At 37.5% G+C, this 561,951-nt stretch overlaps 71 protein-coding genes, 3 long non-coding RNA genes and 6 pseudogenes across 90 annotated transcripts; 45 read left to right on the forward strand and 35 right to left on the reverse strand.

Annotated features, from left to right (window-relative positions):
* Positions 1–6,645: 6,645 nt before the first annotated feature.
* LOC141828106 (uncharacterized) lies at positions 6,646–7,572 on the reverse strand. Its single transcript, XM_074715474.1, has one exon. It carries the CDS (start codon positions 7,497–7,499, stop codon positions 6,927–6,929), a length of 573 nt encoding a protein of 190 aa, XP_074571575.1. The 5' UTR covers positions 7,500–7,572; the 3' UTR covers positions 6,646–6,926.
* Positions 7,573–8,142: 570 nt separating this feature from the next.
* Positions 8,143–17,855, reverse strand: LOC141826253 (uncharacterized). 3 transcript variants are annotated; one of them, XM_074713496.1, is made up of 16 exons: positions 17,775–17,855; positions 17,079–17,381; positions 16,852–16,980; positions 16,204–16,411; positions 15,297–15,443; positions 14,680–14,754; positions 13,990–14,061; positions 13,764–13,835; positions 13,301–13,372; positions 12,370–12,459; positions 11,835–11,906; positions 11,174–11,245; positions 9,912–10,055; positions 9,222–9,293; positions 8,658–8,804; positions 8,143–8,580 (listed from the first exon to the last, which is right to left on the reverse strand). In XM_074713496.1, the coding sequence occupies exons 2-16, from the start codon at positions 17,268–17,270 to the stop codon at positions 8,396–8,398; spliced, it is 1,749 nt and encodes a 582-aa protein (XP_074569597.1). In that variant the 5' UTR covers positions 17,271–17,381; positions 17,775–17,855; the 3' UTR covers positions 8,143–8,395. The 3 variants fall into 3 exon arrangements, with proteins under 3 accessions (XP_074569597.1, XP_074569598.1, XP_074569599.1); XM_074713497.1 differs by lacking the exon at positions 11,835–11,906; XM_074713498.1 differs by lacking the exon at positions 9,222–9,293.
* Positions 17,856–19,831: 1,976 nt separating this feature from the next.
* On the reverse strand, positions 19,832–25,521 carry LOC141826254 (putative vacuolar membrane protein YML018C). Its single transcript, XM_074713500.1, has 8 exons — positions 25,128–25,521; positions 23,210–23,590; positions 22,286–22,503; positions 22,011–22,081; positions 21,815–21,916; positions 20,771–20,888; positions 20,568–20,703; positions 19,832–20,217 (listed from the first exon to the last, which is right to left on the reverse strand). Exons 1-8 carry the CDS (start codon positions 25,209–25,211, stop codon positions 20,155–20,157), a joined length of 1,173 nt encoding a protein of 390 aa, XP_074569601.1. The 5' UTR covers positions 25,212–25,521; the 3' UTR covers positions 19,832–20,154.
* A 6,520-nt stretch (positions 25,522–32,041) lies between these two features.
* Positions 32,042–36,323, forward strand: LOC141826668 (putative chloride channel-like protein CLC-g). Its single transcript, XM_074713940.1, has 7 exons — positions 32,042–32,277; positions 32,602–32,802; positions 32,886–33,063; positions 33,614–33,876; positions 34,389–34,658; positions 34,750–35,878; positions 35,963–36,323. Exons 1-7 carry the CDS (start codon positions 32,102–32,104, stop codon positions 36,122–36,124), a joined length of 2,379 nt encoding a protein of 792 aa, XP_074570041.1. The 5' UTR covers positions 32,042–32,101; the 3' UTR covers positions 36,125–36,323.
* Positions 36,324–36,782: 459 nt separating this feature from the next.
* On the reverse strand, positions 36,783–39,536 carry LOC141828588 (F-box protein At5g67140-like). The gene is made up of 5 exons (XM_074716039.1): positions 39,442–39,536; positions 39,201–39,347; positions 38,846–38,981; positions 37,721–37,819; positions 36,783–37,089 (listed from the first exon to the last, which is right to left on the reverse strand). Exons 1-5 carry the CDS (start codon positions 39,534–39,536, stop codon positions 36,883–36,885), a joined length of 684 nt encoding a protein of 227 aa, XP_074572140.1. The 3' UTR covers positions 36,783–36,882.
* Positions 39,537–41,096: 1,560 nt separating this feature from the next.
* Positions 41,097–41,664, reverse strand: LOC141828333 (uncharacterized). The gene has a single exon (XM_074715750.1). The coding sequence runs from the start codon at positions 41,623–41,625 to the stop codon at positions 41,359–41,361; it is 267 nt and encodes an 88-aa protein (XP_074571851.1). The 5' UTR covers positions 41,626–41,664; the 3' UTR covers positions 41,097–41,358.
* Positions 41,665–42,630: 966 nt separating this feature from the next.
* Positions 42,631–46,955, reverse strand: LOC141828013 (uncharacterized). The gene is made up of 6 exons (XM_074715360.1): positions 46,906–46,955; positions 46,637–46,769; positions 46,163–46,266; positions 45,120–45,264; positions 44,897–45,037; positions 42,631–44,763 (listed from the first exon to the last, which is right to left on the reverse strand). The coding sequence occupies exons 1-6, from the start codon at positions 46,944–46,946 to the stop codon at positions 42,784–42,786; spliced, it is 2,544 nt and encodes an 847-aa protein (XP_074571461.1). The 5' UTR covers positions 46,947–46,955; the 3' UTR covers positions 42,631–42,783.
* A 1,404-nt stretch (positions 46,956–48,359) lies between these two features.
* On the forward strand, positions 48,360–51,152 carry LOC141826602 (ras-related protein RHN1-like). Its single transcript, XM_074713860.1, has 7 exons — positions 48,360–48,459; positions 49,351–49,428; positions 49,512–49,679; positions 50,129–50,177; positions 50,400–50,473; positions 50,731–50,824; positions 50,920–51,152. Exons 1-7 carry the CDS (start codon positions 48,418–48,420, stop codon positions 51,018–51,020), a joined length of 606 nt encoding a protein of 201 aa, XP_074569961.1. The 5' UTR covers positions 48,360–48,417; the 3' UTR covers positions 51,021–51,152.
* Positions 51,153–53,359: 2,207 nt separating this feature from the next.
* LOC141827381 (uncharacterized) lies at positions 53,360–64,682 on the forward strand. Of its 2 annotated transcripts, XM_074714609.1 has the most exons (18): positions 53,360–53,504; positions 53,691–53,849; positions 54,412–54,550; positions 55,817–55,968; positions 57,207–57,290; positions 57,363–57,425; positions 58,383–58,514; positions 58,606–58,812; positions 59,113–59,232; positions 59,714–59,760; positions 60,539–60,701; positions 60,790–60,912; positions 61,604–61,732; positions 61,807–61,905; positions 63,457–63,546; positions 63,651–63,735; positions 64,017–64,147; positions 64,272–64,682. In XM_074714609.1, the coding sequence occupies exons 2-18, from the start codon at positions 53,733–53,735 to the stop codon at positions 64,398–64,400; spliced, it is 2,010 nt and encodes a 669-aa protein (XP_074570710.1). In that variant the 5' UTR covers positions 53,360–53,504; positions 53,691–53,732; the 3' UTR covers positions 64,401–64,682. The 2 variants fall into 2 exon arrangements, with proteins under 2 accessions (XP_074570710.1, XP_074570709.1); XM_074714608.1 differs by having other exon boundaries at positions 57,207–57,425.
* Positions 64,683–66,083: 1,401 nt separating this feature from the next.
* Positions 66,084–66,656, reverse strand: LOC141825996 (putative lipid-binding protein AIR1B). Its single transcript, XM_074713256.1, has one exon. The coding sequence runs from the start codon at positions 66,630–66,632 to the stop codon at positions 66,207–66,209; it is 426 nt and encodes a 141-aa protein (XP_074569357.1). The 5' UTR covers positions 66,633–66,656; the 3' UTR covers positions 66,084–66,206.
* A 688-nt stretch (positions 66,657–67,344) lies between these two features.
* On the reverse strand, positions 67,345–73,880 carry LOC141827659 (uncharacterized). Its single transcript, XM_074714961.1, has 3 exons — positions 73,442–73,880; positions 71,307–71,494; positions 67,345–68,053 (listed from the first exon to the last, which is right to left on the reverse strand). Exons 1-3 carry the CDS (start codon positions 73,845–73,847, stop codon positions 67,517–67,519), a joined length of 1,131 nt encoding a protein of 376 aa, XP_074571062.1. The 5' UTR covers positions 73,848–73,880; the 3' UTR covers positions 67,345–67,516.
* A 1,969-nt stretch (positions 73,881–75,849) lies between these two features.
* On the forward strand, positions 75,850–81,064 carry LOC141827423 (phosphatidylglycerol/phosphatidylinositol transfer protein-like). Its single transcript, XM_074714662.1, has 4 exons — positions 75,850–76,047; positions 77,192–77,293; positions 79,261–79,421; positions 80,758–81,064. Exons 1-4 carry the CDS (start codon positions 75,957–75,959, stop codon positions 80,875–80,877), a joined length of 474 nt encoding a protein of 157 aa, XP_074570763.1. The 5' UTR covers positions 75,850–75,956; the 3' UTR covers positions 80,878–81,064.
* Positions 81,065–82,865: 1,801 nt separating this feature from the next.
* On the forward strand, positions 82,866–83,891 carry LOC141826099 (uncharacterized). The gene has a single exon (XM_074713353.1). The coding sequence runs from the start codon at positions 82,866–82,868 to the stop codon at positions 83,889–83,891; it is 1,026 nt and encodes a 341-aa protein (XP_074569454.1).
* A 1,938-nt stretch (positions 83,892–85,829) lies between these two features.
* On the reverse strand, positions 85,830–92,650 carry LOC141828630 (uncharacterized). 3 transcript variants are annotated; one of them, XM_074716090.1, is made up of 7 exons: positions 92,546–92,650; positions 91,489–91,797; positions 90,898–91,212; positions 89,792–89,947; positions 89,157–89,461; positions 88,259–89,078; positions 85,830–86,850 (listed from the first exon to the last, which is right to left on the reverse strand). In XM_074716090.1, the coding sequence occupies exons 3-7, from the start codon at positions 91,148–91,150 to the stop codon at positions 86,333–86,335; spliced, it is 2,052 nt and encodes a 683-aa protein (XP_074572191.1). In that variant the 5' UTR covers positions 91,151–91,212; positions 91,489–91,797; positions 92,546–92,650; the 3' UTR covers positions 85,830–86,332. The 3 variants fall into 3 exon arrangements, with proteins under 3 accessions (XP_074572191.1, XP_074572192.1, XP_074572190.1); XM_074716091.1 differs by having other exon boundaries at positions 92,541–92,650; XM_074716089.1 differs by having other exon boundaries at positions 92,522–92,650.
* Positions 92,651–93,037: 387 nt separating this feature from the next.
* LOC141826524 (putative diaminopimelate decarboxylase, chloroplastic) lies at positions 93,038–104,987 on the forward strand. The gene is made up of 8 exons (XM_074713776.1): positions 93,038–93,527; positions 102,245–102,419; positions 102,740–102,889; positions 103,500–103,661; positions 103,881–104,066; positions 104,270–104,392; positions 104,471–104,560; positions 104,671–104,987. The coding sequence occupies exons 1-8, from the start codon at positions 93,049–93,051 to the stop codon at positions 104,746–104,748; spliced, it is 1,443 nt and encodes a 480-aa protein (XP_074569877.1). The 5' UTR covers positions 93,038–93,048; the 3' UTR covers positions 104,749–104,987.
* A 904-nt stretch (positions 104,988–105,891) lies between these two features.
* LOC141827296 (multicopper oxidase LPR1-like) lies at positions 105,892–109,591 on the reverse strand. Its single transcript, XM_074714510.1, has 3 exons — positions 109,345–109,591; positions 107,507–108,982; positions 105,892–106,164 (listed from the first exon to the last, which is right to left on the reverse strand). The coding sequence occupies exons 1-3, from the start codon at positions 109,579–109,581 to the stop codon at positions 106,111–106,113; spliced, it is 1,767 nt and encodes a 588-aa protein (XP_074570611.1). The 5' UTR covers positions 109,582–109,591; the 3' UTR covers positions 105,892–106,110.
* Positions 109,592–110,850: 1,259 nt separating this feature from the next.
* On the reverse strand, positions 110,851–113,042 carry LOC141826974 (protein EMBRYO DEFECTIVE 514-like; annotated as a pseudogene).
* A 463-nt stretch (positions 113,043–113,505) lies between these two features.
* Positions 113,506–118,172, forward strand: LOC141827294 (sulfate transporter 1.2-like). The gene is made up of 14 exons (XM_074714508.1): positions 113,506–113,899; positions 114,914–115,270; positions 115,348–115,396; positions 115,468–115,675; positions 115,752–115,926; positions 116,008–116,073; positions 116,159–116,272; positions 116,356–116,472; positions 116,566–116,692; positions 116,770–117,056; positions 117,145–117,335; positions 117,445–117,530; positions 117,634–117,710; positions 117,799–118,172. The coding sequence occupies exons 2-14, from the start codon at positions 114,935–114,937 to the stop codon at positions 117,940–117,942; spliced, it is 1,977 nt and encodes a 658-aa protein (XP_074570609.1). The 5' UTR covers positions 113,506–113,899; positions 114,914–114,934; the 3' UTR covers positions 117,943–118,172.
* A 335-nt stretch (positions 118,173–118,507) lies between these two features.
* Positions 118,508–121,610, reverse strand: LOC141827298 (uncharacterized). Its single transcript, XM_074714512.1, has 7 exons — positions 121,383–121,610; positions 121,091–121,151; positions 120,898–120,992; positions 120,768–120,801; positions 119,037–119,091; positions 118,906–118,948; positions 118,508–118,762 (listed from the first exon to the last, which is right to left on the reverse strand). Exons 1-7 carry the CDS (start codon positions 121,587–121,589, stop codon positions 118,691–118,693), a joined length of 567 nt encoding a protein of 188 aa, XP_074570613.1. The 5' UTR covers positions 121,590–121,610; the 3' UTR covers positions 118,508–118,690.
* Positions 121,611–122,400: 790 nt separating this feature from the next.
* LOC141827844 (diacylglycerol O-acyltransferase 2D-like) lies at positions 122,401–124,270 on the reverse strand. 2 transcript variants are annotated; one of them, XM_074715175.1, is made up of 8 exons: positions 123,975–124,270; positions 123,825–123,899; positions 123,652–123,737; positions 123,462–123,568; positions 123,113–123,355; positions 122,935–123,032; positions 122,767–122,854; positions 122,401–122,664 (listed from the first exon to the last, which is right to left on the reverse strand). In XM_074715175.1, the coding sequence occupies exons 1-8, from the start codon at positions 124,130–124,132 to the stop codon at positions 122,563–122,565; spliced, it is 957 nt and encodes a 318-aa protein (XP_074571276.1). In that variant the 5' UTR covers positions 124,133–124,270; the 3' UTR covers positions 122,401–122,562. The 2 variants fall into 2 exon arrangements, with proteins under 2 accessions (XP_074571276.1, XP_074571275.1); XM_074715174.1 differs by having other exon boundaries at positions 123,652–123,899.
* Positions 124,271–125,013: 743 nt separating this feature from the next.
* Positions 125,014–125,868, forward strand: LOC141827297 (arabinogalactan O-methyltransferase 2-like). The gene has a single exon (XM_074714511.1). It carries the CDS (start codon positions 125,014–125,016, stop codon positions 125,866–125,868), a length of 855 nt encoding a protein of 284 aa, XP_074570612.1.
* A 1,978-nt stretch (positions 125,869–127,846) lies between these two features.
* Positions 127,847–128,912, forward strand: LOC141827299 (uncharacterized). 2 transcript variants are annotated; one of them, XR_012601660.1, is made up of 5 exons: positions 127,847–127,993; positions 128,091–128,180; positions 128,376–128,442; positions 128,695–128,765; positions 128,883–128,912. It is a non-coding gene; the product is annotated as an uncharacterized LOC141827299 (long non-coding RNA). The 2 variants fall into 2 exon arrangements; XR_012601661.1 differs by having other exon boundaries at positions 128,118–128,180.
* Positions 128,913–141,055: 12,143 nt separating this feature from the next.
* On the forward strand, positions 141,056–141,541 carry LOC141826975 (AT-hook motif nuclear-localized protein 10-like). The gene has a single exon (XM_074714277.1). The coding sequence runs from the start codon at positions 141,056–141,058 to the stop codon at positions 141,539–141,541; it is 486 nt and encodes a 161-aa protein (XP_074570378.1).
* Positions 141,542–142,111: 570 nt separating this feature from the next.
* Positions 142,112–145,435, forward strand: LOC141827818 (uncharacterized). Of its 2 annotated transcripts, XM_074715149.1 has the most exons (3): positions 142,112–142,478; positions 143,855–144,045; positions 145,239–145,435. In XM_074715149.1, exons 1-2 carry the CDS (start codon positions 142,299–142,301, stop codon positions 144,026–144,028), a joined length of 354 nt encoding a protein of 117 aa, XP_074571250.1. In that variant the 5' UTR covers positions 142,112–142,298; the 3' UTR covers positions 144,029–144,045; positions 145,239–145,435. The 2 variants fall into 2 exon arrangements, with proteins under 2 accessions (XP_074571250.1, XP_074571249.1); XM_074715148.1 differs by lacking the exon at positions 145,239–145,435 and having other exon boundaries at positions 143,855–144,184.
* On the reverse strand, positions 144,684–147,576 carry LOC141827817 (plant intracellular Ras-group-related LRR protein 4-like). Its single transcript, XM_074715147.1, has 3 exons — positions 146,268–147,576; positions 145,197–146,110; positions 144,684–145,110 (listed from the first exon to the last, which is right to left on the reverse strand). Exons 1-3 carry the CDS (start codon positions 146,875–146,877, stop codon positions 144,973–144,975), a joined length of 1,662 nt encoding a protein of 553 aa, XP_074571248.1. The 5' UTR covers positions 146,878–147,576; the 3' UTR covers positions 144,684–144,972.
* Positions 147,577–153,017: 5,441 nt separating this feature from the next.
* LOC141827521 (O-fucosyltransferase 20-like) lies at positions 153,018–155,285 on the forward strand. Its single transcript, XM_074714788.1, has 5 exons — positions 153,018–153,567; positions 153,815–153,983; positions 154,054–154,143; positions 154,212–154,495; positions 154,558–155,285. Exons 1-5 carry the CDS (start codon positions 153,026–153,028, stop codon positions 155,054–155,056), a joined length of 1,584 nt encoding a protein of 527 aa, XP_074570889.1. The 5' UTR covers positions 153,018–153,025; the 3' UTR covers positions 155,057–155,285.
* Positions 155,286–164,512: 9,227 nt separating this feature from the next.
* LOC141826226 (bZIP transcription factor TGA10-like) lies at positions 164,513–167,859 on the forward strand. Its single transcript, XM_074713476.1, has 11 exons — positions 164,513–164,679; positions 165,045–165,148; positions 165,790–165,842; positions 165,920–166,030; positions 166,103–166,174; positions 166,253–166,312; positions 166,383–166,460; positions 166,565–166,640; positions 166,935–167,206; positions 167,288–167,527; positions 167,599–167,859. Exons 1-11 carry the CDS (start codon positions 164,513–164,515, stop codon positions 167,758–167,760), a joined length of 1,395 nt encoding a protein of 464 aa, XP_074569577.1. The 3' UTR covers positions 167,761–167,859.
* Positions 167,860–167,926: 67 nt separating this feature from the next.
* On the reverse strand, positions 167,927–169,507 carry LOC141827687 (large ribosomal subunit protein eL31-like). The gene is made up of 2 exons (XM_074714996.1): positions 169,355–169,507; positions 167,927–168,349 (listed from the first exon to the last, which is right to left on the reverse strand). The coding sequence occupies exons 1-2, from the start codon at positions 169,438–169,440 to the stop codon at positions 168,070–168,072; spliced, it is 366 nt and encodes a 121-aa protein (XP_074571097.1). The 5' UTR covers positions 169,441–169,507; the 3' UTR covers positions 167,927–168,069.
* A 1,265-nt stretch (positions 169,508–170,772) lies between these two features.
* Positions 170,773–175,603, forward strand: LOC141826067 (uncharacterized). Of its 2 annotated transcripts, none has more exons than XM_074713321.1 (4): positions 170,773–170,941; positions 172,857–173,587; positions 174,155–174,936; positions 175,315–175,603. In XM_074713321.1, exons 2-4 carry the CDS (start codon positions 172,868–172,870, stop codon positions 175,403–175,405), a joined length of 1,593 nt encoding a protein of 530 aa, XP_074569422.1. In that variant the 5' UTR covers positions 170,773–170,941; positions 172,857–172,867; the 3' UTR covers positions 175,406–175,603. The 2 variants fall into 2 exon arrangements, with proteins under 2 accessions (XP_074569422.1, XP_074569423.1); XM_074713322.1 differs by lacking the exon at positions 170,773–170,941 and adding an exon at positions 171,802–171,866.
* Positions 175,604–176,779: 1,176 nt separating this feature from the next.
* Positions 176,780–183,496, forward strand: LOC141826690 (uncharacterized). The gene is made up of 4 exons (XM_074713969.1): positions 176,780–177,087; positions 178,090–178,463; positions 178,568–183,072; positions 183,172–183,496. Exons 2-3 carry the CDS (start codon positions 178,456–178,458, stop codon positions 183,030–183,032), a joined length of 4,473 nt encoding a protein of 1,490 aa, XP_074570070.1. The 5' UTR covers positions 176,780–177,087; positions 178,090–178,455; the 3' UTR covers positions 183,033–183,072; positions 183,172–183,496.
* A 1,905-nt stretch (positions 183,497–185,401) lies between these two features.
* Positions 185,402–191,834, forward strand: LOC141826750 (uncharacterized). 2 transcript variants are annotated; one of them, XM_074714048.1, is made up of 10 exons: positions 185,402–185,695; positions 185,774–185,995; positions 186,623–186,818; positions 187,858–188,028; positions 188,142–188,258; positions 190,059–190,256; positions 190,703–190,762; positions 190,835–190,933; positions 191,114–191,304; positions 191,635–191,834. In XM_074714048.1, exons 2-9 carry the CDS (start codon positions 185,904–185,906, stop codon positions 191,237–191,239), a joined length of 1,059 nt encoding a protein of 352 aa, XP_074570149.1. In that variant the 5' UTR covers positions 185,402–185,695; positions 185,774–185,903; the 3' UTR covers positions 191,240–191,304; positions 191,635–191,834. The 2 variants fall into 2 exon arrangements, with proteins under 2 accessions (XP_074570149.1, XP_074570150.1); XM_074714049.1 differs by having other exon boundaries at positions 185,402–185,678.
* Positions 191,835–192,295: 461 nt separating this feature from the next.
* LOC141826751 (beta-ketoacyl-[acyl-carrier-protein] synthase III A, chloroplastic-like) lies at positions 192,296–197,180 on the reverse strand (annotated as a pseudogene).
* Positions 197,181–197,614: 434 nt separating this feature from the next.
* LOC141827549 (serine/threonine-protein kinase STY13-like) lies at positions 197,615–201,653 on the reverse strand. The gene is made up of 3 exons (XM_074714818.1): positions 201,489–201,653; positions 200,285–201,344; positions 197,615–198,261 (listed from the first exon to the last, which is right to left on the reverse strand). The coding sequence occupies exons 2-3, from the start codon at positions 201,196–201,198 to the stop codon at positions 197,925–197,927; spliced, it is 1,251 nt and encodes a 416-aa protein (XP_074570919.1). The 5' UTR covers positions 201,199–201,344; positions 201,489–201,653; the 3' UTR covers positions 197,615–197,924.
* Positions 201,654–203,817: 2,164 nt separating this feature from the next.
* Positions 203,818–213,631, forward strand: LOC141827855 (protein SEMI-ROLLED LEAF 2-like). The gene is made up of 19 exons (XM_074715187.1): positions 203,818–203,955; positions 205,179–205,253; positions 206,220–206,335; positions 206,885–206,999; positions 207,093–207,221; positions 207,868–207,915; positions 208,535–208,728; positions 208,776–208,972; positions 209,055–209,347; positions 209,496–209,645; positions 209,730–210,113; positions 210,188–210,337; positions 210,592–210,664; positions 211,414–211,541; positions 211,809–212,009; positions 212,113–212,247; positions 212,326–212,433; positions 212,760–212,987; positions 213,467–213,631. The coding sequence occupies exons 1-19, from the start codon at positions 203,818–203,820 to the stop codon at positions 213,629–213,631; spliced, it is 3,027 nt and encodes a 1,008-aa protein (XP_074571288.1).
* A 601-nt stretch (positions 213,632–214,232) lies between these two features.
* LOC141826976 (auxin-induced protein 15A-like) lies at positions 214,233–214,592 on the reverse strand. Its single transcript, XM_074714278.1, has one exon. It carries the CDS (start codon positions 214,590–214,592, stop codon positions 214,233–214,235), a length of 360 nt encoding a protein of 119 aa, XP_074570379.1.
* A 2,286-nt stretch (positions 214,593–216,878) lies between these two features.
* Positions 216,879–221,391, reverse strand: LOC141827753 (WRKY transcription factor WRKY51-like). The gene is made up of 5 exons (XM_074715072.1): positions 220,697–221,391; positions 220,481–220,606; positions 220,241–220,386; positions 217,467–217,564; positions 216,879–216,921 (listed from the first exon to the last, which is right to left on the reverse strand). The coding sequence occupies exons 1-3, from the start codon at positions 221,389–221,391 to the stop codon at positions 220,242–220,244; spliced, it is 966 nt and encodes a 321-aa protein (XP_074571173.1). The 3' UTR covers positions 216,879–216,921; positions 217,467–217,564; position 220,241.
* A 496-nt stretch (positions 221,392–221,887) lies between these two features.
* Positions 221,888–224,725, forward strand: LOC141827554 (uncharacterized). 2 transcript variants are annotated; one of them, XM_074714826.1, is made up of 3 exons: positions 221,888–222,221; positions 223,082–224,050; positions 224,424–224,725. In XM_074714826.1, exons 2-3 carry the CDS (start codon positions 223,125–223,127, stop codon positions 224,464–224,466), a joined length of 969 nt encoding a protein of 322 aa, XP_074570927.1. In that variant the 5' UTR covers positions 221,888–222,221; positions 223,082–223,124; the 3' UTR covers positions 224,467–224,725. The 2 variants fall into 2 exon arrangements, with proteins under 2 accessions (XP_074570927.1, XP_074570926.1); XM_074714825.1 differs by having other exon boundaries at positions 221,888–222,115.
* A 280-nt stretch (positions 224,726–225,005) lies between these two features.
* LOC141826641 (AAA-ATPase At4g25835-like) lies at positions 225,006–227,240 on the forward strand. Its single transcript, XM_074713907.1, has one exon. It carries the CDS (start codon positions 225,504–225,506, stop codon positions 227,067–227,069), a length of 1,566 nt encoding a protein of 521 aa, XP_074570008.1. The 5' UTR covers positions 225,006–225,503; the 3' UTR covers positions 227,070–227,240.
* Positions 227,241–230,567: 3,327 nt separating this feature from the next.
* LOC141826642 (S-adenosylmethionine decarboxylase proenzyme-like) lies at positions 230,568–232,878 on the forward strand. Its single transcript, XM_074713908.1, has 3 exons — positions 230,568–230,726; positions 231,049–231,206; positions 231,322–232,878. Exon 3 carries the CDS (start codon positions 231,499–231,501, stop codon positions 232,687–232,689), a length of 1,191 nt encoding a protein of 396 aa, XP_074570009.1. The 5' UTR covers positions 230,568–230,726; positions 231,049–231,206; positions 231,322–231,498; the 3' UTR covers positions 232,690–232,878.
* A 335-nt stretch (positions 232,879–233,213) lies between these two features.
* LOC141827505 (uncharacterized) lies at positions 233,214–235,810 on the forward strand. The gene is made up of 3 exons (XR_012601688.1): positions 233,214–233,319; positions 233,409–233,504; positions 235,772–235,810. It is a non-coding gene; the product is annotated as an uncharacterized LOC141827505 (long non-coding RNA).
* A 43-nt stretch (positions 235,811–235,853) lies between these two features.
* On the forward strand, positions 235,854–236,222 carry LOC141826977 (uncharacterized protein At5g64816-like). Its single transcript, XM_074714279.1, has one exon. The coding sequence runs from the start codon at positions 235,854–235,856 to the stop codon at positions 236,220–236,222; it is 369 nt and encodes a 122-aa protein (XP_074570380.1).
* Positions 236,223–237,688: 1,466 nt separating this feature from the next.
* LOC141828465 (uncharacterized) lies at positions 237,689–241,599 on the reverse strand. Its single transcript, XM_074715898.1, has 4 exons — positions 241,458–241,599; positions 239,677–239,914; positions 239,461–239,572; positions 237,689–238,188 (listed from the first exon to the last, which is right to left on the reverse strand). Exons 1-4 carry the CDS (start codon positions 241,533–241,535, stop codon positions 238,041–238,043), a joined length of 576 nt encoding a protein of 191 aa, XP_074571999.1. The 5' UTR covers positions 241,536–241,599; the 3' UTR covers positions 237,689–238,040.
* Positions 241,600–244,990: 3,391 nt separating this feature from the next.
* Positions 244,991–253,955, reverse strand: LOC141827504 (protein RAE1). 2 transcript variants are annotated; one of them, XM_074714769.1, is made up of 13 exons: positions 253,816–253,955; positions 253,546–253,653; positions 253,221–253,303; positions 252,969–253,055; positions 252,826–252,891; positions 252,534–252,727; positions 251,461–251,602; positions 250,366–250,446; positions 248,337–248,465; positions 247,449–247,526; positions 246,883–246,954; positions 246,065–246,145; positions 244,991–245,190 (listed from the first exon to the last, which is right to left on the reverse strand). In XM_074714769.1, the coding sequence occupies exons 3-13, from the start codon at positions 253,284–253,286 to the stop codon at positions 245,140–245,142; spliced, it is 1,047 nt and encodes a 348-aa protein (XP_074570870.1). In that variant the 5' UTR covers positions 253,287–253,303; positions 253,546–253,653; positions 253,816–253,955; the 3' UTR covers positions 244,991–245,139. The 2 variants fall into 2 exon arrangements, with proteins under 2 accessions (XP_074570870.1, XP_074570869.1); XM_074714768.1 differs by having other exon boundaries at positions 253,221–253,317.
* Positions 253,956–257,013: 3,058 nt separating this feature from the next.
* LOC141828368 (FCS-Like Zinc finger 7-like) lies at positions 257,014–258,181 on the forward strand. Its single transcript, XM_074715794.1, has 2 exons — positions 257,014–257,383; positions 257,836–258,181. Exons 1-2 carry the CDS (start codon positions 257,076–257,078, stop codon positions 257,999–258,001), a joined length of 474 nt encoding a protein of 157 aa, XP_074571895.1. The 5' UTR covers positions 257,014–257,075; the 3' UTR covers positions 258,002–258,181.
* A 10,605-nt stretch (positions 258,182–268,786) lies between these two features.
* On the forward strand, positions 268,787–270,133 carry LOC141827685 (purine permease 3-like). Its single transcript, XM_074714994.1, has 2 exons — positions 268,787–269,662; positions 269,751–270,133. Exons 1-2 carry the CDS (start codon positions 268,802–268,804, stop codon positions 270,093–270,095), a joined length of 1,206 nt encoding a protein of 401 aa, XP_074571095.1. The 5' UTR covers positions 268,787–268,801; the 3' UTR covers positions 270,096–270,133.
* A 512-nt stretch (positions 270,134–270,645) lies between these two features.
* On the forward strand, positions 270,646–273,856 carry LOC141827722 (uncharacterized). Its single transcript, XM_074715040.1, has 5 exons — positions 270,646–270,835; positions 270,969–271,177; positions 273,170–273,274; positions 273,363–273,434; positions 273,526–273,856. Exons 1-5 carry the CDS (start codon positions 270,679–270,681, stop codon positions 273,595–273,597), a joined length of 615 nt encoding a protein of 204 aa, XP_074571141.1. The 5' UTR covers positions 270,646–270,678; the 3' UTR covers positions 273,598–273,856.
* A 405-nt stretch (positions 273,857–274,261) lies between these two features.
* Positions 274,262–279,868, forward strand: LOC141827721 (alternative NAD(P)H-ubiquinone oxidoreductase C1, chloroplastic/mitochondrial). The gene is made up of 11 exons (XM_074715039.1): positions 274,262–274,502; positions 274,954–275,144; positions 275,502–275,597; positions 275,950–276,016; positions 276,114–276,303; positions 276,618–276,711; positions 277,487–277,702; positions 278,651–279,055; positions 279,129–279,205; positions 279,394–279,497; positions 279,583–279,868. Exons 1-11 carry the CDS (start codon positions 274,331–274,333, stop codon positions 279,720–279,722), a joined length of 1,752 nt encoding a protein of 583 aa, XP_074571140.1. The 5' UTR covers positions 274,262–274,330; the 3' UTR covers positions 279,723–279,868.
* A 487-nt stretch (positions 279,869–280,355) lies between these two features.
* LOC141828235 (tuliposide A-converting enzyme 1, chloroplastic-like) lies at positions 280,356–281,576 on the forward strand. The gene has a single exon (XM_074715621.1). The coding sequence runs from the start codon at positions 280,386–280,388 to the stop codon at positions 281,367–281,369; it is 984 nt and encodes a 327-aa protein (XP_074571722.1). The 5' UTR covers positions 280,356–280,385; the 3' UTR covers positions 281,370–281,576.
* Positions 281,577–284,760: 3,184 nt separating this feature from the next.
* LOC141826773 (uncharacterized) lies at positions 284,761–295,713 on the forward strand. 3 transcript variants are annotated; one of them, XM_074714073.1, is made up of 10 exons: positions 284,761–284,946; positions 292,263–292,397; positions 292,504–292,613; positions 293,715–293,833; positions 293,913–294,010; positions 294,141–294,228; positions 294,296–294,433; positions 294,515–294,623; positions 294,811–294,959; positions 295,394–295,713. In XM_074714073.1, exons 2-10 carry the CDS (start codon positions 292,336–292,338, stop codon positions 295,439–295,441), a joined length of 921 nt encoding a protein of 306 aa, XP_074570174.1. In that variant the 5' UTR covers positions 284,761–284,946; positions 292,263–292,335; the 3' UTR covers positions 295,442–295,713. The 3 variants fall into 3 exon arrangements, with proteins under 3 accessions (XP_074570174.1, XP_074570173.1, XP_074570175.1); XM_074714072.1 differs by lacking the exon at positions 284,761–284,946 and adding an exon at positions 290,884–291,114; XM_074714074.1 differs by lacking the exon at positions 284,761–284,946 and adding an exon at positions 290,884–291,114 and having other exon boundaries at positions 294,518–294,623.
* A 2,664-nt stretch (positions 295,714–298,377) lies between these two features.
* On the forward strand, positions 298,378–300,328 carry LOC141826772 (cysteine-rich receptor-like protein kinase 43). Its single transcript, XM_074714071.1, has 5 exons — positions 298,378–298,614; positions 298,709–298,848; positions 298,922–299,135; positions 299,358–299,752; positions 299,831–300,328. Exons 1-5 carry the CDS (start codon positions 298,545–298,547, stop codon positions 300,215–300,217), a joined length of 1,206 nt encoding a protein of 401 aa, XP_074570172.1. The 5' UTR covers positions 298,378–298,544; the 3' UTR covers positions 300,218–300,328.
* A 505-nt stretch (positions 300,329–300,833) lies between these two features.
* On the forward strand, positions 300,834–311,575 carry LOC141827850 (DNA repair and recombination protein RAD54). Its single transcript, XM_074715181.1, has 21 exons — positions 300,834–301,086; positions 302,487–302,870; positions 303,149–303,235; positions 303,354–303,594; positions 303,703–303,828; positions 304,016–304,072; positions 304,151–304,237; positions 305,377–305,472; positions 306,160–306,210; positions 307,053–307,127; positions 307,230–307,316; positions 308,121–308,212; positions 308,288–308,420; positions 309,283–309,402; positions 309,482–309,595; positions 309,671–309,754; positions 310,069–310,146; positions 310,223–310,281; positions 310,373–310,574; positions 310,664–310,762; positions 311,079–311,575. Exons 1-21 carry the CDS (start codon positions 300,854–300,856, stop codon positions 311,382–311,384), a joined length of 2,811 nt encoding a protein of 936 aa, XP_074571282.1. The 5' UTR covers positions 300,834–300,853; the 3' UTR covers positions 311,385–311,575.
* A 731-nt stretch (positions 311,576–312,306) lies between these two features.
* On the forward strand, positions 312,307–313,062 carry LOC141827841 (uncharacterized). The gene has a single exon (XM_074715171.1). It carries the CDS (start codon positions 312,391–312,393, stop codon positions 312,775–312,777), a length of 387 nt encoding a protein of 128 aa, XP_074571272.1. The 5' UTR covers positions 312,307–312,390; the 3' UTR covers positions 312,778–313,062.
* A 2,469-nt stretch (positions 313,063–315,531) lies between these two features.
* On the reverse strand, positions 315,532–316,035 carry LOC141826102 (uncharacterized; annotated as a pseudogene).
* A 3,483-nt stretch (positions 316,036–319,518) lies between these two features.
* On the forward strand, positions 319,519–323,118 carry LOC141827860 (65-kDa microtubule-associated protein 7-like). Its single transcript, XM_074715192.1, is given in 11 exon segments — positions 319,519–319,965; positions 320,227–320,430; positions 320,567–320,827; positions 321,034–321,249; positions 321,325–321,480; positions 321,570–321,729; positions 321,819–321,970; positions 322,051–322,138; positions 322,213–322,286; positions 322,390–322,464; positions 322,561–323,118. Coding segments are annotated over 11 exon segments (1,776 nt in total). The 5' UTR covers positions 319,519–319,905; the 3' UTR covers positions 322,891–323,118.
* Positions 323,119–323,836: 718 nt separating this feature from the next.
* LOC141828384 (protein Barley B recombinant-like) lies at positions 323,837–324,996 on the reverse strand. The gene has a single exon (XM_074715811.1). It carries the CDS (start codon positions 324,976–324,978, stop codon positions 324,136–324,138), a length of 843 nt encoding a protein of 280 aa, XP_074571912.1. The 5' UTR covers positions 324,979–324,996; the 3' UTR covers positions 323,837–324,135.
* Positions 324,997–325,669: 673 nt separating this feature from the next.
* Positions 325,670–327,933, reverse strand: LOC141828091 (protein GAMETE EXPRESSED 1). The gene is made up of 5 exons (XM_074715452.1): positions 327,441–327,933; positions 326,779–327,366; positions 326,588–326,714; positions 326,330–326,516; positions 325,670–326,235 (listed from the first exon to the last, which is right to left on the reverse strand). Exons 1-5 carry the CDS (start codon positions 327,905–327,907, stop codon positions 325,808–325,810), a joined length of 1,797 nt encoding a protein of 598 aa, XP_074571553.1. The 5' UTR covers positions 327,908–327,933; the 3' UTR covers positions 325,670–325,807.
* A 1,702-nt stretch (positions 327,934–329,635) lies between these two features.
* LOC141826978 (inositol-tetrakisphosphate 1-kinase 1-like) lies at positions 329,636–330,232 on the reverse strand. Its single transcript, XM_074714280.1, has one exon. It carries the CDS (start codon positions 330,230–330,232, stop codon positions 329,636–329,638), a length of 597 nt encoding a protein of 198 aa, XP_074570381.1.
* An 865-nt stretch (positions 330,233–331,097) lies between these two features.
* Positions 331,098–332,168, reverse strand: LOC141826238 (uncharacterized). Its single transcript, XR_012601629.1, has 3 exons — positions 332,105–332,168; positions 331,961–332,012; positions 331,098–331,170 (listed from the first exon to the last, which is right to left on the reverse strand). It is a non-coding gene; the product is annotated as an uncharacterized LOC141826238 (long non-coding RNA).
* A 1,330-nt stretch (positions 332,169–333,498) lies between these two features.
* On the forward strand, positions 333,499–339,826 carry LOC141827483 (vesicle-associated membrane protein 721-like). The gene is made up of 5 exons (XM_074714740.1): positions 333,499–333,794; positions 338,768–338,909; positions 338,999–339,119; positions 339,207–339,269; positions 339,422–339,826. The coding sequence occupies exons 1-5, from the start codon at positions 333,605–333,607 to the stop codon at positions 339,563–339,565; spliced, it is 660 nt and encodes a 219-aa protein (XP_074570841.1). The 5' UTR covers positions 333,499–333,604; the 3' UTR covers positions 339,566–339,826.
* A 2,810-nt stretch (positions 339,827–342,636) lies between these two features.
* Positions 342,637–360,799, forward strand: LOC141827430 (vacuolar protein sorting-associated protein 35B-like). The gene is made up of 22 exons (XM_074714673.1): positions 342,637–343,135; positions 343,222–343,318; positions 343,410–343,536; positions 346,361–346,546; positions 348,904–348,991; positions 349,182–349,238; positions 349,317–349,406; positions 349,496–349,618; positions 350,489–350,563; positions 350,693–350,752; positions 352,042–352,158; positions 352,468–352,707; positions 352,784–352,849; positions 353,058–353,147; positions 354,164–354,253; positions 356,610–356,699; positions 357,882–357,950; positions 358,029–358,109; positions 358,252–358,359; positions 358,466–358,569; positions 360,073–360,186; positions 360,284–360,799. The coding sequence occupies exons 1-22, from the start codon at positions 343,046–343,048 to the stop codon at positions 360,489–360,491; spliced, it is 2,370 nt and encodes a 789-aa protein (XP_074570774.1). The 5' UTR covers positions 342,637–343,045; the 3' UTR covers positions 360,492–360,799.
* A 389-nt stretch (positions 360,800–361,188) lies between these two features.
* Positions 361,189–365,733, forward strand: LOC141828238 (glycolipid transfer protein 1-like). 3 transcript variants are annotated; one of them, XM_074715626.1, is made up of 8 exons: positions 361,189–361,281; positions 361,385–361,449; positions 361,910–362,052; positions 362,663–362,718; positions 363,605–363,735; positions 365,152–365,287; positions 365,361–365,492; positions 365,573–365,733. In XM_074715626.1, exons 3-8 carry the CDS (start codon positions 361,935–361,937, stop codon positions 365,606–365,608), a joined length of 609 nt encoding a protein of 202 aa, XP_074571727.1. In that variant the 5' UTR covers positions 361,189–361,281; positions 361,385–361,449; positions 361,910–361,934; the 3' UTR covers positions 365,609–365,733. The 3 variants fall into 3 exon arrangements, with proteins under 3 accessions (XP_074571727.1, XP_074571725.1, XP_074571726.1); XM_074715624.1 differs by having other exon boundaries at positions 361,913–362,052; XM_074715625.1 differs by lacking the exon at positions 361,189–361,281 and having other exon boundaries at positions 361,333–361,449; positions 361,913–362,052.
* Positions 365,734–376,255: 10,522 nt separating this feature from the next.
* LOC141826979 (uncharacterized) lies at positions 376,256–379,419 on the forward strand (annotated as a pseudogene).
* A 9,031-nt stretch (positions 379,420–388,450) lies between these two features.
* Positions 388,451–390,950, forward strand: LOC141828268 (chemocyanin-like). The gene is made up of 2 exons (XM_074715668.1): positions 388,451–388,667; positions 390,354–390,950. Exons 1-2 carry the CDS (start codon positions 388,475–388,477, stop codon positions 390,791–390,793), a joined length of 633 nt encoding a protein of 210 aa, XP_074571769.1. The 5' UTR covers positions 388,451–388,474; the 3' UTR covers positions 390,794–390,950.
* A 4,108-nt stretch (positions 390,951–395,058) lies between these two features.
* On the reverse strand, positions 395,059–397,465 carry LOC141827392 (uncharacterized; annotated as a pseudogene).
* Positions 397,466–403,388: 5,923 nt separating this feature from the next.
* LOC141826980 (uncharacterized) lies at positions 403,389–405,912 on the reverse strand. Its single transcript, XM_074714281.1, has 3 exons — positions 405,744–405,912; positions 404,102–404,599; positions 403,389–404,012 (listed from the first exon to the last, which is right to left on the reverse strand). The coding sequence occupies exons 2-3, from the start codon at positions 404,597–404,599 to the stop codon at positions 403,389–403,391; spliced, it is 1,122 nt and encodes a 373-aa protein (XP_074570382.1). The 5' UTR covers positions 405,744–405,912.
* Positions 405,913–406,512: 600 nt separating this feature from the next.
* On the forward strand, positions 406,513–408,361 carry LOC141827316 (uncharacterized protein At4g06744-like). Its single transcript, XM_074714535.1, has 2 exons — positions 406,513–407,031; positions 407,115–408,361. The coding sequence occupies exons 1-2, from the start codon at positions 406,604–406,606 to the stop codon at positions 408,166–408,168; spliced, it is 1,482 nt and encodes a 493-aa protein (XP_074570636.1). The 5' UTR covers positions 406,513–406,603; the 3' UTR covers positions 408,169–408,361.
* A 7,557-nt stretch (positions 408,362–415,918) lies between these two features.
* Positions 415,919–416,429, reverse strand: LOC141826981 (EG45-like domain containing protein). The gene is made up of 2 exons (XM_074714282.1): positions 416,318–416,429; positions 415,919–416,202 (listed from the first exon to the last, which is right to left on the reverse strand). The coding sequence occupies exons 1-2, from the start codon at positions 416,427–416,429 to the stop codon at positions 415,919–415,921; spliced, it is 396 nt and encodes a 131-aa protein (XP_074570383.1).
* A 14,574-nt stretch (positions 416,430–431,003) lies between these two features.
* LOC141826983 (EG45-like domain containing protein) lies at positions 431,004–431,579 on the reverse strand. The gene is made up of 2 exons (XM_074714283.1): positions 431,462–431,579; positions 431,004–431,338 (listed from the first exon to the last, which is right to left on the reverse strand). Exons 1-2 carry the CDS (start codon positions 431,577–431,579, stop codon positions 431,004–431,006), a joined length of 453 nt encoding a protein of 150 aa, XP_074570384.1.
* Positions 431,580–434,649: 3,070 nt separating this feature from the next.
* LOC141828595 (putative EG45-like domain containing protein 1) lies at positions 434,650–435,401 on the reverse strand. Its single transcript, XM_074716047.1, has 3 exons — positions 435,344–435,401; positions 434,919–435,198; positions 434,650–434,833 (listed from the first exon to the last, which is right to left on the reverse strand). Exons 2-3 carry the CDS (start codon positions 435,161–435,163, stop codon positions 434,827–434,829), a joined length of 252 nt encoding a protein of 83 aa, XP_074572148.1. The 5' UTR covers positions 435,164–435,198; positions 435,344–435,401; the 3' UTR covers positions 434,650–434,826.
* Positions 435,402–436,616: 1,215 nt separating this feature from the next.
* Positions 436,617–438,308, forward strand: LOC141826984 (F-box/LRR-repeat protein 14-like). Its single transcript, XM_074714284.1, has 2 exons — positions 436,617–437,364; positions 438,166–438,308. The coding sequence occupies exons 1-2, from the start codon at positions 436,671–436,673 to the stop codon at positions 438,306–438,308; spliced, it is 837 nt and encodes a 278-aa protein (XP_074570385.1). The 5' UTR covers positions 436,617–436,670.
* Positions 438,309–443,475: 5,167 nt separating this feature from the next.
* Positions 443,476–444,252, reverse strand: LOC141825900 (EG45-like domain containing protein). The gene is made up of 3 exons (XM_074713167.1): positions 444,141–444,252; positions 443,733–444,012; positions 443,476–443,648 (listed from the first exon to the last, which is right to left on the reverse strand). The coding sequence occupies exons 1-3, from the start codon at positions 444,250–444,252 to the stop codon at positions 443,642–443,644; spliced, it is 399 nt and encodes a 132-aa protein (XP_074569268.1). The 3' UTR covers positions 443,476–443,641.
* A 2,052-nt stretch (positions 444,253–446,304) lies between these two features.
* LOC141826985 (putative arabinose 5-phosphate isomerase) lies at positions 446,305–447,595 on the forward strand (annotated as a pseudogene).
* Positions 447,596–458,867: 11,272 nt separating this feature from the next.
* Positions 458,868–479,115, forward strand: LOC141826986 (putative anion transporter 3, chloroplastic). The gene is made up of 6 exons (XM_074714286.1): positions 458,868–459,320; positions 471,238–471,464; positions 471,601–471,967; positions 472,047–472,091; positions 472,158–472,304; positions 478,930–479,115. Exons 1-6 carry the CDS (start codon positions 458,907–458,909, stop codon positions 479,113–479,115), a joined length of 1,386 nt encoding a protein of 461 aa, XP_074570387.1. The 5' UTR covers positions 458,868–458,906.
* Positions 479,116–481,348: 2,233 nt separating this feature from the next.
* On the forward strand, positions 481,349–481,786 carry LOC141826810 (14 kDa proline-rich protein DC2.15-like). The gene has a single exon (XM_074714113.1). It carries the CDS (start codon positions 481,352–481,354, stop codon positions 481,742–481,744), a length of 393 nt encoding a protein of 130 aa, XP_074570214.1. The 5' UTR covers positions 481,349–481,351; the 3' UTR covers positions 481,745–481,786.
* A 29,842-nt stretch (positions 481,787–511,628) lies between these two features.
* On the forward strand, positions 511,629–515,348 carry LOC141828424 (diphthamide biosynthesis protein 3). The gene is made up of 2 exons (XM_074715851.1): positions 511,629–512,170; positions 515,092–515,348. Exon 1 carries the CDS (start codon positions 511,906–511,908, stop codon positions 512,152–512,154), a length of 249 nt encoding a protein of 82 aa, XP_074571952.1. The 5' UTR covers positions 511,629–511,905; the 3' UTR covers positions 512,155–512,170; positions 515,092–515,348.
* A 17,450-nt stretch (positions 515,349–532,798) lies between these two features.
* LOC141826119 (uncharacterized) lies at positions 532,799–534,893 on the reverse strand. Its single transcript, XM_074713369.1, has 2 exons — positions 534,407–534,893; positions 532,799–532,980 (listed from the first exon to the last, which is right to left on the reverse strand). The coding sequence occupies exons 1-2, from the start codon at positions 534,891–534,893 to the stop codon at positions 532,799–532,801; spliced, it is 669 nt and encodes a 222-aa protein (XP_074569470.1).
* A 663-nt stretch (positions 534,894–535,556) lies between these two features.
* On the reverse strand, positions 535,557–540,092 carry LOC141826548 (uncharacterized). The gene is made up of 10 exons (XM_074713801.1): positions 539,951–540,092; positions 539,407–539,521; positions 539,194–539,308; positions 538,113–538,149; positions 537,806–537,875; positions 537,573–537,677; positions 537,040–537,190; positions 536,858–536,940; positions 535,972–536,065; positions 535,557–535,881 (listed from the first exon to the last, which is right to left on the reverse strand). Exons 2-10 carry the CDS (start codon positions 539,435–539,437, stop codon positions 535,794–535,796), a joined length of 774 nt encoding a protein of 257 aa, XP_074569902.1. The 5' UTR covers positions 539,438–539,521; positions 539,951–540,092; the 3' UTR covers positions 535,557–535,793.
* A 558-nt stretch (positions 540,093–540,650) lies between these two features.
* LOC141828154 (ras-related protein RABA5a-like) lies at positions 540,651–541,433 on the forward strand. The gene is made up of 2 exons (XM_074715526.1): positions 540,651–541,014; positions 541,096–541,433. Exons 1-2 carry the CDS (start codon positions 540,690–540,692, stop codon positions 541,431–541,433), a joined length of 663 nt encoding a protein of 220 aa, XP_074571627.1. The 5' UTR covers positions 540,651–540,689.
* An 805-nt stretch (positions 541,434–542,238) lies between these two features.
* On the forward strand, positions 542,239–548,355 carry LOC141828663 (ABC transporter G family member 39-like). Its single transcript, XM_074716118.1, has 22 exons — positions 542,239–542,591; positions 542,684–542,804; positions 542,896–542,984; positions 543,058–543,142; positions 543,235–543,394; positions 543,457–543,533; positions 543,631–543,681; positions 543,765–543,855; positions 543,921–544,222; positions 544,311–544,592; positions 544,675–544,991; positions 545,063–545,223; positions 545,304–545,407; positions 545,479–545,638; positions 545,732–545,940; positions 546,023–546,355; positions 546,438–546,728; positions 546,799–547,016; positions 547,097–547,324; positions 547,391–547,562; positions 547,644–547,898; positions 547,988–548,355. Exons 1-22 carry the CDS (start codon positions 542,239–542,241, stop codon positions 548,243–548,245), a joined length of 4,317 nt encoding a protein of 1,438 aa, XP_074572219.1. The 3' UTR covers positions 548,246–548,355.
* A 6,292-nt stretch (positions 548,356–554,647) lies between these two features.
* Positions 554,648–555,352, reverse strand: LOC141826987 (F-box/kelch-repeat protein At1g80440-like). Its single transcript, XM_074714287.1, has one exon. It carries the CDS (start codon positions 555,350–555,352, stop codon positions 554,648–554,650), a length of 705 nt encoding a protein of 234 aa, XP_074570388.1.
* Positions 555,353–561,951: the final 6,599 nt, after the last annotated feature.

The following is a 561,951-nucleotide window of genomic DNA, read 5'->3' on the forward strand; positions in this document are numbered from 1 at the left end:
ATTAGGATGAAGATAATCAAATTTGAAGGTCTAATTTGAAGAAAAATCAATTCTGGTTCGAGTCGGGTTCGAATTGGAATTTAATTGACTCAACCAATTTCAATAAGGTTCAAAGCAAGCCCAATTCAATTGGACCAGCCCACATCAAAACCAGCCCAAACCAATTGCAATCCGGTCAATGGCAATGCCAGCACCGGTTCACTTCAAAACTCCAGCCGCCGGTTCATCACCAGGTTAAAGGGTTAGCGCCGGTTCAGCCGGTTACAGCTTTCACCGGTTCAGCAAAGCATAAAAGGCTTCGCCGGTTCACAGAGGAAACGGGGGCTCGCGACACTGTTGTTTCTCATCCACTGTTCCTCCGCGATTTCTTTTCCCCTGTTCTTCGTCCCCTTCCTCTGCTCTTCATCGCCGATCACCACCGAGCCTCCACTTCCTCCTCCCGATCAGCGCAAAGCAAGCAGCAGCTCCTCCGATTGCAGCACCGACGTCGCTCCTTCCTTCCTCTGTCGCCGGCTCCGTTGTGGGTGGTTTGCTCCAACGGTGGCAGCCGGAGACAGCCCACTTCACCCATCTCCTCAGAAGCGCCGGAGTTTGCCGGGCTTGTCTGTGGTTTGCAGCAGGAACTCACCGGACCTTGTCTGTGATTTGTAGCAGGGGACCGCCGTCGTCTTCGATGCCGCTGTCCCCGGAAAAGAGGCAAGGTAAGGATTGGATTTCAGTACCTTTTCTGATGGGTTGTCTGTGATTTGCAGCAAGCTATCAGACCAGCGGGTGAGGATCCGAGCCTTCGTCTCTCCGTTCGTGCCAAGCTTTGAGTGGTTTGCTCCAGTGAGGTTCACTGTCCCGTGGTGCCCTTCAACCGGATTTGTTGAAGTTTGTTTTGTGCCGATTTGGAGAGGGAAGAAACCCTAAATTCCCTTCACCCTAGTTTAATTTCTTTTCTTTTCCTTTCTGTTGTTAGTTTCTGATTTTGTTAGCTGTCAAAACCAAACCCCCCCCCCCCCCCCCCATGAAATATGTAAATATGTATCAATGTTCTAATCTTAATTCCTAACACTAATCTTTAACTAATTCTGTTTAATTGCTAATTCTAATCCCTAACTATAATTTGACACCTAACTCTAATTCTAACCTTAACACTGATCCTTAACCCTTCTTTGGTGTGTGTTTAACGGTTCTGATATATGGGTTTTGAATTGGATGAATGTAGTTGTAAGTTGTGACTGAAGGGTAAAATGTTCTTCGTTAAGTGTACACAGATAGTGTGAAGTGTTGAGATTGTTGTTGCTTTGATCCGGATATAAGAGATATGTTCTTGGTTGTTTGAATTGTTGATTTATGTGTTGTTAGTTGTTATGAATTGTGGAAAACTTCCAAATTGGGTTGTTTTGTTCGGTTTTGGACAGTGTTAATTGAACCAATTGTAATCCATACGGTTGAATGCAATGCATCAAATGATTCATTTGGGTTAATATATGATGTATTGAATGATAAAACTTGTATGTTGATCAGTTGAATAAGGTTTTGATTGTGTATATCAAGTTGTAGCTTGTGATGTCTGTTGAGCATGAAATTGATGTGAATAAGCTTTTGATGTTGAATATGTTTGTTGAGTTGTAGCTTTGAATAATGCTTCGGTTGCAATAGGTTGTCATATGTTGTGAGTTTGTATGTGTTGAAGTGGTATGAAATGTTTGTTGTATGTTAGAGTTGATGTAGAAAGCATGATGTAGAGTTGACATTGTATTTTGTGTGTATGTTGATGCTTGTTGTATACTTAGTATTCTTTTGTAAATTGTAGGATTAAATTGCAAATAAATAGAGTTGTAGATAGGAATGAATAAAAACAAAATAAAACCCCGCACCATAGGTCTAGAATAACATTCTATCATTGAGTCCGAGAGAGATGACCCGGACCTCTCTGTACTACTTAAGACGATAATAAAGAGGTTTGGTAAATAAATAAATAAATAATTTTGATGGGTGTGAGTGACAAAATAAAAGTACGTAAATAAAAAATCCAATAAAAACACACCCATCAAAATTTTGGCGCCGTTGCCGGGGATTCACATGATGTTTGTTTATTTTAGACTGTAAATAGGTGTTCTTGTTTGTTTATTCTTTCATTCATCTGTTTGTTTATTCATTGATCTATTGATTCATTTATTCATTTGTTTATTTTTTTATTGTTTAATTCTTTTATTCTAATGATTCTGTAGATGTTGATTTTAGGTGCACTAATGCTTGGTCGTGGCTTGTCTATATTGGAGAGGTGCACGAAAGTGTAGGGAATTGCACTGAGTCCCTAGGATCACTTCCATCTATTTTGCTGGATCCGTCTACAGAGTTGAGAACCCAGGGCGATCAGGAATCAAGGGACTCCTCTGGCGATGATCCATCTTCCCGGTGAAAGGGGAGTATTCTATATTTTCTTGTTTCTCTTTCTTTTTGTGTATATATGATTTATTATTCTTTCTTAGCTTAGGATGTGTAAATAAATGAATAAGTTAGTTTAGGATTTGTATATTTATTGATTTATCATTCTTTTCAATAAATTTTCTCCCGGCATGATTTCATTCTTCTTAGGATTTGTGATGATTTAGTTAAATAAGTTTATCAGACTTTTAGAGATTACAAAGCATGAAAGAGTTTGTGGACTGCGTGAGGATATAACCTAGTGATGGATGTCACTTTGAAAAGTTGAGATGATGACCTACATTGACCTAGAGAGGACTGAGCCTGATTAATTCCTTTGTTGAGTGGCATTCATGGAGAATGTTAAGCTAGAACTTGCTTGATTCTGTTGAAATCACAATAACATGAGGTTACATTAATTATGAAGGCATTTCATTATCTCCACATCATTTTCTTTTCTTAGTATAGGTAGCTCAATAAATTCTTTCATCATATGTTCCATCCTTCCATACCATGCTTTGTTTTTCTTTTTCATGGGAATTGGGAATGTTGAATGTTGAGATGAATTTTTGCCCGGGACGGACAAAAGTTTAAGTGTGGGGGTATGCTTAAATATTTCACCATTGACAAACTAATAGGCTTTAATTTTGTTATTTTACTTGTATATAGGTTTTATTTGTTGGGTTGTCGTAGTTTTTAAGTTTTGTTTGTGGAAAAAAAAAAAGAAAAAAAAATCTGTCAAAAAAAAAAAAAAAGAAAAGCTGAAAAAAAAGAAAAAAAAGACATGGAAAAAAAAAGAAAAGAAAAAAAAAAAAATCGAAAAAAAGAAAGATTCTGTTCTTTTGAAAAAAAAAAAAAAATTTGTATATATAAAAGGTTAGGTTGTGTTTTGTTGATAGGAAAATAAAAACAATAATAAAGGTTTGAATTGGTGAAAATGTATTAGGGATGGTTGGTAGTAAGTTTTCTCCTACTAGGAGCCTTATTGTAAATGATTAGAGTGTAGGAGAAGGTTAAGTGATGTTTTACTTGCTATTACCCTACTCCATGCTAGTTTGGATTTACATCTATGGGCATGATTTTCTTGATTCATCTATGAAGCATACCACATGTTTCCATTCCTTCCACTTGTTTTCTTGATTGCATTGTTTTCATACCTTCCCTTACATATCATTGTTGACTTCATTCCTCTTAGCATGTTTCCTTTGAAATTCTAATAAGCCTTCATGATTATGGAACTTTATGGATATATAGTGGTAGAGATAAGAAGAAAAGCAAGCTTATGGTAAGACATGATCCATGAGAGCTTGAGAGAACTCCACTTTTATCTTGTTTATGAGAAAGAGCCACTCTATTATTTTCTCCTGTGAGGTTATGGTCATCATTCTTAACTTATTCAGAGTAGATTGAAATTGCTTTGTTATTGATCTTTGTATGACATGAGTTCTGGATTGTTTATATCTTTAAAATTTGGTACTTTTATTTAGCTTATCATTATAAACTCTTAATTTGGTGGATCATTGTTAGGGTGGAAAATAAATGTATATTAACTACTTTCACGGGGCGTGAAAGAATAAGTGTGGGGGATTTGATAACTGCATATTTGACCGGGAAAATTAGAATCATATTGGGCTAATTTTAATTGTATTTCATATCATGAATTGGGTAAAGGGAAAAAACTCGCCACTATCCTAATTATTATGGCCACAGCGCTATCAATATGACCAAATTTATTTCCTTTAATTCTAATCCAATCCAACAGCTATTAATGAGATCTAAAGCACCAAATAAACCTCCTTCCTATTCGTTCATCTAACATCACTGATCAGGGATGGTAAATTGAGGTTAAAATGGAGAATATAACCCTTCCTTTTCATCTAACAAAAAAAAACTGGTTTCCTTTCTCTTTATCTCTTCCTCTTCTCTTCAATCATTTCCCTCCAATAAAACATAATATGAACAGTCACCGCTAGGTTCAGCCGGCAATCCCCAGAAGAAACTTCCCCAAGTCAATAACGTATTTAGTCATACTTCTGTATTTTATAGTTTTTTTATATATAAAAAGCAACTGGCCTTTTTCCCATCACAAGAAATATCTAATGAAATTAATGGGGTCAAAGCTTCTGCCATACTATTAAGATCTCATCTCGACTAATCACAAGTTGCTTGTGACTTGGACTATCTTGATTACTCCTTCCACTTTAATATATAATAGATATCCCTCTCAAAACAATGAAATAATGCATTTTATAATAATTAACAAATGTAATATATATGATTAAAAGTGAATTATTTCTCTGTTTCTTTAACCTTTTTAAATTTTTTATATACGCTCGAGATGTTAAAATAATTAAAAAGTGAATTATTTCTTTGGTTATCTCAAGTTCAACGAAGTTCATCTCTTCCACAAGGACTTATCCATAGTCCACACCTTATGTCTTTCAGATTGATTATTGTGTTAAAATTTCCCTTCCATTTTTTTTACTTAAAGTGATATAATTAATATTAATAATTTCATTAGGGCTTGGTCATCATATTTTCTGTCCTCAATTTTTTAATACTCGAATCGATTTAAATAAATAATTCGTTTGATTCATCTCACTAGTGGTCGCCATTTTTCTGTCATTACTTACCCTTTCTTGTTCATCCAACTAAATAAAATTGTTTTCCTTCTCTTTCACCCTCCCTCTTCTCTTCAACCCTAATTCCCTTCCAAATATAATCTGAACACTCACCAGGGTTCAGCCGGCCACGTTCCCCAAGTCAATAACATACATATTAAGTCATACTTTTGTATTTTATATGTTTCTCTTCAAAAACAAGGAGCTCCTCCAATTTCTTCCACAGAGATTTCAGAAGTGATACATAATATAGTATTAATTTATTTAGTTTATATCAAGTATTATTTGTCTTTATTATATATATGTTTCTCTAATACTCTCTTTTTTTTTCTTCTAAAAAATAACAAAACTGTTCCATAGGATACAAACCCCAAGTTAACCACTAACCCTTTCAAGATGATAACCTGGATTAATTCATTAATTTGTGGTTAATTAATAAGATCGATTTTCTATCATTAATTTGAAAGGGAGATGCTTAAATTAGGTTGATAGTCAATATTCAATTGTCCTTTTTTCCGTCACAATAAATATCTATTAAATATCAATGAGGTCAGAGCTTCTGTCATATTATGAAGATCTTATCTCCCATCACAAGTTCCTTGTGAATTCAACTATATCAAATTGCCCATTTATAGATTGATTATCCCCCCTACTCATTTTTTGTATTCAAATACAATTTCATAATTTTAATTAAGGATCATATACTGTTAAAAGTTTGCTAACCAAATCAAATCTAATTCATAGATAATCTTATTGCTTTTAGTTATTTTATTATTATTTTAAGGAATAAAAACTTAAGATGTTAAATTTTAAAATGGCATATTTCGTGAAATTTAAAATTAAAATGTTAATAAAATAATATTATAGTAAATATATATGTTTATATATTCAAATTCAAATGATAATGTTTGGTCTAATCAAATTCAAATAAAATGTTAGTCCAACTAATCCACCTAATACCTCTCTATCTCTTGTACCTTTTAACATTCTTGGTTGTCAACTTCAATGAAGTTAGATGAAGGACTTGTCCCTTGCGTTTATCTTTACTAAAATTTCATTTCACTTCCTGAATTCTCCCTTCCAATTTTTTTTTTTTTAAATTTCAAGTGATATAATTAATCTTAATAATTTCAGTAGGACTTGGTCATGATATTTTCTGTTCCCATTTATTTAATAATAGAATTGATTTAAATAAATAATTCGTTTGATTCATCTCACCAGTGGTCCAGCAAAGTAATCCTGATGCAATTCCCTGAAAATAAAAAAAAACAATGGATAAATCGAGTAGATACACACACATAATATACATAACATAGATTAAGGATGAAAAGAATATAAAAACACAATAATTTACCTCACGGATGATAGAACATATCGGCAATCGACGGCGTCGACTCCACGGCGACGCAATCCAAACGGGATGCACGACGGGAACGTAACGGAGCTGACGGATCATTGCTCCCATTACTGCATTCAACGAACCACAAGATCAACATCACATATTCAATCCATCATCAGTTAATGAATGAGTTAGTCAAGATTAATGGAAATGTTAATTTAAATTAGTTATGAACAAATTGAATGATTTTTAATTTTATTTCTGCTCTCGGAAGTCGGAAGTGTTCTTCTCAGTTCATTTCTGGTGTTTGTTCCATCGGCGTTGCATCAACGCCGGCCAATAAGTGTATGTACAAATCGGACGGCCGAGATCAGATCGCCGCCGAACTCCAGCTCTGGTACAAAAATAGCAACAACAAAAAAAAAACTCCGAACGAAATCCGATGGTCCCGGCGGATCTGGCCGTGTGATGAGGAAAGAGAGGTGAGATTTTGTTTTATTGGCGTGTTTCCACGAACCTGATTTTAGATCGGCGGACCGGACGGCCGAGATTTAGGGATCTGCTGCGTTGGACATCCGGGAGAGGCGGCTAGGGCGGAGTTGGAAGGCGGCCCGCCGCCGCTGCTGGTGAGAGGAGGGACGGATGAGCGCGGCAAGCGCGCGCTTCACCCACTCACCCTCCACCGTCCCGATCCGGACCAGCGAGTTCGCCATCGCAGACCGCCGCGCGTTGAGCCTGTTCGACGGCGAGGCAGCGGCGGCGGATCCGCCCCCTCCGTTGAGCCCCTTGTGGAGGTGGCAGCGGAAGGATCCGGGGTGGGTGGAGGGCGAGCAGAGGCAAGTGCGGCGGGCCGGGGCTGGGGCCGGGGCGGATCGGCTTTCCGAGGAGGCGAGGGAGCGTCCGGGGGAGGCGGATCGGTTGAGGGAGAAGCGGATGGAGGGGGAAACCGAAGATCCGGCGCCGGCGAGGTGGACGTGCGTGGGGGAGGCAGATCGGTGATGCACGAAGGGAGAAGAAGTACGAGCGGAGATGCTAGTCGACGAGGAGGCAAAGCCACCCACCGGCGAGATCGATCGCCGCAGAGGGAGCACCGGCCCGCTGGATCTCTTGTAAGATGACGCCATCTGCTTCGTTTCGAATTCAAAAGGGAGAGAGAGAGAGAGAGATCTCTTCTAGAGAGAGAATGGGAGGCTTCAAGTAGCTAATTCGTCAAACACAGCCCAACTCCGGCGTTCAATTTATAGCCAGAGGAGCTTGGGGCATGATCGTAATAAAAGAGAACTCTCAGGCTTTTATTCTCCACAGGAAGCGAGTTAGTTGACGCATCCCGGCGGGCGGAAAAAAAGTAGTTGAAAACAAAACCATGTGCCTGCGTCAAGAAAGGACCTTGTAATTTCCACAAACAACAAAAATGCCACCGACTTAACGACTCCGTCAAAGGACACGAAGCTTCTACTGCGCAAACAACGCGATGCGCCGACGGAGACAACTGTAAATCGACGAGGGTATTTGGGGAAGGGGCCCCATGCCAACGAAGCACGAGCTGTTCTATAATATAATCAGCTTCATTTGGTCTTAATCATTGCTTAAGCTTCGCAATTATGTGCTCTTAAACAAAGTCCAAATACGTGAGCTGTTGTGGTTAGATAAGACGTTTTCATATCGGTTGGAGTGGGAATCACGTTATGTCGAAGTTTATAACACGTCGTAGAAACGGTCAGTTACAATTAGTTTGCCGACGATTACACGTTATATGGTCCGCCTGCGTTGGCTTTCAAACGCTGTGAGCAGCTTCCTTCAATGCTAATTGATGCTTTATGTACACTTATTTACAGACACTCGACGTGCTTCCAGTTGGTGCTTCAACATCATTAGATTAAACTAAAATCAGGCCAGGAGTTTAAACACACCGATATATACAGTTTCGACGTAGTGAGTCTCCTTTGCCGGGCTGAATCTCCTACGACGGTGTGCATCTGCGGCGAAGGACTTTACACGAGGGGGCGGCTTCGAACTGAGCTTACTCAGGTCGAACACTGAGGAGGTTTGGAAGGGCAGACAACTGTAACTTCTTCATTTCGTTGGCAGTCACTTTGCACGACTCCAGGGTGAGCAATCGCAGGTTCTTCAATGGCTTCAAGTGCCGCAGTCCAGCGTTTGTTATGCGGGAGTTCGATACATTAAGAGAAGTTAGTCCAGTTAATCCTGTAATCGGAGCAAAGTTGTCAAGACAAACAAATGTGAGAGTAGATTGATTTATTTTTTTGAGATAGTTAACGAACCTGAAATCAGTTCGAGAGTTTTATCTGTGAGGTGGCTGTTTTGAGACAGGTTCAATTGCTTAAGAGATTTAAGGTCCTTGATGTTCTTCACTCCGGCGTCGGTTATGGAGCCTCCGCATAGCTCAAGCGACTGCAGCTTCTTGAAACCTGACCAAATTGCAGGACACAACATCATCGCAATTGGACGAATAGGAAGACAGCCCGAAATTTTTACGATGTTCTTTCATCCATTAGAAATATCAAGATAAATGGAAAGACCAAGCCAGATAACTATGCATAAAAAAGGTGTCAACTTGTGCTGTGAATTCAAGATTGGCGAAAACATCATTTGTGCAAGTGAAACTGAAGAAGTCTAAAATGTATCTCTTATGCTAAAGCACGAAGATATCGGTACGAGAGAAGTCTGACAAATGCGAGCAAGTAACACTCCAACAACTATTAGTCATTTCACGTAAAGAAATTAGAAGCCATGAATTAGAATAGCTAAAAGAAAACATAAAGCAAAGTACCAAAATTGGAGAGAGACAGAAAAGAGAGGACATATTAGTAGGTTAGTTCACATACATTTCAAAAATTTTGTGCCGAAGTCTGTGATACGAGCACCAAAAAGATCCAAGTGGGTCAATCCAGTAAGACCTGAGTTATATGAAACGACTAATTAGGTAAACGACATATTTATCGATATTTATATTCTGGGAAGGTATTATTAGAATGAACTTTAATGAAAGAGTATCTAAGGAAAACTTCCTAGTAAATCGAGAAAAACATATTTGAAGATGGTTATTTGACAAAAGCAATGGAGGGAAAAGAAGAAAATGAATGAGATATTTGAAAACAAGGACAATAAAATAAAAGAGAACATAGTGAATAAACACTACAGAAGTTGCTCATAAATTTTGGGGCAGACTGTAATTTATACAAGCTACGAAACATAATCATGCAAATTACTAGTTATATTTTATACTTAAAGAAGATAGCTATAGAACATAAAGTAGAGAATGTAAGTTCAAATATTAATGTATAAAGGATAGTTCGGTGCACGGAGCTTCCGTCAATGTGGAGTCTCGGGGAAGAGTCTATTGTATACAACCTTACCTTACTTTGCAAAAGGTTGTTTCCAAGATTTAAACATGTGACCTCGAGGTCACACGACAACAACTTTACCATTGTGCTAAAGCTCCCTTCTTCAAATATTAATGTATAATGAACAAAAACATATATTAGGGAATAATACAAGATTAGAACAGATCTTACTGGTGATTGTGGCTAACCCTGCATCTGTTATCAGGCGAGAATCCAAATTGAGTGATTTAATAGATGTTAATCCAGACAATTTCCTCAAACCACCATCAGTTACTGATGTGAATGATAGATTTATACTTTCCAAATTGGACAACCCTGAAAAAGAATAGATAAACACTCAGTTATCAATGGTGTGATCATCATAGATGAAACTGTTCGCTTTTCTACAATTACATAACATCAAAGAACACCATTCATCCATTCCGAGGGAGATTGTTAATCTACATTTTAATAAAACTCAAGAGTTAAACCAGTCAAAGATGATTCCATCTGGTAGCCTGATCAATGGAACACAGTAAGAAAAGTGTCTCAACTTCATTGGTAACGAGAATACTTTTATAATCATGATAACAACTGCGAATGTTGTTCCCAAGTGACCAAGGGTAGACCAGATGAAAAAGATGGTGTGTTGGCCCTGAGAACATAGAATTATATCCACAGCCACAGAGACATGGATCATTTTGAATAAAGAACACTCCTGCTCGGATATTACTAAAGTTCATTTCCTTTTCTCAACTGCTCCATGAATTTGTTAATAGAATGGACTAGTTTGTAATTGCCAATCAGGAACATCAAGTACAATTACTAACTACATAATGGGGCTGCTCTCAATCTCATCAGAGAACATAGAACGACAAATCTCATCCAAGAGGCAAACAATTTGGAAAATCTTAGAGACGCTAACAATAGCTGAATGCATTATAAACAGAAAGTACAATAATCTCTTAGTTATATATGAAAAGGTATTAGCGACGTATGTATTTATTTCAAACCAGATTCATTGACATCTTGAGCAGGAAACATAATCAGGAACAACCCAAGACTATTGCTGGGAAAGATTTCCACGGATATCAGAATATTTGCATTCATCTCCAACTAGCAATCTCAGCTCCAAACAGATGTTCTCATTTCCCAAAAGAAAAGGGAACAAAAGCACTATAAAATACTAAATCTAGTTGAAATTCAAAATTTTTAGGTTCATAGGGAAAGACCAAGAGAACAGGGTTAATACCTGAAGGACTAATTAGCATGCCTTTCTAGTGTTACCTCAAAGATTTAGCAAGCAAACATTTACTGAGAACTCACATTTTTGCATGCAAAGAAGTAATGAAATTAATTTATCACAAGATAAAGTCACCATGCAATTGCCACTACAACATTAGCCCATAACCCAACAACAAAATAGCGCACCATGCCTAAGTTACCAATCATACCGGACAGATGGCTCAGTCCATTGCTACCAACTCCTGTGTCTGATAGCTCCAAACTTTTTAATTTCAGCAGACCTAAAAATCCCAAAAAAAAAAAATGAATTGGTAGAAATCTTAGGTACAAGAAATTCCCTACCTTCAGCTTAGATGAGAAAATTTGTCCATGAACAGAAAAGATACCGAAGGATGTAAAAAATGAAATCTAATGCATGCACATGTGAGAAAATTAACAAAAAAAAAAAAAGAGCAGATAATGATTATCAGGGTGCAATAGGTCTTGTAACTTCAGTTGAAATTGTAAGGCGGACAACTTGCACACCTTTTTCTTTTCTAACAAAAAAATGGAAAGCCAGCAAATGATGCTTCCACACTTAGAAGTATACTGCTGGCTCACTCTCTTCCTAGAAGAAGTTTCACAGTCGAGATACACATCTACTTATGTGGTTCAACCAAGATTTTACATGCTACACTCATATTGAAGTTACTGATCAAAGTTAAAATAAAATCACACTAAAATATAGAGAAGAAACATAATGAAAACACATTAAGAATGTCATAGAAGTTTGTCCGCTGACCTCATTTTGGAGAAAAAATTATACAAAGCTTCATGTTGGCGAAATGCATGTAACTAACAACTTGAATTAATTAGAAAAGTAACACAAACCTTTCAAATTTAATAATCCTTCATTGCCGATGCTACAAGAATCAAAGTTCAAGCTCTCCAAATTGATCAAATCTACAATTAACCAACAATTAAGAAAACTCAATAGAGCGATATATCACTTAGATCACAAACTCACAGTAGTGAGGTTCAGAAATTCCAAGTGTTGATAAAGTTTTGCTGCCATATTAAAGGCATAAAAGGCAACAACAAATCAAGGAACTCGAGAAATATGAAGCCATAAGACTAAGAGACATAAGATGGTACTATATCATGCAAAACACTAATTACTTTGAACTACAATCCAACTTAGAAAAAAACAACAGGGCAAGGGAGTTGGAAGCCGAAAATTGGAGCATGAGTTGGATGCTGAAAATTGCAGCATGGAAAATGAAACATGACAGACAATCCTTAATTCCATAAACCATGAGAATCACATTGAGAATGATATCTTGTTAAATGGTGTCAGTCAATGCAATACAGCCAGAAGTTAAAAATGATGTTAAGAGTCAGGTGATAATGGCAAATGAGATTTTACCTTTAAGATGCACAAGACATGCATCACTAATGCTGTTGAATCCCAAGTTCAAAACTTTCAGCTTCTGAAGTACTTTCAACTTCTGAAGTGCTGCATTACAATAATTGTGATAAAAGTTGAGCATATGGAAAATGAAAATAACTAAACCAAAACAATTGTAACACCTCACTTTAGTACCACAATTTTAAGTACCACATTGTGAGTGGTTGATTCATAAAGGAGTTCTATAGGCTTAGATGAACAAGCTACTACTAATTTGGGCTTACAGATTTGGGCCTAGTAGTTGGATCTAACAACTTAATAGGTTAGTTCTCTCATCTAAGTGGAGTGTGACAACAATGATAAATCTTCTCCAAAACTAATAATACAACATGGTTGCTTTACAAAGTCACAAGTAGGATTGTCAGGTGGCACATTCCAAGTGACAAATTGGCAAGCGCTTGAATTCTTAATATTTACCAGTTGAATGACCCATGCATGGCACATCTAACTGATCAAACATGATTAAAATCTGAACCATTCAGTCGAGAATAAAAATTTTTAGTACATCTACTCGTGCAACCTAATGTGTACAATATCTTCATCAAGTCATCAAATAAAGTAAATAAAACCATTCAGAAGAAAAGAGAATTGCTGCAAATACGGATATTGAGTACATTAACATATCCTTTCTGGTGGTTTAATTTTCCAACAAATTCACAATTGCTTGAAAGCAAATATCAACAACTCAGAAAATGAAAATGAAAAAAAAACATTTATGATATAGCAATAACACAATTGGACAACGATTCACGATGTTGCTAAATTGTGTAGAATAGACACTTAGGGGATCATGGTAAATTAATAATGCTGAAAAGATTCAAAAAGAATGACTTCATTTTCACATGCACAAAAGCCATCTATATTTTTTGACAGTGTTAGAAAAACTCACCAGAAAAGTTCTCACTTCCATCATCAGATATACTACAACGGCTCAGATTCAGAAACATCAATGATGGAAAGCCTGTGAAAGAACATCAAGAAAACTACAATTTTCACAATTAATCAAGTCAATATAAAAATCAAAAGAACAAGAGAGGACCACTTGAAAAGATAGAACACTGCAATGATATAGTTTTAAATATGGGTTACATGTATCAATATTCTCTTGAATCACTGTTAAAATAACACGATTTGTGTAGTTATAAGTGAAAGTGTGAAACGATCATATGTATTTCACAACCAAGAGTGTAACCGAAATTATTCAAAACAGCATATAAAACGAAAGTTGATGATGCTTAGTGTGACTTGAACATGAAAATGAGTGGCAAGGCCCCAATAGAAGATACTATTGTCCAAGTAATTATTCATTAACAATTATTCCCATGGTTATCAGGTTGGAAGAAAAGAGAAACCTGATATAACTTTCAAGCAAGCAGCAGTAAGTGGACAACCCTCCAAGTTCAGGTGAGCAAGTTTGGATAAACCTGCACAAAATGAAAATGAGACATATACATACGCCAAGCAGAAGTGAAACAGGATAATGTTGAAAAGCAGTGTCAAAAGTGAATGATAAAAAAACAATTCAGACATTAAAAAAAATCAAGGTGTAAGTACTAAAAGACGTCCACCCTGTGGTACCTTTCAATTGAGTGATGCCTGCATCAGTAATTTTACAACATGACATTTGCAGCTCCTTCAAGTTTGTTAGACCTAGAATAATGAACAGGAAAAAATAAAAATTTTATTGATGAGACTAAACTAACAATACTAGACCGAGACAAAGAGCTACATGAAAAAGGATGGTGGGGAGATGACAGTGGACCTCCTCTTTATGAAATAATACATAGTGAGCTGATTAGGGTAATTATCCAACGTCCAACAGAAGGAAAAGCAGGCTAAATCATAGAAAGTAAGTTCAGCTGTACACATCTTTGTCCTTAGTTGTTTTACATATGTAGCTGAATAGCAGTTCTAAAGGCCCAGGACTAACTATAGGAGAAGGAATAAATATGGCAAGCTGAAATGAAAATGTGACAAATAATAAGCTACATAAAACTTGAACAGGATTTTGCACACATGAAATAACATGTGTGCAAAGAATCCATCTCCATCAGAAGAAGATACATTTCTATACAGGCATCACATTTCTATCTAGTACAGATACAAACGGCAGCATGTACCAATTTGTACACCACTGGAATGCCTGAACAAATGATGCATGGAAATTCTTTTTTTCTCAAATATAGTCTCTCTTTGGAGATGGTAGTTACTGAGAAAATACTGTGATTGCAATATTTGAACAGTAAAGAAACACAAATAAAGGCCAACCTGAGATAGATCCAATGTCTGCATCAGTTATACAATTGCAGTATTTGATGTTAAGAGATTCAAGCTTTTTTAAATCTGCAGGAAAGATCATGTTGGAACATCATATCATAATAATCCAATAGAATAGGTCCAATTTGTAAAAGAAATAACAGCAACGAGGTCATTAGTAGCAAATGCAAAAATCCTAAATCAATTAAATTTCTAACATCTTCATTGGAGAAAAGTTGGAGAGTGAAACATTAGAATGGTGTCAACGACTTGTGTCTATATATTTTTAACCCAAAGAGTTTCTTTAACCTTCACAATATACAAGAACTTCTTAGACAATTAGTTTAGTAGGAATTGTTAAGTTTATATTTTGACATGGATAAACATTTAAGAGAAGAGAAACTTAAATCTTCCTCTCTTTTTATCAAAATGCAACAGCTATAAATTTACAAGAAAAGAATCTGCTTGCTAAGAAACCACCACTGAATTGTAGTGTTAACATCAGTCATTCAAATTCTCTTTTAAATCAATGCCAGGCTTTTATTTGGAAAAATAAATCTTGTTTATTGTGATAAGAACACCATATATGATCAACATGAGAAACCGGTATCCACTGTATGGACTCAAACCTTTTAAATGTACAAGACCTCCATGAATTTTTAAGCATCTCTCAAGGTCCAAATTTACCAAGTTAACTAAGTTGGTAAAAGCTCTCATCCCATCAGCAGTGATAACATTGCTCCTCTTGAAACTCAAGGAGGTCAAGTTTGAAAGTCCTGGGAAAAAAACATGCATTACAATGGAAACATACAATAAAAACAGAAAAACTATTAAGGCAATTAATTTTTAACGTGGGACAAATGTTTTCATTTCAATGAATAAGATAAGCAAGAGTAATATGCTTGCATCTTTACCGATATGACTGATGCTATATAGTTAACATTATATGACATACTACAAAATTGACATTAGATAAAAGAAAAACCATCTAGTTGTCAAGATTTGTAATAGAACACAGTGCCTTAGAACATATGTAGCAGAAGATCCAAAAAGTGTCTTAATGTTTTTTTTTATTTACAACAGTGAGGTAAAGAGAGTATTGTATAAAAAGTGTAGCTCGGTGCACGAAGCTCTTACCAATGCAGGATCCCGTGGAAGGGATGGACCACATTGGGTTTATCGTATGCAACCTTATCCTATATTGCAAGAGATTATTTCCGCGACTCAAATCCATAACCACACAGTCACATAGCAACAAATTTACCATTGTGCCAAAGCTCCTCTTCTAAAGAGAGTATTGTATCATAAACATTAAATACAAAGTACAAGACATGACCCTACATGAGGAAGCCCAAATCACAGCAGGAAATTGTCACTAGTACAAACTACAATGGTCTAAATGCATAAATTAATGTGCTAAAAAATCCTTAATCACGAACACAGAAATATGTCTTCTTTGTGAGTAGTATAAACATTCTGTAAGATTCTCAGAATCAGGAAAATATAGGAGAATGTGGAGAAGAAGTCTGAAGATACCAGATAAGTGCCCTAGGCCATAGTCTGAGATTTGGTCACAATAGTTACATTTCAAGCTCTGGACATTGGGACACTTCTTAAGGAGAGACAAGCCAGTATCTGTAACATCAGAGCAAGAAATATCAAGTGACAGAAGTGATTCCCCTTGAGAAGAAACTATCCTGATCCAACCATCTTTGACTCCCGGATATTCTCCAATCCAAATATCCTGATGAAACAGCGAACAATTGAGACTATCAACAAAAAGAAACACAATCTGCAATTTGTAAGAGTGCTATCACCCAAAAGATTAATGCATTGCACAATTTAGGAGGCTTGCCAAAGTATAGAACAAAGTGGATCTAGAGTAACATGAGTTCTCTACATCTTCCATTGAACGGCAAAATCACTCTAAATAATCTTTCTAAGTTTGAAGAAAGAAAGCACACAACATGAACAAATCTCAAAAATGTGATAACAAGTACAAGGAGTTTCCACTCAGTAGGATTCAATGAAAAACTCCAAAGGCTTCCTCAAAAAGCAGCGCCACAATCTTACAACTGTATAATGATATAAATATTTTTTTTGGATATTGTGTTACTCAAGCCTGCAAAACAATGGAAATGAAATTGAACGGACAAATTGGACTAAAGAAAACAGAATATCAACCTGAAGAGCACAGTCCTGAAAGGCTTCAAGAGACACATCATTGAGGCAATGAGATGCCACTAACTCGTTGAAAATCAGCTGGCTTATGTCCCTTGGAAGCACGGAAAAGCTGCTATAATTTTTGATGTCCTGGTTTCATAAAATACTTTTTTAAAGTTAATTGAAGTTGTCGAACAAAAACAAAACTAAAAACATCAAAATAATATCTCAATAACCATGACAACTACCTCACGAACTTTAGCCACGCACAAGTCCATGAGGGAAGGACACTTCCCTTGCTCTCGAACTGATACATTAGTATTGCATCGGGGCAGGGTAAGTAGCAACCACTTTGCACTGCTACTCTTATAGTATCTTCCAGACCTGCGCAAAGCAACTTCGTCGAGAAGGTCTCTCTTCCTGGAACAAGCTCCCCCCATCTTAAAACTAAAGTCCTTAATGATGATTTCTTCCTCTCCTTTTTTATACTAGTTCTTCTGATGTTGTTTAAGCAGTATAGGATAACCCTTTTTTGGTCGCACTACTCCATTCTAGAATAAGATTCTAGGTCAGCACAGTAAAAAGCTCTATAAAAGGATCGGAACTCTAATTCCAGAAACCATTTTAAAAAAACACTTCTTGTAAGAAAAAAATTGCATCAAAAATCTTTTTTTGGCATCAAACTCTATATTTTACATCGTAAGATCACAACTTCATGAGAGTCCAAAATGTTCGAGATTACAGGAATTCAGAAAGGGAATGATGATCGAATACAAAATTCATCCAATAAGCGCAATCACCAATCCATAAACTCCAAGTTCAGAAGCAAAGAGCGGAAACAAACGAACTCTTAAGAATAGTGTGGAAGCGACAGCGATGATAAAAAACTACGACATAAGGCACGAAAAGCCCATCGATCGAATCACCGAAAGCCGTATTCTTACCTTCGTTGGAAGGGAAAGCGGGGCGAGTGGCGATCGAAGCTTAGGGTTCAGTGGATAACGGAGGTCGAGAGGGGAGAGAGACCGATGGCTGAAGCGGCACGAAAGGGAGGGAGAAGACAAGGAAAGAGCTCGGTGTACGGGCCCTTGTGGCTAATCCAATAGCTGCACGACGCGTGTTGGTCTAGGCATGCCGAGTCCGGCGCTTCACAGGAGAAGGATAAGACGAGGCGGGACGATCCGCCCTCTAAGCACGACACCAAACCGGGATGTGGAGACACGTGGATGGTGATCTTCGTAAACGACGACCAGTACTCAGTCATACGAAGAGAGAGACTTCAAACAATACAATTTTATTATCGCAATTAATGATAAATATTTATTTTAAAAATATACAATGTCAAATAAATAGATCAAAAAAAGATAGTATCTCATCAAATTACCTAAATATAAAAACTAGAAAGCATATCTTCATTAATTTTAATATGCATGTAAATTGAGATGTGAGTAAATTAATTTTTTAACTTTCTTTATTATAATATTTATATTTAAATGGTGGTTTGTGACCGGATAAGCACAGCGGATCCAACTTAAGCGGATCCACGTGTAGGGGCGCCTGCTCGACACGCTCCCTCGCATCGCTTCTTCTTTGAATAACCCAAATAAATAAAAAAATATTGGTAACTGCACGTTAAAATTAGGGAAATTTTCATTTAACTCGAAACTTAAAAATAATCCCTAAGCTCATAATAAATGCATCAAGATATTTTAAAACTTTTAATAGATCCATCGAATTTAAGAGGGTAAATAAGTCAAGTTGAATCAAACTTTTAAATGTTGAAATTTATTAATTTATTTGGTAAGATAAATTAAATCAATTGAGTCTAAAATAAATTAAATTATTAAAATAATTATTAAATTTGACTTAGTTTATTTGTTATGAATTTAATTAAGCATAATTTAAATTTATTCGTTTAAATATTATTGAACTCTTCATTTAAATTTATTTGATTATTTAAAATTTTTACCTTTTATTAGTTATTAAACTTGATAATTTAAATTTATTTATTTATTTAACATATTAATAAAATTTATATTAATGAATATGATTCTTAAACATTATTTTCAAATTTTATTTATAAATATTATTGATGAACATTAACTAATTGAATTCAAATTTATTTATTTAATTTAATGAATTATTCAAGTTTGTTGATTTAATCGATCTTATATATGAAGAACAAACACAAATAAATTCTTACCAAATTAAGTATCAAACTTGTTTACGAACATTCAATTCATTTACAACCTTTTAAATGAATTAAATTAAAATTTTATCAATTTATTTTTAAATGAATTCAAACAGATCAATCCGCCTAAGCCTACAACATGCATGAATCAACCCGTGGCGAGTTCGAATTGACGTGTAAGTTGAGAATTTATTTTTTCATAATTTAAAATTAAAATAAAAAATTTAATAAATTTGTGGATTTAATCCACCTAAATTACAATAGATTCGTGGATTGACCGTCTAACCAATAATTAATCTTAAGTTGGATTAGATTATAAATTTTTGTATGGCACCATCGATCAACAGATGGTGATCGTGGTAAGATTACGACAAAACAAAAGGACCTAAATGGTCAACAACAAGGTGCAATTACTAATAATAAATAGTGAGGCCGTCGAAGCTTTCATCAGTCAAAAGAATAATAACAAGCTTCTTGGCTCTCTGGACAATAGTACAATAATAAAGTGTAGATTATTTAAATATTTACAATTTGAAATTCAATTAGATATTTTACTGAGCGGCATAACTTCATTAGTTATTCGAGATACCTTTATATTTTATTTATTTAAATTGAAATTCCATGGGTATCTATTTATCATTTGGAATGAATATTTAAATGGATTTAAATAATAAATATTTAATCGGATATAGATTTAGCAAAATATAAAAAAAATCCACCAACAAAATAAATCTACAAAGTATGTAATTAATTCTAACAATTGATTAAATATTTTTGAACTTGCACAGGTGAATCATAGTTTAAGACAAAAATAAAAGATTTGTAAACTCACATAGAATCCTGCATGGAATCTATATACATTCAAGAAAATAGAGTTCTACAACACTGTGGAAATTGAGAACAGTAGTATGAACTTGATAAACTTTTGTTTAGTTCTTCCCGACAGTCCAACATAAATCTAAAATGAGAGCGTTTACAATTGTTTTCAGAAGCAAAACCAAATGTGGCAGGTAATCGTAGGTCACTTCCAATTTCTGGACTTCTCGATATGAATGCAAAGAATTCCTCAGTAAAGAATCACCTTATCGCGATCATTTTTCCTTCTTTCTTTTTTTTTTTTTTTTGTAAAAATGCTAGAACCCTATGAATCTGGATAGTCGTTCCGACAGATTGGCTATCACAAACCCAGCAAAAACCTGCGAATATGAGAAGAAAAAAGAGAATTCAGTCAAGAGTTGAATGGAATTTGAATGTGTTTGAATCAAGAACACTGAAAGATCCGAGGCAAGAGCATGAGCAAGAGCAAAGAAAGATTAGAAGGGATCTTAAATGAGATGAGTCTTCTAACAATATGAAATCGTGCTAAAACTCAATCGCAGGATAAGATGCATTTTGTTGTCAATATGTTGTACAAATAGAAACATCTTGGATTTCAAGATTGATTTTCCAGTCGAGCAGAATCGTAAGTGGAAACAGATGCATGTTTATTGATAAAAAACAGATAACATTCATGGAAAGACAACCTCAATGCAGTAGGATTGATTACCTGAGTTGAGCCGAGGATGTAGACTGCTGAATAGTGTCGACCGTGAATCATCATATCGGCTACCATAGCAAGTGGTATTGTAAGTGACATGCCTAATGTAGCTACCAACGGCGTGGTCCATACGACACACAATGCCCTGATGAACAACAATCTATGTCAGATGCACAGCCTACGTAATGAGACACTATTTCTGGCAAACATACCAGAAGTAATCTGAAAGAACACTTCCGATAAAGCCATTAGCAAGCACAACTTCGTCCATTTTAGCAGAATGTGGTATTCTGAACTTGGGCTCAATACCTAGCGCAGTCAATGGCCACACTGAAAAGAAGAAAACAGCAATATATTTTGTGATAAATATGTAACATGTTCGCAAGTAGAGGAATTGTGCAAAGCATTTAGTTAATGATTATTATCAAGAGTACAATATTGTAGAAACAAGAAAAGACTAATCACTTGATATACTCTGGTGGGCACTTGACTGGCTTTATCTTTATCAAGAAAATTTAGCATGATTGTAATATAAACGGAAACACGAATCTCTAATCTAATGAAAAACAAGATATCCAGCATGCTGCACAAGAGCAGGAAAAAGAGTATAGCATGGATGTGATATACCTTCTTGGAAACATATATATCATTAGTTTGAGGGAATACAAATAAAAAATAATCATTACGTGACTAGAGAAGGTAGTGAAATTCTCTAACTTATTTATATTTTCTTTTATCATCTCACATTCACAAGAATTTTCAAAAGACGGCTAGTGAAACATGTAAAATCAATTTCACGTTTCTGAAAGCAGTCTGTCCAGTGAGTTAGGAGTTGTCATATTGCACCAAAAGGCGCTGGCATGGGGATTGAATATTTGGCCTTAGAAAGCATCCTAGGTCCCGGGTCCATAGAATATCCAAGGGATGGGTACACAAAATCGATAAAGTGACAAATCATTTGACATAGTGACTAGAGAAGGTAGTGAATTATGATGGCTCCCATGCCAAATATCATGGTTTTCAGAGAAAAAAAGGAGTAAGATAGAATATTTAATATAAGCCAAGAGGGTAGACACTCAGCAGTTGAAGATTGACATGCAACCTTAAAAGCTGCCAAAAGTTTAACAAAAAGTGATAAATTATACCATTGTCAGAGAAAGAAAATATCTTAAATTACACAAGTGCTCATAATAATGCTTATTATAGCTGATGTATGACATGCAACACAATAATCTTTGGAAGAGAGCAGAATTTACCAAGCCACCACAAAGCTACGAGTGTAAATAGACCAACATATCCAAACAGCTTCTGGACATCGACTCCTTCTCCTTCCTCTCCAGCAAACTTTTTTAGAAGCACTGCAAACATTGAAATTGGATATTTAAGTTTAAGCTAGTACTAAATTGTCAGTTAATCTTATCAAAAGAAGAAGAATGTTGAAATGCCACAAACCAGTAAATAGACCATAGCTCATAGCTGAAAGAAGACCAAAAAGATCCCCTATGAGAGACCGCTTTCCATTACTGTAGAAAGTAAAACCCTAACTCATATCAGACATAATGGCTACCAGTAACCAAACACTCTGGACAAGATAAAGGAAATGAAGGCAAAATTGATAAACATTCTTGCCACAAATATGATTAGTAAAGATATTCTTCTTTTAGAATGGAAAAAAAAATGTATACACCGACAACCAAGCCCCCAAAGGACACACAAATAGATGATACCTAGAGGCACTAAGATCTGATTCATCTGCAGCCCAAGTCTTGCCAAATGTAGTCATCACTACGCCAGCCATGCTAACGAATACAGCAACCACTTTGGACATATTCAAGGAGTCTTGTCGTAGAAATACACTAACAAAAAGAGTAAAGAGACCTGATGTTGATGATAACACAGTAGTACTTGCCACGCTGGTTCTTGCAAGTGCAGCATTTGATAAGTACTGCATCCATAAAATTCAAAGATTAAGAATGCTTGTATGATTAAATAACAATGATGACAGTGTTACAGGATAATGCTTCATCTTCTTAGTTAGCAGAAGAAGAATACAAGAAAAACCTATCAAACTAATTTGGAAAATCAGAATGATGCAAGGAATTATTAATGCTCAGGATAGGTTTGAACGGTCTACCTTTTACCTGGCTAAAAGGATATTCATATTGGTTACTTAACAATGTACATTTTTCTTTTACCAGTTAACAGCGTCCAAGAATATATTTTTCAAAGTAAAGCATCCAAGTATAAGCATAGCTGCATATTGACAAGCACAGTACCCCTCAAAATTTCTGAAGACATCCATAACTAACAGGTGACAGGACAACACATTTCAAGGGAAGCTACTTACTGGATTCTAGTCATGACACACTAAAATATTTTTTCTCCAATTAAGGACATCGCAAATGATGAAAACAAAATTAATGTTATTAAAACAGAATGCAACTTTTAACTGGGGATCATGGACTTTAAAAGGATAAATATGTGAGAGGAACTTTAAACAACTAATACATTTTTAAACTATCAAATAGAACAAATATTAACTTTTATTTTACTCTGTTGTCAGTATTTGCATGAATGGAGCATAGTGAAATACACTAAAAGTTCACCACAAAATAACATATCTCACTTCACCACAAAATAACATATCTCACCTCTGTCACAAACCAAATAGGGGCAAGATAGATTGCGTATGTTATGATCTCCTTAGTGGTGGCTGCTTTTCTTTCCTTCAGGACTTCAATATTCACATCATCTTTAATATGAGATATTAATGATTGTTCCTCTTCTCGTGCTGAAAGGTCAATTTCACTGTCCTTTTTTGCTAAAAGAGATTGTGCTTCCATTTCTACCATCCTTGGACTATTCTTTGGAGAAGAGTTAATTCCAGATGATGACTTGTTGCTTCTGGAAGAGTGTTTTCTCAGTAAACTACAAACCCAATCTCTGAGAAAAGATACTGGCAGATACACAACCATAAGGGAGGCTCCCAAGTAAGTGACAGCAAATGGTTGTTGATAATCAGTAAATATACCCTGTTTCACAGTGATTAAAGATAATAAGATGGATTAATATAAAACAAGTCGCACTATTATATAATCAATAAAGACACAATCAATACAAAAGAAAATTGATTTTAGTTCTATCAAAATTTCAATAAAAACAGAATACTCGAACAAAGTATTAATTCAATTAAAAGAAAATATTTGGCTTCCTAAAACAAAATTTCTCATCAGCATTAACAAAGTCATATCCAAAAATTGGCATGCCATTACTGCAGACATATCAGCATTGAATATGGCACCATAGTTTACTCCCAGGTGTAGTGTTATGGGCTAATAAAAAGGTTTATATGCTTAGATGAAATTCAAAAATCATTTGTTGGAAACTAGTCAGATCGACAGCACTCCTACACAGAGATTGTCATTTTTTTGACTCCTAGATCACAAACTAAAATATTCCTTCCAGATTCATATTGGCTGATCCTATTTCCCTAAGAAAGCATCCTGATGTCGATCCAAGGCATCCAATCTGCAAATTAGTCTTATGTATCACAATGGATGATGTATTTCTATCACCAATTTATGTGGGCTATTTAGAATTGAGATAATTAGAATGAATCTATCAGCGAAGTCAATATTTTATCGTTATTAGTATCCTTCCCCTCTTTTCTCTCTCACTATGTGATCATAGATTATCACATGAGCTTGTGTGATATCACCAGTCTAATATTAACAAGCTGAAAAGTTATATGTCTCCAGCATTTCTCCACAGACACAAAATCCGTCTAGTGTAGGGAGACTTGTGATATACATACTTGATACCTCCTCCATTAGATGCTACAGCAAGAGATCAAGCTTTTACTGAAAGTCTTGTCCACATCTTCAAATTTCAGTTGATTAGAAGTAGTGACACAATTGTGTCAGCATTTCCTTTCATAAAATTCATTGAAAAATTTAATTGCACTTCGTCAGCACCTTAACTTTGTGATTGTAGACATTTACTGTGTGCTTATCCATTCCTAGCAAATCAACATTTCTACACTGTTAATTAGTGTAGCATTTATCCCAGTCGCTTCAGCCAACAAAAGGACATCGCCGTTATATGGCTAAAGTATGAAAACATAAATGCAATCAGACAAAACTGTTTATTACATAGTGTTCTCTTGGTTCTCTTGGTTTTTGGAATACTGTCACTAGGTAGTTCATGCCCAAGTCACGTGTTCAATAAACTAGAGATAAAGCCTGCATGCTAAGGAAAAAGAGCCTCAAGATTTGTGATTCAACAGCCAACGCATTTTTAGTCCAACAAAGGATCAGCAATAGAAGTCCTTAGATCTAATTCAAAAGTTTCAAAAGACCATCTTATTGACCATAAATTGAGTACAAACAAGCGCTATTTCATGTAAATCAATACATGCTTCCTCATGAGCAGAAAAAAAAAATCCTAATTTTTCAGGATTCATGATACCTAAAGTATAGTTAACGGCGTCGCAAGACATGAAAGATTAACAAGAGTAAGTTTTTTTTCACATTGAAAACCAAAGAACTAAGCAAGGGATTCAGCATAAACCTGCGTGACTTCGGCTGAGGCGACCCAGATGACGACCACCGTGAGGATGAGAAACAACCCGGCCTTGTACTTCCAGCTCGCCATCGCCGCCCGCCTCTTCCACCGACTAATCACACCCCGCAAAATGCAAAGGGAGAGGAAAGCAAGAAACTGACAAGAAGAATTGCCCGCGAAAGATAGGATTCTGGATCGAGATCTAGCTAGCCTGCTGCCGCAGCCGCTCCCACTACGACTCGGAACCCGGATGGCGATGCCGAGATCACGAACAACTCGAACCTATGCGCGATGGAAGAAGACAACCTTCTGCCGCTTCTTCTCTTCCTCCTTTTCTTCTTTTCCTTCTGCTTTCCCTCTCGTTTCTCGTATCGGCGAAACGACGAAGACGCGGAGCACAAAGGCGATTATAGAACTGTCGCAGCTGCCTGCGACCACATGTATTAATTTGTGTATTAATTTGAGCAATTTTTTTAAAATCCTAACAAATAAATTCATATTTTTATTTCACATGTTTCCTTTTTAAAACATTTTAACAAATCCATCATATACTTATTTATAACTATTAAAATATAAATATTTTTATAAAAAAAACTGGAGAAGAGTGAAGGAAAAGACACTTTGAAAACAAGTTATATATATATATTTTTTTATATTATATTTTATTTTTTTGAAAACAAGTAAAGACCGTAAAAGTGAAGGTAGGCCACCTTTACTTCATCTTGAATAAACTACTATTATAATAATAATATTATTCGATTATATTATCAATTCTAGATAACGTCCATATTTTTCCATTATTATTTATTCTTTTGTTAAATATTGGATCGGATTGACCGATTTAATATGGATAATAGGGTTTCTCTTTGTTTAAGTGGCATGTGAGTTGGAATAATTTATAATTCATGTTCATTTGATCCGCTTTAACTGGGTTGTTTAGTATACACGTTGATCGAATTCCGATGATTACAAAATGAAATATAATATAATAATTGAGTTTTTCAAAAATATTAATAAATTTATTGATATTATTTTGAATAATAATAAAGAAGAGGAGTTTGGATGTAATAATAAAATTATTATCGTATTTTTTTAATTTTATATTTATAAAAATTTCGTACATCCAATTATTTTCTATTTTTGAGTCAAATAAAATATAATGTTATAATTTGATAATTACTAATGAGAAATTCATTTGATTTAATTGGCGAGGTGGCTATTAATGAAGAAGAGAAATCGAAGGTATCCTCTTCGTAGTAGTCAACTACAACTTCTTAATTATCTTTTTATAAATGGTTTAGGATCGCGAATAAGGAAGAAAAATAAATTTTAAATTAATTTTTTAAATTTAAACATTCATGAATCAAATATATCAATTTATTTATTGAAAAATATTTATCAAACTGGAGAGACTCTCGATCGCAGTAGCTTGCGACGGTTCGCTCAATATGCAGCTTGACCTAATGGATTGTTGCGCGATGACGATGCTCATTTTTTAAATAAGTTTTTGGAATTTTATGTAAAAGAATATTAATTGCGACAGCAAGTTGGCAACAACCACTTAATGAATGAAAAATGCTTTTTTCACAATTATTTTAGCAAATTTAAAAACCCTCAAAAGCTAGTTAATCCAATTATTGATCTGGTGGTGCTAAGAATAAAAGAAGATTTAATACTTTTCATTTGCTAACTTAATCAATAAATATATTTTTAAATTTTTAAAAATATCTAAATATCTAACTTTTATTGTTAGATTAATTCTGAAGATGGATGACTCACTTTATTTATCAACTCTCAAATAAATTTGAAAAGCATAGTACATCTTGGTATGTGATATAAATCATCCAAAAACACGATTAATTTATGTCCTTCGATACAATTATATTTCTCTCCGAATTATGACGAAAAGAACTCAAGACTATTAATCTTCCTTTTGGACTTTGAAGAAAAATGATCGGGACTACCGACAAAGAAGATGACCATCTCGTAACCTTTTGATGCAGTTGACACGGTTAGATTGTAGTACTATGGTTCACTCGAACTTGATCGTCAAAACTCTGAATTTAATCTTTTAATTTTTTTATTTATTTTAAATTTATAAGATTAATTTTTTTCTAAAAATTAGTTTAGATTTTATATTTTTAATTTTATTATTTTCCCTTTCTAAATGTGAATTTAGATTTTAGATTTATATATATTGTTTTCATTTCATTTTTCTTATTTCTTAGACTATTTAAACATGATTAGGGTTCTTGTAAAAAGAAATTTTAATTTAATAATATTTTTGACAGTGTCATTTTTTTTATCTACTAGAATTCTTTCGAATTAACAGATTTTAGACGATTGATTTTCGATATTTAGATTTTACCAATGGAATTAATATTGCCCGCAGAATAATCACTATTCCACTCGATGTCAAATCGAATCAGAGCTCTCAGATCTAATGAATCGTTATCATGGTCGTGATCGTGATCGTGATCGTGATAGGCAGATTCTGATAAAGGAAGTCTCATACCCAAGACGAGATTCTTGATATATAGAGAAAAGTTGTAAAGTTATCCCAACGTCTAATGATGCAAGATCTAAAAGATCGTAAGTTTTCTTATTTACAATCACGAAAACTATTATCGAAAGAAGCGATATGAAGATATTAGATTTCCAATTGATTTTCTCGAATTTTCTGGGAGTGAGGAAATTATTGATTGGCTTAATGAAGTGGAGAAAATTTTTTATTATGAAAAAGTGTCCAATCGTGTATAAAAGTCAAATTGATCATCATTAAACTCACCGGTTGAGCATCAACAAGGTGGGAGCAGTTGTGATGCTCACAAGACAGACAAGGCAAGGTTATGATATCTAATGTTAAGATATTTGATTGAGAGAAAATGAAGAAAAAAAAATACTTTCATAAGGTCAAGAACAAATGTGACAAGAAAAAGGAGATCAGAGAACCACCAGGATCTAAGTCAAGAACTATGCAAGATCGTCAAGGTCGTAAATTCCTTTATTATCCTTTTGAAAAATCTTTAATTTCCAATTAAGGAGAGATGTCGAAGTGCAAGTTTGATTTTTTCCAATCACCCTGCTATCTACAACTTCGAGAGAATGCTGGCTCTGCATTACCTCTACGTCCCCCCTTCCTTCTACAATAGCGAAGACGATGTGAACCTCGACAACATTGAACACGATCAATCCTACTTCCCCGATCGTCTGAACATAGGAGGCGACGGAGATAACAAAGATGACGATAGGATCGAAATATTTGATAATCCAGTTTATGATGATGCTGACGAAGAGGAGATAGACCTAGACGAAGTGTTAATCGAAAATTAGAAGTTCACTTTGTCCGACGGCAATTAGTAGCCTAGTTCATTTATCGATGAAGCCCCAGTCTCTATTTTCTCGCTTTGCATTGACCTGACGTCCTAATTTATTCAGCTTGCAGACAAGATTAAGGTGATTAATGAGCCAGTATATGACAATGATGAAGTTGACAAAATATTTTATGATGGTGACCATGAATCACAACAAAATCAACTATTATGCTCGGATTCTCCTTCGTGGACAGATACAAAAGGTGCTAAACGATCAGATGACAAAGTGAATGAGACTCAATTTGCTTCAGCACAATTTTTAAGGTTGGAGATAAGTTGTGAAATATCAAATTTTGACAAAAGTAACTTGAAATTATTCCTTCCGCTACAAATGTAAATTTTTATGACACAGTTCCAATGATTCGCAATTAGATAAATTCATTGTGGCACCTGTTATTTGTTCTATAAAAGCCTCCCCTTCAAGCTTAAACTTATCAGGTGTTGTTATTTTTTTATCAAACAACACCGATGCAATTCTTATTTTGAAAGAGGCTTTTGTAACTTTTATTGTGGGGGCCTCTAGTAAGCTATGCTTGTGAAACAAATTTCAGAAATTGAGGAATCCAAACTTGAAAGTGAAAAGGATATCGAGTCCATTGTTGATAATTTTATGCAGGATATGGAACTTAGTAGGCTAGTTGATTGGGTTGAAATTATCCTCATAGTTTTGGGAAACAATACAAATTTTGCAGATTTCTCTAGTATTTTTTTATCATAGTCAATTTGGAGCTTCACTTGCAATAGATTTAAGTTCACAGGAGCATCGTTTCAGCATATGTGAAGTTTTTCCAGAATTATCATTTTCTTATAACAACACTAAGATTTTCATTATGGGAGAGTTTTTTTGTGATCCACTGGAGTTTCCTTAAACAGTCATATTTGGTGACATCGCGATTCCCATTGAAATTAAAAGGAACAAGTTAGTGTCATCACAGTTAAATGTAATTTGCAAGGAACAGAAGTGCTTGAGGGACACGAAGATGGATAAAAGCAACATTCATGATGTCATTCTCATCGGTGGATCGACGAGGATTCCCAAAATCCAACAATTGCTAGTAGATTTTATTGATTTGATGATAGACGATCTTCTTTTTGGGCGATCACCTAACACTACTTTAAACTAAAGAATGAGTTTTTTTCAACCTAAGATTACAGGAGGATCTAAAGATTTTTATTATTATTTTTAATAATTTTTAGAGTTTTGGATATTTAGAGTAGTTTTAAAATTTTTTATTTTTTTATATTTGGGGATTTTAAGTTTATTAGGATTTTTAGGATTTCGAATACGTTAACAATTTTTCCTTTCTATTAGGATTTTTTTCTTTCTTTACAAGTTAGAATTTTGAGTATATATAAATATTTTATTAGTTAATGTTTAAGGAAAAAATTTGGTTTAATAATATTTTCGACAGTGCCGTTATTTCCCTATCTCTTAGTATTTTTCTAAATCAATAGATTTTAGAAAATTATTTTCGACGTTCGCAGTCGAACCAAGAATTCAATATATCCATAGGATAATCGCTATCCCGCTTGGCGTCAGTTGGTATCAGACTTAAAAAATGATAAATCCCAGTCAGTCTCATGGACTCAATCCCTGGGGGTGGCCGGCCCGGTCCCACGGAAGTTTCCCACCGACCACCAGGGTAAATCAGGAAGCGCATACAGCGGCCAATTCAGATGCCCAGCATCCCGTTCCCCATTTGGAGGAAAATTCCTGCAAATCGTAGCTGGGGATCGAACCGCGGGTAGGTCACAACCCGGATGTCCTACCGTTGCACCATTGCCCCGGGGACGGTATCAGAGATCCCATGGATGGTCGTTGTAGTCGTGATCGTGATCATGATCATGACAGGCAGGTTCCGACTGAGGAAGCTTTGCATTGTGATAGCACTCGAGACGAGATACTTGAAGATCTATATAGATAAGTCATGGAGTTATTCCAACGTCTAGCAGCGCAAGATCTTAAAGATCGTGAGGTACGTGATCGCGATCGTGATAGACAGGTTCCGGTTGAGGAAGTTTCACGCTGTGATCCTCGTGTTCAAAATCTTAAAGGTCGTAAATTCTTTTTTTTACTTGGATAAAATTTTTCATGAGAAAGATATGGACGACAAGATCAAAATAGTCGATAATTCAATTTATGATGAAGATGAGACCGAGTTAATTAGCCAGCCAGTATATGACGAGGAACTTAATAATGATGATTGTGAGGTTTTAGTCATTTGTGACATTTTAGATGACAAATTATTTGAAGATGCAATGCATGTTCTATCAGAAGTATAATAACAACTCAGAGATTTGACTGATTTGATTTCAGAGGATCTTCATCTTGTTTTACCACTTACGAGATGATTTTTGATTCATCAATACTTAAAGATTTTTGATTTTGAAGACCCTACCTTGAACTCGAGGACGAGTTCTTTTCAACCGGAGGTGTTTAATGTAGAGCATCCATCAACATGATTAATTTATGTCCTTCGATATAGCTAGATTCCCCTCTAAACTATGACAAAAAGAACTCGAGGCTACTAACCTCCCTTTTGGGTCTTGAAGAAGGACGATCGGGACTATCAACAAGGAAGATGATCAATTCGTGACCTTCTGACGCGGTTGGCATGGTTGGATTGCAATACTATGATTCACTCGAATTGAGTTGTTAAAATTAACCTTTTCTTTTATTTATTTTAAATTTTAAGAATTTAAATTTTATCTTTTTAGGTTTTTTATTTTTTCCCCATTTTATTTTTTTTATTTCTTAGATTATTTAAATAGGGTTAGAGTTCTTGTAAAAAAAAATTTGATTTAATAATATTTTTGACAATGTTGTTTATTTTCTATCTCTAAGAATTCTTTCGAATTAATAAGTTTTAGACGATTAATTTTCGATGTTCAAAACCGATCAACAGAATCAATATTGTCCGCAGAATAATCACTATTCTATCCGATATTAATATGCCACATGACATAAACTCACAATCACAAGCCCACAGGCCACTAGCTACAAGCTCGTCGATCACAGTTCTAGTCCGACCACGAGTTCAACGGCCATAGGTGAGCTCATTTTGGGAAAATGGGCCACAAGCATGGCCCAACCTTACCCATAATCTTTTGGAGACCATCCAATAAGGCCCAATGTGACCCAACTACGGCCCAATTACTGGAGGACTTATTTGAAAAAAAAACAACCCCATTTAATATTTATAATTTAATGTTTGCCCCAGCACATGAAATAATTAGTTGGGGAAAATGTTTGACAGTTCGTTGAGACGTAGATAGGCACAATAATTGAAAGAGAGTAGTCAACTTCAATTGCCCACCTCCAAATTAACAAAATTATAATTCTATGCCGTATCAAATAGTTTATATTATTTAGTTACATATTTAAAGGATGTTATATTTTTTTAACACTTCTTTTTTTTGGTTTTTGCAAAATAGTCATTGTACTTTCAAATTAGCAAAAAAAGCCTCGTGAACGTTAATCTGGTCGAACAGTCAACGACCGCATTCCCTCTTCCTTTCCTCTTCTTTGAATCTTCTATAAAGCAAAACCAGGAAGGAAAGGAGGGTGGCGTAAGCAAATGCGAGGGCGAGGCGGAGCAGTTACCGATGGAAGCGGAAGAGCTCGTTAACGGCGACGGCGATGGCCTTGAGACTGCTCTTCTCTCCGTCGATTCGCAGCTGGAGGAACACCACCACCCCATTCGCCGCTTCGCCTCTAACACAACCTCGCAGCTCGCCATTATCGGCTCCAACCTCTGTCCCATCGAAAGCCTCGACTACGAGTACTTTCTCTTTTTGCCTCTCATTCCTGTTCATCTCCTTTGCTCGATCTAAGTTTGTATTGTGGTTAAGGGGTGGATTTTGTTGACTAGAGATTTTGGGATGATTGAAGCGCCGATTGATTTTGCTCATCCATCTCTACCGATTTGAGGGTGAAGAGAAGAATGCTGATTTTGTTTTTCTTTTTTGAAAAAGGGTAGAAAAACAGACCTGCCCTAGTTTTGAGATTTTTGGATGAGCAAAATGCGATTTTTTACTTTTTATTTTAAAATTTGAACGTTGGTCTGTGGCAAGACGGGATCGGAGGTCTAAAAGAGGGGTTGCAGGTTGATCGAGAATGACTTCCTGAAGCAGGACTGGCGCAGTAGGGGGGCGGCGCGCATCGTGCAGTACGTCATCCTAAAGTGGACTTTATGCTTCCTCGTCGGTGCCCTCTCCGGCGCCGTCGGTTTCTTCAACAACCTCGCCATCGAGAACATCGCCGGCGTCAAGTTCGTGGTTACCTCCAATATGATGCTCTACCGCAAGTACGGACGGATGCGATCCGGTGAATTCGTTGCCCTCCGCTGTTTCTTCTTTGCTAACTGATGTTCTACTTTGGTTGGATTAGGTATTGGCGGGCTTTTGGAGTGTTTGCGGGGTCGAATTTTCTGCTCGTCATCTTTGCTTCGGCCATCACCGCCTTCATCTCGCCGGCGGCGGCCGGATCTGGGATTCCGGAAGTGAAGGCCTATCTGAATGGCGTTGATGCTCCTCAGATTTTCTCATTGAAGACGCTATGTGTCAAGGTGCAATTCTTGGAATTGGTCTAAAACTGAAATATCTTGTCAATTTCAATCATTAATGGGATTTAGTAAATGAAGTTATATCTTTTTCCTTCAGTGTTAACAGCTCCTTCAACTCAATGGAGCTGCACATCTTATAGAATTGGTAGATTGCAATTCCATGGATATAAGTACCACATTTGTCTTCAATTTTCGTGAATACTATTCATTTGCATAGCATGTTGTATGATTTTCAATATGGGAAGAACTAAAAAAACAAGTTTTGTGTATGATTTTCATCTTGTAAAGAAGTAAAACAGAGTGTGATACTTTGGTTTCACCAATCTATGGCTGAATCAAGACACCTATTCAAGAAGTTGAGTTTTACTGATGCATTTTTTGAATCATTTGAATGATATGAAAGTAAAGCCTGCTGATGCATTCTTATCATGATCAAGGGAGGCATATTGAAGTTATTACTGCAATAAAGTCAAGTTTTGTAGTTGCATTGTTGAACCATTTGAATGATAAAGAAGTAAAGCCTGCTGATGCATAGCAATACTGGAATCAACAGGTAGCAGGTAGCATTGCTGCTGTCTCCTCGTCTCTCTATGTGGGCAAGGCTGGTCCCATGGTACACACGAGTGCTTGCATTGCATCCATACTCGGGCAGGGTGGGTCTCGGAAGTACAAGTTAACTTGCACATGGTTGAGGTACTTCAAGAATGACAGAGACCGACGGGATCTAGTCACATGTGGAGCTGGTGCTGGTATGGCTGCTGCTTTTCGCGCACCAGTTGGTGGCGTTTTGTTCGCGCTGGAATGTGTATCATCATGGTATCATGCTACTTCATATCTTTCTTATGCCGCCTTTGTTGTTTGGCACACTGTCTATTTAAACAAAGCTTGCATTGAAAATTTCCTTAGTAGTGTTATAAGCATCAGATAGTGGGAGATTACTTAAACATCAGGTGAGAAATTGATGGCATAAATTGAGGTTCTATGATTGTGTCATCTGAATTAAGATCATATATGAGAAGTGTATTGAATCCAAGTTGAATTTGATGAATACCCATCAGCTAAGAAGTTGATAAACATAGGTTGAGGTTTGTGTGCAATGATTAAGATTTTATCTTCCGGATCGAATGTCATACATGTAGGTCAAGGTTTAGGATCTATATTTCACTCTCCAATACAACAAATATGACAAAGTGATAATTTGATGAAGGATTATGAAAATTTTAGGCACATTAGTTGTATATCAGTTTAGAATTTCAATTGCCTGCCTTTTGGTTTATAATACTATTCTCATAATAGATATATAGATAAGTGATTACTTGGCTTTGAAGGTGGCGAAGTGCACTGCTATGGAGAGCCTTCTTCACTACAGCAGTCGTTGCGGTTGTGCTCCGGGTGCTAATCGATATTTGTAGAAGCGGAAAATGCGGGTTATTTGGGAAGGGTGGCCTTATCATGTTTGATGTCACTTCAGATGATGTCCCTTATCAACTAGTTGACTTAACTCTAGTTCTCATTCTAGGAGTAATAGGAGGAATCTTCGGAAGCCTGTACAATTTCCTCCTCGACAAGGTTCTGAGATTCTACACTCGTATCCATCAGTATGTATTCCTCACTTCTCAGATCACATTGTACACTTCGATCTTCTACTTCGATCGCGAAGATTCATCCATATCTTCTACTCATCTTCAGGAAAGGCCATGTCTATAAATTTCTGCTAGCTGCTTCAGTTTCCATGTTCACCTCATGCTGCCTATTTGGATTACCTTGGCTTGCATCTTGTAAGCCTTGCCCGGCCGAATTAACAGAAGCTTGTCCATCGATAGGCAGGTCTGGAAATTTCAAGAAGTTTCAGTGTGCTCCCGGTCATTACAATGATCTAGCTAGTTTGTTTTTTAACACCAACGATGATGCAATAAGAAACCTCTACAGCGTCGACACCGACAATGTGTTCCAGAAATCTTCGGTCTTTTTATTCCTGGTGACTACTTATTTTCTTAGCATCATCAGCTATGGCTTAGCAGTTCCTTCTGGTCTATTCATGCCTGTTATTTTGTCCGGTGCGACTTTAGGGCGTTTTATCGGTATGCTTATGGGCTCACATTCAACTCTTCACGACGGTCTCTTTGCGGTCCTTGGCTCAGCCTCCCTTCTTAGTGGTACAATGAGAATGACTGTTTCGGTCTGTGTAATTATGCTAGAACTAACCAACAACCTCCTACTTCTTCCTCTGCTCATGCTGGTTTCACTGATATCGAAGACTGTAGCTGATGCTTTCACTGCCAACATCTACGACCTGATCGTGAAGTTGAAGGGCCTGCCTTACCTTGAATCACATGCCGAGCCATATATGAGGCAGCTCATGGTCAGTGATGTGGTTGGAGGCCCTTTGCAAGTATTCAACAGTGTCGAAAAAGTCGGCAACATAGTTCATGTGCTCAAGAACACTGGTCATCATGGCTTTCCTGTGGTAGATGAGCCTCCCATTTCTGATTCACCTGTACTTCTCGGGCTCATTCTCCGTTCACATTTGCTCGTTCTGTTGAAGAAGAAACAGTTTGTTCAGACTCGAGCAATTTCAAGTATTGACACTACAAAAGAGTTCTCAGCTGATGATTTTGCGAAGTGTGGCTCTGGTAAAAAAGAGCTCATTGATGCCATTGAGCTGACTGCTGAAGAGATGAATATGTATGTTGATTTGCATCAGTTCACGAATACTTCACCTTATACTGTTGTTGAGACAATGTCGTTGGCGAAAGCTCTGATACTTTTCCGCGAAGTTGGCCTGAGGCACCTCTTGGTTATTCCGAAGTCCACTTCGGTATGAAACACATCTCACTTAAACTATATTCAGTCTTTTGATGCTCATGTTGCTATATGACAATGTCTTTTTCAACTCTTGCAGAGGATGCCTGTCGTTGGCATATTGACGAGGCATGATTTTATGCCGGAGCATATACTTGGGCTGCATCCTTTTATACTAAAGAACAAACGGAAAAAACTACGGTTAGGGAGATTAAGCATGATGGAAATCTTTAAGGATCTTCTTGATTGGTTCAAGAAATGATAGCTAAAATCGACCAGTGGAAGTGAACTCTGGGTGCTTTGATCCAGAATACTAAGATCATTTGCTTTGTGATGTGAATGCTTCCTATCAGATGATTCATACTCATACCTGTTAAAATCGATGGAATCAAAATATCTTCACAATGACATGATATTGTCCACTTTGGGCCTAAGTCCTCATGGACTTGTTCTTGGGCTCTCCCCAAAAAGCCTCATATCAATGGAGATATCTTCCATCCTTTTAAACTCATGATCTTTTCCATGTATTTTAGATGTGAGACTATATTTGCACCCTTACAATCCAACAATACTTAATTTTGTTTGCATTTTGAAGCAAACATAAGTTCCTTTTCTACAGAACTAGATATTTGTTCCATGATTTCATACTGAATTTGTTGAGGATAGAAACAAGAAGCATAACTGATATTTAAGGACAAAGGATAAGACATCAAATATCTATTAAAAAAAAACACTAACCTTTCAGTTGCTATCAATTATTGTCCCTTAAGCATTCTAATCGATATAGCATGAACAGTCACCATTAACCCACTTGAGGTGTTTAATCTCCATATGTCCTATCCACCACAATTCAGCATTCACAGGCAAAGTGAACATTTATACCAATTATTTTGTTTCAATGTCATTAAATTTCTGTCTATTCACAATTACAACAATTTATTAATTTATGAATGTAAAATAAAACATTACTTATTTATGCACATTGGCTAACAAATGAATGAACAACCCTAGTCAAGTTGTTTATGCTACCGGCCAAATCCTTCCAACGCCAAGTTGCTGGGCAATAGGCTTTATCTTCAAAGCAGGGCTGATGGCAAGCAAGCTCACAAAGCAATCGACAGGCACCGTCATACCCCAAACATTGATCGATTCAAGTTTACGACACTTATTGACAAGCTCGATGAGGCCATGTTCTGTGACGTGGCGACAACTCCATAGAACAATAGTCTAAAATTTAAGGGAAGCACAGTCAGGGAAAGTAGTTATCATCACCATTATCAAGTCATCTTAGTTCACAACTGTTTGAGGCTGTTATATGAATATCATCCCATTAGGAGTACGAAAATTTGATTACATAGACATTATTTAGTTTCCCTATGGATGATATGCTGGTCAAAGAAAACAAGGTTTCCATCTTGCTGAAAAGTTAGGAAATGAATCAAAATTTTGCACAAGATCCGGCAGTTTTGGGCATTAGTTATGCAAAGTGACCATCGTGCTGAAATTTTGTATTTCAAGCACTGATAGTCATGTGAGAGAACATGTTCAGTATGAACTAGTTTTGCATCTATTCATGTAGAACTCATGGAACAATGGAACTCAGGCAGCAAACTAAAGCAAATCGATAAGAACACAATTGTATAATCCATCCATCATTAGGGAAATGTCTCAAATTCAGTAAGACAAGGTATGGAACGAAAAATAAAACTGAAGTAACAAAACAAACTACAATGACAATAGGGTTTAAACTATCAGTGGATTTGAAAACCTGATAGGATAATCTCTTTTAGATGATCTATAAGTTCCCAACTGTATTTCAGAGAATCATGAAATGCGAGTAATGCATTTAGGAGAATACCTTGATATGTGGACAACTATTGGCAACAGCATAGAGTGATTCATCTGTGATAAATGTACCCCCAATATTCAGGTGTAGTAAGGAATTAGCTCTTGACACCTGAATAAAATCAGATATAAGTGATCGCGGTAAGGGGACAAATATGAAAAAGAAAATCACAACAGATAGTATTTGCAAGATACTACTAGTTCAAATTATGCAATTTACAAAATACAGAGTCAGAAAATTGGATCCAAAAGAAAATATTACTCAGTAACAATGGAAAACATTTGCGAGAATTAGAGCACCAGAATGAAGGTGGTAGCCTCATGGGATGAGTCATGCTTTTAGCAGCTAAGATTTGATTGTCCAGGATGTCAAATGTGTACGGCGAAACAATACATTCATGAACTCAAAACAATCATGCTAATGGTGTGTGACATGATTCACGTGAATAAACGAACTGACAGTTTGAAAGAACAAATTTCATTAGCATACACAATAACAATGAATTTATCTGTGCAGTCTCCCTTATTTAGTTCATAACCCAACCAAAGTGGCACAACTACAGGTCACTGATCAAACTTTTAGTTTGCGAATGTTGACATCATGAAGGAAGAGGCTAGCAGGATAATTGACGTGATAGCCATCAACTTATTAGTTGATCACAGAACTTTGTCAAAACTTTCTCGATATCTTCCTAATTAAAGATGGTTTGGTATCAGCAATCGGTATCTCAATAAGGAAGATAACTTGATGATGATGAAAAAAAAGTCAACTGATGAGAAAAGTAAGCTACAAATAGATGGGTCAACTTGAACAACATATGGAAACGTACAATTCAGAACCACTTAAATATACAATTGGCATATAATTCTTCCAAGGTTACTTGTCCAACTTAAACAATTACTCATATTGCTTAAAAAATGGCCTTAAAGACAACCAGAAGAAAGAAAATGCTACCAATCTTTTGCAGAAGCCTTTCACTCAACCGATTTAGCATATTTCTACTATCTCAACCTTTTTTTCTTTTTCTTTTTTACTATCTCAACGATCATAGGAAACATGGTTTCATGTAAATTTGAACTTTCAGACACAATCTTGGTCCATGGGATATTGCAAGAAGCATAAGGGATAAGTACTAACCAATTGAATTACTCCTTGGTCAGTGATTCCGCCCACGCCCCACAGCGATATTGATAATAGATTACCAACGCATTTTGTTTGTGAAATCTTATACAGCCCTTGGTCAGTTATCTGGCAACCCCAGCAACTCCTGGAACTACAGCCAAAAAGCAGTTTCCATCAAATTAAAAAGCTAAAAATAAAGAGGACAAAGGTTTCCAAATTTCTAAGAAGAAGAGCAAATTCTTCAAAGTACAAACATAACAACTATTTGATATCTTAGCCTCAATCGGCGACCAAAATCAGTGTGTATAAGCAAAATAGCAGAGCGAAAGCAATCGAAATAGAGTAAGACAAGGGAAGGAGAAGAAGATACACATCCAGCTCCGTGATATTGTAGGCAGCCCGCACGATCCTGGAGGCGGACTCATCATCGACATTCCACCCGGCGAAGCTGAGTCGCTCCTTCCTCGCCAGCGACTGCGCCACCCCTCGCCGCCACTCCCGACAGACTCCGCTCGCCCTAGCAAGTTCAAACCCCCCAATGAAACCAAAAGATTCGATTCGATTCCACAACAACAACAACAACAAAAAGATAGGGCTAATCGGAGCGTTACTGTGCCAAATCCTTGAACGAGAGGGTCAGAGAGAAGATGTGGGCGAGGAGGTCGACCGGAAGCCGCTCTATCTCGGACTCCATCTCCGCCTCCATCCCCACCGCCTCGCATTGGGGTTATATGGGCGGCGGAGACGAGAGAGAGAGAGAGAGCGCGTAGGCAGCGAAGACGTTCAACGCTATGTGCACATCCGGCCGTCATCGTTACTGCAACGGCAAGACGTTTACTCGATATGGAACGGAGAATTTCAAATCTACTTTTCAAAAAGCCCCTTACAAGTTAACGATCATCAAATTAATTAGACAAAAATCATATTTTTTTTTCATATTTTCTGACCTTTTATAAAATATATATATATATATAACATTTCATCCTAATTTTTATTCCCAAATTTAAGGGTAATTTTTATTCCCAAAATTACTACAGTGTCGATCAAAATTGTTTTAAATTTGGTCAAAAAATTTTCAAGTATCAAAATTATTTCATTAATTGTTCTCCTTAATAAAATGATTGAAATTGTTTTTTTAATATTGATAAAAACTGTTTTAGTTTTTGGTCAAGTTGTTTCATTTTGACCTGAAACAATTTTAATCAAAGCAAGTTGTTGAAGAAAAATAACAGCGTTGGATAATTTTCAAATATTTTAATATAGTTAAAATTATTTCAATATTATATTTTTAAAAATAAAAATACAAATTTTTTTAAATTCGATATGCCTTCAATGATAATTAAGATAAAACAAAGGGCACTCTTTTAAATTTTACCTAAGAATATTTTTGATACTAATTATTTTATTTTAATAATTCAAATTAATATTTTTTTATCGATAAATATATTCATAAATCCGTCGATTCATTAGGTAAACAAAAGAAAAATAATAATCTATCCTTTTTCCCTGAAGTAAATAAGATAAAATTTTCTATGGCGAAAATCTTTCCATAATTTTTATTTCCTCCTCCCAAGTAAAATGAGCATATAAGTTGTTCATCAAATTTCACTCTAAGTTTCAATTTAATGTTTTTATTTGATTGTGGAATTATTCTTATGAAAGGATATTTTTAGCCCTTAGGACCAAATATATATTTATTCTTCTAAAACAATAAAGTAACATATTTACTATTAAAAAAATTTAGTATTGTACATATCCCTTCTAAATATAGAATCTCACTTTATTAAAATTAAACTTCGATCAAGAGTAAGAGTCTTGGATTACATCCAATTATACATCCACAATATTTTTATTTTCATTTGACAAATTGATTCTCCTCTCTTTTCATTTTAGTCGTCTTTGACAGATTAAACTTGTAAACGTAAACATAATCTTACAGAAATATTTGAAACTTAGAACACGATTCTTCTTCCATGACAAAAAAGGGATTTTGAAGGAGCTTTTTCAGAGATGAACAGAGACTTCATGAGAAATTGGAAAAGATGAACTTTTTGATCGCCTAGACGCAAAAGGCAACAACAACAACACTGACCGATCGCTTTGCCAAAAGCAGAACGCCAGAACGAGACATTACACATTGCAAAAGACAAGGATTTCAATCACAGAGAGAGAGAGAAGATTTCAGTCGACAGAAAAACAATCGACGAATTATTATTGAGAATATCGAAACGGACGACCAAGGAATTTTCAGAAGCAAACAGAGCAATTCATGAAAATTGGAATTTGGGAAAATGTTCGAAGATGAACAAAGGCAGCTCAAAGATGAACAGAGCCTTCATGAACAACAGCAAAGATCCAATTTTATCCACCCCAAACCATCAAACCCTAGCTAATAACTTCCACACAGGATAGACAACAGAACAAGCCAAATCCCTAGAAAAAAAGATTCAATCGAAAAGAGGACACATGTATAGATGGATGGATGGATTGATTGATTAATTGATACGTGCCTTTGTCGATTAGACTCCTTAGCGGGCGTCGGCGAACTTGTTCTTGATCCACTTGAAGCTGTTGCTGAGGGAGGACTTGAGCTTGCGCTCGACGGCGAAGGAGTTGTAGGAGGCGACCCGCCGCTTCCGCTTCAGCTCGGGGTCCGCCGCGCTGGCGAAGCCCTCACCCTTCCCGCTAGGCCCGTTGAAGCTGTAGGAGTTGGAGAGGTTCTCGTTGCCGAATCCGCCGCCGGCGACGGAGGAGTAATAGGAGGAGGAGTCCGGGACCGACCTGCACTTCTCCATCCGGGAACGAAGGGAAAGCAGAGGAGCGAAGGAGGAGAGATGTGGTGGGGATTCTAAAAAGAAGGACAGGATTGAAGGTGGGACCACCCTTTTAAGTGGGGTGGCCCACCTTGTTGGTTGCCCACTTTAGTTAGATCACTCATTGAGATTTAGAAAATAAAAAATAAAAAAAAAAAATATGACAAGCTAAATTATTATTTTGTTTTTAAAATATTATCTATAAAATTACAAGTTAGATCTCTGTCCCTCCAAGGTATCAAGGATATTCAAGAATAGAATCTAATAAAAATTAAAAACCATTTGATGCAATCATGTTGTTGAAACTATTCAACTTGAATTTGAAGCAAAAAACAAAAAAAATGCTAACATAAATACGATATCAAATGCAAAAAAAATTGAATGATAGTTCAGATTATCATCAAAGAAAGTTTAGTTGGAGATCACTCATTGTCATAGTGGACTGGATAGCTTTGTGGTGGTGGTGATGATGATAAAGACCCTTCATAAGTTGCTTGGGTGCCCACTTGCATGGTGACCTAACAAATATTGCATTGACAATTACCTCCATCTACTCATTCCTCTTGTCTATTCAATTTTTTTTTCCATCCAAGATATTCCTGTATAGATGATTTTTTTTCCTTGAATTGAAGCGGTGGAAGTTAAAGGAGGGAAAATAAAATATATTTAAAAAGATGATAAAAATACAAATATTAGAAGAAATATATGATGACTCGAATAGATAAGATAGTGTTAAAAATAATAGCTAAAGTATATTTTATTTTACTCAGTGTAGGTCAATTCTCTCTTCTCATTCTTTGTTTCTATTTGTTTGATAAACTTTATGTTATAGACTAATTTGGCCAGTTAGTACAAGTAAACAGTCTTAGGGATCCTTCCATGGTAGCTTTCAACTAGATGTTAAACAGCACACTGAATCTAAAAATATGCTTTTCTGATCATAGACATCATTTACAATAAAGCAAAGAGGACAATTGATCATCTAAGTTCTGAAATTTCAAATAGAATAATAGTGATATATAAGTTCTTTCAAATGTTTCAAGTTGCTAAAATTTGTGAACAAGAGTAAAACAGGAACTGTATGGTACTACTATTGAGGTTCATACCTTTTGGAAGGAGGCAAAACGGGCAACCAACTCATCATATTCCGGTAGTCTCGGATGCACTCACTCGGATGCCATTTGAACTTAGCATGTTGGGCTGCAATGATTCAACCCGAGCAGGGACCTTGGAAACTACTTCAGATTGCCCAACCGGTTCAGGTGGCGTCAAGGTGGTTCTATCTAGAGGAGGTGCAGATGCTCTTGGTCCATCTGAATCAAGAGCATGATCTCTCAAAGGATTCCTGTTTCTCCTGGTTTTGTGGGTGCCTCCTCTCGGAGTCCCTTTTCTGCTATAGTGAATCAAGAGCCTATCCATGACCATTTCATCATTGTCGTACTCATCGTACCTTGCAGCATCTTGCCAGTCCCTGTTTCTTCGAGATTTAGTTGGTGTTGGTGTCCTCGCGGCACGTTTGCAGTGGTCTTTAGAAGTGTCCATCTGATCATAAAACTCACTAATTGTGCCAGCACTTCTCCATCCTGTATGTCTTCTCTGGTTGTCTGTCTGACCATCTGTAGGCTCTCTTGTGAATCTAGCCATGATCTTCCCCTTGTCATAGTAAACACAATTGCCATCTTCATTCTTCCTGCCTCTGTGCTGCCTTCGGTTGTCTAACTCTTGATGAATGGGTTCATTTTGATGCCTATTTCTGGTGTGGCTCACCTCATAGTACTCAACTTTAGGACCAACACTCTTCCAACTAGAATACCTCCGGCCGGCCGTCTCACCATCAGTATGTTCTCTCGGATGCCTAATTCTGATCATCCCATCATCATAGTAATCACAATTGTTACCAGCACTATGCCTACTTCTATGTCGTCTTCGGATGTCCAACTCATCGTCGATGAGTACAGTTGGATGTCTATTTACAGTCTTCCCCACATCATAGTACTCCTCAACGCAACCAGCACTCTTCCAGCTTGCATGTCTTCTTGGGTTGTCCATCTCATCACCAATCGGTTCTCTTGGATGTCTACCGCTGGTCTTCCTGTCATGATATAAATCAGCATTAGCAGCTGCCATGTGCCTGCCTTGATGTCCTTTTCTGGTGTCTACGTCACCTTCAATAGGTTCACCATGATATCTCTTCATTGTTTTCCCGTTGTCATAGTAATCATGGATGCTACTAGCACTTTGCCATCTTGTATATCTTCTTCGGTCTCTCGGGGTCCGGTCTCTCGGGGTCCGGCTTCTGTGCTTCTCATCATAAAAGGCTCTACCAATCATTTCAGTTAGCACACTGTCATTGGCCTCACTGCCTGTTAATTTCTGCCACTTCCTCTGCAACGAATTATCTGTGATTGCCGCATCGCCAAGAATTTCATCCTTGTGATCATCACAAATGACATAAGGTTTGGTAGGACAAGTAGAATCCAGTTTTTGAATGGCTTTAACATCATTGATTACACAAAGGCCACTGACTTTTGGTTTTACATAAGGTGGAGCCAAACTGGTTGGTTGCCTTTTCTTTTCAGCAGGATACACCATTTCAGCATATCTTTGTGAAGAATCATCCAGCGAGCTATTTCTAATCTTCTCCTCCACTTGGCAATAATTATTACTCCCGTTTGATTTGGCATATGGAGGGATGACTTGTTTCTCATTTAAAGGCTTCATTAAGTAAACTCCTTTCTTCTCGGGAACAATTGGGTCTACCTTTTCCTTCACTTTTGCTATCTTAGTATACCAAACACCTTTAGTCTCATCATTTCCATCTGTCTGATTACTTATTTGATTATCATACAAAGGAACTACCCGATCGTCCAGATATGGCTTCACATTCTCGATCTCAATAGCTTCTGCCTTTCTTGCCTTCTCACATGGAGCATTGCTAGGACTAACAGTTGAAATCATATGGTTATCCTTCGAATCTCTATGCAGATGCCACTGTTCAATGGTCATACCCTTTAGGTTACACTTTTTCTTAGGTAAAGATCGGGCCTTTGTACCTTCAGTCGGCATTATCAGAGTTGCATTATTCACAGAATGAAGAGGCACAACTTTCTTAGGCTGTTCCTGAAATGTAAAGCAGCAGCGTTAAATATAGAAATGCAATTTCTCTCAAAAAGCAAATGTATCAACAAAAAAAGTGTAACAGATATTTGTTTTATTAGCAAAACATATCGGTTTTTAATCTAAAGGAACTCACATATTTCCTTGCAGGGGAATCAGATGATTTATGTTCAAATGCCCAAGAATCCCATCTAACAGAAAACTCTTCTGCTATATTTTGCATCATTTGTAACTTTTCTTCCTTAGAAAATGTCTTCTTCTGAATTTTCTCAACAAACTGGAAAAAAACCATTCTCAATTATGAGAACATGATTCACAATATAACATTTTTAGTAAGAAAAGCACAAACAATTGAGAACCTCAGCATTTATGAATGATTCCATAGGACCCCCATATCGATCTGTAAATATAGACCTAAGATCACATAGTTCTGGCAGATCAGAGAATCTAGCCGCAGCAAAAATCAGAGTTGACACAGCTTCAGCTGCTCCTTGGGGGCATTCCCTATGAATATAAATATCAACTAAAGATTGATGAAATGGAGAAAATAGCAATCAAATTTCTTAAACTCTGAAAGGTTGGCATTTGAGCTATTTGGCCGGCTTACTCAATTATCATGATTATTATTATCTATATAACATAGAAGTGTGCAAAATGTGTATAAATATTTTATTTTAGCAAATAATTTCTCCTGGATCAAAACCATTGTAGTTTGCTTGACAATATTTACAGTTTCTACATAAACCAACAATTTTATATCACGCTGATCACTTGCTATGCCAATCTAATATTTGTCTCCTGTACTCAATCTCATCAGCTTGCCATCACTTTCACAACTTGTGTCGACGGTATTTACTATGTCAATTAACAATATCTATAACTTGTTGTCATTTTTTTCCTCCATAATCTAACCTAACAAGACCATGGGCATCTCAAAATGCTCTTCAAACTCAACTATGTAACTTCTGAGTGCATCATCCCATGCAACTAGTTCAACCTGACTTTTCTCTGTAAATCAAAATAATAAAAACTATCTTCTGATAAGCACACATCAATAAATTGAAAGAAAATTGAAGTTAGGGAATCCCTCAGAAAATATCATAGAAAAACATTTATAATAAGTAGTTACATTTAGGCTCATGTAATGTACATTTGAATTTGAACTCCATACGACTACATTAGTGATTCTTATTATGCTATACTTTTTTGAAGATGAAGCAACTGAAAAAAATAACCATATGACCTTCATTCACATTGAAATAAAATATCAAACGAGCGAATCAGTTCTAAGCCAAAAGCTGTTATTTAGGATTTGAAGAGTGTAGAACTGTTTATTAAAGAATACGCTTATTATCAACATCATCTCTGAGTATTTCTACAGCAAGTAGAATTCTTTTGGTACCTCAGCTTTTGTAGGCTTGAGAGACGATTCAAGACAACTTCACCGAATTGTCTAATCATTTCATAGCAAGACGCATGATTTATCTCACAAATGAGTGCATCCATCTATTTCACGCAGCAGAAAAAGAAACAATTATTCAGACCTCCATTAAAGCATGCATGCCCCACAATGTACTTAGGACAATCATATGGAAAAATGACAAATTTTGAACAGTGGAACCCTAGTGAATCCCTGCCCCCATTTTGATGAAAACGCAGAAAGTAAAAGTAAAAGCAAAAGTAGATGTGAAGCCCCAATGTCATCGATCCGCCGAAAGCCTACTTCACCAGCACAGTGAAAATTTTTCATCTTTTTTAAGCAGAAAACGCCAGCTGATGCCATTAAACCGCATTAACTCCCTACTAACTCTAAAGCCGCTGGTAACTACTGACCGAGTAGAGGGCGAAAAAAAACGGAAATTGAAAGACGAATTACCCTTTCGAAGGCGATGGACTCATGGCCGGCGGCAATGAGGTCGGCGACGTCCTTTTTGAGGAACCTCAACATGGCCTGCTTCTTCTTCCAGATCGCCTCGATTCGCGATCTTGTACACTTCACCGCGTGCTTACTGCGATCATGCGTGGCGCACATCGTACGAACTCATGCTTAATAGTTCAGCAAAACAAAAATTTTCCCCTCGAGAACAAAAGCAACAAATAGCAACCAGATGGCTGAGAGAAAGTGATTAAAGAACAAAAGATTACCATTTGAAGGAGAACTTGCTGCCGACCAAGCAATCAAACATCTTTGCTGATCTCTGTAGCTAGCAATCCGAGGAGAGATTCGAAGAGGAGGAAGGCGAGGAGACGCAGGTAGAGTAGGAAGAGGAAGAACAAGCATAGAAGTGGAACGGAAAGAAGACAAAACAGCTCCAATGTGGTTGGTGCAGCCACTATTTCTAGTTGGTCATTTAATTTTGGTCATATTTCACATAGATCCATAAACATTTTAATTTTGCACTTGAGCTGGAGAAATTTCTTTCACCACTTAGAATTTTCATTCTTTTTGTTTATAAAATTTTCTTTCTGAATAAAATAATTTATGGAGAAAATTAAGATAAACAATTGTGACCTAGATTTTCTTTTAAAAAAATATAAATTCATGTAATTGATAAATTTTATTTTTCAATTTTAGTTTTCCAAAAAATAAATACGTGAAAGCGTAATAAAGGAAATGTCAGTGTAGTAGATCGCAAAAGGCAAGCCCAAAAAGGCGTGTGGTCCAACAGTGACTCTTTAACGTTAACATTCCGGTTCGGTTTTTTTGGGGCCGTTTAGGAGTGGGCCACTGAGTCCGAAATTAATGACTACAAATAAATATCTACACAAAATAGTATATAAAATAAACAATTTAAATAATAATAATACAAAATGTTGGAAAATATTGTATGTACAAAATTATTTTTTATTTTTATTTGATTTCGAAGATATAGAATGAGAGCAAATAGACAATATCCTACTCCGTCGTAGTCAACTATAATTTCTCGATTTACCTCCTCATAAATGATCATAGGGACGACTGTGTGGGGTTGCTTGGGTGGTAGAATTTCACTTTTTATAGAAGTAAAAGAGAGCAAATAATTACCTTTGAGACATAATTGAGTTGGTTACTACAAGATAAATTTATTAAAGTAGATAAGAATCAAATTTTGATGAAGCCGAGATAGTATCCTCCCCGTAATGGTTAGCAGTAGCTTCCTCGATCTCACAATCTATTTGTAAGAAGATAAATCGAAAAGTTAGAGTTAACCACCATGGAAGAAGACATTGTCTTAGTTTCGTCGAAATTTGATTCTTGTCTATTTCAATAAATTTACTTGGTAGTAACCGATTCAATCATGTTTTGGAAGCTAATATAATTATTTTTTTTTAAAAAAAAAGAGAGCAAACAAATATAATTGATTTTTTTCTGTTGTTTTATCCTTGCAAATAAATATTTGGAACCCGGTTCGTAACACATTCAACGGTTCGAAACTGACCCGACCGGTTCAATTTAGGGTTCGAAGTGGAGATTCGAAGCAAAAGGGATTCAATTCCCAGAAGGAAAAGTAGGAATGGAAGGAAAGGCGCATGGCAACCGACGTTCAAACATTGGAGTCGCGCCTACCATTCCTTCCCTCCCTCCTTCCCATTGCTTGCTACACTGCTACTTGCAATCGACACGTCTTCCTTTGGATGATCCCTTGAAGCTTCGTCCTGTGTCGGAGGAGTTCTGCCATGTCCAGGACGGCGAGCAACAACAGCATCCAAGCCAAGCTGGTGGGTATGTCTTCCCTTTGCGCTCGTTCTTGACCCCCCAAAAGTTGTCTTTTTTTAGTTGATCTTGTAGTTTCTGTGTCGTCTTCTGGCCCTAGCTTTGCTTACGGGCAACAAGAGGGTTCATTAATTGCATTCCAGTGGATTTTAGTAGCTAAACTATGTATTTGGATCATGATGGGAAGCATGGCCAAATATTAGCAAAAGGGGGTGATACTTTTCCTGCACAAGAATGAATACAGGGGGGAATAATTATTCGTGAACAGAACAATTTGTTTAGGATATGGAGAGAAGGGAAGAGAGGTCCCCATATTGGTCGTTTGAATCCTTTGAGTTGGACATTTCAGGCTTGGAGAGGTCTTGGTCACTTTCATCAAGGATCCACATGAGTTACTTTGACCTTATGGAGATGATTGTTCCGATCAGCCCAACCTTCTATCTGTTGAGTTAGCTCTTTAATGTTCTTTCTGGGAATCTTCTTGTGGTTTCAAATAGGTGCTCCTTCTAGTGCCAAAGGATAGGAACTGCTTTTGGGAGTAGGATTCACGTTCAGCCTTTGGAGGAGATTAGATCTGAACCAACATGGTTAGCTTTAAAAAGATTAGTTAATCTCAATAGATGGAGGTCGACTCTAGATCGACTTCTTTAAGTATTACTTTCTTTTTCACAGTACAAACTGATTAATCTCATTGCCATCACAGTATCAATTTAGTTGTTAATACAGTGTCGAAGAAAGGAGAATTAGCAGATTCATTGTTTCTGTTTCATTTCATTAATAAGTGAAACCATTAATTTACAGTATCAATATTTTCATTTTATAAGTTCTGCTAAAAAAAGATCAAAATTGCCATTATCTGGATGTTTCACCTACTATTAGCTCATGAACTTTCACAGGTGCTGCTTGGAGATATGGGAACAGGAAAGACAAGCATAGTGCTACGGTTTGTCAAAGGCCAATATTTCGACTGTCAGGTCTATAACTTCTTCACTATTTTTAGTTTATTCGCTTGAGTATTTTGGGAATGTGCATAACCAATTTAATGCTCGGTTTGCAGGAGTCAACAATAGGAGCTGCATTCTTCTCTCAAGTTATCTCACTAAATGAGGCGACTGTAAAATTTGATATATGGGACACGGCTGGACAGGAGAGATATCATAGTTTAGCTCCAATGTATTATCGTGGTGCAGCTGCAGCTATCGTGGTCTATGATATCTCAAGCATGGTAAACAGTTCTTCAGAATAGACTCTGAATTGTTATCTTAAAAGCCCAATTTATTATTATTTTTTAAATTTTATTATTGTAGGTTCTAAGATATATGAAACTTCATCCATGTTCGGTATTGAACGGGTAGGAGTTTGGTGTTCCATGTGAACATTTGTATGCATAGTAAAAGATTTGTGGGTGACCTACAAAAAACTTAAGCTACTAGGAAGATATCAATCCATATTTATGGTTAAAAAAACAATATTACAGTTTAAAATTGTTTATTTGTGCAATCTTGTTCGTGTTCATATCAATCTGTGTTCCAATTGTCAGTCTGCAATGGCGCATACTTTAGCTCTAGTTCTTGTGGTTTACATGTCATATCTGGTTTTGTCGTAAGTCGAACTTGTGAGATCGAAGAACTGTTTTTTTTTCTGTTAAGTAGACATTTACTTTTTCTTCCTCAGGATTCCTTCATCAGGGCACAAAAGTGGGTTCTGGAACTTCAAAGACAAGGTAATTTAAGATCAAAGACAATGTATTTCAAATTTCAGTAATGCTTACAAGCTAGTCAAGTATTTTCTTGCTTCCATTTGGTATGTAAAAATGATTTGTCCAATATTGATTGAGCCATGTAAAAAACTAAAATCTGTGTTTCTGACTACTAAGTTATAGCATTATATCAAAATACTGATTCAATCTGAAATCCTCTATCTTGATAAAGCTTTCTCATTCTAGGAAATCCATATCTGATAATGGCTCTAGTGGCGAACAAGGTTGACTTGGAAGCAAAGAGGAAGGTGGAGACCGAGGTAAAGTGACTAATTTTGATTCTTGTAACGAAACTGGAACTTCAGGTCAACTCAAGAAACTGAGTTGATTAGAAATGACTTGAAACTAAAAGGAATTATACATGTTTGGAATTTATACTCTCTCTCTGTTCGATGTCTTTGAACTCATTCCATTTCAGTGAAATCAAATGTAAAAATACAGATAATCATTGTGTTCCATTCTCAATTCCATCCTAACACTAGTGGATTTGCACTCTGATACTTCCACTACGTCTCAGGGAGGATTGCGATATGCTCAAGAACATGGGTTGTTCTTCATTGAAACTTCGGCAAAAACAGCAGAGAACATCAACGAGCTCTTCTATGAAATAGGTAGCTAAATGCATCACCATTTGTTCCCTGTATTTCACTAATTCGATGCAGTTGAATTGGATTCTGATTGTTTGATTGAGTTTTACTCTCTGCAGCTAAGAAGCTTGTGAGAACTCGTCTTCCACAATCATCCGGGATGAACTTGGCCAATGAAATGAGAACCGTCGGAAGGAGATTCTTCTGCTGCTCGGGATGATTTCCGCGGAATCCACTCCCTCAGTGTCGATCCTGTTGTTTACTAGCAAACATTTGCAAAACATTGCCTTCGAATTATCAGAATTCAGAATTCCTTCATGGTTAAGTCAAGTTTAATTCTTAAAGTTCATAATCTTCTCTAGATCAGACACATAATAAACCATTCAATTATCATTTTTAATTACTAAGAGTAATTTACTCTGCCATAAAATATTTATTATTTATGGTTGGGAGGGTAATGCTGTCTCCTAAATGGGTCACCACCGCCACCTTCAAATCCGGCGGCTTGTCTCAGACAAATTATAACTGAAAATTTGGAACCTTTTCATTGATTACAAATTATATATATATATATATATATATATATATATATATATATATATATAATTTAATCGATATAATATAATTAAAATGGAAGACGAGAGTTTAAATTCCTTCCACTCAGCAAAGTAAATGCTCAAAATAATATTTTTATTTTATTTAAAAAAATGCATGTCATGCCCGACAAGCTTGGCTGGATCAAACACGCTTTGCTGTAACTTTTGTCACCTTTATGGATTAAACGACAATTTACATAAATTAATTATGATGCCATCTCTTGGCCACTACCTAACCAACCCAACCCTAACCCTAACCCTAACCCCATCATTCATTTCCCCAACTCTTCCATTTGTGGCAGTTAAAAAGTTAGACAGCACCACAGTGTGCACACGGCCAGAGCAATCTGAATTATTAAAATAATAATAATAATTAAAGTCATATTAAACAAGATAATATTCTTTCAACCCAAAATTTTTTGCTTTATATTCTTCTTGGGATTGGGCCCTTATTTTTATTTACTTTTTCCCCCTCTATAATTCTATAAATACCTTCCTCCCTCCTTATCTCCTACACCCACCACTGCTTCCTCCTCCTCCTTGTTCTTCCTGTGAGCGATGTGTAGTGTTCCTCTTTGTGGTCTTCCACAGCTTTCTTGAACTGCAAATCCATTACGCTTGCTCAACGTGCAGTTCGATAAAGCTGTGGGAAATTACAGAGAGAGATCAAATTCAGAAGCTTCATCAGCATCATAATTTTTCTCCTTTCATTGTCAGTCTCTGTTCTTCTGTTCCAGAGAGATTGAAATTTAGAAGCCTTTTGATCTTCTTCTTCCTCTTGTATCTTCGACGTTCTCTGTTTCTTCTCCCTTCTACAGTCCTCTTTTTTTTTTTTTCACTACAGCTATAAAATATCCAAAAAGAATATCATAATTCATCTTCTTGATTTAATGCAACCATGGAATGGGAGTGATCATGAAGATATCCGAGCAATACCTTTTTCTATCGTAATCAATTATAATTTTTTGATTTATCTCTTCACATATAGTTGTGGGACTAACCGTGTGAGACCGCTGAAACGATAAATTCTACCTTATGCAGAAGTGATCATGAAGATGGTGGTGATGCTGTGTAAAAACAGGGATGCTAAATAGGATGGATATGTAAGGCAATATATATGAGCATTATCTAAGTGGTCGGACTGAAAGTGATATCCGGATTATAAAAAAAAAAGTTTGTTAAAATTACAAAAATTTTAAATTAATCATCATCAGCTATTAAATGATTTTTAATATCAATTCAAATTTCAGAATCAGATTAATTTTTTCTCTCACCAAGAATCATTGTATATTACTGAAAAAGAAATTTAGAAAAGTTCTTCGAAGTGGATTTTATAATCTAAAATATCAAATCGATAGTTTATGCTTAATATTTTCGACCGAGTGAGTTCGAATCGGATCGAAATATATAAGAATATTATAAAAAACTTTTCATCTAAAATTCTAAATCTGGATCTAAACCTAGATAATCCGACTAACAAAAAATATTTTTTTTATTTTTTTTATTTTTATTTTATTATTATCATACTAACATTATACTATAACATAAAATATCTTAACTTTTAAAAATAAAATTTAATTCAATCCAAAAAAATTCTTAAATTCTAGATTCAAATCAATCCGAATTAATACGAATCCAATCCAATTCAATCCAAAAACTTTCGATCCGAATCCGAAAATCTCCGAGATTAATACAGCATTTATGGAGAATAAGCAACGAGATGCTTGAATTAAGTATTTTTTAAATAGGAGCCCGAACTCGAAATCCTTAATTTATACGGGGCCTGTCTGAATATTTGCTCATTTGAATTGAGCAATGGACCCGGTTCAACTCGATCGGGATTCAGCCTGTGGATCGGGCCGGGTCCGGTCCGAGCCGGTCAACTTATTCGTTATTGGCTCGACGAACCAGCTGGTTTCTTCCCACTCTGGTTTCTTTCTACTAGGGCTCACAAGGTCCTCGCGTTCGGGGTGATTGAGCGAGCGAGTTACCGGTGCACAGCGTTGAATCGAGAGCGAGCACGACGCTTCACCAGTTCTCCTCCTGCGCGCCGCCGCGGAAGAGCGAGGAGCTCCGATTCACCTTCCTTGTCGGCGGCCTCCTAACGGGTACGTTGAATTCTCGTTTCTTTCATCGATTTCTAGTTTTCTCCATTTTTCCGGTCCATTCCGGTGGGTATACTAAGTGGATTCTGTTTCCTTTGGCGAAATTCTGGTGGGGTTCCTTTGCTTTTTGTCCCGACTTAAAGGTTTGCTGTATTGGGCGAAAAGTTGATTGCTTGTGATTCTTAATAGGAGGGAAACCGGAAGAGGTGGATGTTTTGAGGTGCTTTTTTGATGGATTTGAATGCGTCACCTTTGCCTGAAGAAGATGAGCAACCATACAAGGAGCATTTGGAGGGTGAAATCACACACGAGGAAATTATCGAGTCTGCCGTTGCTACAATGCGACGGGTATGCACTAATAAACTTTCTGTTTTTTCTTGTGGTCCTGCTCACCGATTACTAGTAGTTTTGTTTCTTAGGGTGGTTTATGATGTCATCACGGTGGAATTCTCGTACTCTGCGATCATGGCAGTTTGTTATTCTCTTTCCTCAGATCATCACTCGATGTTGTATAATCCAACTTTTCCCCGTCCCAAACAAAATGTTATTCTTCTATCTGCAATGATTCTTCTGTTGATTATGGCAGCTTGTTACCTTTTAAATTGCATTTGGCCATCCAATGCATCTTAGCTCCTTGAAATCAGTTAGACTTTAGCTTGTTCACCCCTTTCTCTTCATAAGGCCATTCGATTACTTGCCTAGATGCCTTAGGAAGGTTTTGGTTCTTAAGGGCGAAATAATTTGGTGAAGTGTGCTTCAGTTTGAAAGACAGTGCATAAAGATATACAATGCACTAAGCTACATTGGTTATCTACCTCCATATTTTTGTCAGTCTTTTGCACAATTATATACAGAAATGATAATTTGTAAGACTTTAATGTCATAGTGGTGTCTTCTTTCTAACGAATAGGAACGTGAAGAAAGGCGGCAGAAGTTGAAAAGAGAAAACCGTGATGAAGGTCATAAATATTGTCAACAACAGAGGAACAATTATATGTCGCAGAGTAGAAACACTAGACATCATGGGAGAGTTAAGGAGGTTCCTCAAGGTTTTATCTTTTTATTTTGGCTTATATTTGTTACTTTTATTGTTGTTTTATGAGCTAATATTAAACTCTTATTCTGATCTTGGAGATAGAGATGACCAAAAACTTGAACTTGTTTTCTCTCCCTTTTTGGTTAGAGTTCAAAACTTTGCGATAAACTGAACATTTTCTGAGATCTTAATGAAGGACAAACGTGCATTTATTGTCCAACGATTGTAGTACCTAAGTGGATTCTGCATTACTAAGCCTAGCATCTAATGTATAAATCAATGGGAAACTATCTAAAATTGACAACATTGTATTCTCTGTCCTGTTCAAGGTTGTTGGGAGGGTTGCTACCTTGGAAATGCAAGGGGTATACAGGATTGAATCATAGGGTTAGATTATTATGATCCTTCTATCTAACTATGATATGCATCCAAGTGCCAACAATTCTTCGTTATCATTATCAAGCAGTGTAAGTTCCAACTATTTAGGGTGGGCTACATGGATCTAATTGATATAACACTCCTAGCTTCATTATTTTATGCTATCACAAGATACTATGACCTAGAATCCAATCCTAACAACATTGGTTACGACATTGTCACGACAAGTTTAAAAAGGAAAAACAAAGGTTTCAAATTGAGTAAAATAAAATAGTTTCAGGAGTTTGTATGATCGTCTGGTGCCTCCTTGAGAAAAAAGGGTAAACTTTAAAGGATTGTATCAAGACCAGCCACGTTTATTGGTTAGAGTGATGGGAATAAATAAAATCCAGATACAGAGAATTAATATCAAAAGATGAACCTTTAGATGATATGGAGAGTGATTAGGAGATAGTCAAAGGTATTGCTATATGTCCATACTTGGGTGTAACGTTGATGGATGATAAACTGAGTATAAGAATGCTAAGTTAGTCTGAACATGTTCATAATAATGAATAAACTGCATTGTTAGACAAGCAAAACTAATTAAATTTGAAAGTATGAGGCATGTTTGGAGACCTCCTAAAACTATGTGTTTGTATCATAAAGTGATGTAACCTTAAAAGGAGCTCGGTTGAGAGCCATAATCAACCCAAAATAGTTGAGATTGTTGTCATCATATTGTTGCATAACCTTGATATTTATTTATAGTATTTAGTCTCAACCATTTCACCTTAGTACATTCATTACTGGAATTTACCTTTCCATTATTATTTGTTGCAAATTTTTAATCCTAATTGAAAATGGCCATACTATTGATTTGGCATTTGCATAAATGAATATTGGCCATTCTTGTTATCAGGTTGGCTAGATTGCCCTTCATATGGTCAGTGCATAGGGCTCATAATTCCTTCAAAAGTTCCTCTGGATGAGACATACAATGAAAGTGTTCTACCTGGAAAAAGATATTCTTCAAAACAAGTTATTAATAAACTAAGAAGTCAAGGCCGTGAAGTAAGCTATATATTTTTGTTAAAAATTGTTACCTTTGATTTACTTGTTCGCTCTATGAGAGTTTTGATAATTTATTGAAGAATGTAGTTCCTATTATGCTTAAATCTCTCTAACTAGTATCATTTACCATCTAATGCTATCAATTTGTTCTTTTTAATGGCATCATCAATGAACCTATCTATTCCATAAAATCCTTAATCACCATGACATGATTTTAATTTTCATACATGAAAATGTCATTACAGAGGAATGCCATATTTTAATTGCATTGCAATACTAACAAAATGATGATTCCCTTAGTTAAAAGTGAGATCTAATTGACTAAACTAGGTATTTAATGTCTAAAAAGATTGTTTGCAAGCAGATCCAATCTATGGTCTGTTGAGGAAAAAAAAGGAACTATCTGATTAGCTAAACTAGATATTTGTTGTATAAAAGAAAGCCACGAGTGTCACAACAATGCTTCAAGGGCGTACAATCATATTTATAACCAAGTCTTTTCTTTCTGGTAATCATGTCCCTCTGTCAAATCTCTCTTGAATAAGGCATCTAGCATTGTTCATATTTCATTCTGAAAGCTTATAACTTGGTTTCCTTATGCTATAGAAATATAAGAACCTGAATATCCAAATAATCCAAACTTTGGATTTTGGTAAATGTTTGAAATGGCAATCAAAAATAATTGTTAAGCTACATGCTAAGATAATGAGTAAATGACGATTAGATCAAGTAATTTTATTATTTTTAGGATGCACTTAATTGATCCTCTTTTAAGCCTAACTCAAATTTTAGAATATTCTAGTTATTCTTTAACATCAAAGGCAGTAGGTAATTTGTGTACTTTTACCTTCTAATTGTCATTGCAGTCATCATTCCTACAATAGAGTCCATTGTATTTTCATGGTTATATGGGATGCAACTAGGGTAATATTAATGTCGCACTGTTTGCATGTTGTGCGTTTAAACATCACATTATTGTATTAACAGTATGAGTCATTATTCATATGTTACTTGGAATTGGAATTATCATGTGCTTAGTTTGTATTTGTTTTAATGATTGCAGTGGGGGAATTGATTTTTGGCCTTCATGATCTTGTTATTATTATTTTTTATCATGATGTGGGTATGGGCATTTTTAACCTCTGTTCTGTTGACTTATCTTGAATTTCCACTTGTTTTCCCCTATGTAACTTACATTTGCCATCTTTACTTCAATTTTTTGTGGTGCTTTTCTGCAGCTTGGACTGGTCATTGATTTGACAAATACAAGCCGCTATTATTCGCAATCAGAATGGACAAAGATAGGCATTAAACATGTCAAGGTAAGAAACTTGTTTTTTATTCTTGTTACTGTGGTTAGATGTAGCTACTTATTGAATCCTTTCCTGATACAGATTCCATGTAAGGGACGAGATTCTGTACCAGATAATGAGTCTGTAAATATATTTGTTCATGAGGTAAGTGTTTTAATATTCTTTTCCAATAGATGCTCCTCTTACTTAAAGAGGTAATATTGTTAATTTTGTTCTCTATCATTCTGTAATTTTCATCATAATCTGCATTGCTTAGTGCTTCATATTTATTTTATATTAGTCAATTGTCATTTACAATTGGTATATCTTACATTTTTACACAACACAACAAACTTATTAATAACAAGTTCCTGTGATGGCAGTAACTATTGATCCTTCATAAAGTAAAAGTTGTTAGCTATTAGATATATTTATGTTTCTATGTTGCAACAGTGACATCAAATTAACAACTTGCTATAATGTCTCAACTGTTGGAGATTGCATTTTAGCATTAGCTTTTGTGTATGATATTTCATTGGCTATTCCCTAAATCATGAAAACCCAATACATAAAAATGTTCTTTTCTATGTATATATACTTACATTAGGTACAAGATCTAGTTGTTCCCTGCCATTCAACATTTGCTTCCTTGAACTTCTCAGTTTAAGAATTAAGGAAACATGGTCAATTTTGATGATAAATTATTTTTTATAAAAAAAATGTTTAATTCTAAACATTCTTTTCTGAGTTAAGCTAATTTAAGGTTTACAAGTTAGGTAATTCCACTGGAGCCAATTGCATGAAATGGTTGAATGGTGTTCAATTATGGGTTAGATAATGAGTTTTTTGAGAGAAGAGTAGATGCCAATTGAATTGAGTTCTTTAGTGTATTATGTGTTTTGGAATACAAGCTACAAACTAATTTTCCCAAAGAGATTATATATTTTATATGTGTGTGTCAGATTATTTTGTTTGCAACATTTGTGTTGAAAATGTTGGCTATTGAGATAGTCATTAAATTAACCTTTGATGGTATTAAAAAAAAAGAGAAATTGCAAAAGTAGTTTCCATATAACAAACATGTGTTTTACTGTTCACTACTGAATTTTCACATGGTCACAGGTTTTACACTTCCAGTCCCGTATAAGACATTCAAAGCGGTATATTCTTGTTCATTGCACTCATGGGCACAACCGAACAGGATTCATGATTATCCATTTCCTCATGCGGACACAACGGCTACATGTTTCTGAGGTATTGTTACTGCCACCTTCTGACCTGAAAAATTGAAAACTTGTATTAGCTCTGCAAAGTTCTTAATCACTATTTTTATTTTATCAAGCAGGCATTGCAAGTGTTTGCTCAGGCACGCCCTCCTGGGATATATAAGCAAGACTATGTTGAAGCACTTTATAAGTTTTATCATGAATGTCCTGAGAACATTGTTTGCCCTTCTACTCCAGAATGGAAAAGGTCATCTGATCTTGACTTGAATGGTGAAGCCGTACAAGACGACGATGACGATGACGGTGACACTGGATCTGGATTGTGTGTATGTTTTTCATTCTATATAAATTCTGTCCATTGGCTATTTCTTTTCTTCTAGCAATTATTACACTTTATTATGCCTTCCTACCAAGAAATATTGGAACCGGAACTATTGTTGTTGATATTATTCAAAGGATAGTTTATGCAACATTCAAAAGGATATATGTCATGGGTATCCTTTATACAAGACTCTCTATTTTTATTATTCTTTGTGTGGGTTTAACAGTTGGTAGAGATACTGTCATATGGATAATCTTTTCAAATTATGGTAAATGTTGAAGTTTACACCTGCTTTCTTTTTCAGGAGAATGTGGATGGTAAAATTTTAACAAATGATGATGTTCTAGGTGATGCAATACCTTATGCTCAGCAAGATGCAATGCGCCACCTCTGTTACCAATTCCTTGATTTAACGGTGCCTACGGTATGGATACTTCACCTTGTAAATAGTTGTTATTTCTTTCGATTATATTATCCACATTAAATGGTCATTAAATAATACTGCATCTGTAATAGGAAGTAGCAGCAATTACACTGGAATTTTAAATCATAAGCTCTCTATTTTTTTTTTTTCTTCTACCACCTCTGCATTTATGATTCAGTTTTTTCTCAGTTTGTCACTTTTCCTTTATGGTCTTTCTTTCTGAATTTTATTTTTCAAACCTTCATGTTAATCTGTTATACATAATCAGCCAGGGAGTCTCTTTTATTTATTGATTCACAAGTACCTGTTATTTTGGTAACTAATATAGTTATAATTCAGATCCAGCCCTACTAAAATTTTCAATTACAGTCACATTTTCACACTTTCATTTGGTCTTATTTGCTGGGGTTTTATTTGATCGTATTAACTCATTTATATTTTATTTCTTATTAGTTCCCTGTTTCTTATTCTTGGTTATTAGGGAAGAACAACACAATTTCCTGGTTCACATCCGGTTTCTCTTAACAGGTCTGTCTTCATCCTTGTCTATATATATATTCATTTATTTATTTAACATCTTTATCCTGACGTGAAAGGCAGCTAGTAGTTCATTGTGTTTCTATGTTCAAATCTGCAAAATTATGAACGGATATTTGGATTTTTAGAACAACTAATCTATTAGTTTGCAGATATTGTGTTTCCATCAAATATTCTGTCAATGAGTTTGTGTGGTCTTGCCTCTTGTTATTGAGGGTATCCAACATGTTTATTCATGTTTGCTGCATGGCCTTTAGATTCTGTGCTGGAATAAGCCAGACAAGTCTCCCTATATGAATCATGGGGTGGTATTATCTTATAATGATATGGCATGGCTTCTCTTTTGAGTATCCTAGGAAGTCTTCATGCTAAGTGATATTGTTGAATACAAGTTTATTTGGTCATAGTTTATTTTTCTCTTTTAGTTATCTCCACTTCTCATTAAGTAGATTTACTTCATGAATCAGACATTTTGTGAGTTGTCCTCTGGGGGTGCAATGACATGAACAGTCGACAAGAATCACAATAAGGGTGTGTGCTCTTCCATATTCATTTTTTGCCTACATTATTATAGAAATTTTACGTTATTTTTACAGCATACAAACACACATGTGATCAAATTTGTTTTTTATTTAAAATTTATTGCTAGAAGTATAATTAGTAAGGATGCACCTTTTCTTATTTGGCGCTCCTATTTATTTAAATCTGTATTTATGGTAGAAAAGACATTATTCACACTCATTTTTAATCAATATTATGTTACGTGCAGAGATAATCTGCAACTACTAAGACAAAGATACTACTATGCTACATGGAAGGCTGATGGAACCCGCTATATGATGTTCATTGACAGTACAGGGTGCTACCTAATTGATCGAAACTTCTGTTTTCGTAGGGTTCAAATGCGGTTTCCCCTAAAGAATGCTTCTGAGGTACACCTTTTCTGGCTTTATAAGTGTCTGAAGTTTTATAACTTATATAATCTGTATTTATGCCTAATCTCTCTGTTTTCATGAAAAGGGTTTCCATAATGATATGCTTATTGATGGGGAAATGATTATCGACCAAATTCCAGATGTAGGACAGAAGAGAAGATATTTAGCATATGATTTGGTTGCATTAAACCATTTCTCCGTTATGAAGGTATTGCCACTTTCCATATTCAGCTCATCATTCTTTCTGAAACTTTCTTAATTGACTGTCTTATCTGAAAAGTGGAATAGCACACAACTTTTGGCTTCATTTCCCAAAGGCAGTCATTGGGGCATCCATAGCTATCAGAGAATAGATGGAAGATGGATGAGAAAGGAAATTTAATTCATGTGATAAGCAGCTTAAATTCCCATGTAAATGTTTTGGCTGGTCTGCATTTTAGAATGAGCAACCAAAAGCTTTTGTCATTCCTTCCCTTATGATACATTGATGTCAAAGATGTATTTTAAAACATCTCTAGATGTCTGTAACTTTGTGTATTACTATATTTTGCTACGACCTTACTGTTCTAGCCTATGACCTATTTAGTTATCATCTAGCCTTGCTGCCATATTGGGATATGATTGAAGTCAGTTTTCATTTTTATCCTGCTTTACGAGCTTAAGTCCTGTTCTTTCCCAGTGATTACAATTTTCATATAACTATTCTTTGCTTTGAACTTGAAAGAGATTCACATCTACAATACAAAATGACAATGTGTTTTTTGTTTGTTTGAAAAACAATTTACATCTTTGTCAGCAACAACAACTTAGCAATACATGTTTGTTTCATGAATTTCAACTGTATATGCTAAGTGTGTCAAGGATAAGTTATCTCATGTTGCTTTTTCTGGGTGGTGTAGTTGCCGTTTTCTGAAAGGTGGAAACTACTTGAGGAAGAAGTAATTCGACCAAGGAATTATGAGAGAAAGCAATTAGAATCTGACAGCAAGGGACATCCCATTTATAGATATGATATGGAGCCATTTTCAGTATGTAGTTGTCAAGATACATGAGTTAATTAGTATGGCATGCTATAAATATTAATAGTCTATGTACTGAACAGGTTCGCAGGAAGGATTTTTGGTTTTTGTCCACTGTTACTAAGCTTTTAAAGGAGTTCATTCCAAGGCTTTCACATGCAGCTGATGGTCTTATATTTCAGGTACTTCATCATCCATAGTAGTATCTGTATGTTGTCTTGGCAAAATTCTGCTTTACATTGACCAAGGCTATGTTGTTTAGTTCATTTTTGAGGAAGTGTCTTTTCATTGGTTTTGAAAATCTTTTTTCCCTGCTCCAACACTGTATACCATGTAGATAGATGGTTGTTTGGGCATCATAATTCATCCAAGTCTAAGGATTCAAAGTAGGTTTACATTTATGTAGACAATCTATCAGATTGATATTGTAGTATCATGCCACAATTAATATTGATGTGCATGACCAATATTAATTTTTAAAGAAAATGAGTAGAAAATGGAAATACTTGAACAATGCTTAGTGCTAAACATCCAGTGTCTGTCCAGACAACTAATATTGAGTCAATGGTAGAGAAGATATGACAGGTGAACATCATAAGGTGTGAAATAGGTGTAAATTCATCTTCAAAGTATGACTATGTGTTTTCCATCCTTGAATAGTTTCCTTCATTTTGTGCTTGTAAGTCATTTAGAGTGCCAAGGTGCTATAAGAATCCTACACAAAGAGGGAGAATATGAGGAATGGTTGGCCAAATTGATGAGATCTAGCACAACATTGACCAACGGTGATGAGTTGAACTGGCATCATGCTAGGACAAATTGACCTCTCAGAAAGAAATGGACTGAACTGTCATATATGAGTTAAACTACATGGATCTTTTGCCTAAACACTTCATACTTAGTTATTGATTTTGTTTATGCAAACCTAAAAGCTGATGCGAGAAAATTGTTCTTTCTCATAAATATTAGCTTGGGTCTTGTGTTTTTAAAAAGTTGTTTCGTCATCTTCACTTCAATATGGCATTAACATAAATATACCAACTACATGCAACACTTTTGACACCTCAGTTTAGTCTTAGCTGATAGGTTGTGTGATAAAATGTGGTCTAATACATAAATTTTATAAGCTTAGATGAGTGAATTATTATTAACTTGAAAAGAATTTTAGGCTAGTGGTTGGACCGCATGGTAATGGGCCATTGTTTTTGTTTAAGCATGTTGTGTCATTGTCTCCGAACATAGAGTGGCTACATCCATCTTATCCCACCATTGTATTTTATGTAGGACCTTATGGTTGATCGCTTAGTCATCTAGGTCATTTTTAATTTGATTAAGTTGAGAATTCAGGAACCAAAGGCTTATGAGAAGACAAATGAATGCTAGACAAACAAGCTAGGAAGGTGGAATGGGGCCTAACAAAATAATTAATAATATACTAAGATTAATATTTTTTCCTTTGAATTATTCTATTTTGAACATAAATTGTCCATGTGCATACTAGTCATTGGCTTGGGGTTTGGCCAACCCGTTTTGAGTCATGCAGAGCCCCTCATTTTGTTGGTTCCATGTACCCCGCGCTTATATTATTGTCAATATCTTGTTGGTGCTTCATGTAAAAGATGGTCCTAATTTGATTTTTAATTCTGCCTTAAGAGCATTAACAAAATTGTTAGGAAAATTTAATGTAATCATTATTCATTGTACCATACTTCAATATCTTTCTTGAATTACAGGGTTGGGATGATCCATATATACCACGTACACATGAGGGTCTCTTGAAATGGAAATACCCAGAAATGAATTCTGTTGACTTTCTTTTCGAGGTTTTGCATATATTTTTTATTTGTCAAATTTCCTTCTTGATGTACGTTGATTAGTTTCATTATTTGTTTATGCACTTGTATATTTCTCCCCCACATGTTTGTAGGTTGGAAGTGAGAATCGCCAAATGCTTTTCCTTTATGAGCGTGGAAAAAAGAAACAAATGGATGGAGCTCAGGTGTCATTTCCAGGTGAATACTTGTACTGATTATATTTGTCGGTCCTTACCATCTTTATGCGGCAGAAATGCTATGGTCTCTGCAAGTATGGCAGTGATGGGCCTTCAGGTCCAGTTATTAAATTGCCAACCTCGATTTCTCTCAGTTACTTTAAAGCCAACATTTGTAAATTAAATTGTTTCCTCTCTATAAATAGACTTTTATGACTTATTCTGTTAATATTGATATATACCAATTCTATAGCTGTAGATTTTAACCTTGTGAAAACCCATATTCTTATACTGCTTATGTAGGCGTGGAGGATGTTCTTAACCTGTCCGGCAAGATTGTTGAGTGTTCTTGGGATCAAGAAGAGGGCTGCTGGACGTGCATGCGCGTTCGAACAGATAAATCTACACCTAATGATATCAACACATACCGAAAGGCAAGCTTGGATTCACCACATGATAGTAACCAAAAACACTTGCAGTCCTAGTGGCTGTACTTATATTTTCTGCTTGTTATTTTACATCTAATATGATTTTTAATTCTGCTTTTTAATGCCACAGGTGATGCGCAGCATCAAGGACAACATTACTGAAGAAGTGTTGCTAAACGAAATTGCTGAAATCGTGCGCCTCCCAATGTATGCAGATAGGATAGAACGAGCGCAGCAAATTCAACACCGGCAAAGGTGAAAAAAGTGTTGTGTGTGAAGTAGTTCGATGACAGAAGACCATTACAAGATCACACGGGCCTCTGTCTTGTCGTACATATATACTATGTGCTTTTGATTCTTAAAGAACATAAAATCAAGAAATTCATCCCAAGCTTCTTTCCCATTGGCCTCGAGTTTCATGATGACTCGCTGTCAGCAGCTAGTAGTTGATATCTGCCCAGGATGTTGAGCAGTTTGTTAATTCCAGACAGCTCGATCAAATCATAAGCCAGCCGCCATTGTATATACACTATGTTTATATGTGAAGTAAGTAATCATTTTTTCTCATATTGTTCTAGTGCCCGATGAGGAAACAAAGAGGAAGTATCCAATGGTTGCTCTTCATTTTCTTTATCTTCTCTATGGGATTTAAAATGACAGTTACTGTTTTTTTTTTTTTTTTTTACTTTGTTCATTTTGGCTCTCTTCCCCACCATCACATCAAACGGGGTTGGAATCTGAGGCCAACAACAAACTGTGGCAGCCAACGGCTCAGCTGTCCAACCCAGTTTGATCTGACAAGGGGACGAACTTCCATAGTAATTTTGCGACCTTGATTCTCTCAATTCCTGGATGTGCTTAGGTCAAGAATGCAAAATCTGGTATGTTATTTTCCTTCCTATTAATTTTGTTTTCATGAATCTGCTATTAATTTTATTGAAGTTTGAGTTCTTGTTCATTGTATTGTATTCAGGATATTCTCAAAAACAAAAAGACAAGAACAAGGTGGTGATAAAATGAAGCTTTGGCATTTCAACAGTGGGGTACGAAGTTTTCAACCTTATCCTTCGTCTAAAAGTAATAAAACAAATAGTTATTATTACACTTTATTGACACTTTTTTTTTTGCGGTGGATTGTGTCAAAAGTTTAATGATTTTGTCCTAAAATTGTTTCCATCGAGGCAATAGAAGAATAGTAAAGTTTTTCTCTTTAATGTTAGTCGATATAGACAAAATTAATCGTCCGGCCTACCAATAATGAGTCGACCAGATTGAACATTCGCTGGAAGTGCTATGAGTAAGATCTGTACCAGTGGCCACCTGACAACGATGATGGTGAGGATGCGTGAGAGTTGTACAATACTTGATTGAGTTCCCGTGAGTGTTCTGCAACGCTGTGTGATGTCTTGTAGTGCTGTGAAATCATGGATGTCCTGAAAAAAAAAACAAAGGGTGGATGCCCACTTTTTATCATGGAATGAAATTTATATGAAAGGTTTCTCTGTAGAATTACTGCATATCAATCTGAATTACTAATTACTTAGTCAATTTGATCGAATGGCTTTTAAGGAAGCCTTTACAAAGTTCTTTTTTACATTTTTTGTTCCGATGTGTTTTACCCTACAACACTTCACGTGCATGGGCCATGCAAACTTCCAACCATGTAATGAAACGCCCGTGCTCTTTTCGTAGCTGAGCACGGTCTGGATAAACTGTTCCGGGTTTGGTGCAGAGTAAAAAATAAAATATATTTTCATTCCGTATTTATTTTGATAGTGAATGAAAATTTTATATGAGATTGAATGGATCATCTTTAAAAATTAATCGGGAGAACTGATAATGCATCCTCAATCATTTGTGTCTGTTATTATTATTATTATTATTATTGATATAAAATTTATTTATTAGACTAATATGTTAACTAAATTAGCATGAAAAAGGAGACATCGAAATCGATACGAACATCATAATACAAACAAACCATCCAATCGAGACATTTTACATTATTAATTAAACACGAAACGAAAGGAAATTAATCACTCGCTAGCGCCTCCATTACTCGTAATTAAACACACTTAAAGCCATCGGGGATTTCCTTTTTGCACGAGCTGAGCAGCACGCTCAGCGCCACCGTCCACGTGGTGGTGATACCCAGCACGCTCTCCTTCACGGTGGCGCAGAGGCAGAGCGCCGCCTCGGCCGCAGCGAGCCCTTGGACCACCTCGCAGCACTCGGTCAGCGGCGAGGGCGGCGATCCGACCACCAGGCCACCCACGTCGCTGAGGAGGACAGACACGCACGCCGCAGCCTTCGCGCCAGGACAGAAGGGGTTTGCCGGCGCCGTCTTGGGCGGGAATTTATAATGGTTTGAAGGGAATTGTGCGGCGGCGGCGGCGGCGGCGGCGGCGTCAGCGGCTGTGGCCAGTAGAGTGGAGGAGGAGAGAAGAGCAAGGAAAAAGAGGAGAGCTAATTTTCTCGCCTTCTTCTCCATGGAGCTCTTACTATTGCAAGGGCTTGTAGCACCACTACTAGTGTTTTTATATTCAAACCGGGCCCATGATTGAACCGGTTTAAGAATCACAATTATAACAACTGAGATCGATTTCCAATCAAATTTCAAACTAAATTGAGATAATTACCTCCATCATAATCAACTGTAACTTTTCAATTTACCTCCTCATATATAATCATTCCCGGACAATGATGCCGTGGTAGGACATCCAGGTTGTCACCTAGGCACATGTGGTTCGATCTCCAACTACGACGTATTTGTAATAATTTTCTTTCAAATAGGAAGCGTAATCAAAGGATACTGAACATCTGGATTAACCGCTGTGTACATTTCTCGATTTACCCTGATAGTCGGTGAAAACTTCCATTGAACCTAACTGGTCACCTCAAAGATAATCAATAGGACTAATTAGTATTTATCAATTTTTTTTATAAAATCGACTATATAGAACCGCTAGAATGACAAATTCTATCTTTTACTAAAAAAATCAATTCCTAAAGATTTATTCAAAAAATATCAACCCATAATCTTTCAAGAAGGTTATGGTTCAAAATTGCTGATTACATCAATATTATCAAGGAAGATCTAACAAACTATGACATTGCATAGAAGAATGGCGCAATACTAAATTAAATCACGAATCAAAAAAATATCATCATGGATGAAAGGAAGAAAAAAAAAACTCGAATACTTAAGAAAGTCGATATCAGATTTCAATCTGATATAAGGATAAATAATTACAGAAATATACAGGGATAAACTTGCTTCCAGAGTGCCAACTTTATGACAACTTGGCAGTTGATCATCTTAGCAATATGAAGAACTTGATCGTGTTTGTTTACAATGAATCAAAATAAGGAAACTTATGTGGGGCTGTAGAGATGCACGGGGCTCCTCTCGACCGATGATTTCTCTAAGACTTCAAAGTCTGAGTCCTCCACGGGTTGCCAATCACTAGATTCCTCGTCGGACGACATCTTCAATTTCGACACTTTCCGATACATTGCCAAATTTTCCTCACTTGCTGAGGCATGCTTCCTCCTCAAGGAATAAGGCAAATGTAACACCTGTTCTGCTGTCAAGAGTGAATCCATGTATTTCTCCATCACCAAAACATTACCCTCGTCGACGTTACCCCTTGATGAAATGTCATCAGGTCTAAGTCTTGTTGTTGCGTCGGAAGTGTAGGCTGCACCAGACACTTCAGACCACTGATCCATGCTTTGTTGCGATTGTGTCTTCGCCATCCGTGCATCTTGCCATCCATTGTTATGCTCCTGTTGGATGCTGCCACATTTTTCGCTAGCCAATGAAGCTAAGCTCTGTGAATCAATGTTGTGAGACTGTACAGTCGGTCTACTGCTCATTTCCTTTGCTGCTGCCCGCAGTGAGTCCACAATCTGAGAAAAATAAGACAAACGAAAGGACATGCATCAAAAACCCAAAGTGAATAGCTAACTTTGGAGAAGGTCGTATAGGAGGCATTATCTAAAAGTTAAATACATACTGAATTCGATGGTTAACAAACAAGTCCTATCACAGAAGGAAATACTGGCTTTATACACTTGCAATAATGACTCAAAACATCCTTTTTTTTTTCTTCTCAAATGAAGCAAAAAGATAGGATTAGTAAACATTCTTGAAGCAGATCGACAAAAGAGAAAAAAAGTCACAAGTCTGACAGTTATAAGCAAGTTCATTGATGTCTGGATGAACTTGTTAAATTAGCATCAACTAGGCAAACAATGTTTTGAATGGAAGAATTGCATTCTAAAGCAGCAGATGCAGACTCAAGATTAATGGGGTAATTTGAAGTTCTATTTAGTTTTATAACTTGACTTTGTTTACACAAAATATTTTCTGCAATATTCATTTCATGTCTCAACAATTTTTTAAAATTTGTTTTAGCCGCAAGTTTTCAATTCTATTTCTCTGTAAACATTCTCATAACAAAGAAATGGAATGGTGAAAATCTAAGGAACACAAGTCCAAACATGTACCAGAACTCAAGCTGGGACTAAAACTTGAGATAAACCATATGTAACAACAGTGAACATATTAAGCAACACCAAATACACAGAAAAAATGTCATATGTCGTAACTTTCTATGTATTTGATTCGTCAACAAGGTAAAGGCCAAATATAATGATGCAAAAAGAAAAAAAAGAAGTCTCTTTTGGAAAAAAAAAAACAACCATATTATCTAATTCCACATCAGTTATCTTCTGAGGCATTGAGAGGATTGAAGGATAGTAATTACCAAGGCTATTTTTCAATGCCTAGAGTAAGTATGTGCGTTTTGTCTCCAACATATGTCAATTAGATTAAAAGATCCAGATCCAGAGCTGGCCAGTGTTAATATTAAATTTGATTCAGTGACTATATTGCATAGCCTAAGCTTAGGATATGAGGAAAGGGTTTAATCTAAAAATTAAAGATTCTCATGTGAAATAGAGGGGAACGCTAAACGAGCATGGTCTGATATACAACACAATAAATTAAACTAACGTGTGCTGAGATTAGTGGGAATGAAACAATGGGCATACTCTAACAATGGATAGCCTAAGGTTTTTGAAAAATCACCAGGTACCTACTAAACCTTTGTTGGGAGTTGGATCTAACAATCTAAACAAATCTTTCTTTCAAAACAGAGAAGTTAATAACATGCTGATTGATAATTACAAGAAAAGAATACTTTAAGTAAGCGACCATGTTAAAATTGAAAATCTCGATCTGTGTTCAGTTAGAGCTTTTCTTTGCTTTTTAACCAAACGTTTAGCATTCTTAAGTGCCTATCTTTCTTGATAAGGATCACGTTGGAATACTCATGTCTAACAAAATTCAAACCTGTATGACAATTACATGTGGAAACAACAAGAAGTCACAACTCCCACCTAATGAGGACTTCTATACGATCCCCTAGTGAACCATGCAAGGTTGTATATAGGTCTTCAAAATAACTCCATCATGTTATGTAACTTAGGATAGGATTATTAATGCATACTACTCTACAACAAAACTTATAGATAAGTGCACCTAACAGAAGTTGGGTAAATAGGTAAGGTTTTGGTCATAAAACTAGAAGAAAAAAAAACTAGAACTGGAAGATTTCTGATTTCAGAAGAATTTCACATCATTTTTTGAAGCTCTTTTACATATCAAATGAATAGATGCTTTTAAATTCTTTTTATAGAGAAAAGAAAAGATAGTGGATTTGTGCAAGGATGAGTAGTCAAAGAACAAGCCAACACAATTAACTTAATGAATAATCAGCTAGAATTTGAGTTCAGGAAATTGACAATACTGACCCAAATTGAACACATTGGTAGTTGTGTTTACCAAGACAATGTGTAATAGCATGCAATTCGCAGCCTAGTGTTTTCAACAGATTAAAATTATCACCAATAGGTAGAATAGATTGCTTGTGACAAATTTAAGCAGAAGAAGCAATTGACATCCTGTTAAGAGTTTAATTTTTGCCTATAACAGGTATATCTTCATTTTGTTGACATGTACATAAAGTGGACTAATTTCAACACCATAATGTATGGTGGATTTGCTCAAAGAAAATCATGCTCAGTTCAACTTGAAAATTGAAATGTCCAAAATACAGTATCACCCATTGATACCAATATCATTGACTCCTCACTCTTCCTCGCCTTGGTAACAGATAAACTGCCATGAGTACATCCTAAAGCTAGCAACAATTTATTGGAAGAAACAAATTCATGGTAAGCCAGTAAATCTCTAACAAAATGTTGCATCTTGTTACAGGGATTATGTGTGCTCATGCTAATGTTTATTAGGAATAAACACTCGAAAAAAAGAGCAGTCCAGTGCACGAAACTCTCACCAATGCAAGGTCCTGGGGAAGCACCAATGCAGGTCCTGGGGAAGGCTTATACCACATTGGATCTATTGTAAAAAAAAATATATCTGAAAGTAAAAAAAAAAAAAATCTACATGTTCACAGGTGTCAGGTGCCCTGCTGCAGGCATCTATAGTGGTAAATACCAATCAACATTCAGTAGGCAGGAGTTGGGTTCGCTGCACCCAATGGGAAAGTACAAGTCTAGCTTATACATACTATCTTCAAATTTGTTACCTAAGAGAAGATCTCAGAGAAGTAATGGGGTCTACCTGGTGTATGAAATCAGGGCAAGGATGGTAAGAATTGGGCAGGGATTATCAAGGTCAAACAGGAAGGGAGGGAGGGAGCAAGGGATACGAAATCAGGGCAAGGATGGTAAGAGTTGGGCAGGATTATCAAGGTGAAACAGGAAGGAGGGAGGGAGGGAGGGAGGGAGGGAGAGGACTTGTTCTTTTTCCTCTTGCTCTCCTTCTGCTTCTTCACTTATAATTAGTGACAATCAGCACCATCCCATAGCAAAATATGGTACCCCAGTCAGCACCAAAAACATAACATTCTGGCAGCTGCCAATGCTGGTATTTTAAACTTTGTTGATAGGTTCAATAAGATAAACATAGACAACACAAAGCATGTCCATAAGAATTTTCCAAGAGAGACTATTACATGAAAACATAAGAGAAAATCACTTGGAGACATCATGAGTCACTTGGAGTTATAAGCATGAAGATTTTAACTTTTATTTAAGAAAAAACTGTAAGTAATGTAAGAAGTCATTTTCTTGCCTGATAAGTAGATAGCAACTCAGAATCATGCTTGTTGAGTTTAGGATGCAATAATGCAAAGTATATCCTCCAGAAAGAATCCTCACTCATGCGTGCGGGGCAAAGTCTAAGTCGAAGAGATTGTAAATTAGGGTTGATATGTTCAACTGATGTAATGTGTTCTTTCTGAGTACGCGACATATGAAACTCTGCAAATTTTAAAAAATATTGATCAGCCTACAGTTAGCATCGCAATCATAACTACACAAGTTTGAATAAAAATATAGTTAAATAATTTTTTTATAAAAAAAATAACATAATTGCTATTTCTGGTAGGGATATTAAACCAACAAGCCAATGTTATCTAAATAATCCTTTCATTTCCAAGTATCACAAGCACAATAAGTTGAGGTGGATGGAAAGAGTTAGCAATGGTGTATGTATTCAGTGTTTTACACCTAGTGTTGATGTGGACAATTGTTGAGAAGTCACAGGACTTCATCTGAGATCTAAACAATATGAGACTGTTAACCATTGTTTGGTTTCTTGAATAATAAAGCATCAAGCATAGCAAATATATTAGCTATAACAGGAGTGAACTTTGCAAAGTCTGTTTACATGTAAAAAATACTTAGCATAATTGAAAAGTTTTTTTTTGGTAACTGATGAATTTCGCATCAGTCACCAAAGCAGAGTTAAAAGGAAAGGAAACCACCAGCATACACAATTGAGCATAAGATTAAAAGAGTAGATCCAATCATTCTGCAGTAATCCTAGAGGTAAGACTAGACTGTATAAGCTGTGTGAGAAAAATAGGCATGTACCCTTTCTTTGCTTAAAGATGGGCTAGCAGTTACCAGATTGAGTTTTCATTGATCTGGGCCATTAGATGGATCATTAAGATGCTAAAGTGAAGCAGCTCTTTAATATGATGGAATAGACAAGATGTGCTTCAATGTCACGTATCGAAAACTCAGATAAGTTGCTAGAAACTAGCAAAAGTATGGAAAAAATGGAAGGTCACCAAATTGTTTTGATTTTCAGCTCTTTCATTGGTAACAACAATGGAAGAGGGAGAGTACAGACCAAGTGGCAAGGTATATTGAAAGAAAGGATATGTTTGATTCTTAAAAGAGGAAAAAACAGGAGGTAACTAGATTGAAGAAATTAATTGATGAAGGGTTAGAAAAGACAAAGCAGAGAAGCACTTTTAAGTTTCCAAAATTATAGTTCAAACAAGTGGTCGAGAAAATGAAATTTATGCTAGCACTATCCTGTATTGCTAACTCCAGTAACATCTCTAGCATCACAAATTGATTCGTATCTAAAGTCTAACCTAACATCTTGATTATATTTAATGCATTGACTGAGTTAGAGCTTGATAATTAATTTAACACCTATGCCCTAACAAATAAATACCAATTCCAAATTATAGCTAAAAAAATCAAAGCAATTAAATACTATCAATTGCTTACCAGACACTTAGACACTGTTAGCAAAATACAGCTTTGAGTTAGCTTGTTCACCTTTGATGCACATAAATTTCTAGATACCATCATCATTAATGTGTTTGGTAAAGAACCAAACTTCCACTTTCAAGTTGGTAGCAATAGTAGCAATTGCAAATACTTGGGAATAAAAGCTTAGAATTTTCTGTCTGAAAAAAAATCAAAAGGTTTAATCTCCCAGCAAAATAATAAATTTTTTTATTACAAACTTCCGTGCAGACATATAAGAGCGAAAGGGAAGGGGGAAAATTTTTTACTATATTTTTACCTTTGTTCACTCTCTTCTGTTTGAGGAAGATGAGTGAAGGAAGAATTTTTATTCAATAAAAATCTTTTACTATATTTCTTGCCAAGCTGATGTGGAGATAAAGGAATTTTTGATACTGAATACTGAAATTACTTCCTTCAAATTTCGTGCCTGTAAACTAGATTGTGAAAAGCGGAAGGAAAGAAGAAAAACAACTATTTTTAAAACTAACTTTTGACTAGATTGTGAAAAGTGGATGGAAAGAAGATAAGTGATTCCTTTTAAAACTTTTTTCTCCATTACTTCCTTCTTAAAATACAGCATTAATCAGACAACTGATGGAGAAGAAAGGAAGTTGAAATTTTCAAAATCAATCTTTTAATTGCGAAGCAAGGATTTACCGTCATCTAAATGCACCGGGAACTCCAGCCAGTAATCGGGATACTTGACGAGATCCTCCACGAATTCAAGAACCTCCTCCGAGACCCCGATTTCCCAAGACTCTCCCGCGCGATCTCCCGATCCCCTGTCTCGATCCACAGGGCCGCGCAGTGCACCCGAGAGGCGACTGAAGCCGCTCCGGAACCCGCCTCCGATCTCGGCGAGGTCGCTGAGGATCCCCGAGAGGGCCCTCGCGGAGGCGCGCGCCGGCGGGGGCGAGGGCGAAGAGGCGGGGCGTGGGGACTGCGGTGGCGACTCGCGGTGGGGAGGGGGAAGGAGGGGAGAGAGGAAGCAGGCGATGTCGAGGAGGTGGCGTCCTAGCTCCGAGAGGTCGTCCCTGACACCGCGGAAGCCTCTCACCGCCATGGCTAGGGTTTCGAGGGGAAAGAAGGCGAGGCCCGGAGCGGAGAGAGGCGAAGGAGAAGAGGGGCTCCGGGCATAGTTTTATTTGTCATAGAAACTTCTAGTTGCCCCCCAAAGTTTACGAATATTTGCACTTTACCTCCTGCTGCCATTTGACGAACGTTTAACATTGTCATTCCAAAATTTTTCATAATTTTTATATTTGACCTTCTGCAAAATTATCAAGGGCGAAAATTTAAAAAAGCAGCCTTTTTTAAATTATCGTCAAAAATCAGCCATTCACCCAAACCTATTAAATTACATTACTCATCACCAACTCATGCTTAAACTTTAACGAATTAATTAGATCAATTATTCATGGCCATTTTACCAAATAACACCTTGGTATTTTAATTAAATTCAATATACCTCATTATTGAGTTTTATAAAAAGAATAATTATAAAAATCATTATTGTAAATGCTTTATTTTAAAAGTCCCATTAGTAATAACCATAGCAAGGGGCTCGATATTTAAGCTGAATATTTTTATATTAAATTTTAAATTCTAAATTTTAAATTTTAAATTTTAAATAAAAAAACATATACTAGGTGTTATCATTAAAAGTATCCATTCTAGTTTGAATCAGATTGAAATAAAATATTATTAAAAAAAATCCGAACTCGAATTCAATTTGAAATTTTAAACCTCAAACTCATATAATTTGACCAACTCGAAAAACTTAAATAATTCAAAAAATTCTATTTTTTAAAATAATTTTTTATTTTTATTTTAATATTTTATCATTATATATTATTACATAAAATATCTTAATTTTTAAAATAAAATTTAATTTAATTCAAAAAAATTTCCTAAACTCTAAATCCAATCAATTCAAAATTCCATCCAAATCCAACTCAAATTTAATTCAATCCAAATCAATTAAAAATTTTATAATCCTAACTTGATTTTTTTTTTTAGGATCAGATTGAATTAACAAGTTGTATCTATTTTTGGCTCTCCTAAGTAACATAACGTGTGTAATATACCATTTCAAAAGTTATATTAATTTTAATTCAATTAAAAAAATATTGTTTTAATATGATATTACCCTCGATATAATAATGTTAATTAAATTAGTAATAATTTTGAACAAAAGCTATTAAAACAATGTTGAGATTAACGTTTTGTTTCCTTTGGAAGGAGGTGAGCGAAGGAGAGAGAATAATAAATAGGAGAAAGATAAATTTTGATCATTATTTGAATATGAATAGTCGTGGGATTAATCGTGTAAAATTATTGAGACGGTGGATTTTATTTTTTATGTAAGGGATGGCTAAGTTAAGAGAGGGAAAGAAAAAAAGGATTGAAATGCCAGGATTTAGAGGGAGAGTTTGAGCAGAGGCTGCCATCCTTTTTGTCCCTTTCTTCCTATTTCTTAACTGTTTTATTGCGGAATGAACTGGCGGTGATATCATAATATTGACCGTGGATCTTGTGATCGACGGTCGTAGATGATCAACAAACTATGGATCATAAATCAGGAAGCGAATCAGCGTAACAAGGATTCGTAGGATTTGGTAGATGATCCACTTTATCATTCATTATATTGCAATTTCAAGAGATATTTTCTTGTTGTTTTCTTCATTAATTCATCAATAGTTTATCATTTATAATTTGTAATCGAGATTTAGTGCTAAAATATTGTTGAATTCTTAAGCCATCTATCAAATATAAAATTTTAATATTTGACTTAATAATAATGATATATAAAAGAGCCATTAGATAATTTATTATGTTCTAACTACAATTTTCACAACCTAATTAAATTTAAGAGTTTAGAGGACGGACATTTTAAGGATAAGGGGCTTAGGTAGGTAATTTATAAAAGATCAGGTATTTTTGAAGAAAAACTAAAAATTCAAGGTCTTTTAAGGACGTTTCCTCAAAATTTATTTATTTGTTTTTAAGAAATAAAATGGTATTGTTGAAGAATTTTAGATATAAATTAGAAGTTCCATCCTCTTCGTGATTTCCCCTCTCGTTTTCGTGGAGAAGAAGAAACGAGATCAACGAAGGGGACGAAGCAAAAATAGGAAGGATTCGTTTCGATCTCAAGCGAAGAAACTTATCGATGGCGTCGATCTCGCACAACCGAGTGGTTTCGCTTCTCGTTCTCCTCTGCTCGGCCGCTTGCGCCGTCTCCATCGACGTCGAATACTGCAGTAATTGCCCTCACCTCTCCCTTCGCTCTGCTGATGGATGCTATGTTTCTTATGGTTTATTTACTCCTGTGGTTCCGATTTGTTTCTGGGATGGGTTTACGGTGTTAAAAAATGGGTTTTTGGTGGTGATCCTTTTTTAGATTGGAGAGTTTTGAGTTCAATCGTACTTAGATTAAGTTCGCGATGGTCACTAATCAGTTGATCGGTTGCCCACATGTTCGGCAGTACTATAATTACCAAGGATTCAGAAGGAGCTTAAAGGGGGCGTAGATCTAGACATCTAGTGCTTAACCTTCTCCAATTCTTCTTCTTGCGTGCTTGTGCTGTCACCATCGACGTCAAATACAGCAGTTATTCCCCTCATCTCTTTGTTTTCTCTGCTGGTCGATTCTATGTTTCTTAGTGAGGTTCCGGTTTGTTGCTGGGCAGGTTTTGTGCGTTAAAATTGGGGTTTTGGTGGTACTCCCTTGTTAGGTTAAGGAGTTTTGAGCCCAGTTATACGTAGATTAATTTGGTGATGGTCACCAGTCGGTTGATCATATGCCTGCTTGTACGGTAGGTCCAAAAATAACAAGGATTTTTTTCAATCTCAAGTGAAGAAGCTTAGCGTCGTGGTTCTTGCACCGCTGAGTTCCTTCCCTTCTGCTATTTTGCTTGGATCCTTTCTCCATCTCCATCAAATACTGCGGTTATTCCTTCACCTTTCTTTTTTTCTCCTCTGGCGATTCTATGAAACTTACAGTTTATTTACTTCTGAGGTTCCTGTTTGTTGCTGGGCAAGTTTTCGTGTTAAAAATGGTTTCTTGGTGATACTCCCTTATTAGGTTAGAGAGTTTGAGTTCAGTTGTAATGACCAGTCAGTTACTGGTTTGGTAGGAGTGTAATGTAACTTGGCATAGTAGATCTATTTTTTAATGCAATTTCTATCAACTTCAACTGGTCACTAATTTTGGTTGGTTGGCGCCTATGTAAAATCACAAATTAATCTTGCTTTTATGTTAAAATAGTGAATGCAATGAGATCATCATTATTCTCAGGGGTGATTACATGAACACGTTTATGCAACTTTGTTCTTAGAAGCTTTGTTTGACATGTTCTTTTAGTCTGCGTCACTTTGTTTTATGCGCTGTGTGATTTTTTGCAGAAAAGAACGCTAATTATCCTGTCAAGGTTAGTGGAGTTGACATTTCTCCATATCCGATTACAAGGGGCGAGCAAACTACATTCAATATCTCGGCATTTACTGGTAAACATGTTTGCAGTGTCACTTATTTTCATCGTTTTTCTCCTTTAGTATGCATGTCATTGCTTTCTTTGGTCAATAATTGTAAGATTAGTTTACTATTGTTTATCATGGAATTGACACACAAAAAATGCATTTTGATTCTCAAGGAAACTTCAATTAAAAATATACCATGATAATGCAATTCCATTTAAGCACAATGAAATTGTAAACTTTAAATTCATATTGAGAGAATTTTTCATTTAGAATTTTCCCTGGTACTGTAAATCCATATGCCCTCAATCACAACCAATACTCAAAAGTAGCGATGAAGATTTACAAGTAGATAAATTGAGGTATGGTATAGCCTCTACAAGAACTATGCCAACTCGGTGATGTTGAAAATTGGATTTTTAAGATGCATGGTAAAAGAAGGCCATTGTTAGATTCTCATGTGAGGCCTAAACATAGACAAAGCTCTTTGTCCCTTCCTGATCCACAATGCTCAATTCATGGACAGAATAACCATGAATAGAGCAAATAGTCATGCCAATTGATGCCAGAAGTTTTATCTAAGCCTCAATCTTTTGTTGTACAATAATTTGGAGGAAATTGACCTTTTTGTTCAATAGAGATGCATATAGAGCTCCTCAAACAACAGAATCTATCAAAGTTGAATAATAGAGATGCCAGAAGTTCTTGGAGATATTATTGTCTTGTCGGAGTAGAGAATATCTGAATCAGTTTGGATAGACCCTGCACATAATAGATAGGCGATGACAGAAATAACCTTGGCTAGTGGAAAAGAAGATTGAATAGATGTTAACCTTGCCCCAAAGTTGAATCACTGATTACGGTCTTTGCTATCAGCGTCATGCTTTGCTGGGCTTTGCATCAGTACCAATCTCTGCCAAGGAGAGAAGCAAAATCTTAAATTTCGTAACCCTCTCCAAATGTTTATTCTGACTTCTTATTTACTCTAAATGCTATTCTAGATTTCATCTAAAGCTCCAAATTGTTTTACTCTTGAGCAAACACCATGTTGCATTTTGATACGACACTTTCAAATGTGGGTTCTTTCAACTGATAGATGCACTAACGAGCTGCCATTTCTGTTTGAGATGTGCCAAGCTTTCAAATATTCCTTCATTTAGTTTGCGAACTTCTACCTAAATTATTTCCCAAGGTCATCTTTCAGAACTCTTTATATTTCTTACAAAATATACAAATCAACATAACATAAACATAGGACAATTATACAAATGTATACAACTGATTTTATTAATTGTTTTTTGAACTCGAAAGTGGACTGACCCATCAAATTGGCAAGCTGATTTGCAAAAATGGTTTGATCTGTAAAATTGGATAGCCACTTCAGTTTCTGAGCCATTTTACATAGTGATTGTGAATTAGATGGAAGCCTATGGCAATAGTGCACTGCACAGTATTGTTGGAAGGGCCAACTGAATTGATATAAATTGCTATATTGCCACATCACTTAAAAGTTGTTAAAGGAGCTTGAATTTATCAATATCTGAAGTCTCTCTCTCTCTCTCTCTCTCTCTTCATTCTCAGATGACCTAAAAACTTTTTTTTCTTAAACAAATATAGAGCATATTAAATGGATGTCTACATGGTGCTTGAAAGCTATTTCCACTTAGGGTCTGTGGATGGGCAAACACATGAAGTTAGAAACATGCTTAGTTTTGTTGGTTAACCATTCCTATTGTTACAAGAAGATATTATATAGGGTTTTGTTGCCATTGCTAGTAACCATTTTTATCAATTAGCTATGTTTTGGATTTCAGTTGTACTACTTGTATCTCACCTCAGTTCTTCTTGAGAGTAGTCATATTCTACTGTAAAGGATAAATTGACATCTTCCTACTGTTATTTTTAAAATGAAATTAGTTTCTTTCTAGAATAAAAATGAGCCACACTGATAGCTATCTTTTACTTGATCACATATTTAATTTGATGTTTTGACGCAGGGGATGAGATATCAGCGGGGAAGTTGATAATTGATGTCAATTATTTCTTTTTCCATGTGGACCATGAAGAGATAGATCTTTGCAAGGAGACATCATGCCCGGTTACCACTGGTGATTTTGTGCTATCTCATCAGCAGACTCTACCATCAGTAACTCCTCCGGTGAGAGATTCTTGAAAGTTCTTGCTCATAATAGTGTGGTTGATTGTCTGATGTTTTCATGCAATTTCTAAGTATGGTTGGTTGATTCTGCTGCTTTTTTGACCAATGTGGTGAATTATTAAAATGGAGAGGTTCTAAAATCTCATATGATTGTTGCATCCCTCTTGGGTTAAAAGATAAACTTTAGAGTGTCATGGTGCGACCAACCATGCTTTATGAGTTAGCATTAAGCGAGTTGGAAATTAGAGATGAGAATGATAAATAAATGTGTGAGATTATATCGGAAAAAAAAAACTTACACGAGAGCAAATAGGTGTATCCTTCAATAGATAATAAAATGAGAAAAACATATGTTAAGGTGAGATGGACCTATTTGAAGATGGATTAGTAACTAATTTATCCTAAAGACATGTACTTCCAAATCCATCTAAGTCTTCACCTCACCTAATACGATTTATTGTTTGAAGCAGATCCCACGTTTTACAGAGCATGTAGGAAAAAATATGATTTTGTGTAAGGAAAATCGATTTCATCATCTGAAACTGAAATCTCCATCTGCACTAAAAAAGTTGGCAATACCTCAATAACAGTGGGATAGTTTGAAACATTTTAAAAATTATGCACTAATTGGAAACTGATTATTACTAATCCTTTAATACATATGTTAATTGGTTAGAACATGAGAGAGAGATACACAAAGGGAGATGGAGTAACATAATTAGAAGTTTGATTGCAAAGATTTGAATATTATTAATGATATAATCTGGAACAGAGTTAAATGCTTGGTTAATTCCATTTAGCCAAAAAATTTAGAAAACCTCGTCTGTCATATTGTACAGATTAATTGCTCGTAGCAAGTTCATTTGTCAATTAATTAGAACAAGTGGCTGTAATTATTGAGCCAATGACATTGTTTTGGGGGCAGTGACATAGTCAAGAATCAGGAAGAAAGAGTCTACAACAGGTTGAAATAGTTAAAAGAAAAGATTTTGCTGGTTGTAAAGAAAAAAACCCAAAATGTAAATTTTATTTGGTTTCAGTTTATCTAATGCTTCTAAGTACTTGCATAAACAGTTCACAAAATTCTTGGTTCTTGACTTATTATTATTTTGCGAAGAATCTGTACCTACCTTGATCAATCAGTACATTACATTACATTACCAAGCCATATTTGTCCAACTATTTATATAAATCGTTTTGCATCTTTCAAATTCAACTATTCGAACTATAATATCTATCAGTCATTTTTAGTATGTTCATACCGTCTTAATCTATTTTCTCTCTGCCGACTATGTGCGATCTGTAGAGTTGTGATTGTTGTTTACTTGAGTTGCAGGGATCATACACACTAACAATGAACATAAAGGGTGATGATGGCAAGCTGCTTACGTGCATTACCTTCGGCTTCAGCATTGGATTCATGGCGGATTCTGGTAATTTAATCAGTGAAAAATAAGCCATGAGTGGCTTGTTCTTTTTCCTGTAATTTCTAAAGCTCAGCGTCATGCCTCATCACACTATAAAGAACTTAAACTCGTTTAAGTTTTAATGTATCAAGACATTGATGTTTGTCAGATGTGTATTTCAGTGAAAAAAGTTTTATAGTGAGCAAGGTGCCTTGATGAGACCTTTTTATCCTACAATGGATGAACTTGCCTTTTGTTGCCAAACCTAAACGCCAATTCCCTTTTTCCCCGTCTTGAGACGGGGCGGAGCTAGGAATTTTGCCGAGGGGGAGTTATTTTTTAACATCGTATTGTCACACTAATAAAATAAATTTTGAATTAACTAAGAAATATCGTTTCTCTTATAACCAATCAATCAAACCATCACGCCCGTGGGGCCTTGAAAAGACGTGTAATATCAGCCTTGAAAAATCGTTTTTCTCCTCAATTAATCTTTGGCTTCACCAAATCTCTGCTTTTATCTCCCTATCTGTTGCTTGCTTGAACTAGTTCCTCCTGCCATTACGTTCTATTCGACTTCGTTAATTTGCCATATATATGGACATTGGCCTGTTGACACCTTACACACTATTTCTATATGTCTTCAGCTGCATTTCTCTTTTTTCATTTTTGTCATCATATATTATGATATTTATGACTTTGATTCTATTGTTTTTCTTCCTCAACATCCTATCTATTGCACTCTTGTAATTATTGATCATGCATTTGTCCCTCCTAATCTCAGTGGGCAGTAGGCTTATATCTTGATAAAATCCTCAACCCCTACTCCAATCCAAATATTTTTTACTTTTATGCTACTATGATATCTGATCTCTCGTAGGATATCCATCTCTGGCTATATATTAGATTTTGCAGAAAGAGCAATGTCTCTTATTAGAGAAGTCAGTTTAGTAGATTCATAGGAGTGATGCATCGAGCCCATTATCTGTCATATTTTGCTAAAATACTTGGTAAAAAATCTCTTAGTAATTTATAAGTATATTTTAAAGAGTTTTTATTTTAGGATGTGAGATTGAGGTGGAAAACTCATCATGTCTTCTCACCACCTACTCCTCTTCTCACCACCTAAGGGGGGTAGGGGGGGCGCCCCCCCCCCCCCCCCCCCCCCCCCCTAGGCGCCCCCCCTTAGCTCCGCCCCTGAACGGAGACCCTAATGGCTCTTTAGCTTAGGGGTATAAACAAATCGAGTTTGTCCCAGAGCTTTTTGAGCTGGTTCAAAAATTATTTGAAATTATCGTAGTCAAACATGTTTGATAATTATTTCAAGTTGAATTCGAATCCATGATATTTTGTTCGATTGGTCATAACTCGTTTGCGAGTCAAATTCAAATTAAATTGTTATTATTTTTATATAATTTTAATTCAAATATGCTCTCGAATTGAATTTGCATTCAGAATCATATTGAATTATAATTTGATTGTGTTTGAATCAAAATTTGAACAATTCAATTTGAACTTAATTAAAATTATTTATATTTTTAAAATATCATATATATATTTTTCAAATTTAAATTTAAATATTAATATTTTTATATTATTCGATTCTATTAGTTTTCATGGGCTCAACATCCTTCTCTATATCCACCGTAGGAAACACTAAAATGCTTCTTTCTTCGTCACTTCCATCCAAGTAAACTGTTGATAGTCTTACGTGGAAGGACGTCCAGATGCGGCCGTGATGCTTCCCTGCTATCGTGCGATCCAACTCGTGACACGAAGGCCACGAGCTTACGTGGGACACGAGATAAGTCCAACCCCAACCATTTGCACATGATCTCCATTTCGCTACCCAAGTCGTGGCCCAGGGCCTACTTTTTGACCGTTGCTCTCTTCGTTTCGTAAAATTAGCCGTTGCCATCGTTGCAATTCATCGCAGAGCAGCAGCAGCAGCAGCGACGACCACAATCAGATCCGATGAGAATCTAGTCTCGATCTTCGAATCGAGTTCTCCTCCTCCTCCCGCATCAGTTGCGGCGCCATGAAAGGCATCAAAGGCAGGATCTTGAAGCGGCTCAAGTCCGTCCCTCAGGTGCCTTATCTCAAGCACCATGACGAAGCTCTCTGCCCCCCTCCTTGTCCACGCAGCATCCTCGGTGACCTCCCCGTCGTAGACTCCGCTGAGCTCATCAGAAACCTCGAAGGGCACGATGAAGGATCCGACCTCGTCGGGAGCTCTCCCAGCAGCTGCGATAAAGAGAACTACAGGCCGCCGCCGCCCAAAGGCGACGCCTTTATGTGTTTCGACGAGAAGAGGGATGGCGGCGAGAGATACCGGCGGCCGGATCCTGAATCGGACACACTCTTCGACCCGGAACTCCTCGCGGCGTTCCGGGAGGCGGTGATGGAGCACATGAGAGGCTTCGAGGAGTACCGGCGTAAATCCAGGGCCAGGGCTGATGCCCTAATCGAGCGCAATGGAGAAGGGGATCCGCCGCAAGTAGGCGAGGCAGAGCCGCCCACCAAACTTCCTCGCACCGACGATTCCTCTTCCGCCGGCGCCCTAAATCCCTTGCTGGAATTCGAGTACAGGTGCCCTCCCGGCGGAGAAGAATCCGTCATCCTCTACACGACGACGCTGCGGGGGATCCGTAAGACCTTCGAGGACTGCAGCGGCGTCCGGTTCCTACTCCAGAGCCTCAAAATTCGATTTTTTGAGCGAGATGTGTCGATGCACTTGGCGTTCAGGAAGGAGCTGTGGGCGGCGTTGGAAGGCCGCGCCATCCCCCCGCGGCTGTTCATCCAAGGGCGGTACATCGGCGGCGCCGACGAGGTGTTGGGCCTCCACGAGCAAGGGAGGCTGCTGCCGCTGCTGCAGGGAGTCCAGACCGATGAGTCGGCCATGGTCGCCGCCGCCGGGGCCTGCAAAGGCTGCGCCGGCGTAAAGTTCGTGGTGTGCTGGGAGTGCAGTGGCAGCAGGAAAGTCCATGGCGAAGAGGCGTATGGAGCGACACAGTGCCGACATTGCAACGAGAACGGTTTGGTTTTATGCCCCATTTGCTGTTAAATCATGAACTGTGATCGTTTTATTTTCTTCTTCTTCTCATTCTCAATTCTTTCAAAAATATTACAATTTATTTTGTTTTGTTCTTCTTCATTTGAATTCTTAAAATTTATCTGAATTTTTTAACTAATTGTTTTTCTCCTCTTTATTTTTTTTAATAAATCAACATAAATAAGCACCTTTAATAATAATCTAATCAAATGATTCTGAAACAAAAAGACTGCAAGCCCTTGTGGCAAATTTTAAATCTTCATGGGCCTATCTGTAATTTACCGACGGAACCATAAGAAGCGGCGGACTCTTCCTCCGCTTCCTCGCTCACTTCGCCGGCGTTGGTTCTTCCGCTCTTCACTCCCGTGTACTCGATCTTCGAAGCGCGACTTCGATCGCTGTGGAAGAGGAGCGATCGATCTCTGTCTACCTTCCTTCTTCCTCCTCGCTTCCGCCGAGGATTCATGGAGAAAAGGGCAAGTTTCCTCGGTGATTTAGGTATGTATCGTTCTGAAGATTCAAATTGTTATTTGCGATCTTGGATTTCCATCAGGGATTTAGAATGTAGCTGCTGGATCGGCCTCTTCTGGTGGATTCGAAGCGCATGGGTAAATTATGGGCTGAGCACGAGATCAATGGGCAACTCTCGCGCAGGGCCGAAAAATGTCTTCTTCCAATCGGTCTCCGCCGTTCTCTGGCGCGCCGCGGATGCGGAGTAGGACGCCGTCGCCGGTGACGAAGTATTCGCCGCACCGAAGCTGGAGCCGATTCCTTGAACGTCCTCAAGTTGCCGTGAAGCCGGCGCCGGAAGCCCCCTCCCGACTACGCGGCAAACAACAACCAACTTTTAAGCGGAGGGCGCGCGCTGAGCGACTGGATCGAGGAGACGCCGTGGGAGAGCTCCAACACCAAAGGAAGACTTGAACCCGGTCCGAGTTAGTCGTAAAACAATCCATCGATTGTTCAATTCTTCTGCAACGGTGGATTCTTCTGCACAGGATTTATGAAAAGATAACTTTTGTCATCACGACGCAAAAAGATATTGCCTGTCTCCACTAATCAACTTTTGTCAACTATATTTCGGAGACTATCAATTGTTCAATTCAATCAATTGAAACTGTGTCTAATAAAGCCATCAATTTGGATTAAATTCGTTGGATTAGATCCGCTCCGTTAAATAATTTAAGTGAATTGAATTAATATTTTATCAATCAAAAATATCAATTTTTAAGATGGATTGATCCATAAAAATTTCAACTTAGCATTTATATCATTCATATTTTGTGTGCTGAGCTTATAAAGTGGTTGGACTCAAAACTTGAATGCATTCTATAGCTTCTCATTGTAAGCAATCAAACAAAATTCCTGACCGCGCAAATGAGGTCTGGTTCGTCCAAAGCTTAACCTTAATCCATCCAGAGTAGATTGTAAATAGTAATGCAATCAAGAAATTCAAATACCTGAAAACAAAATTGGCAATGCAACAGTTCCAAAACTCCAGAGGCAAAGGGCACAATGCAAATGATGCATGGATGGAGCAACCACTTGGTCATTTGCTGAACATATGAGTCGGATAAATAAATATATATGTATGTGTATGTATGTTTGATAAACTTACCATACTTGGCCTGTCCAAATTTCATATTAATTGATCAAAAATGGATTTTACCTTGTGGAGCCAGAAATTGTCATCATGCATCACCTGCACAAGAAACAGGTCCAGAAATGGACAAGAAAAGCATGAAAAGTTCAACTCAAAGAGCGTACAACTTCATATTTGCTTCTATATCTATATAGGCACCAAACTACATATAGAAGCCTGCCGATGTGCGTATCTAGAGGATGTATCTGATATAGTTCCAGATGGCATGGTCATTATTTATGCGACAGTCAACTATGTTTGGTTTATCATTGTTGACAATCAATACTAGAGTTGGAAAAGATCTAGAATTAAGAAAACTAAAGCGTAGATATCATTCATGTTGATTTTACAAGAAATTACCAGTACCACCGGATGTCTCTTTTGTACTTTGGATTTGGTCTTCAAGCTTATGAGTAGAAGATAAATCATGCCGATGCTTACCTCTTCGATAGAATATTGGGTACTCAACAAAGGCTCCAAATGATGAGTAAATTTGGTGAGGCCATCTTGATGCTGCTGGAGTCTGGAGTAGAACAACATTTCAATTTGAAGGGTGTTGACAGAAATTTTACTTCGCAAAGAATATGGCTAGAATAATACACATGAAACAACCCAGTTATGTAACCAGAGTCTCGATCATAAAGCATCTAATTACATGAGTCTCCAATTAAACATCTGACTGGAGAATGGAGGTGACCATGCAATGGATGATTTCTCAGCCTTGCCTTGAAGCTGCTTCCCTGCCTGTTCCTCTTCCATAGAAATGGAAGATTGCACTGGTGCTCTGACTGAAATATAAGATACAAATGGATTATTCTTGCTTGTTTCTTCCCCGACTCCAATCTTTGATATAAGTCCCAACCATAAAGGAGGATCCAGTTGTTTTCCTGAGCTTCTGATGAGTTTCATAACCATTTCCAACTTGTGCCATTGTTGGAATCAAACTAGTTGATCTGATGGTAACATTAGGTAGTGAGCTTGCACCACCAACCTGCAGATCCTTTTCCAATTTGTGAGGGGAAACTCCACCTTCCAACTGATTTGAATTTTTTGCAGTTACTCTACCAGACATTCTCATGTCATTTTTCTTCTCAATTGGCTTATGTTCCCAATACGGAAGATCTGCAGTTCGAACAGGATCATGGTTCCTTGTTCTAAAAAAATCTGATCTTCCCATTGGGGATATTGATTTATGATTCTTCATGGCCTTCTGTGAAGACTTTGGCCATCTTATCTTTCCACAATCTTCAGTTTGGAGTTTGAGGGCACTCCAGTGTCTTGTCATCTCAAGTAGAATGCCAGCGGCATGCAGTTCACGGGGTGAATAATCTGTTACATTGACAAATATATGTTTATTGGTTAGATTCTTCCGCTATGCAAAAAGCACATCTGTATATGGTAGATGGTTTCTTAATTTTAAAGAATTCATAGATATACACCAAGATACTCTATAGGACTGGATGCAATTTATCAGGCACATAATTAGGTGGCATAGTGCAAACAATTCCAGGAATAACATTTACGACTCAAAAAGAAAATAGAAACAGGATGAGCAATAGTTGCATGTATTTTGTGAGCAAGACATAACTAACCAAGTTTCGGTTGTTGTATAAATTGATGAAGCCATATATTTGATAAGTTTTCAACTATGGTCCACTCTGCAGGCTCAGGCATAGGTGCCTGCTAGTGCATAAATGCAGTTTGGTTATCCACATAGTCATACTTTGTAAGCGAGCATATATCCTATAAGTGCAGGCTAATAGGAACCATAAAAATTTCTTTCAGAATTGAAAATCCTCCAAACTCAAATATTAATTAGTACCTCAATTTTTTCCTATTGGAATACTCATGTCATGTAGTTCAATGGGGGAATAAGATCTACGTGGTAAACCCAAATAGTTTACAGTTAAAACTACCATACACAGTCCACTGAATGAGATAAGCCGATTAATTGGTTAACTGGTTTAACTTATACATTTTACATTTACTTCATTAATAACTGTATGCAGTATATGCAATAATCAATTTTAGACCATATCTACAGGTATATATATTGACAAAATTTGGGCTATTGATCAATTCCTATAGCTAATAACTAATGTTAGCTTGTACCACAGCAGAGCTCATTGTGAGTGTGAATTTATGGGAAAGAGACAAGATGCAATATAAGATCAAATGCTAACTCCTGAGAACTTAAGCATTGACACAATCAGACTTCTTTCATACTTTGAACTAGATTGGCATATTTCTTTGAGCTTAGAAGGGGAATTATATTGAATCTTTGAATAAAAACTATCTAAAATTATTCACCAAGAAACCAAATAACATTTTGAGAATAGGAATTTAGTTCAGGTGTCTGAGTAAAGTAACCAATGTTGTTTGCAACTAATGAGTGTAGCGATTCAATGCTGAAGTCTTATATAAAACATTGAAGACAGTAAAGAAACTCACCTAGTTTTGAATATTGTCAAATTTACTTGGCAGCCCCTATAATTTACTAATTTACTTCAGTGAGATTTAGTGGCAGATGGTAGATTTGGCCATCAAAAAAATGGAGAGCAAATATATATATCTATATATATATATATATATAAGCTACCTTCTTGCCACCAGAATAAATAGAGAACAATTACTACCAGGCAAAGAACAATAAAATGATCCAAATATGAAGTATAAAATGCATAATAGAGAATCAAATTTGAAACAACTATGCATTTGAAAGCAATTGGCATATTACCATGTTGAGACAAATCTGAAGCAGATAAATTGGGTAAACTCCGACTGCACTCTCCAATATCTTTACAATTGAAGGAATCTGAAGAAACAGAGCAGCCAGGCTCATTTAGTTTGTGCAGATCTTTCAGGACTTCGGTACTGCATAACATAGATGCCGATCTTATGTGATCAGGTAAATCTGGATCCTTCCTTTGAAACTTCATACTAGCTTCAGTTCCAGAAGTTCTAACCAAGCAACTATCTTTGTTGTCACATTCCAGGACATTGCTTGAACAGTGGGCAAGGCCTTCAACAAAATTAAGCCGCTTGTGAGTTAACACAGACAAGCAAGATCCTTTTTCCAACCTTGTATCATCTGGAGCATTCCTTTCAACAGAATTGGATGTTTGGAACACCATGTTCGAAAGCTGACCACATGGAAACTTAGGAGATGAGTCCAGATGATTATCTTGAAGAACAGCACTTGGATCTCCATTGTTATCAACTGTTAACATCTCCAAGTCCAAGAAGCAATGCTGGTTGTCTCCAGTGAGAAGAGAATTGCAATCAATTCTAATCCATCTACCCTGATATGCATGCTTAGTTGAAGCTTGTTTACTTGAATCAGAAGTGGGTTTGCAAGCTGAACTATGAGAACTAGACCATGAGAAAGGAGGCAAGCTAGCGGCATGGATATTTTTTGAGGGTTTAGTGAACTTTGAAGTGGACGAAGTCAAACTTAAATCTTCTAGAAGGGTACTAAGATCTAATCCTGACGGAATGGTTAAATGTTCGAGGATTTTCTTCGGCTGATATAGATCAGCATCACCTATGTTAGGATACTAAATAGGGCAAAGAAAATTAAGTCAATTGTTGAGATAACTTATAAAGATGAAGAAAATATGAGCACTTAAACTGACCTTGGTATTGGTTGATTCGTCATCTTTATTGGGGTGGGAACAATCCTGTATGGGTGATGAACTAAATCTACTGAGGCATATAGCTTCGTTTCCATTGCTATTGCTATCTGTCAGACCATCATGGGGAAGAACAGAGATTGCCTTTTTCAGCGAAGTCAACATACTTTCACTGACAATTGGGAGTTTCTTTGCTTTTTCAGCATTGACATTAGAATATCTGTAACTACCATCTAGAAGTTCACTAATGCCAACCTCATCAATATGCCTTGAGATATCAGAGAGATCGGACTTAAGTCCATATGTTCCTGGATAGAGGGTGAATTCATAAGTTTCACTTGATAAAATATGTAAGTCTATGTTACTGAAAGGTATTCACAGCAGAAATTTGAGGCCTGTGAATCATTTCTGAGGTGACTTCCAAACAATTGGTAAATAAATATTCATGTAGTCCTTTAGTTCAATGATGCAATTCAAATTTCCATATAATCACTGAAGTGATAGTCAAGTGACTTTTACTGTTAAATGTTACTTCAAGTCACTTGGCAGGGGAAAAGAATATACTACTGCAACATATATAGAGATAAGGACAACAGTGAACGAAGTATGAGGGAAAAAAGAACATTTTCTTCACATACCTAACAGGTTGTTTCCTGCAGAAGTAGAATCAATGCTAGAAACCCCCATCCTTGTTGGTAAAGTATCATTTCTGGTTTTAATTCCAGATCTGAAGTTTTTCCTATCATTTCTTTTGCCATCAGCACCGCGCTTTGGCTTGATCAACCACACTTTATCTGAACAATTAGGCAAACTCACGAACAAATAGATAAAAAATAGCAGCAAAGTTTACCGGGGGAAATATTTAAATTGTACACACCCAGAAGGTGCAAATATGTTTAGCAAGAACAATAAGAATCCAAAAAAGGACAGGTCTAGTTCATGGAGATCTAGTTAGAGATACTTACATTAATACAATTTTAATATATTTTAAATTGAAATGCATGTCCGTCTGGTAGCTATTGTTATCACTTTTTTGGTAGTTGTTCCAGAGATATCCATATAGCACGTGAGCCTTCATTAGATTCACATTCACCACAAAGACAAGATTAAAAGCAACTGAACTGAATGTACAAAAGGGAAAAAGATTCTATTCCCCAATCAGGAAAGATATATCAAGTAAATAGGTATAGGATGAACAATTGTTTAGGCTTTCACTAAGACCATGAAAATATTCTAGCAGGTGGTTGTATAGAAGATTATTTTTTGGTTCAGGTGCCTGTCATTCAAAATGGAAATTGATTAAAGCACGATACAGACCAAGATACTCAATAAATATCCACAGATTTCTCACTTCAAATCCAACCCATATAAAGTCTCACAATATGAGGCAAGTGAACAGGAAACTAGTAACTCAACATTAGAACTGGTTTCTTTACCTGCATCCATCCTTATACCAAATATTCTTTAAAACTCAGTGTCAAACTATAATTTGGACTTGTTAAGAAACAAGTGAAATCTTATTCTGTTCTTTAGGAAATTCAAGTGACGACACATATATATATAAGTGCTAACTGATGTGAAATCTTCTTCTATTCTTTAGGAAACTCAAGAGGCAACAGAAACTATCAGTGATAGCTGATAAATTGAATCATAATCAAATGTAAAGAGTTTCAAAAAAAGACCTATGTTTCTTTCTTTATACAATACACACTATACAAATCAGATAGTAGAAGTTTATCATTACCAGAAGATGAGCATCTAATCAAATCTGATTTTTTTTGGAAGATAGTGCTATCATCATCAACTCGAGTATTTTTAGCATAACTTTCTGATTGATCTAGACGTGGCCGTTTATTGTTAGGACCATTATTCAACTTCCTATCAAATTCCCTGTTAAATGCTTTGCCTTCATGCTTGGACAACAATGAAATTGACATGCTTTTTTCTCCAAAGTTTTCTCTTTTTCCATTAACTTGACTTTTGAGACCAAGAGGCATTTTGATATGTGCATCTAACAGTCCTGTTTTTGAGGTTCAAACTGCATCCTGAAACTGGAAATCTGCCAGAAGCAACATTTTATGCACATTAGTGAAACAGTATGGAATACAAGCGATAAGAAAAAGAAATGCCTACAACAACCATACAAATTCATGTAAGATGTATAAGCAGCCAAGTTTTTAGTCATGTGCATCAAAATCAATTTGCCAGATCTTAAAACAACAATAAAATAAAAAAAATCTTACAGAAAACAGAATGCAATATCTGAGCAACAAATGAGAAATATGAAATATAAGTGTTCCAATATATGATGCAATGGCAATATCGAGCAACCTACCTTGAAAGTCCACATAATAAGCATTGAGCAACTTGAACTAAGGAAGCCAAGTTTCTCCCATACTGGTGAGAGCCAACCGACGGCCCAAAATGCTTAAGCACAAGTTATAGTTTGATTGTCTGAGCTTATGAACCTCCAACCTCCATTGTTAGCCCAACACTACCCATATGAGACTAAGCTAGGGTATTAAAGTCCTAAACTTGAATACCACAGGGATGGTGCTTATAAATTGCTACTCCATTCACAGATTCTTCTCTGTAATGTTAATCTGGAGATGTCAAAGAAGCAGCAAGTTTCCCTAGGTTACTCCTGGAACCAGCATGAAAAAACAACAAATTTAGTGTCAACGATATCACCTTTGATGTCAACTATAAGACTAAATTAATCTTACTACGAATCAACGAAAACACGACTGAATTCTAATTGCAGCAGTCTCCACATGTAACAAATTTTCAGCAAAGGTGAAACATTTGTGAATGCTCATTATTCAAGAATGCATGCAATATAAGAAAAGGAGAATCAGAAGCATGACAGGATTTCATCCTCCGGGGACTTTTACGAAGAGTCAAGGGTTAACACAGATCCAAACAATCTGAACCATATTCTTTGGCCTGGTCTGAACAGTGAGAAGACTGCTAGAGGTGCGAAAGAGAACAGGACAAATTCATCCACCATGATCCTAAAATACTGGGGATGATGTCATTTTCCTCCGTTCCAAATATCACCGTGCCAAAATAGCAATTTCTCAACAAACATAGACATCCGCACACAACTACTGACCACCAAGTATTCCAAACACACCCGAAGAGATGCAAAACCCTCAGTTTAACATGCGAAACAAAAGATCGGCAACAAATCACATGATCGCGGAGGTGGAGCTACCGACCAATACAAAAAGATCGAAACGGTAAAGGGTTAAATCCGAATACCCAGAAACACATGATTCGTAAATCCTAACTCGACCACAACAGCGTAAACGCCGATCGACCTCGAGGCGAGAAATCAAGCCGATAAATCACGAAAGGAGCGGTACCAGGTAGCCTCAGTTTCACCTCACCGCCAACTAGGTACAAGACACCGTTGAAGGAGATGAACGAGGACCAACTCCGGCAAAAAACGATGCACTCGCCCTCGCTCGAGTGGGCATGGCGGCCGAACGGAGTCGCTGCCTCGCCTGGTGATGCGCCGATGGGGAAAGGGGGAGAGAGAGAGCTTTATAGGTTTCACCCTGATGGGTTGAGATGTCATCTGGGCCGTTCATTACGAAGAGGATAATAAAATATATAAATTATATATTATATTGATAAAAATATAAAAATTTTATCTAAAATAAAAGCATTTTCGAGGGGAATTTATTATTTTAATTTTTGGTGAAATTTTAAATTGTGATTCATAAGTCAACGGTGGTCAATATTTATTGAGAAGACCATTTTTATTTTCACCCTTTCTTTATGCATAATGACATCCACCCTGTCCCTTTTTTTTTTGTCGTCTTCTCTATCCACTAGGTTTTAAGGTGACATTAAGCTTCCTTTGCTCTGTGGAACGAGACGGCTGGCAATGGCGGCGGCGCAGCTTTTCTCCCGCGCTTCCATTTCCCCACAAATCCCTCACAAGCCCACTTCCGCCGCCCACTCCCTTTATCCATCACTACGGTTCCCAGCTTTCCCCCGGTTGAAAACCCTCGCTTTGAGGGCAGTCAGCTCCCAAGCCCCCCGCGCCGCCGAAGCGACGGAGTTCCGCCATTGCTTCTCCAAGGGAGAGGATGGATTCCTTTACTGCGAGGGCGTCCGCATCCAGGATGTCATGGAGGTGGTCGAGAGGAGCCCCTTCTACCTCTACAGCAAGGATCAGATTACGAGAAACGTGGAAGCGTACAAGGAGGCTCTCCAGGGGCTGAGGTCTGTCGTTGGGTACGCCATCAAGGCCAATAACAATCTCAAGATATTGGAACACCTCAGGGGATTGGGCTGTGGCGCTGTGCTCGTCAGCGGGAACGAGCTCAGGCTTGCCTTAGCAGCTGGATTTGACCCGAAAAGGTTATGCTTTTGGTTCCCGAATTATTCGTCTGAAATAAAGTAAAAAAAAAATCGAACATTTATTGAAAAAGGGATTTTTTTTTTTTGCTTGGTTCTATGTTGTTAATCTGGTAAACTCTGCCAAGCCTACCGCTTGCATTCATGGAGTTTGAGCATCTATGCGTACGCTGGTACTAGTTAAAAAAACGTGAACTTTGCATATCAATTCCAGTGACCAAATCACGATGAGATATACAATTGCTATCTTTGTTAGGTAATGCTTAGCATATATTTTTGGTAATGTAGTGTAGAATGTGCTTAGATTCTACCTCGGCAATTCTTGCAGGAATGCAAAAGGTTCAATTACATGCTAGCTGGTGATATACTTGATGCTAGTAACTGTCCCTTTTTTGGATTGGAAAGTGCATTCTTTGCCTTATTTATTTATGGGCTTGGCAATTAGGTTTCATTGGTATACATACTTTTGGTGATCATTGCTCTATGTTGATTCGTCTCTGTTAGAAAGTTGAATTAAACTTGAATACAACCATAATAAATGTTTGAAATACATGAACCAAGTGAAACATAAATCTTGTAATTCATGTAAAATAAATTCATGTATCTAATTAATGATAAGTGGTCTAGAAATGTCTATTGAGTAGTATAAATAATCATGTCATGTAAGGTTGAGACAAGTCATTTTTTGTAAGAGAAGTCTTTTGCAATACAAGTTATTCCAAGTCTATTCCTCTTCTCTTCCTAGTAAGTTTTTGAGAGTCCACCATCTTCCAACAAAGTGGTATTAGAGCTAATGACATCAAAATCTTTTTCTTTCCAATACCCCCAACTTACCAAACTCAATTATGAGAATTGGTCGCTTAGAATGAAGGTTATACTTGGATCCCTAGGAGTATGGGATATTGTTGAGCATGGTTTTGAAGAGCCCTTAAATGTGGCAACTCTACCTCAAAACCAAAAGGATGCTATAGAGAAAGAAAGAAAGAAAGATCAACATGCTCTCACTATCATCCATCAAGGTTTGGATGATGACATGTTTGAGAAGATAGCCAATGGGACGACATCAAAGAGAGCGTGGGAGATGCTTTGCAACTCTATTATGGGAGTGGACAAGGTGAAGAAGGTGCGACTTCAAACTCTAAGGGCTGAGTTTGAATCACTCTTTATGAAGGAGAGTGAACATATCTCCGACTATTTTACAAGAGTCTTTGCTGTTGTCAATCAAATGAAGAGACTTGGAGAAACCATGTCTGACGTTCGGGTGATTGAAAAGGTACTACGTTCTCTTAGTACAAAGTTTAATCATGTTGTTGTTGCATTTGAAAAATCCAAAGATTTAGAGACTATGACCGTTGATGAATTAAACGGATCATTACGGGCTCATGAAGAAAGGATGAACCGTGGAAACCAAGAACAATCAGAACATGTGTTACAAGCAAAGACTAATTTGAAGATCAAAGAAGGGGTTTCTAATAGGGGTCGAGGCCAAGGACGAGGTAGAGGCCAAGGATGAGGCAGAGGCCGAGGTTCAGTATATGGTTGTGGTCAAGGGAGAGATGAAAAACCTTCTCAGTTTGATAAAAGAAATCAAACATTTGCAAGAGGTCCTGGAACAACAAGAGGAAGAGGTAATTATGTGAGGTATGATGATAGGAAAAATAAATCTCAGATTGAATGTTATTCTTGTCATAAATTTGGACATTATGTTTGAGAGTGTTATTCAAACATGAAAGATGAAGAGGCAAATCTAATAGAGTACAAAGAAGATGATGTTGAGCAATCCTTGTTTCTTACACTCAAGGAGGACTCTACTGGGAAAACAAACACATGGTATCTTGATAATGGAGCCAGCAACCATATGACAGGTGATCAAAGTAAATTTGTGGAGCTTGATACAAACAAAAAGGGTTTTGTAAGCTTTGGAGATAATACAAAAGTTAAAATTGAAGGCAAAGGTACGATTCTCCTTGAAACAACAAATGGTGGTCATAAAATTCTTTGTGATGTTTATTATGTTCAAAAATTGACTAGCAATATCTTAAGTATTGGTCAACTTTTGGAAAGAAATTACAAGATTCATATGGAAGATTGTGTGCTTTGGTTACGAGATCAAGATTCTAACCTTATTGCTAAAGTGTCTATGACTAAGAATAGGATGTTCTTATTGGACTGAAGAATTGTGGACCTATATGCTTGAAGATTTGTATACAAAATCCATCATGGATTTGGCATATGAGATTTGGTCATTTGAATTTTGGACTCAAAGCTTTGGGAGATCAGAAGATGGTGAAAGGGATTCCAAAGATTGATCACCCCGATCAATTATGTGAAGCATGCTTACTTGGCAAGCATCCAAGAAAGAGTTTTCCAAAGCAATCTATTTCCAGAGCAATCAAACCACTTCAACTTGTTCATGCTGATGTTTGTGGTCCTATTAAGCCTGAATCTCTTGGTAAAAGTTATTACTTTGTTCTCTTTATTGATGATTTCAGTAGGAAGACATGAGTTTATTTTTTGAAGCAAAAAATCTGAGGCATTTGATGCATTCAAAAGATTTAAAGCTCTGGTTGAAAAAGAAAGTAGATATCAAATTCAAGCATTAAGAACTGATAGAGGTGGTGAATTTATATCTAATGAATTTAACAATTTTTGTGAGTTGCATGGAATTCGTCGTCTTTTGACAGTTCCTAGATCACCCCAGCAAAATGGAGTTGCTGAAAGGAAGAACAGAACAATACTTAATATGGCGAGGAGTATGCTAAAGTCTAAAGACATGCCTAAGGAGTTTTGGGCTGAAGCTGTGGCTTGTGTTGTGTATCTTTCAAATCGATCTCCAACTAAGAGCTTGAAGAATGTGACACCTCAAGAAGCATGGAGTGGATGGAAGCCAACTGTATCACATTTACGAGTATTTGGATCCATTGCATTTGCACATATCCATGAACAAGAAAGATCCAAGTTAGATGATCGAAGTCAGAAACTCATTTTCATCGGATATGATGAAAATTCCAAGGGATACAGATTGTACAATCCACACAGAGAAAAATTTATGATTAGCAGAGATGTCGAATTTGATGAAGATGCATCGTGGGATTGGAGTGCCAAGGAAGAAGGGTCTTATGATTTCTTTCCTTACTTTGATATGGAACAAGAAGCCCAAGAGGAATCTACTCCACCAACAACTCCATATACACCTGAGTTATCAATTACACCAGGATCATCTTCAGGAGAAAAGACTCCAAAATATCAAAGCCATGATGATATTTATAATGAGACTCATGCTATTGATGAAATGAATTTATTATGTTTACTTGCAGATGTTGAACCTTTGAGCTTTGAAGAAGCAAAAGAAGATGAAAAATGGAGAGAAGCCATGAATGAAGAAATTGAAGCTATTGTGAAGAATGATACTTGGGAGTTAGTATCTCTTCCGAAAGACCATAAGACTATTGGAGTCAAATGGGTATACAAGACAAAGAAGAATGCCAATGGAGAAGTAGAAAGGTATAAAAGCAAGACTTGTTGCTAAAGGCTATAAGCAAAAACAAGGTATTGATTATGATGAGGTATTTGCTCCAGTAGCTCGATTAGAGACAATTCGTTTATTGATATCTCTTGCTGTTCAAAAGCATTGGAAGATTTATCAGTTAGATGTTAAATCTGCTTTTCTTAATGGTTATCTTAATGAGGATGTTTACATTGAACAACCTATTGGATATGTGGTTAAAGAGCATGAAGACAAGGTCTTGAAACTAAAGAAGACACTTTATGGGCTTAAACAGGCACCAAGAGTTTGGAACCATTGACTTGATAATTATTTACAAGAAAATAGTTTCTTGAGATGCACCCATGAATATGCACTCTATATGAAAGAAGAAGGTCAGAATTTCTTACTTGTTTGCATTTATGTGGATGATCTTATCTTTACAGGAAACAATCAGAAAATGATTAAAGAATTCAGAACAACGATGAGTCATGAATTTGAGATGTCTGACATGGGACTCATGACATATTTCTTGGGAATTCAAATTAAGCAAATGGAGGATGGAGCTTTTATTTCTCAAGAATATAGAGTGTATTATTGGATTGAAAAGTACAATAGCTTATATATACATGGAGAAGAATTTCATGGAACATAAACAAATGGAGAAGAATTTCATGGAGTTCAAAAAAACAAGCATATCCATGAACAAGAAAGATCCAAGTTAGATGATCGAAGTCAGAAACTCATTTTCATCGGATATGATGAAAATTCCAAGGGATACAGATTGTACAATCCACACAGAGAAAAATTTATGATTAGCAGAGATGTCGAATTTGATGAAGATGCATCGTGGGATTGGAGTGCCAAGGAAGAAGAGTCTTATGATTTCTTTCCTTACTTTGATATGGAACAAGAAGCCCAAGAGGAATCTACTCCACCAACAACTCCATATACACCTGAGTTATCAATTACACTAGGATCATCTTCAAGAGAAAAGACTCCAAAATATCAAAGCCATGATGATATTTATAATGAGACTCATGCTATTGATGAAATGAATTTATTATGTTTACTTGCGGATGTTGAACCTTTGAGCTTTGAAGAAGCAAAAGAAGATGAAAAATGGAGAGAAGCCATGAAGGAAGAAATTGAAGCTATTGTGAAGAATGATACTTGGGAGTTAGTATCTCTTCCGAAAGACCATAAGACTATTGGAGTCAAATGGGTATACAAAACAAAGAAGAATGCCAATGGAGAAGTAGAAAGGTATAAAAGCAAGACTTGTTGCTAAAGGCTATAAGCAAAAACAAGGTATTGATTATGATGAGGTATTTGCTCCAGTAGCTCGATTAGAGACAATTCGTTTATTGATATCTCTTGCTGTTCAAAAGCATTGGAAGATTTATCAGTTAGATGTTTAATCTGCTTTTCTTAATGGTTATCTTAATGAGGATGTTTACATTGAACAACCTATTGGATATGTGGTTAAAGAGCATGAAGACAAGGTCTTGAAACTAAAGAAGACACTTTATGGGCTTAAACAGGCACCAAGAGTTTGGAACCATTGACTTGATAATTATTTACAAGAAAATAGTTTCTTGAGATACACCCATGAATATGCACTCTATATGAAAGAAGAAGGTCAGAATTTCTTACTTGTTTGCATTTATGTGGATGATCTTATCTTTACAGGAAACAATCAGAAAATGATTGAAGAATTCAAAACAACGATGAGTCATGAATTTGAGATGTCTGACATGGGACTCATGACATATTTCTTGGGAATTCAAATTAAGCAAATGGAGGATGGAGCTTTTATTTCTCAAGAATATAGAGTGTATTATTGGATTGAAAAGTACAATAGCTTATATATACATGGAGAAGAATTTCATGGAACATAAACAAATGGAGAAGAATTTCATGGAGTTCAAAAAAACAAGCATATCCATGAACAAGAAAGATCCAAGTTAGATGATCGAAGTCAGAAACTCATTTTCATCGGATATGATGAAAATTCCAAGGGATACAGATTGTACAATCCACACAGAGAAAAATTTATGATTAGCAGAGATGTCGAATTTGATGAAGATGCATCGTGGGATTGGAGTGCCAAGGAAGAAGAGTCTTATGATTTCTATCCTTACTTTGATATGGAACAAGAAGCCCAAGAGGAATCTACTCCACCAACAACTCCATATACACCTGAGTTATCAATTACACCAGGATCATCTTCAGGAGAAAAGACTCCAAAATATCAAAGCCATGATGATATTTATAATGAGACTCATGCTATTGATGAAATGAATTTATTATGTTTACTTGCGGATGTTGAACCTTTGAGCTTTGAAGAAGCAAAAGAAGATGAAAAATGGAGAGAAGCCATGAATGAAGAAATTGAAGCTATTGTGAAGAATGATACTTGGGAGTTAGTATCTCTTCCGAAAGACCATAAGACTATTGGAGTCAAATGGGTATACAAAACAAAGAAGAATGCCAATGGAGAAGTAGAAAGGTATAAAAGCAAGACTTGTTGCTAAAGGCTATAAGCAAAAACAAGGTATTGATTATGATGAGGTATTTGCTCCAGTAGCTCGATTAGAGACAATTCGTTTATTGATATCTCTTGCTGTTCAAAAGCATTGGAAGATTTATCAGTTAGATGTTAAATCTGCTTTTCTTAATGGTTATCTTAATGAGGATGTTTACATTGAACAACCTATTGGATATGTGGTTAAAGAGCATGAAGACAAGGTCTTGAAACTAAAGAAGACACTTTATGGGCTTAAACAGGCACCAAGAGTTTGGAACCATTGACTTGATAATTATTTACAAGAAAATAGTTTCTTGAGATGCACCCATGAATATGCACTCTATATGAAAGAAGAAGGTCAGAATTTCTTACTTGTTTGCATTTATGTGGATGATCTTATCTTTACAGGAAACAATCAGAAAATGATTGAAGAATTCAGAACAACGATGAGTCATGAATTTGAGATGTCTGACATGGGACTCATGACATATTTCTTGGGAATTCAAATTAAGCAAATGGAGGATGGAGCTTTTATTTCTCAAGAATATAGAGTGTATTATTGGATTGAAAAGTACAATAGCTTATATATACATGGAGAAGAATTTCATGGAACATAAACAAATGGAGAAGAATTTCATGGAGTTCAAAAAAACAAGCATATCCATGAACAAGAAAGATCCAAGTTAGATGATCGAAGTCAGAAACTCATTTTCATCGGATATGATGAAAATTCCAAGGGATACAGATTGTACAATCCACACAGAGAAAAATTTATGATTAGCAGAGATGTCGAATTTGATGAAGATGCATCGTGGGATTGGAGTGCCAAGGAAGAAGAGTCTTATGATTTCTTTCCTTACTTTGATATGGAACAAGAAGCCCAAGAGGAATCTACTCCACCAACAACTCCATATACACCTGAGTTATCAATTACACCAGGATCATCTTCAGGAGAAAAGACTCCAAAATATCAAAGCCATGATGATATTTATAATGAGACTCATGCTATTGATGAAATGAATTTATTATGTTTACTTGCGGATGTTGAACCTTTGAGCTTTGAAGAAGCAAAAGAAGATGAAAAATGGAGAGAAGCCATGAATGAAGAAATTGAAGCTATTGTGAAGAATGATACTTGGGAGTTAGTATCTCTTCCGAAAGACCATAAGACTATTGGAGTCAAATGGGTATACAAAACAAAGAAGAATGCCAATGGAGAAGTAGAAAGGTATAAAAGCAAGACTTGTTGCTAAAGGCTATAAGCAAAAACAAGGTATTGATTATGATGAGGTATTTGCTCCAGTAGCTCGATTAGAGACAATTCGTTTATTGATATCTCTTGCTGTTCAAAAGCATTGGAAGATTTATCAGTTAGATGTTAAATCTGCTTTTCTTAATGGTTATCTTAATGAGGATGTTTACATTGAACAACCTATTGGATATGTGGTTAAAGAGCATGAAGACAAGGTCTTGAAACTAAAGAAGACACTTTATGGGCTTAAACAGGCACCAAGAGTTTGGAACCATTGACTTGATAATTATTTACAAGAAAATAGTTTCTTGAGATGCACCCATGAATATGCACTCTATATGAAAGAAGAAGGTCAGAATTTCTTACTTGTTTGCATTTATGTGGATGATCTTATCTTTACAGGAAACAATCAGAAAATGATTGAAGAATTCAGAACAACGATGAGTCATGAATTTGAGATGTCTGACATGGGACTCATGACATATTTCTTGGGAATTCAAATTAAGCAAATGGAGGATGGAGCTTTTATTTCTCAAGAATATAGAGTGTATTATTGGATTGAAAAGTACAATAGCTTATATATACATGGAGAAGAATTTCACCAGAACATAAACAAACCAATAATCCAATAATACAACATAAGTAAATGGAGAAGAATTTCATGGAGTTCAAAAAAACAAGCTATTGTGACATTGTCCAGAAGAATTTCATGGAGTTCAAAAAAACAAGCTATTGTGACATTGTCTAGTTGTGAAGTCGAGTATGTTGCGACTACTTCTTGTACTTGTCATGCTATATGTTTAAGAAGGTTATTAAAGGAACTTCATGTCGAACAAGAAGATGCTACGAAGATCATGATTGATGATAAGTCAGCTCAAAGTTTGGTAAAGAATTCAGTATTTTATGAACGCAACAAGCATATTGACACAAGATATCATTTTATTCGAGAATACATTGCAAAGAAAGAAGTTGAACTTCAGTATGTGATGACTATGGATCAAGTTGCTGATATTCTTACAAAGCCACTCAAATTTGATGATTTTCAAAGATTAAGGCTCATGCTTGGAGTAAGGAAGATTCATGTTTAAGGGGGAGTGTTAGAAAGTTGAATTAAACTTGAATACAACCATAATAAATGTTTGAAATACATGAACCAAGTGAAACATAAATCTTGTAATCATGTAGAATAAATTCATGTATCTAATTAATGATAAGTGGTCTAGAAATGTCTATTGAGTAGTATAAATACTCATGTCATGTAAGGTTGAGACAAGTCATTTTTTGTAAAAGAAGTCTTTTGCAATACAAGTTATTCCAAGTTTATTCCTCTTCTCTTCCTAGTAAGTTTTTGAGAGTCCATCATCTTCCAACAGTCTCATGCGACTTTTTTACTTCATATGATTTAATTAACTTCTAAATGCATGTAAATGTGTTCTTACTTTCTTGAATATCAGGTGTATTTTTAATGGGAATGGCAAGATGCTGGAGGATCTTGTTTTAGCTGCTGAAAAGGAAGTTTTTGTGAATGTTGATAGTGAGTTTGACTTGGAAAACATTGTGACAGCAGCAAGAGTAGTAGGAAAGAGAGTCCCTGTTCTACTTAGGATCAATCCAGATGTAGATCCACAGGTATGTGGTTATATTCCATAAGATTTATTAGACGTTAAAAACTCAAACAGATTGTTTCCTAATTGATTTCTTTATAAAAATAAGGGGAAAATGAAAATATCATCATTCAATAAAACAAAAATTATGTTCCTGATCTTTCAAGCATAGCATGCTATACAGGCAATGAAAAGAATTTGTTTATGTTGTATTATTGGATTGATCTTATGATTAACTTGCTCATGAAGTTCTTCAAGTTTACCACTACAGCAAAAGATAGCTTTCAGTTCTAGACTTGTTGAAGTGGATCTTTTAATCTTTTTTCTGCTTGACATTTCTTGAAGGTACATCCATATGTTGCCACTGGAAATAAGACATCCAAATTTGGTATCCGAAATGAGAAACTTCAATGGTTTCTTGATGCTGTCAAGACACATTCAAGTGAAATTAATCTTGTGGGAGTTCATTGCCATCTTGGGTCGACTATTACAAAGGTACTCAACTGCTCAAATGGTCTATTCATCAGCCATTTTATTGTGTCTATGTTTTCTATATGTGAAGTTAATTCACTTATTGCTGATGACTTAACAGAATAGGTTGATTACAAAGGTACTCAACTACTCAAATGATCTATTCATCATCCATTTTATTGTGTCTAGTGTTTTACATGAAAATTTAATTCCCATATTTCTGATGACTTAACAGAATAGGTAGCATGATTTCAATAATAATAATGTTTTATGTCTTTTGCCACATGCTCCTTCATATGCATGGTAAAAATTTTTTACTCAATTCCACAAGATTAAAGGCAGATATTATGTACCCAATAATCTAACTAAAATTGGTTAGTTTTCAAGAGTGTATAGGCATCCTTTACCTTAACTCCATGTTTTTTTCGTCTTCTATGGCAGATTTTGTAAGTTTATTGAAAATGGAGAAACTTTTTTTTTCTTGCATGCTATGGTGTATATTGCATTATTTGTTTTCCTGGCCATAACAAGTACATAGTGATTGGTATTCGACTCGTTAAAAAAAAACATCCACAATAACTTTCATGTTATATGAGTTGTTACAAATTTAAAGTTTTATTGTTGTCTACCTTAGGTGGATATATTTAGAGATGCTGCTGTTCTGATGGTGAATTTCATCGATCAAATCCGAGCACAAGGCTTCCAGTTGGAGTACTTGAATATTGGAGGTGGTCTTGGAATTGATTACCATCACACCGGTGCAGTCCTGCCGACACCTATGGATCTCATAAACACTGTAAGCTAAAATGTCCAATATTGCATTTTTTTTCTTTTCAACTGTGGGCAAATGAGGCATTGTGATAACATGTAGATCTGCATACCGAGTTTGTTTTTAGCCATCTTAAATGTGTTTTTATATGTTCTATAACAGCTTGTATATTGTTTGCGCCACAGTTGACCATGGTTCTCCAGTACTTCCCTAGTTTAGTTGTGATGTTTTTAATATGTACTGCAGGTGAGAGAGCTGGTTCTTTCCCGCGATCTTACTCTCATCATTGAACCGGGGAGATCACTGATCGCCAATACTTGCTGCTTGGTTAACAAGGTGACTGGTGTTAAAACTAATGGCACGAAAAACTTTATAGTGACTGATGGAAGCATGGCAGAGCTCATCCGACCTAGTCTCTATGGAGCATACCAGGCAAGTTTAGCATTTACAGTTCGCTAAGGCTGCACAAGAGTAACATCAAAATTGTTATGCATTTTCCTAACCCTTTATTAGCTGATAATATGTGTGAAGAAAGTTTATTCATTTTTATGCATGATCACATTTCATACTTGCACAAAGTTATATAACATGCACCATTTTTTCTTAAATATCCTTTCCTTGGTATCATGGTTCAGCACATAGAGCTGGTTTCTCCTCCTGCTGCTGATGCACATGTTGAAACCTTCGACGTGGTGGGGCCTGTATGCGAGTCTGCAGACTTTCTTGGCAAAGACAGAGAGCTACCAACGCCAGCTAAGGTCAGTTTCCTTTTTTTTTCATTTCCTGATGAAAGTTTGTCATTTCTCTTACATTGTTGCAATGAATTCAATTCCCAGGGAACTGGTTTAGTTGTTCACGATGCCGGTGCATATTGCATGAGCATGGCTTCAACTTATAACCTCAAATTGCGCCCTCCTGAGTATTGGGTATGCATTTCATTTTGCTGTAACTTAATTGTTTCATCCTCCAACCTGTTCTCATGCATCAAATACAAGCCGATGTGCACTAATTTGCCATTTTTCCTCTTGTTTTATAGGTGGACAAAGGATCTGTGATGAAAATTAGGCATGGAGAGAAGATGGAAGACTTCATGAGGTTCTTTGATGGGCTTTAAATTCTCAAACAAAGTATGCTTTGCTAGGTTTCCGTTGTACTTTCTATTTGTTGTGCCATGTCTAAATTATTATGCATTTGACTTAAGTTGAGCTCACGGTTGTTCTTATATCTCACACACCCTCTTAAGAGTCAGAAAGAGGAAGGAGATGGTTAGGTTAGGTTCCATGAAAATGAACAAAATTGTTAGATGACTTGATGTGTTTTCTTCCATCTTAATAATTAAGTTTGTTAGGCAAACCTGGTTGTTTCTAAAGCATATGCATTGGAACACTAGTTTCGAAAATTGGAGTGGACTAGGAGATGACTTAATGTTCCCCTTGTCATCTTCTCAGGTAATCGGTGATCATGGTTTAGGTAAAATATGGCTTGATTACGTCTAAAATATGATTAACAAAGAACTTAGGTTTCCATAGACTTGTAAAGTTGTATTTTTAATAGCCTTTTGTTATCCATATGAATGATATGGCCTGTTTATGACATATTTAATTATGACTCAGCACGAATATTCACTCCTAACCGAGTAAACTAGACTATATATGAAACTAAACAATGTTGAAAATTCAATGCATTGTTTCAATCAAAAACTAATGGATCATCTTTTTGCCTCAACTTCCTTTTCCAATTATCACTCAATCAAAGGCAACAACATGGCTCACTTTCTCATCTTGTCTTGAATTGTACACTTTTGGACTAATTGGTTTGGGAATCTTGCGGTGGAGGTCTGTTCATATAATCAAACCAAACCTTCACATCAATATGAATCCAACAACAACATCATTATCATCTTTGTTGATGATCCTTGAAATCCACACGTCTACTACTAGATTCTTCACCTCAATGAGTGCACTAGTTGAAGAAAAAAAATCTATATTGGTGACAGATTGTCTCCTTTTCATGATTATTTCCAATTGTTTTTAGCATATAACACAGATCAAATATCACATTCAGTCACTGTTATGGGGCCTTCTTAAAGAACTCTCTCTTGTATGACTGACTAATAGTTGATATGGGCCAGAAAAATTCATTATCTAACTAGAACAAATCGATGGCCAACATGTGTCAGTCGATGGCTCACACTCTGAATGGTGTTCAATCTGTGTCTTTTAGTCGATCGAACTCTAGCCTCCTCTTCTCGACCATCAAAAGCAAAAAATCTGTTTTATTGATCAAATACCTAGTAGACTCCACAATCTAAGCCTCTGAGCCAAAACAAACAAAGATCAAAACTTATCCAATATCCAACTGAAGTATCATTAAACACTTCACCCAAAACTCTTGAGAAAAAAAATAGAGAAGAAACTGTCTTTATTCATTTGACCTCACTGCCTTAAACAGACTGAGGGCAGCCCTTCAGTGAGTGTCAATGAACAAGCTTTAAAGGCCTCATCATTTCATTGTCTTCATGATCCAAAATCTGCATGAAACAAACTGAAAAGGTGAGCATATCAATCAGTAGTGAACTAGATCATTTATATCTGAACATTTGGCAGTCATTAGAATGAAGAACATGTCCAAGCAATACCAGCCATTTACAGATCATTTGCTCAAACTTTTACAAAAGTCAAAAGAAAAAAAGCTTTCCAATTGTCTTCTTTATGGTCTTATTTCATGATAGACAAGTTGTGTCAGAGAGGAGATGTATAATATACTTGTTTTGTATCAAGTCTTTGTTTGATATCAAAGTGAAGTAAATCATTTATATCTCAAACTTTTATAAAAGTCAAAAAAATCTTTACAATTATTATCTTCTTTGTGGTGTGTTTATGTTGACATGCATGATAGATGAGTTGTGTATCATTTTTCCACTGCATTAATTGCTTGTCCATTCAGAAGCATTGACAATAAGTGAATGACTCACACAGTTCCAAAATAAATTTTAGCTTAATCATGATTCTTTGCTACTTCATTTAGTCAAGATAATGGTGTTAGTGATAGAGAGATATACAAGATGTAGAGATTATTTTGATGATTTAAAGATTTTTAAGTGGATTTGGGAAAAGAAAATTTATGAGAGTGAAACCAAAAAGAGAAAGGAGAGAAGAGGGATAGGAACCAAGAGAACTAAGAAATTGTGTACTTAAGCTTCTATGCACAATCTTTATAGTTAGTCGTAGATGTTAGACGACATCTCATTGTCAACATTGTTCACCTTTCAGCTCTCCCTCTCCGACTTCAACATCATCCTCTCATTGAGCTCACTTGCTCCATTCTCGATAGTTGCTAATCGACATCATATGTCAATAAAAGATGAAATTTGTCATCTCAATAGTTTCACACGATAGATCTCACGATCATTTGTGAAAAGGTAAATCGAAAAATTGTAGTTGGTCATTACGGAGGAGGACATTACTCATTGACATCGTACGATACTATTATCATAGACAACATTGTTAATGTTTGAACTCTCCTTTAGCTCTTACATCCCCCTTGATATCTTGCAACTTCTATACCCTACTAAGCATATCCTAAAAGGATGAGACCTTGTAAACGATACGAAAAGTGACTCGATCCATCCTAACCTAATGAGACACATGACCGACGAATCGATAGATCATGAGTCAACCATCAAAATCTAAAATTGCTAAGAAATTAGCTTATCCTCTTATCTCCATTTCCTAAGCACAATTATTTATGCTAAATTATTTTTATCTTCTCAATTTTTTTCCATCTTCGAAATTAAAGTTAAAATTAAGTTTAAAATTTAAACAAAAGGAAAAAAAAATAGAGACGGGAAAGAAAAGCAGAGTAGAACTTACGTGGCAGTGGTAGACGTATCCTGGCTCAGCGGTAGGGTCGAAGCTGTAGGCCCCGCCTTCCAGTGGGGCGAATCGCACCAGGACACGCGTCACCGCGCTGGGCATCATCTTGAACACGTTCTTCCAGCCCTGCTCGTGCGCCGGCACCGGCCGCCGCCGCCCCCTCGCAGCCATCTCCTCCGCCCCGCACGCCTTCGCGTCGTTCTTCTTCTGCATGCACTGACGTAGCTCCTCCGCGTCCTTCTCCTGCAGCTCCCGCTGCTCCAGCACTACGAACGCCGCCAGGTGCACGTGCAGCGGGTGGTTGTCTTCCGTCAAGTTGATTACTTCCCACACCTCGCTGCTCCCCTCCGCCGGCGTCTCCGTCGCTGGTGCCTCGTACGGCTGCGCGTTTAGGTAGAGGTGCGTCGGCTCATCCTCCGCGCTCACGTACTCGTACATCGCGATGTACCGCCGCGCCGCCACCCGGGCGACCTCAGGCGCCGGAAGCTCCGGTGCCAGCAGCGCAGGCACCCGCGACGGGTCGCTTTCGACCCTCCCGCGGCGAATAAGGAACTTCAACACCTGGCCATTGAGCGCGTCGGTGGGGTCCCCGCTCGGGTAGGGATACGGTGCGTCGTTGCCAAGGACGACGGCGTCAGCAGAGGATTCGGCGAAATCAATGACCACGTCGGCGATCTCGCTCGGGGCGAGGACGAATCGCCGCGAGGTGACAGGCCGCGCGAGGTAGTTTGCGTCGGAACCCACGTGTCGAAAACTGAGGCGGTCGTCGTTGACGAAGTAGAGGCCGAAGAAACGGGCGTTGCTGGCGTTGAGGATGCGGAAGCGGTAGCGGCGGCGGCGGACGCTGAGGAACGGCCATGCTTTACCGTTGACGACGATGGCCGCGCCGAAGTACTCCGGCTGCCATTGCGGGTGGATGGAGGGGTTGTTGCCAGTGGCGTTCATGAAGATGGAGCCGTCCGCGCGAAAAGAGCGGTCAAAGAGGACGAGGCGGCGGTCGAAGTCTCGGCCGGAGGGGAGGCCGAGGCGGTCCTCGAGGTCCGGCGAGCGGAGGGTGTAGGACCCAACGAGGCCGGCGAGGAGGTTGGCGCGGGTGAGGCCCATGGCGTGGTCGTGGTACCAGAGGTTGCCGGGCGGCTGCCGGTTGGGGTAGAAGGCGGTGGGGCCGGCGAAAGTGGGGCCGAGGGCCGCGAAGCCAGCGGTGAACCAGGCGTTGGAGTTGCCGTCGGAGGTCGGCGAGTGGACGCCGCCGTGGAGGTGGACGACTGTGGGGACGCCGGCGCCGGATGGCGGACGCGCGGTGGGGATGGTGGGGTCCCACGGGATGATGTGTTTCGACGGGAGGTGGTTGGTCCACGTCACGTAAGTGGGGACCCCGCGGATCGATTCGATGGTGGGACCCGGAACCGTGGCGGCTGCCTCGCTGTCGCCATACGCGAACACACGCGTCGCCGGTAAGTCTCTGTGGAATTTCTGTTTGCAATTTTAACAATTAATTAAAAAACATTTCACACACAAAAAATAATTAAAATATCGAAATAAATGTCGATATTTTCCGATAATTGCCAAATAGGCGTCGTCGGCACGCGGTAATTTTAATCGAGGCGTGCGATCCACGTGCACGGCACGTGCTACTTATGTGGCCAGTAATTTGTTTAGCACCAACTTAAAACATTTTAATTAACTAAATTAAGATATTACATCATCAAAAAGAGCATAAAGTAGAGTTTATTCAAATTAGAAGGGAAATTTCCATCTTAAAACCTTTTAAAATTAAGAGAAAACAATAAAAGTTTATTCTAAGACTTGGGAGGAAGATGTATCTAGCTACTTACCCAAAACTTTTGGTACATGCCGATAGTAAGATTGCCGGCGACAAAGGAGCCATTATAGTCGAAACCGTAGCCAAGAAGCATGGGCATGTTTGGGAGTTCGTCCACGAACATCTCGAGCTCGAAGAGGTCGAACAAGGAATTCTCATTGAGTGCTTGCTTAAGAGAAGATATGGAAAAAGAAGAAGAGAAGATTGTCAAGAGAAAAGAGAATAAGAAGAAGAAGGGTAGCTTACCCATGGAGCTAAAGGGAAGAACAAAGGATAAGGAATAAAACTCCTTGAGAGTTATTTATATGGAATAAAAATAGAGAAAGAATTCATAATAATTTCATAAAGTATTTAACCATGTAATAATAATAATAATAATCGGAAATTTTTATAAATTATTTTTTTTGGAAAAGTAAACAAAATAAGTGGTGGCCATTGCTGCAGCCGATGCATGAAAAGGAGCGGCTGGCTTCACATGCCTGCCTTTCTTGTCGCGTTTGCATGGATCTTCCATTTATTTATATTCCTTTTTTCCTGGGAAAAATATTTAGTGCCTAATTAAAAGATTTCCTTAAATGGAATCGTTGCTAGATACTGAGCTGGTTTGTTTCCATATAAATCATGCAAAAAATAATTACAATTAACCATATCAATATTGGCAATTACAAACATCCTTAATAAACAAAATATTAATAACATTAATGCATTAATGCTATGTTTGGATTGGAATGTTCATTAACTAACAAAAAGAGAAGGGAAAGAAAGGAAAGAGAGGAAAAGAGAACTATTTATATTTGGGAGAATAGAAAGTTTATTAACTTAACCTATGTTACCTTACTTAAGAAGAAAGGAAAAGGAATTAAAATTCAATATATAAAATTATAAAAATATATTTATTTTTTAAAATAAATCTACATGTGAAAAAAATATATATAGCTTATTAAACATATAAATGTAATTTTTTTTAATCAAAACCACCTTATGAAACCAATTAAAATTAATATTTACAATTTAAATAAATAAAAAATTTTAAAAATAATGAATAGATATATAATGAACATGTGAAGTATAAAATCTGTACACTTTGATACGACAACAAATAAATCAATATTTTTACATATATTTCTATAAAAATTTACTGATATAAAAAAGGAACGAAAAGATAGTGCTCAACGATAGAAATTTAAAAAATTTAGATTAAATAAATTAAATAAGTTATTTAAGAATTAATATTTTAAAACAGAGATAAAATTGAAAGAAATAATATTTAAAGTTGTCTTCCCCTTCCTTATATCCCAAATTGAAATATAAGAAAATCTCTCTTTTCATAGATAAGGAAGGTTAAAACTTACCCTTCCTTACCCTCCCTCCTCTTCCCTCACTCCTTTACAAATAAGGTTAAAAGTTCTCTTTCCTTTATTTACCTTCTTTCCCCTTCCCTCACCTCCTCCTAAACAAAGCGTAAAGGATTAGAAATTACTGATCTAATCACCAAAATATGTTTCACAGGTTTCAAATTCACAAAATTTACAAAAGACAGCAACCACCTGTGTGTTCCATGGCCTCAACGGCCTCAGCTGCCACCTGGGGTGGAGTTTCTGTGGCCGGAGGAGTTGCCCGATGACGACGAATCGACTTTCAGGTGACTGGGCAGAGGCAATATCTTATGGAAGCATTTGCGGAAGCTGAAAGTATGGGAACTTCCATGGATGGAACGCTTTGATTCCTTCTCCGATCTTAATTGTGGATTCAGGGTGTCCTTTCTTCAGCAAGTCCAGAAGTACCAGGTACTCATACTGCAAACACACAAATAAATCAAGGGATTATCATAAGTATTAGTAATTTAGTTTGATTCATGAATTGTTATTCATTTCTTTTGCATCTCGTCGATAGTTGTAATACATGATAGACTTGGCTTTTCCTTGCATTGTGACGATCGCAGCAGCCAACTGCAGTGGCCAAGTTAGAAAGATTAGGATAAGGAGAAAGTAGATGTGATTAGAACCGAAGTCTCAAGGCTAAGATCAAGGACTATTAAATCTCTGTGATCACCATTAAGTTGACCTAAATTCAGGAGTTAATTTGAAACTCAAACTAAACTGCGTGATAAACTGGCCCAACTACAGGTAATCCGAGATCCATCAGGGCTGATAAGAACAACAAACAATCAAGGGTTTGAAAGTCTGACCAGTTTTGGTTAATGCTTATAGAGCATTTAGGACTTGAATTTGAGAAGTCAAGACATCAAAACTTACAGATCCTAGATTCTCAAGACTTAAATTTTGGCAAAAATTTTCTTGTATCGTGCCAGCATAATCGATAGACAAAAGAACTAGATATGAAGAGAACAAATCAGATTGGGTAGTCCTTCCAGTGAGGGGTGTGTAGTGACGGTCTGCAGCCATGATATGATTCTTTTAATTTTTGAGGGAATTTTTGGTAATTTAGGGATGTTTCAGTCATCTGAAACCATCTGAATTGGTAAAAAGGAGCAAACTGTGGGTCTGAGTCCATGGTCAATGCTTGATAGAACACGCAGGACGTGCCCAATCCAGCACAAGGCTAGCCAAAAATTGCCCGGCCTGACCTTGAAATCAAATTGTACCTAGCCAATACTATTTAGGGAGAATTCATATCCCTGCCCCATGCAACAAGTAGGGAATCAGCATCTTCCTATCCATTGACCCAATACCATCTAGTTAAACCTCCACTTATTCACTTGACATTGTTGTATGACATTTGTGCTAGCCTTGAGTGCACTATCTACTTTTCAAATTCACCTTAATCAACCTCTTCCTTGGGAATTCATTTTCCTTCCATTTGCTTAATCACTTCTTTTCACTTGTAACTTCCCCTCCTTCCATTCATTTGAAGATTTCCACTCTATCACAACTTTCACTCCTCAAGTAAACTGATCCTAAATCAATAATGGTTGAATGAATGCCAAGTAATTACATATTAAACAATTTCCAGTTATTAACAATCGCAAGAAAAGGTTAAGATGGATGATTGGATATACAACCAAAATGAAATCTCTTCCTGACCTAAATAGAACACTCAGAACTACATAGGACAAGCCAAAATAGCAGGTTAATGATCAAATTTCAACGAAGGTTTTCTTTTCTACAGGCAATCACGCATTTAAATTCAGATAGCAATAAAGAAATTTGCAACAGTACCAATGAAAAGAAGGAAACTTCACAAAAGGAACAAAAAGAAAAATGAAAATCTCACCTTGTTGAAATCCAGATTGAAGTTTCAGGAAGTATTGGTACATCTCGGTCGACGATCCAAACACCTTCGGCCCTAGACGTGCTCCCTCGGTCTTTACTTCTTCCAATGGCTCCTCCACCTTCTGCTTCCGACACTTCGAATCGCGGCTCTCCACATTCCCCTCCTCCCTTCCCCGTTTCTCAGCGCCACATTCGCATTCCTTCAGCACCTCTCCCGCCCATGCTCCTGGCGCGCGACCAACCGGAGCTTCTCCGCGAACTCTTCCACCATGATCGAAGATAAAAAGCTGAGAATGGCGGTTCGACTGAAACAAACCCTAGCCGTCAACTTACATTTGAAGGACGGTTTAGATCGTAATGCCGGCGCTGTTGATGCGGTGGAGCCTATTCGGCCCATTAAGATTTCGGCCCACATGATCTGCTTTGTGGACCACACCAGGCCCAAATCAATAGCGTTGACTTGCCAGTCGTCGCGCATTAGGTATCGATTCCACTAGTCAAAGTCAAAGATCTATAAAGTCAAAAAGGAAATATATATATATATATATCATGATTTTTAAATGAAGTAAGTCTTGAAAGTGACCGAAAGAGCAATGACAACTATAATTATTGACACCAAGTCTTCAAAACCTCTTCTTTTGTTTCACATTTAGTCATTTGTCCTTGTTTCCTTCAATGAAAATTAAATGAGGTGATAATGTCATTTTGTCTTCACTTAGATTTATTTTATTCCATCTCAATTTTTTCCCTATAGTCCTTAGTTTTAAGTTAATTTACAACCAAACAAACACACATCCCATAATGTTAAATTTAGTGAACTACAGGGGGGCAATGTGATATTCTCCCCGTCCGCATAGAAGACCCAGAAAAGTCGCGTAGAAAAGCATTTTGTTTGTTTATTATTTTTTGTGAACAAGAACAAACGCTGCGGATTTGGGCGAGGCGATTTCCGCCAAGCAGAAAAGTTGGGAGAAGCTTTGTTGGATCGACGAGTATAGGTCGCATCGGCCATGGATAGGAATCTTGCTGTCAGATTCAACGAATGTGGACAGGTTTGGGCCATTCAATCCGCTCCCTCCCCCGTCAAAGTTCCACTTGGCGCGGAGGCGAGGATCAGATTGACGGCAGCGAATGGGCAGGAAGTTGGCGATCGGGGGATTTAATCCTTCGGCCCACCCCTCTCTGCAACAGTGCTCGCGCAAGCGATTTCTTTCTTGACTTTTTCTTGCGAATCTGTGGAACTGCGGTGGTAGTGGTGGTGGGAGCGAGACTTGGGAGGAAGTGGAGGCAATCGTCAGTGGCTTCCAAGTACAGTTTTAGTTTGGCTTCCTAAAGGTGAGTTCTGATTGGTTTCTTCCTCTTCCTTTTCTTTTTCCTTATCGTAGTGTTCGTTGCCATCAAAAGGTCCACTCTTCCCACTAGAAAACGGTTTCAAACTGGTCGATTCGTCTGAATTCCTCCCACCCTTTGTGCTTTTATGACCTGAAAAAAAATCCTTTTTTCCTTTTCCTCTTTCTTCATTGAATAGTTATAGGTTGCTTTTTGTTCGTCTCCATCTCGATGATAAGTTTAAGAGCGTTTTGCACATGCAACGTTGAACCCTTTTTGCAAGCGTGCCTGTGATTTTCCCTAGAAGTAAACGTTAAACAGTTTCTCAGTAGTGGAAGAGAACGAACCTTTTTTTCTTTCTTTTGAAATTGATCATCATCGATTTTCTGCTGCATTGGACTTTCTGAAAGCGATCATTATCGACATATATAATTCTAAAGAACGTTTTGCAGATCGCCGAACAAGTCAACTCTTGTTGGCTGGTCTACTCCTATAGATTCTCACTAGTACTATCAATCAAGCAAGAAAATTTGGATGCATAGTTTGACCAGGAACCAGCTTTAGATTTGTATTAATTTTAATGAGAAGGAAATTTCTATCATTCTTCACTAGCTTGAATACAGGCTTCATACCATCTAGATTCAGAATCGGCAATAGTTGTTTGAGAGAGAGAGAGAGTTGAGGAATTCAAACAGGATATGTTTGTTGTTCAGTGCTATATGTTGGCTCTGCTTGCGTTTGAGCAAATTACCTATGATTTGAGAATTTCTGGTATAACTGATAATTCTATTAGGTCCTTAAAGGAACAAGTAGGATTTCCTGTTTCAAACCTAAATTTTGTGTCGTTTTTGTTTTCTTTTCCGTCTTTTCTTATGATTCTAGAACATTTGAAAACAACTGCATTATCTTTTTATCGTGTCTCTTTTTCTTTTGTTTTCTTGTGTCACAGTATCTTCTTATATTTCACCAGCTACTCCGTTGATTTCTGAACATTCTTTTGCTTCTCCTGCTGGACTCCAGCTTCTAGGAACAAACCGAACAATGGTGCAGCCAGTCTCTGCTGAAGCTGATAACAATGATTTCGAGGCACACGGCCTTTCTCCCCCTGGCAATCTGACTGAGAATTCGAAGGATATTCACAAGGTGGGGCTCCCACAGAAGAGGAAGCTCGTCAGTGAGTTTGCAGACACATTGAAAGAGACATTCTTCGCAGATGATCCTCTGCGCCCTTACAAGGATCAACCCAGAGCAAGGAAGCTGGTGTTGGGCCTTCAGTTCTTGTTTCCAATCCTTGAATGGGGAAGAAACTACGACCTTACTAAGTTCAAAGGTGACATTGTTGCTGGTTTAACGATAGCTAGTCTTTGCATCCCTCAGGTATGCATAACTGGAAATGGTTAGATTGTTCGATTTGATTATATATAATTTACAAGGTCATTTCTCTCTTCGAGTAGGACATCGGATACGCGAAGCTTGCTAACATGGATCCAAAATATGGGCTCTGTAAGTCATACTTGGTTAGAACACGAGAACTGAAACTTTACAGTCAACTAATTTTGTGCTCTGATTTTCAGACTCTAGTTTTGTTCCGCCGCTAATTTACGCGGCAATGGGTAGCTCGAGGGACATTGCTATCGGACCAGTTGCAGTCGTGTCCCTCTTGATCGGAACTCTCGTACGGAGGGAAATAGATCCTACAACTAACAAGGAAGAGTATCAGCAGCTTGTATTTACAGCAACCTTCTTTGCTGGTGTCACTCAGGCAGCACTTGGTTTCCTGAGGTGATCTCTATCTCTTTCTCTGAGATGTGTGTTTGTGTGTGGAAAGTTAATCCAACATCTATTATATGTGTCACAGATTAGGATTCCTTGTCGAATTCCTATCGCATGCTGCCATTGTAGGATTTATGGCTGGAGCTGCAATTACGATTGCTCTTCAGCAGCTGAAAGGATTTCTTGGCATTCGAAATTTTACGAAGAATACCGATATCGTTTCGGTGATGAAGTCGGTTTGGGGTTCGGTTCACCATGGGGTATAGCTACAAACTCTCCATTTTTTTTCTCTTGTGAGGACGATGTTTGGCGAATCTTATTCAAAGTTTACCATGTTGCAGTGGAACTGGCAGACGATATTGATCGGGACGGTCTTCTTGGCATTTCTGTTATCGGCTAAGTACATTGTATGCACAGAATTCTCATTTCTGGAAGCCTGAAAGAGTAGAACACATATGATTCATGGTTTTGAGTAACACTATATTTTTACAGGGCAAGAAAAACAAGAAATTTTTCTGGGTACCTGCAATTGCACCATTGATATCAGTGGTCCTGTCGACTCTTTTCGTATATATAACAAGGGCCGATGAGCACGGTGTACAGATTGTATGTTCTCAGCTCCCCTACATCTGTTCGCGAAAGGCGAACGGTGTTTGATTTAGATCACTGATTCTTGTTTGATGTTGCAGGTGCGAAAGATAGAAAAAGGACTCAACCCATCCTCGATCGACCGGATTCACTTCCATGGTCATTACGCTGCAAAAGGATTCAGAATTGGCGCGATAGTTGCACTGATAGCCTTGACGGTAATTAACCTCTAAACCTGATTTCAGAACTAAAACACAAAATTTCCTTTTACAAACTGGAAGTTGAAAACAAAAATGGTGCACATGCATCAGGAAGCAATTGCAATTGGAAGAACATTTGCTGCCATGAAGGACTATCAATTGGACGGGAACAAGGAAATGGTTGCACTTGGAACCATGAACATAGTCGGTTCGATGACTTCTTGCTATGCCGCTACCGGTAACATATATAAGTGAAAATTTTGTTTTGTGAGAATCACTATGATAATAAGTTCTTGAAACATACCTTTCCTACAGGTTCATTTTCGCGATCGGCTGTAAATTTCATGGCTGGCTGTCAAACAGCGGTATCGAATATCATTATGTCAATGATCGTGATGCTTACCTTGCTAGTAATCACTCCCCTCTTCAAATACACCCCGAACGCGATACTTTCGGCCATCATCATTTCTGCCGTGATCAGTCTCATTGATTTTGAAGCTGCAACTCTCATCTGGAAGGTCGATAAGTTAGATTTCATCGCATGCATGGGAGCTTTCCTCGGTGTTGTTTTTGTATCTGTAGAGATTGGCCTCCTGATTGCTGTAAGTTCCTCCTTGCGATCGATCACAGAAAGCTCTGGTTTTTCGCTAGTAACAACTGCATTTAGATAGTTTGTTCCTGCAAATATAGGTCAGCATATCGATTGCGAAGATCCTTCTGCAAGTAACAAGGCCACGAACTGCTTTACTTGGGCATATTCCTCGAACTACAATCTATAGAAACATCGAACAATACCCGGAAGCAACCAAGGTCCCAGGAGCTTTGATAGTGCGAATCGACTCTGCTGTCTATTTCACAAACTCGAACTATGTCAAAGAGAGGTAAAGTTTACGACCCAAGCAACACTAGGCATCGTCTTTGACGATGATTATTAATGGTAAAGTTCATACTGCTCTTTCAAAAACCAACAACTTGGTAACATATTTGCAGGATCCTTAGATGGTTGAGGGATGAAGAAGAGCAGCTACATGCTAAAACTCCACCAAAAATAACTTTCCTGATAGTTGAAATGTCGCGTAAGCAGCTAAACTCTTTTCTCTTCACATTCTTATTCAATGATCGAGATGTAAATCAAATTGCATGTCATTTATCCTTTTCAATCGCCTCATCATTTTGCAGCTGTTATAGACATCGACACGAGCGGACTCCATGCCTTCGAAGAACTGTATAGGGCCCTCCGAAAGCGTGAAGTCCAGGTTAGTGGTGTTATAGTTCCAGGTCTCCAATCTACCAACACCAAAACTAATGTTTGCCATTGTTATGTCTACATCTTTCTTCCTCTAGCTTGTTCTTGCAAATCCCGGCCCTGTGGTGATTCAGAAGCTCCACGCGGCGAAGTTCACAGAGCTCATCGGCGAGGATAATATATTCCTCTCAGTCAGCGAAGCCGTGATGGCTTGTGCTCCAAAAACACTTGAAGTTGTATAGAGTTCGAGCTTGGAATGTAATGAAGCACACAAAGCGGTGAACCACTCCCTCTCAAAACAAAAGGTGTTGATATTTGTTATGGGAGGCTCATAACAAAATGGAATACTCTATGAACGTGGAATATTTACAAACAGATTGCAATGCCATAAATATGAGCCATAGGTTAGTAGAGGCAAAGTTACAATAAGTGGTGTTTTGGATGGCTTTAATGTATTAATGCATTGAATCTTTTACACTGTTAGAGATTTGTCGATTGAACAAGGAAAGAAATTAACCAAGAGAAGAAAAAAAAGGAAAAAGAAAAAAATTCCCACAATCTTTTTGGTTTCACTTCATCCCAAAGTTTTCTTATCAAATTTTCTCACTCTGAAATAAATAAATAAATAACAAAAATAGATACATAAATGAAGCTAGTTCGTCTCTCTCTCTCTCTCTCTAAATAAATATATAATTGTAAATATAAATTACCAATTGAAATTTACTTAGGTCTCAAATCGAATGAAAACTCATAACTAATCCTGAGTGAAATGAGGTAAAGCTAAAGAACTATTTCTCCTCGAGATAATGAAAAGGCAAGGAAGTTTTTAGGCTTGCCCTTTTTTCTTCCATTGATCTTTCTATTGTAGTAAACTGATATTAGGAGGTCAAACCAATCCACAAATCTAGTCGAGACATTTCAGTCAAAGTACATGCCATTATAAGAGCTACGATGATCATTTTGCGAGTTGGTCAATGGTTCTCATGTAAACTACATACCATTAAGAGTGACGACAATTTTTCGAGGAGTTGCATGATCTCTATGTTCACAGAGCCATATTCCCTGAAACAGAACCAACACACACAAAAAAAAAATCAAGGGCCATAAAGGAGAATTTTACAGAGCATTTAGAACTTAATCTGCCATATTTTGAATCTTTAACATGAGCATTAATTCAATGTTAGTTGAAAAGTTTGAGTTTTCACCTGCCAAGTTCCCATGTTCAGATGACCATCAGTAATAGGAATCCTAGACATCAATGACAAAAAGTATCAGCGGCGTATAGCTTCTGCGATTATTCGAATTATGATATGAAAAAGTGGGCTAAAGCACGTACGTCAGGGCACACCCAAACATTGATGATTTTATATGGGCAGGCATATCATCAGGTCCTGCAATGTTATCAACAGATTAAGGATCATTCGATGCTACACTGATTTAAAGCAAAGAATCCAATCACAAAGAACCGTCTCGATAGTAGTCACATTTTACCACAACAACAACAATACCAAGAAAAAAACAAATCTAAAATGGATGGGGAACAGGAACCAACAAGATTCTAATTTTATTATTGTTGTTGTTGTTATTTTATTTGTTAAAAAATATAGAGTTTCATTTCCATAAACATCATTTCAAGCTACCAAATGAGATAAGGAAAGAAAAGTTTGTGTGTGCGTGTGCACACACACACCTGCCCAAGGTTTGGATAGCTAGAGGTGCCAATGGGGCAGGAACAGCACCCGCCCAAATCGACCTAGTTCATTTCATGCCGAGCCAAGAGAATAATTCAAAAGTGATCTCAAATGGGAGAGAGAATGAAACTATTGAGGTGTCAATGCAGCAGTAGGTTCATTCTATATGAGCATAGCCTGTCACTAAATGGCACATACCAAGCACAGCCCAAAGCATGCCGGGCCAAGCAATGTCATGGGTGGTCCTGCCCACCTCTAAGTATTTGTATATGTCCGATGAATGACCAAGAGGAAGTTAGGATATCTCTTAAACCAAAAAATCAGAAGCATTTCTATTGAATGATTCAGATGTCAAAAACGATACAGCAAAGTCTTATATATCCTTACTAGATAAGCATATAATTTAAAGCTACTTCAAGTTAGAACTGTTGAAAAAATATATATAAAGGAAATACCCTAGTGAATTCTTCCTTTTGAGTCCTTTAACTGCTCAAAGATTTTAATCAGACTAAAATACCATGCTTGCATAGTTTCATTGTAGTGTTAGGGTAACTTTACTATCTAGTTGATTTGACCTCGTAGTGGAAATACCCCAGTGAATTCTTCCTTTTAAGTCCTTTAACTGCTCAAAGATTTTAATCAGACTAAAATACCATGCTTGCATAGTTTCATTGTAGTGTTAGGGTAACTTTACTATCTAGTTGATTTGACCTCGTAGTGGAAATACCCCAGTGAATTCTTCCTTTTAAGTCCTTTAACTGCTCAAAGATTTTAATCAGACTAAAATACCATGCTTGCATAGTTTCATTGTAGTGTTAGGGTAACTTTACTATCTAGTTGATTTGACCTCGTAGTGGATCACAACAATACCCAACTAATGGTTATGAATTTATTAGGGTTCTAAAGCCTGAAGGCTTAACCTTAAAGGATCCATATCCAGTAGAGTGCAACCTATAAATCACATTGAAACAAAAGATCACAAGTTACAAGCTAATGGTGTGAAGTGATGCATAATAGAACAGATTTCTATGCTTCTTCAAAATGGAGAAAAATCAATTGTGTGCTTTCCTTAAAGAAGAGAAGAACCATTCCTGTCTTCTTGAAACAGAAAGATAAAGCGTGATTAATGGTCTTGCTGCTCTTATTAGAGAGGGATGTTCATTTAATTAGAGGAATTATACATAGGGAATGGTAGACATAAGCTGTTCTACAAAATTTAATGCTAAGATCAGAATAGCAGGATCAATAAATCGTAGCTGCTTTATCAGCTGCTACTGATTTTTCTGGCAATTGCCAGACTTTAAAGAAGGCTATTTTTAAGTATTGGGTGTTGATGAAATTGGGAGGCTGGATTGGCAATTTTCACATTTACTCACCTTCTAATGTGTGCTTCCACGGTGCAGATCGACCCTAACACAGTAAGCAAAGGATGAATCATATGTATATCATCACAAAAATCCTATTCTATATTTTGCAGTAATCACTAAAGGGATCCTTGAATGTCACCTCTGGCACAATCCGATTCAGAAATGTTTCAGTGTCGCTCTGAACATCAGAGTCATAATTCTCATTTATGGTGAGAGAAGCACTTGTATGCTGCACTGAACAAGTATTTAACCTTCTGGTCAGAAGAACAGCAGCAAAATGCAACGGACAAAAATAAATACTAAAATTGTAATCACAGTCATCGAAAACTCACGGAAAAGATGAGCAAGGCCGCATTTGAAGCCCGACAAATCTTGTTCTATCTCTCTTACAATCTGGCACAACACCAGAAGCATACGAGTTATGTTTCATCACAATTTCCTATACTTCTAGCGTCCATTAGTAAGCACTATAAGGCATCAACTACAACCAAACGCATCTATCGATTGACCAGTGGATCATTTTCCAAACACAGCAGGAAAAAAATTGCTTATTACTGATTACTAAGGGAGATAAAATCAAGCAATGATCGGAAGAAAAAGTGACAGATTTTGAGGCGATTGAACCTTGGGGGTGATGAGATGGCATCCGCGCCTCTGAGGAGGGATGACGACGGTCTTCTGCGCCCACTTGGCGGCCATGGTCTCAGAAACGATGCTGGAAGTGCCGGCGGCAGCTACGACGAGTGTACGAGGGCCCTTCTGGGATCTCAAACGGGGAATCGCAGGAGAGAAGAGAGGCTTGGCGGAGGAGGCAGCCGAGGCGGATCCCATCGTCGATAAAGAGGGCGAAAAAGGAGAAGATCCGGGGGTAGCCACGAATTCACAATCTTAAAGCACCGAAAGATCTAGAAGCCGCTCGCTTCTCACCACACGATGTCCCAAGTGGCAACCACAGAATAAAATGCTGCGTGGGGGAAAAAACACTCATGTTTCTAATTTTATTATTTAATTTTCAATTTAGTTTAATAATTAATACATAATTCAATATAACAATGATATATTTAATTTGTTTAATTTAATGATCAATTATGATATAGATTTATGCTAATCATAACGTTTAGTTGTCGATCGCATATAAAAATCAAATTAAGATGGTAAATGAATCTAACATTTGTAATTAAATTTAATGTTCAACTTCATAAAAATTTATTTATATTCATTTAATATATACAAAATCAATTAAATAAATAAACTTAAATAATTTATTAAATTAAATAAATAAATTTGAACGTATATGTGTTCAGTTCGTTAATGTTCGTGAACAATATTCATGAATAACATTTACGAATCATATTCATTAATAAAATTCTTATCAGCATACTAAATAAATACAGAATCTTTTAAAATAAATAAATAAATTTAAATTATCAAATCTAATAAATAATCTTTTAAAATAAATAAATAAATTTAAATTATCAAATCTGATAATCAATTAGGCATGTAAAAATTTTAAATAATCAAACAAACTTGAATTGAAAATTTATTAACATCTAAACGAACTAAACTCAAATCAAATTTGAACCAAGTTTAAGTTCATCAAAACAAACCAAATTAAATTTAAACAATCATTTCAAGGACATAATTCATTGTAAATTTGACTTTACTCCATCTTCTTATCAAACAAACTTGAACACTCTAAAATTTAACTCGACTTAAATTAACTACTTAATAACCATCATGATCTGAATTACCTACACATATAGGCCCTTTATTATTACTCAAGAAGTTTACTAGAATCACAACATCACACGATTCTAAGCTTGAGATTAGGGTAACCAACTCTAGCTTTGTATTTCTCGAATAGCTCTTGAAGGGCACGAACAAATTGAGCATGAGCCTCATCGACCTAAAATAAAAAATAAAAAATAAACAAGAATTTCATTAAAAATAAGAATTCAATAATATTTTTTAAATAATTGAAACGTAAATTTTCATTTCTTTGTGTTACCTCCTCCTGGGTTGGTTTGCGGTTTCTCTTCACCTCGATGGGTTTTCCCACCACTATATGGAGTGGATGACGAAATGGAATAGGTGACCTACACGAATATATAATTAAAAATAAATAAATAATATTTTTTTTTAATTTTAAATATTGCGAGGGCCATAATTTAAATACCCAAATCTTCCTAGAAAAATTGTCGGAGGAAATTTAATGGCTCCGTAAATTCGAGCAGAAAGCTTCTCGCCGGGATTCCACCACTTGTATATCTTATTCTGCCTCCAATTAAAATATAAATAAATGTAAAAAATACTATTAAATAATTTTATTTTTTTCAATAATAAAATATATATACCTGGCCAAAGCAAAAAACCGGGACCAACGGTCGACCGGTTTCGATGGCAATTTTAACAAACCCCTTTCTTGATTTGAGGTAGGCAACCTCAGAATCGTGCTTCATGTGGACCATCTCCCTTACTCCGCCGGGGACGACGACGACGCTGTAGCCCGCCTCCAGGCACTTCAGGAAGCTCTTCCTCGTCACCGGCACGTGCCCCACCCACGTCCAGATGTGCCTCATGAACGGGATCCAGAACGACTGCACCAATCCCAACAACAACAACAACAAAAAGGTCCAGATCTTTAAGACAAACAGATCACAGAGAATCAAACGGGAAAAAGCACGGGAAAGATCGGTGTCTCACGGCGCTGTTCGCCGTGACCTTAATCTTCGGCAGCGGCATGAGGCCGGCGTGGCTGGAGAGGACTGAGTTGGCGAGCGGCACCAGCGAGTGCGGCTCGTAACCGATCACTGGAAAAGGCGGATTGTTTCAGTGGTTAATTTCTTCAGATCGGAAAATTTAAGGTCAGGTTTCTATGAAGATTAGCGATCACCGTAAGCTTGGTTCGGGTCGAAGGCGTCGACGTCGTCGGCGTGAAGAGTGATGGGGAAGTAGCTAGTTATGTGCTTGAGGATGTACCTAAAGATCGCAAAAAAGAAACGATTTGGAGAGGAAAGGAATGTAAATCTGCCGGTGAAGTTTCGATTGATGGCGAAAAGGAAGCACCTTGACAGTCGGTTTCCGAAGTCGCTCTTGTCGTCGACGGGGATCACCAGCGAGAGGAGGAGGAAGCCGGCGACCCTGCGTTGGAGGAAGAAGGGTGAGAGAGGAGTAGGGAGACGGAGGCGGAGAGAAGGAAGACATCAGGAGGCTCACGCGGCGAAGTAGCGGGCGGGGAGGAGCAGCGCGGCGGCGAGGAGCACGGCGGCGTTGATGTGGAGGAAGCCGACGTAGAGGAGGAGGGCGACGGCGGAGTGGAAGAAGGAGGTGCATGATCCGGTGGTGGTAGGTCGAGTCACTGCCGGGTCTGCCATGGTCGTCGCTTCCTTCACGGCCGGTAACGGCGGTGGGGGAGAAGGAAGAGGAGCCGGTGGACGTACGGCGGAGCACTGACTGCAAAGGCGCTTCTTCACAGACGATCGGTCTAAATAAACAGATGCATTTAATTTGCTTTTTTTTTAATATTTAGTTTCTAAAAAAATTAATTTCTCTCTGACACATTTATAAGGCTGGCCGTCACTATAATTACTGATGTCACACTATACATATAACTCTTGGATATTATCAGAAATGAAACACGTGGCAGGGTCAAGAAAAGCCACGTGGCTTGATCACATTAGATTATGGTTTTATCATGTCTCATAGATTGTGTAATTTGTTAGCATATTTTGAAATATGACATTGCAATTCAAAATAATTGCATACTGGCCAACTAACTCAACAACCCATTCAATTCCCGATCTACTTTATACCTAAACGCATTTCCATTCATTTAATGTAAGATGATCCTTTTTTAGCCGTTTGAATTTATTTGAATTTGATCTCGATCGTCGATAATTACTATTTACCAATTAATTATTAAATGTAAGATGCTACCTCAACCAAATAGATGTGAAAGGGTTGAAAAAGATTTATTATTTTTTAATATATTTCCTTGATTTAATTTACCATTTATGGTTTAGTAAATTATTTTTTCAGCCTTTCTTTTTTATTTGGTTTAATTGTGGAGATCCGGATCGGGCCAAGTCAACCGGCGCGGCCCGAGTAACCCGATCGGCCCATGCAATTTCCTCGTTCACACGAGCGAGCGCGCGACAAAATCTCGACGACAATGGCGACGACGAGGAGGAAGCGTTAGAAAGAGACTGGTTGGTTTCGTTCGACGCAAATCGATTCCAATCGTCTTCCCGTTTTCATGGGCAAAAGATCGGGAGGTGAGCCAATGAGATCGGTGCTTCCGGAGAAGGCCCTGCTCGCGGCGGCCGCCGGTGCGGCCGCCATTGCGGGCGTGCTCCTCCTCTCCAGCTTCTTCTCCGACGGCGGCCTCCGCTGCTCGTTCCTCTCGACCATCGCCCGCACCTCCGACCCCACGTCGGAGCTGGCCGAAGCGCTGCTCTACTATGCGACCACGCCGTTGGTGCCGCAGCAGTCGCGCGCAGAGATCCGCCTCGCTTTCGACGTGCTCCGCCGCCGGTCCCCCTGCAACTTCCTGGTCTTCGGCCTCGGCCGGGACTCCCAGCTGTGGTCGGCCCTCAACCCCGGCGGCACCACTCTGTTCCTGGAGGAGGACCCGCAGTGGTACTCCACGGTGTTGAAGTCGACGCCGTGGCTGAAGGCGCACCACGTGAAGTATCGGACGCAGCTGTCGGAGGCGGAGGAGTTGATGAGGAGTTACAGAGCCGGCGAAGGGGACTGCAGGCCATCGATGGGGGCGAAGGGGTTGCAGCGTAATGACGGGTGCATGTTGGCGTTGGTGGGGCTGCCGGGCGCCGTCTACGGTCGGGAATGGGACGTGGTGATGATCGACGCGCCCAAAGGGTACTTCCCGAAGGCGCCGGGAAGGATGGGCGCGATCTACACGGTGGCGGTGATGGCCAGGGGGCGTCGGGGAGCGGGGGACACCGACGTGTTCCTCCACGACGTCGACCGCCCGGTGGAGAAGAAGTACGCAATGGAATTTTTATGCGACAAGTATCGGGCGGGCGGCGCCGGCAGGCTGTGGCACTTCCAGATCCCGCCGGTCAACGTCAGTTCAGTTGATTTTTGTTGACATTTATTCCATTTTTTATGTTAATTTTTCTTCCACTTTTACTTTGTGATTTTTTTTAAATAAATTTGAGATTGTCGATTTATTCACTTCACAAATAGGTTTTGATCAAGTGAAAATTTTCACATTCTTGGATGACTTTGTTATACATTTTCCATAATGCTATAGGAAAACTCTATTGGTGGTGTTTGATTTGAATATTTTTTTAATTTTTAATTTTCTATTTTTTATCTAGTTTTTAGAAAACATAAAATATGTTTAGTATTATATACTATTTTTTATTTTTAATTTTTTTTTTAAAAATACATTTGATTTGTTAATAAATAAAATAATTTTTTTAATAAAAAAATCATCTTATTCGTGAAAAAGAAAAAAATTATAAATAAAATATTTTCACACCGCTGGAGTTCAAATTGCTGGAAGAATCCTTGGTAGAAGTAGCAAACGCGCCAGAGGACGAACTCGAAGCTGACTGCGACGCATCGTTTGGTTCTTCGCCTGTGTTGGAGTCGTTCTCCGGCTGAGTGGATCCTGGCACCAGAGTTTGGCCTGACTAAGTGGGAAGTCGAAAACTTGCTGCACTTGGTACCAGAAATACCTTCTCTTCCTCAGCTCCTCCCCAAATGAGGGTTCTTGAGTGGACTGAGGCAGCCATGCATGCCTCGCCCTCTACGTCAGCTGTCCTCGTCCTCTTGGCTCGGTAGTCGTCGCACGAGCCCTCGTCATGGAATCTCTTCGAGCTCCTCCTCTGCACCCAAACTCCGTCGTGAGCTTCTTCGGTTGCGCCCCATGATGGTGCATGCGCGACAATGGATGGGGTAGACGAGCGGCGCCTGAAGGAGCAGTTGCTCCCCCGAGCGTCGGCCGCCGGCTTCTCGACAGAGAGCACCACCCGAAGGGGATCCTTGCGGGAGGAGAAGCCGCACGGCAGGTCGAGTCGCTGGGTACGTCCATCGGCTTCTCCTGCAGATGGAAATGACAAGAATGCAACTGTACGGAAGCGTCGATCCTCAACTTGTGCCTCGGCGACAGCAACGTCGATGAGCACCCAGCCAACATCCTCTACCACCGTCGCGTACGTCCAACGTTGCTTCTTACAAAAAAAAAAAAAAAATCAAAAAACACAAATTTGCCTATAAAAATCCGATCCATTTTTTCCCCTGTATACTACAAGAAATTCATGAAATAACGACGGAATTAACGATCATTATAATTAGAGACGGAATATTCATTTCCGTCTCTAATTAGAGACGGAAATTAATTCCGTCGCTAATTAGCGACAGATTTATATTTCCGTCTCTAATTAGAGACGGAAATTAATATTCAGTCGCTAATTATAGCGACGGATTTAAATATTCCGTCTCTAGATAGAAATGAAAATATTAATTTCTGCATTAAAAAATACTTTAGCGACGAAATATTGTATTCCGTCGCTAAATTAGAGACGGAATAGAAACGTCCGTCGCTAATATAGAGACAGAATATAAATTCCGTCGTTATTATTTTTTAAAGATCGGTATTGTACCCTAAAATCGTGAATACCACCTCCCCAAACCGCGAGACCCTCCTCATTTTCTTCCTCATCGCGTCAACGCGGTGCTGTTCCCACCGTCTCCGCCGAAGCCAGGTGAAAGGGACGCCCAACATCGCCACCTTCGACGCACATAGCACGGAGAAGAAGCCCTCTCTTCCTCCTCGCTGCCGGCGAGATCTCCCTGCCGTGCCGCATCGCTTCTTCCTCCTCCCTTCTTCGCCTGCTGCCCTGTCGCCGCCCGACGTTGCTACGCCCATCGCCGCCAGACGTCGCCGCGCCCTTCACCGCCGCCTCCTCTCCCTCGCACCCCTTCTGCTATAGATCTGCCGACGAAGCCGTACCGCCGCCGCAAACCCTCTTCTACTTCTTCGCTTCTTCCTCCACCGTCGCCGCCGGCCGATGCCTCACCGTGCCGCCGCTAAATCGCAAGGAAGCAGAACCCTAGCGCTTGCTGCTCGCCGCCGCCGCCGCCCCACAAGGACCAAAGCTCCTTTCCCTAGCCGCACGCCTAGTTCGACGCCGCCGCACCTCCTTGCCCTAGGACCGAGATTGAGGAAGTTGCTGCCAGGAAGCAAAGGAAGAAGAAATCGGGAGGTAAGGGAAGGACAACTAGGTTTATTACTTCAGTTTTGAGTTGAACCAGTTGGACGACCTTCAATTTCCTTGAATCTTGGTTGATTTTGCCTCACAGCTTGTTGTGTGATTTGGAACCGATCAGGATTGGTGTGGTGCTGCCGCAAGGAAGAACCAAATCAAAAGAGAGCTAGGGCTTCAATCTGAGGTAAATGTTCTTGTAGTTGTCTTAGCTATTTGGTTAGGCTTATGGTTTAGCAATGGAATTGTGGCTTAGAGTTATTGTTCTGTTGGGATTATGAGGTGAGCAGATGGGTTTAAATGGGTGGATCATAATTCTTTCATATAACTGTTTATTAAATTTCTTAAATCTTTCATAATTCAAATTTAATTTGAATTCCAGGTGTAAGTATATGCTGCTGAGTCAGTTTGAACATGATAACATTGTTCAGTATTATGGGACAGACAAGGTAATAACTTGTTTCGGCAGTTTTCATAGATCAAGTTCTTTACATTTACATGAATTTATTCTTCAAGATGGTTTCATATAGTAAAGTGTATCAATTTATTATCAAATATTTGTGCTTTCCGAACAGCTTGTGCTAATTATTTTGTTTTTTCTATATCCTATGAGAAGAAACTTAATAGATATCCTTACTGTGCTAGAGATATCAAATGTGCAAATATATTGGTTCACGTGAATGGCTCTGTGAAACTTGCAGATTTTGGATTGGCAAAGGAGGTTTGTTCTGATGTTCTCAGTGTTTGATGTGAATCAATAGCTGTCTGCAAGGTATGTTAGTATTTCTATTACTTAGGATTTTTTTAAGTTATTACTTGTAAAGATTTATTTTTCAAATAGGTTGTTATAATTACATTATTACTAACCTATCTTATTTTCTTTTTGTAGGATCTTCTATTTTGGCTGGGCTCGTTTTTGTAAGATTTTTATATTTAGATATTGTATTCAGATATTGTATTCAAATGCGCATTTTTCAAATAGGTTGTTATAATTAAATTATTACTAACCTATTTTTATTGTCTTTTTGTAGGATCTTCTCTTTTGGTTGTATTTTGTAGAATCAGTGTATCTAAAGATTTGTGTTGTATTCAGATATTATTGTATTCAGATTGTATTAATATTGTATTCAGATATATTGACATGTCGTGTATTCAAATATTGTATTAGTATTTTGTTTTATTATTATTGGGTTATTAATGTATTACTGTTATATTTGTTTGATTGATATACAAACAGGAAATTCAAAAATAAAATTAAAATATATAAAAAAATAAATTATTAGCGACGGAATGATAAATTAGAGAAGATCCCGCTTTTTTTTATTTTTATTTTTAAAAATTAGAGACGGAAATTTAAATTTCCGTCTCTAATTAGAGACGGAATTTATATTTCCGTCTCTAAAATTAGTGACGGAATTTAAATTTCCGTCTCTAATTAGAGAGGGAATTTATCTATCTATCCATATCTATCTATCCATATCTTTTTTTCTTCCTGTTGATCAATTTTCTTCTTTCCATTCAGAATGAAAATGTTTAAATACTTCAAGAAATTAGAAACAAATCAAAATGAAAACACGTAGTTAAAAAGAATTGAAAACTTATAATTAAAAAGAATTGAAAACAAATCAAGATCTTCGAAAAGACGGTTTTGAAACCTGCTAAAGAATCAAAGAATAGTTGGAACAATTGTGTGACCTGGCGATGATGTGTGACTGTCAGATGTGGATCGGGCGGTGATGGAGCTGTGGCTATTGCCGACCGTAAAGATGGAATCGACATGACCGTTGGATCGTCGCCACGTATGCATCTCACTCCCGACCCGCCTATAACTTCTTCTCTCAGCTCTCTCTCGTCTCGTCATTTCCGTTCTCCCAACTCTCCGTCTTCGAAAGCTATCGGAAAAATCGGAAAAAAGGTAACCCTCGATCTTGTTTCTTTCTCTGCTATAACTTGCTTCTTTCTCTCTATTTCCGTTCTCAACCTCCGTCGGTCAGGCATCTCGGGCTTTGGGCCATGGCAGAGCATCCATTTGTGGTGGGCTACTCGGGCTTCATCCCGCAGGTTGTCGTGGACCGCGATCACGACCACGGCGTCAATTTCGTACTCATCGACCCTGACCTACCACTCCTCGACCAAGGTCCATTTGAGTGTGTAATATACAAACTCAACACGGACGATTGGGAGATCGAGTCCTTAGCCGTCCAGGACCCCATCGTCGACCAACCCCTTTACGAGGGCCTTCTCAGTCAGCCCGTCACTCTGATTCATTCCAGGTACCCCCGGATCCCGTCTTGTGGCTCGATTTCATCATGCTTGTCTTTAATCGCTTTGATGACGCCGCTGTGATAATCTATATAAAATCTCCAATCGTCGCCTTTTCGCTGCCTTACGAGGGTGGAGTTGCCTCCACAATACGTGTCGCCGGAGATTATGTAGAGTTTCGGGGCATTAGATTCCTCTTGGCCCCCGACCCCCAACAGGTGCCAGAGCACCCTCCATTGGACATTCTTTAAAAAATAGCAAAAAATATACTAGACGGTATCAGAGGAGTGAGACTCTTTCATTTTCACTTCCTAAGCAATCCGGAGCTCCCCCAGCACTTAACGATAGCCCGGAACTATTATTCCACGAGAGTCATTCCCCTATTTCCCCGCTACGCCAACCAACCAGCTGGATAGGGGTGAGCAAAAATTCGGTTAAACCGAATAAACCGATTAAATCGAACCAAATTTTTAATTCGGTTCGGTTATTTCGGAAGTTCGGTTATTTTTTAAAAAAAAATCGGTTAATTCGGTTCGGTTTTAAATTTTCTTATTCGGTTAAACCAAATTAACCGAATTAATTAAATTAAAAAAATAATTTATAAATTTTAAGTAAATAAATATATAAATTTCTAATTTATTAGTAAAATTTTAATAATATTTAAAAAAAATCGGTTAATTCGGTCAAAAATCGAATTAACCGATAAAATTTCGGTTCGGTTTGTTCGGATTTTATTGGAAAATTCGGTCGGTTCGGTTGGTTTGAAAAAAATCGGTTTAATTTTCGGTTTATTCGGTTCGGTTCGGTTCGATTTTAACCGAATACTGGCCCCCGACCCCGAACAGGTGCCAGAGCACCCTCCATTGGATATTCTTAAAAAAATAGCAAAAAATATACTAGACGATATCAGAGGAGTGAGACTCTTTCATTTTCACTTCCTAAGCAATCCGGAGCTCCCCAGCACTTAGCGATAGCCCGAAACTATTATTCCACGAGAGTCATTCCCCTATTTCCCCGCTACGCCAACCAACCAGCTGGATAGGGGTGAGCAAAAATTCGGTAAAACTGAATAAACCGAACCGAATTTTTAATTCGGTTCGGTTATTTCGGAAGTTCGGTTTTTTTTAAAAAAATCGGTTAATTCGGTTAATTCGGTTCGGTTTTAAATTTTCTTATTCGGTTTAAACCGAATTAATTAAATTAAAAAAATAATTTATAAATTTTAAGTAAATAAATATATAAAATTCTAATTTATTAGTAAAATTTTTATAATATTTAAAAAAAAATTCGGTTAATTCGGTCGAAAATCAAACTAACCGATAAAATTTTGGTTCGGTTTGTTCGGTTTTTATTGGAAAATTCGGTCGGTTAGGTTAGTTTGAAAAAAATAGGTTTATTCGGTTCGGTTCGGTTCGATTTTAACCGAATACTGGCCCCCGACCCCGAACAGGTGCCAGAGCACCCTCCATTGGACATTCTTAAAAAAATAGCAAAAAATATACTAGACGGTATCATAGGAGTGAGACTCTTTCATTTTCACTTCCTAAGCAATCCGGAGCTCCTCGGCACTTAGCGATAGCCCGGAACTATTATTCCACGAGAGCCATTCCCGTATTTCCCGCTACGCCAACCAACCAGCTGGGTAGGGGTGAGCAAAAATTTGGTTAAACCGATTAAACCGAACCAAATTTTTAATTCGGTTCGGTTATTTCGGAAGTTCGGTTATTTTTTTTTTAAATCGGTTAATTCGGTTCGGTTTCGGTTTTAAATTTTCTTATTCGGTTAAACCGAATTAACCGAATTAATTAAATTAAAAAAATAATTTATAAATTTTAAGTATATAAATATATAAATTTCTAATTTATTAGTAAAATTTTTATAATATTTAAAAAAATTCGGTTAATTCGGTCGAAAATCGAATTAACCGATAAAATTTCGATTCGGTTTGTTCGGTTTTTATTGAAAAATTCGGTCGGTTCGGTTGGTTTGAAAAAAATCGATTTATTCGGTTTTTGGTTTATTCGGTTCAGTTCGGTTCGATTTTAACCGAATACTGGCCCCCGACCCCGAACAGGTGCCAGAGCACCCTCCATTGGACATTCTTAAAAAAATAGCAAAAAATATACTAGACGATATCAGAGGAGTGAGACTCTTTCATTTTCACTTCCTAAGCAATCCGGAGCTCCCCCAGCACTTAGCGATAGCCCGGAACTATTATTCCACGAGAGCCATTCCCCTATTTCCCCGCTGCGCCAACCAACCAGCTGGGTAGGGGTGAGCAAAAATTCGGTTAAACCGAATAAACCGAACCGAATTTTTAATTCGGTTCGGTTATTTCGGAAATTCGGTTATTTTTTTTAAAAAATCGGTTAATTCGGTTCGGTTTCGGTTTTAAATTTTCTTATTCGGTTAAACCGAATAAACTGAATTAATTAAATTAAAAAAATAATTTATAAATTTTAAGTAAATAATTATATAAATTTCTAATTTATTAGTAAAATTTTTATAATATTTAAAAAAATTTGGTTAATTCGATCGAAAACCGAATTAATCGATAAAATTTTGGTTCGGTTTGTTCGGTTTTTATTGGAAAATTCGGTCGGTTCAGTTGATTTGAAAAAAATCAGTTTATTCGATTTTCGATTTATTCGATTCGGTTCGGTTCGATTTTAACCGAATACTGGCCCCCGACCCTGAACAGGTGTCAGAGCACCCTCCATTGGACATTCTTAAAAAAATAGTAAAAAATATACTAGACGGTATTAGAGGAGTGAGACTCTTTCATTTTCACTTCCTAAGCAATCCGGAGCTCCCCCAGCACTTAGCGATAGCCCGGAACTATTATTCCACGAGAGCCATTCCCCTATTTCCCCGCTACGCCAACCAACCAGTTGGGTAGGGGTGAGCAAAAATTCGGTTAAACCGAATAAACCAATTAAACCGAACCGAATTTTTTAATTCGGTTTGGTTATTTCGGAAGTTCGGTTATTTTTTTTTTTAAATCGGTTAATTCGGTTCGGTTTCGGTTTTAAATTTTCTTATTCGGTTAAACCGAATAAACCGAATTAATTAAATTAAAAAATAATTTATAAATCTTAAGTAAATAAATATATAAATTTCTAATTTATTAGTAACATTTTTATAATATTTAAAAAAAATTGGTTAATTCGGTTAATTCGGTTAATTCGGTCGAAAACCGATTAACCGATAAAATTTTGGTTCGGTTTGTTTGATTTTTATTGGAAAATTCGGTCGATTAGGTTGGTTTGAAAAAAATCGGTTTATTCGATTTTCGGTTTATTCAGTTCGATTCGGTTCGGTTTTAACCGAATACTCAGATGGAGAACTTTTAGCCCGTTTCAATTTTCAGTAAAGGGTTACAGCTGCCAGTTTTTCTTCTCCAAAATTTGATGATGGGACAGTAATATTTTGTTCTTGTTCTTAGCGCTGCCAGTTTTTCTTCTCCAAAATTTGATGATGGGACAGTAATATTTTGTTCTTGTTCTTAGCTACTTATTAGTTTCTATAACGCTGGTTGGTGAAAATCGAAAACAAAACCTGTTTATTTTTTTTTACCATTATCTACTCGTATCTCTCTTAGCGTTGGTGTGCTTGTTTTGGGAAAATGCAGTAGCTTTCACCCTGAAGCTTGTTACAGGAACGTTTGGATTGGAATTTGCAAGTGATGCTGTTACATATTATAGCTAGTAGTTACTTGTTAGTTTTTATAATGTATAAAAATTAAATGTTAGCTTCTACACAGTCGATTATGATTAGATAATATTTATTTAGAATGAGATAAATGTTATAAAATCCATGAAATCCAATAAATGTGTAACCTGGTGATGGAAAAGGTTCGATGGTTATTGTTCTTAAAGAAATTAAAAAATTTCCATGAAATCCAATAAAATTATAAAAGGATACAAGTTGAACTACAAAAAATCTTGATAAAATATTTTTCCTATATATGTTTGGTGCACATTAAGAAGAATATTTTCCCTTCTCAAGGTCAAAACAATCAAGAAGTTAGGCCTGCCCAATCAAATTGACCAGAATAGAATGTATTGGCTTGTGTACAAGTAGTTTCAGTTTTGTATTAACTATATATATATTATAGTCGCCTCGCCTCTAATTATTTCTATAATTATTTCAATCACAAGCTAAGTCTTGTTTCACTCGAGTTAATTAAGCCATACAACCCATAATCATAGATAGCACTTTGACAGGCAACCTCTTGCAATTCTAGAAACAAATACAGGATGTTAGAATATGCATGTTTTGGTAGGCACTCAAGAGTAAGGAGGGTAAGCTTTAAAACTATAACTTGAAGTCGGCTTGCTTATAAAGATGATCTTCAAGAGTAATTAATCCTTCATCAGATTTTGTTAACTAACTAATTTGGTAAAAAGTTACACATAGAAAGAGATTTGGTCCAGCAGGCAGACTGCAAGACAGCTATAACAGACAGCACCCTTATCAGAAATTAACACCTGGCTTAAACCTCTCTCAATATTTACTCCAAACCTAGCTAGCATAAATCTCAAGGTCCTTATCTTACTTTTCATGATCTTATTAAGTTAGGAATCAAATCTCATAGTTTAACTTTTATATTTAAATACTTTATGAATAGTTGATAGTTGTTCAAGAGTACTATCAACTCTCTTGGAAAGCGATCGGAAAAGGTATGAACCCTACGGATCTGGCCATGGAGGAGCTTCCCGATCGTCGGTTCGTGGTGGGCTACGTGTTCTTTCCCAAGAATCAGGAGAGCTTCATCCGACCCTCTCTCGAGCACCACTCGCGACCGCGACGTCGATCTCGTCCCCATCGACCTCTCGTGGCCACTCGTCGAGCAAGGCCCCATCGACTGCGTGCTCCACAAGCTCCACTACGACGAATGGGAGATAGATTTCACCGCCGACCCCATCATCGACCAACCCATGGCCATGCTGCATTTGAAGTATCCCGACGATCGCATCCACGGGATACGCTTCCCCATGCTAGTCTATGACGCCTCTGTGATCATTCATCACTACAAAAATAACAGTAATTAGAGACCAAATTTTCGATCGTAAATCCGATTAACGACCGATAAAAAAAATCATTAAAAAATTCATCGTAAACTAATTTAGCGACCGAATCCTATTTCGATCGCTAATTAGCGACCGAATCATATTTCGGTCGTTAGTTTTAGCGATCGAAATCTAATTCGGTCGCTAATTTTAGTGACCGAAATAGGATTCGATCGCTAATTTTAGCGATCGAAACCTAATTCGGTCGCTATCGCTAATTTTAGCGACCGAAATACGATTCGGTCGCTAATTTTAACGTCCGAAATCTAATTCGATCGCTAATTAGCGACCGAAATCTAATTCGATCGCTAATTAGCGATCGAAATCTAATTCGGTCACTAATTTTAGCGGTCGGATTTGGAATTCGATTTTTAATATAGCGACTGAAATAAAAAATCGGTCGCTAAATTTAGCGACCGATTTAATATTCGGTCGCTAATTCTGTCTATATTTTTTAAAAATTATCAATATGTCACGATTATATTTAGATACAATCAAGATTAAACCTGTTTCTCATACAATCTATAAATAAAGATCGAATTATAATCGATCGCTATTTAGGTAAGCACTTACCTAGTAGTATGGTTCTGATGGTGAGAAGAATTTAAGCACTATCTTGTATTTTTGTATATGCAACGCCCTTCCTATACAGGTAAAATTAAACTTGGTGATGCAAAAGGTTAGATGGTCATTGTTCTTAAAGAAATTAAAAAATTTCCATGAAATCCAATAAAATTAATTATAAAAGGATACAAGTTGAACTACGTACAAAAATCTTGATAAAATATTTTTCCTATATATGTTTGGTGCACATTAAGGAAAATATTATTTTCCCTTCTCAAGGTCAAAACAATCAACAAGTTTAATCCGGCACGAGTACTGACCGCGAGTGACCTCACTCCCGACCCCCGACCCCCTTGGCCTATAAATTATTTCTCTCGGGTCGCCGTTCTCAAACCCTCCGTCGATCGACTCTATCAACTCTCTTGGAAAGCGATCGGAAAAGGTATGAACCCTACGGATCTGGCCATGGAGGAGCTTCCCGATCGTCGGTTCGTGGTGGGCTACGTGTTCTTTCCCAAGAATCAGGAGAGCTTCATCCGACCCTCTCTCGAGCACCGCTCGCGACCGCGGCATCGATCTCGTCCCCATCGACCTCTCGTGGCCACTCGTCGAGCAAGGCCCCTTCGACTGCGTGCTCCACAAGCTCCACTACGACGAATGGGAGATAGATTTCGCCGCCGACCCCATCATCGACCAACCCATGGCCGTGCTGCATTTGAAGTATCCCGACGATCGCATCCACGGGATACGCTTCCCCATGCTAGTCTATGACGCCTCTGTGATCATTCATCACTACAAAAATAACAGTAATTAGAGACCAAATTTTCGATCGCTAAATCCGATTAGCGACCGATAAAAAAATCATAAAAAAATTCGTCGTAAACTGATTTAGCGACCGAATCATATTTCGGTCGTTAGAATCATATTTCGGTTTAGCGATCGAAATCTAATTCGGTCGCTAATTTTAGTGACCGAAATAGGATTCGATCGCTAATTTTAGCGATCGAAACTCTAATTCGGTCGCTATCGCTAATTTTAGCGACCGAAATACGATTCGGTCGCTAATTTTAACGTCCGAAATCTAATTCGATCGCTAATTAGCGACCGAAATCTAATTCGATCGCTAATTAGCGATCGAAATCTAATTCGGTCACTAATTTTAGCGGTCGGATTTGGAATTCGATTTTTAATATAGCGACTGAAATAAAAAATCGGTCGCTAAATTTAGCGACCGATTTAATATTCGGTCGCTAATTCTGTCTATGTTTTTTAAAAATTATCAATATGTCACGATTATATTTAGATACAATCAAGATTAAACCTGTTTCTCATCCAATCTATAAATATAGATCGAATTATAATCGATCGCTATTTAGGTAAGCACTTACCTAGTAGTATTGTTCTGATGGTGAGAAGAATTTAAGCACTATCTTGTATTTTTGTATATGCAACGCCCTTCCTATACAGGTAAAATTAAACCTGGTGATGCAAAAGGTTAGATGGTCATTGTTCTTAAAGAAATTAAAAAATTTCCATGAAATCCAATAAAATTAATTATAAAAGGATACAAGTTGAACTATGTACAAAAATCTTGATAAAATATTTTTCCTATATATGTTTTGTGCACATTAAGGAAAATATTATTTTCCCTTCTCAAGGTCAAAACAATCAACAAGTTTAATTTGGCCTGCCCAATCAAATTGACCAGAATGTATTGGCTTAATTAATTGTGTACAAGTAGTTTCAGTTTTGTATTAACTATATATTATAGTCGCCTCGCCTCTAATTATTTCTATAATTATTTCAATCACAAGTCTTGTTTCACTCGAGTGAATTAAGCCATACAACCCATAATCATAGATAGCACTTTGACGGGCTAGCTATACCTCTTGCAATTCTAGAAACAATTTAAATACAGCTGGATGTTAGAAGATGCATGCATGTTTTGGTAGGCACTCAAGATCGAGTAAGGCTAAGCTTTAAAACTATAACTTGAAGTTCTCGGCTTGCTCATAAATTAAAGATGATCTTATCTTCAAGAGTAATTAATTAATCCTGCATCAGATTTTCTTAACTAACTAGTTTGGTAAAAAGTTACACATAGAAAGAGATTTGGTCCAGCAGGCAGACTGCAAGACAGCTATAACAGCACCCCTATCAGAAATTAAACACAAACACCTGGCTTAAAACTCTCTCAATATTTACTCAAACCTAGCATATATAAATCTCAAGGTCCTTATCTTCCTTTTCATGATCTTATTAAGTTAGGAATCAAATCTCAAAGTTTAACTTTTATATTTAAATACTTTATGAATAGTTGATATATAGCTGTTCAAGAGTACTAGCTAGTCCACATAAATATATAATTGAGAATAAATGAAGTTGCTTGTATCAAGTTTCAAAATTGGTGTGTGATAAAGTTCGTTGCAGTGATCCATCAAAAAGAAACTCTTTCGGGTGGGTATCGTTCTAAAGTGCCAACACATGATGCCTGTGGGAAATTGGAGGCGAAGGGAAGAGAAAGAGATGAAGAAGAAGAAGAAGAAGAAGAGAAGTTACCAAGTACCAATCAATACTCAAGTGGATATATAGTATGATTTCAACACCATAGCACCATGCATGTTGTTCTAACAGTAGTCTGCACGATTAAGATATGCTGAAGCATATATAGCAAGACTATTGAAATATTTATAAAATTAAAAGTAAGACGACAATTGAAATCAGACAATATATCAGTTAGATTTAATTTTGTTAAAGCTTAGTGGAGGTCGAGTCCACTAAACGGGAGGAGATGGAGCTAGGTTCAACCAACCCAATGCATAAATCAGATTACGTACTGACCAAATGGGGCTTCTTTCTTCAAAACCTAAGCATTATATTGATGAGTTTGTTAACTTTGCCTTTCGCTACTTGCAAGTCAATCGCGGAAGCTTAATTCTTGGTTATCTATTCTGTTTAGAAGGTGAAGAATCTATATATGCATTGTACATGGAGAAAGAGAAGTAATTCCGTGAACTGATCCAACCAGTTCACCCAACGAATCTATAAAAAATTTTATCTGTTTCCTGGTTGTTTTATTTGGATACTAAAATCATTGCAAGAAGTTCACATGTGGATTTGTCTTTTTCCTTACTTTTTCTCCCAATTCATCTCGTTGTTTTCTTTGACCTAACTCACTTTTTTATTTTATTTTTTATTTGTTTTTCTTATATTTGCTTGCTTCCAAATTACTTCCAAGACAATGTTTTCACATCTCGTTTCCTTTCAACCATCAAACAATCCAACTATTTGTGTTCCTCTTAAAGATTTTTGTTCATTGCCCCTGTCTTTTCTTTGCCTACTCAATTCAACAGATTCCTTGTTGGAAATTACAAGTCTAAAAAAAAATTTCATATTAATGTTAAATTAGAAGGCAATTATTTTATTTTATTTTTAAAACTAGAAATTCCCTCTATTTTTAGCTTTTATTTGTGTTTTAAATATTTCTTTTGTTTTAATTTATTTTTTAAATGGAATTTCACCTACTTTCTTCTCTTTCACTTGTGGTTGTGGAAGTAACTTTTTAAATAAATACTAATTTTTTAAAATATTAAAACCGGGGAATGCTTAAAACCTAATTTTATGTTTGAGCAACATTTAGGACCTTGACAAAATATTCTAAGAATTTTGGACCAATATGATAAAAAGTGTAATGATGATTTCATTTCAATTTATCTATTTAAATGCATCACTTTTTTTTTTTGAAACCTTGCCCTAAAATTTTTAGACATATTTCAATTAGCCCCTTTTATCTTTAGCAAAAAATGATACAAAAACAAAAGTTTATTTCTATGTGCTACCACATTATGCACGTAATTAAAATTATAAAATAAAAAATAATTACAAACCGGCCCTTATCTGTCATCATTTAAGCAAAAAGGGATAGAAACTCTATTTTAAAAAACAAATGGATGAATGATCAATTATTGGATGAAGACTAACAATGACATTAAGCTTTTCTAGCACAAATCTTAATGCAAAATGGGTTATAATTTAATAAATATATAATTAATTTCTTTTCATTTTGTCAAAATAGAGAAGGTTTAATTTTTTGAAATAATTTGACTAATTGACATTATTTAATTTTATATCATATGCAGTGAAGAATGTTTTAGTTAAAAATAAGAGGGGCATAGTTTGTGCATTGTAGGTACGGATGATTTTGCATTGTGGCTAATATTGAAGGTCCCATTTGGATAATAATTATTCTTAATTTAAGAAAAGAAAAGAAAAGGAGGCGAATACATGATTAAGATAATTATCGGGCTATTAGATACTAATTAATTGTAATTTAGAACGAGGATTAGGTTTATTCGTTAGATTAAATTGCCACTAAACAATTTCGGCTACTTTATTTTTTTTAGGGGAAAAAAGAGCTCGAATTCCAGAGAGAGAAAGGCTTTTGGGAAATTATTAAAGAGGCGATTAACCTCCTCCCTCTGATTCTTCTCGTGCTACGAGCGAAAGGATATATATATTAAAAAAAATTTGGGGACCTCCAGCTCTCGAAGATTACCAGGACATTACTTTATATTTTTTTTCACATAAATCGATAAATTTTTTTGTTTATTCTCTCATTTACCTGAAATTTTCTGTCAAAATCAAAATGTTCATAATATTTTTGATGGAAAAAAGAATTTTTTAGGATGATTTGGCGATTGGCTTTGATTTTTTTTTTCTTTTTCTTTTCCCTTCCCCCTACCGTAGGGTTTTATATTTTTTTAGATATGCCTTTTCCTACAGTTTGACAGGTTTTGCGTTTGATTGCTACATCATGGTTTCTTGCTCGAGGTAAAAGATTTCAAATTTTGGACAATTTCTTTTCCTGCAGTTATTGAGTGGATGGTCGAGTAGGATTTCAGTGTAAAAGATGCATTTTTCGGCTGATTTCCTGCTTGTTCTTCGCCGTTCTTGGAACGTAACTTGCTAAATTTGGAGTCTTTTGAGGAGCTAAAGTCTCAAAATTTCTTCATTTCAGAAGAGGCTCTCGAGTTCGATCTTACTCCAAGGAGTAGTAGCTCAGATGGAAATTTTGGATGTCGTTAGTGTTGCTGAAGAGTCTGTATTTCGGTAAGAATACTCACCCCCAGTGAGTGTGTTTCGCTCTCTTCCTTTCATGGAAGTGATGGCAAATCGGAACATCATGACAAGTAGAGAATCCTCCTTCAACATCAGTCTGCAGTCGGTGCCGCAGTCCATGCAGAGCGTGCGGTTAGCCTACATCGCTGACGGCACGGCGATCTACAAGCCACTGACCAGTTCATCTCCTGCTACTTATCAAGGTGGAGAAGGAGGAGGAGGAGGAGGAGGGAGCCCCGGGGCAGCTGATACTGCTTCTGCATCTCTAACAGCACACAGCCTGAACATGAACATGGGAGAACTCGTCAAGAGGAAGCATGGCCGACCGATGAAGTATGGAGCTGCTGACCTTGCCTTGACTTCCTTATCAATGGCTGACCCATTGTCTCCATCTGGGATGGGCAACATAGCACCCTTGAGCTCAACCGATGGTGTCAAGAAACGAGGCCGGCCACCAGGTTCTAGCAATAAACAGAAGATGAATGCTCTCGGTATAAATTTTCAAGAAGCAGTGAATCCACACATGCTTTGAGTTATGCTCTTCTTGGTGTGCTCTTAATTGTGTTAGCATCATCGGGTTCTTGTTCTTGCTATCTTATTCCTCTAGGGCGAGTTCACTCTATCCAAGAGATAAAATAAGCTAGCTAGCTGGTAATAGAGATTTACATTTGGTGCGTGATGACTTTTTGCCAATATTTCATCCATGCCTCTTCTTGTTTTATTGTGTTTAGAAATTCAGAAATAGTTTCCTAAATAAATTTTATCTTGTTTCTTTCTATTCGATTGCTTTATAACTCGGATTTCCTGTATATGATAAACGATGAATTTATACTTTTAGTTGATATATTAACTTCTTGAGATACTACATGTGTGTAAACATAAACATAATTATTGAATTCTTTACATATAGTTGCAATGTGATCTCGCTGATGTATCTAAAAAGACTGGTGTTGACAATATTCTAGTAATTTCTTATCTTGAATTTTAGTTCCAATTTTGTTTTAGTATATAAAAAATATATATATATATATATTTTGTAATTTTGAAAAGAATAAATAATTATAATGTTCGTCTTGTTGTTTGTAATACTTCATTCCGCACGTCTCTCCCTCCCCAATCGTAATCCCTAATAACGCACCGCTAACCGGACACCATCGGCGTCTCCGTCGATTTCCGCCGGGAAATTGAATTGCTCCGGCGTATACGGAGGCTTTCCTTCGATGTGCTGGCGAAGGCGTTAGGAAGCTCCAGCGGTTCCGACTTCCCCTTTGTTGAGGCGAGGAGCGGAGATGTCGCTGCGGATAAAGGCGGTGGTGGATAAGTTCGTGAAGGAGCTCAAGGAGGCGTTGGATGCGGACATCCAGGACAGGATCATGAAGGAGAGGGAGATGCAGAGCTACATCGAGGAGCGCGAGCGCGAGGTCGCGGAGAGGGAGGCCGCCTGGAAAGCAGAACTATCTCGGCGAGAGGTAACACATACACGTTTTTCTCCTCCCTCCTTTTTTTCTCTCCATCCACCGCGGAGCCAAAAAGACGTCTTGGTTTCTGATGATGAACTCGATCGTCTTGGTTTCTGATTAGAATTCTGCGTTTTCGATTGTTATGCTTGATGCCTGTTTGGTGATCGGATTCATTTTTCTGGTTGATGCTTGACGAGAATTGCATATGCTGCTAATTCGAAGAGCACAAATCCATAGTTTATCCAACACTTAAAACTCTGGATGTTAATCCCATGAAAGAAATTCGATGTTGATATAGCAAGTGACCAGATGGATCCAAGTAGATTAAATTATGAGACTGTTCTAAACAACTTTTACATTATGAACATATCTCTTTGTTAACATTTTTTTTAAACTTCGTATAGATTGTTGTTAGCATTGTTATGTGTTTCAGATTACAAGGTCTCTAAAACTACGTCACATTGTTCCCAAACTATCACGACTTTGTTGCTTTCCTTCTTGTCTTGTTTTTTCTAGGATTTCATTGCCACTAAGGTATGAGGAAAGTTTTAATATCAACTGTCGAATCTATGGTTCAAAGAAACCACTTGATATGAGAACTTTGTTTCCTGTTGTGCTCTTGTGCTTTGATGATTGAAACATCAACACAGTTGCTAATAATTTTAGTAAAATTTATAGTTGTTAAACAATGGCACTTATGGACACTACTCACTGGACTGTAACTATATTATCCTTCTATTTTGTGACGTTTGAGTTTAAGATTCAAGCTTATTTCCTATCTTTTATGATTTGTTCAATCAAGGAAGATGCCTTTGACCTTGTGAAGCAGTCAGTGTGTTGAAATCCATAGATCCGAAAACAAAACTATTTTTGCATGCTTGATGAACTATTACCCAGTAGTTGTAGATGCAAACCAGTTAGTGTCTTTTTTTCTTCTTTTTTTTTGTGGGATAGCAAAATGGATGGATCTTCTCTCTTTTCCTTTCTTTTTCAGTGTCGGCATTCACCTTTCTTTCTTGTGTCACGTGTCATGCCTACACCTTGATGAAGCTTCTTCTCCACCGTGAGTGTTCCATCATATTCATGGTACAACAAGCAAACAGCCAAAACTTGTCTTCAAGCTGGAAACTTGTGGCACACCATCAAAGTAGATCCTTTCCTTTTGGTTTAGGTGATAAAGCATAGACAAAACATAAATGATTGAGCTGTTGTTTATGTCGTTCTGCAACTCGAGAAACTAATGTGCCAACTAATTCGTGCCATTGACAGATTTTCTCATAATGCAATCTTATTGACTATTGTGCTCATGATGTTGGAGAGTTTTTTTCCTCAGAACTATGTCATTGAAACTTTCATAACCCGATCTCGGAAACTCCATTTTGCAGGCTGAGATTGCACGCCAAGAGGCAAGGCTAAAGATGGAGAGGGAGAACCTAGAGAAGGAGAAGAGTGTCCTCACAGGCACTGCGTCGAATCAAGACAACCTAGATGGTGCTCTGGAGATCACCGTCAGCGGGGAGAAGTACCGATGTCTTCGGTTCTCGAAAGCAAAGAAATGACATCAAACAAAGAAATCGTAAGTTCTTCGCTTGTTCTAGTGGTGATCACTGCTTGTTCTAACCTGGAAAAGTAGAACAAGGACTCTTATTCTTTGTACAGGATCCAAATATATATATTTTTTCTGTATAATTTTCTTCATGTTCTAAATAGTAATATTCTGGTACCAACCATTGTTATTGGTGATTTCGATCTACAATATCATATGACCAATGGAATGCCATTGACAGAGATAAGGTAAGTCATGGCGGTCGATGCGATCAATCGTCAAGTGTCGGAACTAGAGCAACATACTCAAAATAGTTATCAATTAGGAAATGTGATAAGAAGCTTAGGATCCATAGGGTGACAAAATTAGTGAAATTTTTTTAGTATTTGAGGTGGTTATGATGCAGTCTTTACAGCTTAGATAGATTTTTACACATTGGAATTAGACTAATCTGTTTGGCTATAATATGATTAATTCTTGAATTCTGCAAGAAAAAAAAAAAAGAATACTTATCTATGCACTCTTGTAAATTTCAGTATCTACATACAAATTTTATCTCTTTTTTTCTTCTCATCTATTATATGAAATGGCATACAAACAAAGAACAAAATAGGATCTGTCATAAGTTAATGCAACACTACCAATTTCTAAAGAACACTTCAGTTTTCTGAATTCTACAAGAATGAAAAACAAAATTACATCTGCACTACAATATGAAGACATAATTACAAAAACATCTTAAGAATCACCAGAAGTAGTAATAGGCAAGCCTCTTCCAGACTTAAAACCATACGAAACACAAGTGAAACAACAAACCTAGGCAGAGGAGGATATCGTAAACCCACATTCGATGGGTAGCACAATCGATAAACAAGCTACTTGCTAATCATTTGGATGCAAAGATTACAGTGTATATAAAGCATTGCTTTTAGTTACCCAAATACTACTACCATCAGTTCACATAGCCATCAATTGTTTCCTTTTATTAGGTGGCCTTGAGAAAAAGCATAACTGAGTCCAACTCATCTTGGATTTCACTGGTTGCACTCTGATATCTCTTTTCGCAACTAGTTCCGCCATGTATTGCACCACAGCCTTCACATTGAAAGTATTGTCAAACAATCTATGAAATGAAGTTCATGTAAACATTGCGATAAATTTGTTTTTACAAAAATGCTTACTTGTGCACCCAGCTCAGCTATATGTCTTGGTGGCACCTCCAGGGGGTTCTCTTCCGCATGAAGCAAACGAAGCTGAGACAGCAACCCGAAGGAATCAGGGAGGACCCTGATCTGGTTGTTGCTTATATCTAACTCCTCCAGCAATTCCAGATTGCCAATGGAACGCGGGAGAGATTGCAAATCGGCAAAGTTATTCCCTACATTTAGCTTGATAAGAGAAGTCGCGAGGCACAAGCTCTCGGGTATTGATTCGAGCTCATTGAAACTAACATCGAGCTCCTTCAACTTTGATAAAGATGCCATCGTTGTTGGAAGGCCTTTGATGTTGTTGTAGCGGACAGAGAGGACCTCCAAAGACTCTAGTCTCCCAATTGCTTCAGGAAGGCATTTCAGGCGATTGTAGTCTGCTCGAAGCTCAACGAGGGCAACACAATGACCAATCATGTGGGGAAGTTCCTCGATATCGTTTGTTTCCACATTTAGTTTCTTCAGCCCTGTAAGACAACCAAAAGCATCCGGCAGCGAGGAAAGCTGGTTCGAGCTCAAGTCGAGTTCTTCAAGATGAACTAGTTTACAAAATGTAGATGGCAATGATGTTAATTGATTCCCCCTCATATCAAGGAAAACAAGGCCATAGAGATCTCCAACTGAATCCGGAATTTGAGCAATCCTATTTGAGTGAAGATCCAATCTCGTTAGAGAAGAAAGACCACCAATTGTATCGGGTAAGGCAACAAGGCGATTCTCCGAAACATCAAGAGTAACCAGATCAGAGAGCTTCCCGATCGAGTCCGGTAGCCAATCTATTTGATCCATCAACTTATTCTGGAGATCAAGTTCCCGAACATGTTTCCTTGCATAAACTTCGATCAAGCTAGCTAGTTTAATAAGGTTCAGCTTCCCGCCTGCTTCCCCTGCAAATGATATCCAAAAATGAAAGTTAAGAGTCTCACCTATGGATTTAAACTTCAGCTGCAATTCCCATTCAAACTTGTTGTTTGAATTATGTACTCTATCAGATATTGCAAAATCTTTGTCAAAGGAGAAAAGATATACAACTACATCACTTACCGGAACCACCTTCTTGCTCACTCACCAAATTTGATACCAAGCCTCTAGACATCTGCAAGTTGTTACCAATTGCATCGATGTGCGATTTCGGATTCCTCAAGAAACTGTCATCTTTCGAAAGACGATCGGTGCCGGTTCCGACCTCTTTCTCGGAGTAGAAGACAGATGAAACAGTGGTGGAACAATTTGTTGGAGCTTTAGAATTGGCCGTGCTAACTGCAACTGAACTCTTAGAGATTGATGTCACAGAAGTGCTAGAGTTAGAGCTTGAAGGAACACAACTAGATGCTCTCTGGATCAATTCATCGAACAGGACATGGATGTTTTCTAGATCGAGCAGTTTAAGAGCTTCCCTCTTCTGCTCTTTGCTCTGATAGCTCACTACATTCTTCTGCATCTCCTGCAGCACAAAGAAGAGCTCTTCGGGGACTTCGAATCCCTTGTTCTGCCTTTCGATGGCATCGATCCGCGCCTTCTCTTCCTTTTCGACGTTGCCAACCAGCGCCATTGCGGCCTCAACCTCGTCTATGCCTGGCCGCGGTGGAAGAGATCGGTGAAGCTTCATGATCTCTTCCACGACGCTATCAATGGAATGCCAAAAAGGACCCATTTTTTTCCCAGCAAAAGGAGGGGCGAGATTAGAAAGCCAGATCGGGAGGAAAATGCCCAAAGATTAGATAAGCTGAAAAGTGATCGCCCACGGGTTTGCAAATCGAAATCCACATCAGAAAGAGCCTCCTGACCAAAATCTCACGAGCTCGCCCCCTTTTGTGGCAAAAATCTCCGGATAAGAAGAGAGAAAAAGGAGACGAACGGATCACCTTCTCCACATAAATTCAGCAAAGATCCGAGCTTTAGATTGACATTCATCGCAAGGTGCGAATTCGTCCTTGGCAAAAATCGATCAGCATCGAGTGAAACCCTGGAATTCGCTGGCAGATCCAGAACACCACAAACCGCACCAAGATTCACGAGAGCGAACCGGGAATCTCGAGCGGAAACCTCACGAGCGCATCCTCCACTCAAATCTAGAGGACCAAGAACCAATCTCGTGCATCAATTGCCCACCAACTCGCCCATTCGTGGCAGCGTCGCATCGAATCAAGCGAGAAACGCGTCAGCCGCGAAGACGAGGCTTATCCGATGGGCTCCTCGGGAAAGAGCGACGAGACAACAGCGGGACGAGAACGCAGGGCACGGTGGAGCGAAGAAAGCTTCCATCTTTGACAGCAATGGCGGATAATTTCTCATCCTGCCACTCCGATCGCCTGGATTTCGCTTCCAAACAGGGGAGATTGCTCTGCGCACTGCTCCGAGTACGCTACTAGTAGTGGAAGAAAGGGTTAAAGGGCACAGGCCGTAAATAAAAGCAAACCTACAGCAACATTTTACGCATATTTTCACTTTCGCCCCTACAATTTACATCTTTTGCAATAAAACTTCTACAACTTTAGAATTACCAAAACACCTCTTAATTTTTTGTTATTCTTAATACATTGTAATAGAAATTGAAAGACCAAACTATAAGAAATTATGTTGCGAGAAATAAAAAAAATTGAGAAAAAATAAAAGTACCAAAATAAAACTAGAGAGAGGATTAGGGCAAGGAGTGTGAGGAGGCCCCACCATTGTCATGGATCTACCAACATGCCTTGTGGCAAGCATGAAACATAATTTCATTTAACTTTTTTTTAAGAATTATTTTTTATATATATATATATATATATATATATATATATATATATATATATATATATATATATATATATATATATATATATATATTTGGTGGATGTCATTTTTTTCCCTTCCATTCCTTACACTTGTTGGTGCCAAAATAAGTTTAGGTCACACCTCATCCAACCTTGCATGTTTTGTTTAATTAAGTTGAATAGATGAAGCCAAAACCCTATTTTTAGGGTTTTGCATGAGTAAGTGCTAACCCTTGAGTTATAGCTAGGGGTGGCACTTTTTTTATTTCCACATTGGATGTTCACCTAATTCCATTGTCCATGCCGCATGTATGTTCATAAGTTTGATTTACAATATTAATTACTCTATTTTTATTGATTTTTTAAGGAAAAATATGAAGTTGATCGAATTGGACGAGTAATGGATAGGTTTAGTGCTATCAAATGGGTTAATTCATGATAGGGTAGGCTAATCCATCAAAAAATTTATCATACGATAGAATAGGCCAGCCTACCATCTTGATGGATTAGAAAAATCTTAAATTCAAGATGAGTTGCAAGTTGACATGTCACCATAAATCAATCAAAAATAAATAAAATTAAAATATATATATATATATAATATTGAAAATTTTAAATTTTGATCATGAATTAGATGGGTCAATTCCACAAACTTATTAAGTTTTCCACTTTAATTTTAAATTTTAAAATATTTTTTTTAATCCATGGTCCAACTCAAGCTCATAAGCCCATTAAATTTTCCACTTTATTTTTTAATTTTGAAAGAAAGTTTTTTTCCTCAATCCTTTGGCTAATCCAAACCCACTACCACTCGATCCGTGTGAGTTGAGAGCCCAAGTGGGTCAGTCTGTCTAGATTTGTTTAAAAATATGTTGATAAAATTTTAACTCGATTTGTTTAAATTGTTTGATGAGATAGGTCAATTTGATAAATCTAACCAAACTTAACTTGACGGCTCTAGGTAGGTTGATGGGGCCATTTGAGCTAAGTGCATTGATAGAAATCGTTTGTACTATTAACTCATGATAGAAATTGATCTACTAAATAGTTTGATTGAGTTAAGTATGTCAAATTATCTGATTGAATTGGTCAAATTGAATGAATTAAATAGAGTAGTTGAGTTAATGAGGTCGAACGAGCCCATCAAACAAGTTAGGTAAAACGAATCAATCTAGATAAGTTGACTAGATTGAGTAGATTTAAGTAGCAGTCGACATGATCACGAATGCCACTTCACTCCTAATTATCTGTTTTTTTTATTACTCTCCTTATTAATAAGTTTTTTTTTTCTACCTATATATCTGATTTTTCAAACTGATTAAATATTAGATTAATCGATTCGATCTACGAAATTTTTTTATCGACTATTAGAAAAAAATCGAAAAGTGTGTGATTAAATAATGATGATCTTTTAAAAAAATTAATTATGTAAAAAAGAATAAATAAATTAGTTTATAAATTTTTAATATTGACATTATCAATTGCGACGAGGACGGTAAAAAAGTATTTTTTTTATTATGAAAATTATAAAAAATAAATTACGTAATGATTAATTTTATTATCTATCTAAAAGATATATTTATAACAATTACACACACGTTCTAATAAAACATGTTAAATATTGAAAGGTTGAATCTATTAATTTATAAACTTTTAACATTGAATTGTGTAGACAATTATAAAAAATATTTTTTATTATGGGAATGATGAAAAATAGATTATACAATCGAATGATTATATAAATAATAATTTTATTATTATCTATATAGACAAAGATATATTATAACAGTTGATAATAAAATTATTATAAAAATAATTTAAAAATATAAAGATTTCATAGAAAAGTTAAAGGAAGAAATAACAAGGGAGTGGCAATAGTTATCTCTTCTGCAACTGTGCCTCTTATGTTGTCGCCGATACCTTCTTCGTATAAGAAGTGGAAAGGTGGGCCCAAATTCTCATCGTTTTCCTTTATACTAAAGGACACGATCTTTCTGTAATTGGTACTTTTCTAATTACCATCGTCGATTGTTGTGTCGTATCCGAGTTCAGGAGCGGCTTGAATTTCATCCGGATGTGACTCAAAATGACTCAACTTGAGCTAGGCTGGAGTTGGCTGACTTAACCTGAGCTCAATAGAATTAGTCTTGGTTTTACTTAGAGCTTTCAATTTGGATTCGGTCAGTTAAATTGACCTACCTAAATAATTTAAGTGGATTGAGTTGAAATTTTATCAATACATTTTAAAATGAGTTCAGATGGATCGACTCACCTAGACCCGTGATCCATATAGGTCGGCTCGTAGCGGACTTGAGTTGATCCGCGGATTGAAAAAATTTATTTTTATTTTAAATTTAAAATTAAATTAAAAAGCTCAATAAACTAATGAATTTGATCCTCTAAATGATAATTCAAATTTAAAATTTTCAATTTGACATATTAAACTGTAATCTAAATTTAAAATTTTTAATATTTTTAATATATTTTTTTATATGTCTATGAGTTGACATGTCTAATCCGCAATCCGTCTTGATTGAAGATTTCTCAATCCGTCAAAATTGTCTAACTGCCTCATCTTATCTCGTCATATGATAGGTTTCTAGAATTCTGATGGATTAATCCGTCCTATGATTGACCCGTTTGACCGTTTTAATCTTATTTGGACTCATCATCATAACTGACGTGGACTTATTATTGACCGAGTCTTGAGCTAGCCAGGTGATCTCTGTCATCTCCGCCACATCACTTACAAAGTACTTAGAGTCAAAAATAAAAGACTTCATTGACATAGAACTTTTTTTTTTTTGATTGAACCGGTCCAAATTTGATTCAAGAGAAACCCTCACTGTGCCGAGCAACACAAGGACTAACTGTGCCGAGCAACGCAAAGACTCAGAGGAAGATCTTCTACAACAATGATTGAAAAGACTAGAAATAGCAAAGGAGTGAAAATAATAATCTCTAGTGTTGATCGGAGTGGAAAGGTGACTTAGATTTTTAAAAGGCGTACCTCTTTCTTTTTTATCAATCAAAGAGCGTAATCTTTTCGTAATTGGTACTTTTGTAACCGTTGTTAACATTCATATCGTATCCGAGTGCAAGAGCGACTTGAACTCAATCTGGACGTGACTCGAACTAACTCCACTTGAGCTCGGTTGGAGTTGGCTGACCGGACTCAAGCTCGATTGAATCCGTCTTAATTTGACTTGGACTCATCATGAAAATTGACGTGGACTTATTATTGATTGAGTCATTATTTTACAAGTTACTCAGTCAAAAATGAAAGATTTTATCGACATAATTTTTTTTTAAAAAAATTGAACCGGTCCAAAATTTGACTCGAGAGAAGCTCTTAAAAACACTATTATGTTTAAAAATAATAAATTAAGCAAATTTAACTTCAAAGTTTCATTCACACGTAAAGCGTAATTGATTATTTAATTAATTAGCTTTATCAACAAGATTTTGACTTCAAAAGCAACCAATCCAACTTTACGTATAATAATAATAATAATAATCTTCTTTTCAACTTCCGTTTTGTTAAAAATATTTATCATTTTTAGGAAATTTATATTATTTTTAAAACAAAAAAAGAATCAAATGAGGCCAAGTGATTGATGCATGGACAAAACAAATCTTTTATTAGAATTTTATTTTATTAAATTAATGAATACAAAGAGAAGTGATTAGCGTAAATGCCACACAAATTACAATCTTTTTTATTAACAAATAATATAATGTTTCTTAAGTTAAAAGCTCCTTGATTGATGCCCATATCTCACCAACTTTTGTTGATAAGCACTCACAAACCACCACACAAAGAATCCTAATATACATAATTTTATTTAATTTTATACATTCTTAATATATTATTTACGTAGGCTTAGTTAAATATAAAATTATTTAATTAAATTAATAAAATATTTTGATGTAGTATAAATTTATTTATTTAAAATTTATAAATTATTTTTCTATTTTAATTAATTCAATTTAATCGAATAAAAAATTTTAAAATCAAAATCGAACAGAATTAATCAAAATTTTTTAAAAATAACTGAATCAAATTTAGATTTATTCGAATTAATCAAATTTTTTACTCATAAAGTATAAGTATAAGTATAAGTCTATATATAATAATGTAGATTAAGTTAAGAGTAATAAAGTTGCTATAGTTATATTAAAATAAAAATATTTTTAAAATGAAAAATAAGGTGAAATGTCATTTTAGTATTAGTTTTTAAATGGAACATCTTTTTGTTTTTTAGCGATATACTCTCTTTTTTTAATTTTTTAATTAAACTAATTCAGATTTTAATAATTAAAAATAAATAAATATATATTTTGCATGCCGTAATTAATGTGGACAGAGCGTAGGTGAATTAATTGATGTGTTTGTCTTCTTTTTCTTCTGCAAAAATAAATATATATATATTTTGCATGCCGTAATATTATTGAAACAGTAGTAATTAATATTAAAAATAGTTTTAACTATAAAAATATTATAATATTAGTTCAAACTATTTGTTAGCAAAGATTAAAATTGATCAAAATTAATTAATTATATAATTTTAGGTAAAATTGTTGTAATATTATTCAATTGATTATGTAAAAAGGTAATTTAAAAAGAAAAATTAGAATGAACTTTAATTTCCATTTAAACATTTTATATTATTTTTCTAAAACAATATTAAATTATAACTTCGATAGCAAATTTGTATCGACCTCATAAACCTAGCATGGAGTTGCCCGCATAAAAACGCGTCCACTGCGGCACATGGCGGATTGGCTGCGAAGTCGATGCTACGACATGCGGTCGCTCGCCAGCTGGCGACAAGGCAGCCAGTGTGCTTCTCGAGGTCAAACAATTTTTACCTTAAATGACTATTATGCCCTTTAATTTTAATCAATTGGAGACCCTAAACGTCATTTATTGAAGCGTATTATGGTCATTTAGGTAAAGAAACTGGGTCCACATTCGGTCAATAATCACAAAGTTACTCTCTTTTTTACCCAACAGCTCACCGAAGAAGAAGAGGAAGAGTGGAAATGGCGACGAGGGCGAAGGCGAAGCGGACGTCGTACATCGCCGTGCCGTCGGCGATAATCCGATCGCTCTCCTCCACCTCGATTCCAGGCGGATTCCACCTCCCCAGCCCGCCGAAGAAGTCCTCCCGCCGGTTCCTCCACTGTCGGTCGCTCCTCCTGCTGCTGCTCTTCCTCGCCGCCGCCGTCGGATTGGGCGTCAGCCTCCTCCTCGACCCCATCCTACCGTGCCCCCAACTCCGCCTCCCCAGCAGCCGCCCATTCTCCTTCTCCCCCGCCTCCCCAGCAGCTTCCCAAGTCGAGTTCTGGAGGCAGCCCGACGGGATGGGCTACGTCCCCTGCCTCGACTTCAGTGACGAGTACCGTGCCGCTGGCGCGGCGGCGGCACGCGCGGGACGCCGGAATAAGTACCTCCTCGTCGTCGTCTCCGGCGGGCTCAACCAGCAGCGCAACCAGATCGTCGACGCAGTGGTGATCGCTCGCATCCTCGGCGCCGCGCTCGTCGTGCCGGTGCTCCAGGTCAATGTCATCTGGGGAGACGAAAGGTAGTCTTCCGATCGAATAATCCTCAAATTGTTTTTCTCGATTTCTTCTTCTTTCTTCCTGATTTCTGCTGACAAATCGTAATCTTGTTCTTCTCCACTCGCTCACACAAAATCTGATCCCCTTTTTTGGCAAAATTTACCAATTTTGTAGCTCGAAGTGTAGCAGAAAACCATTTGAACCAAAAATTCCTCCACCTTTTTCCAGCTTTCTAGATTAAGACTAACACTAGATTCGTCATTGCTTTAGTGAGTTCGGCGACGTCTTTGATCTGGAGCATTTCAAGCGAGTTCTCGCCGACGACGTCAAGGTGGTCTCCTCCCTGCCGTCGACTCACATCATGACTCGGCCGGTGCAGGAGAAGCAAACGCCACTTCAGGTTTCCCCTGATTGGATTCGATCGCGGTACATGAAAAGAGTGAGTTCTTCTTCTTCTTCCTCTTCCCTCCTCGAAGAATTTGAGCCCTAATTTTCTACTTTTTATGCAGCTGAACAGAGAAGGTGTTCTGCTTCTGCGTAGCTTGGATTCCAGGCTCTCCAAGGACCTTCCTTCTGATCTCCAAAAACTTCGATGCAAAGTAAGCTTCATCGATGGTGGATTGATCGGTTTTAGATATTTTAACTTTGAGTTTCTCAAATTGAGCAGGTCGCATTCCATGCTCTGAGATTTGCAGCTCCGATCCAAGAGCTGGGGAACAAGCTCGCATCGAGGATGAGAAGCCATGGCCCGTACCTTGCTCTGCACCTGCGCTTGGAGAAGGACGTGTGGGTGCGCACCGGGTGCCTCCCCGGCCTCGGCCCCGAGTTCGACGCCGCCGTCGAAGAGGAGCGGAAGCTGAAGCCGAAGCTCCTGACTGGGCGGTCCAACATCACCTTCCACGACCGCAAGCTCGCCGGGCTCTGCCCCTTGAATGCCGGCGAAGTCACTAGGTAGCAGGCTAAAGATCGCATTTTTCGGCACATTTCTTTTGATTGAACGATGGGCAGCGCAGGTTGCTGAAAGCGCTGGGAGCTCCGCCAGACGCCAGGATCTACTGGGCCGGCGGCGAGCCGTTCGGCGGCCGGGACGCCCTGCTTCCGCTGACCAGACACTTCCCCAACTTGTTCAACAAGGACGACCTCGCGCTTCCTGGCGAGCTCGAGCCGTTCGCCAACAGGTCCTCCTTCCTCGCCGCCGTCGACTACGTGGTGTGCGAGCAGAGCGACGTCTTCCTGCCGTCGCACGGCGGCAACATGGGCCACCTCATGCGCGGCCACCGCGCGTTCTCCGGCCACCGGAAGTACATCACGCCCAACAAGCGGCAGATGCTCCCCTACTTAATGCATCACGGCGCGCTGCCGGAGGTGGAGCTCGACCGGATTCTGAAGGAGCTGCACCGCGGATCGCTGGGCCAGCCGGAGCCGAGGACGGAGAAGTCCGACAAGGATGTCACGGCGTATCCGGTGCCGGAGTGCATGTGCAATTCCACGAGCTCGAGCTCGAAAGCCTGAAAAATTTTGGCAGGGAGATCACCAAATTTCACAATTTTGAGCGACGATTCATAACTCTTCTTCTTCTTCTTCTTCTTCTTCTTTCTCTGTTCAGATTCTTTCTTTTCTTCATGAATTTGAGAAGAACAGCGCAGCTCTGTTCATCTCTCGTGTAGCAACAACAGAATTAATCACTGCTTCTGTTCATAAGATCTTCTGAAGAATCTTATTTGAGCTGCATTTAGATTCACATAGTGCTTTCTTGTCAGGTTAAACAAGTGCAAATTGCGATCTTTCAATGTACCACTCTTTATTTATGAAGAACAAAGCGGTCGTTTCTGTCGAGCCTTGTTATTGAGCTCACTCGATCGATCGAGCCAACAAACACCTCATACTCGATCGAGTGGAACCAAGTACGAAGAGGATCTATGCTAAGAACTATTGCTAACATGCTAATCAAACACAATGAGATTGCAAAGTAAATGCATATATTTAGCATCAATCATTGTTCTAAATAAGTTTAAGTTTAATTTTGGGCAAAAATCAAAAGGAGGTCTTTTTTAATAATCATTGAATGTGCGTCTTTTTTTTTTTTTGCTTTATTACCAAAAGGGCACCCCACCTCCTAGTTAATTTACACTTCTCTTCCTAATCTACTGTTCATCTGGATTGTTCTCAGACTGCTTCAAGGCTGGTCGGGGCGGGTGGGGAAAAAATCAATACATTTAGGTTTTAGTTCACTTATTCAAAAAAAAAAAAAAGACTCAATCATTTCAAACCCTCCTCCTTCAAACTCTCTCATTCGCCCTTCGCACTCTTCGCCAATCAACTCCCTCGTTGCTACCTCACCGCCGTTCATATGCCGTGTGTTCCCCATATACAAGTCCATCTTCTATCATCTATCTTTTAACTGCCTACTGTCACCTCGTCTTATTATTTAGGATTTATATTTTAGTGTTAGTGCAGTTCCCATTCGAGTTCCCGAACATCTTCCTCCTCCATCCAAATGATAACATTCTTATTTATGGTCATATCATATTATAACAATTATGAAATCGTAATTGCTATGTCGTTCTGGGCTAATTACATTATAGTAGTTACGATTTGATAGTTGCTATAATATTCTGACTAGTACATTATAGCAATTACGATTTGGTAGCTATTATAACAACCTAGGTTAAACTATAATTTGATAGCTACTACAACATTCTGGTCTAAACATGTTGTAGCAGCTACGATTTAGTAGTTGCTATAATATTTTGATTAACACGTTGTAGCATCTACGATTTAGTAATTACTATAACGTTCTGGTCTGACCACATTATAGCAACTATGATTTGGAAGTTACTACAACAAATCGTAGCTATTATAACTCGCTGACTAGAATATTGTAACAGCTGTTAAATTGTAGATGTTACAACATGTTAACCAAAACTAGCTAATTATCATTTTATTATTCAAAATTAACATTGAAATGTATCACTAAGATATTAAGTATTTGTTTACAGAATTAAATGACGTTTAGTCTTCAACCTCGTACAGAAGCTCTACTTCTCGTACATATCATAAAAAAATATAATGAAAAAGTAACATCCATCAATTTAAGTCATTCAAATTATCATTACAACCAAATGAGCCACAAATGGAGTTGATAAATAAAAGCTCATTTGTCTAGGCCCTAAACATATCGTATAATGCAAACATCAAAGGCCTTATACAAAAATTTGACAATTGAGACTATTATGCTAAATGTTTCATCTTTCACAATTAGAATATTAGATTCATAAGAAAAGATGTTGCATTGATTCTAGGACTTCTAGACCATGATGATGAAATTCCTTTGCATTTTGGATATCCCCTCCACCCCACTCTACATCAACATTTCATGGATCGGGATTGAATGAAGTAGAGAACAAACTGATCAATATCAACAAATAACCATCTCTTGAATCTGATCTTTTGTTTTGTTAACTTGTTATTTTACTACTAATAGTAGTATATCTAGACTACCAATACAATCACTACTACTTGATTGTGTAGATGACTTTAAAAATTTAGATAGATATAAATGGTATAAGGTTGTATATGACTATATGACCCTATACATGGAGTTCATTGGTGTAATGCTCTCAAAGAGGCCCATGGAGGTCATTGGTGTAATGCTCTTGAAGAGGCCCAAGTCATCAGGCCTTGAAGGAAATCAAACTCCAATGTTGAAAGGATTTGCACATCTAATGCTGTAAGTTGTTAAATTTTACTATAACTTCATTAATTCAAAATTTATAACCCTACTTGTTGTATTGTAGGTACGTTAAATGGTGGGTTGATCTATTTTAGCCTTGTTCAATTACGTTGTAACAATTACAATTCTGTAGCTGCTATAACGCGTACAAACATGTTTCACAGCCTTGTACAAAGGTTGTCGAAGAATATTCTGTGTATATATGTCAAGCTAAATTAGTGGAGGTAATTAGAGTATGTCAAGCTAAATTAGTAGAGGTAATTAGAGCTAATATTTTGTATAGGCGTATTCTTAGGAACTAATGATTGTACATCCATATTCTTAGGCTAATCACGTGTGATGGAGATTGACACAATTATCTCTATATATACTTGTAATATGTATGAAATCGATATGAATGAGAATTACCTTTTTTCCCAATTTCTTCATGGTATCAGAGCAGTAATCCTTGCACGCTGCTCATATTTTTTTTATGGCAGATGCTATTGTTGTTACTGGAGGGCCGAAGGATATTGCTGATGGTGATGTCAATATCTCTCAAAAATTGAGTTCAGTGTTGTTGAATGAATTCAATTACCTTCCGTGGTCGAGAGCAATTACCATTGCTCTTGGTGGTAGATCAAGGTTGGGATTTATTAATGGCACTTTCAAATCTCCTGAATCAAGTTCGCCGGAGTATGCGGCTTGGCTGTCAAAGGACCAACAGGTTATGTCATGGATTCTTAACTCGATGGAGCATGATCTTGCAGCAATTTTTAGCTATTCCGAATCTTCTTTGGATCTTTGGAATGCTGTTCGTGACATGTATGGCAACCAAAACAATTCTGCTAGGATTTTCCAAATTCACAGGGAGATTGCAAGTCTTCAACAAGATGGGAAGCCATTCGTAAATTTGCTAGGAAGTCTGAAGAGTTTGTGGAGCGAGTTGGAGATTTATAGACCTCCTACTACTGACGCAGCTACTTTGCAGAAGAGAACAGAAGAGGACCGTATTTTTCAGCTATTGGCTAGTCTTAATCCTGATTTTGAGGATCTAAGGAGCCATATTCTAATGAATACCGATTTACCCTCTTTCAAGAATATTTGCGCGACCATTCAGCGTGAGGAAGTACGCCGGAAAGTCATGCCACGTTCTGTTAATACCAGTCCTTCGGATGTTCGTGCCTATATTACTCGCTCATCCTCTGAAGAAAAGTCTTACAAGGGCAAACGCCCTGATCTCAAATGTGAGCATTGCCATATTCCTGGTCACTCGATTAATCGTTGCTGGACTCTTCACCCAGAGTTGAAGCCAAAATTTTCAAAGGATCAGAAGAGTGGAGGATATCAAAAACGAATTCATGATCATAAGGCTCATATGGCTACACACTCCCTTGAATCGTTTTCCTCTAATCCTGTTGCTTTACTTAATGATTTCGCAAATTATTTACAAAACAGGCATGGTCAGGAAGCTGTCCAAGGTAGATCTATTAATCAAGAAAAAAATCAACCAGCTGCACTTCTTAGTCATTTTGCTGGTTTTTTGGCTGATGCAAACTCTGACACCAACGAAGGTATTCAGATTGCTTTTCTAACTGCATTCGAAATTAATAGTTTGCATGATGTATGGGTCATTGATTCTGGTGCCACAGATCACATGTCAAATAAGTTAACCCATGTTTATGATTTTCATCCTTTTTCTACACCTTCTAAGCTGGGCCATGGCCCAGTCTTGGTCCCAAATTTTTTTCATAAATGATGAATGGGTCGGTGTCTCGACGTGATTTCTCCCTCGTCTCGCCGCCCTCTTCGTCGAACCTTCCGATGGTACGTTCCCTTCCTCCATCTGATCGTTTGTCTTTCATTCTTGTTGGTTCCGGCATTTTTTCACCGATTAAGGTTCGTATATGCGCTCCGACGTTGACCTAGTTCTGACGTCGCTTCAGTATTAACGCCATAGATCATCTTGTGTGGAATAGAACGCGAAGAGCCTTCTTCCTTGCAGAGCTAGGAAGAGGCTAAAAGATCTGGAGATTGCAATTTGCACATCTTTCTTATTCGCTACTTTTCCCCAAATGAGATAAGTTTCTTTTTCTTAATTAAAGAAGGGGAAATTTAGGTAGTGATTTACTGCGGATTATGGAATTTATGGGTTTAGGGAAACTAGATTTTGGAACTGTTTCTGGGATTTTACGACGATGCTTGTTTAAATTCTCTGGTATCTGTAGCAAATGGGAAAGGTGCTCCTGTACAGGGTAAGGGAAAAATTAAACTTGTTTCAGATACTATAGAGTCCGATGTTCTATATGTTCCCTCCTTTCCATTTCAGTTGCTTTCTGTTCACAAACTGACATCATCGCTCAATTGTGAAGTTCTATTTACTCCTCACAAGGTCATATTTCAGGACCTCGTCACCAAGGCGACGATTGGTGAAGGATTTCATTTGCATGGACTCTACTACTTCTCTCCTAACTCTCAGGTTACCAAGGGATTCCAGGCTATTTCCTTTCCCATTGCTGAGCAAGATTTATGGCATCGCCGTCTCGCACATCCTTCAAATAATGTTCTTAGCAAAATAAATCGAGTTCTACCTAAAGGAACTGTTGATTGTGATATCTGCCATTTTTCTAAGTCTTCTAGGCTTCCTTTTAACTCATCATTGTCTCGTACTACTCAACCATTTGAGATTGTACATTCAGATGTTTGGGGACCTTTTTCATCCTCTCTAGATGGATTTAATTATTTTGTAACTTTTATTGATGATTTCTCAAGGGTTACTTGGGTGTATTTACTGAAATCAAAAAGTGAAGTTTTTGAATCCTTTAAAGACTTTCACATGTTGGTTACCACTCAATTTTCAGCTCATATTAAAATTCTTCGATCTGACAATGGCACCGAATATATGTCTCATACCATGACAAACTATTTGATCTCTCACGGAATATTGCATCAGACTAGTTGTGTTGGTACACCTCAACAAAATGGGCTTGCCGAACGTAAAAATCGTGACTTGCTTGAGAAAACTCGAGCCATAATGCTTCAAATGAATGTCCCAAAGCAGTTTTGGTCTCATGGTATTCTTACTGCAACCTATCTTGTAAATCGCTTACCCAGCCGAGTGCTGGATTTTAAATGTCCTCTTGAAGTATTGCAGGACAAGGCACCAGATTTGTCTCATCTCAAAATTTTTGGCTGCACTTGTTTTGTACATGTCCCAACTGGTCACCGTGACAAGCTTGATCCTCGAGCTGTTAAGTGCATATTTCTTGGTTATTCTCAAACACAAAAGGGATACAAATGTTTTGATTTTCTCTCCAAGAAGTTATATGTGACTAGAGATGTCCGCTTTGCTGAACAAATTCCATATTTTGCTGCCTCTAGTCAGGGGGAGAAGCTGTCTGAGCTATTTCCCTTGCCTAACATTAATTATGGTCACCAATCCACTCAAGATCTACAACCCACTCAAGATTTACATCCACAAGATTTACATCCTAGCCACGCTACTTCAGAACATTGTGATGATCACTTGGATATCTCTAGTGTTCTTTCCAAGGAAGCTATTATCGAATCACCAGAGCAAGATTTTTCCCATACACAAGGTGAACCAATAGCTTCCCGACGTAATCCTCCGCGGGTGCGTCATCCTCCAACAAAACTGGCAGATTATGTTGCTCATACGGTCAGGTATCCTGTCACTAATTTTATGTCATACCAACGATTATCACCCATGCATACAGCTTTCCTTACAGCTATATCAAACGATCCTGAGCCAAAGAACTTTCATGAAGCCAAATCCCAGGCTGTTTGGCAGAAAGCTATGCATGAAGAATTAACTGCTCTTGCTGAGAACAAAACTTGGACTATAGTGCCTCTTCCTCCGGGAAAACATGCAGTTGGTAGTCGCTGGGTGTTTAAAGTGAAATTCAACTCCGATGGTTCTCTAGATAAGCATAAAGCACGCCTTGTTGCTCAAGGTTTCACTCAGAAATTTGGTGTCGATTACAAGGAAACTTTTGCCCCCGTTGCCAAGATGACCACGGTACGAGTTCTTTTATCAGTTGCTATCAATAACGGTTGGTCCTTGTTTCAGATGGACGTCAAAAACGCATTCTTGCATGGTGATCTTGAGGAAGAGGTGTTTATGAAGCTTCCTCCCGGGCACCCTCAAAGTGACAATTCCAACTTAGTCTGTCAACTCCATAAATCAATTTATGGTTTGAAACAAAGTCCCCGTGCATGGCATGCCAAGTTGAGCACTGCTCTTGAAGCTCTTAGTTTTAGAAGGAGCTCAGCTGATTCGTCTCTTTATGTCCGGCTTGGTTCAGTTGACAAACTTGTGGTATTAATCTACGTGGATGATCTCATTATTACCGGGAATAATAATGACTCCATTGCTCAGTTAAAAATGCAACTTCAGCAAAAATTTCCAATCAAGGATCTTGGTTCATTGAAGTACTTTCTTGGAATTGAAATGGCGACTTCCAGCAAAGGGCTATTCCTTAACCAGCGTAAATACATTTTAGACTTACTTCAAGATGCTGAGATGTTACACACCAAACCCGCTGCTACTCCTCTCGATAGCAAATTGAGACTTGCTTCTACAGAAAAAGCTCTAGACTCACCAAGCTATTATCAGAAACTTGTGGGAAAACTCATCTACTTGACTATCACGAGACCAGATATTATGTTTGCAGTTAGTCTTGTTAGTCAACATATGCATGCCCCAACCATTCAACATCTAGGCATGATAAAACGAATCCTGCGGTATCTGAAAGGTACGATTGGTCGAGGAATAGTCATGACCCATAATGGTCATACTAATATTATGGGATATACCGATTCTGATTGGGCTGGTAATGCACTTGATCGTCGGTCTACTACTGGTTATTGTATGTTTGTTGGTGGTAATCTGGTTTCTTGGAAAAGTAAAAAACAACATGTGGTTGCTCGATCAAGTGCTGAAGCTGAGTATCGTGCAATGGCTTCCGCAGCATGTGAGCTCGTATGGCTTAATAGTCTTCTTATTGATCTCGGTTGTCCTAGTTCTATTCCTATGAAACTTTTTTGTGATAATCAGGCAGCTATGCACATTGCTTCTAATCCAGTGTTTCATGAAAGAACCAAACACATTGAAGTTGACTGTCACTACATTCGTCAACAGGTTCAATCCAAATTAATCAACACTCAATATGTGCGTTCTAATGACCAACTAGCTGATGTGTTCACCAAAGTGTTGACGACTACTCAGTTCCACAGGCTTTTGAGCAAGCTTGGATCCATCAATCCTTTGGATCCAGCTTGAGGGGGAGTATTGGAGCTTAGAAGAATATTCTGAAGAATATTCTGTGTATATATGTCAAGCTAAATTAGTGGAGGTAATTAGAGTATGTCAAGCTAAATTAGTAGAGGTAATTAGAGCTAATATTTTGTATAGGCGTATTCTTAGGAACTAATGATTGTACATCCATATTCTTAGGCTAATCACGTGTGATGGAGATTGACACAATTATCTCTATATATACTTGTAATATGTATGAAATCGGTATGAATGAGAATTACCTTTTTTCCCAATTTCTTCAGTTTGCAACCTTGTACAAACATGTTGTAGCACCTACTATTCTGTAGCTGCTACAACACCATTCACAACTTTGTACAAACACGTTGTAGCAGCTACGATTCCTTAGTTGCTATTGTTGGCGTTCTGGCGTTCACTTCCTAACAGCTATAACACAGTTCACAGGTTGTAGCAGCTACGATTTCGTAGCAATTACGTAGCCATAGCTACTACAACACGAACTTGAATTCTTCAATTGCGTTGTAGCAACTACTTAACCGCAACTTTTACAACATGGACTTGTTCAAGTCTTATGTAGCATCCACAACCACAGTTAATATGAAAATGAAACTATAAATCGAATATTAAAAATATTTAAATACGATTATAAATGTAAATGTATAATAGTAAATCAGTATGTCAGATTAAATGCATCAAATATTTACATATATATTTCAACCCACATACAAATGTTTAAAATTTTATTAAACCATCGTGATATTTACTTACATATTTCAAACCATCGTGTCACAAATTTGTATTTACTTACATATTTTAAATCTCATATTCCCGTCACAACATTTGCTGTGACAAGTATTACAAAATGCTTAGAATTTTATTGAACTATCATGATATTTATTTACATATTTCAAACCTTATACAAAATATTTATAATTTCATTGAATCATATATCGTGATATTTACTTACATATTTCAAACCTCATGCAAAATATTTAGAATTTCATTGAACCATCCTATCATTTATTTACATATTTCAAACCTAATACAAAATACTTAGAATTTTATTGAATTATCATGATATTTACCTATATATTTCAAACCTCATACAAAATACATAGAATTTTATTATAATCATGTATTTAAATTGTTGGAGGATTCCTACCAGATCGATGATTATGACATGATAATGTACACCTTGTACACATTTTTTGAAATTTTCCTACCTAATCCAACAATCTTATCGCAAAAGAAAAAAAAAATACAATTATACCAAAGTAGAAAAGACTCAATAGATTCCAAAAAACAAATTGAGTTGTTTATTTGTATTTAATTATATGTCTTCTATATGTTCATGGTCATTTTTGACATTTTCTTAAAAAATATTTTTTTAAAAATTTTATTTTACATGTTAGTCAACTTGGAGAGATGCTTCTACTTCAGATAAATTATGAAATAGTTAGCGTGCTAATAATTCATTAGGAAGATAATTTAATTTAATCACTGTTAAGACTTGGAGCCTTGCACTTGTTTTCTTCAGATAAATGGAATCGAAATTTTAAAGTATGTAAAATTTGATTAGTCGGTTATAAAAATAATTTAGATATTAAAAATATTAAGGAGATATAAAATTTAGAGTTTTGATTTGACTTGTAGTATTTTATTATTTCATTAATTAAATTAAAAGGAATAAATTAAAATTTAAAACAGGTTAAGGGCAATTTAGTCAATGCGCTAAGAAATCCACCTGGCCGCGGTTCAAGGGTGCGGTTATTTTACCGGCCGCCGCCCATTCTTATTGTTCTCCGCCATTCATATATCTTTTCTCGTATCAACTCCACGTAGTGCAGGCAGCGGCGATCGGCGATGCGCCGAGGAGGAGGAGGAGCTCCGTTTCGCCATTAAGATTGGAGTGATCGATCGATAAGGGATCGGTTGTAGTGGAATCGGAAGCTCGATCTCGATGGCGGACGAGGCCGCCGAGGCGATCCACTCCGGCAACCAACCACGGGACCAACAGAACATGAGCTACCCCTTCGTCACGCATCTTCCTTCTTCTTCCTCCTCCTCATCCCAATCCATGCGCGGAAGCTTCTTCATGTACTCGATCAACTTTTTTTTGTTCCCGTCGTATCTAGATTTCATAAAGGGTTTTTCTTCTTTCGAACGAAATCAACTGCTCGTGATTTGGGACATATCTGTGGACGACGATTTAGTTTGTTCTTTTTGTTAGAAACTAACTCCTTGGATTAGGATGCTTTGTTGCCCACAAATATAGCGAAGAAATTGAATCTTTTGTCCTTTCCGGTGTCGTTCGTTCGCACAAAAATCTTCAATTCGGTGAGTACTTTAGGGTTTTGGTGCATATAGGCACATGGCTAGTCTCGCTCTCGATGTGTACTTCTGGGCTGCAAAAGTTGAATCTCTAGTTACTGGATTTATGTGAATTAGTTCAAAGACAGTGGGAGCTGATTTGTTTTAATGATGCAAAATAGGAAAAGCAAGGAGATTGGAGCTTACGACCTAGGAGAGTTGGATCAAGCTCTATTCATGTATTTAGATGGGCAAGATCATTCAGCATCACCTCAAGAACAAAGACGTGAGTTTTACTAACTCTGATTAACTTTACTATCCAATCTTCTTCCAATTTTTCTAGTGTTTCAAAATTCCTTTAATTCAGAGTTAGAACTTTTGGGTCATAAGAACATCATGAGATGGAGATCTTGTCGTACTTCCCATTAATTGACCAAGTTCCTGATGATAATCTCTGCCTGTTTTATATATATTTCTTTTCTATTTAATCTTTGATTTGGGGTTTAGGTTTAGGTTTTGTTTTCTTCTTTTCTGGTGGGACTGTGACATGTAACCAACAACCCATGATTACATTGGAAATTCCTGTGCTACAAGCTGTAAGAGAAAACAAATTCCAACCCCTTTGTTTTCTTTTGGATGAGTAGAGACGCATAGCCATGTTCATGGGGATCATTTCTCATCTCATGCTTCTGTCGCTCTCTTTCCCTGTCTCACACACAATCTCCTGCATCAATCTGTCCCTCCTCTGAAAAGTTTTCATGTTTCTGTCATGTCATTGTCTGGAGAAGCAAAAGCTCGTCCAGAGAATTCCCCAACAGGAATTGCTCTCCATGAATGGCCTTTGGCGGGGAGATGTTTCATTGTTTTGAGGTGCACTTCGAGGGGTGGGTTTAATTAATGCTTTGCAGGGCTGCTTCGTGTGTGCAGAGACGTTGAATATTTTTCCTTCTCAGCCCATGCATGTACAGCCTTCCACCAAGGTATTGGGAGCAAGCTAAGAATTGATCACCACCAATTTGCTTCACTAGTATATACTACTCAACATACATGATTATAGGTTGGAATTGGCTCCCAAAAGCCTTCAGAATTGACCATGAACTCCACCATTAAAGATGCTCTTCCATCTGTGCCCTACCATGGCAAGGACATTAAAGCAGCAGTTGTCAAGGTAGAAGCCTAACACCTCTCTCTGCATCTCTCAGTCTCTGGGTTTTATATGTTGATAGTTCTATTGCATCAGAAGGAAGGAGGCAAGAAAAGCACAAGCACTGCAGGTTCAGAACACGAAGGTCCCAAGACACCAGACCCTAAGGTCAGCTCTAGCTCTACAGTTCTCCTTTTTTGAGTAGAAATTGTTCTCTTTACAATCTGTGAAATTGTTTGTTGGCAGATACTGAGAAGGCTTGCACAGAATAGGGAGGCAGCTAAGAAGAGCAGGCTTAGGAAAAAGGTCTCAGAGTTTATTTGTAAGTAGTATATTTAAGCAGAAAGAAGATGATGAACTCATATTAATTCTGCAGGCATACATACAACAACTAGAGAACAGTCGGATCAAGCTTTCTCAGCTTGAACATGAGCTTCAAAGGGCAAGAACTCAAGTATTCCAGACAATTTATCCTTTGTGTTCATAGTTTTTCTCCTCTTATAGTTTCTCAAAGAAAGAAAAAAATAAAATAAAACACTTGAATATTTCTTCTTGTAGGGTTTGTTGTTGGGTGGTGGAGCTGCTGTGCTTGGGGACCAAGGCCTCCCTACCACCATTAATGGTCTCAGCTCAGGTAGATATTATCCCTTTTTTGCTGAATATGATGTATCAACTGCCACACTTTGATGATAGAAAATTATAATTTATATAGTTTAGTGGCAACTTGGGTGTTTAAATATTTCATATGATAATATTTGAGGCTTTGACTTTGCAACCTTTTTTTTTTAATTTTTGAAATATTTTAGTCTTCTAATTAAATGTTGAAAAATAACATTTTGGTTGTCAAATATATATGAAAATTAATCGTGCAGAGTTCCCTCCACATCTATTTTCATGGTGGAGGGGGCCTTTTTTTAATTGGTTTCAGAAGCCGCCATGTTCGACATGGAGCACATGCGATGGCTGGAGGAGCAGCACCGGGTGATGTGCGAGCTCCGGGCGGCGGTGCAGGAGCGGCTGCCGGAGATCGACCTGCAGGTATTCGTCCACGGCTGCCTCGCGCACCTCGACCAGTTGACGCAGCTCAAGTTCCTCGTCATCAAGTCCGACGTCTTCCACCTTATCTCCGGCACCTGGTTGACCCCCGCCGAGCGCTGCTTCATGTGGATCGCCGGCTTCCGCCCCTCCGACCTCATCAAGGTCGTCATTAGTCGCGCAATTGCATCGATTAATTAATCGAATGCTGATAATCGTTATTTTTTTTTTTATAACTTTATATAGATGGTGTTGAGGCACATGGAGCCATTGACGCAGCAGCAGGTAGTGGGCGTGTGCGCGCTGCAGCAGTCGGCGCAGGAGACGGAGGAGGCTCTCAGCCATGGCCTCGAGGCGCTCAACCAGTCCGTCTCCGACGCCATCGCCGCCGACGCGCTGAGTTGCAGCCTCAACGTGGCCGACTACATGGGGCAGATGGCCGTCGCCATGGACAAGCTCGCCGCCATGGAGGGCTTCGTTAGACAAGTACGGTACCCAATCCCCTCCACAACATCCACTCTCTCTGAGATCGGCCATTAATTCCAACTGCCGTGCAGGCGGAGAACTTGAGGCAGCAGACTCTGCAGAGGCTTCAGCGGATGCTGACGACGCCGCAGATGGCGCGAAGTTTGCTGGCCATCGCCGATTACTTCCACCGGCTTCGTGCGCTCAGCTCGCTTTGGCTTTCCCGGCCGAGGCAACAAGACTTCAACTCATGACTCACCCCATCGAGACGGAGACGGGCCACGTGTCTTGTCCTTGTAAGTGTGTATTAATTAAGCTTAATTACTTTGCAAAAATAAAGACGCAATTATTATATATATATATATATATATATTTGATTCATGTATAATAATTAGGCTGATAGATGAAGAAGCCACTAAATTTATAGTGCAACAACGAGAACGAGAGAATATCAATCACAAAAGTTTCTCAAAAACATGACAAATTAAACAGAGATTATCTAAACCATTGAGGAAAACAAACACAAAATGCAACTGTTTGATTGATAGAGGGGGAATCAGGAATCAATCAGCTTCGTCCACAACCTTGGTTCCCAAACCTTTCAAGCCTTCAGGAGGGATATCGGCCACTGTAACCAATGAGTAGAGCTCTTCTTTGGCGTCCTCCTCCTCGTTCCTCTTGCGTGCGATACGCACACGAATGCGCCTTGGAACGCTGCGAACCCCCCTGCTCCAGATGTGCTTGTTCAACTTCACATCCACCCTCACGTCGGTCGTCCCCATTGCTTTCTGGGCAAACTTCCTGATCTCCTTGATGGCCTTGGGGGCCTTCTTCTTGAATGTGCTGCTCATAAGAAATTAGAACATAGTGGAAGTGCAGATTAGGTTTTGCAATGCAAACTGATCTGAAAACAATATGAAAAAAACATCATGAAAGAATGTAACCGGCCTTAGATCTCTTTAACATAAGTGCATAAATTCCCCCAATGCATACAAATCTATAATTCTCATTAGTGATGATGCTTCATAAAAAAATTTCTATAGGTGCTAAAGCAGTTTCTGAAAAATTTATGTTGAGCTAAAGAACAAAATCAAGAACAACACAAAGCCATCATTTATCAGACAAATATAAGTAATTCGACTGCTCCAATTCATAGAGCAAATCACAACAGTCATAAGTGACTCTTATTGAATTATTCTGAAACAATGCCTAAGTTGGAAATATAGAGTTGAAGCAGTTCAAGCTTAAGAACTTTCACTCATATCTTAGTTCATAAAATCACAATCTTCCAAAATACTCTAATTGGAAGTGTAAAAAAAATGAACAATGCAGGGTGAAGACAAAACTTTCATGAAGAGGTCATTGATTACACACACACACACACTATGAGCTATGCTAAATGCTTGCTGTAGACCCCATGAATTATTCTGAAGCGATGCCTAATTTGGAAATATAGAGTTGAAACCAGCTCGAGTTTAAGATCTTTGTCACTCGTATCTTAGTGCATAATTCACAATCTCTCTCATCGCGCAAAACATCAACCGCAAACTAGGAAATGTGAATCAGGGGTAAAACTGCAAGCGATGACTAACAGCTACTTTAGCATGTATAATCCAACCAAGAGACCAAGAAACAAGTTTTAACAAATCAGGCAACACGAGCATCTTAACCGGAAGAGAGGGGAAAAAGAAGAAATTTTAATTTGAAAGCCTACGTTTTGATCGCCAGACTACAAGCGACAAGATTATGCAAGACCGAAACGAGGGATGCTACTCTATAAAATCATACGACAAATTGAGACCATGGGAAAGATCTGTAAAAAGAAAGGGTCTTAGTAGAGGATAATACCATCCATGAAGGCGCTTGTGGAGGTTGATGGTGTACTCCCTCGTCACCACCTCCTCCTTCCTCCCTTTGCTTCCCTTCTCCACCATCGTCGCCAAGCCGCCGTCGCCGCTTTCTCCTTCCTCCTAAATGGATCTCAAGCGCGCTACCAGAGCAGAGAAACCCTAGAAGCCATCTTATAGATGGAGTCACAGTCACACAAACGCACTCGAATTTCGTATTTATTACGAAGACCACCCTCACTTAACTGGGTCGATCACTGGGCAACTCGGATCGGCGGCCCGTGACTTGGCCCAATTAAGCGAACTTGAAATAAGAGAGAGAAATATCATTTTACACCCTTAATATTATAATTTTATGCACCAAAGTTTGCAAAAACACCCAAAGCACTTCAAATTTTACGGTCATGGACAATCAAGAGCAATCAATCGACTAACTCAAATGACTAAAGAGAGATCCTCCACTTGAAATTGTACAAAAACTGCTCCCGGAGTACAATTGAGTGATCTACGATATGACAGATTTGTTGAAGTGGACAAGGATCGAATCTCAACGAAGTCGAGACAATGCTCTCCCTATAATGACCAATTACAATTTTCCGATTTATCTCTTCACAGATAATCGTAGAGTCGACTGTGTGGAACCGCTGAAATAACGAATGTTACCTTTTGCTAAAGTATATCTAATGATATCAAAACGGATTCACTGGTTCAAACAAGTCTATTTATGTTTTACAAATTCTATAATTTATCAAAATAAGATAAAATAAAATAAAATTTTTACAATCCAATGGAAAGAAAAGAAACAAAGCATTCATTGTAGAGCTTTGGACTGCAGCTTTATATACACACAAACTCGATCTCTCATCATGTTCTTTCTTTCTTTATTTTTTTTCTTCATCATTTCTCTTTTCTGTTTTGTTCTCCACTAAACCCTAAAAAGAAGGGAAAAAAAAAGAAGTCCACGTCGAGGCTCAGTCAACGCGCTGCAATCTAAGCTCAACCTTTTGCAGACTTCCAGAGTTGACTTTGCCCGGCTTTTGTCCAAAGCAAACCATCGATTAGTTTATTATTTTGCTAATGATCACCATTATTTAATTAACTTAGACAATTAAGCTGATCTCAATATTTAATCCTCATTAAATAATTTAAGATGTTCTACGTTGACTTAGAGCACAATATATAATAATAATAACAATAATTAATATTGTTATCAATTTATCACTAGTATATTGTTAAATTAATAATTCAGTGCCATAGTAATAATTTAGATGCGTGACGTCATAGTCCGTCATGGTGACGCAATAATTGGAAGAAAATGTGCAATTCGTGTTGCAATTGGGATCCGGTTCAGGATTTGGTGACTCCAATAATTAACCTTCGATGGGGATTTATTTAATTGAATAGCATTTAATACAAAAGGGGAAAACCTGCGTCTCTAAATAGTTTGCTTTCCACCCAAAAAAAAAATGACACCTTTTTTGGCCAGGAATTCTCACTCTGCTTCCTTGGAATCGGCGGCGGCAGGCTTCTCCGCTTCGGTTGGAGTCCGGGCTCGGGAGGATCTCGAATCCGTGGGGAGCAAAATAAGGTGCGGGATGATGTTTCGGCTTGTTTAATCGTTTTTTCTTTTCGTTTTTGGTCGTTTTAGTTTTCCGAGTGGAGCTTGGTTCGGAGCGAGAAACCTGTTGAAACTCTTCATCTTCTGCTTTTACCGTTCGATTTGTTCTTTGGGTTCTTTTGTTTTTGTTTTTTTTTTGTTGGAGGTGTTTTAGAGTTGATGATGCCTAGAAATATCTCTTTTTTGTGTGTGCGGCAGAGTGTTTAGATCTTGCTCAGAGTGAGATCTATTTGAAGTGGAGCTCCGGAATGCCCCTTTTGTTTTGGAAAAATTACTTCGGTTTTTTTTTCGGTGAACTTGCTCTTCTGGATTCGATTTGCGAATTGAAAATTGAATCCCGGATGAATTTTTCGAGTTCGGATTAACAAATTGTTTTCGTTGCCCAACTTTAACTCATTCAGTTAGCCAACCGTCCTTTTCGACCATAGAACCCTAACCCTAGCTTTAAATTCCCGTCGCAAAGTAGGAGGAAATTAGATATCAATGTCCAGATCTATCGCCTTCGCTGTCTAACTGCTAAATACACCGTGTTTGTATTTTTTTTTTCTCTTGTCATTTTTTTCATCTGTCTCCCACCTGCCTCTCTCTCTCTCTCTCTCTCTGCTAGTTGACTTTAAATGTGATGTCAGGCCCCTCCACCTTCCGGTGGATCAATCAAATTCTATCCTCTCTCTTCCATCACCAGTACTTTTAACAATGCCTCAAGGCTCGTACCCAATTGGGCTGATGTAATATAGAAAGAATCATCGGCCATAGAAGAAAATTAAACAAAAGAACTTTTTTTATTCCCTTATAGGATATCAAAGGTCGCAGCAATGTGGTCGGTGTAGGTGTTCATATCTTTTAGCTTAGCTGGCCTCTAGTTCAGGAGGTAAAAGAACCAGAAAATTTTGAGGTATGTAGATTCTTTTTCAAATCTCTATTGTTATACTTTCTCTTGTCCGATCTGTCTGGCCTATGTTAATTTATAACAAATGAAGCTGTGCAGATCTCTGTGGATTGCCAAATTTTGGGATGTCCAAAAGTTTGTTCAAAGAGTTCCAAGTCTTTTTTTGAGCAATTTTTAGTTCCAAGGCGATAAGATCTTGGTGGAAAGGAAGAATTTTCACACTTGTTTCTCCCATTTATTTATTTACTTGTTTTCCCTTGTCTTGAGTGAGTGGTTAGGTGATGTTTAGTGTAGAGAAGACATCTTTTCCTTCAACATTTTCTTTGGAGTCTCGACTCTTTTTGCTTGATTAGCGGTGAATCATTTGCAGCAGCAGAACTACTGACTTTTTGTTAAGTAATCTGTATTAGTAAATAGACTTAATGCTGTTGGAAAAGAGCATGTTATTGATGCTAAAATTATCTTTGTTCAAGAAACCCACCCCTTTGGAGGAATTGATTCTTCATATTCATCTCACTTTATAATTTTCAACTCCATGCCTCTGTTTCTTCTTTTCGGGCTTCTTGAACAATGAGTTATGGCTGGATATCCTCATTCAAGAGGATTCTTATGTGTGTAGTAATCTTTGCATGAACACCTTAAACATTATCTTCAAATACTTCCTCTTGGAAAAACAGTTCTCTATGAGTGAGATGTTAAGATCTGGAACAGATAGTCCAGGAACCAGACTTAGTTTTGCTTTGCCTTTAATTTAAATCGATAGATCTTCTATTTTTGACAGCCTTCAGTTCGGTACTAAGAAGGTATTATATCCTTCTTGATTGTAAAGTATCTCTGAATCCAGTTTGCTTGTTCAATGTGGCAATCAACAATCTTTCTTTCTTAAAGTATTCATGCAGTACCTTTCATCTTTATTACTTTGTCCTTCTGCTTATGGATTTTAGATTCTTCCTCACATGGTATATGGTGGATAATCGCTTTGGCATATTTTGGCAGATCATGCGCTTATGATGGAAGTCCTGAGACAAAATGACAACCAGTTGATTGTGTTCAAGTTAGAAAACAAGGCAGCATGTGAAGGGAAAGATGTTCATGCATCGTCTTTTCCAGAACAAGAGAGTGGATACGTAGATTGTTCCCCAGATATCTTCATGGATGAGGAAGCTTCTACTAGAAGAAATCAGTTTAACTCTGAAGCCTCGGATGCTATGCTTAAGAATCCTCCAGCTGGATCTGGATTCATTGAAGAAGGAACTAAATTATACATGTATAAAGCTGTTGCATATATTGAACAACCCGAGACAAAAGTTCATTCAAACGATGATGTGTGCCCAGTTTTGAGAAACAATTGTTCAGATGAAGGCTCAGTCTCTCATAGTTCTGCTTTGCTAGAGAATAATGAGGTCAAAGTTATCTTGGCAACAAATCGTAATACTGATGTAAATGAACAAATCATAGTTGGTCCTCCGCAATCCTTACAAGAATTGGAGCAAACATCAACAATCAAAAAGGCTATTGAGGTTCAGAACTCCCTGAAGTCAATTGTCAATGGAGAAGAAACAAATACAATAGGCGAAGTTAAAAATCAAAATTTTGCTCCAAATATTACTTTAGAGGAGTTGCTCTTGCAAAAGGATTCTGACAGTGATCACGGTCAAGTGTACCCGATCAATTTGGACTTCGGCAGCAATCATAAGCAATGCATTGATCATGAGAAAATTGAGCAGGTATGAATTCACAAACTTTTATCAATTTTCAAAACTTGTTTTAACCTTACAAAGAGGAGCTCAGAACAAGCAATTTCAGTAATGTTTCGATTTAGTATTATTAGTTATGCTTCTTTATTTTCCATCACGTACTATTTACGGCCAGCAGCAGCAGCATCTCCTTGCGTGCAAGAGACTAATATGCCAGCCCTAATTCCTGGCTGTGTGTTGAAAAATAAGTGGCAGTTAAAGCAAGCAAACGAAACATTTCATGGTTAAAGTGAATGGAAGAAAGAATACTGATATTGATTCTATCTTTTTCTATCAACAACTCCTCTTATTTCTTTTTCATATGATACACAAACGAAATTGTTAGTTACTTAATGTTGCTTCTCTACATTGATCTTGAAGTTGATGTGAGGTAGCATGACTTTGTAGAAACTAGAAAGTAATTGAAGGAAGCTAACTTTTAGAGTGCTTTTACATGATAATTCATCAGCTTCCACATATGGTCGTTAACTTTCATATCAGGGAGTATCAATACCTATACTGAACATGATCGACACTGTACATTGGTGTGTATGACAGACCGAAACTGAAGATGCAAGCTCTGTGACAACATTATCATGCATTGCCCCCAAGTTTGATGAGAACACTGGAACAAACAACTATCCTTCTGTTGATACATCTGAATTCTTGAGAGAGAGATGTTCTATATCCCCCGAGATGATTCCTGATTCCACAAGTTCCGACCACAGTGGAACTGAGAGCAATCCTCTTACTGTGTTGGAGCTTGTTGCGTCTGAAGTAGAAGCAACAGCTGCCATGGAGAAAGGAGAAATCACAGTTGGTCAGGAGCCCTCGCAGGTTGAAAACCTTATTTTTAGTACCAATCACAGCAAAACCGAGGGAAATCTTCCTGAGGTTGGAGCGGAGCTTATCGTATCTAAAGCTGAAGCAACAGCTGCCACGGAGGGGCGAAGAGACAATGCAGATTCCCAAGAAGCCTTGAAGGTTCAAACTCTTATTTCTGATTCCACACTCGCGAACCGCAGTGAAACTGAGGGTAGTTTTCCTGCTGAGGAGGTGGAGCTAATTGTGCCGGCAGCAGGAGCAACAGTTGCCTTCGAGGAGATAAAAGAAAATGCAGATATTGAAAAAACCTTACAGGTCCAAAACCTTTCTGTCTCTCAATCGTCAGTTCCTGATGCTACAGCAGATCCACCCCGAAGTTCCTTCTCTCACAGTTATCATGCAGACTTGATTGTTTCCGGACCAAGAACATCTTCAGGGCGTATTCCATACTCTGGTAACATTTCTATGCGATCGGATAGCAGCACGACGAGCACTCATTCCTTCGCCTTCCCAATGTAAGCACCACTTCTGTCCTTATCAAATCTATACCTGTAGTTCTAACTTACAATATTCAGTAACTATAGATCTAAGGATTAATGAATTACATCTTGGAGCCTGAAATTAGAGCTCACCAACTCGGTGCCATGTTCATTAATGTCGATTTCTTGTGAACTAATACATAGAGTAGAGACCTAACCATCTGAAATTCTTGAGTTAAAGTGCAAAGACATTTGCTCTATGTGGTGATATGACGAATGTGGCGGTGTCTGTGTGTTGATATTCAATATCAGTGAAAGACCCAAGTTTCAAATGTTAACAGAAACTTTCTCTTCTCAGAATTGAAACACTATATGACCATTCTTTCTTATCGGTATCTATGTTTATTGATGCAGACTGCAAAGGGAGTGGAACACCAGCCCAGTGAAAATGGCTAAAGCAAGGAAGCAACGGTGGAGATTCAGACTCAACTGCTGTAAATTCTAAACATATATTTGTCATCATTTTTTTTCTTCTTTTTTGATTTTGTTTATTAGTGATCACCTTGTGGCTTATACCTCAATGTTAAATCTATCAGTTTTTTTTGGTCGTTTGTGTGTCTGTATTGATTCAGGATGGTATTAAAAAAATAGTGGGATTGGAGTTTGGATTTCATCTAATAAGAGATGTTTTAGCTTACTTGAACTGAATGAAGCAGCATAGTGTGTATTCGCTTTGTTTACACAAAGAAGACTGAAATGATAGACAAATTTACTCGCTCCTCATTGATGTCTAATATCGCATTATTTGTGGCTCGCAATATGACAAGGTAATTTACACTCTTCTGCAAAAAGGTGAAATTCTGTGAGGAGATAAATTGAACCACTTGCCCAATTGTCAGTTATGCTCCAGACAAATTTACATTGATGTCTAATAACATTGGCTTCATTCGACCTCAACATATGACTCTGAGGAGGTAAATCGAGAAGTTACAGTTGGGCACAATGGAGGAGGGCATTGTCTCGACTTCGTCGAGATTCGAATCCTTGTCCACTTCTGCAATTCTGCTCTGTCGAAACCAACTCGGCTATGTCCCGTAGGCAAACCTAATTTACACTCGCTCGATCGATTGTTTACCTCAATGTTTGATCGATAATCACATCTACTTGATGCTCTCGTCGTTTTTATTATTGAATGCAACATTAGTTTGGTGTTAGGTGTCAACATTGCATAGCATATCGAGTAGCAATATGACAAGGTGAAGTAGTTTCGGGGTATAATTGAGTTGGTTACGACGGGACAGACTTATTGAAATGGACAAGGGTCGAATCTCGACGAAGCCGAAGCAATGCTCTCTTCCGTCGTCGTCAATTACAATTTCTTCGATTTATCTTCTTACAGATGATTGTATAACCGATCGTGTGAGATCATTGGGATGATGAATTCCACCTTATACTGAAGACAAGGTGAAGCCAACATTAGAAGAAACAAAGAGAACAGCGTATCCTTTTCTCTTCTCTCTTCGTGTTCTTTTGTCTTCTTTCTTCTCGCTTGCTTCACAATTGTTATGATTCATCAAACTCTAAAAGTAAGTATTATTTTGAAAATATGCGGCTCGAATTTTGAAAAATAGTAAAGTCTGGTGGCAAACTGAAAATTTCATCTTATTCCATCTGCAAATGCGGATCCAAAAATTGATTTTGGATCGGGTCTGTCTGCCTCGACAAGAAGCGGGTCGGGTTGTGCAAACGTTGACGCTTCACGGGTTTATCTTTTCTCATACCACTTCTGGTACCGGCCGCCACCATCGAACAAAACGGCACGGCGTCATCTTATGTTCTCTTCTCTCTTTTTCTTTCCGCTTCTCCCGTTGCCCAAAGTACTCCCATCTCGTCACTCTCGTTAGATCGCGAAACCCTCGACGCAATTTGCTGTTCCCGACCCTTTCCATCTTGCAATCCGAAAAATTCCCTACCGTTCTTTCTCTCCGATCCTTTTTTTTTAATCTCTCCTTCTGCTTCTGAGCTCGAATTCCCGACGAGCCGAATTAGGGTTTCTTATATCGGGTGGATACCGCCGGCGGAGGAACGCGAAGAGGCTGGATCTGAATTTCGTCCGGTTTCCAGAGGTCGGTTGTTGCGTTTGACTCGGTGGGCATATCCTTGTCTCATTCCCGACGGCGGTGGCGGGTACTGGAGATGCAATATTTTGTCTCTCTCTTTTTCGGTTTTTCCTTGATCCGTGCTGTTGTTTGTTTGAGAGGTTTTCTGGAAAATTTCGTCTTTGACGGAAAATTTCTTACTTTTGATTTGATTGTTGCCGTATTGTTCTGTTATTGTTAACTTTTGTCATCTTTTTCCCTTCTTCAGTTATTTTTTTATAGCCTTGTGTTTACCGTGGGATGTTTGAGAGATTTGCCATGTTTTGTCTTGAGAACGCATGTTCGATTTCCGTTACTGAGATCAAGCTTGATTTTAGTCTACTATGAACGGCCAAACATAAATAATGGAGCCTGTTAATCATGTTGCCTCAAGTTTGAACTTTTATGTAAGGGTAAATTTGTAGAGATTTTATGGTTAGTATAAAAAAATTTGGACTTAGGTAGAATTCCATTTAGTTAGGATACTAGACGGATAAAACTTATCATGATGGTTGCTAAGAATTTTGTATATCTGTGCTGTTTCTTGTAGTATTGTATTATTTCTTTCCTTGTTCTTCAGCGATTTTTAAGGAGGAAAACTAGAAAATTAAGTTTGTGAACGGAAATACATAATGATTTATTAGAGTTTATATGTTCGGAATAACGGGAAGAGATGTTGTCTTTATTGACCTATGATGTTAGACAAACTTTGTGCTACTTAAGTAGCGAATTTTTTTTGTCTGTAATCGTTGTTGAGCTTGTTTCATTATTGTTTTGATTATTTGCATCTAGTAATGAATGATGATTTACAGTTTTAGGTAATTATTTTCATAATCTTTAGATGGAGCTGTATTAGGTAGTTGATTTATTTTTAATTTGGATATGTATTTTAGGTGTAGTTGCCTCTGCTCTGTAATACAGAACTCGAACTGTGAATTGGGAAGTAATTTATCCACTTTAATTAGTGATGTTACTTTTTTAGTAAACTAATATTCGTCTATTATTTTGTGCCATTAAACTCATCTGATTTTTTAAAATTCTTCCCTTGCAGAATAGATAGAAAATTTGAATAGGTGATTGTGCTCTTCTTCAAGGAAGAAGTATACCATCTATTGTTTGAATAATCCCTTGGTTTGTGGCATGCGGAGAAGATTACCTAAATATATATGTTAATTTGCCGTACTTTTCTGCTGAGACAAAGCTCGCATAAGTTTATTTGATTGAAGCTGCTTCAAATGAGAATTTTTATGCATTCAACAAGGACATGATTCCTATGTCTTCAAAAAAAATTTCAGAAGAGTGAATCCTCACCACAATAGACATTGAGCTGACATAGGGATATCTTCATTTGCATATTGACGAGTATATGACATTACTAACATGTGTTTGTGGTGGTTAACTGATCGAGAGCATACCAATGTCAATGTGAGTATTGCACCATTCTGATATTGCATTTCTCGGTGTCATTAGTTGTGTTTTCCCCTTTTTTTGCTTTATCTATTTTGACCGGTAATTGTTGCCTTCTCTAGGAATCTCAGAGAGGAAGTAGATCAGGTTTTGGGCAAAACACGACCAGAAATGCATGCAGGAATACAGTCTGGTGGACGCTCACCAAAACAAATTGATGGTCTGGCAAAAACTGGCTCTGATGGTGTACGAACTCCTGGATCCTCTCTCCATTCTCACTCTAAGGGAAAGAGGAAGGATAGGATTGATCATGGGATAGAGCCCATCAAGAGCGAGTACCCCTCCAAACCAGATGGTGATTCTTTTAGTTTTAAAACCGAGAATATGGTAAAGGCAGAAATAGTCAAAATTACAGATAAAGGTGGACTTGTAAGCTCTGAAGGGGTAGAGAAGTTAGTGAATCTGATGCAGCTTGATAAAACTGAGAAGACAATGGATGTAACTGTACGGACACTAGTTGCTGATGTCATCACAGCCACTGATCGATATGATTGCCTTATTAGGTTTGTTCAGCTACGAGGCCTACTGATTTTGGATGAATGGCTTCAAGAGGTTCACAAATCTAAGACCAGTGATGGTGTTATTACCAAAGAAAGTGATAAAATGATTGAAGAACTTCTCTTGTCTCTTCTTCGTGCGCTTGCAAAATTGCCTGTGAACCTTAATGCTCTACAGACTTGCAATATTGGTAAATCTGTAAACAATCTGAGGAGCCATAAGAACCTTGAGATACAGAAGAAAGCTAGGGGTCTCATTGACACGTGGAAGAAACGGGTTGATGCAGAAATGACCAAGATCAATGATACAAAATTCGTTACATCAAACCAACCCGTTTGGCAAGTTAAACCAGGTTCTTCAGATGCTTCTCATGCAGGGAATAAGCGCAGTGTTGGAACCGAAGTGGCTACAAAGAATCATGTTAGCCAGTTTTCATCGTCTAAAACACAATCTTGCAAGCCTGGTCATTCAGATGCTACTGTGAAGTCACCTTTATTGTCACAAGGGTCCTTGAAAGTTGGATCAGCTTTAGCAATATCTTCTGGAGTTGGTTTGAAGGACTCGCCGTGCAAAGCTGCTGCTAACACTGGGAGTACAGATGTACCATCTGCTTCCGCAAAGGAGGAGAAGAGTAGTAGTTCTAGTCAATCCCAGAACAATAGCCAGACTTATTCAAGTGATCATACTAAAACAGCAGGGACGTCACGGAAGGAACATACAAGAAGTTCAAGTCCTGGGACTATAAATGTTGCTAAGGTTGCTGGTAGTTCTTCACGTCATCGAAGATCTGGCAATGGGATTTCTGGAACAACTGCTGCGGGGGTGCAGAAGGAAATTCATCTAGGTAAATCTGGTTCTCTCACTAAGGCTAAAACACTGGAAAAATCATCACAATCAGGTGTATTGAATGAAAAGTCATTAGATGTGCCTGTTGCAGAGCATGGAAATAAGCACAGGCTCATTGTCAAGCTGCCTAACCCTGTTCGAAGCCCTGAAAGAAGTGCCACTGGGGGTTCAATTGAGGATTCCACAGTTACAGGCAGTGGAGCGTCGTCTCCTGGTGTCTCAGACAAACATGAGCAAGGCCATCGTAAAGTGAAACTAAGGAGTGAGGCTCATTGGTCTCATATTTCCAGAGATTCCAATAAAGAGTCACGTCAGAGCAATGATGTCAATGAACAGTCAATCGGAGCTGGAGGTCTCAGATCACCTAGTGCTGATGAACCACACCTCAGGAGTGCCAAGGAAATTGGGAAGGATTTAGAGTCTGCCAGAGCTACCTGTTCATCACCTGGTAATGAAAAGGGAATATCCTCTGCTGAACCTAGGACGAGAAGTTCTTTCCGTTCTATTAATGCCTTGATTGAAAGTTGCATCAGATATTCTGAAACTAGTACACCTCTTGCCACTGAAGATGATAATGGGATGAATCTTCTTGCTAGTGTGGCAGCTGGAGAAATCTCCAAATCCGACTTGAGTTCCCCTAATGTCTCGCATGGAACTTCCCCTGCTTTGGAGGATGTATCAACAGAGGCAAAGCTGAGATTGCCAAGTGAAGGGGATGCTATCCGTAGTCCAAAATCGATGCTAACTGATGGTGATGTGGCACAGAGGCATGTTCACTCTAATGAAGCTGTCGAAACTGACATCAGCAAGCAAGATAAGAATGTTTGCTCCATTTTAAATAAGGATGCCCCATACCCCAATGAGCTCATTCTTCCTGGAAATAGTGAAACTGCTGTTGCCTTACAGGACAATAACTTGCCAGGCGGTCAAGGTGAACAATCTCATACTGCTGCAAGTTCCCATAAATCTGAAGACTCTTGCATTAATTCAGAGAAACTAATAGAGGATGAAAGAGGTGGAACTCTATCTGAGTCTGAGCCTGCTGATGTGATGAAACACAACAACGAAGGAACTTCTCAGTTGGAAAGAAAACCAGTGACATATGAAGAGGTCATGGATCAACACACAGATTGCAAACTTGAAGAAAGAAGCACATCAGCAGATAAAAGCAAGCCTGTTGATTGCACTCATCCAAACATAGATAATAATACATGTCCCTCAGAAGTTGCTACTAGAGATGGATACCAAGTTGCAATTGCTACTTCTGGCAGTGAAGAATCAGAAAAGTTGGTCGTCGAGGAATCTCAATCATGTACTGCACCTAAAGAGGTGGCTGAGGTTGCTACCTCATATGACCTGAAGCAACCAATGCGACAAAGCAAAGTAACTATTTCATCTGATAAGTCGAGGACTTGTGAGTCTGATAAAATGGAGAGCAGCGACCCAGAATTGAATGGTAATCATGAGAACAATAGTTCAATTCTACCTGATGAACCAGTAAGACAATCAACCAGCTCTGCTGGCATTGCTGGAGCTGTTGAAGATTTGAAGATGGAGGAGGCTCAAGAAAGTGCTTCTGTTGGATTAGCCAATCAAGCAGACCCAACAAGTTGCAAGCCCCAAGAAATCGAGCACCGATTAAAACTTGAAGGCTCTGTGTTATCTGGGGCTATAGAAGGTGTTGATGAGGATATTTCATCACCTACAGAGACCTCACTTTCCGTCTTACCTACAACAGATTCAGGTAAGCTTGACTTTGATCTGAATGAAGGCATCATTGGAGATGATGGACACCAAGTTGAGGCTGCTGTTTCAGCTGCAACAGTTAATCCCTCTACAATTCATTTGCCAATTCCATCGCCTTTTGCAATTCCCATGTCAAATGGTTTACCTGCTCAAATAACAGTTGCAGCAGCTGCCAAAGGGCCTTTTGTGCCACCTGAAAACTTATTGAAGAATAAGGGTGAGGCTGGATGGAAAGGCTCAGCTGCTACTAGTGCCTTTCGACCAGCAGAACCACGAAAAGTTATGAAAATGACCCACAGTGTTTCTGAGACACCATCTAATTCTGGTGGGAAGCAGTGTCATACACTACTTGATTTTGATCTGAACGAACCTGATGAAAGAATTCTTGAAGACATGGCTACTACTTGCAGCTCTTCCAAGGCTAGAGGTGCTGAACTGGGAACAGAAAGCAATCTAGATGTGCCTGTGCGGGTTTTTGGAGGACTTAATCTTGATTTAAATAGAGTTGATGAAACAGACAATGGGCAGACCTTCACAAGCACCTCCAGTGGACAGGATATTTCACTTTTATCTGCAGGACCTGCGTTGGCAGAATTCCCTACTAGGGAAGCAAATATGTTGAGGGATTTTGATTTGAATAATGGACCTGGATTAGATGAAGTTTCTGCTGAATCTCTGACCAGAAGCCAAAATATGAAAACTGCTAGCAGCGTGCCGTTTCTTTTTCCAGTTAGTAACATCAGAATGAACACTAATGAATTAGGAAGCGTATCAGCATGGTTTCCCCCTGGTAGTTCTTATCCCACCGTAGCTATGCCATCTTTCTTGTCCAACAGAGAGCAGCTTTACCCAATTGTTGCAGCTTCAGGTGCTCAGAGAACTATGGGGCCAGTGACTCCAAGTGGCCCTTTTGGGAGTGATGTTTTCAGGGGTCCTGTCATTTCATCATCTCTGCCGATGGGATTCAATCCTGCAGCATTTCCTTATGGCTTCACCTATGGTTCTAATTTTCCACTTCCGGCAACTTCTTTTTCAGGTGGGTCAACAGCCTTTGCTGATTCTTCATCTAGTGTTCCTTCAGGTTTCCCTGCCATGCCTTCACCACTTGTTGGACCTGCTGGCACTGTTTTATCCAATTACCGGAAGCCTCACTTGGCAAGTCTTCCAGAGGGCAGCAATGGTAGTGGATCTGACAATTCTCGGAGATGGATCACACCAAGCCTCGACCTGAATTCCGGCCCAGGGAATGTAGATGCAGAAGGCAAAATCGAGAGATTCACTTTAGCACCAAGACAACTCTTAAATGCAACATCCCAGGGTTTCGCAGAAGAGCAGGTAAGTATGTATACAGTTCCTGCTGGGGGTTTGAAGAGGAAGGAACCTGAAGGAAGCCGGGATACCGATAGATCTTCCTACAAGCAACATTCCTGGCGGTAACCAGAGATCAAAAAGCAAATCATCTGTAGCAATCCGATGCGTTAGTCACCATCATTCCTTTCTCTCTCTCTTTTACTATGTGATGTAGGACATCCCCACATTCCTAGAATTGATTTAGCTTCCACTCTTACTGGCTCAGGTCTATTGGAAACCTTTGTAGTGACTTCCACCACTGTCAATACACAGAAGCCGAAAGACGCAGACTCTTCTCAAGGATAATACGGAAATCATGCAGGCTACACCGGCTCGACATTACATAGCCACAGAGGATGGTGACAATTCCTTGTGTGCTCTTTTTTGTTCCACAAATCCTCTCCTCTGCTGGAGTCACTGCATCTCAGATTCCTGCCGTGCCGTGCCGTATGTATTTTCGATGTTCCATGAAATTATATTCCATGTTTAACTTAGTTTATGATCAGATTGCAACAGCTCTAGTCGTCATGAGTTGTGATGCTTTGCGGTTCCATGCATGAATTGCCCTCCTCTTCGAACTTTGTCACGACGTGTCCATATCGTCCACTCGCGTGCAGTTTCGTATTTGTGTCGCAAGAGGTGCGTGTACGTGAATGATTCTAATATGTGATTTTATTTTAAATTAATATAGATAGAGACAGACAGAGAAGAAGAAGAATGATAAGGAAAGGAGAAGGCAAAGGACACGGTGCTCGTGCTCGTGTTTCCTTGTGAATGATTAGTACATAATATAAGGAAGAAAAGGACGACGCCACATTGATGAGTTGGTGGGTGGGGTGGGGGTGGGGGTGGGGGTGGGGGGTGGGACCACCACTTTGGTAGTGTACATTGATTGCAGCCTTGCTATCGCGATGGGTCCTGCCCTGTTGTTGTTGCATTATACGCCCTGTTTACTAGCACGGAATATCCAATTGCTAAGACAACATTGAAGTCGATTTTGAACCACGTATCCATTCTTCTTTTCCATAGCGCAAATTCACCTTCAAATTTAGGTAGTTGAATGTTTGAATCGGTTATTCCTCTTGATGATCTAGTTTCTTAGTTCGGTGTTTAGTCCTTCTAAAGATGACTCTAATATCAAGTGTTGGTGAATCACTAGAAGGAAGAGATGAATAATAATTTATAATTAAAAATATTTATTTATATTGTTAATGATTTAGCAAGGACATATACATTAAAAAAATAAAATGAACACATAAAAAAAAGTATGAATATTTACTTAGTTACAATTCTCAAGTTATTAGTTTAAGAATTATGAAAATTCTACTATCTTCTCTTTCTTAGTAATGATTCGGAGATGAAAAAATATCTTATAATAATTGAGCACGAACTTAGATCATAAAGATAATGAAGAACAAAAATCATAAATTCAAGCTTCAGCATCTTTTATAGATTTTATCTCGATTTGATCATTATCGAATTGATTATTTTTCGATCGCTCGAAAGCCTTCTGGTTGATTAGATATTTGCTGATATGGCTTCAAACTTTATCCGCTTTGACAACGACTCAATAACGACTCTAGCTCCTTCCGATCACTTGGAAGTTGATGACGTGGTTGTTTTGATCTGTTTCGACAAGGGGTCTGGGTGACTCAACAGTCAGTTTTCGATCGCCTAGATTGTTTCCATTACTTGAAATATGATCAACCTTTGTACTTGATCATTCGTTGAGCTCGTCTTTCCAGTCGCCTAGGTGATATTTCACCTTTTCCACTCGGTGCCGTGCCAGGGCTTGGAAGCTAGAGTGCGAGGAGAAGCAAGGGTTGGTGGGGGGGGGGGGGGGGGGGGGGGGGGGGGGGGGGGGGGGTGTCGTCGTTGACACCGTGACAGAGAAAGGAAGGTGTTCGTTTAGATTGGAGAGGTCGTTGTCGATCATCGTCCACCTCGTTACGGGGAAGGAGACAAAAAGGAGTGGCGAAATTTTGCCGATTTAATTTAAAACATTGAGAAACCAAATTACTAAAAATAATTTAAAATTTATTTAAAAAATAAAAGTAATTAATTTTGCACTTTTAAAAAACTAATATATATATATATATACACACACGTATTTATCATCTAAATTTCAAAATTTTCCCTTCTATTTTTTTCTTGTATTTGAAATGATAAAATTAAGATCTTTGCAACTTTATATCTTCCGTTCACTTTCTTTCCAAAATATTTTCTTGATTAAAAAAACGAGAAATGTGTATTTTATTAAACACTTTAAATTTTCGTGAATATCCCTAATATTAATAATTTAACTATTTTAAGTATATGGCCATATGAACTATGGATCAATAGCTATCACCCACCCGACCCGTTAACCGGCGCCCTGCAAGCCTGCAACCATGTCTGGCCCACGTTAGCTCCGAGATATACTCTTCAACTAAACGGCACCGATCTCCCCCAAACCCTCGTGCCCTTCCTTCTGGTTGTCCAACTCCACGTCATTTCTTCGTCGCCCTCGTCAGATCGCGGAAACCCTCGACGCAAATAGTTGCCGCGTCGAAACCGCGATCCTTTCGACGTCCCGATTACTTCGGATTCCATTCTTTCCTTTTCTTCCAGATCTTTGTACTGGTCGCTCCTTGGTCGTGGATTTCGGTTGCTGTCCTGCGGAGTTAGAGTTTCTTTTCGTGGATTCCACTGGCGTGTGCGCGTTGCAGATGCAGGATCTGATCGCATGTCAACGTACGGATCGATAGATGGTGATACTAGCGCTGTGTAATTCATCTTAATTTCTGCAATGTCTTTCGCAAGTCCGTTCATTTTCTGAATATTTGCAGGATATGGGCGAGTTCGAGTTCATAGAAGGCGAGGAGGATTAGCTTAAGTTGTGTGTTAATTGGCTTTACCTTCATGCTGAGGCACAAGCTTGCAAAAGGTTTTGCCTGACAGTCTTCCGGTTCATGAGAAATGGACAGTTCTGGATTTACAAAGGCTGAGCAGAGCAATTCTGTGGAGGCGTTTGTTAAAAGTGGGCCAGTAGAAGACCATCACGATGACAGGCATGATTGACATTATCGGATTTTTCTTTTTTCTGTAATCATAAGTCTTCTTGCAACCATTGTTGTAGTGCGAGCAAAGACACAATTGAAAAAAAAAGAAGCATAATCAGTAATTTCTATAATTTGCATCTGTTGATAAGTTGAACTATTGCGGACGCGCGCACACACACACAGCTTGAATTGCTACTGAAATTAGGATTTTTTTTATTTCACATTTCATCATATATTGCTACAAAAGTTCCATTTTTCTTATAATCACTTCACCAGCTTTCCATCTTTCAAGATACAGATTTTGCATGTTCATTTCAAAAAATCAATTCTGCAGATACGAAATGATCATCCTTGCACAGAGATGTATATGATTGTTATGTTTTCTTACCCAACATGTATTTTGACACTTCTTAATTTGGATCATGGTCTCATTGACATTGTTATCTTTGAGGAACCAAGCACTTTAGATGTGTTTGGAACAGTGCAATAAAACATTTTATTTGTGGTCTTGATTTTGTAGCTTTCCTTTCTTTCCAGTTATGTAACTTGAGAAAGATCAGATCCAACTGTAATTCTTGGAAAATCAATGGCTATTGTATATTAACTTCTAAACCATGATTATCAATTTATTTTCAGAGAACAGAGGAGGATACGAAAGTGGAGGAAAATGATTGGTGTCGGTGGTAGTGACTGGAAACATTATGTTAGAAAAAAATCTCATGTAGTTAGAAGGCGTATCAGAAAAGGAATCCCTGACTGTCTGAGGGGACTTGTATGGCAGTTGATATCTGGAAGTCGAGACCTCCTCCTCATGAATCCAGGAGTTTATGAGGTAATTTCCATCTTCTTTGCTTATGTTGATGATTGAAAAACACCGAGTATTTGGACACTCATATAGATATACGTTAACCCACTCATTCTCTGCCATACTTAGGATATGTGAAACAGGAACTAAGCTGCCAAATGATAGAAAAAGGTAAAATAGAACATTATCCATGAAAACAATTAGTACTACTTTATGATATACTAATTGCCCCTGACAGCATTGGTGAAATACCCAGAAAGATGAATTTATTAATATATTTATGATAGCATTTCAATCGTAAAAACTATCAGTACAATGTTCTAACTATTTCGTTGGGCTAGGTGGATCATATCTCCTATTGAGCTCTATCATTGCCACTTGCCAAGGCCATCAGTAAATATCTAGATCAGTTTTTATGTATGCTGATTTTCTTTGATCACATCTGTAACTTCAATTGATTTTTGTCCAATATGAAATTTGTCGCCACTTTTAATACATTTCTATTATTCTATTTATTTTCCTTCAAGTAGTAAAATCTTAATAGTTATATTTAATTTAAAACTTGTAGTCTCTAAAACATGACTCTGCGTTCAGTTTTTCTAACACAAACTTTCATGAATAAAAAGTAAGTTCTTTGGTGCTAGTTAAAGAAAGAAAGTTAGAATTGATCTTTATTGTAAATCACTGATAATAAATTTTGAGAAACTAATCATGTCTCTTCTAGTTCTAAACTAATCGTGTCAAAATCATGCCAAACATCTCTATTCTGATTTTGAGAAATCTTTCATTTATTATTCTTAAAATTCCACCATTGAGTTCTATAGTAAAACTAATGACATAATGTTTCTTAAGTTAATTCAGAAGAACCATATATAGCAACATCAGATGATGCTTGATTAGTTGAACTTTCTTCTTAGTTTCGATTCATATTCCTTTTTTCTTTTCTTTTCTTTTCTTTTCTTATTGTGTTTGTTTTGCAGATGAGAATCAGTAGATGTGGCTGTATCTATTTTTTGATTCTTGTATATATATTTTGAAATAAACTGGTATATGTTTTTTGCTGCAGCAACTAGTAATATATGAGACATCAGCATCAGAATTGGACATTATCCGTGACATATCTCGTACATTTCCTTCACATGTTTTCTACCAACAGAGACATGGGCCAGGCCAAAGATCACTGTACAATGTTCTGAAGGCTTACTCTGTATTTGACAGGGATGTTGGATATGTTCAGGTTTGGTTCTGAAGTTAATTCTTGTGCACTTTGCTGGTAATGATTGAAGGATCAATGAGTCAAGTTTTCGTATCCTTATGTCTTATCATTCATGGCATTTATATAAATTTCAGGGTATGGGCTTCTTAGCGGGCCTGTTGCTTCTGTACATGAGTGAAGAGGATGCATTTTGGCTATTAGTTGCCTTGTTAAAAGGAGCAATTCATGCTCCGATGGAAGGTTTGTACCAGGTAACTGCATAGAGTTTTAGATGCTTATTTTTGTATTTAAATTTCTATATGAAATTGCCCTATATTTATGTTAATGATCTATATGCTAATTGTATTAGTAGTAAAATGCTTGATAAATAGTTTTGATAGCAGTAACTTCTCCTTGGTGTGTGAATTGTAGAGCATATTAAACTTCTGTAGAATTTGTTCCATGTAAATTGAGCTGGTTAATTTCATTTATGGAATTCTTTACTGCACTTCTAGTTTCCTATTATACTCTTGAACTTTTCTGGATATTTGCCTGAAATCAAGGTTGGAAGGGGATACAAAGATATTACCTTTCCATTGAAAATTTGTGTTCAAATCTTATCAAGTGAAGTTGCTTTATCTAGTTATCCTTTACAGTTGCTAATTTTAATTATGTGAACATAAAATACATGGTTTTGCAAAATTTAGTGAGTTGAGCATAATTAGTCTGCTCTGCAGTATGGTGGCTGTTGCCTTCTGATAAGATCCCAGTTAGATGTGTTTTCCAATTTAACATGAGAATCATCAATGATCTCAACTCTCGTATCTGATTAACAGTTTGGTGGTTTTTTTATGAACTTCAAAAAAGACATTATTTTGATTCAACAATTTCCAAAATGTGTTTTCTCTTTTCCACAAAAAAAAGGCAAAGGGAACCTCAACGAATCTACAACCAGTGAAGCTTGAACTCTTGTTACTGTTTTAATTCTTCCTTTGCTTGTTTTTTGAATTTTGTCCATTGACTGTATGGAATTCACTTTCCTCTGACCATAATGAAAGATGCTATTGAAATGGTTATAAAGTATTCCTTGAATTAAGTTTTGGTTGAATATTTATTTAATTTTCATTTGAGGCCTCATTTCATATTCAGCTTCAAAATATTAAAAAAAAATCTTGGAAGATAAAATATACTGACAAAAATCATTACTAGGAAAGATAAACCCAAGACATTTCAAAAATCAAGTTTGGAAGGTAAATAATTTAGTATATTGAGGGGTCGTGGGAAACTTAACATTCCCATCTCCTACATGAGATTTGTAATCCTCCTCTATATGGAGTTAAATTATTTCTATTCCCTTAAATCCCAAGAAGCATGACAACAAACATGGGTTTGTCTCATTCCCTATCAAATTCCATGGCAGAGGGAAAACACCCAAAACAAACGAAGCTGAGTTTCTTCACTTATAAGAAGTTTTCCTGAAATCCCTTTATGACATTATATTAGCTGCATCCATTCATACTGCCTGCTTGGTTTCAGACATCTGAATTGCACTTAGATATTTAACTTTTATTATGGAGTAGAAAAGACAAAGCTGTAAAGTATCGATATGGCTTTTTGGTGCTCACAGCAAGTCAGCAACACTCTGTGCCACTCAAAATATACCTTTATACATGCTTTTGTTCCCCTCAATTTTTTCAAAGCAGTTATGACTTATGATATAACCATGTCAAGAATATATTGGATTGAGCTTTTTTATTTAAGCTAAAGCTTAGAACTATACAAGATAAATACAGATGAGCCGAGGAGAATAAATACGAAAATGGTTTTTATCAATATCAGAAAATTGGATTAGCATTATATTTTGCTCAAGCAATAAGAGGTGTTCTTCTGCTGACCCCAAGTTTCTCTGAGAAAAAGATTGTAGTATCTTCATTTTTAATGAAATAACAATATTGGATATATATTCAAAATCTATAGATGTTTAATATTTTCACCATAATAAGCTCTGCTCACTTATTAGCTATTTATGTAGTTTGATGTTTTCAACATTGTAATCTTTTCTTGTTAATTAGCCTGGTTTACCACTGGTTCAAGAATACCTGCGTCGGTTCGAGCAATTGGTGAAAGAATATTTGCCAAATTTGGGAGAACATTTTTCTCAAGAGATGATTAATCCAAGCATGTATGCTAGTCAATGGTTCATAACTGTGTTTTCATACTCATTCCCATTTCCTCTTGCACTTCGCATCTGGGATGTCTTTCTGTACGAGGTTAGTGAATTATGGTTATATGGTTAATTGTTAGACATTATGGCAACATATTATCCTTTTCTCCTAATTATGATATATATCAGTGACACCAATTTATGTGGCATCTTCATGTGTATTAATATTCTGAAACTTTGTAGGTAAAGATCCATGATGCTGGTGCATGCACATCACAGATTGTCAAAAAAAAAACACTAGTTTCAACCTTGTGTAGTTCATGGCTCAGTAGATCGATAAGACTAATTTGCAGTTTATGTGCCACACACATGATTTAGTAGTAATATTTGGATATCTGCATTCGTTTAAGTCCCTTTTCCTCCAAAGGATGGAAAAGTGGAGAGATAGAAAAAAAGTAGATATGTAGTTGATAATGGCAAATTTGTAGCAGTTTTGATAATATGCAGGAAACTTGCATTGTTGCACTCTAAGTCACATTTATGCCGTCTCAGGGTGTCAAAGTTGTTTTTCAAGTCGGTTTGGCCTTATTAAGATTCTGCCACGATGACTTGGTAAACTTTTCGGTAAATTCTGTTACAGTTCAATTGTATTTGTCTATTAACATATAAGTCTTTGGTTATCAGATAAAGTTACCTTTTGAGAAACTTCTACATGCTCTGAAAAACTTCCCTGATGAAGCAATGAACCCAGATACACTATTACCGCTTGCCTTCTCAATAAAGGTAATGATCCATTTGGGCTCTTCAGATATTATTCTTTTGACGAAACACTTTCTCGTGGTTTCAAAGGACTGAGAATTAGAAATTCTAGCTAACTCATGTTAATCAACTGATAAAGTTGTATTACGTATTCGCCACAACTGTGTAAAAAATTTTACTCTCATCAATTTTTTATCTCTGTAGGTGTCAAAACGCTTAGAGGAGCTTAAGGGAGAGCATGAAAAGAAAAATGACAGATCTTTGCTACAATTGAGTATGCCAATTAGCAGCTCTACCCTACCAATCCAGAAACCATCTGCTGTCGAGTGAACACTTCCACTCGAGGAAACTGATCTTGTGGTCTTGTGCCTGAAATCTACCGATAACGCCGCCCGGTAAGTTATTAAACGACTTAGGGTGTCTTACATGATGTCTCATTGATCATAGTGTTGAATCCTCTTCGCCTAAACTAGTTTTTTTGTTGCACTGGTGGTTCCAAACTCAGTTGTATCAATTGTTACAACTAAATTTACACTCAAAAGCAAGTTTACTTGTTATCAAACCGAAGTCATTAAACTTGACTCTAAATCTTAAGCCCTTTTCCAATATGTCCAAAACCTGAGCTTAAATCTAGTCTAGTATACTTTTACTCGATGACTCAAGGAGTTTGACCAACTTTTATCTGGAAATTTTATTACTTAATTTCTTTTTTTCTTTTCTTGCAGGGTTCTTGACTCGTCGATGATGCCAATTAGCAGGCTAAGTTTAAGTCGTAGAAGACGTATAAATTTAAATAATTTGTGTTCCATCATCATAGCTTTACATTCCCATAAAGTGCCTTGTAAATTTGTTGTATTACAGTCCTGTTGTGCTTGTTGCCTTTTTCTACTATATATCAATAAACAATATGAAAAGATTTTTTTTTTTTCAACTGCCATTATCTGCTTATATTTTACTACCCCTAATCCATTTTACTATTTTGTCAGATGAAGGGGAGTTGCAATGCTAAATATTATAAGTTCAGTCTCAAAAATCCCCGTATTGATGAAAGTTTCATATGTTAAATTGTCCTTTTAATTAAATAAAAAAATATTTAACGACAATTCATAAATAGATATAGAATCCATCCACAACTTTTTTTTATAATAAATAAATAGAAAATTATTTTGACTCCCGTATAATGCATTCTTTTTTTTTGTTCACAGTTCACACCTTAAGATTGCATTCGACCTTAATTCAAAGGCATTCTAAATGTTGAAATGTTCTAAACAGTAAATATAATTTTAATATAAAAATGCTCTATGTATATATTTTTCGGCATAACAAGTTATGAAATAATAATATTTTTGATATGAAACTCTGAACTTTTCCACGAACCAAAGAGTGTTCCGAGTAAAAGAATTGAATCAAGCAGTTGATACGGACATTGTGCCATTTCTGTGGTGAAATGGACCAACAACACTCAGAATGCCCACTATTTACTGGAGAAAACATGTTTAAGGCATTTGAAAGTAGAAACATATTCCGAAAAGGAAGAAACTCTTTTCTACTTGACCGCACTGTCGACCGAGCTTCAGCATTTGAGCAACTTCTGTCATCATCCTTGAGGGGAAGCTTCATCTCCACTTGATGATCGCAGAACCCCAAGTGAGTCCAGCTCCAAACCCTGCGGTCGCAATGGTGTTGCCAGCCTGAACCTTTCCAGCCCGAACGGCCTCATCCAGTGCTAGAGGAATCGATGCCGCGCTTGTGTTTCCATAGTTTGCCAAATTCGATATGACCTTCTGGTGAGGGATCTCTAACCGGGTCGCTACCGCATCTATGATCCGTTGGTTTGCCTGGTGAGTGGTAATCACTTTGAGTTTTACAAAACAAATTATGTAACCACAATCTGGCGTTGTCATTAGTTGCTTGCTTACCTGATGGAGCAACAACCAATCGATACTAGAACTTGGAATGCCAGCTTCCTCCAATGCAGCTTCGATAGATTGTGGCACACATCGAACCGCAAAGCGGAAGACCTCCTGGCCATTCATTTGAATGCAAGAATATGATGATCGCTTTGGAGGAAATAGACGGGTGCCATTACTTTCCACAGCATGATCATACGTTGCTAGAGCATTTAATTGCCTGTGGAAGAACAGCACAGAATCAACTCAGAACAAGAATATAGCTTCCCAGAAAGATCTCGTTATGCAGGACTTCACCTGTGGCCATTCCCATCGCTGTGAACATCAAAACCAAGCAAGCCATCTTCTTCGCTGTTGCATGCCTGTATCATAAAATTTGGAAAAGTTGCCATTTCAGAAAGATAATATGCATTCATAGAACAAACTATGTAACTTAAACATGCAACTGAAATAGGTAAGTTGCAAAATTTATGAACACGATTAATTTGATTCTCTAAATCGAATGCAAAGATCGATGATTATCGAATAAGAAGCAAGAGTACATTGCATGACAAACATCAATAATTAACAAAATATCAGAAACTGTAACATAAGATGAGTTGTACATAGAAAATACTTCCATGACAGTAGTGTTTTGTAGAACATAAGGGTATGTTAAGCATCCGAGCAAGGTTTTAAATCTTGTTCTGAGCTGGGTTATCAGTCCTTAGCCAGCACAAAATGCATTGGTGGCACTAACATCATATCAAGGTACGTGGGTTGCTAGTCAGCACCGATCAGAGAAGAAAGAATCAAAGACGGAAGAAGAAGAAACCGGGAAAATCCTAGCTCATGAATGACCTCACGGGGGTACCTTACCTTGTGGAAACGTTGTTGTTGTTAGTCTTGCGGATGAATGATTGCAGCTCTAGTGGCGTCTCTTGGGACTGAGGAAGGTACAAGCCCTTCATGATTTCGCATTGCGCCTCCCATTGCAGCTCCAATGATGACCAAAAGAAAAGGACTGAGTAAGATGCTAGGGCCTCTCCCTCACCTATATTGGATGTATTGATGTGTTCTACGTGCTGATCGTTGCATAAAACAGTAAGTTTCATCCTTAGCAACCGGCACAGAATGAGATTTAAATCCATGTATCCAAGGTTTTGGATTCAGGGAAGTCATGGCTAATAATAAGAATTCCAAGTTATTTGCACAAACATATTTGGAGCAATAAAAATGAAGTGCTTAGAAATCCATTACAAGATTGTTCTCATGGTGTTCTTCAGTGTCTGAGGATAGTTATCAAAATATCCCATCAGATCACATATAGCATAACGATTAAGAGAGAAAATTGACTTTCTATCGAAATTTTATTTCAGTATCTTTTTAATAACGTAAAAGATGTACATTCTGAAAGGCGACATCCATTCTATTTAAGACTAAGAAATGCCACAATGCAACTTATTGTACATGCTGATTCAGGTTTCTTGCAAAAGGCAATAAAGTAAAATTAACCTGGACTAGCACCGCACCAGCTGCATCACCAAAAAGGATGCACGTGCCTCTATCTGTCCAGTCCACATTGCGTGAAAGAGCATCTGCACCAATTACCAGGATATTCTGAAACCCACCACCTGTAAAACAATATGATCAGTCACTTGAATTAGATACTACCCAGAAAGCACATTTCACACAACTAGACCTTTAATGAAGCGAGTAGCAGTAATTAGGCCGATGATAAATCCACTACAAGCAGCTGTTATGTCAAAAGCCCAAGCATTTTTGCATCCCAAGTCTCTTTGTATCTAAACAAGATAAAGAGGTAAATGTCCAGAATGACAGATATTGCAACATAAGCAGAAAGAAATTTTCATAGAAAGTAGGTAATCTACTTCAACTTTTGATAATGACAATAGATTTATATCTAGCACAAGTTTGAAATAGTATGGACAACTGACATCCAATACTTGGCACATGCAATGACACAAAGTTGTTGTCATGTTAAATCCATGTCATCATAAATAAGTAACACCGAAATTTCAAAAATTAACCCAGGATGTTCTGACTTAGATCTATGAATTCCAGGAGCACTATTTTTGTATAATCTTTGAGTAAGATCATCGTCAAACCTGAGAGCCACCTCCAAACAAATCATCTGGAGTTGATGTGCACATCATGACTAGATCAACTGCATCAGCTTCTACTTCGGCCATTAGAAGAGCCTCTTTTGCTGCCTCTGCAGCTAAGCCACCCAACGTTTCATTTCCTGTGAAGAAAAGGGAAAAAAAATTCTAATCATATACCATCTGGAATTCCATTTATAAGATCCATTAACAAGGAAATGAAGGATGAGTTTTGCTTCCTTTGTGTTATTCAGGCATAGATGTCGAAAAATAATCAGTAAACCTTCTAAAACTGGGCAGGAAAAGTAAGCAGTGCCATTGTAACATTATAGTGAATGGCTCTGAAATGCAAAGTTCAAGGCAGTGTGTTAAGCTAAGTCATTTCCTTTAGGTGTCTCAATTGGTTTTGGCTTATGATGACATCAATACAATCTGGACCGCTTGAATGTGAACTTAAATTATTTAGGAGAACTAACTCCACAAGAATAGTTTGCTTATAGAAGAAAGCAGATTTCAATTTGTATCCCTCTGAATGGAAAGAAAACAATGAAACACATGCTTCTCACAACATTAACATGTGAGCATATTTCACAGAATAGTCAAAACCTTTAATTAATTTTTATCCTTCACGAGATAAGTTGCCATTGATTGACTTGATACTACTTGCATGCATAGAAAAGACTTTGTGCTGAATAAGTAAGCAATTAAAATAAATCAATTGTTGATGTTCATTTGATACACATGAATGATACACCAAAGAATGAAGACACAACTATATGACAGAACAGTACCTGTAAGAACTCTCCTATTCCGAATCCCTGTCCGAACAGAAATCCATTCATCTGAGGTTTCAACAATTTGTGCAAGATCATCATTGGAAATGGTGAGCTTTGGTACAGCAGATCCTGATCCAACAAGTTTTGACCCCAGGCCCACAACTCTGCAGTTTTTCTTTCTTAGAATGAAGATATGAATAATGTCATTCAATTATTTTAAATTCAAGTTAACTAATGTAGATTGAAAAGAAGACCATAAAAAATGTAAGGCATCATGAAGCACCTGGTATAGCTTGCTGAGAAGAAAAACATGAAATTCAATGATACAATGCAAATACACAAGAAATCACAAAAAAAGGAAAATATGAACCATAAGTAGCTTTAATGGAACCACCACAAAAACTAAAAAGAACAAACACTAAATTAGCACCTCTAATTTTATGCAATTACACGAACCAATCAGATAATGTTCCCAGCTTCTTATCAACCATTTTCTAAACAAGAGGAGGGTTCCTCTTAATTCACTTTTAAGAATCAGCAATTGAAAATGCTCAAAGTTCTTCCAATAAATAGGCATGTTGTTCATTTATCAATAAAACTCAATGAGCTGTAAGTTTTGCACTTCCGTGCCAATTTGCTAGCCAAGCTGACAGCCACAGACCAAGCAAACCCATCTCATAGTATTCATGATCCAATTAGCTGGTCTCCATCTCTTTATTTGACCCCCTGTTTCTCCTTTAACTCAATGAATGCTTGGTGGTCCTTGTCCTTCCATTCATTCAAAAGTGCAGAGTATCCCACTCTGTTCACATTGCCAAACAAGAGTTTGCAGACAAGTGATAGATAATCTTACCCCTATTCCCCATTCCTTCTTTAGTCTAATACAGAATCACACAGACAACAATCAAGAACAAAAAACAAAGACCAGACTTTGCGGCGCGATTTCGTCTAAACAATACAATTTTCCCATTTGCTACATAACCATGTTCAGTAACAATTCCAAACCATAACCAATCCGAAACAAAGAGGAGGCGTACCTTCGGCGCTGAGAAAATCCCGAACTCAGTGGTCACGCGACGGCCCCTAATTGAATATTATTGAGTAAAGGTAACATTACCATCCACCGCAGCGCGGAAGCATCCGAGCAGCGCCGCCCTCCTGGATCCAAACCTCCGAAGCGCCCAAGGCTCCAACTTTCTCTCCTGGAATGACCGCGCGGACGACGAGACGAGCCCCAGGGCGCTGGCCATCGAACTCGGACAGGAGGGAGAGGATCTCTCAGAACGATCTAACGGGAAGAGAAGCAACAGAAGAGAGCAAGCGAGAGAGAAAGAGAGAGAGAGAGAGAAAGATCTGAGCTCGCCTTCGGTATCTCCGATGGGGGTTAACGGAGACGTCGAAGCACACAAAGATGCAAGATCTCGTGTGCCGATCATTTCATCACACACGATACCCCTACTCTTTCATTCGCCGCCAGACATGGCCCCCACATCACCTTTCAAGAAACCCAATAAGAAGTAGACTTTGGTGAACTGTAAGACACAGGAATGAAAAATCTTGGTGAGAAAACCAACGAGATCCATGGACGATTGGAGATCACCCAATGCCAGATCCAACGGCTGACAGTGAAGCTAAACAAAAATATATGAAAAACTTTTAATATTGAAAATTAAAAGAATAATTTATTGCACAAGAAGTTTAAATTATACCTCCGTTCCCTCCTTCAAGAACATGAAGAACCTGCTTATCCAGACATAAAATTATGATTAGCAGAGATGAAACACTGATGATACAAGAATTGAAGAAGCTACTACAATCAAACAAGGCTTTAATTTCATCTGCTGCAATTCTAGTTCTTATGCTTGAAACAAACTGAGGAAACCTGTTTTTTTTCCGCAAAACATAGAGAACAAGCAGTTATGAAGCAATCAATCTTCTTTCATGTTTCACCATCACAGCATACAAGATCTAGCCTGAATTTTACAACTAAACAGTCAACCGAGCAGTCTAGAAATAGTCGAGAGCTTAAGCTAATAGATTCATTTGTGTTCTATACAATAAAGATCGCAACATCTTATTTTACTTGGTAGCATTCGAACGGCGACACAAACATTCATGATCTAAGACTTTAGATATAGGTGGAACCAACCAAAATGCTCTGCTACATTGTTTCTTCTTCTTCATCTTCTTCTTCTTCTTTTTTCTTACATTCTTCTCTCTGCCCTTCTCAGTCGATGGCCATCGGTTGTGTGCAGCATCTGAAGCGTGCTTTACGAACAGTGTTCACGATTTCCGCTTGTGCGCTTTCGAGCATTGTAACGACTTCGGAGAATGAAGGGCGCACGTCAGGGTTGGCATCCCAGCAGCGGGTCATGATTTCACTGAGTGCAGGTAGGCAATCAGGTGGTACGCTGGGTCGAACTCCCCTGTTCACCACAGCAAAAGCTGCCTGCACGGCTGTCATATTCTGAAATGGAAGCACACCAGTTATAAGCTCCCAGAGAACAATGCCGAAACTATAAACATCAACTTTCTGATTGTAAGGTCGGTGCTGGATCATTTCTCTGCAAACACAACGGTGCCGTAACATGTACATCAATCAGCAATCAATAAGTCACAAGCACAAAAAGGAATATGAATATGAAACAACAAGATAAAGGTTAACATAAAGATACCAGGCATTGCTCGAAACACAAAGATGATTTAATTATTTAATGTTACAGTGACTGTGGTAACATAAAGAGACCAATTGAGAGACAAGTCAAATTGATATAATCCCTTTAATTCATCATTATTATTTTGGTATTGTCTTGATAGGCATATAAACATGACAAAAAGGAAGGAAGAAAAAATCAATCTTAAATGAAGGTTTGAAGACATGACTACAGAGATACAAGACACTATCTTAAATTTTAGATCATTTGATTATTTTAAGGGTCCAAATAAACAATAATTGAAGACATAATGAGAAAAAGGAAAACTTTTAATAATCAACTCCCCCAAAGATGGAAGTATTCTTAATTAAAACGAATTATTCTAATATGCTTTTCCTCTCTTGATCAAGAGAGGATTGTATTGACTATTGAATGAAAAAAAAGATTGTAATTTCTCAGTCATTGTGGAAGGTTTCCTCTAGAAGTAGGAATCTTGAAACTTGGAGCGACTCATAGGAAAGCACAAAAAGATAGCCACATGGGATGATTCCTATCTAATATTTCATGCTTTTCTAAACATCAATAATATAAGTTTGTGACGGAGTACATAGTAACTGGAATCTAAATCCAGCTATAATATTATGTAAAACAAGTGTATTCATAACAAATGATCAAAAGTCACAGTGTAATAGCCATTTGGGCTTGGCTAAATAGATCATTGGCTGCCATATGCTTTCTAGTAAAATTGCCTTTGCTTTTCCTATCTCCTGGTGCTCCATTCATCTTAGTCAGTCACCTAGACTAACCAATATAGTTTAGATCTCCTTAACATATTCGTAAAGAAATTTACTATTTCCTCATTTATCCTATGGCGATTAATAACTAATTAGCTGCTAAAAATAATCAGAAGATATCAACTTGATGGATCGGATGCAGTCAGCATGGCCAAACTATTAGTAATATCATGGAGGTCTGAACAAGATGATTTGGATGAGGTTATCATATAAATATATACTTGATTAATATATCTATAATACAAGATAAATCATACAAATACATGTGTGTTAGGAGTTTCTTTGTTGACTAGTGCATCCGAACTTCGTTACAAGAGGCCTCAGGTTCAAATTTAGTATAACGCATCTACTCACAAAATGATGTTGTATTGTAACCTACAATATATAATATTATTAGGAAAACGTATGTCCTAAATATGAGCACGTAGTGGCAGAAACTTGCCAAGAACCCTTTAATAAAGATGCAACAGAGTATCCATTGAGGATCAACTAAAAACTGGCCTACTAAGGTTGAAGATTCATGTAGTCAGCTTCCTTAGACCATTATGTTCATATGTCAAAGCTACAAAGCCATGACTGTATGAACTTCAATTATAGAACATAGTGCAGCGTCAATCATGTATATGAATTGTGATTCTTGCTAAAACCAAGGAATTTAAGGTAATTATTGCACTGACCATTCAAAATCTCAATATGCACTGTTCATAAAAAGAAAATTTTGAAGGATTTGTCCATTAGTAAGTAATTGTTACTATTTATATCATTTATTTGCAGAGAGAGAGAGAGAGAGAGAGAATTAAAGAAGCCTCTAGTACCAATAGATAGCAGCAAATATATTTCAACAATGCATAGCAAGTATAATCTCTAACTTTATTTGCATCTTGGAGCGGAGAAAAAAAAAAGAAGCCTCTATACCAATAAATAGCAACAGATATATTTCATCAATGCATAGAAAGTATAAGCTCTAACTAGGTTGCTAAATATAGGTAACGACAATTAGGAAGCATGGATAAGGTGCAAGACAATGGCTAAACTGAGAAAAAACAATGAAGAATATAAGCATGGCAGCTTAACACATTCATAGAACTTTTATGATATCTTAAAGTTACTAAAAGTAGATTGGATGAATATTTGCATACGGTGCCATCCAACGGTAAGTTCCAGTTTCTGGAGTCATCCCCTCAGTCTTCACCTCAATACGTGCAACTCCAAAGTCAGCAATCTTAATTGATTTGTCCGCAACTATAAGGAGATTGTCAGACTTAAGATCCCTATGTATGAACCCCAGCCCGTGCACATATTCCATACCCTTGGCAATATCTAGAGCTTGCTTGACAGCCAGCTTCAGAGGCACCGACCTATTCTGCCTTTTCATGAGAAACTGTCTCACAGATCCTCCCTTGGCATATTCGGTCACGATGCACCAAACCATCGGCTTCCTGCACGCTCCAATGAACTTCACAATATTTGGGTGCTTGAGATTTGCAAGCATCATAACCTCCTGGCCAAATTGTTGCTCCATTAGTTGTGCCCTCTCAGGGTCGTTCTCTGGTTTTTCCAATAACTTAATAGCAACATCTTCTCCATCATATGTGCCTCTGTAAAGCTTCCCAAATGCACCCTGAGCAAAGGCCATCCCCATATTCAACTTCCTGAGATCAATAGTCCATTCATCATAGTTCTGAAGAGATTCAGTGGGGTAACGTGGATCCATCAAAGCTTGAGCCAACGAATCGTCGTTTATGGCATGGGACACCCTACCAGGCCGCACACTGTGTCCCGCTGATAAGTTGGCACCGGGAAACAGACGGAGTCCATGACGAAGTATGCTAGTTCTTGAGTTGTTTGATCCGACACTGCTATTTTGAACAGACATCGCAATGGATCCATCGCCAGTGCTTGTCTGCAGGCTTCCAATGCTATCTACAGACATGTTGGAGCCCTCATCGAGCTTCCGATAAAATCCCATGTCATAGTAACTGTTCCCATTAACATTACCACCGCCGCCGCCACCGCCACCACCCATAAACCCAGCAAATTTAGAACCTTCCATCTGTTATCGGAACAACGACGACGAAACCAACACAGTCACCCTCAAATAATGTTTTGATCCACTTAATATTACCACCCAAAACTGACTTCTTTAACCATCCCAAGCAACCTCCAGCATCGGAACAGTCAGTAGCAGCTCGTCGACAACTGTTATATCCAAATAGGGGGGAAATATTTACCATAAACAAGCCAAAAATATGATTTTTTGAAGACATCTAAGGTCAAATAACCTTAAAAGCAGCATCCGAAGCAGATCAGAACGAAACAAACACTGATTTCGATGATACATACCTCGATCGAGAGCAGATTGCGCGGATGATGAGATACAAAGGATAGAAGAGAATGAGAAAGTAAGTATGACGCAGAATGGAGGCGTGTTTTGGGGAGATTATGCTAAGCGGAAAAGGGTGGAGGAAGACGACGACGACTAGGTCGCAGAGCAAGTCTACTCTTGCTTTCCCCTTTCTATTTTATTTATTTTCCTTTTTTCTTATTCATTTTTCTATTCTATCGACATGGGAATGTGACGGTCGTGTTATATCCGATACTGTGACGTGTTACTGACAATGTGTGAGCGTTATCTCAATATAACGTGTCCGTCACGATTTAAATTGCAAATTTACATAAAATTTAAAAGCAATAGATATGACAGAATGCATATACAGAAAATACGCCCTTTATTTTTATTATTTATAAAATATCAAAAAACACATTCCATTTTTTTAAAATATCACTTTAAGTGTTGGTTAAAAATGATCAAATTTTGAAGGACAAAAGTTTTAAAAAAAATTTTTTTTTTTCAAATCATGATCTGCACGTTTCATTTTATTTTTTATTAAAAAAATATCCCATTCTAGTATTTAATTATGTATAATTACTCAACTATTATTTAATACTGTTTAATATTATTTGTATTATATTTTCGTCTAAATCCTAAGTCGATCGAAACGTATTATAATATTCATATTATAATAATTATAATTTTATAGCTACTATAATATAGATTTAATCATGTTTATTTATCATTTACATTGTAACAACTACAAATTATAAATGCTACAATATGAATTTAACTTGCTCATTAAATATTTATTGTAGCAGTTATGATTTCACAACTACTATAACGCATCCGACTAATTCAAAATAAATTAATAATAAAAAGATAATAATAAATATTTAGGTAATTATATGCAGTTGAATATTATGATATGATATCATTTTGATAAAAAAAAATCCGATTTGATAATTTAGAAAAAAGAGTGCCTTTTGATTTTTGTCTAACTAATTTTGCTAATAAAATGGCCTAGAACATTTATGCAGAATGGCCCGCTTAGAGTGGAAAATTTTCCTTTAAATTTCACTTTCGCCCCTAGATTTAGTGATTAAAAAGCGAGTGTTTGATGGAGAAAATGTAAAATGAGTAGGTCAAATTGAAAGTAAGCCAGAGTGCTTTGAATTTTAAGCTCGTCCTTCCGTGGCGCGGCTGCAGTTGGATCTCCCCGAGTTTTGCTCTCGATTGCGTTATTGTTGGGCGAAAGCAAGTCTCCGCGGATGGAGGAGAGCGCCGAGAATTCTCCGCGACGAGGTCAAGGGCGTTGCCACGATAGAGCTCGAGTGAGAGACAGGGAGGAAGGGCGAGGGAGGAAGACAGCTCTCTTCCCCCTTTCTCTTCGTCTTCTCCACGAGTTGGAGCGAGATCCTGCGCTTCTACGTCGGCCCATCTCTTCGCGGGGTCTTGTCCGAGGTTTCCGACGTCGGAGATGACGACTTTTCTTGTACTTTTAGATTAAAAAGCAATGTTTTTGACGTGTCATTCTTGATTGACCTAGTTTTTGCGAAAAGAGTGAATTTTTTTTCTTTGTTGGTTTGATTAGATAATGCATTTTCGAGAGACTTATTGGTTTACTTTTAGGATGAGCGAACTCCATGCCAGTTGAAGAGGAAGGGATTTAATTGACTATGTCAGATAGGAGAAACATCCTAAATTTTATGTGCCAATAGAAGCACTCGTGGGTGACAAAGGTCGTGTCCATAGATTGTCTAAGAAGGTCAGGCAATAGCTCTTACCTTTTTTTTGTTTCATGTGCATCTTTTGAAGGCCTCCTATGTAAGTGTTCAAGAAATCCTGCTTAAACTGCTTCCTGTGCTAAAAAAGAAAAAGTATAAGAGTGTTCTTGGCTTCAACATTCCTCTGTCAGTTTTCAATCCTTTTTTTATTGATTTAACTAGATGTTGTATGTCTACATATTGTTTATTAGTCCTTTTAGCTTGACTCAATTTTTTCTCACTATCGGATGCATTGGCCATTCGTACTCACCTTAATCACTCTTCATTTATACTTTTTCCAAAATTTTGATTTATCTTGTAGTTATCTAACATAGTTAGGCAATGCTATGTAAGTTGAGAATCAGCAATTATGGTTTTTACTAATGCCATGTAAGTTTGAGAATCAGTACTTTACGTTTATGATAGTAAGTAGTTTTTAGAAGAGCAATTATGGATAGTAATGCTATGTAAGTGGAGAATTAACAATTATGGTTCATGATAGTAATTAAGTTTGAGTTGAACTGGCACAATAACTAAAATGCATGTTTTTCTACTTATTTTCTTTGATTCCAAGATGGGTGTGATATCAAGGAAGATTTTGCCTGCATGCGGCAACCTTTGCTGTTGTCTCTGTCCTTCACTGAGGACGCGATCTAGGCAATCAGTGAAGAGGTACAAGAAGCTGCTAGCTGACATTTTTTCTCAATCTCAGGTGATATAGTTCTGGCATTTTATTTTTCTGACTTCTGAATGTGAGATCTTATACTGTTTTTCAGCAGTAATTTTTGTGGCAGCAATTTACTTATTGAATACGTTGATAAGAATCATGTTGTTGGCATTTCATTCTGCTATAAACCTTATTTGAACATCAATGTTCTTATGCAACTGAAGAAATATCTCAATTTAGAACCTTCAAGTGTAGAACAAACTGTGTACAGTTACCATGCTTATATCTAAGATTATGGTGAGCCAACATCTAAATTTTACTTTCATGTTGCTTGCACATGTGAAGTGTCTTTTTCCCTTGCATTAACCAACTCTTTAATGGACAAGAAACTGATTATCCATTTTTGCATCATTTGGTTTAACTATCTATTGTAACAATTCTATTGCAACCTACAAACCATATGATTGGGATTCATTTACTTGTTTGTGTTGTGCTTATAATTGAAACTGTAAAAACACAACCAACTTGCATCCAGATATTCACAATGGATCCTTTCCCCGGACCTCGCATGGCGGGAGCTTCATGCACCGGGCTTATATTTTTTAACTATACTAGTGTCATCTATTACCATTTCAATGGATGCCCATTTGTTGCCCTACAATTAGAAGATGGTCAAAAAGAAAATCATTGAACGGTCCAGTGGGAGCAAGAATTTCCACACAGCTGAATCTATATAAACAACCCCCCAAAAATTAGCTACATCCACTCCTAAAGAGTGACAAAATACAATCTAAGATTTTAGATGCAAGCAAAACATGGAGTGCCTACACAAAATAAATTCAACAATAGATGTGCAAAATCTCCAGCTGTAGACAAATACTATATAAATCTTTAAAAAATATCTTCTCATTTTGTCAATTTTTCATCAACTGCTTTCTTGATGATTTGTCTATTCCTTTATGTGTAGTCTACTTATGAGTGTTTATCTATATCTCAGTTTATTTTTGTCTAAGTGTCTTGAATCACTAAAGAATGTCAGCTCATTTGCTATAAAGATGTACTTGTTTCCAATTATTGCAACATTGAATGCTATACATGATATTGGTATACCTCTGCCATCTCAAAGACATGTTAGAATTTAATTTTTGAAAGCTTTATGATGTCGATACCAGATAGAATTGCTTGCTTGTATTTTTTTTTTCTTGGTTTTTATTGTAGTGTTCAAGTAAATGCTTCCATTAATGCCCAAAACAAATAATTCTTTGCAGGATGAAGAACCAAATGACAGAAAAATTGGCAAGTTGTGTGAATATGCGTCTAGAAATCCACTTCGCATTCCAAAGGTAGAGTCTTCTCCTCTCTGTTTGGTTATTTGGGTATGAGTTTGTGCTAGGAGTTGAACTTCTGCCTACCTGTTTTGATAAATAAGAAACACAAAAAAAAGTAAAGGAGAGTTACAAAAATGTGCGTACAAACAAGATCAAGCAAAGACAATTATTTTTTAGATGGTTCAACAAGTTTGTTCACATGCACATTTGCACAAAGGCATCTAAATTGTTAGGTCAATCTATTCCATGAGATGGTGATAAGTTGTAGCATCGTTTGATTTATTAACCCCTTCCTTAGACTAACATTCGTCTTCAGAACATTGGTTTAGACAAATTTTGACGTTAGCTGTCTAAGCTTAATGGAGTACTCAACCCTTTTCATCCAGACTTGGAACTGATCTATCGTTTTTGTTTTTTTTTTTTAAACCAAATATCATTCATGTTCTTAAAATGTATGTTTACTATAATCTTACTAAAAGCAAATATCTCTAGGGAAAGTAACTAAGTAAATGCTGGAGAAAAAAATATATCTACAGAGAAGAAAAATTGCCCAGTATACATACAACACTTCAATGTCTAACTTTCTTTTTCTCTCTTCCATGTCTCAATGCCCGTTGTCCTGGCTCCTTGCCCTGAAGAATGGACTAGCTATGCCTTTCAGGGATTTTTCCAAGGAGAAGAAACATATCCTTTTTGTCCCTATCAAAACTTCACACAAGAGCAAGGGCATCAGCTACCTTGTCTATTTCTCTGGTTATAAAAAAATTCTTTTCTCTCAAAAGATTTATTTAATTCAAGTAGTTCAAAATAGACTATAATTTTCTTTATTCCTCATTTCCTCTCTTACATTCTTCCTTTTATCCCAGCTTCTTTTATATCTAAGTTGTTGAGTTATTTGGCTTGTCTGTGATTTTAGATTCATTACTCATCTGTTGCCATTTTTTAGTTGCCATATTTATATATTTGTGGCTTATTTGTCAGATAACAGAATATTTGGAGCAGAGATTTTACAAGGAATTGAGAAGCGAACACTTCGGTTATGTTAAGATTGTGATGTGCATCTACCGTAAATTGGTGACTAATTGCAAGGAGCAAATGTAAGATTTGCTTGAGTTTATGCTTTATTGTTTATTTCTTCTTGGTGGTGTTTACCTTTTATCAATCTACACAAGTGCAGCACAAAGTTATTGTGAATTTCCTCACAATTGCATTACTGGTGATGACACTAAGCACAGGAATTAGGACATGTACAATTGGATGAGTGTGCATGAAGTGTAGAATAAAATCTTTGGCATCATCTAAGAAGTCGTTAGTGGTTACATATCTGATTCAAAATCCATAGCGAAGGATCCATTTTTATTTTGCAGTAGCACAATTACTCAGTCTTTTCTTCTGTGAGAGAACATATACATGTCTAATAAGTTGTCTTCCAAGGATGTAAACCTGTACTTCTACATACTGAAAAGGGTTCAATCCACTCTTCCATTTATGATTCTAATACTGTATTTAAAGCTGTAATTGACTCCAGAAGAATTTTATGTCCATTGATCTTTTTGTTTGATTTTGAAATATACTTGCTTATGTATGACTATGAATTTATGATGATTTTTGAAATATGACCTACTATATGAATTTATCTTCTGCAGGCCTTTGTTTGCAAGTAGCCTACTAAGCATCCTAGAGAATATTTTTGATCAAACAAGACAAGAAGGAGTGCAGACTATAGGTTGCTATACACTTTTTGACTTTATTAATAGCCAGGTAAATTTCTTCTCTGTTACACATCAACATGTTGCTGTCTTAATCTACTTGCCTATTTTGCCAAATTTCACGTCATGATACTGCTTATTCTAGGTGGATGGCACATACCAGTTCAACTTAGAAGGTCTGGTTCCTAAATTATGCAGTATAGCTCAAGAATTGGGGGATGATGAGACAGCTTGCTGTTTCCGTGCAGCAGGACTTCAAGCTCTATCTTCATTGGTATATAACCTAGTGTTCATTTTTTTATAATCATATTACGTTTAAACTCATGATATTATTTTAAAAATTGCTGAATCTTAGTGTCGTTCATCTTTGAAATTTGAACTTAATTAATTACCTTCAGTTGCAGAGCTAAGGACACTTTTTAAGTGGGTACAATCCTTATTTTGAAAACAGCCAAAATAGGCTGTTTGATGGAGAATCATTCCCAATCTAAGTAAACCCAGTCTGAAAACTGGTTTACCTTGAATACTGAAATTAATGTAATATCCTCATAAACATCAAGCTATGGCAGTCCCAATTTCATGAGTTCAAATATATAGATTTTATCATTTCATTAAACTCTATTAGAATTAGAGATGACAATCGGGAGGAGTGGCATGAGTTTTGCAAATCTCATTCTCTCCTTGTATGAGATTTATCACCCTCCCCAAACCCTAAGAAATTAATTTTGATACTCATGCTGCTCCTCCCCCCAATTTCTCTCTCATACACATACGAAACAATTTGTGTAGTGATCATTTTTGTTTAAACAAGTGCTTCAAGTCGATATTTTCAATCATATTGGCATCTGTGTTTTGATTATTCTATATTCTGTAAGTGATCTGTTGAATCTCATATATTGTCCCTTTGCAATGACATGTAGGTTTGGTTTATGGGCGAGCATTCTCATATCTCAGCAGAATTCGATAGTGTGAGCACATTTTATGCTTTTCGATTCCCAATTAAACTGAACTATGAATTATGTCATTGCTGACTTCTTTCACGTACAGAACATCTAAATTGAATGACACTCTTCCTCATAAGATAAATACTTTCCTTGAAGTTGTTTTTTATTTCCACCTAGATGAATACTTCTGCTATTCTGCTATATGGAGAATCGATTTACAGTGGGTGAGATAAAAAATTTAACGTTTGATCTCAAACAGAGCCTTGCCTAGTTTCTCACTTAGTTTAAGTTTACAATTGGGCTTTCATGATTTGTAGGCTATACGACATACATAGTATAATACAATATCAACTAATTATTAAGAGAATAAAAGAAATTTTAAGAGAGAGAGAATCCTCAGCCTCTTTCAAGCTAAATATGTTAATTCTATAATCCTAAAGGGGAAAACGGGCATATCTCAGATCAATTTGTTCTAAAATTTGTCTTGTCCTACACAATCCTCTAATTATATTTCATTCAACAAATTCACTGCAAAGTTGCCAAGTTCTTATTCAAGGAACATTTACTATCGTTATAGGCTGTACATTAGCAGTGTTGCAAACTTTATTTTTTAATTTAAAATTTTGCGTCTTTGTTGCTATAGATTGTTTCTGCTGTCTTGGAGAACTATGGAGACACCACAAGGAAATCAGAGGACGACCAACAAAGTGAACAGAGCCGGTGGGTACACAAAGTCCTTAAAACTGAGGGTCATGTTTCTGCTTCTCCTTTTATCATTTCTAGGATTCCTTTCTGGAAAAGTATTGTAAATGACAAAGGAAAACTTGATTTGAGTGTGTAAGAGTTTCATCCTAGTTTTGATCTGTTCTATAATTCTTAAACAGGGATGAAAAGAACAGCCCTAGCTTTTGGTCTAGGATTTGTTTGCATAACATGGCCAAGCTAGCCAAAGAAGCAACTACTATGCGGCGTGTTTTGGAGTCTATATTTCGTTATTTTGATAATAATGGATCATGGTCTGCACAAAATAATCTTGCTCGATGTGTCATGTGTGACATGCAGTTATGGATGGAAAAGGACGGTAAGATATTTCTGTTTTATACTTTTCTTTGTTTTTTGTGTTTGTTTTTTCTCGAGAGTTAAATATTTTTCTCACTTTCCAGGGCAAAATCCCAATCTACTGATATCGATACTGGTCAAGCACCTCGAGCACAAGACTGTTTTAAAACAACCTGACCTCCAGTTGAATATAGTTGAAGTTACTGTTAGTCTTGCTGAGCAGTCCAAAACACAAGCGTCTGTAGCAATTATTGGTGCAATAAATGATCTTGTGAAACATTTGCGTAAGTCCATGCATTGTACACTTGGTTCTAAAGGTATTGGGGACGACATCATCAAGTGGAATGACAATTTCCACAAAGCAGTAGATGAGTGCATCGTTCAGTTATCTAAAAAGGTATTGTTGTTTTTTCTGAAACTTTGAAAGAGAAATAGGACTGTGGATTTATATACAATGTTCTAGTTACAGGTGTTAAACGAAGTCTCTGAAAAAGGAAGGTCCTAACTAAAATTTATGATATTGATGACTGTCTGTCTGTCAACAGATTGATGATGCTGGGCCTGTTCTCGACATGATGGCTGTTATGTTAGAGAATCTGCCGTCAAATTTGACAATGGCGAGGTCAACTATGGCTGTGGTGTATCGTACTGCTCAGATAATTGCCTCTGTTCCAAATTTAGCATATAGGAATAAGGTCAGCAAACTATACATGTTCTAGGTTAATCTTGTTAGCAGCGAACTGTATTTCATATCTATATCTCCTCGTTATGTATTTCAGGCATTTCCAGAGACTCTGATGCATCAATTGCTCCTAGCAATGGTTCACCCAGATCATGAAATGCGTGTGGGTGCTCACCGCATATTCTCTGTTGTTCTTGTTCCGTCTTCTGTGTCTCCTCAACTTGGTTCAGTGTCTCCAGAATCACTAAAAGACATTGATCTTCAGAGAACACTCTCACGAACTGTTTCTGTCTTTTCATCGTCAGCTGCTCTGTTTGACAAACTTAGATGGGAAAAGGTATCTGCCACAAAAAAAACTTGCAAACAAAATATGAGCAGAGCTCCTAGTCATGATGATGTGAAGCTTGTTAAGTTGCAATCATCTCAAAGCCGCACTCGTAGCATGAAAGGAGATAGTATTCCAGAGAACAAGTCAAATAAGGTTGATATCTTGACACAGTCAAGTATTATTTATTCTGTTACTCCATCTTTATCTAACTAGCTCTTTGTATTCAGGACTCGGTTCTTTTAAGATTGAGCAGTCGTCAAATCACACTTCTTCTTTCATCATTTTGGGCCCAGGCTATGTTTCCTGAAAACACTCCAGAAAACTTTGAAGCAATTGCTCATTCTTATAGTCTGACACTGTTGTTTACTCGAGCAAAGGTAATCAAATTCAATTAGCTACTGGTGTCTTAACTATTCACATTTTCCTGTTGTGTCAACTCCTACCATCCTGATAGTTTTAGTTCTATCCATGTGAGTTCTGTTCTACTATTATAGTTTGGTTTGTTTTTCTTTACAGTTTCTTTGCAAGTAATAAATACTGCATTAGCTATAAAGGCTTCACAATCTAGCTTCAAAAATCTATCATTGATTCTCGAACTGTCATTAACTCTTTTCTATTTCTAATTTCGCAGTCATCAATCCACGAGCCTCTTGCACGGAGCTTTCAGCTTGCCTTTGCTTTAAGAGACATTTCACTTGCAGAGGGTAAGATATTCATTTGTTTTGTTGAGAATAAAAGTGAAGGGGAGTACACAGAATATAAATTCCTAATACAACAGCGTATGCTTTGAGGTCGACTGTGGACTAGTCATCTAATCAAATTTAAACTACCCTCACACACATGGTAGAGGTTGATGTGGAATGTATCTATCTGATACCTGTTAGTGGATAACCATTTTATTCACACAAGGCTTTCTTTTCATTTCAAATAATAAGTCCTAAAGGATATCAGTAATGTGTTTTAAGTTGATAGCCTTGTAGCACTTATACAAAGCAACAAAATGTTAGTGGTTAATTCACTTCTTCAGATTAACTGCATGCTAAATGATCAAGAAGAAGAGAGCCTAGAATGTGATCTTGTTAGAACCATGCAAGGACACTGAAGTAATATTATTCTTCCAAGATAGTAAATCATGTGGAAGACTGACTAATTGAGAAGTATTTGAATATTTTGTGAACAATTATAACATCCACTCGATATTCACAAGTTAATCAAAACCTTTTGCAGAATTTTACATATCTACTAAATTCAATTATTGGATTGAGTGAAAGAAGCCAATAGTAGGATTTTCTTCCACCTAGTGAGGTTATTGAAGATGATGAAAAGAAACCATGCTTCTTATGTCTAATTGTTGTTTGCATATCAAAATCTTAGTCCCTTCACAATCGCGATATGGTAATTTTAGTGTTGTATAAGAATTCATTGTGCTGATCTTGGGTGTGATTTTATGTAGGATCGCTACCGCCATCGCGTCGGCGCTCCCTTCTTACTCTATCCACAGCTATGTTCATATTTGCTTCAAAAGCATTCAACATAGCCCCCCTTATTCCAATTGTGCAGTCAACCATCAATGAGAAAACAGTATGCATACTTGCACTTCTCTTTTTCAAGCTTCTTTACCCCCTTTCATTTTACATTCTACATTTTACCTTGCACTAAAACCACAAGACAGATAATATACTAATATGTTTCACTAAAATAAACTTATGTACTGCCATAAATCTGTTAGTCCTAAAAAAAGATCCTATAAACTTCAATTTGACGAAATATTATGTGATTTGAGCAATGATGAATTAATATTCGTTGATGTAAAACTATTAATTCCAATAAATAACTATCCTTGTCCAGGTTGATCCATTTCTCCAGTTGGTTGAAAACTCCAAACTTAAAGCTGTGAAAACTACATTTGACAATTTATTGGGAGCTTTCGGGTCGCAAGAAGATGATAACAAAGCCTTGATATCTCTCCAGGCCGTGGAAGTAACAGAGAGCCTGACTAAAGAATCCATAGTTTCTGTGATCATGAACAGCTTAAGTGATTTATCAGAGGTAATTCTCAACTGCATTGGATGTCTGTGTTCATCGCAAGTCTTTAGCTGCATGACTACTTGTTCACTATCAGTTCCGCATTGATTTTTAAATGTTTCTGCAGTCAGAGCAATCCAACATAAGAAACCAATTGCTACTCGATTTCTTGCCTGATGATGTTTGTCCCCTTGGGCCACAGTTCATGAAATCATCCGGGCAGCTTTTGCCATTTGTGTCTGAAACTGAGGATACACGAGATGTAAGTAAGCTCATGGAGTTTTAGTGTTCCTCGAGACTTGAAACCTCCATCATCGAGACATTTGTTTTTATTTTGCAGGTCACTCCAGCAACTCTTTTTGTTGATGAGGACTTTTATGAATCATTTGATTCGAGGTTGCCTGATGACGGATCTAATCTACTCAGTGTTGATCAGCTTCTAGAGACAGTATGATTTCCACTGATGCATTTTCCAGTACTCTGTTTCTTATTATGCAAGAATATTTAAAGATTAGTGATAGCAATCATGCACAACAATTAAACCTTTATCTCACTGAGTTAGGGACAACAATAATAATAATAACAACAAAAACCTTTTGGATCGGTTATATAGATCCTTCTATGCCCAAACTGCTAGAGGGAAAACTAATAAATTCGTTATTTGAGACAAAAAACCATCTTCAAATAGTATGATGCTAACCTTATCTCCTTATTAGTCACTTAAGAGGTAGCTGTGCATTACTATATCTATTATTTACTCAGCTGGTTGTGCAGGTCCCAGATACACCATGGCAAACTGGAAGATTTTCAGTATCAACAACCTCTGATGTACCATTCAAAGAGAAGGCTAATCATTGCCAGGCTCTTCTGACTGGAAAACAGCAGAAAATGTCCATCTTTGCCGACACACAACAGAAACAAGATTTCTTAGATGTTGGCTCGCCGGAGGACCAATACGGGGTGCAAAAATATTCATGCTCCAATATCGACCAAGCAGGAAAGGTACTAATGGGATTCATAAACCATTAATTTGTGCAAGTTAAAAAAAAAATCATGGTGAAGATGATCAGTTACCATGTTTTTCTCTTCTTCAGCTTCTCTAGGAACTTGTTTTAACCAGTACCAATGCTGCATATATTCTCCTCATCTTCCAAGATGTTGCTTCTGCAACTTCTAATATATTAGCTTTCACTCCTATTTTGTTCCTGCTATTCTAATCGGATTCCGTACCTAGTTCGACCTTAAGAGATTTTTACAGTTTGACCTCCCTTTCTATCAATATCAGTCTTAGATTTCTTTAGCAACTTTTCCCATGCTTGTTTTGTAAGCATCATTCATTTCTGGACTACTTAAAACTGTCTTTAGAAGTTCATTGAAAGGCAACTTTTTTTATATGTCTTTAGGTCTTTATTTATTTGCTTGTTCAAAACAAACTTGATGATTTCACCTATCAAACTAAAGGCTTGATCATGTGGGTGCAGAGTGGCAATCCTATCCTCGACGAAAACCATGTACATATGCAGAAACAACACAGCAACACTGGAAACAATGCGTTAGAGTCCATCAACTTCCATCATCCACCCCAGTGCCTCAAGCTCCCAGCGTCAAGCCCATATGATAACTTCCTAAAGGCTGCAGGCTGCTAGAGGGTAGATATGAAAGTCAATTTTCTACAAGTGGAAAGATAAGGATCTCTTCTTTAGTAGTAGTTCCCACATTTACCTTGTGTATACTGTATAGCTCTACAGGATTTTCACATATTCATTTTGCTGGGAACTATAGAAAAAAAAAAGGTTTTTCCACATGTAACCTGTATACAAAAAATGCAATAAATTCTTGTAAACATCCATCATCTCGGGTCGAAATGGAGAGTTTTAGTGAATTTTAACCTCTAAATTGCAACTTATTGTTCAACAATTCAATTTTAGGTCACCTTATCCTGCACCCTCATTCAGTTTCAGGTCTATGCAGTTCCCTCAAGACTAACTCATATTTTTCACAAGGTACATGCTCCTACACTTATCTTTCTCTTCTTTGAGTTAAAAGTTTTATCTGTTATATCAAAGTATTATTTGTTTACTAGAACTCTTATGGAATTACTTATTTGCCTACCTGAAGAAGGAACAAAAAAGAACATTTCATAATCAGAATACAGAATCCTTGTAGGAACCTGTCCTTGGTTTCATCTGCTAAACTAGCACTTGCAGTTCTCTCCTAGAAAAATAAAAGGAAGAGGACTCGGAACAATTATCTGCACATCAACTTGTCATGGAGATTACACTTAGCCAACTGTGTCTCAAACTCCAGACTCCCATAGCAGAGCCCTTCCTTCCTCTCCACCCTCGCGAGAACACTCTCAAACTCCGCAATGCTGCAGGGTATCCTTAGCACACCTGCCTGCTCGAATCCGTACTCCTCCTCTGCTCCTCTGAGCAGGACCCCAAAGGCCTCATGGTGCAAGTAGCACGTAGAGATCACATACCTCTTTAGCTCATGCCCTACACACACAGCAAGGGACCCCTTGGGCACCCCATTGTTCTTCAGGCCTTTCTTGCTGTTCTCCTTGGGCACAACAGCAAGCTTCTTCCACTTCTTAAACACATCCATTGGCTGCTGCTGCTGCTTTTGCAATGCTTGGAGGAATGCAGATAACTTGACATATATAGGGGATAGAGAGAGGTTTAAAATTACTTTCAAACATTCTGGAATTCATTTACTTTTTGGCGTTCAGTTCTATATTTTGGTTAGGATTGTTATTGTATGAGCATCTACTGCAGTTGCACATGTCAATTGGCTGTTGGCTCATGAATTCCTACCACTTTGAGTTTGAGATGACATAGAATTGATTGATAGGTCATTCATATATATATATATATATATATATATATATATATATATGAACCAGGGTACTGCACATGTTAATCATCTCGACGATGATTTATTTAAGAAGCCAAGTGGTGTTTCTGGAATGCAAATCTTGTGGACAGCCGCAGTGCAACTTAATGGTCTGATTCAGTCAAGATTTGAGTTAGTTCAATCTCGGTGATCGCCTATTCATTAACTAACCTTCAACGGCTGAAAGGGACATGGGTCCCTCGGATGATTCGCATTCGTGTGCTTTTGCCTGCATGTGAACTGAGGCAGTATATATATATATATATATATATATACACACACACATTATAAATTCCACGTGAATGGAGTCAGTAACCTGTACCACTCCATACATGATTCAGATATCAGGTTTACTTTATTGACCACATCATTCAATCCAATAATCAATCTCTTGTTTTTTGTCCATATCAAAGTGTGTGTACTGTGTGTATTTTGCTAAGGCTGTCATTGTTGATGTAGCAATAATCCATGTCCCAAACATTTGCAGGGTTTTACAAGATGTTAATCATGTTTGTGGTTCGGTCAGTGTGTGATCGAAGTTCAGGCGAGTGGTTCCATATGTTTGTTGTTGAAAAGGCCGAGTTTGAGGAGATACGGTTTGACTGCCTCTTCGCCTACAAAATCAGCTATTTAAAGGATCTTATGCTATGACTTCAGGTGATCCTACTTTAGATCGGCATGGCACACAGATAAGAATGTCATTTCATCCTTGTTCAACCAAAACATGTAATGTAATGCAATGCACAGATCACATAATATGTAATATGCTACAATATCTTACTCAGTGAATCTTCATTACTAACAAATATTATCGTTAGTTAATTGGTGACTTCATGATCAGAAACCAACCATGCATGTTTCAGAAACAAACAAGTTTATTCTAGATCAAACCTTTACCTGGATCAATATTTTCCTCCTTTTTTTTCTTTTCCTTTTACTTTATATTGTTAGACAGAGAAGACAGGAAACTCTTTCTTTGTTCTGTTTGCTTGATTCAGTGTACAAACTGACAACTATCGTTTTCCGCCTAATTAAGGATCATCATCATCATCTGCCATCCAAATCTAAACACAAACCGTTCGTCACATCTTCCTCAATCATTTGTCACACACACCAACCCACCACCATCTCCAATTATACCCATGTTTTCCTTTTTTTCTAGGGGAAAAAAAAACTCACTACAGATATCAATCTGCCACAGTTACAAAAGCATAGCAACAGTAAAGGAATAAAAATATAAATGTAAGGACAAGAATAATAATAGAAATAAAAGTATAACAACAGTACCGACAATAAAAACAAAGCATTATAAAGAGTATTTCAAAATGCTCATCGACGTGGCAAACACATGCCATTGTTATATTAGAGTTGAAATCGATCGTTCCATTAGGTTAAATAAAGATATGAGTGACTAAAGCAAATTGAATAAAAAGAACTTGAAAATTAAGTGCATGATCTTTTTGAAAATCTCAGCGATATTACAGAGGATTCAGGCTAAATAATATGACTATACTGAGAAGGAAGCACAATCATTACCATGCATAGTGTACAACAAAGTACAAACTACATAATATGACTATACTGTGAACAAAATGTGATTAGAGTATCATTTGAAAAGATGTGTGAAGCGATCAACTGAAAAATAGGAGAGGCCATCGAATTTATCTTTCAGAAAATCCTAATCTAAATAGATAGCTCTGATATTATATACATATAAAATATTATATTGCAATTGTATTTTTTTTAAATAACCATTATATGTATCTGCTATACTCAAACATAAATACTTATTCTATAGTTTTAATAAATAATTTTATTAAAACACTAGATATATTCTAGACTAACTTATATCTTATTGACCTATTTGAACTTATATAATGGAGGTATATGTTTAAAACTTAGAAAAAAAAACATTTAGAATATGTATAGGTATCTAAAAATATAACACAAAATAGAATATGTATATAGAATCGTATAGAAGGATGGAAGCTGAAGGTGCTTTAATTTGCATCCGTGCACTCGTGCATGAAGTCTGGAAGCTCTGCAACAATTATTATTATTATCATTAATTTTTTAAAAAAATTAGAATTAATAATTGTTTGGCTAGTAAATTAAAGTGTGTGGGTGGGTGGAAACAGCAAGAAAAAGTGTGGTTGATGAGAGAGCTGCCTGATGCGAATTAATGTGTGCATCAGAACTTGTGACAAAACATCATTCTTTTTCAGCAACTTGCAATGCAAATCTCTCTGTTGTTTGATATTCTCCCATCATTATTTTTGGTTGGATATTTTATTGGAAGCACACATATTCAATTTGATCTTGATCAAATCATATTTCAATATTGGCTTTTCTAAAGTCAAATCATGCTTGTCTTCAATCTTTTTTTTAGATTATCTTTGATTTAGATGTTCTTCCAGAGGCTTATATCTGTCTTCTCAAACAATTGCAGTGTATTATTATTATATCTGCCACCACAAAAATATTATGGCATCACCTTTGTTTTTGTTTTGTATCTTTGTTACAAACTAGCATTATCTTTGTTTAATGCATTTCAGGATGGTCTACAAGATGAGAAGGAATGAATACCTGGATGCTGTTAACACAGCGATATCTCTAATGGTCTTCCAACTCCATTCTTCTTTTCCAGGTCGACTGGACCAGGACTGTTTTTCATCACCGCTAACCTGTAAGCAAAGAGTGTGTTCGGAGAGGATGCTTCGGTGAACATAAGTGCACTGATGGAAAATTGAAAGGATACATCAGGATAAGGAGCAAAACACAAAGAATTGCCCTCAGTATAGGCAACATGATCACTCTCAAACAACAGAAACTTGCAAATTAGTAAGCCAAACTCATCCAATTCACTTTGTTTTTTCTCAAGCAGGTTTTTGTTGAATTGATTCACTTCAATTGTTTCTTTCACTTGGGCTCACAATTCTCCTGAAGCATTTGTTTTGCATATAGCGCTACATCATATGCTTTTATGGGAGAGCTCCCAATTTTTTCCCTTCTCATTCATAGTTTTGCATGAGTAATTTTATGTTTTCTGCAGTCTCATTGTAAGCTCGAGGACTCTGACTGGATAGATACTTGTAAGTTTTTTTTTCATATGGGAAGAAATTGAACCAATTGATTCACCTTGTGTTTGAGATACACCTAGCTGGCTGATCCAACCTAATGAGTTTAGTTCAATTGGTCTGCTCGACATGTTTAACTCATCAGTTCACTATTTGACTAGTACGACCTGCCCAATTAGTCAGCTAAACATGACTAGTTCACCCATCAAATCCTATTAGTTCAAGGAGCCAGATTTGCTGGACAACTTAGGCCATATGAGTCCAGCTGAACAAGCCAAGCAAGTGATCCAAACAGGCAAGTTACACGATCCAATTAAGACAGATGCTACAAAATTTTGACAAAATCAAAACTGGAATCCATCGTTTCATTCGTGGATGTATTACATTAGCACAACTAAATATATAAACAATGAAACAGGACATTTAAATTATGGTTGCATTGCATTCCATGCTTGCTACATGAATCATCTTGCGGGACGCCAAGTGATTGCACACAAAGCAAATCCCTTGAGACCTGTTAGACAAATTTCTTTAATTCTGATTGATGCTTCACAAGGTGGTCAATGAACAATTTGAGCATTAAAAAAGATCTGGTGATTATTTTCTCACTGATAATCTCAACTTAAATGGTGTTTTCCAAACTTGTTAGAATACAATTTTTCATAGAGTTGATCAAACTGTGTGGGTAGGTAGAGTTGGCCACAGGGTGAACCAGTTGAGTAGATTGGCTCTGAATGAGCAGGGGTGAGTCAGATGGGCAAGATGGACCTGTTGGATTGTGCTAGTAGATCAAGTCAGATGAGCCAAATGAGTCAATCATGTTAACTGAGTTGAGCGGTCCATCGTCAAGTAAATTGAGCCATCAAGTTCTATGCTTAATAGAGTGATAAGTAAGGCAAATTAAACAAATTGAAAAATTAGCTAATTGGAATGGTCAAATTAAATGAGCTAAGCAAACATGAGAGGTTGAATAGGCAAGTCAATGGGTCAGGTGTAACTTAACTGGTCGAGCTAAATGTGCTAATTAATCAAGTGAGTGAAACTCGAGATTCTTTCAGTAATAAGGGCTCGATTTGAATATTTGCCCATTTGGCTCTATCCACGATGTATTAATCAACTTGGTTACCTTCTTGGCCATCAAAATAAATAAGGCCGACCACTCAAAAGCAAATAAAGTGGGAGTTTCCTTTTTCCTCACAAGCATCATCCAATACCAACCTCCACCCACTAGATGTATTGTAGTAGTTTCAAGACAGAGGTTGACAATTGAGGCATTTAATTTAATAAATAAAGACCAACTTAGTGTCCTCGACAATCATCAACTTGGAGAAACTTGGCTTATATGCACAAGTCAAAATACTAGTGGTGTCATAGCTGAATCTAGTGGAAAAATAAACTTCAAGATTCTTCCACTAGCTTTGTTTATTGAATAGAAGTGTTGCAAGTAGTGTTTTTCACAAAGGAACAGCAGATGAACGGGTGGTGAGTTGAGACTAACTTGCCTTCTGATTTGGTTGGTCTGGTTCAACAAAATGGATTCAAAAATTTATCAAATATTAATAAATTTATCATAAATAAACCAAATGGATTAATGCAATTGTATTTCTAAACCATTTATTCAAAGCAATCAATTGATAAAAGAAGTCGAGCATCAGGAAACCACTCCATCTGTGAAAGTTAGAAGGCCACGTCGTCATCCATTATCTACATTATCCCAACTAATGCAAGCTTCCTTCTTCTATCTATATAAGATATTTGACCTAACTGCATGCACCATTAATTCCCCCATTAAATCAACTCCTAGTGACTAAACCCACCCACTTCACCAAACATTAAACCACAATTAATCACACCCACGTGTTGCTTTGTCGTCTAACACCAGTCATCGGATACAGCGGGGCCTTCTCTAAATGTTTTTTTTTTAGAATATTTTACGCTCACAGGTTTTTGTTATCTTTCAAAGGCAACGCTCATAGCTTGAAAAATATTGAAGTACCTTTTTTAATTTTTATTATTTCATTCTCTAATTACTAAGATTGTTGTTACTCTAATTAACTGGAAAAATAGCGTAGCAAATGCATGAAGTTTAGATAGATAATAATGAAAATGGTTAAAAGCAAAATGCTAAGAATTTGAATCTCAAAAGTATTTTGATAATTATTTTCAACGAGGCATTTTGAAAAAATAAAATAAATTTCAGGGCCAAATAAAAAAATTCTCTTTTTCATTTCGGGGAAGGAAAAACAGGCAGATGAAATTAACAGGGGAGATAAAGGGGACGACCTCAGATGATGGAGTCAGTGGCGCCGACCGCTATATGGCGGTGCTCCCCCTCGTACGTCACGATCAGCATCGAAGGGTCTTCGGGTGCCCGCTCCACGTGCTTCCTGGCCGGGCAACCGCGCAGGGTGTTGCACTTGTAGTAGCCCCTGCTAGAGTGGTCAAGGTTAGGTCGATGATCGGAGGCTAGCGGTTCGTTGGAGATCGGGCGGTGGCCGAGAATGAGGAGGCGACAGCGATTACCTGGGGTATGGGGAGCCCTTGATCGGCTTCTGGCCGTACTTGCGCCACGAGTACTGGTCAGCGGGAATGTCAGAAACCTTCGAGCTCACTGCCGGCGCGCGGATCGTCCACTTGACGCGAGATGTACTGCTTACAACGGATTAGGGAAGTATCGCGCGGATTAGGGTATGCGTGTTACATTGCGAGTTTGAAGTTTTTTGGGTAAGTTCCATTTACCTTCTCTTGGAGCAGTGGCATTGCGCGTTGGGGACGGCGTATTTACCGTCGATGTGCTCCGAGTGTGCGTGAGCATGCTCGTGGCACCGTTGATCGAGCGAGGAGAAGGAGATCGGCGGCTTGCCGGCCGAAACGGAAGGGGAGAGGATGAGGGATGTCGCAGCACCGGCCCTGCTGTTCCGCACGCTGCCGTCACCAGTGACGGAAGACACAAACGAAGCGGTCGCGGACGCGATCGGCGTCGAGATGCTGAAACACTCTTTGTTGTACCGGCTCGGCGGCGACGCCTCGCTCGCTGAGACGTGAATCGGCCTGGTGAAGTTGAGGGTCAGGGTCTGGGTAGGCAGCGGTGAAGGCGGCAGGGAATGCCGGGGAGGCTTGATCCGGAGAGGTACGGGGGCGAGGATCAGGGTTGTCGCCATAGCAGTAACCTGCTTCGGCTGTGCCGCCGTCGGGGGTGGCGCAGTAGGGCTACGGCGGAATCGGGCGTGCCCAGTTCGGTTGAGAACGGAGATGAACTTCTTGAAATTGGACACGGTGACGTCGGCGATCTCGCGGCAGTCTAGCTGCTGCTGTGATCGACAGTCGGAGAGGCGGAGGATGAGGTGCTCCATGGAGCGGAGTCCTGCGGCGCCAGCCTCCTGAATGGAGATCTGCTCCTCCACCTTGCCGTAGCTCATCAGATCGACTGCCATCGCCGCAGATCTGAGCCCTAAAAACTAGAAAACAAGCACTCGGGTGAAGAAACGGCGGAGAAGGGAGCAGAATACGAGGATACTCTCTAAAGGAGGCGGCATTTTATAGGCAGAGGAAAGACCCTTCATGGTTCGTGTTAAAGCCCGTTTGTTTAAATCAAACGGCTGAGATCGCCCAATCACTTCGTGATGCGGGTACAAATAATTAATTAATCTATTCACAGTACGACGTTACTCAAGTTTCAACCTTCGTTATGATTGAAGGGAACGCAAAGTCCTACTCGCGACTCGCACCTTATTCGTGGAAGGTAAAAGATGGGTATTCTCTGTTGAGTAATAAAAGTTGTTGCAAAAAAACGTTTTATTCTATTAGCACGTGCCAGTCGCCTGCTCTGGGTCAACTATCGTTGTGTACGGAAAATGGCAACCCAAATATTCGTCCGGTATATGGAAAATAAACTAATAAAAGAAAATTTTAAGCCGCGCCCAAGGACTTCGATGGGCCTCGCGATTTCGTCGGTTTGATTGCGATTGCGAAGCTTGATAAAGAAAAAAAAAATGGCGATTAGTTTCGTTGAGCGAGTCTCCGCCTTGCTGCTGCTCCGTGTCATGCCGTCTCGCTTCCCTATTTCCTATTGCCGGCCAAGCAGGATTTGGTGCTAGGGTTTCCTCGCTTCCCCGACGAGATTGCTCCGCTTCTCTACTTTCCCCGATCTGTGAGCAAGTTAGTATTTTCTCTTGTTTTTTGGGTCAATTTTTCCCCCTTTTTCGTTGCGATTGGCGAATTGGTGGTACGGTTGCTTGAACTGGTACAAGGATTTCATGAATCGGTAAGATTGCGATCTTGAAGTGTTGACCGATTGATGATAATTCGGCTCCTTGTTTTTTTGCATGCTATTCCATACTATTTGCACTTGTAGGTCATCTGGTTTCTTGTTTAGATTGTTTTCGTTCTCTTATACTTTGATTCGAGAGTTCAGAATGATTCTGTTTGGGCGATGAAAGCATCTACTGCAATTTTAATTGAGACTTGCAGAAAAATTGTTTTTTCCTTCATTTTGTAAATATTTCTTCTTGATGATAACTGGATTTCTCTTTTGTTGCTATTAGAAGAGGGGGGAGGGGAGTAAAAGAAAAGAATCGTCTAGTTCTTGCAGATTGTAGACCTGCACCTGTTCCCTTGAGAGTGTGCAAGTCATTTTCTGTCTTATCTCGAGTAAAGGCTTCTGTTGAACAGAATGTCTTTAGAAAGAAGTTTTCTAGTTCATGATGCCTTCAATTGTTGTGATAGACCTTTGAATCTAAGGGGATTAATAGCACAACTGGTGTAGAATGTCAAGGTTGTTAAGATCTAATACTAAATTTGTCAAGTTTTGAATTGTACATAAGTAAGATTATGAAACATTGTAAGATATCGGTAGGAACAATTCAAATCTATTTTGAGTAAAAATTGAGTTGAAAGATTGAACATTGTTTGCATTGCTTGTGGTTAAAGTTTTTGTCAGTCAGCTCTTCTATTATTTCTCTTTAGCACCCTTGAATCTGTCATAATTCCTATGATTCCTATATTTGTGTTTTATTTTCTTTTTGCCTTCTATTATTTCCTTTTATTTTCTCATCCCAAGCATAAATTCTATCTAATTCAGATTCTTGCTTTTTATTTATTTATTTTTTGTTTTATAATCAACAGATCTTCTAAGAGATTCTAGGTGGAAGTTGTATCATTTTAATAAATGGTGATGGTGATGCCTACATTATTTTCCGGCGAAGAAGCTTTCAAGCCGCATCCTTACCCTATGGACTTAGAGAATCTGAAAATGGATTTGGATTGGGATGATGTATCATGTTCTATCTGTTTGAACTTCCCTCACAATGGTGTGCTACTTCATTGCTCCTCGTACGAGAAGGGTTGTCGTCCATTCATTTGTGATACTGATCAAAATCACTCAAACTGTCTTGAACGGTTCAAGAATGCATATAGAATTCCTGCAGCTATAAAAGATACTTCTACAGATGGAGTTACTATTGTCTGCTTTCAAGGTATATCGTCAAGTACCGGCAACCAACCAACCTGCCCACTGTGCAGGGGATCTGTAACTGGGTGGCTCATCATCGATGAGGCCCGCATCTACTTGAACATGAAGGAACGATGTTGTGAAGAGAAACATTGTACATATATGGGCAACTTTTTTGAGCTCCAAAAGCATGCTAAAGTTAGACACCCATATTCATGCCCTTCTAAAATTGATCCTGCACGAAAGTTGGACTGGGAAAATTTTCAGCAGTCGTCAGAGATCATAGATGTCTTGAGCACTATACATGCAGAAGTGCCACGCGCAGTCATATTGGGAGACTATGTCATCGAATATGGGGATTCAGATGCTGGTGATGAGTATATAGGTGTTAGGAGAAACAGAGGCCGCTGGTGGAGCTCTCTCTTATCTTGTAGATTGATTCCAAGATTTAGGTGTTTAAGAATTCGGCGGAGATCCCATGGTGATGATCGGAGCAGACATGGGTCTATCGCTGATGTTTCATACATAGGAGAAGCATTTTCGTCCTTTGACATAAGAGAGTACAGATTTGCTGAAACTGATAATGGACTTGCCCAAACAGGCGTTGGTACTGCCCCGTCTTTGGTGATTCCTGGCCACTACAGGTGGGAGTTTTATTGTCTAATTCATATTTAATTTCGACATCTTTATTGCTGGTAATCTTCTATCCTATAGGATCAGTCAGCTGGAGAATTGATGAGAGGAGACTTAGCATGCAATGACTTAACAAACAACCTCATACTTAAATTTAATAGACTGAGCATCTGGAGAATTGATGAGACTCATGAAACAACTTAATGAACAAATCCATACTTTGAGTGATACAAAGAGTTATCTTTATCGAGTATAATGATGAGTAAAGTGGTAGTTTGACCATTATCTTGAAGAAAGTAATACTTGTTGAACACATTTCTTGCTCCTGTAAATGTCTTGTATGATTCATCTTTCTGATATCTTTTATCTTTTCGAAATGCACAGATACAGGCCACACGAGATACACCAGTTGCAATATGATCGATGACCAGAGGAATGTGCGGAAGCTAGTTGGTACTCTTAGGGTGCACTTTTCGGCGATCAATCAATGTCGATGAAGAATGTGCAGAATGTAGTTTGTCCTCTTTGGTTGCTCTTATTGGCTTGTTAGATTTAGATTCATTCTGGTCGGTATAGATTTTGCTTTGTCTACATTTCTTCCTGTACATAATGCCTGTGGCTTAAAACATGTGAAAGTCCTTTAAATAAATGTGAAGGATGAGTCGATTTGACTTCTCTTATTCTTATGCTTCTAAGTGATCTTTGTTATAGTCTAAGCTTGCATAATTGTTGCACAATACTGATAGTAAAATTCCAATCCAGTTTGTCAAAACTGTTTAGCGGAACAATTTAGAACACAATTCAGAAATTTCAAAGCCATGTCGCAAGCAGCTTGGAAAATGCAGATCAAACCTTTGTTTTAAAGAAAAGTATTTCTCATGACATTTCACATCCTCAGAGCTTAGCAAGCACACACTACAGGGAATAATAAAGTCCAAAGGAAGCTATAACACACTAAAGAAAACAATAAATACATTCATAAACAACAACAAAAGAGCAACACCATGACCAACCTCATCCACTCCTCAAATTTGTTCTGCTGCCAAACACAAACACCAACACAACACCATAAGACATCACCTCCTGCCCTGTTGGCTTCCATTCTCCTCCATTTTTATTTTCAGCCTCTGCCTTTCTCTGCAAGCCACATCCATGAGAAGCCCTAGTATATTCTTGCAGGAGAAAGCCAACTTTAATTGCACATTTGTTTGATTGGTTATTCCCTACGTGCTCTTCGCAGAGGTGGATGGCCATGGCCTACTCAATCTCCATCTCATTCTTTGTCTTCTTCTTCCCAGATATTTGAGAATCGAGAGCATTCCGAGCCTTTGCTGAATCATATAAGCCAAGTTCCGATCTTGTTTGTTGAATCAGAGTCGTTTGCTGCGAATTGATTGATAAAGAAGGCAAAGATCGGAGCTTTTTTGTTCCTTGATCGGAAAGGAAGGTTTTTTGAGGGGGGGAATGGAGTTTTGGACCTCGCTGGCGTCGCTCATGGGGGTGTTCGCCTTCTGCCAGAGCATCCTCCACGCGGTGTTGCCGCCGGAGTTGCGGTTCGCGGCGACGACGGTCTTGCAGCGCGTGTTCCTCTGCTTCTCGGCCTACTGCTACTACGACATCACGGAGACGGATGGCATGAGCACCAACGAGCTGTACCACTCGGTGCAGTTGTACCTCAGCCGCTCCGCGTCCATCGCTGCCACGCACCTCAGCCTCTCCCGCGGCCACAACTCCTCCGCCTTCACCTTCGGGCTCAGCAGCCACGACCGGCTGGTGGACACCTTCCGCGGCGCCACCGCCACGTGGGAGCACGTCGTGACGCAGAGGCAGGCGCAGACGTTCTCGTGGCGGCCGCTGCCGGAGGAGAAGCGCAGCTTCACGCTCCGGATCAAGAAGAAGGATAAGCCTCTGCTCGTCCCGGCCTACCTCGACCACATCATGGAAACCGCCACCGAGCTCCGCCGCCGGAGCCAGGACCGCCTCCTCTACACCAACTCCCGCGGCAGCGCCGGGGGCATGGAGTCCCGCAGCTTCCCATGGGAGTCCGTCCCCTTCAAGCACCCTAGCACCTTCGAAACCTTAGCTATGGATCCGGAGCGGAAGCAGCTCATCATGGCTGACCTCAAGGACTTCGGCGAGGGCAAGGCCTTCTACGAGAAGACCGGCCGCGCGTGGAAGCGCGGATACCTGCTCTATGGCCCGCCGGGAACCGGCAAGTCGAGCATGATCGCCGCCATGGCCAATTTCCTCGGGTACGACGTCTACGACCTCGAGCTCACCGAAGTCAGCACCAACTCGGAGCTCCGCAAGCTCCTGATGAAGACCACTTCCAAATCCATCATCGTCATTGAGGACATCGATTGCTCGATAAACCTCACCAATCGAGGCCCCAAAAAGTCGCCGGCCCCGCTGATCGTTCCTCCGTCGCCGGAGGATCCCAATGCCGCCGTCGCGCCTGCTGCCGCACCCAAGACGATAACTTTATCCGGGCTCCTTAATTTCACCGACGGATTGTGGTCGTGCTGCGGCAGCGAGCGGATCTTCGTGTTCACCACCAACCACGTCGAGAAACTCGACTCGGCGCTGCTCCGATCAGGCAGAATGGACATGCACATACTGATGGGTTACTGCTCGTTCCCGGCGCTCAAGATCCTGATGAAGAACTACCTTGGGTTAGAGGACGGCGAACTCGACGAAAAATCCGACCTTTGGGCTGGATTGGCGGCGGCCATCGACGAGGCCGAGATAACTCCGGCGGACGTTAGCGAGATCCTGATAAAGAACCGGCGGCGGGAGAAGCCCGCGGCGGCGGCGGAGCTTCTGGCGGTCCTCAAGGCCCGGGTGGAGAAGAGGAGGAAGGAGGGAGGGAAAATTAGTTCCGGCGAGGGCGTGGAGGTGGAGGAGGAGGAGAAGAGGGCATTGGACAGCCCCAAAGAGAGCGACCAAGACACAGAGAGTGACGGTGGCAAAGCGGCGGTGGCGGCGGCGGCGGCGGCGGCGGCGGCGGCGGCGCGGCGTTATGAGGAGTAACCACTGCCGTCAGCCATGTGTTCACTGAAATACCTCTGCCATTGTGATTGTTGAATAAAGAGTTCGTTGTATAGATTGCCCATTCCATTTTGAGCTCCTTTAACATCATTTGGGTTGTAGATTTCATGATTTGAAGAAGAGAATAAACTTGATATGTATTCATTACTTGCATCCTAAACATTTTCTTAGATTTCTTTGTTAAGGTAAACTCAACTCAATTTTTGTGTTGTATAACTATCACCTAAAATTGATGCCAATTTAAGTAACCAACTAATATGGTTTTAAATGTAACAATCTTCAAAGATCTAGTTATCTCTTCTGTAAAAGTTGGAATCCGACATCTTAGCGGTCACACACGATCGACCCACGACCATTTGTGAGGATGTAAATTGAGAAATTATAGTTGATCACCACGCAGGAGAGACAGTCATCTCAATACACCTAAATATAGAGGTAATTGGAAGAGATTGTGCAATAGCAATATTTACAAACAAGATTAGGGTTTAAGGTTTAGGACTTTTAACTTTGAGAATACGTAGATCTCCTTGTACATTGCACCTAGACGAAGAGATCCTACTCTATAAAACGCTCTTGGTGAAATCAAATTCAGTAGTAAAGGAGAAAGGTTGTTTACCTCTAAGATAGATTAATCGAGCGAGCGAATATTTGACACCTAGATTACCAAAAAAGGCCTAGATCAAATTCAATAGTTATCAAATTTTGATTGCAATTGCATAAAGTACTACTTTTCTATTCTTAACCATTCCACTAGTTTGATGTCCAAATCCATGGCGACTCATAAAGGCATAAACAACCCAATCAAAGAGAGAGCGAAAGAAAAGGTTAAACTAGTTCAAGATCAACAAGTCGTTTTCGCGAATGTAGATTTCAAATGAAAAAGCAATCATCGACCTTTACGGGATAGAAAAATATTTGATAGAGTGTTAAAAGGAAGGTGCCAAGTCACAAAAATTGACAAGATCTCGAAATCTATTGTCATGATTTTGAGTGCGAAACGAAGAACCCCCCTTCCAAATTAGTGTGGTTTCGATGTTGAAAGCATGTCTTTTCTCCCACAATCTCCACTCCATGCTTGGTGGTTTTCTCATTTGGTGACTCATAGCTGATAAGGACTGAGTCACACAACAACAATAAGAAAAGAATCGAATCGAATCAAAGTGATGAATGAATACTTTAAAGAATTTTAAAAAAAATGTGAGAGAGACTAATTTCTGTTTTGGAAAGTGGCTTGGCCTAGTCGACTATTTGTCCATTTGTTCGCGAGGGTTTAGTCGCTTGGAATCTCTTGCTCTCCTTGATGTCAAGCTCTATTTTGTTTTTCATGGCCATTAATTGAATGAATGCATTGGTGTGCGGTGGAGTCGTTCCTAGAGCAACGGTGGTTAAATTAGGCAATAAGAGATTAGGTATGTGAAGCTCGAAATTCAATTGCCATTAATTTATAAAAAGAATTTCTCAAATGGGTAAAGAATTCGAGAACGTTGATTATTAGATTAGGTCGACATTTTCATTTTCAGATTTACTCGGATGATCAATAAATTTTTTTTATAAGATTGGACCGATCTTCTGTAGGATTAGTCTATCAGAAAATTTCTATAGGTTGGATATCAATGCCAACTAAAAAATGAATGATAAATTTTTTTTATTTTTTTAAATGACTTAGACTCAATTAATCCTTACGGGCAACACAAATAAGATAGGAATGGTTAAATTCGTCAACAACAAATTAGATATCTAGAATTTAAAATTTAAATGTGATAAATATATGAAAAATTTTCCTCAAATAAATAACGGATCAGAGAATATTAATTGTTAGATTGGATCATCGTCTTCATTTTTTAATTTATGATCGATCGGAATTTTCATAAAGTTAGATCAGATTCGTCAATCTAATTTTTATAGAATCGAATTAAACCGATAACCTTTGGAATCGATCCGAATGATTGACCGAATGCCAATTTAAAAAATGTGTGACAGAGTCTTTTACTTTTAACTTCATTAATCTCTAAGGTGGATCGCCTCTCTTTGTTAAAAAAAATATTGCTTAGGGATGAATAAAAATTTGATTAAATCAAACAAATCGATCAAATTTTAAAATTAGATCAATTATTTCAGAATTTTATTTTTTTCTAAAAAAATTGATTAATTGAGTTTGATTTCAATTTTAAAATTACTTATTCTATTAAACTGAACTAATTAAAATAAATAAATAAATTCTAATTTATAAATTTTTAATTAATTAATAAATCTTTCATAATATTTCAAATTTTTAATTAATTTAATATTTAATTAAATTAATTTATATTTTATCAATTTATTCAATTTTTGTAAATTTAATCGGTTCAATTAATTTAAAAAAATTTGATTCTATTCAATTCGATTTTGATTAATTTAATTCAATTTTAATTAAATATTTAGTCTTTAGGTAAAAGTTGAATTCTCGTTGTTTACTATATTTATTTTATTTTTTATCATGGCACCGAACCTTATGAGCAAAAAAAAAAGAATATATAAAAAACAAAAAAAAGAAATTTATTGGAGTCAAAAGTATTTAAGAGTATGAGATATCATTTTAATATTTTTCAAAAAAATCAAGGTGTTCTTTTTATGATAATAAAAATAAAAGACGATCGCTTTATTTTTGTTCAAATTTGAATATTTATAAATTATCTTTTGAAAATATAAAACCAACATTTATTTTTTTATATTCATTGTGAATCATTCAACAATTTTTTTATAGAACTGATATAAAAAATGTATAATATGACAATTTAATTTAATATATGTAAGAATTATAATAAAATTTAGTCCATAGACATTTACGTTTCAAGAATTATAATACATGCAAGAAAATACGGTTTCACCAAAATAAATTAATAATTTTAATTTAATTGAAAAAAAAAAAGACAATTTAATTTGGTTGAACTAAAAATTAGAAAAGTTAATTTTGAGGAAAATAAGTTCAATAACGTATAAATTCTTTTTTAGGAAAATAATTTAATAGTTTCTAAGATTATAATAAGTTAATCTACAACTAGAAGGAAATTTAACATAAAATTAAAGAACTCTTCATTAATTGAGTTTCCAAATTTGTATAAAAAAATAATAAATAAATTTAATTATTAAGCACAAAACAAGCCTAAATTTTCGGAAATCACATGAACCATAAACAATCAGACAACTAGAGGAGATCGCGTCCAGGAATACCGCCCCGATGAGAAGCTAATTTGAGTGGGTCCCAAAGGGGAACCAATAGAATGAGAGGAGTCCGTCGACGCGTGTGATGCGTGGCAATGGAATAGGGCCTAGAGTTCACAGCTGGCCTACACGCGTCCGCTGTTTAAAAATTAGTTTTTTTATTTTTTATTTTTTTAAAATTAAATCCGTTACGAAAAAAGCGGAGCCGCGGCCTCACCGTCTGCTATATATATACGCCCGGGTTCTCCTCCTTTAGCCATTGATCCGCCGTTTGCCTAGGGTTTTCTCGATCGCCATTGTTGTTCTTCCCTTGTCCTCTTCTTCGCCATTGTTGTTCTTCCTTTGTCCTATTATTTCAGGAGAGAGTGTTCCCTGTATCTGGGGACAAGAGATCGGGGAGCAGTGCAGATACTTAGCAGATTCTTCAAATTTTTTATAGTACGTTCTCTGATTTGGTTTTTTTTATTTGCCTTATTGTTAAGATTTTTGATAGATCGTTAGGTTTGTTGTTCTCGGGTTAAAATCGAGAGATTTGTAGATTTAGAGAATGATCGCTACGACGGAACGTTTTTTCTTTTGTTTTTTCGTTTTCTTTGTTTGTTAATCTTACCAAATTATTTCCCTTATTGCAATATCCATTTGCTTGTTTCAGAGATATGTTTGATTGATAAACGGCTTACAGAGTTATTTTTCGTACATTAATTTCTCATTTTGATCGATTTAATCTGACAACGCTGATCTTCTTCTTCTTTTGTTTCAGATATCGTGAATGATTTAATGGAATCAAAAGGCGGCAAGAAATCTAGTAGTAGTAGTAGTAGAAATTCATTACAATACGAAGCTCCCCTTGGCTACTGCATTGAAGACGTCCGACCGAACGGAGGAATCAAGAAGTTCCAGTCTGCTGCCTACTCCAACGTAAGATCAATGAAAACCACGAGGAAAAAATGGATTTTTTATATTCTTAAGCTCTTTGAATTGTATTCCATTCGAATGAATTTCTGATTGTTCATCTGATTTTGATTTCTTGCAGTGTGTGAGGAAGCCATCCTGATATTCTTTCGTGTGCTCTCCTGTTCAGTAGAGTAGGATTTCTCCAGTGTTCGACCTTTGTTCTTCCTCTTTTCTTCAACCCTCTGGCTTGCTGTCTTCTAGTAATCAAACCTCTCTCAGTCTCTCCTCCCCGCTTTCTTGTCCGTCGACGACCGCAATGGCATTGACGACGATGACCGGCTCTACAGACCCTGCTCTTGTTTCTGCAATTGGTTTCGAGGGGTTCGAGAAACGCTTGGAGATCACCTTCTCTGAGGCTTCCATCTTTGCTCGCCCTCATGGCCATGGCCTGCGCTCTCTCTCTCGGGCGCAGATCGACTCTGTTCTGGATTTGGCATGCTGCACCATCGTGTCTCAATTGGCTAACAATGACTTCGACTCCTACGTTCTCTCCGAGTCGAGCCTCTTCGTCTACCCTTACAAGATCATCCTCAAGACTTGCGGAACCACAAAGCTCCTCCTTTCCATTCCTAGAATCCTCGAGCTTGCAGCAGAGCTTTCGCTCTCGCTTCAATCCGTCAAGTACTCTCGGGGAACCTTCATCTTCCCGAGTGCGCAACCAGCCCCGTACCACAGCTTCTCTGAAGAAGTTTCTGTCCTCGATGGCTTCTTCGGCGACCTCAAGTCGGGTGGTAATGCTTATGTGATCGCTGATCCCTTAATGCCGAACCGCAAATGGCACATCTACTATGCTACCGAGAAGCCCGAGCTGCCTATGGTCACTCTGGAGATGTGCATGACTGGATTGGACACTGAACGAGCTTCCATCTTCTTCAAGAACAATGTTGCTGCTTCTGCCACTGAGATGACGAAGTCCTCAGGGATCTCCCAAATCATCCCTGAGATGGAAATCTGCGACTTCGACTTCGAGCCATGTGGCTACTCCATGAACGGGATATCTGGGCCAGCACTCTCTACCATCCATGTAACACCAGAGGATGGTTTCAGCTATGCAAGCTACGAGGCGATGGGGTTCCAGCCCGAGTCCTTAACATACAACGACTTGGTCGAAAGGGTCCTCTCCTGCTTCGGCCCCTCTGAATTCTCTGTTGCCGTCACCATCTTTGGAGGACGTGAGCAAGCTGCCTCATGGGGAAAGGAAGTTGACGTATATGGTTACAATTGCGGGGAAATGATAGAGAAGGAGCTGCCTGGCGGAGGATTACTGATCTACCAGAGTTGTTCTGCTTCCCCTGTGACAGCTCCTGTGTCACCGAGGTCCATCTTGCACCACTGGGAAAGAGATCATAACCAGGAGAATACTGCAAAAGATGATGATGATGATGAGCTTCTGATGATGATGGAGAAGGGAAGGAAAGCTGAGATTCAGGAAATTCAAGTCTTTTAGCAGCCAGCCAAACTTTTTTTTTTCCATGTTTTTCTTCTGTTAAGATGATGAATAAATGCTCTAGGTGGTTTGCTATGTCTCCCACAATGAGCAAAAATGCAGAATTTTAAACTTTGTTCTTGCAGTTGGAACAGTTTTGGATGTCTCAATTAAGTTCTTTATATTAAATCTGTGTGATATTTTTTATAATTCAGGTATTTTACTTAGTTTGTGATCTATCTGTTGCCTTGTTCTTCATTTGTTAAACCTTTGTGATCATATGTATATCATATGGTATGTTATTCATATATCAAAAATAATATGATTGATCAACAGTTAGATTAGACGAACAAATAGGTTTAATAAGTTAATTATTCAAGTTTTTGTAATTTTTAAAATTTTAAAAATATTAAATATTAAAAAAAAAGTCCCAACAGCCGGGCTTGGGCCGGAAGGTCGAGTTGGGCCGAATTGGGCCCAGGCCTGTGAATATCTATTTCCCCATCCAATAACCTTCCTTCCCCTAATCCTCTCTCGATCTTTCTTTCGATCTGGCCGCCGCCGCCGGTGGCCGGTTGCTAGTGGCCTCGCACCTCCGATCTCGCAGCGCCGGTGATCCAACCTTCCTACGGAGACCGATCTCTCCCGCAGGTCAGTCACCCCCTCCTCTCGCGACCTCTGATCTCGCAGGCTGATCCTCTGCTTCGATATCGCTCATTATCATTATCTCTGGCTCGCAGGCCGGTCACAGCATCCAGTTTCCCCAGTCCAGCAGCCTTCGAATTTGGACGCCTCCACGACGACGTAGCTCTTGAACACCATAGAAGGATAATTAGGTGATAATTTTTTTTTCTGTTTTGCATTTTATTTCCGTTTTAGGAATGTTTATATTCGTTGTTCATTTTGATCAAACATTTTTTGGTAGAAGAATCCTCTTGATTTAGATTCTTGGAGATCTGGATAAAAAATCCTTACGTTGATTAGGTTTTTAACATGGGAAATGTAATAAAGTAGGCAGAGTGATTATGAGATTTAGTGAACTTTATCCTCTTATACTACCATTTTAGTTGTTTCAAGTATGCACAACTAGCAGGCCCGATGTTTGATCGATTTGGGCATCCAACAAATACTCATTTAAATAAATGGATAGGTTAAGGTGGTCTTTTTCCAAAATTTTCTGGGTGTTTAACCATGTATTGGTTGGGTTCGTGTATTAGTGTATGTCTCAGATACTTGTTCCATTGCATTCCTATGAAAGGCCTCCACCATCTGAAGGCTTCATCTTTTAGGAATGAGGAAAAGCACAAAGATCTCACCTCCAAAGCAAACAATTCCTTGATGGGTTCTCATGTTTGGGTCAATATGCAAATAATAAGTAAACACTATGATACTTTCATCTAAAGTTGAACCCACAGACACCTCGTATTGGACCTCATTTCTTTTTATTGCTTGCTACACTTCTATTTGCTTTAGAAACTAAATTCTATGAAAATGTTTCTTAAAACTCCTTAACTCACTTTATTCTACAATTTAAAGCTGGTGTCTGTTTCATTGTTCTTGTTTCTGCTTAAAGCTCACAACTTTCTGTGATTCTGTTTTAAAACTTTATCTTATTCCTAATTGCGGTCTTCAGGTTTATTAGCTTTGTCCAGGCTCTCTTTCTGAACTCCCAAGTACTCTAATACTGTGCTAATGGCTCATCTTGCCTATGTGCTGGATTTTTTGCCGAAAATTAATAACATGATCTTCAATTATTTGTGCACATTAATGTTTGCCTAAACCTAAGTGATTTAATTTATTTGAATATTACTACTGAAATTAGCTCGCATAGAGCAATAGGTAATAAGTTTTGTGTGGCCAACCCTAAATGATTGTAAAAACACAGTTTGACAATGATAATCTTGATTTTGAAGCTAACTCAATTTTAGGTGCTTGTCTCAACCTAGCATCAATAAATAAATAAATAAATAAATAAATATATATATATATATATATATATATATATATTGAGGGAAAACTCCGAGAGACACGTTTAAGATGGTATGAACATGTGCTTAGATGACCAATAAATGCTCTAGTTCGGCGATGTGAAACTATGTCAAATACACCTATTAAACGAGGAAGAGAAAGACCAAAAAAACTTGGTTAGTAACAATAAAACAAGATCAAATTAATTTAAATATAGATGATGATATAGTAGGGGATAGAGCCCAGTGATGTAAAAGGCTTTGTTGTTGTTGCTGTTGTTATATATATATAGTAATAAATAAAACTCTAAATGCTAACTAAATTTCTTTTTTAGTCGTGCTCATTTCATCCCATCTATTAGCATTGCACTGGCTCTTGTATCAAGTCGAGACATGGATAATAAGGATTTTCCTCCTTAGTGTTGAATCATATGGCATTAAGATTTAATTAGGGTTATTTCATGTTATTTGTATCACAAATCAACCGTGTAACTCTTATGATATATCGATATAAAATAATATAACCATTTTGTATATATTTTCGAACATTGATTTTACATGATGTAAGATTAAGTAAGCCTCTTAAAAAAGTATACAACGTAAAAGATGTTAATGATTAAAATTAATTTAACTTGAAAAAAAAATTGTAAATCTAGGTCACCTATTATGTATTTGGTTGTGTCATTTTCGGATTTTGTCTCTACTAGTCGTGATTTCATTCAGTGTTGTGTCTGCCATTGCCGGAGCTAGGTATAGTATATGGAGTTTCAAATTGTCGGTCTTTATCTAACGATATGAGTGTGCATATTCCCTTATATTTTATGGGGAAGGAATCTTGAATGTGAGTGAAACAGTCAATGTTCTAGATGACAGAAATGTTACTTAATGCAAGGAATTCATTTTCCTTGCTTTAAGTCAATGTTCTGAACGCATTTCTGTTCAGAGAGGTTTGGTATATCATTCCAGCAAAATCAATGAATTCCTATGAAATGAGATTTGATGTATATTGATCAATGGCTATAAGATTTGCTTACTGACACTTATAATTCTGCTCCGTTCTGTGTCCACTTAATTTTGCTGGATCATTGTTTGATTATGTTTTTAGCTTTTTTTTAAACTAATTGAAAAATGCACAGGAAGAGAACCTATTTCTATAATTTTCTCCTGTAAGCTGAGAGAAGAGCCGTCTCAGCAGTTCGAACAATTGTGACTGGAAAAATGGTGGATGTATGGTGGTCGTTGCTAGGGGCTGCGATTCCAGCAGTCATAGCAGGGCAAGTCATCAGAGTAAGAAGGCGACATGCTGATGAACAAAGGCTCAAGAATGCTCGCGGGCGCGAGAACTCTGATGAAATCTTCGTCTGCGAGAGAGTCTGTACTTCGAAGAGAATGCTGAAGAAGGTTGGTGCGTTTTCCAAGGATCCGATCCTCGACACGTGTGTCACCGTCTGTGGTGTCTCGGAACTTGATGCGTGTGCTGATGCCTGCGCCAGGACTGTTTGTGTTAACCAACACCAAGTGCCCAATTGGAACGACATCTGCATGAAGAGGTGCCAAAGCGAATGCCTCAGGCTCTCTGCATCTTAAGACTTGATCGAAAACAAAAGCCGAAGCAGTATTTCAGTTGTACTTGGTGATCGGCAATTGAAGTTTTTAGCAGGTGCTGTTAAGATCATTCGTTTGAAATGTTACCTTCTTGTCAATTTTGATGCCATCTAAAAGGCATAAGATTAGCTCTGATGGAATATCTTCGCTCTCCTCCGGCACAAATGTCACTGTTGTCTCCATCGAGTCCTAAGGCATAGTCGAGTCGATCGCTATGTGGTAGAATTGTTGTAGTAAAAAAGAATTGAATTTTGACAAAGTCGCGTGATCACATTCTCTTTCATGGGGGTTTATTTTAATTTTCAGATTTACCTTTTTACATATTATTGTCGAGTTTGTAGTGTGGGCGCCCAGGGTAGGTCAGTGTATGATTTTTTGACGCAGTGATGTCTCCATCGAAGAGAAGATGATGATCTCAGGATGATTTGGCGTGTAAATAAATGAAAATCAGCTTTAGAATGTCAAACTCGGAAAGTAACAGAAATGCCTACCATTTGACCACGAACAAGAAAAATAGCATGGAATTTTTTTAATGATTCTTATTAATATAGTTATTATTATTATTATTATATTGATTTTGATGAGAAACATTAGAGAAAGATTTCAAGTTTGATAAAATAACGATAGAATATATAAAATTTAAATATCTTTTTTTTAAAAAAAATGAGAGAAATATTTTATAAATCTTTGGGAATGACTGATTTGGTCCCACGGAAATTTTTCATCGGCCATCAGGATAAATTGGGAAGCGCACTTAGTCGTATTGACTCAATCCCTGTCCCACGGAAATTTGACTGGATCAGGATAAATGCCAATTCAGATTCCAACATCTTACGGAAGTTTCCCACCGGCCACCAGGATAAATCGGGAAGCGCACGCAGCGGCCAATTCAGATGTCCAACATCCTTTGATTACGATCCTCATTTGGAGAAAAATTGACCAATTCAGATGTCCAACATCTGGACATCCTTGATTGCGATCCTCATTTGGAGAAAAATTGACCAATTCAGATGCCCAACATCCTTTGATTGTGATCCTCATTTGGAGAAAAATTCCTACAAATACGCCGTAGTTGGAATCGAACCGCGGATGCTTGGGTGACAACCTGAACCCCTACCGTGGCACCATGGCTACGAGGACGAGAGAAATATTTTATAGAAAATACATAAATGGGATGATTGAAATGAAGAAGCCATATTCTCATTTATATTATGGTCCGTATTCTGAATTTAAGAATAAAAACAGGGTTGAAGTATGCATTGAAGTACCTTCAAAACTTCAAACACTTTGAAACTAAGAATATTTATTAGAGATTTACAGATTTTTTTTTGAAAAAACATACGCAATATTTTACACAGCCATATTATTTTCAAAAAAACAAGCTGACCCTGAAACATGAAGTTCAGCATCAACATGGTGTAAAGATTTCAAATAAAGAGCATTCGATACAAAGCTTGGAACTGAAGAGATTCATAATTCAGAGAAAAAAGGGTGTTTATATTTACATTCTCCCGATCGAATTGTTGTTAAGACTAGTTCCGAGCTGCTACTCTAATGGTGGTTTAGATTTTTCTCCTTGCGCATCGTGAACAACAATTGTAGAACCTTTTTTCTCTAGAGAAAGAAGTACCACAATCAATGGTTGCCAATGGAGTGGGAGCTGATACAGTAGTGCTTATGAGTTTTTTCCTGATCAGGTTGCAGTCAGTGACGAAGACTTCTCTTTTCAGCTTCCATTGTAAGTCAAAATGATGACAAAATGAGTAAATGAGAATCTGAGTAATATTGTCGACAGCAGCCTTAAGCATGCCCCAAGCGGTTGAGAAACCATAGCGCTCCTTCTGCGGCTTGCTCTTCGGCCTCTTGTTCGTGAAGTTGTGATTCGCTGAAGCACTCCAATATAGTGATTGTGATTTTATCTACCTCCAGAATGATCTTACACGAGAATCTGCAAATATATATCACAACGAAATATATACATATATATATATGTGAACTGCCGCTTGACTGTAACAGAAGATAGAGAGAACAACTATCGAATCATAGGATTTGTAATCGCTACATGTATCAAGCACCATGCACATGTAAAGGAAAAATAAGCTCCTCTCCATCAAAGAATCTGAGTTGGAAATTCATAATAATAATTTGGCTATCCGAGATATCATGAACAACCTCCATTTGGAGAATCTCTATAGTTATTTCTTCCCTCACTATGGAAAATTATCACATACACAATGTAAATGTGCACCAATAAACTCCATTATTGATAAGCTACTATTCCAATATACCGTAGGAAGTCCATCAAAGAGTTTGTACCTTATTAATGTTCCCTCCAAGGTTCAGGATTCTTGTCTACCTAGTTGGTGTTTGGTATCGAGTCCTCAAATTTTGGGTTCGAGAAGACATTAAGAGTGTAAAAGATTATCAAATTTCTCAAGCTTGAGGCTCTTGCTCAGCTCAATATGCCAATTCCACATTCAAATGGAGCCAGGGGGTTTAGAGGTGAAATAGTGTGGGGATTTACAAGTTAAATCTTCTATAATGTCCTAATAGTGGCCACATTTACTACACTGCTAAGTTTATTGGGATTTTATTTCTTTCAAGAAAGCCATTGCAAAATTGCTCCGACCATTGTTAACACTGAGCTGAAAACGTAGATCTCGTGATTTGCTCTTTTGGTACATTGTAGAATTGTTATATTAGTCAAATACTGAATCTCAAACTGAGTTTCTGAAACTCATCCCGTATGCTCTTGCTCAATTATACTTCCTTTTTTTTATCTTAACTTCTATATTTGATTTATGTGGCTTGTTATTTGATCTCTTAGCTTTTACACCTCGTGTTTGACCTTATTCAGGGATGTACATTTAGTTCATGTTTACAATTTTTCATGACTAACTTAATAGACCTTTCAAAATTGATTCGCTACTAGTCACTATTTATCATCTCCTCTTTTACTTTCCTCGGGACAGATAGATCTTTTGCTTTAATAACAGTCTATCAAGGGAAAGGGATTATCTAGTTCTTGACAAAATATATAAGGAACTAATTTGATCACAAAGAGCCATGATTTATCATCATAAACATTGCAAAAGGGAAGTCTTTGCGCTGCTACAGATAACAGCTAACATAACGAAAATGCCTCAAAGTTTGGTAGTGGTATTCTAGAAATATAATAACAAATATGTAGAAGTACTAAGAGACAATAAGCATAACCTGCCTTTTTTGTCGTTCAGATCTTTCCTCGCACAAAATAAATGATGGACGTTTCCAGGAATTTGCAGCACAGATCTCAAGCAGCCGTGATTTTGCAGTTCGTGTACTCTGATCTCCTATAAACATTAAAATGTAAGTGTAGTTGAGTTCATGATTGTCATAGGCAACTTTATATGCATTCAAAACAGAAAATTGCTCCCAAACATATCGTTTGTTATACCAATTTGATGCATTACAGTTGGCTTGTCTTGGCATGCCCTTGTTTTATTGATTGCAGTGATCTCCTTGGAAAAGCCGATCAATTCTGCTACTTGACTCCTATTTTCTATAAAAAGTTCATGTCTCACAATTGATTCATCTTCACTGGTACTATCAAAGCTAACTAATTTGGCTTCTTGGCTTCTATTCATGGGCTCCATTTCGGAGGGCAAGTTTCCTTCATGTGTGCGACGAAAAGCCTGTGCAATAGGTTCAAATGCACAGGGATGAAAGTTAAAAGACAAGTCTGAGTACAAATCCATTTATTTTTTCAGGGTCTGTAGTGGATATGTCAAATTCAGAATCAAACTCTTATTCAGATATGTCCAATGTGATCAGAAATTATCGTAAGAGAATATAAACAAGATAGCTCCTACCAAATTACATTTATAAGTTATGAATGAGTAAGGACAATCTAGGTTGCATTAGCTTCCATATAATTCGCATTATCTTTTTTAACAATAATTTGTTATTATCAACAGAAGAGTAAAAAAGAGAGGGGGGGGGGGGGGGGGGGGGGGGGGGGGGGGGGGGGGGGGGGGGGGGGGGGGGTGTGGAATTCCCAGCCAAAGATAGGAAGAATGGCACTGATGCTTAACTTTCTTCCTACAGGAAGTAACTGGATGCAGTAGATTGCGACCTCAAGTGATGTTATACATAGCTTCTCTAGTGAGAAAGTAAAAAAGCCAAATGAGGGTTAACGCATTCATAATCGAAAGACTTCCATACTAACTCATTGATCTATTTGCAGCAAGATCACTAGGTAGAAGAACCATATCTAAGATAACAGAAATCAAATGCAGAGTGTGTGGCATGCGAACAGCAAAATCTCGAAGAGCTCAAATAAAGAATTTGAAGTTGGGACATTGTCTTCCTACATTGATTTACATATAAAAGACATACATCATGCAATAATCAAAGATTTAAACAAAGGAACATGAGAAAGCATTGATTATTTGATGCAAATTCTCGACTGATACATAAATTTCAAGGATATATTTTGCTTTCTCATTTTGAGTATTTGTAGTTCTTTATTTCTCACTGAATGAATTGTGGTATAGCCTTGTCTATTCTTCAAACTAAAACTGATGCAAGAACGAATCGTTCTTCACAAATCAAAATAAGTCCTACCAAATACCCATTAAACTCTTACTACTAGTTCATTGGCTAAGCTAAGACAATTATTGAAATCTATTACAAATTCTAAATTTTAGATCAATTCCTTTTTCTTATTTGCATTAAAAGCAAAAGATGCTATGTTGTTTCCACAAGAAAGTAAACCTGAATCTTCATACAGCTATTGATTTAAGCTCATAAACCTAAAAGAATAGATAAAGGAGAGCAATTAACATAAAACAGCATGTGCAGATTTAAGATTGTGAACATAAATAGCAGATACATGAATCAACAGGTATTATTTTGCCCACTTGGCGTATTTGATCTGTAGATGAAAAACTAGGTAAATCAGGTAAGAATCGAAGTGGCCAGAGAAGGAATGTAATAGATGTCCAGTTATTCTCACCCTAAAAGTATATACTCAAGATAGCGTAGAAATGCAGCAGATATTGAGCCTTCTCGAAGCGAAACTAGAATAACAAAAGGGCCGGTCCTCAATATTCTAGTGAAAAATTTCAACTAGAATAACACATTGTCCGGAGCTCGCACAAGCAACATGAATTTTTCGGAAGAAAAAAAACACAAAAATGAGAGGCGAAACGAAGGGAAAATACGGTCGGATGTTACCTCCTCTTCCATCGGATCGACCCAGCTCTGGCAGCAGCCCCGCCACCGCGAGGAAGGGCTGGAGCTTCCCGCCGCCATCGATTTCGATCTCGCCGGTGAAAAGGGCCTTTACAGCGACATGAGGCTGGCGAAGAAAAGCCACGCGCGCCGCCGGAGAGAGAGAGAGAGAGAGAGAGTTGTGAATGATTGGACGACAATTTAAAATCGGCAATTTCCCACAGGGTCAGAATTGAAAAAGCGCACTAAAATTTCCTTCTTTCCCAAGGAAAATTTTGAAATTTTAATAAAAAATTAAAAAATAAAAGAAAAATTATTAAAATTATTTTAATATCTAATTATAAAAAAATAATAATAAAAATAATTAATTTTTTTAAAAATAAAAAAATAATAAATAAATAACCGTTTTAATGCATTGTTCAGAAATCAATATTAAAACTTAAATGTCAATATCACCATTAATTTGTAGTAAATCTTCTAAAACCAACGTTATAGTATTGATTTTTCTCACACATTGTAATGCTGGTGTGGGTCTTTAAAAACTAATATAATAATATTCTAAAAATTTTAAATCATTTTAAACAATATTAAGATGGTCTTAGGGGGTGCTTGGTTTAAGGTTCGCAGATGTAAATGTTCCGTTGAGTTCTCGAAATTTGTGCAATAGACAGATGATGTGTATTTGGGTTTAGATGGTGAATGTACATATGAGGTTGGGGTAATCAAAAATTGGGGGTTGGCTAAAAGGACCTGTGGAGGTCCTTTTGGCCAACCTGAAAGTTCAAATTACACATCTACCCTTAACTAAAATTGAAATAATTTTTTAATTTTCTTAATAAGGATAAATAAGTAAATGGACATCCAAAATACAACTCAACCTCATATTCATCAAACATTCCATTTACATTTATATTTTTTCAACTTTTTCTCAACCCCAACTATACATTTACATATTTTCAACCTCAACTTTCCATTGAAAAAATACAACTTAAAACCAAACACCTTCTTAATAAATAATAGTTTATTTGGTCTCAGTTTCATCTAATAAATCCACAATAGTTGAAATGAGTCTAATTGAAACTCTCTAAGTCTATTAATGAATTTTGACCGAAACTCATTAATAGACCTAGACGACTTAGATTTTTAAAATTTTACAATGAGATTGAAGTATTGAGTGTGTAAAAAGGTAGATATGGTGTTCAATCCTGATCTTAAGACACGTAGATGAAATTATGATCGTGTGCTAATTAGCATAGATTGTGATATTGATTTCTAAAAATCAGTACTAAGTGATGTTGATTTTTGAAAACTAGCATCATCACAGTGTTCTGAAAGTTTTAAATCATTTTGAACACTACTGAAAGAATCTTAAAATAGTAAACGAGGATTTATTTAGACTTAAGTTCACCTAATAAATTCATAAAATTTGAAATAGGTCAGATCAAAACTCTCTAGTCCATCAATGAATTTTAATTGAAATCCATTGATAGACAACCTAGGGTATTTGAATTTTTAAACTTTTATTATACGATGAAATATATAAATGTATAGGAGGTATATATAGTGTCCATTCATTGATGAACCTAGAAAACTTTAATTAGACTTATTCTAACTCCTATAAATTTTTGGAATGCTCCAAAGTTCAAATATATCTTTATTTACTATTTTAAAAAAAAGTAACATCATGACAATGTTATTGTTTAAGTTGTGATATTGATTTTTAAACACTAGCACCACTATGGTAATGAATTTTAAAAATCAAAACCACAGCTATAACCGTCAATTTGGATTGAGCCCGTCGGGTTTGCCTGCCTCGCTAAATAATTTAGGCAGGTTGGGTTGATATTTTATCAATCCATTTTAAGATGGGTTCAGATAGGTTAACCCGCCTAGACTCATGACCCGCATGGGTTGGTCGTGGTGGGCTTGGGTTGGCCCGCGAGTTGAGAAAGTTTATTTATTTATTTCAAATTTTAAAGTTAAAATAGAAAACTCAATGAATTAATGGACTTGATCTGTCTAAATTACAATTCAGCCTTAACAGTTTCAACTTGATCAATTTAAACTATAATTCAAACTTAATATTTTTTATTTTTTGATAGACCCGTGGGTTAGCCCGCCTAACCCGCAACCCACCTTGACTTGAGTTGGATTGGAGATTTTTCAATCCGCCAAATTGATGGATCGGCCTGTCCCGCCCCACTATATGATGAGTTTTTAGTGGATTAGCCCACCCCGCCATGGTTGACCCGTTTGACAGCTCTAACCACACAGTAAGTTGATGTTTAAAAATTAACACCACAATGATTATATTTTTTAAACACCAATACCACTATGGTGCTAATTTTTAAATAAACATCACAATAATATTAGTATTTAAGTTACAGTGTTGATTTTTAAAAATCAACACCAAAATAATTTTATTATTATTATTATTATTATTATTATTATTATTAATAAAATCAACTTGATTTTATTTTATTTTGTATTTTAAATATTTTTAATTTTTTATTAATCTTCTTTTATATATTAACTGAGAAAAAGAAAGAGAAAAATATGTGCATATGCGGGTAAAGAATTGAGAAAAAAAGAAATAAGTTGGATTGACAAAGGAGTAAAATTAGAATTAGATACGCGTCCCACAGGTGTCTAGAGGGGGTAATTAGATACGCCTTCTGGGAAGGATGAAAGGTTGACAAAGAAGTAAAATTAAAATTAAAACAACTAAAATTAGATTTGCTTTTTGAGAAGAATGGAATCTTGATACATCTATTAAGAATTTTGGAATTTTACATGCACACCTTAGGAATTGACAATATATATATATATATAGAAGGAGGTGATAGCTTGCACACTTCTCATGTGCGACACTCATGGACGACTGAATGCACTTCTAAATGCCTGAGTGCACTTTCAAATACATTGCACATTCAAGTGCACATGAATATCGTGCAAGATAAGCGCTTTCAGGGCATAACTGAGTTGATTACGATAGAGCAGACTTGCAGAAGATGATAAAGGTTCGAATCTCGACAAAATCAAGTAATACTCTCCTCCGTCGTGATCAACTCCAATTTCTCAATTTACCTCCTCATAGATAGTTATAGGATCGACCGTGTGGGACTGCTGGGATGATGAATTCCACCTTAAAAAAAAAAAAAAGATAAGCACACAACATAACAAAATCTCTTATATATAAAATTGGAGGCAAGAGTTAAGTTTCAGGAAAATTACCCAAATTTAACCTTCTATACTCAAATTCTCCAAATTACCCCTTAACATTTCAAACAATATTAAAACACCTTATAAAATTTTATGCAGACGATGGGAGCGGCCGACGGGATGCACATTTTCAGATAGGTCTATTCGAGAATTTTTATTTCTGGCAATAATAAATAATAGAGTGGCTAACGATCTAGACCTTTTATTTGGGTTATTTTAAAAACGGTTATGCTATCTTTTTGCCACAGATACATTGAACTGCATAGATGCAATCAAACAAACAAATTATCAGCTGCATAAAAAAAAAAGCTAACTAGAAACAAACAACTTTCTTTGTTCTCAAACGGTTAATAAAGCTCAGATTCACATTTTTTTAGCATAAAAAAAATACAGTGTCATTGCAAGACAATGCTGGGCCGTAGAGAGAGAGAAATGGTTCCGCCCTCGAACTTGAGGTGTACATTTACTTTCGGCTTCCAGTTCCAAGGCGTGGTTTTGCTTTGACTTCAGATTCCTGGCACAACCAACAATAGGTTAGGAATTTTGCGTGAAATCCTCGTTCATTAGGTTTGTTTGATGTTTTTGGTGTGAGCAATGGATAAGAATTCAAAGAGAAAACAAGGCTCGGGCAAAGAATAAAGGTTATAGAATGATTTGAAATTTCATTCCGTGTCGAACGTGAGCCAACCCGGCCAATATGCAGATTAGTCTGAAACCAACTACGCTCTTCGGCCAACCTTCCGTAATGATGGCGATGAACCAAAGGCTTCCAATGAGGCATGGGTCTTCCGGCAATGGTGTGAAGTCAGAACACACCAACGGTTTCCCCTAAGGCCATAAGTCGTGCTCCACGAACAGCATGATGTTCACAAAGGGCAAACAACACATGCAGCAGACCTTTTATAGTGATGGTGATGCAGCAGAGGCTTCCTCCTCTGAGACACAGGAGGGAGTCGTCTTCAGCGAGCTCTCGTGCCAGTGTGAGTTGTCCACAAGCAGTGCAACATCCACATCGACAAACAACATAGGTGCCAAACCTTCCATGGTGACCGGGATAAGCAAGATCTTTTTCCTATCCTTCCCCTTTTCCTCTTCTGGTGTGGTGTGGCATGTCTCAAGCTGACCAAAAGGCTTGAGATTTCAAACCTTAGATCACATAATTCACTGTCCTAAAATTTTGAGAGGTAAACATTGTTTCCAAGAGCTATAAATTTTGCTAAAAAAAGAAAATATGTCTCCACAAGTAGTTCAAGTAGTTCAAGTGCCAATTGCCGCTAAATATTCACCCCCTTTATATTTAGATAGAACTTAATATGAATGCTGAATTTTAGGAGAAGATATGAAACATCATCGAGTTAGAAGGGATTGACTAAAAATCCCTAACATACCTGTGGATTGTGAAGGTAGATGTATGTCTTTGCCGTAGCTGGATTGTGGTTTTCAGCACCTTTGCTCCAGTCGTAGCAGACCTGCACCAATTCCATAACTTTATCAGAAGCTCTGTTATCAAGAGTATCGACCATACTAATTTCTTTACATGCATCGCAACATTTTGTGGTACTAAGACTTGTGCAGTGCGATAGCTGGAACATTTAAGATAATTCATGAGAGAATGTGTTTTCTGAACCAGGTATAGAAACTGGATCAAACATCGGTTGAACCAGAATTGAGTTGTTTCGCTCACAGATTGAATTAGCAAAAACTGAAAAGACAAAAAAAGGTTCAACCGCTGGGTTCTTAAAAATCTGTGCTTGTTTTGTGAGGGAGTGAAAATGTTAAATTAATTAATTAGCCTTTTTAAAAGACTTTACTGGTTTTCATCTCATGCCTCATTTCAGTCTCTCAAGCCGCTAGCCCTTCTAGCCTCCACGTTTCAATCCTTCGACTCATGCAGTTGACCATCATCCAACGAGCAGCCTCAACATTTGAATCAAATTATTGTTATTGCTTAAATATATAATTCATGAATATAATCAATAGGTTTGTGACTAAATCTATTGACACAGGATGGTCTGACAAATGGACTAGGCTGAATCAATGGCCAAGTTGATACATGGTTTGACCAATTAATCCACTGGTTCAACAACTAAATTAGTGATCCGAAACTCTTCTAGTTAGATTTACAATTTTGTCTGTAAACTATGTTTTGAATCACGTAATGTTTAAATAAGATCGTTAACAGTAGCATGAAATATAGGAAACTTACAGCATAAGCAAAAATTGAGCCATCATGGTTGAAAGTGCTGCATGGAATGGGATATGGGCACCTACTCATTGCCTGCATTCAAGAAGAAAATGATAATGAAATGGCCTAGGATGGTAATAGGATACCAAAATTCTATTTTTTTAAAAGTTGTTTTATGTCTTATATAATGTTAAACAATTATGATACTCGAACAATTAAAACAACATTAACAAATATAAATAAGAAAATCATTTCTCAGATTCAAGGCCTAGAAACAAGTTGAAAGAACTGAAGAAGGTAAAGAATATGCATTAAACATTCAATATATTCACAAAATATAAGGTATCATGGAATGACACTAGCCTCTAACAGAATGTGCACAAACTTCAGTAACAACAAATGAAATCAAATCTTGATATCCTAAATCTGCAAAATAATCCAGTAAATGCAGCAAAAGGAGAATCGGTGTCAATACCAAACTGGACTCCGTGGTTCCAGAGTAAAATACAAACATAGGTATCATACAAGAGATTAAAAACAAGCTCAAACCACTTAAATATGATTAATTTTTTTTGAAATGAGCAGACCTTCAGTCTTTGTTTGCTGTCCTTGTCCCAGAAATTAAATGCGCCATCAGACCCAGCAGTAGCAAATGTATGATGAACCTGTTACAAAGAGTTCTGAGAACGTAAAAAGTTGATGTCTCACATACGCTACTTGTCTCAATAGACACCAACAGTAGTAGTATCCAAGATATATTGTGAGCATAGCATGAACATAAACTAATGCGTAATCTCATGGAAAGAAGAGTGGGAATGGATAAAGGAAGTTAATTTGATTCTACATAATAATGGACAGTGTATGAGGTTAGATGCTTGTCAATATCACCTAGAAGTAGACCCAAGCCAGCCTAAATGAACAACAAAAGCTCAATAAATGAACCGCTTGGGAGTTCATTTATTTGGAAGACCGAACTTGAACTTCGATTAGAGTAGATTTAGACTCAGCTTGGTAAGCATACAAAACAATCTCAAATAGTTAAAAATAGCTGGTTTGCTATGTGCACTTCTAGAAATTAAAGAAATATGAACTGTACTTAAAGAAAATTTAAAAAAAAATAAAGAGCAAGTATTCCTTGTACATCAACACTGAAAGAAGATTGCACGTGCTTTTATAGGCATATCGATGATGGAAAAAGGAATGTCAAAGTCCACCCAATTACAAAATTTTCTGAAATATCTGTTAACTAAACTTATTTTCTCTAGGGTATGAAAACGAACAAAAAATTTGTCATTAGACAAGAAAAAAATTAGCGACTTAATAGTCAAATATGAATGGTGCTTAAAGTAAACTTACATGCATGTCAACCACAAGAAAGTAGGCAAATATGTAGACGATGAAATCACCACCACTAAAACCAAATTAATTACTTACATTGCAAAGGAATTATAAGAACAAGAAATTCAGTATCTTACGGGATGGAAGTTCATTGAGTTCACAGAATATATTTCATTGCCTTCTCTGTGGCACTTGAATGTGAAGTTTTTGCTTTGTTGTGCATCGTCAAGATGGTGCACACCAACTCTCCCTTCTATTGATCCCACCTACAAAACAAAACCAATAAGGTTCACTCAAAAACTTGCATTTCTAATCAACCCCAATAGATAAATAGAGTAGAAAGAAGTAAGAAACTTCTGACTGGCTTTTGTTGTGAAGGAACATAACTCATTTCATCTGACCACTGAAAACTTGAATTTCAAATTAGCTAAAAGCCTAAAAGAAATCAAGTTGGACACTTGGTTTATATTAAAAAATAAAGCTATTTAAGCTGGTAGAAAACACAGTAAATATCAGTGAACAAACTTAAATAGTGGACTGCATGAATATTCTCGTTTCACTGAGCAAAGCACTATGCAAGATTATATCACTAATAAGCTTATTAAAATAAACACATAATCATAACTATGCAAAATTAATAAATTATTAAAATCTATAAAGGAAATTTTTAATATTGGTTATGATTAAAATAGATAATCTAGAATATTTAATAAATGTGGTTAATTCAGTTGAACTGAGTCAATCAGTGACATTGGCCTGTCTGGGTCAACATGCATTTGACTAGTTAACCAATTGATTCGACAAGTGAGCCTCAACCAGGTCAATGTTCAGGCTGGTTCGATATATATGTGCCAAACTACACCAACTGTATATCAAAAAGTCAAGTCTACTAGGAACAGAATGAGACAAGGCATATGCTTATAGCCTGAAACATAGGCATAAAATTTATGTATCTACAAGAAGTGGATTGTCCATAATGGATACTAGTGATATCAAAGTGACCCATCTCTAGCAAACAATAAGGACAACCTTGTAAACTATCATATTGTTTCTAATTTGCCCCATCAACAAACATCTACAACATTTCTCAAGATGACTTGAGATGGTTGAAGCTATTGTTGCAAGGCTTCATATATAAGTAAAACTAAAATGTACAAAGAATGTGGTGCAAAACAGAAATTATTGCACATACCAGCCCAACATAGCTAAATGGCTTGGCTGCTTAGCAGGGAACAAAGCATAAGTTTATCCAAGAACTTCTAGGTGAAAGTAACAAACATCATCCTCTTCAATCAATGATAAAGGCTACAAGTCCAAGGTGGTAAACAGATAACAAAAATGGAACATTTGGGTTTATGCAATGATTGAGGGGAATTGGTATTCAATATATGGTACACAGGGAAGATTGCATAGCAATGTGATCTAGTTCCACAACCATGTCAGAAGTTGATGTTACTCTGATTTTCACAATTTACAAAATGTATTGTTCTCAACAGATAAATGAAAGCTTCTGTTATTTTTTGTTCTCTGCAATATCATCAGATGAGCATGAAAGGGAAGTGTGACAAATTTGTGTGCCTCAGTCAACGAAACTCAAGAAGTTGCATGCCTCAGCCAGCATCTCGCAAGAGGAAAAGATTATAAAATTGAAAGTAGTATAACAAGATATGTTTTTGTCTCTTTTAATGGCCTTTCCTAAAATGACTCAATCTTAAACCTAATCCAACAAACTTGGCAAACAAATAACCAATTCCCAGAGTAACTTATCCTACAAAAATAAAATGTAAATTTCCATCAAAATAAAAACAACTTTTGAAAAACTACGAAATCTAAATTTCCCAATTTTAACCCCAAATTCAGAAAATTCTTAATTTGAACTGCATCAATGAAAGCGCCCAAAACATAAAAGCATTGTCCGACAGATCATGATATCAATAATAACAAGATGACACAGACTATGAAATTTAATGAGTATTTTTGAGTTCACTGGCACAGCATTTCTTCAATGTTTTAGATGCAAACCTTATAAATGTTCTCTGATATAGAGGCTATATTCGAGAATGACACTTGGATTTTCACTCAAGGACAATTTTGAAACTTAGACTCAAGACTCTCGTGTATTCTCTGATTAATGTAAATGTATAAATATAATAACAGAAACATTACCAGAAACCCTTGCTGATCAGGGAATGCAGCAAGGCATCTTGTTTGATACTTCAAAGGTGATGTGATTGTCTTGAACACTGTCTGTTAATCGCCAAAGAAAAATTGAAAATTTGTCACAATCTTGAAAATCAAAGTTTACTAGTGCCGTAGAATAATGAAAAAGAGGTGGAAATAGATTTAATATATAGATAATTAATAAATAAATAGGAAATCGAAATCTAAAATATAAAGATATCATTCTCTTAGTCTTAAACAAACAGGGTCTTTCATTCACCGAAATTACAAGTCTTTCCCTCAGAAAATATAGACAGCAAAGTTAATGTCATCTAATCCTGAATAAGGAAACAACAGCTCCTATTTGTTGGGATAAAACCAATCACCATTATGGGCTGGTAGACAAGTACTATCTAACAAGTTATGTGGTCGTATCATCTTGCAACCTGTCAACTCAACAGGAATCAAATTTGATGTAGAAAATTCAGGTAGCCATGAATTAACTTACAGCCACTTGCCCATACTAGGTAAAGGTTTTAACTCAATTTCCTAATTAAAATAAAAGAAACTTGCCCGTGACATCATTTTTGTTGCTGTGTTCCTTTCATGGCAAATAGTAAAAAGGACCTGCTTCCTCTTCCTTATTGTCCAACTTCCACTTGATTTTTCCCTTGCCTCTGGTCTGTCTGACTTCATAGGATGACTTGAATGGTTGGCTCCTTTCAATACTCTATTTTCTACCATTTCCTACTACAACCACCGCAATCTAGGGCTTATTCCAATCATCACAAATTAAGCTTTAGTTCAGCCACTCACAACGATACTTTCCCTTATCTCTATGCCTTGAGCTTTTCCTTGACTTTTTTGCTCTATGCAAACTAAACAAAAACCCATCTAAACAGAAGTTTATTTAAAGCTCATATAACAGCACATAATGCCAAGAACCAGAGAGATACTCACAGCGAGAAGATCTTATTACACTAAGCAAAATTTACATAACATTTGTGCTAGAGGAAACTTAACCGCCATGCCACAAGGTTGCAAATAATAATATATATAGGATAAACACCTTGAATGTTAAACAGAAAATATATGAATCACCTGGGGGTTTTGCAAGTTAAAAATTTGAAGTTGTCGATCTGCAGTGCCAACAACCATCAAAGGGTACTGCACTGACATAGCATAGCATCGTTCAGGAAGCTGCTGACTATGGACTGGCTGCGCTTGTCGAGTATCCCAGTACCTGGAGAAGAAAACAATTAGTAACGAAGTAATTTAAATAGGAGGGAAAATAGTTCTCAGGATAACAAATCAAGTATGATAAAATATATGCAGAGAAGACACTGCATAAAACTCAAAATTGAATGGTGAAATATAAAAAAGGCAACAAATAGTGCTGGTTCATAACATCATTGAGCAAAAAACACTAACCACACTGGCATTGACAAAAGATTAATTGCAGACTAACCAGAAAAAAAATTGACATGCAATGCCATAATAAGGGTAAGTTTGGGCCTGCTACTCTTCAATCAGGGGAGTATTTACTATTTGAATAAAAATGACACAGTTTGTATATTAATCAAAAAATAAGAGAGAAAATAATAGTTAATTAGGAAAGAAAAGGAAGAGACAAGCCAGATGAACGTTCACTTGTCCTTATGGTCAAACCTTCAGCACGTTGCTTTTTCTTAGAATTCAAAACAGTCTAACATGGGCATCACTTGAGTAGTAAACTATAAGAACACATTATGTTTCCTGGGAAAAAATGTCATTTCATATGTGCCCTTAATAGACAGTCTTTGATTTGATAAACTCAATCCTAGACTTTCCAATGCAAAAAACTGGTTAACTTTCTGATATGATCTTTGATGATTACTAATCGGAAAATAATCTAAGCTACTGCAAGAAGCAAATGCACATATGTAAGGGGAACTACCGGATATGCTGCTAACTTTCTCCATCGACTTCTAACATTTTCACAGATTTGTCTCTAATAAAATTTTAGAATGAGAAACAATTTATCAAGTAAATGCACATACATATGAGGAACTATCCTATACACTGCTAACTTTCTCCATCAACTTCTAACATTTGCATATGGTTTGTCTTTAATAAAATTTTAGAATGACAAACAATTTAACAAGCAAAATTGATAATAATAATGGAACACAAACCTGAGTGTCTTGTCCCAGCTCCCTGTAACCAGGAGATTCATTTGTTGTATCCAGGCAATTTCTTTAATCGGTGCATCATGTGCAGCAACAGTTGTAGGTTGTCCACCAGACATCAAAGGCCACATCTTTACTGTTTTATCACAGCCTCCTGAAAAAACCGTTGTCCCATCATCCTTCCAAGTAGAACACAAAACCTGAGGTAGAAACCCACAAATAATTAACAATATGAGTATTGTGATAATAAGGTAACATATCTTTGCCGCATGTGAAGGACAAAATGAAAACAAAATACCGGATGATCATGTGATATTGAAGCTTTTGGTTGACTACTACCGGCTAGAATTTCCCAGCACCTAACCTATAAATAAACAATGAAGAGAAAGGAAATGAGTCCATCGAGAAAACACGGAGAAAGAAGTTGCACTGATCGGAGACCTGATTATCCCAGGATGTCGCAACAAGGTAATTTCCCTTTGGGCTGAAACTAAGGCTAGAAACGGAGTCACTTGGAGCAGGAACCACCTGCATTGTCATTAAAACATCAACCAAATAAGGTCGACGCAGACAAAATCAACAATAAATTTTCTCTTCTAATAAATCCCTAACAGAATACAGAAGAAGACATTCAAGACTAACAGAAATAAGAACGACTACTTTTGTGTAAAAAAATTCTGCGGAACTTTCTACCTCCATAGACTTGTTAGGGTTTGCATTTCCAGCTGCAGCAACACCCAAGCTACCAAAGCTCGCCATCTGCGTTACTATCTAATCTATAACAAAATCCCTGAAACACAACAGAACGTCCCATGAAATTGGTTAAGTGCCAGAACAAAAAAAAATCCTAATACTATGCTAACAAATTTAAGGTGCCGACCCGTGCCGCCCGAAACGGACGGTTTTTTACCGTTCCGGTACGGGACCGGCACAGCATGCGCGAGAATCTCGCGTGCGAGTTGCCGGCACAGTGCGCGACAGAAGGAAATCGTTCGCCATATAAACGATGAAGACTTACTTGGAAGCAGCGGCGAAGGCGATCGGCGAGAGATCAGTAGCGGCGGCGAGGCGGCAACCACTCTTCGGAGGTACGATAGTATTTGTATATTAACAAACCTAATCCTTTCTGAAAAAATCAACCCACACGTAAAAAAAAAACAAAAAATACTTCTATCGACGCTCTGTGCTGTTCGACGCCGATTAACCCAAAAGAAGAATAAACGAAGAACCCCCAGATTTCAGTCCTAAACCCTATTTTAGTCGAACTTCGGTACCGACAGATGCTCACCTGCCTGCGAGAGAGAGATGAAGGAAGCGGCGACGAGAGAGCGGATATGCAATCGAAGAGAACGCTCGGACTAACAGATGAGCAAGAGGCCGAGCTTGGATCAGACGCGAAGGAGATCGATCTGAGAGTGATGAGGAGGCTCCAAAGCGGTACTAACGAGCGGAACGACGAGGCCACGGAGTTTGAGCTGAAATAATTGGGCCTCGACGCTTCCATAATGGGCCCATAAAGCAGCTAACGTTAGGGCGGTAAATAAATTAAGTCAAATCAAATTTTATAATCAAATCAAGTTTAAAATAAATTGAAAAATAATTATTCAAGTTTAATTTGATTTTAATTTTTTTATAAATTTGAATTAAATTAAGTTTAAAATGATTATTAAGTTTAATTTGATTTTTTTTAAGAGCTTGAGTTTACTTCAAGTTTAATTTAAACTTTATTTATTTAGATATTATCGAATTCTCAATTAAGCTTATTTAATTATTTAAAATTTTTATATTTTAAACTTGTTTAGTTAGTTATTGAGTTTGATAATACATATTTATTTATTGATTTCAAAATTTTCTTTCTTTATTTAACATATTGATAAAAAAAATTTATTGATGAATATAGTTTATAAATATTATTTATGAATATTATTCACAAACATTAACTAGTTGAACACGTATATATTTAACTTTATTTATTAAATTTAGCGAGTTGTTCAAGCTTGTTTATTTAATTAATCTTATGTGTATTAAACGAACATAAACAAACTCTTACAACATCAAACTTATTTACGAAGGTTCAACTCATTTACAACTTAGTCACATTAATACGAGATTCCTATTAAAAGTCCAAATTAAAAAATAGTAATGATAATAATAATTAATCTTTACCTCCACAATATTCTAGATAGGGGTGTCAATTCTAATAGGTTAGGTGGATTCAAGTCGGATTGAAATAAAATATTATTAAAAAATCTCAACTCGAATTCAATCTAAAATCCGAACCCAACCAACTCAAATAACCCAAAAAAAGTTTTTTTTATTATTTTTTCTGATAATTCTTCATTGCTATCTTAAAATTTTATCATTATCATACTAATAATACATAAAACATCTTGAATTTTAAAATAAATTTTGATTTAATTTTAAAAATCTCCTAAACCTTAAATTTGGATCAATCCGAGTTAACTCCAATCCGATCCAAATTTAATCTAATTCAAAACTCACAATTTCCAAAAATCAATCTGAAAATCTTATTTGAATACATTGACAAAACCTTTCAATTCTAACATATTTATAATTATTTCAGGGGATGGAATCACATTGACAGATCGAGAAATTGCAGTTGATTAGGATGGATGGAGGATATTGGTTGGAAAACTTCGTCGAGATTCGAATCTTTATCCTCTTCTGTAAATTTGTTACTCTATCATTTGTAAGAAAATAAATTAATCAACTCAACTATGCCTTGACAACATCTAAACAATACTCAAGTCATGCATAAATTTCTTGGTCGGCAATTATATTCTACCAAAATAATTATGTCGATTAATGATCTTTACATTGACTTTGAAATTTAATAGTAAAAAAGTGTGGAGCACGAAAAGTTTCGGACTCACGTGAGAATAATTTATTTACGATTAATAAGTGCTAATTGAAGATTTATTTTTTATAATCTTTGTCTCCTTTAAAGAATACATATGATTTGAAAGTCTAGTTGATGAGAGATTCGCTTGTGCTTGACGATTATTCTAAATTAATTAGTTGGCGACACGTTTGTACTTGTTCAATTAATATTTTTGTATTTTTTAAATTATGTCCCATATTTTGCCTAAGTTACATTGATTGATTGATCCTTTACCTTAGGAAAGTTGGATGGATGGAGATATTTTAATAAATGATGCAATCGATGCGCATCACATCGTTGATTAGGTCATTATAAATGAATGATTGAGATTTTTAGAATTTCTAATGGGAAAAATTATTGGGCACCTATTTTTTTTTTTAAACAATTTTTTTTATATAAAGGGACATCCTAACTCACCCATAACTCTTCAGTAAAAGGTCGAATCCACCACTCTGCAAAAAAGTGAAGTCGATCATGTGAAATCGTTTCAAATCGAGGGTGATCGACTTCGCAATCATATGTGAGGAGGTAAATCAAAAAATTATAGTTGGTCATAACAAGGAAGGCATTGCTTCGCCTTCATTGAAATTCGATCCTTACTTACTTCAGCAAATCTGTCCGTTATAATCAACTCAACTATGTTTTAAAGGTTATCTTACCCATAACTCAACCCATATATAGTTACTCAATTGTTCTATAATAATAATATTTTTATTATTCTATTAATCAATTAGACACACTAGTAATTATGATTTTATATTTTTATATATATTTAATATATTTACACTGTATAATACTGATTTAATTACAGTTTCGTAGTTGCTATAATACTGATTTAATTATGTTCATCTATCATTAATATTGTAATAACTATGAAATTGTAACTTCCACAATAATTTTAGTTATTATAATTTTGTAGCTATTATAATACAGATTTTACAATAATTTTATTATAATATGAAATCGTAATTACTATCATATGTTGTGGCAATTATGGATTTGTAACTGCTACATTGCACCTGATCCATTTAGAATTTAAATAAAAATAATACTAAAAAATAATTAAATATTTGTACATTAATTACTAGTGGGATAAAAAAACATTAAAGTACGACGTCCATTTGAAAATTTCCAAATGAAACGTCCTTTTAATTTTTCACCAAAATTAATAGCGAAAACTTATAGTTAAAATAAAACAAAAATTAAAGCTCTCTGATATATTATTATTATTATTAAAAAAAGGTTATCTTCTTATGAAAATGATTAAAATATTTTAACACTAGTTAAAATTAATTCAACACTATTAATTAAAATTATTTTTATATTTGTAATAATTTTAGTTAAAACTTTGATAAATTTTAGTAAAAGGATAATTTAAAAAGAAAATTTAGGTTGGATGTTTTTTAATATTTTTTACTGTTTTTAAAAAATAATGTTAATAAGGAACTTTGTTTGTTTTTTAACCCAAAAAAAAACACTTCATGATTGTTAAAATGCATCAGACGGTCGAGATCTATCCTCTCCTGCTTCAATATCCTTCTTCCTTGTTTCCGCTCTCTTAAATTGCACCACCGCCCGCCTCAGTCTGCCTTCCTTTACCGCCCTCCCGGTTCTCCTACAAGGTGGTCGGAGAAGAGGACACGAGGATGCTTCTGGGAAATTGGACGAGGCCTCCAACGAGGCGGAGCGGCAGCTCGGCGGAGTTCATTGCCTCTCCTGCTTCCTCTGCCGCCGTCGTCTTCGATGTAGAGGCTCCCCGGTCGTCGGATGACCATGTGATCGGTGGGCAAGATCTCTCCCCGGGTTCTCGGTATCTTCTTCCATCGCACAACGGCGTCGACGTATCCGGCGTCTGCATCGAGGATCCGGCCGTAGCCGTGCCAGCGCCCTTTCTGAGGGCCTGTGGGCTCTGCGGCCGCCGCCTCGGGCCTGGCCGGGATACCTATATGTACAGGTAGGGTTCCTTGTTGTTGCTGCTTTTGTCACCATAAGAGAAGACGAACTTTCCGGGGCTTTTCCTTTCTGCGATTCACGATTTTTCGCCTTCTAGGGTTTATTTTGTTTTCCATTTTTTGGATTTGATTCGATCGAGGTGGACATGTTGAATCCCTCTCTTCAAATTCTCGCTTCGATGCTTCCCTCTTCTTCCTCCTTTCTTATTCGGTGCCATTCCTAGTTTCTTATTCTCGTATCCTTCAAAAGCTAGTTTCCCCCTTTTCGATCAACGATCACGACTTTTCCTGCTTCAATAGGCATTCAAGAACTAATACTCTACTAAAAATATTTATTCATAAACTTTCTGATGCCTGTTAATCCACAATTCACGGACCTTAAATCCTCTGATGCAATCGATGTATTCCTACACCTGGAAATCCATTCATTCGTGTGCCATCTTTCATCTTGCAGGGGTGACATCGCCTTCTGCAGCTCGGATTGCAGGCAGCAGCAGATTAACAAAGATGAGCAGAAGGAGAAGTGTTCTTTGATCTCCATGAACAACAACCCATCTCTCGCAAGCAATCGCTCCAACCAATCTGACGGCGGAGGAACAATCCCTGCAGCCACTAATTGAGCAATTCCAGCAACCTCTCCGCCTGTAAAAAATTCTCAGAACTGATATCTATTACAGATCTAGATTTCTAGACAGTGCAGATCTTGAATTTTCATGGTTTTGTGTATGAGAAGTTGGATTGCAGAAACCTGTGTTGTTAGATTGTAATATAGATGTGAAATAGCAGCCTCTATTTGTTCATGGCATGGCTAATCATTGGGCGAAGCTAACTATTATATTTTACAGGGTTAATAAGAAAGTTTTCTCACTGTGTTTGTGAGCAAAGACCAGTCGTTTTGGATGGTTGGTTGATTGAGATTGATGAAGAAGATACTTTCACTTGTGTAATTTTTGTAAATTATGAAGGGCGAAAATTATATTTTTGTATCAAAAATATTCATGTTTTTGTGTTGTTGTAACAGTCACGGAGTAGCTGTTATATCGGATTAACGTAGTAACTATTTATTGTAGCAGTCGGTCAATGGTAGTATAACGTGTTACAATCACTTTAAATGATTGACGTGGTGGCTATTAATTGCAGCGACTGACTGCTCTAATAATTTTATACTAAATTTAAAATAATTTTGATTAAATTTAAATATTTTTGATAAGTCACTCTTAAAACAAATCCCTGACTGTGAGAAGTCTCTAGTTCTCATGCTTGTCAGGCTTTTGCCTCCGATGAGATCTGAAAAGCTCTTCATCTTTTGTATTGGCAGTTGGCTCTAACTCTGAGCACTGCACCATTATTATAATTAAATTAATATATTTTAAAATTAAATTATTCTTAAAAAAACACTATGCGTTTAAACTTTCTTAATATTATTAAATAACTTTTAATTGTTATTAAAAAGGAAAGGAAAAATTTATAATTCAAAGCTTTTTGCCAACAACACTGATTAATTAATTAATTAATCGTGAAATTACTAGCTTCTTCTTGACCTTTCGACGTCGAAGGTGCCGTCGCCGGCGTCGATGATCACTTCCTCGTATTCGGTGCCGGCGTCGGCGCCGGCGAACCCTGCTGATTTTGGATCTTCGTTGCGTAGTTGGTCCCTGCTGATTCCGGTAGAGGCCCGGTTGGCCAGCTCGAAAGGCCACCGGCGATGGCGGGTTGAAGGCCGGTGCTCTGTTGATTTGCGCCGAGGGGAGGGAGAAGCGATTGTAGAGCAAGGATTTGGCTCTGGGCGATTCCGATTTGGGGGCCAAAGCTAGGGTTCTGAGATGTAGGGGTGTTAAGGTTTAAGTCGGTGGATGATATGTTTTGGGACTTTTGGGAGAAGGGCGGCGGAGGAGGCAGAGCGGCGGAGTCGAAGAGGTTGAGGCGCGGCCGGGAGAAGGCGGATGCGGAGGCGCCAGCGAGGTCGAAGGGCGGGTAGGCGACGCCGGTGAACTGCTGCACCATGGCGCGAAAGTTGGAGGCGTCGGTGTTGAGCACCGTCGTCTGCGGGCGGCGCGCCGACCGGGAGCGCTTCCTCGAGGGAAGTGGAGGCGAAGGCGGGGAAAGGGAGCTGGTGGGTGGGCGGGGCGGCGGGCAGGAGGAGGATATGGAGTTGAGGTAGGAGATCGGGTCGAAGAACTGGGAGCGAGGGAAGGAGGATGTAATGGGGGATCTGAGGCTGTCGCCTCCGCCGGATGCGACGGTGGAGGAGCGAAGGCTGCCGCCGGCGACGGAGTCCATAATGGAGGAGGCGAATTCTGCGGTGGTATAGAAGAAGATGCAGAAGAGCGACAAAATCTGTTTTTTAAAACGTGCCCGACGAAATTTTATTCCACTCCTTTAATTTATCAAAATTTCAACTCGCTCTATGAGTTTTTTTGAAAATTGCCAAAATATTCTATAATTTTAAAATCAAAGGCAACCAAAGTTTACATAATGATCAAAAGGTCTTCTTTAAAAAAAACATATTTATCAGAAAACACCCTTTAATTTTGAAATATGCATAATTTTTCTAAAACTTTGTTTAATAACCAACCTACCAACAAACCTTCTCGACGTTAAAACCCAATCACGCATCTTATTTTACTAATTACTCATCGTGTTTTATTTATTTTTAATAAAAAGCTTTTCTAATTAAATCCTAATAAATGATTTATTGGCATTTTCACCCCTAACATCTTTTGTGAGTAAATCGGTTAATCCTGATAAGGTTTACAACGTTTAGTAAATCTTAATCCTTTTTACAACGTTTAGTTTTTGAATAATTTTTATCTTTCCTATTCTTATGGCTTACGTGGTGTTACTTGGTTGGCTTAAGTGACGTCACATCTTATCCCTTTTGGTGTATAAATACCACTCCGAAGGCTGTAGTTTTTTCATTCATTGCAAGAAATTTAATTCAATTCGTGAAGCCACTGTCCCTCTTCGTTTTCTATTTCTTCTTTTTGCATATTATTGTGTGTTTTGTGCGTGTGTGGTTTCATAGATTCTGAGCCAACAATTGGTATCAGAGCCTTGAATCCACGATTCTACAAAAATGTCGGGCATCCCACAAGCTGCTGCGAAGGAGAACGGCGGAGTGCCATTTCTCTATCCGATGCTAAGCCCTCACAATTACACTGTGTGGGCAATCAAGACAGAGGCGATTCTTGATGCCCAGGGAGTCTGGGAGACGGTGGAGCCAGCAGAAGGAGCCCAGGTAGATGCAAAGAAGGACAAAAAGGCACGTGCATATATCTTGCAGTGTGTCCCCGAAGACATCCTTCTCCAAATCGCAAATAAGAAGACGGCGAAGGAAGTCTGGGATAGCCTCAAGACGAGGTATCTTGGTAGTGATCGGGTGAAGAAGGCACGCGTACAAACGTTGAAGAGCGAGTTTGACGCCCTCCGGATGAAGGAGACCGAGACGATTGATGAGTTTGCGGGAAACTCAGCGCCATGAGCAGCAAATTCTCCACCCTTGGTGCCACGCTTGAAGATTCCTCTCTGGTAAAGAAGTTGCTCGATTCTGTCCCTGATAAATTCTTCCCTATTGTTGCCGGTATTGAGCAGTTCCACGACCTTGAGACTATGCCGTTTGAGGAGGCTATAGGGCGACTGAAGGCGTACGAGGAACGAACACTACGATTACATGGCAACACCAACAACACTGAAGGTGAGCTCCTACTTACTCATGCCGAATGGCAAATGCGACAGAAGGGGAGAAGCGTGGACACTTCATCAGGAGGCAAGGGGCGTGGATCCAGCAATCCCAGTCGTGGCAATTGGCGTGGGCGTGGGCGAGGGCGCGGACGTGGCCGTGGTACGCAGCGCCAAGACAGTGCAGGAGGCACTAGCGGCAACAACAGTGGCGCTCGTGACAAGAGACATATAAAATGTTTCAATTGTGAGAAAATGGGGCATTATGCGTCTGAATGCTACAACAAGCGTCGTGATGAGGCTCACCTCACTTGTGCCACCGATGAAGAGCCAGCACTGATGATGACCGTGTCCCACGAGGAGTCTCACACAAGGCGTGAGCAGCAGGATACCATTCTACTCAGCGAAGAAAGGTTCCTACCGGATATGTATCGCAATGTTAAGAAAGGAGAAGATAAAGACGTCTGGTACCTTGACAACGGTGCCAGCAACCACATGACCGGCCATCGCGAGAAGTTTCAAGAACTAGATGAAACCATCACCGGGAGGGTGAGATTTGGCGATGGATCAACCATTGAGATAATGGGCAAGGGAACGGTTGTGTTCGAATGCAAGAATGGCGATCAGAAGGCTCTCCACGAGGTATACTACATTCCGAAACTTTGTAGTAATATTATGAGTCTTGGTCAATTGACAGAAACTGGGAACGAGGTGCACATGGAAGGAGATACCATGAAGGTGATTGATAGGAGCGGGAAGCTCTTGATGCGGGTAAAGCGAACACAAAATCGCTTGTACAAGATAACCTTGAAGACATTCAAGCAAGTCTGTCTCATAGCAAGCCTAGAAGACCCAACCTGGTTATGGCATGCAAGGCTCGGACATGTCAATTTCCAGGACTTGAAGCTTTTGGGGGAGAAGAAATTGGCAGTTGGTGTGCCACTATTGCCCCAGCCAAACAAGTTTTGCGAGGTGTGTGTGATGGCCAAGCATGCAAGGTCACCATTCCCGTACCAAGCAAACTTTAGAGCAGAGAAGCCGTTGGAACTTCTCCATGCTGATATTTGCGGGCCAATCTCACCATGTACACTCGCCGGTAACAAGTATTTTCTTTTAATTGTTGATGATTTCACAAGGTGGATGTGGGTGTTTGTATTAGCAGCAAAGAATGACGCATTCCAAGCATTCAAGAAGTTCAAAGTCTTGACGGAGAACAAGACTGGGTACAAGATCAGAACACTCCGAACAGACCGGGGCGGCGAGTTTCTATCCACGGAGTTCACTCGGTTCTGTGAAAATGAAGGAATTGAGCGGCACCTCACGGCTCCCTACACACCCCAACAGAATGGTGTTGTGGAGCGCCGTAATCGCACCGTGATGGCCATGGCAAGATCTCTCCTCAAGGGTACACATATGCCGGCAAGGTTCTGGGGAGAGGCGGTTAGGCATGCTGTCTATCTGCTAAACCGTCTCCCAACTAAGGCGCTAGGAGAGCGTACCCCATTTGAAGCTTGGATGGGGAGGAAGCCACATCTTGCCCACTTGAGGGTGTTCGGTTGTGTTGCATATGTGAAAAACACAACCCCTCACCTTAAGAAACTTGACGACAGAAGTTCACCCATGGTATACTTGGGTGTCGAGGAAGGCTGCAAAGCTCATCGTCTATTTGATCCAAGGCGTGGCAAGCTACAAGTAAGTAGAGATGTCATATTTCAAGAAAATTGTGAATGGACATGGAATGCAGGTGCTAACAATGAAGAAAACTTGCCGGAGTTTATTATGTTGGATGCATCCTATTCCGACGAGCCGATTGTTGCAGCAGATGCTGAGGCAGGGGTGGAAGATGTCACACCACCACCAGAAGCCGTGGTGCCCATGACAAGAGTGTCAAGTCCATCTACACCATCATCGAACGCCCATGCAGCTACCTCATCTTCGGAATCAAATACACCCGAGTCTTATGAAGGGCCAGTCCGTTATAGGTCCCTTGCCGATATCTACGCCAACACTGAGGAAATGGTTGGTATTGATGAAGAGGTGATGATGGTGATGTCTGAAGAGCCGACATGTTACCAAGAGGCTGCAACCGAGGCTTGCTGGTACAAAGCAATGGAGGAGGAACTGAAATCTATCAAGATGAACAAGACCTGGACCCTAACTGAACTCCCATTAGGCCACAAACCTATCGGCCTAAAGTGGGTGTTCAAACTGAAGAAAGATGCAGATGGGAAAGTCATTAAGCACAAAGCAAGGTTAGTGGCGAAAGGCTATGTACAAAGACACGGCATCGACTTTGAAGAGGTATTTGCACCTGTCGCTAGACTTGATACTGTTCGAGTCATTCTTGCGCTTGCAGCAAATCAAAGCTGGGAGGTACACCATCTAGATGTGAAGTCAGCATTTCTCAACGGAGAGTTAGAAGAAGAAATATATGTCACTCAACCGGAAGGGTTTGAGGTACCAAATCAGAAAGATAAGGTGTACAGATTGTCCAAGGCCCTCTATGGACTGCGGCAAGCTCCACGAGCCTGGAACATGCGACTGAACAGGAGTCTAGAAGAGCTTGGCTTCAAAAAATGTACGCAAGAACATGCAGTATATACAAGACGTAAAGGAGAAGCAAGTATACTTGTTGGAGTATATGTCGACGATCTCATCGTGACAGGAAGTAGCACAGAAAACATCAACAAGTTCAAACAACAAATGATGGCAGAATTTGAGATGAGTGATTTGGGTCTTCTCTCCTACTACTTAGGGATTGAAGTGGAGCAACAAAAGAGCCGGATTTTACTTAGACAATCAGCTTATGCAAAGAAAATTCTATCTCATTTCAAGATGGCAGACTGCAATGCCACAAAGCATCCAATGGAACCCAAGACACAGCTGCATAAGGACTTGGAAGGGACTCCAGTTGACGCCACGGAGTATAGGCGCATCATTGGTTGTCTGAGATATTTGTTACACACACGGCCGGACCTGTCATATTCTGTCGGAATGGCGAGCAGATACATGGAGAAGCCTACAATCATGCATCACAAGGTGGTCAAACAAATTCTCAGGTATTTGAAAGGTACAATCTATTTTGGGCTTGTTTACATAAAAGGACCTCAGGAATTTGGTATATTCGGCTACTCGGATAGTGATTTAGCCGGCGATCTCGATGGAAGGAAAAGCACAAGTGGAATGACTTTTTATCTTAATGAAAGTTTGGTGTCCTGGAATTCACAGAAGCAGAAGACAGTGGCACTTTCATCTTGTGAAGCAGAGTTCATGGCAGCCACAACTGCGGCCTGCCATGCTTTATGGTTAAGGAGCCTTGCCAGCGAATTAACTGGTGTAGAGCCGAAGCCGGTAACGTTATTTGTTGACAACAAATCTGCCATAGCTCTTATGAAGAATCCGGTATTCCATGGTCGAAGCAAACATATAGATACAAGATTTCACTTTATCAGAGAATGTGTTGAAAAGAGACAGATTGTGGTTGAGTTCGTTAATACCGGAGAACAGCGAGCCGATGTATTAACTAAAGCATTGCCGGGAGTGAAGTTAGCTGCCATGCGACAACTACTCGGCGTTCATGATTTACAACCATGTCAGGATTAGGGGGAGTAATGTGAGTAAATCTTAATCCTGATAAGGTTTACAACGTTTAGTTTTTTGGATAATTTTTATCTTTCCTATTTTTATGGCTTATGTGGTTTACTTTGTATGGCTTAAGTGACGTTCACATCTTATCCCTTTTGGTGTATAAATATAACACTCCGAAGGCTGTAATTTATTCACTCATTGCAAGAATAATCAATTCGTGAAGTCACTGTCCCTCTTCGTTTTCTATTTCTTCTTTTTGCATATTATTTGTGTTTTGTGTGTGTGTGCGAATCATTGATTCTGAGCCAACACCGCACGGATTAGCGGGGTGCCGGGGAATCCGGCGTGACCACTCCGACGCTCAAGTCCGGGAAGGAGCGATAGCTTCGGATCTCAGCGCTGGTAATTGGTGATGAGGGCGAGATCATCGGATCGTCTTTATGACATATTCCCATATCTGATGATCTAACCGTGTGAGTTATCTTCTCTGGATGGTTGGGATTATGCGAGACCAAGTAGGGGGACTTGGTCTTAACTCTTGCGGCTGAGTTGCTGATCTTTGGTAAAAAGGTCAGGGTAGCGATTTGTTGATATCTACTCCATAACCTGAGGTCGAGAATGGCTGATTTGATATGTGCGGCTGGGGGGGGGCACAAGTGCTGGTAGCCTTACCTTGGCTGAGGGGTCTTCGTAGGAGCATCCCGAGCTCCTTGCGGGGGTCCTATCTGAGGGAGGCGGCGCGAAGATCAAGTTGTGAGGTAGGCCTGTGATGCCAGAACCTTGTCATGAAGTCGGCTTATGGTGTCGTGCCTTTGTTAAGAGGTAGACATATGATGCTAAGACCTTGCCACGAGGTAGGCTTATGATGCCGGGACCTTGCCATGAGTTAGGTCTGTGATGTCAGGACCTTGTCATGAGGTGGACATGTGATGCCGGAACCTTGTTATGAGGTCGGCTTTTGATGCCGGGACCTTGCCATGAGATGGGCATATGATGCTAAGACCTTGCTACAAGGTAGACTTATGATGCCGGGACCTTGCCATGAGGTAGGTCTGTGATGTCAAGACCTTGCCATGAGGTAGGCATGTGATGCCGGAACCTTGTCATGAGATCGGCTTATGATGCCGGGACCTTGCCATGAGATGGACATATGATGCTAAGACTTTGCCACGAGGTAAGCTTATGATGCCGGGACCTTGCCATGAGATGGGCATATGATGCTAAGACCTTGCCACGAGGTAGGCTTATGATGCCGGGACCTTGCCATGAGGTAGGTTTGTGATGTCGGGACCTTGTCATGAGGTAGACATGTGATGCCAGAACCTTGTCATGAGGTAGACATATGATACTAAGATCAGCTCATGAGGTAGGCACCTAAGCTCGAGCCCGGGTCATGAGGTCGGTGCTTCTATGCTTGTCACGAGAGGACGGGATTTACTCGTCGTTGATCTGAGTGTTGTAGCTCGTGGTAACCCTCCAAGGAGATTTGTCTGGGATCCGTGCGGGTCTTGCGATGCTTATGGGGGATTGGGGTATGAGCACTGCGGTCCCGAGGAGCTCGAGTGGTATTGTAAGTCTAACGCTGATCCACTAGTGAGGTTGGTTAAGGAGTTCTGAGCCAATAGGGGAGGGAGCCTGGGCATTTTGTACGAGGTCCGCGCCTACTGTGCTAAGGGAGGAGCTCGTCTCTTAGGGAGGTTGGTTTTCCCTATCTTCCTCTTGGCTTCAAGAAAATATTGCCCCGTGTCTTCTCCGGGTTTCTTCTCCTTCCTTTACGCCACGTGTTTCTACGTCCCGGGGATTATCTACGCCGGATCACCAATGTCTTCAACCTCAAGATGAAAGGGGACCTAGGGAACCCTAGCCACCTACCACGCCGCTCGCTTAGGTTGATCGATTCATACTGTTGCAGTAATCATGATTTGCTCTCTTGCTGATAAGTTTTTGTCGCAGGACAATGCGTAGAGATCAGGCTGGCGCTGGCGCTACATTTGTAAGTCTTCTTCTACGAGATCTTGTGCTTACTAGACAAAGTTTGCTCTCTTGCTAAACAGGCATGACACTGAATCCTTCTTGATTTTTATTTGTTAAATGAATGAGTTTGCAACATCATCTGCTTCAAAATCAGATAATTCAAACTTGAACATGCAAGATTGTGCACATCACTAACATGAATGAAGGATGCGTCTCAATGTTGGCTGATGATCTGTTTGCTTAAATGCTGTTCATTGTATTTCTAGTAACTACTCTCGAATTGGTTTAGACTAGCCTTGAAATAGGCAAATGCCCCATTTTAATTTCTTTGTTGAATAGGCTACTTAGTGCTTGCTCAGATGGATGAATTAAACCCTAGAAGAAAAAGGAGTTGAACACTGTGATAGGATTCCTTGAGCTGCTCTATTACACAAGTCGACCAAAGTGGCTAGAGCTTTAATCATCAAACCTAGAGTAGTTTAGGGAAAGATTTGTTGATAATTTATTCAATGTAGCCTTATCAAACCTCTCTTTCATTTTTTGTGATAAGTGGGACTTTGCATCTGACCAAGTCTCCTCCTAGTTTAATAGCCATTTTCGATCAAAATTCTCACATTAATAAGCTTACTAAACCAATGTTAGATCTTGTATCCCAAGACAAACAAATTGGATCACTGTTCTATCAGCTAAACTTGGGCACTCCATTGGGCAATGGATTGGTTGTAGACTTAGTTCAATCAATGTGAACAATCCAACTCTTAAGTTTGTTGAAGTTGGGAACACAAAGTCACAATCTAAGGCTTCGTTTGTTCACTAAATCTCTTAGATTTTATAGTGATTAGTATGATATAAACTCACGGTCATCAGAAAGTTCATGTTTTGGTTAACAAAAATATAAATGTATCTCAAGAACAATGCAACCCTGTCGGATAATGAGTCGGTCCATACAAACTTTTGAGCAAGTTACTTTATCATGACTTGAACACATGCTACATGCTAATGATGAATAATTCTAGTGGGCATAAGGTAGTGTGAGTACCGTATAGTGTTTACAAAGCTTTCGACTGATGGAAAGGAACAGATGCTTTGATGAAAGATGCCTTTTTAAAATTCTCTTAAGCATCCTTCGCTTTCCAAAGGGGGCAAGTGAACTTTTTTCTGGGGTATCTTTATCTTAGTCCAGAAAATAATTATGTCTTTAATTATTATTATTATTATTATCGTCATATTTTATCCATATTTTTGGAAGTTGAATCCAGCTGCGAGTCACAACAACTCATCAAACTCCATCGTGTTCATGAACAGGGATTTTTTTTTCTTTCAAAAAAATAAAGTTGTGGAATTGATTAGGATGAAAATGAGTTGATGAGCAACAACACTAAGATGAACTAGTGGAGATCGTCTATCTAATATTAAAAATAATAATATCTTTAATATTTACACTATTTAGGTTTAATAACTGGGCTAGATTTGAAGAATTTTTTATTGAATATTGAGAGAGTGATTTTGAGGGTTAATTTTGTTATTTTAGTTATAAATGAGAGTGAAACATTTATATATTTAATAATGATGACAGTGGAAAATTATTACTAGATACCAAAAACTCTATTCACGCCCACTTTTTAATCTTTTTTATTATTTTCTTTGTTTTGATGCTGTTGTCTTTTGAGTTAGTCCTTTCCTTGACTTTGGCATAATATGGTGTCCTTTTATGTGGCATGCAAATGCAATTTGTTATTTTGTGAAATGGATAACAATCAAATATTGTTTTTTTCCTACAACAATTTTTTTTTTTAAAAAAATCAAAATTGTTGTGTGCAGGCGGACTCTACGAAGAAATGCTCGACCCGTTTACTTCTACTTCTTTTTCCGTTGAAAGGAGTGAAGCGGAAGTGACAAACATAAGGTTAAGCATTTTAATTAAATATAAAATAATGGTAAAAGTTGCTTTTTTGCCGTACGTTAAAATCTCAATCTCAATTTTCTTGGCTTAGGCCCCAAGGGAATATTATCATGCATCAAATACTTGCAAACATGTCATTTAGTATTTAATCTCACTTTCTTTGACTAATCATTGCATTTCGTCAAAGAAAGGGGGTAAACTTTTATACTGACGAACACTATTTTTTCTTTATTTTTTTTAAAAAATAATAATAATAAATGCCTTTTTATCTCCATTGATGCGGCCGCACCTCCACTTGCTCTGCTTCCCCATCGTCATTCACAAGACGACGTACGCTGCGGCGGACGCCTCGATCGCCATGGACGTCGAAGGTCGGGACCTCGCACGCCGCCGCCACAACGGCGCAGGCGCCTCGGCTGATCCACCTCCCGCCGCCATGAGCAAATCCCTGAAGCGCGCACTCGTCGCCCTCAACTGCGTCCTCATGGCGCTCGGCAACACCGGCGGGCCCCTCATCTCCCGCCTCTACTTCCGCGGAGGCGGCCACCGGCAGTGGCTCGCCAGCTGGCTGGAGACCGGTGGGTGGCCCCTGCTTCTCCTCCCTCTCATCTGCTCTTATTGCTACCGCCGCCGCCGCAGCCGCTCTCCGATGAAGCCCAAGTTGTTCTTCCTCACGCCGCGCATCTTCCTCGCCTCCGCCGTCCTCGGCCTCCTCACCGGCGTCGACGACTTCCTCTACGCCTACGGCCTCGCCTTCCTCCCCGTCTCCACCTCCGCCCTCCTTATCTCCACCCAGCTCGCCTTCACAGCCTTCTTCGCCTTCCTCATCGTGCGCCAGCGCTTCACCGCCTACTCCATCAACGCGGTGGCGCTGCTCACGGTGGGCGCCGTCATGCTGGGACTCCACGGCAGCACCGACCGCCCCGCCGGCGTGAGCCACGCAGGGTACTACCGCGGGTTCACGCTCACCCTGGGGGCGGCGGCGCTCTACGGCCTCGTCCTCCCCCTGGTGGAGCTCGTCTACGCCAAAGCGGAGCAGGCCATCACCTACACCCTCGTCATGGAGATGCAGCTCGTCATTGGCTTCTTCGCCACCGCCTTCTGCACCGTCGGCATGATCGTCAACAACGATTTCCAGGTTCATCTCGAAGTCGAATTAAATTAAATCTTGCAATCTCCACTCGAATTCAAAACCCCACAAATTAAACTACGAGTCTCGATCGCAGGCAATTCCGAGAGAAGCGAGGCACTTCGATCTCGGCGAGGTGAGATACTACGTGGTCCTGGTCTGGTCCGCCATCTTCTGGCAGTTCTTCTTCCTCGGCACCGTCGGAGTCATCTTCTGCGTCAACACGCTGCTCGCCGGAATCCTCATCGCCGTCTTCATTCCCATCACCGAGGTGCTCGCCGCCATCTTCTACCACGAGAAGTTCACGAGCCAGAAGGTGGTCGCCCTCGTGCTCTCCCTCTGGGGCTTGGCTTCTTATTCTTACGGAGAATACATGGAACAGAAGGAGAAGGAGAGGAAGAAGAAACAAAACTCCATCGCTGTTACTGATCAAGCCACATGATCTCAATAAAAATGGTTACTAGATTGTTTTGTGTTGTGTTGTGCTTAATAAAAATGTTTTTCTATCCATGAAAATATTAAAACAAATCAATAACCAAAATTTAAAGATCTTGATAAATAAAAAAAATATTAATAAGTTTTATTTATAAAGGAAAATGTTTTTAGACATTTTTTGATTGAATTAAACAGTAATATAGTGGCGCATCTATCCTGTACAAAAATGATGGCTACAAATTAAAGAATAATTTGTGATGGTGAAGAACCAACATTTGGCACGTCAGGAATCAAAGTTCCATTTCCATTAATATGTTCCATCTCTGTCTCATTTTAAATTATTTTTAAAAAGTTTTACAATCATTAAAATATTTCTAAAATTGTATTTAATGAAATTTTTTTTGCATGATATTGTCAATATTTTGGTAGATAATTTTTGTGTGAAAACTTTAGTGGGTGATTTTGAGAATTTTAAAACTCCGTGGTCATTTTGCAAAAGTTAATCAAATTACAGGGCTTCACCAGATATTGGCACACACAGTCTGTCACGCACGCACTCGTCGTACTCGCCGACTTGCTCATCAAGCGAAATGGAGCTCTCGGCGCCTCCCCGTGGCCTCCTCTCACTCCCCCACCTCCGCCGCCCCGTCGCCGTCGCCGCCCCTTCTCCCCTCCTACTCCTTCACTCCCCATGTCCCGTTCCGACCAAGCTCCTTCTTTCGTCCCGCTCCTTCGAGCCCAAGCCAGGTTCGTCGCCCTGTTCTCTGTCTAATCCCTCTCTTTTCAGGGGTTTAGTCTTGTTGTTCTTGATGGCGCCTCAAATCGATTTGATAGACGGTTGAAGTCCTATAGACTTTCTTGTACTTGACTTGCGATCCAGGATTTCGCAATTCTGGGGCATGCCCGCTGCAGGTCGCCGTCTCCGACGAGGAGACATTCACGTCCGACTTGGTGGACGATGATGCCACGAAGAAGGCCGAAGGGCCTTCCTTACTCATGAACTCGAACCCAGGCTGGAAAGATAATCTGGATGGCAGTGAAGGGGTTGATGAATCTGCTGATAGCCCTTTGTCTAGGCTCAACATCAAGGTACGTGTATCAGTTCTAGGGTTCTTGTTTCGTACCGGAGTCGTTGATTAATTCCTAGTTTAACTATTTCGTTATGCCTAATAAATCGGTTAATGTTAGTGGATCAATGGTATTAACTTTAGGTAGAACGGTAGATTTGTTAGCTTGGCATGCTCGTGGGGCTACGATTTAGTGAAAACAGACAATGATAGATGTGCATGGAGTCTGAAGATAATTTAAATGAGTAGTATCGAATCATGTTAGGAACTTCCATGAAGGAACCTGCTTAGGTCTGGTGTGCCTTTGCCAACTCCATCTTCAGCATAAGATTGGTCCATGGTCTTCTCTCGTTTTCACCACTGTAAGGTATTTAAATCTGATGAAGTATCTAAATGTGAGTATCAGATTAACAGCAATGAATGAAGTAACATTCTTCTTGCTTTTCTTGATTATACTTATTCAGTGTGGAAAGTGGCTAGTATATTGTGCACCGCAATTGCTCACATGGGTTAGCAGCAAATATTTGATGTCATGATGTTAACAAGCTGTACACATTCTTGTTTTTTTAACTGGGTTCTTTTGTAATGAATTGAATGGTTGTTGTCTTAATGAAAATTCAGAGCTTAGTTTCTCTATTGTTGCTTGTTTTTTCATTTCAGTTATGTCCTATCAACAGTTTGTCCTCAAACTCACTTTCCCTGTGATATCTCTCAGGATAACAAAGTGTTGGTTTTTTTTTGTACGGTGATAACGGGTTGCTCCCTTGCTAAAATATGTTTTTGCTTATATTGGTGCCTCATTTCTTTGTGGTGTTGGTCCAGTTTGTGCTTGTGTAGATCAGTTCTTGTTTGATAGATGAAAATATTAAGATCTGAGATCCAAGCAAACTATATTCATCTGATTTTTCCAAAAGGCCACAATTGAAATAAGCACATCAAGAGAAAAATATGTTTTTTTTTCTTTATCTACAATTTGCATGACCTTTTGATTTTCAGATGCCATTTAATGTTTCTTCTATTGGAATGAAGATTTTGTACAGTTAAACAGACTTCAATTGTAACTCGATAGGGTTTGCACAGACTATGAAATCCTGATTCATTATGCTTGATGGATGCCGGTTGTAGTTACTAAATGCGATTTCAGTAGGAATTTACATAACATTATATTAAAGAAACAATGAGTTAACAACCATTGTCATGGATTTATGTGTATCCATATCTTCCATAGCCACCATTTTAAATCATTTACCATACAAAATGACTTGAGGATTTAGGAAATGACATTTGTCAATAATAGAAAGTTAAGGATTTAGGAAATATTGCTTCTACTATGCTTTGGCTTTAGTTAAAATTTTGAGAAGAACTTGTACAATTATGTTTCACTATTTCAAAGGTATGAACTGCAAACTATTTTTCTTGGCCTAAGTGTTCTATTCGGGTAACATACAAACTGCTGGCACATATTCCAGTCTGCAAAATGCCCTATTTTATGAATCTGACCTTTGGCCTAGACTTTAGAGATACAAACCATATCTGTCCTTATGGCATGGTTATTTTAGAAGAATGCATAGTGGAAATCCAGTTAGATTAGCGAACTAACTCATTAATTTGTGAGGCTCAATACCGACTAAATATTTGAGCCCAAGTTATTAGTATCTTACTCATTTAAGCTTATAGAATTTCTTTATTGTCTCATAACCCACCATGTGAGACTAAATCAGCGTGTCATAATTTTCTCAACTTTCGGCTTAATGTCCCAAAGTTCAAATTCCAATTCACGACCCATTTTCAACACTATTGGTGGCATATGATGCTCAATGGTGGCCACAATGTTGCACAGGCAACAATTTCCAACACTTTACTATGCTTATGCGTAGGATTAGTTTTGCTTTCATATTAATTGTTATAACCTGCTCTTAGAGGAGAGTAGATCATATCCTAATCATGGTAAAAGATTCGAAAATGCTTTGTCCTTGTTTTTCAAAATCCTTGTACATTCTATTGTATGGCACAGATGGATGCTGAAGACACTTATCCCATCCTCTTCTTGGGAGTCAGTTCTCTTGTCGCACTCTGGATTTCGTCTGCTGTTATTTCTATACTCGATTCAGTCCCTGTGGTATACTTTCCATGACAAGTTAAATCGAACAAACTAGTTCCAGTATTACCAGACTTATTCAATTGATCCAAACTACCTCACGAAACAGGTCCCTAAGGTTCTCGAAGTTATTGGCCTGGGCTTCACCATCTGGTTCACCTCGCGATATCTTATCTTCAAGGTGCATTTTCTTTTCCCTTTAATTTAACCCCTCTTTTTCTCCAAATTCTGAAACCAGTTACATAGTTATTGTTCTCGCCATAAATTTTCAGGAAAACAGGGATGAATTTTTCTCGAAGCTTCAAGATACCAAGGAGAAAATATTAGGCCCTAGTGATGAATGAAAGAACGAGATGGTAATACATGCTTCGACCAATCTGGTAAAATGTTTCTTTTGTGGAGTAGATTCGTAGAAGTTTTGATATGCATTTCATGAGTCTGTGGATCTTCAAAATGATGATGAAACAGTGAGAGGGCTTTTATGTTACTAAAGCTCATCGAACCCCCTCCGAGTGCAAGGTGGCTTTTATGTCGTTTCGACTACATCTACTAGTTTGATTCCTTGTTTTCGCGAACCTGCATAGTCACTTGGATGGTGTTTCTAAAGCAGGGTGAGGATTGGTTTAACCAGGTAGCCCAGGAACTGGAGGTCCATCGGTGCATTGGACTATTCTCAGTTCAATTGAATTTGGATCGATCCGATCGAAAAAAAACTGGATTCAGTTCCAACAACAGATTTTTGAAAATGTGTGCTTGTTAACATGGTTGAACTCAGACTGAAAAATTATGCACCATCGATTAAATCAAAATTTCAACTTACAAACACTTAAAAAAAAAAAAAACATGATGCTCAGCAATCAGCGTGCGATTTCCATTGGAGAATTGAGTAGGCCCATTTGTAGGTCCAATAAACAAATAGGCCCATAAAGATAAAATATGCACAATACTCCTCTTAATAAGTTGAATATCAAGAAGCAGCCAAATCCTTGGTAGGTTGTGGCGGTGGCCACATCCCGAGCGTTTCTGCCGCGGGTGGAAGAAGTTCTTCATCCCCATTTCCACTCGTCTTCTGCCGATATGGTCTTGGTTTTGGTTCTCGGACTGCAATCTCCTCCACCCTCTGCCACCTCGATGAGCAGCTCAGCTGGCTGGCGCTTCCCGGTTCTCGTCGGAGGGCCGTCCGAGGTCGGGCACAGACCTCGTGTTCGGCTCTTCAAAAACGACGCCGGTCCCTCAGTACCTTCCAAAGGTTCCGCTTTTGACCTTCAATGCTTGTTGATTCTGGTAGTGTTGAATTAGAGTTGTTGTCATGGCCCGAAGTGTCGGATTTATGAGTCTTGGAGGTTAGGGGAAAGTCTAGGTGACGGGTTTGAGGCTGTTTACTATAGCTTATGCTCGATTACCAGTTTCCACCTCTTTCGCAGTCTCAGTCTGCACCTTGTTCTTACTACAGACGTAACATCTAAGGATGTACTGCCACTGTAACTTAATATCTCAGTTTTGTTTTATTTGCATCTATTCTGTGTTATGTGCTGTTAGCAATCTATATAGTTTTAGCTTTTTCCATAACAGTGTGAAGTAATAGCTGCCATTTTATTGCATTCTATCAATTTCTTGAATTTCTATAGCTGTCTTGGAAACTATTAATTGTCGGGGAAAAAGGGGTTTCGATACTTTAGTTGGTTCCCAAATGATTGCAGGACTAAGAGACCACTTGGGGAGAGCAGCTTTCAGAGTTTCCAAGAGACATGCGGGTGCTTTGGCGATCTTTGCAGCAACTCACTTGGGGTTCTTCCATAGTCCATTATCTGGTGGAAATGGAGTTAAATTCATTGCTCAAGCATCAGGAGGTGAAGCAGCATCTACATCTTATACATGGCCGGAGAAACAGGTCAGTACAACTATACCTGATAGCTTGTCTGTAGGTCCATGTAACTCACAAAGTGTTGGTTAAAACACATAAAATAAAATAAAAATATTTGGGACATGATCGAGAATAATCAATTTATGATTTTCTTTATTTTAAAGTGTGTGTATATATCTATATATATATATATATATATATTTGCCATTATCAGATTGGAGTTGCTTAAACTTGTTTTTTTTTAAATTTTCTGAGATTTAAAGACCAAAAACAAATCCGAGATTATCAATTTTTTACATTCATGTCTCAGACTCAGTTTGATGATGTTTTTTCTTTAAATATAGTCGTTTTCCTTCTTCAACTAATTAATATGCTATCATTCAGAGACCACGAATCTGCATTTTGGGTGGTGGATTTGGGGGACTATACACAGCTCTTAGGTTGGAATCTCTTGTCTGGGAAGATGACAAAAGACCTCAGGTAGGCTTTCAGTTACTAAATTGTGATGCCTAATGTACTACCGGTGTCGTGATATGGTTACCTTTTTCTTTTATATTTTTTGTTTGTTTGAAGAAACCATACTATTAGCCACATTTTAAATGCTAACTATATTGGTTTATGTCAGGACTTTAGACTGGGCAGTTTCTTACTTTTTTCTCGTGTTACATAATATAACTTTCGACCTTTCAAATATCTGGAGGATTTGGCTATAGAAAAGCTTCCTTATGAGAAAGATCATGAGAGGTTTAGAGAGTTGATTATGATGTGTTCATAAATGTAAAAGAATGGGTTGTCTTCTGGTGTTTTTTAATCCCTTAACCTAACGTTTCAGGTTGTGCTAGTAGACCAGTCTGATAGGTTTGTTTTCAAGCCGATGCTGTATGAATTGCTATCTGGAGGTATAGATATTGTGGCTCTGATGAAATGTTTTTTCCTTATATATATGACACCTAATTTGTGCATCATTGTGATTTCTCGATTACTATCATATGGCAGAAGTAGATGCATGGGAAGTAGCACCTTTATTTACAGATTTGCTGAAGAGTACCAGCATACAGTTCATCAAAGATAGAGTAAAGTTGTTACACCCTTGTGATCATTTGAATCAATCAACCCCTGATCATGGAAGCACATTATCTGGAGGAACTGTTCATCTCGAAAGCGGAGTTGTCATTGAATATGATTGGTATATTATATTCCTCTGTTACAAGACTCATTTATGGAAAGAAAAGTACCATTTTTGTTAGTCTATGTTTATGCTAAATTTTACATGCTTTCTTTATTAATTATTAGTCCCTTGCTGACCCTTGAAAAAAGAACTGTCATCAACACTTGTTCTAATCTCTAAGAAGCCTAATTTCATCTTTTAAACAGAAGCATTCATTTCAGTCTATCCCTTGTACTAGTCTGGTGTAGTTGCTGACATGATGGAATTATCATGCCTTTGTTCTTCTGTTTATCTCTTGCTGACGCAGCATTTCCTTTCTACTGGGCAGCCAGGGTGGTCCTAGCTTTAGGAGCTGAATCTAAATTGGATGTTGTTCCTGGATCTGCTGAATATGCCTTGCCATTCTCAACCTTGGCAGATGCTCTTGTAAGCTCCTGTAGGGTTTATGCATGTTACTTTATGTTAATTACATATAGCATTCCGGCTTCTTGATTAATTTATCTATTTGCAGTATCTACTAGATTAAGGTAATACTTTGTTCACTTAACAAAGAATAGACCATAGTATGAAGATTCTTGAACACTGTTTAAAGTTGCATTCACAAAAGTAGCTGTTATTTCTTGGACTGATAAGTAACTATAATTTCTGACTGGAAACAAAAATTTTCAAATCTTCAAGATGCAGATAGATTTCTGGATTTTTCTGCATCAGGTATAGCCTTGCTCTCCTGTTTGAGTGCTTGTCATTTCTTCTAATTTTTTCTGCTTGTTATCTTAGTCTTAGACACCAGGAAAGCAAGGATCATGATGAAGTTGTCAACAGAAGAACTATTTATCATTCTTGTGTCATCTGACATAATGGTACCAACTGCCAATTGGACAATTATCTTCCTGAGTAAAGACAGGCAAATCTGATTTGAAACTGTTCATATCTATCTTTGTAGGGCCACTTGCTGTATATATATTAATGAGTCTTGGCTTCATCCTTGCTCTTATACTTGAACTCTTGTTTGATCCTCTCTTATTCTGTCTGACACTGACACTGACACTGACACTTAAGTTGACATTTGGCATCCTATTGATCACTGATTAAAAGTCATCCAAATCTGAGTAACATAGTTACATACAATAGATTTCTGTTCACGAATCCTGTTTTTTCTTTGTACATCCTGTATGTAACTTCTTTTCTTTCTGTGCTATAGAAAGTTGATGAACGTTTGAAGAGTTTGGAGAGGAAGAGATTTGGAAAGGATTGTTCTCCCATTTCCGTGGCTATTGTTGGTTGTGGCTACTCAGGAGTGGAGTTAGCAGCTACTATCTCAGAAAGATTAAAGGATAAAGGAATAGTTCAAGCAATTAATGTTGAAACAACTATCTGTCCTAATGCTCCTCCTGGAAATAGAGAAGCTGCACTAAGAGTAAGATTTCCGATTGCCTTCTAAATTATTCATCTTTTTACTTATTTTTTGGTAGTTGTCTGCATATTACATTTTTTGACTAGTTGAAGAGGCTTACTACTGGCAGTAGCTTTATCAAGCCTAAGATTTGTATTTGTTAAGAGTGGCTAACTAGTAATGTGTGTGCAACGAAATTACCTGAACATTTTTGTTTTTCTTATTATATCCTCATTCTATGCGGGGCAGCAGTAGTGACCCAATTCTCCTTTTGCTAACTTACAGTCTCATTCTCTTGGAAAGATTTTACCTTATGGTGAATATCATGAACTAACCAGTATATTGGAGAATTGGACAACTTGCACAACATTGTGTTCTTGGTCTAGCTTGCCACATGTTTGAGATGAAAATGTTTTGATAAACTACAATCGATAGCACATAGATTTTCTTATCTGGGAGGAGTGGAGTCAATGTGAAGTGGGGTCAATTTACCATACAAAAAATCTGAAACTATGAATAATGAATAGAATGATATCCAAATTATAATTTGAACTTTAGACCAATTTTATTTTAGAATTAGGAACTATTTGTGCATCTATGTTTCATATCAGCTCACAATATATTAGAGCCATACAGTATTACTAAGCTCATATGTGATATGTTTAAAATCGATATTCCTAACTATGTTATCGCCTAAAATGCATGGTGCACAAGCCCATCAGATGAAAAGATAAAATTTGAACTATGTAATATCATTTTTATTACATAAATTTGAAAACTTACTAGTTTCTTCCTCATAGAGTGTAAATGAGTTGGCACTGACTAGAAGACCCTTTGTGTGAACAGTGGGGTTCATATTTCATGTACTGAAGGGCTGGCTTCCTGTGCAGATGATCATATGAGGACTAAATTGGCAGTGTCCTTGTATTTGCGATTAATTGTAAATAAAACAAGTGTACTTGTATGTTACAGATTCTTCAATCTCGGAATGTCCAGCTTTTCTTGGGATACTACGTAAGTTGCATAAAAGAGACTTCAAGTTCTGAAAATTTGACTAAGGAGACAACACCCACAGAAGTAGGCAGTGGTGGCGGTTCAACTGGTGGTGAGAAATTCATTTTAGAACTTCAACCTGCTCAAAGAGGCCTTGGAAGTCAAATTCTTGAAGCTGATTTGGTGCTGTGGACGGTAGGATCTAAACCTCTTATTCCACAGCTGACATCGACTGATTATTACAGTGGAATCCCGCTGAATGGAAAGGGACAAGCTGAGACCGACGAAACTCTCCGTGTAAGAGGACATCCCAAAATATTCGCAATCGGAGATTCATCAGCTCTGAGAGATTCTTCTGGCAAAATACTTCCGGCCACCGCACAAGTACCCATTATCATCTGTCTGACTCATCATCATCTGATAACCAATGATCTACACTAACTGTAAATTTTCTCAGGTTGCTTTTCAGCAAGCAGATTTTACCGGTTGGAATCTCTGGGCCGCCATTAATGGTCGGCCTCTGTTACCATTCAGGTTTGTAACCAGAATTTCTTTCTTCTTCATTGTTGGTGTGCAGATTCGTTACTATTTCACCTTTTAATTTCTGATGAACACAGCTTTTCTTTCGACATAACCATCCACAGAATCGCTTCTTTGTTTAGATACATATCCTTGAAGTTCAAAACCAAATCACATAATTCACACTTTGCCCTCCCTTTTAGGTTCCAAAACCTGGGTGAGATGATGACTTTGGGAATGAATGATGCTGCCATCTCACCTAGTTTCATTGACGGACTCACCTTGGACGGTCCTCTTGGTCATGCAGGTCAGCATCACTCTCGAATCTTCTCCTTCGTTTGCAGCATAATCAATAATCGACAACAATTGAATGAAGTCAGCTAACTTTGCAGCGAGGAAGATAGCGTACCTGTTCCGAATGCCGACCGATGAGCACCGGTTGAAGGTCGGTGTGAGTTGGCTTGCCAAGTCTGCCATCGATTCTATTGCCATGTTCCAGAGCAGCATTGCCAGAGCCATTACAGGCTCGTAAACTCAACCAACTTTCCTTTCGTTTTTTTTTTTTTGTTGTTTTAAATTCTCGAACAAAGTGTTTCTCTCATCCATTAGAACAACTCTTGAACATGTAAACAATATATTGCTATCATCATTACAAGCTAAAGCTGTGTTCTTTAGAAATTCCATCCTATATATTGTTAGTTGATATGTTTACGTAAAGGATATCTGTATCTTGTAGTAGGTCATGTTAATTGTGCAGGGTGGATTAGTTAATTAAACTATATCATAAAATCAAGTTGGAAACTAATTAGTAGTACTGTAATTTCTTTTTTTTCCCGTTAAATACAATATTTATAATTGCATAAACCTAATATGTACTGTCACGGGCACCTTTCGTGACAGTGTTTTTTTATACCAATTATTATTATTTTTTAAATAAAAAATGAAAATAAATTAATAAAAGAAAATTAACCTTTGTCGTATCATCTGTTCATATTAATTAACAATTTCTACCCCCAGAATCAATGCTTTCTCCGTATGGCGTACGGTAGGTGATCCGTCTACCTAATATTAAATTATTATTATTAATGATAATAATAATTTGTTTCTTTTTAAAAAACATTCATTATAAAATAAACCCTTTCGTCCTTTCCTCACCAATATCCCATCGAGTGTCGAGCCCTTATTCGTTCCAGCTATGGCCGCCGTCACTCCAGCCGAATCCGCCGACGAAATCACCGTCGATGCATTTCCTTTCGTCCGCATCTACAAGAGCGGCCGCGTCGAGCGTTTCCTCGGCACCGCCGTCGTCCCCGCTGGTGTCGACTCTGCCACCGGCGTCGTCTCCAAGGACGTCGTCGTCGATCCCGCCACCAACCTCTCCGCTCGCCTCTACCTGCCGGGCCACCCCCAGCCCGACCGCGCGCTCCCTGTCCTCGTCTACTTTCATGGCGGCGGCTTCGTCATCGAGAGCGCCACCTCGCCCACCTACCACAACTACCTCAACCCCCTCGTCGCCGCTGCGGGCGTGATCGCTGTGTCCGTCGAGTACCGCCGTGCGCCCGAGTGCCCGCTCCCGACCGCGTACGATGACTGCTTCGCGGCGCTGCGGTGGGTCGCGTCGCGGCCGGCGGAGGAGCCGTGGCTGGCGGAGGGGCGGGCGGATCTGGGGAGGCTGTTCCTGGCCGGCGACAGCGCCGGGGCCAACATCGTCCATCACGTGGCGCTGCGCGCTGCGGCGGAGGGGCTGGGGCGGGATGAAGCGGCGATCGAGGGTTTGCTGCTGATTCACCCTTTCTTCTGGGGATCGGAGCCGATCGGGTCGGAGCCGGCTAGGGCTTCGGTGGAGAGAGAGAAAACGGATCAATTGTGGCAGTTGGTGTGTCCGGGGACCAACGGGGTGGACGATCCGCTGATCAACCCGGCGGCGGAGGGGGCGGCCAGCCTGGTGGCGCTTCCTGCCCGCCGGGTGGTGGTGGCGGTGGCAGAGAAGGACATGCTGAAGGACAGGGGGCGGGCATACCACGAGCTGCTGACGCGGAGCGACTGGAAAGGGGAAGCGCTGCTCGAGGAGGCAGAGGGGCCGGACGCCTGCCATGTCTTCCACCTCCTCAACCCCGCCTGCGATCTTTCGGTGAACATGTTGAAGACCGTCGTCGCCTTCCTCAACTCCGGCGAGTAGCTCCGAGTGCCAAAGGTAACAGGTATGCGTAGCTTTACGATTCGCACAGAACACAGATCCGTTGCTTTGAGATCCGTTCAAGAACCTAGATGACCGGTCCGATTTATGAGTTGCCGTGATTTCATGCTTTTAATCTATTTAATTAAGGAATGTAATATCTATTTTAATCTCCCTAAAACAAATTTTAATAAATTTGCCTTTGAAATATGAGTATTATTATAAATGTGTTGTTGAAATTTGGTGGTTGAGATAATTAAGCCAACGGAATTTAGTTTCTATTTAATTTTTAAAATTATTTGTAATCTATTTTAATGATTTTTCGTTTTTGTAATCGTCACGTTGACCGTGATAGGCGGATAGCGATGGCGTTGACTTGTGTTTGATAGTTGTCGTGTCGTAGGCCGTTGCTTCAGTGCCGTGTACGAATTTGTAATAACTTTGTGGTTATCGAAGACGTAAATTTAAGATATTATTGATGATATTTTATAAAAATAATTCCTGAAAAAAATGATAAAGTAATCCATTTTGTATTGTGTTATTATGTTAAAATTAATTAAATACATAAAGGGCAGGTTGTTAGACGAAATTTTTTTAATGTGAGATTTGGAAGGAGAGTAGGATTATATTGAATTTATTATATGTAGTTTTATTTTGTATTGGAAGATATTATTTTTAATATTTAAATCCGTGATCTCATATGATAACAATTTTCTATTATGTCAAAGTTTAGCTTCGATAAAGATGATTAAAGCTATACACCTTCAATTACTTGTTAATGTTTTTAAATAAAAATTATGAATTAATTATGAACAATAACAATGATAACAATTAATTTTTTATTCTATTAATTAAGTAGGATAGATTATGCAAATATTTTTATTTATTTAATGTTTTTCTATATTATTATCAATATTTAAATATATTTTATTTTATTTTATCATTATTAATTAAGTTTTTTTTAATTTATTTATTTATTAATGTACATATTTATTATGATATTATATTATTTAACTAGAGTATTTATTGGACACTTACTTAAATAAGTGCTTGTATTATCTTAAATATATTTTTCAGAACTTTTCTTTAATAAGTATAATTTCATTTTCTCTCTAGTGTTCATTCTCATGGCACAATCATTTTACATTCTTATTTTTATTACTCTCAGGTTGATTTCATTATTGACATTCAACTCCATATAATATATTCATTATTTTGTAAAATTTTATTTTAACCTTTATAAGTACCTTATCATCATCAATTTTTTTATCAAACTTATAACTAAATAAATAAATTTTCAAAACAAAAGAAACATATTTTTAATATCATTTTTTGTTAACTAACTAAATAAATTTAAAAAGGAAAAAGAAGTTAGGTCAAATTTATATAGCTCTGCCTTTCTTGAACGCTTCTCAAGCCAAGATTATGATGAACTACTGGTGAGCTAAACTTCGTTGGCTTGCGAGGGAATATATGTTAGGGTTGGCCGGTTCTATCAGCATGACCACATCGACGCTCAAATCAAAATCGAGGTGTAGTCAAGCAAAAGATGGCAGAAGTACAAAAGAGAAAAAGAGAAAGTGTAATAGAGAAGAGGATGTAAAAATGAATCTCCACGTGGGTATCCTCGAAGAGACGACTAAGGAACAAAGGAGCGATAACCACTGAACTGCGTCTCCATGGATTCCCATAGGGTAGCGCATGTCCATCAAATTTCCTTTTGAGGGATAATTAGGGAATAATCATTGGGGGGAATCTTCATGTGGCACATCATATGCTCAACCACTATTCATTTGCAGGTCAGTTAGGGGACCAAAGAGCGACAACCATTAAGGAGACTTTTCACGTGGATGATACTTGTTTACTCGATTGCCCAGAGTTAAAGCGAAGTACTTATTTGATCGAGCACCTAAGATACTTGGGGAGCATATCCCAAGTGATTCTCTCAAACCCAAGAAGGATGTAATTGCATGTAAGTTAAGTGCTCGGAGATGCGAGTCAGACTTGGTGCTCAGGGATACTAGCCCATTAGTACTCAGTTATATTGGTCACTCAGTGCTGAAGGATGCAGGTCATACTTAGTGCTTGAGGAAGATGTCGACACACCTGGATTACTCAAAACTCGGCTTGATCGGTTGAGTAGCGAGACCGACCACTTAGGAAATAACCTAAGTACTATCAATATAGAAAATAAATAATTATATTATATATTAATTAAAAGTATTTTTATAAAATATAAAATATAATTATTTTTCTAAAATAACAATAATAACAACCAAATATTATCCCATCATATGAGGACTATATGGATTGTTTTATGTTTTTGGACTCTATCCCCTAATATATCATAATTTACATTTAAATAAAAATTATTTGGTTATTGTTGCTAACTAAATCTTTTTTGATTTTCTTATTCATCGTTTCATGTGTACATTTATCATAATTTCACATCGTTTAACTGGAACATTTATTGGTCGTTTAAATATATATTCGTACCCTCCTAAATGTGTATTATGGGGTTATTCTCAATAGATACAACTCCGACTTTTTCTCTAATAATTTTATTTTTTATCTTGTACATCATTGTATGTCCGCACACGTATTTTAACATCCTCATCTTTACAATTCTCATCTTCTGCTCATGTGTTTGAGTCATAGTTCAGCATCAACTTCACATAACATAACATGTTTAATCATCCTTTTGTAAAACTTTTTTTTTAAGTATTAGAGGTATTTTATGATTATACAGAACATACGTTTTTATCCATTTTAACCATTCCGCTTGTTTTTTATGTAAGATATCTTTCTCGATCCCTCCATCCTTTTTAAAAAATAATCTTAAATACTTAAAACTCATTACAAACAACTCGTCACCTCCCATCTTAATATTTGTTTCATTATATCTAATATCACTAACCTTAAATTCTATATATTATGTCTTTACTTTACTAAACCTAAAACTTTTCACTTCCAATATTTTTCACCAAAATTTGAATTTAATATTTATTGCTTCATGTCAAAACAATATCATCTACAAATAAAATATACCATGATATTATATTTTAGATGTGTTCAGTAAATTCGTCCATGATTAATATAAAAAGATAGAAATTTAGAACTGATCCTTAATATAATCATATTTTTATTGGAAAATTTTTGATTAATTCGTCTAGAATCTTTACTCTTATCATTATATTCTCATATTTTTTTTTAAATTAGTTTAATATATGTTTATGCTAACACTTTTTTTTTTAGAATTCTCCATATAATTTGTAAGATATAGGAAAAAAATCAGCTATTTGGGTTAGTGGTTTGGGGCCGAGTGGGTTCAAACCCGTTAACCCGTTAAGGGTTAGTGTTATTCAGGAATTGCGACGCTCCCCTTCTCCTTGTCTCCTTCCCCGTGACGGCGCGCGCGCGATCGCCTCTCCTCTGCAGTGATTGCCGGCGATCGGAACGCCGGCCACTAGGCTTGTCTCGCCGGGATTGATTGGGAGTTTTTGGCGGCGGCGTTCGACGCGAAACCGAGGAGCGCGATTTCTTCTCCAGCCACCCGCGACGCCGGCTCCTCTCCTCCTTGGTACTGATTTCGTCCCCTTTTCGAATCACGCGTTAATGTCTAGGGTTTGCGTGTCCTTTTGCCGATCGGGTCTCGATTTCTCCTCGATTTGCGAATCGGTTTCTTCCATAGGTTGTATGATTAGGTTTCTATGTTTTCCCTAGATTGATTTTTTTTTTTTTTTTGCAGGATAGGTTTGTTGATCGGTAAGATCTGAATCTAGGGTTATCCTTTCTAGGGTTTGGGTTTCTGTCCGATAATCTGGTTTCGAATTTTTCTCGATCTTCTAATCGGTTCCGTCAATTGGTTGTCTGCATAGGTCCCTATCTTTGCCCCTTGAATCACTCTCTTCTATACAGGCTATGGATGGAATCATAACGTTTTAAAAAAAAGTTAAATCTTTAGCGGCATATTATCCTTTTACTGCTTATCAGGCAGGAAATGGAAATCAACACGGTGGTTACTGGGTTGATTTATCTACGATAGATGTCAACATACAAAATTTAGATAGTAATGGTCTTAATGAGTTGTTCTTGTTCCTGGTTCATCAATGGACGTATAGTTGGACGACCGGACAGATGGGACCACAACACCGAGTTTTGTGAAACAGTCAATGTTTTAGGTGGGCAGGATTTGTCAGTTGTTTAGCTGCATGAATTATCTAGTGGTGGGAGATTTTACAGAATCTTTTGCCAAATAATTGGGGAGTTTAAATTGCTCTTTTCACGTGGAAATCTAGTTGGAGATGATCATCCAAATCCTGTGTTAGCAAAATTGGAATTTGATTGTTCTTTTTTTTTTTGGGTGCCTTTCCTTCTTCAATTTCACTGAATTGCTAATGAACCAGGACATTGGCTGGCTACTGGACTTCGGGACGGAGGTTTTCTTTTCGAATATTGACTACTTTCGGAAGACAAGTATCTTGACTTATCTTTTTAGATATGCAGTTTTGATATGTATGATTTTGCTATAACTAGTAGTAATTTTTATATTTTTATATCTGTCTAGGTATGTTACTGTTTGGTACATGTTTTATGTCATTTTTATCTGATACATGTTTAGGTTCCATTTTATCTATATATGAAGGGGTCGATCTATTGAAAAAGGCAGTCAAACTATTTAAGCTCGACTTGGAGAGCACCTAACCTGATATTCTTGATTCAACCAATATCCAACCGATCAAAAATACTCAGTCATAGTTATTTTGTTGAGTGATCTCATCCCTTGATCTTAGACTAGATCAATTTGATGTCGTATGTGGAAACAATCCGAGTTGAGATGTTGAGATGGGAGAGCCGAGAAATTCAGAAGATATGAAAACTACTAGTAGATGAAATCAGGCTTCCATGCTCGGTCAAACTATTATCATGACAACAGAAGATTTGAACCATGCAGCTCATCGCCACTACTATTGAGGAGGAGATACTATATATAGCAACATGTTTTACCAATTTCGACTCCTTTCGGATTATCTGTAACGGCTGCTAAAATATCTGTCGTCTCTGTCATCGTCTCTGTCAGAGCACCTGCGACTCCTATCGAAGCGAAGTGCTCCCATATCTGTATAGCAAGCTAAGTAGATCAATCTCGAGAATCGATAGCTTGGGAAGCCTCTCAAAGGAACTCTAACAGAAGCAAAGTCCTCTTAATTATTGGCTGAAAGAAAAAGTACCCGGAATATTTCTTTCTCCCAAAATATTCTAGCGAAGGAGTTGCTGAGACACTTTTGACCTGGCTTGTAGCTTGAAAAATATAATGGGTTGATCATATTTTATTTATTTATTATTATTATTATTTGATAATTCATGTATCTCACTCTTGGGATCAATTAATCTCGGAGGTGAATGACTTTCCTCCTGGTTTGCCTATTCGGAAGGACGAGCAACTTCTTGTTTAGCAGTCAACATCATAGATTTTCTATCCCACTGTAAGGAAATACTCTATAGCGGGCCATAATTAGGGTTCAAACCTTAAGGGGGCGTTTAGTTGATGATTATCGTTAATAACTTTAGTTATTTATTCAAGATTATCAACGATAATCATATTTTATTCAGGTTATGATCGATTTACAAGTATTACAACATCACTGTCACATCTCGAAAATGTGATTATAACCTAAGATTTTTTACGATTTTGGAGATTAATAATTTTTTTCATGATTACCACTAAGTTTAAAACTGAGTTAATTGAAATATATCGTGAAACCTAATTGAAACTGAGTTAATTAATTCAATAATTTTTAATTTAAATATTTATAAATTTAAAAATGATAATTTATTTTAACTTAAAAAAATAAAATTAATGAATTATATTTATTGATTTCATAAATTATTTTATTAAAATAATTTATTTTAATAACTTATTTTATTAATATATTTAAATTTTAAAAAAATTATATTTACTAATTTAATAAATTATTTTATTAAAATACTTATTTTAATGAATTATTTTATTATATTTATTAAATTAATGAATTATTTTATTTAAATAATTATTTTATTAATATATATTTTAAATTAAAAAAATAAAATTAATGAATTATATTTATTAATTTAATGAGTTATTTTATTAAAATAATTATTTTAACAAAATATTTTATAAAAATATATAAATTTATTTTAAATTCAAAAAATTATAAATTTTATTTATCCATTTATTATAATTATTAATATTATTAATATTAATATTATTAATTTAATTTTATTTATTTTAAAAATAAATTAAATTAAGGATAATATGATAAATGTGAAATTAATTATATTTATTTATTTTTTAATAAATAAGTCGAACTATAAAATATTTGATTATATTTTATATTTTATAATTTTGATTTTGTAATTATTTAATAATCATATAACTAGGTTATACATGATAAGAATTCGAACCAAATACATAAGTGTTTGATTCTTTTGTTGAGTACCTTACATTTGTATCATATAGGATAGATCGTATTTATTTATTAAATTTTTTTAATTGGTACAAAGTATTTAATTTACGTCGATTGATCCGATCGGTTGGATTATACAAAAGTTTTCTATTGACCATTAATATACATCGTAAAGCGTTAGTAGTGATTTATCTTGACAACCAGCTTATTCTGAATCTGCTCGCCGAAAAAACACCCGCTAACCCTAAAATCCCACGCTCGCCTATCTGCGTCGCCCGTCGCCCGTCGCCCGTCGCCCGTCGCCCGTCGCCCGTCGCTAGCCTCTCTGCCCGTCGCCTCGCCCCACGCTCGCCTCTCTGCCCGTCGCTCGCCTCTCTGCTCGTCGTCCGTCGCCGCCGGCTAACCCTAAAACCCCACGCTCGCCTCTCTGCTGTGTTGCCGTCGCCGAGGTTAGGTTTTCCGCCTCCGCCGTCGCTGTCGCCGTCGCCGAGGTGAGGAAATTTGACAAAGCAGAAAAGTTTCTGCATTTCCTTTCTGTCACAGCAGTTTATCGTTATTTTTCCCTCGATGTCAATATCACATTGTAGATAATGAGTAGGGAGAAACAACAATTAGTCTTTTCCCTAGAACTCCCAAATAGAAGAGAAAATTCGCCTAGTTGGGAGAAAATGAAATTTCAGAGCATCCTTTAAAGGGAATGCTGAAATGCTGTGCGCAAGGAAAACAAGCATACATCCATTATCGCATATCAAACAGAAAAGCTATACTAACTCATGTAAATTTCACTCCCTAAATCGTTCAAACAGGTGAGCAAAGAAACAAAACCCCAACAAAAAAAAAAACAAAGACAATATTGTGCATATCAAATGTAGCACTCCAAATACTTCATCCATACTAGATTACAAGTATAGTACTAGTTTGGAGGTTCTCCCATGCTATATATATGGATAAATGCTAAATTCTTTTGATAATTTAGAGTAGATAATTCCTCTGGGATGAGATTATAGAAATGTTGGATTTGATACCTTTAGCGAAATTGTGGTTATAAATTTTTAGGAAATTTTTGTGTTACATTATCAAACAATGTAGAATTAAAACCAAGAACAATTTGAATGCTATAACAATTGAAATGATTTTTTCCCCAAAGCTACTATATAGTTTATTATTATACATGTACTATCTGTCTTGTACCTGTTTCAGATATCCTCATTGACTATGTAGAAAAGGTCTCCACTTTTAGATAGAATTCTTATATCAGATACTCAGCCGAGGTTGACTACAGAGGTAACTTACACACACACAAACAAACAATTATATTAGAATCTAAAAATTCACTTACAACTTAAGATTTGGAATAAACTAAGTGAAAAGGAAATTTATGTGGTATCTATTGTTTATACAATATGGCAAAGTAACAACAAAAGAAAATGGAAAATGGAATATATATATATAATCCCAAATTCAATCCAACCAAATGGAAATTAGACAGATCAATGTATTAACAAATATAAAAAATATATATATATATATATATATATATATTTAAATTTGATTATTTCATAAATAAAATAGTATTTAAAAATCTATTTATATTTTCATTTTTTTATTTTTTCTCTTTGATTCGTGGTTCAATCCATCCTGCCCAGTCTCGATCTGTTTATATTTGTAATCTGCAACAATTAGTTCATGTAGATTCATTCTTAAATAAATTGATGCTCCCACAGCTCACAGATATGATTCTTATAAGTAGTGCGATATAATTAAGTTGGTTAATACAGAATAGATTTATTGAAATAGGTAAGGGTCGAATCTCGACGAAGTCGAAGTAATGTTCTTTTCCGTAGTGATCAACTATAACTTTTTGATTTACCTCCTTATAGATAGTCATGAGATCAATCCTGCAGAACTACTAGGGTGACGAATTCCACTTGCTGTTGAATTGTAAGGAGTGTTATTGTTAATAAATTTGATATCAAATTTCAACGGGGACAGAATGTTTCGCATATTTTACTATTAATTTTTTAATAGATTTGACGGACAAGTCTAATTTAAATCGTCGGTTGTATTCATTTAATTTAAATTAGACGGTTAATCCCAACACTCCCATATTAAATCTATAAAGTCTTATCACAAATCATAATTAAGATTTAAATTAGATGATAATAATTTTACTATTACGTCTGAGATTCACCTTCAGTAAAAAAGATTAAAGGCATATTTCCAAGTAACTATTTGTTAATATTTTTAAATAAAAATTATGAATTATTTATGAATAATACTATATCAACTATAATAATAATTAAATATTTATTTTATTAAATAGGATCATATATACTTTTATGTCATTACGTTTGATATTTTATTATATTATTATCTATATTTAAATAAATTTTTATTTATTATTTTTAATAAATATGTGTATTTATAATGATTTTGTATTCCTCAACTGAAATAATATTTTCATTTAAATAACTATTCATAATGTATCTCTTATATTTTTTAAAATAGATTTAACATTGATCCTCGGTGGCATGCACATAATATTTTAATATTTTTATTTTTTACTTATATATTAATTTTATAAAATTTTATTTTAATCTTTATAGTTACTTATGATTATAAATTTTTTATTAAACTTATAAATAAATAAAAAAATCTCAAAACAAATAAATACATTTTTATTAACTAATCAAATAAATTTAAAATAAAAAATTTAAACAATCAAATAAACTTGTAAAAGAATAGCTCGAGTTAAAGCAAATTGGAACACAAAAGTAAAAAATAAAAAAGAAGTTTTTAGCAATTTGATTAATTTAAATAATAATAAGTAAAGTATTTTTATAAAATATAAAATATAATTATTTTTCTAAAAATTATATTATATTATATAAAAATCATTAATATTTTTTAAATTATTTTTTTATGAAATAAGTTCATTTATTTATATATATATAATTTATGTGATGCGACTTATTAATTGTTTTCTTTATTAAATTATATTTTAAATTGAATCTATTAAATTGTATAATACAAACCCTAGCCCTTTCTGCATCCTCCAGCGCTCGGTGTGTCGCCGCCGTCGCCCTCAGTGCCTCTCGAATTCGTCGGCGGCGTCGGGTCTCCGTTCAGCTCCCAAAACTACGGCTTGAGGTTCTCGAGTACTCAGCCCTCGTCGGTTCTCCTTTTCCATCGTCACTTTTTTTTTCTTCGAAGAGCACCGCCCACGAATCCTTCGAGTCCGCGAGTTCCATCTTGCTTCTGTTATTTTCGTCGTCTACAGGCTGCTACCTCTATACCCGCAGGTTTGATCACTATTTAGTCACCGCAAACAACTCGATCAGTAACGTGTTCTTATGGCCGTAATGATTTAGGAGTGATTAGAATGTAGCATTTAGATTTTATGTTTATTAAGAACTGGATTTTGTAGTGAAATTATGTTTCTGTGCATCGGTAACTATTTACATGTTCTTGAAGCTTATGACATGGTAAATACATGGACTCGTAACATTAGTGATCTGCTTGGAAGTTATAAGCAGTGTTGCTCTTGGTTGGACCATTGTAATGAAGTCAAAATTGTTTGTCCAGCTTAGATTTGTATTATTGCACACCATTATTATTTTGGTTTAGCTGGATTTTCCACAAATAACTATAGTCTAACTTCGCTTGCTGTTAGCTGTTTTTGTTTCTCTTTCAATTGTTCAGGGTCAAAATTTAATCTTTTTTATATTTGTTCTTTTGTTAAAATTATAGTTTTGCTGCTACAAAATGTACACTTTTTTTGTTATTGAGTAGGTTGATTGATTTTTAGGATATGGTTGAATATTTGCTTTTGACTGTCACTGAAGTGTAGGGGTGGACATCGAAACCAAAATAAAAAAAATGAATTGGAACCAAAATAAATAAAATATATAAATTTGATTTTAACAATTTTTCAGTTGATGCAATATGATATATCATTTGATAAGTTTTTTATATTAAACAAAAAAAGTATATTTTTTAGACTTTCAAAATTTAGACCAAATTGATTGGCTTAGTTTGTTTTCAAATTTTCTAATAAACCAATAAATTGAATCAATGCAAACTCTTACCAAATGAACTCTCTTTGTTATTAGAAGGAACCAATATCAAATATTTTAAATATATGAAGCCACTGATATATGTATTACATTTATTTCCCAGAAACCATATATAATATAGAGTTTTAAAAATAATAGAACAAAAATATTAATTCTGATCTGTAATGAATTACCTTGTACAAGTTTCAATTTCCTTAAATCTTATATCTTTAGCCTTTTTATTGTTATTTTTCTCATCTTAACTGTGGTTCACTATTCTTTTGTATTTATTGAAGTATTTTAGCTAGTAATAAGTCAGTATTTAGTACTTTTTGATGGCTGATGGTTCTCTTGCATTTTTTACTTCCATGGATCTGGTCCTAACTTCATAACAGGACTACGAAGACTCTCCTGCTCCCGTCATTTATCCATCTCTAGTGAGTTCATTGGAGAACTCTATCTTCAGAGATGCAGCACGATGATTTGATATGGCAGGTTATCAGGAACAACCACTGCAGCTATATGTGCAAGTATACTCTCCTTGTCTCTTCCTATATTAATGCTACTAGTTTAGTCAAGTGTTCTGAACAAATCCCCCAAGTCCTAAATTGTCGTTTCCTTTGGCCATTGTTTTAGGATCACAACTGGGTCATTCTGTAGAAATGTATATAATGTCACTGGCATCTGTAATCGCAGCTCGTGCCCTCTTGCGAACAGTCGATATGCTACTATTCGTGATCATGACGGTATGGAGCTACATCATGATATAATTTTCTGACATCTGATAATTAATTCTACACTCCTGTTCGATTTTCATATTCTTGCCATGAATGATAGTAACTAAAAACACGTAAACATAACATGCACACTTTAGTAATTATGGCACGGAACAATTTCTCAGAATATAGTTGATTTGAAGAATTTTATTTTTAATAAACTTGCATTGACAATGTTAATAATTGGTGAATAACATGTTATTGAATTTTAGTTTATGAATTCTTATCAAATAGAGTGTGTAATTTTGGTTTGTGGTGAGTTTTGTGTTTCTTGGGGTTGATTATAATTAAAGGGGTCTTATTTCATCTGTGAACATTGCTCACTCTGACTACCTAATTATATTTTCATTGTATGGTCAAATAAAAAAGATAGCTCAATAAGTATGTAGACATCTAGGCTACCAATACGGATCTTTCACTCATTGTGCAATTATTGCCACGAAATGCACATTATAAATGTGGAAATGTTAACAAGAATGTAGCCTGAAAGCATGTGGAGGAAATAGAAATGTTTGGGCAAAGGAAATGGATTGCATATGTACGGAATTGGAAAAATGAATATCATGATGATGAGGATTGGAAGCTGCAACAAAGAAAATCAATTTTTGTTATTTGGGTACTTTAGGATGGAGGTGATTTGTACAATTCTGACCTTTTGAACACATGAATTGCTTATAATTTGGTTATCATAGAGTAAAATTATATTTTCGTGAAGCATTAAAACTGTGGGTGACTTTGCAGACTGTTTGTGTTGATAAATATCGAATAATGACATTGCCACCTAGTTTGGTGGCCTCATTATGATTGGTTCAGGCTTTCGAATAGGAAAGTAATAAAAAAACCATTTATAGTAATTCTAAGTAGCTGATGGAAAGGTGGAGTGTTTGTAGAAAATACAGAAAGTATTGGAGTGACCTATAATTGAGGAGACGAATAGCTAGCTACACATTTTCTTGGTTTCTAGCCTTGTTTTCGGAGTAGCACAAAATCACTTATTTTCTTACTATACAATGATTTTGTTCCTTTCTCTCAAATTTTCTGATTCTTTATAGTTCAACTTATCTTCTGCAGGAGTTTTTTACTTGTATATGAAAACAATTGAAAGAGCACATAAACCAAATGAACTGTGGGAGAGAGTTAAACTTCCGAGAAACTATGAGAAGGCTATAGAAATTATTGACAAACATTTGGTACTTATACTCTTGCTGTCTAATTATTTTGAATTCTATGTTTCAAATATAAAATGCTTTTAGCTTTGGTTTTTGTCAGGAGTTCTGGCCTAAATTACTCGTACACAAAATAAAACAACGATTAACTAAAATGACTCAGTGTCGAATACGCATGAGAAAACTTGAACTGAAAGTGAGGTATGCGGTAATTTCAGTCTGCCTAGAAAGGAGAAGTATTGTTATCATATTCAATTGCGCACAGCGTCTTTGCCATCATTATCTTTCCGCCATTTACTGCTGGGAATGACTTGCAATCTTTATGCTACAGGGAAAAGATAATGACCGTGCCCAGAAAGGAGAAGAAAAGAGAAGCTAGGAGGGAGGCGAAAGCAGAAAAGGCTGCAGTTCTCGATAAGGTTATTTTCATTGCTTCTATTACTCTTCATCCTGTGTATTTAGCGTAACTGGTTATCTTTGTGGCAGAGCATTGAGACAGAACTGCTAGAGCGTTTGAAGAAAGGTGTTTATGGTGATATATACAACTACCCTGTCGAGGCATATAATAATATATTGGAAATGGAAGGTCTCCAACCAACTGCAGCTGAAGAAGAAGAAGAAGAAGTAATGTTAAGACTCATTCCAAGTCGCCTACTTTTCTCAATTGGTTTTGGTAGTTAATCCAATTTGTTCTTATTTTACCAGGAGGCAGAAATAGAGTATGTTGAAGGCTATGATGGACTTGAAGAGGAAGAGGACATGGAAGATTTTGATGGTTTCATGAATGATGAAGGTTTGATGGGCAATGACGATGGTAAAAGCTTTTTGGCCTATTCCCTTTGTCCTTCATATTTTTAGATTGGCGTAACTAAACAAAAAAATCAGCAATAAATGAATTTCTTGATGACTAGCTTTACTGAATTCCGGCATTGGTAGTTTGCACAACTTGATTAGTCATCTTCTGATGTGGACTTCTCAGCAATAAACTAATTTTGGTGTAGGTGGAATGTACGAGGATGATGAAGAAACGGATCCATTAGAGCAGCCAATTCCCAAGAAACTACGACCATCATATGGATCTAAATCGCAAAAGACAGACAGTCATTATTCTGGCAAAAAGCTAAATAGAAAGGGCCGCGTAATCATCGAGGTATGCATCAACTTCTTAATCAGTTGACCCCGCTAAATATTCATTAAGATGTGATTGTTGATAATTACGTTGCGAAAGGCACCACTTGTTGAGTATCTAAACTTTAGTCAAATCTGACTGTACAAAAATCATCTTTCAATCAATCAACCTCTATTGTTTTTCTCTCATCAATAATGCTTATATTCGATTGTTTTGTTTTTTCCCCTTCGAATTATGCTGCCATATGAAATCGTTCAGATAGGATGTCATTGTGCCGACATCTATTGGTAGATAACTTTTGCAGAGTTTGAATTGTAGTTCTAACAAGCTAGTGATATAATGGACTATAAACTAAACCAATTTGCTAACGAATCCATGCCTTTCTTCTTTTGCATTATCCTCGTAAACATTGCAAAAATTTTGGAAATTACCTGAATGCTTTGTTTGGACTGCAGGTCGAGGAGGAAGGAGAGCCGAAGCAAAAGGCAGTTTTGTTAAATTGATTATCGACATCTACTTCAGTAAGTCACCCGGCCATTTTCAAAGAAGATTAGATCAGAATTTGGAACCGACATCGAGACAGTGCTATTAATGAACGTCTAGTTTATTTTTACTCATACGTCGTGTGCTATTGAGACCTCATGTTTCTTTAAATCTCTAGAGATAACATCGAACCATGCCTCAATGCTTCATCGTCACCCCTTTCGAAGAGGTTGGTTTAGACTTTGCCTGGTTTAGATCAGGAAGCAACAACATATTTGCTTGTTTTTGATCATTGTGGTCCTCATATAACTCATAAATTTACAATTTTAACTTTCTGTAGTTCGATCCTAAAAATGCTATTAGGTCGTGCAAGTGATTTGGGAGATCATGATTTCCTTGTTTATTGACATCAAGATTGATGTATATGTGGCAAAAGATGATGATGTTCAACTCATGCGTCCTTCAATATCAGTCCTATAGTAATTTATTGTGAGGTAAATTATGATGATCAAGTGGCCTTTTCAATAAGAGAGATTTTATTTTCTAAGATATTGTTCTTCCGTGAGGGCGATTAAGAGTGTGTTATATGAACATCGATAAAATGAGAAAGATAGTAGAAGAGAGTTTCAAATGATTTCATTAAATATTTTTTTTTTAAATTTATACATTTTTTAAAAAATAAAATTTAAAATTATTAGTTATTTTTTATTTAGATAAAATGGAGAAAAGTTTAAAAATCTTTTTCGATTTGAATTAAATTGCTCGTTTTATAAAGTCGTTAACTTTGAATTAAATTATACACCTATCATTATGGCACTACTATTTCCTAATTTTTATGGTATAAATTATACCATTTCTATAACATTAAAAATAATAGATATAAATAATATCGCAGAATAAAATGCACAATTCAATTTTATACTAAATTAGTAAATAAATATATTTAAGATTATCAACAAATTTTGATCATAATTATTAATCCACTAAATATTTATTTATTTTATATATTTAATACCTAAATCTTGTAAGTTAATAATAATAATAATATAATAAATAAATAAAGCCGTTACAATCAATCTGGTGTAGAAAGAGTCCATTTGGAGGGCTTCAAATGTTGTTCTGCAGTAGCCGCCTCTCTTCTAGGGTTGTCCGTGATCGATTGCTGCTCCACTCACTCCGACATGGGACTTTGGGGCTCCTTCCTCGATTGGCTTCGAAGGTACTGCCTTGTTCGCTTCTCGCTCTTCCGTCTCTTCCGGGCGAAATGCCAGTTCGGACATCGAAACAGCTGGGATCTTTCGTGTGTTTGAGTGGCTTTCATGTCGGATTCCGGAACCTACCGGCCGAGGATGATTACCGATGTATTCTCTACTGTTTATGAGCAATGGCGTCCGTTAAGGATTCCAAAGCGCATGAAAAGTTGTGCGAAAAAAGTGGCGATCTTTGTTGTGTTTGATGGGGATGCCGTGGGATTAGAGGAACCTCAGCTTCAAGCCCCCTTAGGTTGCATTGTCATAGGGAGCTATCATCTGGACGGATCTCACCTATGAAAATAAGCCTTGATCTGGCCATTTTTCTTAATTAACTAGGAAACTCCATTGTTTATTCTAAAATGATTTTCAAAGAGGTAGGCCCAGCACCGTTGCTTCCAATCAAAAATTTTGAAAAGATCGATTACGATCCTGATCAGTTTTGATTTATAAGAAGTCACAATCTTGTGAAGTAATTCACATAGCAAGAGAGGAATGACATGAATCGTCAGCAATATGGCAAAACGCTTTAAAAAATCCGCCTAGTTTGATTTACTTCGCCGCCGGGTTGACATTTCGTAAAAGTCAACTTTTAATGGGTTGACATTTGTCGTAGTTGATTCTTTAAATATAGTTGCAGGTGAAAACGAATCTTGCGATTAAATTTGAAATATGCTGGCGAATACTTTGTACTAATGAAAGTATTTGATGAGTTAAAAAAAAATGATAACTCATTACTCTACTGGTTATGAGTTTTTCATCGGCTATCAGGGTAAATCGGAAAGCGCACACAGCAGTGATTTACGATTAGGAAATTTCTACAAATGCGCCGTAGCTGGGAATCGAACTGTGGATGACTGGATACTTTCTTGCAAGCTGTCAAACGGGCCAACCCATGGCGGGGCTATGCATGGCGGGCCCCACACTAAGTATGCTCTCTCCAACCCAACCCAACTCAAGGCGGATTTCTTGAGCCTGTTAAAAAATAAAAAAATATTAAAAATATTAAAAATTTTAAGTTTAAAGTATAATTTAAATTGATTAAGTTGAAAGTTTTAAGTTTGAATTATAATTTTTAAGCTTAAATTGTATTTTAAATAGGCCTAATTCATTAAGTTTTATACTTTAATTTTAAAATTTAAAATAAATAAATAAACTTTCTCAAAAAGTCAACTTTTAATGGGTTGACATTTGTGGTAGTTGATTCTTTAAATATAGTTATAGTTGAAACCGAATCTTGCGATTAAATTTCTGCTGGCGAATACTCAAAAGCGGGGCTCATAATGAAATATTTAGAATCAGACCCTCTTAATATATATATCATTGTCAATTTTAATCAAGCAAACTGTTTAGAGGAGTTTTTTTTTTTTTTGGTGAATTGAAAGCATGGATTCATTATTGTTTTAAAACAATCAAACAATTCTGTGTTCTCTCTTTGAAAAACAAATGGGAAAGATTAGATAATTTTGCATTCTTATGGTCCAATTTGGACATTTGCTCTTTTTTTCGCAGTTTGTCACCTCTACTGTGACCCAGAAGCTACCTGACTACTATTGGTTACCTGATGTGGGCCCATGTTTAAAGATCCGGAATCAAGTAATTCCACAATTCTGCACCCAAACTTTACCCGCTTTCCTAATGGTAAGAACACACGATCTCACGGGACGGGAGGAGATCAGTTCGGTAGCCAACGGGTGAGTTTGATCGTCAATTCACCTTCCGCGCAGGGTCGTCTTTCCGGCGGCGGCTTCTTTATAGATTTAAGCACGAAACAATTAAGGAAAGAAATGGCCGATCGAGATCGACGGGTTGATCTCCAAATCGAGCTCGTCGGAATCGCTGGCGCCTCCTCTCTCTCAATTCATCGTCGTCGATGGACAAGAGTCGCAAGAAGTTCTTCAGCGGCCTCGGGAAGCTCTTCTGCGGAGCTCGCGGCCACCAAGGTCGGCCTTTTATGATTCTTCTTCTTCTTCTTTCGCTCTGTATTTTCGATCTTGCGTTGCAAATTGATTCCTCGATTCACTGTGGCGGTTAAAGACGGGAAGGACAAGGAAGACTTGGAGGCGATCCCGGCGACAGAGCAGAGGGTGTTCCGGTACGACAAGCTGGCGGCGGCCACTGGCAACTTCAGCACCAAGCACAAGCTCGGCGAAGGGGGATTCGGCCCTGTCTACAAGGTACCGTTACTGTAGTCGCTGGAGAAGAAGATGGATTGGGGATTGATTAGGGTTTCGGTTGATGCGGAAGCAGGGGCGGCTGGAGGACGGGCGGGAGGTGGCGGTGAAGCGGCTGGGGCGGGGCTCGCGGCAGGGCGCGAGGGAGTTCGAGAACGAGGCGCTGCTGCTGTTGCGCGTGCAGCACAAGAACGTGGTGAAACTCCACGGCTACTGCGCCGATGGAGACGACAAGCTCCTCGTCTACGAGTACGTCTCCAACCAGAGCCTCGATAAGGTCCTCTTCTCCAGTAAGCACCACCGCCATTAATCCTCCTCCTCCCTCGTTCTCTTCCCTCTGCTTTTTCTCTTCCTTTTGGTTATTCTTCATCAAATTCAGGCCTCGTCCCTCAGGTTTCCTCTTCCGATCTTCGTCAAGATCTGAATTTCATTTTCAAAGATTCAATCTTTCTCCCCTTAAAATCTGAAAAACGATTTTTTTTCTTTCTTTCTGTTGGTGATGGATTGAGCAGGAGAAGAAGGGAGGAAGGCGGAGCTGGACTGGGCGCGGCGGTACCAGGTGATCCTTGGGGTGGCGCGGGGGCTGCTCTACCTCCACGAGTCGGCCCACACCACCATCATCCACCGCGACATCAAGGCCAGCAACATCCTGCTCGACGGCCGGTGGACGCCCAAGATCGCCGACTTCGGCATGGCGCGGCTGTACCCGGAGAACCAGACGCACGTCAACACTCGCGTCGCCGGCACCAACGGCTACATGGCCCCCGAGTACGTCATGCACGGCGTCCTCTCCGTCAAGGCCGACGTCTTCAGCTTCGGCATACTCCTGCTCGAGATCGTCGCTGGCCGCAAGAACACCGCCTTCGCCCCACTACCAGACCCCGACGCCGGCAATCTCCTCGAATGGGTATACGATACGATCTTTAACGGGTACTTCATGGAATCGCACTCGATTTTTTTTAACCAAATCGTGTTCTTTTATCAGGCGTGGAAGCTTTATGAAAAGGGGAAGAGCCTGGACCTGTTGGATCGGGCCCTGTCGCCGGCGATCACCGCCGCCGACGCGGAGCAGGTGGCGATGTGCGTGCAGCTGGGGCTCCTCTGCACGCAGACCGACCCGAAGCATCGCCCCGACATGAAGAGCGTCCTCGTCGCACTGTCGCAAAAGCCAGCGACGACGGCGTTGGAGGAGCCGATGAGGCCCGGGATTCCTGGAACCAGGCACCGGAGGAGATCCCATGGAACCACCGCCACTCGGGGATCCACTACCTCCGTCGCGGCTGCCTCCGGTGACAAATCTTCCTCAGCTTCCTCCTCCGCCACCATCACAACCACCAGCACGACCACCCACTCGAGCCTTGTGCCACACTAATCCTGTCAACATCTTGATTAAAGAATATCTAAACTCAAATGTAATTATTGTTGGATTTTATTTGTTTAGGGTTTGGTCATGCATTTAATCCAATAAAAATGATCTAATCAATGATTTAATTATGAGTTAATTTAATGAAAGTGGACATGCTATATGAATTTAGCTGATCTAATCAATGGATTTATACTATATAAAATATTATAAACCATTTATAAAACTAATTTTAGCATGAGTTATTAAAAATATTAAGATAATTATAGTAATGTTTATAACAAATCTAATACATTACCAATTTAACACTCTAAATAATATATTTTTATTTTTTTTGAATTTTATGCTAAAATCAATTTAAGATAAATAATTAATATTTTAGTATTTTAATTGTTTAAAAATTCTTGTAATAATAATATAACGAAGCAAATAATATTTTTGCAATACATTATATAACGTTTTGATAAATATTTTGAATTAATTAAAAAATTTATGTTAGATCTAAACAATTAATCTAAATATATTTGGGTCGGGAAACGAGAATCGCGAAAAGCGTCGGGATCTCGTTTCCTTTATTTGATCGAATTGCCGCCAAAACATTGCTTCACTTGCAAGCTCGCAACCTGCGAAGTGGCGACGGCGACAATGGCGTCCAAGCAAGAAGAAGGGGAAGAAGAAGAAGAAGAAGAAGAGAGAGAAGGGGAAGAGTTCGCATCTTCCGATTCCTATCGAGGCGAGGAAGGATCTGATTACGAAGAGCAGGATGATGAAGAAATCGAACAGGAAGGCGACGAACCCGAGGAGAACCAAGCGTGCTCCTCTGAGTCTACCTCGTCCGATCATGATAGGAAGTCCCAGAACGTTGCCGCCCTCGTGAGGTACGCTACCTTTCCCTGGCCTCGGGTTGCTGCTCGTAGGGCAAGTGATTGGTGGGATTGCGGAATCTAGGGTTTCGATCATTATTGAAATTCATGATTTCACGGCGCTTCCGATCTTTGTTGATGTAGATTAAAATCCAGGCTTTTACCTCTGTTATTTTGCTCGGATTTGAATGACTATCAGTAGTTGTATCGCATCGCCATGCCCAAGCCACACTGCACTTTTTTACCGTTATTTTGACGGTTTACAGTGTTGTTCTTATAAGGACATGCTTTCCTCGTTTGTTAGCAGAAATGTAAATACGACAGAGTAGATTGAAATGAAATCAAATGAACATGCTACGTGAACATAATTCTGGTTAAATATTATGTTAGACATTCATGATAATAAGTGCTGGATTGATGTGATTCTAGAACAGCTTTAGTTCGTAGCAACACTAGCATGAGACCACGGGTTTGACAACTCTGGCAAGATAGATGTCAAATCACCCCATGTAGATTGAAACTGGCACGCCTAGGTTTTGGAAATCTACCCCTATCACAAAGCATGACAAAACAAAACGTAGAGAATTACCTTGCATGCAAATGCACTGAGTAAAGGCCACAAGAAATACCTTGTATGCAATGGAGAATTACCTTGACTAACACAATAATATGACAAACACAAAGACACAAGAAAAGTCCACAAGTAATAAAACGACCCCCATATGGCAATTGATGCAAGAACCTTCATTATGTCATTGTCAACATGGAGCTAAACTGAAGGAAGTATCTGCTCTTGCCTCCATTCTTACTATAGAATTCGTCAAGAGGGGCTTCACATTGTTGTACAATTCATCATGGGAGCTAAAGAAGAGTGTATATGATATGGTGGTGGGCTCATCGATTTGTGTCCATTTTGACAAGTTACAATGGAGATATGTGACAATTCTTGATAGGGAGGTGGATACTAGTAAAGAGGAACACGAAGACAAACCCAAGGATAAATTGTACTTCATGACTGAGTAAGAAAAATTGTATTTGATTTATAAATCCATGAGTCGATTAGGATTATGTAAGATCATCTAGATAATTTAATAAAAACAATTTAAATCATTTTTGCACAACAACTGAATAAAATAAATCTTGAATGTTAAGGAGTATTTATGTAATTAGATATGATTATAAATTGCTTGGTTTGGTAGCAATAAGGTCAGAAGTCAATGTGATCTAGAGGCGGGTGTATATAATCCAAAATTGATATACCAAAGAGAGTCCAACTAAAAAATTGAGTTTATCAGTTTGATTTCAGTATGTAAGCTAGGTAAAATATTCTGAATTGAGTCGTCATGGTTTCATGTATGTGAAATTTGTTTTGTGTTAGCTTGCTTAATTTTTCTGATCTTTGCTTTATTTGTCAGAGGAAATCTTCATGTAAGAAGGCAGCCACTTATTCCACGAATTCTCTCTGTCTCTGATGGAGCAGCAGTGGCTAGAAAACCATTTAAGCCACCATGCTCCAAAAGATACAAGGATCAAAATGATGAACTATCTCGACGGCTTTGGGCTCGTAAAAGGTTTGTTCCATGGGGTTCATCAGCACCAAGGAGGCCATTGGTAGCCATTGACTACATTCAGCATCCACCTAGCATTAATAGTGATGATCCTGAAAAAGAAGATCAGCTTCTGCCACCTGGGATAGAACCTTTAATTTTATGGCAGGCAGATGGAACAGACAAAACAAATGTTGTACCTCAAATTGAGGTAGATGTCTTACTTGTTCGCTATCTTCGTCCTCATCAAAGGTATTGTTTTTTTTTTGCTTCTCTTCCAAATGACCATCTTGTCTGTAGATAAATCCTCGTGTTTTCTATTACCATGAGTTAATATGGTTTTGGACCTGTTCAGTTATTTAAATGTAACTGTCTCTTTCTCTAGTCAAGGTAGGGTATCAATTTAGTTACTAAGAAGTGGGCTGAGAACTTCAGCTGAACCAAATACAAGATGATATTTGGAATCAAGGCCCCTAGTGAGTGTGTTTGTAATACCTTCATATTAATGTGCAACCTCTCACATTATGCAGGGAAGGAGTTCAATTTATGTTTGAATGTGTATCTGGGTTATCTGGTTCTGATGGTGTCTCTGGTTGCATTCTGGCTGACGACATGGGGTACATGGCTTTATCCCATCTTTATCAAGAACAATAGTTTTTTTGTTGTTGGTTCACATGATCTGCAAATCTAAATCTGAAGTTTCTAATTACCTCAATTTTTTGTTAAACTTTTCAGTTTGGGTAAGACACTGCAATCAATAACTTTATTGTATACACTCCTTCGTCAAGGCTTTGATGGGCAACCAATGGTTAAGCGTGCAATGATTGTTACTCCCACAAGCCTTGTTAGCAATTGGGAATCAGAGATTGATAAGTGGATTGGAGGAAAAATTAGAGTTGTTGCTCTTTGTGAAACCACACGAGCCGATGTTCTATCCGGGATTGAAAGTTTCCTAAACCCTCGCAGTACTTTTCAGGTTTTTTCTTTTTCTTTTCCTTGAAAGTTCCATCAAGCCATAAATTACTGATGAGTATGGCAGTTTAAGTGATCAAGTTTATGGCTCTGATGCATGAATCTCTTTCAGGTGCTTATCATATCTTACGAGACATTCAGAATGCATTCGTCAAAGTTTGATAAAAATGGAAGTTGTGATCTTCTTATATGTGATGAGGCTCACAGGCTTAAGAATGATCAGACGCTAACTAATAGAGTATGGGATATTATTATTTTGAAAATGATATTCATTTGCTTCTGAACTTCTTTATGTCATTATCTTGATTAGGGTTGCTACTCATAATCTTCATTTTAGCATGCACACTGATATTTCTCACTTTTTCTTCACACACAATTGAAACCTCACCTCTTTCTTCTCTGTTACATCTCCTCTATTGGATTAGGCATTGGCTGCTCTTCCTTGTTTAAGGCGTGTCCTATTGTCAGGAACACCAATGCAGGTAGCCTGATTTTTTGTTCTTATAATGCAATATTTTTCTATGAGTTTATTATATCTCAACTGTTTTTCTTTCCTGCAGAATGATCTTGAAGAATTTTTTGCCATGGTAAACTTTACAAATCCAGGAATTCTAGGAGATGCTTCATATTTCCGACGATACTATGAGGTGACTTGATGTTTGATACCTTGATAAAGTATTTTCTACATGAATGTTGCATGTACATTTGGTTATGTTCTGGCAAAAGTATGAAATTTGTGTTTCTTTTCCATGGTTCTAATGGGAAATATCAACTTATAGTTTTGCTTTGCAATAACATGAAACTTTTAGTCAATGAACTTGCCCTTTAATCATTTGGAAGATGTTAAAAATCACAAAAGATTAAAATATAAAATCATGAAGATCAATAGAATCTCTATCAAACTCTTTTTACACGATTAATTTTTGTGAAATATTATTTTTTATTCAATCTAAAATCCATGACTTCTGAACATAATTTTTGGTTTGAAAATGGAGCTCACTTTGCAATACATCAGAATACTAGTTTTTTTTTTTTTTCAATTTACTCTGCTTTTCCTGGAATTCTTTATTTCAGTTCCCATCCAACTTATACTCTATTGGAGAAAATTTATGATTATATTTAATGGCTTAAATGCTGGTTGAAAAAATCATTCTCGAATAGAAACCTTGGCATAATTAATACCTACATATAATTACTTAAGAGATTGATTGAAGGCTGTAATGCACAATAGAAATGAAGAACAGAAAAAAAAAGAAATAACCTGGTATTCCATACCAGCTGATTCCAATCTGGTTTAGTTAATTTGGATTGTGATGTTTCAAATTTCATAGTGATCCAATCTATCCTTACTCCCAAGCAATCAGGTAACTTCAAAAGCCAGCAAGAGAATGGTTTACGAGATATACTCAAGGAATTCTCAATTTAGGTTCCAGTTTCTTTCTTGTGCTTTATCAATGAACTTATCATGCTTAGGTTGCACTTAAAACAGTTATTTACAATCTAATTGAGTGTAGTGAAGTACCATATATGATATAACCTATTGTTGTCATGCAATTTCTAGATTGATTTTCTATGTAAGCAGGAGGCTCTGGATTGCACTTCAATTCAACTTGCTTTGTTCATGCTCTACATTTTTAAAATCTATTTCTATAATTGATGATGAATATTAAATAATTTCAAGTCCAGCTCATGAGAGTCCGTGAACAAGTTAATTAATATTCTTTTTAGAGAATTATGTAGCTTTTATCATTGCATTTGTTCCCTTATTTTCTTGTTCTATTTCAAGGCGCCAATAATTTCTGGACGAGAGCCAACAGCAACTCTAGAAGAAAGGAAGTTGGGTATTGAGAGATCAGCAGAACTGAGTGCAAAAGTAAATCAGGTAATTCTTTGGAAAACAGTGCTAATCTTGCATCATGCTTCTGAAAACTTAATTACACTGCACTACAACAAGATGTGGTCATCAAATATATTTACTAATGTACCCTGAGATGCCTGTATAGAGAACATAGAGATGGAACAATCATGATTGCATATATACCAATTTAAACTTCTAGAAGAAGCTCAAAAATTCTAGATATCATCTACGATATCCTTTTTTCTTGAAGAGTATATATGTTTATGTGAATAGTAGTACAACAATTTATCAGGATATGTGAGTCTAGATGCATGATGTAACATACCAAATTTCTTGGAGAGTGATAACAACATGTAGACACATTTAAATATTTATGAGAGTGAAACTGTTTGCTGTCTAGAAATAAGATGCATTATGACAGATGCATCAGCAGGAACAGTGGTTCTCTAATCATGATATTATCAACCATCCTAGAGATAGTGCCTATACTATTGGCAAGAGCAAGGTAAAAAAACTCTTCATGAGATTTAACTCATTATATAAAACTAATTTGCATACTTGTTTTTTTTTTGTTTATGTCGCTATAATAGCTCCATTAAGTTTAAGTTTATACAAAGCATAATAGAACAGTTTCTCAAAGCTGGTTTGTGAATAAACACTTTATTGCAAAATTCCTCGTGCTTACTTGTGATCTATTTTGTCATATTTCAGTTTATACTTAGAAGGACAAACACATTGTTGTCAAATCACTTACCACCTAAGGTATGCTGTCTCTTCTTATAAGCTTGAAATTTACTTTGCCAAAGACGATCTTAAAATTCTATCTTAAGATAAGTGATGCTCTTCTTAACAAGGTTTACAACTCTGCACATCAAGTTATTATGCTGTTTATAGGACAATGATTGATAATGACACAGAAGCTTTCTGCTGAGATCAAGTGTTGCACATTCTTCTAGATCATACTTTTATGCATACCACAGGCACAATTCCCAACTTATGTATTTGCACTTGTAGTCTTGTAATTAAATATTTTAGGATTTTTGTGTATTCCCATTTTCTATATTAAATGCATAAATGCCAGAAGGGCAGTAATCATTAGTTATAAGTTCATGCTATCAGCACTAATTAGTTAATTATATGCTCTGCTATTGGCACTAAGGAGGATTTGTCTTCCATTTCATGTAGCTAAGCTTCCTTAATAGAGAACAATCACACATGTGAATAGTAATGTACAATCCAGTATCTTGAAGTAAAGTTCCCAGTTTTGCAATATTGGAAGAGAAAGCCCCACTATATCTGTTGCTAGGGAGAATAGATTACGTTTCAATAGAAAAGTTGATAGAGACCATAATTGGCACTCACATATCTGTTGCGGCATACCTTTTACTAGCTGTTAAATTTCAAGTATGCTTCCTTTTTGTGATGCACAATTATTATGCTCAGGCTAAAGTTCAATTGGAAAAGAGAATTTCAGTTTCTAAGAGAAGATAAAAAGTGAAAAGCCTCCTATGTTGCTTATATATACATATATTTAAAATTTTTGTTTTAATTTTTATTTTTAAATGATTTTAATTTTTAATATGAATTTGATTGTTATAATGCAGATAATTGAAGTGGTATGCTGTCGATTGACTCCTCTGCAACTTGAACTCTACAACCATTTTATTCAATCAAAAAATGTCAGAGCTCATTCTTGTGTTAATGTAGTACCTTTTATTTGTGAATTCATTAAGTAATTTTACTAATGAGAGGTTTTTCTTCAATATTTTTCATTTCTATAGGTTAAGAGAGTCATATCTGAAGAGATGAAGCAATCCAAAATTTTAGCATATATAACTGCTCTAAAGAAGTTATGCAATCATCCAAAGGTAAATACTGATCATTGCAACTTGTTTGATGAACATAGCTCCATGACATTATCACAATAAAAGTAGAGTATGAGCCATTTTTATTAGCCTTTTAGTTTTCTTTCATTCTGCAAGTGATTGATTTAGTTCATTGTTAAGCATTGACATCTGTTCCATATAAGCTACTCATTATCTGGTGGCTCATATTGTCCAGCATGGAAGTGTTTATTTGAATAAAGAATGGAGATCCTATGTGTGGGCATACATATTGCTAGCACATTGGTATGAATTATTTCTTTTTGTGTTGTTTGGTACATTCAAGGTATTTAATATTTGCTGCTTATGACTGTCAAGTAGATCATCTCAAGTTTTTTTTTTTGTTTAACTTTCTATTTCTATTTCTTCAATGCTCTGAAGAAGATGGTTTCCAAGGCACTTTGGAAATTTTCTTAGACATAGCAAACCATATTCGTAAGGCTTAAGTCTTTCTCAACCTCTTAAATTTAGGTGATTACAGTTAGTGATTGAACTTTCAAAAGTATGCAGCTGAAAATGTCAGTAGATGATGGCACAAGAGAGATTTGCCCTTTTGCAGTCTACTATTTGGCACAATTTGCTTTATGTAAGGCTTCATTGCTGGTAATACCTTGGTAATTTAGTCACTTTTTAATATGGTATATACGAGTTAACTTCCAAAGAATCGTTTTAGTCATTAATTAAAATATGCTCATATTATTTATTGTTCTGGCCTCTTGATTTTCTCTTTTTTGTTGGCTCTTAATTTCTATTTACTGCCATATAATTGTGTTTCCTTTCTTTGATCAGCTCATATATGATTCTATCAAAAGTGATAAATCAGGAACATCAGGATTCAGTGACTGCATACGCTTTTTTCCTCCTGAATTATTTTCTGGAAGGTATAATCAAATACTTTTTATTTGATTACTAACCTCAAATTTTCATTTGTCCCTGATTTTAATTTACTTTAGTAGATCTGGTGCCTGGACTGGTGGTGCTGGAGTATGGGTGGAATTATCTGGAAAAATGCATGTCCTGGCACGACTACTTGGACATCTTCGTCAAAAGACAGATGACAGAATCGTTCTTGTATCCAACTATACTCAGGTGCATTCTTGTTGATAGTTAACTTCACTTGCCAAAGTGCTAGACTCCTTTTTCTCTCTTGGTAATAATTGAAGAAAATTAATTGCTAATATGCAACTTGGAAAGAAACTAATTGTTGCTTGCTTTTCCAATTTAATCTCTTTAATCTTCTTTTTTATATGTACTTTACTTTAGTATTCAAGATACTCTGGCAATATTTATTGTTTTCCTGTTTCATAGGTTCAGTTAGCTCGCATGTAACAATTTGAGTTATATTGAAAGCAATAAATTTTTTAGCTTATATACATGATCAAACACTATTCTCATGTAGCAGCCATAAGATCCTTGTGCAACACAATGACAACTTGTGCATACACAAGCCAAGTGTTGAACTTTTTCTTAGTCATTTTTGTTGGGGGCATTCTGATCATTTTAGATGTATTTTCATTTGTATGTCTGTCTTAGCAAATCCAGGTCAAATTTTTGCTATAGGATAGGTGAGTATGTTAAATGTATTTGAATGTCCAAGCACCTTCTTGTTTTGCCTTAGTTTTTAGTCAGCAGGGATTTGTCAAGGTAGCATCAAGATGTCCACGATACAGCACTTTTTAGAGAAATAACTAGGACATGACCTCTGGCGTATAGAGATGATTAACAAAGTAATGTCCTAGATGCAGCTTTTATGGTTACACAAATGCTTTTACTTGTTCTTTTGGTGGATAAGCAAAACTTTCTTTAAAATTCATGTTCAATTGGAGTTCTGCCATGGCATACATTCCCTTTCATAATTTCTAGTCATTTGTTTTGTGTGAATTTTTCTTTGCCATACTCCCATGCTCAGTAATGCAATATGATTGAAGCTCATCCTTTGGAATTCCTTTAGACATTGGATCTTTTTGCTCAATTGTGCCGGGAAAGACAGTACCCCTATTTGAGGCTTGATGGAACTACATCCATTGGAAAAAGGCAGAAGCTGGTCAATTGTTTTAACAATCCATCTAAGGTTGGCAACTTCTTTATTTTGACCCACAGCAAATGTACAATCATTTTTTCATCGTAATGATATGGCAGATTCCAAGCAGGATGAGTTTGCATTCCTTCTAAGCAGCAAAGCTGGCGGCTGTGGACTTAATTTGATTGGCGGAAATCGTCTGGTTCTTTTTGATCCAGATTGGAACCCTGCTAATGACAAACAGGTACTATTTTCACTAGACTGCCTTTCTACATGCTATAATGCGTGGTCATCTTCCAATTGTTTCTTCTCTCTGAAGGCTGCAGCAAGAGTGTGGAGGGATGGACAAAAGAAGCGAGTCTATATCTATCGATTCTTAAGTACAGGAACCATAGAAGAAAAGGTTTGAAATTCTAAATTTATGACAACATCCAAGAAACAAAATATTTCACATTGCAATTTCATTGTATTTTTTTTTCTCAGAAACCTCGTGAATAATATTCCTTAATTGACTCAAATTCTAACTTGAGTGCAACCAGATCGGTCAATTTAAGAAATCATTTGGGCCTGGTTAGATGCCTGTCATGCATGTAAACATGAATTTGTAGCGTGCCAAATATCCGTAGAGTTTCAAGCCATTAACTCAGTCAACAGTTTCACTGAAGTGTAATTCAGTTCTTCAATGAGAGTTTGCAATACTGATACAACTTTCACTAGGTGTACCAGCGTCAAATGTCGAAGGAAGGACTTCAGAAAGTTATTCAGAAGGAGCAAGCAGAAAGTGAGATGCCACAAGTGTGTAATTGTCCCAAGCTTTTACTCTACTTTCTTTCCTAGCAATTCCTGATGCTTGAGATACTTGTTATTGCAGGGGAACTTTTTCTCTGCAGAAGACCTGCGCGATCTTTTTACTTTTCATGAAAATGTCAGGTAGTTCAAAATATTACTTTTCATGAAAATGCCTCTTAATTAACTAATACAACGGATTATCATTATATTTATTGACTTTAAATTCTGTAAGGTCTGAGATTCATGAAAACATGAATTGTGCGCGTTGCAAGAAAGAGCCAACAGCAATGGACATAACTTCGAATGAGGTAGAGGTAGATAATCTTGGGGGCTCGTATGAAGGAAAAGAGCAGCATGATGTTGTGGTGAACGACATCGGTGGATTTGCTGAAGTTGCTGGATGCTCGCATAAATTGCAAAGCTCACAGAAACAGGCTAGAACTTATATCCTTAAGCCTTGTATCATTTCTTATAAAAGCTGGATGCTTGCTTATGCTATTATCTTTTCTCTCGCTGTTTTCAGCTCGGAACCCCATCCGAAGAAGATTTGGGAAGCTGGGGCCATCACCCAGACCCAGCAACTGTACCTGATGCAATTCTTCAATTGTCAGCTGGTGATGAGGTTTGTAATATCCAAGTAACTAGATTGTGCCTTACATCGATAACTTTTTCGAAAATGAAGAAGAAACCTTGCATGCATAATTGTTCCTTATTATATAGCTTCTTGATGCCTTTTTAACTACAATAATAGCAGGATCAGGAAAATTACTTTCCGACATGTTTCCTCTCCTATGACTAGATTTTATTTCGACACAGAGAAGTTACTCGCAGGAGGCATAGCCTGAAAAATCTTTCATGAAACTTATTTAGTTTTTCGTATTCCCCCCCTCACGTGTGAGTTTGCTACTAAATTTAAACAGATTGATTCTCCATTTCAGGTCACATTTGTATTTACTAATCAGGTGGATGGAAAACTTGTTCCTGTTGAATCTACATCAAGATCCCAAAACCAGAACCAAACCCATGGGAACTTAATGGTGTCTGCAAACTTAAAAGAACAAATCCAAAACAGACGCCAAAGGAGTTTAGCGACGACTCTAGGTACCACCGCATCGTGGGAGTCGAAGTCGATAAGAACATTGCCCAAATTACATGTGCTTGAGAAGCCTAATGTTTCTTTTGGCAGTCGATCCTCCCTCAAAAGGACACCTACTTCTGCTTTGTCCGACGATGATTTCACTTAAACTAGCTTGTTTGATGCCTTATTAAACTGAAGCTGCATCCTCTGCTGCGACACTCAAATCGGTATACCGCAGAAACAAAGTTGCAAATACCCCTAACACATGAAGCTAACATTGGTGAAGGTCCCTTCTATATGTATAATCAAACAAGCCTCTTTTTCGTGTTTTTCATGTTTCAGTCATCCATTATTACCATGTTTCATCATCTATAAAATTGGCATCTTGCGAGAGGCATTGTAAACTACATAGTTGAGGTTATTCGGTTTGTATTAATATGTACAAACATGAGTTTGTTCTTGAGCATATGAAGTTTTTAATGGACTGGATCAATTATGCCTCTCTTCTTTTGAATGGATTGTATCAATTATGGTTCCCTTGTTTTTGAATGGACTGTATCAATTAACTCTTGCCTTTTGGTTATGGCGCTTCTCTAGTTAATTAGATATTCGATTCTTAGTTGTGGCGATTTTTATTGTGATAGTAGATCAGTTTTCTCTAAGTGAAAAGATAATCTTGGAATATTGGCTATGGAGTGATGTGCTGATGAGGTAAATTTATTTTGATGGTCGATAAAATATGGAGAGGATATTATCTTTTGATTTCATAAATTCGATTCTTAAGATTTTAATAAATTTATTTTATACTAATCAATTCAATAATAACATTAGACCAGATCACACTTAACATTATTATTTTCTTTACATGTTAATTAATTGTTACTACATTTTGACCCAAATCTATAAGTCTAACATGTATCAGGTTTTCCTAATTTGGACTTTCAGCAACCCCTTTGATCCCTCAGTTCGAAGAGCGTGGGACCCGTCTCTTGAGCCAACGGATATTCAAATATGGGGAAGGTACACAGATGTGTATGTTTATTTACGTGCGTCTCCCATCTCTCATCTCCCCGTCAAAGCACCAGCAGAAGCGAGTCGCTTCTATTCGAGATCTGCATTCGCCACCGATTAGGGTTGTTGAGGTTCCGGTCTGATCCATCGATCTCGCTTCCATGGCTCTGGAATGGGTGGTGCTGGGCTACACGGCCGGCGCAGAGGCGATCATGCTGCTCTTCCTCACGCTTCCGGGCCTCGACGTCCTCCGCCGAGGGCTCGTCGCCGTCGTCCGCAGCGCCTTGAAGCCGCTCCTCTCGGTGGTGCCCTTCTGCCTCTTCCTCCTCGCCGACATCTACTGGAAGTACGAGATGCGGCCGACCTGCGAGCAGGAGCACGCGTGCACCCCCTCCGAGCACGTCCACCACCAGAAGTCCATCATGAAGAGCCAGCGCAACGCCCTCCTCATCGCCGCCGCGCTCCTCCTCTACTGGCTCCTCTTCTCCGTCACCGGCCTTTTGGTCCGCATCAACCAGCTCAACCAGCGCATCGAGAAACTCAAATGAACACGGGGATTGTCAAAGTGCAGGCTTGGCCTTTCTATCACTTCGATTGTTATCGCCCAATTTCAATCTTTTGATGTTAAAAATATTGTTTTGATTGCATCCTGTTATTGCTAATCCATGCATCTTTTGATAGTTAAGAGAGGGAACGCTATAAGATCTTCTAAAATAATTGGATGATTGGCCTTTCTATCACTTCGATTGTTGTGGCCCAATTCCAATCTTTTGATGTTAAAAATATAGTTTTGATTGCATCCTGCTATTGTTACTTAATGCATCTTTTGATAATTAAGATAGCACGCTATAAGATCTTCTACAATAATTGGATCATTCACAGCAAAACTGGTCATTTATATATTGTTATTGTAAGCAATCTCATCATTTTCTTGATGAATCAGACTTAGTTTTTTTAAAATCTCTTCTATTTCTTCTATTAATTCTTACGCTTGTTGGTTTGCTTCCTTCTTTTAATGAAAATTCACTGCTTGCTTGTATGTTCCCTTCCCTTGTGAGGAATACAGAACTTCACATTTGTCAGATCCATAATGCACTCTGAGTTTTTGTTGATAATATTGAAATTTAATCTCCTCCCCATGTTTGACAGATGAATCAATGCTCGATTTGTGATAACTTGTAAGCTAATAAATTTGTTGAAGATTTTATGACACCATATCTAGTTTTCTGAAAACTTCATTGCTCGCTTATCTGTTCCCTTGCGAGGAATGCAGAACTTCATACTTGCTCAGATCTATTATACACCTTCAGTGTTTGTTGCTACTTTATCGGAAATTAACCCCCGATCAACCCTCGATTTATGATACGTTAACTTTCGCCTAGTGGCGAAATGCTTAACTTCATATTTCGTCAGATCAATACTGCACTTGAGTTCTTACTGATATTCTTTATGACACCATATATAGTTTAGTGAAAACTCAAGTGTTCGTCTACTTCTTCCCTTTGCGTTGATGCGTTGCACTTTGAATTTGTGTTGTTATTTCGCTGGAAACCAACTTTTGTGCCAGTAAAATTGCTCAAGTTCCTAATTACATTGCTGATCTTCCTTCGACACCATGATGTTTTATCAAAAACTTCAGTGCCTTTACATTTCTGTCCCTTGTGTGGAATGCAGTAATTCCATACTTGTTGCATTCGATCTGTTGCCATATTATTGAAAGGTGGTTAATTGATGTATCCGGGGAAAACCTGTCTGAGTAAAGTACCTCCTCTACGTTGCACCCCCACGCACTGATGATCATTAACTAATCTCCTTCTTGACAGTTCTACCAGAACCGACTCTAACGAGGTAGTTTATGCCTTTTTCTTGCGCGTAGAGATTGGCCTTCTTGCAATTGCGAGCTTCGCCTTTCAACTTTCAACTCCGTGTTGACTTGATTTGACTTGACTGTAGGAGGAGTCACGACAGTTACACCCCCGCCCGTTGACGCTTGCTATCGCACAGGAAGAAGAGGTTTGATCGGCCGGAGGGACCGGACAGCTGCGGCTCCATGAGAGAAGAAGGGGAGCATCCGAGGGTAGGGAAGGAGCGCCATGGCATCATTAACTAACCTCATTGATATGTATGCTATGCTAATCTGTGGATTAGCAGTAAATTTGTTTGAACTCTTACATTGCTGATCACTGCACATGTTATTGTTTTTCTTTTGCAAATCTGTTTGTTTAGACATCTTTAGTTCAGATTGCAGCAATATAATAAATGAACCGAATATTTTGTATTTTACAGCTATAAAAAATCCGAAAACAGAATATCTTAAGTGTCGAAATCCTATACAAGCTAGAAGATATCAGCAATCAATATAATATCTAAAGTGTCGAAACATTTGGCAATGAAACTACAATTTAACACAAAAGAACAAGAAGCCAAGCCCTCTATTACATCATTCAAATATCCATCACAAAAAAAAAAAAATTATACAAGAAATCCTTTTCTCCTTTCAATCTATGTTATTCATGATGGCGATACTAACAATTAAAAATACATAAGAGAAAATTTTCCTTATGTACTTTTTTGATGACTTTAGCCTTTGAAACATTATTCATAATGATTTTCAATATCATACCATGCCCTCGTCTAGTGAATGAGCTTTTTGCGTAGGTAGAACACATAGAAAGGTTTAGGGTTCCTAAGGGTAAGGTTGCTCGTAGCCTATTTAAGGTTTAAGGTTTATTTGGGTGACTAATATGGTAGAATAACATGTGTTTTTATGCTCGTTGGAAGGTTCATTTGGGTGACTAACATGGTAGAGTAGCTTTGCTCGTAAGAAGAACATGTGTTTTTATGCTCGTTGGTCGGGCAAGGGTGTCAACGAGCCAAGTCGAGTTAAATTTAACTTAAGTGTGTTTAAGTTTAGTTCAAACTTATTCATTAAAAATTTTATCAAACTTTTTATATAAATTAATTAATAATTAATAGAGTGCAATAGTAAAACATTTAAGGATATAAATCAAAGGATTTTGAATCCTAATAGGAATGAATATTTTGATGGATCTTTAAATGTATATAGATTATATTCTGAATTTTATGAGAATGAACATTTGGATTATTAAATAATAATAATAAATATTGTTGTCTTTAAATTAAGTTAAATGATATTTATTACGTGAATTTTATCAAATTTAAATGGAAAAAATAAGCAAACAGAAAAGATTTTTCTTTTTTTTAAAAAAAAGGAAAAAATGGGACATAATTAGAAAGCGAGGAAATACACAAAACAAAGCAAGTCATATTTACTCTCTAAACTACCGTACTGTCTTTTCTCGCCGGCGATCCGCCGGCGCTCCGCCTCCACGGCTTCCCTTGCCGCCCCGCATATTCCTGCGGCATGGCGCGCCCATGCCTTCCTCCCCAGCATCATCGCAGCGGAAGGCAGAGGAGGACAGCCGCGGAGAGGCCGTGACTGCTTCCGCCTCCCTCCACCGGGCTCCGCCGCCGCCGATGACCCTCTCCAGTTCCCTCGTTATCCTCTCAATCTCGTACGTGTCCATCAACGGGACGACGCCGGCCGTTCCGGGCTCCTCCTCCTTCTCCGCAGCCGCCGTCGCAGTGGTGCCCTCCTTCCTGTACCACGACGGCGGCCGCCCCCGCCGGTGCATGAGTCGGCCTAGGTCGGCCTTCGACACGGTGGCGCGGGCGTCGACGGCGCCGGAGCCGTGCTTGCACCACGCCCAAGCGGCCGCCTTGGTCATCGCCAGGTCATCGACGTCGGCGGCGGAGCTTCTTCGCCTCGCCCAGTTCCAATTCATGGAATCGAAACAAATGGTCGCATTAATCGTGTGTGGGTCATTTGCCTACACTTGTTCCTCCTATTTTTCCCTTTTTTTATTTATCAAAAAATACATGTAATTTTTCCCATACTTATTTATCAAACAAGTATAATTAATTTCGTCTTTTTCTAAATCAATTTAATTTAAACAAAAAATGATATATTTACAATGATTTTATTCATTTATTTTTTTTTTGTCCTTTTTTCCCACACAAAGCGTGGGCCCCACCTAGTTGGTGATACATTTGGGCTTGGGCCATGCTTGCAACTCTCATGCAGCCCATTACTAACGGGCTTCTACTCAATTTCGACTTGTCTAGTTTCCTCGATTTTGATTCGCCTAACTTGCCTAGCTCGAATCTCATTCTCGTTCGGCTCGGTAAACTTGCTCGACTAAATTTATCTTGATTCGCTCGGTAAATTGACTCGCATGATAAAACGTGACTGAATGACTCGAAATGCAAAAGGATGAATTAATTAGTTGCGACATGAAGCAAAGTGTATATTTGGTCGATAACTAACGATCGATCGATTGGTGTTTGGACTAAAATACCTATTAGGGTTTAAAAATACTCAAACACTTAGATTTTAAAAAGAAAACCCCATGTTAGAGATTGCTAGTTTTCACCATGTTAATTAAACTACAAAATAAAAAAATTCAACTAAAATAAATATTAAAAGCATGATTTATTGGAGTACTCATTAAATATTTATACACAATATTATTTATTATTAAATAAAAAAACATGGCCTCCCATTCTCCCAACTATTTGTAGTCAACAAGTGTCGGCAATTAATTATATTTATTAAAATAATTATTATAATTTTGAATAAATTTGGTTAGGCAGATTTGATAGCACAGTAACCAACTCATTGGACCCCCATCTCATGATTTATTAATAAATCGAAGATCAAAAAAAAAAAGAAAAATCTAATTCTCGATCTCTTTATCGATGACCTTAGCCCCATCATACACCACTTATAAGCTTGACCTCAACCTCACACTCATCGTCGGCGATCTCACCCCACCTAGTCCGTGTCCTTATTCGATCCCGATGATCAAGCGAAATAGTAATAGACGAATAAATTCAACTCAAAAAGTATATATTTGTGGAATTGCAAGTAGCATCATAAGTCCAAACTTCTATTTCTCCCTTTGATACTTAATGAATGATTGGAACAATTTTTTTTTTGAACAAAAAAAATGGAATTAACAAATTGTTATTGGACAAACCCTAGTCATTAGTCATTAATTCAAATGATTAATGGAGAGTGGAAGATAAGGATTCCAAGTAGGTAGGTCACATTAATTGAAGGCACTCGTGCACCTTCTCAAGTCTTAATCATAATCAAATAATTACATTAATAATAATTTTTTTAAAAAACTAATTTGTTATTAAAGACATAATTATGAACTTTGGCGTGTCTAGTTATATTAACAAGCAATAATAGATATTGTTGACTAAGGAAAAGGCAACTTGCAAAATTTGTAGGGTTCCAACACAACCATATCAAGAGTCCACAAACATATCTATCTAATCCTAATATTTTGATCTCGACTACAACAATCATTAGGGGTTTAGGGTTTAAAATAGAAACTTCGCCTAACTCATTTACCACACAGGCTCCATGCCACCTATGCGCAACCCAAACAAACACACATAACTCTATCATGTGTTTTCCCTCCAAATCCTCGCTCCGACACATTTTGAAAATATTCCTGAAAATCCATTCTTATCTTAAAAAAAAATTTCGAACACAAGCTTCTTGTTGCTAATCTTTGGCACCGACTTGACCTCTTTTTCCACCAACAAAAATGATTAGGTTGCCCTACCATTCATTAAACTACCCACAATACCTAATTCCACCACCCTAATTAAAGTTGAGTAGATGATTCTTTTGTATGGATTACACTACAATAGATTATTAAAAATACAAAAAATTCATAATAATTAATTTCTTTTCATCATAAAAAAATATGCCAACACATTATTTTCAAACCTAAAAAAATCTAAAAATTAGCTGGATGCCAGCAAGGATTGCAGTGGCTAACTGGTGGTGAGTCACATCAAAGCTTGAATCATTGAGGGGGCCCCTTCAAAACAAGGTCAATTTCCCTAACATTCTACTTTCTTCTCACCTTCCTTCCCATTCTTCCTATTTAATGCTCAACCAATTCTTGCAATGGGTAGAGTTAACTATTCTTCTAAACCTAGATCCGATCAACCGGTTCGATCGACAAAGTAAAAACTAACCATCGTTTACATGCATCGATCGTGATTGTGGTTCGCATCTCATTGACCTCTTAGGCATCCATAACTTTTACTTATTTTACTTGTATATAATCAACACGATCACATGATAGTAACTTTACCGATAATAATTTTACTATTACGTCAAAACTCTCCTTATTTTACTTTTACTATGAAACAAGAAAATAGTACAAATAAATGTGATGATAGAATCATCATTAATGCCAACTTTTTTCAAGTATGAGCCAACTCTTAACATTGGCATGGAACAGGCCTTAAGTATACAAAAATCTCTCAATCATAGAACCAAATACTTCAAGATAAATAGTGACATTAATCTTGGAAGAGAGAAAAAGGCCTTAAGAATACAAAAATCTCTCAACACTGAACTTTGTAATGGTTTGATAAATCTCAATTTGAAACAATTTACAGACTTTAAATAGAAAAAGAAAACTACTGAGAACAATTAATTTTGGTATAATTGTTGAGAGTGACAGCGACACCAAAGTCCTCATTCAAGACAAGTTTGGCCAGCTCATGAAGTGGATATGGTGCAGGGCTTGTTCACTTTCCTCCTTTTCTTCTCCAGAAGATTTTCCGACCTGAATTATTTCAAGACAAGATTTATCAAGAAAAAAATTCAGAAATATTGAATGATGATTTACCACCAAACTATTGTTTCAATGAAGACACCTCATTTTCAAAAGAAAATGTACTTTCTTGTATCATGTTCTTTTTTTCTTTCACTTCAACAGTTGACTTGAAAAGCAGCTGTGGCATCTACCATCACAAATCATTGGCCATTCCTCAATTATTTTTGCATCATTGAGGTTTACCTGTGTCACTCCCTGAATCAATGTTCCCTCAGCTAGTAGTCTTAAAGAGGAAGAGGAACCAAATTGACTGACTCAACCAGTTAGATCGAGAATCAGAGTTGAGTTTGGTTTGGTTCGAACTGAATTAGGAAAGAGGAGCTTTTGGTGCAGTATCACTATTCGGTTGGTGTAGTGGTTTCAGACAATCACAATCTAGGTGGCAAGTCAAGTGATAATTCATCGATTTTTCTCCGGTTCGATCATTCGGTCCAATTCGGTTCAGTTGGAAGAATGTTGTAAGCTTTGATCAGCTCATCACTGCTCCTGAGCCCACTTCTTGAGCACTGTGTAACTAAATTGTCTTGGCCCTCCTGCCATTTTGTGCTGGCACCCCCTTCTAACCTTGTCCTCTCCACTCATCACTCTCTCCCCCTTTGCTTTCCCCTCCCTCCACTGCAGTTGCAGAGTGCAGCAGCAGCAGCAGCCTCCCCTTTCCTTCCACTTTCCCTCCCTCTTCTTCTGGTAGCTCATGCAGCGTACCATGGGGGCCCTTGGTTGGGGCCTTGATGAGTGAGATCTTCTAAAGCTTTAGGTGGAAGTGATAAATAAAAACAGAATTGCGAGGAATTAAGAGTTTTGGAGGAGAGAAGAATTCTTTGCTTACCTTCTCTGTTCTTTATCTGCTTCTTGGGAGCTTCTAAATTCTAAAACTTTTGGGCTTCCTCATCTTCTTTGCGTGCCTTTCTTCTTCCTTTTTGGGTTGGTGTGGAGGAGGGAGAGGTGATGGTGGGACTCTCAGCTGGAATGGCCAGGAGCTGTGGTGCTTTGTTGGAAGAGCTTCAGGTTTTATTTCTTCTATCTTTCTGTGTTTCACTCTCAAGTTTCAGCTCTATATTCCACATAACTTCTCTGTTGATAATGATAGAAGTTTCTTTTAGAAAATAGCACAATTCGAGGGTTATTCACAGATGCCCATAGTTTGTTGAAGTATGAGAAAGAAACTTCTATATATTTGCTGAATCAACAAAATTTACCGATTCATTTTTGAGGAATCAAGGTATGATCTCAGGAAAGGTTCATATTTTCCCTTTTTCTGAATCACAGCAAATTTGGGAGGAAATTGGGGAAAGTAAAGCAGACAAAGACCGCATGCTTGCCGATGCCGAAAGGGAGTGCATTGAAATATACCGGAGGAAGGTTGATGAAGCTGGCAAGGCCAAGGCACAGCTTCATCAGTCTGTCGCTGCCAAAGAAGCAGAGGTTGCAGCTCTGGTTGCCACCCTGGGAGAGCATTCCTTTCATTCAATGGTATATCTCAATACCTGTTTAACTGACAAACTTTGAACAATTTAGATGAAATTGATTAAAAGGTTACTTGGATTCAGAAATAAGAAGAAAAAAACTTTCTAACTGGTGGTGTGCTTTATGATCCCTATGAATCCAGAAAGACAAGAAACCAGCAACACTGAGACAGCAGCTTGCTTCAGTCATTTCCATTTTGGATAATCTTAGAGCAAAGAAGGATGAGAGAACCAAAATCTTTTGTGATATGCGATCTCAGATAGAGAAGATCAGTGAGGAGATAAGAGAATATGAAAACCAACAGGATAACACAACAAATCCTATCATAATAGATGAACATGATCTCTCAACAAGAAAGCTCGATGAGTACCGTGCTCAACTTCGTGCCCTCCAGAAGGATAAGGTACTTCATTCTTATCATGAACAAAATACAGAAAATTTTGTGCATACGTGCTTTCATAGTTTGATAACTGCTTTGTTTCCTAACTCCATAGCCATTTTGTTATGCTTTTCACTCACTTCACAGATGAGACTTATGTATGCATAACTTGAGTTCAACTATTTGCTTCTGCAAAATATGATTAATTGCTCATTTTGTCTGCCTTTCAGTCCGATCGCCTCCAGAAGGTTTTGGAGTATGTGAGTGAGGTGCACTCCTTATGTGGCGTGCTCGGGTTAGATTTCAGGAAAACAGTGGTTGAGGTGCACCCAAGTTTGCACGAGACATCTCCAGGGAAGCCTACAAGCATTAGCAACAAGACTCTTGAAGGTTTGGCCAAAACTATCTTGAAGCTAAAAGCCGACAAAAAGATTCAACTGCACAAGGTAATGGGTGATTATTCCTTTTCAGAACTCTCAATTTGCAGCCCCTAGATTTAATTGGTATAGTTTCTTGTATAGACGCGTGAAAATATGGAGTCACTATATGAGCTGTGGAAGTTAATGGATACATCAGAAGAAGAGAGGAGGCACTTTGTAAAACTAGCATGCTACCTTGACTCACCGGAACAGAATGTTACACATACCGGTTTACTCTCGCATGAGATGATTGAGCAGGTCTGGGAATTGGAGTTTACTTCGAGTTCCCCTTGTCTGGTAGATCATTTGAAATAACTTCCGTTGTCTGTGGATTAAATGTTTGACAGGTAGAGTCCGAAGTTAGTAGGCTAACTAACCTAAAAGTTAGCAGAATGAAAGAACTAGTTTTGAAGAGAAGGTCAGAACTGGAGGAAGAATGTAGAAGAGCACATGTCAAACCTGATACAAGCACTGAAACATAGAAAACCACTGCAATGATCGACTCTGGTGTTTCTCTTGGCCCTTGTGTATGAAGCTTGAGAGAATTTTGGCAACTCTTTCTTCTTAGTCATTGTCTGATATATGCTGCATCTCAGGTCTTGTAGATCCTTCTGAATTGTTAGCTAATATTGAAGCACAAATAATAAAGGTGAAAGAAGAATCGATAAGCAGAAGAGATATCATGGATAGAATAAACAAATGGCTTGCCGCTTGTGAAGAAGAAGTCTGGCTTGAGCAATACAACCAGGTATTTCTGATTCTCTAGTGACGCAAATAACATTCAGAACAGCACATTTAACCTGTCGATTATATTTGCTGCAAGTGCAGGATGGAAAGAGGTATAATGCTGGAAGAGGTAGTCATATAAACCTAAAACACGCAGAGAAGGCACGAATTGCTGTTAGCAAAATTTCAGGTACGTCGTTGTCTCACCTTTAACGCTGCGTGCAACCTTCATTAGTATGTAATTGAGTGAAGAAATGCTTTCAGCTATGGTGGACAATCTTATCAGCAAAACCTTTGCCTGGGAAGATGACAGGAAAAAACCCTTTCTATATGATGGGGTGAGTTAAGAATTTCTGCTAACGCTTACAGTGCATGTAACTCTTTGTTCTTCTACTTGCTTCATTTGTTAAGATGCTGATCAACTATGCTCGTGAATCACAGGTTCGCTTGGTATCTATTCTTGAGGACTATAAACTTACTAGACAACAAAAGGAAGAAGAGAAGAAAAGATTTCGGGTACTTTCCTTTCTCTAAAATTATTAGACTACATGTTTTGCAAGTTTCAATCATATAAATGAGCAGTTTTATTAGAGCATACCTTCACTGTTGTAGGACCAGAAGAAGCTGCATGCTTTACTGCTCTCGGAGAAGGAAGCAATATTTGGTTCAAAATCAGTCCCCAAAAGGAGCAACAGTTTGAACAGGAAGTACGCAAATGGAAACGGATTCATGACACCAGCACCACGACGGATATCAGTCGGAAGTGCAACCCCAGAGCTCCTCACACCACGCTCATATTCCGCTCGCGAGAATGGGTACTTCAAGGAGCCAAGGAGGTTGTCAATGACAACATTGAACTTTGTTGCTCTACCCAAAGATGACTCCATGTCCACACTCACATCCATCAGTGGTTCAGAACCTGAGTCTCCACTCCTAAATTAAAACTTATGGGTAGATGTGTTTTGTGATAGCTAACAGTCCAGGAAGTTGTTCACATCATTGGTTACGAATTCAGCCTCGAGTGTATAAAGAGTGTGAATTAATTCTTGTATCAGTGTGTCACTGTTTAGGACTTATTGTTCCAGTTAGGTGATGTTTGGGTTGGCTGACATTTAGAATGTAGATATTGCTAATTATCTTAGTGTTTGTATTATTTTTGCTCAAATTGCATTTGCTAGTTTTTTCCTAGGTTTGTGTTGATGATGTATTCAGTTGTGGAAAGAAACAAGGATTGAGGTTTGTTTTCTTATGTAAGCTATATTTCATTGTGTATTGAAGTATTAAATTATCCCTTCTAAGTTGCATCAGTTAACTAAGCGCAAAAAAGTTTTTTGTTTCATGTTCTATGAATACTTTAGACAAAAGAATCATCCTAAAGGATTTAACGGAACGTATCTTGAATCTTAACTTGAAGCGTTTATATCCAATGCAACACAAATCATCAGATAGATAAGTAAAACTACAAAAAGTCATTTGCTGAATACTGAATAGTCGATAATAAGTGCCTAATGTTGCCTACATAAGAAAGGGCATTTAGCTAAAATGCCTAAAGATAGTTTCCACAACAGACTCGTAACCAAGGGCAGAACTGTATGGATTGATCGCAAGTTGAGGGTGGGCTACATATATCAGCTTGTGTAAAACATTGTTACCGTAAAGTTTTCTTCCCTTTCTGGGTTTGATCTTAGCTACGGTGTAGATTCCAAGTGTGATCTATGATAAAATGCTTCTCTAGCATGGAGAAAAGAAATTCTTACCAAGAGATTCATCAAACTGAAGAGAAAGGATGCAGTTAATAGAACCTAAATTTTTCACAAAGAACTATTCAAAATTACAGATTTAGAGGAAACTAATGAGGTAAAACGAATAACTATTTTTTGTTCCAGGCAAAACATGAATCAAGATACTGTAAAATTCTCATCTGGCAGAATTGACAGTTCAACTTCTGTATAGAGCCATTTGACTACAGCTTGTTCATCAGAACTACATGTTGCAAATATTAAACAGAAAACTACAAAACTTCTGCCTAACTAAAGATCTAATTTCAAAGCATGTAAAGCCAAAGGATGGCACATCAACCCTACAAACTATCAAAAGAGCCTCTGCAAAAGTCGACATGCTTATATACAGGTAAGAGAAGGCTAAATGCAGAGCCCAGGTGCATAGCTAATGAAATTTGTACAACCTTTACCTGATGGTTACAAATTTATTTGTACCATGTTTCGCCCAGTGATTCTTCAAGTCAATTGGGTTAGACAAATTATATCCTTCCCCAGTGAGCTTCTCCAAGACCTTCTTGAATGCGCCGAGGCTCATCTTCCGGCCAGCAATTCGCGCCCCTCTCTTCTTTGTGCTCATAGGGAGTGGGTGCATTGAAATATTAGTAGTGCAGCAAGCAGATTGCCACCCTCCAACTCCCCACTTATAGCATTGCCATCGACTGCCTGTGCAAGAGCACACTGGTGTAGGTATGCTTGAAATGTCCAGGTCAAATCCATTTATAATGATATCAGTACTCTTCTTTGCGGTCCTTGCTCGATCACCAGAATGGCTAGTAGACTCATCATTTGGTGAAGGAACCTTTTTTGGCTTCTTAATCCTAGGGGCCTTACAAGGGTGAGGCTGCGTTTGGGATCTTTTTCTCAAAGGTGCCTCCTTTACACTTTGCAATTCATTTTCAATCACTGCAACCGCCTTTCCATCCTCCTGTGGAGGCGCAAGTTGTTGCACCATTGGCAGAGAATGGGCTCCATGAGGTTCAGAAAGAATCGAGTAACCATGATTGAAGGGCAGCAAGTGGACCATTTTGTTATCTCTGTGGTTGATCCAACCATTTCGCACAAAATCCATTGGAACTGATGGCTGAGGAGGAGCATCACAGTCATGGCGAAGGAAGCCTCCATTCGGAAGAAGCAGCTTCGTGGATTCGCACTCGGTTGAGACCAAGGACATGAGCTGTAGCCCCAAGTTGCCTTTCAAGGTCTGCTCGTAGTAGGCCCAACCACGCATCCCCATTCCATCACCATCCATAACGTAAGGTAGAAGATAGAACAGCCAAAACTAGCAGTAAAGCCCTAACGATGATCCTTTTACAGATTAAAAAAGTATCAACTCATCCGCCGCATTGCCGCCTTCTGATTAAAAAAATAGAAAATCGCAACATCAAATGCACAATCCTGTAGAAACATAAGCTAAATCAAGGGCAGACAAATCCAACAAAAGGCGGCATTTTGACACAAACCTAACACCAAATCGGTTCTACTGCCTTCATCTCGCCAAAACAAGATCACACAACAAAAGGGCAGAATAAGATAGGGCAAAAACATACACCAGAACTTCCATACCCAGAAAAAAAGCTGCAAAAGGGAAGGAAGACAAAAAGGTGGAACAAGAAGAAAAAGTGAAGAAAGAAACAAAAACCAAAAAAAGAAGAAGAAGAGGAAGAAAGAGAGCTTACTTTGTGGAGAAAGAGATGATGTTAGGGTTCTTTTCTTCTTCCTGGCAGGGTGTAAGATCTATGCTATTTATAATTTGTGAGAAATGTGATTTTCATCAGTTTTGAAATTTAAAAAAAAAGTGATTTTTGAAATATATATATATATATATATATATATATAAAATAAATTTATATATATTTCCTTTTGCATCTATCTGTCCATGGAAGTTGACTCTCATATTTGTTCTTAATCACAAAGATGACAAATTTGAAACTTGCGTCCTCATCACAAGCTTATCCGTTCTCTGAACTTGAACTAGTTCACAAGAGTTTTTGGCAAGATTCAAATTCAGTTTTTTAACTGAGGTAAATTGTTCATGATAGACACACTCAAATAACATATCTCATTGTCTATAAACCAAACTATTGCCGAAGGCGAGGCCGGAGGTTGTACTTCCGATCGTCTGGAACCGAAATCACCGAATTCTCTCCGACTTCCTCGAGCAACGAGTAATCAGGATCGAGTTTTTCATCTTCATCATCAGGCAATTCCTCACACATCCATGAGTACCAGCTCTTACTGATAATATCGTCACTCTCCGAGCATGAACACAACTCTGCATTATTCTGTTCCATGATCCGGACCTTCTCCACCAACGTTCGCAGCAGCTGATGATTCAATATCTCATAGTCTCTGAAAGTGAACAGGGAGTGAAGTATTTGGGTGGTAGCAATGACTAGGAAGGAAGATCTGGTTAGGAACACTTTCGATAAGATTCGAGATTGTTGATTGAAGTCATCTTCGGCATGCTTAACTATGAGAGCCTCGATCACGAATGTGGCACACAGAGCTGAAGACGTGAAATTTTGAGAGTGGCTTTAGCATCTAATAATAGCTGCATGAATCCAATCCAAATGCTAGTTCAGTATGAAGTTCGTTTTTACCTAAATAAAGCCGTGCCCGGATACTGTAAGTCTGTTTGGTGCTGGTGAGCATGTGGAGAAGGAAGATGGCGCAGGAGTAGAAGAAGAAAGCCTTGATGAATCGCGACTCGACTAAGATCGCGTTGTGCAGCGCGAAGAGCTTGTCTAGTGCAGCAAAAATGTTGGCTTGCTTCGATTCAAATTCTTCCTGATACATAGAAAAGAAATGTTATTATGTTTAAGATGATATGAACATGTATGTATTCAGATGTAACAAACCTGAGCTGCTAATATCGATTGAGAATTCTTGATCAGACGAGCATGAGCATTTTGGATCTGCTCTTGTCCTCGAAGCAACTCCTCTTGCTGCTTATGACCGAGCTCAGCTAGCCTTTGCAGTGTTCCCCTGCAAGAAGACATGAAGTGAAGCCATTGAAAGGGAAGTAAGCTGAAGGAATTTGGTGAGCTACCTGCTTTCTTCCATGGCTTGTGATTGGAACTTTGCGAGGGTATCGAGGCCTTCGAGCGCCATGGCCTGCCTGTCCAGAAGCTGCCTCTGCTTCTCTAAGGACGAGCCGGCGACGTCGCCGATATCGTCGGCTTTGCTTTGGAGTTGCTGCATCTTGGAGGTCATGGAATCGCCTACGGCCTGTATTTCCTTCTCGATATCGATAGCTTCCTCCCTCAGTCTCAGCATTCCGTCGTCCAGGCTCTTGTAGGACTCCTGCAAGTCAGCGATGCCGGCCACGAGCTTCTCCTTCATGTCGAGCTGCCCTCCTCGGAGCTCCGACTGGGAGGCTGCGATTTCCTTGGACTGTTCGAAGATCGCCTGCGAGTGCTGCAGCACGCTGTCGATCTGCTCCGCCACTGCGCTGGACGACTGCGCCAGTTGGTGCGTCTGGAGACCGATGGAAGACAGCGAGTCCTGCACCTCGTTTGCATTTTGAAGCAGTTTCTCCGACGTTGCTTCTATGGCCCCGAGCTTCTCCTCTGCAAAGTGAGCTGATCTCGATAACTCGTTCACCAGCCGCTCCGTGTCATGCTTGAACGCATCGGTCCTGAGAAAGAAAACAGGGGAAGAAGTTGATGCAAAATGAACTTCTCAAAATCTCATCTCGTTTCAAAAACTTACTGCAATTGGTGGCAGATGGAATTGGTCTCCAGGAAGAACTCGAGATATATTTTGTGCTCCAAATCGTCCAATTTCTTAAGGCATTTCACCATGGCCGCTCCTTCGCCGCACGAAGGAAGAGCTGACCTGCCGGAATCAATCTGAAAGCAATCACTCAGTTTCCACGCCAATCTCGACTGCTTCTCCTTGTTGGATACGATATCCGCGCAGCTGGAGAAGAGGCTTCGGTACGCGTTGTGCCAGCAAGTGTTCGGGCCGGCAAGCTTCCTCCTCGCCTCCTCTACCAACTTCACCCCTCGCCGATCGTCGAGATTTTCCACGGAGAACTGCGCGGCCACTCCGCCGACGAGCTCGCCCAGCGCGCCTTGCTGTGCGGAGGACGGAGCAGAGAAGGGCCAGGGAAGGCCATGGCTCCCGAAGCATAGACACAGTAAGAGAAGCCATGACAAGGAGTGCATCCTCGCCATGCTTGAGGATGAAACCCCTCAACCTCTGTCAGAATTTTAGTCTGTAAAAGAAACAATTGATCAAAATTTTCAAGAACAGAGAGATAAAAGAGGAAGAACAATCAATGCATGTTCTAATACAAATATAGCGATCATAAATTGCGTTTAATATGAGTTTTAATTCTTGCAAACATGCTCCTTTCGTGAAACTCTTCTAGTAGAAGATCATATCAGGACAATAAAGAGAGCAAGCTGTTCCATGAACTGTGATAAAAGCTTAGACCGGCAATAGGAGACAGAAACCAACCAATCTTTCGATCAAGCGCTGACATGCTCTAAATTGAAGCAGACAACTTTTGAAATCTTAATATTGTGGGGGAGGAGAGCTTGCAGAGGAAGAGACAAACCTGAGAAAACTTGGAGAGGAAGGAAGAAAAAGAGAAGCTTTTGTCGTTTTGGCTTGTAGTTGATGCGCCGAAGGAAAAGCGACCTGTTATGGCGTTTAAGGAGTCGGTTTATCTTCGAGGAGGCACGTCCAGTTGCGAGGAAGAGGGGCGTCTATTTATGGGAAGAAAGCGATGAAAGCAATATCAAAATCTTGAGACAATTTAGGAAACAAATAATGATAACAAGTATATATATATATATATAAAAAAACCCACGTGGCGGCCCATGCTCGGTGTGCTCCCTCTCCGCTCTGCCCGCTGACGGTGGCGGACCAGAGGACGGCGCCAATGTTCTGGGATTTACGCGGGAAGCCGAGGAATTTCGCGGCGGCCGTCAAGGCGGCCGTCAAGGAGGAACCGCCGAGGAGCCTGCGCCATCTTGTTCCTGAACCGTCGGCGACGGCCTGGAAGACGCTTCGCCAGGCTTGCCACTCGGCGGCAGCGGCTCGCACTAATTGGCTTCGTCGTGGACGGTGGTGGCGGAGGCTGAGGTGGTTTAGGCACTCCATTGCTCGTCAGCAACAGAGGCAGAGGAGGTGGAGACGGCGGCGGTAGCGGTGCGGCGCAGGGGAGACAACTTTGCATGGTGACACGGCGCTGTATCAGTAACTTGAGGTGGCGCAATTGGGGGCCGCAGCAGTGTAAGGTGCCAATTGATTCGCGGCCGTACTCTGCTTGCAGCCGGCACCACCGTCGTTTCCCCAAATGTACATAAATGTTTTGTTGTTTGAACAACCATCCAATTTATTTATTGTACATATTATTAGCCATTTCAAAAACTTGACCTTCAACAAAAATCAGTAATATTTTTTTTTCAACATAACTGAACACTAGTCTTCTACTTCATGGATGTAGAAGATTATGATTAAGGTTGTATTAAACTAGCACTTCTACCATTGCAAACGGTCATCCCTAGATTGTCAAAGATGAACAAGACACAAGTTGAAGATCAACGAGACTACAGAGAATCAAGTCGAAGAGGAAGTCAAGTGCTATAAGAATTCAGCAAACGCAAGCGGCAATGAAGTCGAAGATGATATCGGCTAAAATTACACTTCACGGATGACTTCACCGTGATCCCCCTCTATGCCAGAAAGCATCTCGTTCACATCTTTCATATAGTAGTAAGTGCGGGCAGCCGCCGTGACGCCGGGCGTGGCGTCCATGACGACGTACAATTGAAAGAGACGGCATCCTGTCAAATTCTGCACGCCGTTTACTATCTAGACGTACCCGTTTACTGGGAATAATCTACAAGCTCAGAACTATCGGAGACAGTTTGAAGTGCCATAGGGTAAAATATCTACTGCCCGAAGGTGTCGTGCGTGAAGCGCCAGGATCCATCACCAAACATGCTGAGGGCTTTTGATGAGATCTCATCAAAAGCCCTCAGCATGTTTGGTGATGGATCCTCCGGCGCTTCACGCACGACACCTTCGGGCAGTAGATATTTTACCCTATGGCACTTCAAACTGTCTCCGATAGTTCTGAGCTTGTAGATTATTCCCTCGCCGGAGGCAAAGGAGACAGCATCGAAAATAGATTCTACATGAATTATAATTGACGATTGGTAAAACATTACCATTGGGTGCTCGAATTCGGAAGGGAACCCGTAGGTAAGATCCATTTCCGGGTACACTGAGTGTAAGAAGACGAAGGGTCTACGGCCACCGGCGACATTGGAGGCTAGATCTAAGACCTCCATTCTCCATTGGTCGCCGATGTATTTGTGGATAGCACAGTCGACTGGACCCTGATCTTCGAGTAGCTGCGACTTGTCGATTGGGATCAGATCGAACCCAAGTTCGCGAGCAGCGCTCACGTAGGCAGGCGGGATGGACCAGGGCTGGTCGGAAATGATGAAGCAGCCCAGCACAAACTTGGGAGGCTCCGCCGCCATGGCAGATTAAAACACAAATCAAAACACAGACGGAAATTGCTGCATTATCAATCAACCAGACGTCGCAAATTAAAACACAGAATCAAACAAGAAGACAGAACAAGAACACGGAAGAACAAGAACACGGACCATGGCAGATCAAAACACAGATCGAAATACAGACGGAAATCAACAAGACGCCGCAGATCAAAACACAGAATCACGGACAAGAATCAACCAGACTGAACAAGCAGATCAAAATACACAAGATTAGGGTTCATAAAGACATACCTCCAATCGCTTTCCAAATTCCGATCGCTTTCCTTCGCTTTCCAAACGATAAGTTGTGAGCAGAACGGAGAACGGCACCGGCATTTATAGCCGCGGGTCGGGAGCAGCAGTAAATTGTGAGTACTGAAAAGACTGTAAAAAGTGAAGGATGCTTTAAGTTGTGAGTACTGAAAAGACTGTAAAAAGTGAAGGATGTTTTACTGAAAAGACTGTAAAAAGTGAAGGATGCTAAAAGTTAAGGATGCTTTACTGAAAAGACTGTAAAAAGTGAAGGATGCTTTAAGTTGTGAGTACTGAAAAGACTGTAAAAAGTGAAGGATGCTTGACGTGGGACCCACGGTCTGTTTGGCTCAATACGCTACGTGGACTTCCATTGCGGTTTAATACAAAGTCGATGAGTTGTCCCTAGAATCATGCCCAATTTTTTTTTAAAATTTTTTTAATTAATATATTTTATATTTGAAAAACATTAAAATTAAAGATAGATCGAATGAAAAAAGGACTAACTGAGATACTAGATAAGATGATAAGGACTAAAATAAAGGCAGTTCGTATGAACAACACATTATTAAATATGAAGATTTCAGAAGTAGCATGCTAAGTGACCCTTGAATCAATGAGAAATCCCACGCGATGTATGAATTTACAGATTCAACTGCCAATGTTACCTGCAAAACAAGTATATAGAATAAGCGACACCCGGTTTCACCTCCCATAGATGATCGATAATGCTATCACATGAACTGGCCTAAAACTCTGGAAGCACTTGTGTTGCTGGGTCTAATTATTGAATGCACTAAATGCCAAAACAAACACATAAAGAGAGTAAAATAAGTATCATAGCTCTAAAAATCATAAAACATGATTCAAAATAAATATATGAAACAAAAACACACGCACCAACACAGACCATAGCATTTGGACATTTTTTTGGGGTCAATATATACATAACAAACGAACAAACTAGTGATTCTCTTTAAAACTCAGCAAACAGTAATCGGATACCAGCTATCTAGCTTAGTTTAGAAAGTTCTCTGGGTAGAACAACAACTAATTCATAACAAAAAAAAAAAAACAACTAAAGATGAAATCAGCAAGGTCTTAACGATTGACATTAGTATTACTCAGATCTTAATTAGTACTAAAATCTTGTTTCCTTACAATTTTTACTGATTAGTGAGGTCCTAGTGTTCATCATAATCAACTATTTCAGTATGGTGAATAAGTATAGGTGATAGCAGGCCATTAAACAGGCCTTAGAAATTGGTTTGGTTCAGCACTGAATTTTGTTAAGTTAGATATGTTCCTGAAAAGTGACAATAATATCAAACAATTAGTTGGAACTTACATTAAACCGAATAGAACAACATACAAGCTGTAAGATCAAATTCATAACAATTGGCCAACAATTGTAAGGCATCATTAGTCACAGAAGAAAATATGAAGGATATGTCATACCTCATGTGTTTTCCCTGCGGGTATGATGATTTCTTTATAATCATCATTACTCCTGATAAATAAACAGAAATACTCTGTATCATTTGTTCCTTTCATTTTAGTAAACTAACCTCTAGTGGTAGTATAAGATGAGAAACTACAAACCTTGACTCAAGGGCCCCTGCATCCTCTGCTTTAATGAAAAATGGTGAGTTCGAGAACACCTCACTGTGATAAAACTAAATTGTGAGAACTGATGAAGATCTCATGCATATAGTGAGCATCTTACAGAAACAAGGGAATGCTTGAATATTCAATTTGACAAATACAGGCAGTAATACATCAAAACACTGAAAATTTTCATAAGGCCTGCTAAAATCACTAAGGATATCTTTCAATGTTTCTCAAGAATAGCAAATCTAAGAGGAGCCCCATTTGTGATGTTTATCCCACTGAGTGACCAGGAAAATAACCTCTTTATGTTATTTATTTCCCCAAATAGTTGAGGCTCAGGGTCATGGCTTATTGTTGTGTGGCCCCCACTATTGTTATTGTTGCTCATACTTGTTTTTCCCATATGACTGGAAAGTCTACTATTTAGGGAACTTTTCCATGTTAATGAGTCGCAGACTATTCCAGTGGTAGGTCAGCCAATGACCAGTTTACTTGAATCCCACAATTCTAAATAAACCAAGCACTGATGAACAAGACCAATATTAGGCACCATCAGAGCTCATTTACATTCATTAAATTAGGCAAAAAAAAGTTTGAAAACTTTCAACAACACCTAGCATTTAATTAAATCGAAATTAAATGATAATTAATTACCTAAATGCACTTAAGACCAGGATTGGCAAGATTGACAATGCAAAGGAATGATGAGGTCTTAATAGGATTAAACCCTAAGGCTGGAATTTAGGATTGTAATTTGTAAGATATAATTTAACAATAATTTTTGAAAATTCTACTTAAAATTTTTGAGTTTTTTATATCTTTGCATCATTTCAAATTCATGAGCCATTATTAAAATTATTAACATGCAATATACTTGTTAAGGTGTTGCATTTTATGTAGTAGGAGTAATTTTTTTAAAAAGGATTGACAAGCAAAAATTAAAAGGGACTCTTCAACTTAGAATTAAAAAAGATTTGCATACAATTTGGAATGATTTTGGATGCGACAGCATGAAAAAGATGGTTTGCTTTCAATTAATTTCAAGCTTCAAATGTCTATTTGTGTGAACTTAGGTATATATAAGCCGAGGTTCTCACAATTGAAAACAGGAACAGTTAGAGATCATTGCATATGATCATAGGTTATGATCAATTCAAGTCCTACTTGGATCAGTATAAGTCACATTTTCCTGAAAACAAAATCGCATCCACATAATCAATACAAATTTGTTATCCAATTGGCATAATTTCTGTAATATTCTAAATTATAGGAAGTAAAATAAAAATGAGATAAATTAAATACACCATGTAATTATGTTTTTCTAAATAAACCCCTCACGGATCACGAAGTCGTGTGATTTCTTCGTCGACTCTTGTGGCTATAAGTTTGACTCTCTTGGTCGCGTGCTTCTCTTTCTCATCGTCCTCGTCGAGATCGCGGCGCTTCCACATCCATCTCGCTTCGATCGATCTGGGATTTGGGAGAACAGAGATGGGGCAGCAGTCGCTGATCTATAGTTTCGTCGCCCGGGGGACGGTGATCCTGGCGGAGTACACAGAGTTCACGGGAAACTTCAACAGCATCGCCGCCCAGTGCCTGCAGAAGCTCCCCGCCAGCAACAACAAGTTCACCTATAACTGCGACGGCCATACCTTCAATTACCTCGTCGAGGATGGATACAGTGAGTGCCTTGATCCAGATCCGCTTAACTGTACGGTGTTTTACTCGATTCGTTTTGCCTTCCTCATGGCTCTTAGTGCGTCGGTGCGAGCAGCGGATCTATGAATTTGGTTGATTTTTGATTGATGTTCGTCGATCATTTTGGTTTTGCCGCTATTTTATACGTGAGTGCGATTTTGGGTATTTTTGAGAAACCGTTTTTAGTGAAAAACAGCATAAAAAGGAGGTGACTGTGGATCTGATTTTATTTTGCCAATCTTTTCTAATCTAGACGTTATGATTTGTTTCATTTTCTCCATCGAGAGTTGAAATTACTACTAGTAGTGGATAATTGAAGAGGAAGCTGATCTAAATCTCAGGATTTGTAGACAAATCTGTTTGGATCCATAAACAATTACGATTTTGAGGAAGTTGTTGGATAGGAATTCCAATTTATATGGGCATCTCATTTTCTAGACGTTTCTCATTAGTTTGTGCATCTTTTTGAGATTTGCAACCTTATATGCTTGTTTCTTGTATCTTGTTTTCTTTTGTTTGTGACTAGTATAATCCCCGATTCACGATTAGGCAACTGACCGGAATACTGAAGCCGCGCTTGGTAGATTGGTGTAAGCATGTCTTGTTTTTGTTATCGGAAGTGTTTTTTCATTGCAAAAACTCATTTAATTTAATTCTTCAAAGTTGGATTAAAAATCACTAGTTAAAATTACAATGATAATTATAGAAGTGGAAAATATTGATCAACAAATTTTACTTTGTAAAAGTGCCTTTTAATACACATAATGATTTAGAATAGTTTCTAAATTGTTCCTTATATTTTTCTTGAGCCAACATGTATTATTATTTGTATTATTTTGTTATATTTATTTAATGATGACAACAAGATGAAATTACATTAATAGCTCTTAAAATTATAATAAAGTCAAATTTGTATGTGAAAAATTAGTATTAATGAAAAATTAAAATTTATTTTAATACGTTTTTTATCTAATAACATAAAATAAATTAATATGACGGTGTCATTGTTAGAGTTAAAATAAATATTATAATATATCTTTTTTGTTGGAATTTCACGATAAGAAATTGTTTTCCAAAATGTTTTCAAAGCATAAAGAAAGAAGAAGAAAAATGAGCTTTTGGAGCTTATGGGAAGCTAGTGTGGGAATTTTAGCTTGTCATCTAGAATTTGTAGGGAGATTGAGACATCTAGCATAAGATAATGATTTGGAAAAAGGTAGGGTTAATGTAAGCCATAGTTATTAAAGGCGCTTGCCTGACGAGCTTCTTGCGTCTGTGTGCCTTAAGTGTGCACCTTGTGAGAGGAGGAAGAAATCGATCTTGAGGTTTGAATTATGTACATTTATTTGTTAGTGAATTTTATGTTTACATTATTGTTTAATATTTTATGGACTATAGTTTTGTTAGTGAAATATTTTGACAGAAATTCCTTATATATGTTTGAATTGTAAAAATTTATATCCAAAGCGTTTTAGTTCGGTATAACATGCACCTCATCTTGCGCCGTGCACCTTTGGCTCCATGACACCTATGTACTTTTGGACGCCTCACGCCTTAAATAACTATGGTGGAAGCACATATGGCATCATGTGAGCATTCAAGTGCTGACATGGCACCCATGTGATCATGTTGCAAACTAGGCTTACACTGTGTGCATGAGGTTTAGCGTGGGTCTTGTTAGTGCACTTTGCATGTAGACATCATCATGAGTCGTATTGATGTATTTTTAATTTATTAGTCCTATTGCAATTACGCTTCCACATAGAATGACTAGTTTGTCAATAGGTGGTGCACCAACATATTGATTCTGACCCAAGTGGTAGGACTTAGTGACAGGATCTGAGTGAACATGTGCTTTGAATTGGTGCAATTTGGATCATCCATGCGTTCCAAATTAAGTTTGGTTTGGTGCTGCCAATCGAGACATTCCAATCAAAGGGTGTAGATTGGTCTGATATGAGAACCATAGTGGGTTAGACAAGACAAATTTAGCAAGAATTATAGACTTCTATACTTTCTCTTTCCCACCATCGAATTTGCACACTCGGGTGAGTAGATTCTGGTGACCTTGTATCCGAGTGGACTGCAGACAATTGCAAGTCATAGAAGAGTAGATGATCTCATTGTGTCCTAGAGGGAATTTGCTTTGAATTGGTGCAATTTGGATCATCTATGCACCACAAATTAAGTTTGGTTTGGTGCAGCCCAATAGAATCATTCCATTCAAGGGGCTTAGATTGGTCTAACATGAGAACCATAGTGGGTTGGAGAAGATAGATTTACTCAAATTCAGCTAGAATTTTAAGACTCCTATAGCCTTCTCTTTCCCTCAATGCCTTCTTCCTCCTTGTTGAAAAGCTTTGACCATCCAATTTATGCACCTGGGCGAGTAGATTCTAGTGACCTTGTACCCAAGTGGACTGCAGACTATTGCAAGTCACAGAAGAGCAGATGATCTCATTGCATCCTAGAGCGAATTTGTCGAATCCCAATTGTTCACCATTAAGTCTCAAGGAAAGTGTGACTACACTTCATGATTGTCGAACCATCATTCCATCACACTGGCAACCAAATTTCTAACACTAGCCTTATTACATTTTTACGTCGCTTTTGTCACAGATGATGGTACCCTATACATCAAATATAAAAATTACATTTTAATTATGTTTTAGCAAAATGAAAGTGTCCCCACAATTGCTTTCTAATTGCTGCAAAAGTTGTACTAAACTAAGCCTTCACAGTCATCTGTTTATTTACCTTTTGAAAGCACAATCTATCAGTGTGATTGTTGTTTGAATCCTTGTTAAAGAATGGAGCTGGTGTGAGAAGCCTTTGGGGCATTTAGGTTATGGAATATGAAAAATGTTTGCCAATGCTTTGTAGGAATGGTAGATTGTTTCATTTGGATCAATTTGTTTTTACAAAATTCTTATGTATCCCTCCTGAATCATATTTCTATAAAAGTGATGGTATTTCAGTTTTTAATATGTTGGAATTTAATTGTGATAGAGCATGCAACATAAGATATACACTATATTGTTTAACTTTTTAATTATATTTGCAACAACCAAACTTTTATCCCACTAAGTGGGTTCCGCTATATTTAATTAATAATATTATGCCATAAGTTATTATGCTATCAAAATGATCTATATTGCATAAATTTAGTAGTATGCAAAAAATTATATTAGAAACTAAAAGATAATCCTATCACATTCATATTGATGTTGAACCGAATCTGCAATTGCAATCACATGCTCATGTCATTTTAACAAGAAACTTTTGTGGAACCATGCATGTTAATCACATTTCTTAGTAATAGAACTCATGGAAATGTATTATCCCAATTCCCATGAACCAAAGTAACAACTCCAAAGCTTTGATCAAACTTTATTTCCTTTGCTTCCAACTATGGATTGAGTCATAGGCTTCACATCTGACTTCCAGATGTTCATTCGAACTTTGATGATTTGGCCATTCAAGTGTATTATAAGGTGTTGGCTACAGTTGTGTGCATGATTTACATGGCAATCAAGAATTTTTACCCTTAGATGGACAGAAAATAAGACTATTAGAGTTTTTGAATATTTCAACTAGTCCTTTGGAAGTGGAGTAGTAAGTTAACTTGATAGGTACAGAAATTGCTGTTCACCTAACTTGTTAGTGGCACGTGGAAAGGCTTCATGACTAATTCTTAAGTATTACTTTACCAGGACATGAAGTAATTGATCTTCAAAACTTCTTGACTATGTCATGACCACTTACTTCGGTGTAATATTTTTGGTCATTTGAGCCTGTGTTTGTTAACCATTTTAATTCTGTTCATCGTTCTGTAGCTTATAGCTTTTGGTCCATTTTTAATTCTTAGGCACTTGCACATGTTTGGGTTGGAAATCAATCTGACATGAGAAAAAAATTCCTTTAGATATGCCAATTCCATTGTTTTTTCAAAACAATAGCATAGTAGCCTTTTTTGTTTTTTACTGGAAACTGATAGGTACTTCCATCATAGAAAGCTGAAAATGCTCTGAGAAAGATCAGTTCGAGACAAATTCCATTTTTTGAGTTAGTTGGCTGTAATGCAGGGAGTAAAAGCTTTACATGATTACATCATACACTTAAATAATGATATGAAATGTTAAGACTTGATCTTGTATAGAAGCAGTGAAACACAGAGAAGCTGACCATTTCATGGAGTAGTAGTTTAGTCTAGGTTAGGCTTTTAGTTGACATGGTTCGGTTGTCAATTGTTGTATGATGTTTCTTGGATATGCACCATATACATATCTATTCTAGAACCTAAACCAAAGTCACCTGTGTATGGAATATAATGACAGATTATATTATTATGTAGACCTTTTTTCCCTAGACGGAATAGGAATTGAAAAGACAGAAGAATGAGGGGAGAGATAAGAAATACCTTTGAGTTGTTTCCTTGAATAGATATATGCAGATATGATGGATAATTCTACATTCTCAACATTCCTTAACTAGTTTTCTGTTCTGGTTTTGGGTGGATGGGTTACAAGGAATCGAACACTTCAAATATCCACCCTCAGCCCTTTATTCATCAAAGGGAAAAAGAAAAATGGAAGGTTGATCCTTCTTTTCCCTCAATTTTTATCCACCTACTGACTCATTTATCCAAGGAAACCAGCCCTTAATGTGAGCACTATAATCTGATGGCTTTGTCGATATTTTAAATTTCCCTTTAAGGTGAAATCATTCTTGCATTTTTGAGACATGCAATTTGATTTTCTTTTTTCTCCCAATAAATTTGATTGTTAATGTTAAATTGGCTGTGAGCCTCTAGGCTTTAGTTGTGTGCCGCTTTCATGTGATAGATTTCTGATCTTTGCCTTGTGTCTGCTTGAGATTAAATAGCTGTGATCCTTCAAGAGGTGTTATGATAATTAGTTATGTATGTAGCTGAACTGAAAGAAATGAATTTCGCAGCATACTGTGTCGTTGCTACTGAGTCAGTTGGCAGGCAAGTCCCTATTGCCTTTCTTGAGCGGGTGAAGGAGGATTTTGCCAAAAGATATGGTGGAGGAAAAGCTGCAACAGCTACAGCTAATAGCCTCAGCCGTGAGTTCGGGTATTCCTACATCATGTCGCCATTCAAATTTTCAAATAATCCTTCTATCATGTCTAACCAGAGTCTGATTCCTTAAAATGAGATGTTAGGTCCAAGCTTAAGGAACACATGCAATACTGCATGGACCATCCAGAAGAGATTAGCAAGCTTGCCAAGGTGAAGGCTCAGGTTTCTGAAGTCAAGGGAGTTATGATGGAGAACATTGAGAAGGTGCTCGATTGTTTCCATACACTTTGTTCTTGTGTTGAGGAATTTGTATTTTATCGTCGCTTCTTATGATGTCCTTGATTTTTTTAGGTTCTTGACCGTGGGGAGAAAATTGAGTTGCTTGTTGACAAGACTGAAAATCTTCGCTCCCAGGTATGATAGCCAGTATGATAATTCAGGAAGCTCCCTTAAATACTCCATTAGATACATTCTCTGAAATTGACAAACAAGTGTTGTGGATAGTTGTATTTTCTATTTTCCCTTGGATTCTTATTCTAAAGCAACTGCATATTTTTGTTTGACAGGCACAAGATTTCAGACAACAGGGAACACAAATGCGAAGGAAGATGTGGCTGAATAACATGAAGATTAAGCTCATTGTCTTGGGCATCATTATTGCCCTGATCCTTATCATAATTTTGTCTGTATGCCATGGTTTCAAATGTTAATATTGGTGGTTAAGAACTGAGGGTCTGTTGCAACTGCTGCTTCCTTAGGACATCTTACTTATATGGTGTGATAGCGATACTTGGATAATCATTGTCGGTTTGTGGTTGAACTTCATCTGCTGCAGATGAGTATTTTGTTTCCAGATTATGGAGGACCAGAATAGGCTTGGATTAGCCAATTGTATGTTATGTGTGTATAGTACGAACAGATTCTTTGTTGTTTGGTCAATACGAAGTTCTCTCCTGATGCTTTCTTGTGTAGCTTCAGATTCATCTGTGGATGTTCTGTTGCTTTTTATAAGGCTGTTGGTTTATACTTAACTATAGCTGCTTATTAACCGGAATATGTTGGTTACTCATGGTGGTTTTTGCCCAAGTATTTTGTTTCCAAGCTATGGAGACCCACAATAGGCATGATTGGCATATTGTATGTTACGCGTGTATAGCATGAATCAATATTTTTCTTTCGGCAGGGAGTCTCTCCTGATGTTTTTGTGGACCTTCAGATTCAGCCGCGGATGTTCTTTTGCATTGTTGCTTTTGATGTTCTTGTTATTCTACTGCACCGTATGGACTTTCACTTGGGGTGGTTTTTGCCATTGCCAATTTAACCATAGCAGCTTGCTAACGCCAGGTTGCAAGAAAATGGTAATTCTTGTTGTTCCAATTGTTGATTCTTGTGCAATATGATTACTCGCAAATATTTTTAGAACTCTTAAAAACTTTTTCCTGCTTCTCCTATTTTTTACAGGTTGCTTTACTTGATAAAGATAGCTTCGATTCCAGATTGCTGGAGTATCTCCCTCATTGATCGAAGCAACAGCAATAGGTATGGAACTTATAATACAAGATTGAAGTTAATATGTTCATAAAATAAGTATCTGACCTTTTTAACTCCAACAGTCAAACATATCACTTTGGTTTGTCTTAAAGTTTACAAAAGTTGTACACTCACAAGTACGCACACTTCATAGCACTAGTGTAATTTAAGTAGTTTGTCACTTGAAGTTTCATTCATTAGTTTTTGATCGTTAGATCAAGTTTGTTCTATATGGCAAGTTAAGATTAATCACAAGTTCACAACGCGGCATCTTTTGTGTGTTTTTTTTTCGGTTCAATAGTATATAGTTTTCATGATTCTTAGTACATGTCCAATCTGTTTTTAAGAGAATGACTTGCTATTTTATTTGACACAACCACTAACCTCAGGCTATGCTATCACAAAGCTGGACTACCAGACCTGAACATGTACTGCCCCAACTCATGGTAGGATGCCTCCACCGCCACTGCCTAAGCCACCGCTCCACGACTGCCTAGTCCCGATGAGCCTCCAAAACTACCCATGCTTCTGAAGGTTGGCAAGTCGCCGGGTATACTACCAACTCCAATGAAGGGTATGTTTTCTTGTCTGCTTTCATGATTTCAGGATAACATTTCATTATAAGAAAATATTTTCGATATTGTGACAGCTATTTCTTCACAGTAAGACGATAAACAAGTAACAAGAGTTGCTAAGTTTAATGTTGGTAGAAGAATCTAAAATCTAACAACGTAGAACAAACAATCTATTACAATTCTTGGTGTCACTGCGATGTTTCTTGCTGAACAGATAGCACCTTCTTATATTCTCCAATTGGATGAGATGTCATGCATGGGCATCACTTCTGCTTCAGCAAAGGAAGAGGCTTCAAATTCTGCCTTTCATATTCCCTCCTCTCTTCCTCGGTCGTATTCCTAACCTTCCCCGTCAAGTTCTTCATTCCTCAGCCTTATTCACTTTATCTGTTCTAATCTCCTCAACAACAATCTGCTTGGTCTCGACCTTTCTCTCCTCTTTCCTCTTCCTACTAGATCCTCAAGCCGTCTCTCCTCTTCCTCGGTTCTCTTGCATTTCTCAATTGTATCGACTAAGTCTTCTCTGGCTTCGCCATTGCAATACCCAGTTGCTCCTCTACTAAATGTCTTTTGGATTCCTCCTCTTCTTCTTCCTTCTCTTCTATATGGAGAAGAGCAGCTTCTTCCTGCTCTCTAAAGCAATTTCTCTATGATCCTACCCTCACTTCCTCAATCACATCTTCATCTTCCTTTTCCAACTCTAATGTTTCTTACATATTGTTCTCCTCATCGATCATCAAGAAAATCTCAACTTGCTGTATCTTGAATTAGACGATTGTTGACTAGAGCTGTCAAACAGGTCAATTCATAACGGGGCGGGTCAATCCATTAAAAACTCATCATATGACAGGACGGGACGGGCCGATCCACTAACTTGACGGATTGAAAAATTTCCAATCCAATTCAATCCAAAGCGGGTTGCGAGTTAGGTGGGCCAACTCATAGGCCGGTCAAAAAATAAAAAAATATTAAAAATATTAAATTTGAATTAGAGTTTAAATTGGTCTAGTTAAAAATTTTAAACTTAAATTACGATTTAGACGGATCAAACCCATTAATTCAGTAAATTTTTTACTTAAATTTTAAAATTTAAAGAAAAAAAAGTTTTCTCAATTAGCGGGTCAGTCCAACCCCACCGCGGGCCAACCCACGTGGGTCGCGGGCCTAGGCGGGTCAATTCATTTGAATCCATTTTAAAACGGATTGATAAAATTTCAACTCAATCGACTTAAATTGCTTGGCAAGGCAGATCAATTAAACGAGTCTAATCTAAATTGACGACTATATTGTTGAGGAGTTTAATATTAGATTTAATAAAAAATTATTTATGTTTGATCAATAGTACATTAGCGAATCGGGTAGGTTAATATTCATTAATAAACTCCTTGAATAATATATAAATATTTATTTAATAACTTGTGTAAAATTTAATCATAACATATTATAATTTTTTATAATCTTTAATTACACTTAACAATGAGAAAATAATATAATTTTCATTAATTAATCAATATTTTAATTAAATTATAATGTCAATAATGCCTTTCAATAAGTTTTTAATAAATAAATTTAATAAGAAAATGAATAAATTTGAACATATTTGATATTTTTATTTCTAATTTTGTTTTTATTTTCTAAAAAATGAAAATTTAAATAAAAAGTAAATCATTTGTAACCAGTTTTTTTACATCATTATACAATAAAATTTATTTTGATCTTTCTAGAAATAAGAAAAAATTATTTTGAAAACAGTATAAAATGAATTCAATTTGAAATGTAAATTCCAAAACAATAATTTGGAGTCACTGGTGACCTCACCGGTCCACCTTCTTATTCGACCGGTTCAACCTTTCAACTGGTGAACTGCGGGGTCCACGGTTCGTTGGGCAAGCTTGCCCTCCCAGGAAACAGCGACACAAGCTCGGTCACGTCGTCAAATCCGGAAACCAAAGCACCGGAGAACGTTAGTTACAACCGGAGCGCGAAGACTGAAGAGGAAGACGCAGCGGAAAGCGAAGGAGAAGAGGATCAAATCGAACAACCGCTTGCATTTGTAGCAGAGGAGATCGCCGCCCGCAGATCGAGATGCTGCCGGACACGGAGGACGAAGAGAAGTGGCTGGCCGAGGGCATCGCCGGCGTCCAGCACAACGCCTTTTACATGCATCGCGCCCTGGTTCGGTCTATCCCACCCCCAGTTACTGATTTGGAACCCTAATTGTTCTCGTTCTCGTCTGATCCGTATCCCCCGCTGTCTTTTAGGATTCCAATGATTTGAAGGACGTGCTCAGGTACTCGGTTCAGATGCTCTCGGAGCTACGGACCTCTCTTCTCTCTCCGCACAAATACTATGAACTCTGTATGTCTGTTTCCAATTTATGTTGATTCTTTTGGATAATGAATCGTGTCAAAATTTAATTTTGATGGGTTTATGTTTTGGGATTGAGAAGATATGAGGACGTTTGATGAATTGAGGAAGGTGGAGATGTTCTTCAGAGAGGAGACTGCCCGAGGCACTATCTCGGTTATGGAGCTTTACGAGCTCGTTCAGCACGCGGGCAACATCTTACCCAGGCTGTAACTATTCAAACCCTGCTGCTCCTTTTTTGTTTTTAAATGATCTTGCTTTGCTTTAGTTTACTCTAACTATATACTCAATTTAGCGAGTTGGAATTTTTCCCTTCTTTTGGCTCTCCTTATTTTCAGATAATTTGAGCTTATGATAGCATTTAGTAAACCATACATGGAAGTACCTTTTATGCAAATGTATCTGTTCAATATTATTGTCTAGTGTAATTTTTAGTTCTTATTAGTGGAAGTAAACTTCTTTATTAGTTTCAATGACCCCCACCATTTCCCTTTTGGCATATCATCAAAGCCTTCAAATAATTTGCAGAAAACTTTTGTATGACTGATTTATCTATGGTCTTTTTAAATAAGTAGAATTACAAAAATCTAGTAACATGGGGAAGAAACTCAATTTCCATTTTCACATGAAGCCGAGGTAGACTTTTTTAAACATACTCATGTCATGCTACCTTTTTTTCTTTCCTATTATGTTTATTGTAAATGTGGACATTGTACTCTTGTTTGCAATTCAGCATTTTCTTGTCATACATTCTTTAGCGAGCAAATAACCTGAGTGATATACATACACACTTGTAACCAGTTTCATTAGTTTGCTAAATATGGAACATTGTGATATTTTTTATATTGTTATGCTGTTGTAGCATGCAATTATTAAATCTTACTGTGTCTTTGTTATAGCACACTCAAGCATGTCTTCATACTTGGTTTTTTTTATCAATGAGGTGTTAGCGTTCATTATGGAGCCTTAATTAAAACCCAATCTTGCAGAGAGGCAATGTGCCTAAAGTTTACTATTTTACTATATCATAATGCTGTCAGATTGAACAGAAATCATTAGATTAGATGGACTATGATTGCATACTTATAGCGTTTCATGCGAGAGACACATCGATAGTTTTTTTTAATGTAAGATTAATGGTTAGGTTAAGAGTTACTACAATCAAACTTCCGTGGATCAAAATTTCCAATCTAAGCAAGCAAGAAAGGGGACAACTTGCAGGATGTAGCTATATATCTTGATATGGGCTATCATTTTAGCTATTGACATGTATGTTTGATTTCCTAGTATCCCATGGTATTTGAATTGAGGTTCAGGGATGATTGACAATTTAAGGCATAATATGTTGTCCAAATGGACTTGTGCTTTGAAAATGGTAAATTGATGCCTATGGATAATTCTGCATCACCAAGAATGTAGGAATTCCAGGATTTTCACAGAGTGCTGCAGTCTACTTCTCAAGTCAAAATAAAATTAGTATGTAAAATTGGCAAGGCCATCTTAACAATCTAGATGTATAAAGTTGCTTACCATGTTTATAAGCCATGCTGAAATGTGATTTAGGTGTTACAAATTGTATGACCTTAACTTGGTGGGGAGATTCACATAGCAAGTTCCAAATAGTTGGAACATATGGCTTATTGTTGTTGTTATTATTTAGTATTGTTTGTGTTTGAGAAAGTCCTTTACTGCTCAGCATTGTCGACGTCCAAATTTTCTTAACTTTTGATAATATCATAAGTTGAGGGTAAATTGACCAAAAATTAGATTTACGACAGATATAACGCTAATCCTTCTCCTAATCAGGTTGTGATTCATTCATTATACATTCTTGTTTCAATTCATCCATGCAACTTTAATTTTTGAAATCAGTTTTGAATTTGGAACTAAAATTGAAATTTATTATTGAATCAATGAAAGTCTCAAATTATTTGAGAATAGTTCAAAATTAATTTTGAATTTTGTTTATTGTTTTTCGAGGTTTGAAATAGATTTTTAAAATTATTTTCAAAATCAAATCTTGACATTCTTTGAGTAATTTAAATTATTTTTTTTTTAAAAATTGAGTTCATTTATCAATTCATTCGAAATGTTTGAACTTAACTTTCGAAACTTGTTGTAGATTCAAAATCAATTCAAATACTAAAAAAATTAAAGGGTGCAAAGCCTTCATATTTTATTGGAAATTGAGAGGTAGAAATAACCTGTCTTATTGGAGGCGGCCTTGTTGTGGATTTGACTCTGAACCAGTAAATGAGTGGATTTTGAAATTAAGCTTCTCAATTTGTGCCCAATTTTAAAATGGGGTTTGAATCCTTTTGATTTTAATTTTGTTTTAATTGATTCTGCATCTATGACAAATTTTAAAAATTAATATCAAACATTTTGATGAGTTGAGAAATTAATTTGAATTTTAATAAAATTAAAAATTAATTTGAATTTTAATAAAATTAAAAATTAATTTGAATTTTAATAAAATTAAAAAATAATTTAAATTGCTCAGAGAATATCAAGACTAAAAAAATCTATAAACAAAACTCAAAAATTAATTTTGAATATTTTGTCTTTTGTTGAGTCAATAATAAATTTCAAAGATTCAAAACCAATTTCAAAAATTAAAGGCACTTGGATGAATGGAAATAAGTCGTGAATGTATAATGAACAAATCACAATGCAATTAGGAGTTAGTATATACCTGTTGTCGACCTAATTTTAGGATGATTTATCTTTGACTTGTGACATGATCAAAATTTGAGAAAATTTTGACATCAACAAATGTTGGATCAAATGTAAGCCTGAGTGTGGAACATCTTATTCATATTGACACTGTGTTACATGTACGTTTGAACGTTGGAATTGATTAATTATAGAGCATATTTTTCTCCATCAGTTGACACATTATTTACTGTCATTTTTTTTTCATCTAAAGCTCAGTGTTTTTACATCTAATTTTTTGCTATTTAGTCATAGAAATAATAGTTTGCATATATTATCTAATTCTCATATATGAAGTCCAGATTGTCAATTGATCAGGTATCTCCTATGCACAGTAGGATCTGTCTATATCAAATCAAAAGAGGCTCCTGCCAAGGATGTACTTAAGGATCTGGTAGAAATGTGCCTTGGTATCCAGCATCCTGTTCGTGGACTTTTCTTGAGAAGTTATCTTTGTCAAGTTAGCAGGGATAAGTTGCCTGGTATTGGGTCAGAGTATGAAGGGTAAGAATATGCCCAATGAATTAGAAATTATGTGTCTGACGCAGTGATGATATTTTTGTTTGTTTGGTTACATGTGGATTACATTTATCAATGGTACCTTTATATCCATAATCTGCCTAAAATAGTCTTGATGCAAAATAACTAGACTGGTTCAAATAAAATAAACTGTCTGAAGATGTGGGTTAATATTGCTTATTTATTTATATTCTGCTATTTTTTCATTAAAATGTTCTCTCTCTTTTTTTTTTTTAAATTTATAAACATAGTCTCCTTTGCCTAAATTTTCAAAAGCAGTATACATTTGTTTGGATTGTGAAAGTTTACGTAAGGGATTTTAATGTAGTGGTATAATTCTGACTATTTATTTAATCATCTCTTCTCTCTTCTTTTGTCATGAGATATGTAACATATGCTTCTTCATTGTTGATGTAATTAAAACTGGTTTGTCAAACAATATTGACTTGGAATTTAACCAGCTAGAAGATTGATTTAGCTCGTATGATCCTTATGCTTCCACTACTAGTACTATGTCGCCTTGTTAAACATACCTGATCATCTAATGAGCCAAACTGCATATACAATAAGGTCCCATATGCCAAAAGCATAAAGGGGGCTGCTTATTAAAATAGTGATTTTCTACATCTTATGCCATAAGCATAAAGGGGACTGCTTATTAAAATAGTGATTTTCTACATCCCCAAATCTCTAGATATGATAGTGCTGATGCGTCTATGCTTGTTAGAAACATATTCTTAAGAATACCCCAAAAATTATGTTAGCGACATTATTAAAATTAAGACCACAAAGATATGGTAGTACTGATTGCTTAATCCTAATGAAATTATCCTTTGTAAAAAGTGAAACATTATTTTAAAGATAAGATGTTGACACAATCTGGTTTCTGGTTACTCAAAAACTTCAAAATGAATTCACCCAGTGGCTATCAGTTAGAGTTTGCATAAAGATCTCCAGTGGTAGGGCTGTTTATAGTTTTTATTAAAGTTCATTGGCTAATCAGTCATAGAACGAGGTCTTGGGTTCAAATCTATCTCGTGTCCAAAAAAGAAAAATCTAAAAGGCTTGCCCGCATTAAAAAATTCTAATCAATTCCTGTCTTAGGGCTTGAGCCAATCAAGTGAACTTTACCAACCCACATATGAAAAAAATATTAAAGATTTAAATATATAAATAAATAAATAAGTTCCTCTCCTAATAGTTCTGATACCATGTTAAAGTTGATTGGCTAACTGTTTATCCCCAAAACTCTAGCTAATCACTTACCGGAAAACTCAAGCTTTTGGGATAAGTGGTTAATCAATCAATTTTAACAATTTTGCTCTCTAAGTTCTTATCGTTTTGATGTTCAAATTAATAACTTTTGGTTATTGCTTACTACAATTTGCAAAACATGAAGTTTTGCCCTTTTTGAATCTCTTTGTAAGATGATTTTAAAAAGTAGTCTAAGCAGCCACCTAGGTGGAAATAGAAGGGAACAACTTTGCGTAGTGACTAAACGTATCCCTTTACGTGGGTGTTCTAGAAAGTGGTACCCTTAGGTGGTCTAGTTAGCAGTCTAGGTGGTCCAGGCATGCAGTCCAAAGTGGTCTATTGAAAAAAATAGCTTATTTTATCTAATCGGTTCACTTGGGTGAAATTGTAATTACCTGACCCCTGTAAATTCCTCATTCATTATGTTATATGTTTATATGATTATCATGTCTTTTCGTCGTTGCAATGTGAAATATGATTTGTTTTGATATTATTATGTATTTACTTATTCATTAACATTTTTTAACGTGTGATTGAAAACCTATTTTGATTGACTAACACACTTTGTTGGTGATGATATAAAAAATATATATGATGTTTTCTCGTATAAAATGCTTGAATATTTTTGTAGACTTATCAGAGTTTGCCACCATTACTAGTCTCTCACTCTCTGAAAGATCTTATCTTGTATGTGACATTAATGCCTTACGCTAAGGGTATTTCTTATATTGTTTGCTTCTAGTTTTTGGACTTGAAATCTAGTAAGTAACTAGTTTCTGATTATATCTGTAATTTTGTTGCCAGTAGAAAATATTTTGTTTACTTATGATATTAATGATATATATCCAATGGAGTTGTAACTTCTATAATTCTGTGATAAACTAATTATTAACTTGGAAAACCCCTTGTTGCTGGAACTGTTGAACATTTTTGAACCTAGAACTTCATTTTTCACAAGAAACTTATGTACATCTCTTTTATGATGTAGACATTGCACTTGTTGAAAGGGAATCACTGGCTTTCTTAATTGATGCTTAGTTGACTGCATTTTCACTCAATTTTGATTATCTAACATTTCTACTGTTTAGGGATGTTGAGACGGTTAATGATGCTATTGAATTTGTGCTTCAAAACTTCACTGAGATGAACAAACTCTGGGTTCGAATGCAACATCAGGTTGGTTGAAATAGATGTCATATATGGCATGCTGTTGTTTATGTATATGTATGATACCTGAACACATGCATGCCACAAGTTTGACATGCTGTAGACTGTGGCATTAGTAATTCATGCTGGTATTATAGTGATTCTCAAACTGTTAGGTGATTTGGTGCTGAGACTAGAATTTGGGCTTTCTGGTCTGCAGGGGCTGACCAGGGAAAAGGATAAACGAGAAAAAGAAAGGAGTCAACTTCGTGATCTTGTAATATCAGCACCCTGGAATTCGTTTTTTCTCATCAAGATAGTATGAAATCTTCATATTTTCTTTTCTTTTTTATAGGTTGGCAAAAATCTTCATGTTCTCAGCCAGATTGAGGGTGTTGATCTTGATGTGTACAAGGAAACTGTTCTTCCTAGAGTACTGGAGCAGGTCATTTATTTTCACTTGTTAGCGATTGCTACTTCTGTAGGGTGTGTACATCCTAGTATCTCACGTTTTTTAAGGGTATTGGCTAACAGGTTGTTAATTGTAAGGATGATGTAGCTCAACATTATCTGATGGATTGTATAATCCAAGTCTTTCCAGATGAATATCACTTGCAGACACTTGAAACATTATTAAGTGCATTTCCCCAGCTTCAGGTAGCTGAAGTAGTTGTTTCTAAGAATTATAAAGTACATATTTTAGTATTTACTTATGGTTTTTGGTTGATTATCTATAATTTTGGCATGCCACAACTAGCATACATCTAGACTTTACATAGGATAACAAATTCCCTCTAAATGAGCAAGAGCTTATGCTATTATGATTGTTTATTTTTATCTTTGAACGGTGCAATCTAGTCTGCGATTCGTGAGCAGTTGCTGACTACTTGTTTCAAGGAACGAAGTTGTCTGCAGTAATGGAGTAATTCCCGGAGGAGGTCATGCTTTGCATCACTCTTTTTTTTTTGCTTTTGTCTTAGTGAACATGTGATAGGGATGAGGCATACCCTTATTGTGCATTATAAAATTATATTAACTTGTGCTAATGGTGAAACTCAGTTGACCAGTCAAAAACTCTAGTTGAGTTGTCAGTTTTTCCCCCTATTATAAGACCTTATTGTATTTGGAGAGAAGTGAGTGGAGTCTATTCCACTACTAGTCAAGTTAAGATATCTGTAGAGAAGATCACTCTGATGATGCTTGACTACAGGAGTTAAGTCATATAGTAAGAACAATATCAGTGTCTTTCCTAGTAGCCTACTAATGTCAGAATAAAAACATAAGTTATTCCTCAGTATCCTCTTTTCATCCAACCCAATTTAAGCATAATTTATTATCCTGAATAAGTTGCATGCTAAAAGTTGGCTAAGGTCTTTCCTACCTCCTTTGTTTGTACTAACGGGGGGATCGGCATGGGAAAGGTCATAGAAGTTTTCTGTAATTTTTTTTGGCTGTCAAATTTATGTTGTAGTAGCTCATTATTGTGATTTTTTATGCCTAAGTTTCTTTCTCAATTTTTTTATGCAGCCATCTGTTGACATCAAAACTGTTCTATCTCAACTTATGGATAGGCTATCAAACTATGCTACATCCAGCACAGAAGTAAGTTTCTTAACTTGATCTCACTGATTCCCCCCCCCCCCCCCCCCCCCCCCCCCCCCCCCCCCCCCCCCCCCCCCCCCCCCCCCTAAAAAAAAAAGACAACGATTTTCTCATACATAAATGCTGCAGGTATTACCAGAGTTCTTGCAAGTAGAAGCTTTTGGCAAGCTGAGCAATGCAATTGGAAAGGTAGTTCATGATACACATCATATGATCTCTATAGAGAATTTCTATAAGTCATGTGAGTTGTTAAATTCTTCTGTTGTCTGGATTTATCTTCTCTATCAAACAGGAGGAGACAAACAAAATTCATATGGGATGTGAATATGCACTAATTTCAAAAAATATATGTTTTATCCTTCTATATTTTTACCTATTGATGTAAGATGCTCTGTCAAGTTCATTGGTGATTTATTTGTAGTTATGGCCTCCTAAAAACTTCACATAATTTCTATTTAAAAAAGAATTTATTTGTTCTGATCAGTAGGGATGACAACTTGACCCACATGGAGACAGGCATTAACACATTCTGATCGCAGCTGCCCTGTCCTACCCCATTAATTAGATGGGAAAGCATGGGATGAGGGTTTTATACACCAACCTTCTCGGCTTGCTTCACCCTATCTACTTTGCATAGAATATATTAAAATATTATAGTTGAATTGCTTTAACTCTGCCTCATTTTTGTTCCACCCCGCCCTGCCTTGCACAAGAAGCTGGCCTAGGGGCACAAAAAGTGTTGTAGGAATGGGTATCTAAATCGCCTCTCTGCCCTGCTCTATCCTATGTCATGCCTACAGCCTAAAGAGCATATTTGTTTCTACCTCCAATTTTCTACATAAATCATATTCATGAATCAGATTTCAATTTTGTCATTCAGATTTCAAGCTCTCAATTTATCCACCTAATTATCAAAATTATGGATGAATATCTTAATATTGTAAAACCACTATGGTTATGTAGGAACTTGAAGTATATTCTTCAAGTTCAGTACATTGTTGCAGCTGATTGATTCCTGTGGACTGTAATTGTTTGGTATCATATTCATCAAGATTGTTATTTTCAAAATGATGTCTGATTCCTTTGTACTTGATTTAAAGATCCTAGTTAATAAAAAGTGCAGTTTGAGTGGTTTTCTCTACCTACAGTGGATTGTAGTGCTCAGTCAAGTTGGTTACCTACCATATGCATGCACTGTATAAAATTTAGAAGAATTCGTAATTATAAATGAAAACTTTTGCTAATTTTTTCGTTCGATTAGAAAAAAATGTTCGACTCTTGATTTCATTCTCCTGCTCCAGGGGAGAAGATTGTATGCTCTTTTTACTGTGGTTTTACTATTGTGTCATCTCTTCTGCCTTATTTGTGTACTTTATTTTGGTTCTTTTTACTTTGACTTGATAAGTCAAATTATGCGAACCTAATTTTGTTCTGATCTATCTGTATACAAAATATTCTGAGCTAATATAATTTTATAGGTAATAGAAGCACAGGCTGACATGCCTATTGTTGGAGCAATTACTCTATATGTATCCCTTCTCACATTTACTCTCCGTGTGCATCCTGATCGGCTTGACTATGTTGATCAAGTATTGGTATGAACTATTGATTCTAACTACAAGATCTGATGTCCATGTTTTTGGCAAAATAAAGCTTTATTGTTGATTAGCAGGATATACATGTTGTCTTTCTTCTTATTCTTGCATTTGTGAAGTAAACTATATCTTATTCTATTAAAATATACTAAATATAGTAGTTCCCATTTCCCAAATAAAAATTAACTACTGTAAATTTCTTTTGGCATATAGAACATAATAAAAGATATAGGATCACAAAGCTTTTGAATAATGTAATTAACATTCTTCTATTATAGATCACATAATAGGTTTTTCCTATTTCTACAGGGGGCTTGTGTCAAGAAATTTCCAGGAAAAGCTAAGCTCGAGGATAGCAAAGCAACTAAGCAAATTGTTGCACTTTTGAGTGCTCCACTGGAAAAGTACAATGATATTGTTACAGCCTTGAAGCTTCCTAACTATCCCCGGGTCATGGATCACTTAGATAATGGAACCAAAAAAGTCATGGCTGTAGTTATCATACAAAGCATCATGAAGAATACCACCTGCATATCAACTGCAGATAAAGTAGGACTTTTTCTGAGTTTTAAATTCTAAATTTGAATGATTTTGTTTAAACTGCAAAATCTGTTGGTATTTGTAGGTTGAAGCTTTATTTGAACTGATAAAAGGGCTTATGAAAGATGTTGATGAAACTATAGATGACGAGGTGTGCATTGGATTACTCTTTTCCAGTTAGATAAAGTTTCTGTATAAAGTGCATTTGTTTTTTTTTTTTTAATAAGAGTCTTGGCCGGTCAAGAGTGCAAGCATGGTTGCTTGAGACAAATTTGTCTCTCCCTGCGATGTAGCTATTATATTAGTTATACTGCTAACAACCTGATTTCTTTTGTGATTTGTCTTTCCTTTGGATGTAGGTTGACGAAGAGGATTTCAAGGAGGAGCAAAATTCTGTTGCACGCCTTATTCACATGTTGCATAATGATGACCCGGAGGAAATGTTGAAGGTAGATCTAGTGAAGTTATGCATTCTGACACGTGTATTCTGTTTATTGACAACCTCTTGGTCGTTTGAACTACTACAGTTTTTGTTTCTTCCATTTTTCTTTCTGAGGATTCTGTATCATCCTTTCTTTCCTTGTGTGAAAGGGGATAAATGTTTTAGAGGCCGAGACAGTATTCTAGATCTAGAGAAATAAAAGGTCCTAGGACTAGGAGCAATAATAAATCTAAATAGGATATACATATATGCAAATTGTCCAAAACTTAGATACACGTCATATGAAGTATACTCAGTGTCATTTAGATATTTATGTTTGTTAATAAGAATGGTCCATTAAAATTTTAAAGTTGGATAGAATTTACTAAAGCCTGCAGATTCAGTGTACAGCAATAAGATGGCTTACTGTTCCTTATCTAATTGAATATGACCCATAGACATTGGACTTATAAGATGGATCTCATAGTGCATATTTCACATAAGAGCAAAAGGAGATGAGAGAAGAAAAAGGAATTGACTTCTGATAATCCTAAACTCACATCCAGATATAAATTTATTTTGTTGTCCAAGTTTGCTTTTCATTATCTTACTAAAAGACAAAAGTTCCATGAATAATATAGTGATGCTATTCCTGGTCCTTTGACCATCCTTTTTCAGCTAAAACTGTATTTTACGTTAGCAACTTCATGAAGCTTCATGTGGCGTGAAAATTTTGAGAATCCATTTGCTTGGCATCTTATTTGCCAACCTTCTTAGATACTACTATTCGTTTGACTTGCTTGGCATCTTATTTGCTAACCTTCTTAGATACTACTATTTGTTTGACTTGTATACATTGATAAGCTATGTTCAAGAGCATTTGGCTTTCTAATAAAAATTTTGGATAGCAGAATTTGTTGGGTTGGTTGTATGCTATATTGGCTTTTGTTATTCTGTTTTGATGAATTTTCTCATGCCTTGTTGTTTTCCTATAGAATTATGTTTTTCCAACTAGTCTAATTGCAACTATACAATTCTTTTCAGATCATATATACTGTAAGGAAGTACATTGTTCTTGGAGGTCCTAAACGCCTACCTTTTACTGTACCTTCCCTGATCTTCTCTGCCCTTAAGGTTAGTATTAAATCTTGTATGCCTCTGCAAATCCATGAGTTCCAGGAAACCTTTTTTTTTCTAAACACCATTTCCATTTTTGTAGATATAAGCTACATAATTGGTTCTTATATACTTCAAGATTATGTCTTTTTCATGGTGACTTGATATAAATGGCTATCACCGCATCAAGTACTCTTTAAACTTAATGGTGGTGATGTTATGGTCAGTACAGAATTTTCATAAAGATGGACAACTTGTATTGTTCCAAACATAAAAATAGAATAATAATTGCCTTCGGAATGAACTCTATATGGTTTTTGTTTTTACATGGTATTCCTCCAAAATTCAGTGTCCTAAGACTGCCATTACAAGAATATTACCACAACTTGATTAGCATGAACACCTTATGTTGTTAAGTTGTTGAATTATGATCAAGGAACTTCATCTTTAAAATACCTTTTCCTCAATGTATCTGTGTAAGTTTGTGTTCATGTGGTTGATGGACATACCGAGAGGTAAATTTAGGAGCTTGGACAGAACAGGAGTATCTGTTTTGGACTACACACAACTTATAGGAATTATGAAGTGTTAGAGGGATTATCTATCATTTTCTTGGATGCCTTCCTTGGCATGCTACTTATATTACTCTTAAAAGGTTTGGCTCTTGCTATGTTACAGTTGAGGAAGGATTTAAACAAGGATTGTTGTGCATCTGACCGATCAACTATGTCAACCTAGGTGCTAAGGTACCATGCAAGAAACATACGTTGTATATGTGGATATTGGATCAACTTTAAGTTGAATCTCAGCTACAAATTGTGTCATGTGTAAAAGGTATTGGCATGCTTGCATCACTAAATATAATTTCTTGGTAATTATTTTACCATCTTAGTGGAACAACAGCTTATTGCCATTGCCTAAAAGGAGTATTATGGGAAATTGGAAATATTGCTTTAGGTTGCTTCTGTTTCAGTCTGAGAGAGGTTAACCAATAATCTGAATTTGGTAACTTGCCAACTTATACCAACTACTAAGTTTCTTGAGGCGAGAACAAGTGTTAAAGTCTCATGCTGTACCGGTTGGCACGAACGAAATTTGCCATTCCATCCACCGATTGATACAACATTGGATTTGACACAAAGCCAAAGAGGAAAAGAGGAGAAGAGAAAATTTTTACCGGCAACTACAGAACAGTGAAGCGAGGTTTCTTCTTACCAAAACTCTAGCAGTGTAGCGCGGGGCCTCCGCGAGGTCGCAATAGCCTTGTGGCTGCCTCACTTGGTTGCGTGGCCTCTGCGAGGTGGTGGTGGCCTCGCGGCTGTCTTGCCTGGCCGCGAGGCCACTGCAGCTCCCGGAGAGCGCGTGGTTGATCTGTTTTTTTCTCTTACTCCTTTCTTTTTTAATCTCATTCCTTTTATTTTATTTTATGTTATTTGATATTAATTTCTTTCCTTTTCTACTAATTTCTTTCCCTTCTTTCCTTTTCCTTTTCCTTTTCACTTTGTTTTTTTTTGCTTTCCTTTCCTACTAATTGATTACTTTTCTGTTTCATATTTAGTTTCTTTCCCTCTAATTCTTTTCCTTTTCTACTAATTTTTTCCATTTTTCTCTTTCACTAATTTTTTTCTCCTTTTCCCTTTTTCTGTATTTTATTTTTTTCTTCATTTCCTCTTTCATTTATTGATTTTTTATTTACCTAAGTTCATTTTTGTTTCCCCTAATTACAAGAATCTTTTCTTTTCCTTGTTAGACTAAGAATTTTTTTCCATAAAGATTACAAAAATAAATATAATATAATTAATTTTATAAAATATACTAGTATTTTAATTAATTTGAACCAAATTATTCTTAATCTTATAATATAATATAATATAATTCTTAATCTTATACTATATTTTATATTTAAAAAGTACCGAAACCGTGCACGACACGATTTGATACCAAAACTGTATCATTCCGACCATAAACCGAAATTCCAATACGGCTCAAAATTTTAATCCTTGGGTGAGAATAAGATTTTTCTTCATGAAAATGTTGCTATCCATTCTCTTTGACTATAGTGTTGCCTCGCCTTTTGAGGTAGCTTGTGTGCTTTCTTTCTCTCTTCTTAAATGTGCATGAACTGGCATTTGTGATTTTAAACTGGCTGCAGAAATTTGTTCTTATTTTCAAACACTCACATGCACTATTCTATGTTAAAAAGTAACTTGAGTTTTGTACTCCTTATGTGTTTAACTGCCTTGTAACTACTATATGGCTTCACAAAGAGCTTGATTTTGTTGATTAAGTTGGATTTCATCTCAAGAAAAAAGAGTTGCAGTTTGGATGATATTATTAATGTGTTAAGACTTAAATGTTTGTGTCTGTTCTACAGTTGGTTAGACAGTTACAAGGTCAAGATGGAGAGGTTGTTGGAGAACAAGTCTCTGCAACGCCAAAGAAAATTTTCCAAATTCTACATCAGGTTATTTGTTTTCTTTGTTGTGGCCTTCTAGAATTAATTCAAGTATTCATTATATTACAATGAGCTAGTTTCATAAAGGGTACTAAATGGTAAAATCAAAACTTTCCAAGCCCACATGTTTCTCTGAGAATCTCTAGTTGGTTTCAAGTTATTATTTATACATTTTGAACTTGCTTCTTCCTTTTTGTTTTAGGTTTTACTTTGACTTGAAAAAGGAAGTCTGCACTATATCTGACCTTGTTTTGCAGATTTATGTATTGATTCAACCTAAGGGTATTCAATAAAAAGGACAGCTTAGTGCATGAAACTCCTTTCAGTATGGGATCCCGGAAAAGGATCGGACCACATTGGGTCTATTGTACGCAACCTTACCTTGCATTTTGCAAGATGCTGTTTCCGTGACTTGAACCCGTGACCTTAAGGGTATTCAATAGTTGTTAATAATGTTTTGGGCCCATAACCAACTTACCTGATAATTGATATCATTTAGTGAATTTGTTTAACTTAAAATTGACTTTTTCCATCTTTGTCATTAAAAAAAAAACAAACCCAGGCCAAACTTCAACACATTCTAGAGTTGAGAAAAATAAAGCCAACACATGAACTACCTTAGTCATCATTTCCTCCCTCCAAATAAAATACAAATTAGTGGAAGTCTTCGGGCTTTGGTTAAATCACTTCTGGGAGACCCAAATTTTGAAGTAACCTAAATCTTGGTGGCTCCACTTTAGTTTTATTTCCATCTATTTTTGCATGGAGAAGGTTCCATTGAAGGATAGTAAATTCTCATCCTAACTACTAGGTGATACAAGATCTAATTCACAATAAGGAAAATCTTTCTTCAGGAAGACCAAGATAATGGCAACTTGTACTTCAGATCTCTACTACTAGAAAGTGATTTTGAACTGTTTTATTAGACATAAAGCGAAGGAATTCTATCTGATGTCATAAGGAGGTAACTTAAGGGCAAACCAATCACTCTAGGAATCACAAAGACATCTCAAGCAAGCATTCATTCAGAAAGGGCATGTTAAACGTGTGCATAAGTATATTATTGTCAAAGGTTGATTATGTCAAATAAAGAGATCTACAAATATCATTAGCTAATATTTTAAATGATCTTCCTTGATTGTAACAGTTCGTGCATCGTCCATTGTCTTGTAATTCTGTAATTCATTTCAGACTATTGAGGATTTGTTATCTGTTTCTTCACCAGAGCTTGCTCTAAGGCTGTACCTACAATGTGCAGAAGTACGTAATTGTTTAGTGCTGATAATATTGTTTCCATCAGAGATCGAACATTCCTCATTAAGTGTTTAACTGACTCAGGCCGCTAATGATTGTGATCTGGAACCTATTGCTTATGAATTCTTCACTCAAGCATTTGTTTTGTACGAAGAGGAGGTTGCAGTAAGTAAACTACATTGAGAACCATGTAATCATTTGTCTTTGAGTTGAATGAATTTATGTCATTCTTAGGCAAGCAAAGCTCAATTAATATTCAATGCTTTTATTTCAATTTAAGGGTACCTCAATATCTTTATTTTGGCAGGACTCAAAAGCCCAAGTCACTGCCATTCACTTAATTACTGGAACTCTTCAGCGGATGAATATATTTGGAGTTGAAAACCGAGATACGCTTACACATAAGGCCACAGGGGTGGGATCTTACTTTTTCCTGCATGAATAGCCGTTGCTTCCCACTTTTATTTTAACTTGTGATGTACTAAAGTTGGCACTCTGACTCACATGTTTCTTCTCTGCAGTATTCAGCGAAGCTTTTGAAGAAGCCTGATCAATGTAGAGCAGTTTATGCATGTTCTCATTTATTTTGGGTCGATGATCAGGATGGAGTTAAAGATGGTGAAAGGTGAATAATATTTGTTTTGACCTGGTTTTGGCTCCACCATTCCAGAAAGTAGTGATTGTGTACTTCACACCCAAAATTTTTGGGACTAATGTCTTTCCTTTACCAACTTCAAATGCCGTATTTTAAGTCGTTGACCATTCACACCATGACTCCTACTGGGATAAAAATATCAGCCCCTGCATTAGTAAGTTTGTGTAGCGTGGTCATTGGTTGTACTTAGTCCAATAGATTTCTGTGATGCACAAATCGTTAGTTTCAGTTTGCACAGTTCCATTTTCATTGTTGAACCCATGGTTTCAAGTATTGATCAGTATGCTAAAATGTATCATATTAGCCATCAACTGATGCGATACTGTGTCAACATGGGTAACTGTCACTGTGTTGCCCATGTGAACATGGTTTTAGTAGCACCAGCAAAGACAGGGCTTGTGTTCGCCAGTAGTGTTGAAATGAGCTGTGACAGTAAGATTCTTTTCCTATAGTTTGTCCTTTGATTCCATGTATTGATCATGGGGACGAGATGAAACACTAAGAAAAGGGGAGTAAGAGGAGCTATGCCATTGAAATAATAGTGAATAGAAGGGGCAATCAAGTTGGAGAAACCGAAATGTATCTATCTCTTGTCCTTAAATTTGTTACTGTTTCAAATGAGGCAATCCAAGTCCAACTCCCAATGAACACCAACATATCTTTATAGATACGTGAAGAAATCACTCCTAATGCCAAATATCCTTGGAGCAGCATTGAATATACTCATTTATGTATTACGAAGGTATAATCATTAGTTGGTGAGATGCTTTGTTAATTTTGTTATCAGTTAGGAATCTATAGAATTAAGGCTTGTCTAAGTTGATCATGAACTGAGGACTGAAATTCTGACACGGCACGATACTTTGAACCTTGGTTGAACATATAGATAGTTTTGTGTATATAGTTTAATGCCATATTTATAAGGTCAAAGTCGAATAGGGTGTGTCTTAGCAATAGTTTAGTTCTCCTCAGTAACTTAAGATAGAAACATTTTAGCTGCTGTTTGCCTTTTTTTTTTGTTTTACGAAGAGATTTTTTGTTATTGATGATTGCTCTGTGTGGGACCAATTGACCATTTTCTTAAAACATAGGTTGAATTTTTTTTTCGCATCTCTCGTCAATTAGTCTTTGTCTAGAGTACCATCAGAACCTTTCTAAGTGACCAGAGCTGATAGGATTTTGTTGGACTTCTCAATGTCTCGCTATAGAAAATGTCGATATCATTAGTAGAAAATTTTAGAAAAATAAATTTCTATTTATAGTTATTTCGAACTAATATTTTCTGGCACTAGAGGATACTATTTAGATAAGTTGCTGTTGGGTGATATTACAGAATCTAGAGTCTGACTTAAGTACAGACGTTTCACTGATACATGGCTGTTTCTCCGCATTTTGCTTGAGTTCTTCACATCTTATTTAACAAAGTCAGTATCGTAGAATGATTTCTTGATCCTTTTGCACCTTATTGTTCAGGGTTCTCCTTTGCTTAAAGCGGGCCTTGAGAATCGCAAATGCCGCACAACAAATGGCAAATGCGACGAGGGGCAGCAGTGGCCCGGTGATGCTGTTCATCGAAATATTGAACAAGTAACGTGATCGATCAAAGCACATAAAAGTTCGACATTTATCAGAGGCAAATCCATCCACCTTTCCTTTTTAAATCATTCTGCTCCTCTTTCTGCAGGTACCTTTACTTCTTTGAGAAAGGAAATCCTCAAATTACAAGTTCTATACTCCAAGGTCTGATCGAACTCATCAAAACTGAGACACAAAGTGACACCTCCTCAGATCCCTCAGTCGATTCCTTCTTCGCTAGCACACTGCGATTCGTCGAGTTCCAGAAGCAGAAAGGTGGTGCTACTGGTGAAAAGTATGAACCCATCAAAACTTGAATGCAGCTTAAAGATGCATTGAACGCTCATCGTCTAACCAAATCAAACTTTCATCATCAAACCAACTCGATGGAGGAACATAATTCGCCGAAATTCATATTTACCGCGATGGCGGTAAATCGATTTTGAAAATCAACAACAGATAGCAGCAAGGTTTTGCGTTTGTGTTTACCTTTTTTGACAGATTGCTTGTTCTTGTAACCAACATAGGAAAGAACTAGGGAGCATCCATTTCAAGTATAATCATTGGTGAAGAAGTTAATAATGTTGTAATAATTGTCCTTTGAATAATGTTGATGAAATATTAATTGTGCAATTTTAAATTAAATTTCTAGCAAATTATTTTTTCACCAATTGTTGTCATTGATAAGAATTGATGAGATTTTATTTATGTTCGTTTGATTTTTTTTTAAAAAATGAATTAAACGAATAAATTTAAACACTAATAAACTAGTTCATATCGGTAATTATAAATTATTTATAATATAAAAAATTGTTTTAATTATATATTTTTAATATAAAATTGAGCTCGATGCAGCTCGATCGTCTGCAGCATTGTTTCTTCCCGCGTGGGGATGGTGAGCGTGGGATCCGGGCGGGGGCGAGTGAGGGTCGATCCGGCCGGCCCTGGATGGAGGAAGCGGCGAGTGAGCGGTTGCGTCGCCGGCTTCGCCGGAGCTTGCGCTGGCGACGACGGATAACGGCAGCGGCGGCAATCGCGGAGATTGGGAAGATCGCGCATGTACACGTATTCTGTAACCGTATTTTATGCCTTCCACGATTTTCTTCGGTACAAGTTGCCCCTTTCACGTCGATTCTATTCAATTCATAAAAAGGATTTCGAATCTCTCAATCCAGTGCCTTATTTTAAATCGCTTCCTTTGTTCGGATAGTCACGGAGGAGGAGGAGGAGAGGAGGATAAGCACGAGTCCATCGTATCATATCTTTCTCATAAAGGTTGGTGCACGATCGGTTCGGGTTATTGCGCTTCGATTTCTTAGTCTTGTTGGTATTTTGCAGAAAGATTGGGCCTTTGATTAGTCTGATAGATCTGGAGCCAAACAACCACAAAAGCAATTTTGTTTTTATTTTGAGAAACTGTACGGGATCACATAGAATACTTAGGATTGCTCTCTTATCGCCTGATTCTTGTTTTGTTACCTAGTATTGATTTTACTTCTTCTTTGGGTCAGGTAGGATTGGTTCTTATTTGTCTTCTAAAGGATGTGAATGATAGTTTCTATGGGCAATGCCCGGATACCAATAATTGCCTTGGTTTTATTAGAGTTATGATAAAAAGATGTTTGTGGTATTGGGAACGAATCGCTTCTTTGTTTTATCCACTTTTTGTTTTTTTTTTTGGTTGTTACCAATTGTGCAACTTGATGTGAAGCTTTTCTATTTGGTATGATTTTAGTAGATCGAAGGACTAAAGCAAACAAATGGCGGGCACTGTGTTCACTCCCTCACTGGAAGGAATGAAGCACGTCAAGTCAGAGAATGGAGTTATGCTAACAAAGCCTTTCCTTGATGTGTGCAAGCTCATCCTGCCAGTTCTGGGTACCTTGTTCTCTTCGTTCTTGTTTCTCCCTAAAACGAAAAATTGCAATGAAGTTCTTGGATTCTACATTGTTTTGATTCAGAAAAGAGGTCTTAGTTTATTGTTAATTATCATGTTAAGTTGAATCATCATTGCATTAATTCCTAATGTCTCAATGTGTTGCCACATATGAGTTTGCGTACACAATAATACCTTGCAAGACATCAGCTGAATTTTTGGTAGCTCGGTGGTGTATGTGGAATGCAGTTGATATCTTGTTTTGATATGCGCATGATTTCTTTATCTATGCTGTTAGATTTATTTCTTGTCGCCATTGTAATAGGGAGTTGTTAATTTTGACTTATTTGTAATCTTTTCAATCACCTGAATATAATAAAGATTATTAGTTTGATAAAATATCACACTACACGAATCGACCATAGCTCACCTATAGTGATCCTTGGATATTGTGAACTTGTCCCTGTTACTTTTCAATATAGACACTCTTAATTCTGTCACTTGACAACGTTGTTAAGAAACAAATGTTTGGATAATAACTAAATTGTAGAAATTCATTCTTGCAGTATCTTGTTATATTTCCCCTCTAATTTTGATATTTTTTCTTGCCAGATAATTTCGGAGCTGCTCTGGCTATTGTGAAGTCTGATATTGGGGGCAATATTACGGTGAGACTTTCTTATTAATTAGTTGTATTGAATAGTAAGGCTTTTTGTAACTTTGTTTCCCAGTTTCTCATAAATAGTGTTCTTTTTTAAAAAATTCAGTTATTATCACTTCTTCCCTATCAGGGACCTAGCCATATTGAGGCTTTCCTAAATAATAGTTAATTTTAAAATCAAATATTTCCACTTTGTCATGTTTGTGTGGGCATACCCTTAGTCATTGTCATGTAGATGGCCTCTCATGGCAGATTTTGCCCCTTTCAACTTGGGGTTTATTGGAACCAATACATACCCCTGATACGACGGAAAGTTTTATGGTTGAAGTGTTTAATTTTTCAAGTTCAACCAAAACTTTAGATTGCTTCATTCAGACTTGATTCTCCTGTGATTCCTGACTAAAACAATCGATCATTGATCAACTGATTAAATCTGCCAGTGAAAACACTGCCTCAAACTTCAAAGATAGCAATTTTTTGGAATATCAGATTGCACTCCACTTTTAATTTTATCCATGCAGATTGGTTCCTTAACCAATGTATTGATGTCAAACCCTGCCTGTTCAACCTTAAAAATTGAATGCTGATAAAATGGCTTTATTTAAGTTTGTTTTCAGTCAATGATATTTTTTGCAAATTCATTTGTTCCTTCTGATTGTATTAATAATCGATGCCTATTCATTTCTTTTTTGCCCACTTTTATCTAGGTTATTATAAGTATTTTATATAAATTTATTAGTAAGTTGACCTTAAATTTTTTAACTATATCATTGAATCCGTATTATATTAATTTTTAATGGGCCGACTTTTGTTTCAAAAAGACCTATTAATTAGTAAGAGCATTGAATAAAATTTAATATGACTTAGACGTGTTTACCTATTTATTTTTGCAGAGGCTCGAAACCAAATATAACTCGGATCCATCCAAGTTTGAACATCTCTACAGTATGGTGCAAGTAGAAGTAGATTCTAAAACAGCAAAAAGTTCTTCAAGCTGTACCAACGGCCTTCTGTGGTTAACAAGGTCTGCTATTTTGTTCATTGTGATAAACTCTAAATTAAAGTTCTTAAATAGCATTTTCCTAGACGTTGGTTTACTATGTTGAAGCATAGGATATTTGTTTCGATTTAAATGATGATGCAAATTCAAGAGATATGTGTTCATGTAACCTCGGTGGATTGGGCCAATAGTAAAGTAAATATTTGGCTGAAATGCATGTCATGTAAGCTTCTCTCTGATACATTAGTAGACCAATCAGAAGTTGGGACCTTTATAATGCACCACCATTTTTTAAAGCAACTTGAATTAATGTAGCACTTCGATCCCTCCTACTATGGTCGGGACACAACATATTAAATAGTAATTTGCTAAATTTATTATTAGGCTTGGACATAAATTAGGCTCATAGTTGGATCATTGTAAGTTGAACTCGGTCAAGGCCAAATGAGCGCCTTATCTAAATCGCCTGAGGTGACTGTAGTTTGTTGAGGCACCTTAAGTGGTTGTTAAATTTGGACAAGGTGAGATGCACTTTGGCCAGGGTAGTGGTGGCTTCTTAGGGATGAGTTTGTCTCTATCGAGGTGGATTTGGTTCCTTCAAAGTGGAAGTTGGTGTTGAGGTATAGGTGAGCTCGCCCAAGGTGGGGTGCCACTACTGATGTGCTGTACTTGCTAGGGTGGGGAGGCTTAGGGTTGAGGCTTTATTTTTTTTTTCTCTCTTGCTCTTCTATAAACTAGTGTACTGCTCGACTATGCAAAGTTGGCAGGAACTCTCTCTGTTTCTGTCTCTCTCTCTCTCTAAGGGCATTGTGGTCGCCCAAAATGTTATGCAAAGAAATGTATTTCATTATACTGATCACGTTGACTGGTTGTGTATCAAATTTACTTGACTCCTGAAATTAGAATTCAAAGAATCAAATAATTTTGTAAGATGGGTAGTTTGAGAAACTCAGTAACCATGCATGGAATCGTGAACATGAAGATACTCAACTTTGATCTTGGTTAATCCTTCTATAGTTCACTACACAGTTCGTATCCTATAGATAGAGATGTTTCTCAAGCCGTGAAGAGCTAGCCTGACTATTAGTTTTGTATTATAACTTAGAAACTTAGAACAGATGGATTTATCTTGATGCAAACATTTATCTCGACGGCATCATAAGCATTAACCAGAAAAGGATTTGCATGCTCTTGGATCATGGTTCACTTTTTAAGGCTGAAACTTTGGCGATCTGAACCTTTTTCAGATTTGTTGTCAATAAATCAAAGAAAGTTTGTAATGGTTCTACAAACAAAAAACACTCATTTTGCATTTCATACAACTAAGTCTTCGAAAGGGTTCTGAATACTTGGTGTCTTTCCTGCATTCTTACAAGCCAAGCTAAACTTTCCCCCCCTGATTTCAGCTAGCAAATAAATTTGTGATACATGTTCTTTCAGAGCAATGGACTTCCTGGTGGAGCTATTTCGGAACTTGCTGGATCATCCAAACTGGACAATGACACAAGCGTGCGATGATTCCTACACAAAGACCTTAAAGAAATGGCATGGCTGGCTTGCCAGTTCTAGCTTCTCTGTAATACATGTTACTGCTGTTTCTGTTCTTATGTTTTCCCCTTCCAATTACTTACCGACAAAGTTCCTTTCAGGTTGCTATCAAACTTGCTCCTGATAGAAAGAAGTTCATAGAGCTCATCGGCGGATCTGACAACCTCAATGCTGACATGGATCAATTTTGTAAAACATTTTCTCCTCTTCTTGCAGAGAACCACACCTTCCTTGTATGAACCCTAAACTTGGTTATCATCCTCCAATTAATCTACATAAACTAACAAAACTTGCTGCTTTCCTCTTCATGTAGGCCAGTGTCGGCTTCGACAATATGAAGGCTTCCTGATTGCAACAGCTAAGTTTGCTCTGTTTCTCGCATTACCTTATTTTTGTCACCTATTTTGTTTCAGTTTCTCAACTACAAAAATAATGAAAGAGACAGTCAAACTGTACGTGGCATCTGTTGCCATTTTATCACTTTTGTACTGTAAAAATTGGTTTTATCTTCTGAAGTATACCTGTTTTTCAGCCAGTGAATAGTGAGATGTGTTGCTCTTCAAAATACCACCAATTCATGATCTTTCATTGTAAACTCTGTAATTTCTTTGATAGGAAACATAGTTTGTAAGTAGTTAGAGTAATTGTATATTTGGAAAAATTTATCTGAGGATAGAAAAAAAAGGAAAGGTTTTAGTAGGCTTAGTTTACTCGCCGAGAGAGGGACGAGGAGAGGAGATGGAAGCGCAATCCAATGGTGTTGTTTACTTGAGTAAAGGAAACAAGAAGGAAGAAGAAACTAAGGGAAGAAGTGTATTCCAACGAATTTGTTAACTTGATTAAAGGGAAGAGGAAGAAAAAAAGAGGTGAAAGATCATATGTTGAGAGGATTATGAGTAGAAGGGGTTAAGTTTTGATCCACATATAGTTTACAATAACAATTTAAGTTGTATCCTACTAAATACTAAATGAGATCGACTATATGAATCTTCTTGCACCATTAAACTCTATTCCTATTATGGCATTATATGTAAATGATTTTTTGCACAATAACATAGCAGATCTAAATATTATTTTATAAAGTTCTCTTTCAAACTTTAAAAGTATTTTACGATCACAATGAACACCAGACCTTCTATCTATCTGTTTCCCTTTGATCTGGAACAGAAACTCTCTCTTTTTTTTATGAAAAAAAGATAGAAGGGAGAATCTAAGAGTTCAGCTGGCTAACTAAATTAAGAATTTGGCGCATACTCGAACCACTAGAAGAATTTGCAGCAGTCATATGACCAAGTGTGATCTTATGTTTTGTTTACCCAAAGGGAGAGGAGAGGAGAGGAGAGGAGAGGAGAAAACTCAATCCTAACTCTCTCCTCCCCCTCGATCGATATGATCAATCCGTGCAGGTAAACAAGCTGCAAATTTAGAAGAAAATTCAATAAATCGACAGTACCTTTAATTTCCTGCTCATGAAACCTGATTTTTCAATTCTTGCATTGCAGACTAAATCTCTTTTGCTGGAATGTAGTTGAATTGTTGAATTAAATTGGTTTGGATGAAAGCTGCATGAATGTTGCATGACCAAACTTTCTCTTCAATTGCATAGAATGTGTGACTTCATTCAATATTCCCTCCTGACGAAACACACATTCCTGACATGAACACTTTTACTTGGATTTTTCCTGAAAATTATCTGACTCATGAGTGTAGTTCTATAATTCAAATATATATTTATGGGTTTAATGTGAAAAGTGTTATGAATCGATGGACCATCATTGACACTAAGCTAAGGGAGTAAATGGGAAGAGACACCCAGCAGAGCGTTGGGCGGACATTGATATTAAGAGACAAAAGCTAGAGGAATAAATGAGATTAGATATCCAGTAGATCCAATAGTAAACCATATATATAGGATGCATCCATTGAAAAATTCAGAAATATTAGATACATTATTTGAAATTTTAGGTCAAGTTTTCAATGAGATTGTGGAGGACCAAAATTGTGTGGCATGGCCTTCTTTGGTGTGACTTTGGACCACCTCCCTCTCCCCTGGAGGAATGGAGCATGGCCCCCCAGGGGCACAACGTGATGGCAAGCGGCTTGATGTTCTCCCATGCAACGAGGGTTCAAATCTTAACCAACGTATTTGCTAACTGCAGCATGAGAATTATTTACGAAATTAGAGCGTCATGTCAAGAGCCATTTCATTTTCTTGATTTACCTAGTGTGCGAGGAGTAGGGCCGAGCTGTGTAAAAGGATGGAGCATGAAGAGAAAAGGATAGTGTTAAAGAGGAGGGTCCTTGAGCCACCAGAAAAGATCAACAAGTGAGGGTGGTGTTAAATAGGAGGGTCCCTTGAGCCAACATAAAAGATCAACAAACCTTCCTCCTCCACTCGTCTTTCTTTTATTATCAATCTAACATCGTATCTATGACAGTTGCATAACTATTGAGTAACCGATGATCATACGACTTCTATAGGAAGAACATGTAAAATGACTGAAATAGATCTTCTTTCATCATATTTTTGATGGGTACACGATTAGCAAGTTGTGCATTGTTATATGGAGATACAAAGACACAAAACTGATGTATCGTCTTGGAAGCCACCTCTTCTTCTCCCCCGTGTGGTTTAGACGTCTGCCTTGGGTCCCCACCCGGCTAACGCTTGTGTACAGAAGCTCCTTCTAACGGAAACTCCCTCGCCGAACTGATATCTTCCACCTCAATGTTTGATAATTCCTAACAGATGCAACGGAAACTCCCTTGCCGAGCGTGAGGAGGACACCATAAAAAAACAAATAAGATTAGTTATATTTGTTTCAAAGAAAGAAAGAAAATACGGTAATTTTTCAAACTGCATAGTTGATTATGCGATTTACCCAAATCACATATGTGATTTTGGGATTGTCCAAATCGAGTAGCCCCGCATGGGTTCCTTTCCCAAAAATCGCATGCGTGGTCATGTTATCGTCCGAAGTAGGGATGGCTTAAACGGCAGTCCAAGGTATCTCCCTGAACCACTCATGTGTTTTCCCATAAAAAATCCGGCACCGCCTCGCTCCCACTTCATTGGTGAAATAGGAAACCCTAGGTCTCACCGGTGAAATTGACTTAAATCCTTACTTTTACTTCATCGACCCTTCTCCATTTAGTGTTTACCAACGCTTTCACTAGCCTCTCTTACGTCTTATTGACGAAATCGAGAACAGTAGCTTTCGACACTTCACCAACAACCCCGTGATCTCCCTTTGGTATAAGGCTTTCATCCCTTCAACTGACATTTGTTTCCTGGAAGAATCAGGTCCGAGTGAGGGTTAACCCCAAAGCTACAGAATCACTAATATTCAAAATGTCAAAGAATTCATCGTCTTCTTAGGTGAAATTATCTTGATTAGATGTTTTCAAAAAATTTAAGCATAATATGTATACTTAGTTTAACTTAATTTCATAAAAGTTATGTAATTGAATTGACTTAAGTAGTATCATATAAGTAGGTCATTAAGTTTAAGTTAAAAAATACACATTATCTCAATACCATCTTCAACTAGGAATAATATTTATATATGGTTCGACCTGTACAATCAATTATTAGGACTATTGGTTATCATATTTATTGGCTATCTTAGGTCTGTCAGCCGATTTCATTCCAAAAGTGATTGATGGACCTAGAGTTGTTCAAATGACTTCAAGCAAAATCCTATGTACTTTGCTCGGTCTCCTAAGTACACACATTCCATCACACACAAGAACAATACACTCTATCAATCCCAGATATTTTTTCAACTCATTCCCGACAAGAGTGACGAGGCCGGAGGCTCATTACAAATTGTAAGACATTTATACTCAATATCCAACAACACAAATGAATTTATGGGACTCCTCCATCAAAAAAAAAATTCTTGATTTCTACAATGCTCTAGGTTCGTTAGTTGATTTCATCTCAAAAGTAGTTAATGGACGTAGAGATGTCCAAATGACATGAAACTATGAAAGACTTCCTCATCTTGTTCTCTAAAATATATCTATGACCTTGATGATCGATGCAATACACCATATTGAAAGGATGGTATTTTTCTCAAGCATATAATTTTATATATTAAAATTGTACCTTTTTACAAATATAATAATAATATAATTTGATTTCATACCTAATATCATTTTACAACTAATATACTATAATTTTTTTAACAACAATACTAATCCAATAAAAACAATCAGGTTGAAAGAGATAAGTTGAACAAGTATGATCATCCCTTATTGGGATGTACTATTAAACTAAAATTGAGATTATCTGCAAAAAATTACGATAGAGCAATTTATGAGTGTCTATGTGGTGGGCTTGATTTTACCAAAGATGACGAAAACGTGAACTCACAATCATTTATGCGTTGGAGATACCATTTCTTATTTTGTGGTGGAGCAATTTATAAAGCACAGGTCGAAATAGATGAAATTAAAGGGTATTATTATTTTAATTTTTATAATCATATTTCCTTTTTACATTAAAAAATAGAAAAAAGTACAAATAAAAAAATAACTTTGCTGACAATTTTAGATTTTGATCTAGTCTAATCAAAAGAGTCTTCCTAATATTCTAATTTTTTATTTTATAAGTTTTGATATGTTTAACTACAAACAAAAAAAGAGGGCGTAGGCTCGTTACATTTTGTCATAACTCAATTCAACATAATTTTACAATTGTCAGACCATAAAATAACAACAACAAAAAGAGAACCAACTAACTTATTGAGTTGTACAAGCACAACAAACAAAAAGATCACAATAATTTTGACAAAGCAACTATTAATACCACAATGATAATAATGTACACTACAATAGCAACAATAAGAATTTAGGCCAAGATAATTTACAAAATAACACACCACAAGAGCACAATAGTTAATACATCATTTGATATACAAGAAGTACAAACACAATACACATTGTCACTAATGAGATTGATGATTTACTCATTTTAATTTGAATTTGCTAAACTTGTCCCTAATGATTGAAATTGCAATCTCAACTCTAGATTTACTAATATCTTTTTGCGTGAATCCCATATTGATATCGTACCTTAGATGTTGAATATATTGCATTACGAGGAAGTCATAGGCATACCTGTAGTATCACAAGTTTCAAATAGTATCATAAATGGTATACCAAAATAACTATTTAATCATGTATTAAATTTACTTATGAAAAGTTTTATTAGAGATAATCAACTTGTGTACAGACCCATTCGTTTAAAGGTAGATAATTAATCTTCTAATCCATCATGCATTTCTTTAAATTTATTATTGGAAAAATTTTCAATTTACATATCTATGAGAATCCGATAGAAAACATTAATTAATATAAAGTAATCATGTATCATAATGCAATAACACCAATTTACAAATTTTATTACTAACCAGCTTTGCAAAATATATCATATATTGAGATGTAGGATTTTCGTGTCAATGTCTATAACCATTATCTGAAAATGTGCACAATCAACATTCAAAGGTATAAAAATATACTTAACTTGCTGAATAGTTGGATTAGTTTTGATTATTTGATATAAAGTTGTTTGCCATAAGTGTCATATGATGATTGTAAAATTCAAAATATATTCATAATTTAGTACACTAATATAACAAACACAATATAAGTTATCATATGAAGGAAAATTCTTATCCAGAATCCGATTGAGTAATAAATGAATTATTTATATGCTTACTAGATGAGGATGCTTCCTTAAAGAGTATTAAAATGTATACATCGATTACTTCCCCGTCTGTAAGAACGCTACTTACGACACATGTAAGGAAGACATTCTTGTCAATGCATAGTAGCCTTCCTACCTTACAAAGTCAGAAATATATCATCTTAAATTTTCGAGTACTGATATGAGGTAGGTCACATCCTAGTCTCACTTTTTCTCTTTCGTTTCTATACATTTATCTTCAATATACTACAAATAAGCACAACTATAATTATTTAATAAATAAAAGATTAAGTGAAATCTATGAATTTCAACTAGTATTAAAGCATTACTATAGATATCTCAGCTTACTTTAATAGTCTTCATTATGTTGAGTTCCTTCTCCCTTGCCTTTATTTTTTAAGCCTCCTCTACTTAATCAATTTCATCGATCACTAATATATCATATTCTTGTTTTTATTTTTTGTTTCACTAAATTTACCTTCGAGTTTCTATAAATAAACACAACTCAATGTATTTAACAAACATAACAAAAAGTGCAATCTATGAAATTGCATTTATTATTTATGAATTACTACAAGTATCTCAACTTACTTTAGTTGCATTCAAAAAGAAAGCCTTAACTTTCTGGTCCCTTGCCTATATTTTATCAACCTCATCTTCTTCTTTCATCTCATTATATTGGTGACTATTATAGTCTTCTCTTCTTGCGTACCAAAATTTTTATCTTATTTTTCATATTTTTTACCCCTTCAACCTCCTTTATTTCTCTTTTGATCCTCGTCGCACCAGATTGTTCGTCAAGATGGTTTCTACTTGACCTTTTATTATGACCTAATTGTTTACACATGTTACACATTTTTTGACTTTTCCATTATGCTTCGACTCGATCCTTGTGCCAAGTTGCACGATGCTACGGGATGGTAAACAGTACAATTTCGTATACCTACTTGCCAAAATTCTTTATTTCTACATTGATATATACGATCCACATACTTTTCCATGTTTCAAATAAAAAATATTGCTCACAATATGAATACGAGACCATTTTCCTAAATGTACATATTGAATAGCGTGTGAGCAAGGAAACTCTGATATATGGAAGTCACCATAATTATATCTACAACTCTCTATATCAACTATATAGGAGGATGCAAAAGTCACTACCTCCATTTCTGTTCTACTATGTGGATGTACTGCATAGTACTTAATTCTTCATCTCCTAATTTCAATCTCCTTCGTAGCAAATGATATCACATGGCCTATAGAATTAGACACTTTCTCCCTACGATTATAAAACCATTGTGTCTGTGTATTGTTATCAGTTATATTATTGGGAGTTCTCGAGTGTCTTTAAATATTGCATTCATACTTTTAGAATAATTCGTGATCAACATTATGTACCTTCTACTAGAAAAATGTACATTTGCCCATTTTGTAGTTTCAACATTTTGCAACCATCTATAAGCATCCACATGTTTTTCTAACATCCTCTACATGATTTGATCATATTCAAAAATTATATTTGCTCTAGCTACATCCCAAAACAATCCTAATGCAGGTCTATCCTGAGTGTCTGTTACTAAATTTTAAGATATGTGATAGTAACATAATTTATGGTGAGTAGTATAATAAACTTTACTCATTGCAGATAATATTCCATAATGTCTGTCAGATATTATTGTCATAGTTGATGGAACAACTATAAGAAATATCTTTAGGTGATTTAGAAATCATTCCTAAGATGGCACACACTCAATCTCAATAATTGCAAAGCCAATTAACATAAGATTTGCATTACCATCTACTGTTGTGACCATCAATAAAATATTTGGATGTTTGTCACTCAAGTGTATTGCATCAATTCTTATTAGTTTACAAAAAAATATGTTCGAAAGACTCTGTCACATGCACCAAAGGCCTAGAAACAACATTGAAAATTTTTTTTATCAAGCCTTGTTTTCAATGCAATATATGTATTTAGGTCTTTGTTAGAGCTTTTTGACATGTATTGTATGTCTTTCGATATGATATGTCTACTATAAATCATGCTCTCATATCTCGCTGAATCATTCCGGGTTTATATTCACCTGCAAATAGAAAATGACTTTCAATCTGAGAAGCTATAAAAGAAATTATGCATGTAGAATTCTTAATCATTCCTAAGCCAAGACCACACTATGTTCATCTAAATATTTTATAACAGTCAACTCTATTTCTCTCATTATAATTATTATCCATGTACAATTTTTTTTCATCACAAATTACTTTAACTCTGATTTTTCTTAAGTCATTTATTTTGTAAATGAATCACCTCTTCATAGCATATTTAGCAAGTGCATCTTTAAAATATTTTTGGGTTGGGAATATCTACACAAGAATCGATAGTTTTTTAAGTTACTACTACTGCCATTGAATGCAGTGAAGAATATGAAAGTTAAAAAAATATATAGCATCACTACTTCAATTGAGTGCAGATTACATTTTCAAGAAAAGTAAAAAATAAATCATTATACTATTATTTCAAATAATTTTTTTAACTTATTATAGATTAAATTTTATAGTACCTTATCAATAAAAAATTTATCACTCCCGTCTAATTCTTACCTTTGCAATGCAATAGATGTTAAGTTCATTACATAGGTATCTTCAACTAATGGAAACATATCTTCAGTCATTATACTCATTGAAGATTACTAGTGGATTAATTGAATAGTTCATATCATTTGTTATAAATTCATAAGTGAAGACATCCCTTTCAATTTCGAATAGCATTTTAATATTGTAATATTCTGGTTGAGTTCACGTATATTCAAACATTTGTTTCAAACTCTGGCCTACGACATCCTCTATACTAACAACTTCTTCTTTCAAATTGTATCTATAATTCACACTCTCTCCAATACTCACCACAACACTAACAAAATTGGAAGATAACATCTTTCTACCTTTTCAGCATAAAGTCTGCTCCATCGTAACCAACTCAACTATGCTCTGGGGGCAACATCTTCCTACCACTAATATTTATGTTTGATGTATCATCATTGAGTCAATTTTGTTTTTATGAATCAATCAATTCCATCTTACGTGAGAGCACTTCATCAGAAAATAAATCCCTACATTGATGCAATTGCAAATAACAATCACTTTTATTAAATATGTGAATATTTTTATAACACACTACTAGTTAAGTGAAGGAAGTCAATAGATCATCACATATTCTAAAATTTGTAATTACATATTTCAAGATTTAACATTTCACAAACAAGCAACTTTAAGCTCGTAACCACATAATTTATTAATTAATTAAGGGTATTGTAAATGAAACTTTGAAGACAAAAAAGACACAATAAAATCCACATGCATAGCATTAACAATACAAGATAATTAATATTTTACTAAACCATGTTGATAAAGTTCCATGTAATATTAATCTATATATCATATTAATTAATTTATAGATTAGTAGAAAAAACTTATATATTATTCATAAGATTGAGCAGAAGTAAAATTTCATCCACACTACAATTTCAACTATCACTGTACTGTGATTGATTTTTCTACAATGATAAAAAATATTAGGCATATAATGAAGATGTCTCAGTCTATAATATTAGTAAGGGCAATTTGAGATGTTACCATTGTTTACATGGTTTACAAATTATATGAAAGATTAGTTGATAAAATTTAATGAGTACTTGAAATTTTTGAAGCTGAGGTTACAATTGCTTACACCCAGCAATCAACACCTCACTTGAACTCGGCTCTAATACAATAATAGAGAATTGGCAAAGCCACTGCCTGCAACTAGATTTTGTCAGTTTCAACTTTGTGGTCAGGAAGAAGGCGTTGAAGACCATTGGAGACATAAATTATATTGTTCATTGGAGAAGAAGCTGCACCAGAGCTATATATGTTTGTTAGGTTTTCTCCAATCACCTTTTCCATGTACAATAAGCTTAAAAGTTTGTCAGATATGAAACTCCACCAGAGTGATGATTTTAATATACTTTGTTCCCCATTTCTTGAACAAAAAGATGCATTGCTCGCCCAAAAATATTCGGTACTAGCTCAACATTTGTCAACTTCTCTCCGTTCAACTTTTTTGTGCAGCAAAAGAACACCGTTCATAAAAAAATAAGTTGCACTGTTCATTGACCGTCGCCTTTAGTTCGAACGAAGGTCACTTTCTCCGATAAGACATGAATGCAGAATTCAGAGTGGTCTTTGTTTCGAATGATCACACGACCGCTCATGCAATTTTTGAGAAGGATAAATGGAAAATGAACTCACATAAGACTATGTGATTTATTTCTAGCCAACCAACTGATAACAAGATTTATTCTAGTTAATTCACTACAAAATACAGTCTATTTGCGATAAACTTTTGCGATGAAACATTTTCGTCGCAAAGTAGGGACGAATTTTGCGACAAAACACATATTCATTGTGAAAATACAACGATATTTGCGACGAAAATATTTTTGTTGCCAATTTGGGATGAAGATTTTTTTGTCACCAAATTCGTCGCAAAATAGCGATGAAAATCTTGTTTCGTCGCCAATTTGGCGATGAAACCTAGGATTCGTCGCCAATTTGGCGACGAAACCAGATTCGTCACCAAATTAGCGATGAATCCCTGATTCATCGTCAAATTAGCGACGAAAGTCTCGTCTGTCGCCAAGTTGGCTAAAATGGTTCGGGTCACGAGTCCGGGGCCGCGGGATAAAAAGTTATGGTATTTGGCGATGAAAATATTTTCGTCGCCAAAGTCATCGCCAATTGGTGACGAATACTGTTTTCGTCGCCAAGTTGGCTAAAATGGTTCGGGTCACGGGTGTGGGGCCGCGAGATAATAAGTTAGGGTATTTGGCGACGAAAATGCTTTCATCGTCAAATTCGTCACCAATTGGCAATGAATCCATGAATTCGTCGCCAATTGGCAATGAATACAGGTTTTGTCGCCAATTGGCGACGAATTTGGCGACGAAAGCATTTTCGTCATCAAATACCCTAACTTATCACCCGCACGCCCGATCCCCTTTTCTTCTTCTTTGCGATTTTTCCTTCTCTCCCTCTGATTTCTCTCCTGCGCGATTCCTCTGGCGATTCCCTCTCCGATCCCTCCGGCTCCGGCGACGGCAACTGCGATAAGAACGCGTTAGGCGAGATTGCTCGAGGGTAAGTTCTATAATTTCTTTAAATTTTTTCGTTGTTTCTTCTCTTGGGGGGCTGGAAAGTGGCGGCGTGAAGGTGGCCGGCCGGCGTGGGCTCGTTGGCCAGGCAATGGCATGGTGGCAAGGTGCTGGGGTTCGCGCGCGCTGGTTGTTGGGGCTGGCCGGCCGACCTCGCAGTCGTGGGGTGGTGGGCGGTCAGGCGGCCGCTGGTGGGGTGTTGGCTGGCCGGCCGCCCGCTGGTGGGGTGTTGGCCGGCCAATGGTGTGTGCTGGCCGGCCGGTGGTGGAGTACCTGCTGGCCGACATCAATTTTAGGGTTTAGGATTAGGTTTAGCTAGGTTAGGTTAGGTTAGGGTTAGGGTTAGGATTAGTGGTTAGGGTTATGTTTTAGGGTTAGAGTTAGGGTTAATGATTAGGGTTAGGGTTTAGGGTTACGGTTAGTGATTGGGGTTAGGGGTTAGGGGTTAGGGTTAGTGATTGGGGTTAGGGGTTAGGGTTAGTGTTATGGTTAGTGTTTAGGGTGAATTAATGTTTATTTTTAAGGTTAGGGTTTAGGTTAGTGTTTAGATCGAGTTAGGGTTATGTTGCCGGGTGGATTAGAGTTGTAATAATATTTATGTATCTGATTTTAATTTCAATATATTTTAATTAATTATCTTTGTTATATAATATAAGATTGTAAACTTATTTGTGCATGTCCTACTTTGAGGTGTCTTTCACATATTTGCCCTACGGATACTCGTGATTTCACCTATTGTAGGTATAATTTTGTTGTTGTTAAAAGATATTACCATGATTACCTTATCTTATGGTAGGTTTTATATGTTATAGTTTTGTTTATTAATTTAATAAATTAAAAACAGGAAAAATACAGAATGAAATGGGTTGAATGTATAGAAAGAACAAACCTAACCGTAAAGGTTTAACTGATGAGTTTATGGTTAAAATGGAACAATATTTAGAATTTGCTTGTACTCATGTTGAATTTATGGATGGAGAAAAGATAAGATGTCTTTGTAGAAAATGTCACAATGGTAAATTTTTACAATGTGACAAAGTTCGTGAACATCTTTGTAGATTTGGTTTTACTCTGAATTATTATAATTGGACATGCCATGGTGAACCATTTATACCTGACGAGGGTTATTATGGACAAAATATACAAGCGTCAGTGAGTGGTGATCAAAGTGCTTATAACTAATTCAATCCATATCAGAATCCAGGAGGTCATAATTTATTTTCTGATTCGAGTTTTGCAAGCTCTAGTTGTCCTCCAACCGATGAACAAATATTTTCTGCTTATACATCACCATTTGAGGGGGTACGAGAATAAAATATTTATGAGAATTTAAATAATCAGGCATATCAACAATGTTTATAATACAATTCAATCCATATCAAATGAGGACTTTGATTTTATATAAAAAACAAGCTCTTTTATATATGGTAAGGGAATTTTTATGAGTAATTTAGTTTTATTTGGCATATTTATATAACTTGTTGCTTATTTACTTGTTTATACACTGTCGTGTTAATAAATATTTGTAATTAACTATTGATGCACTGTATTTTTTCTTATCTGTTATTATAGGTGATATTATTTGCATATTCTTGCTGTTTTACACCTACTTATCTCGTACTAGCACAGATGGTGGTAAGTTTTTTCATATTCTAGCTATTTTTCCTCTTAATGTAATGAATATTTCTTATTTTATCTCATAAAAGTTTTGTTTCACAGTTTCACAGAGGTGGTCATAGACACACTACTCCTACTGCCTAGTCTGCTTCAGCACCTGCCCAATCTTCTTCATCATCTAGTGCTGCAGGACCTTCGCATGCACCATCACCACCTAGTGCTGCAGGACCTTCGCATGCACCATCACCACCTAGTGCTGCAGGACCGTCGCATGCACCTTCGCCACCACAGCCGTCGCAGTTACCGTCTCCAAACCCTTCCATATAGTCCGCTACTGACCAGCCTCAGGAGGTTGTAGTCCCTCATGGCGATTCGTAAGTATTTAGATTATTTTTTATATTTAGATTTTATTTTTTTATTACTAATAATGTTTGTTTGAATTTTTTTTATAGTTTCAAAAATTCAGTATCAATTATTCGCCAAATTAATAGAATTGTAAATAATCATTGGGGAGGAGCTTCAATGACTTACACTAGCACTCCAGGACCCACAAAGGATTTATGGTGGAGTGAATTTAAGGTATATGTTTTCTTAATTTAATTAATATATCATATAAAATTTAATATATCTAACTATTTATTTTTTTTATTTCAGCGAGCATTTACTTGGGATCCATCACATGAATTGGAAATAAAGATAATTTTTTAAAAAAAATATGGGGATCATATTCGCCATACTCTAAATCATGCCAAGATCAGAAACAAGAAACCACCGTGCATCACTGATGAGAATTGGACGAGGATCCTCGGTGCTTGGGAAACCGAGGAAAGTAAACAAAAAAGTTACCAGAACAAGGCAAACCAATCATTTAATTCTGGTGACTCATCTGCTACATATGCGGGAGGCTCCATCAACATCGAGGAACACACGCGCAGATTAGTAAATTCTTCTATACACTATGTTATTAATTAAATTTAACTTATTTCTCTATTTCTATCAATGCTTTTTTAGACTAAGGAGATGGGGAAGGAGCCACTATTTATTGAGACATTTACCCGCACTTTCCAAAAAAAAAGATAAGACTTGGAGCGGGGACAGAGCTAGAGCTATGAAGGTTTATATTTTGTTATTTAACTTAAATGAATTTTAATAGTTATGTATCTTCTTTAACTTATTAAATGTATTTATATTTCAATACAGGAAAAATATGATGAGGTCGAGCTAGTACAGAGGAGTTCAAGTGCTAGTGATAATGCTTATGGATCTGAGCCCTCCGTTGGAAATGACCTGAGTATCTGGTTGGATGTGATTGGAGGATCAAAGGGGGGGAGGATATTGTGAATGGGTTCTCTGAGCAGAACTCATCAAGTTCCTGCCACCTATTCTTCTTCTTCCACCCAACCAGCAATGAGGGCACAAATAGACAGCCTAACTGAAAAAGTCTCTCATTTAAAAGAAATAATTATTTAAAGGGATGAAGAAATGAGAGAAATGCGCAGACAATAGGATGAAGAAATGAGAGAAATGCGCATACAGCAGAAATTGATTATGAAGCATTTTCAGTTAGGCTCCGCTTCGAGTCAGCTTCCTCAGGTTCCCGATGATGATGGCGAAGACGGTGAAGACGACACTTCTTGATAGCCTAGTTGTGTATCATTTTAATTTTTCTCACATTTAATATTGCTTTTACTTTTCTTATTTGTAACTCTTTTTTTACTAATTAATATTATTATTTTATTTTGAACAGGGTTGATGAAACTAAGGATGGCAAAGAGGTAAATTTTTACATATTATACTTTATTTGTACAAATTAATGTTCTAATATTTCTGTTTTCTGATGTAGGAACAGAAAAAGAAATTATGATGAAGAAGAGAGTGACGCAGAAAGTAGTACCCGAGGCCGATGTCGTGGACGGTGATATTTCTGTTTTCTGGTCATTTGGATACTTTTATATTTATGTATTTTACTATGGATGGATGTTATTTTTGGATGCTGTGTTGGATTGTTTAATACATTTGGATTCGTTGTTACATTTGTAGTTTGATACTTTCTTATTAGAATGTGTTTTTTTGTATCATTTGGATGTGTTTATTATGAGTAGGATGTGTTTAATATGTGAGTAGGATGTGTTTGTGGATGATTATAATGTGTGGATTATGTGGATTGTGATGTGTGGATGATTATATGGTTTGTGATATGTAAACAGGATTCATGCTTCGAAGAAACAGGTTGAATCTGTGATTTTTTTTATATTTTGCGACGAATTTTGCGACAAATCTTGGTTTCGTTGCAAAAATATCGAATTATTGTACTGTAGGTATCGTAAAATTGGGGACGAATTATCCAAATTCGTCGCCAATTTGGCGATGAAAAACAGTTTTCGTCGCCAGAGCAGGGCCGAAGAGCACAGGCGGCGAAGAGCATAGGCGGCGAAGAGCAGGGCGAACAGCACAGGCGCCGAATCGCACACTGCCGACGAGCACAGGCGCCGAATCGCACAGGGGCGACGAGCACAGGCGGCGAATCGCACAGGGCCGACAAGCACAAGCGCCGAATCGCATAGGGCGACGAGCACAGGAGCTTCGGCGGGGCGACGAGCACAGGGGCGAAGAGCACAGGGCGACGAGCACAGAAGCTTCGGCAAGTTGGTGCGAGATTCTGGCCGCGCGATTTTGGGAGAGTGGGATTTTGAATCGAAGCCACGGGGAGAAAGCTTCGCTGCCACGGAGAAATCGCACTGGCAGCCTCGGCCGTGGAAAAGTACCGAAAATGGGCCCTGAAGTACCTAAAATAGAGGAGTAAGTACCGGAAATAGGGAGCTAAGTACCAAAATTGGGTGGAAAAGTACCGAAAAGGGCTGATTACCCAACTTGATGCGGAGTACCGAAATTGGTTTTTTAAGTACCAAAAATGGGCTCTGAATTACCTAAAATGGAGGAGGAAGTACCGGAAATGGGGAGCTAAGTACCAAAATTGGCTGGAAAAGTACCGAAAAGGGCTGATTACCCAACTTGATGCGTTGAGTACCGAAATTGATTTTTTAAGTACCGAAAATGGAACCTGAAGTACCAAAAATGGTGGGTGAAGTACCGGAAAAAGGGTAATAAGTACCAAAATTGAGTGGAAAAGTACCGAAAAGGGCTGATTACCCAACTTGATGCGTTGAGCACCGAAATTGGTTTTTTAAGTACCGAAAATGGATCCTTAAGTACCGAAAATAGTGGGTGAAGTACCGGAATTTCCAGGTGTAGTTTTTTACGGGCGAGAACATGTGTCACTTGATACAAATTGTGTTGATCAGTCGACTAGTAGGTTAATTACAGTCGACTGATACGTAGATTGTCTCTATTAGTTGGCTGATAAACAAACCAGGCGAGTGGTTTTCTCAACTAAGTCGACTGGGATTAAATCGCAGTCGACTGTCTTTGTTTGCGAAGCCCACAGAAAGATTTCGACTCGACTGATTTCCTACATCAGTCGACTAGGAAGCGAACAGAAATTGAACGACTCGACTACTTATTCATTTTAGTCGACTGATCTATAATAGTCCAGTTGAATGAAAAATGTCAGATAAATACCCAAAATGGTCGGTGAAGTTCCGAAAAGAGGCCACTTAGTACCGATTATTGTGAGATAAGTACCGAAAATTTATAGCTAAGTACCGAAAATAGACCCTGATATACCGAAAATGGTTGGTGAAGTACCGAAAATGGTGGGTGACGTACCGAAAATAGTGGGTGAAGTACCGGAAATGTGGTGATAAGTACCATAATTGGGTGGAAAAGTACCGAAAAGGGCTGATTGACCAACTTGATGCGTTGAGTACCGAAATTGGTTTTTTAAGTACCTAAAATGGGCCATAGAGTACCTAAAATGGAGGAGGAAGTACCGGGAATGGGGAGCTAAGTACCAAAATTGTGTAGAAAAGTACCGAAAAGGGCTGATTACCCAACTTGATGCGGAGTACCGAAATTAGTTTTTTAAGTACCGAAAATGGGCCCTGAAGTACCTAAAATAGAGGAGCAAGTACCGGAAATGGGGAGCTAAGTACCAAAATTGGGTGGAAAAGTACCGAAAAGGGCTGATTACCCAACTTGATGCGGAGTACCGAAATTGATTTTTTAAGTACCGAAAATGGGCCATGAAGTACCTAAAATGGAGGAGGAAGTACCGGAAATGGGGAGCTAAGTATCAAAATTGGCTGAAAAAGTACCGAAAAGGGCTGATTACCCAACTTGATGCGTTGAGTACCGAAATTGGTTTTTTAAGTACCGAAAATGGAACCTGAAGTACCGAAAATGGTGGGTGAAGTACCGGAAAAAGGGTAATAAGTACCAAAATTGGATGGAAAAGTACCGAAAAGGGCTGATTACCCAGCTTGATGCGTTGAGCACCGAAATTGATTTTTTAAGTACCGAAAATGGATCCTTAAGTACCGAAAATGGTGGGTGAAGTACCGGAATTTTCAGGTGTAGTTTTTATGGGCGAGAACATGTATCACTTGATACAAATTGTGTTGATCAGTCGACTAGTAGGTTAATTACAGTCGACTGATACGTAGATTGTCTCTATTAGTCGACTGATAAACAAACCAGGCGAGTGGTTTTCTCAACTTAGTCGACTGGGATTAAATCGCAGTCGACTGTCTTTGTTTGCGAAGCCCACAGAAAGATTTCGACTCGACTGATTTCCTACATCAGTCGACTAGGCAGCGAACAGAAACTGAACGACTCGACTACTTATTCATTTTAGTCGACTGATCTATAATAGTCCAGTTGAATGAAAAATGTCAGATAAATACCCAAAATGGTCGGTGAAGTACCGAAAAGAGGCCACCTAGTATCGATTTTTGTGAGATAAGTACCGAAAATTTACAGCTAAGTACCGAAAATAGGCCCTGATATACCGAAATTGGTTGGTGAAGTACCGAAAATGGTGGGTGAAGTACCGAAAATAGTGAGTGAAGTACCGGAAATGAGGTGATAAGTACCATAATTGGGTGGAAAAGTACCGAAAAGGGCTGATTAGCCAACTTGATGCGTTGAGTACCGAAATTGGTTTTTTAAGTACCGAAAATGGGTCCTGGAGTACCTAAAATGGAGGAGGAAGTACCGGAAATGGGGAGCTAAGTACCAAAATTGGGTGGAAAAGTATCGAAAAGGGCTGATTACCCAACTTGATGCGGAGTACCGAAATTGATTTTTTAAATACCGATAATGGGCCCTGAAGTACCTAAAATGGAGGAGGAAGTACCGGAAATGGGGATCTAAGTACCGAAAATGGCTGGAAAAGTACCGAAAAGGGCTGATTACCCAACTTGATGCGTTGAGTACCAAAATTGGTTTTTTAAGTACCGAAAATGAGCTCTGAAGTACCGAAAATGTGCCTTTTATGTTTAAGTATCGAAATATCCATAAAAGAATTACAACTCTCCATACACAACCTGAATGAACTATACACCAACCACAAACAAAAGTCATAGACGGACACAAAGAGCAATATAACATCAATGTAGTAGCAAATGTCAGAAAGATGTCCAAAAAGAACGATAACAATAACAATCAATCAACATCCATCGGTGGTGGAACAGCATCAGTCGAAGGCTCTGAAGCAGAGGCCGGCGGTGGATGAGGACCGAGCATCCATCTCTCAACCAGAGAGGTCAAACGGTCAAAACCACTGACCACCTCCTGACGCAGCTCGCCAAAACGAGTATCTATGGCAGCGAAGCCGCTAGTCATCTCCTGGCGCAGCTCCTCAATGCGTGTGTCCACGGACTCAAAAGATTTGCTGAGATACTCGTCCATGTCCTCGTCATCAGACTCCTCATCAGCAAGTATACCCGGGGCCTCTGCTGCAACTGCATCTCCCCCATCGCCCTCGGCTGCCTCAGCTGCTTCAACCGCCATAGCACCAAGCTTGTCTAGATGGAAGTCGTGGCCCGGCGCCCACTCCATACGTCGATAAGCTTTCTGCATTCCGGCGAGGGAGAAGTTCTTCAAACCAATACGATCGTAATCTGTGAGTGGCTTGATGTTGGCTCGTTCCTTGTCAACAACAATACCCAAGGATGCAAGCCAGGCAGTGATAAGGTGGGTGAAAGGCGTGTGGATCTTCTTCTGAACGGGGATCGTGAAATGAATGATGCAATGGAACATCTGAAGGGCAATGTCAATCTCTAACCGTTGGCGAAGAGCATACATGAGAAAGAGATGACTAGTCCTCACATATGCCTGACCACGAGTGACCAAGGGAAGCAGACAACCAACGATAACTTTATAAAAAATATTGTCCGCGGCTGACAGACCCTGGGCAGAAAACAATTTCATACGCAAAGGTCGGGGGCGATGGAAGAAGTGGGTGAACATGCCGTCGACAGTGAGGTCATCAAAAGGGGCATGTAAAGGCTCGTCGAGGTGAGGGAAACACACAAAGTTGTTGTTGGCCGGACAACATCCTAAGAAGGTACGCCAAATGGTGGGAGAAAAATCCAGGTCCTTCTTGGCAACTCTAGTCCGATACAACAGGGGATCCTCACTCACACAATGGAGATGTTCATAAAACTCCCCCACTAGATCTAAGTTGATTGAAGTGGAGCAGAAAACAATGGTGGCAAGTTGATAATGAGCAATAATCGCCATGATGTCAGAACAATAGTCGCGAAAGAAACTATCATGCAGATAACGAGCAGGGATGATCTTAAAAGTGGAATGACACCTAGCTTGCCCCTTCCCCTTTGAAGAACCCTCACCACTCTCAATCCTTTTAGTTTTCTTCCTATATGATCTTGTACATGAAAGTAATGGAATGCAATGCATGCAAGGAAAACATAAGTTAGCAACGGAAATTTGACAAAGTGTAAACACAAGTTAGCAAAGGAGATATTACTTTGGTGCCATTAGAACGGGAGTTGGAGCTGTGCAGTTAGGAAAGACAGCACCAAGGAAGAACCACCGGAGACGGAGACAGACGAAGAACACGCGTAAACCCACGCACGGACGCGAGAGGAGTCACAGTGAGAACCGCCGGAGGGGGAAGAAATCGCCGCTGGAGACGAGGAAGACTATAAGAGGACTGGAAATAAAGGGATAACGCTGGAGAGAAACGCCGGAGGGAAAGGAATCGCCGAAGAGGAGGAAATCGCCTGAGAGAAAACCAAAACCCTAGTCGACTACTATTAGGGTTCGGCCGCGAATCGGGTTTAAAAAACACGAGAATTTGCCATTAGTCGACTGAACACGATTATCTCAGTCGACTAAATATTAATAGTCGACTGGACACGGTCTTCAGTCGAGTCAGAATTGCTACTGGTCACTGTTAGTCGGCTGATAATAAAATCAGTCGACTAATGTGATCGGCTAAGTACCAAAAATGGTCTGTTAAGTACCTAAAATGATCGGATAAGTACCAAAAAAGATCATCTAAGTACCAAATATGGTCGGCTAAGTACTGAAAATGGTCTCTTGTTTATGAAAATAGCTGGCCAAATACTGAAAATGGCTAGTCAAATACCGAAAATGCCTGGAGAAGTACCAAAAATGATCGGCTTTGTACCAAAAATGATCGGTTAAGTACTAAAATGGCTAAGTACCAAAAATGGTCTGTTAAGTACCGAAAATGATCGGCTAAGTACCAAAAAAGATCATCTAAGTACCAAAAATGGTCTCTCAGTCGAATGTAAATACCGAAAATGACTAGGCAAGTACCGAAAATAGCTGGCTAAATACGTACAACGTCAGTGGACTGGTCTCTCAGATCGGTGGACTAATCCTATCACAGTCGACTGGAATTTAATTCAGATGCAAATAGCTCAATTAGTGTTTCAGCATCAATACCTTTTTCTTCTTCCCTTAGGTCTCTCTCATAGTTTCTAATATCTTTTTCTGTGCACCCTACTAGCTCAGGCCCTCCATACTCTATCTCCAATAACCGCATTTGTTGACAAGTTGGGACATTGGCCTCTGAAAATTGTTGAGTCAATGTTTTTTTTGCTGTTGAAACATGACGATGTGAGCGTAATAAATGCACCTTTGAAGGAGTTGAGAGTGGATGATTATGACTATCCACGAAAGTAGCAACAACCCAATTAGATCCAGTTTGTTTTTTTACAACTGAAATCATTGCCTTACATCCAGTTCTGACCTCACCACGTACTCTTTCTCTTGTATCATCTTTTCTCTGTTTATTCCGCTTATCATCAGTATGTCCTTGTTTAAAACATACAAATGTTTTCCAAATAATTTCATTTGTCATCTTATTTTTCTTGCTACTATTTATCCTTGCACTAAATCCAGCTTCTCGCGCATATTGGTTATAACATGAAAATGCCTCCTCTAGTGATGTAAATTCCATCCCAATTTTTGGCTTTCGATCATCTGTAACTTGGGGGATATATAGATGATCATTACCATCATTTGCTTCCATTGTTGGGGAATGACAAATTCAGATAAACTCAAACTCTGCATATTACCATATAGTAATAAAAATATTCTAAGTCAAATAGACCTAAACAAGATAAGAAAATAAAACAGTGAAAATATATTGGGAAATGAACATGAAAGATAATAATAAGTTCATAAATTATCCAACAAATTTTCCTTTCAAATTCATATTCACGGTATTAGTGTTGATCACACATTTGATACCACACTTGTATGACTGATAGGGATTAGCCTATCTCATAAGAATCACTAAAATGCCACTATAAAATCTCTCTTTCAAGAGATAGAGAAAGTTCGTATAGAAATCTTCTCTTACCAATTAAGATGATTACTAAAAAGACTTTCCAAAACGACTTAAAAGGAGAGTTGAAGGTTTGCACAAAGGGTATACCAAAAATTATTGGAATCCCTTGGGAATTCATGATTCAAGCCAAGCTAACCTTTGCTCAAAGTCGTATCTCTTTAGTTAATAAAATCCGAAGGGTTTATCAATCTCAATGGGTACAGATCCATAATAGACATATAGAGGCTTGGTCCGATCAAGCAGGCAACAATTAGAAAGCTATAGCGCTTAGTCCGGGTAATTATATTGAAGCACAAAATTGGTTTAAGATCACAAGCCGTTTTGAATAAGACCACTCCCTTATTCAAATCATTAAAATTTGTTGTTGGATCCATCAATCAAATAATACAAATCATGTTCCCATACAATCAATTCGCGATAAAATTGATCATTGTTCCTATACAATTGGAACTCTAGTATAAATACGGACCAATTGCATATTCTTTCTAAATTCATTGTAAGTATCTCATAAGAATCAAACGGTATAAAATATTACTAATAAAGCTATTAAAAGAAATTTACGGTGGAATGATAGTGAAACGTCTTGACGAAGCCGAAGGATGCAGGGCGCCGTTTTGACGAAGCCGAATGATGTGGGGGCGGCGGCAGCGGCACAGATCGGGCGAAGGTCGGGCGGCGGCGACGAATCGAGCGAAGGTTGGACGGCGCCGACGGATCCGGAGAAGGTCGGCCAGCGGCACAGATCGGCCGAAGGAGGCGGCGTCTTCCCGCGGCGACGAAGGCGAAGGAGTCACAGATCGGCGACGGCGGCAGATCACCTTTGATCGGGCGGAGTGAGCAATCGGGCGCGCGATTTTGGGAAAGGTTTTGGGGGAAAGGCGGGAATTTATTTTCGCAGTCACGTAGCCAGCGCAGCGAAGCGAGAAAAGCGAAGCGAAAGCGAGAAATGTTGATCCACGTCAGCGTCGCGGAGGAGGCGCGGAGGAGGAGGCGCGCAGCAGAGAAAAATCCTATATATATATATATATATATATATATATATATATAACTATAAACATCATGTTTTTTACTTAAATACTATATCCTAAATTTTAAATTTTAAGTTTTAAAAAATACATATTGTGCTCACAGGGTGTACTATATGTGTACATTCTTCATAATTTAATTAAATATATATATATATATATATATATATATATATATAATATTATTATTATATTAATATATTCTTTATAATTTAATTAAAAACACTTTAATTTTATTAAAATCACTTCAATATTTAATATAAAAATAAAATAAAATAAAATATTTTTAATCAAGAAAATATTCTATTTTAAATTTTTCTAAAAAAATTATTCAATCGTATATAATTATTTAATTATCATTAAGTATCGATCAGTAGTTACGAGATTTCGTAATTATTAAAATGTAAATTTTTATTCATAGTAATTATAATTTTATAATTATTATAATACACTTAATTAATTTAAAAATTAAAATGAAAAATAATAATATTATATGATATTAAAGGATAATTGGTACGGTTGAATAATAAAGTGGGATGTATATTTTTACAAAAAAATCAAAATATAACGTTTTTTCATGATTTGAAAAAAATGCATGATTTTTATTTTTTTATTCCTTTAAAATTTGTTACATCACAAAGCAGTTCGTACTTCGAGACATGATAACACATAGTAATATATAAATTAGAAAACATATGAATTAATTAATAATATTATTTTGTACAAACCGTCCTACTTTTTTTCAAATAAATAAATAAATAAATAAAATTTTGGCATAATAAAATAAAATAAAATCACGATGAAAGGGAAGTTGTATAAATCGCACTACCACCTTCACTCGTCTTCCGCGAAGCTCCAGTGACAAGTGAAGGAACCATCTCCCTCTCTCTCTCTCTCTCTCTCTCTCTCTCTCTCTGCTGCCATGGAGAGGAAGCCCACGGCGGCGTCGGCGGCGGCGGCAATGTCAGTGGTGGGGGTCCTGCTAGTTATCAGCGTGGTGCCGTCGCACGGCGCCGTACTGACCGTAGGAGATGCCCTGGGATGGACCATCATGGGAAACCCTAACTACACCGCCTGGGCCGCAAACAACACCTTCCATGTCGGCGACACCATCGGTTAGTTCCCCCCCATTCCCCACCGCCCCCTTTCTTCGATCTTTATCAGCAAAAGAAAAGCTTATTTTGCTTCTCAGATTTCATTTTGGGGGAAAAGTAACAGTTCATCTTTCACTTTCAGTGTGATTTTCTCGTCTTTTCTCGAAGGTGCTTCTATTCTGGAGGACAAATCGTAACTTTCTGTTTGATATGTGACAGAGATTTGTTCGATCTGTATATTATTAATTTTTGGGGGGAAGTATGAGTTCATTTCTCACTTTTAGATTTTTCTGTGGTCTTTTATCTAGGAAGCTGTTTGTATTTTGTTTTTGAAAAAAAACTTTCTGTTAGATCTGTTACAAAGATTTCTGGTTCCATTTTTCTAAATACTTTTTTATTTGTGGATTTGTTGTAGAAATTGAAGGTTTCTAGCTTTCGCTTATCTCTAGTATCTCAGCCAGAGACAACTAAAATCTCCGTACAATTGTCTTCTCTCTTTTTTCTTCTTGTAACTAAAACAACATGTTTCTTTATCTTTTCTCTTTTTAATTCTTTTTTTTAATGTTTTAGCATAACATTCTTAGTTGATCCTTGAACTAGGCATATATGAAGCACACACTGTTCATGATTTTCTTCCTTTGGTCTATGAAACTTATAGATACACACATGTAAATAGATAGTGATAATAATGTGTTCATTTGGCACTAGGCTTTGGAATTTCTGTGGGATATCTGAAGGAAGGAATTCATCTAGATATATCATACTTTTTGATGATAAATACATGGTAAAGTTAATTTATATAACCTTGTACTTAGGGGTTTTAATTTTCATTTCATGCCGGTCAGCATGGGTAAGAAAATTTCATACACTTAATGAAGGCAACTTCCTCAGTTCAATGATCTGCAAGTGTGTTCCTCAGTCTGCAAACTCGATCTGTGAGTTTGTGTTCTGTGAGCCGCGGTCAAGAGATAGGGCAGATTCAATGAGGTAAGCCTTCTTCGAGAGCTAGGGCAGATTCAATGAGGTAAGCCTTCTTCGATTCCCCAATTGAAATGAAGCCTTCAACCTTCTACTCACTCTTAAAAGCTCAAACAAATGACGAAGTGAATGTAACTCATAACATTTAAGTGTACATGTTGGCTGTAGAAAATTGAATTCTGGCTTAAGAATGATCATACAACATTCTTCTTGCCATTACTCTCTTGCCGATTTGTTTTCCCTTTAAAAGTTTCAGATCTTCAAGGTCAATTTGCCCCTCGGGACCGGATAACTCTGTTTTAAAACGATCCAAATACAGTGGGGCTGGTAGGCAACTAATCGCATTGATTGACTTTGTCATCATCAGAAACTTTTGTTTGTTGATTTTGGAAATGTGATCATGCTTTCCTTATAGTATCACTAACGTTTTAAAAGAGACGATAACCAACCGGAAGGGGGAAACCTTCCTCTGACGAACTTCCCTGTGTTAGTAGACCATTTTATGATCGGTCAATTCTTATAAAGAAGTTTTATTTTCACTACTATTATCAACAGAACCATGTTTTCTGCCTTTTTGTTTATTTTTCTGATACTTGGTTTTGTTTTTTTGTAGATTTATTGTCTACCAAAATTGATTCTTTCTTCTAATTTCTTCATAAGATGCAGCCTCAAAACTCAAGATTCTACCTTTCATGTCTTGCTAATTTCATTTATCTTCCCAACTGGCAGTGTTCACGTATAACACTAATTTCCACAATGTGCTTGAGGTCAGCAAGAACAACTACGGTGCATGCAATGCTTCATCTCCAATTGGTACCTATGCGACCGGCAACGACTCCATTATGCTCAAGCATAAGGGTCACCTCTACTTCATCTGTGGCTTTCCGGGTCATTGTGATGCCGGACAACGGGTGGACATCAAGGTCTCAAAGCTTTCCTCTGCTGCCCCTTCCCCTTCCCCTTCCCCTTCCCCTTCCCCCACCGCATCGGCATCATCCACCTCCCCGTCTGGTTCCCATGTTCCCAGTGGTGCTAGCAGCGGCATCTCCCCACCCGCAAGTGCTCCTAAGCCCAACTCCGGAACAAAAGCTGTTCCCACACTACTCGCGGCTATTATGGCTGTGTTTTGCTTTGCTGCCACCTCTGGTGGCCTTGTTAGGCAGGAGTAGTGGGGTTGCGATTGTTTCTTTTACGAGACTATTGTGCTTATTTGAACCTATCTTGCATCAGTGTTGAGTTAAACCATTGAAATTTGGCATTTAGACATCTGAACTCTTTAACGATCTGTTTCTTATGATCTATTATTGTCGAATTTGCACTTCTTTATCTTTCAATTGTCGTGATTTCAGAAATTTAAAGTATAAGCTTGTATAGTTCTTCAAATTAGTTGGATCACAAGTTCTATTTGCTTTATGCTGAATGCACTGTTGGACTTTTTATTTTCCATATATAATAGTAGTGTTGGATGTTTAGCTCCACTATGTGATTGTTCAAGTAGCTACAGACTGATTCACTTTGGAGAAAGTGTGCATAAAGTGAAAAGAGCCATATTTTTGGTAGTATTTATTTACATAATTTTTTGGTAGATCAAAGTATCTATAGATCAAAATATTGAGCTTTAAAATAATAATTCTAATTTATAGATCACAGTTGTGAATAGTTTACAGATCGTAGAATTGAGCTGTTAAACAATAAGATTCTATGAATCAAAGTATTGAGCTACTTTGCTCATACTTCATAGATGAAAGTATGGAGCTGTTGAAAAAGTAATCTGAATAAAATGTGGAAAGTATTAGCGAGAAAGAAATGGAAAAGGAACACTAATATTTAATAGTAATTAAGTGTACTTTTGATTAATGATAATATAATAGAAAATAAATTGAGATAATATGACAAAAAAACATATAGTTAGAAGTTGATTTTATTAGGGGGGAGATTTAAAGGTAAAAAACCTAATATGTTATTGAGTTGAACATTATTAGACAGGTTAAATAATTGAAATAAGTATGAGTCCTTCAATAATTTGAATATTATCAAAGTCGGTATAAACATGATTCAATCAGGAGGTAAAATACTCAAAACTATACAAGGCATAATTATGAAAAATGAAATGGTTTAGCATGTTATATTTAGACTAAAGCGAAGGATCAATATAAAATATTATTCACAGCAATATTTAAAATCTTCTATCTTGATAAAAATAAATAAATAAATAAAAGTCCACAGAGAGGTCCTTTTAAAAGTACCTTTTGATGGCAGGCCAAGAGCATGAAGCTTATTTCTTCTGGCACATGTAAGTCCAGTTTTGTTGCTTCATGATGGCACTTGGGGGTTGGACACCAAAGTGCTGCTTCTTTCCACTCCCAAGTCTCCAACCACCCTTCTTTCATACTTGTTAGCCTCTGGCCATTAGTTTTTGGCTTGGTTTTCATCTACTTTTCCATATGAACCAGCTGAACTGGTCCCCTCTAACTTCAACCATCATTCTTCATATATTTTTTGCCTCCACCTATCTGTTTGTCATCTTTTCAGCTACTGGGGGGATTTCAGCACACAGCCAATTTGTATGTGGACCAGTTCCACTTTAGTCTCTGCAGAAAAGTATAGAGAGGCCTTCACATGTGAGACTACCAGAGAAAAAGGCAGCAAGCACACTTGGTATTGTTTTGTCTTCTTTTTTTTTCCTGAAAAAAAATCATGTACTCCCTCAAGATTTAATTGTTTTATCATAAAAATTGTCACATCACTATTGAGTTTAAGTTAACTAAAACATTTCTGATTGTACAGTAAATGATAATTATAATTTGACGGACATCTTTAAGAAAAGTAAGCATAATAAATTTCTTTTTTTTTCTGCATTAAAAAAACAAAAGTGGAGGGTTCTTAGCTGAGTGAAAGATTTTTTTCACATCCTCCACTTTTGTGTTTGGTGATTGCATCAGAGCTGCATCAGGCATACATCACATTGAAGTGTTGTGAGCTTATTCTTGATTGTTTAGTTCACAGCATCCAGCATAGTACTTGTTTTCTTTATAATCTTTTATGGAGTAATTATTGTTGTATTTCATTTTAAAAAGTAATTTAAAATACCTATCCTCAAAATTTTATTATTTTCAATTATCTTTCTTAACTATTATTATTCTAAAGAAAATATAACTGTTATTAGCGGCCCCACGACCATTTGTGAGAAGGTAAATCGAGAAACTGCAGTTGGTCAAGAAAATATAATGCTTCTAATGCTCCAGGGGATAGGAAGGTGTGAATAGAGTAGACAGCATATTAAGTGTTCCATATAGCTGGGATGAGCTAGGTGGATTTAGAGGATGAGGTGAAACAAATGTGTTGAACACACTAGGAGATTAGATAAGGCGAACATGTTTAGCAAGATAAATAGGACGAGCAAACTGGGCAATCAAAGCAGACTTGCTAAGTCAAGTGAGCCAAATAGGCTACGGGATTGTGTTGAGATGAAGTTAGTAGGCTAGACAAGTGAATCAAATGGGCTTAACAAGCTATGCAAGTTACACAAACTTGATAGAAAATGGGTACGTTGTTTTTTTTATTCTAGTAAACTACCTACAAATTGTAGTGTGTTTTCTAGAGTGGGGGAGGATGTAATGTAATTGAGGAGGAGAAAGAGAAAATAATATAGGTCTAGAGGAGGAAAAGGATGAAAACAAAATTCACACTTGCAAAAGATCCCTAGTCGTGAAACTTCCATCATAAACGCTTTACTACAAAACAACTAAACCCTAACCTTCACACTGAAGTTTCTGTTGGTGCTCCGGTTAGTTTTGATGTGATCAACCAGATTAAATTAGGTCCTGCGTTATTCTAATTCTTTTGCTAAGTGTGCAGGAACTTAAGTACGGAGGAAGTCGAGCGTAAGACGTAGCGAACGAGAAGGGTTGCGCGGGGAAGTGAGCCGACGGGCTCAATGCAATCTGAGGGACGCGGAAGCTACGGAAGAGTACGCCGGTGGAGCGAGAAGGACGTGCGCGACGTCTGAGGGACGAGAAGCTGGGAGGAAGCACGCTCGAGGGCCAAAAGGCCGGAGTCGGGTTCGGGTGAGCCTAACTCCGGTTGGTCAGAAATCACCCAAAAGATCTACCTATAAAAAGTCAACCAAGTTGACTTTGACCAAGTCAACATTTGACTTGGACCAAGCTTAATTGGAGAGTGCAACATACATGGCTTAATTGGAGATTAATTAACCATGTTGCATGGATTAATTGGATAGTGCAACGTGCAACGTTGCATGGCTTAAATATTGGAGACTTTTTAAACGTTGGAAGACATGGATTAATTGGAGACTTTTTAAACGTTGAAGAGTTTTAAACGTTGGAAGTTTAAAAACTTTTAAACGTTGGAAATTAAAGAAAAAGGATAAAATTTATCCTTTTATCAAATCAATGTTCGAGGTTTAAGATTATCTCCGATCAATGATTAGGATCGCATCAACGGATCAACGACCAAGAGAAAGTTTATCTACGATCAACGATCCAGATCTATTTTCTTAGGTTATAAATAAGACTTAGAGTTCTAGAAGTAAGATCATCAATTGCTTTGTATTCTTTCTTCTAGCTAAGTCTCTGTGCTACAATTGTAAAGGCTTCTCCACCTAAAGGAGTTCTTATTGAGTGCTAACTGCCTTGGAAGCAACGATCCAATTGCAACCAAGTTTTGTTTTAAAAAGACTTGGGTGATTCTTTTAAACCGTCTATTCACCCCTCTCTAGCCGGTCCAACCCGATCCTACAGTTTCATCATAGTTGCTTGCTGAAGCTCCAATACGAACGCCTAGTCCTCACGATTGCTCACATAAGCTTGTCCCTAGCAGTCACTCACAAAAGCTCTATCATGCTACTTGCATGAGCTCCCACTAAAGCCTAGCTCTCTCTTCACATCAAAGCTCTCAAACTTATTTTATTTGTCATTCAATAAGTGAAATGACAAGTTTTACCCATGCCTACTACCATAAAACAATTTTTGAAACCATGCCAACATTGTCAGTCAATCAGAGAAACCTTAGTAACTAAAATTTTGCTATTTTCAATTTATAAATATTTATCATGTTGTTCGCCTTAATAAATTTAGACATGGTAAAAAAAATCAATTCTAAATATTTATTTAAAAAATCATTTTATAAAAGTTTCTAAACCAAACACAACTTAAGTCTTTGAGCTGACTGATAGAAGACTGTGTCTAAAACCTTGTTAATATTAAACTAATTTCACAGGTAGAAATCAGTAGAACAATATTTTCTGATGAGCTTCCATTTAACACAAACATAAACCAAGAATTTTATAGGTTCAAGTATGAAAACTAGCTATCAGCACAGCTCCACAGACAGATGATCTAGTGATTAAATATTTACGATAACATATTTCACTACAAATAAGGCTACATATATATTAGAGGCAGAAGTCAGAATACCTTGTAATGGATGAAGTTGGCATTTAGTTCATCATCGAAAGATGAAATTAGTGATAATCATCAACCGTTCATCTTCCACTATAAAGATCAATTAGTCGACAGTTTCTGGAGAGTTTCAAGGAAAAGCTACATCAGAATTTAGGAGTCTAAGGAAGATTGAGAGGCGATTCAACACTTGAAGTCAAGATTACTAAATGTAAACGATTGAGTCAGTTGGCATACCTCAGGGTAGCAGTCTTGATGAATGATTCTCTGGGTTTCTGGGTTAATCATCACTGAACAGGAATTTTTTTCCTGCAACAATGAATTAGAGCAAGAAATGATTGATAGTCGAATGCAGATTTGACAGAGATGAAGACAGGAGAATGATGTGAAAGAAAACAATTTAAACCTGGAGAAATAAAACTATATATGTGACCCATATGGGTCACCTTTGTTTAAGAGATTTTTAGGCTTTTTAATTGTGATATATTTGTTAGAAAGTTAGTTAAATAGAAGATGCATTATAATTAAACATTAGAGAAGAATCATTAAATTGTAGGATCTTACTATCCTACAGTGGAGTCATACTATTTGTTAATCATCTTCATGGAAGCTGCTTCAGTGTGAAATAATGGGACGCAAATACCAGACATCTCGTAGATAGGGAGTCTCAATATAGAATGAGGTGATCGATATTAAACTACTACAACACAATGGATTACAAGCCAACCCTTCCTAATGAACCCCCTAAGGATTTTTCTTCGCTAAAATATCACTTCTCGTATCAAAACCCTCTAAAGCTGAAAGAGTAGATAAATTGAAACGATGGAAAGATGGAGCAGAGGGGATGCATGACAAGAAATTATACTTTGACTTGTCCCCTTGAATGGATGTAAATAAAGAGGATGACTCATGTTTTTTCCTAATTAATGTGTGGCTTAGCTTTCTCGTCTTTCCAATTAACTTTTTCTTTCAGTTTAACATGATCATTTGGATTGTTGCTTTCTTGGAGGCTCCGATCAGAACAAAGAAGACCAATAGGCAGCCAAACAGAGCAAGCTTGATGGAGCTAAAGTTGCTCCAAGAGGGCACCGAACCAGTGGCAGACACATTAAGGGTCCAATGAGGTGCCTAATAGTAGGCAAAAATTGGAAAGAAGAAGGCAAGTAACATGCGATTGTGAGTGCAATCAAAGGCAAGACAGTGATTTTGGTGTGTCACAGTCCCTCTCCTGTCTTTTCTTTAACTAGTAAATGAATTTCAAGATTTTGACTTACAAGAAATAGATGAGAAAGGACTCCTACCCGAGAGAAAAACTGGTTGCAATTCTTGTCCCCTTTCTTCCATTCCTAGATTTAGCTTGTAGCATGCTTTACTCGATTATCTTATTAAACACAAGCAATTACATCTCCAAATAAAGGGATCAGTTCTGACATGTTCATATGTTCAAACTATGATCGAATAGATTGAATAAGATGGAACAAAATTCATAACCAATTCAACGTGAAATTGGGACGAGTAAGAATAAGATCAAGCCTTTGCAAAATTTACTTTAACAGCTTGATTGCCTTATTAAGCACAAGCAATTGCACTGAGGTGAAGAATCCAATTCCTAATTTGCATCTTCAAATAACGGGAATCAATTCTTACATGTTCATATATTCAAACTATGATTGAATAAGATGGAACAAAAAGTATAACCAATTCAATATGCAATTGGGAAGAGTAAGAACAAGATCAAACCTTTGCAAAAGTTACCTTAACAGGGGCATCGAAGAAGAAGAGCAGCATCCTGCCCTCACCCACGGTCACTGTGTCCAAAGGCAGCGATCCCCTCGCAAGATCCTGGATCAAATAGACATCTTTGGGAAAACGGATCCTGTTGAGCTTGAGCTTGGCGTGGACGAGAGAGACCCCTCGTGCCCTAATACGGCCTCCCCTGCCCGCGACGGAACCGAGCTGCGTCCCGCGGTCCCCGATCGATACCACGATGGAGCAGTAATCGAGAGCGAAGAAGGCCGGATTGCGGATCCTGAGCTCGACGCCCATGGAGATGTCTAAATCGGCCTCGGATCTTGCGGTGACATGGATGTGATCGAGATAGAGGTACGGTGAGCTCCGGGTCGGAGGGCCAGAGGAAGAACGCGGCGGAGAGGACGACAACAAGCAAGGCGCCGAAGAGGAGGGTGGAACAATAAATCATCGAGCCGAAACAGCAGAAGCATCCGCAGCCGCTAGGAGGGCGGCGGCGTCGGCGGGGATTGACGGGGAGCAAGACGTACTCCGGGGACTCCGATATACAAGGGCATGAAAAACGGCGACGGAGGAAGTGGCGGCGGGGGAACCATATCACCTCTCCGAGGAATGAGTCGGCTGTAGAAGCAGCGCCGCCGCCGGTTCGCCGGTTTTCTCGGTCGCTGTCATGCGAAAGCTCCGACTTCCATCAATTAATAATTTTGTGCGTGTATATATATATGCACAAACATATTTAACACATAAATATATTTGTTCCATAAATATCATATTTTATAATAATTGATTAAAAAGTATCTCAACAATTTTAAATTTTATGTAATTTCATTAAATTTTTTCTCCTCTTTTACAAAGTTTTATTTCCGAAAAAAAAATATTGATCAAAATTAGTCTAAATTGTGAGACACCTTTTTACGATGCGGTGTTCATTCGATGATAATAAAAACAAAAAGTATTTTTTAAATTTTTATTAAAAAAAATTAAGATGATAAATAAATTAATTATTTATAAATAAATTTGATATTTGACATCATTCAATACATAAAATTAATTAAATAAATAAATTTAAAATTTTCACCGCTTTGCAGTACATCCTACCTCTTAGGCATACAGAATTTACATATCTTTATCTCACTATTAGATCAATAGGCCGTTTGCATTTTACTGAATTGAGTAACTTATGAGTAAATTTTAACACATATATGCATTTAACTCAGAATAAAAATTATGAATTTCTTATAAATAATATTCACAAAATCTATAAATCATATTCATCAATAAATTCTTATTAACATAATAAATAAATAAAATTAAAATAAACAAACAAACTTATATTATATCAAATAAATTTAAAAATATAAAAAATTTAAACAATCAAACAAAGTTAAACTTAAAATAAAATTTTAATAACATCTAAATAAATATAATTTAAATCAAACTCAAACTCATTTTAAAAAAAAATCTAACAAAACTTGAACAACTATTTTAACAATTTGATCTATTTTATATTCAATTTAACTGAAAATAAACTTAAACATCACAAAGTTTAACTTGGCTCATTTAGGACCCTAGAAATACATTTACAGCCCTAGAAATAATCTTGTGTAAAATAAAATCCTCTTGAAGACAATTTGATTTAATTACCGAGACAATTGCCGTAAACAAACCTTTGTAAGCTGGCTCTTTTGGCTCATTCCCTCTTCATCCAAGAAATGGACAGAAAAAGTTCAACATTATTGTCCTAATCAAATTACTCACAACACGACCAAATAGATACAACATAAACAACTTATTATAAACTATAATACCAAACCAATAGTCATTAATACCCTATAAATGCTGCAATCAATTTTAGAAACAACTCGTACCAAATCTCGTTTAAATATTCACTTTGGATGATAGTAAGTACTCGAACTCGACTTAAGTAAAGCATGTGTATCCGTTAGGATTTATAATTTGAAAATCGAATTAAGTACTATGAGAAGGAATGAGCAACATTTGCCTAGAATGAGATCAAAGAAGTCAAAGGAATAATGCTGTAGATCACAACCATCATGAGATGAAAGCATTGACAAAGGTTTTTAAGAGTAGAAGAATAAACATCACCACTCTGCGATCTTGATCACATTGCTTGTGAAACCATATTGCTGATTGAACCAGCTTCTTCCTTTGCTGTTTCTACCATTGTGTCCTGAAAGAGCCAGACTTAGCTTCCTGTCATTGATATAATTTTGCCCTGTTTCAATTAAGATCGCATGAGCTTGTCGATAATAGAATCAATCTCACATGGACAAGTGCGAAGGACCTTCGTATTGTGGGTATATTAGGACAATGGTCACAATTCATTTTGAGACAGAACAAGCTTCACCCTACTTCAACACAAGATAACCTGGTGTAAATACTTTTTCCTGTTAACCTGTGGCCTTGTCCCCTCAACAGGACTACTAGGCTAGGAAAAATGAGGCAAAGTAGGCAGAACAGGAGAGGAGGCGAGACAAGGGTGGTGAGAATGGAATGGAACAGGAACAGGAGTGAGGGGTTAGAACAAACATAAGAGAATATGTTTTCATCCACTCGATATACAACTTTGTACCTCTTCCATATACAAAGTCACCAGAGTCACTAGAGTAAGAAATTATTAAGTCACAATGATTGATAAACAAGATAGCTAGTCACAATTGAGCTACATACCTTCGATATACAACTTTGTACCTCTTCCACTCGACAAAATTGCAAAATTTTGGTCCTCGTGAAAGAATAAGGCCACTAAGCTCTCAGATAACCTTAAAATTAACGTGTAAACATAAATACACAAATTAGCACAGACCAACACAATACCAAAATAACATTAGTTTGTTTTACTAAGTAATTTATGCAGTGATTCTAGGTCTGGAAGTTGAAAGCATCGCACAAATCAACATGTGGTCCTCTTTAAGAAGAAAGAACTAACCTAAAAAATTATACCAAGTCAACTACAGATGCTATGATATCATGCCTGAAGATTTTTTTCTGACAAATAGTCAGATAACATCAAGACATATGTAGATTGCATTACCGTGGCTCGTTCCTTCTGTTGGTATGGTGAATACCATTTTGTCTATCTCACTTTCCCTTGTCGACTAATTAGAATTACAAAATGGATCTAAAAGGCGAAAAAGTAGTAGTAACCGGTAAATTCATGTAGGTTTCTTAAGAAGTATCATATCTAGAAAGCCTGTCTATATATGCCTAAGAATAATTAGAATTCCATTACTTGTAAACTAACTGTAACTAACAATAGAAGACTTGCCACTAAGATAATGAACATTTACCATCCAGAACAGAAACGTTGTATTATATTCTACCAAATAGTGAATTAACCACTAATGAAAGAAAAACAAGCAACAGCTCATCTATCATTATGCATTATCAGAATCACAAGAGACAATGGTCTTTGTACAACCTCATAGACTTAGCTCCATGGTTTGATCTATAGGGATCTAGTATATATGCATGCCGTAGACTCCTTTCTCTGTAAAAAGTGGGATAAACCATTTCATAACATAATGATATACCGGTCGTGCATGAAGCGAGGGCGTAGAAGCTATAGGCTCTTTAGCAATTAGTATACAGATTGCAAAATCCTAACATAAATCAATTAACACCACAATCCACTGAGTATTGAATCGATCCTTCAGAACCAAATCCTGGTAGCCACAACTACCTACTTCAACAAAGATACTTCGTATCTGTTCCCATAGCAAATTCAGTCAACAACATAAATGTGCAAAATTGGTGTTGGTTTCTTCAACACTAACGCAACATGGAAATACAAAATGGGGAAAGTATCCATCATTCAAGCCCTAGCATCTAATTTTTTTGATGAAAGGTAAATATATAGATCATCAAAGTAAACCGCACAACATACAGGAGCTCCTATGACATCGACTCATATCATGTCTGACGATCTGTCAGATCTGAGCAATCGTCACAGGTAAGCTGTACATGCGCTCTCATGAATACCAACCATGTCGCTCACAAAACATATCAACTGCCGGTCGTACTACGCCTCCTGATCTCGTAGGCAGTCATACTGACTCCTGGAGATTGCGGGTAGTTGACCATCCTGCTGCTCTGATGCAGTCATCCATCCTCAAGTGCTGCCTCCCTCCATCCACGCTGGCCCATCCTGCCACTCTCATAGAATGGAGGGTAGCCTCCAGCTGCCTAATCTGAAGTGATCTCCCGCCAACTGGTCCGCCTGTCAGCCTCTCCTATCACCCTCGTGATGAGAGGGTAGCTGCCGCCGCCAGCCCCAATGTGGTGTGGTGAACTCCGGCAACCAGATCAGTCTCCAACAATGTCTGCTCATCCAGCATCTGTGGTGTGGAGTGCTCCTGCCAACCAGCGAAGCCGCCGCCAGTGTCTGCCAGCCCAGCCTCCTCTCACGCGCACCACCTGCTCGTCCAGCATCTGTGGAGTGGAGAGCTTCTGCCAACCAGGCAAGCCTTCGCCACCTGCCAACCAGCGAAGCCGCCGCCAGTGTCTGCCAGCCCAGCCTCCTCTCACGCGCACCTCCTGCTCGTCCAGCATCTGTGGAGTGGAGAGCTCCTGCCAACCAGGCAAGCCTTCGCCAATGTCTGCCAGCCCAGCAATCTTTCATGCACACCATCCGCTCCTCACATTGCCACCCAATCATGCTCCACCATCTATCACCTCATAGTGCCAACCAACCATGTTCCTCCATCCAGCACCGCACAGTGCCACAGCGTTCAGCCCAGCACCACCGTCCAGCACCTCCTAGTGCCACAGCGCACAGTCCGCACAGTGCCATCCCTTCTAGTGAATCACCTCCCTGCTGCCGCCTCCATGCTGTGCCTGCCCTGCTGATGAAGTACCCTCTCCTCTCCACCAGCCATCAGTGCCGAATCGTGCATCCACTTGCATATGATCCTCCGGCCTCCTCTCTGACCCTCTAGCAGTCTCCATCCCCTACCTCCAGGTCAGCAGCTCACTATACCACATAGCCCTCATCAGCATCTATCCATCTGCATAGCTCCCAGATCATCGAAGAAGCACACTTTTAGCAAGTGGCCAGCTATCAACGGATTTGGCGCGTCTTTACCGTAGCCGTTTGCTACGGACTAGATAGGCCATTCTTGGTGGGCCTATTCACCCTCTTCGGCTTTTTGGCAAAGCCGCAGCCATCAACGGATTTGGGACGTCTTTACCGCGAGCCGTTTGCTGCGAACTAGATAGGCCATTCTCGGTGGGCCTATTCACCCTCTTCGGCTTTTTGGCAAAGCCGCAGCCATCAACGGATTTGGGACGTCTTTACCGCGAGCCGTTTGCTGCGGACTAGATGGATCTATAGGGGTGGATCCATGCACCCTAAAATATATAGAATTTTTTTTTTTTTTTTTTTTTTTGTACAATAATGCAACTTAGCTACATGACATATATGCATGTGACGGGAAGATGCAAATGGTAATGATCCATACTAATGATGCGGTAGCAAAGGCTACCTATGCTATACCCTATGTACATGTGGAGCTAAATGATATGCATGTATGCAATGGATGCAAAATACATGGTACAAATGAGCACAAGCTACCAGCAACTGATGTGACATGGATCCTAACCCAAGACGTCCCGCATCCCCATGACTCGGTCCTGGCGCAGCTCCCGATCAGTGTAAATCCCCATCGTACGATAGACATGTGTCTGGACTCGTCGGATGAGTGCCTCCTCATCAAGTCTCCTCCCCTCATGCATGCTACAGTTACGTGCCCGCCATATATGATGCACCAACGCAGCTGGATGGGGTGAGAGAATGTTCATTAACAGAAGGGGAAAGGAGGGAAAGGGAGTATTTATATTCTCCTTGTTTGGGAGGATAGAAAGATTTATTAACGTAACATGTGTTATCTTGTTTGAGAGGAAAGGAAAGAGAATGAAGGTTAAATATATAAAATTACAAAAATACCCCTATTTCTTAAAATAAATCTATATGTGAAAAAAATATGTATAGCTCATTACATCTATGGATGTAAGATTTTTTTTGCCAAAACCATCTTGTGAGACCAACTAAAATTAATATTTACGACTTAAATAAATAAAAAAAATTTTAATAAATAATGAGTAGACATACAATAAGTATGCGAAATATAGAATCTATACACTTTGGTACGACAAAGGATAAATCAATATTTTTATATATATTTTTATAAAAATTTACTGATGTAAAAATCTAAAAACTAACACTATAGAATAGGTAGAACATGTCAATACTCTAATACATAGATAACACAACAAACAAATCATCATAAAACAAAAACATCTACTATTCTATTTTTATGAAAATCATAAAAATGTATGACAATAAAAGAATTGATACAATTAGGATATGAGACCATCATTCTCACGTATTTTATATATGTACAACACAGTTTCAAAAAAAACTACTCCAAGTAAGAATATGCAATATTCATTCCACCATGATAAGAACAAAGTATATCTAATCATCAAGTAACAAGTCTTACAATAAATATTAATAGTTTAACAAACATCCAAAACCATTCAAGTACATAGCATCCAAATGCATATTACATAATAACTAATCATGGGGTAGATTCTCTTTATCCATCATTTGAAATAATAAATTTTTGCGATATTTAAAAGGACATCCAAGTAAAGCTCTCAACATCTTTGGGCGTTGAACAAGATACAAATAGCATGCAGAAATTATGTGTTGCTCAACACCTAATTGAGTCAACAAACTCCACACTTCATTCTCAGAAATAGGAAGTTCATTTGACTTAACCATTTCATGTGTTGAACTCATAATGGCTTGACCTACATGGTCAATTGCATTGCTTATACCGTCATCATCAATTTTACCTTTCTTTGCACTCTTGTTCTTTGATGATGCTCCAACAAAAGAGTTAGTTTGAGATTTAGTTGATTCAGAACTAGAAGTTGGAATTTGAACATCCTCATTAACTGTATTTGAATTATCCAAATGGATTTCTGGTTGAGATATCAAAAATTCAACTTCATCAATTGTTTCGAAATGATTTTCATCAATATTATTCTCCACTTCCATGCTAGCTCTTCTCTTTCGCATTTCTGACGCAGTGTTAGCATGTTGTCCCGTAGCCCTATCTTTCCCATATAATTGCACTAACTTCTCATAATTTCGAATAGGCTTGCTCTTCCATAAGGCAGCTGTTGGTTTTATCTACAAATTACAATATAGTTGTATCAAACATTCATTCATAGATAGTATCACAAAAGAAAATCAAATATATTTTTCAAATGTATACACACCTCAATTAGTTGTTGCCAAACTTCAGGTTCAGCACTGAAGAATTCTGTGATGGGATCCCATGCAAAACCACTCATACCATTTTTGAATATATCATAACATGAAATCCAACCTCTTTTAATATGTTTCATGCGATTTTGAACCCTGTCCTTATCGATAAGTTTGTCGGGAAATTTTACTTTCAATTCATTCACAATATTTTCAAATGCACATGTAGTAAAGGTTCCACCAACCCTGTTGCCTATATTATGTTGGTTCAAATATGCATCAATAAGAGCATCATCCATTACTTTATTCCAAACACACTGATTATTCGCCTTGCTTGCACTTGCTTGTACATGTTCCCCTTCTAATAGTACAAGACAAGGAATTTCATTATTTTGTTTCTGCCTATTTCGCGCATACCAAGCCGCAACCAAACAAACAACTTGTGCCGATGCGAGTTGATGCATATGATGCAACTTAATGAAATCATTAAGTTTACCGTTTTGATCACCCATCTACAATTAAATAAATGAAAAAAATAAATTAATATCAGACAAGATGTTCACACTGTTAAATAGACAGTAAAAAAAATCTCAACTTCCTTAAATTAAGATCACACAAAATGTTTACGCTAGTAAGCCTAGAGTGCAACAACTATGTTTATTTGAAAAAAATTCAATTGCACAATAAGAAATTCTAACCTTAAAAATTGAACATAAATAAATGTAATTTTATTTGGGACGAGTGAACGGTAATATAGTTTAGAATTGAATTAAATAATAAAGAGGTCCGGAAAAGATCTAAAACTTTTCCATTAACATGAATCTAGTTATCTTATTGGCAAATGATAATAGTAGATAAATGGTTTATCTTCTTTTTTAAACCCTAAGACAATGGAGGAGGAGGAGTAAATTATGATTACCTATCTATGTCCTATTGAGTTTTATCCTCAAAGAGATTTGCGACGAATGCCGATGTCGATGTCGTGGAGGGTGAGCGATTAGACTCTGTGACGCTCGCGTTATGTGATGATGAGCAATGGTGCAAAAACGAAATACTTAATAGATGAGTTATTTTAAGAATTAATATTTTAACATAATGATAAAATTGGAATAATTTTTTTTTTTAATTTTCTTTTCCCTTCCTTACATCCCAAATCGAGATGTAAGAAATTATGTCGATTCGTGAGCGTGCAAGGTAAATTTTACCCTTCTCTCCCCTTCCCCTCCTTAACTCACTCCATCCCAGGTTAAAATTCTCTTTCCCCTTCTTTATCCTTCCCTCTCCTTTCCTCACCTTCTCCCAAACGAAGCGTAAGTCATCTGCTATGATGGCATCATAATGACACTATTTTCCTTTACAAGGTGATAACTTTTTTTCCCATCATTGATTCAGGATTTAAAGACAGTGTAATCAATGTATCCCGCACATCTAAAGCAAACATTGTTACTAGATGAAAAATGAAGTTTCAGATTCTTTCAGATCCGCTGCGTTATCTGTTCAGTAAAATTACCGAAACCAAGCGAGACCAAAGAAAAGAAGAGAAAATATCCAAGGAAATACGAAGGAATCAACATGTAGAAATCGCCAAAGACAACCGGAGCATTCAACGAGGATCGCAGAAGATCTACAACAAGAAACACGAAAACTACAACATACCAGACTCTGAGAGATTGGAACGGAAACAAACTATTTCGGATCTGGATCGCAGCTCCCGTTGCTTCGTCTTCTCTCTCCTTGCGACGAGATTGGACCTCCGACGGTGAATCCCGACACCGCCGAGAAACCCTAGGTGGGTGTAGCTTATATACGGCTATGCGGCGTGGTGACGGCCGAAATGTGACATAACGTCCCGACTATCTTCTGTAAATAGTAAAAAACAAAAGGAGATATTTGTTAAATTAGCAAGAATTATTGACATTTTAACTTTATATTTAATATAAATAGTTTATAATAACTTAATAAACAAATGTAAAATATAAATGTAGATAGTATATTATTTAATGAAACATATCCTAATTTTATATATTATAATATGTAAATATAATAAAAGTGATGAGGTGTAAAGTGCACTAGTTTATTTTAATTATAATGATAATGATAATGAAAATAAGAGACAGTTTTTTATTTTTACCCTTGAATTTATTTTATTGACATTGTTTTTAGCTTCGTCCCTGGCTGCAGCCGCGATTCTCCGAAACAATCTCCCAAGAGCAACACATTCCAATCCTCTTTCTTCACCCAAATTAGTTTGTTTGATCGATCGATAAAACGGAGACCGACAGTAAGAGGTCCACGTCGTCACGAGCGCGATGATGGCAATCGCTCACCAGACCATAAACAACATCTTCTACTTTTACTTCTGCCATCATTCCACATGGAGTTTGCAAAACTTCCACTTCCACGTCCAAATCTTCCAGCTGTAGTTATCTGCTTCCTCTACGATTCTTCGCCATGCAGAAAGCAAGTTCATCTTCCTATATAAACGTCGGCAGCGATTCTTAGCGTGTGCTTCAGACATGGAGGATCGCCGGAGGAGTCGCCATTTGCTTCTCCTGCAATTACTCTGCTTCCTCTGGTGGTTTCTGCTCCCCTGTTCTGGCAGTAATGGGAACAGAGAAGCCATTGAAATCGGGATCGGAATTGGGATCGGTGGCTCGCCGGGAATTGTGATCGGTGGCTCGCCCGAGCCGCCTCATTCCTCCTCCTCCCCCTCCCCCTCGCACCGTTCTCCGCAGCCGCCTCATTCCTCCACCTCCCCGCCGCACCGTTCTCCGCCGCCGTCGCCTCCACACGAGCTGCAACCGAGCGACTTCGACAACATTCTTCAGTACAGAGCTTACAAGGTCATCCAACGATTCAAGCAAACCATAACCTGCGATCCCCAAAATAAGACTGGATCCTGGGTCGGCCCTCATATTTGCTCCAACGTCGGCAAAGGCCCTGGGTAATCGTTAGATTATCATCATAGAAATTGAATTTTAGTTGCTTGCGATGATAAATATTGAATTTTGAAGAATTCTGTGGCAGCTATAGCGGATTCTACTGCGAAGGACCACCGGATAAACGGAATATGACGACGGTGGCCTCCGTCGACTTCAACGGGTTTCGCCTGGAGTCGCCGACGGTGTGCGGGTTCATAGACCAGCTCCCGGACCTCGCCATCTTCCATGCTAATTCCAATCGCTTCAGCGGCACGGTGCCGGACCTCACCCACCTCCCCTTCTTCTACGAGATCGACCTCAGCAACAACCTCCAAACCGGCTCTTTCCCGAACACCGTCCTCCCCCTCGTCAACCTCTCCTTCCTCGACCTCCGTTATAACGGCTACTCCGGCCAAGTCCCTCCCTCCGTGTTCAACATCCAGACGCAGGTGCTCTTCCTCAACAACAACAAGTTCAACGGCCAAATCCCAGCCAACCTCGGGAAGACTCCGGCGAACTACATCACCTTCGCGTACAACGACTTCACCGGGCCGATCCCGCGGTCGATTGGGCAAGCCTGCAATACTCTGCTCGAGATACTGTTCCTCGGCAACCGGCTCTCGGGCTGCCTGCCGTACGAGATAGGATTGTTGAAGAATGCCACGGTGTTCGACGCCGGGAGCAACCAGCTCACCGGTCCGATCCCGCCCTCGTTCGGCTGCCTGAAAAAGGTGGAGCAGCTCAACCTCGCAGGGAACATGCTTCATGGAGAGGTGCCGGACGCCGTCTGCCGGTTGGCGAACTCCAAGTACGGCCGCCTGGTGAACCTCTCGCTCTCCGGCAACTACTTCACCTCGGTGGGGGCGAGCTGCGTGGGGCTGATCGGATGCAAAGTGTTGGACGTGAAAGGGAACTGCATCCCCGGAATGCCAGGGCAGCGGTCGGCGCAGGAGTGCGCGCGGTTCCAGAAGCAGCCGAAGTCCGAGTGCCCAACCGAGCAGTACGTCCCTTGCCGGCTTCCAGCAGAGGATCTCTCGCTGGCGAACGAGGGCGAGGAGGCTGCGTCGGTTTCGTACGGGGCAGGGGATAAGGCGCCGACGGTGGCCGGCTACTCGACCTACAAAGCGCTGCAGCCGCCGGAGGGAGAGAAGAAGCCGTAGATTCTCCGCCGCCGACATGGCCTACTATATATAATTAGCCCTTTAGTTGTTCTTATTTACCAGAATCGTGGACCCCGCAAGTGTATTATTAGAATATAATTATTTACCATAATCGTGGACCCCGCAAGTGTATTATTAGAATATAATTAATAATAATGTCGCCTATTATCAAAAATAATAGGCATGCCAGAAATATCTTAGAATTAAGTGCATGATAATATTTTTTTAATAAATTTTTTATAATAATTTTTGGATTTATTAGATGGAGGAATAAATAATAATTGTAGCTGAGTTTAAAAATATATATATTCTGATAAAGTGAAATAATTTGCATCTATCTTTAGTACGGATGGAAGAGATTTATTATGGTAATTTAATTTAAATTAAATGTATATATATATATATTCTATAATAATAAAATACTCAAAAGAATAATAAAAAGATCATAATTCCAATTTCAAATGGAAAGAATAGTTTAAAAATCAATTTTTAAATATGTATAAATTATATATTAAATTTAATCGATAGACAAATCAAATGTCAAGGTTGTGTGAAGTCCAAACAATTAGATTATATAAAAAAATTTATATGATTATTAAGGATCAGTCGATATGATATACATTTAAAGGAAGAGATAAAGACTAAAAAAATTACATAATTATTAAAGGCAAAGGCCATTTTAATATAAATACTTTTGACTATTCAAACATATTGATTGTCCTTTCCTTAAGTTCTGAAGGTGCTCTCCCCCGTGACCTTAGGGTTGGTGAACTTTTGACAACCAAATAATTTAATTTCCAAAATACTTTTAGCTTTGTCCCCTCCTACAGTGATATGCCATCAAGAAAAAGGGATAAAAGGGTTTAACCATGTTACTCTCGACCTTTTCTTTCAACAACTATATATCTTTAATCGGTTCAATGCATAGTCGGACTCACTTGGATAACTTTGCATTAATCGTGTTTCACGATTGACTATCTTTAGTTGACTTGATCATAGTTGATTCACTTAGATGACTCATTGTTAATCAACTTTTAATGAGAATTGAATCTCTGACGAAAATCAAAATAAGATCACCAGAGAAACCAAAGGTTGATAGAACACTTGATTGACATCACGTTGAGTTGATTGAAGGAGATAAAAAAACCAATTGAAGCTTATTAGAAGACAACACATTTACAATGGATTCTAATAAAGTTGTGGGCTCAAAAATAAAGAGACTCGACAAGGGTGTAGTATCCCAAGTTGTTAATTGTCCTTGTCTCCTTAGGGTACTCCTACATAGCCTTAGGGATAGGGAATCGTTGACAACCAAGCAATTTAATGTCCAAAATATTTTTGGCATTATACCCTCTTATAATAATTCGATAACGACAAGGTTTAGTATTCCGTGTGATTAATATAATTAATATTAACCCCTTCAACATTAGCATTAGCATTAGCAATCTTAATTAAAAGCCACTTGAGATCAATAGTGCTTCTTTGGATGATGGGTTTGAGGTGGCATAGGTTCCACCGGTGTACTCTTCTTCGTAGTCCTAACACAATGAGGAGGCTAAACATATGGGGAAAACCCTAATGATAGAGTCTCAATTATGTGACCACAACATAATAAATTAAAATCTTTTAAGTTAGAACAATATTTATTGATATTTAATTTATTATTTTGTAATTACACTTTATTTATTTCTAATGGATCAACATAATTTTCTCCAGGAACCTTCAAGGACAATGGATAATTCAAATTTCGATCCTTCTAGCATCGGGATTAGCAATCGTAACAAAAGCTTCCTCAGAGAAGTCCATAAGCCCATGGTGACATCTCTACTTGCATATCTTGAGCAATAGTCGAAAATGGTAATAGTAACGTTGCCATCCTGTAAGGGTTTAAAATTGCATTGGTTCCACTGGTGTAGCACGTATTGTCCCTCCTCCCGCAAGTCGAGCGGTTATTCCATCTAGAATCGCATACTACAACTATTGGTATGCCTCTATCTTTGCTTCCAAAGCACACTGAGGCTATAAACATATCATCATAACAACAATAACAACAAAACTTAATCGTATTAGTCGCAACATACCATCAAGCGTTGAGGTAGAGGAATGGTCTGACCTGAGGGCATAAGGGCAACATAAGAGAGTGTTGGAGGTTATCTCTGACAAATTAAAGCCTCTTCTATGCTTAAGTTGTTGGGTGTTGTGAGAATTGAAAAATAGAGTAGAAATTATGAGAATAAAAGTTTACAAAACTTGTAAATGATGGACATATATCTATATTTATATGTATAAGTTATGTTAGAAAATTGTGTTTGATAATCTTGTTGTCGAAGATTACAAGGGAAATTACTGAATTAAAATTGAGGTTTAACTTCAACTTATCTATTGAATGACCTGAACAGATAATCTCAAACTATCAACGGGGATGTTTGGTTGAACTATTCTAGATGCTTCCTGAGTTAGATTAGGAAGTCATTGAGTTGCTCCCAAGTGCTTCTCGAGCCCAAGTGGGAAGTAGAGTGTCGAATAGCTGAGTGCTGAGCTTGTTAGAGTTAGTTGAGTGCTCCCATGTCGAGACACAAGGCATCCGACTAACAAAGGCTAAGTACCAACTTGTCAAATCGACCAAGTAGCAAAGTCATCAAATGTCGAGTTGGTCGAGTACTCCGTATGCTAAATTGGTCGAGAGTTAAGATTGTTGAGATGCCGAGTGTTTTGAGCACTAAGTCAACCAAATGGATACGTTCCCAATTGTTGAGTCGAGTCGGGAGAGAACTTCACCCAACTACCATTATCACCAGAGTGCTAGGCCGCCCAAGTGAGTCGATTGCCCTAGCACTCCCATCGAGTTCCCAAGTACTTCCGAGTGACGCCGAGTACTCAAGAAGCAATCCCGAATCTGAGTGGATTTCTGAGTGCTCGAAAATAGAGAAATCATGAGTCATTTATTTCCCAAGATATAATGGTAAAACTGTAATCCCCACTATGTACTAATGGTCGTGGTAAACTAAAATAGTACTCAAAGGCTATCACGAGTAGTTTGTCAAGCGAAGATGCATGACAAAGAGGAAAATAATTGAGGAATCACAATGGATGGAGGTTTTGTGCTTTTTCTTCTACTTCTTTCTACTCGAGGCCATGGTCTCCTTATATAGGAATTCCTTAACTCTACTATATAAAAGATTTTAGGTGATAAAATGTTGATTCATTTGCTTGGGCAAATTTTGTCCTGACCAATCCGACATTCGACGCACACAAGTCGTACTCACACACAAATTAAATAATTCATACTCACACACGAATCAACTTGGTTCGGTAAAGCAATCTGGAAAGTACCCTGAATTTGCACCCCAAAGTGCACCCATGCTAACAAGTGGTATCAGACAGTCTCTCCCTATGTATATGTTCACAACATATATGCTTGGGTAACAATATAAACCAATAATGAAAACATTGAGACTTCCAATATGGGATTAAAGTTTTATTCACAATGAAGTCCATAGTCCCACATCTAAAGCACTTTCATTCATTCACAGCCAATAATGAAACTCTCCAATTTCCATTCGCATTTCTAACATTCTCTCACATGAATGGAAACAAGGTATGTGATAGTATTCAGTAGTTGAGTCCAATATAGAATAGATAGGTTTTACCCTTTGAATCCTCCCTTGTAGACATGTTTGCTTACTGGCTAATAGTAGGCACGATATCCTTGAATTGTTTTGTCGTCTGTGTAAGCATTGACATATCTCACCTAAGACTCTCCCTAATACATCTCAATTATCATGAATGAGTTTGTTCTTGTCTATAAACACACCTAGTTCTGTGAGAAGTTCTAAGAATTGTGCCTTCAATTCTTTTTAAAGAAGCCACACTTCTTTCTCACATAGTCATCTCTCAAGAGTATTACTCTACTGAATTATTAAAAGTTGTATGCTTAACCTCCATCCTTTCATTGGGTAGTTTCCCCGGCCCCACTCGGTACAATTAGATTGTCCCATTGAACCTAGTTATTGGGATCTCCAATTTGCATAGGTTGGATTTCCTTTGCACCAATATTTCTCATCGGCATCAAGTCCATCTCTCACGATGAGCTTGCAACTAATTCTCTATTTAATCCTTTGATTAGCAGATCTACTAGGTTATCCTTTGACTTATATAGTTAATAGTGATAACTTCCGTTGCGAGTAGTTATCCAATAGTATTATATCTGTGATGTATATATCTAGATTTACCATTATACAGATGACTTTGTGCCTGACTAATTGTCGATTGACTATTGCAATGTATGCAAATTGTCGATAAAAGTTTCAGCCATCTAGGAACATCTTTTAAGAATTATCATAGTCATTCAGTCTCTTTACCACATTTATTAAGAGCTATAAATTCAGATTCTATCATGGATCTGGTTATTACGTTTTGCTTAGAAGATTTTCATGAAATAGTTGTACGTCCCAAAGTGACTACATATCCACACATAGACTTAGAGTTTTTCATGTTAGATATCCAATTTGCATCGTTGTATTCCTTAATTACAGCAGGATATCTTGTATAGTGCAATCCCCTTAAGTATCTCAATACTCTTGTTATCCCTTTTCAGTACTTAACACCGGGATTACTCATGTATCTACTTAGTTTACTCACTACGTAGGCTTAATCTAGTTGTGTATAACTCATCAGGTACATCTGACATCCAATCACCTTGGAGTATTCTATTTGAGAAATACTCTCTCCTTAATTTTTTTGATAGATGTTGGCTAGTATGTATCAAAGTCCGTGCTAACACAATAATATCACTCTTGGTGATTTTCTTAAGAATCTTGTCCACATAATAGGATTGACTTAGAACAAGTCCTTCTGATGTTCTAAGAATCTTAACTCCTAGAATCACATCAACTAGACTATCTTTCATGTCAAATATTGAGTTTAACATATCATTAGTGGATTTGATTATCTTATCATTACTCCTAATGATAAGTATGTTATCTAAAGATAGACACAAGATGACATAGTCATTCTCTGTGACTTTCATGTAGACACATATTACATTCATTGGTCTTAAATCTACCTACCTTCATGACATTATCAAATTTCTCATAACACTACTTTGATGCTTGGTTCAATCCGTATAATGACTTCACTAATCTACAAATTTTATTTTCCTGACCTAGCATAGAAAAATCTTTTAGGTTGTTCTATATAGATTTCTTTTCTAGAAAATGTCCTAATATATTTCTAGATTTTATAGAGCGGCAATCACTAACAACACTTTCTATATCGTGTCATTTGATTTCATCTTCTTGAAAATCCACTTGCATCTGAGTAGTCTACTTCCCTGAGAAGATCCACAAGTTCTCAAGTGTGGTTTTGCAAGTAGAGTCAATCTCAGATGCAATTGCCTCTTTCCATTGAGGTTCCTCAGAAGAGTTTATTGCTTCTGAGTAACATTGGGGATCACTTTCCAACATGAAAGTGATAAAATCCATTCCAAAGGATTTTTTTCACTTGGGCTCTTTTACTTTATCTGAGATCAACTTCAATTGGTTCATCATCTTCTTCTTCATCTTGTGTTTCATATGCCCGTTTTGAGAAGCTAGCATCCTCTCGGGTCTTATACGAAAACACATGTTCGAAGAATGAGGTATTTTCGATTCAATAATCGAGTTCTTATGTATCTTCGATATTTCAGAGTCATGTACAAGGAACCTATGGATACTGATGTTATGCGCATATTCAATAAATATGCAATAAATAGTTTGTGATCCTATCTTGATCTTTTTTGGATCAGACACCAAAAGTTTGATCAGACACCCCCACACTCATAACTATTTATAGGATGATTGTCTGCCGTTCCACAACTCATAAGGACCCTTATCTATTTTCTTCCAGGGAACCTTATTCAAAAGGTAATTAGTTGTCGACACAACTTCCCCTCATATGTGGTCTAGTAGTCTAGAGCTCAATAGAAGAGCTTTTGTCATCTCTTTTAGAGTATGATTCTTTCACTTAGCAACACCATTTTGTTGAGGAGTACAAGGAGCTATTATTTCATGTCTGATCCCATGTTTAACACAAACTCGGCGAACGGTGATACATATTCACCACCCTGGTTACTTTGAACCACCTTAATCTTTTTATTAAATTGGTTTTCAACCTCATTCTTATAGAGAATAAATTTCTCTATAGCTTTATCGTTACTTTTGAAAAGATACACAAACTAAGATTTTATGTTATCATCAATAAAAGTGATGAAATATTTATTTCCACCACGTGTCGGTGTACCTTTTAAGTGCATACACGTCAGTGTGGATTAGGTCAAGTGACTCATTGCTTCTTTCAACGTGTTAAAGGATAACCTTGTCATTTTCGCTTCAACACAAGTCTCATACTTATGTTTCAGGTCAAAGTGGAATGTAGATATGCTTTGCATGTTAATTAATCTACGTAACACATCGTAGTTAACATGTCCAATCTACCATGCCATAAACTCAAAGAATTGTGTTGACCTAATGACCATTACACTGAGCTTAAACAACCCATCAGTTACAAACATCCTATTTTACACAAACATCCTATTCTTGCCATACTTGCTCAAAAGTGATTGGACACCAGATTCTTTCAAAACTCCATAACATATAGTACATTATTTAAAGTGAGCTGCTTGTCCAAGATCAATGATTAGAAACTACCTAACAGTTGACTGCTTATCACCATCAGTCGATTATTATTTCAGAATTCGAACGTTACACATACAGAACGACTCTTCTAACTCAGTATTGACCACAACAGTCAATTGTTATATCCATAAGTCAACTGTTGCATTAACAATCAAGTTCCCAAATCGATTCAGAAACTCTGTCTGCTCCAACAGTGTCATCAGTCATCTGATCACCTCCACAAGTCGATTGATAATCTCCATCAATCGACTGATGTTAATCTCCATCAATCGACTGATGTTAATCAATCGTCATAGTTGAGTTGGTTCCATAAGTCGATTGATTGTTCGATTTACCTCCTCACAGATAGTCGTCGACTTATAAGGTGGCGGATCCACCTTTTTGCAGAAGAGTTTCCAGACCAACCCAGAAACTTTCTATTCATTGCAGTCGACTAATGTCAATCAATCGAGTTTCTAGAAACCTAGAAAGTTTCTATTCGTTGAAGTTGACTGATGAACCACATCAATTGATTGATCACACATCAAACCCCCTTAAATCATCTCAAACCCCGAGAAGATTTAGTTTTGGTTAGGAAAAGATAAGTGAAGGATAAAATGTACATATAAATTAACTTTAGTATTATGAATTTCTTGACAAGAAAATATGAAAAATTATAAAACAACAAGGTTTAGTACTCTGTGTAATTAATATGGACCCCTTCAAATTAGGATTAGCAATCTTAGTAAAGCCACTTGAGATAGGTTGAGATCAATAATGCTTCTTTAACATTTCCACTTACATGAGTTTGAGGTGGCGTACGTAAGTCTTGGTGTACTCTTGTTTATTTCTAATGGATCAACATAATTTTATTGATTAACCTTCAAGAACAAAGGTCATACATTCTTGATATAAATATTATAGATATTTATTAGAGTTTGAAGTCTTCATGCTTCCTTATTTTTCTCTCCATATCCAATTCCTTTTTTTTTAAGCTATAATCTTTTCAGATTTTTTTAAGCCCTGCAAGAAATAAGATCACAAACTAAATAAGTAAAATAAAATAAATTTCATATGTAGAAATAAAAATAATGATATTACTGGGTATAATCAATTTGGATCCTTCCGGCATCAGGATTAGCAATCGTAGCAAAAGCTTCCTGAGAGAGGTCCATGGTGACACCTCTACTTGCACATCCTGGACAATAGTCAACGATGGTGATGGTGACACTACCACCCCTGCAAGGGTTTGGAACCGCATTGGTTCCACCGGTGCAGCTCACCCTATAGCTCCTCCCACAAGCCGCACGGTTATCCCATATAGAATCGCCTGCTGCAGCTATTAGCACGCCTCTATCTTCGTTTCCAAAGCACGATGAGGCTATAAACATACAATCATCATAGTAACAACAACAACAATAGCAAAACTTAATTGTATTAGTCAGAATTGTTCAACAAAATGAAGGTGATAATTAAGTAGGTTAAAGGTACTCAACGATTATAAGGAGGGGTGTAGAAGGTTGCAATTCCAGGCACCGCGGCAACAGATGAAACTAGGGCAACCATCACCATGGCCACAACCACCACCAAGCTCTTTGTCGAAGCCATTTTAATCGATTACCGAAAACAATAATTGGAAAAGTAGCAAGTTTATTCGCTTGTGCTCTTGATGGAGATGATGCCGGCCAAATTTATAGGCAAAGGAGTTTGAAAAATATGGCCAAAAGGTGTAGAAATTTCTCCTCCTTCTTGTCTTGTTCCACAACACAAATCTGCAAAGTGCTGCTACTCTTCTTGACTTCCACATATTTCTCTATTTTTCTTCTGTTGTTTGTCCTATGCCATTAGAAGCATCAAGAACTCATGACTTAATAATTCAGATATACATCAGCTTTCTTAGATTTTGTCATGAAATTTCCACGAGTATGCGTCTGATACTTTTCCTCTATTACAAGTGTAATTAAATTATTTAGGGTTCCTTGACCTTTTAATTAGATGTTGGAATTTATGGAAGGATTGGTGGTCACTATAACAAAATCTGAAAATAGCGATAGAATTAGTGATGGAACTTATTTTTCATCACTAAATTAGCAATGGATATTTAGCGACGGAATTTAACTTCTGTCGCTATTTTATAATTAAGCGATGAAAAATAATTTTCGTCTCCAAATTAGCAATGAAAATTTATTTTATGTCTCTATATTGACGATGAAATTTATTTTCCATCGCTAATTTAGCGACGAAAAATAATTTTCATCGCTAATAGAGCGACGGAAAATAATTTTTGTCGCTAATTGAGTAACAAATTTTTTCCCCATCACTAACCTAGCACTGGAAATTATTTTCCTTTGCTAAACTAGCGATGGGAATTAATTTTCATTGCTAATTAGCGATGAAAAATAATTTTCGTCATTAAAATCTTGATTTTTAAGATTTCGGCAATAGATGGTGAAAGACACATCTATACGGGAAATGGAAGAAATGTTAAAGTTGAGTAGATTGGTGTTTTTAGGCTTTATTTAGGAATCAATATTTTTTTAGATTTAGAAAATACATTTATTGTACCGTCTTTTCGACAGAATTTAATTTAATTTTTATTTAGACAAATTAGGTTATTCTTGCTCATTTGGAAATAAAATTTTCAGTATTTTCTATAATTCAACATTAATTGACAAAACACCATAACTCTTGAGATGCATTTGGTTCAAGTTATCATATATAATTTGGTTATATGATTATCAGGTAATCACATAACCAAAGTTATGGGTATAAAATATAACCTAATATTGTTTGATTCAACTTATTTATTTGGAGGGAATAAAACACAACCAGTTTAATATTTACTATATTACTCTTAATTCAAATAAATTAAATTAAACTAATAATATTAATATTAATAATAAATTAATAAAATATCAAAAAATAAATATAATTTATTTATAATTTTTTAAAATTTAAAATAAATTTATATATTTTTAATAAAATAATTTATTAAAATAATTATTTTAATAAAATAATTTGTTAAATTAATAAAAATAATTCATTAATTTTATTTTAATAAAATAATTTATTAAAATAATTATTTTAATAAAATAATTTATTAAATTAATAAACATCATTTATTAATTTTATTTTTTAAAATTAAACATAAATTCACATATATTTTTTAATAAAATAATTCATTAAAATAATTATTTTAATAAAATAATCCATTAAATTAATAAATATAATTCATTAATTTTATTTTTAAAATTTAAAATAAATTTATATATATTTTTAAAAAGTAATTTATTAAAAAATTATTTTTATAAAATAATTCATTAAATTAATAAATATAATTTGTTACTTTTATTTTAATAAAATAATTTATTAAAATAATTATTTTAATAAAATGATTTATTAAATTAATAAACATCATTTATTAATTTTATTTTTTAAAAATTAATATATATAATTTTAATAAAATAATACATTAAAATAATTATTCTAATAAAATAAATTAAATATAAATATAATTCATTAATTTTATTTTTTAAATTTAAAATAAATTATCTCTTTTAAATTTATAAACTTTTAAATTAATTAACTTGATTTCAATTAGATTTCATAATACATTTCAATTAATTAAATTTTAAAATTGAAGGGTAATCATGGAAAAAAATTTTGTTAACCTCCAGAATTGTAGAAAACCTTAGGCTACTAAGGTAATCATATTATCGGATTATAACCCATTTGCTGATGTGATGGTAATATTGTATTACTTGTGAATCGATCGTAACCTGAATCAAACAAGGTTATGGTTGATAACTTTGGACAGATAACCAAGGTTATCAATGATAACTCCAAACCAAACACCCTCTTGAGGTTGACAACGTAATTTTGCATAGTATTGATACAAAATGTAAATTAACTAATGAAAATCCATCCATGTTGTGGCATAGGGGTTTAGGATATATATATCCAAACAACGCCTAGAAAGGTTAATGTCACATGAAATTTTCAATTCTCTTGACATGACAGAGTTTGAAGTCTGTATCGAGTGATGTTTTCAAACTAATACATACAGACATTTGTGGACCATTCCCTAACCCTAAGGCATCTTGGAATGGTCACACATATTTTATTAGCTTCATAGATGATTACTCTCAATTCGACTATCTGTATCTCATTCGTGTGAAGTTGCAATCTTTAGACATGTTCAAAATTTTCAAAGCTAAAGTTGAAAATCAACTAGGTAAGAAAATTAAAGTCGTCCGATCTAATCGTGGAGGTGAATATTACGGTCGATATGATGGATAAGGTAAACAACGTCTAAGACCTTTTGCGAATTACCTTGTAGAGTGTGGGATTGTGCCTCAGTATACCATGCCTAGTACTCCAAGTCAAAATGGTGTAGCTGAGCGACGTAATCGTACCCTAAAAGATATGGTAAAAAGTATGATGACTTTCACTTCTTTACCTGAATCTTTGAGGGCTGAGGTACTCAAAACTACAGTTTACCTACTTAACAGAGTACCAAGTAAGGCAATTAAAAAAACTCCATTCGAGATGTGGATGGGTAGAAAGCCTAGTCTTAGGCATTTATACGTCTGGGTTGTCCAGCTAAGGCTAGGCCTTACTAGCCTAATAAAAGAAACTGGACTCAAGAACTGTGAGCTGTAATTTTTTGGATTACTCTGAAAAGTCTAGAGGGTATAAATTTTATAATCCTTCTAATAGATCCTTTTTCAAAATAAAAAATGCCAAATTCATTGAGGATAGTGGGAGTGATAAAGTTAGGAAAATAATTTTTGAGGAAAGCGTAAGCAATCCTCCTATAGTTACTACTAGTACAATAAGTAGCGGTATGATTACCATACCGCATTTAATGGATATTATACATTCAGAGAGAGTAGTGAATTAAGATATTCTCGTGACATCTCCAATGCAGTTGGAATATCAATCAAATTAAATTGAGATAATTATCACATATTTATGAGCAAATACCTCAACCATCTCAAGAGCGAGTGCTTTTAAGGCGATCTACGAGGGAATGGAGATCCACGATGTCTCATGATTATATTTATCTTCAAGAGGATGAGTTTGACATTGGGTTGAAAAGTGAGTGATCTGTATCTTTCTAAGAAGTCAAACAATGTCTTAATCCTTAAAGGTGGATTAATGTCATGCAAGAAAAGTTAAAGTCTATGACAGACAATGTCGACATTTGGGAAAACTTATCGAATTGTCTAAAGGTATGAAACCCGTTGATTGTAAATGAATATTTAAAATCAAACAGGATTCAAGGAGTAATGTAGAAAAGTATAAGGCTCGTCTTGTTGCCAAGGGATTCACTCAAAAGGAAAATATTAATTACAAGGAGACATTCTCACCTGTGTCGACGAAAAACTCTCTTAGGATAATCATGACACTTGTAGCTTATTTTGATTTGAAACTATATCAGATGGATGTAAAGATTGTATTTCTCAATAGAGACATTAAGGAGTTTATATATATGGTGAAATCGGAGAACTTTGAGTCTGAAGATTCAAAGCACTTAGTATGCAGATTAAAGAAGTCCATTTGTGGTTTAAAACAAGCGTCCCATCTATGGTACCAGAAGTTTGATCAAGTGGTCATCTCATTTGAATTTAGAGAAAACCCTATTGATCAGTGCATATATGTCAAGTTCAGTGGGAGTAAGTTTGTTATACTTGTTCTGTATGTGGATGCATGACATATTGCTTGTTAGCAATAATAAGGAGTTGTTACATAAAACCAAGTCATTTCTATTCAGTCATTTTGAAATGAAAGATCTTGGTGAAGTGTCATTTGTATTAGACATATAGATATCTCATGATCGTTCAAGAGGCATTCTTGGACTTTCACAGAAAGCCTATATTGAAAAGGTGCTTATAAGGTATGACATGTAAAACTGTGCACCTAGTTACACACCAATGTTTAAAGGCGACAGATTCAGCTTGCAACAGTGTCCACGACTTGAACTTGAAAGAAAAGAGATGGACCAACTCCCTTATGCGTCAGCTGTGGGAAGTCTTATGTATGCACAAGCATGTACACAACCAGATATAGCATTAATTCATAGTAGGGATGTTAGACAAATATGTAAGTAATTCAGGATCATCACACTGGAAAGACGATAAAGAGAGTGATGTGATACTTACAAGGAACTAAAAGACATATGTTCACATATCGGAGGTTAGATCACCTTGAGGTGATTGGATATTTAGACTCCGATTTTATTAGATGCTTAGATAATAGGAGGTTCATTTCAGGCTATGTTTTCATGCTCGCTAGAGGGGCTATATCTTGGAAAAGCGTCAAGTAGACGTTTGTAGTCACTTCTACTATGGAGGTAGAATTGATAGCACGCTATGAAGCATCCAATCATGGGATTTGGTTGTGAAATTTCATCACAGCTTTGCGTATCGTTGATGGTATTGATAGACCATTGAGGATCAACTGTGGTAATAAAGCCATGGAACTTTATGCCAAGAACAACCACAGTTCATCGAAGTCTAAGCACATCGACATCAAGTTTCTAGCGGTTAAAGAAAGAGTTCAGAGTCATCAGGTGATAATAGAGCACATCAGTATAGATTCCATGTTAGCAGATCCACTCACCAAGGGCTTGGTGCCTAAGGTGTTTCAAGCGCATGTTGTGAATATGAGAGTTCTTCTTATGGAAGAAGAATTCATCTGGTGGGATTTATGTACATTTTATTGCTCTATATTTATTAATAAAGACAAACATTTTATTTTGATTATTGAACGTACTTAATTCAAAACATTAATGTGTTTTATATGTTTGTTTGACACTTTGAAATAAAATATCATGATTTACTACTGTAGTTTAGCATTTGGTATTTGTAAATATGATACAAATTCCTTTAGGAATCATAAGGCTTGGATCATGATTTGTTGTTGCAGTTTAGCATAAAGTATTTGCAAATATGATCAGACCCTTTTGGGTCATTCATGACCAATTGAAAATTAACATGTACTGATCATATTTCATGTAATTTTCATACTATATATCCACATCTTGATCTATGTTATTGATGACATTGGTATTTAATTGTTGTTAGGGCTTGTTATAGGCATATATAGTAGATATGACCTCTTTAGTCCTATACCAATGAAGTTAATGGACTAAATTATTTACTGAGGTATTTTGTACCCGTAGAATTTGATATCAACTAAAGTTATAGTAGTATATCATATACACATCACATGTAGCCCAAGTGGGAGATTGTTGGATTTAATCTCTTAAGGTGGGCTTAATTATAATTTGTATATACAGATACAAACCGAACCCATTTAAGTGATCTAACTAAGATTTATTGAGTTTCGGATTATCGGATGTGGATTAAATATGTAGAACCTGTTAGCCCGATCCGTTATTATCTATGGGCTGATAACGGATCGGATTTCTATATATAGGATTTGGTCCCTGAGGGTTTAGGATTTTTAACTGACATCTTGCCTTCGTTCCCCATTGACGAAGGTTTTACGGCGTCATCACCCTAATTCCCTTGGAAGGCCATCCTTTTGCTTCCGTTTCATCTTCTTCCACAGGGATCGAGCAGTTGACGCTGCAGTTATGACAGGACAAGGATAATGGTTCTCCAATCAGGTTCCTTGTCGTTATGTATATATTTTTATATGTTAAACCATGTTCCGTTGAAATTAGATCTTGATTTTGTTTGTATTTCCAATTATTCAAGTTCCTATTCGGTTTAGAGAACTTATATGGTTTAAGATTTACAAATTCTTTCATCTACTAGTTCTCTTTCGTGTCCTTTTTTACCATGGACAACGTTTAGGATTCATAAATGTTTCATTAAAGTGGCTCATCTTCACACTTATCTATAGGTGATCTCCTATTAAGAACTTTTGTTCATCCTTTACTCATTTTACAGGTCGCACCTTTTGTCTCTAAGAATGAGTTGGAGTAATTACTCTAGGTGCTTTAATTGAATCTTGTAGCTTAGTTGTCCCTTTTGAACCATAATCTTGGGATCTCCCATCAGCATGGTTGGGCTACTACTACTTGATTCAAATGTTGAGTCTTAGATTCATTCCCCTAGACATGCAATATAATTGATCTCTCGTTAGACCTTTTTAACTAACAAATCAACACAATTCATCATATTCAATAAAAATTTCACCACTAGAGATTTACTGCTTAAATGATATTAAGTCTTTTCAAGACTTATCATTTTACACTAGTTCCCTTCTCACAATTTCTTAGATATCATAATGTATCATATATATTAGCACATATCCATGCATTTTATGTAATTAATTCTTTGGGCCCCCAATTTGAGTATTTATAACTTACCCAAATACTTCTACATTTATTAGCTCCATTGAAAGTTTCATGACCTTTCAATGTCTTATAGAAAATTTTCATTCTATCTCACTGAGAACTTGTGGTTTATCGAGAGGATAACTTCCTTCATAATTTTAAACCCAAAACTTATCAACATAACTTTTGTCATCTCTTCACTATTTAGCCACAATATTGTTGAATTGAGGTGAATGAGATATAGTTGATTATTAAATGTTGCTCTTCCTTGAAAAATATTTCTTGAGCAATATCCTGCATTCTCTCCCTCAATCACTTGCTTAGTTGATTTTCCCAACCACATTTCTAGTATTTTTTTAAAAATACTTCAAGGGCCTCAATCTTGCTTAAAAGCAAGTTTACATAACTTCAATCTTCTGATTTCACCAAGTTAAAAATGCATTTGTCTAATCAGGATGATGACTAAGATTGCACTTGTTCTCAAAAAGTGCTCAATCTAAAAAATATACATCACTTGGTCTTCCAATTTCAACAAGATAGAGCTACAATCGTGTGATTGAAGTGCTGATCAGGATTGCATTTACTCTTTAAGAGACATCCGACTCAAGAAGTATACACCCCTTGGTCTTCCAATCTCATCTAGCCAACACTGTGAAAACTAACTAGGATTATATTTATCATGCTCGAATTAAGAAGTATACATCCCTTGGTCTTCCAATCTCGTCAAGCCAAACTGTGGTCATCTGATTGGAGTGCCGACCATGATTGTATTTACTCTTCAAGAGACACTCGACTCAAGAAGTATACATCCCTTGGTCTTCTAATCTTGAACCAAATCATAGTTGTCAGTGCGACCATGATTGCATTTACTCTTCAAAAGACACTCAACTCAAGAAGTATACATCCTTTGGTCTTCTAATCTTGTCGAACCAAATTTATGTCGTCTGATTCAAGTGTTAAATAGGATTGCATTTACTCTTCAAAAGACACTCGACTCAAGAAGTATACATCCCTTGGTCTTCCAATCTCATCAAGCCAAAGTTGTAGCATTCTGATTGGAGTGCTAAACAGGATTGCATTTACTCTTTGAGAGACACTCGACTCAAGAAGTATACATCCCTTGGTTTCCAATCTCATCGAGCCAAAACTACGATTGTTTGATAGAAGTGTTGACCAAGAGCCAAAGCTGATGTCGTCTAATTAGAGTCTTGACCAAGATTGTATTTACTCTTCGAAAGACACTCGACTCAAGTATGCATCCCTTGGTCTGCCAACATAATAAGAGTTAGACTCAATTTCTTGATCAATTGCAATGTACAAGTAACATAATCCTTCTAACTCATCTATTTTGACCTCCATTTAAGTCTCATTGAGTTAGACTTTTGGCCAAGTGAGCTTAAGCTTCTATCTGAAGCCTTTCATTAGCCCTCTTTTTGGATAGTTTAAATTTATCATCCTTAATTTTATGATTTTAACCTAATGACCCCATAAAGCCTTGGCCATCATTGTTGCACTATACCCAAGGTTCACTTTCAGATGCGCTAGGGGCATCTTTTGATTGTAACCTTATGAGGTATATTTTTTTTAAAGTTATAATACAATATCTTTTACTGTCATTGCTTGAAGACAATTACAAAGAATTTCTCTAGTTTCTCTCCGTAGGAGTAGGATGCACGACCGCTATAACCACAATATCGTGTTAAGATTTTACATGGATGGATCTGCGATGTTGATCCAACAATTGGGTCTGATTATCAGATCGACGATGAGTTATCGGCTCGAACCAGTGGAACTCATTATGGCGACATGGACCTTGTCTCATTTACACTCTCAACACACCCTTTCGGATATCAAAACCCTTTGGATAATATATGTACCCTTCTTAGTATTTTCATTACCAACTTAATCTCGTCGGTCGTTAAGTTATCCCTTTCAGATATTGACACACCCTTTCGGGTAAACTTATCCCTACAGATAAGAGTATTATGGTTGAGGTGAAGGCTAGACTTCTTTCCTTAAGATGATATTGCCCCACTCAAGGTATTTACTGTTTATTGCAATCACCTCCCAAGATACAACAACCTACGTCTCAAAATAGGAGCATTTCAAATTTTAAGCCCTGTCGAACTTTCAAAGTCTTGGAACTTTTAAGAAAGGAGAGAGAAAAGAAAGCTCAAGAGGAGATTTCACAACTTGAGAATTGAATGATTTGAATGGAAGGAATGAGATTTTTTTACAGAGATGAAGGGTTCACCCCAAGAGGTGAAAAGTTTCTTCCAAGAGATGAAAAGACACCGCTTAAATATTATTAATTATCATTAATTGATTTGATTTGATTAATCAATAACAATATTAATTAATTAAATTAATATATGATTAATCTAATTAATCAATTATAAATATTAATTAATAAATATTACAATCACTGAATTAATTTTTTAATCAATCAATGAAATTAATTCTAATTTTACACCCCTAATGACATGGATTGACATTCACTAATCCTTCAAGTTAGCATTAATGATGAACCCAAATGTCATATTAGATTATCAATCCTTTATTAGACATTAATTTTTTATTTACTTGAGAAATTGATTTATGATGATTTACTCATGAAATAGTCATCTTATCCATATTTAATTTATTAGTTACCAAAATAAATTTTTTCCAACATTAGATTAGGTGATGCAGCGGAAATTCGATGCCGAGCTGGTTGTTGATGTGAATGAGATGGAGATCGTGCAAATAAATTATCTTGGGCCACACCATCCTGTGGGATTCCGTTATGAAGAGATTACAGGCAGTACCTTGGACCCCCTTGCATAATTATGTCTTTTATTTAAAAAATTATTAATATGAATAATTTTTTTGGCCCCCCCCCCCCCCCCCCCCCCCCCCCCCCCCCCCCTCAAATTTCTCTTTTACTCAAGTTATCTACAATTTTTATTTTCGGTTCTGTCAAAATAAATAAAGAATTGAGCATCATCTTCATGTTTGTTTGCAAACTACTAGAATTGACTGGAGTCCACATCTTAAATATGTTAATTTGCAAATGGTGCACCTAAGAAAATAATTATTTACAAAAATATTTTTTTAAAAAATAAATTATTTTTTAATATTTATATGTGTACTAAAATCTGTTATTTTTTAATGTTTGGCATATAGCTAGAGTGAGTTGATCGAGCAAGCTAATCAAATCAATCAATTGCCTAACCTAACTAGATTGGCCAATTCACTTGGCTTGACCATAGAACTGGACTAATTGGTCTATTCGGCCCAAGTGGTACGACTAGTCCAACCAACTTGAGTGGCTCATTTGACATGTCTAACTCAAACAACCTACCCTATTCAATTGGCTCGTTGAACCCATTTAGCCTGCTTGGTTCAACAAAACCATATGATGTGCATTGCTCAATTGACTTGTAACAACCCTAGAATTTGTCTTCGTTGTTAGTGTTCAATTTAACTATTTGTGTTCCTTGGATGCGTTAATCGATCCAAGTGAAAATGATTGTCAAGTGTGCAAGTGAAAATGATATGGCGATCGATCAACCAAGTGAAACTTAATCAAGTTGTTTAACTACTCGCTATCAATCAAGTGATACTCTATTAGTTATGAGATTCGAGTGTAGAGTTAGTAACACTCTGATGGCCGATGCAAATGCAACACTTGACGACCAAATGATGAATGACAAAAATAGGAATGGGATTACGAGTCGAGGGGTTAATCATTTTAGTCTTTCATTTGCTAAAAAAAAGTCTTTAATTTTAATCTCTTGCTAATATGTTTAGTTCTAATCAATCGACATAATTTTATTGATCAACCTTCAGGAACAAAGGTCACATATTCTTGTAACTATAAATATTATACATATTTATTAAGAGTTTGAAGTCCTCGTGCTTCCTTATTTTTCGCTTGGATATCGAAATCCTTATTTATTAGTTATAGTCTTTAGTCGTTCCATCTCTTCTTACACCTTGCAAAAAATATTTAAAAAGTAAAATAAAATATATACATAATTATAAAACTAAGATAATAAAAAATTCTTACTGAGTATATGATAACGGGCATTTTTACCTGTTTAATTAGATTTATTTTGGATCGATTTGATCATATTTCATGTTAATAAATTAGATTTTGGACTGATTAATTATGTTGGATGGATTTTTTATCTTTATTATATTTTGCATGAATTTATGAAAATTCAAGGATATTAATTTGGTGTCTTTTATTTTGCAGGAAATTAAGATGGTCTTGGTTTGAGTTGGGCTCAAATTAATTTTAATTTGCTCAACCAGGTCAAAAGTTGGATTCAAATTAGTTTAAATCAATCAGATTCAATTAAATGAATTCAGACCCGAGTTAAATCAATTCAGCCCCAACCCATTTGCATTGCATTTGATCCAAATCAAAACAAGAGTCAACCCATTTAATTCAGTCGGTCCAACACCTAAATCAGCAATTAAGCCCGGTCCAAATCAAAAGCCACCGGTTCACTCCATTTGATTTCGGAAGGTTCATCAGCGTCAGTTCAGCGCTGCGTTAAAAGGAAAAGCCCGGTTCACAGATTCGGGGGCTCACTCGCGATTTTGGGAAGCTACAGTGCTCCCAAAATCACGAGCACTGTTCATCGTTTTCTTCTCCTCGTCGCCGCCGCGGTCCCGAGCCCCACCGTGCACCTCGCCGTCCCTTCCTCCTTCCGATCAACGCAAAGCAAGGGCTCAGCTACCTCCAGTTGCCGAGCATCGACGCCGCTGAGGATTTCTGCCGAGAGCTCCGGCAGTTCTCCTTCTCCCTTCCTCTGTCGTCTGGCTTCCGCCATTGTGAGGGTTCTCCAGCGTCGGCGGCCGGCGACAGCTCCCTCATCCGCCTCCTCAGAAGCGTCGGAACTTATCGGTCTCCGTCTGTGGTTCAGCGGGGAATCACCGGACTCTGTCTGTGGTTCAGCAGAGGATTCCGTCGTCTTCATCGCCATTATCACCGGAATTGAGCCAGGTAAGGGTTAAAGTTTCATTCCTCTTCCTAATGTTTTGTGTGTGGTTCAGCAGAGCATTAGACTAGCGTTTGAAGACCTAAGCTTGCGTCTTCTCCGATTGTACCGAGCTGTGAGGGTTCTCCAGCTAGGTTTGCTGTCCCGTGGGTGCTAGCAGCCGGATTTGCTGAGGTCCATTGTTCTGTGCTAATCAGAAGAGGGAAGAAACCCTAATTCCACTCTCCCCTTGTTTCATTCTTTGTTTATGTTTTGTGTTCTTTCTGTTCGTCAACCCTGAATCCAACCCCCCCCCCCCCCCATTTTTTACACTGTAAATATCCACTACATTAACCCTAACTTTTACATTGATTCTTAATCCTAACCCTAATTCTAACATTAGCTGTAACCCTAATTTCTAATGAGTTCTGATTATGTGGTTTTGCTAGCAGATTACATCATTGAAAAACCCCCAATCTAACTTATTCTTGCTATATGCTTCGGGTGGAGTTTTTATGTTGTTTAGATGTGGATCAATTACATGTTTCAGCTGTGTGATACTTTCGGATTGGAATGTGGATTTGTATTTCGGTTGTGATATTAATGAGTGTTGGGTTGCAAGGGTGCAAACATAGTCTCACATCTAAATCACATGGAAAAGATCATGGGTTTAAAAGGATGAAAGATATCTCCATTGGATTGAGGCCTTTTGGGGAGAGCCCAAGAACAAAGCCATGAGGGGCTTAGGCCAAAATGGACAATATCATACTATTATGAAGATATTTTGATTTCATCGATTTTTACAATTGGTATCAGAGCGAGACCGCTCTTCACCGGACTAACCACCGGAAGAGCTATGATACAGATCTAACCATGTGGGTTGAACCTTAAAAACAAAAGGAAGTGGGTGCTTCCGTGTCTGAATCAAGAGGACCAGACACCAGGTGAGAAGTCCTAGTAGGTCGGGTGGACCGAGGGGTAAAAAGTCCTAGTTGCGGCTAGGTGGGAAGTCCTAGTAAGTCGGATGGACCGAGGGGTAAAAAGTCCTAGTTGCGACTAGGTGGGAAGTCCTAGTAGGTCGGGTGAACCAAGGGGCAAAAAGTCCTATTAGGTCGAGGATTCAGACATGAAACGGAGGCTTTCCATTTGAGGGGGGCCTATGGTCCTTTGTTTGAGGGGAGATTGTTGGGTTGCAAGAGTGCAAACATAGTCTCACATCTAAAACACATGGAAAAGATCATATATGGGTTTAAAAGGATGAAAGATATCTCCATTGGATTGAGACCTTTTTAGGCCCAAAGTGGACAATATTATACTATTATGGAGATATTTTGATTTCATCGGTTCTTACAATGAGTGCATTTAAATTGAAGTAATTTGGTGGATGCATGTTGAAGGTGCAATTGAATTTGATTATGTATGCTTGATTATGTTGAAATTGTAGTTGATTGGTTGAATGGTATACTGTTGTATCAGAGAATAGGTTGTCTCTTGTTGAAATGTTGAACTTTTGTTGACTCGGTTGTGTTGAGTTGGATAGCTTTGGATAGGGTATGTATCAAATGTTAATCTTGGGTGATATGTGAATTGGTGGTGGTTGGAATTCATAGGCCTATGTATTTTGTTGATTATAAATGTTATATATATGACATTAAATTGTATGTTTGAGTTGTAGAATGAAGTATGATGTGGAATTAGTGTGGTTATTTGTTGTATGTGGAACTTGTGTTGAAATGAATCATTAAACATGTACAAAGTTGTATAATTACTTAGTGTATCAATTGGTTGTATAATTTGTTGTATATACAAGTGTGTATTGTGGAGAATGTTGAACATGTTTGTAGGGTGTTGAATGTATAGATAGTGTAGTGTGAAATTGTGTTGTTAATGGCATGATTGGATAGTTGTTTTAACTCAAGTGTAAACGGTTTTGATTCAAGTGTAACATAATCATGTGAATTCGATTAATACTTATGAATAAAAATATCTTGGATTGTATGTTGAATGTTATGACTATTGTATGTAGCATGTTTGTTGTTGTATAATGTATGATTCATATGATGTATATGTTAGGAAATATACTGAAAAGACTAGGTCTTTTGTATAAACATTTATGAAATAGAATATCATGTTTGGTCAAATGATTGCAATAGGTAATTTTGCAATAAAGTGTTGTTAAGGCTCACAACCAAGATGGCGTTGGTGGGAACGGTTGTAGTGTAATTCGGTTACACTGTAGAATTACAAGCATGATGAACCCCTGGAATTATACTCTTAATCCCGATGTAATAATAGTTGTTAATGATGTCCCCTTGGATAGCTCATAAGGATTGTCTCAAGTGTAAACGGTTTTGATTCAAGTGTAACATAATCATGTGAACTTGTATCGATTAATACTTGTGAATAAAAATATCTTGGATTGTATGTTGAATGTTATGACTATTGTATCAATAGCATGTTTGTTGTTGTATGATGTATGATTCATATGATGTATATTTGTACATGTTGTATTAATTGAAACACCATGTTATATGTTAACTCCACAATGATCAATTAAATTGCATAATAATTATTGTTTATTTATGTATAGATGTGGAGTACTTTGTAAGGATGTGTGAAACTTGTATATTATTGTCAATAGGATGCACGATTTGATTTAATTTGTAAATGTTGTATACTTAGCATTCTTCTATTAATTGTAGGAATTTAATAATTAATAAATGAAGTGTGTAAATAGGAATAAATTAAGTCAATAATAAAATCTCACACCAAATGTCTAGAATACATCCTGGCATTGAGTCCATGAGAGACGACCCGGACATTTCTATACTGCTTTAGCGATAATAAGGAGTTTGGTAATAAATAAATAATTAATTTTGATAGGTGTAAGTGACACAATAACTAAGGGAATATATGTACATAAATAACAATAAATTTCCCTAATAAAACACCCACATCAGTATAATCAATTTGGATCCTTCCAGCATCAGGATTAGCAATCATCGCAAAAACTTCCTGAGAGAGGTCTATGGTGACGCCTCTGCTTGCGCATCCCGGGCAATAGTCAACAATGGTGACGGTGACACTGCCACCCTTGCAAGGATTTGGGATTGCATTGGTTCCACCAGTGCACCTCACTGTGTACCTCCTCCCACAAGCTGCGCGATTACCCCATATAGAGTCCCCCGCTGCAGCTATTAGCACACCTCTATCTTCGAAGCCAAAGCACGATGAAGCTATAAACCACACCATGACAATAATAACAACAATAGTAGTTCGATAATGAAGGTGGTAATCTTAGAAAAAGAAAACCCTAGAATTGTTAATTAATCAATTAAGTAGGGCAAAAGTGCTCAAACGAGTGTAAGGAGGGGTGTAGAAGGTTGCAATTCCAGGCACTGCAGCAACAGATGAAACTAGGGCAACCATAACCATGGCCGTTGCCGCCACCACCACCGAGCTCTTCGTCGAAGCCATTTCAATCGATTACCGAAAACAAAATTGCTTGGAAATAGCAAGTTTAATTTTTTCTGTGCTCTTGATGCCCGGAGATGATGGCACCCAAATTTATAGGCGAAGGAGTTGGAAAAATATGACCAAAAATGAAGAAATTTCTCCTCTTCTTTTGTCTTGTCTAATGACCCAATTTTCCAAAGTCTTGCCATGTTTAATAACTTTCATATATTTCTTTTTCTCAAGAAGCATCGAGAACATATGAATTAGTAAAATGATTTTGAATTATTTTTATGAGATTTTAGCATAGAAAAATCAAAATGTCTTTGTTTTCATAGTAAGTTTTCTCTTTTACGAGTATAATTAAATTATTTAGGGTTACATTACCTTGACCTTGACCTTCTTAGCAGAGGAGAGGAGGAAGAGAAATATGATTCAATTAAATGAAATTAGGATTATTTATTTAAAGTAAAAAAATCAATCTGTACTATTATTTAAATATATGATAATTTAGGTTTTCGTCTGACTAATACGACTTTCTCTCCTGATTTACCTATTAAGCCAATCTCCAGAATATTCATCAAACTCTATTGCTTTTACCTAAATATTGATTTAATGACTCTGAAAAAGCCTATGTAGAAAACATTTTAGAGTGTCCTTTCGTGTGAGTTTTGTTTGGCCATCTTTGATAATTTATAATAAAATTTTATACAATTTAAATTTTAAAAAACAAAAATTTGATTAATTTTTTTTAGAAAAATTATGAGGAATGTTAGATATGGATGCTGACTATCTACCATTCTTTTTCAATTATGCATAAATAAATAAATAAATAAATTGAGGAATGTTTGGTAAGAATTGAGCATCCTCATTGTTGTTATCAAACTTCTAGAATTGACTGCAAACAACATATCTTAATTAATATGTTTAGTCAATGCAGGGGAGCAGGCGAAATTTTTATATATTTATTTAAATAAATATATTTTTTTAAAAAAAAATAAATTATTTTTTAATATTTATATGTAGCATTATAGGAAAGGATAATAGGAGAAGCGAACCGAGAACTTGATATTTCCGAGAGACAATTGTAGAGTGAGCAAGAGTTGAGAGTATGTGAAGCTAAGAGGACATAATTTTCAACTTAGGCGAGTTGACAAGTATTTGATCCGCGTGGCTAGTGATTGAGTCACGAAGTCAAGTAATATCCTCCTACGTCGTGACCAACTGTAATTTTTTGATTTACCTCCTCACAAATGATCGTAGGACCGATCGTATGGGGCCGCTAAGGTGGCGGATTCCACCTTTTGCAGAGAAAAAGAGTCACTTAACAATAAATTAAAATCTTTTAAGTAAGAACAATATTTATTATTTATAATTACACTTTATTTTTTTTAATGAATCGAACATAAGTTTATTGATGAAACTTCAAGAGTAAAGTCATCATCTTCCTTTATTAGCTCTAATCTTTTCAGATTTTTTTAAGCCCGGCAAGAAATAAGATCACTAAACTAAATAAGTAAAATAATAATAAAAAAAATTCTTATATAGAAATAAAAAAATATATTACTAGGTATAATCAATCATAGCAAAATCTTTTTGAGAGAAGTCCATGGTGACACCTCTACTTGCGCATCATATTCAATAATAAAGTGGCGGATTCCACTTTTTACAGAAGAAAAGAGTCACTTAACAATAAATTAAAATCTTTTAAGAACAATATTTATTATTTATAATTACACTTTATTTTTTTTAATGAATCGAACATAAGTTTATTGATGAAACTTCAAGAGTAAAGTCATCATCTTCCTTATTAGCTCTAATCTTTTCAGATTTTTTTAAGCTCGGCAAGAAATAAGATCACAACCTAAATAAGTAAAATAATAATAAAAAAATTCTTATATAGAAATAAAAAAAATATTACTAGGTAAAATCAATCATAGCAAAATCTTTTTGAGAGAAGTCCATGGTGACACCTCTACTTGCGCATCATATTCAATAATCCGGTGACAGTGACGACGCGTGTTGCCACTTGCCACCCCTGCAAGGGTTTGGAACCGCATTGGTTCCACCGGTGTAGCACACCGTGTAGCTCCTCCCGCACGCAAGCCACGCCATTATTCTATATAGAATCGCTTATTGCAACTATTAGCATGTCTCTATCTTTGTTTCCAAAGCATGATGAGGCTATAAACATACCGTCACAATTAATAAAAACAACAACCTCAAAACTTAATTTGTAATATTAATTAGTCACAACTGTTCAACAAAATGAAGGTGATGATCTATAGAATGTTGCAATTCCAGGCACCGCAACAACATTTGAAACTACTAGGGCAACCATCACCATGGCCATGACCACCATCGAGCTAGCTCTTAATTCGCCGAAGCCATTTAATCAATTGCCGAAAACAAAGAAAAAATGCTAAAAATAATAGGAAAAATAGCAAGCTAAGTTTATTCGATCGCCTGTGCAAATTAATTAAAGGAGTTTGAAAAATATGACCCAAAGGTGAAGAAATTTATCAGTCCTCCTCCTTGTCTAGTTGTTTTGTTCCACAACACAAATCTTCAAAGTCCTGCCACTCTTCTTGACACATATTCCTAGCTCTCTTTTTCTTCTGTTGTTTGTCTGTCTTGTCAAATTAGAAGCACCAAAAACTCTCCTCCTTCGATATTTAAGTCATTATAAATAAATTATTGTGAGAATTAGAAACCATACTAAAAATTCTGAGAATGAGAGATATCCCAAATTTGTAAATGATGAACATATGTCAATAAATATTTAATTATAGTGTAATGGGGAGAAAATTTTGTGAAAATTGTAACCACAATCTCTGAAAATTTTTGTGAAAATTGACACCGTGCAGGGACCGTTGCTTAGACCATGGGCCCCTCCTTGGACAGTTAACTGAGTAAAGAACTCAGATAACCAAGTTGAGAATGGAAAAGGGTGGAAATGATATAGCGATCGATCAACCAAGGGAAACTTAATCAAGTTGTTTAACTACTTACTATCAAAATATCAGTCGATCGATACTCTATTAGTTAAGAGATTCGAGGGTATAAGAACACTCAAGCCAACCACGATGGACCGACGACATAATTTTATTATTGATTCGACCTTCATGAACAAAGGTCATATATGCTTGTAACTATAAATATTATACATACATATTTATTAAGTATTTGAACTCCTCGTGCTCCCTTATTTTTCGCTTGGATTTCCAAATCCTTATTTATTAGCTATAGTCTTTAGTCATTCCATCTCTTCTTACACCCTATAACAAAAAAAAAGAAAAATAAGTAAAATAAGATAAAATATACATAGTAAATTATAAAACTAAGATAATAAAAAATTATTACTGAGTATAATCAATTTGGATCCTTCCAGCATCAGGATTAGCAATTATTGCAAAAGCTTCCTGTGAGAGGTCCATGGTGACACCTCTGCTTGCACATCCCGGGCAATAGTCAACGATGGTGACAGTGACACTGCCACCCCTGCAAGGATTTGGGACTGCATTGGTTCCACCAGTGCACCTCACTGTGTACCTCCTCCCACAAGCCGCGCGGTTACCCCATATAGAATCACCCGCTGCAGCTATCATCACACCTCTATTTTCGAAGCCAAAGCACGATGAAGCTATAAACCACACCATGACAATAATAACAACAACAAATTAATACCAAATCAAGTTGGTCATAGTAGTTCTACAATGAAGGTGGTAGCCTTAGAAAAAGAAAACCCTAGAATTGTTAATCAATCAAGGAGGTTAAAGGTGCTCAACGAGTATAAGGAGGGGTGTAGAAGGTTGCAATTCCAGGCACCGCAGCAACAGATGAAACTAGGGCCTTTTTGTTTGTTGGATAATTTTATGGAAAGTGGACTAGCATAATTAATAGGATGTTATTGGGCTTAGCCATAATGGGTAGGCTTGGTCCATTATTTCCTCTATATGTAGAGACCCCTACTCCTAACCCTAACGTATGTGGATTGTCGCCCCATTGAGACATACACTAATTTTGTATACGGCGGGTGATAGGAGCAGTTTCATCTCTACTTTCTCTCTATTGTTTAGGTTTCTTTTCAGAAATAAAAGATGAACTCATCGGCATCTTCTGCTCCAGGTATTTTTCTAACGTCTAATTTCGTATATTGTGTTTTCCTCATTTGTCATATTATGAATTAGATATTGTAGATCTTTTTTTTCATCAATTGGTATCAGAGCCAGATTTATCGATTCTAATATGACAATGAGTTTTTCCTTCAATTTTTTCCCTAAATTTATAAACAATTCGTTTGAGAGATTCTTTCAATATTCTTTAGTGCTCTCTTCTCTAATGATCGGAAGAGAATAAAATCGTTCGTCGTGTAATTTAGGGATTTTGTTTTGTAATCCTAAAATCTCTGTAAGTTCTGTTGAAGCCGCCGAACGCCGCTTCTGTAATTTGGAACGCTGCTTCCGATCCAGACGCTTTTGACGTCTGTTGCCGCCGGTTGGCGGATCTGGCGTCGGCGACGGCGCTGTGCGGACTGCAGAAGGTCGGCGAGCGGCGTCGGCGTCGTGGGTGGCGTCGGCGTCGTGGGCGGATCGAGGAAGAAGTCGGCGTCGTGGTTTTTTTTTTTTTGGGAACCGCATGCGTGTGAGGAAGAAACATACACTTTTAATGACAGTGAACTTTTAATAACGTGCGCTTATAACGTGCGGTTTGAGGAGTTTTTTTTTTAATGACATTATAAAAATAAACAGTGCATTTTTAATAAACAGTACGTTTTAATTTTTAAAAAAAAAAAAAAAAAAAAAACAACGTGCGTGCCTCCTATTGTGGGCAGCAATGGAGGGCCAATTACTATGGGTCCAAAATCAAAATTTATAAGGTTTATCCGTAATCCTCTTCTCCTCCTACCCTCTCTATTATCTCGTCTCGTCTTTCTTTTCGATGTTACCGAGGCGACGCTTTCTGCTCCGATCCTGCCCTAGATAAGACCCTCAAGTTTCGCGCTCTGTTTTCTGTTCGGATTGAAACCGTGGGCATCGATTTCACCGGGTAACACAGACGCGCTGCATGTTTTGTGGACGTTCCACACATTGAGAAGGTTTTATTTGTGTTATCATGGGCTTGGTGGTGGAAGATTTTCCGAAAGAATTGCTTGTCGATATTGTTAAGAGAATAGAAAGAACTGCCGATAGAAATTCAGTTTCTCTTGTGTGCAAGCGTCTATATGAAATTGATCGAGAACAAAGGGATTTCTTAAAGGTTGGATGCGGATTACACCCTGCAACAGAAGCACTAACTGCCCTCTGCTTGCGCTTTGCTAATATAAAGAAGCTAGAAATTACCTACTTTGGCTGGATGTCTAACTCAGGCAAACAATTAGATAACCAGGGCCTTTTTGTGCTGTGTTCCAATTGCCCTTTGCTTACAGAACTCACTTTAAGTTTTTGTTCATTTATTAATGATAATGGCCTTGCATACCTATCCTCTTTCCCAAAGCTTAGATCCCTCAAGCTAAATTTTGCTCAATCAATCAGTTCTAATGGCATTCTCTCACTTGTTGTTGGTTGTAAGAATCTTTCTGCTCTTCATCTCATTCGCTGCATGAGAGTGACCAGTGTTGAGTGGCTTTCTTATCTTGGTGAGTTTGGAAAGCTTCAGGATCTTTCAATAAAATATTGCAAGGGTATTAGTGAGGATGATCTGATGAAACTTGGTCCTGGATGGAACAATCTAAGGCATTTCGAGTTCAACACAGTTAATATCACCATATGGACTCACGGCTGCATTCATCTCTCACTCTTACCACACAGTTAATATCGATTAATTAATTCTCTAATTAAGTTCTAATTCTCACGACCGCATAGGAACTTGTGAAGGCCTTAATAGATGAAAACTGGGTGTTTTGTATTAATGATTGTTTTTTATTAATGGGTGTTTTTTTTTTTGGGGCTGAATTAGAGATTGGTTGATGTTGTCGGCTGGTAAAAAAAAAAAAAAAAAACAGTTTGGAATTTGGAAGGCCGAATGAGAGAGAGAGAGAGAGAGGGAGAATGAGCCTATGGCATTTGTTATTAAGGCAATGACTTTATTCCCCTCCAGTCCCATCCTTGTTTGGTTTTTTTGTTTGCTTAATTAAGGCAATGACTTTGTTCTTCTCCATTAACCAAATTGCCTACGGCATTTGTTATTTTAAATTATCATAAATTTAAAAGAGGTCTTTTAAATTTAAGACCATTTTGTATTGTTGTTGATATTTTTTCATAGTTGTGAGCTCGCCTTCGTGAGACGGATTATGATAAAATATTATTGTTGGAAAATTGTTATTAATGTGGCATTAGGAATTATTTTAATAATGCACTTACCCTATCGGTTTGTCTTTATTAATATAGTTCTAATGATTGGTAATTATATTTTAAAGTTTTCAGTATCCTTTCGATATTAGCTTTAAAATATAATTATTTTATGTGATGTGAGAATTAATTCATGCATTGTAATTCGGGACCCTTCGGCGGGATTGCATTTGCATGAGATAACTTTATTGTGGTCATAAGCTCTATTTCTTTTGTTGGATATGCTCGACAATAATCTCCCATTAATGTTTAAATTCCAGCTTTGCCTATGAGTATGAACTCTTTACCAAAGCTGAATGGAACCAATTATGAGGACTGGGTTGACTCTGTTAAGTTATTCCTTGCCATTTCTAATGTTGATGCTGCCCTTACTGAGAATGAGTCTGATGTTTCCCACAACTGAATCTTCCGCTGCTGTTATAACAAAACATGAAAAATGGGCTCATTCTAATAAAGTCTGTTGGCAGCCTTATGTATGCTCAAGTTTGTACACGTCCTGATATTGACTTTTGTTGTGGGTGTACTTGGGAGATACTTGAGTAAACCTGGTGTGGCACATTGGTAGGTTGTAAAACGTGTTTTGAGGTATCTGAAAGGTACCAAAATTATATGATCACATATAGGAGATCAAATCATCTTGAGGTAACAGGTTATTCTGATTCTGATTATGGAGGTTGCCCAGATGATCATAAGTCCACATCAGGATATATATTCATGTTAGCTGAAGGAGCTATCTTTTGGAAAAGTGTCAAACAAACTCTTACAGCTACATCAACCATGGAAGCAGAGTACATAGCTTGTTATGAGGCCACATGTCAAGTAATATGGTTGAAAAACTTTATTGCTGAATTTGATTTTGTGGAGAGTATCTCTAGGCCTCTCACTATATATTGTGATAACTCTGCCGTGGTGAGTTTTTCTCTCAAAAATAAAAGCTCAAAGCGGACCAAACACTTTGACACAAAATTCATGTTTGTGAGAGAGAAGGTTCAAGAGTTTAAAACTCGTGTCGAGCATATCCCTACAGAGCTTAATATTGTTGATCCCCTAACCAAAGGCATAACTGTTAAAGCTTTTGTTGACTATGTAACCCGTATGGGTGTGGTAAAGCCTTTTGATATTTTGGGTTAGTGGGAGTTTATGCTTATGTTTTGTTATGACCTCATATTTATAATATTTGAGACATTGAATAATATTGAGATATTGCTCAAATAATAACTACTGTTGATATTGCTCAAATAATAACTATTGTTGTATATATATTGTGATGGGCAATATTGTATATTATGGAGACATTTCGGACCCAGTCTCAATTTTGTTGTTATTATATGACATCTTGGGCAATATTGTATATTGTGGAGACATTTCGGACCCAGTCTCAATTTTGTTGTTATTATATGACATCTTGGGCAATATTGTATATTATGGAGACATTTCGGACTCAGTCTCAATTTTGTTGTTATTATATGACATCTTGGGCAGATGTTTGGGTCATTCTACTGGGAAATAGCACTTTATTCAAATTTTGACATGTCATTTTGTTGGATTTTTCCCATTTATCCATATTCCATTTAGTTGTTGGGTCACAGGATATAAGTATCTTACAATGCATGATATCATTATTCCTTCGAATGTGATTTTCTGTATTATTAAGATGCTTATAGTTCCATTTTGGACCTTTTCGTGTTATGTGTTGACTTATTTTGACATCTTATTATGGTCACATATTGTTGATTAATCTGATGTATTAATTATGCTGTCCAAGTGGGAGAATGTTGGATAATTTTATGTGGACTAGCATAATTAATAGGATGCTATTGGGCTTAGCCATAATGGGTAGGCTTGGTCCATTATTTCCTCTATATGTAGAGACCCCTACTCCTAACCCTAACGTATGTGGATTGTCGCCCCATTGAGACATACACTAATTTTTGTATACGGCGGGTGATAGGAGCAGTTTCTTCTCTACTTTCTCTCTATTGTTTAGGTTTCTTTCTCAGAAATAAAAGATGAACTCATCGGCATCTTCTGCTCCAGGTATTTTTCTAACGTCTAATTTCGTATATTGTGTTTTCCTCATTTGTCATATTATGAATTAGATATTGTAGATTTTTTTGTTGTTTTCTTTAGCCCTTCTTTTCAATTTTCATCCTCTCTTAATTAAGTAGATATTGTATATATATACACACACAACCTAAGTCATGTCTCTGACTAAGTCACGAAATTCAATTTGATTAAAATTTTATTGATGAAGATATTTGATGAAGATCTCATGCATGTTGAACGATATGTTGAATATAAAATTTACTCATAAATATTTGATCCATTTACCGTCCTATATATATTATATATGTGAAAGACTGATTTAGTAAACAACATTTTCCCCCTACTTAATTTCCTACCCTTCCTCCCACTCTTCCTTGTCTTCAACTCCTCTCCCTCCAAGTAAGCAAGCGTACTGTGCTGCCATCTCATCGCGCGATTAAGGCCATCTTTGATAATTTATAATAAAATTTTATGCAATTTAAATTTAAAAAACAAAATCTTGATTAAATTTTTTTAAACAATTATGAGGAATGTTAGATATATAGATGCTGACTCAATTGGTCTAGCAGAATTTAATTTAATTATCAATGTAACAGGAAATCCATTCACTTTGTGACTTGTAGGAATAACTTTTTTGTCTACCTTGCCAAGTTTTCTCTTTTAGTCAAATTATATATCTACCATTCTTAATTTTTCAGTTATGCATAAATAAATAAATAAATAAATTGAGGAATGTAAGGTAAGAATTATTGAGCATCCTCATTGTTGTTATCAAACTTCTAGAATTGAATTCAAACAACATATCTTAATTAATATGTTTAGTCAATGCATGGGAAGCATGTCAGCGATCGATTTTTTTTTAAAGAAGAGAAAAATCAATCGATAATCAATTGTTAATCATGATTAACACTTGATTAGCAATGGAATATTCCATCGCTATAACTCAATATTCTTGTAGTGGTAATCCTCCTTCCTTATTTTTCTCTCGATATCCAATTCCTTATTTATTAGCTCTAATCTTTTCATATTTTTTTAATGCTAAGATCACAAATTAAACTAAATAAGTATAATAATAATAAATTCATATGTAGAAATAAAAAAATATTATTGAGTATGATAAATCACAAAAGCTCTCAGAGAGAAGTCCATGTATGGTAACACATTTACTACTTGTTCATCCTAGACAATAGTCAACGATGATGAACCCCGGTAAAGGTTTGGAACCGTATTGATTCCACCGGTGCATCACACCATATAACTCCTCCCGCACGCAAGCCACGGGGTTATCCCATATAGAATTAGCACGCCTTATCTTTGTTTCCAAAGCACGATGTGAGACTATAATAATAATAATAATAATAATAATAATAATAATATCAAAACTTAATCATGTTAATTAGTTGCAACCGTTCAACAAAATGAAGAAGGAAGGTGTTGATATCTTGAAAAATAATTAAGTAGGTTAAAGGTACTCTTGTCATTCGGAACATAACTAAGTTGGTTACGATGAAACAGAATTGCTGAAGTGGATAAAGATCAAATCTCGACGAAGCCGAGACAATGTCTTCCTTCGTCGTAACCAATTGCAGTTTCTCGTTTACCTCTTCATAGATGATCATGAGACTGACCATGTAAGATAGTTGGAGTGGCGAACTCCAACTTTTGCTGAAGAAGAAAGATTAAAGGTACTCAACGCATACAAAAAGGAGTATTATATTAGAATTAAGGTTGCAATTGCAGGCACCGTAGCAACATATGAAACTAGGCCAACCATCACCATGGCCATGACCACCATCAAGCTCTTAATTTGCCGAAGCCATTTTAATCACTTACCGAAAACAAAGAAAAAATGCTAAAAATAATTGGAAAAATAGCAAGTTTATTCGATCGCCTGTGCAAATTGAAGGAGTTTGAAAAATATGACCCAAAATTAAATGTGAAGAAATTTATCAGTCCTCCTTCTTGTCTTGTTCCACAACATGTACAAATCTTCAAAGTCCTGCCAATATAATCTTCTTGACTTCCACATATATATTCCTCTCTTTTTCTTCCGTTGTTTGTCTGTCTTGTGAAATTAGAAGCATCAAGAACTCATATATATGCGTCTGAGACTTTTCTTCTATATATTACAAGTGTAATTAAAATTAATTAGGGTTCCTTTTCATTGACCTTTTAATTAGCTAGATTAGGTGATGCAGCGGAAATTCGATGCCGATCGAGCTATAGTTGCTGACTCTGAAAGGCCTTCGTTCCTTTCGTATTAGTTTTGTTAATTTGGCCGACTTAATTAATTTCATATATAATTTATAATAAAAGTTTATGCAATTTAAATTTAAAAAAATTAATTAATATTATTAGTTTAAATTTTATTAGGAATTAATGTTAGATACGGATATATGCTGACTCAATTGGTCTAGAAGAATTTAATTAGCCACCAAGGTTGAATTGACTGTAACAAGAAATCCATTCACTTGTAGGAATAACTTTTTGTTCGCCTATTCAAGCACCTAAGTTTTTGTTTATTTATTTAAAAAATAATATATTTTTATAAAAGCTGTTTTTTAAAAATAAATTATATTTTGATATTTCTATGTAGTATTAATTAAAGGATAGGATGACATAAAGAGTGAACGGAGGAGCTTGGGCAATGGCGGAGCCAAAGGTAATTATACCCGGGTTGATATCTGACGGTGGACTATGCCGACGAGCTCTGAGTTATTTTACCCGGGTTGGCTCTTTTATTTTCTTTAAAAAAAAATTCTTATGTAAATTTAAATTGTTTCACCGTGGAGCACCCGGGCTATAGTAGTATTAAAGTAAAACGTGGCTCCGCCCTTGAGCTTGGGTGCTTCTGAGAAATAACTGTATAGTGAGCTAAGAGTTGAGAGTATGTGTATTTGAAAGAGGGTATAGTTCTCAACTTAGACAAGACTTTATCATTAGGAGGATCATAATTGAAAGAGGGTATAGTGATCGAGTTGATTGATAAAATTAACAACCCCAATGTTTCAAAGTCTATTCTGAGTCTATATATGATAGCCAACTAGAATTGGATCTAGTCGATAGAGTCAATTGACAAGAGCAATCAGATACCCAAAATCCTAAAGTCTATTATGGGTTTACGGTTTCATTAAATCGATTGTTCTAGTCAAACAAACAAAGTATTTCTTTTTGGATGAGAAGTGAATTGATATCTATTCTGAAACTAATTCAAATAGAATCATTAATGGAAGCCACAATGATAGAATTGAATGATGACTATATTGAATCAATCAACTATAGTGAAAATCAATTTATCGATGTCAACATAACATAACGATTTCAAATTTTGAATTTGACAAAGAGGTTATAAAACATTTTGAAAGGTTTGTGAATTAGATATCCATGATCAACAATCCACAACTAATCAAACATACTCTAACATATCACAAAACCTTCACTTTTTATTATTTATTCTTATTTAATAAGCCTCTATGTAATTTGAAAGAGGTTTCTCTATCATAGAGAAGAAGAAAATTTGAAGGATATTTTTTTATATCTCAATCTTCAAGAAAAAAAAGATCACACTCACACATTCTTTAAAATATAAATATTATACATATAAAGCACTCTAGTGAGATGCCTTTTCATATATCCCTTAAGAGATTGGAGTCTTCATGCTTCCTTATTTAGTTATATTTTCATCTCTTCTTACACCCTACAACAAATAAGATCACAAGAAAAAATAAGTAAAATAAAATATATACATATAAATAAAAACTCAAAATTAAGATAAATATACCGAGTATAATCAATTCGGATCCTTCCAGCATCAGGATTAGCAATCCTAGCAAAAGCTTCCTGAGAAAGGTCCATGGTAACACCTCTGCTTGCACATCCCGGGCAATAGTCGACGATGGTGACAGTGACACTACCACTCCTACAAGGGTTTGGAACAGCATTGGTTCCACCAGTGCACCTCACTCTGTATCTTCTACCGCAAGCTCCACGATTATCCCATATACCATCTCCTGCTGCAGCTATTATCACGCCTCTATCTTCGAAGCCAAAGCATGATGAAGCTATAAACCACACCATAACAATAATAACAACAACAAATACCAAATCATGTTAGTCATAGTAGTTCTACAATGAAGGTGGTACCCTAGAATTAAAAGTTAATCAATTAAGGAGGTTAAAAGTGCTCAACGAGTATAAGGAGGAGTGTAGAAGGTTGCAATTCCAGGCACCGCAGCAACAGATGAAACTAGGGCAGCCATCACCATGGCCACCACCACCACCAAGCTCTTTGCCAAAGCCATTTTAATCGATTACTCAAAGCAAGTATATTTCTTTGCTCTTGATGGAGATGATGCCAACTAAATTTATAGGCAAAGGAGTTGGAAAAGTATGACCAAAAGATGAAGATATATATGTCTTGACTTTCATATATTTCTATCTTTTCTTCTTCTAGTGTATAATCGAATAGTCTATTATTCGGGTGGGTTCCTTGACCTTCTTGATAGAGGAGGAAGAAAATATGATTCAATTAGCTGATTAAGGTTGAATTGAAAGGAGCAAGAAATTAACTCACTCTATCTTTTGTAGGAACATCTTTTTGTTTGCCTCCTATCCTCTAGAAATCGATTCGCTACATCTTTCACTTAAATGTTGATAATTCATTAAGAAAATGGCAAGATATAAGGCAACCATCGAAATTAAACATACAATACAAGTAGCCTTAACAACGAATAACGGATAATTGAGTGTTAATTATCTTAATCAATCACTCGAATGTTTGATAGTTATAACAAAATAAAGAGTTGACAATAAATAAAGTCCCTTTCAAACTTATGACCAAGACAATAATTCAGGAAAACACATGAATTTTTTTATTGTTTCAGAAAAGAAATTAATGGTTGTCGTGACCAAGTAAAACTAGCTCTTCACGAGTGTGGATTAAGCCGCCACATGTGGACAATTTTCTAAGGTTTAATCCTCTCTTAAGTATAGTTTAATCAAAGTGATTAAATCAAATTAGTAGATACTTTATAATTTCATTTAAAAATTAATTAGGCAAAGTGTAAGCTCACCAACGATAAAGAATAACATAATTGGGCTAGCTTTGCATGCATGTCGTGCGTGGTCATGCATGATCCCTTTTCAAGTCATGCTTGGCCCGACTCACGAGCCACGCCGCTCTTGCCTGGCCTGGCCCGACCCATGGATCAAGTTGGGCCTCTTATGGCACAACCCAATTATTCTCAAGTCATGTCAATCATGAGCCATCTGTGTCTAAGTTATGAATGACTTGGCTTTTTCCTCTAAATGGTGAGCGCAATCAAAGGATGTTGGGTGTCTAGGTTGGCCGCTGCATGCATTTTCCGATTTACTCTGGTGGCCGGTGGGAAACTTCCATGGTACCGAGCCGGTCACTCCCAGAGATAGTCAATGGGGTTAACTGAGATTTATCATTTTTTTTGAATGACTTGACTTTTATGCAAAAGATGAAATTCGTCATTCTAGTGATCTCATACGGTCAGTTTTACGATCATCTGTGAGAATGATAAATTAAAAAACTACAAATTGATTACGATGGAAAAGGGTATTATTCGACTTTGTCAAGATTCGAACCCTATGAATGACTTGACTCAACACATATTTGATGAATGTTGAACGATATGTTGAATATAAAATTTACTCATAAAAATTTGATCCATTTACCGTTTTATTATGTGAGAGAGTGATTTAGTAAACAACATTTTCCCCCTACTTTCCTTCTCCCTCTCCTCCCGCTCTTTCTTTCAGCTTCATTATCTTCAACTCCTCTCCCTCCAAGTAAGCAAGCGTCAAAGGATTGCCAGCTGTGCTGCCATCTCATAACGCGATTTGCGCCACGACGTCATGCTCCCGAGCTGTCACTCGCGACCGACACACACTGGATCCTCTCCAACCACAACAGCATCTACGTTATCAAAATTCAAGCATCTCTAACGGATCCACGTGTTCAAAGTGGGGTCCATAACGTACGGCGCGTGTAGCGAGAAATTCTCCCGTTCCTTGTTCAAGCTTCGTTGGACGAGATCCGGTATCAGGTCCCCATTCCGCCGATCGCCATCGCTTTTAATATCCCGAGATATATAAAGCAACTTCCCCGTTAAGATCTCACAGTTATGCTACAAGATTTTTTAACCCATTCTATTACCTTTCTTATTATAGGTTCAATGATATCGGTAACTAGGGTTCAACTCAGAGTTTCGACGGTATTCTCTGGGTAACAATTTTTCCCGCGTGCGGTTATTCCGGAAAATAAATAGGACTCGAAGTTTCCTGCTTTAGCAATAAGAAGTCTCGACCTCTGCTCTTCTCCGGCGACCTCCGGCGAGACAAGAAGACGTCCAAAGATGGGATCTTTACCTCCCCTGCTGATCGATAGTACCAGATCCGGCGTCAAGATCGATGTGACCGAGCTCGGCCGCCTGTTTCAGGCGCAGCGTCGCCACATGGAGCACTTCTTCGACCACCTCGACATCGCACAGGCGGCGGACTTCGCCCAGGATCTTCTCAACGCACCCGGCGCCATCTTCTTCTCCGGCGTCGGGAAGTCAGGCATCGTCGCCCAAAAGCTCGCTCAGACCATCGCGTCCCTCGGCTTTGCCCGTGCCGCCTTCCTCTCCCCGTTGACGCCCTCCACGGAGACCTCGGCGCCGTTTTCCCTGGTGACCTCCTCATTCTCATTTCCAAGTCCGGCGCCTCAGAGGAGCTTCTCGCCCTTGCCCCCTGCGCCCGCGCAAAGGGCGCGCGTCTCCTTTCCCTCACCTCCGCCGGCGTGGGCTCGGGCAATCCCCTTGCAGATCTCTGCGACGTCAATGTGCATCTTCCCCTCCAGCGCGAGCTCTGCCCCTTCGGCCTTGCTCCAGTCACCTCGGCGTCGATACAGATGGTGTTTGGGGACACTGTTGTTGCTGCCCTAATGGCGGCCAGGCGTCTCACCAAAGAGCAGTATGCTAGGAACCACCCTGCCGGAAAGATTGGGAAGAGCCTCATCTTCAAGGTAGACTCCGATCTGTTGTGCTCATTTTGCTGTTCAATAGATGAAAATCAGATTTTTGTTGGAAAATTTAATCCATTCGTTTCCAAAAATGCAAATCCACCTCTGTTCTTGAAAAGAAAATTGAGGCACACATAACACATTGCATTTAGAAGAGCTATATCTTTATCGCTAGCTTGATCTTGTTCTTTGTTTATGTTAAAATTTTGTTAGAAACTCCCATTGTTTTACATGCTTACATAGTTAGTTTGACCCTCCGAGAGTCGATAACCTGAGAAATCATGCTCAAACATCTCAATTACGCCTGTTCTAATTCAACCTATCCAATGTGAGATCGGAATTCGGCAAGAACTGTCTTACCTCAGTGCCGACTGCCAAGAAATGGAGCTAAAAAACATCTCAGTCACAGGCATCTATGGTTGCATGATAAGTTTTCGCATGATACTTCAACAGTTTCAAGTAACTAGGAACTTCGACACTTGAGTTGCTGTGGCACATTTCGATCACACTTAAAACCAATTTTGAATCTTTCTTCCATTCATATGCAGGTGAAGGATGTGATGAAGAAGAAAGAAGATCTTCCATTGTGCAAGGAACAAGACTGTTCCTGTTGAGATCGTCTCGTGAATCCGTCACCAGCCACGCAGCACCGAGGTGGAAAAAGATGATCTCTGGTACCTGTAGAGTAGGTCAAAAATAGCCAGCTAATAAAATATTTCGGGCCAAGGCTCGAGCTCCAAGGTGGTTTCCGCAGCAGCCCTGGTGAACTTCCTTTATCACGTACTCAGCGTCCTCGGGTCCGAGGCATTTAAGCAACGACCTTGAGAAGGCCTGCCGATATAATTGGTCTCCAATGAGGGTGAATTGGAAGGCTCTCCTTCTGAGCACGTGAGCTTGGTTAGGATCGGTAGGGATCTCACCTCTTTGTAAGAAGGCGAGCAGAGGAGTCCTCCAATCTGCTGCCTCGACCGAATGAGCTGGCTGGTCAATCTAGGCGATCTGCATGATCGACTCTTCTACTACCCATTCAGTAAGGGAACCGACCATTTTGGCCAGCTCATCTGCTTTGACATTATCAACTCAGGGAATCTTCTAAAGGGGTACTTCTGTGAATTCCGCCTTTAACCTGGTGAAATCCTCTGCGTATCTCCGGAGTCGGTCATTCTTCACCTCAAAATTTCCTTCGATTTGTTGTGACACTAGTTGGGAGTCAGAGTGGACCTGAACTCTGGTGGCACCCACTCGCTTTCTGGCTTGTAACCTAGCAAGTAAAGCTTCATACTCGGTTTCGTTGTTAGAAGTTTTAAAATTTAGCCAAATTGAAAGTTGAATCATTTCTTCTTGTGGAGAGACTAGTAGAACACCAACTCCACTTCCTTGTTTGGTAGCTGACCCGTCTACAAAGACTTTCCACATACCCTCTGATTCGACCTTGAGCATCTCTGTTAGGAAATCGGCCAAGGCCTAAGCCTTGATAGCGATGCGAGGTTGATACTGGATGTCATACTCCCCGAGTTCTACTGTCCATTTAATGAGCCACCCCGAAGTCTCGAGATGAGTTAGTACTCTTCCCAAATTGCTATTGGTCAAGACTGTGACCGGATGGAAGAGGAAGTAAGGTCGGAGTCGCTTAGTAGACAGAACAAGAATCCAAGCCAATCTTTTCAAGTTTGTGTATCGGGTCTCGACGTCCTTTAACAACTGACTGAAAAAATAAATAGCGTGTTGAGCCTGTCCTTCCTGCTTGACTAGTATTGAGCTGATAACTGCATCGGTAGCCGAGAGGTAGATCCATAATGGTTCACCAGGCAGGGGCTTCGCCAATAGAGGTAAGTGAGCTAAATAAGCATTGAGATCTTCAAACGCCTTATTGCAAGCCTCATTCCACTCGAATCGGTGAGCTTTCCGTAAGATCTTGAAGAAAGGGAGACTGCGCTCGACAAATTTGGAAATAAATCAGGACAAAGCAGTGATACGCCTGACCAGTCGTTGGGTTTCTCTGAGATTTTGAGAGGGCAACATATTCACCAGTGCTTGTATTTTTTCGGGGTTAGCCTCTATTCCTCGCTCAGTCATGATGTACTCGAGAAACCGCCCGACTCGGACTTCGAAGAGGCACTTAGCCGGGTTCAATTTGTGCATGTACTTCCATAGAGTATCGCAGGTTTCTTCGATGTCGGATATGAGAGTTCTTTCGTGAGCTGTTTTAATCAATATATTATCCATGTATACTTCTATATTTCGTCCTTGTTGATTTTGTTAGACCCAATCCATTAATTGCTGGTAGGTAGCCCCTACATTCTTTAACCCAAACGGCATCACTGTATAATAAAAAGTACCATCGACTGTTATAAAACTAACCTTGTCTTGATCTTCTACAGCCAGTGGTATTTGGTGGTAGTCTTGGTAGGCATCTAACATACATATATATTCACAACTTGCTGTCGAGTCAACCAACTGGTCAATTCGAGACAAGGGATAGCAATCTTTGGGGCAGACTTTATTGAGATCCCGGAAGTCCATGCAATCCCACTATCTTCAACTCGCTTACAAGTTTGTTTTCTTCTTCCTCCTTCGGAGACTGACTTGAGTGTCGGAGTGGTCGAGCCAGGGACACCCCTGACCTTCCTTCTCACTGTGTTGGTGCTTGTAGGTACTGGAGCTCATCTTCTTCCACCTCGGTTCTGCGTGGCTGGTGACAGGTCCACGAGACAATCTCAACAGGAACAGTGTGCAAATAATACAAATCTAAGCTGGGTAAACAATTTTGACTTCATTACAATGGTCTAACCAAGAGCGACACTGCTTATAACTTCTAAGCAAATCACTAATGTTACGAGTCTATATATTTACCATGTCACTAGCTTCAAGAACATGTAAATAGTTATCGATGCACAGAAACATAATTTCACTACAAAATCCAGTTCTTGATTAACATAAAATCTTAATGCTACATTCTAATAACTCCTAAATCATGACGGTCATAAAAACAGGTTACTGATCGAGTTGTTTGCGGTGACTAAATAGTGATCAAACCTGCGGATATAGAGGTAGCAGTTTGTAGACGAGGAAAATAATTGAAGAAATATGGAACTCACGGACTCGAAGGATTCGTGGGCGATGCTCTTCGAAGAGAAAAAAGACGTCGGTTTGCTCGTATGACGATGGAAAAGGAGAGCCGCCGAGGGCTGAGTACTTGAGAACCTCAAGCCGTAGTTTTGGGAGCTCAACGGATATGCAACGCTGCCGATCAATTCGAGAGGAACTGAGGGCGACAGTGGCGACACACCGAGCGCTGTAGGTCGGGTCTGGAAGATGCTGAAAGGAGGGGTAGGGTTTGTACTATACAATTTAATAAATTCAATTTAAAATATAATTTAATAAAGAAAATAATTTATAAGTGATATCACATAAATTGTGTATATATAAATAAGTTTACTAAATTAACTTATTTTATAAAAAAAAATTAATGATTTTTGTGTAATATAACTTAATTTTTAGAAAAATAATTATATTTTATAAAAATACCTTTAATTAATATATAATTAATTATTTATTATTATTTAAATTAATCAAATTGCTAAAAACTTTTTTTTTACTATTGAGTTTCAATTTGCTTTAACTCGAGCTATTCTTTTATAATTTTATTTGATTGTTTAAATTTTTATTTTGAATTTATTTGATTAGTTAATAAACATGATATTAAAAATGTGTTTATTTGTTTTGAGATTTTTTATGTATTTATTTATAGGTTTAATAAAAAATTTATAATCATAAGTTACTATAAAGATTAAAATAAAATTTTTTAAAATGAATATATAAGTAAAAAATTTAAAATAGTAAAAATAAAAATATTAAAATGGATGTGCATGCCACCGAGGATCAATGTAAAATCGAAATCATACCTGTTAAGAAAAATTATGAGAGATACATTTAACATAATATAAGTACTTATTTAAACGTTCAATAAATATTTCAATTGAGGGATATAATATCATAATAAATATACTTATCACTAAAAAATAATAAAATTTAATTAATAATAATAAAATAAGATAAAATTAAAATATCAAACGTAATGACATAACATATGTATATATATGATGCTACTTAATAAAATAAATATTTAATTGTTATTATAGTTGATGTAGTATTGTTCATAAATAATTCAAAATTTTATTTAAATCGTAAGTTGAATTTCGACGTAATAGTAAAATAAATCGTAAAAATAATTTATGATAAGACTCTGTAGATTTAATCTGGCGAGTGCTGGGATTACTTATCAATGTTAGCCTGCGCAACGGATTCGTGCGCGGCCGTGTGTGACACTGCTGATCCACCGCCACTGCTGTTGGCCTCGCCGGGCCATCCGGCTACTGTCGGCCATTGGCTCGAGCGCGATCGACGCGCCACTCCGGAGCTTCATCTAGCGGTGGAGTCTGGTCTGCTAGTGGTCGGAATTTAACATAATTTGATCGAAAATAGCCAAATCACGCGGTCGGCAGTGGCGCGCCCACTGTCGACTGTGAGGAATCCGACTAAATTATGTCGGATTCCGGCCACTATCCAGTCAAAATCCGACGCCGGACGAAGCTGACTAGCGGCGCGTTGATCGCGCCCGAGGCGGTGGCCGGCGGTAGCTGGACACCGCGGCGAGGCCGGTGGCAGCAGCAGTGGGTCGCGCGTGCCCGATTGCGGGCCCGATTTTGATCAAAATTCGGTCGGAATACGGGTCCTGACCGACCTGAAGGCGGCGCCTGCTAGTCGACCATTGGATTCTGATCGGATCGGGGCCGACAGGCGGCTGCCGGCGGCGTGCCGAGTAGGAACGGAGCGGAACACTGTGTATTCTCACATTTGGACGGTTCAGATCTGGCGTGCAATCGTGTGATGGACGGTGAATCGCGTGTCGCGCACGAACGCGCACGAATTCGTCGCGCAGGCTAACATTTCTATAGTATTTTTTAGTGATAAGTGTATTTATTATGATATTATATCCCTCGATTGAAATATTTATTGAACGTTTAAATAAATACTTATATTATGTTAAATGTATCTCTTATAATTTTTCTAAATAGGTATGATTTCGATTTTACATTGATCCTCGGTGGCATGCATATCCATTTTAATATTTTTATTTTTACTATTTTAAATTTTTTACTGATATATTCATTTTAGAAAATTATATTTTAATCTTTATAGTGACTTATGATTATAAATTTTTTTATAAAACTTATAAATAAATACAAAAAAATTCTCAAAACAAATAAACACATTTTTAATATAATTTTTATTAACTAATCAAATAAATTCAAAATAAAAAATTTAAACAATCAAATAAAATTATAAAAGAATAGCTCGAGTTAAAGCAAATTGAAACTCAAAAGTAAAAAAAAGTTTTTAGCAATTTGATTAATTTAAATAATAATAAATAATTAATTATATATTAATTAAAAATATTTTTATAAAATATAATTATTTTTCTAAAACTTAAGTTATATTATACAAAAATCATTAATATTTTTTAAATATTTTTTTTATAAAATAAGTTAATTTATTAAACTTATTTATATATATACAATTTATGTGATGTCACTTATAAATTGTTTTCTTTATTAAATTATATTTTAAATTGAATCTATTAAATTGTATAGTACAAATCCTACTTTTAGCGTCCTCCAGACCCGACCTATAGCGCTCTGTGTGTTGCCGCCGTCGCCCTCAGTTCCTCTCGAATTGATCGGCGGCGTCGCGTCTCCGTTTAGCTCCCAAAACTACAGCTTGAGGTTCTCGAGTACTCAGGCCTCGATGGTTCTCCTTTTCCATCGTCACGCGAGCAAATGGACGTCTTTTTTTTCTTCGAAAAGGCACCGCCCATGAATCCTTCTAGTCTGCGAGTTCCATATTTTTTCAGTTATTTTTCTCGTCGACAGGCTGCTACCTCTATATCCGTAGGTTTGATCACTATTTAGTCATCGCAAACAACTCGATCAGTAACCTGTTCTTATGACCGTCATGATTTAGGAGTCATTAGAATGTAGCATTTAGATTTTATGTTTATCAAGAACTGGATTTTGTAGTGAAATTATGTTTCTGTGCATCGGTAACTATTTACATGTTCTTGAAGCTAGTGACATGGTAAATATATGGACTCGTAACATTAGTGATCTGCTTAGAAGTTATAAGCAGTGTCGCTCTTGGTTAGACCATTGTAATGAAGTCAAAATTGTTTGCCCAGCTTAGATTTGTATTATTTGCACACTGTTCCTGTTGAGATTGTCTCGTGGACCTATCACCAGCCACGCAGCACCGAGGTGGAAGAAGATGAGCTCTGGTACCTACACGCATCAACACAGTGAGAAGGAAGGCCAGGGGTGTCCCTGGCTCGACCACTCCGACGCCCAAGTCAGTCTCCGAAGGAGGAAGAAGAAAACAAACTTGTAAGCGAGTTGAAGATAGTGGGATTGCATGGACTTCCGGGATCTCAATAAAGTCTGCTCCAAAGATTGCTATCCCTTGTCTCGAATTGACCAGTTGGTTGACTCGACAGCAGGTTGTAAGTATATATGTATGTTAGATGCCTACCAAGGCTACCACCAAATATCACTAGCTGTAGAAGATCAAGACAAGGTTAGTTTTATAACAGTCGATGGTACTTTTTGTTATATAGTGATGCTGTTTGGGTTAAAGAATGCAGGGGCTACCTACTAGCAATTAATGGATTGGGTCTAACAAAATCAACAAGGACAAAATATAGATGTATACGTGGATGATATATTGATTAAAACAGCTCACGGAAGAACTCTCATATCCGACATCGAAGAAACCTGCGATACTCTATGGAAGTACATGCTCAAATTGAACCTGGCTAAGTGCCTCTTCGATGTCCGAGTCGGGCGGTTTCTCGAGTACATCATGACTGAGCGAGGAATAGAGGCTAACCCCGAAAAAATACAAGCATTGGTGAATATGTTGCCCCCTCGAAATCTCAGAGAAGCCCAACGACTGGTCGGGCGTATCACTGCTTTGTCCTGATTTATTTCCAGATTTGTCGAGCGCAGTCTCCCTTTTTTCAAGATCTTACGGAAAGCTCACCGATTCGAGTGGAATGAGGCTTGCAATAAGGCGTTTGAAGATCTCAATGCTTATTTAGCTCACTTACCTCTATTGGCGAAGCCCCTGCCTGTTGAACCATTATGGATCTACCTCTCGGCTACCGATGCAGTTATCAGCTCAATACTAATCAAGCAGGAAGGACAGGCTCAATACGCTATTTATTTTTCAGTCACTTGTTAAAGGACGTCGAGACCCGATACACAAATTTGAAGAGATTGACTTGGATTATTGTTCTGTCTACTAGGCGACTCCGACCCTACTTCCTCTTCCATCCGGTCACAGTCTTGACCAATAGCAATTTGGAAAGAGTACTAACTCATCTCGAGACTTCGGGGTGGCTCATTAAATGGACAGTAGAACTCGGGGAGTATGACATCCAGTATCAACCTCGCATCGCTATCAAGGCTTAGGACTTGGCCGATTTCCTGACAGAGATGCCCGAGGTCGAATCAGAGGGTATGTGGAAAGTCTTTGTAGACGGGTCAGCTACCAAACAAGGAAGTGGAGTTGGTGTTCTACTAGTCTCCCCACAAGAAGAAATGATTCAACTTTCAATTTGGCTAAATTTTAAAACTTCTAACAACGAAACCGAGTATGAAGCTTTACTTGCTGGGTTACAAGCCGCAAAGCGAGTGGGCGCCACCAGAGTTCAGGTCCACTCTAACTCCCAATTAGTGTTACAACAAATCGAAGGAAATTTTGAGGTGAAGAATGACCGACTCCGGATATACGCATAGGCTTTCACCAGGTTAAAGGCGGAATTCACAGAAGTACCCGTTTAGAAGATTCCCCGAGCTGATAATGTCAAAACAGATGAGCTGGCCAAAATGACCAGCTCCCTTACTGAATGGGTGGCAGAAGAGCCGATCATGCAGATCACCTTGATAGCCCAGATTGACCAGCCAGCTCATTCGGTATAGCCAGCAGATTGGAGGACTCCTCTGCTCGCCAGCAGATTGGAGGACTCCTCTGCTCGCCTTGATAGCCCAGATTGACCAGTCAGCTCATTCGGTCGAGCCAGCAGATTGGAGGACTCCTCTGCTCGCCTTCTTACAAAGAGGCGAGATCTCTACCGATCCTGACCAAGCTCGCGTGCTCAGAAGGAGAGCCTTCCAATTCACCCTCATTGGAGACCAATTATATCGGCGGGCCTTCTCACGGCCGTTGCTTAAATGCCTCGCACGCTGAGTACAGGAAGTTTACCAGGGCTGTTGCGGAAACCACCTTGGAGCTCGAGCCTTGGCTTGAAATATTTTTCAATCAACGTCATTACTTCATAGTGGTTGGATCTATGCCGCACATCCGACCAATCCTAGTGGCTTAACTTCTCTATGCCCTTTCATCTCACGTTTAATGCTGACCCTTGATCTTGACTAAGTGTCTCATCCTCACCATGAGAAATCTGACATTCCTTGATACGTGGTGACGCGATGTCGCCTTTGACCGTACGGATGTCGTAGCACGCCGACTTTATTAATGCGAAGATATACTCCTTGGTATTTATGTCAATCACGTATCTGGATGCATTAAATAAGGTCAAATCTTGGATTGACAGCCAAAGCCCGGTGCCAGGCCATCCGACCCCTCATTACTGAGCCCCTTGACGCTCGTTGATTTGGAGCGGGTAGCTCTACTCCCTACACTAGTTATTGTCTATTTAGTTCGCTAACGCCTCTTTCGACTAGACTTAAAGGGGAGGCTAGTGATGTGGCGAATCCTGAGTGATCTTACGTGGCAAAGGAAGTCAAGAGTCAATATGATGTGGCAAGATAGGGTCCATGGTCCAACCCCTTTTGACCAGCCCAACCACAGCCGCATTCAACCTAACCCCCACCAACCCGACTTGGCTTTCATGGCCCTCTAACTGACCCGAAGGTCATTTAGTCAGCTCGGCCATGCTCGATCATTTAGTCAGCTCAGCCACTCTATCACTTTATCAGCTCGGTCATTCAGTCAGCTCAGCCACTCTGTCACTTTATCGGCTCGGCCATGCTCGGTCATTCAGTTAGCTCAGCCACTCTGTCACTCTATTAGCTCGGCCACGATCGGTCACTTTGCTCAGCTTCGGCCGACCCAGACCCTCTACCCAATCCTAACTCGGGTATGCCCCCTTTAGCTACCTTCAGCACTAAAAGACAATCAAACATGCGAACCCTGCCAAAGAGTCAGGGCGGTTACTAGGTTGTCAGACCTGACTCTCTAGATCCTCTTCTGCCCCTGCTCACGGCTAAAAGGCGAGAATAATCCACACGGTCGAGTAATAAGGTGGTTACGAGGTGGCAGGCTTGGTCCCCTAGATGCCACACTTGTTAACAATTCGCATAACTTGTCCCCTCAAGACACAACAACCGCTTGCCTCGGGTCAGTCACATTGTCCCCTCAGGCGGGTATATAAGCTCCCCCCTCATGTATGGAAAGACTCTAGTGATTTCCACTTATCGTTCTTTTTTCTCTCTGTTTTTTGCTAATTTGAGCGTCGGAGTGGTCTGCCAGGAATCCCCGACACTCAGCTAATCCACTCGTTCAGTTTCTATTTATAGATCAAGGTACTCGCGGAGTCGATGATGGTTGAGATGACATAATCTTGACTGATGGCTTGACTGTCTACGACATCCAGCCGGAACATATATCTATCAAGTCTCTTCACAACTTAACACACATATAAAATACAAATACAAAACTTAATTTAAACCCTTGACACAAATATCAAAATTCAATATCAAACCCGACCACTTAGAAAATGATTACACTAATATAGGCTGCTCAAGAGTGAAAGATAATGCATCTCACAGCCCTATATGCTTTGGAGAATGCAAGCCAGTGCTTGGATATGCATTATAAGCAGTCTAGGTTCATGTAGTAGTTTTGACAACATGATACATTCTATTGAGGAATAGGAAATGAATGCATCTTATAACTCTCTAGAGCTTAAAGACTGCAATGTAGTGCCTGGGTGTGCATCCTGAGCAATCAAGGTCCTCATAATAGTTTTGGACATATGTGCTACATGATGCAATACTACTTAAAGATGGAAGTTGAATGCATATTACAATTCGATATGGTTTAAGGAACACAATGCAGTGTTTGGTCAACACTTCTATATGGATTTAGACTGATCAAGACAACAAAATTAATGGTAAAAGTAATAGTTTATGACCCATATGAGCTAGGAATTGCATAGGAGTGATTGTTTGTCCAAAGATCAGAAGTATAATATCAATAGCACTATGAGACCAAACTGTTGCATCTGCACATTAGACATAAACTATTTGTGTACTTTTTGCTCTAAGGGAATATGGATGTCAATAGGTGTCTTTTAGGTCTCTAATTGTGGAATAATTACATGAGGTTCAAATGCAATAAACCCTTAACTGATAAAAGTGTGAAATCTATGAATTCCTTGAGAAGATGTAAATCTCTAAATCCACAATGTATTAGGTTTAACACAAACCTTTGAAGAATTATTCATCTATTTTGTGCCAAAATCAAAAGAGCACCGTAATCATTAAAAAATGTCACTTTTTCATTTATTATCACAACAATATCCCATCTCAGTATTTTAGTGTTATTATAGCAACTACGGGATGATAGTCATTTTAACAATTTTTATCAACACTAATAATACTATGTTGTAGCAATTACAGTTCATAGCTGCTACAATATGAACATTTCATCTTTGATTAATACTAATTAATATTATATTATAGTAGCTATGAATCATAACTATTACAACATAGATATTTTATTTTCGATCAACACTACTCAATATTATTTTGTAACAATTACGAAATCATAGCTGTTACATAATTATAATAGTCATATTACAGTAGCTATAATTTTTAATTATAAATTATAGCTGTTATACTATAGATAAATTTATTTTTAATCAATATTTATCAATATTATATTATATCAGTAATATAATCATAGCTACTATAACTATATAGTTGTAGCAACGATGGAATCATAACTGTATAACATCTCCAAAATTATAGCTGCTACAATTGTGTAGCAGCGCCAATTATAAAGGTGTATTCTGAAATAAAAATAGGCTATGGTGGGATGTAATATTTTTTTTGATAATAAATAAAAAAAAGATATTCTTTTAACGATTCCAATAAAAAAGGATACCTTTTTAATTTTTGCTTATAGATTCCCATATAAGCTTAGTAAAAAAGCACGACAATCAATCCACAATAGTGGACGACAAAGCTAATAGGCAATGAAAACAAACTACCTAGCGGAAATATTTTTCCAAAACATGTGATAATGGATGAGGTCCAGTTGATTTATTATAATAGTCAACTTAGATTATCTGGAATGAATTAACAAGGAAAGAATGATAATCAAGGAAAAAAATTATGGATGAAATATCTTTTTAATAGTAACATAGTAAGATCTTTTGATTAGGAAAAATCTATTCGAATAGGAAAAATATTATCTATTTTCATGATTTATTGGGTGAAATTTAGCCACCTTCATTATAAAAAAAATCTTATACATTTTGTCGATTATAAAAAACATTTTTTATAAAAAAAATAATAAGCCATAGATGGAAAGAACAGAAAGAGAGAAAAAAAAAGAGAAACCATGGAAAATTTAGGAATGTTTTAAGAATTCTTTTTAAGGTATGCATGCGTAGATAAGATTTAAAAGTTTTAATTCTTTAAAATCCATGTCAAATTTAAGATAACTAAGTTAGACTTGATTTAAAATAGTTATTTTACTAAGCCGCCAGTCCTCTTTCCGCACTCGATCTGTTAATCAAGCCACTTTTAACGGAAAAAAAAAGAAAAATCGCCATCGATCATGCTCCTTGGACCACCCGCCGCCGGTCTCGTCGTCTCTGGCCACCTCGCCATCCGCCGCAGAAGCGACGGAACCCTCCTTCCCTCGCTCTGTGCTTCCCCCCATCCCCCTCATGCCGCCTTCGACCTCCAATTTCGGACCTCGTGCCGCCCCCGTGGCACAACGAAGCTGCACCACTCCAGGCGCCCCCTTCCTCCAGTTAAATCTTCCTCCGGAGACGGCGCCTCCGGAAAATTTCTGCAGCAGGATGCTTTGCACTTCGTGGAGTTCCTCACCTCCGAGAGGGTAAAGGTAGTCGCTATGCTCGGCTTGGCTCTCGCCCTCTGCAATGCCGATCGCGCGGTCATGTCCGTTGCCATCGTCCCGCTCTCCAGGGCTCACGGCTGGACCCAGTCCTTCGCCGGCATCGTTCAGGTGTTGCTATTGTGCTCTGATTTTCTGTTGTTGATTAAGGTTGGAAGATTAGATTCTTTTGACAGTGTGTTCGGGTATCGTTTGCCTGTTCTCTAAATTTACCCTCTCATCACCACCACTATGCGCGCACAAAAATCTTCTACCAGAGCTTGTTTTTTTATAATGTCCTCACGCCATGTTAGACTTCTCTGATAGTTAGGTTATCATGACGGTCCTAAAGGCAAACGAAGTCAAGGATAGTGAGTCGCAGACTTATTCTGTTTGCCTCCAAAAGCCATTCTTTAATGTTGATCTCTTTGTTGTGAATTTCTGATTATTTGAGCAAACACAGAATCTAACTAAAACACCTTCCCATTTGGCACTTTGCATAGTAGGAGCAACCTGATGAGAAGACATATCATTAATAAATTTATGCCACCTATGAACTGGCTTATTCCATCTCACAAGAATAAAGGTACCTCCCTACATCCTTTAGATTGATAGTTCTCTCACACTAGCATGATTGATGCCCATGAGTCAAGCAGCTTGGTACCTCACTAGGATGCAAGGCCAATGCCCTGGATCTAAGATAGTTTATGATGTGGTGGAAATCTACCGCTGCACCAAAGACCGGTGACGAAACTTCCTCTTGTGATGTGGTTGGACTTGCACTAATCAATATGTGCTAGAGGGCGCTGGGAGTTATCTTGGCGAGGCACTTTCGATGCTTAAGTCATCACGAGTGCTATGAAAGAAATTGAACTAGTAAAAATGTTTATTGGATCTCGGGTTTGTCGGATGCGGGTTGTGTACTGAAGGTGCATTATTACTCGGGGTACATTAATCTCCTCCTTCAAGTTGGACTAAGGAGCGGAGTCAAATGAAGTTTGACTAAAGGAGCTTGGAATGTTTTCTCGCATATGGAGTGTAGGGTGCTCGAGTTGCTAAGTTATAAGAGCCACTCGGGAGGCTAAGTAAGCCAGACATTGAGCTGGATGGGGCACTCGGAATATTGAGTATTCAAGTGTGACTCGAGATGTCATGCAGTGGGAGTGACTCAAGAGGTCGATCACAAGTGCAATGCAAGGGACTTTGGTGAGAGTCCTTCCTGAGGACTTTGTGCTCAAGTAGATTTGGTAATATATAAACATGTAATGAACTTGACTTAGATAACAAAGGCCTATGTGGAACATATAAGTCGACCCCAAAGCTAGGGGCTAATAAGGAAGAACTCGATCTTAAGACTATAATATGAACCTACGAGGTTTAGGAGAGCATAGAAGGAAATCGATCCCACAACATGGGTGAAAAAGGTCGGGAAAATATAAGAAAGCCACTTGTTCTTACTGGGAGTGTAATAAAGAAATTTATCTTGGTCTTGCATAGGCCAGGGAGAGGTATCATAGAGAATTTCCACAACTTCATCATTCTCCTTGAATGAGCCAATGAGGTCGGGTAGAGAATAATAGTAGAACACCCGCATAACTCGATCTCTTGACTCAGATGGTCTAATAAGGTCAGGAAGAGAATAATAAAGACCATCTTGCGACTCAGATAGATTGACGAAGTCGGGAATAGAATAATAGTAGAACACTTGCAGAAATTGATCTCGTGACTCGAATGGACTAATGAGGTTGGGGAGAGTATAATAGAGGACCAAGCTCGATTCCACAGCTAGGATAGATCGACGAAGTCGGGGAGAGAATAATAGAAGACTAGCTCGATCCTGTTACTTAGAGGATTCGCGAAGTCAAGGAGAGAATATAAAGAATAAGCTGTCTCTTGACTTAGAACACCAACGAGATTGGGGATAGTATAATATAAAACCAAACTTGATCCCTTGATTCCCGAATACCTATAAAATTAAGAAGAGAATAACCAAGTCGATTTCTTAGCGAGAGAGAGTCTGTTGCTGCTAAGGGGAAAAGAGGCTTGATCTCGCAACTCCCAAATATCTGTGAAATCAAGGAGAGAATAACCAAGTCAATCCCGAGATCGTGGGGTAACTCGCAATTGTCTAGGAGAGTGTATAACTAGTCAATCTCAAGATCACAAGACAACTCGCAACTGATTGGGAGAGGTAAGGCCGAATTAACCCCTCGGTACGAGGGGAAAAGAGAGCTTGATCCCAAGACCTACTAAAGTTTGGGAGAGATAAGGGCCGAGTCAACCCCTTAGTATGAAGGGGAAAGAGAGCTCAATCTCGAAACCTACCAATATTTGGGAGAGCTAAGGGATGAGTTGATTGCTCGGTACGAAGGGGAAAGAGAATTTGATCCTAGGACTTGCCAAAGTTTGGGAGAGGTCAGGGCTAAGTCGACCCGTTGACTTGCCAAAATCTAGGAGAGGTAAGGGCTGAGTCAACCCCTCAATACGAGGGGGAAAGAGAATTTGTTCTTGACTTACCAAAGTCTAGGAGAGGTAATGGTGAGTCGACCCCTCGATACGAGGGGGAAAGAGCTTAATCCCGAGCTGAGACTTGCCAAAGTCTAATAGAGGTAAGGACCAAGTCGACCACTCTGATCGAGGGAGAAAGAGAGCTCGATCCTGAGACTTGCTAAAATTTAGGAGACATAAGTGTTGGGTTGTAATGGTGCAAACATAGTCCCACATCAAAAAACACATGGAAAAGATCATGAGTTTAAAAGGATGGAAAGTATCTTCATTGGTATAAGACCTTTTGGATAGAGCCCAAGAACAAAACCATGAGAGTTTAGGTCCAAAGTGGACAATATCATACCATTGTGGAGATATTCTGATTTCATCTGTACTAACAATAAGGGCCAAGTCGACCTCTCGATCCTAGGGGGAAAGAAAGCTCGATCCGAGACCCGCCAAAGCCTTGGAGAGGTATAAATACAAACTGACCTAGAAGCTGTGGGGTTTGGAACCACCATTCCAAATATGTTTTTACTAAGTTGAACATAAGTAGGAGAAGAAAAATCCATCCATGAAATGGATAAACCATAGCGATGTAAAACTTTATTGCCTTAGGAAAGAGGATGAGACTATAAAGTAAAACAAACGAAGTAATGAGAGTTAACAACTGAGAATGAAACTAAACTTGCTAGTGAAACTTCAATGCGAGTATTAGTTGATTATCATCCTCTCATTAAGTCATGATTATACCAACTAATTATGATCATTAATTACTAAAAACAATAACATTAAGTAAATATTCAGATAAACAAATTCTAACACAAAAGGATACCTTATTGTGCAACTTTTAATTATTCATTCTTTTCTTTCCCCTTCTTAAATTGCCATAGAGTTAAAGAAGCACATTTTGCCCTAGTCGGCATTGATCAAATTGGTGATTCTAATGAAGCACACAAAGCTAGGTAAGAAAGACATTTTTCTAAAGGTGCAAGGCAGGAATTTAGACAAAGCCTTCAAAATGCAATTGCTCTTTCTATAGGCGTATGCGTATTTTGTCGTTTTTATTATTTCCCTACTTTAGTTACTTGGACATGAAAGTTGTCCTGATGTAGGACAAAATCAAAATCTATGCTATAAGACAATGAAGGAACAAGCATTTTGGTATAATGAATGTAGCAATAGAAAATAAATAACTATGCTGACAACCAAAAGATAATAGAACTATAGGAATCATTATATATTTTTATGTTATCTCGAAATCTTCTCAGTTTAAATATTTGGTAGCTGGCATAACTCATAATACCCATTTTGTATTTGACATGAATATTGACACTTATCGTTTCCCATAGCTTTTTTAGTAGAATAATTTATAGGGTGCAGTGGTCTAAATGTGTCTGTCAACGGAGATGGGGATGAGTAGCTCTCGATCTGTCTCTTAGCTTCAAAAAGAAAATTTTCATATTTGCATAGACCATTGATGAGTGCATTGTATGTTATAATATTGGGAAAGAGACCCTTTGTAAGCATTTCATCTCTTTGCAACAAGTTTGTGAAAAATTATTTAGTATCCAAAATTCTTCCAGATTTGCAAAGTCCACCAATAATAACATTATAGATATTGTTGTTAGGCAGGAAATTCCCATTTTTAGTATGAGCGAACACATTTGTGATTTCATGAAGCTTATTAAATGAAATACCAAGCTCTTGCAGCTTTTTCTGATTGCTAACCTCTGGAGAAAGATATCTCTATGAGGTCTTGGAACGATAGGCCAGAAATCTCCAACGAAGAGACCTTCAACTGCTTCCACTTCCACCAAGTCGACAACCTCAGGCGGTAGTACAAGCCATTAGTAGCCTTGTCCTCCTTGTCCTTTTGGAGCAACCCTTCTAGTCTTTGTGGCTTGTTGGTGAGCGCTTGTTACAAGTGGAAGATGACCCTCCTCAGCTTGCTCTGCTCTATGATAGGGGGAGTAAGGAGTCAGTGGTTTTTTACTTTGCCCAAAGGCGGAGCAATGGTGTTGCCGTGCTTGGCCACGTCGGGGAGGTGGCTCCTCATGCGGTTGTGCAACCCTCCAAAAGAGGTGAAAGACTTGTAAAATACATAACAATGTAGGGGCAATGATGGAAACAAGGGAGGCTCACCTTGGTCTCGTTGTTGGCCTTGGGGATGTGGAAGGGGCCAACATCCTCGTCGGCTATGTGGGTGAGCTTGACGTACTTGCAGTCGGGCCGAAGACCTTCGTCATTGTTAAGGCCTTTGTTGACAACCATGGTGGCGGAGAGGTAGAAGTGGTGGGCCAAGGTCTTTGAGTGTGGTAGTATAGAGCACGTGAGCCTTGAGATGTTGCATGGGGGAAGAGGAGAGGTGTTATATGTTGGACGGTTTGAATGACAATTACACCAAACTGCCAATGCCATTGTTTTTTTTTGTAGCGTGGACTGACTTTGTCATTGTCATTGTCATTGCCGCCCCAGTCGTAGCATTTGGTTCGGAATGTTAAAGCCCTAGCCTCCTTTATGCCCTAAGGAAAAGCGTTGATCCCTAGGGTTCACATCAAGGAAAGAAAGGAAGTGGGAGCGACGATGACTTGCAATTGTGGCCTTTTACCCCTTTAAAGTTTCTCAACATCTTCACTCGTTTTCCAATAGACGATGCTAAAATGATGTGATAGAAATTTGTAACCGCACTGAAGATCGATAACGAGCTTCCTCTCGTGACATGACTAGATCTGCATGAATCAACACGCATCAGAGTTCGATGCTTAAGTCATCACGAATGCCATAAAAGAAATCAAATTAGTAAAAATGTAGAAGGAAGTTAACTACGTTATTTATGGAGAACCATGCTCTACAATCCTAACGGGTTATCGTATCTCAGGTTCGAGGGTTGCGGGTCGTGCATTGAAGGGGCCTTATTAACTGAGGTATTAGTTTCAAATAGAGCTTTGAACTGATCCAAACTTTTAAAAGTTTATGCAGGTGATATGTTGTTGAGCCATTGCATAATGCCAATTAGTAGGACACATATGCAATTGATATTTTTTCTTTTAAAGAGAAAGCTAATATCACTATATTGAAATTAGTATATAACATAATGTATAAAAAAATATGAGTTTGCTTCTACTTTATAAACCTGAGCAATCTATAAACAAAATTTACTTATATTTAAAATAAAATTAATAATCCTAATTAATAAACGATTTCATATAAATATTTTGCATATGAATTTAAGCAGTACATATAACATAAAACATATAACAATCTATGTTAACCAACCAATGCAATCAAAACAGAAGAAAATCTACATGTCAATCAAATGAATAATTACAATAAGTTGTCTAGTTAGGGAATATAACTGAATGAGTATTAACTTGGACATGAGTTGAAATATAACAAGTTTAGGATTGGTTTAATATGTATTATGCAATTATAAGCAGATGTCATGTAATTTGCTAATGCATAAGGCTATGTGATTAAATAAGTGACTTATGCAAAATTTTCTAAAGAATGAACTTGGTGTTATGCCAACTTAACTAAATTTATTGCCTTCCTGATTTGGTTTTCTTGTCTTGTTCTTTCAAGTGGACAAATTTATTGCTAATTTGTGGAGTTGGTTCACTGAGATAGTGCTAGTACTGCATGTTGTTGTTGGGATTGGTTATCCTGAGTTGGTAGGATAATTGAGTTGTTTAATAATTTGTTTTTGGTCTTGAGCATGTTTATGCTATTCTTGGTATTTGGTGTTACTTTTGGTGGTCTTCTAAATAGTGTTTTGCTTAATTGTAGTGATAAATATGGATAGAGCATGTTGATTATCCTTTTAGGTTTTATATCTTAGTCACATATTTGAGGAGCTTAAATCTATTCATATACTTGCTTATTCTTGGACTCAGTTATACAGTTATATGATTCCTGGTACATGAATTAAATTGTGAAATGATCACACAACAACGCTAAACTAGCTTGAAATGCTTAAACAACACTAAACTAGCCAAATAGGTTTTAAAAGAACTAACCTATTGGAAGGCTTATTAAATGATATTCTTTCCTTGTTGTATTATCACATGGGCGATTTTGTGGGGTTTAACATGGTATTATTTTCGAAATATTGATACATCTAGATTCATATCTTTAAAGTGCTTTATCCTCCATATAGCCACTATATGTTGATGTCTTTGTTGATCGTATATTTATAAAATGAACCACTATGCAGAAATTATTGACTTAGGTTAGTCTTTCAAAATAACCATTACTTGAGAATGACATAGCTAAGCAATAAGTAAACCAAAAGTGCAATAATCATTGTGTGAAGAGTCAAAGTGAAATAACAACTATTGTAAATAAAAATAAATGTTAAAAGTGAAATTCCTAACTCTACTCTTTTAATGACATAGTTGAACAATAAGTAAACCTAAAGTGCAATGTGTGAAGGCTCAAAGTGAAATAACAACTATTATAAATAGTGAAAATAAATGTTAAAAAGTAAAATATCTAAGTCTAGCCTTTTGTTAAGAGTGCTTGACTGTACATAGAGACACGGTAGCGTGGGTTGCTCACGGTCAATATTTATATTGCTTTGTTTATTATTGGTGAGGAATTTAACCTATGTATGATATTATACTGAAGCAAGATGTAACTCTAGTGATTCACTTCTTAGTATATTTATTTGTGATAAATAAATGATGACGATTAAAAGTAAATTTTCCTATAACAAATAAATGGTGATAATTAAATATGGATTTACTTGTGATAAATAAATGGTGACAATTAAAAGTGAATTTTGTTGTGATAAATAAATGACAATAATTAAAGGTGGATAATTATAATGTGATCATTAGCAAGTGACTATGGTTAAGTATAAATCAAAGGTCAAAATGTCAAGAAAGTTGTATTGGTGTTTCAGTCAACGATATTGACATTCCAATGTATGGTACTGGTGGTGAATTGGAACTTGAAGGAGGATGGAGATAAAGAGGAAAAAGTAGTATACTTAAGTTCAAACTTTGATTTCCATCCATTCTATATTATCAACAAATTAAAAAATAACAATATTATCTCTATTCTTCTAGCACGCCAAGGAGTGTTGAGTACTTGTATGAAATGATACTCGTTGAGATGACTGATACAACGACACAAGAGGCGTATTTGTCGAATATTATTGAGTTTCAATAATTTATCAAAATGGTTTTGGCTCGACATGATACAAGATTTCAAATGATGTTATAAATACTGTTATTATCCTAAAGAATCTAATGCACATAATGAAGTACTAAAAATGAAAGTTGAATGGTATATTTCTTTGAATTTTTAATTGTTGTTATTTTTTTGAGTTCTTAATTTAGGATAATAATTTCATTCATATCTCTCTATTGTACCCACATTGCAATTTGTACTCACTTTTTAGAGATTATTGACCTCTAGATGTAGGTGTCATGTTAATTGTGTCACCATGTATGTTTTATTTAAGGTGTGCATTTTAGTTAGATTTGTGTCTCACTTTACTCTAAGATTATTATAGACTGTGTGTGACAAGTGAAACTTGCTTCTAGACGGACCTAGCTTTGGCATGGTATAGACATCTTAAATACTATGGATTCTGTCATGCCAAGCTAGTCCATGCAGCTTGCTTGATACCTCTAGGTTCAACATGAAGGCTTTTTGTTTTTAGTAATGATGACCTAGTTTGTAAGTTGAATAAGATATTTTATTGGTTGAAATAGGACTTTAGGCAGAGGTACAAGGTAGGAGTAAAGCATGATTTCTATTGGATGTCAAGTTATATATTTCTTTTATATTAAGAGTTTTGCTAACTTTGGCTATATATTACTTGGATGATGTCAATGGCAAGAAGTGATATCCAAGAAATCAATAGGTTGGTTGAAAATCAATTATCAGTTGAATTTGCAATGCAAGACTTTGGTTAGTAAATAAAATTCTTAGTTTAATTTTTGTGACATAGATGGAAATTTTAGCACACATGATATATATTGAAAGGGTTTTTATCACACATGAATCAAAGTCAATTTCAACCCTTTAGCAATCATGTCTATTATCGAAGGAATGCACTACTACATGACAAGGAAGTTTGATGTATATCATAATTTATACATTCAAAAGCTATGAAGTGGACCTTTTGTTACTTGAGACATAAGGTATATCACTTTGTTTGAACATAAATCAAATGATATTATAAGGCTTTTTGATGCAAACTTGGGCAAAGATATTGGTTCTACGAGTACCGTTGTCTACATTTGTACATTGGGTGGTACTATTATCGACTAGGTGTCTTGGTTATTGTTAGAATATTTAGGGATAAATATTCTGTTAGGGATAAATATTCTGTTTTTCTTTTTTTATAGAACAATTCTCCTAGAATAGGTCCCTATATTCGTGTATAAATAGGGGCTTATTTCTTGTAATAAAGTAAGATTCCATATTATTTTACATGGTATCAGAGCGAGGTTGGGTTTAGGGTTATCCGCCCGAACCAATCCTCTTCCTTCTCTCTCTGTTTGCCACGTGTTTTCCTCGCGTGCGTTTCTGTTCGTCGTTTTTACCGACCGAATCGCGACTTCTTCTCTCGCGATCCCTCTTCCGCTTCTCGACCGAATCGCGACTTCTTCTCTCGCGATTCCTTTTTCGCCGGCGACTTCTTCTCCTCTCGGCTCACTGCTTTTGGCTGTCAATTCCGAATCAATAGAGGTGATCCTTCAGGCGGCACTTCTATCAACCGCCTTCCTCGTCGCACGTTTTCCTTGTCGCGACGAGCAATCGCAGCGGCTTCCTCGTTGCGCATCTTCCTCGACACGACGAGCAGCACGCCTTACTCATCGTGCGTTTTCCTCGTCGCGCGTCTTCCTAGACGCGACGAGCAGCATGCCTTGTCGTGTGTTTTCCTCGTCGCGAAGCAGCAATCGCAGCGACGTCCTCCTCGCGCGTCTTCCTCAACGCGACGAGCAGCACGCCTTCCTCGTCGCGCGTTTTCCTCGTCGCGACGTAGCAATCGCAGCGGCTTCCTCGTCGCGCGTCTTCCTCGACGCGACGAGCAACATGCCTTCCTCATCGCGCGTTTTTCTCGTTGCGACGCAGCAATCGCAGCGGCTTCCTCGTCGCGCGTCTTCCTCAATGCGACGAACAACACGCCTTCCTCATCGCGCATTTTCCTCGTTGCGATGCAGCAATCGCAGCGGCTTCCTTGTCGCGCGTCTTCCTCGACACGACGAGCAGCACGCCTTCCTCATCGCGCGTTTTTCTCATCGCAACGTAGCAATCGCATCGGCTTCCTCGTCGCACGTCTTCCTCGACGCGACAAGCTAACAGATCGTCCAAAGTTCTATTGCTCCTTCAACTTCCACTTAACAGTTGCTTCAAGAGCTAAGATTTGGAGAGGTTACACAAATGTCACTTATATATGACAACCAAGCCGCTATGCATATCGCTTTGAATTCAGTTTTTCATGAGAGGACAAAGCATATTGAAGTCGATTGTCACTTTGTCAGAGAGAAAGTCATATCTAGTGAAATATCTACTAGCTTTATTAACTCACAGGATCAACTAGCAGATATATTCATCAAGTCACTGAAAGGTTCTCGAATTAACTATATATGTAACAAGCTGGGTACATATGATTTATATTCTCCATCTTGAGAGGGAGTGTTAGAATATTTATGGATAAATATTCTGTTAGGGATAAATATTCTATTAGGGATAAATATTCTATCTTTCTTTTTTTATAGAATAATTCTCCTAGAATAGGTTCCTATATTCGTGTATAAATAGGGGCTTATCTCTTGTAATAAAGTAAGATTCCATATTATTTTACAGTTATTAACATAGTTGGTCTTTACCACATACGCTATTGTTGTTAATTAAATAAAAATATGATTTGCCTGAAGAACCTTGAAGAGAGTCCTCCACAAAGTAGGGCATAGTGTCTCCAAAACACAATTAAGGTGTTGCACACCTTACAAGAAAAACATTCTCCATGACATGCAATGCATTATTAGCTGAAATATCATGTCATTTCTACATCATTTGACGATACATTGCTAGAAAATACAAGAATCATAATTTCCAACATACATGTTAGCCAAGGTAGTAATTGCAGAAATTGAGCCTTTGCAGGACCTCATTGTTTTCCATTATGTCCAAGGCTACAGAAAGGGTGAAGCTTGTGAACTCAATTAGAGGGAGATGAATCTTTTTAGTAAATCAATTACGCAATGGGCGATTGTAAAAGTGAAGCTTGATTGATGCATAACATAAACATTCACAATTTAGCTTGACAATGAGCTCACCAATGGTGGGAGTGACATGGTGCAAGGGAAAAGCTCGAGTTGTAACAATTTCAACTTGGCCTTTGAGCATGTCTATCTTTTCCTTTTTTTTTTTGACCTGACTTGGTGTTCTACCAACTCAACTATTTATGTGTAACATAAAGATTCAACAATTGAGCTTGACAGTGAGCTAACCAATGGCGCAAGGGAAAAAAAACTTTTGAGTTGTAACAATTTCAACTTGTGCCTATGAGCATGTTTACGTTTTCCCTTTTGATTTTTTTTGAACTGGCTTAGTGTTCTCAACTAGTTGTGCTTTGATTTGTACTAAGTGCATTGTTGATTTGACCTCTTGTTGTGTGGGCTTGTCTAGGTGTGCTGCCAATCTGATTCATTGCTCACTCAATTGAGTCTCAATTATATATTCAATATAGTATGAATGTTATGCTGTATGCACATGATCTGTTTATTTATTTATTTTATATTTTTCAATAGTTGTTGTAGTTCTATTTATGCCCTAGACACCTTGTTTTTGAGTGCCAAACATCTTTGGCCGATAAAATGTGTTTGTTGTAGACATAAGATATCTTTGTGTGCTTTCATCAAACTATGTAAAATTTGAGTCTCTTGTTGATATTTTTTTTCTCTTCACTTTTTTTGTATTTCTTATGTCATGCTGCATCTATGAGGGTTTTCATTCCTAGCAATCTAGACGAGCCCTTTAAAAACTAGATTAGGCATTACTTGATTGTCTCTTCATTTATTTTCTTTGTAATTATGTTAATTGTGTATAACACTTAGATGCATACATACTTGAAGCAAAGTAACATAAAATAAGCATTTTTTAAACCAAACTGGATTAACGAAGAGTGCTCTTATAGCAGAAAAATATTATCCTTCTCATTGTTTCTGAACCATTCATTGTCTCCATAAAGGGAATTCTTATTAGACATAAAACATCTACACAATTTGGGAAATTTTACATATTGCACCACTCTTCCACTTTATTTTCTTGTGTAATCTTGTGAGTGCAATGAACAAATTGAGGATTCCTGCAAAAAATCAATGGTACACAGCAATGTGTTGTAGGAAGTATGCATTTGATGCTAGCGTTAACTAAAATTCACTTTATGTGTGCCAAAATGAAAATGATTGCCTAGACTCACCATCATATTTTGCTCTTAAATTCTTGTACATTTCTAGCTTTACTTCACGAAAAATGTTCTCTAATAGTTGTGTTAGTATCATCCTCTTCTCTAAATTTTTATCAGCTTCCATTGTAGTCATCTTTCCTGTGGGGGTATCTCTTGTCACCTATAGCTGGAGGAGCTCTTGTAGATTATTATGGTGGCAAACTAGTAATGGCATGGGGTGTAGCTTTATGGTCCTTGGCTACTCTTCTTACACCTTGGGCTGCAGAGACTTCTTTATGGTCACTGCTTACCATGAGAACTCTGCTAGGAATTGCTGAAGGAGTGGCATTGCCGAGCATGAATAACATGCTTTCAAGGTATTGTTGTAGGAAAATTGGGTGAATAATATCTTTTCATTGAATATTTGTGCTATGAGTCACCTCCTTAATTCTCTGAATTGCTTGCACTTTTGTGGAAATGTAAAAATGTTTTTAACCAGCCTTTATCTTATAGGTGGTTCCCGCAATCTGAACGATCTAGGGCAGTGGGAATTGCGATGGCTGGTTTTCAACTTGGCAATGCAGTTGGACTGTTGGTTTCCCCTGTCATTATGTCACAAACTGGCATTTTTGGACCATTTATAATATTTGGGCTATTTGGATTTCTCTGGGTGTTGATATGGGTATCTGCAACATCAAGTACGCCTGAGAAACATTCCCAAATATCCAAAATGGAGCTAGACTACATTAAAAATGGCAAGAAAGAACCAATTTCAGGAACTAAGGAATTCACAAAGGCAAGAATTATCCCTCCTTTCAGAAAACTATTATCAAAGTTTCCTACATGGGCTTTGATCTTTGCAAATGCCATGCATAGCTGGGTAAGAAATATGACATTCATAAATTGATAAGGTACATTTTTTTTTACTGACAGCTAAATCCATGTGATTGTTTTTGCAGGGGTATTTTGTTATACTTTCATGGATGCCAATTTACTTCAACACGGTAAATACTTTTAGCACTTGTGCGTGCTTCCAGTTTGTAATTTTTGAATCAACTAATTGAGAACAGGTATATCATGTTGATCTACGACAAGCTGCATGGTTCAGTGCACTTCCATGGGTAATGATGGCTATTTTAGGCTATTTTGCTGGGGCTTTGTCAGATTTGCTAATTCAGAATGGTTTTAGCATTACCTTTACCAGAAAAATTATGCAGGTGAGTATGACCACATTCCTAGTAGAAATAGGATCTTGTGATGCATTTATGTTGTTGTAAACATTATTTTAAAAAAAAAATACTTTGTCAATTTTGTTCATGTTTCCAATGTAAACCACCTACTCAACTTTGTACTCCGGTTCTAATAGAGAAACCTTTAACTTGGTGCCTTCACTTACCTTGTAAAATTGTTGATTGTTCTGTTGACAACATTTAATAATTTTCTAGTTGTTAATTTTGGCAAAATATTATGTATTTATACTTCTATAATTTCTGAGTTAACATGCTGAATGGCCTTGTGAATTGTGATACCATACGAAGAATATACTGAATTATCTTTTAGAATTATGTTAGCATCTATTTCTGGAGTTTGGATTAGGCATTAGTTTTTGTGAATTACCTAAATACATCTCATTAGATAAAGAGACATTTCTGGTGATGCTGTTATTTCGAGGTGTAGGAATGAACTTATTCTCTCGGCCATACTTTACTCATTACTTGAGTAGTATAATTAGTATTAGTCCTTATGACCAATAATTTTATAAGGCTATGGATGCTTTGTTTTCACAACTTTTCTTTCAATTTAGGAGTAAAAGTGAAACATTGTATGCCATATCAGGAGGTATCCTACTTGGTGATAGTATAATAAAAGAGAACCTAGAACTAATTAATCATGTACTAACTCAAGATAAACAAGAAATTCAACAAACTTTATATATTTATTTATAAAATTTTTTGCTACAAGTATAACAAAATTAAACTGATAAAACATCCAATGAACAAAACAAAAAAATATTATGAACAAAAATCAAACAAGAATCAACAGTTTGAGATCTCTAAGCAGCTCTATAATCTAGCTGAAACCACCTACGATATAAAAGGGTGCCTTTATTTACAAAATTAGAGGTCACAAAAAGGAGACAGTAAGCATAAATTTGTTAAGTGGTAATGAGAAAAGATATGTGTAAATCTAATTTTGTTTAGGAGGTTAAGGAACTCTAGCATATACAACTTTAAAATTTTCTTTAGGTTCTTTTAACTTATACACATATGGATATATAGATATATCTATAATCATCTATGATTTTTTTGGTAATGTAAAAAATTCCGCCAAACAAAATATTTTTAATAGGAGGAGATCTAAATTGACATGTAGGAGTAAGAAATGAGGAATATGATAGGAAGCATGAGGGTTATGATTTTGGAATAAGAAATAAAGGAGGAAAAACTATATTGAATTTTGCAATGATATTTGAACTTATAATAGCTAATATGATTTTCAAGAAAAGAGAAATACTTTGTTGTATTTAAAAGTGAGAATAATAAGTCGCAAATTGACTGCCTTATGATTAGAAATAATGATAGAAAAAATTATAAAGATTGTAAGGTCATCCCTGTAAAAAACTTGAATAACCCAATATATGTTAGTAGTGTTGGATATGCGTTTGAAGCATAGTATCAATAGAAGGAAAATATGCACGAGTTCTAGAATCAAATGATGGAAATTAAAGGATAGGAAACAAAACATATTTTAGAGAGAATAAGAGTACAATTATTACGAGAAATATATGACGACTTAAATATAACATGGGATAAGATGACATTAAAGTTGAAAATAATAGCAAAGAGTATATTCGGTGAATCAAAAGGACGTGCACCACCGAGTAAAGAATGTTAATAGTGGAATGAGAAAGTACGGGAGAAAGTATAGAAAAATGAACAACCTATAAGTTATTATACACTTATAAGAACAAAGAAACTTTAAAAAATATGCAGTAGCCAAGAAAGCAATGAGTGAAGTCAAGAATGAAACTTTTAAACGCTTGTATTGATAGTTGGATACAAAAGAATGGGAAAGGGACATCTATAGAATAACTAAAACGAGAGAGAGAAAGACAAGAGATCTTATTTAAATAAGATGCATTAAAAATGAAAGCAATAAGGTACTAGTGAATGATGATGAAATAAAAGAGCGATGGAAGAAGTATTTTCATCAATATTTTAATAAAGATTTTAAGTGACCAACTTAACTTAGGTAATTTAAGTAAGTCAGAATAGTATGAGAATTTAATTTTTATCATAGAATTCAAATTTTGGAAGTAAAATATATTTTAAATAGATTCAAAATGGTAAAGTAGTTGGATCAATATTTCGATAGAGGTATGGAAGTGCCTAGGGAAACAAGTTATTAAACTTGATATTAAAAACGAAAAAATATCGGATTAGTGGAGGGTAAATACTCTAGTCCCCTTATATAAAAATAAAAGGGAGATACAAAATTGTCTGAATTATAGGGATATTAAGTTAATTAGTCATATTATGAAATTTTGGAAAAGGATAATGGAAAAAGACAAAGGAAGGAGACCATGGTAACTAAAAATCAATCTGGATTTACGATTAGAAGGTCGACAATAGAAACTCTATATCTTCTCAGACAACTAATTGAAAAATATTAGAAATAAAAGTATGACTTACACATGATATTCGTCGATCTAGAAAAAACTTATGACAAAATCCTGAGATAACTTATGTGAAGAATTCTATGTTGGTGTAAGGAACACCAGATGATCGAACCTTAGTTTTGATAATGGCAAGAGGTTCAAGTTAAGTGTGTGGTGATTACTAACGAGCTGATCTAAGTTTGCAGGGAGCACAGGAAAGTCCTAGTTGAGGCTAGGCACAGGCAAGCCCTAGTGGAAACTAGGCAAAGGAAGTTCTAGCTGCAGGCTGGCTAGGCAGTGGAAGTCCTGGCTGGAGGCTAGGCAGTGAAAAGTCCTGGTCTGGAGGACTAGGCAGGAAGACTTGGCGGATCAAGTGCACTAGGTGGAAGTTTAGGCAGGTTAGGTGGACCAGATGTCTAGCAGTGGAAGTATAGGCAGGTTAGGTGGACCAGATGTCTAGCAGGAAATCTTAGGGGTTGAGGATCGAAGCTAACTAGAAGTCCAACAAGTCTGGAGGACTTGGTTGGCAAACAGGTAAATTCTCCCGAGTGGAGTGGATAAGGGCGCGTTCCCAGTGTGAGAATAGTAGGCGTCGGTCTGACCTAGGATTTCATTGGAAATTCGAAGTCAAGACCAAAACAATTATCTTTTTCTGTTAGTTTTGTGCTAACTTGTAATGCAGGAAAGGAGGGACGGGAACTTTGTGTCCCAGACGTCCTTATCCGGATCTAGACGATCAGACTCCAGGCGCCCGAATTGGTTCCAAGCGACCGGATGTCAGCGGAATGGGGCCAACGAAGTAGTGAGGTGGCAGAGTCCTAGTGGTCGGGACACCTCAGCTTCTAGGCGCCCGAACCAGTTCCAGGCGTCTCGGATCTGGATAGGCGTTGCAGAAGTCAAAGTTCATCCGGAACCTCCATGTCAGCATACAGGCGCTCGGAAAGGGATACAGACGTCTGAAAGTGCCGAGTCAGCAGCGCCGATAGTGGATCGACGAGATAGTGTGGAGGTGTTTGGAAAGGCTTCCAGGTGCCCAGAAAGCCCAATAAAAGAGCATCGAGGGAGACCCCTCAGTGCATCATTCTACAGACAACCGACGACTATCTGCACGCAAAGCATCAACCAGGAACGTCGTCTAACGTCGAAGTGCTGCACAAGAAGTCAACGCCTTCATTCCTTCGGTAACTCTAAAGATTCTGTACTTAATTTTTAAAGGTGGTATCGTTATTACCGTTCCTATATTTTGTAATCGTTAAGTCCCTTTTGTAAGAGGGGAGTTATTTAGTCGATTGCCCAATGTAAACGGTCAACTGATCGTGGGCTTTGGAGTAGCAGCTTGTGATTATGAACCAAGTAAAACATCTGTGTGCTTTTCTTTGTGTTTTTTATTTTTCGCTGTATTTACAACTCTAATCGCAAGAATTCACGGGCAATCTTACGAAATTCGAAAATGCTATTGATAGTACTATTCATCCCCCTTTAGCGCTCTCAATGATCCTACATTCTAAAATGATAAATCCCAGTCAGTCGCATTGACTCAATCCCTGGGGGTGACCGGCCCGGTCCCACGGAAGTTTCCTAGCGGCCACTAGGGTAAATCGGGAAGCGCACGTAGCGGCCAACCCAGATGCCCAACATCCTTTGATTGCGATCCCCATTTGGAGGAAAATTCTTACAAATACGCTATAGCTGGGGATCGAACCGCGAGTGCCTAGGTGACAACCTGGATGTCCTACCGCGGCACCATGACCCCGGGGACAACGATCCTACATTCTAGAAAAGATATGTGTTAGCATATCGTATATTGAAATGATGAAGATATGTATGAAGATGTAATAATAAGAGTGAAGACTCCGTACGGATTAATCGAAGTATTTTTTATAAAAATAGAGTTACATCAAAGATCAACTCTAAATCCTTATCTTTTTATACTAATCATGGATAAACTCACTGGATACATCCAAGACATGTTACCAAGGTATATGTTTGCATATGCTGTTTTGGTGGATGAGACATGTGAAGGAGTAAATGCTAAATTTGAATTTTGGCAAAAAAACATTAGAAGTGAAAGGTTTTAGGCTTAATATAGTAAAGATAGAAAATATGAAATTTAAGTTTAGCAATATTAGACGTAATAAGGTAATTATTAAGATATGAGATGATGAATTATTTGTAACCAAGGACTTTAAGTATTTAAGATCATTTTTATAATAGGATGGAGGGTTGAGAGAGATTTCTTATATAAAATATAAATAAGATGGTTAAAATGGAGGAAAGCATTAGATTTTTTTTGTGATCATAAAATTTAACAGGATGTTTTACAAAACAACGGTTAGATCTGTTTTATTATATGGAGTTGAATGTTGGCATATGACTTGAGCACATAAGCAAAAGATAATGGTCACATAGATGAGAATGTTAAAGTAGATGTGTGGATATATGAGGATGGACAAGATAAGAAATGAAAATATTAGAAAGAAAGTCATGATTGTACCTATTGAGGGAAAACTTTGGAGGCCATGTTTAAGATAGTACAGATATGTACTTAGATGATCAATAAATACTCTAATTAGGTAATGTAAAACTATGACAAATACGTATATTAAATGTGAAAGAGGAAGGCTAAATAATACTTAGTTAACAATGATAAAATAAGATAAAATTTATTTAAATATACATAATATACTAGGAGATAGAATCCAATAGTGAAGAAGGATCATATTGTCAACCCCACTTGGTGGGATAAGACTTAGTTGTTATTGTTGTATCGATATTTCGAGTTACTACAATCATTTCTAAATTATTATCTTCTTTTATCATCAATAAAATAATTATCAATTATCATTATTTAATCAACATGTATAAATGTCACTAATGATATAAGCATCAACCTGAATACATGGCATTAATAATAAAAGTCTAAATTCATTGAGAAGTGAATCACTAGAGTTTCTCGACTTTTAACTCTAAATTAAAGTAAAAAAAGTAAATTTTATTTTATGCAAATTGAACCAAACAAAATCAAATCAAATTAGGAAAAAAAATAAAAATATAATTAGTTCATTAAAGAATTTCATATAAAAGTCTGCTTTTGTTCGGATCTGAGTGCTCGAATCCAGCCAACTCAAATTTGATCTGAGTTGACTCTGGGCTTAGTTCGATTGCTTTTGTTTGTTTCTCTTATATTTCTTCAATCTTGCTTCCAGCTTCTGGTTTTTGTAAGATTAGCATACATACAAACAAATAACTTAAACCTAATTGTAGTTTGTCTGATCAACTAGACTTACCTAAGTCTTATCATGTAGGTCTAACCTACTACGCTTATCCTTACCTAACTTTCAGTTAGAGCTAGTCACTCGGTAAACTTCTCACCTGTCAAATATCCGATCATCCTTGACATGCTTGGACTTTCTCTTACCTAACCTCCAGTTAGGACTAGTCACATAGTAGAGTTCCCATCTGTAAAATATCTGGTCATCCTTTACCTGCTTAGACTTTCGTTTGCCTAAGAGTTAGTAACACTTTTACCATCCTAAGAGTTAAGAACAATAGACGAATAATATGAAAGCAATTTAGTTGCCGATAAAAGGATTAGCAAGTGCGTTTGGTTGTCGGTGCAGCATTTAGACGTCACGACAGTGTCTCGAGAGCTTTGATCGCGTGTAGAGTCACCGTAGAGTGAGAGTGAATTGGTGTCGTTAGGGTTCCCCTTGCCACTATTTTTATGGACAAATTCGAGTACCTGGAACTCCTTTTGGGTGTCTCCACGTTGGCTTGTTGATCCTCTATCGACGTTGACTTAGCATCTCCAGACGCCTATATCTCTTTCAGGCGCCCCCTTCCAGGCGCCTCGAATGGTAATGTAAAGGTTGCCAAATAGCTTTGACTCTACCGTGCCTTATCCTTCTCTTGGCGCCTAGAGCCTTCCGGGTGCCTGAAAGTTGAGGTGCCATCGACCAATCCTAACTGGCCACCTCATCTACTTTGTTGTTCTGAAGAGCTGACATCCGAGCACCTAGACCCCTTCTAGATGCCTAGACCATCCAATCGCCCATATCCAATAGGAGTGCTCGAAATCTAAAATTTTGATCCCTTAATTTCTTGCATCACAGAGTTAGCACAGGATGCATTTATAGGAAATTTAGAGTTGGAAAGTTTTACAACTATCTGTTCTTAACTTTTAGGTTTCCCGTGAAATTCTAGGTCAGATTGACGTCTACTATTCCCTTCAAGGGAACTCATCTTCACCTACTCCTTTCAGCAGAGTTTACCTTTTGCCAATCATCCGATCCTCCAGACCTTATTGGACTTTTGCTCAGCATTCAATCCTCCGCCCTTATGACTTTCCTTCAATGTCCAATCCTCGCTGACCTATCGTTTTGCTAGACATTCGGTCCACTTACCCACCTAGATTGCCTACCTGGTGCATGCCCTTGATCTGCCAAGTTTTCTTCTCCGGTCCACTTGACTAGGAATTCCTTGCTCAATCCAATAGACTAGAACTTCTTTGTCTTGCCTCAACTAATATTTTCTTGTGCTACTTGCACAATCAACTTAGCTTGTTAATACACAACATAACCTTAACTTGAACCTTTTGTCATGATCAGCACATCGGTTCGATTATCTAGTACTCTCTGCACCAATACCAATGAGTGAAGATCCTGAGGAATAATAATTGGGGTTTAGAGATGCATGTGCCTCGGTAACCAACTAGACATGATTCCCCATCTATTTGATGAGATGGCGATGACAAATTTGACAGTAATGGCAACATGACCCTATAGGCGGGAAGAAAAGGAGGGCATCTCAAAATTCCTACCCCAATAATGTTGGGTTGCAAGGGTGCAAACATAGTCCCACATCTAAAATACATGGAAAAGATCATGGGGTTAAAAGGATGAAAAGTATCTTCATTGGTATGAGACCTTTTGGGAAGAGCCCAAGAACAAAGTCATGAGGGCTTAGGCCCAAAGTGGCGAGACCGCTCTTCACCGGACTAATCGATGGATGAGCCATGATCCAAATCTAACCATGTGATTTGAACCTTAAACAAAGGAAGTGGGTGCTCCCGTGTCTGAATCAAGAGGACCAGACACCAGGTGAGAAGTCCTAATAGGCCGGATGGACCGAGAGGCAAAAAGTTCTAGTTGCGACTAGGTGGGAAATCCTAGTAGGTCGGGTGGACCGAGGGGCAAAAAGTCCTAGCTGCGACTAGATGAGAAGTCCTAGTAGGTCGGGTGAACCGAAGGGTAAAAAGTCCTGGTGGATCGAGGATTCAGATATCAAAAACGACGTTGAGGGGGGCCTGTGGTCCTTTGTTTGAGGGGGGATTGTTGAATTGCAAGGGTGCAAACATAGTCCCACATCTAAAATACATAGAAAAGATCATGGGGTTAAAAGGATGGAAAGTATCTTCATTAGTATGAGGCCTTTTGGGGAGAGCTCAAGAACAAAGTCATGAGGGCTTAGGTTCAAAGTGGACAATATCATACTATTATAGAGATATTTTGATTCCATTGGTTCTTACAAATAAGTCTTGACTCAAGTCTGGCTCGATTATCACTTGTCAACTTGACTAAAGGGAGGGTGGTCTAATGATTCCGGGGCCTGATAGCGATGCCACGCCGAAAGGACAAGTACAATATTCATCTAGTCATCCTCTAGAATGACACCCTGGAGGTATTGGTCATAAAGATGTTAGACTAGGTGGTCTTGGTCATGAAGATCTCAGACTAAGAGGTCTCAGTTATTAACGATAATTCTCAATCAAATACCTCTTAAAATAGAAAAGATGAACATATATCCTAGTAGGCTATGAAGCTCCTGGATTGGTGACCTTAACTTTATGCCCTGATTCCTCAAACTTAAAGTTAAACTTTTTGGCAAAATCACACACCTACATCGTTCCAAGTCTAGCCCGATGCAAAGACTCAGGCAAGCCATGTTCGCGTGCTTGTGGCTAACCTATTTGCCACTCTGGGGCTTGGCTAAGCCATTATATATGCTCCTCAAGGTGTTGAACCATTCGTCCATCCATGATCCATCCCTATCCAACTTCCCATTTTGATTCACAAAATAAACTTGGAGCCACATGGTCCAGCTCTCCCTTAATTCAGAAACACATCAGCCGTCACTCAACTTTATTGGCAGGATTAGGTGTTTCCCCATTTCTTTGATTTCTTTTCCAATTTGCATGTTCATTAATTTGTTTGCATACCTTTCATTTCAGCGAGGGCTAGTCCTTGGCTTCCCAAAAGATGCCATTGATCCACTCACCAACAAGCTCCTCAATTATCAGTCGTCAACTTTCAAAAACTCTGCAACTCTAAATCAAGCTTGATGCAGTTTTAAATAGATTTAATTAGAGCACGTAGGAAGTAACTGCACTTGCAGTTTGGCTCCCGTGATCCCTCCTCAAAGTTGCCAGCTCAAAGGCCACAAATGCCTCATGCATCCACATGTTTTACTTTGTCTATGTCTCTCCTTCACGTCTGCACTGATTGTTCCCTCGTCCTACTTCTTGCCCTATAAATGCTCGCTAAATTGCCACTACACACTCCACCTCTGCCACCTGGGAACACTGCTAGCAGGCGAGTGCTTGCAGCCATGGCGTCCAAAGCCTCAGCCTCGGCTTCTCTTTTCTTCGCTGTCAACCTCCTCTTCTTCTCGCTCACCGGCGCGAGCGAGTGCCCCACGCCGCCCAAGCCTAAGCCCCCTCCCAGCCCTGCCGTCCACAAGTGTCCCGTCGACACCCTTAAACTGTCGGCCTGCGCCAACGTGCTCAACGGCCTGATCAACGTCGGCGTCGGCAAGTTCCCGAAACAGCCGTGCGAATGCTGCAGCCTCCTCGACGGCCTCGTCGACCTTGAGGCGGCGGTCTGCCTGTGCACCGCGCTGAGGGCCAATGTGCTCGGCATCCACCTCAACGTTCCCATCAATCTCAGCCTCGTCCTGAACTACTGCGGGAAGAAGGCTCCCACCGAGTTTCAGTGCCCTTGAGCAGCCGTGACATTACAAATGCATCGTGTTTTAGTTTCTCGTTTCCCCGTCGATCGTCCATCTGCAATGCTTGTTGCATCTGTTCTTATTCTTATTTTTGTGCTCATTTCATTGGATCTGTGCGTGAGGAGGTAATGAATAAGTGGTGATATAATGGTGATTTTGTTGTGATGTATTGTTATTCTTTTCGGATTCAAATAAAGTTTGAGCAATTGTTTGGAAATTAATGCTGTATATTGGCTACTAATGGTTTGGAACTGAGTTACAAACCAATTGCAACATATGAAATTCCATTGAAATTGTTGTTGGAAAATTGGTTTTGACCCAATAAACTTTTAAAAAATAAATTGAGTGAGTTCCATCTGATCGAACTGAAAATTGATCAAAAAGTTGGTTTCTACGTTTCGGGTAGATAATTTTAAAATTTTAATTTTTCAAAGTCAATTTCAAAAATGAGCCCATATAAAAACCTATTATAACAAAAAAAATGGAGGAATATTAAGTCATCCTACGTTGGAAAGGAAAAGATATTAAACTTTTCTTAGATTGTATTTTGTGTTGTGAGGATTTAATTGGTTCAACTATATATATATATACAGGTCTGATATCCCGCGCAACGAAAAAACCCGACTCCCGTACGCGACCGCCCGACCTCCCCGCGTTCATCGCCGCCGTTCTTCGCCGTCCGGTCACCGCCGGCCACCATCCCGGGCTCGTTGGAAGCGCAACTCGACGGCGCACACATCGGCACCGGATTCCGGCCGAATTGGGCCGGAATCCGGTCGGAATTCCGGCCGAAACACAGCAGACGCGCTGGTGGCCGATTTCGCCGGAATCCGGCCGGATTCCGACCGAATCGGGGCCGGACTCCGGCCGCGGTCGACGCGCCGGCGCGGCCGAATTCCGGCCGAAATTGGCCAACAGTGTCTGTTGGCCGATTTCGGCCAGAATTCGGCCGGATTCCGGCCGAATCGGGGCCGGACTCCGGCACCCGCCGGACCGCCGGTGAGTTGCGGTTCCAACGGGTCCAATCCGGCGGCAATCGGTGGTCGGACGGCGATGAACGGACGCCGGGAAGCGGCGAACGTCCGAGGAGAAATACTGTGCAATCGCGATTTTTGAACAGCTGCGGTTGATCGCGATCGGGCGTGGACGGCGTGGATCGATCGCGCACGGGGTCGCGTTTTTTTCATCGTGCAGTATATCAAATATATATATATATATATATATATATATATATATATATATATATAGGATTGATATCCTGCCCGTGCGCGACACCCGACCCACGCCCACTGCCGCCGCGATTTCATCGCCGTCCGGCCATCTCCGACCGTCGGACCGGACCCGATCGACGCGCCACTGGCCGGCGCGTCGACCGGCATTGGTCCGGCGGCCGGAGGTGGCCGGACGACGGCGAAATCGGCCGAAAATCGCCTCTCTCCCACCCACGCCCACTGCCGCCGCGATTTCATCGCCGTCCGGCCATCTCCGGCCGCCGGACCGGGCCCGATCGCCGCCGTTCGTCGCCGTCCGGTCACCGCCGGCCGCCATCCCGGGCTCGTTGGAACCGCAACTCGATGGCGCACACACCGGCATCGGATTCCGACCGGATTGGGCCGGAATTCCGGCTGAAACAGAGCAGACAGTGTCTGCCGGCGATTTCGCTGGAATCCGGCCGGATTCCGGCCGAATCGGGGCCGGACTCCGGCCACCTCCGGACCGCCGTCGAGTTGCGGTTCCAACGGGCCCGGTCCGGCGGCCTGAGGTGGCCGAACGGCGGTGAACAGTGGCGGAGAAGCGGCGAAGGTCCGAGAAGAAAAACTGTGCAATCGCGATAAACGGACGACTGTGTTTTCACGTGATTCGGCGTGGAAGGCAGGGATCGATCGCGCACCTATATATCAGCTCTGATATCCTGCCCGACGCCCCCGCGCGACCCCGCTGCGCGATCAGCCGACCTTTCGCCGTTCATCGCCGCCGTTCGTCGCCGTCCGGTCACCGCCGGCCGCCATCCCGGGCTCGTTGGAAGCGCAACTCGATGGCGCACACACCGGCATCGGATTCCGGCCGGATTGGGTCGGAATCCGGCCGGAATTCCGGCCGAAACAGAGCAGACGGTTCTGGCGGCGATTTCGGCGGAATCCGGCCGGATTCCGGCCGAATCGGGGCCGGACTCCGGCCGCGGTCGACGCGCCCGGCGCCGGCGCGTCGACCGCGGCCGGAGTCCGGCCCCGATTCGACCGGAATTCCGGCCGAATCGGCCGCCAGACTCCGGCCGCGGTCGACGCGCCGGCGCCGGGCGCGTCGACCGCGGCCGGAGTCCGGCCCCGATTCGGCCGAAATCGTCGGCAGACACTGTCTGCTCTGTTTCGGCCGGTTTCGGTTGCGGAATTCGGCCGGATTCCGGCCGAATCGGGGCCGGACTCCGGCCACCTCCGGACCGCCGTCGAGTTGCGGTTCCAACGGGCCCGGTCCGGCGGCCGGAGGTGGCCGGACGGCGGTGAACAGTGGCGGAGAAGCGGCGAAGGTCCGAGGAGAAACACTGTGCAATCGCGATAAACGGACGGCTGCGGTTTCACGCGATTCGGGCGTGGACGGCGTGGATCGATCGCGCACGAGTCGGGCAGGATACCGTATATATAGTATATCAAATATATATATCAGCTCTGATATCCTGCCCGACGCCCCCGCGCGACCCCGCTGCGCGATCAGCCGACCCTTCGCCGTTCATCGCCGCCGTTCGTCGCCGTCCGGTCACCGCCGGCCGCCATCCCGGGCTCGTTGGAAGCGCAACTCGATGGCGCACACACCGGCATCGGATTCCGGCCGGATTGGGTCGGAATCCGGCCGGAATTCCGGCCGAAACAGAGCAGACGGTTCTGGCGGGCGATTCGACCGCGGCCGGATTCCGGCCGAATCGGGGCCGGACTCCGGCCGCGGTCGACGCGCCCGCGCCGGGCGCTTCGACCGCGGCCGGAGTCCGGCCCCGATTCCGGCCGAAATCGCCGGCAGGCCGGATTCCGGCCGCGGCCGGACTCCGGCCGCGGTCGACGCGCCGGCGCCGGGCGCGTCGACCGCGGCCGGAGTCCGGCCCCGATTCGGCCGGAATCCGGCCAGATTCCGGCGAAACCGGCCAACAGTGTCTGTTGGCCGATTTCGGCCGGAATTCGGCCGGATTCCGACCGAATCGGGGCCGGACTCCGGCCACCTCCGGACCGCCGTCGAGTTGCGGTTCCAACGGGCCCGGTCCGGCGGCCGGAGGTGGCCGGACGGCGGTGAACAGTGGCGGAGAAGCGGCGAAGGTCCGAGGAGAAACACTGTGCAATCGCGATAAACGGACGGCTGTGGTTTCACGCGATTCGGGCGTGGACGGCAGGGATCGATCGCGCACGAGTCGGGCAGGATACCGTCGCGCAGTATATCAAATCTATATATCAGCTCTGATATCCTTCCCGACGCCCCCGCGCGACCTCGCTGCGCGATCATCCGACCCTTCGCCGTTCATCGCCGCCGTTCTTCGCCGTCCGGTCACCGCCGGCCGCCATCCCGGGCTCGTTGGAACCGCAACTCGATGGCGCACACACCGGCATCGGATTCCGGCCGGATTGGGTCGGAATCCGGCCGGAATTTCGGCCGAAACAGAGCAGACAGTTCTGGCGGCGATTTCGCCGGAATCCGGCCGGATTCCGGCCGAATCGGGGCCGGACTCCGGCCGCGGTCGACGCGAATTCGGCCGGATTCCGGCCGAATCGGGGCCGGAATCCGACCGTGGTCGACGCGCCGGCGCCGAGCGCGTCGACCGCGCGGTCCGGCCCCGATTCGGCCGAAATCCGGCCAGATTCCGGCGAAACCGCCCAACAGTGTCTGTTGGCCGGTTTCGGCCGGAATCCGGCCGGATTCCGACCGAATCGGGGCCGGACTCCGGCCACCTCCGGACCGCCGTCGAGTTGCGGTTCCAACGGGCCCGGTCCGGCGGCCGGAGGTGGCCGGACGGCGGTGAACAGTGGCGGAGAAGCGGCGAAAGTCCGAGGAGAAACACTGTGCAATCGCGATAAACGGACGGCTGTGGTTTCACGCGATTCGACGTGAACGGCAGGGATCGATCGCGCATGAGTCGAGCAGGATACCGTCGCGCAGTATATCAAATCTATATATATATATATACCCTTCTCTTTGTTATAAAAAATCTCCCAATAACAATCAATATAAATTTCTTTTTAATGACAAGACCCACTTCCTCGTGAAAAACTTGGATTCCAATACAAACGACTAGTTCCTCCCATAAAATAATATTTCTTTTAACGATAGAGCCCACTAACATGAAAAACTTGGGTTTCAAATATTGAAAACCAAACAAAAGTTTCAAAAAAAAAACCTAAGTGAAAAGTTTTGATATGATTTTCGAAAAAAAAAAAACTTTCAACAAGCTTGAAGTGTGGATGCCTTAAATGGATTAAGGGCATCTCGTCAGTGCTCTAAATGAGCATTTTAGTGATCCCCAATATATCACATCAACATCATATATAAAAACCTATTACTTTTTTTACTATAAAAAAAATCTTCAAATAATTTTTTTATAGGCCCTAGCTAACTGCCCCAGTTGTTATGGTCGTCTACAATCCTGAGGACTTTGCTTATCTCCCCGACAAGTCGAAGAAGACCCCCGCCCAGCCGTCACCTGTTGCTGTGGCTTGAGCTTCTTCGAAATCAGGTTGGCTTCTCTAATTCCTTGTTTGATCACTTTGGCAACGTTGTGCAATGGTCTCAAATATTCATTTTTTTAATAAATGAAGCGAAAATATTGTGGAAATTAGATATAAACACTATAGTTTTGATATGTTAATATTGTTTTGGTTGATCATATTTATGTATTTATGTTTGTTTTAATTTAAAAATATCAAATTTGGAAGTTCTCCCCGAGAATTAGGGTCGTTACGTAAGTGAAATCAAATGTATAAGTGCTATCTTCTCTTGTTTTTCTTTTGAGTGAATTGTAGTGCTTCAGGGTTTTTTGCAATATAAAAAAAATAGGTAGGGAAGAAAATATTACTACTATAGCTTCATCGTGCATAAAATAATAGAGAAAATCATGTTAATTTTCTCAAACTAAATAAGTAAATAAATGTTAGCCAAGAGCATAGTATAATTATTTTCCATATTATATATATGGGTGAGGTGATGATTGGATCCTTGGGTGTGATTCTAGGGAGAGTGAAATTTATTGATCTTGAGTGTGCAATCCTCTTGTCAACCTGACCATGCTATAAATCCTGCATATGACACTGTTGGCATCAGGATGCAGATGACGGTTTAGGTCACTGATGGTGAGTAATGGTGGTGAGTTAGAACATTTATTTTTTAATATTCTAGAAGTATAACTCCTTTTATTAGATCCCATTGGATATTAGTTTACTATTTTAAAAAATATTCTTGAAAAGAGTTTACTAGCAATGATAAAACTAGGATTCTTCAAAAAGTATGCCTGGAAGCATAAATGATTGATCCCTACACTTAATGTTATACTTCTCTCCTCTTATAAATTCTCTCCACTGTCCTTTAATCGGTACTAGATCTAAACCTTGTTGTCCTGTTGTAGTTTGTATTCTAAAGTATATTTGTATAATCAAATATGAGAATTGTTATTCCCTGAGAATTCCTAAGCTATAGAATTACCATTTCTGCAAACCAAACACAACATTATTGTCCTATAGTCCCTATATGAATTCAAATGGGAAGGCATTTCGTTAATGCTCATTGACACTCAGTGTGGAATTGTTGTAGGTTTGGAAGTCCTGGTCCACCAATTAGCTACAGATTCATCTGGCAATATTAAAAAAATTAGTTTTTGCTATTTAGACACAGTTCATGTACCCTAATGTTAACATTTTTTTATCACATGGGATACTCAAGAGCTTATCAGAATAAGTGATCACACTTCTTACCTACTAAGTTGGTACACAATCAACAAACTCTAAGGGTGTATTTGGTTGGGGGTAATATGTGATTACCTTGGTTATCCATTCAAAGTTATCAATCAAAACATTGTTTGGTTTAGGTAATCGACGATTCCCAAGTAATACTTCATGCCCGACACATCAGCATACGTCAGCAAAAGAGGGCATCCAATCCGAAATTGGAAAACCAAGGAAGACTTAAGTTTTTCTTGATTCCGGGATTAAGGTAATTTTCTTTACAAAATTACCCCTGCTTACCCTCCGCGAGCGCTCCCGTCCCCGATCGCGAGTGAAACCATCCTCTCTTGTCCCCGATCGCGAGTGAAAGCCTCTCCCTGTCCCCTATCGCGAGCGAAATCCTCTCCCGTCCTCGATCGCGAGCGAAGCCCTCTCCCGTCCGCTTCCGCTTGCTCCCTTCTCTAACAGCTGCGACGGCGATTCTAAAAACAAACTGGACGGCGCCTCCTCTAACAGCGGCGGTGAGCCAAACCCTCTCCCGTCCGCTTCCGCTTGCTCCCTCCTCTAACAGCTCAAGGAGGATATTGCGAGAGAAACCCTAGCGGCGGCGGCGACGACGAATGGAACTGTCTCAGCTTGAGAATGGAACTGTGTCAGCTTGTTGAAGGTTTGGAGAGGTACCAGACGAACTCCGGCGAAAAGCTCTGGGTTGCCAAGCACGAGGTAACATTGCCAGAAAAAAAAGAAAGAACAAGAGATTGCTTTGTTTCTTTTCCTTTGTTTCCTTACGTAGATCCATTACTCATTTCTTCCTAAGCATTTATATGTTAACAATATGAAAATGTTTTCAATGTTTATAACTTATTGGCATTTGTTGGATATAAGCTACTCTACATTCTATATTGGCATTCACATTTTTATCTTATGATATCTAGCAATCAGTTAATATCATGCAATGTATTTGTGACAACCAAATTTAATAAACTTTGCTCTCTGTCTTTTAAGGGGGCGCTTGGTATAAATTTGGTAATGGGAATGGTAATGGATTTCATTGAGGGGTTAATGGCAATGGGAATGATTATTGAATTTTTGATACTTGGTATAGATAGTGGAATGGGTATTATTCCCATTAATGTTGTTTGGTTTGGCTTAAATTATGGAATGGGAATCAGTTAAAATTCCCATTTTACCCCTATATGTAAAAGACAAAAGTAATCATATAGAGTCATAGCCAAAACCATTTTATTTTAAAAAAAATATAATATGATGAATATTTTTATTTCATCCCAACATACAAAAGACATAATTGTTCACAATAAATCATCGTCCAAGGTTTTTAAACATAACTACCACAATATCAAAAGTGAAAGAAGCAAAAATGTATTCATCAAACCCAACATCACAAACATAAGCAACTGAGCAATTCCAAGATTTTTAAACACAATTGTCTTACATGATCAAAACAACTACCACAATACCAAAAGTGAGAGAAGCAAAAGTGTAGTCATCAAACACAACATCACAAGCATACTATTCTAAATAACTGAGCACAAAATCTTCAATTTCAGATGAATCCAAACTGAACAATAACTCAACTTTCACAGAATCTTCACAAATAACTTGAGCAGCCTTGTACTTGTTCTTACCAACGAACCCATACTTATCCAATACCTCAAGAACTTGTGTCTTATCACAACTTACATTAATATTTTAACTTAAATTAAATTCTTTTAATAAAAGGACACTGGATCAAGTATCTTATTTTTTTTATTTAAATTTGGGAATCTATGAAATATGCTAGATAGAGATTTCAATGTAACATATTTAGATGAATGCCTTCTTCAAGTTCAGAGCAAAGCTTGAGAACTAAAGAAATAGCCAACAGAGTTTTATTTTGTTTTCATGAATGTCTATGATCATCCATCGACGTTATTTTTTTTATTTAATTTACTGATACTAAAAGTTTTTCTATACTACAGATGAAGAACTACAAGGAGAAGGGGCTGGTCATGGTTATAGATGCTAGCCAAGTTTCTAAGTTTTGAGAGAAGTTAAAGTGTCTATTGGCTGAATGTTGACACTTGCAATCACTAGGCCTATAATTTTGATACTAAGCTTAGCATGGCAAATCAATTGAAGATTTTTGTTGTCGAGATCGACATCGCACTACTTTTGTCTCTCGTCACCTTCTCATTTTTCCTGAAGCTTCTCGCGGAGTAACATGGATAAGGTTAAATATAATTTGATAAGATAATCTGTTTTGATTGGATTTGAAATATGAACAATAGATAGAACTTAATATTTGTCTTCTATGGTATTATGTTATTGTGCATTAGAAACATAAGATCCAATGGTTTTGGAGATCTTATCACGGTCCTAAATATTACTTTTTTGATAATTTTGACTTAAGAGTTCTTATGCTCTAAGTTGTTTTCTTATAATTCAAAATGAATGAAATATCATTCTTAACGCTCTTGAAAATTTAACGATTAAAATTTTCATTAAAATGAGTTTATTTGAAATGAATGCAATGAGTTAAATGTTAATATTTTTATGCGTTCAATCAACTTGTTTTTCAGAATCAATTCTTGAAGCTTGAAAGTTAAACAAAAGTCGCACAACAAAACTTGGGAGGAATAATGTGTTTGAACAAATTCAAACCTACAAAGTAAAAGAAATTAATTTAGTTATAAAAATGATTATAATTGAACTAGGAGTAATATAGTAAATGTAAAAGTAAGTAATGTATTAAAGTCTTCAAACAAATAAGGTTTTGTCTCATTACCTAGGATTAAATCAAATAACATTTGATTATGTTTTATTTCCTATAACCTTGGTTATGTGATTACTTGGTAATCACATAACCAAGGTGATCACGGATGATCCCCAACCAAATGCACCCTAAAAGGTATTGAATTCTAGGAGAACGGTAAATGAAGCCTTCGATGTGCAATAGACAATAAAGAAGGAATTTATGCTTAATTATTCAAAATAGCAGACAAAGACACACTATTTTAGTTGTCATCTTAGTGTTTTATCTCAATTTTGAATTATTTAAGACATTGATTATCTTTCGCTATGGCAAACGAGGATTGATAAACGAAGGAATGCTACCAATCAGTGGATTCTATTGAGATTGATTTCTTGATGGTTTGTTTACAATTAGTTGAAATTGTTGTATCTTCAAGGTGCATCATTTATCCGTTGCATATCTTTCATTTGTGTTTACTTGGCCTTTTCTGTCTCAAATACAGGCATATTTTTGCGTAGTTGAGCTCTGGCAAGCAGAAGTTTAACATCATTCGATATGCCAAGTGGTCGCTCTGACACGGATAACATGGTTGTGATAATCTTGTAATCTTTGGTATGTTTTGATATATGGATATGTGGAATTGATTGAGATAATCTTGTAGCTTTTGGTATGTTTTGATATATGGATATGTGGAATTGATTGAGATAATCTTGTAGCTTTTGGTATGTTTTGATATATGGATGTGAAAGCTGAAGACCATGTACTGTAGGAGGGGAAAAATAAATTATTTTTAATGCATTTTATGGTTAGTGATTGAGCATCTTCAGATTCTGCGGTTTGATTTTTTTTTTTTTGTTTGTTTGTTTGATGATATTTCCTATTTGCCTATTTGAGCTTGGGCATAAGGCCTCAAATGCCTTTTTTTTTTATAAATGTTCCATTAAATTTCTCTTTACTAAGATTTAATTCACATTATAAGCTTTGCATTATTATAAGATTGATATTTTTTATTTTAATATTTTAATAAATTTTAGTTAAAATTGAGTGATTATAAATGGGTGGGAAAATGGAGGGGAGAGAGGTGAACAAAGTAAAATCAAGAATATAAAAGCTTTTATTGAGCGATTAGAAGTATATTATAGTCTTATTTAGGATAAAAGAATAGGGCCCATTAGGACGCCCAATGGTGTGCCACTGTTGAAGTAACAACTGCCGGCACTTCCAACCGTTTCTCAACAACTTAGGCTCATGCAGTGTAGCCACGTGACAGGTAAAGAAAAAACTCTTTCGAGGAAACACAACCTAAAGGTCACCAGTGCGGGGACGCCACACCGGATTTTGTGCCTTGGAAGACGATTAGTTGAGTCCCGTCACCGCCCTCTTGTCTTCACTCAAGGGCAGAATAGTCATTTGGATGCCACGTCGGCGATTGCAGAAGTTTCTAGTGAGTCGGTGTGAGTCGGAGCGCGCTTTCTTCCTTGTCTTCCTGACTCTTCTTCTTGGCGAGCGATCTTATCCCGATCCGATGTCGATGCGCTGAGGTGAAGGAAGCGAGGGAAGGGGAGTTGGATCCAATGGCGCTTTCTCACTACTGAAGCACTTTCTCTTCTACCAATCCAATCCAATGTCGCTTTCTTTGTCGCTGCGCGGAAGCGGAAGTGGAGGACGCGGAAGTGGAGGAAGCAGCGAGGGACGGGGAGCCGATAGGGATTCATCGTTGACGGCAAAACACTTCGATGTGAGATTCTTTTTTTTTTTTATTCTTGCCGATACTATATTTTTTAATTGAGCATTTTGCATCACATTAACTTGCATCAAGATGCTAGGATATGTTGTCCCCGGGGCATAGGTGAGTTGGTTATGACGCAGCAAACTTGCAGAAGAGGGCAAGGGTTCGAATCCTGGCGAAGCCAGGCAATACCTTCCTGCGTCGTAGCCAACTGCACTTTCTCGATTTACTTCCTCACATATGATCGTGGAGCTGACCGTGTGGGGCCGCTAAGGTGGCGGATCCATCTTTTACAGAAAAGATGCTAGGATATGTTATATCTTTCCGGTGTCTATGGATGTTGCATCTTGCAATCCTTCCGTTTCATATTCTATAAGAAACCTTCATGCTCTTATCATTCATCTTTGTTTCATGTTATTATTTTTGGCTCTTCTTTTTTTATTCTTGCCGATACTATATTACTAAAATCAACGGAATTGTGGTTGCTTCAATGTATCTCCAGGCTCTCAACATTGTGCTCTGGAAGTCTCCCACAGAGTAATCCAATTTTATTCTTCATAGCTAGGTTTTTCATAAAATTCCTCAGCTAACTCTTAATTATATTTGCAGATCTACGGCTAGGGGTGAGCAAAAATTCGGTTAAACCGAATAAACCGATCAAACCGAACCGAATTTTTAATTCGGTTCGGTTATTTCGGAAGTTCGGTTATTTTTTTAAAAAAAAAAATCGGTTAATTCGGTTCGGTTTCGGTTTTAAATTTTCTTATTCGGTTAAACCGAATAAACCGAATTAACCGAATTAATTAAATTAAAAAAATAATTTATAAATTTTAAGTAAATAAATATATAAATCTCTAATTTATTAATAAAATTTTTATAATATTTAAAAAAATTCGGTTAATTCGGTTAATTCGGTCGAAAACCGAATTAACCGATAAAATATCGGTTCGGTTTGTTCGGTTTTTATTGGGAAATTCGGTCGGTTCGGTTGGTTAAAAAAAAATCGGTTTATTCGGTTTTCGATTTATTCGGTTCGGTTCGGTTCGGTTTTAACCGAATACTCACCCTATCTACGGCAGGGCCATTCATGTATACCACTTTTTATAATCTGTTTGGCATACGTGAATTTATGGAAGTCTGGAAGGGGTATTACCACTACCAGAGTCTTCGACCAGTGGGGTTGTCTTTAAGCATTGGTAAATACTCAATAAATTGTTTTGTAAATAAAGTTGATAACATATATATGCATGCTATTTTTGACACTTTCTTTCTTAGATATATATGGTACGACCTTTTTGCAAATGTCTACTAAGGTAGTGCACTTCTTAGCGGAACGTTTTAACCTTCGTTATCCTACAAGACGATTATCTAATAGAAAATGCACTAAGGTAATTTTCTAAAAGAACAATAGTCACTTAGTATCGTGTTTAGCCATCATACACTACAAAAAACCCCATAAATAGCGATGGATTTAGCGATCGATTAAAATTTGATCGCTAAATTAGTGACCGATTAAAATTCGGTCGCTAAATTAGCGACCGATTAAAATTCGGTCTCTAATTAGTGACCAAATTCCAATCGGTCACTAAATTAGCGACCGAATTTTAATCGGTCGCTAATTTAGTGACGGACATAAGTTCAATGGCTAATTTACGATCGAAATTAAAACTCGGTCGCTATTTAACGACCGAAGTTAAAATTCGGTCGCTACAGTAGCGACTGAAATTTGATTGGGTCGGTAATTGTAGGATTTTATGATGAGGAAAGAATTTAACGACAGAATTTTGATTTGGTCATTAATATTTAACGACGGAACTCCAGTTCAGTTGCTAATTTAGCGACTGAACTCCAATTCGGTCGCTAATTTAGCGACCGAACTAACATCGGTCGTTAAATTAGCGATTGAACCAGAATTCGGTCGCTAAATTAGCGACCGAACTAGCATCGGTCGCTAATTTAGCGACCGAACTCAAGTGTTTGATATTTGATGCTTTAGTGTTTTCTTTTGTTGCCATTCTCAGATTTTCTTTGTTTTTTTTCTCTTTCAACTGCTGTAGATACTAAAAGTTCTAAAAGGAATAGAGGTTGAGGCAACTCACAATGGAAATTTCTACCAAATTACTGGGATAACCAAGATGCCCATGGACCAACTAATGTGCTTCTTCTGCCATCATCTTATTTTTTTATTCAATACTTTTCATAATTAATCTCCAATACAAAGCAAACTACAAATCTGCTTTTCAGGTTTTCAGTTGATGAAAATGGTACTGAGATATCCGTGGTGGAGTATTTTAGAAATCAGTACAAGTATAATCTACAGTTTACCTCATGGCCATGTCTTCAAGCTGGTAGCGACACCAAACCAACATACTTATCGATGGAGGTCGCTTTCTTTTATCTACACATAATTATTTGTTTCATTGACGATTCCATTTTCAATTAAGATTTTAAGTGTTTTTTCCTCCATGATCGATTAAAAACCCCATAAATAACGATGGATTTAGCGATCGATTAAAATTCGATCGCTAAATTAGTGACCGATTAAAATTCGGTCGCTAAATTAGCGACCGATTAAAATTCGGTCTCTAATTAGTGACCAAATTCCAATCGGTCACTAAATTAGCGACCGAATTTTAATCGGTCGCTAATTTAGTGACGGACATAAGTTCAATGGCTAATTTACGATCGAAATTAAAACTCGGTCGCTATTTAACGACCGAAGTTAAAATTCGGTCGCTACAGTAGCGACTGAAATTTGATTGGGTCGGTAATTGTAGGATTTTATGATGAGGAAAGAATTTAACGACAGAATTTTGATTTGGTCATTAATATTTAACGACGGAACTCCAGTTCAGTTGCTAATTTAGCGACTGAACTCCAATTCGGTCGCTAATTTAGCGACCGAACTAACATCGGTCGTTAAATTAGCGATTGAACCAGAATTCAGTCGCTAAATTAGCGACCGAACTGGCATCGGTCGCTAATTTAGCGACCGAACTCAAGTGTTTGATATTTGATACTTTAGTGTTTTCTTTTGTTGCCATTCTCAGATTTTCTTTGTTTTTTTTCTCTTTCAACTGCTGTAGATACTAAAAGTTCTAAAAGGAATAGAGGTTGAGGCAACTCACAATGGAAATTTCTACCAAATTACTGGGATAACCAAGATGCCCATGGACCAACTAATGTGCTTCTTCTGCCATCATCTTATTTTTTTATTCAATACTTTCCATAATTAATCTCCAATACAAAGCAAACTACAAATCTGCTTTTCAGGTTTCCAGTTGATGAAAATGGTACTGAGATATCCGTGGTGGAGTATTTTAGAAATCAGTACAAGTATAATCTACAGTTTACCTCATGGCCATGTCTTCAAGCTGGTAGCGACACCAAACCAACATACTTATCGATGGAGGTCGCTTTCTTTTATCTACACATAATTATTTGTTTCATTGACGATTCCATTTTCAATTAAGATCTTAAGTGTTTTTTCCTCCATGATATGTACAATTTTTTTAGGTTTGTAGAATTGTAAAAGGACAGAGGAATCAACTGAAGCTTAATGAGCGACTAGTGACTAAGTTACTAAAAACAGCACGTCAACTGCCTCATGATCAGAAGAGGAGCATCATGGAGGTATGCATGAAACATAGCTGTAATGCAAGGACGAATTAGTATTTTCTTGTTATTCTACATGAGCTCTGTCTTGATAGGGTTGTCCAGAATCTTGTTGGTAACAGATAGATGGAGAAGAAATGGAGAGGAGAGGAGGGGGAGGGAAAGTCCTTTCATTTGAGGACAGAAAGTAAAGGCTCCCAAATCCTGCTTAAAATAAGCTTCAGTTTACAAATAATAAAAGCTTTGACCCTTCTCCTCCCTTTATCTCGTTCAGTCCCAAAGAATTGTTTTGTTGGTTATTCATGGGACCCTACATACATTATTTGTCTTTTTTAGATAATATGTACTCAAGCTCTCACTTTTTTTTAACTTTTTATCAGGCTCTTTTGGTCACTGATTGAAGTATTCTGTTGTTGTTACAGAAAGTCAGCCAGAATAAATTCAACAACGACAATTTTGTGAAGGAGTTCAGTATTAAAATTAATGATGAGCTTACCATAGTTGATGCACGCGTCTTGCCACCACCTAAGGTAAGTAGCGTCCAAAATTCTCAAGTCTGTTTTACCAAGTTTATCTGCATTTCATTTATATGCTTTAGAATATTAGTTTATCTGCATTCCATTGGATATTAGTTTACTATTCCACACTGAGTGTCAATGAGCATTAACGAAATGCCTTCCCAATTTGAATTCATTTCTTCGATTGGAGAGAAGGCAATGGCCATCAATGAAACAACAGATTAGTCACTAGAATCCAGAAACTTAAAGCCTCACTTTTTGTTGATCATGAGTAGAGCATAAATAAATATTTGTATCACCACCAAAGCTTTAAACATATCATGTACTTATATTGATCTCTGAGAAAACTCCAAGAAGTAAAACCTATTCAAGGATCTAGATGATAGTTTTTCAAAATTGTTTCATCTAAAATGAATGATTAACATGTATAGTTTACATGGACACATTCTAAGGTTCAAAAGCAATTGTTAAGTCTAATTTTTAGGACCAAATTAACTAGTAAGCTTCCCCAATGTTACATCGAAAACTATGTTTGCTCACTGGTAGAATTGCTACTTGGGATGTTTATGGTTGATATGCCATCACAGTTTCTGGTCTATGGAAACATTTGATCAATCAGATTTATTCTCCTCTAAAAGATTCGGCATTCTCCTAGGTTCAATACATACATTTGGCTACTCAAGTTCCTCGTTGTTTTTAGAATAATACATCTCTTGTTCAGAACATTCACTTGCAAACCACAAAGAGCATTTTCCTTCAGCCTTGTGCATCTCAAAGCAAACTGTTCCTGATGGCCTATTATCTTTAGGTTTTTCATAGTCAACAAGAAAAACAGTGTGGATGATGCTGACCTGACTAACTCCCTTCCCTTGTAGAACTGCCTAATCGTTTCTTTATGGTAATGGTTTGGCACACCGAGTTTATAATGTGGTGAAACATTGAAAATGTATACAGTAGCTATCTGGTTGGGCCTCCTGAGAAAGTTAAATAGCAAAATGGTCCTTGTCGATTAAACTCTAGATGAAGTTTTACTCCAAAAGTTTAGGTTTTATTCTCATCTTTATAGTTCAATGACATCTCAACTTATAAACATGTTTACCTCTCTCTTTTTTTTTACGTCCTTGGCATGGTTTTAATTGAGCATTTTGCATCAAGATGCTAGAATATCATGTATATCTTTCCGGTGTCTGTGGATGTTGCATCTTGCAATCCTTCGTTTCATATTCTATAAGAAACCTTCATGCTCTTATCATTCATCTTTGTAATTTCATGTTATTATTTTTGGCAGAGTCGAAGTTCGAGGTGGATATGAAGAATTCTGAAAGGGCCACAACATCTACAAATGATGATCTAGCTCCTGCTCTTGCAGGGACAGAAACAGTTTGTAGCTCACAAAAATCGAGAAAGTGGTTCCCAAAACTGGAGGGAATCAAGAAGCTGAATGGCATTTATGCAGATTGGATCGAGTAGCCAAACAATTTTAGCCTTTTTTGCTGAGGCATGTGGTATAGAATAATTGCTGAGACAGTTGATGAATCATAGTTAACTGTAGGTTTTTTCCCCCCAACTAGTGATGTGGTGATACTATAAACTGAATGATGCTTTGAACGCTGCATGAAAATATAGGACAAAATGAAAAAATTGCAATTTTTGGGTTTTTTTTTGTGGCATGTGGGGTAATTGGAGAGACAGTTGAAAGTTAGTTAATTGAAAATTTTCATTTAGCTTTTCATCCTAGTTTTATCATTGCTAGTAAACTCTTTTCAAGAATATTTTTTAAAATAGTAAACTAACATCCAATGGGATCTAATAAAAGGAGCTATACTTCTAGAATATTGAAAAATAAATGCTCTAACCCACCATCATTACTCACCATCAGTGACCTAAACCGTCATCTGCATCCTGATGCCCAACACTGTCATATGCAGGATTTATAGCATGGTCAATCTGCAGAAGGTATGAAGGTAGGGATGCTTGGTGGCTAGAAGTTGGACAACGTACGAGTGGCAACAATGAGATCACCCCCATTCTGAGAAACGACTGTTGATCTTAATCTGGGTGGATTGCTGCTCAAATTTAAATTGAGCTCAGGATGGAAGAGAAAGAAGGAGAGGATTCAAAAATATTTCCCTTTTACAGATATACTATTTTGTGCACAACAAATAGACCTAAATACTTTAATTAGATTCAAAGATTCTTCGGATTCATAATTAGGGCCGTCATCATGCAGGTTGACAAGAAGATTGCACACTCAAGATCAATAAATTTCACTCTCCCTAGAATCACACCCAAGGATCCAATCATCACCTCACTCATATATATAATATGGAAAATAATTATACTATGCTCTTGGCTAGCATTTATTTACTTATTTAGTTTGAGAAAATTAACATGATTTTCTCTATTATTTTATGCACGATGAAGCTATAGTAGTAATATTTTCTTCCCTGCCTATTTTTTTTTATATTTCAAAAAACCCTAAAGCACTACAATTCACTCAAAAGAAAAACAAGAGAAGATAGCACTTACACATTTGATTTCACTTACGTAACGACCCTAATTCTCTAGGAGAACTTCCAAATTTGATATTTTTAAATTAAAACAAACATAAATACATAAATATGATCACCGGCTATGTCGAGTGCTTGGGCAGCTTCCAACTTAATTTAGTCGAATCCAGAGACTATCCAATTTTATTTTATTTTTAATTTGTTCATGATTAAGAGTCCAAATTTGTCTGCCAACTTGAAATAATGCAATTTTTACTTGTATTACTAAAAATATATAGTAAGAAACAACATGTGACCAGTTATTTGGTGTCGGATGTTCGAAAAAACAAAAGAACCTCTAAAATTTATATACACTTCGAGGCAGAAGAAAAGATGCATTGATCAAAATTTAAATCTCAAATACTATGAATATCTTGAATCTAAATATACATAAGTTACATTCTAAATTTACCCGGTAGATGGATGAAGGAAAAGTCATTTATCTTCCAGATTAATTGGATAAAATTCTAACACTTGAATTATCAAAAATACAATGTTTCACGTACAATTTTGATGAATTAACTTTGCTCTTCATTTAAACCTTTGTCATTTTCAATATTAAACAATATCTTTATGACTAAATGTTACATTTGATGCCGGTATAAAATGTCATACTTACCTCTTCTGAACTAGTCATATACTCTCTTGATTTTTTGGTCACCGCTACAATAGTATTTTGTTTGTCGTTTCATTTGACTAAATATTTTACTACATAACTAACATTAATCTTACTAGAGTAGATTGATATTAAAATTACTTGTTACCTTAATTTTTTGAGTGTTCTAAAATTTTGATTTATTTTTAACATTAAAATTATTTTTAATTGACGTAGTATATGTATTATACTTGAAATAACATATAATTTATTTAATTCAAGGTGATATGTCTAAATAATGTTATATAATTGTTTTTAATAATTGGTAAGAATTAAATAGACCTAAATATGCATAAAATAAACTCAGTTAACTAAAATAACTATAGTTTTTTAATGCATATACAATTTGAAGTAATTGAAATTTTTTTTAGTAAATAATTAGTATACAAAACCAGATAAATGGATGATTAATAATTACTTTTTTATTTTTTTTATTTGTGATAATCCAGATTTGTAACTCTTCAACCCAATCAATCTTGGAGGTGATCGATCGGTTTGACCCTATGAAAATTTTTTATTAATCACGAGGATAAATCTAAAAGTATAAGAATGTTATCTTCCATTAGTCAACTTTTTAGATTTGTTATTTCACTAAAGAAGAATATCCTACATGCGCCGTGAAACCTAATTATGGATGCTTGAGAACCACTAGATTAATGCCACTTGTGAGGCGAACCAAAAGTGTATCTCTAAGATTAATCATATAAAAAAAATTATATACTTCAAATTATATGACAATGTAGAACTTTACTTCATATTCATTTGGACCTTTGTCATTTCTAATATTAATTAAACAATGTAGTCTTTATGCCCCGACCCCATCATCAAATCAAATGATATTGTTTAAATTTAAAATATATATATATAGAGAGAGAGAGGTGATCTTCTGGGCGTCTTATGCTGGGCGTCGCGTGGGCGCCGTCGACGTGGAAGCCATGTGGCTGAGAAATCTCTCCGCTCGCGCGCGCGTGGCAAGCGGCAGCAGCAGAAAATCTAAAACCCGAGCCCTCTTCTCGCGAATCCTCTCTTCTCTGCTCACCGTGTTCCTTCTTCCCCTGCCCGCCGCCTCTCTTCTCCCTAAACCCTAACCCGAGTCCTATTCTCGCGATTCCTCTCTTCTCTGCTCGCCGCGCTCCTTCTTCCCCTGCTCGCTGCCTCTCTTCTCCCTCTGCTCTCTTCTCCCTTGCTCGCCACTGCAACGTCTGCTCGCCGCCGCGCCCCTGCCCACCGCATGCACTGTCGCCACCGCGCACTCTGCTCGCCGCCACCCCTGCCCGCCACTCTGCTCGCCGCCGCACCCCTGCCCGCCACGTGCTGTGCTCGCCGCCGCGCCCCTGCCCGCCGCGTGCACTGCTCGCCGCCCTCCCCGCTACTCCTAGCGGCCCCACACGATCGGCCCTCCCATTTCAAGGTATAACATTTGGTTGCTGGACAAGAATTCACTTTCACAATAAAAAGAGGAGTTGGCTCAGAGACCTGTGTTAGTGTGAACTATGATGATTTTGTCAATGATGTAAAAGTTGGTGACATGCTTCTTGTAGATGGTAACCAAATATGCCCTTTTTTTTTGTCAAATACTCTTTTGATCAGATATAGATGGTAATCAAATGTCTTTTTGTTTTTTTTTTGTCAAATGCTATTTTGAGATACAAATACAATACATGAGTTTGAGCATAGGATACTGCCACTGAGTCTGTCGTAATCAATGCCATATACACTCTCCAGTATAATACAATTTTAAGATAAATACGAGAAACTAAAGCAAAAGACAGTGTTTAATTTTCACTTTCAGTTTTTGGTATGCCTGTCATAATTGGGTAATCACTTAGACAACCCGGGTTTATTCTGGTGGCATCTAAATGTTAGAGGAAAGAGTGCAACCTTGCCATCCATCACAGGTAAGTTAGAGCAGTTATGCTTGTTTTCTATTCAGATTAAGCAAGAGATCATTGTCTAGGCACATTAACATTGTGTTCGGAATAATAACTTTCTCTTCACCTCTTATAGAAAAGGATTGGGATGATATCAAATTTGGAGTCGAGAACAAAGTGGATTTCTATAAGGATATCATATACAATGTCTCTTTAATTTCTTGAATGTTAGTGCATCATTCTGCAGCATGCATTGGAATTTTCTTTTATTTTCACTACCTAATTGGTGGCAAGTCATTTTTTTGTCAGGATTGTTCCAATTGCTGCTATATATATATAATAAATCATATATTATTATTAAATATATATAATAAATTATATATATAATAATAAAATATTACATTATATTATACTCTTATTAAAAATATATAAGAAAAAATTTTATTATTATTATTTTAATTAAACAGGAATTGCTATCGTTAAAGAATTAAAAAAGGGATTAGAATGGCTATGACTATTGATCAATCGGTTGGAAAAAAACAAGAGGAGACACGGATGTGGTACGTGGTCGGCGCTGGCATACGACGTGGCGGCAGACGCGTGGGCGTGGCCGCCGGACATGGCGCACCCTCGGAAGCAAGGAGTGCAGGGGATCTTCAGAGCATTCTGCATGCCTCGTCGGCGGCCAGCTAGCGGAAGTTCAACTGGACTAGCTCTGAGGTGTTCGACGTCGGGCGGGCCGGTGGACGGTGAAGCATGGGAAGCTTCTAGAGGAGGCGTTGATCAATCCGTCGACGGGAGTGGCGGCGGATCGGAGGAGGGAAAGGTGCACACGTGCGGCGAGAATGGGGGAAGTGGATGTCTGCTCGGACGAAGGCGGCGGAGGCTTGGGGTGTTTCCCCATAAGTCATAACCTAGCTATATGCATGAGTTACCTGCCTGCACATGTGGCGGCGTGGAACGCCGGGGCGATGGTGTTGGTGGAAACCATTCTGCCACGGCGAGCGACGTGCCTTTTGAAGGAGTGGAAGTGGCTGCAGGTGCATGGTGATGCCGACGGAGATCACCGGCCATGTCCAGTCTTTGTTCAGCTTCCAACTTTAGCAATCGAGTCCAGAAACCATCCATTTTTTTTATTTTTAATTTGTTAACGACCGATTAAGCGTCCGTCCGAATTTGTCTGCCAACTTGAAATTATGCACCTTTGAATTGTATTGCTAAGAGGAGATTCAGTCGAGACGTGAATTCGAAGCAATCCGATCGATTCAAGACATATAGCTCAGGTCAAACCATCCTAGCCCATGATGAGCTCAAATCAGATTGACTCAGTCCTTCCTAGTTCCACTCCAGTCAGGTTGGCACCAATCTAATTACTTAAGACAAATCAACTGGCACTACTAGAAAAAATACTTTTTGAGACACAACAAAATCTGTCTTAAATTATAAATTTGTTGTCTCAAAATGTTTTTGAGACGGTGATGAGACGGTAATGTAGCTGTCCCCAATACAAGCGTCTCAAAAAAATATTGAGACAGTTGCACTGTCTCAAATGCGATTTAAGACGGTTATGAGACGGTTGTTAAATTGTCTCAAAAGTATTTAAGACAGTTATTTTTTTGTCTCAAATGTTATGTCTTATTCTGTGAAAAAACTAGAGACACCAGATTGAGATGGTAATGTGCCGTCTCAAATAAAAGTGAAGACAGTAAATTACTGTCCTTAATGTTTTCATTTGTTACATACACCATTTGTGACGAAAATTAATAAATACTTACTATACAAATAAATCTAGATCAGAATTATTGAATTATCATTTCAAAATAAAAGATTTCATGTCGACATTTATCCAATAATAGAAATGTGTACATATCCATCATTAATTTGATAAGAAAAAAACTACTATTCCAAAGTTACACAAGCGAAAGCCTAAAGATCGAGGCACAAGGTAACTCAAATCGAGGCATATCTAGTTAAATTTGACTAACTTGACTTATGATTGGGTTCAACCTAAGCTTCGCATGACCTCTGATGTGATAAGGAGTTAATTAAAGAGAAGGCATGTGTGTGTTATAGAGAAGGCATCGTAGGGAAGACATATGTTACACAATGAATTGACACAGCTCGTCGGCGCCCTCGTATGGCTTAGCTAGTCTCTCGATCTGATAAAAGTCAACTGACAAAGGCCGATTCAACAAAGCTAACCTTAGGTAGTCTCTCAATCTAATAAAAGTCAACTGACAGAGATCGGCTGATCCAACAAGGCCAACCTTAGCTAGTCTCTCAATCTGATAAAAGTCAACTGACAGAGGTCGGCTGATCCAACAAGGCCAACCTGATAAAAATTGATCGGATAGAAGCCGATTTGATAGAAGTTGATTCGACAGACAGAAGCAGTTGACCTTAGAAAAAGCATCCCAAGGTACGTACAATCAACCTCTTGAAAGAGTTCAGCCGCTGACCTATTGATTAAGAGTTAGCCCACTTCTTGATATCAGACCAAATCATAAGTTAATTATTTTGGATTGGATGATAGAAAAAAAGAACCTCCAAAATTTATAGTTGTCATGTGTATATTGTACAAAAAAAAAAGTATACCCAATGCAATAGTAAAATACTTAGAGGAACAATAAAAAAATCTAGAATTTGAATTTCAAATGGGATAAATATCTTAGAGGATACTTTTGAGTGTGTACATGTTATATTATGCTTCGGATTTACTTAGTAGACAAATAAAAGAGAAGGTCATCTAGTTCCTCGGACAATAGTGCAACGACAAGACGTTTGATAGATTAACTAAGTGTTCATGATTTGATTCTTAGTTATGAGTACACTATAGGGTATTTTTTTAGTGGAATGAAAAATTCGAGATGTTACTATTTTCGAGATTTAAACCCTTGTCATTTTCAATGTTAATTAAACAATGTCTTTTGAACTCATTGAATGATATTAGCTAAACTAAAATAGTTTGATGCTTGGACTGAATGTCATCCTTAATACGTCGCATTATCATATGTCACTAGAGTATGATAATGCCACACAAAATTTATTATTATATCTCCTCTGAACTAATCAAAAATATATATGAACAGTACAAGCAGCTTCCAACTTTAGAGTTTTATATGCAAGAGGTTTTATACTAATTCAACAGATAAGATAAGAGTATTTTTTAAAATTTTATTTTTTTCTAGTTCCTTTATATATTTTTTTGATTAGTTCGGAGGAGATATAATAATAAATTTTGTGTGGTATTATCATACTCTAGTGACATGTGATAATGTGACATACCAAGGATGACATTCAGTCCTACCAAACTATTTAAGTTTAGCTAATATCATTCGATGAGTTCAGAAAGACATTGTTTAACATTGAAAATGACAAGGATTTAAATCTCGGAGATAGTAACATCTTAAATTTTTCATTCCATTAAAAAAATACCCTATAGTGTGTCATAACTAAGAATCAAATCATGAACACTTGGTTAATTTACCAAACGTCTTATTGTTGCACTATTGTCCAAGGAACTAGATGGTCTCTCTTTTATTTGTCTACTAAGTAAATCCAAAGCATAACATATACACACTCAAAAGTATCCTCTAAGATATTTATCCCATTTGAGATTCAAATTCTAGTTTTTTTATTGTTCCTCTAAGTATTTACTATTGCATTGGGTATACTTTTTTTGTACAAAATACACATGACAACTATAAATTTTGGAGGTTCTTTTTTTCTATCATCCAATCTAAAATAACTTGTGATATGATATCAAGAAGTGGGCTAACTCTTCGATAGGTGAGTGGCTCAACTCTTTTGGGAAGTCGATTGTACCTTGGGATGTTTTTTTTTAGGTCAGTTTCTGTCGAATCGACTTCTATCAAATCTATTTCTGTTTGATCAGTTTTTATCAGATTGACCTTTGTTGGATTAGCCTTTGTCAGATTGACTTTTATCAAATCGAGAGAGACTAGGCCATACGAAGACGCCGACAAACTGTGTCAATTCATTCTGTAACATATGCCTTTCCTGCGATGTCTTCTCTATAACACACACCTTCTCTTTAATTAACTCCTTATCACATTAGATGTCATGCGGATTGTTTAGATTGAGCCCAATCATAAGTCAGGTTAGTCAGATTTAACTCAGATATGACTCAAGCTGACTTACCTTGTGCTCGAACATCCGACACGAGTTGATTTGTCTTCAGTTAGATTGGTGCCAATCTGACTGGAGTGGAACATGGAAGAACTGAGTCAATCTGACTCGAGCTCAGCATGAGCTAGGACGGTTTGACCCCAGCTATGTCTTGAATCGGATTGATTGTAATTATTGGGCTAAGCCTTTAATGGGCCTAACATAACTCATATAAGGCGGGATCAGCTGGGCCAGAAGCCGCCCCCAACCCAAATGGGTTGGGTAATTGGGTAACTTGAGATCGAGTGTAAGATGAGCTAGCTACGTAAACTAAATAGACTAGTCAGTTGAGACCGATCGAATCAACTCAAAATTTTTAATTCCGATTGAATTATAAAAATTTTAATATATTAAATTGAAATTCGTTTAGAAATCTATATATTATTCAAAAACCCTGGTCGTGCGAGGCAAAGCGCGACAGTGTTTGTCCCAGGGAGGCATTCTGCATGCATTCATATTGAGAACAGAAGAGCCAAAGATGATGAACAGAACAGGAAGCCAAGAACTGACAAGACGTTCAAGCGATTCGTGATGGTTGTCTTGCACGAGCAAGCCAGCCATCGCCGGGGCCCGGGCCCGGGCCGAGGCAACGCCACTGGCGTTGGCTTTGTCTGGCGATCGAGCTAGCGAGGAAGCTGCTGGAGCTGGATCCGCTAGCTAGCTAGCTGCCACATCTACACCGTTCCACACCTATGCTGTCGGGAAACTTGGAGACGGAAATAAACCTAATGTAAATGACCTTAACTTTAATTTAGGAGGAGTTAATTAAATAAATCTAATGTAAATGGGATTTGATCAATCAAATCCTAATTCATTTAGGGTCAGGAGGTTTAATGGATTTAATGGCTTAACGGTTTAAACCCATTAAAGAATCCCTAAATATTCGCCCGATTCGCAGCTTCCCTGTTTCGCCAATCGCGACGCTGCTTCCTCTTCTCCTCTTCCTCATCTTCTACCGCCGCCGATGTTTCCTCTTCTCCTCTTCCTCATCTTCTGCCGCCGCCGTCCTCTTCCTCATCTTCTGCCGCCGCCGATGCTTCCTCTTCTCCTCTTCCTCATCTTCTGCTGCCGTCGATGCTTCCTCTTCTCCTCTTCCCCATCTTCTGCCGCCGCCGCCCTCACTTGTCGCCGCTCCTTTGGTCGCCGCCGCAGGACACCGACGCCCCAAGCTGGCGGAGGCGGAGGAGCTCGGAGACGCTCGCCGGCGTGGTCGGGGAGGTGCGCATCTGCCTCGTCGTCCCCTCTTCGTCGCCACGAGAGGACGGTCGCCGCGAGGTTGAAGTTTCCACGAGTTTCCACAGATGACGTTTCGGAAACGGGGACATCCGTCGTTTACCCGTTTCCAGACAGCAGAATCTGTCTATAGGAAAAGTAAATAATTAGATTAAGTTGACATGGCCTCTCTCTCTTCTCTCGCTCTCTCTCTCTCTCACTTAATATTCCATCGTCCAAGTCCTTGCTATATGCAGCTACACCGTCCCAATGATGTTGCTAGCTAGCTCTTATCGCTGCGCCAGCCACGCGAGTCATGTACGCATGTTGATATTGGAAATTTTCGTCTTTGACAAAAAGGAAATGATGATCTAATAAAATGTATTAATATTGGAATTTTGTAATAACAATTCACATTAATAGTATCAGCAAGAATAACAATTCGAACGAAAAGAGGAGCCAAAAAATCTCACGTTGTAATTGTATCAGAAGATACTCTCATCATCGACCACAGCGAGGAAGTGGTTTGCCCTCCGTCCCATATCCTGGGCGAGCCGGAAGGCTCAACTCCTCGATCGTGATCTTATTTCAACTCCATAATTTTACAAATATTATAAAGTTAGCTAACACTCAAATCATGATCTTATTTCTTTAATTTTTGATTTGAATTATAAAGCATGTAATGTATTTCTAATACTATTTTTATCTAGTATTTTTTGATACCTTATAAATCCTAATTTTTAAATTATTTACAATATATTAAAAATAAGTAACTCTATAATTATTTTATTAGAATGATAATTTAATTATAACGACAATCATGTTGCTATATCAGCTTTAGTTCAATAAATTTTTTAATTAACAAACACGAACTAAAAAAGCTAAAACACCCTATCTATCTACAAGGGTAAACAACATTACCTTTCTTATTGCAGCCACTTCTCTTCTACTTCTAGTGTAATATACACGAATCAGTACCTGTAGAATATGATTCTGAGCGGTAATTTCTTTGTATTCTTGTAGAAAGAAAGCAGAAGCTCCCTGCAAAACAACCGGAACAATTCATGAAAGTTGAAAACTATATATTCCAAAACCGCTTGAATGTCTTGTGTGCGGACCTTATCAGGCCCCAGGAATACGACGCTTCTCTGAATCCTCTGTTTCTGTGAATAGAACCTGTATGATCTCCCTCTCTCTGGGCAGAGACCAAACCTTTATACATGAATGCTTGGGGCCAATCAATTGAAGCTACAACCTAAGTTCGAGGAAGAAATTGCAAACGAACAACATCATTGCCATCAATTCCAACTTTGGAAAGTCTAAAATCTATCTAATCTAGTATTTGGCAAGAACCGTAGCAATAGAGGAAGCCGCATTTTCGCCTAGGCTTGTTTGTGTGACTGACATACGCTCCAAATATGATTGTTGGCGTGTCTTTCAAAAAAGGAATTTGGTCGTGCAAAGCATCATGGAGCACCGTGTTTCGTCTGCCAACCTATTGAGTGAAAAGTGCAGGTTGACAGTATGTCGATAAGTATCAGCCGAATGAGAAAACGAAACCCACGAACCTTGGCATTGATCTTTCAATCTATTCATTTGAGATTCAAATCATAATTAAGTTTATCATTTAATTGATTATATATATATATATATTAAATTAACATAATCAAACTTTTATCAAATTAAACAGAAAGTTTCATTCTTTTACAACTTAAGTGTCTAAATTGTTTTAATCGGATCATTGATATTGATAGTGGACTCAACAAAACAATGTAGACGATAAATAAAAATATTTAAAAAAATTTACATGATTTTAAAAACAATTTAATAAATATACACACAAACTTTAATTTTAATAAATACATACATACATATTTAATTTTATAATATTACACTACTAATTTAGTTAAATTGAATTTTATAATGATTTAGAATTATAAAAAAATTAACATAAAAAGGATTTTTATGGAATTTTTCCATAAGGTTCCTTTCAAATCGTCCGATCAATGGACAAATATGACTTACCGAGGCTGCCGATTAATCAACGGCCCCTTTTGATTTGGACTGTTTCCTTAAAAAATTTCACAATCGAACCGACGAAACCCGATCAATTCCTTCGATCGTCCGGTCCAGTTTTTCCCTAGACACCAACTTTAGGCACCTTTTACCTTTACGCCAACCTGCGTACGAGCAACCCTAACTGCTCCATCGACGACGACCACAATTTGATTTATATCGATCGACATTTCTTTGAGGTACGATCCAAATCCTCTGCTTGCCTCGTATTCTTCCCGTTTCATGCTTTTGAGTAGGCTTTGATTCTTTGATTCGTGAATTTACAGTTCTCGTTTTAGTTCTTCAACCTAGCCTTCTCATGGTACTCAGAGAGAGCAATCAAGAGAACAAGTGCGAGATTAGATAACCATTTGAAATGTCTTCCTTAGTGATCTGAAACAAGTCACCGCATAGGCAGGGGTAGGTGAAAGCTTGCAGCTCCTCGTTCCATTCCATGTCCTCGATCTCCACCTTCTGTATCTCAGCTATATCAATGTGGTCAAACTTGGGATCATTTGACAAGGCTGCTGCTCTGAAACTATTAATGCAGTAAACAAGTTGATCAATTGCTGGACCTCTTTCTGTCCACTCCTTGTAACGCTCCTCGATTGGGTTACCTTGCTGGACTCAAGACACACATCATCATAGCAAAGGGATTCTTTAAACACCAATGTACAAGTAGGCCTAAAGCAAATATTTTACCTTCTGAAGTTCCTCAAGTTTAGCAACATAGACACCCTTAGTTTCATCTTCACCATCTTCATAGAGCCAATCCTCAACTTCCTGAAGTTTTGCAATCAGCTCGTCTTTCTCTGGGGATGTGAAGAATTGGTCCTTAAGAGGGTCAAGTTGAACAATTGATTTCATGATTTGCTTCCAGTTTTTTTATTCAGCTAGATATCAAGCTGTTATGGTTAACTTATAACAAACTATAAAAGTATGTCGACTTAAGTAGTTTGGCTCAAACCCCAGTTGGGAACAAGGCAAGGGGAGCTCAAATCAAGAAAGTTCTGTCAAGTGGTGATGAGGTTGAGTGGAATTCACCTAAGCTGAGTTTGAGTTGCTAGGCCTTCAAGCAAGTTGCTTTAGCTTGATTTTATGTTTCCAGTGGATGAGTTTAGGGGAGTTTATGTTCCGACAGTAGCAGAATTAATGGATTTTCTGCCCACATTACAATCTAACTTGAAGTAAATCATTACAATTAAGCATAAGATATTCCAACCTCAAACTTTTACCCAATGATTCAGTATAAGCTTCAGTCCCAACAAGAAGCAACAATACACTTCATATAAATATGGAAAACAATAAATCAATGTTTATACAATTATCCGAATAAAAACGATCCTATATCACATTACCAATATGCTTCCTCGATTGAAAATTGCAATACCAATTGGCATTGCCCTGGTTTTGTAAATGTAGATAGTTGCTAGCTAGCTATTCGGTTTGTTAGCAACTTAACTGAGTTAATGTCGAAACAAAAACTTTGCAATGCTGACAAATAGCAGACCTATCGTCGCTAATCAAGGCAATAAAAGACACATTCCCAATCTCCAATCATATATTGTGAAATATTTGTACAATTAAAAGACAATTTTATGTGGGTATGGATCAACAAGTGAGCGAGATCGCTCAGCCATGAGGGTCAACCATATTCCAAAATCAATTTCTCAAATTGTGCAAAGCCATAAAATAGGAGAAATTAAAAAGAAGCCCACGATCCATGGGTGTCAAGATGGCTTTTGGGTTTGGGTAACAAGATAATCAAGATCACAGAAGAGTGAAGAGGGGATCGGGAGGAGACTCACTCAATCCATTCTCGACGAGGTAATTGAAGGTGTGGCCGTCGCAGTTGTAGGTGAACCTGTTGTTGGAGGAAGGGAGCTTCTGGAGGCATTGGTAGGCGACGGAGGTGAAGTTCCCGGTGAAGGCGGTGCACTCCGCCAAGATGACGGTGACCCGGGCGACGAAGCTGTAGATCAGCGTTTACTGCCCCATCTTCCCGCCCCGGGAAGAGGAAACCCTAACCCCAGTAGGTGAACGCGGAAGGTAGGAGGGAGGACGGAAGGATGAGCAATGGCGGAGGAGGATTGGAGTCTGCGGAGACGAGAGAGGAGAGGCGATTGATGCGGTTTTGTTCAGCTCCTCGTCTCGCCACCTGCTAAGGTTGGCGTCGCTCTAATTTTGGATTCAATGAAATTTAAATTGAATTTATGAAACATCTCATTTCGCCCCCCATAGTTTTTAATCTTTTCATAATTGTAAAACCATTCGTCTCTATAGGGCTCTAAATGAGATAAATCGAATTAAATTTTATATTGTTTAAGTTTATTTAATAAAATAACTGAATCAAATTGATTCTAAAATAAATTAGGTAATTAAAATAATTATTTAAGTTTAATTTAATTTTATTATGAATTTAAATTTGTTTTGTTTAAATGTTATTGAGAGTTTATTTGATTTTTTAAAATTTTATATTTTTAAAATTATTTATTCGATTATAGAACTGTCAATTTGAATTAGGTCCGTCAAATTAATCTACCCATCAACTAATTTAAATAGGTCAGATTGCAAATTTATCAACTCATTATCTGACAAACCTAAATAGGTCAATCCAAGCGAACCGCGGGTTCAGAGGAGCCAACTCGTGGGGGCTCAGGTTGGCCACGGACCTGAAAAAAAAAATAATAAAAATTTTTAAACTGCTGCTAACTGCTATAAAAAGCTTATCATCTAAATCTAAATCCAACGGCTGCTAAGGAAAACCTAGATCTAAGGGCCACGGGCGTAAGGTTACTTTGTCTTTGTTTCTCTTCACGAAGCCCTTCCTTGACTTCCTTTCCCTCCCATCGGCCTCGATCCGTCGGCCGTCGCTACTTGCTCGTTGTCGCTGATCGTTCTCTTCCTCCCATCAGCCTCGCTTCGTCGTTCCCTTCCCTCTCATCCGCCTCGCTCCGCCGTTCGTCGTCGCTGGTCGAGTGGTCTTCTGCCTTGCTCAGTTGCTCCGTCGCTGGTTGTTCTCAGTGCCCTCCGCGCCGAATCTCATTCACCCCCACTCGGCCACTCCAGCAATCCCCTAGAACGAATCCCATCAGTTCGGCTATGTCTTACGACGAGGTGGAGATCGAGGACATGGAATGGAACGAGGAGCTGCAAGCTTTCACCTACCCCTGCCCATGCGGTGACTTATTTCAGATCACTAAGGAAGATCTTCGCCTCGGGGAGGAGATTGCTCGCTGCCCCAGTTGCTCCCTCTTCATCACGGTCGTCTACAATCCTGAGGATTTTGCTGATTGCCCTGACAAGTCGAAGAAGACCCCCGCCCAGCCGTCACCTGTTGCTGTGGTTTGAGCTTCTTCGGAATCAGGTTGGCTTCTCTAATTCCTTGTTTGATCACTTTGGCAACGTTGAAAGCGTGCAATGGTCTCAAATATTCAATTTTTTTAATAATGAAGCGAAAATATTGTGGAAATTAGACATAAACACTATAGTTTTGATATGTTCATATTGTTTTGGTTGATCATATTTATGTTTGTTTTAATTTAAAAATATCAAATTTGGAAGTTCTCCTAGAGAATTAGGGTCGTTACGTAAGTGAAATCAAATGTGTAAGTGCTATCTTCTCTTGTTTTTCTTTTGAGTGAATTGTAGTGCTTCAGGGTTTTTTGAAATATAAAAAAAATAGGTAGGGAAGAAAATATTACTACTATAGCTTCATTGTGCATAAAATAATAGAGAAAATCATGTTAATTTTCTCAAACTAAATAAGTAAATAAATGTTAGCCAAGAGCATAGTATAATTATTTTCCATATTATATATATGGGTGAGGTGATGATTGGATCCTTGGGTGTGATTCTAGGGAGAGTGAAATTTATTGATCTTGAGTGTGCAATCTTCTTGTCAACCTGCATGATGAGGGCCCTAATTATGAATCCGAAGAATCTTTGAATCTAATTAAAGTATTTAGGTCCATTTGTTGTGCACAAAATAGTATCTCTGTAAAACGGAAATATTTTTGAATCCTCTCCTTCTTTCTCTTCCATCCTGAGCTCAACTTAAATTTGAGCAGCAATCCACCCAGATTAAGATCAACAGCCGTTTCTCAGAATGGGGGTGATCTCATTGTTGCCACTCGTTGTCCAACTTCTAGCCACCAAGCATCCCTACCTTCATACCTTCTGCAGATTGACCATGCTATAAATCCTGCATATGACACTGTTGGGCATCAGGATGCAGATGACGGTTTAGGTCACTGATGGTGAGTAATGGTGGTGGGTTAGAACATTTATTTTTCAATATTCTAGAAGTATAGCTCCTTTTATTAGATCCCATTGGATATTAGTTTACTATTTAAAAAAATATTCTTGAAAAGAGTTTACTAGCAATGATAAAACTAGGATTCTTCAAAAAGTATGCCTGGAAGCATAAATGATTGATCCCTACACTTAATGTTATACCTCTCTCCTCTCATCAATTCTCTCCATTGTCCTTTAATTGGTACTAGATCTAAACCTTGTTGTCCTGTTGTAGTTTGTATTCTAAAGTATATTTGTATAATCAAATATGAGAATTGTTATTCCATGAGAATTCCTAAGCTATAGAATTACCATTTCTGCAAACCAAACACAACATTATTGTCCTATAGTCCCTATATGAATTCAAATGGGAAGGCATTTTGTTAATGCTCATTGACACTCAGTGTGGAATTGTTGTAGGTTTGGAAGTCCTGGTCCACCGATTAGCTACAGATTCATCTGGCAACATTAAAAAAATTAGTTTTTGCTATTTAGACACAGTTCATGTACCCTAATGTTAACATTTTTTTATCACATGGGATACTCAAGAGCTTATCAGAATAAGTGATCACACTTCTTACCTACTAAGATGATACACAATCAACAAACTCTAAGGGGGCATTTGGTTGAGGGTTATCTTTGATAACCTTAGTTATCTGTCCAAGGTTATCAATCATAACCTTGTTTGGTTCAGGTTATCAACGATTCCTGAGTAATACAACATTATTGTCACGCCAGCAAAATGGGTTATAACTCCGGAATCTGATTACCTTGGTAAGGTAAGGTTTTCACGATTCCGGGGTTAATAACAAATTTATCCCAAAAATACCCTTCAATATTTACCCTTTAAGACAAAAATATCCTTAAACGTGTATCAAATATCAATCCGCCCTAAACTCATTTTAGCCGAATCCCAAATTGCTTCATTTGCAAATTTCGATTCCAAAACCCTAGCCGATTCCAAAACGTGTGCCCAAGGGAGGGAGCTCCGTGCGACATGGCAAACCAATAAACTGCAAATACGTCAAGATTGGAAAAGATTCAGCCAAGGAAGAGGATGTCATCCAGCTTAGAAACTGTAGGGTACTGATTGAAGTAAAGTTGGAACAAGGTCGATGAAGGCTGAGCCATTTCATTGCATATCCTCTTGGCTTTACTGATTTGCTCCTCACGCCATCCTTTTTCTTCTTTCTCAGTCTCCTTATTTTCATCTTCTGCTCCAGAGCCATCATCATTATCATCACCCATGTCCTTGTTTGCATCTCCATCATCCTTGCCATCTTTGTCTGCTTCTTCATTGGCTTTAGCATCTTCCTCCTCCTCATCTGGTTGCAACCATCCCAGCAAAAGCTCCTTAAGAAAAGGCTTTTGTTTGGAAGTGCAGAGGCTCCTCCTTCTGCCCTCTCAAGCCCATAATTGCTTAAGACTCTCGACTCGGATAGATTTTTTAGCTCTTCTAAATCACAATCTTCTTCAGAGGTTGAGTTATTTTTTAACTTGTAATTTTATTTTATTTTATACACTAAAACCTCCAACCAAATAAGTTTTATTGTATAATCTAGGATTGAACCAAACAACATAGGTTATGTTTTATTTCCTAAAAGGTTATACGTGATAACTTGAACCAAACAGCCCCTAATAGGTATTGATGGTTCCAGGAGATTGGAAAAGTTGAAGCCTTCGATGTGCAATAGACAATCAAGAAGGAATTTATGCTTAAATATTCAAAATAGCAGACAAAGATACACTATTTTAGTTGTCATCTTAGTGTTTTATCTCAATTTTGAATTATTTAAAACATTGATTATCTTTCGCTATGGCAAACGAGGATTGATAAACGAAGGAATGCTACCAATCAGTGGATTTTAGTGAGATTGATTTCTTGATGATTTGTTTACAATTAGTTGAAATTGTTGTATCTTCAAGGTGCATCATTTATCTGTTGCATATCTTTCATTTGTGTTTACTTGGCCTTTTCTGTCTCAAATACAGGCATATTTTTGCGTAGTTGAGCTCTAGCAAGCAGAAGTTTAACATCATTCGATATGTCAAGTGGTCGCTCTGACACGGATAACATGGTTGAGATAATCTTATAATCTTTGGTATGTTTTGATATATGGATATGTGGAAGTGATTGAGATAATCTTGTAGCTTTTGGTATGTTTTGATATATGGATGTGAAAGCTGAAGACTTGTACCGTGTAGGAGGGGAGAAATAAATTATTTTTAATGTATTTTATGGTTAGTCATTCTTGTTGCTATTGTGATCGACCAAGCTACCTTCAGATTCTGCGGTTTGATTGTTTTTTTTTTTGTTTGATTGATGATGTTTCATTTTTGCCTATTTGAGCTTGGGCATAAGGCCTAAAATGCCTTTTTTTTTTATAAATGTTCCATTAAATTTCTCTTTACTAAGATTTAATTCACATTATAAGCTTTGCATTATTATAAGATTGATATTTTTATTTTAATATTTTAATAAATTTTAGTTAAAATTGAGTTATTATAAATGGGTGGGAAAATGGAGGGGAGAGAGGTGAACAAAGTAAAATCATGAAAATAAAAAACTTTTATTGAGCAATTAGAAGTATATTATTTAGTGTTCAATAATAGGATTCAAGAATATGGTCCATTAGGACGTCCAATGGCGGACCGGCACTTCCAACCGTTTCTCAACGACTTTCGGCTTCTGCAGTGTAGCCACGTGGCAGGCAAAGAAAAAACTCTTCCGACGAAACACAACATAAAGGTCACCTGTACGGGGACGCCACACACCGATTTTTGTGGGTTGGAAGATGATTAGTTGAGTCCCGTCACCGCCCTCTTGTCTTCACTCAAGAGTAGAATAGTCATTTGGATGCCACGTCGGCGATTGCAGAAGTTTCTAGTGAGTCGGTGTGAGGCTGTGAGCAAGTGCTTCAGCATTTAAAAGGAAGGGATGTGGTGTTTTTGATGGAATTTATTTATATACTTTTATCCCATTATTTATTCGTCACTAATACCCATCAAAATTAATTATTTATTTACCAAACTACCTAATTATCACGTCTCTCTTGAACTCAATGATAGAAGCTTCTATCTAGACTCATGGTGCGGGGGTTTACTTATTATTGACCACTATTTATTAATAACTATTTACACAATTCATTTATTAATAAATGTTTATACAATTAATGAAACAATGCTAAAACTCGATGAATCATAAATTATCAAACATTCTAAACACAGTATTATACATACACTTATTAACATAGTTGCAATTCAACAAGATTTTTATTCATACATAACTATAAAAATATATTTTACAAGTTACACTTCGTGTGTCATACAACAAGACACCTACAATATATATACATCCCTACTCATGATTATTACAATTAACTAAGCAAGGACACAATCAAACAATAATACAAACCACAATAACACACATTTACAATTATACATCCTGTACACAAAGATACATACAACATATACAATCAACTTAATTTTGTTCATGACCACTAAACAACTTCACCATAATCCAACTCCTATCACAATTTCATTCAACCGGTTACATCATGATTCCGAAATCAATACAAGGTTCAACAACAAGAAAAATTTTCATGAATACACATCCACAATATTTCATTCTAATCCAACATTCATCAAATTCATACTCAGATTGCTAGCAACTCAACAATAATTAACAGAACAACTAATCAAATGGGTTTTCCTTAATTAAATCAGCTACTAACATAACATGAATTCCATAATCACTTTTGTTTCCAACCAATACAAGTTGTTCAACAATTTTCATACAATCCAATTCATTATACAAATGAATACAACAGTTTAATTCGCAATCTTATAAAGTTCCAACACAAATCATTCAATTCCAAACCGACATCTACCCAATCTCATGCTATCAGATCCAAACACAACATCAACAAAGAACAGAATTAGAAGTCAGATTAATACTAGAGTCAAGATTAAATCAGAATTAGGGTTAGGAACTACAGGTTAGAGCACAATTAGGGTTAGGACAATCTATTCACAAAGAAGGGGGGTTTTGATTCAAGCAACTGATAAACAGGAAGTAAAGAACCGGAAAACAGAGATGCAACTCAGGAAAGGTGAACTGATGGTTGTGCTCTTCCAAATCTGCACAGAAGGCATCCAAGCTTCATTCGGTCAGACCACACCAACAAGGGAAACAGGTCGCGCTGGAGCGAATCACCCACAGCGGAGTGTGATAGGAGACGGCAAGACTCAGGATCCAGCCTCTGCCCTAACTCTCAGCTGCAAATCACAGACCAATCGTTAGAAAACAAGAAACATGAACCCCTTACCTTGCTCTTTCTCCGGTGGATGAAGAGGATCGGAGCTGACAAGGCGTCCCTTGTCTAGCGCCGGTGAATGAAGAGGAGTAAGGAACTGCCGGAGCGAATCACCCACGACCGCTCTTACTGCTCGAGGTACTCCGGCCTTCACCCGCCGGAGCAAATCACCCACGGACGGTGAAGAATCGGAGGGGAAAAGAGGCTGTCCACCGGAGCAAATCACCCACGATGGAGTCCCCTGCGGAGGTGTTGATGATCGCCGACCGTCTTGAACGCCGGCCGCCGCCCTGCTGCCGATTGGGAAGGGAGGAAGAACTCGTTGCGACGGGAGCCCGGCGAAGAAGCGGCGTCGCGAGAGAGAAGAGAAGAAACCTAGAAACCGAGCTCCCGTTTCTCTGAACCGGCTTCGAGCTTTAACGCTTGCGCTGAACCGGCGCCATTTGAACCGAACCGGCCGAATTGAAATTGATTTGAACCGGTGTGGATTTGGACCGGGTTAAGTGGGCTGGGCTTGAACCGAGATTATCTGATTTGGGCCGGCTGGATTGGGTTGAATAGAGTGAAGTGGATTGGCTGGTTAATGGGCTGAATCTTGATTTGGTTCAGCTCATTCACATTGCTGAACTCGAGTCTGAATTGAGCTTGGGTTGGACTTGAGCTAAGCCATTCAACTGATTTAGCCTGTATTTGCCTTGCGTTGAGCTGATTTCTTTGAATTGATCTAAATTGATCTTCAAATCGCACACGAGTTGAACCATTAGCTTGGACCAAGTTGATTTCGAATCCAATTGAACCAATTTGACTCTAACTTGACCCGGACTCGAATCAAAATTACAATTAAGCCCTCCAATTATCATCCCTTTCATTCTAATTCCTGCAAAATCAAAGATCACAAAAATTAATATCAATAATTACTAGAAATGTATGAGAAAATAGAATAAAGGCATAACTTTAACTAAAATACGAATCAAACTCAATAATCCAAATTCGACATGAAATGTAATCAATTTAGTCTAAAATAAACTCTAATTGACCCTGTCAAGTAGCAAGTTATCAAGGGCCACAAGTGCGTCATGACGGCAAACCACTTCCTCGTTGTGGTCGATGATGAGAGTATCTTCCGATATAACGTGAGATTCTTTGGCTCTTCTTTTCGTTCGAATTGTTATTCTTTGCCGATACTAGTTACTAATACATTAAGCATGTTCTGTTCAGCCGACTGTTAATTTTTCTCTAGATCTAAAAGCTAACTGGTCGCATATTCTGATTTCACGAGTTAAACACTACGGAATTGCTGATCGTGTATTGAAGCCACTGTTTATGATGCTGCAATGATAATTGGAGTGTCTTTTTCTGTTGTATCTTACCTTGTTTCTTTTACATACTTTTGGCAGAATAAATATCTTTGGAGCATTGACAGCATCATTGTGTTTGAGAATGATTTGCTAGGCTTCGTTGTCTTCTGCCCGCGGTCACCGTTGACGGCTTAATTGTTCATCCTCAATAGAGGGCCATGTCATATTAACTTTAGTACGTTTATGGAGAGACTTAATTTCAATTTTGCTTACCATTGTAGAAAAGTCGGGAAGCTTGCTATTCAAAAGGTATTTATCCATCATACTCATATTAATAATCTCCTGATGAATTTCTCTTACTTTTGACCCACAGGATTGTTGTGGTTGTGTGATCGACTATATGATTACTTATCTCGGAATTTAAGTTCTTAGGAAAGGTTCAGACCTAGTTTCAATATTCTTAACACCATCTTGTATATGGGATTACCCAAATCCAAGATATGCTTTGGCACAATTGAATTTATTTTAAACAATGGTACTAGCATGATTTATATTCAGAAACTTGGACTGTGATATCCTGTTACATTTGAGTGAATGCTAATTATTCCAAAGGCTTTAGTTGGAAAAGGCTCAATATATTCTTGGTGTTCTTAAGAGTGGTTTACAAATACATTAACCTATAAATATAATTTTCCATTTTCTATGTAGTTATATTGGTTCTCTTTTGACTTGTGTGTAATGACTAGGTTGCAACATCACCTAAATCTAAATCCAAGGCTCTCAATAGAAGAATTATACTCAGTGAGCTTGTCATCCTCCACAACAATGAACTTTTAGGGCGATTACCAGTTTATGATGGTCAGATAAGCTTGTATTCTGCCACTATAAAAATAACTATAAATAATGACCGATTTAGCGGTCGATTGATTATACTTCAATCGCTAAATAATTTTTAACTTCAGTCGCTAATTTAGCGATCGATTATAATTCGGTCTCTAAATTAGCGATCGAAGTTTAATCGATAGCTATTTAGTGATGAAAATTAAAATTCAGTCGCTAAATTAGTGATCGAGATCACATATCGGTCGCTAATTTAGCGACCGATTATAATTTGGTCGCTAATTTAGCGACCGATTATAATTTGGTCGCTAATTTTAGAGTTGGACGGCACGTGGAGAATTTTAGCGAATCTTGGTGACCGAATCGAAATTTAGTCGCTAACATTTATCGACCAACAAATTACGACAAAATTTTTTCTGGATTTTTTATCGGTCGTTAATCATATTTAGCGATCGATTAGCGATCGAAATTTCGGTCGCTAATCGGTATTATTTTTATAGTGTGTTGGACCTTTACCTTTCAAAGAAAAAGATTTTACAATAAAACTCTCTGAAAAAAATGAAGGAAACACTAGGTTTAGTTGCACGAAAGAATGATTTAAGGATATTATGTGCTTATGGATTATTATCTGAATTCCCTCTTCAATGTATCAGGCAAGAGAAGGAATTCAAAATAACAATTAAGCATGTTGCGCAGGCAGATACTAATTCTCTCAATCAATTCTTATATAGAAGACAAATTGATGCTCCACAGAAGACCATCCAGGCTCTTAACATTGTGCTCAGACAGTCTCCTTCTACAAAGTAATCCAACTTTATTGTTCTTTATGTCATGCCTTATATTTTTAGTGGCTCGTACACTAATAGCTTGGTTTCTTGCAAAATTGTTGCTCCTCGGCTAACTCTAACTATTTTTGTAGATATGTGACATTATCAAGATCATTCATTTTCTACCACTTTCTATAATGTGTATGATATAGGTGAAGGTATGGAATGCTGGAAGGGGTACTACCAGAGTCTTCGGCCAGCACAAATGGGGTTGTCTTTGAACGTTGGTATTTTCATCTGCAAACACTTTATACATTCACCCTATATATTGGTTCTTGATCCGTGATTTTTTTTGTGTGGATTACACATTGTTGAAAATTAAGGAAGTTAAGCATATTAAAATATAGTAGTCAGTGTATTTAATACTCAATAAGTAGTTTTGTAAACAAAGTTGATAACAGATGCATGCTGATTTTTGACACTTTCTTTCTCAAATATATCTGGTACCTCTTTCTATATGTCTACGATGGTAGTGGACTTCGTAACTGAGCATTTTAACCTCCATCATATCTAAAGGCAATTATCTGGTCGAAAATGCACTAAGATAATTTCGATCGCTAATTTAGGGACCGATTATAATTCGGTCACTAAATTAGCGACCAAAGTTTAATCGGTTGTTATTTAGCAACGAAAATTAAAATTCAGTCACTAAATTAGCGATCAAAGTTTAATCGGTTGTTATTTAGCAACGAAAATTAAAATTCAGTCACTAAATTAGCGATTGAAATCACATATCGATCGTTAATTTAGATTCAATCGCTAATTTAGCGATCGATTATAATTTGATCGCTAATTTTAGAGTTGGACGGCACATGGAGAATTTTAGCGAATCTTAGCGATCGAATCGAAATTCGATCGCTAACATTTACCGATCGAATTACGTTTCAATCGTTAAATCAAATTATGATGGATTTTTTTGTTATTTTGTTTATCGGTCGTTTCCGGACTTTACGCGAAATTTTACCGACCTTTGCCTTTCAATGAAAAAGATTTTACGACTCCGCTAATCGGCATTATTATTTTTGTAGTGTGTTGGACCTTTGCCTTTCAATGAAAAAGATTTTACAATAAAACTCTTTGAAGAAAATGGGGTTGTCTTTGGCCAGCACAAATGGGGTTGTCTTTGAACATTGGTATTTCCATCTGCAAACACTTTATACATTCACTCTATATATTGGTTCTTGATCCGTGATTTTTTTTTGCGTGGATTACACATTGTTGGAAGGGGTATTACCATAGTCTTCGGCCAACACAAATGGGGTTGTCTTTGAACGTTGGTATTTTCATCTGCAAACACTTTATACATTCACCCTATATATTGGTTCTTGATCCGTGATTTTTTTGCGTGGATTACACATTGTTGAAAATTGAGGAAATTAAGCATATTAAAATATAGCAGTCAGTGTATTTAATACTCAATAAGTAGTTTTGTAAACAAAGTTGATAACAGATGCATGCTGATTTTTGACACTTTCTTTCTCAGATATATCTGGTACCTCTTTCTATATGTCTACGATGGTAGTGGACTTCGTAGCTGAGCATTTTATCCTTCATCATTTCTCAAGGCGATTATCTGATCGAAAATGCACTAAGATAATTTCGGTCGCTAATTTAGGGACCGATTATAATTCGGTCACTAAATTAGCGATGAAAGTTTAATCGGTTGTTATTTAGCAACGAAAATTAAAATTCAGTCGCTAAATTAGCGATTGAAATCACATATCGATCGTTAATTTAGCGATCGATTATATTTTGATCGCTAATTTTAGAGTTGGATGGCACGTGGAGAATTTTAGCGAATCTTAGCGATCGAATCGAAATTCGGTCACTAACATTTACCGATCGAATTACGTTTCAATCGTTAAATCAAATTACGATGGATTTTTTGTTTTTTTGTTTATCGATCGTTAATCGAATTTAGCGATCGATTAGCGACTGAAATTTTAGTCGCTAATCGGCATTATTTTTGTAGTGTGTTGGACCTTTGCCTTTCAATGAAAAAGATTTTACAATAAAACTCTCTGAAGAAAATGGGGTTGTCTTCGACCAGCACAAATGGGGTTATCTTTGAACGTTGGTATTTTCATCTACAAACATTTTATACATTCACCCTATATATTGGTTCTTGATCCATGATTTTTTTGTGTGGATTACACATTGTTGAAAATTGAGGAAGTTAAGCATATTAAAATATAGCAGTCAGTGTATTTAATACTCAATAAGTAGTTTTGTAAACAAAGTTGATAACAGATGCATGCTGATTTTTGACACTTTCTTTCTCAGATATATCTGGTACCTCTTTCTATATGTCTACGATGGTAGTGGACTTTGTAGCTGAGCATTTTAACCTTCGTCATTTCTCAAGGTGATTATCTGGTCGAAAATGCACTAAGATAATTTCGGTCGCTAATTTAGGGACCGATTATAATTTGGTCACTAAATTAATGACCAAAGTTTAATCGGTTCGGTCGCTAATTTAGGGATCGATTATAATTTGGTCACTAAATTAGCAACCAAAGTTTAATCGGTTGTTATTTAGCAACAAAAATTAAAATTCAGTCGCTAAATTAGCGATTGAAATCACATATCGATCGTTAATTTAGCGATCGATTATAATTTGATCGCTAATTTTAGAGTTGGACGGCACGTGAAGAATTTTAGCAAATCTTAGCGATCGAATCGAAATTCGGTCGCTAACATTTACCGATCGAATTACGTTTCGATCGTTAAATCAAATTACGATGGATTTTTTTATTATTTTGTTTATCGGTCGTTAATCGGATTTAGCGACCGAAATTTTAGTCGCTAATCGGCATTATTTTTGTAGTGTGTTGGACCTTTGCCTTTCAATGAAAAAGATTTTACAATAAAACTCTCTAAAGAAAATGAGGGAAACACTAGATTTGGTTGCTCGAGAGAATGATTTAAGTATATTATGTGCTTATGGATTATTATCTGAATTCCCACTTCAATGTATCAGGCAAGAGAAGGAATTCAAAATAACAATTAAGCATGTTGCGTAATCAGATATTAATCCTCTCAATCAGTTCTTATATGGAAGACAGATTGATGCGCCACAGAAGACCATCTAGGCTCTTAACATTGTGCTCAAGCAGTCTCCTTCTGCAAAGTAATCCAACTTTATTGTTCTCTATGTCATGCCTGATATTTTTAGTGGCTCGTACACTAATAGCTAGGTTTCTCACAAAATTGTTGCTCCTCAACTAACTCTAACTATTTTTGCAGATATGTGGCATTATCAGGATCATTCATTTCTACCACTTTCTATAATGTGTCTGATATAGGTGAAGGTATGGAATGCTGGAAGGGATACTACCAGAGTCTTCGGCCAGCACAGATGGGTTTGTCTTTAAATGTTGGTATTTTCATGTGCAAACACTTTATACATCCACCCTATATATTGGTTCTTGAACTGTGATTTTTTTTTGCGTGGATTACACATTGTTGAAAATTGAGGAAGTTAAGCATGTTAAAATATAACAATCAATGTATTTAATACTCAATAAGTTGTTTTGTAAACAAAGTTGATAACAGATGCATGTTGATTTTTGACACTTTCTTTCTCAGATATATCTGGTACCTCTTTCTATATGTCTACGATCATAGTGGACTTCATAGCTTAACCTCCATGATTTCTCAAAACGATTATCTGGTCGAAAATGCACTAAGGAAATTTCCTAAAAGAACAAGTCACTTAGTATTGTGTTTGGCCATCATATTTGATACTTTAGTGTTTTTTTTTGTTGTCATTCTCAGATTTTCTTTGTTTTTTTTCTCTTTCAACTGCTGTAGATACTAAAAGTTCTAAAAGGAATAAAGGTTGAGACCAAGGTTTAAAATCTCGACCCGTACCGAGGTTTCGGTTTCAGACCGGAACGATACTATTTCGGTACTGTATCATACCGTGCCGATACAGTTTCGGTACTTATTTATTTATATATATAATAATTATTAGATAAATATATTTATTGTGTATAATTTAAAAATAAATTGAATATTAATTTGATATGAGTTCTCGATTATTAACCATCTTAATATTGTTAAATAAAAATAAATATATCTTAATATTAATTTGATAAATAAAAATTTTAATATATTATTAATTAAATTATTTAAATAATAATATATAATTAATTAATTTTTTTAATAGATTAAATAATTCATTAAAAATTTATAACACATGAATTAAATTAATTTTTAAAAATATTTTTATTTTTTAATAAAAATAAATCTATATATTATAATTATATTAATTAATTAACAATTTATTTAATTAATTATTATTCTATATAATATATATAATTAGCATTTATTATATAATTAATTATTAATTAAAAATTATATATATTAAATAATATGTTTTATAAGAATTTAATATAACACTGATATAATTAATATAACAGTTATTATAATAAATGTTATTTCAATATAATGGTTTTAATTAAAACCGTTATATTGATTTTTTTTCAAAAATCAAACTTTTCCTCCTCACGATATCGCGATTCGGCAAAAATCACAATTCGGCTTCCGCCGATTCGCGATCTCGTCGTCGCGTCGCTGCCTCGCCTCGTCGCCGCGTCGCTTCCTTCTGTCTCGCGTGATCGAGAGAATGAATCAAATCGATTCCTTCTGCCTTTGCAACCCGACGCACGCCAGTGAAGAGAGATGACGCGAACGCGGCACGTGCTGTGCCGGTCGAGTGCCGGTGCCGATCCCAGGGCGGAACGGTAAATTTCGGGAGTATCGGACGGTTCGGCTCGGTATTTTAATCCCTGGTTGAGACAACTCACAATGGAGATTTTTTCAGACGCTACAAAGTTACTGGGATAACCAAGATGCCCATGGGCCAACTAATGTACTTCTTCTACCTTCATCTTATTTTTTTATTCAATACTTCCCATAATTAATCTCCAATACAAAGCAAACTACAAACTTGTTTTCCAAGTTTCCTGTTGATGAAAATGGTACTGAGATATCCGTGTTGCAATATTTTAGAAATCGGTACAACTATAGTCTAAAGTTTACCTCATGGCCATGTCTTCAAGCTGGTAGCGACACCAAACCAACCTACTTACCGATGGAGGTCGCTTTCTTTCATTTACACATAATTATTTGTTTCATTGACGATTCCATCTTTAATTAAGACCTTAAGTGTTTTTCCTCCATAATATGTATAAATTTTTTAGGTTTGTAGAATTGTAAAAGGACAGAGGAATCAATGGATAAGGGTGAGTATTCCGTTAAAACCGAACCGAATTAACCGAAAACCGAATAAACCGATTTTTTTGGAACCAACCGAACCGACTGAATTTTCCAATAAAAATTGAATAAACCGAACCGATATTTTATCGGTTAATTCGGTTTTCGACTGAATTAACCGAATTAACTGATTTTTTATAAATATTATAAAAATTTTACTAATAAATTAGAGATTTATACATTTATTTACTTAAAATTTATAAATTATTTTTTTAATTTAATTAATTCGATTTATTCGGTTTAACCGAATAAGAAAATTTAAAACCGAACCGAACCGAATTAATCGAATTAACCGATTTTTTTAAAAAAAATAACCGAACTTCCGAAATAACCGAACCGAATTAAAAATTCGATTCGGTTTGATCAGTTTATTCGGTTTAACCGAATTTTTGCTCACCCCTATCAACGGAAGTTTAATGAGCAATAAGTGACTAAGTTACTAAAAGCAATGCGTCAACTGCCTCATGATCGGAAGAGGAGCATAATGGAGGTATGCATGGAACATAGCTGTAATGCAAGGACGAATTAGACTTTTCTTGTTATTCTAAATGAGCTCTGTCTTGATAGGGTTGTCCAGAATCTTGTTGGTAACAGATAGATGGAGAAAAAATGGAGAGGAGAGGAGGGGGAGGGAAAGTCCTTTCATTTGAAGACAAAAAGTAAAGACTCTCAAATCCTGTTTAAAATACACTTTAGTTTACAAATAATAAAATCTTTGACCCTTCTCCTCCCTTTATCTCATTCAGTCCCAAAGCATTGTTTTGTTGGTTATTCATGAGACCCTACATACGTTATTTATCTTTTTTAGATAATATGTACTCAAGCTCTCACTTTTTTTAACTTTTTATCAGGCTCTTTTGGTCACTGATTGAAGTGTTCTGTTGTTGTTAGAGATTGTCAGCCAGAATAAATTCAACGACGACAATTTTGTGAAGGATTTCAGTATTAAGATTGACGATGAGCTTATCCTAGTTGATGCACGCGTCTTGCCACCACCTAAGGTAATTAGCGTCAAAAATTTTCAAGTCTGTGTTATCAAATTTATCTGCATTTCATTTATATGCTTTTGATGTTTTGCAACGTTACCAAAGTTTAATCGGTTGTTATTTAGCAACGAAAATTAAAATTCAGTCGCTAAATTAGCGATTGAAATCACATATCGATCGTTAATTTAGCGACCGATTATAATTTGATCGCTAATTTTAGAGTTGGACGGCACGTGGAGAATTTTAGCGAATCTTAGCGATCGAATCGAAATTCGGTCACTAACATTTACCGATCGAATTACGTTTCAATCGTTAAATCAAATTACAATGGATTTTTTTTGTTTTTTTGTTTATCGATCGTTAATCGAATTTAGCGATCGATTAGCGACCGAAATTTTAGTCGCTAATCGGCATTATTTTTGTAGTGTGTTGGACCTTTGCCTTTCAATGAAAAAGATTTTACAATAAAACTCTCTGAAGAAAATGGGGTTGTCTTCGACCAGCACAAATGGGGTTATCTTTGAACGTTGGTATTTTCATCTGCAAACATTTTATACATTCACCCTATATATTGGTTCTTGATCCGTGATTTTTTTGTGTGGATTACACATTGTTGAAAATTGAAGAAGTTAAGCATATTAAAATATAGCAGTCAGTGTATTTAATACTCAATAAGTAGTTTTGTAAACAAAGTTGATAACAGATGCATGTTGATTTTTGACACTTTCTTTCTCAGATATATCTGGTACCTCTTTCTATATGTCTACGATGGTAGTGGACTTTGTAGCTGAGTATTTTAACCTTCGTCATTTCTCAAGGTGATTATCTGGTCGAAAATGCACTAAGATAATTTCGGTCGTTAATTTAGGGACCGATTATAATTTGGTCACTAAATTAACGACCAAAGTTTAATCGGTTCGGTCGCTAATTTAGGGACCGATTATAATTTGGTCACTAAATTAGCGACCAAAGTTTAATCGGTTGTTATTTAGCAACGAAAATTAAAATTCAGTCGCTAAATTAGCGATTGAAATCACATATCGATCGTTAATTTAGCGATCAATTATAATTTGATCGCTAATTTTAGAGTTGGACGGCACGTGAAGAATTTTAGTAAATCTTAGCGATCGAATCGAAATTCGGTCGCTAACATTTACCGATCGAATTACGTTTCGATCGTTAAATCAAATTACGATGGATTTTTTTATTATTTTGTTTATCGGTCGTTAATCGGATTTAGCGACCGATTAGCGACCGAAATTTTAGTCGCTAATCGGCATTATTTTTGTAGTGTGTTGGACCTTTGTCTTTCAATGAAAAAGATTTTACAATAAAACTCTCTAAAGAAAATGAGGGAAACACTAGATTTGGTTGGTTGCACGAGAGAATGATTTAAGTATATTATGTGCTTATGGATTATTATCTGAATTCCCACTTCAATGTATCAGGCAAGAGAAGGAATTCAAAATAACAATTAAGCATGTTGCGTAGTCAGATATTAATCCTCTCAATCAGTTCTTATATGGAAGACAGATTGATGCGCCACAGAAGACCATCCAGGCTCTTAACATTGTGCTAGGCAGTCTCCTTCTGCAAAGTAATCCAATTTTATTGTTCTCTATGTCATGCCTGATATTTTTAGTGGCTCGTACACTAATAGCTAGGTTTCTCACAAAATTGTTGCTCCTCAACTAACTCTAACTATTTTTGCAGATATGTGGCATTATCAGGATCATTCATTTCTACCACTTTCTATAATGTGTCTGATATAGGTGAAGGTATGGAATGCTGGAAGGGATACTACCAGAGTCTTCGGCCAGCACAGATGGGTTTGTCTTTAAACGTTGGTATTTTCATGTGCAAACACTTTATACATCCACCCTATATATTGGTTCTTGAACTGTGATTTTTTTTGCGTGGATTACACATTGTTGAAAATTGAGGAAGTTAAGCATGTTAAAATATAACAATCAATGTATTTAATACTCAATAAGTTGTTTTGTAAACAAAGTTGATAACAGATGCATGTTGATTTTTGACACTTTCTTTCTCAGATATATCTGGTACCTCTTTCTATATGTCTACGATCATAGTGGACTTCATAGCTTAACCTCCATAATTTCTCAAAACGATTATCTGGTCGAAAATGCACTAAGGAAATTTCCTAAAAGAACAAGTCACTTAGTATTGTGTTTGGCCATCATATTTGATACTTTAGTGTTTTCTTTTGTTGTCATTCTCAGATTTTCTTTGTTTTTTTTTTCTCTTTCAACTGCTGTAGATACTAAAAGTTCTAAAAGGAATAAAGGTTGAGACAACTCACAATGGAGATTTTTTCAGACGCTACAAAATTACTGGGATAACCAAGATGCCCATGGGCCAACTAATGTGCTTCTTCTACCTTCATCTTATTTTTTTATTCAATACTTCTCATAATTAATCTCCAATGCAAAGCAAACTACAAACTTGCTTTTCAGGTTTCTAGTTGATGAAAATGGTACTGAGATATCCGTGTTGCAATATTTTAGAAATCGGTACAACTATAGTCTAAAGTTTACCTCATGGCCATGTCTTCAAGCAGAACACTTATGATCGTAGACAGAGAGGCTAGGCGAATTGAAGAATTTATGAAGAATTTATGACCAACTTCTTCTTAGACATGGGTCATCAGAAAGACGAATCTGCTGCTGCTAGTTCTTTCTCTTCCAAGGACTGATGGGACACATAGCGACCGAAATATTTTCAATCGTTATTTAGCGATCGAAATTAGTCTTCGGTCGCTAAATATTGGTTGTTAATTTTAGTGACCGAATTCGAATTCGATCGCTAAATTGAATTACGATGAATTTTTTTAATAATTTTTTTATCGGTCGTTAATCAGATTTAGCGGCCGATTAGCGACTGAAAATTCGATCGTTAATCGTGATTTTTTTTGTAGTGCATGACCAGATCTAGATCCAAAGAAACAGGGCCGCAAAGCCCCACATCGCTACATTATCGAACATGAATCAACCACCGATTGATCCTTTGTTGCTCAACGGAAATCGTTTTCCAAACGCAGAGAAGAGAACTGAGAGTCGATCGACGGAGGGTTTGAGAGCGACGACCCGAGAGAAGCAAGTTATAGGCCAAGGGGGTCGGGAGTGAGATCACTTGCAGTCAGTTCTTGTGGCGGTAAACACAACAACTCGCCAAACGAAAGCACATGGAACGGTGATCGAAATTGTGTTCATCGGATGGGGATTCGACGAAGATGATCGAGCCATGTTTCTGCAAGGAGGAAAAACATGCAAAATCATAAAAAAATTTGTCATAATTGGATTTAGCGGCCGAATTGAAATTCGATCGCTAATTAGCGATCGAAGATTCGGTCATTAAAATTAGCGATCGAACCAAGGTTGGTCATTAAAATTTTAGCGACCGACCTTGGTTCGATCGTTATTTATCGACCAACTTTGGTTCGATCGTTATTTAGCGACCGAACTAAATTAGCGACTGAACTTTAGTTCGATCACTAATTTTAACGATCAAATCTAGTTTCGATCGTTATTTATCGACTGAAACAAGCTTCGATCGCTAATTTTAGCGACTGAACCTTAGTCGGTCGTTAAAATTCTGCTTTATTTCAGGTAGATACAGTCTAACTCCTAAATTAGCGATCCAATATAAATTCTGTCGCTAATTTAGCGATCGACTTTTAAGTTCCGCCACTAATTAGCGATCGATTTTTAAATTTTATCGTTAAATAACGATCGATTATAATTCTGTCGCTAAAAAACGATCAATTTATAATTGGTTGCCAAATTTGTCATTATTTATAGTTATTTTTATAATGTCTGGAGGCAATGCATGTTCTACTGTTGATGGCTCATAATTTCTCTTCCCGACCGTTTGAGATGACTTCAGATTTGTGTGAATTAAGACCCTTTCGTGATGTGGTTTTGTTATGTCGCATTAAACTTCACCTACTTTACTTGAATCTTACGGCGTCGAGGTTACTCTTTTGCAATAGAAGGTATAGTCCACGGCTTATATGATCACTTTTTTTCGATTTGTGACTTTTGGGTGGCGTAGAACCATACAAATAAATCCATCTTCTGTCACAATCATACTTAAATTGCTTCTTGTAGAGTAACGTTGGACCATGATATTGCTTGTTTGATTTTGGACGGCTTCCAGATTTTATGAATTGTTATCAACATGTTTTGTGTCATAAACCAACAGACAAATTAAGTCTAATCTTTTACCATCCACACAGTAGAACTATAATCTAATATTTTTCATGAAGTAAAGCAATTGTTGCTAGTGTCATATGGAGTGAAGCAATATTGCTACAATAAAATAATCATAAATAGTGATGAATTTAACGATAAATTATAATTTAAATGTTATTTTAGCGATCGATTTTTAACTTCCGTCGCTAAATTAGCGATCGAAAATATTTCGATCACTAATTTAGTGATCAATTATAATTCAGTCGCTATATTAGTGACGGAATTATAATCGGTCGCTATTTAGCAACGGAAGTTAAAAATCGATCACTAATTAGCGACAAAAATCACATATCGATCATTAAAATAGCAATCGAATTTATATTGGGTCGCTAATTTTAAAGTTGGACAGCACCAAGAAAATTTTAGCAAACCTTATCGACCGAATCTCGATTCGGTCGCTAAAATTTAGCGATCAAACTAAGTTTCGGTTGCTAAAATTTTAATATTGGTTGTATGTAAATATAATCATTGGATTTTGATAAATTTTTTAAAATATTAACGACGAAATTAGCGACCGAATTTGAATTGACGAAATTCGAATTCGATCGTTAATTTTAGCGACGGAATTCATAATATTAATGATCGATTATGAATTCCGTCGCTAATTAACGATCGAATTCAAATTCGATCGCTAAATTCTAAATTTAGCGACCGAATTGGAATTCGATCGCTAAAATTAGTGATCGAATATGATTTTAGCGATCGAACATAGTTTCGGTCACTAAATCGAATTACGACAGATTTTTTTATCAGTCGTTAAAATTCGATTAACAATCAAAATTTCGATTGCTAATCGATATTATTTTTGTAGTGTGAAGCAAGCCTTGTCCTTCATAAAATATGATACTTAGCTCTAATTGGTATGGAGCATAGAGATTAATCTAATAACATGTTAGATGTACAACACTATGTTAGAATACTTGATAAATTAGTCAAAAAAAAAAGATCTCAGCAACTAAGACCGCAATGCCAATCGAGCAGGACTGGTGCCCGCTGCTGATCGTGCGCCGGCGACAATCCCCGCCATGTTGATGGCCAAGACTGCAGTAAGGGAAAGGGGGAGGAGCAGGCATCCCATATTCTTCCATTTCATTATATGCATCATAGCTAGGTGCAGGTCAAATTATAAGTAAAATCATAAAACTAAGCTGTGCTACATAATTAAAAAGTAATGATTGGTTAGTTTTTAATTGAGATTACAGTATAGATTAAATTCTGAAACAACTTCATCTATTAAAAATTCTACTTAATTAATAAACGACTAACCACCATGTATAAAATAAATTTTGTCCTAAATAATTAATTCTAAATTTATCTAAAACAAAACTAATCACCAATTTTAATTAAATGTATTTGATCTGTCTAAAATTTTAAAATTATTTGAAAATATTATATAAGATTTATATGTAAAGAATTTATATTTTTCCCTTGTTTTATTCACCCTCTTTTCCACAGTTAGTACATTTAAAATAAAAAGCTAAATGAAAATTTTTCTTATATTATTTTTTTCAGAAAAACATAGCCTGGCAACAACTATTGATATGAAGTGATAGAAAATCCATTAAAAATCAATGGTTATAAATAATCCCATAAACTGTTGAAAATGATTAAAAAAATTTCAATTAACTAACTTTCAACTGTCTCTCCAATTACACTATACACCACATGCCACAAAAAAAAAAAGCCAAAAATTGCAATTTTTTTCTTTTTTGTCCTAAATTTTCATGCAACGTTCAAAGCATCATTCGCATCATTCAGTTTATAGTATCACCACATCACTAGTTGGGGGGAAAAACCTACAGTTTACTATGATTCATCAACTGTCTCAGCAATTATTCTATACCACATGCCTCAGCAAAAAAGGCTAAAATTGTTTGCCTACTCGATCCAATCTGCATAAATGCCATTCAGCTTCTTGATCCCCTCCAGTTTTGGGAACCACTTTCTCGATTTTTGTGAGCTAGAAACTGTTTCTGTCCCTGCAAGAGCAGGAGCTAGATCATCATTTGTAGATGTTGTGGCCCTTTCAGAATTCTTCATATCCACCTCGAACTTCGACTCTGCCAAAAATAATAACATGAAATTACAAAGATGAATGATAAGAGCATGAAGGTTTCTTATAGAATATGAAACGGAAGGATTGCAAGATGCAACATCCACAGACACCGGAAAGATATAACATATTCTAGCATCTTGATGCAAGTTAATGTGATGCAACATGCTCAATTAAAACCATGCCAAGGACGTAAAAAAAAGAGAGGTAAACATGTTTATAAATTGAGATGTCATTGAACTATAAAGATGAGAATAAAACCTAAACTTTTGGAGAAAAACTTCATCTAGAGTTTAATCGACAAGGACATTTTGCTATTTAACTTCCTCAGGAGGCCCAACCAGATAGCTACTGTATACATTTTCAATGTTTCACCACATTATAAACTCGGAGTGCCAAACCAATACCATAAAGAAACGGTTAGGCAGTTCTACAAGGGAGTTAGTCAGGTCAGCATCATCGACACTGTTTTTCTTGCTGACTATGAAAAACCTAAAGATAATAGGCCATCAGGAACAGTTTGCTTTGAGATGCACAAGGCTGAAGGAAAATGCTCTTTGTGGTTTGCAAGTGAATGTTCTGAACAAGAGATGTATTATTCTAAAAACAACGAGGAACTTGAGTAGCCAAATGTATGTATTGAACCTAGGAGAATGCCGAATCTTTTAGAGGAGAATAAATCTGATTGATCAAATGTTTCCATAGACCAGAAACTGTGATGGCATATCAACCATAAACATCCCAAGTAGCAATTCTACCAGTGAGCAAACATAGTTTTCGATGTAACATTGGGGAAGCTTACTAGTTAATTTGGTCCTAAAGATTAGACTTAACAATTGCTTTTGAACCTTAGAATGTGTCCATGTAAACTATACATGTTAATCATTCATTTTAGATGAAACAATTTTGAAAAACTATCATCTAGATCCTTGAATAGGTTTTACTTCTTGGAGTTTTCTCAGAGATCAATATAAGTACATGATATGTTTAAAGCTTTGGTGGTGATACAAATCTTTATTTATGCTCTACTCATGATCAACAAAAAGTGAGGTTTAAGTTTCTGGATTCTAGTGACTAATCTGTTGTTTCATTGATGGCCATTGTCTTCTCTCCAATCGAAGAAATGAATTTTAGGGTTACTCACAACACACTGTATCAAGACAGCATGTCCTTCAAGTATATTGACTATCAATTCTCCTATCCCAAACTCTCAACCATGAAGTACAAACACATTCTTTCGTGAAGAAATAACCAAGAAATCTCAATTTACTCCTAATTTGCTAAAGGCGCAAAAGCACCGAGCAATGTATCAGACAGCGCATTGACAAATCATGGAAACAGAATTTCATTTGCTTAAAAGGAAAAGCAAACAAGAACAGCAGAGCAATGGAAGCCACAGAAGAGATCGCTAAATTCGAATTTGAGTAGGGTACCTGCGAAACCATGCCTATTGGAGTAGCGTCCGGCGGTTTCCCAATCGCTTCTGGACCTCGAATCCGATCTCCTCGGCGCGCTCTGGTTCGGCGCATGGCTCCTGCCGAAGGGACCAAATCCACCGGCGCCCTTCGAGCGATGCAACCCGCCCGCATTTCCTCCATCGCCATAGGAGGAATCCCGGTAGTCCCTTCCTCCCCGGTGCGGCCGCGAGATATCCTCCCAGTGTGGCGGCGGCTGGCGGAGGTCGCTGGAGCCGTGCGCGAAGGTGCAAGAATCGCCGTAGGGACAGGTCCCCGTGGCGATGAACTTGTGGCAGAGGCGGGTCTTGTAGAAGGAAACGTTCGAGGGGGAGAGGCGCGGAGGGAGACACATGTCCGATGAAATCGGAGCCGGCGGTGTGTCTGAAGCCGGAAGCGTGGAGAATGGTTGCCGTTGCGGCGGCGTATCGTCGGAGAGTCGTCGTCTCGGCGGAGGCGGCTCCATCGGGAGGAGGAGGAGGAGGAGGCGCAGGAGAGGAGCGAGTGAGGGAGCAGGAAGAAGAGAAAGCTTACTATATAAAGAAGGAAGCAGAAGACGAAAGGGTGCGTAAAGTGGGAGCAGTATCGTGGGATAGGCTGTAACGGCGTTTAGTTTGTCCAACGGAATCCGTCCAAAAGAGGGAAGGGGGAACGGCAGGGAGGCAGAAGTGAAGGGAAAATCGAAGGGAGAAGAAAACAAAACAAGAAAATAATATTATAATATTATCTAAGTAGAAAAGGTAAAATTTAAAAATTATACAATATTATATTACTTGATGAAACTAGAGAGAGAAGATGATAAATAGTCTTTCTGCAATTGAGAAATGCAATAAATTCTCGCTATATACACGTATGTTTCAAAAAATCATATCTAAATTTGCCAAAATTAAACGTTTATTGGGAAAGAATACGAAAACTCATTATGCCTCCCAAGACATAATACAACATTGTAACAATTAATGAATGATGTTGAAATGCCACGTCACGTGAATTTATTTAGTATATGGAAGGTGAGACGAAATCATCACCCCACGATTAATCAATATAAATTGGCCAAGAATAACCTTAAAACTCGAACAAGGAATTCAAGATGAAACATGCATTTCAACAACAATGCTACAACACACCAAAAGCAAAACATGATGCTTGAATTAAAAGGACATGATAAACCACTCCAAATAGCCATAAGAATTAAGTGATCTCAAAAAGAGTAGTTGGTGCTAAATGTTCAAACTCTCCAATGAAGAAGACACCGTTACCACAAGAAGCCCCAAAACCAAACATACAAATTAGCAATGTAATATTCTATTGGACTATACCAACTTATTCTTCACTCCAAGGCAGTATCCAGCATGATTGTTCTTGGTTAAGATTGCGACCCATCGAGACCCAGTGTCGTGGTGAGAAATTTGCAGACATCATCCATCTCTGCAGGGATGGTATAGTGGCCGAGCCTGTACACGGCAAATTATTGTGACTATCATGCGTATAAGTTATTTCGTCGACTGAACAGAAATGGTTCTGCAAGAAACATAGTCACTGACCCATTGTATGCTTTGAAAGTGGCATTCTCAAAGCCAGTTGACTTCAAAACCTGAGCTGATTTCTCGCCATGTTTGAATTGCACTACATCATCTCCTGGGGTATGTATCATGGCAAAACAGCATAAGTTATACAAATTACTGGAATGCAGAAAAATTGTATTTCAGATTTATTTTGTTGGTCAGTGAATCAGATGTGACTTCTAAAACTTCAGTCCATTTCAAAGACAATTAGACTATGATTACTTAGGGGGATTCTGATTCTGATTCTGCAGAAAGGGAGGGAACCAAATACTCATTGTTGATTACTTTAACGAACTGCAAATGGAAGGAAGTTTGTAGAATATTATGTGAATGTAGCAATTTTGCTACTGTCCAAGTATGGATGGAAGCAAAGGCTATCAATGGACAAGAAGACCATGAATAACCATGCCTCAGTATTGATGCTCGTTGATGATGATATCCAATGTGGACCTTGAGAGATTGGTCTGTGTGATGGATAATACCAGAAGAAGATGAATTGGACTCTGAGAAGGCAATGAATTGATAGCATTCAGTCCTTTCATTCCTTTTCACCTCATCACCACCTAATCAATCTCCTTGCTTCCTACCCTTCTCTCCTTTCCTTTATCACCTCTCTCTTTCCCTTCTCTCTTCCGTACTAATCACAGCATTAGGAGTTTCGAATTTCAATGGTTTCAATCCACATACTACATTCCTATGGTTAGGTGGATAATAAGCTGTGGCCTTGTATCTTAGACCATATGCAGTTCTTATGTACGTCTGTTCTATTTCACCAAACCCAACAAATATAATCTGTACATAGGAGATGGAACTTGAAGAACATTTCACATGAAGGACGAAGCTAATTTGTATGAGAACATAATACCTTTTCCATGACATAGCAAAATAGGCAAAGATGATGCACGTCTTGCAGCATCTTGAGAACCTTCCAACTTGCTGTTCAAGCTCCTAAAGAATTATAATGTCATTGGAAAACAGATCTCTCTGGATTCAAAAATGAAAGTACAAGCAATCACATTACAAGAACTGCCTTTGTTTTAAAGATACCTGGCACATGGAAGCCAACCACTTAAACCAACAACTGCACTTAGATTGACGGGGTATGGCTTGCCATTTCCATATCTTCCGTGAGCATAGCAGGTTGCGGAGTAGAGAACAGTAGCAGCACCCATACTAAAGCCACCAACACCAATTTTGACTGCAATTGCAAGTCGAAAAAGCACATGCATTATTAATTCTAGTTAATCAAATGCATAAGCTACCTACTACAGCGTTTAGCCATTATTTTCAAAGTTTATTGCACATAAAGAATCACAAGTTGGAAAGTGTTCCAAAGACCAAGTGTAGGAGTTCTGAATTTTTTGCTTGCAGGAGTAAGATGGCTGCTTTAGATTTTCATCTCAACTCGTATCACTTGAAGCATGTGGCAAAACTTGATTTCTAATGCATATTTCGTTTGATTCTTTATGTATAATCAATGACAAGTTGGGGGAAAAAATGACAGAAGAAAGGCAAAACGTTCCAACAAACTTGCATGGGTATTGCCACATTTTAATATGGTTGCTTCCACAGAAACTTACTATCAGCAGGCTCCGTTGATAACAAATTTGCAACATGAGCAGCTGAGGCATCCAATCCATCAACATCATCAGGACCATTCTCCGACAGATCTTGAACATCAAACCCTAGGAAACAAAAATAACATAGCCATTGTATCACAATAGTATGATTCTGCTTACCATGCAAAAAAGTTAATTGATATTTAAGAGAAACAAATCAAGATTTAATACTACGGATAATCTAGTCAACTTACAAGCTGTTGATGGAAATCCACCAAAAATTGCTACAGGTCTGGTAGGAGCAGTTGGGCATATCCACTTAATCTGCACTTGCAATAAAGATTGTAAAAATATGATAGAAAACAGGAAGAACAAAACATGTGCAATGAACTGCACAAGTTTTAATAGCTAAGAGAATGTGGTAGAGAATAACAAGTCAACATTATCATGATACCAAACACCAGCAAGGAGAGCAACTCGACTTTGATTATATAGAATGTATTAGATAATAATGACTCCATATTTTATCATGATATAATAGCTGATTTATCCCATTCTTACATTTGGGAGTGGGAGGGTTTCCAAGAGTTGGGACCAGCTGCAGTATAAAAAAGAAATAAGTCAATCAGAGATGTAACTAGCAACAGTCTCGAAAGACAAGCATAAAAGCAATAAGGTGTACACAAGAGTTAAATATCATCATAAATGAATCTTACCTCTTCATTGAGTTCTATGCGCTACAAAATAATTAAATATATGAACTCAAATACATTCTAACAAAAGATAGACATAAGCAAACTATAAAGGAGTTGGTTACATCATTATTAGACATCTTAGGCAATGAAGACAACAATTCTCATGAAAGTAATCATGTGACTATAGGTAATACCATGAATAATTAGTATACATGTCCGATAAAATATAAAGTTAAATGTCGATGAATAGATCCATTTTTACAGGCTTATTAATTTCAAGTTGTGTTGATAAATGGAAAGTTAGGATCCTAAAAAGGGTTTCAACTCTAATTTGATGCAATTTGAAACAAAAGTAAAGGAAATAACAAAGGTACTCAGTGTCTAATGAGTATCATTGGATAACAACTACTTATGGTACAAATCTAACTATCTAAGCTAAAAACATCATGGTATTATACAGTAGAACTGTGAATTCTAATGCAGGATCAAGAATAGTTACAGAAAATCTCTTCGATTTGGAACCAAAAGAATATATAACTAATAGTGTAAATGCAATCATTAGAAAATCCAAAAAAGGCACCTCTCAATGTTTAGAGAAGCAATGAGAAGAGCCTTCACAATATGATGAAGAAAGATTTCCTAAGCACACAAATAGCATACCATATCAGCAACAATTGCACATGCATGGGATTCTACATCACATAGCACTTCTTATTGGATCAAAGAAAACATTACCCAGTTGTCCATTCCATGTAAACTTATCCCCCATACTATAAGACAAGTGAATTGGTTTTGATTTCACTTAGACAACAAGTAGTTAGTAGAAATCATTTTAAGATTTGCAAACACCAAAATCAGTCTAGAAAACACCATAATTCAGAATAAGAAATCACACAGATACTGAACACGCAGCGCAGAAAGGAAGATAATGGGGGAGTATCCATTACCTTGCTCCATTATCACCTAGGCCATGAAGCCACACAATAGTAGCCAGATGCCTCCCCTTGGGTCGAACCACATGGGTTCTTCCAAAGTCAAATGCCCTGGCAGCAGTCTTAGCAGCTTGATTTCAATCCAAACGCATAAGACCAATCAATCCCCATGGTGGTACGTTGAAAACAAGACATAGTAGGAAGCGTTAGAAACACAGCAAAACAAACCTGAAGAAATCGAACTGCTCCCGTAGTTCATCTCGCAGCAACACCAAAACCCCCCTCTCCCCCCAAGCAATCCCCGGCTTATACTGGCAATGACTGCGAAACCAACACGCCCTACCTGCGAAAAGAAGCACCATTTATATAAGCACATATATCTATTATTCAAATCCGCTGGCGAGGACCAAGTACAGAAGCTGAATAAGAATCCACTAGGATATGTTGCCTGTAAAGGCGTATCAACCAAAAAGCCAACTTTGAAGCAGAGGAAAGAAAGAAGGAGAAATAGCTAAAAGGAAAGAAACTTTCCGACCTTGAGACAGAGAACCCGCATGAAGCATCAGTCAGAGCACCATCGATGGGATTTGCTCAAAAGAATAGATGCGACTGGACAAAAAGTAAAGTGGTCGGGAATCTCAGGACAGAAAAACAGAGATAAAGGAGGGGGAAAGCCCATAAAAAGGAGAATAATCACGGCAACGAAGGAACCCAAACCAATCAACAATCCGCAAGAGTAAAGATCTAAAAAGCGTCGGATTCGGAGCAAAACCTAATATCAGATCGGAGAATCGGTCGCTGCTTTCGACCTTCCAAATCTCGCCCTTCCTTCTCCGGTCGCGGCGAGGTTCAAATCCAGAAGACGTCCCAGTGAAAGCCGAGTCGCTCCCTCCTGAATCCTGATCAAGAAGGAGTAGGCGAGCGGTCCGAGATCCATGAATTGCGTTGCAGACATTGGCAGGCTTTGCTGATCGAGGAGATGGGCCCGTGTGCCCTCCTCGTGCCGAGGCCCAGTAAAAAGCTGTCCGAGCCTGTTCGAGACGAAGCACCTACAATAAATTATCCATATAATATATATACTTAATTATCAAATTTCAGATTAAAATATCCATTTTAATCTAAATAAATTAATAATATAATATGATGAAGTAGAATTTTAATATGAAAATATAAATAAATAATAATAAATAAAAATTATTTAGGATTTAGGATTGACGGTGGCGGAACCGCAAGGCCGGCCGGCAGTGTCACTGTGAGCTTCACTGCAACGACGGCCACCGGTCATTGTAGGCTAGCTTTACGCGGAATAACAGCTGAATTACGTTATGGAGATGAAGTATGTCCCAAGCTATCAGTCACCAACTGCTTTGCTTTCTTCGAAAGCAAAGAACACAAACCTGGCCGCTAGCTTCCTAAAGTAATCAATCCTCCTCCCTTCACCACCATTGTCAGTTACGTTCTTCACAGGAGAAGAGAAGAGATCAGGACGGAGGCGGAAGGATAACTAAACGATGGATCAGAGGCCGCAGGACTACCTGTTCAAGGTCGTCCTCATCGGCGACTCTGCGGTGGGGAAGTCCAACTTGCTTTCCCGGTTCGCCCGGGACCAGTTCCACCCCAACTCCAAGTCCACCATCGGCGTGGAGTTCCAGACCAAGACCCTGGACGTCCAGGGGAAGGTGATCCGAGCTCAGGTCTGGGACACGGCCGGGCAGGAGCGGTTCAAGGCCGTCACCGCCGCCTACTACCGCGGCGCCGTAGGGGCCCTGCTGGTCTACGACGTCTCCCGCCGGCAAACCTTCGATAGCGTCGGCCGGTGGCTGGAAGAGCTACACAGTAAGCCCTGCAACACCTTCTCTCGATCTTGTCAGAAAGTTAATTAACTCAAATAGCTAAATCTGGTCAGAACTGAAACAGTGCACTGTAACATGAATGCCGTGATTGTTCTGGTGGGCAACAAGACAGACCTCGAGGACACAAGGGAGGTCAGCACAGCAGAGGGAAGAACCCTAGCTGAGGACCAGGGCCTCTTCTTCATGGAGACCTCTGCACTCGATTCCACCAACGTTACAGCTGCCTTCCAGACAGTGGTGGAAGAGATCTACCACATTATGAACAGGAAGGCCTCCTCCTCCTTCCCTAGCTCTGATGAAAGTCAACCGAAGCACGAGAAGGGGGGCCTCGCCAATGGAAAGCCTGTGGTTCTACAGGCGGATGCTGATGGGCACAGGAGACTGGGGTGTTGTTCATCGTGATTGTATTCTTTGTTGGATGTGTTCGGATTCTTTGATAAATATTGCTTGCTGATTAAGTTTTTTGGTTTCAGATTGTATCTTTTTTATGTCTTGCTTGCTTTCTTCACAGTTCAACATGATTTTTTCTAGTTGAATCAGATAATGGTCAACGTGGCTTCTACGTCAACAAAGTCAAACCTCTGTAGTAAATAGGCGGCACGTATTAATGAGCCGGCAAGGTCATGAGTCAAAGAGCCAAATCTTGTGATAGATCTTCGCCTAATTTTATTAATCAATGGGAACATGACTGCTGTGATCGACTTGTTAATTTGGCCGTGGCTCTTCAAACGCCTGCAACCCTGCACCATCAAGCACGGCAGAGAGATCTTAAAAAAAAAAAAAGATCTGTCCACTTATACAACAGATTTCATAGACATAAATCTCGCGATTATTACGAAGCAAAAAACAAGAGAAAATAAATGGATTCGATCGGGATGCATTACAATTTGTCAACCCAAAAATTGGTCTCCAAGTTTTCGAGAGAGGATAGAAAGAAGAAAGAGGAAATGACAGTTAGGCGGATTAATAAATGTTCATCCCAAGCTGTACAACGGCAAGAACTAAGCTTTCTCCTTGTCCTATTCTTCTACCTTCACCGTCCGCATATTTAAACCCTGCAAAAGTCCTCTCTCCTCCTACCAAACTCAGCTGCGCCATTAATTCCGTCGCAAAACATCACCAATTTGAGCAGGAAGAAATCAAAGAGTAGACGATTATATATCAAGCATCATTACTGACCAGATTGAGCGATCGAAGGTGAGCAAGCATGAACAGCATTAACAGAGCGGGGAGCATTGGCGGGGGCAGCATGCTGGGGAGCTTCAGGGGGAGCGTCCACTGGACGGCCTCCTCGCGGCGGACGCTGTCGGCCGACATCTTCGGACGGTCGAGCCGCGATGAGGACGACGAGGAGGCCCTCAAGTGGGCGGCGCTTGAGAAGCTGCCCACCTACGATCGCATGCGGAAGGGGATCATGAGAGGAGAAAGAGACGAAGGACAGGAGGTGAACATCCACGACCTCGACGTGCATGACCGGAAGAGACTGCTCGAGAGGCTAGTGCGGACGGCCGAGGAGGACAACGAGAGGTTTCTCCTCAAGCTCAGGAATCGAATGGAAAGGTATACGAATCGATCGATCTTTCGCAGTTCATACTTAAGATATTCACATAAACGATCGAAAAAAGATGAAAAAATATGAATATATTTTGCAGAGTTGGAATCGATAATCCAACTATCGAAGTCAGGTTCGAGCATCTCAACGTCGAAGCAGAGGCCTACGTGGGGAACCGTGGCGTTCCCACATTTTTCAACTTCTTCTATAACAAGATCATGGTAAGCTAAAACCAAACTAAGAGAAACAGTACTGTTTTCAAAGAAATTTCGATCTTCATTAATCTGTTCTTTCGGTTTGTGTGTGATTAAGGACGTGTTGAGTTACCTGCACATCGTTCCCACCGGAAAGAGACAGATATCGATCCTTCATGACATAAGTGGAATCATCAGACCCTGCAGGTAAGAGAAATACAAAGTGTTAAGCTATTAAAAAAAGGGTTCTTGAGTGATGCTTAGTTCTCTTAAATTTCAGGATGACCCTGCTTCTGGGGCCTCCAGGTTCAGGGAAGACTACCATGCTGTTAGCTTTGTCAGGGAAGCTCGATTCGACTCTGAAAGTGAGCTAGCAAAAAAAAAAAAAAAAAAAGACTCCTTCCTAATAAGATTTTGCATGAGATTTCTAATGTGTTTGATGATTTGCTCGTGTCAGGTAAGTGGAAGAGTGACTTACAATGGCCATGAAATGGATGAGTTTGTGCCACAGAGGACCTCAGCTTACATTGGGCAGCATGATCTTCACATAGGGGAAATGACAGTCAGGGAGACACTGGCTTTCTCTGCGAGATGCCAAGGAGTTGGAACTCGTTATGGTACGTAAAAAATAATGAAGAAAAAAAAAAACTTAACACAAACTGACACAATGCAATTGCAGACATGCTAACAGAGCTATCGAGAAGAGAAAAGGAAGCCAATATCAAACCAGATCCTGACATTGATGTCTACATGAAGGTTAGAATAATCGATTTCCAGTAATTGATGTAACAGTGTTCTTCTTCTTCTTCATTGAAGCTGAATCCAGTTTTCTATATATATGGTGCACCTACAGGCTATATCTGTTGAAGGTCAGGAGAGTGTGGTTACAGATTACATTCTGAAGGTAGGATCCACTCAAGAAAACAAAATTGCAGATTTATTGCTACAAACATTAACAAAAGAAGACTTTTGTTTATCGATCGACAGATCTTGGGTTTGGAAATATGTGCTGATACGATGGTAGGTGATGCAATGATAAGGGGGATCTCTGGTGGACAAAAGAAGCGTGTCACAACAGGTATGACAATGAAAGAATCAAATGCTATAAAACAGCTTAAGAACCTTGCTGATGGTTTTGTGCAGGTGAGATGCTTGTCGGACCGGCAAAGGCACTGTTCATGGATGAGATCTCGACTGGTCTTGATAGCTCCACGACTTACCAGATCGTCAACTCCCTTCGACAATCGGTCCACATCCTCGGTGGAACTGCACTCATTGCATTGCTTCAGCCAGCTCCAGAAACATTTGAACTGTTCGATGACGTTGTTCTTCTCTCTGAGGGGCAAATTGTGTATCAGGGTCCTCGAGAGTTTGTTCTCGATTTCTTCGAAGCGATGGGCTTCAAGTGCCCTGAAAGGAAAGGTGTCGCAGACTTCCTGCAAGAAGTATGAAGAGTAACTGCTGGAATTCATAGTGCCATGAATTAAGTCACCAGTAATCCAATACTGAAATCTCTATGTATGAAATGTATAGGTCACTTCGAGGAAGGACCAGCACCAGTATTGGGCAAACAAAGGCGAGCCATACAGGTACATTCCAGTCAATGAGTTTGCAGAAGCCTTCCAGTCATTCCACATTGGCCGAAAGCTCGGGGAAGAGCTCGGTGTCGAATTCGATAGGCAAAGGAATCATCCAGCTGCACTGGCTACTTCAAAGTATGGGATCAGCAAGATGGAGTTGCTGAAAGCTTGCATTTCAAGGGAATGGCTGCTGATGAAGCGCAACTCATTCGTATATATCTTCAAAGTAGTCCAGGTGAGTACAAGCATTGCCCCTCGTGATCACAAAACAATTCTACTAGTTGGATACCTCGATATAACAATTGTTAGTTTTCCAGCTTATAATTCTCGGAGCCATTGCAATGACAGTCTTCCTTCGGACAAAGATGCATCATGACTCAGTGGAGGATGGAGTAATCTTCTTCGGTGCCATGTTTCTTGGATTGGTGACTCATCTGTTCAATGGCTTTGCTGAACTTGCGATGAGTATTGCAAAACTTCCCATATTCTACAAACAAAGAGACCTTCGGTTCTATCCATCATGGGCATATGCACTGCCTACATGGATTCTGAAAATTCCCATATCGTTCTTGGAGTGTGCCGTTTGGATAGCCATGACATACTACGTCATTGGGTTCGATCCAAACATCGAAAGGTTCGTTTGATAAGAAAACAATTTTGAGAGCATTGTGTGCATCAGTGACCAAAGCCTTTTGTATTGTGCAGATTTTTCAGGCACTATCTTCTGCTAGTCTTGATCAGTCAGCTGGCATCTGGACTATTCAGGCTTCTTGCGGCTGTTGGGAGGGAAATGGTTGTTGCAGATACATTTGGATCCTTTGCTCAGCTTGTTCTTTTGATTCTCGGCGGATTTCTAATATCTCGGGGTATAGAAAACTTGTCGATAATGATCTTTCTATCCCAATCAGACAACAACAGTAGTAAAATTTATTAGCTTTCCTTGCAGATGATATCAAGAAATGGTGGATTTGGGGCTACTGGTCATCCCCTCTGATGTATGCACAAAACGCCATAGCAGTGAATGAGTTCCTCGGACATAGCTGGCAAAAGGTAGTCGTCATCTCATTTCTTCTTGCTCGATGAAAACCAGATAACAATCTTCTCCAACAATCTTGGAACAGGTTGTTTCAGAAGCGAGCAATGTTACACTGGGAGTCCAAATCCTCAAGGCTCGTGGGATCTTCGTTGATTCAAACTGGTATTGGATCGGCGTGGGTGCATTGCTCGGATACATCTTCTTGTTCAACATCCTCTTCGTGCTCTTTCTCGACTGGCTCGACCGTAAGTACCGACAAGTTTTGAGCAGTTTTAAAGGCATGCATGAGTTCTTTGATGCGATGTTACACGCCATTTCTCCTTGATTGGCCACTGCAGCACTAGGAAAGGGCCAAGAAGTCATCTCCGAGGAGGCACTGAAGGAGAAACAAGCAAACAGGACAGGCGAAAGCATCGAATTATCGCCTGTAGGAACCAGTAAAGGTTTTGAAGCTACCACAGGGAACACAGAGAAAGGAATGGTGCTTCCTTTTGCTCCTCTTTATATCACCTTCGACAATATCCAATACTCTGTCGACATGCCACAGGTGAACACTACTTTCATCCAGACATGTTCTTGAATAAAAAAATGCATGCACAGACCCTAAAATATGTCGATCGCATTCGCAGGAGATGAAGGAGAAGGGCATCGAGGAGGATCGGTTGATGCTACTGAAGGGTGTTAGTGGAGCCTTCAGGCCTGGAGTTCTTACTGCACTGATGGGCGTGAGCGGAGCAGGGAAAACCACCCTTATGGACGTGCTGGCCGGCAGGAAAACTGGTGGCTACATCGATGGAAGCATCTGCATCTCCGGCTATCCCAAGAAACAGGAAACGTTTGCTCGAATCTCTGGTTACTGCGAGCAGAATGATATCCACTCTCCTCATGTCACAGTGTACGAGTCTCTTCTCTACTCCGCCTGGCTTCGACTGTCACCTGAAGTAGATGCTGAAACAAGAAAGGTCAGTAAAACAATCAATACATACAAAAACTAAATGCGCTAGCTCAGTCAGTCCCTTAGCTTGATGAGATTTAACAAAACAGATGTTCATTGAAGAAGTCATGGGATTGGTAGAGCTAACTTCACTGAGAGGAGCACTGGTAGGACTTCCTGGTGTTAATGGTTTATCGACCGAGCAACGTAAAAGGCTCACCATTGCTGTCGAGCTCGTTGCCAATCCCTCCATCATATTCATGGACGAACCGACTTCAGGGCTGGATGCAAGAGCAGCAGCCATCGTGATGAGAACGGTGAGGAACACTGTGGATACCGGAAGGACTGTCGTCTGCACCATTCACCAACCGAGCATCGACATCTTTGAAGCTTTTGATGAGGTGCGCTGTTACTGAAACAACTTTGCATAGCTTCTTTACTGTACAGAAATTGACATGAGGCAAATTGCAGCTCTTCTTGATGAAACGAGGAGGGGAAGAAATCTATGTTGGCCCCTTGGGACGTAATTCCTGCAATTTGATAGAGTACTTTGAGGGAATTGAAGGGGTCAGAAAAATAAAGCATGGCTACAATCCTGCAACATGGATGTTGGAGGTTTCCACCATTGCACAGGAAGAGATTTTAGGCGTTGACTTCGCTGAAGTATACAGAAACTCTGATTTATACAGGTATAAGATCAAAACGTACGTGAACTCCACAACCATAGCACTCCAAGTTCTTGTTCATGGTGTTTACTTTACTATTGCAGGAGAAACAAAGCTTTAATCAGTGAGCTGAGTGAGCCTCCTCCCGGTTCAAAAGACCTGTTCTTTCCCACGAAGTACTCGCAATCCTTCCTCACGCAGTGCATGGCTTGTTTGTGGAAGCAGCACAAGTCATACTGGCGAAATCCATCTTACACCGCCACAAGAATTTTCTTCACAACAGTCATCGCCTTGATCTTTGGAACGATCTTCTGGAGACTCGGAAAGAAAGTGTAAGCCCTCAAAACGAGTTCAAATGTCAGAGAATCTTGAGTTCCAATGACTTGAAAATTTTGCAGGACTACGAAGCAAGATCTGTTCAACTCCTTGGGCTCCATGTACGCAGCAGTCCTCTTCATCGGAATACAGAACGGCCAAACTGTGCAGCCGATCGTCGATGTAGAAAGAACTGTATTCTACCGGGAGAAGGCTGCCGGAATGTACTCTGCTCTTCCTTATGCGTTTTCTCAGGTATTGTTGGCTGGTGCAAATACAAAGTAGTCTATCTCTCCCTCGACAATTGTTTCTCACATTCATCCAATTCAAACGCAGGTGGTGATAGAGGTTCCTCACATCTTCCTTCAGACTGTAATCTACGGGCTCATCGTCTACAGCATGATTGGTTTCGAGTGGACATTAGAGAAGTTCTTTTGGTACCTCTTTTTGATGTTCTTCACCTTCATGTACTTCACGTTCTACGGCATGATGGCGGTGGCCATGACGCCCAACAGTGACATTGCGGCCATCGTCTCCACTGCATTCTACGCGATATGGAACATTTTTGCTGGCTTTCTTGTTCCTCGACCTGTAAGTAATTTTCTCCCTTCTCACGCAAGATTTCCTCTTATAAGTTCGCCAATCGAGCTGATGATCCTCTGTTTGATCGTCGCATGCAGAGGATCCCAGTGTGGTGGAGATGGTACTCTTGGGCTTGCCCCGTCGCGTGGACATTGTACGGACTAGTAGCGTCGCAGTTCGGAGACTGTGAGCAGACGATGGAGAATGGCGAGAAGGTGCAGGACTTCATCGAGAGGTTCTTTGGGTTTCGGCATGACTTCTTAGGCGTGGTGGCAGTTGCAGTTGTGGGTTTCACGGTGCTGTTTGCGTTTGTGTTCGCATTTTCGATCAAAGTTTTCAACTTCCAAAGAAGATGAGCAGAGCAGGACAACAATTCATCCAGAGTCAATGAACATTGTCGATCGATAATATGAAACATTGTGGACTACAGATTGTTACTAACTGATCTTAGCAGTAGAAGTTGAGATTTAATGATCAGTTCACATATTGAAAATAAAATAAAGTTGCATGTTTCTGGACTCGATGATCGCTAAAGTTGGAAGCCGCAAAAGGACTGGACACGGCCGGTGGTGAACTCCGTCGGCAACGCCACCTTCCGCCGCTTCCCCTCCAACATGCACGCCGCGCGCTTTCCCTGCCAGAATGGTTCCCAACACCATCACCCCACCGTTCCACGCTGCCACATGTGCACATAACCCATATAGCTCCTGGGGAAACACCCCCAGCCTCCAACACCCGCCTCCGCCGTCTATGTCCGAGCAGACATCCACTTCCCCATTCCCACCGTACCTGTAAACCCCGCCCTCCTCCGTCACCACTCCCGTCGACGGATTGATCAGCGCCTTAAATTCTCTGGAAACTTCCCCCGCTTCGCCGGCCACCGCCCCACCGCGACCTCGAACACCTCAGAGGTCCAGTCAAGCATCCGCTGGCCGCCGGCGACGCAGAACGCTCCGTCGACGAAGATGCCCCTGCACTCCTTCCGAGGTCTCGCCATGTCCGGCAACCACACAATTCTTAGCTACTCTCATTAATCATCGTCTTTATCCACTCACTCAGTAAATTTATTAATTTAATTTATATGCTCCCCTTCTAACCGATTTACTTTTTGATAAATGATCATTAATACAGCGGGTCTTCGTTGATCTGACACGGCCACGCCCCAGGCAAAAAAAAAAAAAAAAAAAAAAGAGAATAATAATCATCCCTAGCTAGCATCATAAAGATCCTGATACAACGGATCTTCACTGTCAATGACAAAGCTACGCTTTAATCGACCCATAACACCTGACCACATGCTACCTCACAATGCTTGGATCATCCCATTATTATATATATTGGCTATCTACCTCTATGGTTCAAACAACTCAGGTTCAACACTCTGACCCCAGCAGCTCGGTCACGCAGCTCTGATAATTTAGCTCGTCTAGAAGATATTCAGGTCAGCTCGATCAAAAAGATATTCAAGTCAGCTCAACTAGATATTCAAGTCAACTCGGTCAATAACACCGACGACTCAGCCACTCAAATTCTCTGTCAGCCATCCTGGAGATCAGAGAACAGATAAGTATGAAAATGTCACCAAGGAGATAAGGATGATTACTGTGTTTCCAATTCTGATCCCCGAAAAGCCCGCATGTTTGTGTGTGCCACCGTCGAATGAAGATCATCAACCCTTGCTGAGCCGTTAGATATTTGGAAGCCGTTAAAGATCATGTCTTTAATACCACATTAACAACTAAACCCATGTGTTAATCTCCGAAGATTGCGCTCCCTTACTATTACTTTAATGCGCAGGTGTTAATCTCCTCTGGAAGCAGGTGAAGCTTCTAGCAGGTAGGCGTTGGAGGCCAGGGGGTGTACGATCCGTCAACAGGAGTGGCGGCGGTGGAGGGAAGGGTGTACAGATGCCGTTGGAATGGGGAAGTGGATGTATGCTTGGACGTAGGTGGCGGAGGGAGTGGCAGAGGCTGGGGGTTGTTTTCACCTGGTTATTTTGGATGCCAGAGACTATCCAATTTTATTTTATTTTTAATTTGTTAACGATGCGTCCAAATTTGTCTGTCAACTTGAAATTGTGCAATTTTTACTTGTATTGTTAAAAATAGTAAGTAACAACATTTGACCAGTTATTTGAGATTGGATGTTAAAACAAAAGAATCTCTAAAATTTATATATACTTCAAGCTCTTACAGATGCATTGATCAAAATTTAAATCTCAAATGCTATGAATATCTTGAATCCGAATAGAATATACATAAGTTACATTCCAAATTTACCCGGTAGATGGATGATGAGAAAGTCATCTGTCTTCAAAATTAATCGGATGAAATTCTGACACCTAAATCATTAAAAAAAAAAACATACTTTAGATTATATGACAATGTTTCACATACAATTTTGATAAACTTTGCTCTTTATTTAAACCTTTGCCATTTTCAATATTAAACAATATCTTTATGACTAAACATCACTCTTGATGTCGGCGTGAAATGTCATACTACCACATGTCTCTATAGAATGATAGTGCGGCACATAATCTCAGGATATGATTGAGTTGGTTAGTACAAGACATACTTATTAAAATGAACAAGGGTCGAATCTCGACGAAACCGAAGCAATGCTCTCCTCCGTAGTGGTCAACTGTAGCTTTTTGATTTACCTCTTCACAGATGATCATGGGCCGATCGTGTGAAGTCATTGGGATAGTAGATTTTACCTTTTGTTGAAGATAGTAAGGCGCACATAATCCATTGCTCCATCTTCTCAATTAGTCGTGTACTCTCTTGATTCTTTGGTCACCGTTATAATAATATTTTGTTTGTTGTTTCATTTTACTAAATATTTTACAACATAACTAACATTAATCTTAATTACTAGAATAAGATTGATATTAAAATTACTCAATACTATAAAATTTTGATTCATTTTTAACATTAAAATTATTTTTAATTGATGTAGTATATGTATTATACTTGAAATAACATATAATTTAGTATTATTTAATTGAAGTTGATATGTCTAAATAATGTTGTATAATTATATTGTTTTTTTAATAATTGGTAAGAATTAAATAGATTTAAATATGCATAAAATAAACTCAGTTAACTAAAATAATTATAATTAGTATACAAAACCAGATAAATCTGTTCGATCCCATAGAAGTTTTCTATCGATCACGAGGATAAATCTGAAAGTATAAGAATCTCATCGTCCATTAGTCAACATTTCAAATTTGTTATTTCACTAAAGTAAAATATCTTGCATTGCGCCGTAGAATCTAATTATGGATGCTTGAGAGCCACTAGAATGCTAATTAGGGGTGAGTATTCGGTTAAAATCGAACCGAATCGAATAAATCAAAAATCGAATAAATCGATTTTTTTCGAACCAACCGAACCGACCAAATTTTTCAATAAAAATCGAACAAAGCGAACCGATATTTTATCGATTAATTCGGTTAAAAACTGAATTAACTAAATTTTTTAAAGATTATAAAAATTTTACTAATTAATTATACATTTATAAATTTATTTACTTAAACTTTATAAATTATTTTTTCTAATTTGAATAATTTGGTTTATTCAGTTTATTCGATTAATTCGGTTTAATCGAATAAGAAATTTTAAAATCGAAACCGAACCAAATTAACCGAATTAATTGATTTTTTAAGAAAAAATAATCAAAATTCCTAAATAACCGAACCGAATTTTTTAATTCGATCGGTTTATTCAGTTTAACCGAATTTTTACTCACCCTTAATGATAATGGGGGATAATTACATATTTAATATCTATTATTATTTGTTTATTAGACTTTGTCTCATTATTAATTCCTCCAATTTAATTAATTAAATAATTTTTAAAAAAATGACATTGTCGCTGATTGGGTATATAATCCAGGTTTAGGGTTAACAATCTTAATTAATTACCTAAGAATAGGATGGAGGCAGAGTTGATATTACTATGGTATATAATCCATAAATTATGTTATTTTATTTTATTTTTAATATGTTCGTGATTAGAATCCAAACTTCAAATTATGCAATTTTTACTTGTATTTCTAATAAAAATAATTAACAACATGTAACAAGTTATTTGGTGTATGGCCGGCCAGATTATGTTGTGAGGCGAACCAAAAGTGTATCTTAGAGGTCACTTTTGAGTGTGCATATGCTATGCTTTGGATTTACTTAGTAGACAAACAAAAGAGAAGGTCATCTAGTTTCTCGAATAATGGTGTAACGATAAGACGTTTGGTAGATTAACCAAGTACTCATGATCTAATTCTCAACTATGACACATTATAATGTATTTTTCTTTAGTGGAATGAAAAATTTGAAATGTTGCTCTTGGCTAGGGAGACGCATATACTTTCAAATTTATCCTGGTGGTAGATGAGAACTTTTCATAAAATTAGATCACTTTCAAAATTTAATTAATTCAAAAATTAAATACCAATTAATTAATAATAAATAAATAAGTCATCTATCTCCGAGATTTAAACCTTTGTCATTTTCAATATTAAACAATGTCTTTTGAACTCATCGAATGATATTAGCTAAACTAAAATAGTTTGATGCTTGGACTGAATGTCATCCTTGATACGTCACATTATCACATGTCACTAGATAATGTCACACAAATTATATTATTATATCTCCTTTGAACTAATCGTATACTGTCAAAAATATATATATATAAAGGAACTAGAAAAAAATAAAAATATAAAAATTACTCTTTATCTGTTGAATTACTATAAAACCTCTTCCATATATATATAAATCGACTAAAAATATAATATAAAATCTTATATATATATATATATATATAGACAAATTGATTTTAAAAATTAATAATAAATATTTGATATTTATTGTAGAAAGATAAATAAATAAAATAATGAGTTGGTTAAATCAAAGAAAATGAAAAAAAAATTAATAGCAAGAAAAATCAATCTTTTAATTTGTGCAAGTATCGTATTCCCATATGTTTCCATAGAAGATTTTAATATGCTACCGAAATAATATATTACTCTCTTGAATTCTTGGTCACTGCTACAATAGTGTTCATTTCACTATACTAAATATTTTACTGTATAATTAATATTAATCTTATTAAAGTAAGATTGATATTAAAATTACTGAATACTTTAATTTTTTAGAGCTTTCTAAAATTTTGATTTTTTTAACATTAAAATTTATTTTAAATTGACGTAGCATATGCATTATATTTGAAATAAGTGATAATTTAATATTATTTAATTGATAATGATATGTCTAAATAATGTTGTATAATTATTTGATTTTTTTTTCAAAAAACAAACTTAGTAATTGAATTAAATCGACTAAAATAGGCATAAAATAAACTTAGGTTAACTAAAATAATTACAATTTTTCTATAATTAAAACTTAATGCATATGCAATTGAAATAATTTTGAAAAATAATTTAGTGAATAATTATATATTTACTATCGATTATTATTTGCTCATCTTGACTTTGTCTCATGATTTGCTTGTTCAATTAATTTTCTTTTTTTTTTAAATAATAATAATCTCTATAGTTAAAAAAAATTCAACCTATTTAAATGATGGAGTGTGACAGAAAAACTTCCGTCGCTCAATTAATGATGAAAAATAACTTCCATCGCTAATATAGAGACAGAAAATAAAGTTTCATCGCTAATTTAAGGACGAAAATTATTTTCCGTTACTTGATTATAAAATAGCGATCGAAATTAAATTTCGTAGGTATTTTTGAGTTTGATTATAGTAACTATTTATAGAAGTGACTAAGAAATGAAGGGAGTATAATCTTTGGACATGGAGTGCGACGACACTCTGGAGCACCATCTATGTCTAAATAATGTTGTATAATTATTTGTTTTTTCAAAAAAAATTAGTAATTGAGTTAAAAATACTAAAATAGGCATAAAATAAACTTAGGTTAACTAAAATAATTACAATTTTTCGCGCAATTGAAATAATTAAAAAAATAATTTAGTGAATAATTATATATTTAATATTTTAATATCTATTATTATTTGTTTATCTTGACTTTGTCTCATGATTTGCTTCATTCAATTAATTTTCTTTTTTTTTTTAATAATAATAATCTCTATATAGATAAAAAAAAAAAATTCAACCTATTTAAATGATGAAGTGCAACAGAAAACCTTCCGAAGCTCAATTAACGATGGAAAATAATAACTTCCATCGCCAATATAGAGATAGAAAATAAAGTTTCATTGCTAATTTAGGGACGAAAATTATTTTATGTTGCTTGATTATAAAATAGCGACCGAAATTAAATTTCATAGTTATTTTCGAGTTTGATTGTAGTGACTATTACAGAAGTGACTAAGAAATGAAGGGAGTATAATCAGTCTGGACATGGAGTGCCATCTTGGAGCACCATCTTAGTCTCGTTCACTTCAGACAATATCATCAAATGAGATCTCATCAGGAAGATATTGCTTAACATTGGAATGATAATTAAGGTGTTTTATCCAGATGAAAATGGAACAAAGTTTACTTGATTGCATGAGAAATATATATATAAACGACGAGTTTGATATGCGGCACATCTTTTATTTCACATCCATGAACATCTAATATAAATTAATATATATATTTTAAAAATTATCTTTCCCTATATAGATGACAACTAGGTTTTTATCATTCCAAATTTAGACGCTTAATATGAACAAATTAAAAATAAAATAAAATTGCATAGTTTAATTCTGGACTCGATGATCTCTAAAGTTGGAAGCTGCTATAGGACTCGACACGATCGGTCAACTCCGCCGGCAACGCCACCTGCCGCCACTTATCCTCTTCCAAAATGCTCACCATCCGCCGCTGACGCCGACGCCCTGACGCGACGTGGAACTCACGGATCCATAGCATCCTTCTAATTTCGAAGAACTCACCGTTAAAGAAGAACCCCCTGCACTCTCTGCCATGGCGCGCCATCATCGGCAGCCGCTTCAACGGGCGCCCTTCCAAGTCGTATACCAGCGCCGACTGCAGGCTCTGCGGGCTCGGCGTCGTCACATCCAAACGCCAAACGCCAGTCAACAAATTGTAACCGAGGATTCTGCCGACAGAAGGGCTACGCCTGCTTCTGCATACCACCGACAGCTCGTGCCCCGCGGAAACCACCTCGCAGTATCCTGCAGACCATTTAAAGACGGCGGGCAGCGGGGTCCATACGCCCGTGGTCGGCTCGAACAAGATCAAGTTCTTGTAGCCAAGGCCACCAGAACGATGCAATTGAATAAGTGCAACGAGAGGGCGAGCATGGCCACTGGCTTTACGGAGGCGGTAGAAAGACGGCGAAGTCATTTCTTGCCACCATCGTTTACAGACACGCCGAGCGCTGGCGAAGGCTTGAAAGGGGAGGCGGAGGAGGCATTCCAGAGCAATATCGTCCGGTAATCCGGGTATCAACTCCGCCTCCATCCTATTCCTAGATAATTAATTAAGATTGTGAACCCTAAACTTGGATTATATAACTAATCGCCAACCGTTTAATTTAAATAGGTTGAATTTTTTTTACTATAGAGGTTATTATTATTTAAAAAAAATAATTGAATAAAGCAAATCATGAGCTAGACAAAGTCAAGATAAACAAATAATAATAGATAAAATATTAAATATATAATTATTCACTAAATTATTTTTTTAATTATTTCAATTGCATATATATATATATATATATATATATATATATATATATATATATATATATATATATATATATATATATATATATATATATATATATATATATATATATATATATATAGGAAAGTGATCTGCTGGGCGCCTTATGCTGAGGGTTAGGGTTTGAAGGAATCATGCTCGCGGGTTGATTTTGCTTGCCACGCGCGCGCGTCGCATGGCTTCCACGTCGACGGCGCCCACGCGACGCCCAGCATAAGGCGCCCAGCAGATCACTTTCCTATATATATATATATATATATATATATTCAAAAGTCAAGCTTTAAGTTATTCTCATTTGAGATTCGAATTCTCATCCAATGCATATATTTGTGAGAACTTAATTGCAGTTTTTGTTATTATTGTGTGTAATACATGACAATTATGAATTTCAGATTTAGCTAGGTTTTTTTTTCTTTCATACAACACCAAACAACTCGTTACAAATTACAACTACTAAGGTGGATAGATAATTCTTTCAACATAAATAAGCCAAAAGTATTGACCTCAAGAACCGCTATTGTTATTGCCTATCTTAGGTTTAATTTAGCTAGACAGCTGAAGACGTTGAGACAAGAAGGCTAAAGCGATGAGTGAAAGGAAAAATACTAGAAAGAGAGGAAGATAGCTCAGGGGCAGGGGCCTCAGATCAACTCATTAAGCATTATCAACCCCAGAAAATCAACTGGGCTGGCTCCGCCCTTGAGGGTCACAATATCAAATTCTTCTATTATTTTTAAGTACAGCAACAAGCGGAATACTATTATAGCAGTGACTAAGAAATCAAGGGAGTATATGACTAACTAACTTAGAGGATATAGCAATAGAGTTTGTGCAACATTATCAATTAGGGGTGAGTATTCAATTAAAATTAAACTGAATTAATCGAAATTGAACCGAATAAAATTTTTTAGAATTAATCGAATTGAGTAAATTTTTAAATAAAAGTCGAACAAATCGAATCGATAAAATATTAGTTAATTCAATTTTCGATCAAATTAATTGAAATAACTAAAATTTTTAAATATTATTAAAGATTTACTAATTAATTAAAAATTTATAAATTTATTTACTTAAAAATTTATAAATTATTTTTTATTTTGATTAATTTGATTTAACCGAATATGAAATTTTAAAATCGAAATCATACCAAATTAATTGATTCTTTTTTAAAAAATTAAAATTTTAAAATAATCAAATAGAATTTTTAAATTCGATCAATTTGTTCAGTTTAACCGAACTTTTCCAATTCTTAGATAATTAATTAAGATTATTAATCCTAAACCTGTATTATATACCTATCACCTACAAATAATTTAAATTGGTTGAGAGTTTTTTTTACTATAGAGATTATTTTTTTAAAAATTAATTAATTAATTAAACCGGATCAAATAATGAGACAAAGTCTAGGCAAACAAATAATAATAGACATTAAATGTATAATTATTCACTAAAAAATTTCAATTTTATATGCATTAAGTTTTAATTATGGAAAAAATATAATTATTTTAGTTATCTAAGTTTAGTTTATGCATTATTTATACATGTATTTTTAATTAAATGGATTAAGCTTTAATATTTTTTAAAAAATTTTGTAGGTATTTCCTAATTGTAATTATTAATTCTTATTTTTTTGAAAAAAAGAAAACAAATATACAACATTATTTAGATATAACATCTTCAATTAAACAATACTAAATTATCACAAGTATAATACATATGCTATGTCAATTAAAACTAATTTTAATGTTAAAAATAAATCAAAATTTTAAAACACTCTAGAAAAATTAAGGTATTAAGTAATATTAATATCAATTTTACTCTAATTATATTAATATTAATTATGCAGTAAAATATTTAATTTATAGTTTACCACATATAATTTATTGATATATTGTATTTTGACCGTGAAATCAATAATAATCAATAGGGAGTTTATTAGGGTATGATCTTGATTCATCCATGGATCATAGACCAGAACAATAACTAATAATAATTAGATAGTAAATTATTAAACTATAGATTAAATGGGCAACTAGGTGGTAAAAATGATAAAGAAAAATAATCTCAGTTGTAAAAATAATATTGAAAAATTTCATCACCAAATATCCAATACAATTAGTAAGAAGGTCGATGGGCATTTAAAAAACGACCTCTAGAATATTCGTTTCATAATTTTTGTTCGCTCGCGTAGTAAACATATATACTGGGAGAGCAAATCACAAATCTTATACTTTCAGATTCTTATACCAAATAATAAATCTGAAATGTTGACTAATAATGGACGATGAGATTCTTATACTTTCATATTTATCTTTATGATCAATGGAAAATTTCTATGGAATCGAGCCGATCACCTCCAAAATTTATTGGTTCTAAGAGTTACAAATCTGGATTATCACAAATAAAAAATAAAAAAGTAATTATAAATCATCCATTTATCTGATTTTTATACTAATTATAATTATTTTAATTAACTGAGTTTATTTTATGCATATTTAGGTCTATTTAATTCTTACCAATTATTTTTTTATTTTAAAAAACAATTATAGAACATTAGACATATCAACTTGAATTAAATAATACTAAATTATATGTTATTTCAAGTATAATACATATACTACATCAATTAAAAATAATTTTAATATTAAAAATAAATCACAATTTTAGAACACTCTAAAAAATTTAAGGTATTGAGTAATTTTAATATCAATCTTATTCTAGTAAGATTAATGTTAAGTATGTAGTAAAATATTTAGTAAAATAAAACGACAAACAAAATACTATTGTAATGGAGTATATGCTGCACCAGAGCCGGTCCTGATTGTACAAAGGCTCTAGGCGAAATTATAATTTTTGGGCCCTAGATGAAGCGAACCAAAGAAGTCATGACCAAATTTAATTCTAATGTAAAGAGCATGACAGATTGAAACCATGACAGATTTGTATTAAACAACTTTCGAGACAGAACATGAACAAATACTTTTGTTCTAATGTAAAGAGAAGGATAAGACATTTATTTCCAACAACTTCAAAAGAAAGAAAAAAAATATTGATTAACTAAAGAAAAGAGAATGAGAAGAGATTTGTATCCAACATCTTACAAAAAAAGGAACTGAAGAGCCTTAAGACATGTTTGCTACATTCTATGAGGCATTCTACAATACATTTAACAAATTTGCAATAAAGTAAGGCAAGAGGCCTATGAGGCATTCTACAATACATTTAATAAATTTGCAACAAAGTAAGGCAAGAGGTCTACTTAGACAAATGTAACTAGTACTGCATTAATATCAATCAGAAAAGTAAAGTATAGCAATAAGTGTTCCGACTCCTTGCCGACGATAGTCACACCACCAGACAAGAGGAGGCCGTGTCAACCTGCGCTTTCCCGTCGATGAAAGGGGCCTGCGGAGACAACAACTGAACGCACGGGTCAGTGGGGCGCCGGGGAGTCCCGGCGTGGCCACTCCAACGCTCAAGTCAGGCAACGAGCAAAGAATTGTGTGTCTCGGAAGAATTCAGAGAGTTCATTGTCATACCTGTGGAATTTATATAGGAGTGGCGGGGCGGTATTTTAGGATCTTGGCACTTGTGATTAGCTATCGATCCTTGCTGATGTGGTAAGGATAATCCTTGAGGATTTTTGATTATCCAATGGCTCGGATTCACTGATCTTCATCTGACGGTTCTATCTGTGTAAGTTATCTTCTTTAGATGATTGGGATTAGGATGGACCAAGCGGGGGACTTGGCCTGTGCTCCGAAGGTGGGCGCGATGATCCGTTGGTAGACACCCCGCAAACGGAGGTCAGGAGTGACTGATGCATGAGCGTTGTTATCCTTGTCTCGGTCGGGAGATCTCTGTAGGGAGGTCCTGTGCTCCCTGCTGGAGTGATATCCAGAGGTAGGCATATGATGTTAGAATTTTACCCTGAGGTAGGCATATGGTGTTCTGACCCTGTCGTGAGGTAGGCCTATAAGACTGGGACCTTGCCCTGAAGTGGGCCTGTAACGCCTATACCTGGTCATGAGGTAAGCACATGATGCCGATGCCTTGTCATGAGGTAGGCGTATGCTGCCGATACCTAGTCATGAGGTAGGCGTATGCTGCCGGTACCTTGTCATGAGGTAGGCATGCGCTTATGAGGTTGGTTATGAGGTGGTGCCTTATCATTAAGGAATGGCTCTCAGTATGGCAAAGGGCTCATCGGGTATATCCCTGTATATATTGTCCCCTTGCTGAGGTTTACATTCTGCCTGGTTATCGTTTGGTTGGGGGATGACCCGCCCGTGCTGATGGGGAAAGGGTCCGGGTTTCTCACGTGAGGTCTGTGTCTTTTGTGTTAAGGGAAGAGCTTGTCTCTTAGGGAGGTCGATCTTCCCTACCTTTCCCTTAGTCCCTTGAAAATACCCCTCCGGGCTTCTCATCCGTCCTCTATACGTATTCCTCCCTCCTTTATACGTATTCCTCCCTCGATGAGGGATATTTGCGTCGGATCAATAAGCAATATTTTCGCGGCGTGTAAACTGTTGAACAATAAGCAATAAATAAGCAAAGAACAATAAAACCTAATATGGAGGGGCACTTTCGCGGCATGTAAACTGTTGAAGCGGTTGTGGCCTATGGGAGCAGTTCGCGGCAAAGATCCACAACCTGTCAAGAAGAAACTATAGAAATGTCATAATAAAAGGAGAAGAAATTCAAGCAATGAAACAGAACAATACACCAAAACAACACAACCAAGAATACATAGCTACAGAGGTAAATGTTCATGCTGTAATTTCTTAACAATAGCTTATCCAAGAAAAAAAATAGAAAATGTTAGCTGCAAATAGAGGAATTTATTAGCAACTTCAATTTATCAGTAAACTAATTCACTCAGACAAAACTAATATATTCATAATGCATCATTATGTAGTTATGTTAGAATTCTTACTATTGATTAGATAACATCATAACAAGGACCATTATATGTTTGAGATGTGTTCATGTTTGCAATTCCTCTTACTGGAATTTACTTATATTCTTCTTTAAGCCATGGCTAGTCCTAGACTCAGTTGATTGATCAAATCATGTTAAAACCCAAATCACTTTTATTAGACATTATATATCTTACATTCATTTTAGGTGATTTTGTTTCCGATGTGCTACTCTTAGTTTGTTCCTGTAAATGAAGCAATTATAGTATGTTTGTCTTCTTATGACAGGAATCTAGTACCAGCACTACCAAACCCTACTTGAGAAGTGAACGAAATAAAGCAAGTGAGATACAAGGCAAAGCCAAAGCAATTAAGGACTCGTCTAACGACACACGAGACAACATTGAAAAGCTAAAACTTTTAGAGGCTTCTGATCAAATTTTCAAAATGCTGAACAGGGACTATGATCTCCGGCCGCGTCGCCATCCGCCAGTGCACAATTAGAATGTAACGAAGCTCAATGAGTTAATTTAACAAAAAGTTTTGACATGGGAAACCATGTATATTTTGGTTTATTAACTACTTTGATGATTCATAATGGCTCAGCTCAATGTAACTTTGGTCAAATAAGAAACACTACAAATCCTCAAGGTGTATCGTGTCTCAAACTTTATACTGCAAATCCTTAAGGTGGATGAGTGGATCATGTCACCAATTAATCAATACTTTGAAAAAAAAGGAAAAATTGAGCAGCTACAGCCTACCATTGGAGTTATATTGATTGACAAGATCAAGTCAAGTTTGAACGAGTTGCTAATACTTGCATATTGCTTCCTAGTAAAATTTTGGATGTGTTTCAGATGTACACATAATTTGGCAACCAGAAACATACTTTATGGTCCTAAACTCAAAATTTAAAGTTATTAAGAAAAGAGCTTAATATTTCAAGGGAAACAACAAGAAAATAGGTTACATAAGATGTTGCAAAATACATGAGTACAAGAGGCTCTAAACACACATCACTTTCATGCCCGTCCCTAGGGTTTTGGCACAGTTGCGGACTTGCGGTGCAGAGGACGCGATTTGAAGGCGGTGCGAACTGCGGAGGACGCGATTTGAAGCTTGAAGGTGTGCAGAGGACGCGATTTGAAGTCGGTCCGGAGGACGCGATCGAAGCTTGAAGGCGGGGCGGTTTGGAGGACGCGATCGAAGCTTGAAGGGGCGGTGCGGTTCGGAGGACGCAATCGAAGGGGCGGTGTGGAGGAGGAGGATGCGATCAAAGGGGCGGTGCAAGAAGCAGTGCGGAGGAAGCGTAACCCTACATCCAACTTAACCCAAAAAAATTAGGCCCCTATTCATCTATGGGCCCTGGGTCGTCGCCTTGGTTGCCCTGGCCCAGGGCCGACTCTGTGCTGC

Source organism: Curcuma longa, chromosome 4 (assembly GCF_044706935.1).
Source record: "Curcuma longa cultivar G26 ecotype Majalengka, Jawa Barat chromosome 4, ITB_CL_G26_1.1, whole genome shotgun sequence".
In the NCBI taxonomy this organism is placed as follows: domain Eukaryota; kingdom Viridiplantae; phylum Streptophyta; class Magnoliopsida; order Zingiberales; family Zingiberaceae; genus Curcuma; species Curcuma longa.

Excerpts from the sequence above, each read along its gene's own strand:
- LOC141826773 (XM_074714073.1), top strand. The coding sequence starts at position 292,336 with ATGCAGCACGATGATTTGATATGGCAGGTTATCAGGAACAACCACTGC. Across the intron at positions 292,614-293,714 it reads TACTATTCGTGATCATGACG|GAGTTTTTTACTTGTATATG; the intron begins GTATGGAGCTAC and ends TATCTTCTGCAG. Across the intron at positions 293,834-293,912 it reads AAATTATTGACAAACATTTG|GAGTTCTGGCCTAAATTACT; the intron begins GTACTTATACTC and ends GGTTTTTGTCAG.
- LOC141826980 (XM_074714281.1), bottom strand. The coding sequence starts at position 404,599 with ATGGGTGATCAAAACGGTAAACTTAATGATTTCATTAAGTTGCATCAT. Across the intron at positions 404,013-404,101 it reads TTTGGCAACAACTAATTGAG|ATAAAACCAACAGCTGCCTT; the intron begins GTGTGTATACAT and ends TGTAATTTGTAG.
- LOC141827521 (XM_074714788.1), top strand. The coding sequence starts at position 153,026 with ATGGCGACGAGGGCGAAGGCGAAGCGGACGTCGTACATCGCCGTGCCG. Across the intron at positions 153,984-154,053 it reads GATCGCGGTACATGAAAAGA|CTGAACAGAGAAGGTGTTCT; the intron begins GTGAGTTCTTCT and ends CTTTTTATGCAG. Across the intron at positions 154,144-154,211 it reads TCCAAAAACTTCGATGCAAA|GTCGCATTCCATGCTCTGAG; the intron begins GTAAGCTTCATC and ends CAAATTGAGCAG.
- LOC141827298 (XM_074714512.1), bottom strand. The coding sequence starts at position 121,589 with ATGGGATCCGCCTCGGCTGCCTCCTCCGCCAAGCCTCTCTTCTCTCCT. Across the intron at positions 120,993-121,090 it reads CGGCCTTGCTCATCTTTTCC|TGCAGCATACAAGTGCTTCT; the intron begins GTGAGTTTTCGA and ends ATACTTGTTCAG. Across the intron at positions 120,802-120,897 it reads TGAATCGGATTGTGCCAGAG|GGTCGATCTGCACCGTGGAA; the intron begins GTGACATTCAAG and ends TTACTGTGTTAG.
- LOC141826977 (XM_074714279.1), top strand. The coding sequence starts at position 235,854 with ATGGTGGATGTATGGTGGTCGTTGCTAGGGGCTGCGATTCCAGCAGTC.
- LOC141826642 (XM_074713908.1), top strand. The coding sequence starts at position 231,499 with ATGGCATTGACGACGATGACCGGCTCTACAGACCCTGCTCTTGTTTCT.
- LOC141827423 (XM_074714662.1), top strand. The coding sequence starts at position 75,957 with ATGGCGTCGATCTCGCACAACCGAGTGGTTTCGCTTCTCGTTCTCCTC. Across the intron at positions 77,294-79,260 it reads CAATATCTCGGCATTTACTG|GGGATGAGATATCAGCGGGG; the intron begins GTAAACATGTTT and ends GTTTTGACGCAG. Across the intron at positions 79,422-80,757 it reads TACCATCAGTAACTCCTCCG|GGATCATACACACTAACAAT; the intron begins GTGAGAGATTCT and ends CTTGAGTTGCAG.
- LOC141826253 (XM_074713496.1), bottom strand. The coding sequence starts at position 17,270 with ATGGGGGGAGCTTGTTCCAGGAAGAGAGACCTTCTCGACGAAGTTGCT. Across the intron at positions 16,981-17,078 it reads GCGTGGCTAAAGTTCGTGAG|GACATCAAAAATTATAGCAG; the intron begins GTAGTTGTCATG and ends TTATGAAACCAG. Across the intron at positions 11,246-11,834 it reads AGGATTATTAAATTTGAAAG|GTCTGCTGAAATTAAAAAGT; the intron begins GTTTGTGTTACT and ends TGGGATTTTTAG.
- LOC141826067 (XM_074713321.1), top strand. The coding sequence starts at position 172,868 with ATGATGGAAGTCCTGAGACAAAATGACAACCAGTTGATTGTGTTCAAG. Across the intron at positions 173,588-174,154 it reads ATCATGAGAAAATTGAGCAG|ACCGAAACTGAAGATGCAAG; the intron begins GTATGAATTCAC and ends TGTGTATGACAG. Across the intron at positions 174,937-175,314 it reads CATTCCTTCGCCTTCCCAAT|ACTGCAAAGGGAGTGGAACA; the intron begins GTAAGCACCACT and ends TTATTGATGCAG.
- LOC141827504 (XM_074714769.1), bottom strand. The coding sequence starts at position 253,286 with ATGGCGAGCTTTGGTAGCTTGGGTGTTGCTGCAGCTGGAAATGCAAAC. Across the intron at positions 251,603-252,533 it reads AGCTGGGACAAGACACTCAG|GTACTGGGATACTCGACAAG; the intron begins GTTTGTGTTCCA and ends TTTCTTCTCCAG. Across the intron at positions 248,466-250,365 it reads CTGATCAGCAAGGGTTTCTG|GTGGGATCAATAGAAGGGAG; the intron begins GTAATGTTTCTG and ends TTTGTTTTGTAG.
- LOC141827296 (XM_074714510.1), bottom strand. The coding sequence starts at position 109,581 with ATGGGTAAGCTACCCTTCTTCTTCTTATTCTCTTTTCTCTTGACAATC. Across the intron at positions 108,983-109,344 it reads GCATGTACCAAAAGTTTTGG|AAATTCCACAGAGACTTACC; the intron begins GTAAGTAGCTAG and ends AATTGCAAACAG. Across the intron at positions 106,165-107,506 it reads GATACGTCTACCACTGCCAC|ATTTTGGATCATGAAGACAA; the intron begins GTAAGTTCTACT and ends TGTTTCATGCAG.
- LOC141828465 (XM_074715898.1), bottom strand. The coding sequence starts at position 241,535 with ATGGCGGCGGGAAGCTCCAGCCCTTCCTCGCGGTGGCGGGGCTGCTGC. Across the intron at positions 239,915-241,457 it reads TCGATCCGATGGAAGAGGAG|GCTTTTCGTCGCACACATGA; the intron begins GTAACATCCGAC and ends CCTATTGCACAG. Across the intron at positions 239,573-239,676 it reads AACTGTAATGCATCAAATTG|GAGATCAGAGTACACGAACT; the intron begins GTATAACAAACG and ends TAATGTTTATAG.
- LOC141826119 (XM_074713369.1), bottom strand. The coding sequence starts at position 534,893 with ATGGAGCCGCCTCCGCCGAGACGACGACTCTCCGACGATACGCCGCCG. Across the intron at positions 532,981-534,406 it reads CAATAGGCATGGTTTCGCAG|AGTCGAAGTTCGAGGTGGAT; the intron begins GTACCCTACTCA and ends TATTTTTGGCAG.
- LOC141826524 (XM_074713776.1), top strand. The coding sequence starts at position 93,049 with ATGGCGGCGGCGCAGCTTTTCTCCCGCGCTTCCATTTCCCCACAAATC. Across the intron at positions 102,420-102,739 it reads ATCCAGATGTAGATCCACAG|GTACATCCATATGTTGCCAC; the intron begins GTATGTGGTTAT and ends CATTTCTTGAAG. Across the intron at positions 104,067-104,269 it reads GTCTCTATGGAGCATACCAG|CACATAGAGCTGGTTTCTCC; the intron begins GCAAGTTTAGCA and ends ATCATGGTTCAG.
- LOC141826986 (XM_074714286.1), top strand. The coding sequence starts at position 458,907 with ATGCTCCTTGGACCACCCGCCGCCGGTCTCGTCGTCTCTGGCCACCTC. Across the intron at positions 459,321-471,237 it reads CCTTCGCCGGCATCGTTCAG|TCATCTTTCCTGTGGGGGTA; the intron begins GTGTTGCTATTG and ends CTTCCATTGTAG. Across the intron at positions 472,305-478,929 it reads TTACCAGAAAAATTATGCAG|GTTTCCCGTGAAATTCTAGG; the intron begins GTGAGTATGACC and ends CTTAACTTTTAG.
- LOC141828154 (XM_074715526.1), top strand. The coding sequence starts at position 540,690 with ATGGATCAGAGGCCGCAGGACTACCTGTTCAAGGTCGTCCTCATCGGC. Across the intron at positions 541,015-541,095 it reads GTGGCTGGAAGAGCTACACA|TGCACTGTAACATGAATGCC; the intron begins GTAAGCCCTGCA and ends GAACTGAAACAG.
- LOC141827850 (XM_074715181.1), top strand. The coding sequence starts at position 300,854 with ATGGCGTCCAAGCAAGAAGAAGGGGAAGAAGAAGAAGAAGAAGAAGAG. Across the intron at positions 303,236-303,353 it reads ATTCTGGCTGACGACATGGG|TTTGGGTAAGACACTGCAAT; the intron begins GTACATGGCTTT and ends TAAACTTTTCAG. Across the intron at positions 308,421-309,282 it reads TTGTATCCAACTATACTCAG|ACATTGGATCTTTTTGCTCA; the intron begins GTGCATTCTTGT and ends GAATTCCTTTAG.
- LOC141825900 (XM_074713167.1), bottom strand. The coding sequence starts at position 444,252 with ATGGCTTTGGCAAAGAGCTTGGTGGTGGTGGTGGCCATGGTGATGGCT. Across the intron at positions 444,013-444,140 it reads CTACACTCCTCCTTATACTC|CTTCATCATGCTTTGGCTTC; the intron begins GTTGAGCACTTT and ends TGTGGTTTATAG.
- LOC141828595 (XM_074716047.1), bottom strand. The coding sequence starts at position 435,163 with ATGATAGCTGCAGCGGGTGATTCTATATGGGGTAACCGCGCGGCTTGT.
- LOC141828424 (XM_074715851.1), top strand. The coding sequence starts at position 511,906 with ATGTCTTACGACGAGGTGGAGATCGAGGACATGGAATGGAACGAGGAG.
- LOC141828013 (XM_074715360.1), bottom strand. The coding sequence starts at position 46,946 with ATGTTTGATTGCTTGGTCGGCAGCAAGTTCTCCTTCAAATG. Across the intron at positions 46,770-46,905 it reads AGCAAGTTCTCCTTCAAATG|TAAGCACGCGGTGAAGTGTA; the intron begins GTAATCTTTTGT and ends GCATGATCGCAG. Across the intron at positions 44,764-44,896 it reads ATTCCCCTGCAAGGAAATAT|GAACAGCCTAAGAAAGTTGT; the intron begins GTGAGTTCCTTT and ends TTTACATTTCAG.
- LOC141826976 (XM_074714278.1), bottom strand. The coding sequence starts at position 214,592 with ATGGATGTGTTTAAGAAGTGGAAGAAGCTTGCTGTTGTGCCCAAGGAG.
- LOC141828368 (XM_074715794.1), top strand. The coding sequence starts at position 257,076 with ATGCTTCTGGGAAATTGGACGAGGCCTCCAACGAGGCGGAGCGGCAGC. Across the intron at positions 257,384-257,835 it reads CGGGATACCTATATGTACAG|GGGTGACATCGCCTTCTGCA; the intron begins GTAGGGTTCCTT and ends TTCATCTTGCAG.
- LOC141827659 (XM_074714961.1), bottom strand. The coding sequence starts at position 73,847 with ATGGCGGTGAGAGGCTTCCGCGGTGTCAGGGACGACCTCTCGGAGCTA. Across the intron at positions 71,495-73,441 it reads CCCGGTGCATTTAGATGACG|AGTTTCATATGTCGCGTACT; the intron begins GTAAATCCTTGC and ends TAAAATTTGCAG. Across the intron at positions 68,054-71,306 it reads AGTTGCTATCTACTTATCAG|ATTGTGGACTCACTGCGGGC; the intron begins GCAAGAAAATGA and ends TATTTTTCTCAG.
- LOC141826984 (XM_074714284.1), top strand. The coding sequence starts at position 436,671 with ATGGGCTTGGTGGTGGAAGATTTTCCGAAAGAATTGCTTGTCGATATT. Across the intron at positions 437,365-438,165 it reads TCTCTCACTCTTACCACACA|CTTTGCCTATGAGTATGAAC; the intron begins GTTAATATCGAT and ends TTTAAATTCCAG.
- LOC141828106 (XM_074715474.1), bottom strand. The coding sequence starts at position 7,499 with ATGGCGTCATCTTACAAGAGATCCAGCGGGCCGGTGCTCCCTCTGCGG.
- LOC141826987 (XM_074714287.1), bottom strand. The coding sequence starts at position 555,352 with ATGGAGGCGGAGTTGATACCCGGATTACCGGACGATATTGCTCTGGAA.
- LOC141827297 (XM_074714511.1), top strand. The coding sequence starts at position 125,014 with ATGGGCAAAAGATCGGGAGGTGAGCCAATGAGATCGGTGCTTCCGGAG.
- LOC141827841 (XM_074715171.1), top strand. The coding sequence starts at position 312,391 with ATGGCTCTGGAATGGGTGGTGCTGGGCTACACGGCCGGCGCAGAGGCG.
- LOC141826254 (XM_074713500.1), bottom strand. The coding sequence starts at position 25,211 with ATGGCGAGCTGGAAGTACAAGGCCGGGTTGTTTCTCATCCTCACGGTG. Across the intron at positions 21,917-22,010 it reads GAGCTATGGTCTATTTACTG|TGCTTCTAAAAAAGTTTGCT; the intron begins GTTTGTGGCATT and ends CAATGTTTGCAG. Across the intron at positions 20,704-20,770 it reads GTTCTTTCAGATTACTTCTG|GGCATTGTGTGTCGTATGGA; the intron begins GTATGTTTGCCA and ends GTTGTTCATCAG.
- LOC141827549 (XM_074714818.1), bottom strand. The coding sequence starts at position 201,198 with ATGGAAGGTTCTAAATTTGCTGGGTTTATGGGTGGTGGCGGTGGCGGC. Across the intron at positions 198,262-200,284 it reads ACTTACCGTTGGATGGCACC|AGAAATGATCCAGCACCGAC; the intron begins GTATGCAAATAT and ends TTGTGTTTGCAG.
- LOC141828588 (XM_074716039.1), bottom strand. The coding sequence starts at position 39,536 with ATGGAGGCGGAGATGGAGTCCGAGATAGAGCGGCTTCCGGTCGACCTC. Across the intron at positions 39,348-39,441 it reads TCGTTCAAGGATTTGGCACA|GGCGAGCGGAGTCTGTCGGG; the intron begins GTAACGCTCCGA and ends TGAACTTGCTAG. Across the intron at positions 37,090-37,720 it reads ATAGTTGTCCACATATCAAG|ACTATTGTTCTATGGAGTTG; the intron begins GTATTCTCCTAA and ends CTTAAATTTTAG.
- LOC141828091 (XM_074715452.1), bottom strand. The coding sequence starts at position 327,907 with ATGGCGAGGATGCACTCCTTGTCATGGCTTCTCTTACTGTGTCTATGC. Across the intron at positions 327,367-327,440 it reads TCCATCTGCCACCAATTGCA|GACCGATGCGTTCAAGCATG; the intron begins GTAAGTTTTTGA and ends TTTCTTTCTCAG. Across the intron at positions 326,715-326,778 it reads CAAGCCATGGAAGAAAGCAG|GGGAACACTGCAAAGGCTAG; the intron begins GTAGCTCACCAA and ends GTCTTCTTGCAG.
- LOC141827817 (XM_074715147.1), bottom strand. The coding sequence starts at position 146,877 with ATGGGTCCTTTTTGGCATTCCATTGATAGCGTCGTGGAAGAGATCATG. Across the intron at positions 146,111-146,267 it reads TGAGCAAGAAGGTGGTTCCG|GGGAAGCAGGCGGGAAGCTG; the intron begins GTAAGTGATGTA and ends TATCATTTGCAG. Across the intron at positions 145,111-145,196 it reads TAGCTGAGCTGGGTGCACAA|GCTGTGGTGCAATACATGGC; the intron begins GTAAGCATTTTT and ends TTCAATGTGAAG.
- LOC141828630 (XM_074716090.1), bottom strand. The coding sequence starts at position 91,150 with ATGCCTCTTGGTCTCAAAAGTCAAGTTAATGGAAAAAGAGAAAACTTT. Across the intron at positions 89,079-89,156 it reads ACGAATCAACCAATACCAAG|TATCCTAACATAGGTGATGC; the intron begins GTCAGTTTAAGT and ends TGCCCTATTTAG. Across the intron at positions 86,851-88,258 it reads TTCAGATTTGTCTCAACATG|ATTATTCACCCCGTGAACTG; the intron begins GTAATATGCCAA and ends TCAATGTAACAG.
- LOC141827722 (XM_074715040.1), top strand. The coding sequence starts at position 270,679 with ATGGAGCTCTCGGCGCCTCCCCGTGGCCTCCTCTCACTCCCCCACCTC. Across the intron at positions 271,178-273,169 it reads TGTCTAGGCTCAACATCAAG|ATGGATGCTGAAGACACTTA; the intron begins GTACGTGTATCA and ends TGTATGGCACAG. Across the intron at positions 273,275-273,362 it reads TACTCGATTCAGTCCCTGTG|GTCCCTAAGGTTCTCGAAGT; the intron begins GTATACTTTCCA and ends CTCACGAAACAG.
- LOC141827430 (XM_074714673.1), top strand. The coding sequence starts at position 343,046 with ATGCTGCCGGACACGGAGGACGAAGAGAAGTGGCTGGCCGAGGGCATC. Across the intron at positions 354,254-356,609 it reads TGATCTTCTCTGCCCTTAAG|TTGGTTAGACAGTTACAAGG; the intron begins GTTAGTATTAAA and ends TCTGTTCTACAG. Across the intron at positions 360,187-360,283 it reads TTCATCGAAATATTGAACAA|GTACCTTTACTTCTTTGAGA; the intron begins GTAACGTGATCG and ends CTCTTTCTGCAG.
- LOC141827554 (XM_074714826.1), top strand. The coding sequence starts at position 223,125 with ATGGTGATGGTGATGCCTACATTATTTTCCGGCGAAGAAGCTTTCAAG. Across the intron at positions 224,051-224,423 it reads GTGATTCCTGGCCACTACAG|ATACAGGCCACACGAGATAC; the intron begins GTGGGAGTTTTA and ends CGAAATGCACAG.
- LOC141827844 (XM_074715174.1), bottom strand. The coding sequence starts at position 124,132 with ATGGCAGACCCGGCAGTGACTCGACCTACCACCACCGGATCATGCACC. Across the intron at positions 123,900-123,974 it reads CCCGCCCGCTACTTCGCCGC|GGTCGCCGGCTTCCTCCTCC; the intron begins GTGAGCCTCCTG and ends CCTCCAACGCAG. Across the intron at positions 123,033-123,112 it reads CGGTTTTTTGCTTTGGCCAG|AATAAGATATACAAGTGGTG; the intron begins GTATATATATTT and ends AATTGGAGGCAG.
- LOC141828235 (XM_074715621.1), top strand. The coding sequence starts at position 280,386 with ATGGCCGCCGTCACTCCAGCCGAATCCGCCGACGAAATCACCGTCGAT.
- LOC141826099 (XM_074713353.1), top strand. The coding sequence starts at position 82,866 with ATGAAAGGCATCAAAGGCAGGATCTTGAAGCGGCTCAAGTCCGTCCCT.
- LOC141826772 (XM_074714071.1), top strand. The coding sequence starts at position 298,545 with ATGGACAAGAGTCGCAAGAAGTTCTTCAGCGGCCTCGGGAAGCTCTTC. Across the intron at positions 298,615-298,708 it reads CGGAGCTCGCGGCCACCAAG|ACGGGAAGGACAAGGAAGAC; the intron begins GTCGGCCTTTTA and ends TGGCGGTTAAAG. Across the intron at positions 298,849-298,921 it reads GATTCGGCCCTGTCTACAAG|GGGCGGCTGGAGGACGGGCG; the intron begins GTACCGTTACTG and ends ATGCGGAAGCAG.
- LOC141828333 (XM_074715750.1), bottom strand. The coding sequence starts at position 41,625 with ATGGAGAAGTGCAGGTCGGTCCCGGACTCCTCCTCCTATTACTCCTCC.
- LOC141827753 (XM_074715072.1), bottom strand. The coding sequence starts at position 221,391 with ATGGCAGTCGATCTGATGAGCTACGGCAAGGTGGAGGAGCAGATCTCC. Across the intron at positions 220,607-220,696 it reads TGCCACTGCTCCAAGAGAAG|TACATCTCGCGTCAAGTGGA; the intron begins GTAAATGGAACT and ends CGTTGTAAGCAG. Across the intron at positions 220,387-220,480 it reads AAGGGCTCCCCATACCCCAG|GGGCTACTACAAGTGCAACA; the intron begins GTAATCGCTGTC and ends CCACTCTAGCAG.
- LOC141827855 (XM_074715187.1), top strand. The coding sequence starts at position 203,818 with ATGGGTGTGATATCAAGGAAGATTTTGCCTGCATGCGGCAACCTTTGC. Across the intron at positions 207,000-207,092 it reads TTGACTTTATTAATAGCCAG|GTGGATGGCACATACCAGTT; the intron begins GTAAATTTCTTC and ends TGCTTATTCTAG. Across the intron at positions 209,348-209,495 it reads TCGTTCAGTTATCTAAAAAG|ATTGATGATGCTGGGCCTGT; the intron begins GTATTGTTGTTT and ends GTCTGTCAACAG.
- LOC141826602 (XM_074713860.1), top strand. The coding sequence starts at position 48,418 with ATGTCCAGGACGGCGAGCAACAACAGCATCCAAGCCAAGCTG. Across the intron at positions 48,460-49,350 it reads ACAGCATCCAAGCCAAGCTG|GTGCTGCTTGGAGATATGGG; the intron begins GTGGGTATGTCT and ends GAACTTTCACAG. Across the intron at positions 49,429-49,511 it reads GCCAATATTTCGACTGTCAG|GAGTCAACAATAGGAGCTGC; the intron begins GTCTATAACTTC and ends CTCGGTTTGCAG.
- LOC141827685 (XM_074714994.1), top strand. The coding sequence starts at position 268,802 with ATGCGGCCGCACCTCCACTTGCTCTGCTTCCCCATCGTCATTCACAAG. Across the intron at positions 269,663-269,750 it reads TCGTCAACAACGATTTCCAG|GCAATTCCGAGAGAAGCGAG; the intron begins GTTCATCTCGAA and ends TCTCGATCGCAG.
- LOC141826810 (XM_074714113.1), top strand. The coding sequence starts at position 481,352 with ATGGCGTCCAAAGCCTCAGCCTCGGCTTCTCTTTTCTTCGCTGTCAAC.
- LOC141827818 (XM_074715149.1), top strand. The coding sequence starts at position 142,299 with ATGTCGCTGCGGATAAAGGCGGTGGTGGATAAGTTCGTGAAGGAGCTC. Across the intron at positions 142,479-143,854 it reads CAGAACTATCTCGGCGAGAG|GCTGAGATTGCACGCCAAGA; the intron begins GTAACACATACA and ends TCCATTTTGCAG.
- LOC141827721 (XM_074715039.1), top strand. The coding sequence starts at position 274,331 with ATGGTCTTGGTTTTGGTTCTCGGACTGCAATCTCCTCCACCCTCTGCC. Across the intron at positions 276,017-276,113 it reads GTATGAATTGCTATCTGGAG|AAGTAGATGCATGGGAAGTA; the intron begins GTATAGATATTG and ends ATCATATGGCAG. Across the intron at positions 276,712-277,486 it reads CAACCTTGGCAGATGCTCTT|AAAGTTGATGAACGTTTGAA; the intron begins GTAAGCTCCTGT and ends TCTGTGCTATAG.
- LOC141828663 (XM_074716118.1), top strand. The coding sequence starts at position 542,239 with ATGAACAGCATTAACAGAGCGGGGAGCATTGGCGGGGGCAGCATGCTG. Across the intron at positions 545,941-546,022 it reads ACTCTGTCGACATGCCACAG|GAGATGAAGGAGAAGGGCAT; the intron begins GTGAACACTACT and ends TCGCATTCGCAG. Across the intron at positions 547,017-547,096 it reads AGAAACTCTGATTTATACAG|GAGAAACAAAGCTTTAATCA; the intron begins GTATAAGATCAA and ends TTACTATTGCAG.
- LOC141826548 (XM_074713801.1), bottom strand. The coding sequence starts at position 539,437 with ATGAACTACGGGAGCAGTTCGATTTCTTCAG. Across the intron at positions 537,876-538,112 it reads AAACCCTCCCACTCCCAAAT|ATTAAGTGGATATGCCCAAC; the intron begins GTAAGAATGGGA and ends TTGCAAGTGCAG. Across the intron at positions 537,678-537,805 it reads TGGATTTCCATCAACAGCTT|GGTTTGATGTTCAAGATCTG; the intron begins GTAAGTTGACTA and ends TTTGTTTCCTAG.
- LOC141827316 (XM_074714535.1), top strand. The coding sequence starts at position 406,604 with ATGGAGGATCGCCGGAGGAGTCGCCATTTGCTTCTCCTGCAATTACTC. Across the intron at positions 407,032-407,114 it reads AACGTCGGCAAAGGCCCTGG|CTATAGCGGATTCTACTGCG; the intron begins GTAATCGTTAGA and ends ATTCTGTGGCAG.
- LOC141828268 (XM_074715668.1), top strand. The coding sequence starts at position 388,475 with ATGGAGAGGAAGCCCACGGCGGCGTCGGCGGCGGCGGCAATGTCAGTG. Across the intron at positions 388,668-390,353 it reads CCATGTCGGCGACACCATCG|TGTTCACGTATAACACTAAT; the intron begins GTTAGTTCCCCC and ends CCCAACTGGCAG.
- LOC141827294 (XM_074714508.1), top strand. The coding sequence starts at position 114,935 with ATGGTGCAGCCAGTCTCTGCTGAAGCTGATAACAATGATTTCGAGGCA. Across the intron at positions 115,271-115,347 it reads CTAGTCTTTGCATCCCTCAG|GACATCGGATACGCGAAGCT; the intron begins GTATGCATAACT and ends CTCTTCGAGTAG. Across the intron at positions 117,057-117,144 it reads AGATTGGCCTCCTGATTGCT|GTCAGCATATCGATTGCGAA; the intron begins GTAAGTTCCTCC and ends CTGCAAATATAG.
- LOC141828238 (XM_074715626.1), top strand. The coding sequence starts at position 361,935 with ATGGCGGGCACTGTGTTCACTCCCTCACTGGAAGGAATGAAGCACGTC. Across the intron at positions 362,719-363,604 it reads ATATTGGGGGCAATATTACG|AGGCTCGAAACCAAATATAA; the intron begins GTGAGACTTTCT and ends TTATTTTTGCAG. Across the intron at positions 365,288-365,360 it reads TTGCCAGTTCTAGCTTCTCT|GTTGCTATCAAACTTGCTCC; the intron begins GTAATACATGTT and ends AGTTCCTTTCAG.
- LOC141825996 (XM_074713256.1), bottom strand. The coding sequence starts at position 66,632 with ATGGAGAAGAAGGCGAGAAAATTAGCTCTCCTCTTTTTCCTTGCTCTT.
- LOC141827687 (XM_074714996.1), bottom strand. The coding sequence starts at position 169,440 with ATGGTGGAGAAGGGAAGCAAAGGGAGGAAGGAGGAGGTGGTGACGAGG. Across the intron at positions 168,350-169,354 it reads CACAAGCGCCTTCATGGATG|CACATTCAAGAAGAAGGCCC; the intron begins GTATTATCCTCT and ends TCTTATGAGCAG.
- LOC141826983 (XM_074714283.1), bottom strand. The coding sequence starts at position 431,579 with ATGGCTTCGACGAAGAGCTCGGTGGTGGTGGCGGCAACGGCCATGGTT. Across the intron at positions 431,339-431,461 it reads CTACACCCCTCCTTACACTC|CTTCATCGTGCTTTGGCTTC; the intron begins GTTTGAGCACTT and ends TGTGGTTTATAG.
- LOC141826978 (XM_074714280.1), bottom strand. The coding sequence starts at position 330,232 with ATGGCGGCGGAGCCTCCCAAGTTTGTGCTGGGCTGCTTCATCATTTCC.
- LOC141827381 (XM_074714608.1), top strand. The coding sequence starts at position 53,733 with ATGGATTTGAATGCGTCACCTTTGCCTGAAGAAGATGAGCAACCATAC. Across the intron at positions 54,551-55,816 it reads AGTTAAGGAGGTTCCTCAAG|GTTGGCTAGATTGCCCTTCA; the intron begins GTTTTATCTTTT and ends TCTTGTTATCAG. Across the intron at positions 61,733-61,806 it reads ATGATATGGAGCCATTTTCA|GTTCGCAGGAAGGATTTTTG; the intron begins GTATGTAGTTGT and ends TGTACTGAACAG.
- LOC141826226 (XM_074713476.1), top strand. The coding sequence starts at position 164,513 with ATGGCGGACGAGGCCGCCGAGGCGATCCACTCCGGCAACCAACCACGG. Across the intron at positions 165,149-165,789 it reads ATCACCTCAAGAACAAAGAC|AGACGTTGAATATTTTTCCT; the intron begins GTGAGTTTTACT and ends TCGTGTGTGCAG. Across the intron at positions 167,528-167,598 it reads TGGAGGGCTTCGTTAGACAA|GCGGAGAACTTGAGGCAGCA; the intron begins GTACGGTACCCA and ends ACTGCCGTGCAG.
- LOC141826668 (XM_074713940.1), top strand. The coding sequence starts at position 32,102 with ATGGAAGCGGAAGAGCTCGTTAACGGCGACGGCGATGGCCTTGAGACT. Across the intron at positions 32,278-32,601 it reads ATCGAAAGCCTCGACTACGA|GTTGATCGAGAATGACTTCC; the intron begins GTACTTTCTCTT and ends GAGGGGTTGCAG. Across the intron at positions 34,659-34,749 it reads TTCTACACTCGTATCCATCA|GAAAGGCCATGTCTATAAAT; the intron begins GTATGTATTCCT and ends ACTCATCTTCAG.
- LOC141828384 (XM_074715811.1), bottom strand. The coding sequence starts at position 324,978 with ATGGATGGTGATGGAATGGGGATGCGTGGTTGGGCCTACTACGAGCAG.
- LOC141826975 (XM_074714277.1), top strand. The coding sequence starts at position 141,056 with ATGGCAAATCGGAACATCATGACAAGTAGAGAATCCTCCTTCAACATC.
- LOC141827483 (XM_074714740.1), top strand. The coding sequence starts at position 333,605 with ATGGGGCAGCAGTCGCTGATCTATAGTTTCGTCGCCCGGGGGACGGTG. Across the intron at positions 338,910-338,998 it reads AGCCTCAGCCGTGAGTTCGG|GTCCAAGCTTAAGGAACACA; the intron begins GTATTCCTACAT and ends ATGAGATGTTAG. Across the intron at positions 339,270-339,421 it reads CTGAAAATCTTCGCTCCCAG|GCACAAGATTTCAGACAACA; the intron begins GTATGATAGCCA and ends TTTGTTTGACAG.
- LOC141826750 (XM_074714048.1), top strand. The coding sequence starts at position 185,904 with ATGGACAGTTCTGGATTTACAAAGGCTGAGCAGAGCAATTCTGTGGAG. Across the intron at positions 185,996-186,622 it reads GAAGACCATCACGATGACAG|AGAACAGAGGAGGATACGAA; the intron begins GCATGATTGACA and ends ATTTATTTTCAG. Across the intron at positions 190,763-190,834 it reads GATTCTGCCACGATGACTTG|ATAAAGTTACCTTTTGAGAA; the intron begins GTAAACTTTTCG and ends TTTGGTTATCAG.
- LOC141826981 (XM_074714282.1), bottom strand. The coding sequence starts at position 416,429 with ATGGCTTCGACAAAGAGCTTGGTGGTGGTTGTGGCCATGGTGATGGTT. Across the intron at positions 416,203-416,317 it reads CTACACCCCTCCTTATAATC|CCTCATCGTGCTTTGGAAAC; the intron begins GTTGAGTACCTT and ends GTATGTTTATAG.
- LOC141826641 (XM_074713907.1), top strand. The coding sequence starts at position 225,504 with ATGGAGTTTTGGACCTCGCTGGCGTCGCTCATGGGGGTGTTCGCCTTC.